Source organism: Tympanuchus pallidicinctus, unplaced genomic scaffold, assembly GCF_026119805.1.
Source record: "Tympanuchus pallidicinctus isolate F22 unplaced genomic scaffold, pur_lepc_1.0 scaffold8, whole genome shotgun sequence".
NCBI classification, from domain to species: Eukaryota; Metazoa; Chordata; class Aves; order Galliformes; family Phasianidae; genus Tympanuchus; species Tympanuchus pallidicinctus.
In genome coordinates this window covers 36,280,018-36,760,897 of record NW_026294802.1, presented here as the reverse complement: position 1 = coordinate 36,760,897, position 480,880 = coordinate 36,280,018, and the positions used below count along the sequence as shown (strand labels likewise).

At 35.7% G+C, this 480,880-nt stretch overlaps 2 protein-coding genes across 5 annotated transcripts; one reads left to right on the top strand and one right to left on the bottom strand.

Annotated features, from left to right (window-relative positions):
* The first annotated feature begins 17,694 nt into the window (after positions 1-17,694).
* Positions 17,695-463,811, top strand: IMMP2L (inner mitochondrial membrane peptidase subunit 2). 3 transcript variants are annotated; one of them, XM_052667976.1, is made up of 6 exons: positions 17,695-17,801; positions 32,215-32,352; positions 38,322-38,425; positions 316,693-316,758; positions 370,779-370,881; positions 463,355-463,811. In XM_052667976.1, exons 2-6 carry the CDS (start codon positions 32,218-32,220, stop codon positions 463,469-463,471), a joined length of 525 nt encoding a protein of 174 aa, XP_052523936.1. In that variant the 5' UTR covers positions 17,695-17,801; positions 32,215-32,217; the 3' UTR covers positions 463,472-463,811. The 3 variants fall into 3 exon arrangements, with proteins under 3 accessions (XP_052523936.1, XP_052523937.1, XP_052523938.1); XM_052667977.1 differs by lacking the exon at positions 463,355-463,811 and adding an exon at positions 377,977-378,701; XM_052667978.1 differs by lacking the exons at positions 316,693-316,758; positions 370,779-370,881; positions 463,355-463,811 and adding an exon at positions 196,198-196,838.
* Positions 202,623-239,132, bottom strand: LRRN3 (leucine rich repeat neuronal 3). Of its 2 annotated transcripts, none has more exons than XM_052667951.1 (2): positions 238,573-239,132; positions 202,623-205,826 (listed from the first exon to the last, which is right to left on the bottom strand). In XM_052667951.1, exon 2 carries the CDS (start codon positions 205,473-205,475, stop codon positions 203,349-203,351), a length of 2,127 nt encoding a protein of 708 aa, XP_052523911.1. In that variant the 5' UTR covers positions 205,476-205,826; positions 238,573-239,132; the 3' UTR covers positions 202,623-203,348. The 2 variants fall into 2 exon arrangements, with proteins under 2 accessions (XP_052523911.1, XP_052523912.1); XM_052667952.1 differs by lacking the exon at positions 238,573-239,132 and adding an exon at positions 227,870-227,979.
* Positions 463,812-480,880: the final 17,069 nt, after the last annotated feature.

Below are 480,880 nucleotides of genomic sequence, written 5' to 3'. Positions count from 1 at the left end.
AATGCCTGGGGTGTACGTGGTGAACAGCATCTTGTTTTGAGTGTGACTGGGCTTGTACCAGTCACTCATAACCAAAGCAGAGCCCCAACAGGCCCCTGCTGGAGGGCACAGCCTTCTGCTGAGCCAGAGTGCAAGGGGTGCTCTGCCTGGAGTCCATCAGATCCTGACCTTCAACTGCTCCATGCCAAACTGTGTAAGAGAAAGCACTTTCTGTATTTATTTAAATTGTCTTTCTCTTGTCCCTGCAGTGTTAATTCAGCTTTTGACATGTTTCATGTAGACTTCTTTGGTGATGAGTTGCTTTGAATGACATTACTCTTGTGATGAGGCGGCAAAAATTTGCAACCCTTAGGAATAGGAAAGGTTTAGAGCTGCTTGCCTCACATGTGCTCCACACATCAGGATGCAGAGACTTTTCCTAAGTCATAAAATAAAACTGCTGAAGGAAGAAAGCTTTTAATTGGATTGTTTGGTAAGGAACTGGGTGTGCTTGTAACGTGTGCTTGCAATGTGTTTTTATTCTCCCAGGAAGAGTAATAGTAAGAGAGATAGACATTGAAGCATCAAATCTATTTCTTTCAGGTCTTGTGGCATGGTTTCATACCAGCTTAAATGCTGGCTGAGCTGTAGGGAGCCATAGGGAGGCTGGAAGTCCTGACAAAATGGTTTTTTATTTTACAAAGGCTTGGGTTGTTTTTTCCCTGTTATCCTATAGCTTACCAGAGGAAAGATGCCAGAGCACAGAGAACGCTGCAGTGAGTTATAAGGGAGAAGAACTTCTAAACCCAAAGCCCTGCAATTTTTTAAAATAGCTCCTTGGTTTTTGTAGACAGTTGTTTTCTTAACCCATTGTGCATAGCTGATGAGTGTGAACAACAAACAGTATTTTAGGGAACAAATCGATGTCCAAATTTCATCAGAAATAGCTACTCTGATAGCTTGTAAGCTGCTGGGATTCCTGTTGTATATTTAAATGTTTTACATCAGTGATTTTCTATTGGTACTACATCCACTACTGCATTTCAATTTGTTCCATTTGTTTTGAAACAACTTTGTGGAGGCATTCTCTGCATTGCATTCTTGCTTATTTGTGCAAGACTGCTATCACTGCTGTTTATTCCTGGCCTTACTGACCTCCCTTGAAGTTTTTCCTCTTGCTTTCCAAAACAAAGGCCATCATCAAGGAACTTCTTCCACCTCTGCCGCGAGCAATGTTGCAGTGTTCCAGCACAGGCACCTGTCTGCTCCTAGGGGGATACCTGTGCTCTCAGAACAGGACTGTGCCAGAGCAGTGCCTAGGGAGCACCTCTGGGAGTCTGCAGACATCAACTCGGTGACAGCTCAAGGACAGGGACTAAACAACTTAATAAACTCAGGGGTGGTGTAGGTAATGTCTTGCAGGAACTAAGCCTTGCCCAGGAGTGAAACAGCCCCAGGTAACCTTCATCATATGGGAATCCCTTGCTTCATTTACCATTCCTCTTCAATTTGTAGAAGAAATATTCTACATAGATACACAACTAATGTTTAAAAACAGTAAAAAGAGGGTTGCTGAACATGAGATAAGGAACAACACACTCCTTTAGTACAGGGAACAGGGAAGTGCTGATGTATATTCAATCCCTGGCTGACCTGGGACCTTTGTCTCCAGGCCAGTAGCAGCCAGTGGGTGTGTGCTGCCGAATGGTTTGTCCTTATCCACTAGAATGTGCTCAGGCAGAGCCAAAGCGGGAAGTGCTGTATGACCAGCTGCACACACCAAATTCAGTGCTGGTCCCATTTCTACCATCTGGTGCAGGAAAGCAGGCTGGCTGCCTGTTGCTCTCTGAGCAGCTTGGCCACTGTGCTGATGCTGAGATGTTCAGCTGGCCTTTAAATACGGTGCTACAGCGAGGATGTGATACAGCACATCCCAAGATGCATGCAAAGGCTCATATCACTGTTGTTAGAAATTAGCTTGCGTCCAGGAGGAGCTGGGTGACAGCAGCTGGTACAGATTGAATTGTGCTCTCACCTGAAGAAAGTAAAAGTCTAACGCTGACTGCAATACACTTCACAGTGAACAAAACACATCAATAAACTCAGCTATTTCCTTTCAAATAGTGAATTAGGAGATGGAGCAACAAATATCACCATGCTGTGTTCTTCCCAGGCCATTAAGGATAGCAGAGGAAGATTGTGCATGCTGGGCAGGGGCTTTTTGTGCTGCCAAAGAAAGAGTTGGCGCATCAGCAGCCCCCCTCCAAGCCCTGCCTCGGAGCTGAGGTGCATCCGTCAATAGCCCTAAAGCTACAGCGCAGTGAGATTTTGTAGCTGTGAAACCTGAGCTGCATAGTGATAAGCAGACAGGGCCTGTAGGGGAGCAGGCAGGGAGAAAAGGAGAAAAGTGTTTTTCAGGTCACAAAGATCTATTTTTCACTTCTGGAACGCTGCTGCTTACTGAGGAGTGCTGGGCTTTTACCATATACTTTAATGTTTTTTTTCTCCTCTGTGTGAAATAATGCTTGGGGGTTGTTTTCTCTGTGTAGCTTTGAATGATGTCGTTGTTCTGCTATATCTACAGAGGATGGGGTTTTTGTTTTTGTTTTTGTTTTTTCTCCCTCTTTTTTTCCCTCAATTCTTTGCAGAGAAAGGGAAGGACAGAATAAAGGAGAAAAAAATGGTGCTCAGTGCTAAGTTGTCTTTTCAGCTGTGGTGGTTGCATTCTCTGTCTGCCCCTTATCCCAAGGGCTAGCAAGCAGCCCTAAATTGTGAATTTGCTCCTTGTTTGAGTATATATTACAAAGAGGAGAGCTGATAGGGTTGCAGAGAGCAGACTGGTTATGATTGGCACCAAGCACCTCTGGCATGTGCTGTGCCCACCCCTGGGGTGAAGCAGCTTCCCAGCTGGCAGGAGGGGCACAGCTGTGGGTGCCTGTAGGAGCCCACACCTGCCTGCATGCACTCCCCATGTGCGAGGGCAAAACAATGGATGAGCTCCATTCTGCTGGGCAAAGTGTGCTTGTGCATGTGCTTCTGCCATGGTGTGTGAATGATAAACTGCAGAGAGCTGCAGCGCCGTAAGGAACACAGAAACAGTTAGAATGACAAATTCTAAGTCACTGTGCTCCTTTGGTATTATTGTTCTTGTGGAAATGGTCTGGAAAAAGAAAATAATAATGGTTTGGAAAAAGAAATAATAACCCTCCACTTATTTAGCTTAAGAACTTGGGAAACTCGTGAGATTTTGCAAATTCTCTTATTGAGCCCTTTCTGTCTCAGTGCTGTTTCTGCTGAAGGCATTATCAGCCCATCTTGCAGGCACAGCTCTTGGCACTGTGCTGGCCGAGCCCAGGTGCAGCAGGGTGCCAAGCCATCAATCCTACTGCCCATAAGCGGGGTGCATCCCACGCTGAGCACCGGAACAGCAATGGGCCTGAGGTGCCCCGAGAGCAGAAGCAACAGTGATGCAGATGGCAGGGTCATCTGTCAGCCACACTTACCTCACTGAAGACTTTGCATGTCAGGTAACAATAAAAAAGACATCTGGCAGACACTCCACCTGCTCATAACTGATCATCATTAATAAACCTGTTCCAGAATGCGCCGCCAACATCTCAGCTATGACCACATAACTCAAGGTAATTAGCAAATGGCAATTGCTGAAATGAGTTGCTTTCGTTGGCCGAGTGAAGGAACCAACACCGTGGTTGTTATTGACAGAATGAAAGCTGTTTTGTGCAGGTTTACTGAGCTGGCTAAACAGCAGGCTGGTTTGCTGGCTCGTTCTTTCTCTGATGATTTGTGTACTGTGGAATATAGGGCTGTAATGGCTTTATTTTTAGAAATGTTGATTAAACATAATGAATAGATACTGCAGCTCGATCAACCTGAATTTGCTCTGGAAATCACAACTTCATGGCTGATTTCTACCTCGGCAATGGACAGGAGTTTATCTCCAAAAATGAAAAAAAAAAAAAAAACCTTGATTTACAGCATACTATGAATGTATTGTTGACAGATTTAAACAATAAACAAACCATGCATAGACTTATCTGTGCTGTATGGCCACCATGCTTTGCCTTTCTCCCATCCCTACTGCAAGAGCTGCTGTAAAACTGGAGTGCTGAAAGGTGGGTGAGTGCTCATGGTGCACCGGGGCCTGTTTGAAGCTGACAAATTGCTGTGGCTCTCTTTGGGCTATCTGTAGGAGGCTTGTTTGGTGCCTGCTCAGAGAGCAGCACTATGGGGAGCATCCAGAGCAGTGAGGGAAGAATGAGTGCCCTTACTGGGTCACCCCACAGTTGAGTAAGTGCCTATTAAGCAATGTTTCCTTGCAGTGTGGACAGAACAGCTCAGTGCAAGCCAATGGACATGCTCCCACCCCTAAGCATGCTTTCTAGTGGGAAATCTTGGTGCAGAAGAGCCAAAAAATAATGACCAAATATCAATAAATCAGAATAACTGAAAACAGACTCCATGGGGGGAGACTCATCCTGGTGATTGGGTCATTCAGATTCACACTCTGCTGTAAGAATGCTCAGCACCCACAGAAAAATGTTGCAGGTAATACTCAGGTCAAAGAGATTGGGGATTCTTCAAAAGGGATGTATGTTTTTGCACAAATGTGCTGAGATGGGACTTGGAGGGTTCTTTGTTTTTCGCTTTTAATAATAGTGTTTGGAATAAGGAACAGAGGTTGTTGGTGGAGATGAAAGCGTTAGGAGGATGTGTGGAGGAATAGCTTCTTGTTATTTTAATCACCTCGTAACATTATTCAAGCAAAAACAATTTCACAGTGCTTGTATTCGCAGTTTTTGTGTTCATTTGTCTTTTAAGACTAAGGACTGTTTTATGTTTGGTGTTTTATTCTTAGGGGTTTTTTTTGTTTTTTTTTTTTGTTTGTTTGTTTTTTTGCAAGATTATGCATTATGCAATTACAAATAACTGCTCATTTTTTTTGCATAATTGGAATTCTTTGCACAATTTAAACAAAAGTATTCAAACTTCAAGATTGGTTCTCTGAAATATTTTCATTCTAGGCAAACTGCAACCCGCATCATTTTCTTTACATTCCTTCCTCTGAGATCACTGCATCTAATAGAAGTACGAATAATGTCTATAAGATCTGGAACATGCTCTGGGTGAAGGTGGAAGCTCTTTAAGCCATTTACAATCAAACGGTTCAGAGGCAATCTTCTTGAATAGATTAGTTCTGAAATGCTCTCAATGTGGCGGAGAATTGAAGAAATAAAACTGCAATTACTGTGTAGTTGCGTTCTATTTCTGTAATGTGTTTTGAAATTGGGATGCTACACATCAGAACCATTTTTGATATACAGCATGCAATTAGGAGAAAAGCAAAATATAATCTGAACTCTATCTAAGCTGCCAGAAATAAATGATAGCAACATGACATGTTACAATCTGCTGTTGTTTTTTGTTTGTACATTTTTGGTTTTGTCTATGGTGTACTAAGTCTTCTGTGTTTTCCAGATTGAACAGCTACCGATGGAGGATAACAAGCATTACTGGAAAAACATCTTTTAAACCAGCTAAATGATTACTTTTGTTTCCAATACACTACTCCGAAAAATACAGGATTTCAATGTCATTCAGATGCTGTTCCACAGATTTAAATGTACTTATTCCCAATTTGCAAGAGCCAAGTAAATACTGAACGATGTTCTCCCTTCAACCCTACATTCAGAGAACTGTTTACCTTCCCATGCTGGTTTCAAGCCAAAATACATAAAAAGAAATGGAAAAGGACGCCCCAAATCAAATTAAACCAATAACACCCAAATCCCCTATGATCTGATCTCTAAACAAAGAGAAAATATTTTTAGAGTTATCGCCTTTTAATGCAGATGTTTTCTGCAAGCACGCAGGCATACTGTTAGGGTGAATTTTTCCTGGTAGAAGAGACAGCTTGTGTCATAGAATCACAGAATCACCACGGTTGGAAAAGACCTCTTAAGATCATCCAGCCCAACTGTGCACCTACCCCTGTATCTAGTTTAAAGCCCTCTCAACGAGCTCTGCCAGCTCCTGGGCTAGGATCCATTTCCTCATTTCAGACAGGTGAAACCCATCCGCAGCCACCAGGCCAAGTGCTGAGTAAACCACCCCATGGTCAAAAGAATTCTTGCAATTGCGCTAGCCTCTCAGCCATGTGTTTGTGAGGTGGGTTTTCCTGCTACTCTCAGTATCCTTCCCTGCCTCTAAAGGGGTAGAGGAAAATATGACCTGCACACTTGCTCTGTCCATTAACTGCCCCCGTCCCTTTTAGTCCTTTTTGATAATGCTCAGGCTTCTCTCACCAACTTCATCACTGTCAGCCTGAACTATCAATAAAAGATAATAATCAGAGGGCCGAATTAGATTAGAAAATTTCCTAGAAATATTCCTAACATGGAGGCAGCACAAATCCCTGCAGGTGGGGTTGGGCCAATATATACAGCCTCTCAGAGGGAAGTCACCTACAACAGTCACCCTTCTGTCCTTGGCAGAGGCAGCCTTGAGATGTGGAGCCGACCTCCTCACTGTAGACAACCTCATGGGTGGACCTCCCAGGGCACCTCACTCACCTCTCCCTAAAGTTCCAGAGTCTCAGACCTGTGACCTCCATTATCTCCTGAGCAGTCTTCTCACTAAAGCTGCACTGGGGATTTGTATATATGATTTACAGTGTGCCCCATAAAATAGAGGAGTTTTAATCTGACATTTGCGTTTAGTTCATGCTATAATCTCTGTGCATCATGTGAAAAAGTGCTTTATAGCTGATACAAAATAAGTGGATGTCCAGGGTGTCCAGGAAACAAGTTCTTGCTTTTGAAACAAGATATATAATGGTTTCCTATCGTTATACTAACTGCACAAAATATTCATGATACTTTGAAAAACTGTACAGTATTTGCAGAAGATATGTTACTTTCATGTCTTTTTTTTCCAGGCTTTTGACTTGCTCAGTGTTAGCAAATGTATCTTAGTCACCCCAGACACATTATTTTCTATTATGAATAAGTATTTTGCTGTATGCCAAAAGCTTCAGTGTTCACATTTAATGTTTCAGAGGTTGTTTTTTTCCCTGTTCTTAACTCCTATTGTTAAGGTCTTGGGCACCTGGAGAAGTGAAATTATGAATTCTTAATGCAAAACACCCTCATTTCAGGAGGTAGAGTTTGTGCTATGGCTGTTAAAAACTGAAGTCTGTTACTCAGATCTGATATAAAGTAAGGGCAACTTACAAACATTCAGTGGAGTTACTTTGGATTTAAAACAACGTAATTTAATATAGAATAATGTCTAATCCAAAGAGAGTTAGTGATCGAACTGAATGTATTGAATTTAAGTGAATATGTACAATACATCAAACGTGCACTTACAGGGATAGAGGTATCCCAACTGACACCTAAGATATACAGTTACCCAAAATATTCAAATACGAGCTTCGAAAAGACAAAGTCTCAACTCACATCCTATTCTTTATTGGTTCTTGAAAGACTTCAGGAACATACATCTTTGCTTAATCATTCTCTAGATTTGCAATCACCCTGAATTGAGGCATGCCAAGTAGGCAAGCATTTGGCTTGCGTCCATGTTCAACCTGATAGAGACTTCATGGCCTTCCTCCAAGAAAGGGAGACACCATCAGAACATGAACCCCTCCTGCACCCCACAGTCTAATGGCTAACGCACTCAGACACTGTGTGGCTGATCCAGATGTAGTTTCCACGTTAATCTTTGGCCATTGTTGGAGACCACAACATTGCAGTTGCGTCTGTGGAGAAAGTACCACAGCTTATTTTCCACACACAGGATAGCGGCAGGCCCTTCCCAAATTTTATGTTAAATATTATGTAAAACTAATTATGTTAGTATTTGCATGCGTTTATTAATCTTATCTGTAATACATTTTAATTATGTTAAATGTTAGTCAGATGTTAGGGATGCAGATTTCCAAATTAAATCCAGGTGAACGTCAAAACCACAAGAACACAACGATGCCTTTGTTGTTTCATAGCTGGTGTCTTGTCCTGCTCTGATGGTTGGTTGCTGTATGAGCACGGTATACAATCTGTCACTTCTGTCACCTCCAGCTTCTCAGTACATGCAAATACTTCCTCTTACAGGCTGCCCACCCAGGGTAGAGATCTGTTTGGTTGACATAAGCAGCGATTTACTGCAGCGTCAAACACAGCGTGACTCCATTCATGTGTTTCTCTGGGGAGCAGGAAACTCTGGCTACATACCTGTCTCTGGTCTGCTCAGCCGATTTCATTTTTCATTTAATAGTCATCTGCTGACACGCAGACAGAGAGCAGCTCTCACAACTCTTTAGCTCTTGAGGTAACCATGTAGAGGCAGAAAATGAGCCCTGTAGGCATAAACTGTTAACATACAAATTAAAGCAAATTAGAAATGACCGACGAGTGCCGTCATAATTATTTAATGCAATATCTGAAGACGTCAAGTATACTGCCTTCATTTGTGCAGGCAAGAAAAATGTGTACATCATATGTGCTGGAAAATGCTGAAAAAGCTTCAGGATAATTTCCACTAATTTCCCCAACTTCTACCACTAACTTCTACCATTTTTAGTGCCTGGGGAACTTGTTGTGAGATTCAGCTTCAATGCAGAAATGTAAAGATTAAAGCCCCCAGATGAGTTATTCTAGAAAATGTTTAAAAATGTGTGCAATGAAAATCAAAGACTCTTTCTGAGTACTGAAAGAAAAATCTTGTGTCATGTCTTAAGTGGCTTTAAAGCTGAGTGATGGGAACTGAAATCTGGCGTAGCAATAGATGGCTACATTAGGCTTGCCTGATTTATGTGCCCTTGGAAACTACATACAGCACAGATTACTGGTGAGCTTATGAAGGAATGCAGTTCAGTATGGAGACAGGAGCAGCAGCCAGAAAGTAAAAAGTGAGCCAAATTCCCAACTGCACCACCATCTTCTTTGCCTGCTGCTGCCTTCCGGTGAGGTCAGTATTAGCACAAAGGAGTTTGCTTGCCTATCCACGGTACTCAGTTCATGGAGAATGGATGGACTGTGGTGTTTTGGGTGGACAAAAGTGGTCAGGGAAATGAATACCCATGTAATTTACATCAATAAATGTTACTGTATTGTATACACCAACAATATGTATGTATGTAAAGAATCTAAGGGACCAGACAAGAAGAGGCCCATCCTGTTAGCATAAGCTGTATAACCATCATTACCTCAGACATCCTCATCTAAACTCACTAACTTTCAGAATGAGTGTTTTGCCAAATTGGTCCCTAGGCGCTCAAAACTTCATTCTAAAGAACACATTATGTGCCTCGAGGGGGTGAGTTTAGGCTATAAATTTGGGACTTGCCCTCCTGCAAAGTATCGCAGAATGAGTTTTACAAGAGTGGGTGGTTCGAGTGCTTGCCAACCTGACTTGCCTTTGGAAAGCGTTGGTTTTGTTGTCAGAACCTCACAGGCTTGCTTTAGCAGGCAATTTTAGAATATGCACTGAGCACTCTGTGGTAGGAGCTGTACAAACTCGGGAGTAAGTCAATATTTTCTTTATCCCCTCAGTAATAGCAGTCATTGTTTCCTCTTGCATGTGGGGACAGACAGCGTGTTCAGTCTGGGATACATGGATCAGCCTGGGAATTCCTGGGCTCCAGAGACTGAAACAAATAGCGAGAAGGAAATCGGGATCAAGCTCTTCTGCCTTGTAGTAGACTTTTCTGGCTACATGATGCCTACATACTAAATGCTGCTGCTTTAAAACACATAGCTATGTTTACACCTTATGAGAACCCCAATCCTTTAGGGCCTGTGTAAATAATGCTCTGAAAATTCATATCAGATTTGGTGGAAGCTAAAAAGGCTGCTCTGCTCAGGGCCTTGATTTGGATACGTGCAACCATAGTTTCACATTTGCAGGGAAGCAGGCTTGCACAATGAACTTGCAGGTGAAATGAGGAATTATCAACAAGGTTACACAACAGCTGAGCAGCAGGATTTGGACCATAACTCTGGATTTACGTGTCTCAATTTTGCATCTGATGCCTTAGTCCTTTATTGGCTCTAACTTCATGCATCTGGAAGAGACTTTTCCTGTGGGAGGTTTAGAAGTGGAGCTCTAAAAGCACAGTTAGCTGTTCTTCAGAGATTATGGATATAGAAGGTGCTGATCTAACTTAAAGAACATTTTAACACAGTTCATTCTATACAATAAGAAGTAAAAATAAGTATAAATTGATTCAGCAAACAAGATGTGCTCAGAACACAGTGACCCAACAACCTGTAATAAAAGTGTCCCAAATTCTTATTAAATAGAGGCAAATCGAGATGCCAATTGCTCTTAACAGTGACACCCACTGTTTTCCTCTAACACTGTGCCACGTACTTTTAAAAAAATATATCAGTAAGGAATGTATTACATTTTCTAAATCACAAGGCAGGGAAAAGTAAGTGAAATACCATGTAGCAATAGTAAAGAAAACCTTTCAAGTATGATTTGATATTGTGCCTGCTGGTGCCATGCTGCTGATGGGGAAGTGCCACTTGCCTTGTGCTTGCTTGCGAGAGCATTGTGATACCGGGCATTGTGTGCTTGCACTCGTGAAGAAAACAATGATATCGTATATGTGCTGCTGACTGAGGTAGTGGGGGTGAACTTAAAACAAAAGAGGGAGAAACTGTTGCCATCCTCTTGAAAGTGCTGCACTCAGGGTATGTGTCCATTCGGTAATGGCACAGTTTATTCGCAGCAGGCTTTTGTAATTACACAGCTTAAAAATTCCTGCCTATAATAAATACTTCTTTGTTTCTGCCATTTGTCTTTCATATTCACCCACATTCTCTATTATATTTCTGCTTGCTTGTCCCCCATTTGCCCCCTACCAATTCCTCCAGTTTCCTACTTGCCATTTCAATACATTCAGCCATTCACGCCTCATTTTAATTTCCTCCTGCCTCCGCTGCTCAGCGTTTCTGTCTCAGCAGCTCTCAGCCTGCTCTCCATTTCCGCTCCCACTCTCATTTGAAACCGTGCATGCTGATTTTACTTAATGCAGTATAATTAAGGGTAGAGTTTTTCAGAGGGAAAACTATGTCACTTTTCATAGACCAGAATGGAAAATTTGACAGGATGATATTGAATTTTACGAACACACTATAAAGTCCTGAGGATGCGGCATGCAATGTCTTCTTTTTATTGGTATGGATCATTTTTTGTGTTTGCTTGAGGATTGTCCTGAGATCACTGTAAACTACAGGTGTCTGTTTAAAAAAAAAAAAAAAGAAAGAAAAGGAGAGGAGAGGAGAGGAGAGGAGAGGAGAGGAGAGGAGAGGAGAGGAGAGGAGAGGAGAGGAGAGGAGAGGAGAGGAGAGGAGAGGAGAGGAGAGGAGAGGAGAGGAGAGGAAACCTGCAGAGACAGAAGACTTTGTTTTCTATAGTCACTCCTCCTCCACCACTTCTGGAACATCTTTGAGGCTAAATTTCCTGGCCTTCTGATTCTGCTTAGCTTATGGAGCATCTCCATTGGCATCCTGACAGTTGTGGGGATAAAGATGGAAACCTGGAAGCACTCAGCTCTGCAGGGCAGCTGCTTACCATGCAGTTGTCTGGATGGCTCATTAGGGTCCCCTGGATCTATTTGAATCTGCTAACACAGATCCTGCATAGCTGTGCAGCTTGACATGTCCTATCATGTGCTTTTGTTACCCGTGGATTATCAGACATGGCATCAGTTGTTAAAAATCAGGGAACAAACAACATTCACAGGGCTTTGTGTTTAACCACATGGTGACTCTGTAAACCAAAAGGACTGTAACCTGGGACCCCACCCGAACCAGTCAGTTCTTCCCCCTGTATACAGCTGTCATAAACAAAGCAATAAATTTCATTAAATCTGGCAGCACTGTGAGGAAATCACTGCTTGGATGGCCCAGGATATTCAGTTAAAGGAAATAGAAAGCCTAGGATTTCTGTTCATGGTGATGGCAGAGGAGGTTTTCCAAGAAGTTCTTGATAATGAAGTGACCTATATTATGAAATAGTCATGCCAATATTTGCCAGTGGTAGTGAAGGAGTGTAAATAAAAACTCCTTCATTTTCCAGAAGAAAACAGAAAGGAAAATGAGGATATTCAGACATTGAGCCTTGATATCATCAGTGAATGTGGCTCTGAAGCTTCTGGCATGACTGTATTTGCAAAGTGCCTTAGCCCAAGTTTATCACTGCCAGTGGCCAGCCTCTCCACCAAGCACTGTGCTGCCATCTCCCCAGAGCAGCTGCACCTCTAAACTCCCTGGCTGATGGATTTGGACTTCCCAGATGATCTGCTCTAAGTCTGATGCTGGAGTTATCAGAGAGAGCAGATGCAGAGAGCTGGCACATTTATTTTTGGATCTTCTCAGTTTGAGTGGAGGCTGGGAGGGTCTTTCTGATGTATTTCCAGAGAGCATAATATAAATGGCTTTGATGCATTTGCCACATAACAGAATTTAAATGTACTCCAAGTTTCCAACCTTATGTTAACACCTTCACTGATGACAATGGGCTAATTAGAACAGTATCAAAACAATGTGGTCTTCAGCACTAGAGTAGCTGCCTACTTACGCACAGGAACAAGACCCTGCATGCACACTAAATACACCATCAACTGCCTGCCTTGACTCTGTGCAAGCACAGTACATGAGCTCCATGAGCTGCATCCCACGCTTTTGTTCCTCACAGGATTGTTTATACAGAAGAAGAGCAGCAGTTGCCTACAGCTGTGCCCAACCTTCATATCCCAATACAAAGAATTCTGAATTTTTCCTGTCCTTTGTGCTTATTTGAGCCCTATTCCACAACCAAAATAAACTCGTGCTGCTCCTCCAAACAGCTCAGGTTGACTTGTCACTAGACCTGATTCTCTCCCAGAGAGATATGTAGCAGCGCAGGTGCCAGCACCTGTTAGGTTCCCTGGTAAGACATTCCAGAGGGCAGAGGTCAACATCTCAAAATGGAATTCCAGTCCTAGAATAATAAGACAATTATACCCAGATTTTTTCATCCCCTGTATTCTTATGGTCACGTGTTAATGTTATAAAGACAGCCTAGATTAAGTCTGGAGATGTTTGTGCTTAAGTAAAAGCATCAATGTGTCAGGAATGTGTGCTTGTTCTTGTGTTTGCATCAGTGATGATGAGATGCCTATCTGAAAATGCTAGCTAGTAACTCCAAAGACTTTTGTTTATCCCCTTCCAATCTTCGGTATTCTTGCTCATTATTGTGTTTGTTGAAGTGAAGCAAACATAACTGGGTAACTAATTTGGGGCTAGCACAAATTTCTATCATTTCACAACACAGAGAAGAGTCAGTGACATAAATATATTTTTACTCATTGCAACACATATATTTTCTATAGACACCAGATCTTCAGGCATGTTCCTAGTCTTGGTTTTCATGAGAGGTTCGAGTACTCCCTGGTTATTTGATGCCCTTTAGATATGGAGACTTGGGCCAGTGACATCTGTTCAACTTGTAGCAAGCTGATAACTTTTCAAAAGATAATTAGCATCTTCAAGATACACACATGGAAAAGATGTAAGAATTCAATCCATGCAGTAAAATCTATCTTTGGCCCTCCTAACAGGAGGTCAGGAATCTGGCATACTTCAGGTTGATGCATTTTAAGATCAGCATTTTAGACTGAAGCTGAAGTAAGAAGTGAATGGCTGTTTTTTCAGTGCTAGGAGAAAGAAAAAATTCCAGCCCTGGCTGCCTGGTGCAGCTGAGCTGCTCCTGTTGTTAAGGTAACAGAGGGAGATGTCTGCTGCAGTGCGAAAGGGTCAAGGAATTTGTCTGAAAGATTGAAGAGAGAAAGAAAAGAAATTGTTGCCAGGACAGGTGTGGCAGCAGTCATTGATCTAAGGAGGAAAGAGGAGAAGGCAGTCCTATGTAGATGTACACCATTGTGTAACCTGTTTGAGGCATATTCCCACACAGCTAATGATGTGCCAGTCCTCACTGTGGACGTGTCTGTACTGTAAGGGGTGAGGAAAGTTCCTGTGCATCCTACAAGGTAGACATTAGCAGGCTGAAGTGCTGCTAGCATTAGTGTGACCTCCCAGCAGGCACGGTTCACCCACAGCGATCTCTAAGACCCAGAGTGCTGACTATAATGATCATTACTACCCCTTTAGTAAACAGAAGAAAAAAAATGATGACCTCTGCCTACACCTCTAAGCTAGCTGGCATGCTGTGCCAACTTGACCTTAGTGATGCTTTTTGTCATAAAATAGCTAATACATGGTTTTACATGAGTGTTACAGAAACTGCAGAAGCTGCTTTTTATTAAGCAGCTGTGCTGCATATCTCTGTACAAATCTGGAATGGCCACTTTCCAGTGTGCAGGCCTGTCCCTTCACCTTTCCATCACCAGTGCAGGTCCAGCTTCTACCAACAGTCATGAGGTAGCTTACTAGTTGGTTCTGTCTCCCCTGCATGTTGGCATGGATATTTCAGCCAAACTGCTGAGATTCAGCAGGCATATGATTAAGCAACCTTAGCCAAATTTGGCAGCCTGCCTGAATGGCTGTGGCTTGAGCAGGTCTGTGGCTGGCTCTAGTAGGGGAAGGAAATTCCTGAAATAAGCTTGCTGTCTGACTCCCATCTGGCTGTTAGTGAAGTGCCTTGATGCCTCCCTTGCCCAAGTCCCAGAGGACCAATTTGTTACATCATGCTCAAGTCATGCTTCCATATACGCTGAAGGCCACAGGTATTCTCCTGTGAAGGGCTACAAGTAGGATCTTGAGTCTGCTTGCAAAGAAGGTGGTGGGGTTTCTTGAGATCAAAGGGAGCCTCGTGGGGTATCAAAGGGCATAGAGGGTCAGTTTCAAACCTGATGGCACTGCATCTTTGACATAGTATTGTGAACATGGGCAGCTGGGTTTTGTGTGTTGCCCACCTAGCTGTTCTCTTGTTCCTCCTCCTCAGAACTAGTGTGACCAGACACTGCCATTTTTTAAGGTACAGTACAGAAAACAGGTGACAGGAAGGCTTTTCATTGTTATTGTTTAGAGGTGGTGGTTTTGTCATTGCACAGTGGAAACTAGACATTCGAGGAAATTGTAATAGTAAAAATCATACAGACTAAATGTAAGATATATAGTAAGACTTTCTGAATGGAGACACCAGGTCTAGGGGACACTCCTACTTCTTATTAGGTTAACTGGACTGCAGGATTCAGTAACGAGACTAAGAAAAAATATCAACCAAACCCATTTTGTGACAAAGAAAACATAGGTGGAGAGATTTGGAGGCAATCTGAGTGCAATCTCTTGCAAACCACACTGTTCTGCTAAGCCACACAGAAAAAATGTAAGTAGGTAAGCCAGAACTAGCAAAAGCAAAGCAAATACATGTGTAAGAATATTGACTCTTTATAGAGATATTTATTGTGCTTGCTAGAAACAAGGCTAAAATAAAGCAGGCAACTAACTTCCAAGGCACCTTTGCACATAGCACTATTTAAAAACATCACTTCCCAGGAATGAAGCTATCTTAAAATTTCTCTTGCTGTACCTCTTGGCTGAAGGCATTGAACACAATTATTATTCTCCCTGATGAGAAAGGATTAGGTGGGGGAGGACTAAGAAATGAACAGAAAACTCTTGTAAACAAGCTGAGAGCAGTCACTTGTACTGTTACAGTTTGGATAAATGAAGGTAATTTCTGAACCCATTATTTGAGCTAGTGACAGGACCGTTTGTTTTTGCTTATATTTTAACACTTATTAATTGTTGATTAAGGCTTCACTGAGGACTAATTTTTAATGAAATCTGAGGAACTGCAAAAGGCTTCACAAAATTCTTCCTAATCTGGTCAAACAGGCAAGGAATAATACAAAGTGTAAAAAAGTCTCAACATCCTGCTCTCATCGGAGTATTATGGGAAACATGTAAATAAAGAAAACAAATCAGTGCACAGTTCATGCTTCATCAATTGCCTAACAACTTGCAACCAGTTAATTACACACCTTTAAAATGCATGTACAGGATAAATGATTCAGAAATAAGCCTCAATAATGAAAAAGAACAGTGAAGAAGTACTGATTCCACTAAGGGAATTTAACCCCTTAGCTGTGACAATGCTGAAAGATGGTACTGTATGTAATAGCTGGTTTATGCTATTTGCTAAGTATTCAGAAATGTTAAAGTAACTCAACCTTGTGTTACTTTGCATTTTGCAGTCTCAATACCAGCAATGAATTCTTACATCCAATCTGTAAATCATGGGCATTCAGACTCTTGGCTTGCCTGGGCCAAACTGAAAAGGAATGAAGAAGAATGAAGAGGAATTGTCTTGGGCCATGTATAAAATACACAGTTCATGCATACTGGTAACAAAACGTTAAAAAAAAAAAAAAAAAAAAAAAAAAAAAAGGCAAGAAGGCAACAAAATCAAAACAAGTGGGTTCGACATGCCTAGTGTAAGGTGAAATATCTGAACATCTGTTTAAGAATACCATGCAGAGATCAAATCTCAAAGCAGGATATTTATGAGTGGTAGAGTGCATGGGAAGATATGGGCCTTCTGGAGCTCACTTCTGAACAACTGCAGAATCCTGAAAAACTGAAAAAACGTTTGAAAAAGGCATACCACCACCTGGGCAATTCCAAAGCCTGCAATTCCTGCAACATGCTGGGGCAAGGCTGCTGAGCAGCACTTAACACTATTGCACCTGCAATAAACCCTGCAGCTGCTCCAACCCTCCTGCTGCTCCATCCAGAGAACTGCATCCAGCTCCAGCGATCCCAGCACACAAAGGATGCAGAGTTGCAGCAGGTCCAGAGAGGGCCTTTGAGAATGAGCAGAGCATCTCTTCTATGAAGACAGGCTGAGGAAGCTGGACTTGTTCTGCCTGGGGAACAAAAGACTATGGAAACTCACTGCAGTATTTAAATGGAGCTTATGAACAGGGGGAAAACCAAATTTTTATACAGGCAGATAATGATAAAACAAGGAGGAATTGCTGTAGAATGAAAGACAGGAGATTTAGATTAGATGACAGAACAAAATACTCAGAGTGAGGCCCTGGCACAGCTGGCCAGAGAAGCTATGCTTGCCCCAACCCTGGAGGTCTTCAGTGCCAGGCTGGATGGGGCCCCACGCAGCACGAGCTGGTGGGTGGCAACCAGCTGATGGCAGGGGTGTTGGAATTGGATGATGCTGTGTGTGCTTATGAACCCTGAAGGGATTTTGTACCTCAAACATGCCCATTTTCTCCTGAATATATATGAACTGTTCTGAAAACCCTCCTGCTTCAGACCATGATGGCAGTTGCTGATAATAAAAAAGCCCTAAATGCTGGAGCGAAATCACAAGCCCTAACATAACCATTAGCGTTAGACAGAGGAAAACAGCTTTCATTTTGGAACAGACGACTGGAAGCTTGTGAAGTGGTAATACAGGATTGCTACACAAACTGCCAACACAGAGGAAAAAAAGAGGACGGGACTGCAAAACATGTCAGTTAACAGGACGCGAGCCGTCAGCCCGTGCTGGCTGCGGGGCAGAACGCCCGACATGCCCGAACGCCCCACAAACGCCCCGCAGCTCGGCGCCCGTCGCGCAGCACTGGGCGGGACGCCACCGCCATTACAGGGTGCGCGGCTCAGCTGCCTCCCGCCCCGGCGGGACCCGCGCCCTCCGCACGCAGCGCCTGGCGCCGCCGTGAGCCCACGTGACCGAGCCCGGCCGGGCAAGGGCGGCGAGGAGCCCCCAGCGGCTTGGCGGAGGCGCTCCGTTTTCCCCGTCGAGCGGAGCAGCGCCGCGAGAAGGTGAGCGGCGGCCGGGTGGGAGGCGGAGTGCAGCGACGTAAGCGCAGAGTCGGATTGACGGATGAACGGCGAGAAGGGGGGCGCGGGGACAAGAGGCCGACGGAGGAAGGGGCCGCCTCGGGCGGGCAGGCGCCACAGCCAGCGCAGCGCAGCTCAGCCCGCCTTCCGCTGCGCGCCGCCCCTCTGCTCCGCCCCTCGGGCGGCCGTTGGGCGGTGCGGGGCTGTGGCGCCACGGTTGGGCGGCAGCAGGAGGGGAGGGGGAAGGGTGGTGGCCCCGCTAGTTGCGGGAAATTTCTCCGTTGTCTTTTTCTCCTTAGCAGAAGTGGCAGAGCTAATGCTGCGAACTGTTGCTCACTGTGTACTCAGGTTTTCAGTGCTGATAAGTGGGAGCAGGAAGCTGTGGCTGTGTTGCGAAGTACACGTGTCAGCAGCGTTTGCTTGTGCTGCGGGTAATATGGAGGTTTGGCAATGACTTGCTGCTGGCTTCCCCACGTCACTGTGCACCTGATAATAGCAGTTCTCTCTTGATTGAGCGGCTTTCCCATTATCATATGTCCTGAACGTTTTGAGGGTAATTACTATCTTGGATTTTACTCTCTACTGTGGCATCACTTAAAACTGTAGGCTTTTCCATGTTTGGCGTTTCAGTTAGTTCTGCTTTGTAGAGGCCACAGTCCTTCCTGTATTTGGAGACTGAGCTCCTAGGCAGGTCTCCATGCTGTTCTTATCCTTTCTAAAGGAAATGAAGTACTTTGGAAGTCAGTGAAAAGTTTAGACAGAGAAACTGGAACAGAACACCAAGTAGGCTCTAACCTCATAATATTTTCTATTTAACCAATATTTGAATGGGATTTTTTTTTCTTATATTGCTTTTCCATTGAACCAAAATTAATTGTGTAGGTTGAAATACTGAAAAAATGAAGCTGGTGATCTAGGAAAGCTGCTTCACTTGTGTCCAGATTACTTTCTTATGCCTCAGTTTGCTTTTCTATTTTTTTTTTTTTTTTTCTGGTTCAGCATGGAAAAATATAGCAGTGAATTGCTAACGGAAGATAAATGGAAGAAAATATATCACAGGGATTTATATTATTTTTATATATATATATATATATATACACACACATACAGACATATGTATATATCTTTATATACATGTAATTTATATATATATAAATAAAATGATTTCTCTAAGAGACTTCAAATGATAACAAATCTATTTCCAATATGCAGTTTTGTAATTGAATGCACATGCATTTTGTAAAAATGTAACATAATAATGTTTTAATAACTACGACTGGGTGATTCCTATGAGTTACTCTTTTCTTTTACTTTCACAATTACAGATTCTTCTGTGTAACTTTTATTTGGTTACCAAAAGAAAGCTGTTCTCTGAATTGAGGGAAAGAACAATGCACATTGTGTTACAGTGGGTAGTAACATGCTCCTTGAGAGCAGTATTGTGGTGGAGAGTGGTTTTAAGATTCAAATAGGTTCCACAGACACAGCTGACATTTGAATGTTCAGATAAGTTGATTGCTGTGCTGCAGATCCTGACTCTGGAATACCTACCTGGAACTTATGCTATGCTTTTAGTTTAGTTTTAGTATGAGCAATAATGTTTTACATTATTGTTGTTAAATAACAAATCTGTATTTCACATGATCATGAGTGCATGATTTTATGGTCTTTTTGGACCAATTAAATTTATTGCACTTCTAGTTAGTGGCCCAAACTTCTATTTTTTTAATTAATTAATACTTTAACATTTTGAGAGTTTTTTTGGTCATCACAGAAAACTTCTCAAGAAGAAACAAAAATTTGGTCCTGTGTGTTGGAATTCTCTCTGTTGCAAATACATTTATTTTAACATTTTGGAAGAGAGTCACTGAAATTCTAGTGCCAAGTTCACTTTCAAAATGTATATTTTAGTGTTCATATTGTATTGTAAAGATTGGACATTCATTCATTCCTACGATGAACCTAAAACCAGGCGGTGTGGAATGGACATTCTTAGTTTTACAAAAGAGTGGCAATCTCTTGTTTGTTTGTTTTTTAACTGAAATATTTTAGTCTTTAAAGGTGAGAAATATGATTCTGTTTCATGTATCAAGGGGAAAAAAAACCACCAACTGCTGTTGCTTGGAATGTACACTGCAAGTAGAGTGCATCCAGAGAAGGGCCACAAAAATGATCCACAGAATGAAACACCTCTTGTATGAGGACTGCCTGAGAGAGCTGGGGCTGTTCAGCCTGGAGAAAGGATGTGAGGTGATCTTGTAGCGGCCTTTCAATATCTAAAGGGGAGCTACAAGAAAGAACAGGACAGACTCTTCAGCAAGATCTGTGGTGATGGAACAAGGGGAAATGGCTTCAAGCTCAGGAAGGAAAGATTTAGGTTAGATATAAGGAAAAAGTCTTTTTCGGTGAGGGTGGTGAGGCACTGGAACAGGTTACCTAGTGTTGTGGTTGATACCCCTTTGCTCATGACTTAGGAGGCGAAATTGAATCAGACTCTGGGCAACCTGATCTAGCTGTGATGTCCTTGCTCATTGCAGGGCAGTTGGACAAGATGGCCTTCTGAAGTCCCTTCCAACTACAAGGGTTCTGTGTTTCTATGAAGTCTTGAAGTGCTGGAGAAACCAGATGCTGATTTGTATGAACAATATACTGCTCTATCAAAGGGATTTAGTACTCTTTTAAACTGGTCTTTTCTTCAACTAGTATTTACAGACCTAGCTTCAAGGAGGAATGACCCAGTGGATAACCTTTCTCTGGCTTTGTGAATGTTTATAGTAGAAATAAATGAATGTGCAAGTGTCGAAAGAAAGAACCTTTTTACTTTACTTTTCTGTGCCTAGGCTCCAGAAGGCTTTTTCTGTTTGTTTTTTAGTAAAATGAATAATTACATACTCCTCAAAATGATTGGTTTTAGTTGAGGCTTTTTTTTTTTCCTTCTCAGAGCTGAGAAATTTATGTGGCAGTTGAACTTGTCACAAATCTGAGACTCGGAATCAATATGGTGGTGAATGGTTGTTGCTGAGTGTACTGGGTACCCTTGTAGAAAGTCCCACAGTGACCTCTAATGTTCAAGGATAAAACCTAAGTTGATAAAATAACAAATTATTTTTCAAGGGCACAGTTTTGTGTATTAGTTTGTACATTTAGTTTATTAACATCCCACAGGCAGGGTACGTATTTGGTCCATCAGACCTTAGTGCTCATAGAACTGGCTCTGAAGTACAAGTCTTCTTTTGTTTTGAAGAAGTAGGCACAAAGCTGCCTTTTTGGGAGTACTGCTTATTTTTGTAAAGTACACTGAAAATTGAAAATCTCTCTTGAATACTGAGATAGCTCTTGCTATTCTTCCTTTTAAAATTATTTATTCATGCCATATTTAATATTATTTATTGTTTTGTCCTTTTATACCCAATACGTACCTGCATGGTTTAAAGATTAGTAGCTTAGAAACTTGTGTTGTATATACACTCATTTGATTTTGCATTCATCTAGAATATACTTCTCCATTATGTACTAACCTTATTTGTTATTAATTCAGATGGAAAAATGTATGGAAGAGTTTCTTTTAAAGATATCCATGTTTTGAGTTGAATACTTTTATTCTTCTTTGTCTGCTTATTTGATGTTATATGAAAACTTTATTCCTTTTTGGTTAAAACTAAGAATCAGCTGTTTCGTTCCCTGGAGTTAGATTCATGAAAATCACAATTAACTGGAGTAAAGTTTTGTGGTACTTACTTTACATGCATTGAATCTTTACACCAAAAGGCAACACAGAACATTCAATTCATAAGCCTTTTGTTGTTCACTTAAGCATGTTTCAGAACTGAAGTAATCTGGTACTTTTCTTTCTGTGTGAATGTGAATGATTTTTAGTTTGTTTCAAGAGACAGAAACATGAATAAAAGCAATTATTTTTCAGATTAGAGCAACTGGTACACTGCCAGTCACCTGTAAGATAGTGCTTAAAGATTTTGCATTACATCTGAAGTTTGGATTGTCTGAAAAGATCTCATTTATAAAAATTACGTATTTGTCTTTCTATTGCATTGTCAATAGAGAAGCAATGATATTGCTGTTCTTTTTCTTGGTTACATAAAACAAAATCCTGAATATCTTGTCAGAACTGAGAGATGGCTGATTACTTCCCATTCTGAACTGTTTGTTACTTAAATTGCTGAGGGAATTTTTATCTACAGTTATATTTTCTTTTGCTTTTGCTTTGTATTTCAGGAGTAAAATGTCTTTGTGGAAATACAGAATTATTTGTGAAGGTAAAATTTATGTCTTTGATGTATGAAATTACTTTGTAAAAATAAGCTATTTACTTCCTTCCAAGTTTATGACTTGTGGTCTGAGTCTTTTTGTACGTTGGGTCGATCCTTGTGCTGGAATGTAGTATATAGGTCACTCTGAAAGTAATGCCTCCTATTTCACAGAGTCACAGAATTGTAGGCTTTGGAAGGGACCGCTAGGGTTCATAAAGTCCAATCCCCTGTTAAAGCAGGTTCCCTCTGGTAGGCTGACAGGAAGGCATTCCGGTGGGTTTTGACTGTCTCCAGACAAGGAGACTCTACAACTCTCCTGGGCAGCTTGTGCCAGTGCTCTGTCACCCTCACAGTAAAGAAGTTCTTTCTTGTATTCAGATGGAACTTCATGTGTTCCAGTTCTTGCCTGTTGGCCCTTGTCCTGTTGCTGCGTGCCACTGAGAAAAGCCTGGTCCCATCCATTTTACTCCCACACTTTAGATATTTATGAACAGTAATGAGATCCTTTCTCAGTCTTCTTCAGGCTGAAGAGTCACAGTTCTGTAAGCCTTCTCTTGTATAGGAGGTGCTCCAGGCCCCTCATCTTTGTGGCCTCTGCTGGACTCTCTATTGAAGATCCGTGTGAACTAGGACGCCCAGATGTTGACCCAGTGCTCTAGATGTGGCTGCACTGTGGCAGAGTAGAGCGGGAGGATCACCTTCCTTGACCTGCTGGCTACACAATTTGTAACATGCCCCAGGATACCATTGGCTTTCTTGGCCACAGAGGCGCACCAAGACCCCCAGGTCCTTCTCTCCAGAGTTCTTTTCCATCTGGTCAGCCTCTAACCTGTATGGGTATTCATGCATGCAGTTATTCCTTCACAGGTGCAGGACTCTGCACTTGCTCTTGTTGAATTTCATCAGGTTCCTTTCCTCCCAGTTCAACAGTCTGTCCAGATTTTGTTGAATGGCAGTGCAGCCTTCTGATGTGTCAGTCACTCCTCCCAGCTTTGTTTCATAAACATACTTGCTGATGATGCACTCAGTCCCTTCATCCAGGTCATTGATTCATGTTTATTTCCTTGGAAACTGCAACAAATACAAGAACACTATTTGATAGAGCAGATTCTCAGCTACAAAATACTTCAATAGTCCCCTCCATTACCTGCATTTTCACCATCTATGAACAATAGCCTGGATGCTAAAAATCTTTACTAGTGGGAGAGGTTCATTGTCACTGTCTCCCCTGCTGAAACACAGTACACACTGCCTCACTGTGCTCACATGCACTGTTAGGCAAGCATCAATGAATGTAACTAGATGCAGCATTTTCTGCATGGAGGAATTCATTTAGACACCATTACTTCATCTGCACTTCCATGTCAGACACCATTGTGTCAGACTGCCCCTCTGCTGCCATCTGTCACATGGCAACAAAATGTAATGGAATATTGGTGTGAAGGCTTAACCTGTACTACCATACCACCATTTGCATCTGATGTTATGGGTCAACATCATAGAACAGCTTTTTGTTTAAATGTGCTTTGTAAGCTGAGAGGACCTTCTGTTGATCTGGCTTTGTCTGATTCTGAAAGTTGAGTGTTATTATCTCCAAGATTACTAAGCCTGATCTTTACTGTTGTTTTTTAGTGTTGTGATATGCTGTAAAAGTTTCTTCATGTTTCATAGTGATGGGAACTATTACGTGAAAAACCTTATTGCTTTAATTGAAATTAGGGCATAAGTAAAGGGATTGTTGTGGATTTGAGGCTAAGAAAAGTCTGTTACGTACTTGGAAGAGGTGAAACAGCTAGACTGGGACAAAGCGGCCAATCTAGGAAAAATAGGACAGCGATGCATTTTACAGCATACATGTATAGCTATTGAAGATGCTGATGAGGTTAGAATTTGCTACTTGAGGATATAAACAGAATGGTAACTAAAGCAGAGCAATAGTGCTGCCTGAGGACATCTCTTGAGATCCTTCTCCTGACACTATAAGCTGTGTGTTTGCCAAGCTGTTTAACTGAGCCTGTTCTCTTATTTCCAGGCCTGCCCTGACTTGTGCGTGCTGGGGCTGTTAATCTCTAGGCATGTAACCTGAAGATAAAGGAAACTTTCTTTGCAATTGAAAGAAAACAGCTGAAACCTTTTTTTGGCTCCAGATGGATTTTAATGTCAGCTTTCCCTGGGTCTTAAATGCCTGTGTGAAAAGTTGAACATCACAATCTCTTCCAGGCTTGTTCTTGGAAGCTCAGAGTTGGCTGGCAAGTTCAGTTGAATAATGTCAGTGTGATACAAGTCTTCAGATCCTCTGTCGGTACTTCATACTGCTTAAAGGCCTCAAACAAAGATTTAAGTGCTTTTCTGTCCTATCTCTGTATTGTGTTTGGTGTCAGTCTGCAGTTAGGAGCTCACCTCCTCAGTTCAGTGGATATTTGAGTTTAGTTTCCTTTGTAGCCCTGGGGAAGAACCTTTTAGGTGCCAGGTTTCTGCTAGGCAGGAAGGTAACTGGAATTGAACTACTCTAAACATCTTTTTCTTTTGACTTGTAGATTTCGCTATTCTTAAAGTTCTGTTTTGGATACTGAACTATAATTATCATCTAAGTCTGGTGCTTATCACCAGATCATACCTGCTTGTACGCTTAGCACATTTTTTCTGTGGCTAACACTGTACCAAATAGGAATGCTAAACGACCAAATAGTCATCATTTCTCTAAGCTGTTGCATTTCCCACCTTGTAATAGAGCAATATTCTTTAATAACTGTCATGTCTGTGCCAAAGGAACAAAGGGAGATAATTTAAATGGTGAAGAAATACTGTGATGGAAACCTTCGTGTAGGGTATGAATATATTAATAGAATATAAATTTCACTTGTGTGGTGGAATAATACCGGGATTAGTTTCCTTTCAGTAAAGGATAAATGAAAACTCCTTCTGGAACTGGACAGTATTTTTAAATGAAAACTTTAGATGGGCTAATGTATCTTGATTCTTCTGTAACAGTCATCAGTATTTTGCTTGTGTACATCAGCCTGTACTTGGATAAGCGTATATGAATTAAATTAGTCTGCTATAAGGTCTGCATACTTGCCCCCTTACAAAATTATTGTAATGTAAAAGTTGGTGAAATGTGTGACAAGTGAGAAATGGGGGTCAGGTTGCTGGCACTATCGTTCTGGCCTTGTTTCATGAAAGACTTCAGAAAAGGCATGTGTGAAAAAGGTCAGGCAAATTCTGATACTGAGCAGCATTCATTACCGTGGTTAGACTAGATGCAGCCTTGTCATCAAATTGTACCACTCTTGCTTAAAACAAAAGCTCGTGTTTCTTGCTCAGTTTTATGTTTCATAGGATAGAGAGAAACAAGGTCACATCTTGGTATTTTGTTAATGAAGATTGCCTTGTTTTCAAGGCATTTATATGCCTGGATATATGATATTATTGGATTATAGAAGCAAACATGGCAAGGCTGACAGAAGAGTTGGTTATTTCAGTGAAACATTAAGTTACAACAGTGTATGTAGTATAGTTACTAGTTTCTTATCTAGATTAAATAGGACATTTCAAGCTAACAGTCTTGACTGGGTAGTTTTGCATACTGGTTGTAATTCCCTTCTTCTTGTTCCTTACACGCCTTCCTGTAGAAACACATCAGGGGCCAATTTCTTTCCTTTGTGGGTGACTGCTTATGCCTTGTTTTGCAGCTATTTTTCCTATCATACTTCCATAGGTAATTTTTAAGTACTTAGATTTGCAAATATATTGTAACCTGGGGCTTTCTGAATATTACTTGATGAGTTTCTGCAGGCTGTTTGATAAACATTGTCTTCTAATGTGCAGGCAAGTGTAAGAAAAATAAATATTTTATACATAGAGAGCTATCTAAATAGCATCTCTGCTCCATATGTTGTAGTACTCGCTAGAGGCTCATTATAATCCCTGGACCTTTTGTGCAGCAAATACTTCAGTATAGATAATGCTGTGCTCCATCTGCCTTAATCTCTGGGCTGCACAATATGAAATTCTTAATGCTTTGACCTGCTGTATGCTGGCATTTTTGATCTTGGATTTTTTTTTGTCCATGTTGCAATTTCAAACAAGTTTTCAAGGTTGCTGCATTGGAGTTTGTCAGCTCTACTGAACAATACTTTCTTGTTTGTTGTCTTTTATTCCTAAAATAACTGTAATTTATAAATGATGTCAACTGTATTCATCTCTAAATTTATTTCTGTGTTTTGTTTTGCTTGTTTTTCTCACATCATTTCTTGAGTGCTGGGATTTGTTTTATTCAAGGTGTCGCTCACTGGGCAGAGATAAGGAAATATGTGTTGATGAACTATTTAGAGTCCTTCATTAATTTTCTTAGAAAAGAATCCTTTGCTTGCTCTGTTGACATACATTTACATTTTTTAAGTCTTCCATACTGGAGAGTTCATTGAGTACTATTAGACATCAGTATTTCACAGACATACCTCTTACCTTTGTGATAAGAACTTTTTATTGTATGGACAGATTTATTTATTTTTAAGTAGTTTTTAAGCTATTAAAATGTGTGTGTTTATGTTTATGATCTTTTGACGGGAAGGGCTTTTGGAGTAGGATAATCTACAGGACTGCTCCATCTGTGTCGGGAAGATCTGCGCTCTCCTGTGGGAAGTCAGGAGACTTCTAGAATGTTGTGCATGAGTGGAAATGAAGGGTTTATCTATGTGTGCACAGAACATAAAATAGGAGGTTTGATCAGTTGTGTCGTATAGAGGAATGAAAATTAAAGGGCAAGTAGAGAATCCCTTCCCTACAATAGCTCTTGGATATCAGGTTAAACTTTTTTACGGAAAGGGTGGTTAAGCACTGGAATAGGCTCCTCAGGGAAGTGGTTGAGTCACCATCCCTGGATGTGTTTAAAAACTGTTTGGATGTGGTGCTCAGGGACATGATTTAGTGGAGAATACACAGAATTGTAGGGGTTGGAAGGGACCTCCAGAGATCATCGAGTCCAACCCCCCCGCCAAAGCAGGTTCCCTACAGCAGGTCGCACAGGTCGGCATCCAGGCAGCTCTTGAACATCTCCAGAGAAGGAGACTCCACGACCTCCCAGGGCAGCCTGTTCCAGTGCTCCGTCACCTCACTGTAAAGAAGTTCTTGTGCACATTCAAGCAGAACTTCCTAAGCTGCAGCTTATGTCCATTTCCCCTTGTCCTGTCTCCACGTACCACTGAAAAGAAACTGGCCTCACCACTATGGCCCCCACACCTCAGATATTTATAAACCTAGATTAGATGCCCTCTCAGTCGTCTTTTCTCAAGGCTGAACAGACCCAGTTCACTCAGCCTTTCTTCATAGGAGAGATGCTCCAGGCCCTTCACCATCTTTGTGGCCCTCCACTGGATTCTTTCCAAGAGATCCCTGTCTTTTTTGTACTGGGGAGCCCAGAACTGGATGCAGTACTCCAGATGAGGCCTCACCAGGGCAGAATGGATCTACCCCTCGACCTGCTGGCCACGCTCTTTTTAATGCACCCCAGAATGCCATTGGCCTTTTTGGCCACGAGGGCACACTGCTGGCTCATGGCCAACCTATTGTCCACCAGGGTTGTTAGGGTAGTATGGTTAGATTGTGGTTGTACTTGATGATCTTTGAAGTCCTTTCCAAGCTGAGCAATTCTATGATTCTTCTTGGCTTTGAAAATCAATTGCTCGTACAGTTGCTGTTGGTGTTTTGCTGCACCTTGTAAATATTATAAAGGTCCTGAAATCCCAGCTTTGTCCACAGCTGCTTAATACCTCTCCAGTTTCCAAGTGATGTAGTGGGAATGCTGTGTTTTATCTTGCTGTTTTAAATCTGGCTGCTGGATTCTTTGTCACTATAAGTTTCTAGTTCCAAGAACATGTTAGGTTTCCCATGGATTCTCTGACAAATTGTTTTTCTTCAGGTGCTAGATTTTCCTATAGATGGTAGCTTGGGTCTTTTGCAAGAAGTTTATAACAAGATCTTTGAATAGATTTAGTAGAAGAAATGGGGTTAACATTCATATTTCAATGAAAAATAGGCTGGACTGTAAGGAATTTAACGAGTAAGCAAGTGTATCCATTTCTTAAAGTTCTCAAGAAGTTTCTCAGGCCAGTTGTATCTGATAGATCTATCATATTATGTCTTTCACCTCAAGGAGGAGCTGTTCATAGAAAGTTGTGGAAATGCTTGTGGGGATGGCCAAAGTACAGTGTTTTGTGGTTGCTGTTGCTGCAAGAGTGGATGAGGTTTGTGAGGCCAGACCTCATGCCCCTGGAGTAAATTCCATCCAGAAAACTGGCTGACAGCAAAAAGAAGACTATGAGAGTGCCTTATAATGGGATTCGGGCAATACAGAACAACAGCAGGTAACAGAGAAAGAGAATTGCCTCACTCCTTCCAACAACCACTGACAGCTCAAGAGGAAGGAGTAGAGTCACTATCTAGAGAGATGGTGCTCTTCTGACAGCATCTCTTAATGAGGGTGAAAACGTGTGGATCCTGGCTCCACTCCTTCAGGTCACTCAGGTACATTAAGCGCACTTGAGCTCCATGGATTAGCCAGACCTTCTCACCTGGTGCCTAGTCATTGGTTCAGGCTGTGACCTGGCAATTACACTGCAACTAGAAATGCAAAGTTCTAGTGAAAAAGAAAGCTGAAAGAAGCTCTAGGAAAAGAAAGAGCTGGAAGAAGCTCCAGAAAAAAGAGGGAGCTGAACACAGTCCTACAGTAGAAATGGGCTGAAAGAGGCCCTGTCCTGCTGAATGTATCGGAAGATTGAGAGAAGTCTTACTGTCCCCAGCTGATTGCCCTTCTCTGGAGAAAGCAGGGATTGAAAATGGGAATGCTGTCTGCTATGAGGTGCTGCTTGCTCTAAAGAATCCTATTTGGAAGGAATTTGTACAACAAATGTGCTATAGTGGGTGCTATTGGACCTCAGCAACTGGAAGCAAAGCTTGCAGACTCTGGGCCTATGGCTCGTTCACCAACGCAAGAGAAGGAGGATGAAATTTTCAGCCTTGGTGCTCATCAGTGTGAGGAAGCAGGAGCTGCGAATGCTTGTGTTTGGACATGCACTAATTCCAGCTGTTGCCACTGTTGCAGTGTATTTTTTGAACCTTTCAGCTGCTGTAGCTATTGTTCAGTGCTCCAGAAAATTCTAAGGTAGGCCTAACAACATTGAAAGTGTGTTTGAAAGGTGTGCTATACCTGTATTCTAAATTAGAAAACAGTATTTGCTATAAAATGATGTGCATTCATGTGCAGTAGATTGGCAGTGTAGGAAGCTTTCTCATTTTCAAATAATCTCAGATTTGGTTGTAGAATCCAACTCAACTGGCTGAATATCTTCTGGTGCTTAAGAATGTAATGTGGGTATTTACAACTGTATGTCTTAACCTGCACCTGCCTGGCTTTCCTAATTGTAATTCTGACTATGTAATTTAATGATTTTAAAAAAAAAAATAAAATCCCTACAAAATATCACACACACACACACACACAAAATACAAAAAAAAAAAACCCAACCAACCAAAAACAACAAAAAAAGGGGAATGCAGGTATGACCCTTCAGGAAGGAGTAGCTAAAGCGTGCTTTGTTCTTAATTTTCTAAATCGATAGACAGTGATAATGTGGGGCCGAGGCTATGCTTGTGCCTTAACAGGAACAGGTCCTAGATGGATACCAGCAGAATGGGTCTGGCCATCCGTCTCATCATCTGCTGTAACATGATCACAGCACTTTCATCAGTGGTTTGGATTCTCACCAACAAGATGGGACAAAACGCACTTCACTTGTGGACTGCATCACCAAAGAGTCATAAGAATTGGAATCGTTGGGATTGGTTGAAATGGACTATTGTTTGTACTCTATAAAGAACCCATTGTTTATTCAGTGTGTTAATTTTAGTTCAGTTAGTTTTAGGAATGTTTCTGAACCCGCTGCTTTTTTTATTAATAGAGAAGGGGGAGATGTGGAACAAAGAAAGTCGTTATCTGCTAATGAGTAAAAAAGCTCAGCAGTAACTTGAGCCAGATGTAAACACACACAAGGCACCTGGATCCTACATCTGACCAGTTGTTGTGTGAGTATAAAAGGTTGTAAGCACCTACAATAAAGGTCCTTTGTTCTGCATCAGCAAGGGAGTCTCCTTGCCGCACGTCTGAGGGAGCTCAGAGCTCTTTTGCCACAGTTCAGCTTCTGTTAGCAAAAGTTATAGGTGATAGTGAAATACTTCCAGCTTTTTTTTTTTTTAAAAAAAAAAAAAAAAAAAAAGGAACTTCAAATGTTGTGAAGGTGAATGTCAGTAATAATACTAAGGGTGTTCCAGTCTTTTAGAAGACAGATCTTGTCATTGCAAAGCTATTAGTGTCTATAAAGAATTCAAGTGAGGAATATGCTGATGCGTTATTTTGTAGAACTGGCTTTCCAAAGTGTAATGCTTTGTAGAGTTAAGTAGCCATATCTATGGCAGAAATACTGCTTTCAGTAGTATTTCATCAGAATAATTTGAGGTTTGTACCTTGCATACAAATAATGAATTACCTCCGTATTTCTGAAAGTGCAGCAGAGAAAAAATGATTGTATTGTGAAATTCTTAATGTTCTGTTAAGATGATTGAGCCAAACTATGTATATTTCTGTTTTTTTTTGTTGTCCTTGAATTTAAACATAGTGAAGGACTCAGAAGTTCAGGGCACAGTCTGTTTTCTTCTATTACTGTCTCTCAGATTTATGATGTGATAGAGGGAGCAGGGGCTCTGCAAACTGATCTTTTACAGTCTGTACCAGGTATTCATTAGAGAGAAACAAAGGTTTAAATTGGATTTGCCAGTAGGTGAAGAACTGTATTTCTTATGATACAGCACTGAGGAATCTTGTCTTTCTGATAAAATAAGTTTATTAAATTGAACTTTCAGAGCTGCTGAAGCACGTTTCTGTGCCTTATCGTTCAGGCATTGCCTACCCACATGGCTTTCATACCCCAACACTGGTGTCTGTCACAGCCTTGTCTTGTATGGAGGGGTTAATTAATTAAAATATCACATCAATTAGTAAAATCTTAGAAACAGCCCAATTCATTTCCAATTTTGTAAATTGCTCAGGGGAGCTCATCTTTGTACTGATCATTTCCTTTAAAAGTCCTCCCAGGTCATCACCAACCCATGTGAAGGGTATCTTGGAGGGTCTGCTGCAGTCTGAGCCAAAAATGCTCAGTAACTGTCAGGGGATGAATGCAATTGCAATAAAGAAAAGTAGGCTTGTACCTTTGCAGCACTGCCTCAGTACTCACCTTGCTTGATCAAGCAACTTTTTTATTTCAGTGTACTTTGGAGCTGTTTTTTCAAGAATGTTCTTTGGTTCAGGGCTAAGTAAAACCAATAGCATAATGCATGGCGATGTGAATAGTAAGGTGTCATTATGTCATAGCTATGCAGTCTATCACTATACTTTTAACTTCTTTATGTAGTAGAAAATAAGGTGTCATTATGTTACTGTGTATCCCTGTAAAATGTGTGACAATTTGAATTGATATTAAATGTTTGCAGTTACCATCAATGTATAAATGATACATGACTTGTGCGTATGGAACGTTTTAATAAAAAAATGCCCTTGTGTTGGAAACTCTCAGCTTTTCCTTTACATAATGCAGTCAATCTTTGTGGTTCATGAATGTGTAATTACCAGTGTATGGAGAGAAAATTTACAGAAATTTGCACTCCAATTGAATGTTTTGTGATTGTTTCCATATAGCTAACATTTTTTTCAGAAATGCATAGTTAAATTTTTTGTGATTCTGTCAGTTTGCTTCTTGCTTAGCTGAACTGCTATCATTGAGTCATTTTTATCGAGCACTTCTGCTAGCAGAGGATCACAAGAAATGGTCAAATTATATAAAAAGAAAATGTTGAGTATTAAATTTGCTTCTGTATGGTTGGCTTTTATTTTTGAATTTTTTTTTAATGTAGATTGCTGTTCTTGTTCATTCTCATGTACATGTTCATTTTCTCACTGTGGATATTGGGAGACCTGAAGAATTAATAATATATCTCCTCACTCCATGAATACAGACAACACTTACTTAAATATTGTTTTATAATAACTTTTTTCCGCCCTTAATCTTTTTCAGATTATGGCACAGGCTCAAGGTTTTGGGAGAAGATACCTTAAAGCCTTCTTTAAAGGTTTCTTTGTTGCTGTTCCTGTAACTGTGACCTTCCTGGATAGAGTTGCCTGTGTAGCCAGAGTGGAAGGAGCATCAATGCAGGTATTGTTGGAAATGTCTCCTGTCTGTCTGGAAATTATAAACTCACTGTCCACTGATAGTAGATTTCTTTGCATCTTGCTTTCTCAGTTGGTGTCAAACAACTGTAATTATAGTAGAGAATTGCTTAGTTTCTTCTTTGTAAACACTTTGTAAACACTTCTATTATGTGAAAACATTTTGAGAATAAAACTTCCCAAAATTCGGTGTCAGTAAAAGCAAAATAAATAGATAGTGGTAAAGAAAACATTTTTAATATCTTCCTAGTCATATAGAAATCAAGGTTTCTTTTTTTGAGCATTACTCTTTGTCTCGATGAACTACCTTGATAACTCATAAAGAGGCTTTATTTCTTTTTAGTTGATGTTAATTACATAACATTACAACTAGTAGAAACTAAGGATTTATTTAGCAGATGCTAAGCCTTTTTTTTTCTGATTTTCTGGATAAGCTCAAAACCTTAAAGACAGGTTTGATAACAATTCAGAACAATTGCTGAAGTTTGAAATGTGTAGCATTCACTCAGAGAGAACTTGGTCTAGGGCTTGGGGTTGCTCATGTGTTTAATATCTTAGAAAAGCATGGAGTGGGCATAGAATCTTTTGTTGTAGTCTGTAGTCTGATGTTCAGCTTCTGTCAAGAAACCCCAGGTAGTCTCAAGGCCAAAGTAAAATCATCATAGTCCAGTAACTCTACAGTCCAAGAACAGAACTAAGGTGTAACATACATTATGCTTTCCCTTTTCATAAGTATTACCTGTTTATCATTGATGACCAATCAAGAGTAGGAGAATCTCAGAAGATATTACAGAAGCAGAGCCAGAAATTTGCCCCAGAAAGGAGAAGAGGAATAAGAAACCAGGAAAAGCAGTTTCATATTCTTTTTTCAATTGCCTTTCTTTGTTTTTTTTCTGTCTCTGACATAAGAATGGACAGAAAATAAAATGTTATTGGGTTGGTTTTAACTCAATAGCTGGAAAGATGTTTTTCAAGATTTCTCTAGTCCAAAAGTTTATTGACTGACTCTGGTTGAGATCTCAGTTTTATGTTTCCTTTGAAGCCAAAGTTTTAAATGCTAGAGGGTCATCTGGTATTGCTCTGGAGTGTTGTTTCTATACTCACATGGAAGAGCATGTGGTTAACTGTTCTTTATCCATAAGAGATGTGAAAAACACTGTAGGTATTTGCTTATCCAACTTAAAAAAGGATAGACAGTCTTCCTGATGGCTGAGGAAAGTGGTATGTATTCAGAGGGTGATGAAAATCTAAGCTCTTCCTTTGATATATCTTGACTAAACATTTCCTCTTTTGAAGTATGGCTAATATAGAATATTACTAATTTTAATGAATTTTCAGTGTCTGAAGAATTCTCTCTGATTTTATTCTGGACTGCAGCACTGAAGTAGAAGTTTATTTTAATCTAACATGCTTCTTTGTGCATGGATGTTTTCCATTTAAAAAAAAAAAAAAAAAAAAGCACCCATCCTAGTGCTTTTAATAAAATGCTAATTTCCTTGCCAAGATTTATTAGACACTTAAGTAAGTCTGACAGGATATAATTATAAGGAACATAACCCTCTTTTGCAGAATTGCTTGAAGGAGTACGTCATCACTTTGGAATTCTATCTATTTACTGTGTTCCCTGAAGAGTGATCTATATTGAATGCATCTGAAAGCTATGAGTGCGAGGGAGAGTGAAGCCCAGTCAGCATGTAGTCGTATATCCATCAAATGCATTCTTCTAATGATATTGTATTGTCTCATTGTGAAGATATTGTGGTATGATTTCCAATAATTTGATTTGTAATAGTCCTCTCGAATGTCTAGCTGACTTTGTGTGCTTACCATTGTGGCTCCTGCTGAGTCTGAAATTAAAAGCTGTGATAAGAAGCAAGGAATAAATCGCTCTTTCCCTTTCTTTCACTCTGTCCTCTTTCTGAAGCAGCCATATTGCTGCTTCATAGTTCCTGAAGGTGGTGGTACTTCTTGACACCTTGGCAAGCATTCTGCGTAAAGGTTCTATTGGAAGTATATATGTTTTATGATTTATTCCCAAACATTTAAGGTGGACTAGGCATTTCATTTTCTCAAGCTGATCTGTCGTTCTGGAGTGCTTTTAGCCACCTGACATAATTCTATCACTGGAGTGGACTTAACTGTATATGAGTATTAATTCTAATGTATAGGGAAAAACAGTGATTGAAACTTGTAATTTCAATGTTTTTCATTGCTTTATTGCCTGTTATTTTCTTTCCAAAACTGTTGGTTTTCTTTTAATTCTCACTTGAGGTGTTTTTGGTTGCTTAGAATTTTGCAGCTTATTGTGCTCATCTAGCTCTTTTTTAATAGTGGGTTTCAAGTGAATTGCAGCACTGAATTTAAGTGACACAAATAACTGTATTATGATTTGTTAATTTGATGTTGTGGATTTTTTGGGACGACTTTTTGTAATTCTGGATGTGCAGTTAAAGATTTTTGTCATTATATGAACATCCTTCCTTGATGTCCATTTATGCCTTCTTGTCCTATGTTGCATTGATTCTCTGATTATTACAAGCTCTTCCAATATAACGATATGGAAAAAGGAAACTCTTATTGATGTATGAATTCCCAAATTTATTAAACGAAATGGACTGTTTTCAAGTGAGATGAAAAATGGTGGCGTATGTGCAACTTTATATATATATGTATATATATATATATATATGTATGTTGTGTCACAAAAATTCCAATACTAAGAATTATAGCAAGTAGCCTGACCAGTGATCTCTGACAAAGTACGCTTGTTTCAGGAGCAAATTCTCTTGAATATTCTATTCTTCCATTATGCATAATAGCAGCTGTAATTATTCTGTTGCAGTTTCTCCTAACTTTATTATTAGGATTACTGTACCTCTAAGCCTGTGAGCTTATGTGAATATTCTTTCTATTCCCTAGGCTAAAAGCAAGTAAGTTGTGACCTTGTAATCACTAGTAGCATAACAACTATCAAGTTAATCATTATTTATTGTAAAAGGGCATGCTTTTACCCTGTTACTTACAGAACCTTGTGTCCTATGAGGCTTCACTGTATGGCTGGGGATCTTGATTTGCATGCTTTTAGCATTAGATTAGCTGGTAATTGGGAAGAGTGAATGTTTTGTGACTTCTGCGCCGTAGTTCTAAATTAAGACCTATGTGTCTCATTTGTTGCGTGCTCTTACACCAAGAACTTGGGTAAACATGTTATAATGCTCTGAGCTATGGAAAAGAAGAAGCCCCTCTGTTATTTTATTTCTTATAAAAGTAAAGAGCCCTGGTGAGCCTGTTGATTACTTCTTCAGAAGTTATATTTTTGTTTTGCTAGACCTTAGTTAATAAGTATTAGAGAATGATACCTCTCATGCTTCGTATTTACATTAGAGAGAAATACTGGAGAGTGTAAATAAAAAGTGAAAGTTGTCTCTTAGTTTTCCTTTCATACCTTCATCTACCAAAGTAGTGCTTCTGTATTTTTATGGTTTCATTTTGAATAGGTCAGTATTGCTTTGTAGGAAAGAAAATGAATTACTCTGCATTGTCATATTTCTCTCAAACATAGTTCTAATAAGTAAGGGATGGGATATCCACTCTGTAAGTCAAAACCATGAGCAAGATATTGTTTAAAATAGGAAGCAATATGACGTTATATTTAGAGTGCTTTGAATTAAAAGGATGATGCGATTCACATTTGAACTGCGAAATGTTTCCTTTGTTTGAATACAGAGAACAGTACGAGTCAATTGGCATACCACTGCTAGGGCAATACTGTAATGCTGTGTTCCTCTGTAGGATGAAGTTAATATAACTACTTGAAAGGATTTATAAACACTCATGTGAATATTTGCTATCTATCAGCTGTTGAAAACGTTATATTTTGGAGCAAGTTGTTTAAAATTTCCATTTCCTTTCACATTCTTTCTCAGCCCTTTAAGGTAAATACTGTGTGTACCAAGGAATTTATTTTAAGGGAATATACCACATGTATAATTCCCACTTTGTCAGATTAGACTCTTTGCCAAACTTTTGATACCATTAGTAACTTATAGACCATGTGTGCCTTCCATTGGTGAAGTATGATTGTGAATTGTTGTGAATTTGTATGCAAAGGTGCTATTATTTCATGAAAGATGCTATAAAAGTGGAAAATAATTTTGGAAAGTCATGATTGTAGTAATAATAACCCAGTATCTCTTTGTGGTTATCATTTGCCTTTCTCTTGCAATGGATAGACTCAACTAAATATAATAATGGAGAATGTTGATGTCCTTGCAGCTTAGATTTGTAGTATTTTTCTGTGGATGTGGATATGATCTGCTCTGATCCTCAGACTTAATTCCACTAGAAACTTGCCCTGCAGTCCACAGGTGAAGGTGTAACTAATCTTCTTTATGGTTTAGCTGAAGATATTCTATCATTTCCCTTCCACTCCTGGCAAATTTGTGCTTTTGATCCTCATGATACATAGTGTTTGTGTCTATTACAGGCACATTTACTTTTTTGTTACATATTAAAATCCATTTTTCCCATATTCCATTTGAAATACGTCTTTATCAACCTATCTGGCTAGCAAAAAAAAAAAAAAAAAAAAAAAAAAAAAAAAAAAAAAAAAAAGAAAGAAAAAGGAAAATAGAAAACAGAAATTGTTGGTAGAAAGAGAAATCAGCACTTTTGAATAGCTTAAAAATTAATTAAAAAATGCTAAGTATCCATCTTGGTTTGGAAGCACAGTTATTCAACACTGTGTAATTAAATATGTTGACATAAGTTAATTTCAGTTCTGTACCCTGGTTGGTTTGCTCATTGAAAATACGGTCAATCTGGGAATCTCAGAAGTCAGTGCCTGGTGGCAAAGGTAGAGGAACATTTTATACTGCAAGGTGAACATTGAAAACCTCATTTTCAAAAAATGCAGTTTTGGCAAACATTGTTATTTTCCTGTCAGTGAATGAGAGGATGTGTAGTTGCAGTATTCTTATCAGATTTGGTGGTACACAGGATTGTAATGTACCTTATTAAGTATTTCATCTAATTGTGGAGTCTAATTTAGAGATCATCGTCTGGCCAGTGTGTACCATGATTCTATTTGAAATGTCTGAAAAATCTGATTGAGATATATGTTGCCAACAAAACTAGTCTGGATATCTATGCTTTCTGTCTAGTAGTAGGAACACTTGAAATAATCCCTTCAGAATTGATGAAGACAGTATGGCTACTTCCTTTCTCTACAGTTTTTGATGAGTTAAGTCAGAACCAGAGTTAAGCAAATACAATGATATTATACTGCAGCACACAAAATATTTTTTTAATGGTTCTGATTATCTTCTAATACTCTGTGCTAATTACTAACTACTTATTCAGTTGGTTTTTGTTCAGTAGTTGTACTTCTTTATATGTTTGTGTGGAAGTTCATGCTTCTCTCGATTCTGTTATGGAAGGCCCACATATACTAGCAGTGTCAGTGTATGCTGTAGGTATTTTTTGTTTCCTTTGCAAAGAGCACGGAGATTAATGTTGCTACAACTACGTATTTCATTTTTTGGTGCATTTTGCTAGTCTGAGCATTAATATGCCTACAGAAAGTTTCTATTTCTTGGGAATTTGTGTTCTTAGTTTTCCTTTGTTTGTAATCTTTTAAATCATAGACAGTGAAGGCAAACACTACTTTTCATGAAGTGTGTCATAAATATACGTCCTGTGTCATTTAATTTGCATGCAGCAATACATTGAAAGATGTGGACTACTGTTTGCCATAAGATTATGACATTCAATATAGCATTTAGTAAAGAAATGTATTTACTATAATAAAACACATTCTTGATCCTTTTAAAGTAATTGGGCATATTTTTACTAATTTTTATAGCGTCAGGATTTAACCCTTTGATAGAATGCAAATTAGATGGAGAGTTCATACAGGCATTGCTGACCTAAAGCTGTTCTTTTCCTCCTTCTAAGCCTTCCTTGAATCCTGGGGGAAGACAAGCATCTGATGTAGTGCTCTTGAACCACTGGAGCATTCGAAATTATGATGTGCAACGTGGGGACATTGTGTCACTGGTGTAAGTCATCCTGCATACATTTCAATACATTTTCATATGAATATTGAACAATTTGTATTTAATATTTTATCTCTGACATACCGTAGGTATATGTATGAGCAAGGAACCCATCCTTCTTGAATAACATGTTGTTATTCCTATAATGATTTTGCCAAAGTCAGGAGATGGTCAAAGAATGCATTACTTAAAATAATTGTTTACTCAAAAGGAGTGCAGTTTAAAAATACTGTGTGATACAGGTGATCTGAATGCAGAAACTGCTAAGAAAAAAGAACTGCTAGGGAAAAAATCGAGAAAAGATATGGCTAAATGGAATATGTTTTTTAGGTTGTTTGGCAGTGTGATCATACTTGTGAGAAAAATAGTGTTTTCTTACCAATTAACGTTAAGTTTTTTTTTTTCTTTTTTTTTTTCTCCTGGAGAAATCCTGCTACTAAACCAAATTTTAAAAAAAAGGTCATGATAATTTAACCTTCTTCATAAAGGACAAATGTAGCAAAAAAAACCCAAACAAAAACAAAATTGTAAGGGAGAGGTCTGTGTATCAAGCCAAAAGGTGGCAGTGTTTCACTGTTGAAAATATGCAAGGCTAACAGGACAGAAAGTCCATTTCAGCCTTAATGTGAGATAGAATTGGAGTGTCAAAGTGTGAATAACTAACACAGTTGTATAATATTTGTAGAGCATACTTGAATGATTTAAGCTTAAAGTTTTGAATTTTGTAATGCACACTATGTAGTGTACAGCAAAATGATTGCCTTTGAAAGCTATATTATCTGACTTCCTTTTTGTTAGATATCTATTCTAATTGTCTATTTTTTTTTTCTTCTACCTCTTCACTGTACTGGTAATTCATGTAATAGTTTTACTGTTAATTCTTAAAGCAAGAGCTCATGTAATGAGTTCTTTTTATTTTTAAGAAACCTTAATGTTTATTTTATATTCTTTCTTATTGCATGGCATGTAAGATTCTCTTAAATTATCTAGCTACAAATTAAAAACAAACGAATTCTTACTTTCAGCACCTACTGCAAAGGAACTCCAGTTTGAAGTCAGTGACTGCTTGTAAAATTTGATTTGTATATTTGTGTGCTCCCCTGCCCAAATCATGCTCTAGTAACTTTTTAATACAATGGATATACCTGGTTAATAGTTAATTGACTGAACAGAGATCATCTTGTTGTTTGATCAGAAAACAGAATGAAGAGTTTCATGCTTGTGCTTCTTGAAGGTTTGTGGTACCATCCAAACCAGCTGCATTGATTGCTTTCTCTGTGTTCAGACAAAATGAGCATTATTTTAGATACTGTGTTGGTTTTTCTTTTGTCCTTTTTCAATGTTTTGAAAGGCTCGCCTACTGTTGGTGGAGCTCATGTACACCCATGTGGAAGAAGTTGCATTGTTATTTGTGTGTTGTACTTAAGTTTGTCTTAATAATTTATGAAGTATCTTGAATAATTGAACTATGGAATTCATAAAACACTTTAAGAACAATACAAAAGAAGTTAAATAATGCAAAAACTACTATATTGAATATTTTTTCCGAAAGGGTACTTTATATCTCAGTAACAACTTTTAGAATACTTAATATAGGTTTGTTAGACAGCTTTGGTCTGCTAGTTGATTTTAAAACTTATTGTAATTTACAGGTTTGCACTGTGTTTCAAAGACTTCTTCCAGTGCCTAAAAGGGGGCCTACAGGGAAGCTGGAGAAGGACTCTTTATCAGAAATTGTAAGGGCAGGACAAAGGGTAACAGCTTTAAACTTAAAAAGGGAAAGTTCAGATTACATATAAGGAAGAAGTTCTTTCCTCACAGGGTGGTGAGACACTGGCACAGGTTTCCCAGAGAAGCTGTGGATGCCTTCTGCGTGGAGGTGTTCAAGGTCATATGGGCAGCCTGATAAGTTGGGTGGCAGCCCTGCCCATGGCAGGGGGGTTGGAAGTGGATGATCCTTAAGGTCTCTGTCAAGCTATTCTATGATTCTTTGTCTTTGGAGGATGAAGTATCTGGATGTGTTTGTTTACCCACGTTTGAATTCTATAAGGCTTTTATTAACAAGTTTTAAATATATTAAGCTAAAACATTAAATATGTTAATATTTTTACCCATTTTATTTGGATTGTTTACTTGTGATTTCAGAAGCACTGTGCTGAATAGGTACGCTGTGAATGCTCAAGAGTTTTACTTAGTGATCCTCATACAGTGGATTTGGCAGATCTTGGCAAGACAGGATGAGGGAAGTCAAATTTTACAGTGATATGATGCTGGTTTTTTTTGCTCCTGTCAGAAATTCGGATGAGAAGGTGGTGGTGTGATGGAAATAAGCAGATGGATATGTAAACCTACTTGACTGCTTGTAATTTATCATGTCTTTTCTTTGAAAGATGTTGTGGTAGGATGGTCTTTTACAGGACAAGAGCTGAGGTTGAATTTCCATGCTGACGGCTTGACCAGGTCTATCTAAGTTGTTCTTCACACTGTCGGGAATAATGTGTCATTTTGAGTGGATGCTATTTTTATAGCAGAATATTTTTAAAACAGACTGTTGAGATCCCAACCCAGTGAAGTCCAGTGTTAGTAGGCGGCCAAACCTTTGCAAAGAGATGAGTTAATCTTGGTGGCTTCGGATTACCCAAGTAAGAGCGTCAGTCAGTCTGTGATTATGGTTGTAATACTGATTGGAAATCCAAAAGTATTTCCTCCATTGTCTAATCAAGATAAACATCTGTATTTCAGATATTTGCTGATGTGAATTACAAGTGAGCATTCTGTCCCCAGGTATCTTATACCTACCTTAGGAGTTAAATTATGACTATATCTTTATGGAAATGTATCATGTATCAAAGTCATATCCCTGACTTTGCATCTCAGCTGACGTGATGTAGCTGTAACTGTGCTTCACAACCATAGGTGTGCAATGACATTGTGTGCATGCATGTGCATGTAGCTGGTTTTAGATACAATGGTTAGAATGGCATTTAGTCCTTAAAAGTATAAAATCAGAGTCAGATAAAACCAATGGAGAGAACAAGTTGGTTGAAAAGGATGATTTATGTACTTGCAGTTTAATATTTTATAAATGTCTGTATCCCATCCCAACTTTTTAGAAGCTGTTCTATGTTAACATTTTTAGCTTGAATCATGCTTGTTGATACTGGAAGTAAGAGACCTCAGTGTTATGTAATTTTGAATTCAGAATTTTAAACTGCTTCAAAACTGAGGAAAATGAGTGTCATCATCTTTAATTTAATCACTTGCTTTAATGCTTAACATTAGTATGTTACCGAGAGTTAATAGTGTGTTATTTTCTTTGTTTTGACAATTTGTTTACTTGCTTTCAGATCTTGATTGGAGGTCACATGGCACATGGGTTTGTCTTTAAAAGTTAAATTAATGCATATCTTTGCCAGACAGACCTTGATATTTCAGTAGCTTTTGTGGTGAAATAAGCATTTTTTTTTTTTGTAACAGCTATGCTGAGGTAGATCCCAACAGATATGTTGAACTTCATCAGATATAGCAGAGTGAGTTACAGGTTTGCAGATGTCTTAGTCCTGAAAATGAGTGCCATCTGGATTGTAGTTGTATCAGTCTGCATCACAATGTGGGCTGCTCAGGTAGGTCCTGAGCACGTGTGCTGCAACTATAGTTCTAATGCTAATGGCGATCATATTCTTTTATTGTATATTAATGGATGTTTTTGCCAACTAACCGACAGACAGTTTGATTTCTCCAGTTTACAAAGGCAGACGTTGAAAAAAGATGCTGCCATAGAAGGATTTGTAGCTCTGCAATTCTTTTTACTTGTTGCTACTGAAAACCTTGTATCTTGAGTGTAAAATCATCTTCTTTTTATTCCAAAATTCCCAGTTTAATGTAGAAAGAAGTTCTTGCAACATGTAGAAGACTGCAAAATTAGTGCTGTATATTTAAAAAAAAAAAAAAAAAAAAAAAAAGATTAAGTAAGCAGTAAGCTTTTGAAATAGACACAACAATATTAAATCACAGATTTAAAATGTTTTTTTCTTTTTTTTCCTTAAGTGAAAGCTTGGATTTGGTTAATAGGTTCTTAACAAAGAAGTATGTTCAATGATTGCAGTACAGAAAGGACTTCGATGAAATTTCAAAGCTGCAAGTATTTGCAGATAGTAATTTTAAACTTTGGAAACTATACTACTTCTCTACTTATTACAAGGTGTGACTTAGAGCAGAAACATGCTTGCTTGATAGATTGCCAGGTATCTGTCCATTTCCGATATAAAAAGTGTGTTCATGTGTTAAAAAAAACAAGGTAATGTAATCCAAAAAAGTTTGAGGACCAATGCACTTTGTTCACTGCGCTCTGCATGCTAAAATGTTTTTAAGTGCTTTTAAAATGCTTCTAAAGTTTTGAACTATAACAACAAACTAGAAACAGACAGTGTATTTAAAATGCGTATTATTCGGGACAGCTGTAATAATAAGGAAATAAATGTATATTTTATCAGTTTCTTGTAAATTCTCAGAAATGCAATTGCTTTAAATATAAAATCAAAGTTTGATGTGGAAAAATTTTTAGTGTTTTAAAAAAATAAATCTCAATTCCTATCTCCTATTGTGATGAAGAATATGGAGAAGCTTCTGTAACTGCTTCCACTGACTGTAAGATTACTTGCATGCTTTTTGGTAAACTCCCTTACTTTTGATAATTACTAAATATTTTTTGTGTCAGATTATATGTGTGTTTGTACTTTGAAAAATCCAGTGCATATCAACATTCTAGAGGAAGAATCAAAGTACTACATGCAAATTGTCTCTGCTGTTGTATTCTCACTAATATCTGTTCAGAAATGGAAACTAGAGAATGTAGTTACCATGACTTACCATGATTATTTTATGGGGTCATTTCACAAGTTTAGTCAGACCTGTTTGAATGGAAAGAATCTGCCTCTTGAAGGAATGCGGACCTGTTCAGATGATAGAAGCAAAGGGGTTCTCAAAGGGTGTAAAATCAATTCATACTGTAAGTCCTAGCTAATTGTAATTTCACTAGTAAGACTAGCCTAGTAAAATAAAAATCAGTGAGAATGTATCTATTGATGGAACTGCCTTGAATTTGAATCAGTAGCTGTAATTGTAAAAGAACTTTAGCACAAGTGGATATTTACTGGTTCTTGCATTAATTTTAAGAAACCTTCCTTCTGACTAAAATATTGAACTATCTTTTAAGAACACCTCTGCTTGACCTTCTTAAGTCTTCCAATTTCTGTTCTATTTTTCTTTGTACTTAGGTCCCTATAACAAGTCATCTATCTTCTTGCAGGCAGGACACTGCAAAAGAGGTTGTGCTGACATAGAAGCTAAATAATCACTTTACTTGCTGGGCCTCAGTGACCTCTGAAAATCTTTTCCTATTCTATCCCTTCAGCTAGAAGAAAAAAAACCCTCGTCTTTTCCTGATAAAAATCAAATATGTAGTTTTACTGTTATTACCTGTGTTACAATCTGTTCTGAGACTGAGAATCATATTAGATATGAATGTGTTAATACTGTTGATGAAAGGAAGACTTGTTTTATCTTGTATTTATAATGTAAAATCAATTTTAAAATTAATATTTTTGGATAACATGCTGTGCTTAGGATGGGTTTAGGTAAGCAATTATTGTGGTGCTGTGGAAACCAAACAGTTGTGGAGAAAATAAGTTATTGTAGTTACATCTGTGGTTATTTAATTTAAAGTCTATGTATATAAGTAATAGGTTTACAAGAACTGGTTGTAGGAGTCATGGCAGTAGAGAGTTTGGGTGCATTCTTTGCACTAAATAGCAAGATATGGATGGAAGTACTTAGGAATTTCTTACTGGCCATTTTGCAACTATAATAATTAAAAAGAAAGATCTCTTTTCTAAAAAGTTAATGATCTGGAAGTCAGTCAGGTGATCTGGTCTATTTGTGAAATAAATGTTAGTTGATAGGGAAGAATTGTGTATTATAGGTAGTGCCAGTGAGAACTTCATATTCTGACTGACTTTGGTTTTATTAGCACAGTGGTAGTACCTTGCTGTTGAATGAAGAAAAATATAATTGCTTGTTGAATATTGATTAGTGTATCCATTAGAATCCTATACTGCAGGTTACTAAAACCACTACATTGAATACTGAGTTAAGCTGATTGGACTAAAGCAAACATTTAGTCTTATTCATGCAGAAAACAGTATGTGGCAAAATGCTAATGAAAAAAGAATAAGTTGTCATTCTATCCTGGCAGCACACGTCAAATAATATTATCAAGTCTACATCAAGTATTTGACAAGATACAAGTGGGGCTAGAACCTTACCATAAGATCAGTAATATCTACTCTAACAGCAAATGTTGAGATTTAATAACCAGTGACCACTACCTGGATCAGCTTTTTAATCTTAGTTAGCATAACTTGAATAAATTTATGAACAAGTGTGGTTGTCAAAAATTCTGTATAAAATGTTAATTCCTATCAGTTAGAAAATAGTTTAATCTTAATGACTGCAGTGAGAAAGTTTCATCAGTTCTTTATTCACTGGAATGGGTTCTCCAAGGAAGTGGTTATGGCTTCAGGCCTGCTGGAGTTCTAGAAGCATTTGGACAGCACTGCGATGCTCTCATATGCAGGTTTGATTTTTTTGGGTGTTCATGTATGGAGCCAGGCATTGGACTTGATTATCCTTGTAGGTCCCTTTTAGCTTGGGGTATTCTGTGATTCTTTGTATTGCTATGATAGTGCCTAAGATGGAAAAACGTAAATCACTATTTCTGTGCTTTTTTGCAGTTTTTTTTTAAATTGTATTTATGAGACAAGTAACATAAACGTTCACTAAGACACATTTTTGTGAAATGAAAGGAAATTGTTACCTTAAAAGCCTCAGTGGCATGAGCACTAAAGGTGTTACGCATGGGGTCTTTTCCTTACTTCAAGTATTTTGCTTCCTTGGCTCATAGTGAGATCTGCAGTTACATAATCCTCAATCAGAGTGGGATGTGAGCAGTAAATCAAGGCATGCTTGAAGTTTCATCGGCATACATATATAAATACTTATATGTGTGCATATATATATATATGTATGTAATTCTTTGGAAAGCAAAAAAGATGGGAAGAAAACTGGTTCTCTTGTGATCTTTAAATTGCATGATGATCAGATAAAGTGTTAACAGCTAATTAGTAGATAAGGAGGACATATGTTCTCCTGAAGGAGGACTGTTAACAGTAATTTACAAACTCAAACTCAAGTTGATTTATTTATTCATTCATTTGATTGATTCATTTATTTTTACTTTGCTTTTTAGTGTTCAGGCATATGAGGATGTGAAAAGAGAGTAAAAACAACTACTCACCATTCTGACAAATGAAGTCATTTTTACCTGCCTGTATTCAATGGAAAAGGAAACAATATAGAGTAGATTTCCAACTGTTCTTGAGCATGAACAGTCAGTGGTATTTTGAAGATATTGGGACTAAATGGACAGCTGCTTGAAATATTACTGAAATTACAGCCATTATTTGATTGGTTGGAAAACTCTCTAGTCCTTTAACTGTCTGACTTACAGTGTGATGGCTGACTGCCCTGCTAAGGTTGTGTTGAGCTAAAGAAGCTTGAAAGCTGCCACGGCTTACAAAAATGTCACTTTTACATTTTGAAATATTTATAATTTAGAAGCTAGGAACTTGCTATAGTTTGAGCAGAATCTGATGATATGCCTTTTGTGTAGTGTGTACAGAAAGGAAATATACTTTTTTCCTAAGCTTTTTAAAATTTCCTTTAATCTTAAGCAAATTTGACAACTTTGAGAGGAAAATATTTTACGTATTTTTTTCTCAGTACATTTCCAACAGCTGAGAAATAATTTCTGGTTACTTATGACTGACATTGCTTGTAGGTAAGTAGAGCTGGAAAGGTTGTACAAGTCATTGAAATATTCTACATACTCTCATTGCTGAAAGCGGCAGGAAATATGATTATTTCAGCAGCTAGCTGATCATTCCAGTGCTCAGTCTGTATAGGTTGTTCATTTAGGGACTTCCTTAAGTAAATTCAGACTGAACAACTTTAATCAGTAGGATAAAACGTCTCATAAAAAGAAAAAAAAAAAAGTCATAGATATCTGTATTGTTGTCCTGGCACAAAAAAAGTATATTGTTGATTATGATATGTATTGATGGACAATTATTTTCAGATGATTTTTCAGTATGCTGTGTTGATAGCTTAAAAATTCAGAGGACTGTTAAACTGCAAATAAACCAGCAGTTTACTGGGAGTAGTTTCCTTTTCTTGAAAGTCAAGAACTTGTGGGAAAGCTAATCTGTGGTTGCTGAAGGAGATATGCATCAAAGTATTTAAACTTAAGTTCCACCGAACTGTGAAATGCTGAGTGATGAATTGATGAAATACTAGATTCAGTTTAAGAGAAATTTCTGGTTGGATTAAGATTTTAGCTTTCATATGGCTTTACTCGGATCTGGAATGATTCAAATGTAATACATATTTTAGGTCATACTGATACTGCAGCATCAACTTCTGTTATAAATAAGTTCTATTCTCAGGGAGAAATGGAAAAATGTTTTTGTAGAACAGCTCTGAAAATCAGCTTTTCCTTTCTTTTCCATATGAAACCATCATCTTTCAAAAATACCCAATTCCTTAGTGTAGGGTTTTGCATACTCCATTGCTAAGTTGTTATCTGTGGTAGGATAAAAGTTTCAACAAAGTCACGTACATAGGATATTAATGTGATTTAGCAATGTTCGAAACTAGAATGCAGTAATTTCTCTTAATCAATTAAGCTACTTCTCTTTTTTTTTTTTTTCTTTGAGAATATAAAAGGATTGAAATTCTGTATATAAGCTATTAAACAAATGAATTTGTTTCTATAGTTTTTGAATATACAAATATTCTAAGTGCATTTCAGCCTTTCATGCAGCTAGGTGGCTTTTCTTTTGTGTACAATCTGGAAAATACTGTACAGATACTTATTACACAAGATATTTCATGATATTTGTTCTTGAGTAAATTATAGTTTAAATACTGCCACAGCTGACTTCATATCTTTTAGTAATAACTTCCCCTAAGCCAGTTTATTCAGTTGTGTTATGAGCAACCATAAATATTAACTGCAGAATGCTTCTTCTAGGAATCTGTACATATGCTGACAAAGTGGATTCCGCTTACACATCAAAAATATTTATTTCCAATGTAATTGGTGTAGCTGGAAGAAAAACCATAGGTCTTGACCTATGCTGAGTATATTGAGGACATGAATATTTTTACATGTCATAAGCTGAGTCTTGGCCTTGTTTTCTGTTTTTTTCAGCCTGTTAGCAAAGGCAAAAACAAGGGAATGCCAAATTATTAGGTTTAAGATGATAATTAACCTTATCATCACTGTATTTTCTAGGGAAGTTATATTAGGCTGCATTCATGAATGCAACATTAGTCTTTTATGTGCAATCAGCTGCTCCTGGAAAGTGCAGCTGAACAAAATTTCACTTAAAATGCATACATATATATTTGATCTGTAGAGAATGGATCTTACTGTGTTTGTCAGCTGTATATCTATTAATTGATGTGAAATGGAGTCAACCTCTTCTCGGAAGTGCACAGGAAAGGGATGAGAGGTAGTGGTCAGGATTTTAGCAAGGAAAATTCTGACAAAGTCTAAGACCCAAAAAAAGCACAATCATAACAGGTAAATCGTTAGCCAGAAAGACTTCATCATTGAAGATAATAAAAACTTGACTAGCCAAAACATGAGCGCTCTAAGCTACCTTTGAAATTGAGTCTGTTTGGGCCAAATGGTTGTAGTGGATATTTCCCAGAGGGTGCTTTGAGCCTGAATTATTCTGCTTCTCTACATCCAGTGGAATTTCAAAAATTCATCTTTTAAGATATGAGACAATTTCTATAGCCTTCAAAGTCGCAAGTCAATGTTAACCATTAGTTACCAGATTATTCTTTATGCTTATTTTATTTCATAATGGAAAATTGTGACATCTAAAAACCTTGTTTTCTAGATGTGGCAGTGATATTAGTCAGACAGTAAGATCTAAAAGGCCCAGGCTTGACTTAGAAGTCTTTTGTGTCAATAGCTGAATGTACGTGGAATGTTAAGATTGCATAGAGGTTTTAGAACTAGACTGTAAATCCTACAAAGTGGGAACAGTGAGCAGATGCAGGCAGATGCTTGTAATAAAACAATCAGTGTGGTGGGTAGCAGTCTGCACGAAGACAGCTGGACACTGGGTCATGTTTAATGTACTATTGTAAAAGAAACTCCTCTGCAAATGTGTTTGGAGAACAGTTCCCAAGTGAGAAGAGAAGCCTGGAAAAGTACACAAGTAATTGTTTGCTCACTTGGTAAATTTTCAGTTAAGTCTGACTGGATTCATTCATAAGACAGGGTCAACATTTTGACTGTGAATAGGGGAGAAATATATCAGGAATAAAAGATAAAAGCTGCCTAAAATGAAGACAACCAATTTAATATGATAGAAAAATGGAAGCGGTTCAGTTGAAAAGAGAGGGGTTACCTGAAAAATTTACCATCATGACTGTAATTTAATGATTCGATGCAGGGAAAATCTGCAAGAATCTTTTTCATTTCTCTCATAAATTGAACTTAAATGGATTTGAACTTGACTTGCCTCTTCTGCCAATATAGCTGAATAGATATAGACTGCTACTCTTTAGTCATTCAGCTTATATTCTCCCTAGTACTGTAGCTATCTTCTGTTATGGCTATCTTTATGAAATGTAAGAATGTAGCATATGAAAACTCCACTTTTTTTTTTTCCTTATCCATAATATGGATTAACTGGGGAAAAACATTGATTGAAATATAGCAATTTGTGTACAATTTGCAGCTTGGCAATATGAAGAAGTGAATTTTTATGTTGTTCAGAGTTTTTTTTATCTTATCCAACAAAACAGTTGCTCAGGTATCATCTCTGTAAGGCAGATTGTAACATTTTAAGTTACTGAAATGGCTCCAGGAGGACTCAAGTGTTTATAAATTCATGTAAGTAGTTCTTATGGAAACTTTTTCTTTGTAACTTCTTTTTTAAAGGAAACTTTGGTTATTAAAGCATAATTTTAAAGAACAAATTTGGAAGCTGAAGACACTAAACTGCTTAAGTTACTGGATGTAAATAAACCATTAGCCTATATAGAAAGCTTAATTGTTTTAATTATAAGGCAGGATATGGTTCAGAAGACCATGTTCCATGCATAAAATACACATAATTGACTACTGAATCTCTATTTTCTTTGGCTTGATAAATGAAAAGTTTATGTAAAATGAAAAAAGAATCGGTTTCTCAATGGAATGATTCCTCGTGATTGAAAATTTCTGCAATATTGAAAACATTTTCCTGTTTTACTTGATAGCAAGGCAAAGTTGAGATTAAAAAAAAAAAATTATCTGGTTAAGTATAACCTGTGGCTTGTTAACCGTACAGGAGAAATTTAAGATGTAAACAGTTTTAGGGTGTTTTTTTTTTTTGCCTGCTTCAGTGAATTAGGAAAAGAAAATTGTTGAGAGTGCAGGTGACAAACTGGTTTTAAGAACTGAGGAATGTATTCAAACCTAGAAATAAAAATTTAAAAATAGAGTTTATTTTAGATTTGTCTTCCAACTTAATTTATTTTATGATCCAATTTTGCAAAGTGCGCAATGAATTTAGCAGAAAGAGTGCTTTTCTGCCATTCGCTTCTGCATTTCTTGATTAAAACAGAATCTTACAATTACAGAACTTGGTCAGCGTAGTAGTGCACTTTTGCATGTTTTATAGCACAAGTCATATAGTGATCCTTCTGAGTTCTATCGTAGAATGGTTTGGGTTGGAAGGAACCTTAAAGATAATCCAGTTTCAAACCTCCTTCCACTAGATCAGGCTGTCCAAAGCCCCATCCACACTGGCCTGGAAAACCTCCAGGGATGGGTCACCATCCCCAGCTTTTCTAGGCAGTCTGTTCCAGTGCTTCATCAACTTGTGAGTAAAGAATTTCTTTCCTATATCTATATAAACCCGCCCTTTTTTAGTTTAAAACAATTACTGCTTGTCTTACCACTGCGATCCTTGATAAAGAGTCTCTTCCCATTTTTTCTGTAGGCCCCGTTTAAATACTGTTAAGGCCTCTGTAAGGTATCCCAGAACCTTCTCTTCTCCATGCTGAACAATTCCAGCTCCCTCAGCCTTTCTTCGTAAGAGATATCCTCAGCCCCCTCTCTCCAATATCTCCAAGTCCTTCTTGTGCCAAGGGCCCCAAAGCTGAACGCAGTAGTCCAGGTGAGATCCCATGAGAGAGGAGTAAGGGGGGGGAGAATCACCTCCCTCACTTTGCTACTAATGTTTCTATTGCTGCAGATATCGTTGGCTTTCTGGGCTGAAGCTCATACTACTGGCTCATGTCAAGCTTTTCATCCACCTGTAAGCTCAAGGAAAGCCAAGGCACAGGCAGAACTGAACTTGGCGAGGGAAGTGAAAAACAACAGGAAGACATTCTACAGATACATTGGTCAGAAGAGACATGCCAAAATGAGTGTACCTCCTTTGGTAAATGTTAAAGGAGAACTGGCTTCAACAGATGAAGAGAAGGCTGAGGTACTGAATGAGTTCTTTGCCTCGGTTTTCACTGGCTGCCAGGATTCTAATATTTCTCACGTTCCTGAGCCCTGCATCCCTAAAGCTCTAGGTGGGGACTGAGGCAGTAAACCTCACACTACTGTAAAGGGCAGAGCAAGTCTGAGACAGCCTCATAAGACTGAATGTGTACAAGTTTATGGGGCTGGATGGCGCGCATCCCAGGGTTCTGAAGAAGCTGGCTGAGGTGGTTGCCGAGCCGCTCTCCATCATATTTGAAAATCATGGCTGTCAGGTGAGGTCCTGGAGGAAGGGTCACATCACTCCCATTTACAAGAAAGGGAACAAGGAGGACCCGGGAAACTACAGGCTGGTGAGTCTCACCTCTGTACCTGGGAAGATCCTGGAACTGATTCTCCTGGATGACATGCTTGACCACATGAGGGATGGGCGTGTCATCTGAGACAGCCAGCATGGCTTCACCAGGGGAAGGTCATGCTTAATCAATCCAATGGCCTTCCGTGATGGAGTGACAGCATTGGCGGACAAGGGAAAGGCGACCAATGTCATTTACCTGGACTTGAGCAAGGCCTTTGACATGGTCCCCCACCACATCCTTATCTTCAGATTGGAGGGATGTGGATTTGATGGATAAAAAATTGTTTGAAAGGTTGCAGACAGAGGGTGGTCATCAATGACTCTATGTCCAGGTAGAGGCTGGTAACAAGCGGCATCCCCCAGGGGTCTGTCTTGGGACTGGTGCTCTTTGGAGTGCATTGGAGTGCACCCTCAGCAAGTTTGCTGACAACACCAAGCTGAGTGGTGCAGTTGACATTGTGGAAGGAAGGGATGCCATTCAGAAGGACCTCAACAGGCTTGAAAGATGGGCCTGGGTGAACCTGATGAGGTTTGCACTTGGGTCAGAGGAATCCAAGGCATCCACACAGACTGGAAGGAGCGGTCCTTGAGAGCAGCCCTGCTGAGAAGGACCTGGGGATCCTGGTGGATGAAAAACTTAACATGAGCCAGCAGTGTGCTCTTGCAGCTCAGAAAGCAAATGGTATCCTGGGCTCCATCAGAAGAGGGGTGGCCAGCAGGGAGAGGGACGTGATTGTCCTTCTCTACTCTGCTCTTGTGAGACCCCATCTGGAGTGCTGTGTCCAAGTCTGGAGCCCCCAGAAAGACAGAGAGCTGTTGGAGAGGGTCCAGAGGAGTGTCACAAAGATGATCAGGGCACTGGAGCACCTCCGCCTACGAAGACAGGCTGAGGGAGTTGGGCTTGTTCAGCCTGGAGAAAAGAAGGCTGCGGGGTAATTTCATTGCAGCCTTTCAGTATCCTAAACAAACAGGAGGGAAGTCAACTCTTTGGAAGGGTAGATAACAGCAGGACAAGGGGAAATGGTTTTAAGTTGAGGGAGGGAAAATTTAGGTTGGATGTCAAGGGGAAAGATCTTTACTATGAGAGTGGTGAGGTGCCGGAACAGGTTGCCCAAAGAGATAGTGGATGCCCCATCCCTGAAGGTGTTCAAGGCCAGGCTGGATGGGGCCCTGGGCAGCCTGGTCTAGTATTAAATGGGGAGGTTGGTGGCCCTGTCTGTGGCAGGGGGTTTGGAGATTCATGATGCTTGAGGTCCCTTCCAGCCCGGGCCATTCTGTGATTCTGTGTGATCTGTGTGGACTACTCTATGCATTTGTTGCCAAGATTGTATTTTGTCTGGGCTTGCCACAGCATGTGTGCAGGAATTTCTGCTTGGCCTTTTTGTACTTCCATGTTTTTTGCTTGGCCCATCTCTCAGATCTGTCCAAATCCTTCAGAATGCTTTCCTTTCCCTCCAGCATGGTGACTATACCACACAGCTTGGTGTCATAGAATTACAGAATCACCAAGGTTGGGAAAAACCTCCAAGATCACCTAGTCAAACCATCCACCTACTACCAGTATTTTCCCACTAAACTATGTTCCTTAGTACAACATCCAGATTTTCTTGAACATCTCCAGGATCACTGACTCAACCACTTCCCTGGGCAGCCTATTCCAGCTTTTGACCACTCTTCCAGAGAAGAATTTTTTTCTAATATCCAGCCTGAACATCCCCTGGCAAAATTTGAGGCCATTCCCTCTTGTCTCAGTGTTGGTTATGCAGGAGAAGAGGCCGACCCCCAACTCTTGCCACAGCCTCCTTTCAGGTAGTTCTGGAGAGCCATGAAGTCTCCCCTGAGCCTCTTCTCCAAACTAAACAATCCCAGTACCCTCAGCCTCAGCCACTCCTCTTAGGACTTGTTGTTCAGACCCTTCACAGCAGATCTTCCTCTTTCCCTTCACATGAATTATGACAAGAGGTAAAAGTAAAAGCTTAAAATTGTAGTTAACTTAAATCCAAAATGCAAGATATAATGCAGTTTATGGTTTCAATATATCCTGTGTGTATATCCTAAGGCAACAAAAGAGGTATCTCTTGGGCAAATTTCTTATGTATTGTTTTATATATTTGCTTTAAGGGACAAATTAGTGGCATTTTTAGAACAGTAACTTTGATGTTACAAGAACTAGGGCAACTATAATGAGACTAGTGTGGTCTTGCCATATGATGGGAAGTATACTGTCAAGCAAGCAAAAGATAATAGCATCTTCTACACCCAGAAGGCCTGCTATGGTGTTTGTGTCTGCGTAAGATCTCCTCTGCCCTCAGAACAATCTATTTTTAAACTGAAGCTGAGTTTGACCTTAGTAAAGAGGTACTGTTGAAATACTGAAATGCATGATCATGTACAGTGTGTTCCTCAGTCCTATAGGACACTTTTTTCTACAGCAGATATGTATTACATAGTTTGCAGTTTCCCTGAGTTCAAAGACTTATCTGTTTAAAATTAAAAGGGAACCCTTAATTATAAATTATATTCAGTATCCTTAATCAAATATTAGCTTAGATGAATTAATGAGGCAGGCTCTTACTTTCATTGTTCTAAACAGCTTAAGATGAAATGGTTTCAGATCTCTGTAGTACAGGAGTAGCATCCATAGAGTGTGAGTTGCTGTCTTCATTGTATTTTTTTTTTTTTTTTTTTTTTTTTTTACTCCAAGCTGTGATTTCTTATTAAGATTTGTGAAGAATGTAGATATGTAGATTATCCTTGGTCAATATGCTCACTACTTCAAAAGAACAGCATGCCTACCTTTAAGAGTTGAAGAGATATGTTGATGTAGTTGGCATATGTTTATAGTAACATATTTAAAATGCCTTGCCAAGCCAGAAGTTTGCAGGAACAATAAGCTTTCATGGGTCTATTGGGACCTTATGAGATATTGCTTGATATTTTTGTTTTCCCACGATAAGTGGACTATAATATTGAGCATTAGTTAGATTTTTAAATAACCCTTAGCATTTGCGCCCCTTATTGCATGAAGCATGCTTGCTTATTTTCAGAGAGTATTTCTTGTGTATCCATAGAACTGCAGTACTGTATCTTAACCAAGAAGGAGGGCATCTTATTCAGATTGATTTAAAAATGACAGTGATGAGAAGGTATAATGTTAGGAGTCTTTACTGGGAGAAATCTATGAAAATGTGTTACGTTAAGCATGATTTAGGAACATGAAGGGCCCCTGAATGTTTAAGCACGTTTAGCAGAGAAAAAGCATATCTTAATTTCTGAAACTGTCTACTTAGCTTTGATAATTAGAACAGCCGATCACTTTCGTTCAGAATGCATACTGCTCTTTATTGCCCATTTCATGTCTCCTTTTTGATGCGTTGTCTCAGTTGCCATCTTTGTGAGAATTCTTATGCGCTGACCTTCTAATTTTAATCCTCTGCTTAGTTCTCATTTTCTAATCCCCTTGAAGGGATTGCAGCATGAATGCAGGAGATCTGTGCGTGTATGAAGTGAGTTGGGGTTTACATAAGCATTAGACGATGTGAAGATTGGTGCTGTTGTGTTGTCTTAATACTGGAGGACTGTGGTCTGCTCTCACTTTAGTAGCTGTTGTGGCCTACTTTTCTGAAGCCTACCCTTGTTCCAGTTAATTCCAAATGCAGTTTCCTTTTTTTTCTTTTCCTTTATAATACTTAAAAAGGTTTTTTTTTTTTTTTTTTTTTTTTTTTTTTTTGTGTGTGTGTTTGTTTTTATGTATTTTTAATCAGTTTTTACCTGTGTTTATTGATCAGATATAACACAATATCTCTCTCCATACCATTTGCGAATGAACTGATGTATTTGAAAGCGCTTAGATGTTGTGAAGGTGGTTGTATTTAGGATTTCTGTGATGTTATAACTATATGCAAGGCAACTCAGCAGGGTTTTTCAGATCATAGGATTTGCTAATACAGCAGCAGTTAACTGCCAAGGGAAATTTAAATTTGAAGGGACTCTTCATGTCCTGATTTGTTAAAGCCCTCTTGGGCTATTGTTCCAGAAATTTCTGCTAACGCCTATATTAGCAGTACTCTGTGGCTTCTCTCAGTTTCCATCCTGATGTATAGTTTGCTAAATCTCAGGAGGTATTATATTGCACCAACAAGTGTATTCTCTACGTGTTACTGACAGGGCCAGCAAATGTGTCAGCCCCTGGTGTTCAGACAAAATGTACAGATGATTTAGTCTTATTAGCACAAAGCATTACTTCAGGCTATAAATAATCAATTTGATATCTAATCTACCTGTTACAGTCTTGCTTTATACGTTAATACTAACATCACTGGTATTGGAAAGGGCTTTGTAAAGATAATACCATTTTTCTCTTTGTCTCATACTTGCAATTGACAAAAGGAACAAATAAAAGAGATCAATACTGTTTTTGTCATGAAATTTATCTACAGGATGATAAAAGCTGTATTAAAAGCTGTGCAATTTTTAAAGTTACCTGATGACAAATATATGTTTGTACATAACAGCAGTTTTATGATTCCTGTGTTGTATACTCCTGATATGTCTCCCACATGCTTTCTGAGAATAAGATGATTTTGAAAATTGCTGTGGAAGTTTAATCCAAATGCCAAAGATGAACAAGTGTGGACTAGTATGAATAGCTGATACTCAGTGATCTTTAACTTTGGGAGTAATTCAGCCACACTAGGAATTTGTGGACTGTAAAAGCAAAATTATTAATGTGCATGAATTGTGTTTTTTTAATAAATAAATATATAGACCATATACTTTCTGGCAAGTAAGAGGCTTGCATACTAATGAAATATTGCTTGTTATGCATTTGTAGCAACTTCAGTCTAATTTCGGATTGTACTGTCCATATGGGAAGCATTCATTATGGACACACAAAGGTCATATTTAAAAACAGTGACCAGTGGTAGGTTGACTGCAACACATCACTTGTCCTCTGCAAAAGTCTGTGTACGTTATGTATGAGAGTCAGCTATTTTCTCCTTTCCCTGCATGACTCAGAGCAGAAGTGATATTTGGTGCTGTTGAGAACTCAGATTGTGAACAGATTTGAAGTCCCTGTTGTCATAATTCCTTAGAGCACATGAGTTTCATGGTGCTGGGGAGAAGAGAGAGACTGTAATCCTCTTCCTGCTCTTCCAATTTGCAGCCCAGAAGATTACTCTCAACTTTTTATCCTTAGGGTCCAAATCTACCGTATGTTATAAAACAGTTCAGAAAATCAGAAGACTTATAGGAAAAAGGGAAATGTTAAATTGATTTATTTTATAGTTTATGAAGAAAAATCAAAGCATAGAATGGTATTTACACTCATTAAATCTGATAATTTATCAATATATTTATTGCATATATTGTTTATAAAATGTTTCGACTCTAGATACACTGTTTAATTTGAAAAAAATATTTCTGTTTTTGTAGTGCATTGAAGATGCATGTAGCACTAAAGGTCCTCCACATGGAATGGCAAACTTCTAGTAAGATACAGGAATTATTCAGTTTCTTAGTAATGAAAAAGAAATTTATGTGAGGGATTTTTCAACTTAGTGCCCATTTAAAAGAAAATTAATTCTGACAGACAAATCAGATACCTCTCTAAAGTTATTTTCTGACCATCTTTGTATTCAGGAGGATAATAATAAGCTGAAGGGGATTTATCGAATCATAGAATCATTTAGTTTGGAAAAGACCTCCGTGAACTTCATGTCCAAACATCAACCTAGGAACACAAAATCAATTACTAAGCCATGTCTGTATGCACCACATGTATGTACATTTAAAGTACCTCCAAGGATGGTCACTCAGCTACTTCCCTGGGCAATGTGATTATCTTCATTGTATTTTTGTTTTATTTTGTTAACTTTTTGTCAACGCAGACTTCTTTAAATAAACAGGTTACATTGCTACTTCAGTACTCGCAGCACTGATAACTCGCAGTTTATCTGTTAATTTGGCCCACAAGCAAATTTCTTTTCTATTCATAGCATACTTTGACTTTTTAATTTTTCATTTAAAAAAAAAAATCTAATGAAGCCTTAAGGATGAAACCTCTAAACCATTATTTTATTCTTATTTATATTTTGTCATGCCTAAGGATACTGCTTTTGGACAGGAGCCTCTTCATTCAAGAAACTCCACATAGATTTATTTCTTGCCTCAAGGGCAGGAGTTCTGCATTCAATCATCTCTATTGTTTTAATAGTTAGATATCATAAATCAAGCCTACTCATTAGAATTTCTCTGTAGTCAATGGAGAAAAATAAGCATTTTCAAAAATGAGTTTTATTAATAACCTCAGAAAATCTGTTTTGAATAATGGGCCAAATAAATGTCATGGTTTTTAATTTAGAAAAAAAGCATAGTTCTGTCTGGTTTTTCCTCTATTCCTAAACAAGATACATAGTATTGAAATTAATTGATTTTGTTTCACCAGGTGTTTTAACATATTTTTTTTTATATACAGAATTTACTTATTCTGGGAAATAATTTCATCTTTGATTTCATGGTAACACCTTTTGTTCTTAATGCATCTTGGAGCCTCCTTTTGAGATTGTACACCAAGAGGATTCTTAAGTATTGCAGTGAAATTTTCATCCTGTGAATTATACATACTGCTATTTAAATAATATGGGTGTCTTCCTTACTTTACTTGTATTTTCATCAGTATTTTCTTTTTATGCCTTTCTTCCTTACTAGCTGTTAAATCACACAGAAGGAAAAAGGCCATAATTTAATGAATGACCCCTTGGATCACAGATGCTGACAAAATGAAGCCTGAAAATTTTAAATTGTCTGGCTGCTGTTATCCTAGCAGAGCCCATTAAAGTCACACAAGAGAGAATAACTTATTATGTAGCTAAACTGTGACTTTTTCATGCTTTCTTTGTAAACATGACAAAATTTATGGATGGCATTAGCGATACTAAGTTGACAGAATTAAAACCACTGTTTATTGATACAGTTCAGTAACTTGATTTAATTAGATTCTCAGCACATTGATCTAAGAGGATTTTCAAGCTGTGTTTTATGACATGAGTTTAAAGGAGAATGCTGAAATTCTCACAGAGATGATGAATTGAAATAAATATTTTAATTTAAATGTATATATTTAATTAAGTACTTAGTATTGAGCCTCTTGAACTTTTTCATAGGTGTTTGGCCACTGAATAAGCCCAAGCTCCATCCCTGAATGCTAGTGAACTACATTAACACTTGCTGCCTGATGATTTGAAGGGTGGACTATGTGATGGATAAGGAATGGGTTGGAAAGTCACAGCCAGAGGGTTGTGGTCAACAACTCTATGTTAGGGTGGAGGCCTAGTAATGAGCAATGTCCTTCTGGGGTCTGTCTTGGGACTGATACTCTTTAACATCTTTATCAGTGATGAAGATGATAGTAATGAGTGCACACTCAGAAAATATGATGACACCAGGCTGGGTGGTACAACTGATATAACAGAAGAAAGGTACACCATCCAGAGGGGACTTTAAATTCAAAAGGAGGGCCCCCTTTAATCCTAATGATTTGCAAAGTGCAAAGTTTTGCACTTGGTTTGAGGTCATCCCAGATGTGTATACAAACTGGGAGAAGAACTACTTGAGATTAGCCTGCTGAGAAGGACTTAGGGGTCCTGGTTGATGAAAAACTAAATATGAGTCTTGAGTGTTCTTGCAGCCCAGAAGGCCATTGGTACCCTGGGTTCCATCAGAAGAGGGATGGCCAGCAGGGCAAGAAAGGTGATTGTCCCCTCTATCTGCCCTTGTGAGGCTCCATCTGGCATCCAAGACTGGGGCCCTGAGCACAACAAAGATGTGGAGCATTTGGAGAAGGACCACAAAGATGATCAGAGGGCCGGAGCACCTCTCCTATGAAGATAAGCTGAAGGAATTGGGATTGTTTAGCCTGGAAAAGAGAAAGCTGGGGGGATGCCTCAGTGCGGTCTTCTAGTGTTTAAAAGGAGTGTATAAACGGGAGGGGAAATCAACTTTTTATAAGGGCAGATAGTGATAGTACAAGGAGGAATGGTTTTAGACAAAAGGAGATTTGGATTAGATGTCGAGGGAAGTTTTTTTCTGAGAGAATAATGAGGTGCTGAGGCTGCCCAAAGAGGTTGTGGATGTCTCATCCCTGGAGGTGTTTAAGGGGCCTTGGGCAATCTGATCTAGTGCTTCATCTAGTGGTTCAAAACCCTGCCTGTGGCATGAGGGTTGAAACTTGATTCTTGAGGTCTCTTTCAACCTAAGCCATTCTGTGTTTCTGTATTTGTATGATAGAGCCTTAGTTCTACTTTAGGAGATATGTTAGCAGTTGGATGTTATGTCGTCAGCAGTGTTCACCATAAACAGGTTTGTAATCAAAACATCTGCAGCAAATGGAGTTTTGGACAGAGGAAATCCCTCCACAGGGCTCCTTCATCTGATTGTATCTTTGGCATTTAGGATATTATCAGGGAGATTATCTTATTCTGTAAATGCTTGAGACAATTCCCAATGTACCACAGATAAAACATTGCGTGACACATCTTCCAGCTGTCCATAGTTATGTCAGGTTAGATGTCACAGTGAAGTTTTTTACTGAAAGAGTGATGATGGCTGGAACAGGCTGCCTGCAGAGGTTGTGGATGCCCCATTCCTTAAAGTGTTTAAAGCCAGGTTGGATGGGACCCTGAACAATCTGATCTGGTACTTGATCTAGTGATTGGCAGCCTTGCCTGTGGCAGGGGGGTTAGAACTTGATGACCCCTGAGGTCCCTGGGTCCAACCCAAGCCATTCTATGATGTACCACCAATCTTGGGACCCTCATCAACCTTAACGTTAATCGTAATGCCTTCCCATCAGAAAATAAATCGAATAAGTATTGCAAGAATCAATCTAGAGTGTGTCTGGAAACCTTTTCCTTGTAGCTAGGTTATGGAGGACATTCAGATCATAACTGAATAATAATTTTACCAACTGAATGGGAGCTACCTGTAGAATTTGCTGGCACAGAAGTGTAAGCAGTGGTTCCACAAAACAGTACCTCAAAGGCAGGATTAAATGTGCCTTGGCATCGCTTATAGTCATTGTATTATTACACACCAATTGTCTGTTCTTTATATTCACTTTTGGATCAGTACAGTTAAGAAAACTAAGACACATTCCCACTTGTGAGATGTTTGCTCATTGAGAAGTGTAAGCTTCTGGAGTCAAATATTCAGATATGGTTCGCATGTCATGCAACTCTAGGACTGTGGCATAAATGTCTAAATTTCTTAATATAATTTTGTGGAAGGTAGAATGATGTAAGTACTCATCAAAAAGTTGTCATCAGTACATCGTCAACTCACCATTCACCAGATAAACTAAAGCAGATAAGTTACGCGTTTGTTGAGCTAACCATACTCAGGTATTCATGCAGGCTGGTGGGTGTTCCCCCTGTTTAGTTGCCAGCATTATAGTCTTAAAGATAGTAAGCCTAGAGCATAAATTGCAGGAGTTCATGTTGTTACTGTCTGGATTTACACAAAATCTTTAAAATAAAAAACAGTAATGCGGTTATTATAAACACCAATAGTCCCTAAGGACATTGTAACTCAGGATATGATAGTTCTGGGCTCCTGTCATACGAACAGGTAGAGCAGTTTGGTCATTACTGGATTGACGTAGATAGTTTAAAATTCTGGAACTAGCCATGGAGCTCCACCTTTCTACTTTCTTGAGGGATCTGCTCATTGCTAGGGGCTATTTCTGTTTATTTCACTTTTTAATGATACTAAAGGCAGGTCGTCCATCAAATGCTAATGGCAAGCTTAGATTTAGCATTGCTCCCCGTGATTCCAGTTCTGCCATAGTTTAACAGTTCCTGAACTATTTCTTCCTGGGTCATGGATTCTCTGATTTCCCTGTCTAACTCCTTAATCAGCCGTAGGGGTCCTCAATCCTGCCTCTGTTTATCAGTTGATTGAGCTGGACTTGAAAATCCTGGCTCACTTTCTGAGACTAAGTCAAAGTCTGTTCCTTGTTCCTTTACTTCTAATTGAGACCACAAAGTTTTTTCCCAGTCTGCTGCACCTGACAGCACCACGTGAAGTCTCTGAGTGGTATTACATTCAGCAGTTAATTGGCTCTGCAGGGTTTTCAGTTGTTCCTGCAAGGATTTAACCATTTCATCACTGGTCTGCCCAATCAGCTGCCTCTTCTGAGCTGTCAACAGTGCTACTCTCAGCGCAGCATACACTATGGCTTTTCCTTTCCCTGGCCACAATTTTTGCTCTTTCTCAATTGTTGTAATTCTGTCTGCTACAGCACTGAGATTGTGTCGGTTGCTCTGATCCCAAGTCATCCCCTGTGGGGAAGGGCACGCATTATACTATTTCAGCTTCTCAGTAGCAGGGGTGTAGTCAAGCACTAGTATTTCCTGGGCAGTCATGGCTTGCGACTGCTCGTACCACTACTGTTTTACAGCCTTCTTGAATATATAGCTGAAAGGTCACTTCCTGATGCTCCCCACCTGCACTTATTGGATCAAGTATTGGTATCTTTTGTACCTTTCCTCGCTTACAGCCTTTGTGGTGTACAACGTAGAGATAGCCTCTGAACCTTCCAGTGCTGAGGGAATTCTGCTGACTATGCCATGTTAACATTCAGGCTCTACTAATGATACTGACTATATTGGGAACTTTGGACCCTTAGTTCCTTTATTGATACATGTATTTAACATGGTTTATTGATCAATTTTAGAAGTGAATGAAGTTCTTAGGCTAAGCAATTAACAGTGAATCTATCAAAGGAAATAATGCCTTTTAATTTCTTCTTTCTTGTATGTTTTTGCTATTCCTTTGACAAACTCTACTGAAAATAACAAACAAAACTGCACTCTGAGACATCTGAGAAAGCTTTTAGATTTTTAAATAGAGAATGTTGTTGGTGAGTGCAGTATAGGCTGTGAAGTAAGCATAAGGAATTACAAACTGAAGGCCACTCATGGCAAGAAACTTGGAAGAACCTCCATGGAATTACTGATGTGAATTTATGGAGGTCCATGGAGTTGCATTATGGACTTTCATAAGGCTTGTATTCTATTAAATATGGTACAGGGCTGTAAGGTGGTTGAGTTGCACTCAACTACTTGACAGAAATTTTGCTGCTGTACGTTAGTGGAAACTGTAATCATTTAGGTAAAGGAGCAGTGTGTATTGAAGAGAATAGTAGTCTTTACACTTAAGTAAATCTGGTTTGTACTGTTTGTTATACTGTGCATTTTGTTTTTTTACAGTTATTGGTATGGCCTTAAAAGTACGCAGCCTCTCATATATTTTCAGTCCTTTTACTGTTGAGTGAATGTCATCACAATAATGAATACTGCTGTGTGAAAGGAATAAAGGTTGTGTTTTACTAAATATATCGAACTGACCAACACTGACATACTCGCTTGGTTGCTTTCTAGTTCAGTTATAAAAATAGCCCAGCAGAGCTGCCTTCTATAAAAGGATTATTCTAGGGTACATTTGCTTTACCAAGAATAAAATATATTCTGAGTTACTATATTTGACAGAACAGATGACATGCAGTATTCTTATCCTGTATTTACAATGAAGCGATGCTCTTTCTCTGTTAATAGAATTCAGATGGAATTTTTTTTTTAGAATGGTCACAAAAGCCCTTCCTTAAGGAATTTCATGGTACATTAAAAAAATATTTTCTTTTTATAGTGTTCTTCATACTAAAATAAATTCAGAATCTCTAAGGCATGATGGAAGATATATGGGAAGAGCTTCTACTATATTAAAAAAAAATCAAAACAGCAGTGCAGTTTGAAGGAATTATACAGTAAAGGTGGACTGATCTAAGAAAATGAAGCTATTGAATTACCGAATGTTTTCACTTTGAGACATTCTACGGAATGCTGATGTAGCTAATAAAAGAGCACATTCATCAAAATGTATAATTTTATTTAAAAAAAAAAAGCAGCACAACACTTCAGTATAAGCATGCAGTACTCAGATTTCACATGAAGGTGAAGAAACCCCTTAGGCCTTTTAAAATTTATGAGGAGTCTTGTGATTTCATTCATTATGTTGACAATATGCACAGCTTCTTTTGAAAATGGATTGGACCAAAAAAGGTGAACAGACGTGGTTGTAATAGCTCTTCCCATAGTGTGTGCTGAATTATGAGAGTGACTTCTGGTTATACGTTACCCAGGAGAAGTCTTTAAGGTGCTTCGTTATATAGATCTGCAAATTTTTAGCTGTGGGCTGGTATCCATATTGAGCCATAAATTTACAGTTGATGTATTGCTTTTTAGGCAGACAACTTGTGCTTTGATTGAATTAAGGGCAAGAATTGATTTCCTGCTAAATAAGACACATTTCTGTTTAAAGTATAATAAATAGTAACTGGAATCTCTATGTGAAAGCAGATACGTGTTGTAAATGTTGCATATCCAAAAGAAGAATTTATATATATATAATTATAGATTTGCATATAGATTTTTTAGGATGCCTTCTGAATGAAAATAGTATCTATAATCCTTTTGCCAGTTGGATTTCAGTTGTCTGAAACATTTCTGCTACCATATTTTTCGCTGCTTGGGCTAAATTTCTGTTCTGGTAATATAACATACTATCAAAATATACTTTTGTGCATTTATAAAACACTGAGTATAGTGAATATTGCAGAAGTTAGCAGCCTCATATGCTCAGAAGCACCATGAAGTACTATAATAGACTTCCGTTTTTTTTTTTTTTTTTTTTTTTTTTTTTTTTAAAGAAAGATATGTGGAGAGAAAAAATCAAGCGATAATAATTTATCAGCTTTATACCACCATTGTTGTTTGTGAAATTTAGAAGGAGGCTGATTCACTAAGATCCAGGGCAACAACTTCTACAAACTTAAAGCAGTTCCTTCTAATTAGCAGTTAAGCTGCCAAGCATGTCTGCTTAATTACACAGAGCAACTATTCTTGCAGTTTCATGATACTGATATAACAAGTAACAGAGTAAAGAAGCTACCTCTACTGGCAGAATAAGGAAAAAATTACTATGTCTTTTCAGCTTAGTTTATATTTGGAATGACAGCCTACTTTAGACTTTAAAAAACTCTCGCCTTTTTCTCTCCTTTCTCTCTTTCTTTGTATTATTTCTGTAGCGAAGAATATGAGGAAAGTTCGTTCCTCATCAGAGAGAGATTTATCCTGGAGAATTTCATGTTTTGTTTTTTAAATTTCCTTCTCAACTATTTACTATAATTGTTTCAGTTGCCATATAAAATAATATCTGTGAAGGAAACATTTTGCTGAATACCTTGGGTATTCCAGTAACATAAACCTGTCTGAATTTGATTAAATCTTCTGCCTTCTTTAAGGATGTTTTACTGTGAAACCAATCTGCGTTGCTTTTTCCTCTTTTTCACAATTACCTTTGCAACCAGGAAATACACCTCCTCTCTATGATACTTTTCTGCCAATCCACCTTTTTTTCTTGTCATAATAATGTACAGATGTTTTCAGCAGGACCTTCCAGCTCTACTGTTTCCTAGCCATCTCTTTCTTTTTGTAAGCAGATAAATAGTGGTATCTAGCAGAAGGAAGAGCTATTCTCTATGCTGGTTCCTTAGCAAAAGTCCTAAAGTGCTTTCCTCTTTCTTTCCTGACACCTTATTCCTTATTTCTGGAGTGTTCCTTGTATTGATCTGTAAGCATGATTTGTGAGAAAGGAAGTATTGTGTCTTGCGCAGCTATTGTGACACATTGCTCAGATGTTTTCCAGCCCTCTGTTTCACTGAGAGAGGATGTGCATCAGGACAACTCAGCCTAGGTTTAATGAGATGGCCAGTGGGAGAACAGGTTGCAGCCTTGTTGTAGTTTAACCTGGCAGGTGGCTCAGCACCACACTGTTGTTTGCTCACTTTCCCCCTTCCACAGAATCACAGAATCGTAGGGGTTGGAAGGGACCTCCAGAGATCATCGAGTCCAACCCCCCTGCCAAAGCAGGTTCTCTACAGCAGGTCGCACAGGTAGGCATCCAGGCAGGTCTTGAACATCTCCAGAGAAGGAGACTCCACCACCTCCCTGGGCAGCCTGTTCCAGTGCTCCGTCACCTCACTGTAAAGAAGTTCTTGCGCACATTCGTGCAGAACTTCCTATGCTGCAGCTTATGTCCGTTTCCCCTTGTCCTGTCTCCACTCACCACTGAAAACAGTCTGGCCTCGCCATTCTGCCCCCCACACCTTAGATATTTATAGACCTGGATCAGGTCCCCTCTCAGTCTTCTTTTCTCAAGGCTGAACAGACTCAGTTCACTCAGCCTTTCCTCATAGGAGAGATGCTCCAGGCCCTTCACCATCTTTGTGGCCCTCCGCTGGACTCTTTCCAAGAGATCCCTGTCTTTTTTGTACTGGGGAGCCCAGAACTGGATGCAGTACTCCAGATGAGGACTTACCAGGGCAGAATAGAGGGGGAGGATCACCTCGTTTGACCTGCTGGACACGCTCTTTTTAATGCACCCCAGTAAGCCATTGGCCTTTTTGGCCACAAGGGCACACTGCTGGCTCATGGCCAACCTGTCGTCCACCAGGACACCCAGGTCCCTCTCCGCAGAGCTCCCCTCCAGCAGCTCATCCCTGTGGGATGAGAGAGAATAAAATAATTTAAAAAAACAAAAAACAAAAAACAGAAAGCAAAACAACAAAGTTGAACTCATGGCTTGAAATAACACTATTTAGTAAGACAAAGAAAAGGAAAATAGTTATGATTACATATATATATATATATATAAATGCATATAACAAGTGTTGCACAAGCAATTGTTCTCCATCCCTCAACCAAACCCCAGCTTGCCTCCCAAGCAGCAGAAGAGAGAGAGATAAACTCCTCCCCTTCAGAACTCCTTCCTCTTGATGTTACATGGTATGGAATATCCCTTTGGCCCCTTTAAGTCACCTGCCATAATTCTGTTGCCTCCCAACCCCTTGTGTCCTTCATTGTGATTGGCCTTGGTCTGTAAAACACTGCCTAGCAGTAACTGTAAACGTGGGTCTGAACGTGGGTTTTTACTTTCATTTTTGTCTCTACTGATATTCACTGATCAACATTAACATTTTTGAAATTTCAGAAAAAAAATATTATGAATTATCTCCTTATCATGATACTGAAAAAGCACCACTTATTTAGCTCTGTTTTAGCTACCTTTGTTTGGAGTCATAAAGCCTAAACTTTATTGGCTTAATAGGCTTAATAGGCTTTATTTATAAAGCCTATTCTTTGTTCTAAGCTCTCAATTTTGTATCAGGATTTTGATTAAAGTTAAGTTTTCAATGTATTTTCAGAAATAACATTTATCTGATATTGTATACCTGTATATATCTGGTATATTTATTTGATATTGTATATCTGATAAATCCAGCTCTAAATTCATGGATGCTTTCTTCTAAGAAGGATGTATTTTCAGGTTAGATCTTGCAGGCATCAAAGCAGACTGTTAGTGTTGTATCTGCTGCTTTTTTGATATGCTGTACATATGCGTGCTTGATAGATGTAACTTTCTTCTACTGCTCTGAGTTGGCAGCTCTTGGCTGCATTACCTGCAGTTGTATATTGTTTTGCAAATGTTATTTATGGCTCTGTATCTCATATGTTTCTTGTCTTATGTTATTTCTGGCAGTATTTCCTCTCTGAATGAAGTTTTTTACATTGTATTCTTTTACATTTTTGATTTTTGTCTGTAGCTGAAGGAAGTATTTTTGTATTTTTCTTTCTTCAGCATTTTCTTTTTGTACCTCCTGCCTGCTGTATCATACACCACTCTTTCTGAGTGTGAAGATGTATCATTGCCCCTCGCCCTCCAACCTGCAGCTTTGGTTATCTGCACTGAATTAATATCTGATCTTTATAATGAAATATGTCAAGAGCCTTAATTATAAGTCTGACTTATTAGTTTAAACTGAACAAGAGATTCTTCAAGGAATTTTTTTCACTCCTTGCAATTTCATTTGCAGTCTTTGAAAAATATCTCTTCTTGGGGTTGCGGTTGGGGTTACTGCAGTTTCACTTCAGAGCTTGTATCATCAATGTGACTGTTTGGAAACTGGTTAATTCGTCAATAGTTAAAAGTTCAGAAAAAGTAGTTGTAAGTGAAATTTATTTTTAAAGTTTGAACTTGTGTATTCTAGCTTGTCCCATGCAGAAGTCAGATACCCACCCAATTTTCTTCCCGCCAATCTAACACTAGTTATGGTTTGTTCCTGGCCTTTAGTTGCTACACTTCTATTTTTTATTTTTTTTTATTTTTTTGCACTCTCTTGATCTTAAGTGTCTGTCTTCCTTACTCTTTAGTTACGATAGTCATAAAATAGTGCAGTTCTTAACTATGGAGTTATAGCTCCATAACTAGTTACGTGGTCCAAACATTTACTTAAAGTAGAGTTAATGCTATGAGGGCTGCTCTGAAAGTAATGCCTCATATATAATTATTTTGGCATAGGAAACATTACTTTTGCAGCAACCAATGTAGATCTGACTATGCAGGGACTTAACCAGGCCTTTTAAAGTGTCTTCTTTAATGAAGATCACATAATTTTGCATGAATTCCAGTTTGGTGTTAGGTAAGGATGTGATTTTTTTAATGTAAGGGGATAATGAAAAAAATGTTTAAATAGCAAATATTACTAAAGTGTAAGCTTATTGTCTGAGGGTCTGTGATGTAGTAAGATGCTGCCCCATACCATATTCTAATTAAGAATTGCCTGCTAGCTGCTCAAAAAAGATTAGTTCATAATTCTGAAAATGCAAAAGTTAGTGTGACAATAAAACAGAAAGTGTCAGTACCTCTGCTGCAAGTGTAGGTGTAGTTGATAGAATAGACTCTTCTTGACTAAAATGATCTGTACAGCCAGATCCAGACCTTTGGATAAAGAACATAGTAACTAAAAATTGTATTCTTAGTTGGGAAATGATTTTTTTTTTTTTCCTCTGTCTTATTACATTAATATATTCTTGTTTAAATTATTCTGTGATGGTGTCTATTTTGCTTTAATTTTGGCTTTATTTGATCTAATGTACTTAGTTAAAGTATTTTAATTCTACTGTGAATGTTAATTTTCTAAATATTAATCAGATGTTATATGTTTGACACAATGATAACTGGTATTATGCAGAAAATACAGTGTGGGATGGCAAAGGCTCCTTGAATTTGAACTGTATATAGAATAGGAAAAAAAAAGCAAAGCATGCTGCATGGGAAGCTTTGTTCTTATCTCCTTGAGGAAGAAAATATTATATTTGCTCAGTGACAATAAATGATGCATAGGAATTAAAAATAATGCCTATCTACCATTTCAAATAGTTTTATTACTATTTGGAATTGAAGATTCTCCTTGAAGGACAGATGGCAATTACATACTTTCTGAATTGTTTGCTGCCTCAGGCTCTGTATGATAAAACATGAAAGATGACAATACGCATTATATTCTCCTTTCATGGAATTAATCACTACTCCCAAGCTGCTTCTGTAAGTACTTCATTTAACATAGGTAGTCTGTTCAGATTTAGTTGTTATGCTTTATAATTAAAAACATTGGTTCCTGTTTGTTTGATTTAAATGTTTGAAGGTTGATTTTAAACTTCAAAGTCAAACCATTTAAAACTTTTAGTAGTGGCTCTTCTGCTTCTGTCTTCTTCATATTTTGGTTTCATTATAAATGTTGAGTATGTTGAATATTCTAGTGTTCACATGTGTTAGAATTGTATCACTATTTTCTTTTTGCTTAGAATGTTCAATTTTCATATATTTATAGCTAACTCCTAACCAGTTCCATTCTTCCATTCTGTTTTATTGATAAACAACAATAATGGGCGTAGGGTAACATGCTTCATGAAACTGCAAATCACTTGAAAAAGCTGTTTCAGAAGACAGCTGATATTTATTACAACAGAAATCAGAAAACAAACTGCATCTCTTCTTGCTTGGTTCATCTGCACAAGCTTCTGCTGCTTCTGACATTGCATAGAATCACCAAGACTGGAAAAGAGCTCTAAGATCATCCAGTCCGACTATCCACCTATTACCAATATTTCCCCCTAAACCACGCCCTCACTACCACATCTAAATGTCTCTTGAATACCTATAGGGATGATGACTTCCCCATCTCCCTGGGCAGCTTATTTCACTTCCCCAACTCTCTCTCGAATAAGTATTTCCTAATGTCCAATCTGAATCTCCCTGGCACAACTTGAGGGCATGCTGTCTTGTCCTATTGCTAGTTACATAGGAGAAGAAGCTGACCCCCATCCTGCCACAGCCTGCCTTCAGGTAGCTGTAGAGATGCGATAAGGTCACCCCTGAGCCTCCTCTTTTGCAGACTGAACAATCCCAGTTCCTTCAGCTGCTCCTCATAAGACTTGTGCTCCAGACCGCTCACCAGCTTCATTGCCCTTCTCTGGACACACTCCAGAGCCTCAATGTTTTTCTTGTAGTGAGGGGCCCAAAACTGAATACAGTACTTGAGATGCAGCCTCTCCAGGGCTGACGACAGAGAGATAATCGCTTCCTTGCTCCTGCTGGCAACACACTACTTCTGATACAAGCCAGGGTGCCATTGGCCTTCTTGGCCACCTGGGCACACTGCTGGCTCATGTTCATCTGAGTGTTGAGTAATACCCCCAAAGTTCATTTCTTCTACTCATTTTTATAGTCTCTCTGCCCCAGGCCTGTAGCCTGGAGTTGCCTGGAGCTGTTGTGGCCGAAGCACAGGACCCAGCACACTTTTTCTTGTTGAACTTCATCCCGTTGGCTTCAGCCCAGCAGTCCAGCCTGTTCAGATCGCTCTTTAGGGCCTTCTTTCCCCCCAGCAGATCAACGCTTCCTTTCAACTTGGTGTCATCTTCACTGTCTTCCATTTCTGTGGAATTTAGGGCCAGAAAAAGAGAGTGCTGGCATGACTGGATATTAAGCCTTTTTTAAATGGAACCTTCTGTCCTCAGAGACCTGCTTATGGTTGCAAATTTTGTCTATGGTGACCAAAAATGTGCTATGCAAACAGATCTGAGAACTACCATTCTATAGTTCCTAGAAGATTTGCAAAATTTCATAAGCTCTGAATGTTGTATCTGGTCAGTAATGTAGCCAAATGGGCATGTACTGCCTGGAATGTTTTTTCTTTTTTCCCTTCCTGTTTTTAATGTCGATCCTACTATATTCATATCCCTTTCATGTTGTCAGCTTTTTGTTGTTCTAATATTACATTCACCGTAAGGCAGCTATCAAGTTAAAGGAAACAGTTCAAGAATATTTTTGCTTGCCTTTATAAAGCTTGGACTCTCTAAATGAATTCTAAACCTCCCATGTTGCCTACTGACAAATATTGCGCATATGAAACTCGTATTATTGTAGGTCATTGAATTCATTTTTAAAATGCCAATTGACATCATTCCCTTAGGGAGTTGTAAGTTGCAGCCTCAGATTATGTTCTAGCACAAATGTGGAAATTCACTGTTTTAGAAGGGAACTCATTTGTAGTACACAAACAACATGGATCAGGTGATCCCTTTCTAGCGTTTCAATTTAAGATGGAAATAACAGAGTTTCTAGAGATTTTCACTCTAATTGCATTTTTAGCACTTAGGAGAAAACTGAGATTGCTGTCTGTGCTTTTCACAGCAAAATTCACAACTGCAGTTGATTGTTGTATTTTGCATAACCAAAAATGGAAATTAAAGTAGTAGTTCAGTATAGACACAGAGATGCCAAATGCATGAAGGGAAACAGTCATACACAAGTTTTCCAGCACTGTTTGTATGAGTGTTTTTTTCTTTTTCGATTGGAAAGATCTTTGGGTGTTTCTTGTACATGCTATATTATATCCTGCTGACATATGGCATTCGTTTTATTTTCGTCATATAGTCAAAAATAGAGCACTGTAGGTGAGAGATGATCATTGGCCAATAAAATTTGCTTCTTGTTTACTTATACTAACGCTAAGTAGCACTTGGCACTTAATGGTTTGTCAGGAAATGATTTTGGTTCTTCGTGTGTTTTTAAATGTGGTATTTTTTATTCTATAAAGATGTGCAATATAATCGGTTTATGAACAAAGCAGAGTTACGGTCTTAGGCCAGCCTCCCTTGTAAAAGGCTTCCAAAATTATCTTGTCTACATGAAAATTATACCTTGTTTAGGACAAATACAGAAGTTGCAAGAATGGATGCATTACTTATTGTTAAAATGGACAATTTTGTGTGTTCCTGTTGTTCTAAACTTTTCTGTAACACTATTTCTTTTTCCCATAAGTATGCTTCTTTATTTACAGGAGAGATGTTTCCTATTTAGCATAGTCAGCACAGAGTGATTGTGACACCCTAAAACTTGTTTGTGATTCTCTCAAATAGTGATTCTTGAATTGGGAATCCTTAGGAATGGGAAATACACTAAGAAAAATTGTTAATCTATTTTTAACTAGGTAATCTATGATGCAGAATATATATATATATATATATATATCTTTGGCAACAAGAATAAAGACTTTATAGAATATTCACTTATTTTCCAATTCATATTTCCAATTTAAATGGTTATGTCCTTGAATAAGTAGAATTCCTTTTGACATTCTCCAGTGAGAGACTGTATTAATAATGCATATTTCATTTTTTTCCACAGTGAATTCAAATTTATTTGATTCATTTTGTAGCTTTTCACTGGAAGTGTAGATTTTCGTAGCACAACAGCTTGCCAAGGATACCACAAACTATGCTGAACTTGAAAAGCAGTTTTATATGAGTTTTTTTTGGTTACATGGGTTATGATGAGTTAACAACATATCATTTGAAGCAAGAAAGAGAAGGCGGGAGGGAGGGAGTGCTCTCTTTGTATTATTCAGACTGCGCAGTGAATTTACATGAGAATTTTATCAGCATTCTTGGTGATATGCCTACTGTGAATGAATTCCCCACAGATGGAAATTTTTTGAACTGTCTTCTTTATCTTTCTTCTTTTGAGATATAGGCTAAAAGGATGGATCTGCCTTTTATGTCTAGAGAATGATACCTTGAGATTTATTTGTCACATATTTCAGACAAGCTTGTCCAGCTGTTGAAAATAAAGGGCAATTTTGCAGACAGTTTTGACTTTCACTAGTAGTGAGGTTGTGGCCAAGAACTGGGGAGAACAGCCATTTTCTTGACCATCTCTGCTATATTAGTGAAAGTGACTTAAAACAGTCCATATTCTGAGCAAAAGTCGTTGTATGTACAAGTAACTTAAAGTTGGTCCCATTTGAAACGAATTGGGTTCAGCGAGTTCAGGGTGAAGGTGCTACACATTGGTCTTGGCAATTCTAGACAGGGGTACAGGCTGGAAGAGGAACTCATTGATAACATCTCTATCCAGAAGGACTTGGGGGATCTGGAGTATAAGAAGCTGGACATGAGGCAGCAGTATGTGTTGCAGCCCTGAAGGCCAACTGTATTTTGTGTTGCATCAGAAGAGGGGTGGTGAGCAGGGTGAGGGAGATGATTGTCCCTTTCTGCTCTGCCTTGTGAGGCCCCAGCTGGAGTATTGCGTCCAAACATGCAGCCTCCAGCGCAGGAAAGCTGTTGGAGCGGGTGCAAAGGAGTGTCCTCTGGAGCTGGAGCACCTCTCCTCTGAAGCAGAGGAAGCTGGGCTTGTTCAGTCTGGAGAAGAGAAGACTGCGGGAGACATAATTGCAGCCTTTCAGTACTTCAGAGGGGCTTAGAAAAAAAGATGTAAGGATCCAGAAAAACAAACTTGCGTGATTACTATTGACTTTCACGTTCTTTGTCAGAGTTAGAAAATTTTCTGTTAATACTATTATAATAAAACTTAGACGAGTAACGTAGTAACTTAATATGTGTAGTAGTGCAATTAAAGTAGCTCTCCTGTGTGGGTAACTAAGATGACACATCACTGAAGTCAAATAGAGGGTAACTATTGCTTTGACTTGGCGATACTTAGGATTGTTTTCTTTTCTTTGTAGTTCTTTGCTTAAAAAGATTTAGCAGATTGCAGATGATCAGGCAAAAAGCCAAGCAGAAATATGTTTATTTTAGATGAAAGCTAGAAGAACTGGTAGCCAGCATGTTCTATAATAATGTGATTAGCATAATTTCTTTTTCTAAATTGAAAACAGTGGTTTATTCTACATAAAAGCCAGTAATCAATATTTGTAAGAATCTTGTCTATTTTTAATAAGTGTAGAACACTAAACACTAGACTTTTTGTGTAACTTTGAGTAAATTAGTAACATTCTTTTGTTTAGTTTTTCTTTTTTTTTTTTCTAGCACATGAGAAAGAGAGAACCCAGTGATTGCATTAAGGTGCACATTTGTATGATTATGAAAAGGCACTTTTTTTCTCCCTCAGAGGCAGCGACTGTTAGGAGGTAGTATGATTTCTTGGCTTGATTGGTTCAGGTCCCTCAGGAGAAAATTCTGAGAACTACATTAGGAGAAGGTGTAGAATTCATTTTGTATAATCTTTTGAAATCTGAAGGCTGGCACTTTTATCTATAAACATGATCGTCAATAACTCGCAAGTAAAACTCATTCTACTTCATGTAAGCCAATTTTTCACTTTGCCTCCTGTATCATAAAAAAAAAAAAAAAATAAAAAAAAATTGTTGTTTGCCAATGTGACTGAAAAAAGACTTACTGAAAGGCAGCAGTGTGTCAGGTAGCTTATATGCTGTTGAATGGCACCTTTAGTTGTCAGCATAGGCACTTGCTGAGAGTTTTGTAGTGGTAGTAACGAGTGTAGGAAAATAGAGTGATAGGATGTTCTTTTTTACCTGTAGAGTTCACAGTTTTGAGGGGACATATCTTTGGTTTAATATTGATTTAAATGATGCATACTTCAAACCATCAACTGTGACTTGTTTGGAAATGTGTATGTAGTTTCCATTTAGTATCACTCATTTTGAAAGCTGTTGACAAATAACATTAATTCTCAGAGTATCTGGTCTAATTCCTGAAGTGTATTTTGACTAAGTGATCTTGTCTGTATGAAGTTTTGGCCTTTTTGACAAATAACCTGACAGATTGAGTTCAAGGTCAGAGCAAGAGTTTTAACAATTTTTCAATGCTTGGCTGTTTCCACAGTCTTGCTTGCATGAAAGCCTAATATTTAAAAAGCCTAATATTTTTAAAAAGCCTAATATTTAAAAATATTGTACCTCCATGTGTCTAATTATCTTGTTTCATCACAGGAGTGTCAGTCTTTTTTTATATTCTAATTATGAAATAATTTGAAATCTGAGGTCATTGACCCTCTATGAAAGAGAAAAATATCAAGGTGTTTATATTTCCATTTCAAGAGGATAAAAACAATTTTAGGACTGATCTAATAAAAAAGAATCAATATTCCAGACCTCAGTGTGTATGTTCTGAAAATTTGTTTGTAGTTCTCACAGAAATTCAAATACACAATCAGAATGTATTAAGTGGTTAGACTGCATATGCATGAAATAACTGAATAGTCATTCATGAAATATGCATGCATGAAATTACTGAATATCTATTGATTTCTCCTTTTCAAGTGTTGCTTTTGCATAGTGCCTTGGAACAGATAGGTTAATAAGTTTATTTTTTCAGTGTTTTCCTTTCTTCCTTTTTTAAAGTTTGCTTCACAAAGGATACATGGAACATTTTGTTACAAAGGGAATTTTGGTACAGAAAGCAAAACTATCTGGAAATAATAAAAATATTGAATTTTGTATGTTTGAAAATATCTTAATAATTAAGACTGAAACTTCTTTTGTTTTGTGTAGTGGTTGGCGACCCTGTGCATAGCAGGGTGGTTGAAACTCGATTATCATTATGGTTCTTTTCAACCCAGGCCATTCTATGATTCTATGAATTTATGACATTTGTGTTGTTAAAATCAGTCAGTAGGTGTAGAAAGATAAATTTCTCCAGGAGGTCACTTAATTATCCCATCAGTTGGATATTTTCAATTTTTGCTTTGTCACTCGAACAGTGAGAAAGGCAGGTTTTTAGACTGCCTTTGTGAAGCACCTTGTTTTATTTGTGAACATGAATATGAAAAGAATTTCTATGCCTGCGTGTATTTCTGCCTTCATGTTTTGGATTCTGTTCTCTGACTAAGGTGCCTGAAAGGTAGTCATTATTTTGCTGAATATCTACAGACTTAATCCCTCTATTTTGGGTTTCCGTGCCTACAGTTAAAAAAGGCATACATATGTCTGCAGTGGTAATGATGCCAAGTTGGAATGCACTCCTTAGCTGCAGGTGCCACATGGGCTCTACATCCTGCTTATAGAAACAGACGATTCAGTTAGAGGCACATTGTGCACGGGGAAAAAGAACTTTCCAAAACTCTTCATCCCATCTTCTTTCTCTCAGTTTTCAGCCATGCTCAAAGATCCACAACCCATTTCTAATATGGTTAGCATTCTAAAGAAACTGCTAAATTCAAGGAGCTGAGAAAAAAGTCTATAGAGTACAATAATACAAGATAAGGAAGGTAAAATTGAGATGACTACAGCATTGTTGAGATGGGAGTGATAAATAACTCAAGACAGACACATCAGCATGAAAAGGTATTCCAACATAAAGGGAAAAATGGAGGTGGCAGAAGATAGCAGATCAGCACCACTGAGGAGCTATTCCAGGTAGCAGTAAGGGATGATTTCCCTGCACTTATGGGGAAAGGCTCTGCATGCCTTGCCTGGGTAGTGATGACAATAATGCTTAGTCTAGTATCCCATATATTGTTTGCATTAACCAATAAGTAGTTTTAGGAATAGTTTATATTTACTGTTTTTTGTGTGTTATTTTGATTGTGTTTTAAGGCTTATTCTGCTTCCAGTGATTTTTTTTGTCCATAGCTTAAGAGTAAAGAGACCTGAAGAAGGAGAGATGCGTGGTTTGTTCAAAAAAAGAAAAAGTTGTTTTCCATTGAAATTCTGGCTTTTTGTGGCCAGTGCTGTCTGTTTTCTGGACTGACCAGGGTGTTTGAGTTCCTGTAGAATTTTTTTTTGCCAGAGTTAAAAAATTTGAATAAATAAATATTGTATCAGTTTGCCATAATGTATCCCCCAGCGGTAATTTACTGACCATCATCATACAATGTGCATTGCATTAGTTTAGTTGCCATATTGAAAAATGTCTTATTAGCCATCTTTTAAGCAATAGTTTAAATTAAATTGTCACTGAGCCATAATGTTAATACAGTATTCCAGCAGTGTGATAATATACCATTGTGTATAGACATAAATCTGTCTGTAGAAAACCCACATATATAATCATATATTAATCCACTCTGTTGTGGTGGTGTGGTTTTTAAGATACACAACCAACTAGTCTGAATATATTGAATTCACTTTTGCTGTAGCAGTGAAGAAATCAATTCTGTAGTTGTATGTGTAGTAGACACATAACAAGTGTCATAAGAATCAGACTTAGTATGCCACTGTGGTGATTTAAAAACAATTTATTATTTCATATGGATTGGAGAAAAATAACTGAATGCAAAAGCAGGTGAAAAATAAAAGGTGAAAATAATTTCAAGTTATCTTTTCTTAAAAGAAAATGTTAATGGAATATAATGGTAGTATTGTTCAGAAAAAACCTTACCATTGCCTTTATTTTAATATAATTTTAATGCTACTCTTTACTATAATAAAGAGTTGCAAACTCTTTATTATATCTTACTCATCTAAACTAGCAATGATCTTCCTAACTTTTCTGTCCCTTTTTATGTTTTTAGCTACTGCTGTATATAGTATTGTCAGCTATTTGTTGTGTATCTTGGTATACATTATTTCTGAGAACTTAAACTTGAAAAGATAGTGCTAGTATTTTATGTTAAAACTAGCATGCTATTTATAATATGCACCTCATCACATCTAGTCTCTGATATAATGGAGGAGGATAGGAATATTACATATTGTTTACAAATTGTTTGTTGTATATATGTATATCTCTTTACACAATCAGGTCAATGAAAACCATAATCTAATTTCCTGTATAAAAGAGGTTGCATTTCTTTTTTTTCTCTGAGATGGTCTGTAAATACAGAGACTGGGTTTCTGTTTCCTCATACCCATATGATTTATCTTCAAAGTGGGTTCTCTGATTTTTCCTAAGCCTTTGGTCAGAGTTCTTTTTCCAAGATTACAGGAAATAAGTGGTTGAAGAATCTGGGCAGTATTGAATTTGTGTGTAATGTGGAAGAACTGGAAGAAAGTTAATGGCATTTAGAAAAACTTTGTGGGTAGGGGTGTGAAGAGTAGATGCTATTTTTAACATATTTATAAGAGAAGTAGACAATTCTGAGAACAAAATTTAGAAGAAACCAAATTGTTTAATATCATACATGTGTGAATACATTATTGTATTCATGTGTATTCATGTAATGAAAGGTCAGTTTACTTTTTTTCAAGTCCTCACGTGTGTCGCACTGAGAATGTAGGAAACTGAGAAGCTCATCCTGTGTAACACTGGTCGAGTGGAGAGATTAAAGGTGAAGGAAAAGAGTTTCCACGTGTTTTTTAAAAAGCTTTGTGATGAAGACAGAAAAACCTGAGTTTAATTAGTGTAGAGGAAAAAAAAAAAAAGAAAAATAAAAAAGGATGAAGTGGAAATGTGACATTCTTGATGTAAAGAACAAACTGGACAAAGTATAGCCAGGAATAAGTGAAATATTATTGGTTCTGCATCAATGGAAGAAGGCTAGGCTGGATCATCTCCCTCTCTTCCAGTCTTAATTTTCTGTTAACTCAGTCTTCCATCCGAAAGAACTGCACCATTGTCTGAGATTAAAATTGATTTTTGACAATAGGCACTTATGTCCTTAATGATGGTAGTTCCTTTTGTTAACCTGCAGAGACGGAAAAGGGCACAAGTGCGTGCTGTTCACAGGTTGGTAGTTTTCTATTTTTACTCAACATATACAGCAGGCTGAATCTTCATTGTCAGATTTCATGGTTAAAATTATTTTCTGGTAGTAATTCGTTGGATGTTATGCTGCAGCTTTTTGCTTTCAGAAATTATTTTTAAGCTATTATTAAGTTTGTTGTTTAATGCAAATGTGCTCGCCTGGAGTAGTGTAATAAAATGAAGTAAAACCCCAAACATGTAGTCTGTATGGTGACTGCAAATGTACAAAGCTGCTTGACTGCAAATGTTTGCCTGCCTAAATGTGGAAAACTATGTAAATGGTATACAAACCTAAAGATCAACATATATTAGCCAGGTGTCTGCCACTTAATTGAATTAAAGTGTTCCACGTTGGATGAGAAGAACACGTTTATATCTTAATACCAGTACTTGTTTAAATATTTTAGATGTCTTGATGCATCTTACTCAGCCTGCAGCTCTTGGCACTGTTTGGGGAAACTCTTTTTATGTTTTATTCACTTCATCTTACATTATTTGTAAATCTAAGATCATTAGGGTAGCTGACAGAAAAAGAAGGAAAGTTTTTCATCTTAATTAGTATTTGATGCTTGTGTGTAACTCCTAATGGTACCAAAGCGGGAACTGTGTAAAGAACAAGCTATTAAATGATCATTTTTACTGAGAAATATCTGATTTTTTTTTTCTTTCTGTAATTAAGTTCTAAGCAGCATGGGCTTTCCCAGGTCTGCTTCAAGAAAGAAAGCTATGAAAACAAGGTAAATCCATTCTTTCTCTGCATACTTTAAATCTGCCTAAGGTACATATGAGAAATGTTTCAAATTCCTTTAACTCAAGCTATTTATAATTGTTTGTAAGCAGCAGGAAACAGAAATTCCAAAACACAGCAAGAAATGTTTCTGTGAAAAAATGGCAGTGATCAACAAACAGCAGTGCACCTCCCCCCAAAATAAACAAAGCAAAAAACCCAAGCACCATGATCAGAAGAGGCACAGTAAGTTAAAAACGCAGTAATTTTTCATCTTAATGTGATGGGAGCAGAATAAGATAATACATTTTTTTTTCCACTTTTGAAGAGTTATCATTGTGTGGCACTAATAAAGCTTGAGAGTTGCATATGGTATTTATAACTGTAATTTCATTTCTGATTCCTTTCTTTTTTCTTAAAATTAGAATAAAATACCTTACTTCCTTCTGAAGTTTTATTTTCCAGCTAGCAGCATATATTCCTTGAAAATAAAAATTTTAAGAAAAATGATACTAACTACACAGCAACAGTTCTGTTGGCTGCTGATGCTTTTTTTTTCTTTTTTCTTTTTTTACATCTATTATTGCCAAGAGTATTCTGTCTTTTGATCGCAGACTTGAGAGGAGGCAACAAAAAGCAGTATTTATGAGTCCAATAAGCAAAGCAAAACATAAGTTTATTTCTGTCTTTTCATGCTGTTTATCTGATAAGAATCAGCTTCAAGGGTATCTTTTATTGTTCTTATGGACTGGGTATAGATTTGGTTAATAAAAAATAAAAATCTAATGTCAAATCACAAACAAGTGGCTAAGCCAACATCAAAATCTGTTTTCCTTGCTTTGACTTCAGAACTAAGCATCTGGCTTTGTGATGTTACTTGTTCAAATTCTCAGGAAAAGTTTCTTGTGCTTTTTTTTCTTACCATACCTCCATATTACCCAGCCCTCAGGGATGTTCATAGGATCATAGAATGGCTGGGGTTGGAAGGGATGTCAAGGATCATCAACTGCAGGGATTTTGGCAGTATCCTGGTCTAAAACCTAGTTTATATCAGCATGCACCTTTCTGTATTTCAGTATGTTTTTTAGAAGGCTGTTTAATGTTTGCTGAGAATGCTGCTGCTTATTCTCTTTTGAAGATCATAAACTATAAATGCGCAGAATAAGCTGTAATATCCAGCAGAATTCTGCACTATCTCATTAATCGTATTTATTTCTGAACTTTTAAAATACTCAACTAATGTATTTAGCAATTCATTGACTTAGCTTTATTACACTAATGTTCCAGGGCAAACCTATAGTCTCAAGTATTGCCATTGTAGGGGTGCTGTGTCATGATATGAAAAGAGCAAAATAGTTAAAAGTTCTGTGCAAACAGAGCTCCTGATCTGAACTTAGGTCTGCTGATAATAAATAACTTCTGGCTGCTTGGTCTTTGTCATTCTGAGGATGTTGAGATATCTTTACTGTCAGAAATATTCCTTCTTTTGCAATGTAATGTCTAGATTATATCTTATTTAAATGTATCTGTCTAAAAAGGAGATTTCTGATAAAATGTAGCCATCTATACCTCCTTTGTAATTGACAAGACGAGCAAGTTATCTTGTTTTAAAAGACATCAGTTATATCTGGGATGATTTGCAATCTTTTGGTGCTTGTCTGTCCCAGTCAATTGGATGAAGGATCTGGCTGAGTAGCTTAGACAAGCCTATCTTGTAGATAGCTGAAGGTAAGTGTGATGGATTTGACACATATGGCACTTACGTGAGGTACTGCAGACTTAGAGTGAACCACACAGTTAGCTTAAAGGATCATAATTGCACTATGTGTAAGTTCCAGTTAGAAAATAATGAACTCTATTAAAGTCTGAAAATAGGAGCAAGCTGTATGTCGTTAGTTGCATGCAAATTGCACAAAGATAATCACATGTAAATAGACTGGGAATTTCAGCAAATCTCATCAAGATGTGAGAATAACATTAATTTGAAGGGGCTTGTTGATTTCTAATATGTGAAAATACCCAGAAGTGTGAAACATTTGAATTGCTGGTGTGTGGTAAAGGAAAATGAGTATCTGTCCTGGATTATAGCTTCACATTGAGTAGACATCACTGAAAGGGAGAAGAGAAAAAAAATAAAAAGAAAAATCTTTCAGCCTAGAAAAGGAACAGATTCTACTATGGAAAACACAATGCTAACATATGCATTAAAATATACTGAAGTAGGGCACTATAGTATCTTGTTTTCATGGACTTACTGCATAGCTATTTCATTAAATGTTCCCGTAGAGTTGAGGAGTAATTAATAAATGATAGAAATAAATACTTTCTCATGTTCTGAAAAAATGACAGCAGTATCAGTTTCAATTGGCTGCTTTTAGAGTGGTAACTATAAAAAGGCTTGATTGTCTAGGTCAAATGAAGGAATAGCATTACAGTGCAGAATGTTAGAATTAAAGCTGATGAGGAAATACTGTCAATAGAATCAAAATAATTTTAGGCCCACATTTGGTTGTTGAGAATGAAGAGAAGAATTTTAGAGAAAGCTGGTGATCTCATGAGAACTTGTAGTGATTTTATTTAGTATTGAAGACAAAAACTTACTATGAATGAATCATGGAAGTGTTTGATCTGACAGTAGTGCTTCAAGTACAAACATGGTCAAATGTAATTACCTGCATAAGAATTTAGCTAAGGCACTAGTAAAAATAGCCATCACTGCTGGCATTCTTTAACCTCAAAAACATGAAGTCTTTGTTAACTTTCTTTAGCAGTATAACTAGATGTTATAGGTGGTCAATAAAACACCTCTATGTAGCTCTGCTATGCATTTTCCATTAAGCAAAGACTTTGAGAAAGTATGTTTCTTGTTAAACTGAATTATGTCCCTAAACACATTGATTTTCCCCAGTATCCTCCACTATGTCATCGTGTTTGTCTTCATTCATTCATAAGATGTGACTGAATTTCCAAGATGTGTAGCAAACAGTATGAATATAAACATATGACATTGTTTGGCACATTTCTGGATGTTCTTTTGTGAAAAAACCTGTTCAGTGTTAAACACAAGCATGGGGGAGGCAGAGAACTGGTGACAAAAGGGGGGAATCTTTTTTTTATTTTCTCAGTCTCAAAATATGACAGAATATTCCAAATTTTTAGGGAAATAATTAGCGAAATTGATAGGCTTCTTCATTTTATGAGTTTTTGTTGGACAAACGGCATGACCTTACAGAGACTGATGTAGGAGAATATGTGGTGCACAATTTAATCTGTTGTTTAGATAATATCAAGTGTAAACTCATTATGTATGGAAAGGCTGGTTTCCTTTTAGAAGAGCTTTATTCTGATCAGAAAAATGATGTATATAGTTGGTTTGCTCTACATTATTAATTTAGCATTGTGAGCATTGATAATGAACAAAAGAGTTTTCTGCCTGAGAAGTCTCTCTCAGAAGTGCTATGTGGGCGGCTTCTTCTGTGTATGAGTCAAAACATATTGCTGCATTTAGAGCAATAGTAGAAGATTATAGAAGGATTTATATAGCTGAACAGAAAATATACAATGTGGATAGATAAGTAACATTTTGTTTTTTCTGTTAGTTCCATTTAAAATAGCTGACTATCTGTTTGTGATGTACTCTGGTCATTCTTGGAAGTGAATTTCTGACATCCTGTAGAAAATTTTCATCTTTCAGGTATCCCAAACTATTATCATTTTTAAAGTAGATTTTGGGTGTCTTTGGAATTAACTATTTTGTGCAGGCACTAAGGGAAATGTATTACAAGTGTTGGGAATGCATTACAAAGTAAGTGCAAAACTGGACGCACATCCAAAATACATCCATTACATGGTGGTTTTGGTTTATAAAATGAATTGATTCAAACTTTCAGCTTAATGCATATCTAGATTTATGAAGATAGAAGACCTTTCTGTGATATGAAATAATCAATAAAGTGAAATTAGATGTATTCATATACTGTTGAATAATAAACCTGAGATTGAGGCTATAGTCTGTTTTCTTTGTGCTATGCTAATTTTCTCTCAGTATCTTAATATAACCCATTTTACAGAGGCTTAAGTGTAAAATACCTACAAAATTTCCCCTATCAACTTAATTAATAATCTCATAAAAATATAAAGGGTCATTATATTTGTCTGTATTAGTTGTATAGATTTCAGTATTTAGCCATATATATGCAGTGCTACTATTTTGTCAGCCTGTCATGAATCTTAATACTGAGATTATTTAATAAGACTTTTAAAATATCGATACAACATTAATTATCTTCTCAACCTTTGTGAGTCATTGAGTTGATGATAATAGTTGAGAAAAGTTGCTGCATAGCTTTTTAAAAGCAACCAGTAATCCTTACCTGCTAATTTTTAATGCCTGTATGTTTAGTATCTTTCATTACAAGACTCTCAGTAGTTACTGCTGGGGTGGAATTTTGGTGTGAGCTGATGTCAAATATATTAATTTAATTCTTCGGAATCACTGGACAAAGCTATTTTTTAGATGTTGTAAGTCATTCAAGTGGTATGCATCATCTACAATTAAACATAACATAAAATTTGCAAAAGAGCAAGATAATTACAGAGTGTGTGGGCTTCTACATATTTCCAGTAGGCAGCATAAAGAAAAAAGAGGAAATTAACATTAGGGAAGGTGTTTGGAGAAAAGGAAGATCGAAGATGCAAAAGTACATGCATTGATTATTTCTTGTATTTCATCTAATCTCCTTTTGTATTTCAGTTCTGTGAAATTAGCCCTAGAGAACTTGTGAGTTTTCTGGATTTTACCTATCTTTATTTGTGGATAATTTTATCCATTCTTCCATATTAGCATTAAATAGTTTTATTATAATAAAGTAATCACTGGCTCTATGGTTATGAAAGTAAAATGTGGCAAGGAATGTCTAGAGCATCACTTACATGCAGTAGAACTTTTTATTATCTGTGTGATTAATTCTGTTGTTCATTATATTTGCTCAGAGTTGAACTAAATATCAGTATGCAAACTAATAGGAAACAGATCATATAGTTCTGTCTTATTTTCTTCAATGGCTGATGTACAAAGTTTTCTTACATATTTAAATTCTAGCTGATTGGGTTACAGGTTTTCAAAAAATCCTTTTTGTTTTATAGTGCACCATCTTTGTCCAGTTGATTTCATGGCATCCAGATTTGAGCTTTGACAAATGAGTTAGGTCAGTACAATCTATTGAAATCACAGGGCAGAGTAATGAGGGAAAGGAGCAGTGTCAGATGAATTTCTTCTTGGTTTATTTCAAGCTTTTTTTCAAGTATTGCAAGTATTTATATATATCTAAATACAATCCTCACTCCTTTCATCTTGCTCTTCCAGCTAGTTGATATTTTAGTATGTGATATAACAGCTAGGAAAGCCAAGATATATGAGAATGCATTCATTTCTGTAAAAGTTGATCCATTGGTAATTTTGCTGCATTAATTTGGTAACCTTAGACCTTCCCAGAAAATGTGCTTTGTTGTCCAGGATGTTATATATTCCTCTAATTCAGTAATTCATATAGTGAAAAAAATAAAATAAAATATATATTTTGTATAAATGGATAGAGAGTTTCCTAATTGTTCTTTTTAATCACCCCTCTGTCACCAACTCCATGGAAGATCAAGGACAGAAGCTGATTTTGGTGTTATCTCTGATTACTCCCAATTAAAATTAAGTTTATAAAGCATGGTGACTTATTTTTCGGTGACAAGAGAACTAAATGGCTTTTGTTTTAAAGTTTAGGTATTAAATATTCTAGATGAATTCTGCTTTCTTACATCTAGTCATTTATTCATCATTAGCTGCACTGTACAAAAGCACAGATGCTGCGTGCTTCTGTCTATTCTGCATTTTTGTCAATAATTCTTTGAATTATATGCTTAAAATGAAATTTAGGTCCACTGATAATGTTCCCTTTAATCTTGATAGTAGCCCACTTTGCTATTCTTTCTCTGAAAATCTCCATAACTCACTGATAGAAAAAATGTCTTTTGTTCATCTTTTGAGCAAAGATTCCTGTTTGTGTTCTTTTTACTTATTTTCCATTATTTCTGAGTATCAAAATCATGAACTTCAGGCAAATTGCTTCGATTTGCAGAAGTATTCAAGTAGTTGAGTCCCAGTGCAATTGTGCTGACATTTCTGCACTTTTTTCAATGCACTTTTAATAGACAAGAATACATAAAGCTCTTTTTGATAAGTGATATTCTGTTGAGCGAAACTCAAATCCTTTAACATTGTGTTATCTACTGTTAAAAGTTTTCTAGGTGATAGTTGAGATTTTTATTTCATGTTTCTCACGTCGAGTTATGTAATACCCAGGAAAATGAATATTCAGGTGTGATGATTGCAGCAGTGTTCACTGTTTCAAAGAAAGAAGGGAATTTGGAATCTGCTTTGCCTTTTTTGGACCTTCTCTTTATATTTGAGGTGTTGATTGTGGCTTGATTCAGAAAAGAAAGTGAATGAATGATGAGCTAAGTTGTCATTGCTTCTGCTATGCTTTTACTCTGCAGTCATTGCAGGTCCAGGCTTAAAGGCAGTATGCCTGTTCTTTTCTCTGTTACAGAATGATCAAAGATGAAGCTAAAATACAATTTCAGCTTATAAGAGGCAACAGCTTTTCAAAACCAGAACATTTAAAATGCCTCAGAATTCTTTGCAGGGGTTTATGTTAATCTGTCATGTAGAAAAGAAGCTGCAGTGGGTATATTTCCAACCTCAGGAGTACAAACAGTCTGTAAGTAGTCTAAGATCAGCAAATGCATCAATGATCTGTGTGAATGGAGTAAAATTTGCATAATGAGTGAGATGTGTACAGTTATTCTTCTGAAATCGATTTTCTAGGAGGAAAAAATGATTAATGAGAGAATTTTAAAGATAACCATGTCCGTGTGAAAAGTATTTCCGCTAAATTTTGTATTTTGGTGTTAATAGCCTTCTGGCCTAGGACAACATTTCCTTTGTGTTGACTGAGAAAAACTTGTGGTCTTCAGTGAAATTCACGAATTTATTCAACTGATTACTGTTACAAATGGTGCAATTTATAGTTTTAAGAAGAAAAAAAAGTAGTGGGAGTCATCTGTTTAAAATACATTCCCTTACTGTGTGAGATCTGTAAACTGTCAGTCAGACTAAAATATTTGTTTCCTTTGCTGCTTCTGGGTTTTAAAAATGATCCCATTATATTTAAAAAAAAAGTGAAAAAAATTGTTCTTACAGAATTGGTCAAAATCATGTAGGTGTAGATGAAGCATCTGAATTGTGTTGGGTAAATGACCATTAAAGCCTTTAACTCATTGTCACTAATCATATTTCAAATTGAGAAGAGCTTTATTATCTTTGGTTATCAATGTAAGCAGTCATGTTCTTAGGCAGGGATGCCCACGTGCTTACATTTAGGCTTTTGAGTCACAGTTTAGAACATGATTTGATGGTTCTGTACAGCTTGCCTCCACTGAGTTTTGTATACGTCCTTCTGTTATTTTTGTATTAGGATTTGCTGTTGGGGACCATGAAATCCAGCAGTATCTGTTGTCTGGTGTGAAATGAATAACTTTATGGGAAAGATAGGTGATAACCTTCCAGGAGCACAGAATAAAACAGTATAGTAGGATTGCTGAAATTGAGAATCATAAAAAACTTTCCAGAAGATGAAGTATTTCGTTGTATTTGTATCATTGTGAGAGTCTGAAGAGTTTTAACTATCTTTTTCCCTACCATGTTTAAGCAGAGCAAGTTACCACAATATGAAGTGATTTAGATGGACCTGCGTGCAGTTTATTTCATATTGTTTATTTTAAACTTCATTTTAATAAAGAAGAGTTTGCAATTTAAAATCAATCTTACTCATAAGAGTACTTATTATTATTTAGAAATGAACATATACTTCCTTTTACTTTAAAGAGTTATTAATGTAAAGTTCACTTAAAAGATTGCAAGCTTAGCTTAGTTTGCCAGAGCAGTAATCTGTTCAATGTGGAATTCTTTTTAAAGTGACCATAGTTCTAAATTCTCCTTTTTTTTCTTTTTTTTTTTTCCTGTAAGCTTATGGTGCAAAAGTATATATCAGTGTTTCATGTGTGTGGTGTAAGAACTGTTACTTTGAACCTCTTTCATCCTCAAAACAGCATGGATTGTCTGCATATTCTATTTCACAAGGTCTTGTCAATTAAACCAGACATTTTGGAAGCAGCTTGTTTCATCTACAGTACTTCTTTTTGTGGATTTTCACATTGACAATAGTACATCATCATTCTCAGAATCTCCCTGCAGCAGTTATCTTCTTTCTTGTCTTGTTTTGAAATTGTTTTATGATAGTGGTGGCTGCAGAGAGGAAGAAATACTTCTGTTAAGAGCTCCATTCTGCTATCAGAAAATGTGAGAGGTGAAAGGGAGGTCCCTGATAGAAGAGGGGCTTTGCTCTACTGCTGCTGTTTTAAGCAGGATAAGAGAGTTGGACTCTTCTCTCTTAAGAACTTATTAGGGTAATTGTGTCAAGTGTCTTCCTCATAAGTTCCTGGAACAGCATCCTTTTATCTGAATGTTAGCACTTGTGCTAGAACACAGTGCAAAATGGAACTGCACGTTGTTGTTACTGTATAATTCTTACTGTACGAAAAAGCATGTTCTCTGCTGGCAGTCATCCTAGAGCTTAATGAAAACTAGATTTTGCTTCTTAAAAGTTGGAATTCTGTTGGGAGAACTGATGCTTAAACATAAATAACTACATGTAGGCATTCAAGAAATGAAGCATTTAATGATGAACAGTGGAAAATTTGTTAATGCCATCAGTAATGTGTAGAAATCACATGAATGCTTACATAGACACTAAATTCAGATTTGTAAACTTGAAACTTGACTGTCTTAGTCTTCATCTCAAAAACAAACAATAGCAACAAATAAACAACAAAAAAGCCCCATGCTAAGTATCTTTATTCTTTTGTTTGTAAGTCATGTACGTATGTAATTAATTTGTTTGAGAGAGGACCCTGAAAATTCTACTGTTATTGGAGTGTTTTAGCTAACTTTAAATATGTATATGTTTTTTTCCAAACTATTTAAATAATTTATTCAATTAAAATCTGTCATATTCATATACTGAACTCCCAATATTTCTGTTTAGAATCAATTTTTATTTCTGTTTTAATCAGCATACATTCTTCTGTAACTCTGGTTTTCGCATACACATCTACAGGAATTTGCACATGGGACTTTCAGGAGCTTTTTGACTTGGTGAGTAAAGCATGGCCAGCCAGCAGGTGGTACGTAATCGTATCATACTTTGCAATAGATCAGTACCTTCCAGAAGTGTAATCTCTGTAGCTCTGTTCTTGTACATACCACTGCAGTTTCCCAGACAATCAACATGACTTCTTCGTAGGCATCACTTATATCATTACATGTAAATCAAACCAATAAACTGGATAACTAATGATCATTTGGAAAGATTTCTTCTGCTTGGTTTTTGTTTGCTTTTTTCTTTTTTTTTTTTTCCTGAGAAAGTTGCAGATCAGATTGATTCCATAGTTCAGGTCTTTGGTAGCTCCACAAATGCTCAATCATGATTGAGGTGGAATATGGAAAGGAAGGTGAAGGGTGGGAGCTGGAGGGTGAAGAGATTAATTTCTTCACATGGTGAGAGCTGAGTGATGTTAGTTTATCCTTGAAATCACAGGACAAGTCTGCCGCATTTCAAATAGCAAGTGTGTGTGTCTGTGTGTGGGTGTTCAGTACTTGCTGAGAATATGGAGTTTGCTGTGCATATGCTATGTAGTATAAGCTCGTGTGTTTCTGTATAGGCTTTTCCAATACAAGTGGGAAAAGATTTTCATTTTGCAGTGAAATCTTCAGCTTGATGTCTTCCTTTAGGTTTCAAATTTAAGTTGCAGCTCAGCTAAGTACTGGTTACTCATAAATCATATAAGGTAGTTGGTACTCGATATCTTGCTCAAGATTTGTTGATCCCGGTTACAAAAAGTGCACTAGATTATCTTTCAGAAAATGTTACTCAGCCTTTCTTCCCTATCCATTTAGCTTGGATTCTTCTATATATTCTTCCAGAGATTACATTCTGCAGTTTAGACATGGCTTATGTAAATCAGTAGCTAAAAACTTCCATTGCACTGTGATTTATATTTCCATTAAAGCTCTTGAAAGCTTTTTTTTTCTTTTAAAAACAGCACATTACTGTATTTCTTAACTAGAAACCATTTCCTCTTTGAGCTTCTATGATTGGCAGAGTATTAAAAAAAAATTTAAGATAAAGTAAGCTATAAAAATATTCATTTTTCTCCTATTATTAAAATAGAAATGAAAGGTGCACAAACAAAATTCACACAGAATCTTTAAAGCTTTGTGTTAACTATTCATTTTGGGAAGTTGGAGACTCTTATTTGTGCTATTTTCAACTTTCCTCGCTCTTTCATGGATTTATTCCAGCTGATTTATTTAATTTGCTGCTTCATCTTCAATTTATAAGAGCAATTTAATCTTTGTAAATGTATGTGTCTCCCACTGAAATGTCAAAGTTTCTGCTCTTAGTATGGATTTTACTTTTGACTTAGTGAATTTAATTTCCTTTTTAGTATCACGTTGCCTTTAGGTTTTGAAAGTTCCCAGGACAGACATAAAAACTGTTGATTTTTTTTTTTCAGTCTTTGATGAAAAAAAAAATGAAACCACACAGAATTCATTAACAACAGAACCCATGCAACTTCCTTTCATTTTCTTTTGTATCATAACCAATCACTCTGTCTCCAGTCTCCTGGCTGTACGGGCTGGTAACCATCAGTGTAATTTCTGAGTGGGCACAACATATTCTTTGTGAAAGAGAAGTCTTACACGGTTTTTACAATCTGCAGCAGGAACTGCTCAGTTTTATTACGAACATTTCTGCTCTGTGTGTCAACATAGTAGGGAAGCAAAATTAAAGTGATTTTCTTGCCTGGAAATTTAACGACGGCTGGAAAAAGAAGAGTTGAAAGTGTTATCTGGTGAAAAAAAGACAAGAAAGATTGTGTGCTCTGGATACTCAAGAAGAGGCAGTCTCAAGGCGAAAGTGAGACTGTTTTATAAGTTGCCTTGATGGTCACTCCTGATTTAGTGGAATAGTTACTTAAGGTTCTTTGTCAGGATGCTAAGTTTTATATACAACTACTGTAATTAGTTTATTCATCACAATAGCTCAGGGGTAAGCTAAAAGAAACAACATAATTCATCTTAATAGAAAATTCTTGGAAGTTCTTGATTATGCTAATTGATTTAAATTTTGTAGTGCTAGTATACAAATCGGCCTCTGATACCAAGGAGTTTAGCAGTCTTGCAGATAGAGTTGAAAAACATGCCTTGAAAAAATTGGCTAAAACAGGCTGCTTTTCTTTCTTGTTCTGTTGTTCAGACCAAATCAATTTGCTCTTCTAATGTTAGTTAAATGTTGGTAGATGCTATATGAATTAGCAAGTTTTTAATTCCACTTCATATTATAATAACTATGAAATGATAATTCATGCTGTGTGCTTCTTTTTTTTTCTGAATAAATGGAACTATTCACTAGACATCCTATAAGCAGATGACTACTTCACAGAAAGTGTTCCAGGTATGCTCAGATAAACAGTTAAAATTATTCACAGTGTATTATTCATAAATAAGTGTTTATACAGATTTTAAACATTTTAGTCATTTTCACTTTTCTGTCAAGCTAGTAGACACTAAGCCTTGGAATTTAATAATTTTCTAGTGTCTTCTTACTCATATTATTTTAATAAAACGCTATTCTTTGGATGTTTTCTATTTCTGGATATTTTTTTTTTTCTTGCTAGGCAGGCATTCCTTACATATTCATTGTGTTATTTCTTATTTCAATGGAGAAAAGTTGAAAACAGATCCAATCAAAAGTGTATCATATTATCATTCTATACAAAATTCAGTTAGTTAAGAGTCCTGTGTAAAAAGCTTCTTCTGACACTGCGTAACCGTTCACCTTACCCAGGTTTACAGTAGCAGTCGAAAATGAAAGCTCTTCACTGAGATCGCTTTGCTTCCAGTCCTTTTTTAAACTTGTCACAGTTCAACAGCAGAAAGACATAAAAACTTAGAGAATGCAGTATATGAAAATAGAGTTGGGCTTGTTTAGCTTGGGGAAGAGAAAGCTCCAGGGAGACTTCATTGCAGCTCCAGAAGGAAATTTCAAGCTGGAGAAGGACCAACTTTTTACACAGTCTGATAGTGATAGGACAAGGAGGAATGGCTTTAAATTAAAAGAAGGGAAATTTAGGTCAGATTTTAGGAAGAAATTTTTTGCTCAGAGAGTGGTGAAGCACTGGCACCAGCTGCCCAGAAAACCTATGGATGCTCCATCCTTGCAGGCATTCATGGCCAGGTTGGATGGGACCCTGGGCAGCGTGAGCTGCTGAGTGGCAGCCCTGCCTATGTTGGGAGTTGGAACTTCATGATCTTTAAGATTCCCTCCAACTTAAGCCATTCTGTGATAAGATAACTTTCTCTTCCAGTAGCTAAGAAGATAAGTTTTTTTTGCAGTAGTTATGATGACCATCTTGAGAATTTTGTAGTAGAATAGATTGATGTAGGTTTTCTGTATGATTATTTTAATATTTGTGGTTAATTTAAATTTTCCTCCTGCTGCTGTGTTATTAATTGCTTCTTTCTTAAAAGCTATATGGGGCATCTGCAAAATAAATGCAAGTAGCTGGTAGGAGCCCTAGGTAAACCTCAGAGGGCACAGTCACTGTATTATGTTCTACCTCAGGGTAAGCTTAGTAGGAGGCTCTGCCAAGATAGTCAACTGCTGCAAATTTGGGAGATTAATTTATGCACATGACTGAGTGAGAGCTCCAGGAATGAAGAATTTATTAAGGGTATCTGAGATTCATTAGAAAGAGAACAAGTAATTTTTCATGAAAGGACTGAAAGAGGAGCTATGCTGCCCTGCAAATGCAGAAACAAGAAACATTTTTCTTCAGTAGGAAAGCTGAGTATTGGAACAGGTTGCCCCAAGAGGTTGTGCAGTCCTTAGAAAATCCCTGGAAAAACCTGACCTTTCTGGCTGAAGCTGCTGTGAGCAGATACCTCCTGAGGTCCCTTTTAACCAGTATCACTCTGTGGTTCTAAAATATCTTGAATTTTACTTCTTGGAAGATCACAAGGCAACAGTGCAAATATGAATGTGTATGAAACTGATGTTAAACTATTATTTTTACTGTAATGCCTGTGATACGAGAATGTTTCTGTACAGAGTTTAAATTCAAGTATACTTAGTCCTAATAATTCATTTACCATCTTCCTATGAGAAATACGTATTGGTTTCATGTGCTTGATGAAGTACCAGATCAGAGCAAATGATTTCCAGTTACTAAGTCTAGACAGTGATGGGCTACGTTGTACTGGGGAGGGAAGCCAGGAAAGCGGTGGGAAGTGATCTGAGGACTCTGATGATCAGGAGAAAGATGAGTAGTGCTTGTTGAAACCAACCATACAAGCAAAAAGCCTTGGAAGGAGTTTAACAGCAAATAAGTTATCAAGTCAACTTTTAATTGTGTAATTTTTTGATAACTAAGGGACAAAACATTTCTGCCTGCAATACTCACCAGAGGGCCAGGAGATAACTTGGATGCAGAAAAAAATCCTTTGTTGTTCACAGGGGTATCAGTCATCAGTGTACAGCTCTCAGAACTGCTGCTTTATCTAATTGCTTTGTATGGATATTAATATTCTTCTGCTCTATTTTGGGACTAATCTCTCATTGGAAGTCCTGACTCAGGAAGGTAGGTTATTGGCCTTCATCAGAAAATTATGTGAATCAGAAATATAATGAAAACAAAGAGCAATGTTGTTTTCTATAAATGTTTTCTATACCGTTTTCTATAAATGGCACATGCAAAAAGAATGCTTCTCACCAGCCCAAGACCACCTGTTAGAAATAATTTCTCATCTCTTTGCTGTGGTCATCCTCATCTGTTTATTAAGATGTTTTCAGTCTTACACATTTAAATAATTTAACCCTTCTTTAAAAAAAAAAAAAAAAAAAAAAACTTTTCTCATATGATTAAAAATACTCCGTAATGCCCTGTAGTGAAGTAGTGATATTTCCTCTTGCTTTCACATACCACTATGTTTTAATTACGAGTTTAGAACAGTTAGATTTGAAAATAGGTAGTACCGAATATTCATTTGGCGATGCACCAGAAGTCTTTTCCAAATCAATGTAATCTCTGGAGTTCCTGCCTGATCTCTGAATCTGATTGACTTTAGTCTGCAATAGCAAATCTGAAGGAAAAAGAACCTATTTCCCTTTGGACAATTGTTGGGACTTTTCTGAATAAACTGAACATTACTCTATTCTTTTCCCATCAACTGGGGCAAGGCGGGGGGAGAGACGGGATTTGATGTGAATTTTGAATTTTAGTTAAAGAGAAATAAGTAGATAAATGTCCTCATTTTCAGTTTTAGTTCCCCTGTGAAATCCCGTGCACTAGCTTACAACTTAATAATACGAATATAATGACATCCTTTACAGAACTCCCACTGTGGGATATTTATGTTATAGCATTCCTCACTACTGAAGACACTGTGAGATTTCTTCATATTATCTAGATGAATAAATAAATAAATTCAGATTTCAATAGCAGATTTTCTGAACTCAAATCTAATCACAGTACCCTTGGAGAATACAGAGTTGCTCTATACTGGCAGTGATATTGGCACTCAGATGACTCTAGTCAGTCTTGCATGCTGCATTCACATTAATCACACTTGTAAAGGCTTGGATACATGCAGAAAAGTGTTACAGATGTAGTTGGTGAGAGTAATATGTGCAGATATAAAAGACGTTTTTTGACATGACAGAAGGGAAGCTGTCATGTCAACATCTCATTTTGAAATGAAACTAGTGCTACTAATGTACCTGCACATTATTTCACTGAGATATTGTAGTCTAATCACATCTTGCTTTATATTAATAAATCAAATAGAATATACTGAGGAGCTGTGTAACAGCTTTTCCTTTTCAAAGACATAAACTTCCAAAGTGTGAAATGGTGTATAATGGTATAATGGTGTATGAAACATTTCTGACAAATAGGAAGTAGAGTTGTTCTTAACTCGTACTATATAGCAAAATAAATAAATAAATAAATAAATAAATATTGAATGAATCATCTAAAATACTGTTGATGTAACCCTGTGTTAAAGTTAATTCCCTTATATTCTGTTGATGTTGAATTCAAGCACCTTAATATTTGAATTTCATAAACCCGTAAGAATTTACAGATTTTGTAAAAGATATTTTTTTGCCTGCAGTTGAAAAAGTGATATTTTTATGATAATAGATGTTGGTTATGCTTTCTGAATCTGTGGCACAGTCTGTATTTGTATGTTAGTTTGTCATACCTGTTGATTGCAGTCTAGAATTATATGAAGTGCTTGTTATACTATTTATTTAGTGGTGTGGATTTGAAAACATTTCCTTATCAATATTAATAACAGTAAGTTCCTGTGCTGGTTCTGCGATTAGATAAAGAAAAACTAAAACTGGCATTCCTGCTGTTGTGGAAAACTCATGAAGCCCTCTGAATAGTCTTGTAAGATATATGTTGTAACCGTAAAAATCACTTCCGGTTGTATCCCTGATGTTGCGTACTGGAAAAAGACTAAGGGGCTGCTTGCGCACAGTTTTGAGGTAGGCCAGATGAGCCTGTGCCATGTCTTGCAGGTGGCTCAGGTAGGCTGTGAACATCACTCTGAGTTCAGAGATTCAGGTGTTTTTTAGCCGTACACGGTGTGGACCCCTAGTCATCTGAAGTCTTAGTTTTCTCTTTCCCGATTCTCTTATGTATATTTAATTTAACTTTATGACCATGAAATGAATTTCATGTATGATTTTTAAAAGGATTTTTCTCTGGAGAAAATACCTGTTTTAGAAAAGCCAAGGTACTTTATTTTCTCTTTTATGTATCTAACTATTCTCTACAATGCATAGTAGTGAATCATACTTACTGTGTAGTAACTGTTTCTTGATATAGAAAACGTTAAGTATAGTTAAAGACACATGGGTAATCATGGTCTTTTGCATTATTTTCAGTGTGTACGCTCTCACATAGTCTTTATTTTCCAACAGTATTAAATTTGCTCATTAGAAACCAATGTCCTGTAAATCCCAGGTGACAGATTTAATATTATCTGTAGGATAGGGTATATTAAAACATCTGTTTATTGTAGTGCTGTGAACCACAGAATATGCTTTGGATGTCCAGTCTTAAAATGATCCTGTGCAGGCTGGGTTGAACTCTAAATGAAATGCAACCTAACTGTAATTGTGGATCTCGTCAGTAAGCTTTTATTTATCTTCGTTTACGTAAATTATTTATTATTACATTTATTACCAGTTGTGCAAAGGAAGCTGTTAAATCCTGAGTGATCCTTTACTGATTGTGATCAACAATTGAAAAATAGAACTGTTTTTCAGTTTTCATTTTCAGATGACAACTGCTACTTTTCTGTCAAGTTAATACTAAATAAAGCCATGAATTGTGACAACTAACATCCTCCCTCATTAGATGAAAATTACTTGTACAAATTGTTGTGTATACAGAAAAAAAATGCACAGTAAATAACTGTGTTTTGTTGTTGTTGGTGGTGGTTTTGTTTTTTTTTTTTTCTTTTTTTGACTGTTTGATTTTAGTCAGTGAAAGTATTCCATCTTTCTGAGATCAAGGATGAAATCAGTATGACAGGGCATCGGTGTGAAGAAGCACCACACTTTTACAGATTGAATGATTGAATGGAGTTTTAGGAAAATCACACCTGGCTTTGAAATTCACTGAGGTGAAAATAGTGGGATGCTGGGTACGTGTGGCACTGGAGGGGAAGGACGGTCATTCCCTGTCATACACTTTTGAAGGCAGATCTTTTTCTAACTGTAGTCAGGAATGGATTACCAAGCTAGATGAGATCTTCAATCAGGTTTAGTGGAACAGTTTTTGTTTTTAAATATTTAATGGAGAAATTATGTAAAATCATTGTTTGGAGAGTCATACCATCTTGATTTTGCACAATTGCAAGGGTTTTCTTTTTGTTTCTTTTGGACATGCTGGGCAGCTGTGTATTGAAAGAAATCAGTGTTGCTGCAATTCCGTATTTTGTTTATCTCATTTCTTAAAGCATGTCAAGACATCTGGTTCAATGGTGTGCTTATTCTGATGGGTGATTCCTGATAAACACAAATGAGAAGGGCTCAGGAAATGGCTCTTGTTCACGTCCTGATTTGCGATGTTAGTGTATTGCTGAAATTCTATTTCTGACATTTCTGGAGATAGTACTCAAACAGCTTTATAAAGTGCAGGTGTAACACCACAAAGTATCACTTGATAGGTTGATCTGTAGACTGGTAATGCTATATGGGAGTGACAGGTGAAGTGCAGGTTTTTTTCCTCTAGAATTGTGTGGCATGGTAAACCAGAAGATACACAAAGAGAGATCTTTGATTTTGATGTCCTATGAAACTTGCTAGAAAATACAGAAGTGTTTTTTTTTTTTTGTTTTGTTTTGTTTTTTGTTTTCTCCCCTCAATTTGAGGCCAGTTTTCTGTCATACTCATTTGAAAGCCTTGATGTGCTTGCAGCAGAAACCTCTAGTGGGTTAAATGCTTATATGACATCTGTGATACTACTATCTATAAACCTCTTTGAAAGAAGTACAAACTACATGCTTTTTTAAAAGGTCAGATAGAAGGAGATGGTAAGCAAATAAAGGTGAACATTTGCTGAATGTGGTTTCATAAGGCATTAGAGACTAACAGGAGAATTGAGAAAATGCTTTAAAATATAAATATTGCTTTATTTTTCTATATTGTTTTTCATTTTATCTATGGCATATCTGTACCGTAGGCATATTTATCCTAACACTGATAGCACCTACTGACTGTAGCTCAGGTTGGTGACCATCTAATGGTTTTGGATTTGCAGTTTGTACTCTCTAAGAAGGAGCTAACAGTGACTGCGATCTTTAGATTCTCCATCCTATCCCTCTTCTCTGCGCTATTAGGATGGTCTCGGTATCTTTTGTCTCCTCTCTTGGGTGACTCCAACCCTGCTCTTTACTTTTCACCATTATGTTTTTGTAGTTTGAGTCTGTAGCACTTTTAATCCAGAGTATACTCCTTCTTGATTAGGCTATTCTTCCTTTCTAGTTTGTAAAGCTGTTGGTGGAGATGCTATTGTCTGTAAGACTTATTAATCCCGTCTTCAACTGTGTTCTTGTTATTGGTGTTTGTTATTTCCTTCTTCTCCTCTGCGTTCCAATGAACTCTCCATTCACATTACTATTAACGTTTCTGTTACAAATCTTTTGGTTTATATTTTTTTGTACCTTAGCGCCTGTAAAACAGCCAGGATGCTAAAACTTCCTTGCAGCTAGTGGTAAGTGTCTCAGTTGTTAATGTGTGTGCAGTGCTGCCAGAGGTCAGTACACATGGTATTTTATGTAAGGCCAGCATTTTAGGTCACTGGTAGCTGTAAAATCCATAAAATGATCAGGAAAAAAATAATAGAAAAATATTTCCATCTCCCCCAGAGAAACATGATGTAGAAGCACATCCGTTGAAGAATGTTGCTAAAACTGTATAATTTTTCAAGTGTAATCAACTTTTTAATCTATTATAATACTTATTATAGTACTTTGAGTCTCCATCAGAATGAAGAGTTATAATGAAACTCTGAATCTTTTTTTTTTTTTTAACCTGCTTCTAGTGAAGTATGAAACTTGTCCTCCAGAGTCAGTAGAACTGTTGAAAAAAAAACAAAATTATTTTTGTTATGACCCTGGAGGTTGCAGGCATATCCATCCAGGGATTTCCCATAGCATGGATAAATCTCAGAACTGATTGCCCCTCTCTTGGCACTGAATAGGACCTGGCAGGAAGGGCTGTGCTTTGAAGCATTGTTTCTGCATCTGGTTGCGTTGGCTGTGTGTAGAAACAACAGGCTTGTACAGAGAGCAAGACAACAGTTCTGTGCTAGGAGATATGGTACCAGACTTCTCCAATTTGAGTGTACTAACTCAGGCATCTACTTAATCTGTGCAGAACGTTTTCTCCCTGAAAGATATTACTGATGTGAAAGGTGAGGGAATGTCTTTTCTTTTTTTTTAACACAAAACTGAAGTGGTTTCAAGTAGGAACAGCAATTTGTGTAAATTAATTTTAAGTATGTGTATCAGAGTCCATTGATTGTCATGGTTATACAAGATACCATAACCTATTCCTAATGGAAAGTATCAAATTTCTGTGCTGTAACATATCTATTTCAATACTTGCTTTATCACGTCTCTTTGTATTTCTTTATCTCAAATAGGAAGATGCAAGAAGTAGAAAAAAAGTTAAATTTATGTTTTCTGTTAGGTTGAATATACTGCCTGATGAACTGTCTATTAGAAGTGCAGTCTTCCTTTACTTAGCTCCAGCAGAGGCATGAGATCTTACGATATACTTTTTCTGCATTTGCAGTCCACTAATTGAACTGTGTTCAAAAAGATCAACTGTATGGGAACTACTGAGTCACGGCCTGAACCTCTGATTGATCACCTGAGGCGAGCCATGAGTCAGCCAGAGGAGCACAGGTGAAGGCAACTCACCTGTCCTGCCGGAAGGGGGTGGAGCCAGGCTCCACCTCTCCTAGACCTATTGAAGAGCTGGCTACCAGCAGGGAAGGATCTCTTCTGGAGATCACCTCTCTTGGTGTTTTGTGGCCTCCCATTTTATTCTCTTTTGTTATCATTGTCCACTTTGCCTAACTCTCTTGATTATATTGTAACATCTTGATATCCATTGATTATACATCAACCTTTGTGTTTTTGGTTTTTTTTTTTTTTTTTTTTAATCTCAGTCTCTAGCTTAGCTGCTGATCTGCAGTTGCCCAATATTAGGTCTTGGATTCTGTATGTTAAGTACCTGCAAGTGTTTAACATGCTGTAAAACGATCACTTTCAAGATGGCTGTGCAGGTGCCAGGGATGACATGAGCAATTTCATTGTTATTGAACTTGAGCAAGATAGTGCTTTAACCTGTGGTTCTGTGGGAAGAAAGTTTGAGTTTGAGGATTACAGAATGAACTGTTAGTACTTCACGACTTCAAAGAATGAACAAGAAAATGTATTAATTACTCAATATTCCAGTATGATACAGAAATGAGATGTACTCACATATTTATCAATTCTTTGAAATTTTGAACTCTTTTGACAATTCCTTATCTTCCTAGGCACACTAGGAAGCTTTTTAAAGCTGTGTTGTCATTACAGATATGACTGTTTTTTTTTTCTCAATTTTGTATCTAAGACCATTGGTTTTTGTGCCTTTGCACAATAAAAATGAAGACCTGCTTATTACCCTCCTCTTTATCTTTGTACTTATTTGAAAACTTTTAGGACTTAAGTCTTTACTTCAATCATTTTATTATATTGAACAAATTCAATTCTTCTTATTTTTCTTGCAGATTATTTTTATAGACCTTTGATTATTGTTACTACTCTTTTCTGGGCTTCTGAATTCTCTGTAGTTAATCTGCGTTTCTCTAGAATTGTGCTGTCCAAAATACGACACACTAATTCAGCTAATGACTTCCTCATACAGAACAGAGTGGAAGAATTCCTCTATGCATTGTGTGTAATATTAAAGGAGAATGTCAGTTGCCATTGGGAGACAAGTAATTTATAGTCATACCCGGGCTTTACTATTGATAAGGAATGATTATTGCTTGTAATACACTACTATTCTGAATTTAAAGAGGGAATGCACCTTTGTTCTGACAAGCATGGTGTGATATCTTTTTTTGATTATCAGAGTGTTTCACATTGTTTACTCTTTTATTTATGAGGTATGTCAAATCAGAGCATCTGGAGCCCAGAATTTTGTTGTTTTTCTCCCACTATGTCCCAGAACATAAAATGTCCCTGTTCAGAAATCGTATTTCTTTTTTAAAATAACATTACATTGTTATCTTACATTGTTTGTAAAGTTCGTTGGCCCAAATTCATTGCTTTTTCCATTTCAGAGAGGAATGGTATTTCTACTCCAGTGTAAGATTCTAATCTCTGATGGTAGACTCACTCATATGTAAAACAGAATTTATATGTTAACGTTTACACAACACTGTACTAAAGAAGTGACTGTAGGTATGAAAATATGATCTAAAAGAAACAAACATTTTTCTTAAAATATAAATGGTGTGTTTCTTAGCATTTTTGCAGGACAAGGTAAATCATTCTATATTGTTTGATTTTCTGAACCCTTTCAGAGGAAGGTTTTCCAATGGCAATCAGTATTTAAATATTTAGAAGTTTTTTTTTTTGCCTGATATATTAAAGGCATTCATAATTCACTTCATAATTAAAAGTGGTTTGCATCTTAAATAGCTCTAGATATCTAAAAATATTTTCTATATTACTGTAATACTCAGAGAGGAAACACCACCTTCAGGAGTTAATTCATCAGCCTTAAAGATTGCTAAGTAAAGCTCTGTGAATCGTTTTGAAGTTATATCTCCTTCTCCTCACTGTCTGAAGAGGGGATTTAGTTCTCTAGCTTAAACCACATGCTGATTTCAGAGATGCCTAAGGTCAGATGAGGTAAATCCCTGTGTGGTTTAGAAGTCGTTGTTTACAAAACACACATGAAGCCAGATTAGCGATAGTTGAACTTCTCTGTTAAGATCAAGTTCATATTCACTTACCTTTTTGAAGGTGGATTATGGATTTATATGTCTACAGTTGTATGTATATTTTTGTTTGCTGATAGCACTAAAATACAAACTTCTGAAGAATACACAATGTTATATGTCCCAGTTTTAGTGTCTTTTCGTATATTTGGGGAATATTCTGATCATGAGAGATCTGTGTGTGAATTCGTTCAGAAAGTTCACTCAATTAATATGTATTATAATCTTGAGTTTCAAATTCAGCTTGGTTGATGAAATTCATTGCACTGGACAAGAAACGATGATGGGTCCTAAGTAAACTGTTTTTAAGGATGCTTCTAACAATTAAAAAAATATACAGATACTCAGGCATATTTTGTACCCAGTGCTTGGACATCACTGAGAAATTCTTACATATAATGGAAATATAAAGAAGTAGGAACTTAGACTCAAGGATACCTTCTGAGGAGGTGATAATTGTTTACTGTTGGTCCTGACAGGATAACATCTTCTTTTGCTTTGCTTACTAATAAAGAGTGATAATGTAGACTGATTTTTTTTTTTTTTTTTTTTTTTTGTGGGTTTATTACATACCATGAAAGATGTGAGGAAAAAAGATTTCAGATAGAACCATTAAAACAGTGCTTTTATAACTGCATGATCTTCATTTCACTGGTCATTAAAATGAAATGGAAATCACAAATAATGAAGCAAGACAAACTTAACGCTTTGTAGAAGCTGGATTTAAAACATTATACTTTAATTCTATTTTTGACCAGTATCCTGAATCCATCTTGTAACTGTTTAAAGTGCTACCTTTTAGAGTTAGGGGGCTGGTCCTAAAGTAATGCCTCCTATTTTATTATTTTGGCCACAATGTCAGAGGTAGATGTTGGTGGTATGGCAGTAGAGGCTGAACCTTCCTGCCAGTATTCCATTACATGTTGTTGCCATGTGACAGATGTCTCAACTAGCTAACTCACAGTAATAGGAAGATTATGACCAAGGAACTGCGTGGGGAGCTGAGTATCACCTTCAATGTGATGTTGGCAACATAAGAATACCACAGATTTTGTGTGAGGTGAGTCCCATGAATGCTCACACAGGAACAGAAAGAACATCACGTGAAATTTTGCTGGGGGATACTGAACCAATACAAGACTGTAGATGACAGTATTCTGGTTTGCATCATTACCAGTGATGTGTTTTAGTGCCACTACTATGAGCAGGAGTCAAAGCAGCAGTCTGTGGAGTGGTGACGTGAAAATTCCCCATTGAAGATGAAGTTCAAGACACAGCCCTCAGTGGGTGAAGTGATGCGCAGTGTCTTTTGGGGTAGGAAAGGAGTGATTGTTCTGGATTTCCTCAAATCCAGATAAACCATCAACTCTGATGTCTACATTTCAGTACTACTTAAGCTGAAGACTCAGACTTCCATAGTCAGGCTGCTTTTTTCTTGTAACATGATAATGCCAGCCCCTGTTCTAGTTTGAAGACCATGGGGCACATTGCCAGTCTTGGCTGGAATGTTCTGCTACAACCATTGTATAATCCAGATTTCATGCCTTCTGACTTCCATCTGTTTAGGTTAATGAAAAGTGGACGGTGTGTGTAACATTTTCTTAGCAACAGCACCATCATGGCAGCTGTAAAAAAAAAAAAAAAAAAAAAAAAAAAAAAGGTGGGTTACCTCAGTTGGAGCAGACTTTTATGGAGTTAACATGCAGTTTCTTGTTCATTGCTGGAAAAAAAATATTGCATAACTAATGGCAGTGACTGTGGAAAAGTAGCGTTTTGTGGCTGAGAGTTTGCTCTATCAGTGTTCTGCTCTTTGTACTTGTAGTTTCCATGGAAATAAATAGGAGGCATTACTTTTGGAGCAACCTACAGAATTTTGACTGGATTTTTGCTGCTTCATAAGCAAAACATAAAGCAAATGATGCTCATCAAGTGACTAGAAATTATTTTGTTTTCTGTTCATTAAAAGAGAAGCTATAAGTGTAACATGCCTTAGTGCCATGGGAAATTAGGAATACTTTTGTTTGCTGCCTCTAGTTGATACTGATGGCTGATTTCTTTCTGTTTGTGAGATACATACAACTGAGTAATTTCCAAACTTCGTTTTCTTTTCAAGTTGAGGTAGGGCATACACTACCACTTGTGACACCACTTAATCTCACTGAATCTGTCAGGAAGAACTTTTTTCCCCCTCAGTTTGGAAATTTAGTCTTGGATAAATGTATAAATAAAGCGAGTTGAAGGGTGCGTTAAAGTTTCATATAGAACTGTTATTTTGGAACTGGATGCAGTAATTTCTCCTCTGTTTAGTGGCAAGCAGTTACGTACATCACTTGCCAAGCTATACATCTTGTTCTGTCTTTTCAGTAGTATATAGAATCTACCCACAGACAGGCAGATTAATCCTTGCCAAAATACAACTGTTACCTAATCCAAGAAAGAATATCTTTGTACTTTATTTGTAGCAATTTGTTGATGCATGAAATGCTGCTTGCAGTTTTCTTTGGGCTGTCAGTTTGCTTGAAGTTTTAAAGGAGTAGAATGCGATGTTAGGAAGGCTTTGCCTCATCCCTGAGTTTAGGGTTGCTTTTGAGATGTGTAAATGCTGCGTCAGGTTTTCGATTTCTTCTTGAGACAGGAGGCTCAATCCGGGTCTCTGACATGTAGAAGAACTATGAGGTATAGCTTTCTGATTAATATTTTAGGTTAATAATCTGGTCAGCAGTGGAAGGCATAGAAGTGTGCATTGTCATTATATTCTATTTCAATAGGAAGTTCCAGATACAGTTTTTTTTAGAAAGGGCAAGGGAGCATGTCAATTAAAAAAAGATTATTTTCCAGAATGTTCAACTCTATATTCAGATCGTTGCAAGACTTAGATTCAGACAAAGATTGAAGCATTATAATGAATGTTTAAATTATCTTCTTTAGATACCCTTTGCCAAGTGAAATTAAGTATCCAATTTTTATGTACAGTGTATGTGAAGAAGAGCCAGGGCCAGGAGTGAGATGCAAACTTTTGGCATGGTCGGCAGGCAAGTATTTAAACTGTAATGCCATAAGCATTTAACTCCTAGGAATCTGAGCATCTGGTCCAAACAGGAACATTGCATCTGTGTCTTCTCAAGATCCTAAAATTTGCCTTACACCTTTCATTTTATTTTTGGAGGTCTATATTGGGAGAATGTAGTTCAGCTTTCCCTGTGTACAAGTGGCTCCCTTCCTGCTGGGTGGCTGTGGCCTCTGACTGAGCAGGTTGGGCGTGCAGGCCTGTGGGCACTAAGGGATAATGTTATCTTTTCTTCTGCAAGCTTTAGGAATATAATCTGAAGCACTGAGGTGCCTGCAGTGTGTGTGAGCAACAGAAACATTTAAATGTTGGACCTAAAACCAATAAGGTGCCTTATCTCTGCTGTAGTTTTTCTCCATATAAATACATAAGGAAATATAAAGTTACTTATGTAGAAATAATTATTAGTTTAAGAAAAAATGGATTATTTTTTTTCTGTGGTGTTTTTTGTCTGTGACTTCTTTCCAGTGGTGAATTTTGATGGTGGTTTTATATTTTACAACTGCTTACTGTATAATCTTTAGTATGTAGATTGTAAAACCCTAGCGGTAGCATTTTTCAAATTTGTGGACTTCTAATGGACATCTGCCTTTATAAATGTTGTATTTGAGTCAATTCACATGTCATCCCTTGTGAGAGCTGGTTATTTGTCAAATACTGAGGCTTGAAAACCTCGAACAGATTTGTGCTACAGTCTCAGGTCGTGCAAATTAGCCTGTTATCACTGAAATTAATGGAGCTCTACTGATTTATACAGGCTGTAGTCTTGGTTTATTGCTTCCAGGTATTTTGAGAATGTTAACTGTGTACAAAAAGACTCAATTTCAGGTTCAGATTTTTTGTGCAAAAAGTAGTGCTCTTTGATCTATATTCCTTAATATGAATTTCCTTTTCAATTTGCTGATTGTTATTTTTACATCACATTTAGAGTCAGGAAGTCCCAGGTAAAATATCTTGAATTCTGCAGACATACTGTTGACATGCTCACTAGCTGAAGGGGAGGTGTGTGTGGGGGGTAAATTGTACAGCTCCTGAAAGAGATCTTTTTGACCTCTCCATTTAGGAAAAGCAAGTTCTACATGAAGAGTTTGACAACTAGTACTTCCTTCTTTTTCTTTCTTTTTTTTCTTTTTTTTTTTTTTTTAAACTAAAAACTACTTGAAATCATAGTAAATGTAGTGTAATCATAGTAAATATTATCCCATTGCCTACCATGATACCTTGTGGTGTGGAATGCATTTGGTTCTGCCCCGTCCCAGCTCCTTGTGCATCCCCAACCCCTCACAGGCAGGGCATTGGAAGCAGAAAAATCCTTCGCCCTGTGCAAGCACTGCTCAGCAACCACTAAAACAATGATGTGCTCCCATCACTGTTTCCACCCAAAAATCCCAAACACAGCATCATATAAGCCTCTTCAGAATAAACTGACTCTTTACCAGCCAAAACCACAACAATTTGTAATCTGACTGAAATGTATGTGGTAAAATGAGGTTAAATGTTACTGAGTAATGTATAAAATACGGATAAAAATTGTCAGAGAAATCAGCTTTCTTCTGGCAATTTTAAAATGCCTTCTGGAAAAGCAATTTTCTCAGAAGAGCAGATTTTTTTTTTTTATTTTATTTTAATTCTTAAATGTATTACAGCTAAGAACTAAATGTTGCTGAATTATTTAGCATAAATCTAATAGTTAAAAGCTGGATTTTATATAAGCATCTTTATATCCCATGAAATCTGAAATTTTGGGATCCTTGTTACCATCGATAGAACCTGGTACTGCAACCTCTGCCAAGAAACTATCTTGACATATGCAAAGCAGCTGCTACCTATTTACAGAGAAGAAAAGGGCCCCCTGAAGGCTGTGAAGTGTGTTTCTGGATAGATCTGCGTGTGAAATTTGAACCGAGCAGGCAGAGAACTGTTGGAGGATAATAGAGCCTCAACTGCAGCTCTCTGCAGCTGTGAGTCTCTGTTGCAGTACGATATGTGCTGCTTCCAGAAGATACAATTTATAATAAATTCCTTTGTGACACCTTTGATTGGCTTAGATCCAGTCTTTATTCAGCTGTTAGCATAAGAAATTAGCTTCCACTTATTTGTGAATTTATATTATTAAAAGCAAACAAATTCCAACTCCTCTCTCTTCAAAAATAAAAACAAAATTAAAGAAAGCTAAGTTGTTTTAATGGAAAACCCTAAATTTTCTAATAATAAGATGCAAAGGCAATGAGTTGTGGTTTAATAAGTTGTAATACAACATGCCTACCTTGGCTTCTGCACAGTGTGTAGGATATTTACAGGTATGCACTTGATAACACCTGAAACTGGCCACTTAAAACTGGCCAATCCTTCTGCAGAGTCGTCACTGCTTTTGGGAAGAATATTCTGTGAAATCAAACTTTACAATCTGCTGGTAGAAACACAGGTAGGTTTTCCAAAATTGTACAAAAGTATTTCAGTCCTCTGCCCCCTGGTAGTGCCAACAGTTTTCTCAAGTATGTTAACAAATCATCACATTTGCTTTTGCATAGAAAACCCTCATTTGAGAGAGTAGCTTTGCTTCCAGTTAATCTCTCTGCATTTTTCCTTTCAAAACCTGTGCATCAACATTACCTGTCTTTTTTGGGCTTTATGCTATAATTGTTTCTTTGTGTGGATTTTTCCCCTGTCGAATGTAACAAATTATGTTCCATTGAATCAGTGTGTTTAATTTCATGGGTTATTGTTGAAGTTCTGGAGAGTGCTGGCTGTCTTTGGGCTCTTAGGCTTATCATGATAAGCTATCTGCTTAAGAAATAATAAAATGCCATACTAAAAATCTTGTGAAATCTGCAAAGAAGAAAATCAGTATGAGTTCCAGCCTGATAAATAAAATAGCATTTTTAATAGTTTACTGTTAATACTCAAGGGCAGTAATCCACATTAAGGACTTAATGGTCTGTGAAGAATTCTGGAAGTCATAACAAGGACTTTGAAAAGAGTAGTTTAAGGATTTCGGTTTTTAAAGTAAATGAGAATAAAGAGGTCAAGCTGATTTCTCCCCTTCAAACTTTATTTTACTATATCTCTCCAAGATCATAGTTTTGAAGAGCATGCCAAACATCAGCCTAAAGATAATTGCTGTGACCAAAACTAAAAACATAGAAACTAAAACAGGGAAATGATACTGAGCATTAGCTGATGACTAAGATATCTGGAAAAACTAAAGCCCCAGTTTTTAACACTTTGAATTAAGCAGCTGACAGCTTAAAGTGGAGCTTGTTCATTATTGAAATCTCAGATTTTCTGCAGGTTTTTTGTTTTTTATTTTTTATATAATGTGGATAAAGCTGCATTTTATAACTGTGTATTTTAAAATAAATGTTTGTAGCAACTGTTGCTTAACCTCACCATACAGGCAGATCTGTTGTCATTTGACTGAATTAATGTTTCTTGTTATATTTGTGAGGGAAAAACAGTATTTCAGGGGATGTGGTTGACATGTAAGCCAGATGTCTCATACCATTCAAGTCAACTAGCACTGTTTGCATACTTAGGAATTTTTCAAATAGTCACAATCTTTTACATACAAACAGGTCAGCTCAGTAGTCTCATTATTTAATTACTTTTGTCCTTGTAATCAAGTGAAAATTATTGAACTATAAAAAACGGTGTTTGCATAATTAGATAAATAAAGTCACACTCAAAAACGCAAACATATTTAACAAGTAAATCTCAGTGGTTGGTTACCATACTTGTAATATCATTTGCTTAATTAGAGTACGTATAGAAGCAAATAACAGATCACATTTCAAAACAGCAATTCTCTCACTCATCAGTTTTACTGTATAGGTTGCTTTTATACTTAAACACTGTTTAACCTATGTATGTATGTAAATTAAACCTACTATCTGTAGAGATGGTAATGTAACTGCTCCTGTTAGTGCTGGTTAACATCCACACTGCAGTATCTGCGAAGTATTAGTACATTATATATAAAATTTGCAGATACAAAAGAGGACACTGCTTGACTTTTTAATACAGTAAACTGCTGTGAAAGCATCATTATATTTTGTTTTAAAACATTTCAAATATAATATTTAACTTCTTGCAAAAATAATTGCTCTTGTTACTGCAGTAGGAGGCCGGTATGCTCTTCCTTAAATTAAACTACCAGATAATTATCTGAATTTTATTTTCAGAGTATAAATACTTTTCTTGCTCTAGACAAAAGAACATTGTAATCCAGCTTCTTGAAACCCTACATGGTTTTATTTCATTTATCTCCATAGACATTAGCACTAAAAAGCCTTTATGCTAACAACAAATACTTTAATGCACTCACAGCTTTGTAGCTGTGGTTTTATAACCATTGCAGGTTTTTTAAGAGGAGATAAACCAATTGAAATAATGGAAAATACATCTCATTTTGAGCGTGTGAGCCTCTTTACATCTTAAATAGCAGGAGAGGTCTTGAGGGGCAACTGTAAGTTGTTATGAATTTAACTTGTTTACCGAGCTGCATCATCTGAAAGAAAAAATAGCGGATATCTATGGAGCAGAGGTGAAGGAAGGAGAAAGGATATTATTCTCAGGAAAGACAATGCAGTCATTAATTCCTTTCAGGCATGGAGGTAGAGAGGAATATGAAAGATGAGGTTAGGTATGAGGGACAATTATATTGCACTAGAATATTCTCTGTTGTGTTTTTGGAGCTTTCATTTCAGCTCTTGCAATGGACTGGGTTTTGTGAATCTCCCTCAGAGTCAGAACTCGGAAGTATAGAAGACGTAGTAAGGGAATTGATAGATTCACTAGAGTGATGTGTTTATTCAGTTAAATGTCTTGGATTGCTGAGCTGGGCATCATCAGAGAGCACTGGGAATGTTAGTGATGTCTGAGGGCTTTACTGTATTTTATAGCCTTCCTCATCTGTTTTGAGAAACACCTGTTTTTAAGATAGCATGAATTTTATTGGAACATTTTTTGTGTATAGTAGTTTGTAGGTTTTGCTTTTTTTTATGTTGAGTGCAGTGACTAAGAAACTGATAGTGCTGTAGGTGCATTTAAGATTCAGATTGATGGACAAACAGTGGTTATTGATTTGCAGAAATTTGAGGGAGCTCAGATTATAGTTGTCTAGAATGTTATCTGTGTATTTTGTATGAAAAATGAAATGGTGCTGTATTTAGTATATAGTGTCTGGTTTGTAATTTGGCAAACAGTATTGACAGGTAAAGCAGCTGTGGGTGAGATTGGAATAAATTTGTGTTTAGGCAAGATATGAGTACTCACCTTGTTCTTGCTGAGGACAGACCAGGATTTGCTTTTATGAAATTGGCCAACATAGTGCTTTACAGTGGATTTTTATGGCGTTTTTTTAATGGTATATGGATGTAAGAAGTGTGTGTGTTGTGTTTCTCAGAGAACTAAACTACTAAGCTGTTGGAGTTTTTGTGCATTCTCCTGATTCTTTGGTAAGAAGTATGTAATAAAAATATATTAAGATTTCCTTCTAATGCTTTTCAAATGCAATGTCTCTGTGATTGACTGTACAGATTGTATAGTTGGGAAGGATGGGATTTGATGTCATTGCCTAATATTAAGCGAAGCAGGATGTTGAGATTTCTGTAAGACCTGGCAGTAGATGGGGTCAATCAGTTGTTGCTCTACTTTATCATTACAAGATCACATATTTCTGTTAACTTCAGCAGGAGACAGCGTTAAAGTCATGAGCAAAAAGAACCATTACTGCAAGTTTTCTCCCTCTGAAGAAAATCAATAAAGTCCTTGGCTGTATTCATTAAATCAATAGACAAAAGAGGTGCTTAGGAGAAGAGAGATCAAATATGAAGATGGACTTGTGTATCTGAAAGATTAGCTGTTCAGCTCTCCACATTGTAAGGTTCCATCTGGTAGGGAGAGAAACTGTGAGAAATGCAAAATAAGTAATTCCTGGGATTGTTTTTTTTTTTTTTTCTTTGCTCATTCATTTACACATCCTGTGAAGAGGAAAATCTTTTGATGTACGTTTCAGACAATGCAGCAGAAAATTTAACAAGATACGGTACTTCAAATGAATAGCATGGACAGATTGCCAGGAGCAAAATTGGGTGGTGCTACAGAATGAGGATTACAATGGTTCCTGGTAAAGAGCTGGCATTATATTCCCATTTATTTGATCACTTGTAAACTGAAATAACTGCAGTCTGTAAAACCTGTCTATCCTAGGTATGCTTGTTAGATCAGAGCTGCAGACCTAAGCCACAGCAACAAGACATCAGATGTCAATTCCCAAAGGTCTTCCTGGAAAGCATTGTAGAGTCACAGCAGTTAATACTCACCATGACTTGTCTTCATTGATGATTTTGTTCCTTAAACTATTAATTGTGACTGGTATTGACTAACAGAAGCTTGGACTTAGCAGATAACTAACCAATGCTATGAAGAGTAGTCAAAGGCCTGGAAAATTCATGGGAAAGAGTTATCAGATTTTTATTCTTGACAGAACTTTTAAGTTGTGTTGGTTAAAACTATAATACATGTGTTTATTCCTTTTCCAGTAGAAACCCAACATTTTTCAGTAGAAACATTCCTGTCTTTGCATATGCATAAACAGACAGTGCTTTGAGAAGTTGGGAGAAGAAAATTTTGCAAGATCTATGATGTGTGGTTCTTTAAAAATTCTTCCCTGATTCCTGTGGTGTCTTTTTTTTTCTTCCTGTGAGATACAGCAGTATTTGGTCATTTGAAGAGCTAAAGAATTTCCCTCTGCTTTTGTTATTCCATTTTTGGATAGGAGATAAAAACAGTTTGAATTGGGATAGCAGAAAGGAAATGTTTATCTGGAAGACTTCAATGTAGGAAGAGGTGGATGGTAAGTAGGTTGAGTGCTGCTGAGGAATGTGTGTCTCCTGACAATTGCTTACTACGTTATGCAAAACTCATGAGGGAGAAAATAATAGTTACAGATGTGAAGAGAAGGTTTCAATGTTATGAAAACTGGAGGATAGGATTCTAATAAAAGTCATTTACTCAGGGGAACAGAGCAAAGAATACACTTACTTTGACATCAAGGTCAGATCAGAACAAAGACTTCTGTTGTAGTTTCTACCTGGTTTTGTAATTTACACCTGAATACAAGTCTGTGGACGTGTTTGATGAATTTGTATGTGTATTTAAATACTAGGAAATATTGCATTTTTTTTTTTTTGTGTGTGTGTGTGTGTGTGTGTGTGTGTGGTATTTTTCATTAAATAAGTAGCTTCCTAAATAGTAAGTAGGTGGAAATGTTCTAGGAGGCAAAAAATAGATGATGTTTTTGCTATAATATGTATCACAATCTCAGTTTGAAGAAATTTATCTATTTACTTCGTAGTAAATCATTGGAATGAAACTTAAATATGTTGTCTTCACACAATCAACATAAATGAATGACAGCCATCACATTAAAAGATTCTTGTGTCTATACATGCTTCTTCGTGTCATGTCTGTGCTTGCTTCTTAGTCAGCCAGGCAAACTAATTCACAGTCCCAATCCATCAGATCTCACCAATTCACAAAGTATAATTACCTAGTTGTCAACAACAGGGAAAAATAACAGAAATCAGAATTCTCTGCAAGATGATGCTGAAATCGTGGTTGTGTGTGAGCATGTTCCCTGCAAGGTGACATTGAGTCAGCGTGACCTTACAGCAGGCAGGTGTTCCTAGTAGTCAGCAGAGCTGTAGGGGTTGCTGACAGGAGGGCTTGACAAGTGTGAAACATTCGCTACTGGCTGAGAGTCTGTTCCTCACTGTGTCATAGTTAAACAAATCTCCCTTTCGTGGTTTAGCAAATTCTCCCTTTCAGTTCCCAAAAGCCTTATTCCAAAGTGAGTTTCTACATTCAAAAGTTATATGATACATTAAATAACCATTTTGAAACAGAAATGTCTAGAAGGAAAACTCCACCATGGAAATTGTTAGATGAATACTTTGATGAGGCACAGTAATGAAACAGTTGTGTTTCTTAACAGAATTATAGATTTGTGAAATAATCAACTAATTTCCTATAAGCAAAAGGATGATGAACCATTTAGAACCATGGGTTGGGGAAGGGAGGAGCACTTTACAGTGTAGCCAATAAGTAAAACTTTTTAATCATAATTTTTTTTTTAAGTGTGAAATTTTTCCAGCTCTAAAATATTTTTTCATAGTTGACCATGTTTTGTTGTATTTTTATTAACCTTTGTTTCTTTTCCATATTTGCTGTGTTTTATTCAGGAAAGGAACATTACATTTGCAGTATTTGCTTCAGAAACATTTTAATAATATTATGTTATTTTGGTGCCCCTTGCACCAAACTTGCAGGAAAAGGGAGGATGTTAAAGCCAAGACTATCCAAAATATTTGCTAACTTTGTGTCCAGATGTTAATTAAAGAATGGTTTAAACGGTAAATAATTTTCTAATTTCTTTTCTTGCTGGCCTTTTACAAATCTTGCAAACCTCTAAGCTGGTTTATGTGTTGATGAAGCTTCTTGATTAAATTTGGGTGCTTTTTTGACTGTACTCTTTTCTTAAACTCTGGAGGGCGACACAAGAGTTCTATGCATCATTAACCCATTCTGTTAAAAATAAGGAGAATTGCATTTGTTTCAGCAAAATAATTATGGGCAATATCAACACTACTGAGAACTTGAAAAATTGATTTTTTTCCCCTCTTCCAATTATTTGTTTTTATCACTGTCTAAAAATGTTTGGAAAGGAAACATCCACATATCATTTATTGCTCTGTGGGTTATACCTTCTCATGGACAAAACGTCTGCTATATATTATATATATTAAATTCAAAACCCTTCATGTACATTTTTTCCACGCAAATATTATTTAATACATAAAATATTTCTAAAGCAAAATTCAATAAGTGCTGTATTCTCCATGGAGTGACAGTTGAAAACTCATAAATTTAGATTACACAGTCATGTCAGTGAATTCAAATTAATGAAATGGCATCCCACACGAGCACTACAGTAATTTACATATTAATTTCCACTAATGTTTTTTTATGGCTGTAACAGACTTGTTCTAGTCATATTCGATGAAATACAACAGATTGTGAAGCAACAAACAGTGAGCAGTTGGGTATGATTTATCTGTTGTTCCACTGGATCCTCATTTTCCCTGGAAAAAGCTTTGTCTACATTATTAATGTCTGACAATTTTCTTGTATTCATGCCCTGAGGCAGAATATGTCTGCTAATTTTGTCCAATGTCTGCTTTCATAACAAATGGTGTTTATTTTTCATATTACAAAAATACCAATAAATAAAAAGTAAAGCTAAGCTGCTACGTAGAGTTTGACATTACGAAACATGCATTTCACCTAGAAATTACAAGATGTTCTTATTTGAGGTTAAAGAGATGAGAAAAATTCACTGGATTTCATGTGCTTTCATTCTATATTGCAGCACCTACTTTGTTATTGAAAGCTTCTGTTTTTATTTAATGAATCCTGCAAACATGAGCAGAGAACATGCCATGGCATAAAGTGCTAGCAAGCTGCTTTTCCTACAGCTCTGTTGTAATCCCACATCCAGACCTCAGGTCACTAATGAAAAGAGTTTTCTTGTATCAGCTTTCTTAATTTCTCCCCTGTGTGGGGGTGGTATAGAATAAAATATTGAGTGTGTCTGGAGGAAACGCCATTTTCAGAAGCTCTTGCACTGCACTAGCTATATATGAGTAAAGCTGCATACAAGATCTCAAGAAAATCTCAAAAACTTATAAGTTGTTAAAAAAAATCCACAGCGCTAGTGCATGCTTATAACTTTTAAAGCAGTGTATTTTCTTATTGAGAGTATTTGCATTATATAACCTGTCAAATACTTGCTGGCATGAAGTCCTAGAACCTGGAAAACACCTGCCCTGCTGGTAGTAGTGTAGTGAGCCTTTGTGAGAGATGTGTTGGACAAAATGTCCTCTGTTGAAGTGGGGATAAGGAGAGAACATGGCACTTATCTTTGCTTGTAACTTATCTTTGCTACAATGTCTGTCTGTATATTATTTTGTATTCAAAGTATCATACTATGTTTTTGTTGTTTTGTGTTTTTTTTTTTTTTTTTTTTTTTTTTTTCTATTTTTTAATTCTGGCTGTAAGCTTCTCCCCTTTGAAATCCCAGAAGACTTAATTTCTTTTTTCTTTTTAGTACACATTATTTGTATTCCTTGCGTTATGTCGTATTATTGACTTGACTTTTAGTACTTCTTAAAAAAAATATTGAGTATTTTTTCATGTCTAGGTTGAAATGAAAATAAACAATAAGCTAAGTGTTCTTTAACAAAAAGTTAGTTAGGAGGAAGTATTAGAGAACATTCAGTATAAATATTTAATAAAGCTGTTACACTGATGCAAACAAAAGGGCTTTGAGGAAGTTGCTAAACAAAATGCACCAGGGCATATTTTGGAAACAAAGAGAATCTCCTGTCTCCTCCAGCTCCTGCCTGTACTGATGGTTTACACAGTTTCCATGTTCCCGGGTACCCAGAAGGCAAGAGCTCAGTTTCACGTAGTTTTTTGCAGTGCCAACCTGCATGTGTTTTAGTGGGATGTTTATGAGCTGATGGCTGCACCTTTCACTACCTGTAGCTGCCTATACTTCCAATCATTTTTAGGCAGTAAAATACAATTTCAGGCTAAACAAAATCTCAGTTCAATGCCTGGTGCGTAATAAATTAAACAAATTTTAGTTAAACAAGTGTTTCCAGGTTAGATATACATTTTTTTTCCTTTCTGCATGAGTAGAATGAAAAAAAAAAAAAAAAAAGAGATATTTTTCTCATGTTTCTGGCCTTTTCCACATAATACAGATAATATTCTGCTCTAGTTCTGTTCAGTGCACCTGCCATTTTGCAGTCACCACTGTCAAAATTATCTGGGGGGCCGCACCAACCCCACCACCCCACAGCTGTTTGGCTGCCCATGGCCAGGGTCTGCATTGAGGCACTGCAGCCCTGTCACCATGAGAGGCTTTGTGGGACCTGCTCAGGAGATGGACCCAGAGTTTGCCTGTGTCCCCTGAGGGACAGGGGACAGTTCAGTCCGCCCTGGCCTTGTGCCTTTCAGGTCCTGGCTCCTGGGCCTTGCTCCACAGCAGATAAAATGAGTCCATAAAGATGGCTGCACCCTCTTCAGCACAGCGTTGAGGCGAACCATTCATGTCACCGCGTCTTAAGAGTGCCTTCATTTTCTCAGCTTTGCAAATGAAAAATTGGAAACTCAACAAACCTAAAGAAATATGACTGTATTTCAACATTTTTTTTTTTTTTTTACCAGGATGGAATGCTTTCAGGAGTGTTTCCTGAATGCACAGGATGATTTGCTGCTAAGAGCAGTGGCAACGTGCGCAGAAAGCAAGAGCTTGGGCAGGACGGCTACAAATGATTTTCCTTGAGCGTGCCCTTTTTCAATGAAAGACAGGTTGGCACTGTGATGAGGGACATGACATCTTAATGAGCCTGTAATTGGGTAGTAGTATTTGAATTATTGCATCCTTTGCCAAAATCTGTAGTTCATTTCTTTTAAAAAAATTATGGATGGAATTCTTTTAAAGTATCTTGGTAACGAGCATCGTGACAAGTGAAAGGAAAATAAAATTAAGACTTCCCACTTAGGTTCTCCATTGGTACTGCATGTAGCTTGCACTTTTTAAGCCTGTTTTTATTCCTAAGCAATCTTTCTTTATTATCCTTACTGCATTTTTTCATGTATGCTTGGAACTGACCTTTTTCCTCAGAGTACCAGAATGGCTGTGCTGACAGCTGGGTCTGCTGAGCTCAGCATCCCCTGCTCAGAGCCAAGCATCCTCTCTAGTCTTCGAGCTGTCCTCTTTCCATTGCTATGGATAGGGAACATAGCTTTTCTTGTGTAAAAAAAAAAAAAAAAATGCATTGTATACTTAAACAGTGATACACATGATGTATCAAAAGCTATATTTACAGCTGTATGGAAGTTACTGCCTCATGTAGATGTTAGTTGATTTTGTATCTGCAGTTTGGAAACTTTCCCTTTTTTCCCAGCCTCGTCATTTAGATAACGTCTGTATATATGAAAATGTGTAATAACTGTGTCACTCTTTTCAGACTGCAGGATCACAGAAGACTGAATTAAGCAAACTTCATCAAAGGTTCACATATAGAAGTTTCAAGTATTTTGGAAAATAGTTAAGGGCAAGCTTAAGTGCAGCAGGTTAGAAGAAAATAAGTAGCAGGCACAAATGCTTTTAGTCATAAATAAACACAGCAAATTTTGAAGGACAATTCTGCTGCTTTAAAAATGGATTCAAGGGAAAAGATTTCAGTAATGAAATGGGCTATTTACAGGCCTCTTCTCACCTTGGTATGCAACTGCTGTACATTTTTGCATGCAAATATGTATTATACAGCCCTTCTTATGACAGTTCTTACAGTGTTTATCATCAGTCTTGCAGGAAAGACAGAATGCCTTGTGTGGTACAGGTTATACATGTTAGCAGTATTATGCATAGTAAATTAATTTACAGTGATTACTAAACATTTTACAGTATTACTATGGGGCAGAGAAAACTGCTAAATGACCCATAGTTTCAAAATATTTCTTAGGAGTATCATTTGAATTGTTGTATAGTGGTAAAGCAAATTTTCTTATCTTGTATACAGTTTGATAACAAATCTTTATTCAATTATAGATTTTCTTAAAAAATCAGAGTTTAAATGTATATTTTCAGGAAAAAGAACAAAAACAAAAATTTCTCAGGAACCTTGTGGGAAATGCTAAAATGGTAAAGGAAAAATATATCTTTGAGGTTCTTTTTTTCTAGAGGTAGTTTTTTAAAAATAGTAGTTTTAATTGCCTTCCCAGCTTTTTAAACAGTAGTTTCCATTACTTTTCCATCCTATTTTTGTTCATTCAGCCCATTTTGTTGAAGGGCAAAACCAGGCATGATGTTGGACCTGAAAGCATCTGTAGTGTTGGTCTTCCCTTGCAACCTGTTGCCCAGAAATAAGGTATTTTAAGAAATGTTTTTAAAACTTTAAACTGTAATTAATAAATCCAGCTAACTGGGTGGAAATTTGTAATGTTTTGATTGTCATGGTTCTCTGGATATTCTTTGTATCTCATAGGAAAATTTTCTCTTAAAATGTCCTCATAAAAGATTAAAGAAAAAAGGTTGAACCATTTAAGGTGGCCCTGCTGCTGTGCAAACAATTCTCAGTATATATTCATGAAATGATGTTGTTAAATTTTCAGAATTAACAGTGAACAGAACACATTATTTTTATACAAATGTTTATTTTAAGATCTTTAATGCATCATTGAGATGAGTGGCTTGCACTGCAAGTGTTTTCCTCACTATTCCAATATGAATATTTGCTATTTGTTACTTGTAAGTTTTACATAATGGCTTCTTCCTTGGATGAATGAACTAAGCTTTTCAGTATGGAAGAATTTAAATAATGCTTACATCCTTCTGATGACTCGATGAAACACTTTCACTGTTTGATTTTTCCTAGAAAAAGAGGAGGAGAAGGAGGTGAAACATGATGGAAGAGAGGAAGAGATGGAAAGGGGAGAGAGAGAGAGAGAGGGGAAAGATAAATGAAGCAGGCTTTGAGATGTTTCACATTGTTTTAAATGTTACCTGTTTTTAAGCTGGACAACACTTCACTGTGTAGTGTGAAATGCACTCTCCTATTATGTAATTTGCCTTTTTTTTCCTTAAGATCTGAAATTAGAGGAAAATACCTGATTTCCTTCAGTCTAGCTCAGATCACCTATTTATGCCCATATCTAGTAAAACTTCATGTCGCAGGATCTTTTTGCGTGATGCTTGTCAGACTGTTATGTGACATATAATAGACCAAAATCTTTGCATTTGCCTTGTTAGGGCAAGTGAGGCCTAACATAACACACTTAAGGGTTTCCAGTAATGCTTGTGTTCACAGAAAGTTCAGAGTGTGTGAAGAGAAATCAAATCTGAGGCAGCACGTTACTTAATGTTGCTCCATGCTGATCAGGGAAGATGGAGAATTATTGGTATGGAAGCCAGCTCCTGCAGAGGCGATTCTGCAGCCTGAGGCAAAATTCTATTTGAAGCTTTGAAGTTGTATATGTTTTTTAAAGTTGGTTTTCCTTTTTAATCTTTTTTTTCTTCTGCATTGCTTTGTTCTTTATTTTCCACCTCTTTGTACTTCAGTAACTCACTATTAAACAAAACAAAACTTTCAAAAGTGAAGAAAACTTATGAGAAAGTACTTAAAACTTTTATTTAAACAACAGTGATTGTCACATAACAAATGGAACTGTAAAGTGCTAAATAAGTTTTTGAGAAAAGAGCCTTTTCGTAAGTTTGAAATAATCTCAATTTATGCATTTTTTCCTCGTGAGCGGTACCATAGTTGACACTCCATAACACCTACAGTTTTACAAACTGTTTTCCTGGTGTTTCACCTTTTAAATGAAGTTAGTCAAATGTGTGTGTGATAGAAGTGCTGATCTGCAATCAAGATAGGAAAAATAAACAACTTGAGAGTTCAGTGAGAGTTGGTGTATACTGGTGATATCTCTGGTAGCTTATAGTGAGGTGGATGGGGAAAAAAGGCTCCCTACTTTTTTTTTTCCTTCAGCCTTGATGGTTTGAAGATAGAATATTTTAAAAGTCACGTTAACTACAGGTACTCTGCGGGTTTGGTAACAGGTTTATTTTACTTTATGTACAGTTGACTAGGGCAACACATGACAAAACTCCAGTACTGAAATGAGTCTGCAGGCATAAATTTAATTCTCATTTGTTCCCCATCTGCTGTCCTAGATAACAACAAAGCATTTCTGAAGCATTATTTGTATAGGGTATACTGCTTTGAAGATGCAACATTAACTATAAAAAACTTGTAACTGAAATAATAGAACCTGGAGGTGTGGATTCAGTTATAGTAGTTAAAACTCTTTACACCAGAGTAGATATTTAAGAGGAAAATAAATCCCTGTAGCATAATGGATTTTATACTACTATGACTATCTTGAAAACAGGAGTACTGTAGAGTACTGTACAAACATGGCTCAGATGAGAGGAATGTGTGTACATCTAATGGGTAGTGTGACATCTTAAGCATACATGGCTATTTTCAAAGTTTCTGTCTCTCTGATCTTCTATAGGATCTCAATATTTAGGTCAGGCAAATAATCATTGATTGAAATAATTTCAAAGTGAAGTGATTCCATTCAGATTTAATGACAAGTGACATTAGATGATGACAGAGTTGAAGTGCTTTTCACTTTATTTACAGTGATTGTTTCTCATAAAAACTAATTTATTTTTCCAAAGGTTAAGGAAGAATGATGAATTGAATTGCACTTTCCCGTGTCATTAAGCTGCGGTTTTTAACCAAGGAACATATGGACATTTATGAGAACTGATGGAGATCTGAAAGTAGTGGTGACAATTAGTGCTTCAATAAATGCTCATCCAGCTGAATCCAGCAGGAAGGGCCATTCGTTAAAAACTATTTTGTGGTATTTCAAGCTTACTCAAAAACTTAAAAGAAAAAACAATGAACGCAATAACAAACATATTTTTACATGTCTAGGTGTTTCAAATACATTGTTTTCCTTCAGATATGAGATCGTATTCAGAGCTTTTTGGGCTTCTTTCCAGAAGGTGGAGGAATTAATCAAATTAGCTGTGCATGTAATATGTGCCATCATGTTTGCAAATTCTAAAATCCAAGCCTTTATTCCTTGAATATAGTAGCAATAGACAGTAAATGAACAATCCTTGGTGTTTTTTGTTTGTTTGTTTGTTTGTTTTTCTGCACTGATCATCTTTAAGAAGGTCTCTGCTTTGTTGTAGTTTGCATCACAAAAACTTAGGTCTGAATAGGATTTTGCCATTGAAGAGATCATGGTGTGCTCTTGTGTAGGAGCTCTTGATACCTCCACAAGCTTGGGACTGAGTGGACTGAATTCTGTAGTGGTGCCTCAAATGGCCATGATATTTCTAAGTATTATTACTTCTTACGACTCTCTTCCTTTGCATCCAAAATAACTTCCTCAGTAATTGAGTTAAATTACTTTATGTTAACTGTAATTTTAAAAATGTATTTTATTATCCGTACTTGGGCCAAAGTATGTAATATAATACTCAGGGTAATTTCTGTTATTTCTTTATCTTTTCCTTTTTAAAATGTAGCTATTCTTTCTTTGAATTCTTTCTTTACAAGTTAATAATTATGTTTCTTTAAGAAAGTGCTAATTCTGTAATTTTGGTATGTATGGATTATTAGATTCAAGATTTAAGAAAATCTCTTGAAGATATGCTCCCATTTATAATCAAGCAACTTGAGCATAATGATCTCAGTTATGGTTGCTTTTCAAACTGTATGTTTAGAAAGGAGTGGGTGGATATTAGGGAGAAAAAGCAACAAAATTAAGGGAGTAAAGTACTGGTTTATATGTCATGGACAGTAAAGATCTACTGACTTCAGGTGTGCACAAGAAGAATATGGAAAGTAACCTATCAGGAATACTGTAGGTTAAGTTTCGCCTATTTTGTAGCATGAAGTTGAATTTGGAGACCTCTTAACGTCCGTCATTTTCTTTGATTCTGCCTACTAACTAAGCATTCTCTGCAGTGATGTTCTGTATTCCCTGCAAAATTGTTTGCAAAAATGAAAAACACATGTTTTAAGAATACTTTTACTACTATTGAAGAACTGATTTTGGCTTTGTAAAGTTTTGTTTTTTATGAAGTTATAATATAATATACAGTGTTTATGATGTTCTTTGCTCATGAACACTAAGTAATTTTCTCTTTTTGTGGGATGATATTATAAGAAGATTAGTTGAGAGAAATCAGAAGTAGCTCATTCATTCACTCATTCTTCATGCTGGTGATTCATAATACCATTTTGTTTCGTACAGTAGAAGTGATATCAAGAGAGAGAATATTTGAAATTCTTTTCATATGTTCGTTAGCAAATCCTGTACAGTTCTTTGCAGTTTAACATAAACTTTCCTATTTGCTGCCTCTGGTGTTTAATTTTCTATGTGCATTTCCAAGCGTTGGAGTTGAGTTTGGGGATATGGAGGTTATAACTAAAGTTTCATTCTCGTGCAATTTCATTACCCATGTATATCCATTCTGAAACTTTTTAATGACTTTTCCTATTTTTTTTTTAATTTATCTTTTTCTTCAAAGGATCTTTGTTGCATGAAAGAGTAGCTGCAGCAATTGTCTGCTGGAGCTCCAGATTTTTTTTCCACTGAAAAGTGTACCATCTGAAATTGTACCTTTGAGACCTGTTCTAGCCTTTCACTTTTGGCCAAGTGGGACATAGTAAGCTCAGAGAACGTTGGTTATGAAAAAGAAAAGGAGAGATTTTTCTTTTTTACTGTTTTTTTTCTTCTGCCTTTTTTTTTTTTTTTTCCTTTTTTTTTTTTTTTCCTGCTAGAATTGCATCTGCTATATAGAGATTCTGCCAGGCATTCTGGTGTTCAGAATCTGCAGAACTCCAGAATGCTCAGGGCAGTGTGCCTGCCAAAAACATAATTAGATTTGAGAAAAATATATCTTCAAATGGAAAGGGAGCTTAAATACAGAAAAGTTGATAACTGGATACTAAAAGTAATTAAATACAGATTTAGAGAAATTTTTACCTATAATCCATTTGCTTTCCTTTTTGACTAGGTTTGGAAAAGTTTCTGTTGAATATGCAGAAACAGTTGAGAATTTAGAAACTGGCTGTGTTTCTGGCTCCTGGGAGGAGGCTGACTGTCCTGTGAGGTTTTAGAGATTGTTTTTTTGATTTTGGAATGGCAGCAGTGCCATGTTAGCTAGTATAAAGCACCATACTAAGCAGTTCAAGCTTGTGTAAATTGTTCTCCCCCTATGAAGTAGTTAGTAGTACATTTTTTTCTGTGATAATACTTAGATTTAGAAATTTAGAAAACTATGCATTCTGCCCTACACCAAATTAGAGTTAAAGATGCTGTGATCTTTTAAAAACTAATCTTGTTGTCTTCTTGTCAGTACCCAGAATAGGTGTTATTCAGCAATAGGACCTTGGAACTGATTTTTGCTATCACCTAGTATCTTTAGTGAAAATTTTAAAAATCTATATTGAAGTATTTCACTTTACAAATACAAGAGAAATGTTTTCAGAAACTATTTAATGAATGTTTTCAGCTGTAGGGATTCTGACATTTTTAAGTATTTTTTTCCATTTTGGGTCTCATTAGTTCATAGTCAATCTAAGAATAGATGTGTTGTTCCTCAGTGACACAAATATCATGTATCTACATGTACTCCTGCAATATATATATATATATATATATACACATATTTTTTCTTTTGACACCCTGTCTCCTCCATGAAATAAATGTTTCCTCTAGTGAAGCTGAGCCTCTTATTTAACTAGGAATTTTTTTTTAATAATTCAGAATACATATTTTTTCCATTTTGCTGAGTTTTAGAATTTAGGTTTTCATTTCCTGCTATAGACTGCATGACTGCATGTAAGAGAGGAAAGAAGAAAGTAATTCCTGCATTAGTTGATCCAAACTCTCCCATTACAAACTGTCACGTAACATTATATTTTTTATAGCTTTGATTACTAAGTGCTTTAGTTGGAAGGGTATTCCAGAATCTCATTTCTTGCAGGATCAGAAGCTGTTATTTTAGTCTAAATTTGTAGATGATTGATTATTATACATAAATGCATAGAGGCTGTGTATATTCGTTCTGCTGTTCCTACTCTTTTTTCAGCTGAAATATCATTTTCCTGATATCTTCCTGCCTGATAGATTTTAGAGCTCACTGGTGGCCTTCTTGGTCTTCATTTCATGTGATCCAAACAAAGGTCTTAGAATTAACATGTAAAGCTAAAAATACAATGTACTTTACTTGAATACTGCAGATGCCGTAAGTCAGTGAACAGCAGTTAGCAGCACAGAAGCATCAGTCCAGTTTCTAGGCATTAATACAAATCTCAAATCTAGCTAACGTCTTTGGAAACTATTAATAAAAGATGTCTTTGTTCTGAAAGAAGAGCCTGACTTTGTTTGTATTAGTTGTAAAAATAGTGCAGAGAAAATTATTTGTATGCATGTGTATAATCACCAGGAATTGCTACGTTTTCATATCTTAAAGGGAATCAGTTGTGTTGGAAAACTGCTGAAAAGTTACTTTCCATTTCTTGTTTGGAGCCCAATTATATCCAGATTTCTAGCTAGATCTATTAAACGGTCTGTTGCAGTCATATCTGTCCAGTTAGAAACTTAATCAGACCACTCATATGGTCTGATTTTTGAGTGGTCATGTGTGAAGCCGGGAGTTGAACTTTGTGATCCTTACTGGCCTCTTCCGACTCAGAATATGCTATGATTCCATGATTTACATTTATCTGTTTGCCTCGTTATATGAAGGATGGCTTGCTCTTTTTTGGGAAACTGAAGAAGGTAGAGGTCAGTTTGTGTGTTGTTAATCTAGTCCCACTGCATTCAGTAGTTTATTATTATTTTTCTACTGTGTTGTGTTACTTCTGGTCTCCATTTCTAATATTTATAATATATCAATATATATATATATATATATTTTCCTGAAGTTTGTTCGTAACAATTCAGACCATGATGTCAGAGGCTGTTATTTTCAAGTATTTTAAATGATTTTTTTTATCTGTAACATATTTCACAGAGATACAAAAATGGTCATGCTAATCATGTAGATGTCAAAACAAGAAATGCCCTTGTGAAAGGGGAAACACCTTAATCTACCTTTGTGGATTGAATAAGAAGTACTTAATTTGCTGCAACTGCTGCCCAAAGTCACTGAAATTGTTAGCATAGATCAATGCAGGTTTGAAAATGCCTCCAGGGTAGTGGACAACCTTTTGCCTTACTTGTTCTTATTGTATCTGAAATATGGGTTTGTTGTTTCAAGTATTATAATGAGCAGCAAATTGGAATAGCCTCCATATGTTTACATCCTTCATTTATGTGGATAACACAACACTTTATCTTGTGTGTTTCAAACATCAAACATTTAATACAGATTTAAATTCACTTTTTTCCACTAGGTCAATATTTCAGGATTATTGGAAACCAGGACTGGATGTCTCCTTGTTGTTTACTGCTTATATTGATGCTTTTGTAATTGGTAGCCTGTGATACTGGTACTCTTGAAACAATAAAGCATTTTGAGAAAGAAAAGTAGCCTGTGCTTTCACAGAGCTTTTTCTTTTTAATTTTAAACATAATTCAATGGAATAGCTGTGGTTCTTCCTTATGGCTTTCTATGTTCTACACCCTAAAAGTATAAAACTTATATTTGATTTGTAATTATTTTCATTTGTGAAATGAAATACTATCACTTAAGTCAGGATCCAATCTGGAATTTTCTAGGGCTACCTACAGAAGTTCCAGTTTTGTAATTTTATTTTTTCTTTTTGGTATAATTGATGGCAATTATGCAGTTTTGCTTGAGAGTATCACTTTTGAGGTGTTTAACATCATAAGCAATAACAAGATATCTTAGAAACACAACTACAAGTTCCTTTACTTGCAATTAAAAATTGAGGAGTGCAGTTATGTACTCTCTGTTGAATAGAAGTCCTTGCTCAATAAGTGCTACTTGAGAAATGACTTTTTCTACTGTTAGTAAATTACTGTAGTCATTTATTTATTCTGGAAAATATCTTCCCAATGGGCAGTGATATAACAACTGATAGCACAGTTTTCTCTCTGCAAAGATCTTTGGGAACTGGAATTAAATTAGAATTCAATCTCTGTCTTCAAGTAGAAAGATGGAAATGGTTACGTACACTGGATCTGTTCCCTGAGATAGATTATTAGAAACGGAAGCAAGGGATTATCAAAATCTTTTCCATTGCTGCTGTTGTAAAATCCATAATATGCTACCCTGGAAAATATAGGAAAATGTAAAAGGAAACATTCTGTTTTCTCAGCTTCAGAACAAATAGGAAGTTCATATTTGTCCAAAGCAAGATCAATGCACTGGGGAAAACGCTGCAGAGCCGGGCTGAAGTATCACTCTTTGGTATCAGAGAGCTTAGTGTTCTCGTTATGGCTGTGAGGGAGAAAAACCAATACATGCTTCTGCTTTGCTTTTGGATGGAAAGGTATTTCATAAGCTATTCCCTGGCTCTGAAATTTATCTTGCCTTGCATGTGAAGGGTTAGGAGAAGATCTATGAAGACAAAAACAGACACAAAATACTAAAAGGCTCAAATTGTACCAGGTGGAAGAATGAGAGAAGTGCTGATTATGGTGTCAGTTGTCAAGATTTTTGAAGTAACTCGCCATGACAGCTTGGTTGCAGCTTATCTTACAGCAGTGCACTGTAGCAAGTCCACCAAAAATACTGGAAGGATGGAAACAATTTGTTCAAATGAGAAATGTGAGAATGGAGAACACCAAATATGTTTCTTAAAATACTTTGGTCATGCCGTAATAGTGACATGCTTTTTTACTCTAAAACAGTAATGCATTTCATCTTCATCTTTTAACTCCACTTCAGCTTTTCTTATACATCTTGGTCACTTCTTTGTAATGTGAATCAACAAGGTTTTGTCAGAAGGGCTTTGTCATCACAAGTCCCTCCATTCACTAGTGAACAGATTTTGCTTATGCTTCTTGAGGTGGTTGTTCATTCTTGCTGCATGTAGACTTTTCATGTTGATTCAAAATGCTGTACAGAATATCCACGATGTTACTCGCAGTGCATGAATGCTTTTTTGCTTGCTCAGTATTCATATACTGTGGGTGAGAATGTACCCAGAAAGGTTGGCAGAGGAGACAGGAGAGATTGTAAAGCAAATTGCCAGAAGGCATATTTTTGAACTCCTGTGCACTTTCTTTGTTTTCATTCTCTATTAAACAAATAAACAAACAAAAAGTAATACCCATACGCCACGTTAAGACTTTGCACTGTGTCATTTTAGGGCACAAGGAAAAAGTTTGGATTTCCTGATTAACTGAATTCTTAAAATATTGACCATGGTTTACCATTTGTACATCTTAATCAAGTATGAAAACAGGAAAAGAAAAATAAAAGTTTAAAAAAATACGATCAAAACAAATATGTTACTACAGACTGAAAAAAAAGTAAAAATGTGTTGCAGTCAAAGGATTTTTCATGACAGGTTTGTTTTCAGCAATTTTAATGTAAAATATCTGAGGATTTTTTTTTCTTTCTTTCTTTTCTTTACATGAAATTTAGTAATGAATTAGTGATTTTAGTGATTTATCGTTTGACAGCAATGTGAAATGAAGTGTATCCAAAATAAAATACAGACAGTAATGAAAAGGGGTATTTTGCTGGATTGTAATTACCTTTAATTATGATTAAAAATGGGACGTACTTTTAAATCTTATCATTTCATTCACTCTTATCTGTAAACATGGACTCTGCTAGATACCTGGCAGTCCTTCCAGTTTGTTAATTTAATTATTACACTTCTTCAATGCTTCTCAGTAGTGAAAGACAATTATTTTACCAAGCTAGTATAATTCTGTTGATCTCAGAGGAGCTATTGTATTATATAATCAATGCCAACATAATTGAAGTAAGAGTTTCTTTTGAAAGTCACTGGAAACCATTCCTGCTCTACATACTATAAAGGGACATGACTGCTTACAATTTCATAGGAACCAAATTTGTAAAGATTTTTTTTTCATATTTTGCTCTTCTATTTGTATGATCCTACAGCTGAAAATCTATGTTTTCTAAAGTTAGGTGCACCCTTTCCTGTAATAAGTAAGAAAACTCACAGAGATTCAAAGTATATGAAATTACACCATAATTGATTCAAAAATGGAATTTTTGCAGCATTAAATTATACTGAGTGCTAAAGTGCTATGGATATATTGTGTCCAAAACCCATATTGCCTCATACCTTTTTTGACTGATCTTGTTATTTTTTCTTCTTCACCTAAAAGAGTATTTCGTACCAGTTTCATTATTTCATTTACAGTTATCCATCTCATTTCATTCTTCATCTGTTAGTGAAGCAAACCTCTGTATTAGCTTGAGTGCTATCATTTTCTAGACATTCATTTTCAAGATTACCATTTATTAGTCCCAATGTTCCTTATTTTCCCTCCTGTTCCCTTGCGTGTGTTTTGCCATCTATCCGCAGAGCAATTTTGTTCTGTACTTTTAGTTGTTTACCATAAATTTTCTGATGCACGTGAATAATTTACTAAATTGTCACCTGCAGGTATAAACTCTTAAGTCCATTTACACATCTCAGTTAACACAGCTTCTTGTCCCACTGTGCACAATCTCTCTTCTAGTCTTGTAGTTTCGTGATGTCCTTTTCAGCCTGTAGAACCCCAAGTATAGCAATAATATTATAAAAAGATAATTGTTTCATGTGATGAAGCGTTGAAAGATTTTCTACCATGATTTGTAAGAAAGGGAAGGAAAGAAACTCTATTTCCTGTGTTTCAGTATTCACTTAATATGGAGCTGAAGTGTTCCTTTAAGGAACTGCCAACAAATACCTTCAGATGTGTGCTACTAATTTGTGAAGTTTTCCAATCCTGAACTCTTCAGCACTGTGCCCCAAGTCTTGTTCTTGATCTTTTATTTTTCCATCAGGAAGGCAAGATTTATGAAGAGGACAAGTAATTTTGTCAGCTAGGAAGAAAAGCTGTGTTTCGGGTACACAAGCCCAGCTTATATGATCATGTTTTATAAAAAGATAATACTGCTTCTCCCAAATCCTGACCTGCCTACATCCTTAGATCCTTACAGCTATAATGGCACTATGATTTTTTATGTTAGTGATGTTAATCAGGCATAGAGAAAAAATTAAAGCGAAGATGCTTATGATTGTAATTACCAGATTCTGTTTTCAACTGTGAGAATTTAAAACATTACCCAAGAGAGCTAAATAATAAAGAATATATTAACAGTGAATGGTATTAGTTATGTAACGTCCCTGTAAGACTAGTCTTTGTCCTGGGGAGACTTAAATTTACATTTCTATAGTTTTTTAAAGCATTATATTAAAAATACTCTATCAAAAAATTCTGCAACTCTAGGAAGATTCTGCTACGTTTTTAAACTTGCATATTATATCTTAGCTTCATAGAAGCAGTGTAGTGTAAGTACGAGATTTTTTTTTTTCTGTAAGCAGGCTTGAGTGGTAAGAAAGGCTGTGATAAGAAGAAAGTCTTAACAGCAATTCCAAGCCAATCAAGCTGCTCTATTATCATCGGCTGTCAGTATTTCTCACGTATACTGGTGTAGTGGCTGGAAAAAAAATCAGAAAGGAAACATTTAACCAGTTCCAAAATTAACTGTAAAGGAGATGAGGAAATGTACATGAATGATCTCTTTAAGTTTCTTCTGGTATCTTTTCCACGTTTTCTATAGAGAAGGCTACATACAAGCAAGGGTCTTATGGGAGAAGTAAGGTTTCTCAATTAGACAGTCTGACAGAAGGAAAATAGACAGCAAGAGTGTACATATGTTCAAGTTTTATATTAGTAGTGCAGTGTACTTCATTTCTTTGCTATAGTCACATGGCTAAATGTGCTATTATTAGCCAGAAAATGGAAGACGAGCAGAGAGAGAGAAAATTTGCAGAAGATGCATCATCATTTTGTCTACTTAAATTCAGAAGGCTGTGAGATGCTCTAGCAAGGCTGACTTACAGTGAGTTGAGTGGCATGATTGCAATAGAAATTCATTGGGATAGCTGTAAGGCAAGACATCCACAATAGTTATTAGAAATGATTCTAACTCCTGAAATTACAACCACTCAAACTAAATATGATTGAATCACAGAAGCAATCAGACTAGCATCAGAAATTGGTACTAATACATAAAACTAGCTAGCTAATGTAACTCTGCTACTAGCTGAAGTCATCTTATTGAAGGTTCACATATTGGTTTCTGTTCACATATTGGTCTCTGTGAGCCAAGCTCCATTTCTAAAAAAATAAGAAAAAAAACTTTAAAAAACCAGCAACCTGGTATAATGCTTTTAGGCAAACTACTAATGATGGATAATGAGGAATGCTAAAAGAAATTAAAATTGAGACCACAGTACTGATAATGTTCAATTTATTTCAATAAAGTTATCTCATTTTTATTGCCAAAAGAAGCAACAGCAGTAGTGTGTTAGTTGACTGTAACTCACTTAAAAAAAATTAACATCGTAAAAAAGGTAGGGACTTTAGAAAGACAATGAAATTACAACAAATGTATAAATTTTTTGAAATGATGAGCAGATTTAATTCATGTGGAGATCCATACAACTGGTTAATTGCTTTGGAAAGAATCTGAAATCATCTGTGATTCTGTGTAGATGGAAAAGTAGGTTTTAACTGCTTCAGCACAGTAGCTTATTTGTTATCACAAGTTGCCCAGGAGGCAAACTGTGCTTAATTTTAACTAAAGTGTCTTTGTGTAATTCACCCCAGTGCTCTAACCACTGCTGTAGAGAAACTGGACCATTGGGAGCTCATTGCAGGATTCCTGCACGCAGAAAGAATCATGCCACTCAACTCACTGTCTGTGGCTTTGTGTCCAATGGGATAAGCAGAAGCATCCTTGTTCTCTGGATGTTTCTGGAGTTCTGTTGGTAATGTGGATTAAAAACGTATATCCACACATTGATGGCACACCATGTTGTGGAAGTGTGTACTTCTGAGTGCCTGGCTTTTGACTTCCTGGCTACAGTGAATAGTCTGGTGTCCCTCAGATGTTTGTCAAACTCGAATTAACATGTAGTCGGGGATGGTTTAACTTGTTCTCAGAAAAACTTCCTTGGATGAAGAGTCTCTAAGCTCCAGAAACAATCTATTTTTTTTTTTTTTTTTTTTAAGCAATTTTAATCTTTTATGGTATCTGTATGAAGTAGATGTATTTCAGTAATTCCTTGATGGAGAATCTTTGAGTTGATCACTCTGTCTCATTGTTCCCCCAATGTAAATTATCTTTCATCTGAAATTTCTGGAATACAAGCAAAGAAAGTATCTCTGATTTGAGTGGTTGTTCGTTGTCCAAGATCTGATTATTACAAACCTCCCATCAATCAGACCTGCAGGCAAGAAAGTGTGATATTTTCAGAAGATAACAAATCCTTTACAGATGGTGTGTGTACTCAGTATTACAGCTCTGGATTAATCTTGACATATCATCATCCTGTAAAGATACATCCTGAAATCTAAGTCTGAAAAACAAACTAAAAATGATAACGGAAATGGCTAGAGATGTGGGAATATTCCCTCAAAACAGAATGAAACTACTGGAGCAGTGCATTTTTCAGTAAGTAGAAACCTCTCAAATGATGGAAAGATACAGGAAAGATATTTTAGTAAGACAGAACCTTCAGACTGCTCTGGGGAAGAAAGAAAGATGAAGTCTTCCAGAAAATGACATTTCAACAAAATCAGGTGTTGTCAAAGTCTAAAAAAGCCACGCAGTTAAGAAAGACATCAAAAATTGCAAGGCTTTTTTTGTTTAAAAGGAAAATACATTCTTTTAAAATAATCTTTTTATTACCCTAAATTGTCTAAAAGGAATGTGCTAATCAGTTAAACAAACTGACATCTGTGTTTGAGTACTAGGGAGACAGCAATGTGCCTCTTTGTGCTTTTGGTTTATTCCACAGGGCACAGATCAATAACAAGGAGACCAAAATAACCATTGAAATGAACCTAATTGAATTCTCTTATAACAAAATGTTATTACGTGTTAAAGCATTATGGGAAAGTAGACATTACATGCAAATATAAGCTGATGTTTTAGTTACTGTTGTTTTTCCCCTTGTCTTTGAAGAATAACTAGTTATTTAATACTAATAATTTATCATTAGACTTTTTATAGCCAGCAGTGCAGAGGGATGAGACCTCAACTTTGCTAGCAGCTTTCACTGGTGATTGGTGGCATAAGGCTAGTTCTTAATTCAGCAAACACAAGTTCTGTTCTAAAAATCAGTATGCAGAGTTGCAAAGACAATGTTCTGTGTGTCTGTCTCATCCTGTTTTTCTGTTGTTTCCCCTCCGTTGCCCTGGATTATTGCCTGATCTGCTTCTGTTCTCAGCTCTCAGCAAGATCAGCCAGTGCTCTTTTCTTTGACTTCCCTAAATGCCTTTGATAGAGCTATATACGTACACAATTTAAGTTGTCATAATGAGCCTCTGCATCATCATCTGCATAATACTGGGCATGGGGAGCCATTGCAGAAGGAAGCTTGCTTGCTCGATAGCTTGGAAACAGATCATGATACCAATTGCCTTGCCTGCTGCACATTACATTTAGTGTAAGATTCACAGAAGAATGGAAACAAGGACTAGAAGTTCAGTTTCTGGCATAATTGGTTTAATTAGGAGAATGAGACAAGCTGGTAAACATGCCCAGTTTTCCTTTGGGGGCAGATGAAATTTGCTGGCTCTATGGGAAGATTAAATATGCTCTATAAAAACAGCTTGTCATAGAGGAATGTAGGTGACCTCAACAGACTACAAACAAAAAGCAGTCTTCAAAGGTTTATCGCTTCGCAGATTTAAATAGGCTTTGTTAGCTCAGAAGGATCTATCACTTCATACAAATTAAATCTCCTGACAGATTTGAGTATTCTGGTTCAAAACAAAGGATCATTAATACCTCTCAATGAAATAGTTGTAAGAACTTTATAGTATTGACAGAATAATAATATATTCTTCTTGGTTTTCAGCAATACTTGAATGGTTCTAATTGAAAACTTAAGGAAAAAAAAAATCTTTTAATGGACCTCCAGCATGGAAAATCCTATCCTGAATAGCGGAGGTTATAAAAGCTGGATTTTACAATTAGGGAATAGGTGTTACTGAACGTACTGTGTATAATAATCCTAAGGAGAAAGTGATTTAGGTATCAAACAGGGAAAAAATATTACAGATGACCTGCTTTTTGTTGAGGCTAATCAAACAAATTAAAACAATTTACAAGCTAATTATAGTCCCTTTGCAGCAGCGGATGATACTGCACTGGAGCTTCAGATAATTTTTCTCATTGGTTTGGAGCAAAGTATTTAAAAGAGACAGTGAGAAACCTAGATTAATGACTTCAGGTAATCGTTTACATGCTGCTTGCTGGGCTTGAAGAGTAAAAAAGCTATCAACCACACATGCATGTGGACATAGTTTTGGACACCGTTCAAACAAATATTTGGATCAGTATAGACTCCTTTATAGATGTAGGAGTGAAATACATTCATTGACAGGTGCTACACTGAATCGATTTTGGGCTACCTTTCTGGAAACTGCCATGGGATATTTAAAGCATCTTTAGCCAAGAGTGCTTCAGAGCCATCTAAATGATTTTTTTTCTTTTCCCTCTTTTTCCCTTTTTCTAAGTGTCATTAACGAAGAAAAACAGCATTTGCACTGCAAACTCTATGGACAAATATAGACTTTCTGTTGTAGAGGACCTTACGCAGTGACCCTTTTGGGACCTGCTAGTGCTCATTATAACTATCCTTCTATTCATGCAATTTGACTTATTGAGAAAAGCTATCACATATAAATCAAATATATTATAGTCATTTCTCTTAAAATACAACATTATAAATTGTGCGTGATACTAACTGGCATTTGACCTTTATTATATGTATTACTTTCTGAAATGATTTGGAGTGAGTACTGTTTCTAAATGAAATGTTTTGAGTCATCATCCTTCTGAATTACATTTGAGTTTGCTGGCCAAATGACTGAAGATAGATGACATTGAAGTAGTTTTCATATGGCCTTGCCTGTTGACCTATTTGAGACCCTCAAGGAGCTTAGGCCCATTGTAGAAATACTTTATGCAGCATTCATTTCAAGAACATGGATTAGAGAGCTCTTTTCAGGACAGTAGGGTGCCTTAACACCTGCAGCAAATGTGTCATCCCTTTTGACATGGTTGTATAGCTGTGTTATGAAGTCTAAGCCTTTGTGTTTGTTTTCTGTTTTTGTTTTTTAATTTGTAAATTGATGATTGAATTGTGGAGTATAAGCCAGTTAATTGAGAAAGAGAGAAATGTGAACATAAACTCAGTGGCTTTGTTTGCTTTCTTTTTTTTTTTTTTTTTTTTAAACAGGTACTGGTGCAATTTAAACAGTGCCTGAGAAGTCCCAGTGGCTCTGGGCAGCCTGGTCTTGTGATTGGTAGCCCTGCACATAGCATGGGCGTTGAAACTCAGTGATCATTGTGTTTCTTTTCAACCCAGGCCATTCTATGGTATTTTAAAATGTCACTACTTTTTACCCTTTCCCATCCGATAAACATTAGGGCAATTTTTGTCTTAATACTGTCTCTGTTCATAATGGCAAATGCGCAGTTTGCTGTCAGAACATACTGAAGTGTTGGATATGAAACTCCTTCCTTATTCTTAGATTTAGCTCCATTGCTACTTTACAAAACCAAGATAGAATGTGGAAATGAAGGGCATTTTTTGTTGCTTACCAAGCAACAATCAGAATTCAGTGAAAGATCTTTACCCAAGATTTCAGGAAAGCCAATGATCTGCCAATTAGAATGGTCTTTTCACTGCAAGGAATTTTCTTAATTTACTGTATTTTTGTCTATCTTCATTTGTGACTTAATCATGTAATTTATCATGTCACATGTCAAAAGTGAACTAAAGGCTTTTTTTTTTTTTTCCTGTTGTCTTCCTAGTGTCTTGAATAGCAGTGTCATAAATAATATCACCTTTTCCAAAGCTAAACGATTTTCCTTACTCTGCAAAATTAAAATTAATTTAGGTGCTAGCAGTCTGAAGTGTGTGCTTGCTTGTGTGCAGTCATTATTTCCAGGGTTCCTTTGTGAGTTGAATAGTGCACTATTGTTTGAATAATCTGTTCTACCCCCATATGTGCAAATTTAACATATGGTTGAGCAGGAAAAAAAAAAAAAAAAAAAGAAAAAAAAATGAGGTATTTGGGAGCCGTTTTCCACTTTAGAAACTTATTTTGGTCTTTTTGTCTTTATCAAATTAATTTTAATATGAAAGAGTAATGTCTCATGATTGAAATAGTGGATTAACATTTAAAGCAAACTCATTCTGTTCACATTATCTGCATCTTCTTAATACTTTAGGATGATAATCCTATTTCTGATTATTAGATAAGTTTTAGTAACTATATTTTCTAAATTCCAGTTACTGTTTTTGAATGTTTTGTTTTCTAATGGAACACAGTGGAATGAGTTAGTCCTTATCCTTTACATCTTCTGCTTGCATGTGCTTGCTATATCATTTGAAACTAACTATGGTTGTGGAGGTGCCATTTACTTACCTGCTTTTTCTGAACTTGTTTTTTCATGTCTCTATGTTTCAAGGGCTAGTTTTTCTAGTGGATACTCAGCAAATGGGAACATTTTCCAGAAAGTCTTTGTAAAATGCTAAGTAAAGGTACTTAGACTGATATTCTTTATTTTTCTCTTTTTTGGGGACCAACTGTGAAAAGAAGATGATTTTTCTGTGTGTGTGAGAACCAGTGAATTTTCCTAGTGTCTGCGTTTGATTACCATTATGTACTTTCACAATTTACAAGATGGTCAAAGTGTTTATAGTGAGTGTCAGATAAATTACTGCTCTAAAAAATAATAGAATTTGCTCATGTATTAAAGCATTATTTCTAATCATGACTTTACATATAGACTTAGCCCCTTTGGATGTACAGGTTCTATTTTAGGAATTCATCTTCCTGTCAAATTTGCTTGTCTTTTTGTTAGTTTATAATTAGAAAATCAAGATTTTGCAAAGTTTTGTGAATCATCAGAATCAATATGAAATATGACATGTAGTAACAAACACTGATAGGTGATTTTTCTGCTGAATACAGACAATTTCCATTGTGCCAGTTTGTATGCTCTTTGAATGTGACTTTGGCATTATATTGTCCTGCTTTCTAATTTGCACCTGTTTGTATTCATCCATCTGGCTAAGTGTAAGATGCTGAAATCTATGCTTCTGCCAAATATAACCAGTGTTTAACACATGCTTATGCTCATATATAGATATCTGCTTAGTCATATTTTTCTACCATATGCCTTGCTTTTCAATTTGAAATGACTTTACTGCTTTAAAAAAAAAAATAATAATGGACTAATAGCTTTTTGGTTCTCATTTATCTTTTAATGTGTGCATATTCAGCAAATTAGCTAGTTCTCTCTATTTTTTGGTCTTTAAACACAATTCTTTTAGCTACAGGTAGTGTATAATTAGTGACTTGAGTGAGTAAAACTTTTAAGACATAAATAAAGTTCATAGTATTTACTGAGTGGTTTCTGCATAGGAGAAAAGAAATTCTAGGAAGGGCAACTTAGAGGCTTTGAGGTGGCAAGGTCTGTAGCTTCTAATGGGCTGGGAGGACAGAAGCACTCTTTTTCTCCACTTCGTCTCTTCTCTGTTACTCAAATCCATTTGTCCATCATTTAGGTATATAAAATCTACCTGCCTCCTTATGTTTATTTTTACACTACCCATTACATAATAGTAGTTTAATATTCCTCCCCAGAAATGGAGTTTATTCTGCTGCCTTGCTGTAGTGAATGATGGGGAGGAGAAGGAAGCAGAGAGACCGAGACTGACTCTGCCTCTGCCTCTGCAGAGCGACTTGGTTGGAATAATCACTTAGCTAATAGAGCAATGTGATTATCTTGTCCACTTTGTTGAGCAGGTATTTTCAAAAGAAGAGACTCAATTACAAGCTTAAAGGTGACTGACTCTAGATGTATGCAGAACTGCACCATTTCTAATGATCAAGTGCTTCTTTCTGCCTCTAATTATGAATATGTTTTTGCTGTAAAACTGTCTGTGCTTGGCATGCTTCTGAGCAGATTTGTTCATGAGATTAATGTGAACAGATGGCAAGGTGAGCATCACAGCAGTGCCTAAAATATGGACCATGGTTTGAAGGTCTGTGTTGTTCCAGCAAAGGACAGTATTGGTGTGTGTAACTGTGTTACAAAGCACAATGGTATACAGATTTCTTTACAAAAGGAAAAGTCCTGTTCTTTGCATCTGTTTGAAGTCTAATGGCTGCAGTGGCAATTAGTTTAATTTATATAATAATTCCACAGGCTAAAATATTAGCTGTCCTATAAACGACAGAAAAGTCTGTTTGTTAATACACGGCATTTGTTTAGTTACTACAAATGTCTGACATAATCTTTGGGCAGAAGTACAGACTGAGGAAATTGAGTATGAAAGTGAACTAGTTTTTGGATATATCTATGCCATTTCTGTTATTCTAACAAAAACATTCAGCAGCCTTTTTCATTTTGTATAATCAATTATTATATAATCAATTATTTATTATATAATCAATATAATATTATATAATCAATTATTATTATATAATCAATTATTGCAAAACAAAAACTCTTTCTATGCATTTGAGTTGCATTTGAAGTTAAGATTAGAATGCAGTGTATTAGTTTTTTCTCTGATGACTTTCAGTGAGAATTAGTCTTTCTTTAAACTGCTTTAAATTTGAGGACTAGAAATAATGGTTGAAGATAATTTTTCTGGGAAAGAGTTCAGTGGAGGGCCACAAAGATGATATAGGGCCTGGAGAATCTCCCCTATGAGGAAAAGCTGTGTGATCTGGATCTGTTCAGCCTTAAGAAAAGACTCAGAGGGGATTTTACTTGTGTACATTAAGTGTGGGAGAGAAAGGGACTTGGCCAACCTCTTTTCAGTGGTCTGTGGTGACAGGGCAAGGGGAAATGGCCACAAACTGGAGTATAGGGTGTTCTGCTCCAATGTGCAAAATAACTTCTTCACAGTGAGGATCACAGAATCACAGAATCACACACAGAATCACAGAATCACCCGGGTTGGAAGGGACCTCAAGGATCATGTAGTTCCAACCCCTCTGCCTAGCAGGGCCACCAAACGTACACATTCAGATCAACCTGGCCTTGAACACGTCCAAGGACGGGGCATCCACAACCTCCCTGGACAGCCCATTCCAGGGCCTAACTACTCTGCTTGTGAAGAACTTCCCCCTAACATCCAACCTAAATCTTCCCTCTTCAACTTGGATCCATTTCCCCTAGTCCTGCTGTTGTCAGCCCTTTTGAAGAGTTTACTCCCCTCCTGGGTGTAGGTTCCCTTCAGGTATTGATAGGCTGCAATGAGGTCACCCCGCAGCCTTCTCTTCTCCAGGCTGAACAAGCCCAGCTCCCTCAGCCTGTCCTCATAGGGGAGGTGCTCCAGCCCCCTGATCATCTTAGTCGCCCTCCTCTGGACCCTTTCCAAGATCTCTATGTCTTTCTTGTACTGAGGGCTCCACACCTGGACACAGTACTCCAGATGGGGCCTCACAAGAGCCGAATAGAGAGGGACAATCACCTCCCTGTCCCTGCTGACCACCCCTCTCCTGATGGAGCCCAGGATCCCATTTGCCTTTCGAGCTGCCAGAGCGCACTGCTGGCTCATGTTAAGGATGGTGGAGCTTGGAACAGGCTGCCCAGAGCGGTTGTGGATTCTCCTTCTCTGGAGATATTCCGGACCTACTTGGATACCTACCTGTAGGGATCCTGCTTTGGCAAAGGGGTTGGACTCGATGACCTCTAGAGGTCTCTTCCAACCCCTACAATTCTGTGATTCTGTGATAGATAAATGATTATCAGAGACAACCAGAAGTAGAGCCATGGCCAAATTATTGAAAACTGAATGGATAATAGAATTAATGAATGAATGAATAAATGTGATACACTTTTGGAAGAGCAAACTTAGCTGTTTTGAGAGGAAATCTTGCCTTTCAGATGTATGATACTGCTCTGAGAGAGACAGCAGTTAGGTGGATCATAGAATCACAGAATTGTAGGGGTTGGAAGGGACCTCCAGAGATCATCGAGTCCAATCCCCCTGCCAAAGCAGGTTCCCTACACCAGGTAGGGAAGTTAATGTTAGTCATGTTAGTTATTTGTTATATGACATGTTAGTCATGTTTGTTAATATATTTGACTAGGAGTTCTAAGAGGTGTGCAACCTAGTTCTGCAAATACAAAGGAAAGAAAGAGGCTTTTTTATAAATGGAAGAAGTTTGCATTGATATATACTTTTTTAAAATACATGATAGTTTGGTCAGTAAGAGACAGTCTTAGAACAGATTTTTTGCCTCTCTTTGTTGATGCTCCTAGCGGGTATTCACCCTCCAATTAATTGCAGTTCAGTAATTTCCTGAGCAGCATGTGGTTCCTTTCTGGAATCCTCAGTAGGCTTCTTTCCATTACTTAGTCCAATCCCTGTTGGAAAAAAAAAAAATGAATAGCAATAAATAAATAACATTGAGCAATGGAATTTTTGTTAGAGAAAGAGGGTCCAACTGACAGGAAGAAACACCGAAGGCTTGTCTATTTTCAATCTGGATGTATCATAAATTCAATGGATGTCTTCTGATTTTTTTTCAATAGATAAGAGAGGGAACAGTTGCTTCTCATTTATCCTTTCCATGCTACTTATAAGTGTATGGACCTTTTACAGGTCTGTAAACTACCTCTGAGAGGCCTCCTGAGTTATCGGTACCAGTTAGCTACTAGCACAAACAGTTGCATCAGATAATCAGTGCTGATTCTGCTTATTGTTGTCTTTTCTTGTGTATTATGATTCGTATATGCAAAAAAAAAAAAAAAAAAGAAAAAGAAAAGTATTATCTTCCTTTTTTAAAAGCTTTCATAAAATTATTTTCCCACAAATGTATTTGAAAATCACTACCGAAAACTACAATTTCAGCCTGACAAGATTCTTTCAAATGTATCTTGCAAATGAAAGACTGTATGGAGGAGACTCCATACTTGTCCTGCTCTTTCGTTCCAGTTGCATGAAGGGAAAGAGACCTGAGAGGAATTGTTCAGGCTTAGATTATTAACAAACTGAACTGACCGGGATGTCTATAATGAAGTGAAAGACCTGCGGTAAATTTATAACAAAGATCTAATGGAAGCTAAAGGAAAGTTTTAGGAATAGGATTTTTTTGCTGTCTAAGAAAAAACAACCCACAGAGACTATATGTTTTGGAAATGGTATTGTGCCTAATACATTTGTATGTAAAATCTGGAGTGTAAAAGGGACCCTAAAATTACATGAGATTTGGCAATACTGGAAGCACAGTTGTAAGTTAGGTGTTATTACAGAATCATAGGGATTGGAGGGACCTCTGGAGATCATTGAGTCCAATCCCCTGCTAAAGGAGGTTCCCTGCTGTAAGCTGCACAGGAAAGAATCCAGGTAGGTTTTGAGTATCTTCAGAGGAGGAGACTCACAACTCCTAGGCAGCCTGTGCCAGTGCTCTGTCATCCTCACAGTAAAAGAGTTTCTTTTCATGGTCATATGGAACTTCCTATGTTCCAGTTTGTGCCTGTTGCCCCTTGTCCTGTTTCTGGACACCGTGAAAAAAGTTCGTGCTCAATTTGAGATTATTCAATCTCACGGTAAAGAGCTTCTTGGCCATCATTTACTGTAAATTTGTTTTTTTTTTTGTGAAGTATCTAACTCAGGACATGACAGTCTTAGACTACAAATTTTATTTCTTCAAAATGAAGTTTACTAGTGGACAAGTTTATTCATTAGAATTGCATCTTTCAGAAAATTGACATGATGTGTGAATCTTTATTTGTGAAACAGTTTATACCAAAAACCATAAGTGGTTCTGGAAAAAACGAGATGATTTGAAAAAGAAACATTTAGATTTTGTGTCAAAACAATTTAGCTAAATTTACTTTAAATTAGTGTAAAAACAAGTCCAAATTAAACCCATCAGCCAGTCTCCACTTTCCTGCACTCCCCAAATTACTTTGCCCTGCTAGATGCCAGACATAAGCGTTCATGCTGATTTCTTCATTATGCTATTTACTATCTGAAGAAAAGAAATAATTGTAGAAACCGTATTTCTAATTGTGAATAGTATAAGCTTGACATTGCTGTAGATTTTTCTCTGTTAATATGGATTGGAAACAAAAAGATCTATTCTGAAGTTTTCTGTCTTGCCAGACAGTTTCAAATTAGACCAGAATTTCTTATTCTCTGATGGCTGTGTTCCTGGAATATTCAATATGTCAAGCATATAAAGTTAGCAATACAAACCTAAAATATTTTGGTGTGTCACATTTGATTCTCAGAATTAAGGGATGCATTGTGTCAATGTGATTAATGACTAATTAGGCAATCCTGTAGGTGAGCAGAGTACAATTATAGTTCCGTACTGACAGGGACTTTTAGCACTACATATGTTAGTTTTTAAGAAACGGCAATTTAAGTTTCTCATTAGGCATACTGTGCTGTAGCCTAGAAATATTCATGTCCTTTTTCCAGCTTGTTGAATGTTCCATAGCATTTGAAGCAACTAAACTGTGAAGGGGTGTAAGAAAATTGAACTAGAGAATAGCACATCATGTATTAACTCAGAGAATCTTAACTGATTAAAGAAGATTTTACCATAAGTGCATAACGTAAGTAATCAGTCATCGCTATAAGTCACGATATATTGTTGACTGCAGAAGACATCAGTAAATGTAACATAAAGCACTGCATAATTGTTAGATAATCTTGAAGGCCTTTTCAGTATTAAATAAGAAAAGAAATTGTTCTCCAACAACAGAATTTTCCATGTTTTGCTTGCTGAACTGAATGCATTTCTTACATAAAATGCATTTTGTTGCTTTCTGAAAGCACTGTCATCTCAGCAGAACAAGGATATGAGGACTGAAACTAGAGGATATTTAGTAGTACTCTTTTCCTTTGGAAACAAACAAACAAACAAAAAATAGTTGTGATCTTGACAGCTCTCACATGCATTGTGAATTTCTGAAGCATCTCTGAGTTCCAGAGAAAAATTACCGGCAATACGCATTAGCTTCTCAAGCAGGAGCCACAGAATGGGGAGTACTGCATGCAGGCTTTTTTCCATGGCTGCCAATGGACAAGGGAGAAGTTACAACTTCCAGTGTCAGTGTTATTTTGATGCCTATAATTTACCAAGTGCTTGGCAAATGTCTGCAGTAAGGCTTATTTCAAATTTATTTATGACAGAGAAACTCTGTTGGTTGCTCCAAAAATAATGCCTTCTATTTATTTCCATGGAAACTAGGACAAACATGAAGAGCACAGAATGCTGTTTGATAGAGCAAATATAGCCACAAAATGCTGTATTTCACCATATTCACCACCATTAGTTTTGCATTTTTGCCGGCGATGAGCAAGTGCCTGTATGCTATTCTTGTAAAAATCTACATGGTTGTCTGAAATGTGGTTTGTCTTGTCACCGCTGCTGAAATGCGCCACCCACCACCTCACTGTGCTCGTATTCACTGTTTGGTCTCCAGAAATGTTTCATAAGTATCAGTGAGTATCAATCTGCCATTTTTCTTCTGCGTAGAGGAATTCACACACCTTTGCTCCATAAGCACTTCCTTGTCAGACAGCATTTCTCTGCTGCCACCTGTCTCACGGCAACAATATAATGGATTACTGGTGGGAAGGTTCAACCTCTACTGCCACACCACCAACATCTGCCTCTGATATTGTGAGTCAACATCATAAAATAGAAGGCATTACTGTCAGAGCAGCCCTTGTATATGGTCAGCTGTATTTTCTGACCTGGCGTAGTAATGTTTTTTACCAGCAATTCCTTTAATTCTTTTAAAGAGATTTTTTTGATTCTTCTGAGGATTGCTAAGATACTTAAATACAAGCATGTTTTCCATACTAAAATGAGGGTGAAATAAACTGGAAGAGTGCCAGATTCTCATGTGCTCCAAGTTTAGAATATTAGTACAAGTGAAGACTGATTTTAACCCTTGGTTTTGTGTTTTTAGGAGATGACAAAGATACAAATGGTAGTATGAAGGGACTTAAAGGGCTTTGCATATTGGGGAGAAAGAGGTATCTTTAATATCTGTGAAGTATTCATACTTTAAACAGTTATAGCTGTATGGTCTTTTTGGAATCATGCAAAAATGAAAAAAAATAACAAAACTATTTTTTTTCTTGGCTCTTAGAAAAATTATTTATTTGTTCTAAAACTGTTCTTTGAATCTAGTGTCACCAAAGAGGTGTTCATAAAACATGTGCTGCAGTGTACATTGTCATCTTTAGATTCTGGGAATAAGCTATATTGGTGAGTTATTTCTGTTTGTTAATTGCAAAATAACAGCACTTTTGATTTGAAATGTTGTTAGTCACAATCTGACAGTTCTCAGGGGGGTGGTAGATAACATTCTGTGTCCTGAAAAGGGATTAGAAAATGCTGCCTTGGGAATTAAATTATTATTTTAGTGTAAATGAGTCCAAATGCAACCTATTGGAAAGAAATATGAAGATAATGCTTTTGGATGCAAACTCTTCAACACGACAGCGTTTCAACTCACAAAGTCAATGTTTTTAACATTTTCTAAAGGAAACATTTTGTGAATTGCTGTTTCTAAGAAAGGGCACCTATTTAAGAGACAGGAGGACCTCCATTAAACCAGAAGGAAACTAGGCTGTTGGCACTTAGCATCAAGAAGATTGAAATAAAGTTTTGAAACAGTGGAGCTATAAGAAAACTAACAGGTACAGAACAGAATGTGGTTCAGTGTGACATTCCTACAGCTGAAGATATCAGAATTCTCTATCCTAGGTGCAGTATTTCTCACAAGATGGAACTAAGCAAAAGGAAAATAAAGCAGGTTTTCTTTTATAGAGGATGAAAAAAATACATCAAACCACCAAGTAGACAAACTTAAAAAAAAATTTCTGAAAACAGAAGAAATAAGGAAAGTGCTAGACTTATAGGTCAATATGAATTTTGGTAGAATCAAATCTCTGTGCTTCTATAATAGTAGAAACTGAATCATACAGACAGGACAAATCAAACCATGCTGCTATTGGAATAGTAGTGTGTTACTGCAATGACCAGCTCCTGGAACACTATCTGTAAACTGGGTTCTGTTGTTATACAGGTTTACAGGTGGGCTCCTGGAAAGCCTGGAAGCCCAGGATTGATTTGACCAAATGGAGGTTTCTTGATCTGAGATCACTGTTTAGACTTCTTTTACATTCAATGGATAGGAATGGGTACTCTTATCTCATTTTGAAATAGAAATCTAAAATAATTCACACAAATTAGGTCCTAAAAGTGACCGTTTTTTCTCTGTTCACTATAAGGAAAGAATAAATGGAGTAGCTGAGCTACAGACACCGTTGAAATACACAACATGAATCCTGCCTAAAGTGACAATGAAAGTAGGCCACACCGACTTCAAAGTTCTTGAACTGTCAGGAGAAACGACAAGGAAACGGTAGTCATGCAGATTCACTGGAAACAGAATTGAGTTTCTTTTTCTTGTCTTTTTTTTTTTTAATTTTTTGGTTTATGAAGAGGCCTCTTAGCAATTGAAGAATTTTTAAGAATTTAGAGTCTGTAGTAGTGAGTTCTGTTTTTCTTTTCAGTAAAAATCTTTGTAATCCTGTCTACAAAGCGAAGGGTAAACCAAATGTGTTCTGTCTTCAGATTTTCAAATGAGATTATCTGTTCAGTCTGTTGGGACGCGATGCATTTTACCAGTGGACAAATGCATTCATCTTCATTCTTTTAAAAACTCAAAGCATTTTTAAAGTGTTAGGAAAATGCAGGGAGAGGGTGCTTTGGTTAGCAGGAAAATAATCTTTAAAGAAATCAGTACACATGCATTTTGTTCTCACTGTACTCTTTCAGCTTTTTATGGAAATACATAAACCAGTATAAACAAAGACGTACTAAGTTTTTAATTCAAGAAGTAGTAGGTCAACGGGGTGAAAAAGAGATATAAAACTTTAAAAAGTTGCCTTTTAGAATAACTTAGGAATTGCTTCAGTGAAATCCCCAAAGAACTGGCTTTTGTTGGGCAACAGAATGTGAGTGTATTAAAATTCAATAACTCTGTGTAATTTTAAATCTGTGCTGCCTGAATTACTGTGTATCAAATCAGTTCGCTACAAACAATAGCAAAATGGGTGACTGTGCAAGTAAAAGCACTGGGTTATTTAAATCCACATTATCATATTTAGCGAGATGCTGTGAAAGTGGCGATGTGTAATTTCTACGTGATCTAAATCAGTCTGTTTTGTAGCATGACATACCTCTTTCATTAATGTTTACTTAAAAGTAATTTAGTAGCTGTTACAGCAAAGAAATTCCTTTTACTTTGTTCAGTGAAAAACACCACGTCTCAGTGGGTGTCTGAGGTATCAGGTCATGCTCATGTAATCATGAGCAGAGGTTTTAAACCTTTATTTAGTCTCTGGAAACTTCTCTAAGGGCTTTAGACTTAATAGATTTAGGTCTCCATTAAGTTCATTTCTGCATCTATTACCTGAAAAAAACAACAAACAACAACAAAAACACTGACAGCATAGAATTTAGATTAATGAAATACCTGTTAAAAACAGAGGCAGAAATGTAGATAGACACGTGAATTTAGTCAGTACATCACTCAGTTCAGGTGGGTTAAGGAATGCTGCTCTATGGACTTGCCAACTAAAAAGAATTACTTTAGAGTTAAAGAAAAAGAATGTAATGATTTATCACCTTCTGCAAAAGACTTTCATAGTCACTCTTCTGTCTCCTTTGTAAAGGTGAAGCTCTTTTTTTTGACGTGGTCCAACCTTTCTTTTCTCATCTGAACAGATTCGGTGCTATGTTTTACACGTTTAAATGTATTTGTGATTCATGGCACTCTTTTTTCTTGTGTACTCTGCTGCTTTTTGCACTTTATTTAGTTCCTTTTATTGAACATTTAAGTTTTGTGACTGGCAGTTTACATTTTCTTAGGCCTTTTTGAATGCTGATCTCCACTAGTTCTGTTCAGACGGTTTGGGGGGTTTATGTTTTCTATCCTGTTCTCATTCTTGATTACTTTCACAGTCTGTGAACTCTCCATCACATTTATGATGCAGGTCTTTCATTATTCTGATACGATGCTGAGCAGAAGAAAATATTTTGAATCAAAGCACTTCTCCTTGTATTTGGACTCAAAATCTTAAAATATAATTTTGAAATTCTTCAGTAATGACAGTGCTTTAAGATTATGCACAGACTTGTTCTTGAATGAACAAAGTTTGAAATATTGCACTGATTTTTCCATATAAAACCAGAAATTTACTGTACATTCAAAGTGTGCTTTACCATTTCAAGATGATTATTGTTTTTCCCCTTTGGAGATTTGAACACTGAAATTTTTAGAGGAATAATCATATGCCAGTCTAACAGTATTCTAACAGTTTTTTTTTTTTACTTCAGGGACTGTTGTGTGTTAGGCAGTTTCTCGTTCTTAACTGGTTTTGTCTTTGATTTTTATTCTAGAAATGCAGTGCCTAATTGCAAATGGGTTCCATGAAAATGCTAAGTACCATATATCTCATTAGCTTTTTTAAATATATATATATATATAATTTAAATCACTGTTATCTTTCTGTTGCCTGTGCATTCATTTTCTTCTTCCTTTTTTTTTTTTTTTTTTTTTTTTTTTCCTTCTTTTTTCTTTTTTCTTTTTCATCATTACATACTTATTTTACCCTTTGGAATAAGCTCTGTGTGTTTATCTACTAATAAGCTACCATAATGCCTTGTAGGAAAATTAAAAAGAAAAATCTGTCTCACAGCTTTGCTGAAAGGATAAGTTTAGTGTTATTGTTAGAATTTGTTTCATTAATTACTATTTAAGTACCAAGTGCTGATGATTCAGAGGATCTAGAGAAAAGCTAAATCAAGTAGATTATGCATTTTTTTCCCCTCAAAGCTTTAAGGGAAGTGACTAAGTTTTGCTCTTAGGCGTTGTCACAGCATCTTCTCACACTTTGGGATGTGTTTGCCAGAGATATTTCCTACATTTGTCCAAGAGCTGAAAAATATGCTCCTAATCAGAGGTTTCCTTAATGCAATATGGGTTCTGTCTGCTACATCTCCCTTTCATTCATCTCCTTCTGACATAAGCAGAACAGCAGCAGTATTATGTGTTGTTTTGGGCCAGAAGTGCTGGAAGGAATATGTTTGAGGTAAATGCTGAGTTTCTCAGAGGAGTCATAATCAGAGCCATGGAGATGTTTTAGTGTTCAGAACACTCTACAGTCTCCTTGTTCTTTGACACCTTCTAGCTCCTCTGGTCTCCCTGTGGAAGACAATACAGGGCTGCAGTCTTGACCATAATTAAGTCATTTTGTAATACTATAACTAATTTTGTCCATTCATGCACTCAAAAGGACCTGAGAAGGGAAGAATTTTAGGGAGGAGGTAGTTTTAAGAAACATAGACACATTGAATAATTTTAAGATTTTGTATATTTGCAGATAATTTGAGCATACTTCTTTTACAAAAATATTGAAATCAGATTATTTTTACTTCTCTTTGAGTGGAGAATGTACGCTCTGATTAGAAGAATCCACAGCCAATTTATAAAACACCAAACGAGATGAAAAATCTTCATCGATACGGAACTAGCCAAATTGTAGCTGAGCACAATAAGCAACCCATTTTGGTGGTTGCTACAAAATGTCAGTATGTTAGACTCATCAGATATCTGATCAGTAAGTTATTGTGTATTCTGACAGTCCTCCATGAAGACAGATTTGTTTTACTTTGCATACAACAATAAGTTGTTTCTGTGGTGGTTGCTTCAGAGAATTTTGTCATCTGTGAAATAGCTCTTTCATGTAGTTTTTGCTATTTTTTTCCCTTCCTCCATCTGCATAGAAGAGACGATTAGTAAGAGTAGTTAAAAAAGAATATATATCAAGAAGAAAATCAAATGATTGAAAGTCTTTTATGTTGTGGTTTCCAAAAAGAATATTTCATACCCTGTAGCTTAGTGTAAGCCTTTTTAATCCTGAGTCTGAAAAGACATTAAAACCCCTCATCACAAAGTTCACCAGTGTACTTATTCAACAGTATCCTGCTTAATATTCTCTTACAAAACATTTCAACACACATTTAATTCTAAGGTAATGAATATAAATGCAAAATATTGAGAAAAGAACTCAATCCTTCTGGGTCCTTTCCAACTGGGAATATTCTGTGATTCTATGATTGAGAAACAACAAACAAACAAACAACAACAAAACACCACTTCTTAAGTCTTTTGGCTCAAAAATACTTGTTATTGATTTGAAATAGCAGTCTTACTTAGAAAGATAGCTTTATAGTTTAAGATCATTACAAAGAGATGGGAGATACAAATCTGGCAAGCAGGTATGTTCAGTCATGTACGTGTAAATGACTCCAGATCTGTTTATTACTGCTCTGCTTTGAATATCAAGAAATACTAATAAAATCTCTTTTGAGGGACTAAGAATATATGTGTACATATGTATTACACACACACACACATATATATTTTATATAAAAGCTATTGTTTGTTAAGTTAGGATCTCTGAAATATATGCAAATTTATGTTTAACTAAAATGTTAACTGTGAATTTCTTTTACAATGTTCTGTCAGCTTATGTCAGCTGCATAAATACTTGTGCTACCAAACGAAACAGAACACTGGGATTAGGTCCAGAGACTTGTACTGTAGTCTGTTGGGACGTCTGAGACACCAAGAAAAAAACAAATGAAAAGGACAAGGATTTAAGTGTGTTATAAATGCAGCCAAAGAGCAAAGAAACCTTGTCAGGAGTAAAAGTCAAGTGGAGTGAAAGGCTGTTGTATTAGATAAACATGGATGACAAGCAGAACAGAAGGACTCCAGGGGAAGAAAATAATGGGAAGAAGTGTGCATTCCTGAGGACGATACATGCAGAGCTCTGACAGAAGGGCATTTGGGAAGCCTTTTTACTTCTTTAATGTAGATCTTGGGCAAAAGGGTAAGGCAGCAGAAGAGGCCAAAATTCTCTTTGGAACAGTCATTACTTCAAAATGTAAATTTCATTGATGTTGGGGGAATGAAATAATATGTAGTCTCTTAGCAACTGAAGAAAAAAAACATGCTAAATCAGTCATATTCTATAAAATGTTTTTAAAATCAAGCCCAAGGGAGTTCAGATCTTGCAAACTTTAAGAACAAGTAAGATTGAATCATCAAGAAGACCTTGATACGTGATACGTGTAATAGAAAAATTCAAAACAATATACATTAAGTTTCTGAACTGGCAAAAGTAACAGCAAAACAGTATGCAAGTTTGTTATTCTTTCTTTCAATATAGTTCTCTCACATCCTTGATTTCCACATGTGACTGGAAGCATGCAGCACTATACATTAATATATTTTTAAACATCCAATATGCTCATTGTTAAATTCACTTTCTGTTATTGATATAGGCACGATCCTATTTTAGAATAGTACAGAAATCCCTACTCAGATTTTAGACATCTAATGGAGATCTGTAGCCAACATTGTTCATGGAAAAGGTGTAACTACACCAGGAATGTAGTGTTTGACATTGTAGTTTAACAGTGTGACATCACTAGCATTATGGCTAGAGAAATGGAAAGCAGTACTGCATACACTTACCAGCTTAGTCAACTGAATGTCCTTAGCAGTATATGATATACAAAGATGTCAAATTTACAGCTTCGCGAAGAATATCAGCTAATTTTATTTTAAGAATTGATTAAGGTGTGGTCTATTTTGGCAGAAATTACCCATGCTGAATCCTTTTTTTTTTTTTTTTTACTCCGTGACTCAGGAAGGATGAGATATGAATAAGAAATTGCGATAGTTTTGCCAATAAAACAAAAATTGAAATGTCTGTCAGCAGAGCAGTACTGCTAAAAGTCACCAGTTACAGTTGAGCCACACTCTTAAAAGTGAAAGTGGGTAAACCTTTTCTTCTTGTAAACATAGAATTGATAAATCATATACTAACCAATAAATGGAGTATATTTCTAGATCGTTGCTTTCTATTTTGTTTAGATTTATTGTTTTCTAATTTGATGCTAAAGTGGCAGTCAAGAAGCCTTTTCTGATCTCATTCTTTCAAAAGCATTACTGCTGGACAGACTTAGGCCGTCTAATAAGGCATATGGGCAAGTTAGGGATGGAAGCATGTTTATTTGTCTTGTATTTTCCCAAGCAAATTGGTCTCATAAACAACCTAATAGTGTTTGTTAAAAGAAAAAAAAAAATCCATCCTTAATGTAGGGGCAATGTAAGATGAAATAAAGCATTGAGAGGGAAGGGTGAGAAGGAGAGTACAAGAGGACGTGTAAGAAGGGCTGTTTGTAGCAGATCTTCAAAGAACTGTCATTTCTGATAGGAGTCTCTTAAGCATCTACATATTCAAAATTCACCAAGAGAAAGAGAAGTTCTCATCCCTTTGAAATTCATGCACTATTACTTAGAAGTTAAGAAATTCTAGTGCATAATATTTTCCTGATGAAGTTGAAAGATAATGTCTTTAGTTAGAGCATGGGTAGGGAGATAGCAGGACAAAAGCATATGTTCATGGAAAGCAATTACCTAGCATTACTGGAAGTAAAATATTCCATCGTGTGTTTCATTAAGGGTCTTATTATTTTCTGCACATAATTGAGGCAATATTTCTGCTGGTTTTTTTGTTTTTTTTTTTCAATTGTAAAAATTATTTTCTTTGCCAATTCTTACATGCTACTAAATGCTCTTCCTGCTTATTGGAGATCATGACATTTGCAGTTACAGAAGTAGGGTGACAAATAATCCCATTTGAAACAGCTCTTCATTTTCTGTCATTGAGCTGGATATCACATACAGTGACACTCTCAAAATGCCTTTAATTACTTTTTCTGAGGCCAAAGAAGATAGCCTCTGAGAACACTTTTTTTCCCTCACATTTTCTCAAGTTTGAATTCTTCTTACAATAGATCTGGTAAAGTAAGTTTACGTTAATATTCAAATTAAAGCATTCTGTTTAAATGCTGAGATGTCTGAAGAGATCTTTGGTTATGGAAGCTTCCACCCTGCTCATAAGACTGTCACCTTCAGAAGAAATTAATAGTTTCCAAAATTCAGCTCACTTCATAAGGCTTTAAACATAAGCATGTAAAGAATGTATATGGAATCATTCCAGCCTCCTGCTCAGGACAGTATACAGCACTGAAACATATATCTTTCCTTAGCATTCATGAAATGACCAAAATATTCCAAAATTATCACTACTTTTTAATGTTCCTTTAATAGCTTAGTAATTGTAATTTACTGGAGCATTGCCTATCATAAATTGCTAATGTTTTTATTTTATTGTTAGATTTTATTTAATAAGATTTCATTTCTTCTGTGTTCATGTGATTTATATTCTGTAATTTAATTATATGACAAATTTCTTGCTTTTTCCTTGACCAAAAGTCCTCCACTGTGTCTCACAATATTAAGTAGACATATATATTTAAACCAAAGGCAACTGTGCACACCATTGGCAAATGCATTGCTCAGTTTAAACTGTCCTGTCACATCTATTGATATTTTCCCTACAGCTAACATATATCCTGTATCAGTCTGTGATGTGTCTAGGAAATCCCATTTCACACATCACTTCTCACAGTATTTCATAATCACACAGTCAAAGTATTTTGCATAATTGGCGAAACAAGAAAGTATTAAGTCAAACCATCTTTCATAGTGTTACTTAAATTGATAGTTGGGTTCTTTGCTTCCTCACCTTTTCTGACATCAGTTACTCTGTTATTGCTTACTTTTACACTGCCTTAACCTTTGTGATGTCGGTGATTCCAGTTTAATTTATAAAGCAGATAGGCTGATAAATATAACAACATTAAAAATAAAGTTACAGATATACATTTCTCATTTTCAGGTCAATCTCAAGAGTCCTTTCTCTGCTTTGGATTGATTTAACTTTGGGAGTTATTTTCACACAGCTTTCCACTTTTATTGCTGTAACATTTTCACAAGAGCCTCCCCTCTCTTTTTCCAAGGTTCAATTATTATTTTATGTTTTTTAAAGTTGGAAGTTCTTAAAAGAAATGCCATACACCTCTTCCATTATACAACACATTTTGGAAGTTTTTTTTTATGCTTGATTTTTCTGTTCTGCCTTTCAACAAGCAGACCTCATTATCAGTCATTTTCTATTTATTTTTTTAAATCATTCTGTTCTTCTGCTAATTTATCCAATTTCAGATACAGATCTGTAAATGGTCTAGTCCTCTGTTTAGACCTTCCGCCTCTCTTCTATTTGAATGTTTTCTTTAACAGTTGCCTCTTCTGCTTGGAAATAAGTTTTTAATTATATTTCATGGTGTTTTTGTTATTGTTGTTTTAAGAAGTATTTTTGAATACTACTTTTAGAGCAGCTCATGTATATTGATTCTCTTCCATTTTTGTTACCTTTTAAGAGCTCAGATTTGAGAATTCGTTTAAGGCACATGCAGAATAATAGCTTTGCCTTTAATTGGTTAACAATGACTATTTTTCTCCCCTTCTTCTTTAGACCTGTTCTGTAGAACACATTAGTTACCATTTCTAAAAAAAAATCAGATTTTCCTAACCTTGGTTTCAAGGTTGCAGCAGTGTCACTCAACCGGTGCCGTCCAGGCTATCCTTGAATGTTTTGGTTCACTGCTTAATGTGAGGGCATGTAACTGGGGAAATGCTCTTGTGAACTTAGGCATGGAGAAGATGGTAAAGATGAGGAGTAGAAATTAACTGCAAATGGTAATTGCTGGCTAAAATTCATTTTCAATTATTACATTTCAGTGAATGTATTTAATTTTCACTAAAATCTCCCAAAGTGATAAAATATTGATTAATATTTTCTTCTTACTGGATGCAGTGGGATGTCAGTGTTTTTACCATTGGAAAAAGTGAGCTTTTTTCAGAATGCCTTCAAATAGCTTATGTAATAATATTTAAATCAGATTAATTAGAAAAACATCTTCCTATAGAGATGCCAGATGCCCAGGGCTGGGGCTCTCCCCAGCTGTCTCCTAGCTGCCTTGCTCGCAGCTGGGATATGGGGGAATGAGCCCTGACTGATGGCTCTACCCTGAGGAGGCACTGGAGATCCCATGGGGAGTGGCTGTCCCACTCAGCATCCTGACTTTTCTTTTCCTTCTTAAAAGTTAATCCTAGGGAGTGTTTTCCTTATACAAAAAGCAGTAATCTTGATAGTTTTCTTAGCTTGATGGAATATGCAATTTAGCCATGTAAAGTAAATGGGGAAACAGTAAAATGCTGAGATATGATATGATTTTTAAGCCAATGACTACATATTAATAATCCGTATTAAGAAATGCATGTTTTACTAAGGTAACTTTTAGATGTGATTCAGAGCCGTTCTGTTTCAGCTTCACTTCAGATAGTTCTCTGCTTCCAAGCAAGTGCTTTATCAATCATTTCTGTAAGTGAGCCTGTAGATTGGTGTGTAAATGAAGTGTTGTATCTGCTCTCTCCATTGTTTTGTTTTATACCCTGAACCAATCCTGGGAGAGGCAGATTCATTTGTTGTTTAGTTGAAATGGAATGACTGTAATTCCACAAACAAATTGGGCCTCAGTTAGGTGCACTCTGTCATAAATAATCTCTGAGGAGATTGGATTTCTCTCCTTGCTGATGTACTTCAGCTGTGTGTTAAACTCATAGCTTCTTAAAGGCACTGAGTTATTGCTCAGCTGAATGATCACTGAACAGCAGGCACCTGTCCTTGTTCTCTTGTACTTGTAGCCGTTTCTATTTCCCTAAAGCATATTTAACAAGGTTTATGGTAAGAGAAACTACCAGTCCATTTTCTAGCATTTTTTTCAGTCTTTGTCCCAATTTTTTCTTATTCACCTCCATGATACACCACTCTTTCGGCACATATTTTCTCATGATCTGGAGAAAAAAGCCGTTTCATAGATTGGTTAAGGGCATTTTCCATGCTCAGGTGATCCCATACTCATATTTCACTTTCAGCAGTAGGCCACTTTGAAACGTACCAGCATGTCTTTATCAGCTGCAGGAAGTGTCTTTAGATTTTCATTTATAATGTTTACAGTTATCTATTTGGCTTTGTCACAGATGTTTACTCTCCAATGCAGTGCACCCTTTTCTTTCTCAAAAGCAAGATGAAACTCCTTCCTCCACTCTGTGACTGAGATGTGTCTGTGTTGCTGGCAGTACAATAGTGTAATCTCTGCCTTTTCCCAAGCTACCTTCTGCAGGTTGTGTAATGAATGAGTTGAGCAACATCTGCAAAAGTATGATAGTTCTGATCTACTGTTTCTTTGTACAACCAATCCCACTGCACAGTCTGAATTATGTTTTGCTTAGATGGGATTATGTAATTACCACAATGATATAAATTGAATAATTCCCACCATGTAGCAATCTTTGAATCTTGACATATAAGATGAAATTGTGCATATTTGATAAATGGCATGTTCAGACTTTGAGTGTTTTTGCATTTGATCTATTTCTCATCTGCCAGAAAAGCAATATATAGAAGGTTAGTGAGGAATAATGTAATGTCTCAGTCTTATGTAAAATACTAAAGTAGCAGGATAGCAGCGTCACTTATTGATGAATGAGCTGATTTTTAATATATATGGGGCTCATTTAGAAAACCAGTGATAAACAGTTTCTCTCTGTCTCAAATCACCACTAAATCTGATCAGGTATGTGATGTGAAGCTGGAGAGATGCAAATGTGAACTTTTAATTTACAATACCAAATCTTTTCACTGCATGGTAGTATTTACTAAAAAAGTAACCAAGAAAACCATTAGTGTTAATACAGTTGACAGAGACCGAGGATGAGTACCAGATGTAAAAGGCAGCGTGGCTGCTGGTACCATGAAGTGGTACTTTTCCCACATTACCCAGTTGTCACAGACATTATGTGTTAGGTGCAAATAGCTTATATTGTATTTCAGCAGCTCAGTTCTATCGTGTAACATACATGAAAATGTGAACATGGGTACAAGAGTAAGCAAGCACTACAAATTGTGTAATGTACTGTAAATGTGCTAAAAACCCAGTATTTTTTCTTCTTCTGTTGTACTGCACTCCCTATATCTCAGGTTATTTTTCTGATATAAACCACTCTGCCAGCTGTGTCAGGTTGTGCATGGCTATGAATAAGTAGAGTTGGATGTAAGTGCATATACTTGTCAGAATGAATCCACTGGCTGCTCATAGGCTGCAGTTAGATATTAACAAAAGAACAAGTTGAAGGCAAAAAGAAGCAAGCCTCTGGTGGAGAAGCTTAACAGAAGGGATTTGAAGCCAATCTGTGGTGGATGAGAGGTAGAGGATGGCAACTGGGCATAACAAAATTGGTTAAAAATTAGGAAATTTTAGAGTAGCAATAAATTCATGTTTTGAAATAGTACCAAAAAAGGACTAACCAGAGGGATTCAAAGCTATGTGACTTAACAACCATGTTGCACAAAAATTAACACTGAGACTGAAAAGAATGGTGAGAGAACAGGTCAAAGCCAACATGTGACCCTATTAATGGAAGAGAAACGGTGAGCTGCTGAATGGCAGTTCTTGCTCAAACACATATGGAAATAAAATGATAGAGACCAGAGAGATATTTTTTAAAACTGACGATGGGATAAGCAAGAAGAAGGAAAAAGGCAAAAAGATTGCTCATGCTCTTCAAAGATTAGGAGACTAGTAGTAATAGAGATAGAAAAATGTGCAGAAAAGACTTGAAAGTGTGGATGAGAGAATCATCTGTTTAAGGTGACAGGGGCATGCCTAAGAAGAGGTATTAGCCACACATGGGAGATAAGTTGGTGTGACAGGTAGGTTTTGAGTCATCAGTAGATAGCTTTATAAGCTGTCTGAGTGGAAGAAAGTGTTCACAGCCACTGCAAAGTGGGAAGAGCAGGGGTCAAGGTCTAGGCTCTGCTTTATCATCATCATACCAGAGGAAAAAAAAATGTAACAGAATACCAATAACTTTTTCTGTATTTATGGCTCCCTTACTAAAGCTTGTGCCTTCTAGTTTGAAGCATGAGAGGAAACTAGTGGGAATATTTTTTATCCAACTGTGTTTGCACAGTTATATTTCTTCTCTGATAGTGCAAAGAAAGGTTGTAAATAAAGTTTATTTCTTCCTAATTGAAGGAAAATGCCTTCTAAAACTGTTCATGTTGCATCTTTGAAATGATTGATAGCTCTAAGAAATATGATTCAATTACTTCTCCGTGAAAAGTGGCCTTAAAGTAATGATGAGTTCCAATTAGGGTGTGTCAGTGTAATTGGCAAGCAGTTGTCCTTTTTGCTCACAGTGTGGTGTTACATTTGAATAGAAAATATTGCATCTCAGGTAGAGGTTTTTAGAGGAATTGTGTAGTGGATTTTTCGTAGGGTAATAAAATGCATCACAGTACATATTATTAGTGAGGGAGGTATTTTACATAAAGAGGAGTCTTTCAGTTGTAGTGAAAAAGAACACAGGGTAGTTTAAGAAAAAGCCACACTGAACTTTCTTAAAGAACTTGTTGTATTATCCATGTGGTACAAAATGTATTTTCTTTTTCATATTTCAATTATACATTAGAGACATTATTTTGATTTTATTAGTGTTAGTACCTTGTGAGATTGTTATTTGTAGTTATTTCTAATCATTCTATGTATTAAATAGAAAATTGTACTGAACATGATGTGCTCCTATTTTCCTCTCAGAATTCATGATTCTTCCATTGCTCACCAAAGGCAATGGCAATTGCTTACCTTGTGCTGGAAACTGTGGGTACTAAATATACAGAATTATCAGACACATTTTCTTAGGTTCATAACTTTTGACTGCATGTGAATATATAAGTAAGGTCTTTTGTGTGGTTAGAGCGCTTTGGAGTAGTATGGCTTGAGGACCATAAGTTCTGAGTGTTGGTTTTCCTTTCTCTCATAATGGCACAGTTAATCTCAGGAGACAACTAGTGTTTTACTTCGGTTTCTTCATCTGTACAATATGGATAGTGACAGCTGGCTAAGGGCGACTTAATTTTAATAGGCATTTGATTCAGGCGATGTGAAAAGCTTGCCACCTTTTCTCAAATAGGTTAATGTTACTATATGTTATTCAAATTTCATGAGATTAAAAAAGAAAAAAGCTTGCTCTCTTCCCTTGCTGTGATATGGGATTCTCTTGTGGTTATCCTGTCTCACTTGGAAAGTACCATGAAACAGCTGACAGAAAGGAAGGAAGAATTGGAATCACTTCTTTCAGTTTTACCTATTTAATGAGAGAGGAAAGGAGACTGCTTTATGAATCAAACCATAAAATGTTATTTAATGTATTCTCAGCAAAGCTCCTAAAATTCTTTCATTGGTGCTCATTGTGCCTTTGCTGTGAGAATATGATATTTTTCCCTCAACTTACCTGAATGTCTTGAAAGAATTTGCTGAGCTAAACCTCTCTTGAGCAGAGCAAGTAGCTTAAGCAATTATGCTTTATTTAATCTAACAACATTTATTCTTCCACAGTAGAACAAGATTATTCTTCCTGCTTTTTTTTTTTTTTTTTTTTTTTTACCTCTGTCATGTAAAACTAGTATAATGTCACTACTGTCCTGTAAAGAAAGAGGGCTTTCTGATCTATATCTTTATCTTTGTGTTTATATGTGTGTTTCTGTTCAGCATGAGATTTTTGTTTGTTTGTTTTTAATCTCTCTCTTCTTTTAACACCAAGTAATGCTGCATTTGTGAATGTGTAGATACAGCAAAATATTCTACAAATTTAAACTTGCAAATAGGTGAGATGTACAGTGCGAATATCAAGCAAAATGGATAAATGCAAAATTTAATTATGAAGATTTTTGAGTGATTTCCTCAGAAATATGTTTCCTGTACAGTATGGAGTATAACTTGTATGCTGGTTGGCCTCCCTAACTTTCTGCTGTGTAGTTTTTTTACCACTTGATAAATTTAAAAATCTTTTCAGAATCCCCACCATTTTAGTTTTTTGTTTTTTTTTCCCAGGCTCCTCAACTCCTCAGGGAGTTCAAATAGACAGTAAATTAATAGATGAAAGCTTCACGTTGTGTAGATATATTTTATTATAGAGATTCATGTTTCTAATGCATTTATAAGAATATGAAGAATATGAAGGGTGGAGACCTGTGATCCTTTAAGCAATAATGTTATTTTAATGGAACGGATTTTTTCTTCCCAATGCTGTTGACTGAAGAAATATGGCAATAGTAGCAATAATTTTGGTGGCATCTCACTGAATATGTGATAGTGAATAGGTTTATGTTGACATTAGTGGCATCCACATATTATTTATTGCCATAAATATATTCTTATGTTGTAATGTAGTTCATTACATTATATTTTAGGTATATTTATGTTATTCTTTATATGTGATCTGCCTCCTTTACCATAGTACAAACTGAAGCCTAGATTTTTGGAACTGTGTAATAGCCACAGTGAGGCCACACTTATGGAAACCACATCATCCGTCTAATTTCCTAGATGTGGTTAAAAAACAGTCTTGGGTAATTCCTCCTGAGAAATCAATATTATGAATACTTCCAGATGTTGTAGTACCCAACATTCGTAATGCACTCAGTGTTGGTTATTGGGTAAGCTGGACTGCATTGCTGAACTTGCTTTTGCTGTTAGGTAGCCTTGGGATATAACACAGACCTGTCATTGCAATCATGGCATATTTTATGAGGTGCAGCAAGTGAGAATTTCTGCAAGCAGGTATCTGTGTAGGAGTGTATCTTGTTAGTAAGTCTTTGAATTTAAAACCACTGAAAGCCTGTCGTGCCTCTTTCTGAATTAGCCACCTAACCTGTTTACCATTATTCAAATGCACTAGGAGCCCATTGCTTGATTCCCTTGGACACTGTGAAACTGTCTGCCAGGTCATAATCATTAAACTTCTACGAGCACAGTAGAAATTGAGCAATGAGGCACCTCAAGGCATGTTGACCATTGCTTGTTTCCATGAAATCCATAGTAACGTATACATATTTAAACTAATCTTCTGGATCCCGTAATTACATTTAAAGATTACATTAATAATTTATTTATATTATAAACCTTTCAATTCAGCTTTCTTTCGTCATCTTGTGTAACCTGAGTTACTGTGCTTAGTTTCGCACTACATGGGGGAATACTTCAGTTTATTTCTTTTCATCTAGAGCTGTTAGAGTTGGTCATGTGGGGTATATTGTTTCTAGCAGAAACTGTTATACCATGTGAATGTCATGCATGCACAGTTAAATTCCAATCCAGTATTAATTAGAAAATATCTTAACAGAAGAAAATACATTCTATGTTTGTGTCTGTACTCACGTGGATTTCTGAATTTATTAGTTTTCTTTACTTTTTGCATCTTAGAATACTTAATGTAAAGTTAGAGTATACGTTTCAAGACAGAAAATTCTTTCTTGTCTGTGCAATTATCGGTTTAAGTTTTGAAATACAAGTGTGAATTCCTTTCTGGGATCTAGACGTAGGTTGAGTCTTCTCTACTGAGTGGCTGTTATTAGTATTTTTAACAGCCTTGGCAGTTTCTAGAGGTTTAAATTCCATAGGGCGGTGATTGCTTGTTAGACTACTTCAGTTGCTATGAAACAAGCTGAAAAATTGTCTGGGCTACTTAGAAAAATTACAAGTACATAGGCAGGCTTAATGTTTCTTTGCCTGCATTATTTCTGTTTTTGATAGGATTATCAGTCTAATTTTTAATGTCTAAATTATGCCATTGAGACTCGTGATAATTATTCAGTACATGGCAACATCTTATTATGAACATTCTTTAGCATTTCAGTTTCTAAAAAGGAATTTTTGCTGAGTACTCCTTTTATGAAATGTATGTCTTCCATCTTGCCATACTGCTTGTCACTGTGTGCAGGTTTGCCAGCTTCAACTCTGACATTAATGTCTTCAAGGTAATACAGATTGGCCATTGCGTTCATCCAATTCTTCCTGTTCTCCCTCCAAACCCACAGAAGAGTCGAGTACATTTGTCTTGGCAATAAATGTGACCGTGCTGCTTCAAGACAGAAGCAGCTGTGCTGTAATGGCTATATAGGAAGCCTGTGATACATATGCAAGTGAAACATGTAAAGTAGTTGGTGTGATTAATCCCCCAGTATCTTGTAAAACTCATTTTCCAAAGGTCAAATGGCTGATATGTGGCTCCATGCAATTAAAGTAGTTGGGGTTTTGTACTGGTGGGCTGAAACAGCTGGTAACATGCTATTGTGTTCAAGATAAAATATATCACTTCATGGTTCTTTAAGTATTGAGTGAATCCACCAGTCCTTCACGGGTATTTTCTTTTGCAGTGCACTCTAGGAGAAATGTAGTCGGTGTATCTGAAGAGACAAGTGAGATGTATGTCCTGATTTTCAAGATTCTGCTGGAAATCAATTGCTGTAGATTTTTATCTGTCAGCTTGCCCTTGGCTCTCTCAAGGAGGTCCCAAATGATCCATTAGGACAATCCATCATGAGAGAGTTAGTAGTGGATTTCACCATTAACCTGTGGTGTGCCTGTGACACAAATAGTCCTCAGTTTTTAGATAATCTCAGAGAGGTTCATGGACCTTCATGAAATGTAAAGCTTCTAGAGTTTGGAAAAAAAGCTGTAAATTATTTGTCAAAAGATCAGTTTTCAGCCAGAAGCAGTTCTTCAATCCATGGAAACATATGATAAATTGTGGTGTTTATGTTTGAACTTTTTCACTTACCTATATTCGGCCTTCAGCAAGAAAATAATCTGTCAGTACACAACGCATGGACACTATACAGTTAGGGCTTTGGTTTTTTTTCTTTTTTTGTTTTTAAGTTTTTTAAAGTAAAAGGTTTTTTTTTTTGTATTTGTGTATCTTTTAAGTGCATATTTAAAATTAAGAATTAAAAGAGATGTTTCATAGTGATCAATACAAATTCTGTCTAGAAAATTAAATGAAAATAGGGACGCCTAATCTGCATTCACATCTCTAACAACAACAAAAAAGTACTTTTATTTCCTTTTCCATGCTTGATGGTTTTCCAGCATTTGTATGTAGCATACTTGAACAAATGAAATTATTAAATTAGATATTTGTCTCCATTTGTGGTTTCAGATGTATATCAGAAACTTTATCTGAATGTAAGCACAGTGTTTTGTGAAGTTTTGTAAGTTGTCACAGAAACCATTTCCATTTTTTTTTAAACACGAATTAGGTTTGAAATTCTAATGATGCTTCAGGAGTCGCATTATTCTATTCATACCTCTGTTGATAGAAGACTCTTCTCTTGAATGTTTCTCAGCATTTAGGAAATACATACGATACAGGCTTATCAGCCTTACAGGAACATCTTTTTGCAGATCTGCATTTTCTCCTATGAGGAATACTTCTATTTTCATGAACAATGTTGAAAGTTGTGTGGTTTAGATGTAAAAAGATGTACAGGTATGCTTTCTGCTGGCTCATTAAGGCACAACACTATAACATTTTGATAATTATTTTGTTTTCAACAATTATCATAAAATGAAATTGAATGGCATATCAATTACTTTTGTCTCCCCCCACTCCCCCCCCCCTTTATTCCTTGCCGTGTTTTCTACAACTTGGGCTCTTGAACAAAGAGCAGTTTATTATTGATTTTACTTTGTTGTTCTGTTTGAAAATCCAGGCAAAGAAAATGTCAACAACGTGTTCCTTTTGTATCCAAAGAATGTTTCTTTGGATATTGTCAAATCAAGAGAAGACTTGTCTGTTCACTGAGGAGGTGCAGATCAGCTTTTCTGGTGCTGTGGTAGATTGTGAGGAAATATTTCAAAGCACTGTGCACCTTTGTGCGTTTTTCAACTCTAACTTAATACAATAATTACCTAATTACCATGCAAGAGTAACTTTTAATAAGTATTTTTGAAACTTTCACTTGCTCAAGTTGCATCTCAGTGCAATTTTTGTTCACCTGTTTACCAATGTAAAGAATAGATATAAGTAATAAAGGAAGGAATTGATCTCTCTTAAGTAAAATATATATATTTCTAAAGAAATAAAAAAGGAAACTTTATTTTACTTGATGGCATCCGTATGTATTTTCAGATTTCTTATTTAAATGGTTGGATATTGGATATTTAAATTGAGCATTTTTTAGTTGAATGCCCTTTTCTGTGAGTAACTTTTGTTTGATAGGCCTAATTTTATCTGAGATTTTCTTTAATTACAGTGAAGTGTTTACTGTTATTTATGTACATAAGTTGCTCTGAAAGTAATGCCTCCTCTTTATTTCCATGGAAGCTACAACAGATACAAAGAGCACAATAACACTGTTGGATAGAGCAAATTCTCAGCTACAAAACACTATTTCTTAACGTAGTCACCCCCTTTATCTGTGTATTTTCACCAGCAATGAACAACAGCCTTCTTGCTGCATGGTCATAAAAATCTGAAAAAAAAATTGTATACACCTAATCAACTCTTATTGTGAGCTTTTATTTCAGAAATGATGATTCTACCTGTTTTATTGTTACTTTTTTAGAGTTGTTACATGCCAATTAATGAATCTAGGATTATTTTTCTATCTTCAGATTTAAAGTTCAGGAGGATATCAAATAGGAAATTAATATGTATTGATTTTTGCTTGTGGTCTTCCTAACCTGATTGGGATGACATTTTCAGAACTTATCTTTTGGACCAGATTTTCCATGGAAAGGACTTCTAATAGCTAGACAGAGCAGACAATAAGAAAAGCAGTTGCCTAGTTTTGATTGACAGTGTCTTGGATTTGGGAGGTGTATCTTGTAACGTATATAATTAAAAAAAAAAACAAACCAACAACAAAAACAACAAGCAAAACAAAAAAGCCTCTTAAGATGAAAGAGTCACACTTAAAGAAAATGCACATAAAGCAGTTTTGGTTCCACATGAATGTAAATTTCAGAAGTCTGAATTAGTTCTGTCAAAATTGTAGGAGTGGGGAAGGAATATGCATCAGGATCTTGGTTAAAAGTAAAGAAGTAAAAAAAATCTGAATACCCTGTGAGCAAATTTGAAGTCTGATTTAATGCAGATGATGTGGAAACAGGAATATATAGAAGCTTAATGTATCTGTTATTTAGAAAGACTTGAGTAGTTTGGAAGTTTTTTGTACACTAAAGCTGATTCTCATATTTAGATGATATTTTAATCAAAACATGATAATGGATCCAATGATTGATCTTAAAAACAGAATGTTGAAGCAGTTCAGCTGTTATCTCCATTGCAGGCATTTTTCAAATGTGTGAAATAAGCACAAAGATAGCATTGCAAATTTATTACATCTGTCTAATTACTATTTAAGATAGGAAAATTATCGTGCTGTCATGCATTTCAAATTATAGATTCATACAGATATAGTGTGTAGTCCTTAAAATACTAATATTGTACTAAAATACATAAATGGGTTAATTTGAGTTATTTGTAACAAACACTAATTGTGTATCACCATGTCATGTACCTAAGATGTTACGACTTCATTAAGCGAAATGAAACTAGGTGAAACTTATCCTTGCAGGGAATAGATATAGCAAAATGAATGTCTAAACAAGTGAATAGATTACTTTAGCTTTTCTTGTATCTGCTGAAAGTAGCAGCATTAATAAAAGTGGTCCAGCACACGCTTTGCTATTGGCCAGCGTTCCCAGCACCTACCAAGTCCTCAGCTGGCTTGCTGCTAATGCACGCTTTTTCTTTCTCACTGCTGTTGATAAGCCCTCTAGCCAGGTTGTGCTTGTCCATCCTGCAGTCCAGTGTTCCTTTTGAAGAGAAGATAAGCTAACAGTTCTAAAATTGCTGAGAGGCCTTGTCAAAAGTAGTTTTGATGAAAGAGTAGCTCATTAAATAAAAGGCAGATGCTTATGAAAATCTGAAAGGCTACTCATTAACAGTTGTATTGCTCAGTGTTTAGAAGTGTCATTATTTCAGGCTGTGGAGAGGAAACAGCTATAGACAGTGTAAATGACAGAAATCAAACAGAAGAACAAAGCTAATATATTTTTAAATGTTTAATTTAAGTGGACAGGTTTTTTTTTCTTTTTTTTTTTTTTTTTTTTCAGCCTTAGAAATACTCTAAAAAGACCCACAGATTTTTAAAATTACAGCATTCAGCATTTTTATATTTTCTGTGAATACATGTTCATCATAACACTAATTTCTATTTTCTTATAGAGTATATAAATTGAGGGATAGCCCCCAGTAGTAAGATAGCGAATGCTTAAAGCATTTATGCATAAAACTGCTTCAAAGAATAATTAGATAATTATAATGTTACTTACATTGAGATAGCCAATTTAAAAAAAATCCATTGCTTCCGAGCTTAATTATTTGAGTAATGATAACATATTAGCAAACTCTAAATTTCAATGAGAGCCAGCTGTGTTCAAAACAAGACAAAACAAAACAGCATGAAATTCAGGGTTTTGTCATGAAGACCAATAGACTGAAGCTTTACTATATAAATTTTAATTTTAATGTTTTTCCACATCATTTTTCTCTATAAACCCTGTAATTTTATAACTATCTAATGAATGCTTTATAAATGACTCTGAATGCTTCATCTTGTGTGATATAGGAATGCCAGACTGTTCTCTTGACATCTTGTTTGGAGATTGTACATTCTACTGCTTTTATAGACAACAGGCATCAGCACATCAGCATCCATTGCCTGCTCCTGTTACACCTTGTGTAGTTTTGAACTCCACTCTAATTTATGTTTCTAACTAGCCAGTCTCCTGACACCTCAGCATTGCCAGAAGCAGTGGGATCTATACAGTTTTTGAGAAGTATTATTTCATTGTGTCATTTTCCCATTAGTTATAACAAAATGAAACAAATTTATTCTTTGTTTTAGTTTTTGGAGGCCAAACTTAAGCCATCTGTAAACATTTTTTCAGCTTATTGTGTAAACTTTACTGACATATTTAAGTGATATTTTCAGTGATATGGGGAAGAATAAGGGGAAAAAAAACGTTTTTATGGTTGTTACACCAGAAGACTGTACATGGCAGATTTGACAGCTTTGCCTTTTAGAAATTAATCAGTAGAATTACAGGTTGCCAGTGTGCTCCAGTCATTTGTTTACTCAGATGTATCTGACAATGCCGAAATTTCACCAGTCATTAAAGATTCTTGACTATTTTAGAAATGGTGTGTGAAAATGTTGTTCTCTTCTAATTTCCTCTGTAACAAACAAAACCATACTTTCACAATATCAGATCACATATTTCCTGTCTTTGCCAAAATGCGAGAAAAAATTAAATGGAGCTTCAGGATCTGTATGTTTAAACTTCTTTGCTATTTAAATCAGTGAAAGAAAAAAATAAGTCTTTTTTTTTTTTTTTTCTTCCTTTGAAAAGAGAAAAAAAAGTAATATTTTCAAGATATACATTTAAAAAAAATAATAGTGTGATGTATGGATTCATTGTATGTGAGTGTTCATGCAGATAAGACTTCTGACAAATGTTTTTGAAGATGCATATCTCAGAGTAACTGGAGTTACTGTTTAGACTGATAGGTTTTGTAGATGTAATATTGAGAAGATTGTGTCTTTGCCAAAGAGAACACTGATAATATTGGAGCTGAAGTACTGCAGAATATTTTAACAGTAATGAAAATTTTGTTAAGAAGTATAAATAGAACTGCAGATTTATTGGTATAAAGAAATACATATGTATATGTTCTCATAAATTAAATAGCTCAGCACCATTCTATGATTCAGAGATAAGCAAATTCAGTTTAAGCAGTCTGATATGGTTTGTGTGTTTAAAGCAGTTTTACTCTCAGGCGTGATATTATTATGTTGGAAAAAAACTCAAATGTTTTCTTTTCTGGGGAAATATGAAGAGAAGAAAAGCACCAAAATTGATGCATAAAAGTATGTATTACCTAACTCAGCATGACCACTGATAACTAGTTTATGTAGCTCATATTTTCAAAAATAGCGCTGTATGTATCAGACTAGAAAAAGATCAAATCTTTTTTTTTTTTCTTTCTCTATGATTTTCAAAATCATACATTGTATATATCTCTGAAAAGAACTTCTCGCCTTTATTAAAACCTCAGCATTTGCATTTTTATTTATGATGTTAGAAACATAAAATTGAAACCTGCAAGTTGTGAAGGATAAAAAGTCATGTTTAAATAGAGATGCTAAATTACTCCTTCTAAGAGCCAATAAAACCGAAGAGCATTCATTAGAAAAGTAATAAAAACTTATGAGTCCCATTTTATTAAAACTACTGTTCAGTTTCCTGATGGGGCTGGATTACTTAGAGGATAAACCAGTGACATTTTATGCCTTGCAGTGAGGTTTACATCTAAGGTGAGGCCTCCTGAAATTAGGTTGGTGGTTTTAATGTGAATCCTAATGGATGGGTTTTTACGTTGTAAGATTGCAACTCCCAATTTAACACGAGCACCTTCTTTTCATAACATCATTTTGCCTCTTTTTATATCACCATTCTGCCTCTGTTTATATTGGCACAGAATTACTTTTGTCTCTTGATTAACCAGTGAGAAAGCAGTAGATTTTTGTAAGTGGTGCATTACCACTTTGTTTACTAAGCCTTGGGGTCACATGTAATGCAATTTATATTTGATATTCGTTTTCATTAGTAATCCGTAACAGATATTTTCTTGTTCATAATGTCTTTCAGAAATTACCACAAAGGCTAGTTCATACTTAAAAATTGTGTATTTCATCAAGGGATTTTAATTTTAATAAAAATTGTAGTTTCCAAATATACTTCTTTAACTTAAACTTTTTTTGTTTTTATATCTACACAACAGATTTTAAAAAGGTGAAGATGGTTGCAAATGTGAAAACATTTTGTATGTATCAGGTCCACAGCAGTATTTTTTGTTTGTGTTTAGTGAAGATTAGTATATCACCTCAGTAATTGTTAAGTAGAGTGGTGGTGCCTCTTAATACAAGTAGAATCATATCATAGAATCATAGAATGGGCTGGGTTGAAAAGGACCACAATGATCATCTAGTTTCAACCCCCCTGCTATGTGCAGGTCGCCAACCACCAGACCAGGCTGCCCAGAGCCACATCCAGCCTGGCCTTGAATGCCTCCAGGGATTCAACCTCTTTGGGCAACCTGTTCCAGTGCGTCACCACCCTTTGTGTGAAAAACCTTCCTCCTAATATCCAACCTGAACCTCCCCTGTCTCAGTTTAAAACCATTCCCTCTTGTTCTGTCATTATCCACCCTCGTAAACAGCCTTTCCCCCTCCTTTTTGAATATGTTTGGCCCTTTGAGCATCTGTATACCTTGCCTGTGTTATAATAAAGTTTTGATGACAGACAAGGAAAGAAAGAAAACAGAGCACTTTGATGGGGAGAAGAGTGGTTTGGATGGTTTGGCTTTTACTAGCCATACAGGTAGTAAAAGGAGAGGAATGAACAAAAGTACTGAATTGAGTGAGAGCTGGATATAGATATGGGAAATAAACGGGAGAGTAAAACCAGGTTTTTGGTGTGATGATTTTTGTCCTGTTCTTTTAAAGACCCATACTTTTCAAAACAAAAATCCAAGGAATACAGTGTGTCAGGAATTTGCAGCAATTAGCCAGAAATTGGAAACTTGGACTATTAATTAGCCTATATTTAATTGCTTTGCTGTTCATGATGAAATGTGATTTCTAGTTTATTCAAATAGTCCCTCAACTCTACTTTGCTTCTCTTCTGCCATAATCTACAATGTCTTCACTAATTATGGAAAGATTTGTGTCACAGGAGTCTAATGCTTTTTTATTTGCTTGTTGGGCCTTCTTTCCATCTCACCTGTTTTTATATAATCTTTCTCAACAAAGTAGTCTGTAGTTATTTGCTTGTCTGACACCTATGCCAATGTACAGGAAAACTGTATGCAATGTAGACCAATCTTGCAGTTACAAAGGACTTTGCAGTTGAAACATGTATCCCTATCTTTTTCCTGGCTAGTTTTATTTCTCTTTTTTTTTTATTATCAGAATAATTTGAAATTATTTACTTCTTGGACTTCCTTTTCTGTGAGAATTTTTTATCTTTCCTATTCAAAAGAAAACAAACTATGAAATGTTAAAAATGTCTTCTCAATGGAAGATCTTTTTTTCTAATAATTTGTATTAATGTTGAAAATGGTTATCTGGAAGGACTCTTAGTTTTTGTCGTTATTCTAAAAGTTGTCAAAAATGTAGCACAAAAGCTTTGCAACTGAACAAATACGAACAGGAGGAGTTTGTCTTGTACAAAAATTTATCTCTGGAACTGTCTTATTGTATAGACTGCTTAATCTATTATGCCATTACTACATTTTATTTTACTTGCCTTCCAGTTTCCTTTCAACACTAATTTCTTCTACTTTTCCTACTGTTGACAGGTTCACCTTTGTCTTTGCCTTCAGGATAAGGAGGCCAGGTTTCCTGCAGAGATACATCTATCTCTAGATGTCTCAGATTCCTTCCCATTTCCCCCACATTATCCATTCCACTGTAGTGCACTACACTCTCTCCTCTACTGTTTCCTGCAGCTGTTATTCCATGCCTTCCCCGGGTTGCCATTGCTTTCATTGCTTTACACACTGTATAATATCCACCACTGTGTTGTGAATTCCTGTGTAGGGCTGTGAAATAAGTTGAAACACACAATGGCTAGTCTGGACACACCACAGACCAGGTGGAAGAGAGAAAAATTATGTTCGCTCTATGGCCTTTTTCTACGAGGGTCACAAGTTTAAGTGTCTCCTTTTGCTAGCTGCTGATTTTCATTAAATTTGTAAAAACTTGACACTGTGAAACTGTCATGTCAACACTTAACACTCCTCTGCAAAATCAGGTAATCATAATCCTACAGGGCAAATTCTGCACAAAAAATATTGATGTAATTCAAGAAGTTAAAAGAAAACGTTCAAAGGAATGAATCAGTGGAAATACACAATGCGATCATATCAATGTTGACTTGTTTTTTATTTCATGAAGAAAACAACTGAGATAAGACAAGATAAGACTTACAGTTCAAGATTCTCTGGACTGAACATTGCTAAAAGCTAGAACATTTTTCTAGGATAGTTTCAATATGCACTTGTTTTGTCCTTATACTTTTCCTAAACCTCCATTCTTGGCATATTGTTAGACACGATTCTGGTTTACATGGGCTATTGTTACTATGAGATCAATACCAGAGATTTATTTTTGCAACAGAGCATAGAAGAGACTGATATTTGTAGAAGAATGATGCCATTGTTTGCTAACTTAATCTATCAGAACTGTGTCCTGAATCATTAGAGAACTATTAAGGAAATACAAGGAAAAACAGAAGGATGGAAATGTAACAGAATGGGATTTTTGTGTATATATATATTATATACACAAAATATATTATATATATTTTGTATATATATATTGTGTATTAGTTTGTACGTAAACTAATTCCAAAACTTACAAATAAATGAATGAGAAGACTTTCAGATTGACTGCAGAATTAAGAGTTCTGGTCACTAGAATTGAGATCCTTCAAAACCAAGCTGTTATTTCAATCTGTTAGAAACTTTTTGATAACAACATGAGTATCTGAACAGCTGTTTCTACTTAAAACACTTTGAGAATATGTGAAAACTACATTACTATAGGTAAACTATTACAATTTTAGCTACTTATCTCTATCATAAAAAGAAATTATGGGAAAAATAATTATATTTTGTTGTCCTTTTAAGTTGCAGGATTTTTTTTTTCTTCTATGGGAGTAATTTTTAGAGCTTTTTATCACTGTAATTCTGAATCCTTCCACATATTGGCAAATTCTGTCTGCTTGTTCAATCCCTTTTTTTGACATCTCTCTGTTGGGATTCACATACATGTATATTCTTAGATTTTCTTTGTGCCTAAAAATAGTAATATTGCTCATTCTTAACCTATTTTCCCATATTATACCCTTGTAGATTCGTATTCACTTTGAAGATTCCTTGAATACCTGAACTCTTCCTCTAGAGCTAGAAAGTTGACCTGCACTCGCACTTTGTTCTAGTTATTCAGTGAATACCAGATTTAGCTCACTCAGTCTATATTTATCATTTTTATAGGCTGCATGTTTGCTGAATATTTGCGAGCGGTGTTGACCATTGTTGCCCCTATGTTTAACTTTCTGTTGACATTCATGTTGGCTCTTCTTCATCTTAATGATACCCTTGTCTAGAAAAATTGATCATACTCGTATAACTTACCATAATGATAACTGTTGTATCCTGTCCCATTTGAATATAATAGGAATTTCAATTGCTATATATTTATTTTCTCTTCATGTTATTCAAGACTGTTGCTTTAAGACAGATATAGACATAATCCTACAGGGCAAATTCTAGACAAAAAATATTAATATAAACTGAAATTCATTCTCCATGCCAGGTGCAGCTGGTATAAATGTTCAACTATAGGTAAATAAAATGAGATTTTCTAACTTAACAATAGATGTATCTCTAAATTTTATACATTTATGAAATTATCTTTATAAATGATACAAATCTTTATATAAAGCACTTTTCTGTAAACTTTATAAATCTATACATTATAAATCTACAAAATTTATAAAAATATAAACTTGAAATGTTAATGAAACAAATGTTGATAGCAGAATTGTAGCAATCTGTCATGACTCCCTGAGAAAGCCTGGACTTTCAAGATCATCTCATCTGAACTCGTCTTTATGGGGAACTTCTGGGGAGTCACCCAATATGGTTTCTTGGAACATGATAATATAGTTCCATGGTCAGAGTTCATAGGTGTTAAATGAGGATATAATTTAGCATAAAGTTAGAGATTCTGCTGCTCTTCTTTATTTTGACAAATTAGCAGTAAATGAGCTCAAATAAATTCAGCGGGTAATTACAGAATAAAAAAACTACCAGCATGATCCTCACTGAAAACTGGTATTCAAAATGGCTTTATTAGATAAAATATAGTAACTCGTGTATAACTTGGCACGTTGAGGTTTGTAACAGTTTATATCTGTGCAGAATTTAGCTTGAGAAAAACTTTTGATGTGTGGCTTTTTGAAACAGTGGTAGAGAAGCTGAAGAGCATGAGTGCATTTGGTGTCATCATGGTATGTGGAACATTATTTACTGGATCTGTTACCTGAATGTCCAATTTATTTGCACTGTATCACAACAATCAATGACAAAATAACTAAGAGGGAAAATATCCTGATTATGGCATTTTATGGATTTCACTTATTTATTCTAATCAGTGTCTCTTAAGTTTTTTTTCCCTGAGGTAAGAAGGTTTTAGAAAATAACAAGGTCTTTTTTTTGAGAGAGATTGAAGACACAAACAGTATTTAAAAACAGAACAAACTGATAGTCTGCTCAATCACATATGGAAGAAGAAGCATGTGTTTCTTCAACTGGTGAACTCAACCTCCAAGAGAGAAGATTCCAGTGACTGTCTGAGCTACGGGCTCTATTTGTATTCTTTTGTTTAATAACTCTAATTTAATATCCACCTTCCACTAATGCTGGTAAACCTTCTGTAACTCTTCCTAGCTTTTAAAACACCCAGTGGCAACGAGTTTCTTATTGTAATAGCAGTTGTACATCTAATGTTGACAGTAATTCAAAGTTGTTTTGAAATGGGAGTTTTGTAGCAGACGTCTGCATTTAAATATGTTGAGACATTTTGCCTTGAATTTACTGTAGTCTGCATCAGGCTGTTTTGAACTTTGCTTATTTATTTGTTTAGTCAAATGTTTATGCAGCAGAGTAGAAAACCAATGAGAAAATCTCAGAAAATAGCTATGCTCTTTTCAGTGAGTGTTAGTGCAGTTTTGTTTGTCCCTAATTTCCTGTCTGGCAGGCAGTGGCAGTATTTCACTTTTTCATTAAAAATGTGAAGGCAGAAAGAAGAGTGAAAAAAAAGAGTGAGCAAGATGTTGTAGTAGATGATGTAGATAACAATAGTAATTGACACAGTGGTTTAATGTGCCTCTGAGATAATGTATAAAGCCTTCTGCCTTTGAAAACTGCAGTTCAGCTAGTGTTGTTTGGGAACATGAACAGTGATGGAATTTACTTTATTTCTTCATTATCTGATGGAACCAGATGAAAGGAAATGATATTTCAGTTGTATGAACTACTAACTGAACTAGCCAATATCAGTACGTGACTCCTTTCTGGTTATATTCCAGTCTAAAAGTAGAAGCAAAATAAATGAGTCTGAGATGAAATGGCTGCTGCATTTCTGAAGTCCAGAGTGATTTTTCACTTCCCTGACAGTGACATGCATTTCATTGTGTAAATAAGTGTGTTGGCAGCTACGCCTATTTAACTTCTTGCTTCCATCTTCCCTCGCTCTGTCCACTTACCTCTGTCTTGCTTTTTTGTGGTTTGTTTTTTTGTTAAGTGTTCTAGTTCTCATAAGATGTTGACCAAGCTCTTGGAGCATGCATAGGTGACAGGAAACTAACCTGCCCACCATCAAATTTCTTTTGCTAATGTAGCATACTGAAGTTACTCAGTGAAGGGTCTGGTGGTTATCAGAACCAGCAAAAGGAGAAGCAAAGGTTAGACCTAATGCCTAAGAAAGCTGGATGAAATCGCTGATATGTTTTTGGTATGTTTGGCTCAAAACTGCAGCCCTAGTTATATGCTTGGGCTTATCAGCAAGTAGTACTATTGAAAAGGAAAGGTACTTTTTCATGGCATTGTACCAAAAAGGACTGTAGTGGTAAAGGACATTCTGCTTGAATCAGCTATCGGTAATGAGGAGTAGGAAATGCTCAGTGATAACTTCTCCCCTGAACCTCCTCTTCTCCAGACTAAATAATTCCAGTTCCCTCAGCCGCTTCTTGTAAGATCTGTGCTCCAGACCAGCTTCACCAGCTTCATTGCCTATCTCTGAATACACTCCAGGGCCTTGTAGTGAGGTGCCCAAAACTGAACACAGTACTCAAGATGCAGTTCAAATCATGCAGAAATTTGTCAGTAATTGGAACAGAAAAATCACTTAGAACTTGGACCAGAGTGAATGATATCTCTCAGGCATGCTATTGTTTCATGCTTTTGTCACTAACTATAGCAAGTAGTATCATAAGCAGTGCATTTTTGGTAGAATGAACTGACTTGAAAATTTGCGAAGTAGAAGGCACTGACAGACCCCACACATGGCTTGCCCAGAGGCTGACAGTTTGGAAGTGGAGAAACTCCTAACAAAAGCCCGAGGTCCTTCACATGCTGGTGGAGCTCTGTTTGGCTGAAATCCAGCGTCTGATTGTGGAGACTTGCTTGTGTGAGGTAGTGGTTTGTGACAGTCTCCTCGTGTTGGCAGCTGTTAGCCAGTACATCCACAGCATCCATGTGGAAAATTTGATTTTCCTCCCCTTTCATTTCACTAAGCATTAAAAGGATAAACCACAACTTAGAGATGAACTGCGTAATGCTTTCTTCATGCCATAATGCTGTCATTGTAGAGTTTGGTCAGATAGTCATTTGTTACAAGTACTTAAGTATCTTGAATCAAGCCAGTTTGGGTTAATCAGAATTCTAAAATGTATTTTTTCTTCCATGAGAAAAGCTGTATGTTTAGGACAGTTTTATGTGCTTCAAAATTCTCTATATGCTTTTGAACTCTGTGTTTGGTTACTGAAGGATTTATGTAGTGCAGTTCCATCTGCATCTGTTGTCAAGCCTGTATTTGTCCTAATGGTTTCCATATCAGTAAATGAGGACATTATTTACATGATTCTTCCTATTTTGCCTCCAGTTACTAAAATCAAGAAATACAAATTTGAGAAGGTGAGTTATAGGTGATTGCTTTTATGTATTAATGGAGCCTATGGAGGGTCTCATTAACACTCACAGCATGGAAAATTCCTGCAGCTACCCTACAGAGCTCTGGAAAACATGACTGCTGAGCAGGCTTTATTGTTTATACTTCATTTTTCTAATTTATTCTCTAAAAGGGTATTTTTGGAGCTTCCATATGACAAATAATATGCCATATGGGAAAAAACAAAACAAACAAACAACAACAACAAAAAAAAAACTGGACAAAAGCAGCAGGAATGCGTCTTCAATTCATTTATGAATCGCACATATTTTTTTTTATTTTCTGAGGGGGACTTTCACTTTAGCTGTATTCTCGTAAATGTTTGATTTCCAGGCTGGTGTTTGGTACTTTATTAGAGCAGTAATCAGTGCTAAAATGTCTCGTTGCAATATTTACACTTTCAAAACTAAATTATATATGTATGTTGAATATATATATTTTATAGCAGTTATTTTTTCAAAGTATAGCATGAATTATGCATGTCCTTATGAAGGTATTCATCTAAATCCAGTGCTACTAGTTGATATTTGAGGGTAATTACATAAATTGAAAGCATTTAAATTTAATTAGAATTATTCATTTTTTAAAATAAAGGAAAATATATTTTACACTCATAAAAGGTGTTCATTTCTTCTCCTGCCTGTAAGAATGTGCTTCAAATGTGCTGTTTCACTATGTGTACACTGAAGGACAAGGAGACCAGTTTCTTTATTATGTGCCTTATAGTATTTGGATTGCTAACTACAGTATAGTGTCTGACCTTTTCTGTTTTGTGATTGCATCTGTTCGTATTTAGTTGGAAGAGCAAAATGGCCTTGTGCTAGAAATGATGCCGTTCAAATTATAGCTGTCAACTAAGCCCATCTTGCCACTATTTGAACCAGGACTTTAAATACATTGGCTGCTGAGAACAGTGTAACAAACCCTTATTTCAGAAATATATTTGGACTTACAGAGTAGGATATATTTTTTTGTGAGCAAATTGAGGGGGAAAAAGAAAGGAGCAAGACTGCCATGATGGTATTTTGTCTCAAAAAAGCTGGTAAGTCTTGAGTTCACTCCGCTTAGCTTGAATCTGTGATCTTAAACAAGACTGGTGAGTTTGATTCCCTGCACATTTTAGGCTCATTTGTGGTTGTTTTGTACATGTGTGTTTGAAATATACCCATTTTCACTACGTGTATCTACTAAAACAGCGTAAGGTTGCATATTCAAACTCCAATATTTGTACTGTGCTACTAACTTGTGGTACTGCAAATGTGTTGTTACTGGATGGCTACAAGTTGGTCATTCGTTTTAATGTGTGTGTTTCCCTAAATAATTATTTATGCTTAAATATTTACATGTAATATTCTCATGTGATTTTTTGCTCTAACTTTTTAATGTCTTTCTACATGACTTTAAAAAGGAAGTTTCTCAGTTTTAATGTAAGAGTTTGCAAGATGGAAGTTGCAGTCCATCATTGATAACATGAAGATGTATGTTTTGATTATATATAGTTTTGATTCTAGGCATTCCCTTTACACAAACTCTTCACGTTCCACTTTGTATGTTTTGAATATTTTAATGGACAGGGCATATCAGAGAAATATCTGTGAGAAAATTTGGAATGTAGTAGCTTGTGACTGCGGTACAATAAAGATGGACCCGTGTTCTTTACATACTCTGGGAAATGGGAACATCTGTCTGCATCTGTTCAAGAAAAGTACAGAAAGAAAGGCTTTCCTTGGTCCAGTCACAGAATGATTCAAACAGGATTCCCAAATCCTGTATATACCTTTGTTCTTATTAATTTTCAGCTATCTGCTGTCTGCGTGGGTTATTATGCTTGTCCTGTTATAGCATACAGAGATTAAAAGATAAAGTTCCAAGGTCTTTTAGTAGACAGAATAGAGAAATATCTGACACTCACAAATGATCCCTACCATTTATCAGGACTTTCCAGAAACATTTTAAATATTCAGTGCTTTAGGAAACAGCCATTTCAGCGCTTCTCATTTGAGGAAGGCTTTCTTTAAGAATTAGGACTTCTGTAGGAAGAGAAGAAGTGAAAAGCAATTTTGAAAAGTGAAAACTAATACTGAAAAAAACCTTCTAAAATGTGTGCAGCTTTTTATTTATTTTCTTTTTCCCCTCTCCGCAGCCCCCACCTTCCCCCCCACTAGATTTTGCTTTTAGCCTACGTTGCAATCCATGGACAACACCTGTAGCTTCTCTCGCTACATCCCACAGCTTTTGATGTAAATCTAGAAACTCAAGAAAATAAGCACTAAATGGAAGTGCTGAGCTGCCACCTAAAATACATTTGTTTAATATATTTCTAATTGATTTTGTCACCATTTTTTCCTCCATTACTCTGAGGCAATTAAGGGCCCTGTTACTTTGAGTCTCATGGAATTATGACTCTTTTTGTAATCTGGTCCTACTCTGAATATATTTCTAATATCTATAATAAATGCTGAGAACAGCATCCATCAAAATGTTTTATTTCACTCAGTTCAAAGAAATGTTTACTGGTGTGAATTTAATGGAATTTTTATAGGACTGTAATTAAATAGTGATAGAAAGTATCACTGAATAGGATGTTAGCCAAGTGTAGATAATGTGTGTTTTAAAAATGCAACAGTTTTCCTGACTTCATTAGCTTAGGTGTGTCACATCTTAGCACTACTCAGCAGTGCTGGAAAAATTGAATTTTGCCCCCTCGAGAGCAGAGATAAAATGCTTTATTTTGCTTTTATCTAATGAATTGTGAAACGGTGATGAAGCAGAACAGCTGCTTTACTCTGTCCTCCTACTGATGGTCCTGGTCATGATCTCCTCTTAAGAGAACTCCCAGCTCCACCATTGCCCCAGTTTGCAGGCTTCTTGCCCAGCCTCTGCAAATGTTGGGTGCAATGCCATTTTCCTTACAGCCATGCAGGGATGTTTTACTGTGTCCTGTTGAGCCATGTGCAGAGCAGATGGTGGTTAGTAGGAGAGGTACGAGGTGCTTTACCTGTGAGCTTATTGCCATCTCTCTTCTCCTGGCTGTGGAAGTATGAGCTGAGAGCAATTACAAAACCAGGTGCCCCATTAACAGCCTGCTAACTTAATGAGCACTGTGTGCTCCTCAGGTGGCAGGATGCTTTGGATCTGCTTTTGTCCTGCCATATTTTGTTGCCTTTGCTTTGTTGCCTGACAGCCAGAGTAATGGCTTATTTTGATGATGGCTCAACATAACTCAGGACAGATGTGAAAGTAGAGCAGCTTAAGCATCCACTTCAAACACCGAGTGCCTGTTTCAGAAACAAAATTCACTAAGTCTAAAAATACAACCACCATATAGGTGGTTGTATTTGGTAGTATATACAGTAAATAGGTATGTGCTTATATTTGCTGGATGACTATTTTTTTTTTTTGTACTAGTAATATGGGGAGGCAAAACTGAGCAAATGATGAGCAAATTGCTGTTTGGTGTTCAAGTAATACTGACACATCCAGATCCTTTTTCTAGCATGTAATCTTTACATCAGCTTGCAGGTTTTTTTTTAGTTGTTTTTTCTCTCTTTTTTTTTTTTTTTTTCTCAATCTTCTCAATTTTTTCCTTGACTCATACGTTCTTTTTCCCTGTATTTACCTATTGAGAGGTCATGGATGTATTTAAGTCCTACCACAGGGAAGAGGCCATTTTGTTTCAGACAAAAATAAGAAAATAACCTAAAGTAGTGCTTTTTAAAAGACTGATCATCCTTGGTAGCACATTATCTGTTTTGCTTTGTTTTTAGTATTAGTCTCAAAAAATAAAGAAGTCTTATGAGGAAAATATGAAAATTATTTCATTATCTCATTACATCTGAAATGTTTCTAGCTATGCAAACATCCACTTTTTATTTTGTGTATTTTGTACCAACAGACTTGCAGCATTCATTGTTCCACGCTATTTCCATTTTAACTCACATCTGCCTTACATCTCACGGCAAGGAGAGACTTCACAGTCTTCTCCTTCTCACAAAACACCATGATTATACATAGATCTTTAAATTGTTTTACTTTCCTCAGCAACCTTTATGTAGCAAATCCGGGTGATGAGTCAAATGGCAGATTTAAACCAGCTGAAAGTTCTGAAAGTGATGATTTAATTAAAAAATAAACATTAATGACGTGATTAAAAGATAGCATCACTTGTCTTTTAAAAAAAAAAATTATCTGAGGGAGTTTTTTTGTGCTTTGGATTACTGGACTGTTTGTCTTTAGCAGCTCTCTAACGTACGGAGATTAAACAACAATTCAGTTTGAGTGTTTACACAGATGATTGTTTGGTTTGTTAGAGTCAGTCCATAAAAGCAATAATAACAAACCATAAATTAGAATCTCTTGCTCCTTTCTGCTGAGAATACTGTATTTCCAACCATTCAGTGCTTCAGGAAAAGGATGATATTAGCTTAAAAACCATGTGATCAAATGCCCTCAGATTTGACATTACTTGTTTATTTTTCAGTATGTTGAAGAATGAGGGAAATTAAAATAAAAAGACAACAGAATTGGAATGAAGAGGAATGGATTTTTTTTTTTTTTGTTTTGTTTTTAAATTAAAGCTAACATTCTTCTTTGTTTCCTACAAACTAGATTCTTCGTCACAGAATGAAAATGTCATCTTTCCAGATAGAACTTTTTGTATTATTAATGCTGTAAATAGAAGGAGGTACAAATGGGCAATTGTCTGATTATTATATTTGCTGATCTGCAAAGCATCTGTGTATCATAAGTTTTCTATCTCTTGACTTGTCTAATTTTTCTTAGTATTAATTATAAAACTAATAATCTTAATCAGTGGCAGAAAGGACTGTTGAGCTTTATCTCTTCATCTGCTGTGTAAGAATTATGAGGATGGCCTCGATCACATGTAACTAACCCTGAATTTATTCTAGTGAAACACACACTCATCCACATAGTCTGTTTCTGACTGGATGAACTGGTGAATCATTACTTAGTGATCATTTTCCCAAAATTAGGTTTGATTAGATGGAACAAATGAGTAGAAGAAAGGTATCTTTCTAAAGTCTTATTTTTGTAAAGACATATTTCTAAAGTCTTCATTCATTTTAAAGTATTTTATGTGCTGCATTTCTTGAATGTTTTTGTTTGTTTGTTTGTTTGTTTGTTTTGTTTTATGACCTCTGGTGAGTAAAGAGAGGTCAAAGAACTGTGGCCAAAAGATTTCATCTAAAGTATTTAGTGTACCAGCTGGATGGATAGCAAGAAATGAATTAATAAAAGAAATACTCTTAAATTCAGTTAAGATTGCTAAATGACTAAGAAAACATTAGATTATCCTTTTGCTGGATCTCAAGGAAATAGCCAAAGCCCCCTAGATGATCGAAGTCTGCAAAGCCTAACATGAATGTACTCTAAAAATTTCTTTGCTATGCTGACAGGCTAAAAACACTTCTAATGGTATACCTTTAATTATATCCTATGGTGTTTCGGGTCTTGAGCACAAAAAACAAGGAAAACCTGTCAGTATATAATGGCTATATATATATAGCCATTATGTGGATTATATGGATATATATCTTTCTCTGCCTCTTTTCTTTTCTAGAAAGACTGTGTGCTTTTGGATATTCTCAGGATAGAAGTTTTTTAAGCTGTTATCTACACTTTCTTCTCACTGATGGTGACACTTTAATTTTATGTAGGCTAAAATCTGCATGAGAATGGTTTTCAGTTTCAGAAATACTCAATCCAAGCCAGCAGTACTCACAGTGACGGTGGCAACTCTTGTAAAATGTCTTTGCAGGCCAAAAACAATCTTTAGGCAAGGTGATATCTTTATGCTGTGCATTTCCCTGCCTTTTTTTCTGTTTAAAGGAAATATAGATTATCCAACTAATGTAAGCTGTGAGAGGAAATGGCTCTGTTTTAGAATTTAAAAAAACAAACAAAATGGAATCTTCATGTCAGCAATTACATTACAGTTCATTGTGATATTCAGTGGACCTTCTAATCAACAAGTTCAGTTACAGATATTCTGAAAAGAGAGCTCGAAATCCCATCATTATCCTTTGAGCCCATGGCAGGCTTTTTTTTTTTTACCTGCGGGCTGCTTGCTCATGTGAAAGCAAGCCCATTTTACATTTAAAAGCACTTCAGTTTTTGCTTGGATAAAGTTTCTCTTGCAGTTGGCAAAGTCAGAATGACCTCAAGGATTTACAAATAAATATGTTTGTTATGTTTTCATTATACTAAACACAAAAATTTGCAAGCATAAAAGTTATCTTTTAAAAAACAAAACACGGAATACCTCCAAAATGGGAAAAAAGAACAGCAACACCAATCACAGATTTAAAGATTACTCCTTTCTGGTATGCCAACTTTAGCATTTAATGTAGCAATCAGAATTTATTTTAGTCTCTATATTGAGATTTAAAACTTATAAAGCACAGTTACCCAAGTCCAAACTATTATCCTTCCCATCCTGTTGTCAAAGATGAGACTGCCTTTTTGAGGCAGCTGAGATTCTTTAGGCTCATATGGCCTACCAAAAATAATTTCTAAATATATCGCTATCTTAAAAAATGTATTACAAGTAATGGTTAGAGCACATTATGCAGTGTCTGCACTAACATGGCTATGCTATCCGAGCAACTGAGCTCACTCATTAAAACAACTTTAGGCATCCCTGTGGTGCACTGACAGCAGAAAATAACTTGCAGAACATTCGCAATATGGGTTTGGTCTATCCCCATGAAGTGTGTACCAAAAAATGTGGATTGATTGTCTGAAGGTTTCATTATTAAAATCCTTCGTTATTAGTATGTTTTTCAGTGAAGATACGCACCAGAGATTTCTCTGGATGTTCAAATTCTGACAGCATGAACTGTCTTAGTACATCTGCTAACTTCATGAATTCATGTTTATGAGCTGATTTTTTGATGCAGTAATAGTGGAGACAAAAATGTTAAACAAGTAGTTCTGTGAATTTAAAAAAGAATGTCAAGGAGACTTATTAGATCAAATAACTTCAGTGTTATTTAGGCAGTTAAAAATATGAATTAGCAAATAATTATTGGCCATGTTTAAGAAGGCATTTCAGTGCTGAAGTTCACCAATAAGAAAAGTCTCTGGTTTGGTTCCACATGGACGATGTACAGCACATGAGGAGCCTGTCCCAGGGGCCATCTCAGGAGTCCTGTCAGCAGATAAAGGTGATGGGACGAGAGACAGGATTGTAGACAAGGCTACAGCATTGGTCTGAAGTCCCTTCATTTGACAAGACTGGGATCATCTGCATTGGTGTATGGAGTCATGGTTCCAGACCAGCAAAATGGGACTGCTATGCCATGAGCCAAGAGTCCAGGGGAAGCAGGCAGGAGCATGAAGGCCCCTGGGTATTCTCAGGGCTCAAGTGTTTACAAAAGAAACAAAACCAACATTCACACCATTCTCAGTTTGGTGGCTGTGTACACTGAGAAACTGATGCCGTGTTCCTTTTTCTTAAGAGAATGTAAATAATGTTTTTTTTTTAAATAATTATAATTAAAGTAGAAAATATTTTTGGCTTAAGAATTTTCAAATGGCTCTGAAGTTTTTATTAATATAGGATTTACTAGTACCTGGTACCTTGCCTTTGTCTTTTGAATGCAAATTGTAACACTGAGTTTTTAAGAGCAGTGGAAAAATGATGTAAATATAAGCAGATTTTTTAAGCATGCAGGATTTTGACGAAGGTATTCATTAATGAGCCCTTCTGGCATCTCTGTTTATATACACAGATTAGATGGATTTAAGAATTTTCCTGAGTAGAATCTAATCCTCAGCTCCAGTGATAGGTCATGAGTTATTTCTTCTAATCTTCAAAAAGAAGCACAAATAACACAAGGGAGTTGTTGTTTTTAAAACTGGAAGTGTAAATTACTGTCGTGTCTGTTCAGGCCCAAACATGTATGATAGAGATCTTAAATAATGCTGATCACTTTGTCTGAGGATGTTTTTCCTCTAAAATTGACAGGACAAGTAGATAAACTGGAAACTCTCTTTCATAATGATGGGAATGTTATAAAAATACGTTTCTCTGCCTGAATTTTTTTTTTTATGCTTTTGGAGTATTGTGTTAAGGTTGAAAAATCATACAAGGATCAACAAATTAGGGGTTGCAGAGGGTTATCTAGGGCTTAACTGGGAGAAATTTGGCACTATTTTCCCTGCATTTGGCAGTGATGAGTAATGCCTGGCATTACTTTCATTGCTTAAATCCCTGCACCTTTGAAAGTGGTGATCTTTCAGATTATGCATTTCCAAATCTTGTATCCAAAACCATTTTTCTGTCTCTTGTATCTGAAAACATAAATGTTGGAGATTATCAGTGCACATTTATTATCACACAGTTAAAACCTTACTGATAATGAACAAACAAGGTCATAGGAGAACTGGTTGGTATCATGACTGCTTTGCTTTCTTTCAGATTTTTTTTCTTAAGTCATGGTTCTACTAACATACAATTTAACACACATTTTCCCAACTAAATGTATAAGCTTCAAAGAAAAAAAGAAAATTTTCTTTAGTTCACATTGTTTCTTCAGCTCAGAATTGCTTCAATGTCAGACAGCAGCTAAAAAAGAAACCTTAAGATACAGGTGTCTGAGCCATACTTTTTCCTTATGGATCTGCCTTGATTTTTCTACTTTGTACTCTGCTTTCTTTCACTGCTGTTTTTCTAGTCTGTAAGAACCACGACACTGAAGTCTCCTAGTTTCTGAGACAGTGTTTATTCATTTTTGCGCATACTGATTGGAGCAGTGATTCTTTCACACAGTAACACAGTGTGAGCACATCAGCAGGATTCTGCAGTTTGCTGTGCTTATGTAGTGTTATGTATTTAAATTAATACAAAGATTGCTCTGCAGAGTTTATATACTCAATTTCAGGATAACGATACGTTGAAGCACAGAAACATTACTTCAGTCTAAGAGTTCGTTCCCAGATCAGATAATGTGGTAGCTGGCTAATTTTCTGTGAATAGGTCTGCTTTGATTTACTGTCATTAAAACAGAGAAAAGAAAGTAAGTAAAATATAAAATGTAAGTAGAATGCTGTTCACTGAGGGGTATGTGCTCTGTTATGTTGCCTGTACCTTTCAAGATAACAAGGTAGAAGTTAATTGCATAGTAATTGTATATGTTTAACCTCGCTATGACTATATTAGTTCTAACACTTGATAGATAGTATTAAGACATTTGATAATTGGAGCATTACTCTTGTAGTATATGGAAAAATACTTCTTGATGCCTTTGATTTAGAAATAGCCTTTCATGAGAACTTACTGTAGTAAGAACAATTCTCAAACTATCTAGAGAAATGAAACAGCAGCAAACTTAATAGGTGGAGTTAGCAAGACCAGTTTCTTCTCTAACGATGTGAAGGTTTGCAGTTTAGTGACCTACAAAACTGGCTCCCATCCACGTCTCCTGCTTTACAGTTGCTGCTGGACTGTTTGCCTGGCAGCATCCCTAATGGACCCGTAGGGAATTCAGACTTACAGCCTCAGTGTAGAATGCTGAAGAGGAAGTCCAGCAACGGTTGAGGTAGACAAAAAGTGGAGAGAAGAAAGCATCTTTTGTGACAGAAGTCTGAAACTCTTTTCTTCTCCACAGAAACAGCTCCTTGGTAGTTTTCCTTTCACTTGCCTTAAATATATTAAAAAAACTTTCAAAGTTCCCACTCTGAAGGTAAGGGAATAAACTTCTGTTGCTTTTATTATCATAAATCATGTTTTTACTTTCACCCCTCCCAGCACAAGTTTTCATTTAATGAAATTGTGTTAGATGAAAAGAGTGTTTGAAAGCAAAATGAATTAATTGTGAGTGAACAAAAAAAATGCCTAAATGAAATAAGCAAGGGAATTTCTTCTGATAATGGATGTCCTTGATTCTGTTTGTCAGTCTTTCAAGCAAACTGCTATCTAATAAAGGTTTTGTATGAGCTTACCCAGTAAATTAAATAGTCCCTGCCAGGGACAATGTCTTTCAACTTTTTCTGTGGTGTCTTAAGTCATTTCTTAGATACAAATCAAAACACAAATCAATTCTTTATATATGAAGAGGTAATACTTTTGAACAGCTGAAATCTAAATTTAAGTTTGGGTTTTTGGTTTTTTTTTTTTGTTTTTTTTTTTTTTTTTTTTTTCCTAAATCTCTCTTCTAGATACAAATCTCAATTTATTTTCTTCAAGAGATATGCTTTTTTTTTTTTTCAGGTTTATTCAATAAGAGGTTTTTCTGAGTTGCAAGTGACAATTAAGAGCAGACATTGTTTAGAGGTCATTTACATTAGTTCTTTCCACATGACATTGCATCAGTCAATTAAACTAAAATTGCAAACCCTTTTTTTATTGTGGCATTTTGACCCTGCATTACAATATTGCAAAAGCAGGTCTTCCATATTGTATTTTTTTTTTTTTTTTTTAAGGAGGTGTGTGTGCTTTATTTCAACACTGTGTTAGGGGCTGCAGTTGTGCGAGCTGCAGGTTAATACCTCTGTGTCATTTTGAAAATGTGTTAAAACAGTTGTAGGTCAGTCACCCATTTCCATGCAGAAATAGCTTAAGTCAATGAGTGACGTTATCTTATATGCAGTGCTGCAAAAACATGCCTGTACTACTTCAAAGTTCTTGGATTTGAAAATGGGCTGCTTTCATTTGTCATGTAATTGGTAGCAAAGTATCTGTACTGCATGCATACCCTGCAATCTATGTACCCATTGATATATATCTTTCTTGGGTCCTAGTTTTTCTTCTGGGGAAGCCCATACAAATAACTGGGAAACCTCAGCAGATTATTCAAATTAGATAAAAAATTCTTGAGGATATTTGCTGTTCACTGTGAGTAACTAGCGCAACAACACATCATCAGTAGGGTAAAACTAACCTGTCTCACGACGGTCTAGTCCCTCAAGGGTTAGGACCAAGTATATTCCCCACTTCTGAATCTTGGACTTTATAAACATGGATGCTATGCTTTAGGTTTAGCTATTTTTATTTCATCCCCTAAATATTTCCATCTTTGTTCCTGTTTGGTTGCCCTCACTCATTCAGTGAAAACAGAGCACATGAACATGTTGGTTTTAATATTTTAATTACTACTGTGATCTGAGATAACAAAATATATCTGTACTAGAGATAAATCTACTTGGCTAAAGTGTCTTTTTGGAGAATTTTTAGGAAGGGTAGCTTTCACTGACATAATGTGAGATCTCTAATAAGAATAGCCACATTGCTATTTAGTTTTTACGGCTTGATAGCCAGAACAAATAAATAGATATCCAACTGCTGTTATAAAGGTAGACTGTGTTCTATACTATTTTTATATTCTTATTATCACGGAGAAGAATTCTTTTTTCTCTTTGTAGAAGAAGCATAGAAAAAATCTATGCTTGGTAGTCCAAGATAGCCTGAAGAATTTAAAAATGATAACAAAAGATGATTCAAAGGAGAGGTGATACAGTACATGCATTTTATTTTCCCAAGTTTATCTAGTGGAGGCTCTGAGCAAACTTATCAAACTGTGAAGATGACAGTGATTTAGGCAGGATGATCTCCATAGGAGCCTACCATTGAACACTGTTCTATGATTCATTGCCAGTAAATATAGATAAAATGAAAAAAACTCTTTTTTTTTTTTTAATTTCTACTTGCACAATATTTGTTTTAATGATGTAAGTAAAATATTTATAGTATGCTTAATTTAACATTATAAAAGCCTATAATAAAAGTGTCCAATTCAAGAAAACTGCAGGAAAGGAAGCTAGCACAAGTGAGACTTAATAGCTTCTAGGAAGGCTTTTTCTCATGTTTTCCCTTCATCAAAATGTGACAGCTGTAATCTGAGGTCACGTTTTGTTTCTGTAATTGGTTAGGCATTTTATTAATAGCATACGTTATGGAAGCAAGTAGATTGTTTTCTCACAAGAATTTCACACATGATTTATTTCCTTCATCAGATGCTTCTTCTCATTTAGTTGTTCCATAGTGTAAAATAGTTGTGTACATCATTTGCAGTTCTAAAATTTGTTGCTTGAATCACAACATTGGTATATGACATAGTGCAGCTTATTTTGTAGTATAAATTGCTCTGACAGAATAGAACAATAGTGAGGGGTTCAGCTTATGAGCAGGGTAGTAATTTGATGTTACTGCTGCAGAGTAGTTTCTTATAGTTCCTTGATTCTTAGTCTAAATCTCTTCTTCTATATTAAAAATTCCTTCTGTATTAGAAAAATCAGTTATTTGAATAACTGCTTTTGTAACGAGAGCAGAAAAGAAAAGATTTTGCCTTTTGATAGATGCAGGTAATAGGCCAACAAATTATAAGAATATGTACATTTAAAATAATAAAAAGTTATGTAATTTTGAATATTGTGAGATTATTACAAATAATGAAAATGGAATAATGAAGATTTTAATCTTCCAGAAGTGACAAATCTAAATTATGACTTTCTTTTAAAAATATTTTTTAAGAAAAATAACAGACCATTTCCCACTGTAAAACTTTCTCAGAACGAAGTGACACTTCCAGTATTCTCCAGTAAATTTTACAGACTCCATTAAAATTGCCTTATTGATGTTGATTTTGTACAGATGGTACTGAGATACTGGAGGAGTAATATACTGAAGGTGGTCAGATTAATGAAAGTGGTGTCCTTTTCAGTATGACAGCATACTAAAGTAAAATCTTGTTTGGGCTGTTTAGAAATGGTGCTGTTGAAGAGGGGACAGATTTAACGTGTAACATCAAACCCTTTGAGTGATGTAGTACCATGGAAGACTGAGGAACTTCAGAAAAAGAGGGTGAAGAGGATGTCTAGTGGAAAACAAAATTCATCAGGAAGAGATGAAGAGAAGTATCAAGCAAGTTTACCCTAAGAATTCCTAAGTGAATTCATTAAACTTACTGTGACCATATAGTCGTGTGGAACATTGAGTATATGGAGAGATTTTCTAAAGAAGACAGGGTTTAAAAATTGCAGCTGTTTTGTTTGGTCAGTTGATGAATAAAAATGTTCTCAGGAGAAGTATAAAAAATAGTGATTACTACTAGGAAAGCAATTGAATTGTGCTTATTACTGTTTCTGGAAAAACACGAGTAAAGATACCTTTATGAAATTCTAAAGCCACAAAATTATAAACACATTTGATTTTAATTTTTTCCTGCTTTTCACAGTGTGGATACTTAATTTGTGGAACAGAGGGCATGGGGCATCGCCTACACTGAGGAGAATTACTCAGATATTAAATAACGTCTCTTTGCTTGTTCCTTCATTTTGAGGACAGTTGGACTTACAGGTCTTTTCCAACCTTAACATGTCTCTGATTCTGTGAAATCATTTTAAGTGTAGATATCCTGGCAACCTACAGTAGAGAGCCTTTAGAGGACACATTTGTGCAATTCCCTGGTCAAAATGAAGCTGCAATCTGATGGGACTAGAGGGAATAGCCTCAGGTTGCACTGGGGAAGTTTCAGATTGGACTTCAGGAAAAATTTCTTCTCCAAATGAATGGTCAAGTTCTAGAACAGGCTGCCCAGGGAGGTGGTGGTTGAGTCACTGTCCCTGAAAGCGTTCAAGAAACATTTAGATGTTGTACTGAGGGACATGGTTTAGTGGGGAAGTATTGGTGGTAGATCTTTAGAAAATGTTTGAATGATTTTTTTTTTTTTTTTTTTTAAAGAGTAATTTAAAAGGTAGTCTCTTTGAGCAGGAAATCTTTACACATTAATTTATGTTGTAATTCAAAAGATAGTACTGGTTTTGTAATAAGAATAGTGTCTGTGTAAAGTTTTAATGATAAAAGTATTCATTTTCTGAATATAAATAAGACACGTGCTAAATGCACATAGTGATGACTGAGACCATTCAAAGAAATAAGCAAATATTCTCATTTTTCAGCGGCGTCTTGGTAATGATACTGTCTTTTTTGCGGTGCTGTTCTCCTAAACCTCTGTTGAGTTATGCTGCAATTCCTAGTTTCTAGATCTGAACAACAAAGAAAAATGTAGAATTTAGGGAGATATATGAAATATTTCTGGACTTCAGCAGTCAAGAATAAGATCTCCTGCTGGTTTCAGTTTATTTTGATTCCAAGTCTGAAACAGTTTCATGAAATTTCTTCTTTTCCGGATTTCATTTTTTAATGCGACTGTTGTTTTAATTTGTCTGTGTTGTTTAGCTCACATATTGGTACCTAAACTCTATTCATAGCTTCCTGTAGTTACTTTTTACTGAAGAAATTTCTGAAAGCTAATTACGTTTCTGTGGCATTCTTTTCAGAGCTGTTGAAAGTAAGACTTGTGCGGAGCATTCCATTTTAGATTAGTAATTAAAGCAGTTCATTTTACAATTATTGTTGTTAGCCACGTTACTAACCTTTTTAAACTCTCTAATCTGGAAAAAAAATATCACCCTCTTCTAGTGCAATTACAGTTTATTAATTTCTAATGCTGGCATTTTTTATCTTGCTTGCTTTTTGTCCTTTGCTTTTACAAAATATTTTTTGTCACAGTATGACAGCAGCTTCATGGCAGCTCAACTGATTGTAAATGTAAGAATCATTTAGGATTCAATGTTAGTATTGATTCTAGCATTGCATGTGAAATAATATTAAATTATTTCTGAGGTTTTGAGGTGAGGACTGAAAAAACAGTTCTAATGTCTTTTGAATACTGAATATTGTGGTGGTTGTTTTCTGCTCTGAAGGTGATAGGACAAATGTTCTGAAAACCACAGCGCTCTGGAACTGAGTTTATAGGCACTTACATTCTTAAGTATGTGCTGATTTTGTGCTTGAATCTAGTCATAAAATCAATCATTGCAAGACTAGAAAATTCTGAACGTGTGAATTAACAAAGTAACAATTACCTAAATATGGATTTTTGTTCTTTTTGTTGCTTTTAAGGTGGGAATTAACCTTATAATTTCTGCCACTTGTAATACTTGCTGGTTTTTGTAAGTAATAACAATATATGCTAGTGGTCATATACATTTATAATTTTTTATACATAATATGTATTCTAGAGGTTGTGAATGACCCATTGTGCTAAGAAATTCATGGAAACTTTCTTTTAAAATAAAAGGCAGAAACCAAGGGTGTATAAGCTAATTAGAAGCTCATAAAACTTGTTTGGGAAAATTGGTTGCTAACATCTTGAGACATTTAGAAAATGAGGTTTCTAGTACACAAAATTTGAATGAGCAGTAGAAAATATGAATCATTTTCTCCTTCAGCTATATAATGTAGGTTGTGTTGTGCACAAGGGAAAAATATCCATGTACTCTACAGGGCAGTCATTCATGCTGAGTGGATATGAGCAGTCATTTGCAGCACAATTGATTTTGCAGTATCCTGGGCTGGGTTGGAGACTTGTGAATTCATTGCACTATATGCTATTAAAATTTATACTTCACAATAAAGTGGCTGTTTTAATAGGAAAATATTTTAAAAGTAAAGCTTGATTATTTTCAGTGCAGATGAGGATGTTTTACTAGTATTTACAATTTACTAGCAATTGAAATCAATTGAAGTCTGAAATCTTAATAAAGGTGAAACAAGTAGAATAAAATATTGGCAAGTACTAAATATATTCCTGCACCATGTTTAAAGAAATTGTTAGGAAGCATGAAAAACCTTTAAGAATTTTGATATTTCCTTCCCATGCAGAGGTCTTTTATAATAGGTAATGTTTTGGAGTTAATAACGGTCTCAAACTTTAATAGCATTACAAATAAATAAATAAGGATCTGTGACGGGTTGTTTGCCATTGAAGTGAATGTAAAAATTGAAACAAGGGAAAGGTTTGAAGATAATGATATAGTTAACTGTAGCATTAGTATCTAGTTACATTAAATAAGGTACACTTGCTGCTCTGACTGGTGTGTATCAGGAGGAAGTTGAAGCTCCAAAGGGAGCGCAGATTTCCCTTTCGTTTATACATCTGATAGTTTAGTATGGAATTCCAACTGGATTCTAGGCAGCTTACCAAGCAGGTAGAGGATTTTGAACAAATGTGAACTTTAAAGTTCTTCCACTGTTATCATCATTATGAAAAAAGAAAGGAATCATTTCTTCTGCAGCATGATTGACTTGTTGATGGAAAGAGCAAGGATGCGTGCGGACTTTATGACTGAAGACTGTAACAGGTATAACAGGTATTTTAAATACAACTTGAGTCCTTGCATTTAGTGTTTTCCATTAATTGGGAGTTTGTGAGGGAAGCTGATAGAAAATACTGGGGACGGATGGTAGACTTCCCCAAACTGTGTTGAAGTTTGGCAATTAGTTGGGTAAAAATGCTAAGATCACGAGCACTGGAGAAAGAACAAGGCAACAAACTATCACTAAATCAGCTTTTTGTGTGATAAGGATACCAGACTCAAATTGATGTAATTAGCTATTGTTTGATAAGAAATAGCACAATAATAGCAGAAGGTAAAATGAAAGCAATTACTGTTTACTAAATGTTCTCTCACTAAAGGCAGTATGACTAATAAAGGTATCGCTCCCTTAATATGTTCCTGAGAACACAAGAAGATTTTGACCCTGGTTGGTGCTGTCAGTTTGAGCAATTAGCTGTAAGAATCTCAAAGGTAGAAGCAAAGGTGGTTGGCTTTAGTAGCTAACAGTTCTTTAGACTGCAGAGAAAAAGCAAATGGTTTCAGAGGTATAGCTTGATTGAAGTTGGGAAGAAAACTAGGCAAAATTTGTCAGCGTACATCAGAACCAATAATCCTACCCTGATCAATTCCTATATCCTGTGGTGATGACGTTGCAGTGAAAGCTTGTCTTATGTTGGAAAGAGAAAGTGAATGTGAAAATAGCAGAGAAATGTTTATAATGAAATATTTTGAAATCAGAAGCAATTTTTTTCTTAAACTATGTAGAAAAGCACATTTATATATATACATAGTGAGATTAATCTGGGCAATCCTCTGATTTTGTTTATGATAAATATCCCAAGGTTCACTTTGTGGAGAGGCTGAACACGCATTCCCTATGGCCAGATGCCCACACTGCGCAGTATACAGATGTGGCCAGCCAGCAGACCAGCACAGATAGAAAGCAGTGTCGTTACCAGCAGCAGTGGAAGCATACTGAACACAAACAGCATGAATCATCTGATCCTGTTCCCCCTTCTCTAGCTGATAAGAAGTTTGCTAGTGCTCACATCCAAGGCTACACACAACACGGTTCTTGAATGGCTAGTTTAATTTAGTCTGCCCTAGAGCTGTGTCATAGGCCCCAGTATCCTACAGTTACTGGCACCCAGCCCTGCAGTCCCCCTTGAGCAATTGGCACTGACACCTCCTGTCCCACAGAGGTTGCAGTTCAGCTTGATGTTCTCTACCAAATAGTGCATGCACACAGACTGGAAAGCTTACTTACACAAGGAATAGTTAGGACTAAAGTTTAATGAAACAGGACAGGCTGCAGTGATCAGATAGAACACTTGGCCAGACAAACCAGACAGAGGCTTATAATTGAGTGGACTCTTCCCTTTTATGTGTTTTATGTTCCTTCCTGTGTTTTCCTTACTAACCAAGGAATTTCTACCAAATTTACTGATTTCTACCAAATTTTCTACCAAATTTCTACCAAATCCACCTGATCTCTTTCCTCCTGTTTTTCATACTACTACTTAAAACTTGCCATACAATTACACAATCCCCAGATTCTTTTTCCTCTATCTCCCAGATCAAATTTTTACTTTGGGCAGTGATGTCCTTTAGTTTGCAAAGCGTTTGGGGAAAGTTTCTTTACTTGGGTCACACTGGTGGGTTTCATACCAGAAACAATGGTTTAGTCATTCTTTAGTGGTGTCAGGAGTGCTCGTTTACTGTGCTCTGTTTTCACAGGTTAGTTTATTAGGGTTCCTCCACTAATTGCTATTCTTCTGATCCCAAGCAATGCAGGTGTTTGTGTTTAGTTTGCTTAGGCTGACTAAATCAGGTAATTTAACATAGCGCCTGTTTTAGGATGTGGGAAACATTAGAATTTTCACATAAAAAAAAAAATTAAGAAATTTGACTCTTCAATTTGAAAATGTTTGTGAATCCTCTGTATATATGAAAAAAATAAAAGCTCTATAATTGCATATGGCTGTAAAAATTCACACATCTTTTTAACATGTTGTTAAGTGCCATTAGAACTCATTGGCACATCACGAGGAGGTGTTGAATGTTACAGACTTCCGTAAGTTAAAAAACTGATCAGCTGAATTAATGAGGGAAGAGTGCATGGAAAGCTCTTAAACATGAAGATGCATGAAGGTCCCCTGGAGGAGGAAGTTCCTGTGGTCCAGGAATGGAAATAGGGTCTGGTATGCTGTACTGCCCTGATCCTTTGCTCTGTGTTAGGCATCTTCTGTTGAACTTTGTCTGAGACATAATATCAAGCTAAGCAAACTTGTAATTTAAAAAAATCTTTCATTGTACTCCTGTATATATACCTGATACTAACTGATTGCATTATAATCAGAATTTAATGCATGTGTAGCTTAGTGTTCCTCATTCCCGCTAGCCAGTCACAGTACATCATTCTTAAGCTCTGCTTATTATCACTTTTCTCCTTTGTGACTGAATGTCTTGATTTCTGCTGCATTTTCCATGCATATTTCCAATAATTTTCCACAGAGGATAGGTGAATTCTGTCTCTGTTTTGTTTGTTTCTTTATTTTCTATTCTTTCTTATTCCTTTTTACTTGCTTTTTAACCTTGCTAATGTTGCTGAAATAATGTTAATATGGAAGGTACAAAGTAAAACTGTTCCCAAATAAGTGAAACTCTGAAATACCTAGTACTACAAAAGGAAAGATCATCAAAGTTTCATACTTTTTTAGAAGGAAGAAGGTAATTTGAATCTTTTTTTCATGTTGATGGATTCATTTTAAATTTTTATATTCCAGAAAAAAAAAGAAAAAGAAAAAGAAAAAAACCAAAACTTTTTATATCTACTTACTTGCATCTGAGTTGAAAGAAAAAAAACCAAAACAACAGGAAACATTTATATATTTAGTTTCAGTTTGTTTCTCTACATCTATGTAAAATTGTGCTGTTTGGACATTTGAAAGGAACATCATAGTGACAATGATAGATATACATATATAAGAAATTTCTAAGAATTTTGAAAACAGTAAAGTACCTTTAAAATAATGCAAGATCACATATTGAAACAAGATGGAGATATTTTTCTGCATTATGAACAGAGTTTTAAAATTCAGGGATTCGAAAGGCCTAACAACCTACCAAAACTAGAGCTCCCTTGCAAGGCTGCAGTTATTCTGCAGCCTTTTGTATCATTTAAAAAGGCATAAAAGGATATTTCTGATAAAAACTTTGGAACTTCAGCTAAAATATTTCTGTTTCTGTGAGTAGTTTGCATCTTGTATACTCTTTTTTTTGGGAACGGAGTTCCTTGGCAGAATTACACAGGTTGGATGAAAGGTCATCTAGTTCAACCTCCTACTCAGAACAGAATCAACCATTAATCAGATCACATTGCTTATTGCTTTTCTCAGCCGGATGCTGAAAAACCTCCAAAGCCAGAAATTTCAGAACTTCTGTTGGCAACTTATTCCCAAGATTATTTTCCTGATAATTAATTACTTTTCCTTTATCTAGTTGAGACTTCCCTTTTCTCCCTCTTTCAGTTCATGATTGTTGTTGCTCACTCTCCTGTTTGACGCCTCAGTAATATGCCTGACTCTGTCTTCTTAGATACAGGAAAGATGGTACTTCTTTCTTCCAATCCTTGTTTCTTATTTGCCAAACAAGCCAGTCCCCCCCTCAGCCTCTCCTTTCAGGGCAAGTGCTTCTGTCCCCAGCAGGTTGGTAGTATCCTGTTGATCTTGTTCCAGTTAACTAGTGACTTTCCTGTATGGGAGGAGCAAAGAATTGAACATAGCATTTCAGACAGGTGCTAACATGATGAATAAAGAGGAGAAACCATTTTCCTCAGCTACTAGCTACATTCATGTTAATACAATCCATTATACTGTCAGTATACTATGTCACTATCAAGGATCTTTAACCAACTATCATTAAGACCCCCAGGTCTTTTTCCACAGAGCTACTCCACAGTGAGCCATTCTCAGCCTTATTCAGGGTTAGTCCATGCTAGGTGAGAAATATGCATGTCTTCTTGCTTTCATGACATCTTGTTGGCCTAGTTTTCCAGCTTTTCTAGTTCCCCCTAAATGGCAGCCCTGCCCACCAACATACCGACTGCAGCATCCACTTCAGTGTTGTCACACTTGATAATGGTTTTACCTCCTCCTCCAAGTTATTGATAAAGATGCTAAGCAGGATAAATCCAGAATAGAGCCCTTAGGAAGACTGCTTATATCTGATCTCTGCAGACCATTAACTACTTCCCTTTGAGTGTTGTACATTATTGCTCAAACTACCATGGATAGTACTTGGTATTTTAGCATCTTTCTACATGAATGTGGGATCCTTCCAAGCTAATCAGGTGTGGAGGAAGTGAAACTAAGCTAATATTCCTTTCTGTCAGACTGATTATGCTTAAGTTCACTTGGACCCAAGGTAATGAAAGCCTGAAGTTCTGCATTACACTTTATGGACTTATTAATTCAGATCTCCCCAAAGAGCATCTGTGGGGCATCTTTATGTGTTCTGCTTTTACATACTGACACCCTAATTAGATTATTTAGTCTGCCTCACTTTCAAGTTTTTACTTATTTTTCAGTTAGCGAGAACTTCCATTGTTGAAGGAAAATAATTTATTTTTAATTGATGTTTTTCATGCTGCATTCTGTCTGCCTCTCTTCAGTGAATATTTTCACATATAGATTAAGTATATTAGTGTAACTTATATAATATTAAATCATTGCCTTCCATCTTTCCTCCTCTTAGTTTTAGGGGTTTTGTTTTCTGTGTTCTCTCCTTGACTCCTCCTCTCACTATTTCTTTTTCTTTAAGCTTTTAGTCTGTTTGACAGTGATTGGCTTTTTTTTTTTTTTTTTTTTTTTAATTGGAGTACATTTTCTGTGAGTATAACTCAGAACAAATTTGAATACATTTCAGTATTTCTTTTGTTATTGCCTTTAAAAGGATTTTTGAGTTAATCCCTTAGAATTAATTATTTTTAAGGTATTTTGAGGCTTTGTAAAAGCAACAGTAAGAACTGCTGTGACTGGGGCAATGTTTAGGAAATCACAAATCTTAATTAATTATTAGTGGCATAATAATTGATACTGTTAAGTAGTTTCTGGACTTTGAGCACTGTCCTTAATTAGAGGCAATAATGTCTCCTTCCCACTGAGGTTTCCTATTTTGCCTAATAACACAGGATTATCAACTTTCGGTTGTCACTTGGATGAAACCTCCCAAATGACCATACCTGTGACAGCTGCCTTCCTTACTTTAGCCAGACTTTCCAGACATGGGTTTTTTCATTGTTTGTTTATTTCTCTTCACTTGCTAATAAATACTTTTGTATTACTTGTTTTTCAATTAGTACTGTAACTTTTTTCTTGACATTTAGTTTATTATTGCTCATAAGATATAGGAATTATAATTTATCTCCTAAACATGATTGTCTCAGATTTCAGAAGCTTTTTGCAGATTTTTTCTTTACAAAATGTTTTGAACAAATCAAATCATGTACTCATCTTGTCTTGTCCATCTTTCCCATTCTTGTTAATTCTTGTCTTACTTTGTTCCAGACATCTGGATATGTATATTTCATGGTGTCTTCAAGGTCACTTGTTTTCTTTTGGTGTCCCTTTGTCTCTTAATCATTAGTCTTTCCCCTGCTTTGTCAATACTGACACTTCCAAATTTGTCCAAAATTTGCTTTCAGATACTTGTTCGTCTCTTGCTATCATTAATTCCAGTGATACCAGGATGGGCTGTTAGACCCATGTCTCCATTCCTCTTCAGCAGTCTTTCCTATGCCTTTCCCCTGCCCTACTTTTCTCCATCATTAAAACTACATGTAGAAGCTCCTCCATTCATGCATTGTTCTCATATTTATTTGTTGCTGTTGCCAACTTGATCCTTTAGCAGTTTCTTCTGTTTGGCCTCATTCTTCCATCTTCTTTCTGGTTTGTTCTAAAATACTTCTATCTTCCTCTGCTACCATTTATTTTTTAACCATTGACTTACCTATCATTGAGTAGCTGCAGCTTCTGATCTTTAATCACCTTTATGGTGATGGCGTCTGTTTGATTTTTTAGCAGTGCTATGATGAGATTTGTAGTCTACATGTATTTGTTTTAAACTTTTTTTTTTTTTCTTTCTTAGACTTTCTTTCAATTTCTGAATATTTATGGGATGGTTTCCACACTCTTAATTATTCAAAGATGACAGAAAAGTCATTATATATAAAACATTTGAATGTAGGGGTTTTATCAAGGAGAATTTATATTCTTATATACATCCAGTGCAGTGGAATATTAGTTTTGGAAAAGGAGTAATAGAGTTTAGAGCCAGAATGTTAAAAAAAAAAGGGGGGGGGAAATGCTGCTAGTGGGAGGATGATGTTGTGTGACATACAAAGATGGGGAGCTTTCACATTTAAGATAATTGAAACAAAAATACATTGTCAGATGAAGGAGACAAAAGGAGGAGGAATAAAAGCTAAAGCCTTAGAAATTTTGTAGGAAGATAATTGATTGTTAGTGATGAATAGCAGTGGCAGGCTCTTGCAAACTTTCAAGTGAGGAGGAATTTGAACCTGAGGGAATCCTGCATTTTTGTGGTATCTTGCAAGAAATTCATTAGAGTATAGCTTAGAATATATTGTGCAGCTTATGACTTTTGTTTGTTTGTTTGCATTTGTTGAATACAAAGAACATTCTTGTGCTGCTACTTACAATTATAGACTGCCCAATATTTTCTTGGTGGATATTTAATTATTTAATTCTGAAACAGATGTTCTCCACAAAGGATTCTATTTAAAGTATTTTAAATAAATAATATCCTTCTTTTCCCATTTTGTAGTAATTAAAAATCTATGTAATGTTTTCAATTAAATGAATGATGCACATTGCTTTTATTTTGTCTTCAGTAGAGCTTTGTTTTAGCATAATGTGTTTATTTGTATATGCTCAGAAACTGTTACGATTTTGAAAGTGTGGATGAATAATAACATTATTTTCTTTCTGCTTTATCTTTCTAATAAAGCAGACAGCATACAAACTAGAAATAACTTAAAATTATTCTGGCACAAGTGGACATTCTACATTTTAATCAACTTTTTGAAGACCAAGAAAGAGATTGAAGTTTAGTTAACATAATGTTAATGGAGAAGAAAAGTGAACTGTTGAAGAACGTTGGGGGAACAGGGCTGCAAAAAATGTAGGTGTTGCTGGAGATCTGTTACAATTTGACTGAACTCTCCCCTGTTTTTTTTGTCATGCTCTGGATGGTGTTTGTCATAAGGATTGTGGATCATATATCTAGTTTATTGAAAGGAGCAATTTTCCTTGAGCTGCATTTGAAATTTGCACTCAAATCCACAGAAGAATTAAGCCTTAGTATTTTTATTTTTTCACATAATTCTGCAAGAATCATAACAAATAACATAGAGAAAGACACTTTTTGTAGGAAGCAGAAAATATGAAGCATTCATGAAATAATAATTAAAAAAGAAGACTGCATGCCCAGGCTAATGTGATTTTTTTATAGGAGCCAACAGTCAGCTAATGCTAAATGAATGGAAAAAATGTGAAAGGTGTGAGAAAGAGATTGATGTTCCTGGAAGGACTGAAAAGAAAGTAATTTTGAATTGGATCTCTAACACAGTGATTTGGACATGATCATGTGAATATGCATGTGCTGTGATGGAAGAGAGTGCTATTTTGAAGAGTTTGGAAGTCATATATTTTATCCTGTCTTGACTATTGAAATCCTCTTAGAGTCATGGAACCATAGAATATTCCAAGTTGGAAGTGACCCATAAAGATCATCTTATATGTCTTTAGAAGAAATGGAATTGAGATGTTGGTGTTCATGTATTATATTACTTCAGGTAAACTGGTACAAGCATGTATGTTTTTAAGTTTAGCTGAAATTCATGTTTGAGACACAAATGAAACATCATAAATGTTAAGAGCAATAGTACCATTATGTATATATTTTAAAAAAATCTGACAAGAATCTGCCCTCAAATTTTATGTCCAACAGCCACCTCAGGGAATCTGAGTTGTGTTCACATGTTAAAATACAAACAGTTTGGTTAACTTGGAAAGCAGCATTCATTTTTTCACTCTGTTTTGTGTTGTCCATGCTGTTGCACACCTCAGTTTGGTCATGGCACTTTTTTTTTTCTTTCTTTTTTTTTTGTTATTACAGAGACAGTGTTATGTATCCTTCAAGGTATACTGAAGTTGCATTAAAAAGATGAATAAGGTCATTTCTGCACTGCTGTGATATCATTGGAAACCACATTTACTAAGTGTAGGTTCATTTTTGTGTCTTGATTTCTTCCTTATTCTTGCCTTCTGTTAGTAGAAGAGGCTATTACTGCCTTACAGGCCCTTCTTTCAGGTAATCTTAGGTGACAGAGAATGAAATGAGTATGTTTCTGTAGGAATCTTCTATAATACTCAGAACTGAAGAGATCAATTCTGAATATCTTGTAATGAACGTGAATCTCCTCAGATTTGTTTTCCTTCTCTGTGTGAACCTGAGAGCTGTCTCTCCAACAACCAACAGTTTTGTCTGATCAAATTCAGTCTCAAGTTGATTTATTAAGCCAAATATTATGGAATATCATTGTTGCATTGCTCATAGGAAATGTGAGTGTAAATCTGCATGGCATCTAAAGTTAAAAGTTGGGTTGAACTGTTAAAAAGGAATCAACCAGTATAGTTGAAAATAATAACTTAGAGATTAGCATTATGTCACGTGTGGACATTTTGAAGCAGGAGCTATAGCCTTCCCTCACCTTTGATTTAGCACTGAGATATAGAAGTCTATCTCTTATATATATATATAGCTGCCCTCAGCATTTCTGTTCTCTCTTAAGCTCTAGTGGGAACACACAATGAGGCTGCATAAGGCTAGTGCACAGAACCCAATAATCTGTATATCTTGGTATCTTTAATGGGTAATTCTTAGAAGGAATTGTGGGATTCTTTACTCTAGGTCTCTAGCTCTAGGAAGGTATTTCAGTATAGATGTATTTTTTCCATATGCTTTCATTAATTTCTCTATTTCAGTGGAGAATTCCTGCTTCAGGAGATAGTGTTAGATAATCATGGCATTACAGGACTATATACTTTGAGAGGGTGGAAGAGAATCAATGAATTCAACCTGTGGGGTGAAATTCCACATTTCCAAATTCTCATATGCCATGAGATGGTATATTTTGTAGAAATATGGACATAAATGGTCTTGGATCAAGAAACTACAATTATAATAAATATTTTGTTCTTTGGCCAATTATTCTTAATTTCTCTTTGCACCTGAATACGTACAGCATGTAGGTTTGTGATTCCCACAAGCACTATGGCTATTTGGAGCACAGCATAAAATTGTAATCAACAATTGAGGAACAATAGCTACATAAGGGTAAAGCAGATGGAGTAGTTTTCCACTCTTCTAAACTATAATGTTGAAAAGAACATCCGCTATTTTAGGATCAGGAATAGGCCATCTGCCCAAATTGCCTGCCCTTTCAGCTTTACCTTATTCCCACATTGCTATCAGTATTTTCATCTGAGTGTCATTATATTTTTATGCTTTATACATGAGACTTCATGTCAGTAGCTGATATTTTGTACAGCATATTTTTCTTTAAGAATTCCAGGTCTTTCCTTAATATTTATGTTTTGATATTCAGATATTTTGCTCGCAATTATGATGTTTGCTTGATAGTTTCTCTGTTAAGTCATACCACATCAGCCCTTAGTTGCAGTCCAGTTATTCATATCTTACCACATTTTAGCTGTAACTGAAGTGGAATTATGTTTATAAACGAGTAATTGCAATTATTTTGTTTAAAACCCAACTTCTACAGCAGTTAAATCAATAATTTAGGTATTTTTTCATTTCACAAACTTTGACATCTCGGTTGAATTTTGATCTCAGTAGCTTCATATTGTGTTCGCAGAATATTTCTACTGTTTTCATTATTCTTCTTGTTTTGTGGCTACTGTTGTAGCATTGTATTCTCACCAGTATCACTTTATTCTTTTCCCAAGGAGACTGATTCAGGTTGTTTTCCAGTGGCACTAAACTGGAAGCTACTCAGATTGCAGATTTTGTAGGCCAACCAACTAATCTACAAAAACAATTAGATGGCAAGGTCAACCCAAATTCCATAAAAAATGAATATTTTTCCTACTTAGCAGTTTATTTCATCATCATTCCATTGTTGATCATGTAACCCCAAAGTGTTCTAAAGAAATCACTTGTTTAATTTTTTTCTGTCATTCCCTCTTCAGTTTTATCCAAGATGTCTTTTGATAAGCTGTGTTACGATGAAGTAACATGTTATAATGATCTTCAGTAGACCAGTACTTTTTAACTCAGTGTATGTTTCTAGTTATCTAGTTCATAGCCTCTACGAAAACAGTATGTGGTAGCTGATCTTTTTCCAAGCATGAGGTGAATTGTTAATCTTGGTTTGTCTTTAGTAGTTTATGCTTAAAAGTTATTCTCTTTGTTTTGTTTAACTGTATCCTTAAAAATGTCTCCTGTGGTTTTCATACTTATTACACACTTTCTGCTATGTAAAGTTTCCTGTCAATAATCTGATTTTACTCTATTCAGTGCATTTTTCTCCTCTGTTCTTCTGGAATCATTTAGTAAATAACTTATTTTCTACATTGTAGAGACACTTATTCTGAAACATCTCATCTGTCTTCCAATAGCAAATACTACTTAACAGTTGTTGATCCTTGTGTCTTTTCTATGACTAGGCAGCAAAAGATTGAGGAAAGGATCTCCATTTATTCTTTAAGTTATCTTGAGTTCACTGGTTAAGGTTACATAAACAGAGTGCATTTTATTAGTGAATTTTGGAAATTGATTTTTTTATTAAGAGGGAAATTGCCATTTTTATGTATTTTGTAGCTACCACTTGAAGTTGCAGTTTCACATTATGGTAGCTAGAACAAAAACTTAAATGTACATATATATCATCTTGTCTCTGTTAACTGATGGAATGTTGGAATTGATATCTGTAAATGTTTTACCAAGAAGTAAATGGTTAATCTTTCCATGAATAGAGCATTGCTATTTTCAGTGTAGTAGCTGACAGAAAGAGGTAAGGCGACTGAGTCCAAACACTGAATTAATGTCTTATGCTTTAAGTACTGCTTACCCAGACACTGACATTTCAAACACTGATCTTGCCTTCTGTTTTCTTTTGTTTCAGAGAGTTTTTGCCAGGATAAAATTAATCTATTGTTTGGGCCACTATTTTATGGTGTGAAAATTCTCAAATTATATGAGCTACTGAAAAATCTGTGACCTTGTAACCTAATGTAGGGACACTTTTGATCCTGTTCTTTTGTGCATTTTCCTAGTATTCCTTGAAGTAGCACTTTTAAATGATAGCTGATAGGACACACAGAAATAAAGAATATTAGTTAATTTAATAGTGATTATGGAGATGTGTCTGTATAGTTGTTTGGTTACCAAAGTTCTTTTTTCCTACGAAAAACAAAATCTCAACTTAATGTTTCAGAAATGGAGAAAGGAAGGTGTTAAATTATAAAATGACTTCCTCAGAGTCACGTGAGAGGAGGATTGCAATGTTATTTAACAAAATACAAATGCATTTTTCTTTTTGAGAGATAAATTAAATCATTTACATCTGGGCAACTAGCAAGGTTTCCATTCTTCTTCAATCTTCTTCTATTCTTCTTCAATCAGTTTCTTAAGATATCAGGTATATTTTCAGGTATATTTTGATATCAAGATAAATTACAGAGTGATTCAAATAGTTGTGAGATATGCTTAGTTACTTAGCAGTTAAGTACAAAAATTCTATACGCTAATGCAATTTATCTAGAAACAAAACAATTTAATGAGATATTTAAATAATGTAGATATAAGTGGGGCTTACATGATGATGGAGGTGGGGGGAAGGATTTTCATTCATATTATATAAAACTGTGCAGAGCTGTTTCTGCCTGCAAGAGATTCTTGTTTCCAAGCTGTATTAATTGTGAGTTCAGCCTGTAGCTTGATTCAAAAGATAGGAATACAGGACATACCCACACGTTCTTGTTAACGTGCACGGTGTCTGCACAGTGATGGCCCACTGCTGGGTACTTTTTCTTTGTGAACTGCAGCACTCCATAAGCTCTGTCTATGGCCCTGAAATCAGCAACGCCATTTCAGCATCTTTGTCCGATGCCTTTCAGTGTTCCTTTGTGCAGGACACTGATTCATCATGTTGCTGGTTTTCTTTTCTTCATTGAAGCATATAAAACCTCCTAATATCCTATTTTTGATGGTTTAGAATTAACACCAGGTTGTTTTCTCTTTGCCTTTAAAAACTTTGAAAATAACCTTTGCATGATTTTATTATGCTAAAACTTAATTAGAAAAAAATATTTTTAAAACAAATGGCTGTTATTAAATAGCAGAAGGGAAAATGAAATGATTTTTCTGTATTATGAATGTTTACATGCCAATAATACTTTGAAATTATATAAAAAAACTATAAATAGATGGAAAAAGAGAATTTCTATGTACAAAAGGTAGTTCTGCTTCTAGCTACGATCATGCTGTCAATGATTCCATAGAAATTTTTACTTTAGCCAAGTCTAAAAAAATAAAATGTATGTTATTGTAGAGTTTTAAGTATATAAAATATGTGAATTATTTAAAAGTAATGTTTGCCACTCCTATTTTAACTTTTTATGCAAGCTACCTATGCATTCAGTTGATATTTAATTCCCTAGTTACAAAATTCAGTGATAACTTTTTTTTCTTCATTCTTCCTGTTTGTACTTATAGTCATCAAATGAAATAACACACACATACACACACACACACACATATATATATATAAATCAATTTCTTTATCTGGAGTCACCATATCTTCAGCCATCTTAATGGTCTGATGTCTTTTTTCTAGAGTACTTGCTAGTAGTTATTCTGCAAGAGTCACTTTTGGCTTGTGATCAAAATTCTGATCAACAGGATTCTGAGCACATTTCTGCTTGTGGGCCCAGTCTTGCTCTCATGAGAATTTTAACTTTGATATGAGTAGAGTCAGGTATTCATTGTTCTCATTTCATTTCATTTATTTCATTTCTACTAATAATGTTTCTGTCAGTCATTTACTGCTTGTTAGTTTGTGAAAGCTGGTGTGTTTAAAAACTAGTCAGTTGTTGTTATTGCTGAAGAGAAGCACGCAGGTTTACAAATAAATCCTTAATGTCATCTAAGCTGTTCAAACGAGATGAGTTCAGTGTATCGCAGCCTTAAGTTTAGACATTACTAATAACTGAATTTCCCTTTTGATTGAAGACAAAATGTTGGATTTATATGTTCTGAATCTAAAAATGCATTTATTTTTCAGTCTTTTTGGAAAATACCAAAGTAGTTTAGAATGTGCTTTTATCAATAACTAATAATCTATTTCCCTGTCAGTCCTATGTCTCCTTTCTGCCATTCACAGAATCACAGAACTGTAGGGGTGGAGGGGACCTCTAGAGATCATCAAGTTCAGTCCCCCTGCAAAGCAGGCCCACTACAGCAGGTTGCACAGGTAGGCATCCAGGCAGGTCTTGAATATCTCCAGAGAAGGAGAATCCACAGCCTCCCTGGGCAGCCTGTTCCAGTGCTCTGTCACCTCACTGTGAAGGATTTTCTTTGCATACTGGTGCGAAACTTCCTACGCTCCAGTTTGTGGCTGTTTCATTTCCCCTTGCCCTGTCCCCATAGACTGCTGAGAAGAGTCCCTTTGATTCCCACACTTAAGATACTCATTATTAAGATCCCCTCTCAGTCTTCTTTTGTCAAGACTGAACAGACCCAGGTTAATCAGCCTTTCCTCACAGCGGAGATGCTCCAGAGCCTTTATCATCTTTGTGGCCCCCCAGTGGACTCTTTCCAGGAGATCCCTTATCTCTTCTACCTCCCACATTAAGCGATACATAAAATACAGTTATTATTACTGACCAGTATGAGTAAATACTTTGTGAAAGTGTTTATTATGTGGGTCATTGCAGTTGTACAGCCTAAAACCATCAAAAATAACCTCCATGCTCCAACTGGCATTTCAGCAGGAGAATATGTAAGGAAATATTCTAAGAGATATTATCATGAGTTTGTTTATTGTCAAACAAGAGCACCCCAAATACTTCTCTAGGAACAAACAAGCCAAAAACGGTTTTGATTTTAATCAAAAATGTATTTTCCTCATAAAAAAATTTCACATACTCACTGTGTCTACTCTACAGAATTTGTCCATTTCATTACACCATGTGTCAATCCTAGTATAGCTTTCACTGCAAAACTCGTGGCTATTGTGTGTAATACAGCACAGGAGGAGGTATTGCTCAGTTCCACTACTTTTAAGTAATAGTAAAAAAAAAAAAAAGATACAGAAAATGTTCTTGGCTACTTGCACTGTATTCCAGACTTCAAAGTCTCACGAAAGTTCTAGAAAATGAAGTTAATTGTATTTGGTTGGTAGAATACTCTTAGAAGCCTTAGTTAAAATTCTTGTCTTATGCTGAGGCAGTACATATTCCTATTTGTCACCAGCAAAATCCAGGCATCTAATTTCTAGAAGATACAGTTTTTCTTGTTTCTGTTTTATTTAGCACACGTACAGTCCTGTGCTTTTTATTTCAGAAATTAAGTGATATTTATGACATATTGGTTGGTACGCCTATTAGAGTTGATTTAACTTCCATTGCTGTGCTTTTTTCTTTGCCCATGTCCCAAAGACTGATTAGAGGAGGATAAAGCTCATTGAGTGAAAAGGATTGTTTCTTCAGATAATTCCTTACATAGCTGTGTCGAACATCATAGTTCATGTCTCGTGAGATGCAGCTGTAGAGATACACCACAGAGATGATTCCCAGAAGAGCACCAAGGCAGGCAAGAAATCCTATGATGCTGTTCTTTTCATAGTCTTTCACTGCTGTATCTAGTCCTTTAGTGGTTACATCGACACACTGTTTCTTATTCTGTGGGTAAATAGTGGGAATATCTATACAAATTTTGTATTCAGTTGATGGATTTAGATGTGTAAGGTTATATACCTTTATATCAGATGGTACTCGAGCGCTCTGTGCAGCCTGAGAGTTTTCAGCTTTCAGAAAAGCAGTCCATCTAACACTGGACTTCAGAATTTTAGAACTTGTTTTCCATGAAACCAAAACAGAATTAGATCTTACATCTTTGATTTTGATATTCAAAGGTCCATTGCTGTCCTGAGGGAGAGAGCCATCCACTTTAATCATGACTGACTTTAGATCTGCCCCAACTAAATTTGTTGCTATGCATGTGTATAAGCCACTTTCTTTCTCTGTTACATCACTTATGTCTAATGTCCCTTCGGAATGAATGTAGTATTTATCAGAAATAGTATTAGGCAAAAGTTTATGTCCTGATGGCGTTATCCAGTAGATTTCAGGTTCAGGTTCTGCTGTTGCTCTGCAGTGTAAGGAAATATGGCTGCCAGTTTTTAATTCCAAAGTAGATGGAAAGCTTTCAGGAGCTATCAGAGGGAGACAGATTTCCATCATTTCCCGGAAGTGTATCTGTCTCACATTCTGGCCTTGGAATTCAGGAGGATCTACACAAAACAGAGACTCTGGCTCCATGAAGCGAATATTTGTTTTGTTCATGTTAATCCAGCGGATGACGCAATCACATCTAATGGGATTGCTGTGTATGCTGACTTCCTTCAGGTTAGGCAACGATTCTATCGTACTGCGGTACAGGGCACTCAGTGCATTGCTGTTGAGCATGAGTGATTCCAGCTTGGGAAGTCTGTAGAAAGCGTTTGGATGAATGTATGATAATCTTGGATTGTTGGTAGCTTCTATTTTTCTTAAATCTGGTAAATTATCAACAGCAAGACTATCTATGGAAATCAGTTCAGGCATATTATTAATTCCTAACTCCTTCAGGTGTAGCATATTGCTAAAATCCCCCCTTCGTATTCTGTTAATGGGATTCTTATTTAGATCCAGAAATTTGAGATTTGTAACCTTTTGAAGAGCAATATGGGGCACTTTAACAAATCTATTGTCATAGAAGGAAATGCTTTCTAAATTTTCAAGGCCAGCCAAAGCATTATCTGGTATTTCAGTGAGATTTATGCTGGCTAAAACTAGGCTGCGCAGATTGATAAGAGGCTTAAAGTTCATATCTTCGATTCTGATTATTGGATTTTCTCCAATCATGAGAATCTCCAGATTAGGAATAGCTTCAAACCACTTACTGTTGATCATTTGCAGACCATTTGAATTGAGATGAAGTCTGAGAAGATTATTGAGGCCTATGAAAGCTCCCGGCGCAATCATAGAAAGCATGTTATGATTAATGTAAAGCTCTTGTAAGTTGTGGAGTCCAGAGAGACATTCTTCAGGGAGTTCAGTAAGTTTGTTTTCTTCCAGGTACACAGAAAGCAACTGTGGTATTTTTGTAAGATTAATACTGGCCACCGAGGATAAATTGTTCTGAGATAAGTCTAGACCAGTTAAATTCACTGGGAAGTCTACTGAGTGTTCAATTTTTCCAATATTGTTAGTCTGTAGAAGTAAAACCTGTGTGTCAGCAGGCAGTCTGGTTGGAAAATTTAAAAGGCCTAAATCATTACAGTCCACTGTCAGAACCTCCATATATACAGACCGGGGAGTGAACCAAGGTCTGACCTCACATATACACAACTCTGGGCAGTCTGCTTTTTTTTCTACAGCCTGTACCACTGCAGTGATAACTAGGCCAAGTAGAAAATTAATTTTGAGTTGCATGTCCTTCATTTTAGCTGAAATGCTCGGAAAAGTAAGAGACCCTTTAGTATTCCACGGTTACGATTTTGGAATTCAGTATGAGCCGGTCAATTGACAAAACATAGACTTGCATTTGTCAGAGGCAGATTTCGAAGGACTTTCTTCCTGAGGATAAGTGATAAATTTACAAGCAACTTGTCCAGTAGCAAGAGACATTTTGTGGAAATGAAGGTCACTCTGTCCTTGATGACATAAAATTGATAAGCTTTGTGAAGATGAGGCATGTATAGATGGTCATAGGAGATTAAGCAATTCATTTATTTAGTAGTATTAACTTCAAATCCCATGATTGATTAGTGTTTGCAGGAATGACAGGATGACCTAAAATATAAGAAGAGGAAATAATTAGTATAAGAAACTATAAAGTTATAAATTAATTTAGCTATCTCTTGCTCTCTAATGTTAATTATTGCAAGTAAGAAAAGAAAATGACTGTGGTGCCTAGAGTATTGTAGTGGTATCCGAATAGCATAAATGAAGTTAATATAGTAATATATCTTTAGACTTGTAGCTTGTCATATATCCAGTGGAGCATTGCTCTGAAGAAAGATGAAGATCTACAAAGTATAAAGCAGAATATATCAGTGAGATTTTTCTACATATTTTATGTTCCTTTAAAATACTTTATTTTTTTCTTACAGTTATCACCAGAAGCAGGCTGAGTTCTGTAGGCTTTGAAAATGTAAACACTGAGCAAAATTCTACAGAGAATGAATACTTAACTTTTGAACGTGAAATTTAAAAATATAAAGAACATGACTTATATGTAATCAAGGGAAAATGAAATGAAATGATTAATACTCATTTCTTATGGTGACATACTTAGATGAGCCTCTGAGATCTTTAAACAGAAATATACAAAATTAATAATCCACTATTTCTATTATTTTCTGATTCTTTCTGTAGCTGTTGTTTAGGAGTGAAACTTCCCCTCCCCACCTCCTTCTTTAAGTAATAACTGGAAAGAATACTGTACCTCATAATAAATAGGTTGTCATCTTGACATACCTAGTCTGAATACTGTCGTGCATATTTTGGCTTCAATAATTTCAATTGCAAGGGATTAAAAAAAAAACAAGAAAAATGTCTTTAGAGAGATAAGAAAAAATAGTCAATGCTAGCAATTCCTTTTCAATCCATACCTCTGCAAGAATCTGAAATTTTCAATGAAGTTACAGATCTTCTTCATATCCCAAATGATAATAAAGATGGGAGTCTGGATGTCCTGAAGTGTCAAATGTGTCTTTTCTTTAGATTTTTGTTATCTACTTATTCTTTCTATGGAAAAATGTCCTATCGTGAGTGTATTTGTATTCCAAGTGATATAATTCAAAAGTTTCCATGTTTTATATTTGAAGTAGTATTCATTAGCTGCTTCTTTTACTTCAGAAAATAGTCCATACACTAACTTAAACCATACTTTATCTGAGAAGACTACCATATTATACACACCTGCACCCTTTTCCCCTTTGCCTCTTACATCAAAATTCACAGTGACATTGTTTACAAACTGTAAGATGAGAATCAATGCTTCACAGACATTGATAAATAACTTCTGAGGTGTTGTTGGTATCGATAGAGAGAATTACAAAAGTCAAGTGTCAAGGATTTGGATTTCAGATTTCCTTTGCAGGCTCAGGAGGACTGGACATATTGATCAAATAGACAATCCATATCAGCTCAGAGGAAAGGTGTTGGACCATACTGGGTTGCATGAGAGTTGGGCCAATTTGAAGAACATTTGGCAAGTGTTTATGGCTTCTATGTTATATACGTTTAAGGAAATTTAATATTTTACTTTAAAAAAGTGAACAGACAATGTGTGAGGTAAACATACAGAAAACATTCTGCTGTTTTGAGGATTAATAATATGTTTTTATGGAAATGGCCCAGTTTACACTGAAATGTGAAGACACGCTGACAGAAATAGTAAAAATATAATCTGTTTCTTTGTTCTGGGAAATGAGATGAATGTGGGCTTGCAGAAAAATAAAGACATGTATTGGACAGCTAATGTCTAGCTTATAACTTGCTCTTAAATTATCCACCATAAGGTAAGTAATGTACCTATTACCTACCTAATGTATCTAGAGTACTGTCCCATTTACTAAAGATCTCTAGGTAGAAATTATTCTAGGCCAAATGCACAGATGTGATTTATTATAGAAAAGGTAGGGAGGAAGAGAGGGAGTGCTTTTTGAGTCCTGTTCTTCATGTACTTTCTTTAGACACATGTCCTGTTGACTTCTGGAAATTTATTTGAATTGTATTTTGCAAATACATTTGAAAGTGTGGCGAATACAAACTGTAAGCTTCTAATGATTGAAACATCATTGGAAACCTTACCCGACTAATAAAATTATTGAGGTTCAACAAACTGCTCTGTGGATATCTAAGCTCAGTATTTAGATTTCGTTATCATGCTCATGAGTAGGAAAATATTCTGAGAAATAGTGATGACGTAATTGACCTGCTTTTCTGCTTCACACTGGACATCTGTTGTTGGTCACTGTGAATGGTTGGATGTGGACTGAGATGGAGTTTTAATGTGTGAAGTTCTAGCTACTTGATGTCTTCTACCAGTAAAAGCATACAAACTACTACCTTTTTATGTACATAGTGCCAACATCAGTTAATATTTTAGTTTCTCTGAGATTCTCATGCCAAAACAGGAGCATTAGTGGACATGTTCACATCACATATTAGATGAGGCTTTCCGCAAATGACATCAAAAAAAGATGTGAGAAATCCGTGTTGAAATTCTTTTTCCTTATGATTTAATCTGATGTCTTTTCTCTTTCTGGTGAATGCTTCAGCTAATAAGACACCAACTCAAGCTCATGTGGTGTTGTAGCATAAATCTTTCTTATTTGAGCAGTTGATGTGCTTCTGCTTTGTATAAAATATTAAATGGGATTGAGTGCCTTGAAGAACTGATCGCAGAATGATTTGCACTCTGTCCTTGCTACAGAGTCACTTCTAAAAGATTTTTGTTTTAACTAGTGTAATATCTAAGTATTATTTTATATGAGAATGACTTGCTACTGACAATCACTCATGGCATGGAATTTTTATTTGCAGAGTAGTGTGAACACCCATAATGACTTAGGACACTATAGAAAAAAAGAGAAATAGTGAAATGCACAGGAAAACTTATGTACAGTCATTTGAGTAGTAAAGCAGTGTTGTGGTCTTTTTGCTTCTAGTAGTCGTGTTGTGTGAAGCTTCAATAGAGAATGTTGATGAAGAGGTTAAGAAAATACAGATTGCTGATAAGTTTTCTGGTCCCATTTGAAGAAATCATTGCTCAGTATGATGTTAAAGAGTATGGGACTATGATTCTGCTTTTGTCAACTGATATGTGTCTGTGCTTCTGTGTTTGTATGTAGTTAATTTCTAACCTTGAGATGTATACAAACCATTTTGAACTTAGAAGTGAGCTGCAGCCTACTGTAATAAAATCAACCCCATGTAAACTGCTATCTTGCACTCAAGACTATAAACTGTAATTGAAGTTCAATTTCCTTGAAGAATGCAGCCTCAAAGAGATAATCGGAGAGTAAGCATTTAACTGTTTGAGACTTTGAACTTTGGGAATGCTTTGATTCCCTTTCTTCATTAGTATACTGATAACAGTAAATAAAGACCAAATTGAAATACTGTTACTAACAGGGATTTTCAGAACTTTTATTAATGCCTTCTAGTAGTTTTGCATTTCAAATATCCAATTTTAAAGGTACTAATATGAACAAAAAGAAACCCGTCCTGTTCCTTTGAATAGTATTTAAGATATTTGAGATTTAAATACACGGTTTCTTTGCAAAAGTAATTTTTGCCTTCAAAAAAACAAAAAAATGATTAAGTGAGAATATTATTTCATTAGAGCTCTTTTGCAGCTTTTGATGCCCATTCAGTATTTTTGATGCAATGCAATGGATTCATAAAACTTATGCGAATTATGATGCACAACAGAAACACCTGCGGAGGTGAGGCTCAGAAGCAAATGTCACCAATAAGCTGGGGACACAAGCAGCAGGAGGAGCTGCAAACTATAGTTTTGGTGTCTTTGATGTACAAATCTTTACTTAACTGCACTGTAAAGTTATCATGTGCACTTTGATTATACATGTTTTCTCTCATTTGGATAAAATGCTATTATTTGGTTACTAATGTCTGCAATTAAAAAGTCTCAGTGGTGTCTCCATCTAAAAATTATTCAGGATTACTGTTTTCCTGTACGAGATCTTATGTCATAAGGTGCTTAAATCTTTGTGGAGAGATTCCTTAAATTCTACTGGAAGACCATCTGAATTACATTCAGTCCATGGTTATGGTCTTATCAAATATGGTGTGCTTCTTAGGTTTAATGTATTGGCATGTCTTAGGTGGGCTTTGGTCACTGCTATTGACAGCTGGAGCCTTGATTCACAAGAGTGTATCACCATTATTGGAGCTGGAAAAGACATTCAGTGAATGAATAAACTGAGCAACGTTTCTCATCACTGGAGCAACAGACAGCTAAAAACCAAGTCAGAGTGGGCAGAAAGGAAAAGAAGCACGTCAGATTTTGGCAATCTTTCTTTTCCACTTCAGCAGTTAGAGAGACAGTGATAAAAACTAAAAATGCAGCAGCTACACTGCAATGTGCCCTGTTGGCAGTAAGGCAAACAGTTCACTTCACGAGGACCAATTTAGAGGTGGCAAGCATTTTGAAAACACAGCTGTTCGTACAAAGCTACCTTTCAAAAAGCATCAACCGAAAAAGCCACTTCTCGGTTCTTGTCATTATAACCACTTTGAGCAGTTCTGCGGACAGAAATCCTGGTGACAGGAATGTCACTAACTAAAAATTGGGGATGAGACATTTCATTCCTCACTTGACTGTGGCTACAGCGTTATTTGTTTACTTATTTTAAGAAGAAGTCATGGAGTTACGCAGACTTCGTTTGAAATTTTAATACTTTTCTGACACTTCTTGGGTGCTGCTTTTTTTGTTGGATACTCAAAATCAAAAAATGTTTTCTTGAATAAAAAGAAGATGCAAAAGCATATTTATTTACAATAGTTCGAGACACTGGTAAAATCTTCTTTTTTCCTTCCCCTCTTTAAAAATGTAACTAGGATGCCTTTGTTGAGGTATATGTGGAAAGTTTGTGACTGAGGTAGTACAAATTTAGGTTAAAACGCAAAGAAATAATGCAGTAGGCATTTATAAGAGAACCTGTTCTGAAATAAAATATTTCTATAAGTAAGCTCTACTGGGTGATATTCTTGTTGGAAATTATACAGGCTGTGTGAAAACAGAAGGACTGTCTGCTACTGCTGGCTGATTCTCTTTCATTCCACTCTCTGAAGCAAAGAGTTTCATGCAGAACCTCTTTACAAATTAACAAATATAAATTAATATGCTCTTACTATTTTATGTTGTTATAAACAGCTAACACACAGGTCTGCTCTAAAACATGACTGAGAATTTTTGGAAATGGATATGTTTCTGAGGTGTTCAACTTGGACTGCTGACATTTTCAAGTGATAGTTGTATTTTGAGAGCCTTAGGTTGAAAGCCTCAAAAATGACTATCTAAAATATCTGGACATACTTGAAAAAAGTGACTAGGGATTGTTGTTGGAAAGTTGCTTTATTTTGAATGTCATCTTTAATTTTCTGTAGTGGTTGATTTTTGGAACATCAGGCTTGCCCTGTATAGCAGCGAGTGCTGGATGTAAAGGAGGGGGCAATGCTATTTGTATTTAACCCTGGAAGCAATTTGCAGTGCCTGAATAATTATTTCAGTGTATGCGTTTGTGTTTATTTTGTGAGCCTGTTACAGTTCCTTTTCATTATATATTTTTTTCTCCTTCTCTTTGAATAAATTTCCCTGACAGAAAGCTGAAAGCTTAAGATGTTGAATGTAAATGTAAAACAGGACAAATTCACGTGCAGATCATTATGAGAGAAGAATGGCAAAACTTCATACATCAGTAATTTCTGTGTATCCACAAAGAAACATTATGATCAGCTAGATCCAAGGGAAATTTACCCTATCTCATTCACTAAACATGTCTGGCCCATGCTCCTTCTGCACTTGTTTATTCCACATTAAAGCATTTTAAGAGATATCAGAGGAGATTTCACCATATACAATTCATTAAAAACTTACTGTAGTTTTATTTCTTGTATCAATTTAAAAATTGCCTTCTGTAAATGTGTAACAGAGCATAAAGCTTTGAAAATAGACATTGAAAACAACAGAAATATTCCAAAGGAGTATTAAGATACGAGATGTGTTATTTTATTTTGAAATAACTTTTCAAAGGACATGAACGAATACTTTGTAAAGCCTTTTGAAAATTTGAGGATGGAAAAAAATACAGTTCTGATTTCCTAACCTATTTTAAAGTGGATTAGCATGATTGACACGGAATGGCAGATGACTGCTGGACCACCTGCATGAGAAGCAAGGCATTTATCAATCATAATCTCAGTGCTTAGCAGAAATAGAATATAACTTTGTTACTGTTACAGATTTGGCAGCCTTTGTGGCAGCAGCATTGTGTATTGGAGCCATACTGGTGGATGAGCACCACTCAGTCTTGCGTGCCAACTCACTGCTGAACAAAACTGTGACCTTTATTCCATGGAGCTTTCAGTTTAAATACAGGGAAAATGACAATGGATGACTGAGACAGGGCAAGCAGAGAGATGTCACTATGACAATCTCAGAATATCCCAGGTTTTATTCTCTTTCTTTAAGCAGTGTAGTAACTTCGTATCATGATCCTGAATTAATTTTCCATGCTTTTCTATTAGATATTCAGTCTGTAGTTTCTTTAGTTTTTTCAATGCTTTTGATGCTTTTAATTGCACACTCCCTAGCTATGGGGTGACTGACCACTTCACAAATTTCATGGTCAAAGAGGACTACAAGTTCGTGACATTCTATTTTGGAAAGGAAATGATAATTTTATTAATTTCATTTACCACCCTCCCCTCTCTCTTTTTTTTTTTTTTTAAATACTACATCAAACATGAAATACCTACAAACCTACAAATTTGTGCATTCTTTTTGGGCTAGGAGAGATATTAGAAAATTATACTTACATGACACAATCAATTTCATTTGAAAGCATACATTCCTTTACTATTTGTGTTCTAAGACATTGTTTATGTTCTAATTTCTCCTACAGCATTTCAAATCATTTTAAATTCAATTCATTTGACTTCTTCAGAAATCAGATATTGCATGTACAATTCTGACATTTTTATCTAAAAATTTAACTCTTTGTTAGAATTATGTATCTTCTTATTTTCTTCACGAATATATAAATAGTATAAATAAATAGTAACTGCGTACCCATTTTCTAGTTGTCAGCAAAAACAGTAAAAAGATAATACATATACAAGAACTTTTCAAAGTATTCTGATCTTTTTCCTAACCTCTTTCCTACCCTTGAAAATGCTTCTCTGAGTAACTGGGTTATGTGTTGTTGTCATTACCAAGCAATTGTGTCAGAAAAATACTGCTGTAAGTTGAGACAGCAGTGCATTAGTTTAATCCGTACACGTTCAGCTTCTTTTTGACAGTTGTCATGTTAGTAGTGGCAAGCACATATTGGCAGTTACCTAGGCACATAGTTGGCAAAGGAATGATCACGTTCTGGATGTGGGTGAATGTACCCTGTTACCAGATGCTCCAAGCAGATGGCCAGAACTAAAGCTGAGTGAGACCAGTTTTGGCTTGATTTACTACAAAGCTACCAAACCAGTGCTAGGAGTCTGTAATGCATTTGACTAGTAAAGAATCTGAGCCAACATCAAGCAGAGCATTTGGCAAAGCCTGCATTTTATATTTTTATTTTGTGACTCTTGTAATTTAAAAGTTAAATAAGCCTAAAACATAGAAACAGGTGTGCTCTCGTAGTGGTGTTGCAGTCAGAGAAAGATAGAGGCTGTAGTTACTATATAATATATACCTTGTGAATATTATGTGTTGTGTTTGGGTTGGTTTTGGTTTGTTTGTTTGTTTTTAATTTATCATGGGAAAAAAGGGTTACTGTAATAAAATTAGCACAGTAGTAAACAAGATAATTTTAGGAACTGCAATTTCTGTTGTATATTTTTGCAGTAACAACCTTTAGGCTTGAAAGACCTAAATTAATTTAAACCATCAGTCTTAAATGGCAGATTCTTAATGTTTAAGGTTTTCACATTTTAGTTGGTGGTATATTTATGATCTTGGATATATAGTCATTTTGAGGTAAATGACCTTGTATCTAAAAATGTACCAAACCAACCAACCAACCAAAACCCACAGTGGACAATGGAAATGATTTTGAACTACAATAATCTAAATTTTTTCAAGTGGCTTATGAATACAGGTGTATCAGGAAAATTCTGATACAGTCTCAGACTGTATTTGATGTATACTTATAAAATAATGCATAGTTTAAGATTTATGAAAGGGAAAAAGTATTGTTTGTTACAGTTAGCGGAAATTCCTCAGTATAAATACGTAAATATATATGTGAAGTGCCAGAAATGAATTTGGTAATCCAAGTAATCTTTTCTTTTTCATGGATTTTCCTACAAGTTAGGCTACATTATTTTTACTTCATAATTGTAAATATATGAGGTGATTATTTTTATCCTGACCCACCTAAGGAATCAGGCATTCACAATGTATTGTTTAACAGAAATGGATATAATTAAAACAAATAAAATTCTTGAGGCAGTTTTAAGAAATGTACTGATGGAAAACAATCTCAGGATGCAGAAACAGACAAGGTGTTAAACAAAATATTCTTGTAAAGATTGGGATATAAATGTTTTGTTTTCTGCTGTGCTTTATATCCATTGGAGTGATTTATGCAGACTCAAGTTTCCTCAAAGAGGTACTGTCATTTCTGATATCAGAAAGTATTTTGGTTTGTGTTTAGTTTTAATTAAAGTCTCTGCTCAGCTGAGTATCTCAGTGATATTGTATGCAAAAGTTTTTACATGATTTACAAAACTAATTTTATTTTCATACCTGGAATTATTGCTTTTTTGCTTTTATTCATCAGCTCTAATCCATAGTCTAAGCTTAACATAGTTCATTTCTTATTTCCCTAGAAGTGAATACATTGAAATGCAGAACTTATTTTCCTTTTATAATTTTTTTTTTAATAATAAAATAAAAAGGATAGATACAAGTCAAAAATATAGCAACACTTACAACTAAGTACAGTTTACCTTGTAGCAGCACAGCTCAATAATCATATAATTCCAGAAATGCTATCTGAATCTTCTCTCAGATGTTTTTCTTTTCCTGTCACATTGTCAGGATTATGTCTGAATTTATAAACTTATTTAAACCTTTGTACCTCTCTGGCACGTATAAATTGAGAGCCACCATCCCCATGTCCTTTTTCCCCATTGTACAGTCCTTTTAATTATTCCTATTATCTTCAAGGAATTTTTTGAATTACTCTTTAAAATGAAAAATTCACTCAATCCCTGACAATAGCTTGTCACTGAACAGGGTTAATTTATCTTATGAAACACATATGATATTGTCGCATTTTAACTGTGTATTTCCTTTTCTGACCTTCTGCATTTGGATGCCAAATCTGACAGCAGTGATAAAAGTAATGTTCTGATCTCATAGAGAATTTTCAGCAGTGTTTACTGTTCAGGTATCACAATCAACCAGACAGTGATTTCTGTATTCATAGCTTGTTCTAGTTTTTGTTCTAATTTCTGTCATATTTTGTTGTGATTCCTAGTTCTGATCCAAAGACACAGATGTATCTGTTTTCCATGTATATATGAAGACACCTGGGAACACTAACTCACATATTACTATAAGAATATTCAAGATGTGTAGATGTGTTTGTGCAACGAAGTACATCTTGCTATGAGACAATGGCTCTTGAAACCAAAACAAATGATAAGGTGGAATGAAGGCGCTGGACACTGATATTACCTGAAAGCTCATACAAAAGGTGACACTGGAATGGCTGCACCATTTCAAACTGTCCTTTTTGCTTGTCCTTCTAAAGATGGGTTAGGCATTTGGTAAAAATGGTCATGTTAAGCCAGTGGAACCTGCTGTCTTTTCATTATGATACTTTTGTTTGGTTTTTGAGTCTGGACTCAGCCTTTCTTTTTTTTCCAACAACCTGAAAATAACTGAATGCGTGCAGGATTGATATTTCAATAGTTTGAAATTTCAGTAATGTGAAATGACATATTATTTCAGGGTCTAGTAGTAATTTCCTCTATGGAAGTTATCAGAGGAATATCAGAAGGAAAGAGAAAAACATGACATGCTTGTTTACTGAAAAGATGAACATTTGCACTAGAATGCCTGTGAAACAGCAAATACAAACATAGCATATTCTAAAAGGCATTAGTTTAATTTATCAGCTGCGGATAAAAATGCTTGTAGAATGCTGTACACAGTTCTTGTCACTCAGCTGCAGTAAAATAAATATGCTATTACACAGAATATGAGGAAAATGCTAAGAATTGTTTTAAGAAGGAACCAAGAATGAAGGATGTTTTTCCAAAATGAGTGAAAAGAGATTCCTTTCTGCACCTGTATGAAGTCAAAAGCTATCAGAGTGTGAGAAGAACTATTTAAGTTAACATCCAGTGTAGTTACTACAATAACCAGCTGTTTAGATAATAGGACTAAAATTAATGTAGACTTTGAAAATTACCATTTTCTATCGGGGTGAAATTGTGGAACAGTGTCTGATTGGGACATCACTTGTGTTTAATAGCAAGTTTGCTCTTAGAATTTGTATTGCTTGTAATATCAAGTGACCTTTCAAGCATGTGTTTCTAAAAAGCCCTTTATGACTTATGTGAGTGGAAACATCATCTGTGAACAGTGAGCAAGTCCAACAAATAGTAGAAAACATAATGTTCATACCCACGGTATTTTCTAAGCACTATTTTAAAAGAATATTGCTTCCTCTGTAAAGTAATTACAGATGTGTTGAAGACAGAGGAGAAATAGCTGCTAGTTACTTGTAAAAATTTTGTGTAAAGTGCAGATGCAGTAGTAATATCTATTGAAGAGCCTGGAGTTGTTTCCATATGACACGGTATCCACTAAGACGGGCCTTACAAAGATAAGATGGTTTTAAGCTAGAAGGAGGAAGATTGAGGTCTAGATGTCAGTAGGAAACTTTTTATTCAGAAGGTGATGAGGCATTGGAACAGGTTGTCCAGAGAAGCTGTGGATGCCCCATGCCTTGAGGCATTCATGCCAGGTTGGATGGGATCCTGGGCAGCCTAATCCAGTGGGTGACATCCCTGCCCACATCAGGGGATTGGAACTAGATGATTTTAAGGTCTATTCCCACCCAAGCCATTCTAAGATTCCAGTATTTCATTGCAAAGGTATTATTCCAGTTCTCAAAAATATTCTCAGAAATTGTTGCTTTTCTTCACTGAATTAATAAATTGTTCTCTACAGTTAATTAAGGGCTTACATGGAAAAAACATAACAGACAAACATAATGGAAGAACACTCTGTGTCATATGTAAATGCTTATGAAGTCTTTGAAGAAAACAAGGACATTTCTGGATGCATCCTTTAAGTTCTAGAATATGTCCCACTAGGAAGAAACATATAATAGAAGAGGTTAAAAATAGAAGGGTGGAAGAATGCCATTTTGAGAGGGATTTGGGTAATTCTGTTGCCTCCTGAAAAACTGCCATTGAGGTTTTGGAATTTTCCATAAGAAGCAAAAGAAGAGATGTTGGTGACAAAGTGATTCTCTGTAATGAAAGTCTGTTTTTTTTTTTTTTTTTTTTTTTTTTCAGTAGTGTATAATAGGTAATGGCAGATATTTGCAGATTTACCTGTTTGAGGTATTTGATACAGTAGAAAAGCTGATACCAATAAATGTGCGTAAGGGATTAATTTGGTTAACCACAGTTTAAACTGGTAAACAAGAATAATTTGGCTGTGGTGTGTGGCTGTTTCTGCCAGTTCTTATAAATATGAACTGAATATGCACTTCAAGTTCTCTTGTCGGGTAATTATCCTTCCTTCAGGCAACAGTTGTCACCCTGTTTAGTATTATAGTGATGGAAGTTATAAACCACCTGTCTTTCTCCTTGCAAATGACTCTGTGTCCTCTGTTAATGAGCATGGAAATGTCACCTTAAATTGCTTTAACGTTCTCAATACTAAGAAAACAAAGCACAGAAATAATCTGAAGTTCAAAATCTATGCCAGTTGCTAAGTTTGTGTTAGTATGCCTTTTTCCTGGTTTCAGCTGGGACAGAATTGATTTTTTTTTCACTGTTTGGTGTGATGCTATGTTTTGGCTTTAGAAGAAAGACAGTGTAGAAAACACGCTGATGTTTTAGCTATTGCTGAGTTGTTCTGCACAGAGCCAAGGACATTTCAGGTTTTCACCTTCTAGTACTACCCTAACAGTGAGGGGGGTCGAGGGGGCACATGAAGCTGAGGGGACAGAACCAGGAGAGCTGACCTTAACTGGACAAAACGGTATTTCGTACCATATGGCGTCATGCAAAAAAAACCTTCAAAACAGTAGGGATTTGACTGGATGGGCTGCTGCTGCTTGGAGGCCAGCTGGGCATCAATCAATGGGTGGTAAGCAATTGTGTTGTGCACCACTCATTTTGTAAATAGATATTATATTATTATCATTACTATTATTTTCTTTTTCTATCTCAGTAAATAGATGTTTTATCTCAACCCATGAATTCTACTTTTTTTTTTCTTTTCCTTTTTTCTTTTTCCTACTTCTATCCCCCATCTCACAGTGAGATTTGAGCAAATGACTGTGTGATATTTAGCTGCCTGCTGTGTTAAGCCACAACAGCTTTGAACTCTCTTTACTACAGTATCCCATTTTATGTGAATAATTTTGGAAGTAAGTCCAGATTTGACTTTTATAATTTGGAACACAGATTGCAGAGCAGTGTGAGCATTTTAACTTGAGTTTCAGAACGTGACTTGGGCTCAATTTCTACTACTGATTATGGAGAATGATCAACTGGTTAAAGGTTCAGATTATTCTGGAATTAAATTATTTGCTAAAGAAACACATCTGAGTGGCTGAACGCTTGAAAAGTCCTGAAAGGATTTCTGGGGAAGTGACAAAATATTCTTTTCGTCTCCTATCATGCATGAGACAGAAGAGATAATGTGAGCTAAAGAAGGAATCCAGGGAACATGAAATAGCATTTGAAAATTATAGAAGTAATAATTAGAGAGTTATAGCAGATATGAAGTAAAATAGGTTTGTTTGGCACTCCTTCAGGAGCAGGCTTTTAGGGCTGATCAAGACTTGCATTACAAGCAGTGAGGGAAATAGCCTGAAGGCCATAAAAATGTTTGGCTTGAAAATTAGTTTTTAGCATCATTTTATATCCCATGATGCTGCTAAACATTAGAATTAATCGGTAATTGATAAGTTACAAATAAACTTGCTTTATAGTTGCTCATTTTCTACAAATAATTAGTCTTCAAGGGTCACTATTTAAAACATTTTTATGTCCACTTTGGCTAATAAAGATCTGTCTTGGAACAAAATACTGAAGAATTACTGAGATGAGTTTTCATGGCAGTCAGGATGTCTAAATTCCTTTTAATGTCCTAGTGGTTTATAGAGCCATATGGATATAGAAAGCTGATTTTCACTAGCCTAAAATTTTAATGGAAGATGGAGAATCTACTGCAGGTGAGCACATCTACTTAGTTACAAATATCTAGCAATGCTTTGGAAAAAAACTGGAAGACTGCAGTTTCTTATTGATGAGAACAAAGCAAAGCTTGGTATTCGAGTATTGTCATGTAGGATCCCGTGCCAGAGTAGAAAGGTTTCATGGCATGTTCAGCAGGTTGTGTTATTATTAGTGGCTTGGTCTGTTACAAAAACTTTTTTTTTCTTCTTTTTTTTCTGTACTTTGAAATGTCTTTTTTCTTGAGAATTAACAAAACTTTTGAACGAATCTCCAGCAGTATTATGTACGCTTTTCCTTATCATTACCATAATAAATAAGACAGTATCAATTATATTTTGGATGTAGGCAACTCCCCACATCCAAACTTGCAGATCAAAACATTAACAATTAACAAAACTCAGCTAATTCTTAATAATACTTGTTTTATGATGAATAATAACATTATAATACTATGTACTTGTCAAACTGGTAACCCAGGAAATACTGAGTTGGAGGAGTCTTAAAGTCTTGAAAGTTTTATCTGTTTCTCTTTCTGTTTATCTGTTTCTCTTTGTGTTCTTCTCTTCTCCAAACTCTTTTACTGAACGTAAGAGCCTTGTAACTAACTAACACTTTTTCATGACTGGGAAATTTATTTTGATTTATTTTGCTTTACTTTATAGATTAAATAGTAGGATATATGCAAATGTGATCCTTGAAATCAAATGGAAAGAAAGCTGTACATTCTAATGAAAAATACCTCTGTGCTTAATTTACTTGATTGTGAAATACCATATTTTTCAAGCTAGTTTTAAGGTTTGACATGATTAGCCTTCATTAGTTTTGTAATTAGTTTAAGAAGATTGTTTTGGACCAGGCTGACTCCTTTTTCGCTGCTGCTAAGTCAATCATGTTTTTATTATGAAAGTTCCCTCTTGAAGAATTTTTCACCACAGATTTAATTGCTTTCTCTTTTAAAAATAATGATAGCTAAGAAGCATGAAACTAAGAATTTCTTTTACTGAGAATAATCCTTAATTATAGTGGCTGCACCTACTAGTTTGGTATTTTTGTGTTTGCACATGTTAGGCTTCCATTCTGCATGTTGTAAAAAGGATGTTGCAGGGTTAAATGGATTTTACTGATAGGTAAGGAAAAAAATGCTGGTAATTATCAGGAAACATTGTTCCACAATAACAATTACTATAACAGTCTTTATTATGTATCCTTTTTTATGTTCAGTATTATTGTCATCAGATTTCTGTCTGATGTGGCAGTGCTAATGGGGACATAGACAATTGCTGCAATGCCACAACAACTTCTTCATAAAATAGAATCAGAATCTTTTCATGCGAAAGGAGGAGCCTGGCAGAGTATTTTGTGATTACCATGCCTTAGAATCCAGGTACCTGTGGTCTCCTTTCATTTTGAAATTAGAAAATATTCAGAGTACTTATTGATCAGAAATCAGTCTAAGGTAGCTTCAATTTATAATATCTGTGCCTTCCAGCATCGCACCATCTTGATCTGGGGATCCGTAGCACTGATAGTCTTCCTACCAGTCAGCTTCAGAGTTTAAAAAAAAGGAAAAAAGTTGGTAGGAAGAGTTACCAAACATTTCATTATGACTATAACTTTTGTTGTTGTTGTTATTTTGTTTTTGTTTTGTTTTAACTTCATCATTATAGTTGCTTTGCTTTTCAAAGTATCTTTGAAATCATAAAGAATTCATTAACTTCTTTCTCAATAGCTGGAATTCTGAGCTCAAAAGCACAATTTAAACTGGTTGCATTGTAACAAACTAAAATTTTGTTTTGTTATGAAAACTACAGTTGCAAACAGTCATAATTAAGCTTTTCCCAGCCAGGAGAGAATAAGATAAGTGGAAAAGAGAGTGAATATTATGATTTTTGGTTTTTTTTTTTCCCCAAGTTTTGTCTTTTTCTTGCTCACCATCTTTGAAAGTTAACTGAGTGGGAGATAAAACTGAATCAATTTTAACTTAATTCTACTTCTGCTCTGCTCAATGAATAGCAGCACTTCTGAGAAAAAAAGAAATTTCTTTGATGTGTCCTTTGAGGGCTCTTTTTTTGCTCAGGCTAAGGCTATCTGTAAAATGACTGTTTGGAGATCTGTGTGGCAATCTTTTTTATGCCCAAAAGAGACAAATGGAAACAGCGATTACCATGCCATCAGTATGGTACCAGGGCTATGCTTTCATCCCTCATAATTGGAAAAATCTCAAGTTTTAATCTAATCTCCATGCTTCTTTCGGTTATCAATGTTTCCTATTTTCTTCAGTGTGCTGTCATGTATATTGGGTTTCACTTATCAGTTCTGAATTATGGAATTTGACTGTAAATGATTGTTAAATTTGACCACTCCATTCATAAGTTCTGTGAAAACAGGTTAGAACTTCTAAACAAGGTTTTTATAATATATATATATATTTTTGCATGTAAGGAATTTGAATGAATGCAGTAATTGAGATTTCTTGTTTGATATTCCAAGTTTAATGTGTGTAACACTTTTTTTTTGGAACTACTCTGTAAATGAATGACTCACTTTTCAGAAATTATTTCTTATGAACTGCATGGTATCCAAACCAAAATTTCATTTGCAGTTGAAAAATTTCAATCAGAGACCCCAAATTCATTTTACCAAGTATTTCTTGCATGTTTTTCTCTCAGGTTCAATTTCCCATGTTAAACATTTTAGAAATACTTCCTGAATTTTAACGTGCAAGGAACAGAGTGGTCCATTGCACACAATTCTGTGGTTTGTTTTTCTGCTGAGAGATGCTTTTTATGTCACTCGGAAAAGTTTATTTCCCAAGGGTTCAATTGTTTCTGGTTAAGCACAGATTATAGAATATTATGGTGATGAGCTGCATTTTCTAAGATAACCATATGGACCTCGAATGCCTCTGGAGATGAAACTTGTATAGAGTTACACAAAACTTTTCTAAGATAACCACAATGACCTAGAATGCCTCTGAAGGTTAGTCTTGCACCATGTTTCAAGCAACTTTTCTTCTCTTTTTGCAGTGATTTCTCAAGGCTGTAGAAATGGAGGATCAAATTCCCTATCTAGGACAGGAACTTAAGTATGGGATTCTTCAATCTCAGTTATGATGATACAAGAAGCAAAAATTACAAGGCCCTCTTTTTATGTACAGGCAATAAGATTTTGATTGACAGAGATCTAATCACAATCAGATTAAGTTAGAAGCAGTTTGCTTCTATCATTAAAAATAAAAAGGAAATTGTATTAAACCAAAACACACCATAATGCAGTTTAAGGCACTAGATCATCAAGCTTCATTGATAAGAATAGAAAACTATTGCACAGATAAATCTTCCGAAGCAGTCATTATACTCACCAAATTATTGCTCACTCGTTTCAAAATAATGTGTCTATGGCTTTGACATTTAATCAGAGCAAGAATGGCATTTATTGAATCTCATGTTCAGTAAGTCACCAATCAAAATTAATTTTTTTAAAGCCAGTAAAATAGAAAATGCTTGTTAATTTTATACAGATTTTTCTTTCATTCCTTTATGTGCTTGTGCTTTTGTCTAAGGACATGTTTGGGAATTTTAACCATCAAGTGTTTTTTTTTGCTTTTAGTTTTTTGGTTGTTTTTTTTTTTTTTTGTTTTTTGTTTTTTTTTTTGTTTGTTTTTAAAAAATTTCTTGCCTCTGTCTCTTCTCTCTTCCCTCTCTCTCTCTCTCTGTCTTTCTGCTCTTCTGATCTCTCTGTCTCCCTTCCAACCCTCTCATTTATTTTTCTGTTTATGTATCTCTACCAATGTAAGACAAACCATAATCAGGATTCTGTTTAAAAATGAGTACAATTACTAGACATATACATTTTGCCATTAAAAAGAGGATCACTTTCAAATGAAAGAATACTTGGGTCAGATATTAAGTTTGTGTAAGAACTGAAGTAGGTAACCTATGCAGAGCTAGAGCTGACTTGAATGCTTATGTACAGATAGAGTGCACAATGTGCCACCTTGTGCTGTCAAGAATGGCTTTACTTTTCTCCAACAAGTGTGTCTAAATGTAATAAAATCTTTATAAATTCTCATTAATTAATGGAGGATTTGATACACTCAAATAACTAGTCTGTATTGTAGAAATTAAAGATTATCTGGTAGTTTGACTCTAGTTTTACTTGTTTAATAGAGATGTAGATTATGGTTTATTGGTATTTACATCCTTAGTAATTGTTTTGTGTCTCAATATAAAGAACTAAGCTGAATACATGCATAGCATATTAGAAATGCCATTAAGCAAATGATTCTGAATTAATGTTTTGCTTCTTTATGCTATGCAAAACACAAATTTTCCCCAATTAATTTACAATTGATTGCTCTATATTGTGCCCCAAGGGAACAGGAAAGAAGTCTGTTTCTGTGTTCCCTACTATTCTGTTTTAGTAGTTTGATTAAACTAAACATCAAAAGAATAAATTATTTATGCATTACTGAAGGTAAATTATTTTAATTGTAAGAATCTACTTATTTCTCTATGTGCATGGATACCACTGCACATTCATTTCTTGTGCTTATTTTTATATATAGGTAATAGATGTTAAAGTACCTATGCTTCCAAAGACAAACATTGGACTGCCCAGTATAGGAAGATAAATGTGGTCAATATTAAATGAATGCGCTGATCTCTGTCCAATTCACCAACATCTCATAAGCTTTCATTAATGTCTGAGATATCTGTAGTTTGCATTCTTGCCAAAGGCTAAATACAGATTTAATCCCTATTAGTTTACCTTCCCAGTCTAAGACACTCCTATGCTACTTGACTATTTCGAAACTTCAGACCTGTTTGTGATTTTTAGAAGCACTGTTGTTTTTCTTGTCACTCTAATATCAAAATCCACAGTTTTAGCCAAATGCTGTCTTCCTGTGTTTCTTTTTTAAATCCCTGTCTGGGAAAGCTGCAGAGATGATGTATCTAGGTTTTATTTCCTTTTGTTCCTCAGTTTCTGAGATACATGGTAATATAGAAGAAATCAGCAGGGACAAGTAAAATAGTCAGAGAAGCATTTACTGGATAGAACTTGTGAAAATAGCCAACAGGAAGAATATTCAAGTCTTCAAAGGCGTCTTTAAATCCAAAGTCTTTTTAATTTTTGATTATGCAATTTCAAGTAGAAATTTAGAAATATTTTTATTGTCTGAACTGACACAGCTGTGTGTTTTGGTGAGGAGTCAGGATTTAACCAATATTTTCCTGTATTTTATCTCATCCAGAAAAGAAAAAAGGAAGGGAGATAGGGAAAAACAAACAAACAAACAAACAAAAAAACAAGTTTGGCCTGTAAACTAGGAGTCCTGTGTGAATCCGTGTGTTGTCTCAGGAAAAGGCCTGTGTCTAAGACCTGGGCTGTAGACCTCTGCTGATCTCCTTCTAACCCTCAATCTGCAAAAGAACAGAATTCTCTTTAAGGTATGCTCATTTATGGCCACTTCAGTTGTTCCTCTGTTAAGCATGCTAGTAGTTTTGTACTCTTATTCTATGTCATCTCCTCATAAATTACAAGGGCTGCTCTGAAAGTAATGCATCCTATTTTATTACGCTGGCCCATTATGTCAGAGGTGGATGTTGGTGATATGGCAGTAGAGGTTGAACCTTCGCACCGACATTCTGTTAGATCTTGTTGCTGTGCAACAAATGGCAGCTGAGGGGCAGTCTGGCAAAATGGCGTCTGACATGGAAGTATCACATTGAATTCCTCCATGAGGAAAAATTTGCACCCATTGACATTCATCAATGCTTGCTGAATGTTTATAGAGATCAAACAGTGGTTATGAGTACAGTGTAGTGATGTACAGTGCTGATGACAGCTGTCACATGATGAAATGAAGAGAGTCTCGGTCAGCTCATCTGAGGAAATTTCTGGATTATGACCATCAAATTCTAAATGGAGATGACTGTTGACTTTGAGGTGTTGGAAATGATGGTGGCAACATAGGAATATTACGAAGTTTGTGTCTGGTGGGCCCTGCAAATGCTCACAAAGGAATGGAGAGAACATCATATGCAAGTTTGTTGAGAACTGTTGAACTGATACAAGGCTGAAGGTGACAGTTTCCTGGATCGCATCATTACTGATGACAAGATGTCAGGTAACCACTATGAGCTGGAGTCAAAATGACGGTCCATGGAGTAGAGACATGAATTCCCTACTGAAGAAGAAGTGTTTTGTAGCTGATCTATATAGCACCTAATCACAGTTCATTTCATTTATGCAGGGAGAGCAGATAATTAAAGATTAGCTTTGAAATATTTTTATTCTCACTCTGAAATAGATCTTTACCATTGACCGATGGAGGCAACTGGAGTTCCATCTTCTGAATATGCTTTGGAGGTGATATCTCCTACCTCACTAAAGAAGTTTTGAAAGTTTTATTCACTTTGTGTATGGCATAAAAATATGCTAGGAGTATAATAAAAAGATAATGTAGGAAATAACTGTCAAATTGGGCAGAATATAAATTCTTCCTCATGTAACAATCTTTGTTTATAATTTACACATAAAGCAATAAAGAAAATCAGATTGCAGAAAAAGATAAATGCAAAATTTATAACTTTTCTTTCTTTAATATCCTTTCTTGAAACTTTTGGAAAATACATGTATATGTTGTAACACAGTTCCCAGCTGTCTGTGGTGTTACAACGTCCTGGTTAAACTGCATGGTATTTTTGTTCTATAGGCGTCTCTGTAACTCAGAAGTAAACTGAGGAACATGTGGCAGTTGCTAGGGTAACCATTTCTTGCATTTTGCATAAAAGAAAATAATCCAGGAATAAAGCACACGTAAATTGGCAGTGTGGAAAGTGATATCACATCTTCTTTCACATTCTCAATTCGTTTTTGTATGGCTTTTTCCATGGTATTTACATAACAATGAATTAGATCTGCTTCAACTTTTACCTTGAATCTCCCTGTACTCCTGTATTTAGCCTAGTTCTGGAAGTAATTTAAGCATTCTGCTTAAACTCTTTTTTTTGCCCTGTCAACCAAGTTACTGTCAATAAGATATAGCTGAGACTGCTCTAAGCGCCGGTTCTGTTCTCTCTGAGTATGATTATCAGATCATGTAAGCAGAAGCGAAACCTAATTTAAAAGTTGTTTCATGCACTTAAATTTGACTTCTTGTAATTGATCAAATTCCATTATACATCTATCTTGAATATGAGTATTACAGAAGAGCCAAAAGGCATTTAGAAAGCTGAGATTTTGCTGCTCACAGAGGAGTCCAATTTAGAGTCTGTTAAGGCAAAATTTTAATCATTAGTAATTAATTCTGTGAGGTTGTTTTTTTTTTTTTTTTTTTCCATGAGAAAACTCTCATTGTTGTAAGAGGAAATAATTGTATCATTGACATGCAGGTTCAAACTACATTAAAGTACTTACCCCAGTGGGTGGCATCAAGCAGTCTTTGTCAGGTAGATGTAAAGAACATGGCTAAAAAGTAGTTAATGGCACTGTGTTGGTATTATTTCAGTGAAACACCTGGTGCTTCTTAAACTTCTTTGTACTTTATAATTCTAAATTCAGAGTAGTATACACTTGTGTTTAAATATTGGAGTACAAGCATGATATAATACTCATGATTAATCTAAACAGTATCATTTAATATTTTCAAAAATATTTGTCGTTACTATGTTGTCAAATAATAATTTGTACTCATGGTAAAGAACTGAGATGCAAATTGTCTGCACAATTGGATTTAGTTTTACGAAAAGTACTTTAAAGGCTTCCCAGCCCTTCCTCTAAACATAGATTACCATGATTTTATGTATGTTCAGACCCTGGAGCTAAAATAATGTCTTATGTAGAGGACAACATAAGAGAATTATCTGGAATTTGGTGCGGTAGCTTTTTTTTCTTTTTTCCTATTTTACACTATTTTACACTGCATGACTTAAGTGAAGCTATATGTATATGTTTATAGCATGGTTTCAGTTTATAATCCTTTGCACACTAGTGTGTTTTTTCAAAGCTTGAGAATAAAAATGCTGTTCATTTAATTATCTGTTTAAGTGTACTCTAAGTTTTTGGTGACTCTAATTGACCAGTTCATGTTTCTTAAATTACTCTGGTAGAAGTAATTACTGGATGGATTTTGATATTGGAGATAACTCTGAGAAAATCAGCACAAATAACAGCTCTAAAAAGGCAAGCTTCCTCAGCTGAATCACTTCTTATGAAGCTTGTTGCAGGTTTATATCACACAAAGAGAGAAACAGATTAAGTATATTCACTACATAAAATACCACAGTAGGAAGAGAAAGCTGAAGTTTAGAGCTTAACATGAAGCAGTCATTATGTTAATTCTCATTCACAGTTGCTAATGCTGTATTTTCAAGACTGTATGAATCTGTAGAGCGTCAGATTTGTGGAACACACCGAACACCTGGCTGAACAGAATTACACAGATTATAGATTAAGATGGTAAAGCTCCAGGGAATCAGGCTTTTCCCCTTCTAGAAAATAGCTATTTTCTATTATCTGAGTAAACAGTATTTTATTTTAAAATTTTAAAACAAAATAGGAAAGTTTTTAAACCATTTTTAGTATTTGTTAAGATGTGGTCAAGTTACCCTTGTCTTGGTGAGTAACAACAAAGAAAATATTACCTCATGTTTAAACAGTAGTCTGTCAGACTGTCTGCCTTCTCAAAATTTTCAGCTGCATCCCACTGAATTAGAGACCAAACTCAAAGCATTGTAGAGATTAGCAACATTCCTTTCAGTCCTGGTAACATCTTAATTGCTCTCATCCAGTACAGTCATAGTGAGACATCTAAGCAGATTCTGATGAAGACAGCTGCAGATTGTTGACTTGTGTTTTATGACACCTTTGTTGACGAAGCAGCAAGCCCCTCTACAGAAATTATCTGGAATTTGGAAAGGATCATAGCATCATATAATATTTCAGATTAGAAGGGACCTCAGCAAATCTCTAGTCCAATCTCCTGCTCAAAGTAAAGTCAGCTGTTATGTCAGACCTATGGAAAGTAAAACTGAGCTTTGGAGTTTCTTACAGTTGCTGTAAAGGATTTAATAACATTGTCCTGAGACTTTCCCATTTTGAAGATATAGCAGTTGATTTTGGTTTGTGTAGATTTGATGTTGTACATTAAACACCAATAAAAAATATTTGTAATCAATGCTAATGCAAGTTTATTTTTAATTGAATTGAACGTTTTCCTCAGCCTTTAGTATTGGTTACTCATTCTCTCCCCTACTGAAATATCTGTGTTTCAGTTAATGATGGAGTAGATGTCTCAAAAAATGTATTGAGACTTCTTGAAAGTTTCACTGTCTTCTATGGGAGAGGCTAAACAGCAGTATTGAGAAACTGTACCACAGCTTTGATGAGCTTATGACTGAATGGTTGTAGGTGGCCTACAGTCTCAACATAACCATTACCATTTTTGTGACAGATTTGAATCAGGTATGTCTGATGTGTTTTTGCATCTAGGTCTTTGTGCTCTTCCTAGGATTGATATAATGACATAACAACACAAGTCCAAAGCTCAGCCAGCAAAGTCAAAAGAGCCAGGACTGCGCACAGCTCCTCAAAGGAGTGAGCATCCTGGGCCTGTGCTGAAATGGAGACTGTGGCTGATGAGCAAAGAGTTCTAGATGGGACACTGAAGATGTGCAGACACTCGTGACCCTGGCACTTGAAACACAGCTTATAAATCCCTCTTCAGTGAGAGTTTAATCACTTTGACTTGACGTAATGATACCTGCTCTAATCAACAGCATATATTCACAGTGCAAAGTCATACTCTTCAAGAAACATAATTCTTTTTGGAGAGCTGACATTTAAAAGAAAGTAAATACTACTGAGACCTAATCCATAGGCACTTAAGCTAAACTGAAAGATTTTCGTGGTCTTTGTGAACTTGAGAAACTGTCAAAGCAGGGATGAAAAGTAAAACTTGAAGAAAAAAGAAAAAAAAAAAAGAAAGTCTAAGAGTTTTCCAGGACTTAAGAGAGTGAAAGGTCCTGCTTTTCTGTTCTAAAATGAGATACCTCTGTTGGCATAACTCGATTGATGAAGCTTGACTTCAACTGAGAGGATAACCAGAGATTCAAAATGCACTTAAGGACCGGGGCAATGTGTGAGAAATTTAACATTTCAGCAATTAAATTGTTGAAATTGCATATAACTTTGCTTTTAATCTACTTATGGTTTACTGTTAAGTGAACGTTTATGAAATGTTCATATGTATGAAATATTCCCAAATTTAAATGCCTTAAAAAGGCACCACAATCTGGTTTGCAGTTGTAGCACAGGCAATCAGCAAATTAAAAAAAAGAAAATAACAAACTATTAGAGGAAGTTCTTTCATGTAAGTAGCTAAGAATAAACTGAAAAACCTTTCCCTGACTTCTGTTTTCAAAACCCTTAAGGCAAATACGCAAGAAAGATCATTTTATTCTATTTGAATTGGTATTTTCCCCATGAAATCATACATTTTTGATGCTGCACTGTAGAAAAAATAAAATTCCTTTAGAGCAGCTTGTAGGTCTAACTGTTGAACAGGGTTAGTAATAAGTATAGAACTTAGAAATGTTACCAAATCAGAAAAGGACATACAAGAGCAAGTATTATAGTTTCTATCCATAAAATGGAGCAACAAAGAATCTAGCACTAGATTACTATTGTAATTATTACTGGAAATGTTCTTTAATGTAGACATTGAAATTTGCCTGTTTCTTTATTACACCTAAAAATAAGTTGAGTAAAAAATACTGTCTTTTCTCCATAATGTCAGAGATGCCTTGGGTAGCAGCTGGAGAGCACAGATGAAAATATCTAAAAGAAACAGTACTTATTTTCATTTGCTTTGGATTTACTCCCCATAGTGACAATAATGATCATTAATAGAATAATGAAATTATTGAGACATGCTTTACTATAGGTGAATGGAGCATTCTTAAATAGGCAAATATCAATGTCTTAGAAAATTTTTTTATAGGCTGGACAGGATGGATTTATGCAACAAACGCGAAGATCTGAGTGTCTGAATATCTCAGTATGAATGTTTGTTTTCTGAGACACATAACATTATTAATATATCTAATTAGTGAGAGAAATGTGCATAGGGCTAGAATGGAACTATGGAGAAAATAGGACACAAGTCATAAGCAGTTTAGCCAAAAAAAATAAAATTAAGTTGGAAGTATCCATTATGACAAAACATTAGAGCCAAAGTTTTATTGTATGTCCTTCCTCTGAACTTTTGGGAGAATTAAGTGGAAATCTTAATGGCAGGAATACGTTTACATCTTTAATGTCCATATTACTTGGAAAAACTTTGCGTTTTCCTGATATTTTTGTGAAGTAGCAATAGACTCCAGTTAGCAAATTAATTATAGCAATTCTAAAAAATCTAATCTAAAACCTAATCTCATTCCACTCACTCCCAGATATTAAGTTGGGAATGTAAATACTGATGTTTTTATGGAAAAAAAAAACAACCTATGAAATAAGGAGAACCACGTGTTTCAATTTACTTTCTGTGAGGTACATTTCAAGATAAGGTGCATTTTAAATAATGAAAAAGCTTGCATCTCCTTATCAAAACTGATAATATGTCATTTGTTGTTTCTGAATATTACAGTTTCCTCACACAGGCAAAGGAGAATATACAGTAGTTGCAAAATGTTTGGCATGATTTTGTTTAATTAAACTCAATTTGTTCTGAAGTTGAGAAATGGACTTGTTTCCAGGTTCTCAGCATGGTTCTTGTAAAACTACTTAGCCAGTTTTTCTAGGGGATATTGATTGTGATTCCAAGGTGTTTTTTTTTTTCATCTGAAATCTTATTTTTCAGAAATTTTGGATATCCATCCAGCTGTTTTAGAAAAGGAGGCTGGACCATAACGTGTAGGAATTAGAATTATTCTCAGTAAGAATAAAAGGTCTCAAGGATCTTTTCCTTTGTGGCAGGAATGGAAGTGAAGCAACATGATGAAACTTGTGTTTCTGGTTAGAAATATGGTGCAAATAGTAAAAAGCAAAGGGAATAAGCTTTTACAAATCCCTTTTACACTGATGTTAACATCAATGGGAATTCTGCCATTTACTACAAATGGAAGTGGAATTACACTCAAATATATCAATTCTGAGTACCATCTGTGAAAGGTTTCTGGATTGTTCTAATACAGAAATTTTAATGGTAGTAGTTTTATTTGTGTGTTTTTAGCAGACCGTTCTCTTACAATTACTTTTACACTGAACTCTGTTCAAATAGTGTTAATTAAAAAGTAGAAACAAGCACACACAAAAAAATTATCAAGAAGGAATAAAGGATAACAATTGCAGGTGAGGCTCCCGTAGTTGTTTTGATCTACCCTGGTTTTACTGAGACCTGTGCAGCAATATACAGAATCACAAGTGTTGGAGATAGATGACAGGACAACTTATTCTTCAGTTCCCAACTTATCTGTGGACTATGGGTAAAATAGCAGACAGCCTGGGAGTTTTTAACCAAATTTTCTTCGGCTTATTTCTTGAAGTTGTTTTGTCATGCTCTAAAGGCTTTGAACCGTCTATACCAGTGTGAACACAAATTAATTAGCTCTTCTGATTGTTGCTAAGATAAAGCAGTAGTGAGGATGTGGTCCAATTATAGTATAACTTGCTCTGAATGTTGGATTCTTGAAATACTGAGGAAAGTTCGCTCTACTAATGTTAGTCTATGCATTAATATCTAAGGGGTTTTCTTCTTATCAGTGTGGGTATTGGGTTTTTCTGGTGTATGTCCAAGCAGGACATTATTTCTGAGGCTGTGGAAGTGAAAAATGTAGGTCTAGTGCTGTGCAGCCCCCCATATTACTGGGCTGTACTTTGTGCCCAAGAGAAATAGAATTCAGCAGCTTAGGTGCTGTAGAGCACAGTACTTTTCCTTATGCATTTTTGCAGTTAAAAGTCTAAACTAGAATAATAGTGGATATCCCTTTCGTCTCTTATTGCACAATAAAAGCTGAATGACTGAAAATGTGTGTTTGTCTGACATAATATTGATGACTAGGTAATCTGTAGCAAAGCAACATTCAGAAGGATATGTTACCTGAATTATACGTTCTGGGTGAAATCGCTGTTCAGACAACCATTGCTAGTTTTACAGATCATTATATTTGCAATTACCTCATTCTGTCTTCTCTCACCTCGTAACGATACCTCTGCAAACTGGCATAATAGGCATTAATCTTTCCCTTTCTCTCGAGAGTTGTATTGTTTTGGTCTTGTATTTGTGCTTTCTGGTAAATAACTGGCCAAACAAACTCAAATGGAGTTCCAGGACTGTCATGAAACAGCTACTGTACAGACTCAGCTGTTTTTTCTCAAAGTTAATGTGGCACATCCTGTATGAAAATAAATACATGTGCTAAAAGGTGTAGTATGCTGAATAGTATCTAGGACAAAGTTGCAATGTTACACTTAGAGGGTAACCAAAATGGGTATGCTTTGTTATAAACTGATATGAAAAGGGAGTTACACAGATAACATCCCTCAAGCTGCACTAGTAATGAAACACCACTTGACTGTAATTTTATTTTCATACTGAAAGATTCTTTTCTGCTTGTTTAGAACTTGGTAAGGGTAAACCTGTTGCACTGTTCCTGAAACACTTTTGCAATGGGGAAAGAGGAATAATTTTTGAAAGACTGGTTGATTTCTGCATGGAACATATGACAAATGGCAGTTTTATATTGTGCAGTGGGTTTAGAGCAGTTGTACAAAGAAGAGAAATCTTTTGGAGGTTTAGCTCCATGGGAGTGTTGGCTGGAGTAGGCTTTCCTGCTTCTCTGCTCCTGTGGCAAGCAAGATGGGGCCAGCAGGGGTGGGAAATTCAACAGCTAATGCTGTACGTATTGGAAACATGGAGAACGAGCTCACTGTTTGGTGTAATCTGCAAAACTTGCTGATGCTTGATGTGATCTCTAGAGAAAGCTGCTTTCCAGAGTGGAGAAGTTCAGGGGCCTGCAATAACTTGGCAACAGGAATGAGAATGGGGTAGGAAAAAGAATTAATATCTCTATATCTCTAGTCCTCTGATTTACAGATATGACACTGGCTAAAATGTTTGCGAAAAGTCTCTGTTTACACATAAAAATTATCCCTGTCAAGACAAGCAATTTTATTAGAACTTCAGGTACAGAAAAATCACATAAATATGATATAAATAGTGACATGAATATATCTCTATTTTCAGCTGAGATGTGTTATTGTACAGCAGAAGCAGAAACATTTGTGTTTATCCTTATTCAGGGAACAAGTTAAACATTTGCACTTATTTAAGTGCCTCCCAATTGAGAGATATATTTTGCTTGCTGTCTCAAATATGGATGACTTTGTGTTTTATCACCAGGATTACAAAGCCAACCAATATGATTGCCAGCTAGGATTCCCTCAAACCTCTCAGCACCACACTAAAAGAGCCCTGGTAGTTTTTGACATTTGTGTTGCCAACACCTTGCCTTTGTAAAAGCTATTAAGAAGACTCCTCTTCCCCAGGTTGCTGGCTCTGCTGTGGTGTTTTAAAAGACGTCTCAATGCACAACTTTGCTTCTCATTGTGTGTTATATTACATGTTTTTTGTTTTTTTTTTAATCTGGATTATTAATCTGTAATTTATTCAACAGGCAGTTTCTGAAATTGTCTGATCCCTAGGCAGAAGATTGTATAAACATTTTTTTGTAATACTGATAACCAAATATCCAAGGGAACTTTGGCACAATATCAAGACACATTTTCACCTTTCCTCTACCAAAAGTTTGAGATTTTTAGACTCCTGGCAGAGTCTTATTTGTCTGACAAGTACCCTCTAGTAAAAGACTCCTGTGGTTCTTCTAATAATCAATAGATACTTTGGAAAAAACAGAATCTCTGTAGTATTTAATTTGGCTGTGCAGTATTTAACTCTAAGCATAGATGCTTACTCAGGAAAGGGAACTGGTAAATGATTTCTTTTGTACCAATGTTGTCAAAAAATGTTTCCCAGTTTCACTGGGATTGTGGGAGTTGAAAGCAGAGAAGAGGTAAAAAATCTTCTCTGTTCTAATTCAGAGGTCAGTTGAATTAAGATACCATTAAATTTGGGGCAGATATTTTAATGAATTCCATAAATACAGCAGATGAATAGAAATAATGGGAGCACAGAGATCTTATTTCCTTTGAATTACTGCTTGTGGCCAAGCAGTTACTGCAAGCAGGCTGGCTGAAAGAGAATGAGTTATATTGAGAGAAATCTTTGGTGAAGAAGAAATATTTCTAAATGAAGGATAATTGCTTCAAGGATGCATTATATAAATATATATTTATGAAACTACACTTCCCTTTCACTTTAATGTCTGTGCAATTGTGCTGTGCAGCAAACCAGTTAGCAGTTTTGGGAACGCTAGGGGTGAGTGCCCATCTGTAGCTTGTTCTTTCGAGCAGTTGGTAAATTAGAGCTAAGAAATTATAAAATAGAAGTAAATGAGCATAAGTTTAACTTATCAAATAACATCTCCTTCACTTGTGTAACTACAGCATGTCTTTAAATTTTGAGAGAAGAAAACATGCACATGTTGACTTTCTTGTTTCATTTGCTCTTCATTTTTGTTATGGTTGGCTTATTGTATAGCACCATTTTCCATATATAAAGCACCATTTTCCATATATAAAGAAGAGTAAATCCTGTCAGAGGAGGCAAGTGGATCAAGCAAAATTTTGAATGCAGTTTGTATTTTGTGCTTGTGAAAGTGCTCTTTCCCACCAGGTAGCACACTCAGCTACTCCAATGGAACCCAAGGTGGAATAATTTTATTGACTCCCATACTGGATATTCCTTTGGTGCAGATGAATACAGCTCCATTTACTGAGACAGCAAAACTTATCACTTCAGGTCAGTTGAGGATATGAATTTATTGTGGTGATAATGGTGACACTATGTATAGATTTGTTGTGGTGACACTAATGACATCATTTTTAGATTTTGTGTATTACACTGAAGTTCATACTGTTTGTTTAAGTAAAGTTTTTAGCATCAAAAATATTACCAAATGTTCATTGTGAACAATGATGTTTCACAACAATGGCATTTCACAGTCTGTGGGCTAGTCAGCTGAGTAAGTAAAAGGCAAGGTAATTTGGTTTTCCAGGTACCTTACTGTTGTAATGAGAAGTATTGATTTTCTAGTAATACTAATGTGTTTAATGACCTTTTTAATGACATCTGTCACTACTGTTTCTTCTCAAATTCTACAGGTATCTTAGGCATTTTCCCTTCAAAAAAAGGAATGGATTTTAATTGCTCGTTATATTGTTAGAATGAGAACTAGTACTCTTTTTAAAGGAATAGAGGGAATTAAAAATATGGGAATTAAAAAAAATAGTTATGTTTTAAAAGTTACACATTTTTAGACAAATACACTTCAGAAAACAGTTGCTTGAACAATACGTGTCACTAGTTTGTCACTGTCAGATTTGGCTAGTTGTTATATGTAGAATTGAGAGTGGAAGGGTTTGCTGAGATACCTTCTGGCAGCATCTCTCTCAAGACTTTTCTTTCTTCTGCTTCACCTTTTAATGGTACTAAGTGAAGGAGGGATATATGAATTAACAAAATCACTGATGTACCAGAACTTATGAAATACTCATTCCTATAGTTTAAACAGTGCTTGTTTGTCAATGACGACATTACCTTCAGAAGTAAGATAGAGCTTGCCTTAAAAATCTCTGTTTTCTACTGTCAGCTGCTCTCAAATTTGGCTATCAAACGCCATCTGTTTAAAGGCACAGTGGTGCTCGTCAATGGATTAGTGTCACTGGAAGTGGCTGCAGCACTGCTACATGGCTTGCTCTCACTTCAAACACTTCATTTCATCCTCTGTTCCCAAGGGACGAGTGATCACGAGTGATCACAAGTGATTTGCAGGACACGAGGATTTTCATAAGCTGCTTTTCTTCGTCGGTTAACAAAGATTATGCGTGATACGGATGACCCGCGTGGCAGGTAGCAGCAGCGCCTGGCTGACCAGATCTCGCTCGGTGTCGGAGCAGCTCTTCCCGCTCCCGGCCCACCTGCAGGCACGGCCTGCTGCCGCGCTCAGGCCCACCGCCCGGGCAGGCGGCACGGCGCGGTTGCTATGACAACATCAGCCAGTCCCCGTCTGACACAACCACGTTACTGCAGGAGCTGGTAGGGAGCATTAACCAAAACAGTCACCCAGCACTCGCGCTGGCGCGCTGGTTGGGATCGCGTGTGCCGTGCGCTCAGGTGCTGCATCTCCGCTGCATGTTTCTCTGTGCGTGCATGTTTGGAAGAAACAAATTTTGCTGAAATGCTGTGGCATGGCCATATAATATGTTAAAGTAGTGCGTTAAAGTATGGGTGACCAAAAGCAGTGTAGATTAGTGTGATGTTACCCATAGCTCCTTAATTTTTCCATTAAAATGAGTGAGAACAAAGTCAGAAAAGCTAAGCATGTAGCACAGTATACAGTAGAAAAAGTTTCATCTGAGTCCTCCTTTGCATACAGCATGGAGAGAGCAGAATCAGGCTCTCCTCCTTTTTGCATACCACCTTCTGCAAAGAAGGTAGCTTGAAGGTCTGCTTTTAGCAACTAAGATGCACATGAAGTGTGGGTAGAAAGGGGATACTGAATTAATTGAACGGGGGGTTGTGGTTCATGTCACGAAATAAACCAGCTTGCTTTAACAGATTTCATACAGCAGCTGAAACAGAGAAAGCGAGCTTGCCAATAGCAGGAGCTAATGCTTCAATACCTTTCATTCTCTACTCTGAAAAGGAAACCTCTTCTTGAGCTCATTCATTTTCCAGAGGGAAAATCGAATGCTGTGGCATATTGTCAGAGCTGCTTTATTGTCACCATTTACAAAGGTCAGCTGAATTAATTGACTTCTTACTCTACATATTGTTAAGCTACCCATTTCCTGACATTTTTGGGAAGGTGGCAGGCTTACAGCCATTGGCTGTCTGTTTCACAGTGTTTGTTTCTGAAAACACAGTAACGGAAATTACAAATAAATAATTGTTCTGCTGCAACAGAACAGGTTCTTTATGATGTTCTGCAAGGTGCACAGGGTGAGTGGTGGTAAAGGGGGGGAGGTTGAGGAAATAATCTGTTTATTGAGCTGTTTATAATGCAGGCATAGCATTCTAAAAGGCAAATGAAAACATGCAGGAATATTACAGATTTTTATTTTTTTTTCTTCACTTTGAAGCATGCAGCAGATACCTAACCTGTCTTTTTCATGGTGTAAACTAAAATCTCTCTGGCTTTCACTGGTGCATGAATCACAGATCCATTCTGATGGACTTCACTGAATGTGTTTTCATCTGAAGGGATACTAGGATACTGTTATACTGCATAAAAGAAATGACACATACATAAATACAAACACGTTGGGCAACAATATTGCTAGCATGGAATTTTATGTTGATTAAAGTGATTATTAATCATTGCTGTCTTTTTTTCTGGTCTCTCCCAGACACGTTTACTGCCCCCTCAGCCTCCCTGTCTTGGGTTCTTCTCTTTCTGAACAGCAGTGCTGGGCAAAAACTCAAAACTAGACATGTGAACACAAAGACAGGGAAAGCAAAGATAAACAGTCTCATGCCTTCCCATGCTAAAGCAGGCACAGCTTTTACAGTGATGAATTTGAACAGTCTCCTTATATGAAAGTACACTTTGGAGGCACCCTGCTGTGATCCTGTTAATTACCAAAGAAGATGAGAACTCTTCTGCTTAATGCGATCCTTTTTACCTAGCGCGTCCGTTCCAGCTGCATCAGTAATCAGACATTCACACTGTCCCTTCTGACTGAAAAGGGGATGTTTTTAAAGCGAAGTCATTTGCCACAGTCCTTAAGATGTAGCCTGGCAGAAATTCAATAACTGTTTGTGATATGCTCACTCAGCCTTGCTACTCTGTGGGCTTTAGGTCCTGACATAAACAGCATTTCCCTTAATCCTAGCCCTGGTGAGAAGAAAGGAGGCTGTCCTGTGTCTTGTTTTATTGGTTTCAAAACACAGAGCAACTGTGTAATTTGATTTTGCAACTGAAACATCAGGGGGAACGTTCTCCCTTTATGATTTGGTACCCTTTGATGTTCTTTCAAGCTAACAAATGCACAATTCATATACTCTCACAAGCATATTTAGATTATCTCCGGCACAAAATGCAAATTGCATTTGCATTTCTGTTCAGAAAGTAAAATGTGAAAATATGCTAATAAAACTTTACAAAAAGAAGAGAGAGTTCACATGTTAAGATATAAGGACAAGATAGATATTTAAAGAGGAACTTACCTTTCGATAGGAATAGTTTCAGAGCTGGAGGAGTTCTCGCATCTCAGTAATTTTGATCCTCGGTTCAGGCAACCACATACTTGTATTAAAGCCAGAGTCTGAATACGTGTGTGTATGTGTGGGTGTGTGTCTAATGGTATATAATACAGAGATGTATCTATCGATATCCTACAGCATGAAAGACTCTCTGTGCTGCCAGCTGAGATCCCTTATGTTTGCCAGGGCGCTGTTGCTGCCTGCCTGGCTGAGGCTCGCAATCCAGCGGGGGGAGCGGGAGCGAGGGATCGCTGCTCGCTAGCTCTTATTTCTCCTTGTTTCCATGGTGGTTAGCGGTGCCTTGTCCGCCCTCTGGGCTGTCACTCTGACATGGTGCTGCCTGCTCAGCGGTCATTAATAACTGAGCCCCTTCCACTCCCCAGAGAGGAGCCAGTGCTCCGGCGTGCCCAGCTGCAGCGTAGTGCGCGGCTGCGCCAGCCTGGTTGGCCGTGGGAAGCTGTCTGTTACGTGACACTGATGCTTCAGGGACGGATGCACGAAACAAGCCTCTGTATGCTCCCAGACACCTCTTCCGATTTGTGGGAGTTACAGGACGTGGTTCGTGTTTTCGCAGAACAGCTCAGAAGGTCTAAATTCCTTATTTTTATTATTTTTAGGGCTATGTAAGGATGTTATCTGTGTTGGGAACAACTGATTAGAGATCACTGAAGTTCTGCAGAGGTTACTGCAGTTCAAGGGATGCTGTCTGTGGAACCATTCAGGAAAATTGCCATCATTTTGCTGCTTTTACTTTTAGCTTAAGTAAAGGATTTTTCATACTCCTTTTCCAAATTTTGTTACTTACAAATATATATGTATATATTTGCATGTTTATTAACAGAAAGTAAGAGTAATAACACACCTTTCTCAGAAACAAGGAAAGTCAAGAATGAATTGTGGAAGGGGTTGGTGAAATACTATCAGTTTCCTTCAACGTCTCTCTACCTGATTGTCTCCTCTGTGGCCATCCAAGTATGTAAACAAAGGGCTACGCAGATTTTTCCCTTCCAGCCTTCCTTCTTCCTTTGCTTTTCCTTTCTCCCTTCTTTGTGCCATGTTGTTTGGTTTCAGTTTTTATCTTTTTCCTGTGTGAACAAAGGGCATACAAACCATGGAGGTTTCAAACATCATGAAGTAATTAAAAAATCTTTTATCAATTTAAGGGAAATCTATACTGAAATTTATTATCCCTTCGAGGTATAAAAAACAACAAATGCGAGATGCCGTTAGGAGAAGTTTTTTGTCATGCATACTGTTTTTTTATGAAGGAAATTATTTGGTAGTGGAAGACTGGCAATAGCAAAATGCAAAGAGTTGTTTGTCAACAGGTCGGAACTGAGAAAATATTGGCTGTCTTGCATGAATTCAGCATTCCAGCCCTGATTGACACAGGCCACCCTCTAGTGGAGCACAGGGAAATTTGGTTCACATTTCACACTTCTATGTTTTTTCCATACTCTCTAATAACAGTATGAAATATTTCTAAATATTTAGCAAACAATGTTAATGTACTTCTTGCAACAGCAATAGCACCACATTTCTATTATGAAATGTTTACTATTTTATGAAAACTCTATTTCATTTTGATTCACTGTGAGATCGTGGACTGCATTATTTTTGTTTTTATTCTGTCAGAAAATAATTTTACACTTCACAAAATCACTTACTACGTAAACTGAATTAATGCAATGGCAACTTCTTAAATGTATTTCTTTTTTTTTTATTTTTATAATTGGCTAGGGAAAAATACTGTATAATCTAACTCACTGGTACTTACGTTGTTGTGGCTGTAATAAAGCAACAGCGTTTTTTTCCTTCTTCTCTAATTTTTGAATACTGCAACTAGCATAAGTAAAAGGTACGACTTTATTATTCTTTAAAACCGTGTGCAATCCAGTTTTCATAAATGCATCTGAGTAGAATATGTCATACATGAAGTACGAGCATTTAAATGACAGGTGGAAAATACATATAGTACTCTAGGGTGGGTGGAAGGCCTGTGGCCCTTCTTTTTTCTCCCATTCCTTTATTATGGACCTTTTTTTCCCCCTAAAGTGAACTAGAGAAGTATAACAAAGCCACTTGGGGCCAGTGCATCTCTAGCTACCTTCCAGTTCTTTATGCCTTGTGCTGCACCACAAGCTGGAGATGCAAACTGTTGTAAACTTCCCAAAGTGAACTTATGAGCATTCCATGCTGCTCATCTTAAGAGCCTGTTCTGCTGAGACGGGGCTCAGGATGTTTCAAGAAAGCACAGCCAAAAGCAGGAAAAACGAGACTGCTTGCTATGCTGCATCCCATAGGAAAAATGGAAATCCTGCTTTATTCCAGCCATGTATTATCACACCTGGCCCTGGACAAAGTACATAAACCTCTGCTCCACGCATAGGTTGGGCAGGGGGATGAGAAGAAGGAAGTTAAAAGGAAAGATAAAAGAACTGCATAAAATCTGGACAGAGTTGAAAAAGGGGAAAAGTTCCTTTAAAACTGACAAGGTGTCCCTACTTCTCTGATCTCATCCCATGGAAAAATTAAGATCTGGAGTAAAGGGACTGCTGCTGTTTTACATAAAGATTTCTTCTGTTTTGCCCCAACCTCGCATACTCACAATCATTCATTCAAAATCTGGCTTTCTAGTTAGCATGAGAATCATGCAAAATCATATTCAGTGATTTGACATGTGAAATTAAGATTATGTAAGTGCTTCATTTTGGTTGATTGGTATGGACTGTGTAATTAGAAGGCTAAATAATTAAATCAGTTGAAGTATACTTGCATAAAGAAAGTGAGTTCTTATGATAGAGTATATATGCAATTAAAATACCTCCTTGATAGGCATACATTTACATATTAGTTAAAATGTTATTATATCATAATAAAGTTCTGTCTCATAAAAAAGTGAAATAATTGAATTTTTTAATTTAGCTGATGCAAAGAAATAATTTTTTTTCAAACTATCTGCTGCAGAAAAATACCTTTTGTAACAATACAATCACGATGATTAGGATTCATTAAGTTATTTTCCTGCTGATTTCAGTATGATGCTTGGTGGTTTTAAAATAGCAGTGTAATCTATTTCACCAGAATTATATATATAGCTTTTTATGTTACAAGATAGAAAGAAAAAATCTCAGACTGATGGAGATATGATGAAAGTAATGTATGCTAGCTCCAGGTATCTATTTTGCATGCATTTTATCTGATACTGGGTCCACATGATAATAAGTAATTATTTATCTGGACAATTAGTGTGATGCATAAAAGCCTTAGTTATTAAAATACAACAGTTCTATACCAGCATTTTTCTTAAAACTTTAAAATTGAAATAAGATTTCAAAACTTGTTTTTTGTTTTCTGGTGGTTTTTTTGGTTTGTTTGTTTGTTTGTTTTGTTTGTTTGTTTGTTTTAATTAGGGTGAAGGATGGAGCATCTCTGGCCTTTTATATCCTGTAGGCTTATTGTGGCTCAGGGATTTGAGGACCATTTCTAGTATTTTTAGTCTCAGATAACACAGCTGTAGTTAAAATGCTGCAAATGTTTAATATAAATTGTTCAGTTTAAAACTGAACAAATATTGTGCAATTAAATGAAAAAAAAACACAAACACAAGTATTTGATTTAAATTCTAACATGAAACACTTTATATTAAAATTAGCAATTACAAAATTCTTCTAAAAGTGCTTATCCACACTGATTATGTCCACATGTAAAGCAGCAGATGCATTTTAAGCAGCTTTATCAATTATGAATACATTTGCCCCTTCTGAGGCATTTACATTTACTTTCTGAGGCACCACAGTGACAAACCGAAGGGTGAAGTGGCGACTCTTTGCCCTCTTCCTTCCTATATCCCTTAGAGCAAAAGAGGAGGGAGCTGACGTTTGACAGATGAATTCTCACCCATTCTGCAAAACATTTCTCCTCTCGGATCTGCCATGTGACGTGGGGGGATGTTCCATTCGGGATGAATGCTGGAATTGTTCAGATTCAAGAAAATCTATCTTGTGACTTCATCAATGAACTTATTAATTGACTTAATAATTATAGCCAGTTGTCATGCATGATGTGCCTTAAAGAGAGACAAAAAGGCCGCTGCTTCCTGTAACCCTAGCAGCATATTCAGTGCTGTTTATGCAAGGGCATTAACCTGACACTGTCACATTCCTTTTTAGATATTATGGCAACTAACTATTGACATTTTCCTAAGGGCTATGCTTCCATACAGACGATAGTAACTCCTGTTAATGCGTCTCCCTCTGCAATTGAACCATTTATTCATTGCAAAAGCAATGCTTCAAACCTGGTTCTTTGTCTATTTTTTATTTTTACATATATTTTTTTGAGATGGAAGGCTTATTGCCAGCAATTAGTTTGAGCTTCTAAATTAGTTTGTACTTCATAATGGAGAGTGTTGTGCTCACCTTACTTAACCCACTAGCAACTTTGTTTTATTAGACCTCAGAGTTAGTATTGATAGGAATAAAGCAGATGGAAACAAACCTAGGCCATGAACCTATAAATAATTTCACATAAGAATAAGTTCACATCTACACAAGCACTAGATACTACATTGAAAGCTATGTAGGTAGTAGATGCTCTACAGCTTGGCAAAACTGGAATTGCTTAGTAAAAGGAGCTGTATAGTACAGGCAAATTCAATCACATGATGTGGATGAATGAAAGCAGTGATGATCAGCCGATGCTTATCTTGGTGAAGGAGGAAATTTTGCATATTCTAGCAAGTTCGCTTATTCATGTAGCAGTTATGTTCTATGAAACAGAAAATACAAGCTAATACATACTAAAGTATGATTCCTTGTTACAGGTCTCAGTACTATGTGAGCCTTTCCGAAGAACAGCATGAGTCTAAAAAATCTTAGTGTTTTTTTTCGTACTGGCACCTGTCAGGTCCAACTTGGAGTAATATCAAAGTTCTTCTAATTTTTGTCTCTGGATCTGTTTACATAGGCAGGAATCTCTGGCATAGCAGCATCCTCTGAAAGCTAAAAATGAGTCACACGTAGCAACCACCACCTCGCTATGCTGCGTAGGAATCTTAATGAAGATGGAGTAGTGAAAAACAGCTAGAGAGTTCTGTGCAGCTGGATTAGATCGATGAATTATGGGATCTGTGAAGAGGTTTTGAACCTCAGTGTATGCTTTCAGTTTTAGATTTCATCTATGCTTTATGTCTTGTGATCATGTCTCAATTTTTGTAATCTGTAGTAGTTGGACATAGTTTATTGGGATCTTCAAAATGGTAGTTTTTTAAATCTGAGATTCCCTTCTCAATTTCATGAGGATCTGCCTGGTGTTCGTGAGACTTTATGCATGCATAGGATATACCTTGTAGTGCCATGGCTGCCTGAGTTTGTCTGTGTCTGTGGCTGGTGAAGGAAGAGGTGGCAGTAATGATTTAAAGGTAGTGCCTAGAACTTTCCTCCTGATTGCAGCCTGTCATAATTCTTGCAGCTGGTGAAAAGTTGTGTCTTAATCAAGAGGAATTTCTTCAGTTTTTTTTCTCATATCTGTTTTCCTTTCTATGAAGTATTAACTGAATTTCTATCCGAAACAGATTGACACTTTTTCTTTTAACAGTGTGTGGCACAAGTAGCACATGATCAGGGAACTTCAATGCTATTTTCTTATAGTCTATTGTAGTTTAATATTAAAAATGGATGGACAACAATACTAATTCTAGATTGTTTGCTTTTCATTTACATAAATCATACTGCTGATTTAAAAATCTGTACAAGCTTATTAAGCTGAATATTAGAACTAGAATATCATTTTGCTCTCAGTTGTTTTTGTTTTGAGATTAAGACAAGTTTCATAGTAGTTTTCCCATGCCATAAGTAGCATTCTCAAGCTGTGGTTATAGATAATTTCAAGGCCAGGCTGGATATGGCTCTGAGCAGCCTGGTCTGGTGGTTGGTGACCCTGCACATAGCAGGGGGGTTGAAACTAGATGATCAGTGTGGTTCTTTTCAACCCATTCAAGGCCATTCTATGACTCTATGATTCTTCTGTGATAATTATTACTAGGAATTTTGGTGGTGACGAGGAAAAGCGCAGATATGGGCAATGTGTGTTCAGAATATGGTTAGCTAATGATAGTTCAAATCAAGTACACTAAGTTATTGAAATGAATTGTGTGCCAAAGTGAAGTTCTTAGCAGTTTACTTACACAATTTCATTTCTTACAATTTGCAGATCTAGAAAATTAATTAAAAGGTTACTGAAAAATGCATCAACACTGATCAGAAAACCAAAATGTTTAATTAGGAGTACAGAAAATGTTTTCATTCCCTTCTGTGATTTGACTGCCAAAAATGGTGGGTGCACATTAAGTATATTTTGTGGTCTGTTTCAGAAGTTACCTTTATAGTAGTAAAGGTACAGTAGTTGAGTATAGAAAGAATCGTGTGCATAATGACTTACTGGAGGAGGAGCTGTTTCAGAGACTTTCACATAGTTCCCATTACTAAGGAAACCATTTATTTTGTCTGTGCATGTTTTGAATAGATCTCTCATTTGAAGTCTGGTGCTCAAACACTGAGAATTGTATGATAGCTTTGAGAAAGAAGCGAAGGAGACAAAAGAGTCTTAGAAACACCACTTCTTTAAGGAATACAATCTAAGAGGATTGTATTGCATGGTGATAAAAGTGTATGCATCTATTAATATTTCAGGGGAATATATCTATGCATTTTATTTTCTTTCATTCCTGCTAAAGAATAGAAAGTTTTAATAAGTAAAATAGGGATAGCAAATGTTTTGTCCTGCACTTTGCATGCCTGTATTGTAAGGACACTTGCAAAATACAGTGAAATGTTCTGATAGTATCAAACATGAGTTCTGATTTTCATTTGATGAAACGATGTGTTGTGTTAATTTGATGTAGGAAGAAATGATGATAATGGCTAAAATAGTGCTGTGAAGTTGGCCATGGACTCAACAGTTGACCAAACCCTTGCTTAGAAAGTAAGCTTATGTTGGCAAAATTCCTATATTGAGTTTAAGGCATGAGAGCAACCCTACAAACATACTTACATTGTACCGGGGTCAGCATATTTCCCCCATATGAATGGCGCCTGTATTCTAGTCAAGAACTGACTAAATCCCTACGTTAAAAATCAAATGCAAAATTCACTTATAAATCACATACTCTCGAATGCTCTGAAGTAAAGGGTTGCATTAGTACCAGCAAAAGAGTCTGGTTTGTGGTGATATGTATTTAAAAAGTGTAAGTGCTTTGATCATGTGGAGCTGATGCCAAACTGTTCCTTACAAATGAAAACTGCACACAAATAAGCTGCAAGTGTCAGAGAGATGTAGTAATCTGACAGATAGCTATGTCAGGGAGCTATAGGGAAATTAAGTATGTGGTCAGTTAATGTTCTTATTCAGTGTTTCCTATGTCTGCATTAGCTTATAAGTTAGTTTCTTTGTCAAGTTAAGTAGACCAAAACATGACAAAGACAGAAATTACTGTTTTAAGGGCCTCCAAACCTGTAACTCTGTAAAGTCTTGTGACCATAACAAGACTACTATACAAAATTAACTTCCTGTGAAAGTAGAAATAGAGTCTATACCTCGTGAGCATTAATGTCGATTTAAATTAATTTGAAATGAGAAGTTTTAAGTTGTCAAAACTTTTGTGTGTGTCTGATGTATCTGATGAGTGATTATTCTTAATGTACACTGCATAGTTCATGTATTATTGTGGGAGATGGTACTTCTTTAAAAACTAATATGCTTTGAGGAGGTTTATGTGTGTGTTTCTCTCATCCAGTCTCATACAGATTTTTCTCATTAAATCCTTGACTATTTTACGAGGGAGAGAATGACAGCTGTGGCAAAGTCTTGACCTAGGCGAAGACTTTTGGGTGAAGGAAAATACATGTATTGAAATTACAAAGATGTCGTAATACAGTTGTTTCAGCTAAGAAATATCACTTTTTAACATTCCCAAATATTTGCGTTGTTTCAATGCTTTACTAATTGTACTTGCTTTCTACTGTCCTTTTGCAAGGGTTCATAACACATTTCAAGGTAAACTAAAAACATTGTTGTTTTTCATTATCCTTAAATTTATCTTTGTAGCAAGAAATGATGTCTTCATTTCTTTGGAAATACTGGCAATTTCTTTTATGGTCTAACCTAGTGTGTTTCCAAAAGAGTGATACAGTGTTCAATTTCTCCCATTACTGCAAAAGAAATCAACATTTTTAATAAAATAACTGGAATAGGAATTCTTAGGAGATGCTAACATCTGTTTTGTTAGCAAGAGAGTCTGTTTACGTGATGAGAACCAGGTAAATGTCTTTGAAAGTGATAGATACTTAAGAGTTATTAATTGAATTTCTAATCCTTCTTTCCAGAAAAGAGGAACTTACAGTCTTCAATAACTCAACTTAAAAATTTCGGTAGGAATATAGAATGAATAATGTAAAAAATATTTCAGTTCCAAGTAACTGTTATGATGACATCACTGTGAGGAGAAGGTGAAACGCAGATAGTAAAAGAGAAGGAGGGTGTTCTCCCTGTGCTGAGCTGCTCAGGGAAATATAGGGATATCATTCAGAAAGGCTGTTTGAACTTTAATAATAGAAATGGGATTACACACCAGGTAGTCTACTATGAAGGGTCATTTGGAGCCAGTAACATGCAATTCTGCTGAGTGCGGGCTTATTACTTAGAAAAAAACGACAAAGTAAAACGTGCCTCTTTATTACTAGTTGATCAAGAAGTGTGAACTGAGAGGACTGCAGAACTGTGAAAAAGGCTGATATGATCCTAGCATGTACTGGGAGAGTTATTCCAGTAAGGGCTTGGTAGCATTTTGGACATCTGATTTAGAGTAAGTTTTTCTGTTGCGGTTTTGTGTTTGAAAAAACAAGGTGAACTCAAGCTGGAAGACATGCAATTAAATACTGTTCAGATGATGGCAAAGTCTTACAGGGACTTAAAGAATCTTATATATTGCAGAAGAGTTAGAGAGAAAATAAGATTCCCGCTGATAAATATATCCTGCTGGTACACATTGAGATGTAAAGCTATAAGAAAAACAAATGTGTTAATGTCTGTGATTAAACTTAAGTGCAGAAAGTTTTTTGTTTTTACTCTTCAAGTTTGAATCATGACATCTTGGGAGAAGTTTCCATTGGAAATAGTTTCAATAGAAATAGAAAAACACAATCACGAAGGACAAGTCAAAACAACCACAACCCAGGGGAAAGAAGCACCTCAAAAAGAGAACTGAACAAAATCCCCAGCCTTTGAAGATACTTTGTTGTATTTGTAAAAGAGATGTGTTTACAAGTCGCTGGCTTCATGCTTATAGAGGAAGGGGTCAGACTTACCATTTTAGGGATATCTTTGCAGAGCTTTAAAAACGCTACTTATCAGGTTTCTGTATAAATCCAGTCCCTGTCTCGGTGTCATAAATTCTGTTAAACTCTTCTTGATAATCTTGAATATTGAAAGTCAGAGAATTTTCTGTGTGCCCACCTGGTGGGAACATTGTTTTTTCCATTGTAAAACAGCTTCTCTCAAAATTTATGCCAGCAAGTAAAGAAAATACACATTTAGTAATATGTATTTATTTACCATTGTAAAGCTATGCTTTACCCATCACTAGCTAATAGAAAAAAGAATTAGAACAAAAAAGGAAAGTGATATCCCAGGCTATAGCCTTCGATTTTCAATCCTCTCCCTGTTTCTGGAAACAATAAATCCCTTGATAATATTATCCAGAAAAAAAATTGTTATCATAAGGCTTATATTTTGCCCTGATTTTTGTTCCCATCTTTTTTTTTTTTTTTTTTTTTTTTTTGAGCTAACCAGGCTTCCCAGGTTGAACTGCAGGAAAATCACAGAAAGCCCTGTGTGCACAAAACAGCACAAGTAAATGCATTACCTTAAAGGCAAATTCCAAATGCCTCAAAATGGGCTAACTTTTTTTGGTGCAATCATTTAAAACTTTAATTTTGCTGACATTTAATTTTTCTGTGAGTAGCTGTAAGAAGTAGTTATAATAAATCAGGTTTTAGAAAGATCTATATTTTTTCATTGGGCCTTAGGTTGAATTTCTCTTTAGCTAATAAGCCACCTATATATTCAGCCATCTTCTGAAGTGGCTTTAATAGGGAAGTACATTAACTCATTTCAGATTTTCCTATAGAGATACATTCATCAAGGTAACAAACTTGATGATGGAAGAACGTATGTGGCTCATTACTGCTAATTCAAATGCTGTGCCAAATGGGCTTTCAGGAACCAGAACACGGGTAGTTTGGCCTTAGTGAAATAATTATAGTGTTCAAACTGGAAACCCAACAAGTTAAAATGTCTGGTCGAAGAGGGAGAAATCAAACTGCTGATGCATTGTCACATTTTTGTTAAATGTATTCTCAAGCCACATATTTTTAGCATGGCTACTTTTATTTCGAATGGAGACTATTGAATGTAACATAAAGGAGACTTAGTATTACCATTAACAAATGTGCCTCAAGAGTGACCTGAATGGTAGATAACTTGATATGTCAGGCAGGAGCACTAACTTTTGTCCAGGAAAGAAGATTTTAGTAATTCCATTAATTTCACTACACCCTCTTGAGGGTGTCTTGGGTGTGAGTGCAGCTACTTTTGGAAACAAGCCAAAATCTTCACTGCTGCCTACACTGTACTTCAAAGACTTTAATTGAATATTCCTAACCTGGCTATACATGCATTTCCTTTGGCTTTGGGTTTCACTTTCTGCTGATTCATCTTCCTGGTGCCCGGCCCTTCCAGTCAACGAAGGTATCTTCCATGTGGTTGTGCAAAGCACATAGGATTGTTTTCTCCTACCTTGTTCCTAATTTTGAAATAAAGTAGTCAATCCTACTTTCGCCTGAACAGAATATTCTGAGTTGGAATGGTCCCACAAGGATTACAGAATCCAAGTCAAAAACTAAACCCTATGTCTGAGAGCATTTTCCTAATGCTCCTTGAAATCTGGCAGCTCAGGGCTGTGACCACTGCCCCGAGGAGCCTGTTCCAGTGCCCAACTACATTCTCGGTGAATAACCTTTTCCTAATACCCAACCTGACCCCCTCAATGCAGCTCCATGCTGTTCCCTCAGGTCCTGTTGCTGTCACCAGAGAGCTGAGGTCAGTGCTGTCCCTCCATTCCCCTCATGAGGAAGCTGTCTTTCCTGCTGACTTCTCAAGTCTCTGTCTTGCTAGCTTCTTTGTCCTTACACTAGCTTCTGTCTTCTTCCTTTTTAAATTCAGTGAAGTCATTATCTTCATCAGCCACATTCAGGGTTGTCAGAGGAAGGGCTGGGCTTGGCTAGTGGTTTGCTTTTACAACTCTTAACACGTGACCACTGTGATCTCGAGATACTGCTGTCAGTTCAAGACTGACAGCCCAAGGTTCCTAGATTGATCCAGATTTCACTTCTCTCCACACAGAGTGTGTGTGGGGCAGCTGGGGATGCCTGTATAGATTGAGTGCTGCCTGGTCAATGCCTGCCCTCCTCACTGTGCTGGTCCTAGAATCAGATGCTTCAGCCCCATTTCTCAGTGTAAATTGTAGGAAGGTGAATTCATGGATGCAGTAAATTTTTCTTCCTTTTTATTCGGATGGAAAGGCAGAAAGAGGTACAGCAAAGCGTATGATTCACAGATAAATGCTTTGAAAGGTAAATATTCTTTGAAAAGTAAATATTCTTCCTTGAATGAACTTATGAGAGAAACTTCTGCTTGGCATGTGCCAGTATGACATGTTTTCTTTGCCCACGTTCAGTACAACTGTAAAACTCCAAGATTCCTAGGCTACTGGTAGCACCTAATATGCAGTGTGTCCCTCTATGCAAATTTTCATACTGCTCTGTGCCTTGAATAAATTTTGTCCCTATAAAGTTGGAACGTCTTCGTTCAGAATTTACAAAAGCCCATTTAAATATTTATTTATAAATTAGGCTGACATTTTTTTTTTTTAAATGCTGTATAGATTGCTTTTTTTTTTTTTTTCCCTGGGAGGCTAAAATTTTACGGTCTTGGCTCAGAAGAGGTACAATATGAATTATTATCCTTTTTCAGTACAGTTTTTATAGTTCTTCTGAGTCAACCTAAATGACAAATGCTTTTCAATGCAAATGTAAATGACAACAAATTAAGCCTCTTTTTTTTTTTTCTTAATACACAAATCACTGAACAGCTAAGATGTACTAATTAGCTGGCTTCAATTCAAAGCAAGTGGAAGAGTCTAGAATTTTAAAACAAGTTTCCTGACATGTGAGGTATCTTCTGTGTAGGTTAGTAAATGTGAGTTACTAACCGCACTTGTATTAGTTTGAGCATAAATGTGTCACAACCTTTACATACTATGAAAAATCAACCCTTTAGAAGAGCTCCAGTATTAGAAAGCTCTGTATAATACATGGCAAATCTTTTTGTTCTGAGAACCATACTTCTGTTATTTTACCTGTGTCTAAATCTTGTGAATATTAAAAATATTAAAATTTTCATAAGTTTTATAAAGTGCTTAAAAAAAGAGAGTAACTGCTTTTAAAGAATGAAAGGCTGCAGGTTTGTGTATTTGAGAGCACTTGTAGGCTCTATAAATGCATACCTTTAATGCTGCGTGATTCAGAATTTCAATCATGCAGTGGGATAATACTGTCTCTCTAAAGAGCTTCTTGAAATGAAACATTTAGTAACAGCAACATGGGGCTTATTTGGTAGCTAATTTGCAGTAATCTATTGGTAACATCTCAAGGAAGCATGGGATCATTCTCACTTTCATTGACAAATAATTCCAAAACATACTTGTTGGGGCTGAGATAGATGGTAAAATAAAATCTTTTATATTATGGGATTCAGAATTAAAGTTTTATACTGAGAAATTTACTTCTGATTTTCTTGAAGCCATGAAAAATGTGAAAAGACAGCTTTCATAGTAGCAATCACTGTATACACCATGGTCACTTTTCCAAGACCAATTATAAGCTTTCTTTTTATATTCTTGAAAAGCATCTAACCCATAAGCTAAATTAAATACTAACGAGCAGTATATGTAAATGAAAACATGGATAATATGTCAGTTCTGTTGAAGAATGTTGTGAATTACTGACTTCTCTATGATCAGAATTTCGCATCTTGGTTTTAGCCATGTTAGGACAAATTAGTCCAGTATGAAGAAAAGATGAAAGGGGTTATTTTTGAAATATTCAGCTCTAACAGTTAATTAATGATTAATATACTCTATGTATTTCAGGATGCAATTTGATGTAACACTGCTCTTGCACACCTGTATCCTTTTTCTTTTTGTGTATGGGTGTGTGCATACACATTTGTAATGAATTTGGTTTTAAAAAATAAAGGGTAGCTGCAGGTGGTGTGATTCCATTTTCCATCTCTGTTACCCTGTGTTAGACAAAAGACATAAGATGAATTTTTTTCATGATTCTACTTTCAAATCTTTTTATCACTTACAGTTTCATTCCTTATGGCTACAATATTCTAGTTTTTACTATTCCCTGCTTCTACAGCATACTACACAACTTGACTGGCTTGGAAACTTGAGTCAGTTACTAAACTTGGTCATCCTTGCAATAGTATATATATATGTATATAAATAAATTTTATATAAGATAATATAAATTTAAATAAAGCATAGATGTATGCATTAGAACATGTCTTAATTCCCTAGAAGATAGGCCTCTATGCTGGTTCCAAGCAGTGGCACATGCATGCAACAGAGTAGAAAACCGTGTAAATGTGCAGACATCCAAGAGGGCTTTGAAAACACTTAATTAGCCTAATTCTAATTAGCATGGAAGGAAGACATTCTGATCTAGCAATTCATTTCTGAGTTTCAATCCTGGCACTGTACATTATACAAGGTGCTCTCAAATTAAGCTCCAGTGTGAAATGAGATTCATTTTGTAGGAATATAAAATGAAAAATTTTACAGCTATTTCATATTTCTGTTCTTCTATCAGGTTATGAAAAGAACCATTGGCCTAATGGGCAAATGAAAAGAAATTATATTGTTTTGAAAGTGGATGATTATTTCTCTTGACTCTGAATCTTTTTGTTTAAAAAAATTGGCTGGTTGAATACTTAATTTACACTTAGCATTCTAGTCCATCTGTGGTGCTGCTTACATTGTTGGATAATAATTATGTTTTCAGATTTGTTTTTAAATATATTGTAGAACCAAAGGCAGCTTGCCATGAGTAGAGCTGTAATACCTTTGCACAAAGATGTATAGCTTATGATCATTAACATCAACCTGCTTACATAGATAAAATCCATGTTTAATGTTTAGTTCATTTCCTTGTGTATTATTTTACAGATTTTATAGAGCCTTTGCCATAGTTGTCATATATGTCTAAACTGTTACAGTACTTGTTTGTTTGACTTTTTTTTTGCCTTACAAAATACCAATTTTGGGGCAGATAGGTTTGAGCTGTCATTTCTTTCTAGCCTTACTTTTATGTCAGAACTGTAAGTCTTCTGCTGAGGCTGCCTTACAGGGTAAAAATTGTATTGAGGAAGGATTATTTTGGGCAACATTGTTTGCCAGAGTAGCCACTTAAGCCTTTCTGTAGTTTTTAGAGCAGTGAAAAAAATATCTACATTCTATAAATGTTAACATTTTTAAAACTGTCCTCTTATTTCTTATTACAGTTCATTTCCTTATGTGAAATGTAAGGCTATTTTATCCTACATCTGCTTTTCTGGCTTTTCCTGTGGGTAGATTATATGAGCAGCTTTCTTTTGTCTTTTCTGGTTTTGTCATCTATTTGAAACATAGCCATGTATTTTAATATTCATTATAATTTTGTTGTCCAAATGATTGCATACATATCTACACTTATGTAGGAAATGTTATTTTCCAGTAATATTCTGAAGATTTTTTTATAGTGTAGATTGCTTTGTTTTATAGCCATTCATATCTCCCAAACTCTCTTTGTTCTGTATGTTATGTTCAAAAAGTGTGCAGAACAAGAGGAGTGAGGAATGTTCTGAGAGTCTGATGAATGTCTTTAATGAAGTTTAAAGCGACAAGGTAGGGCTACAAGACTACATATTCAGGCAGGTACATTGTACATCAGTGCAAATTACACAGAAACTTGAATCTGAATCGGTCTTTCAGTCTTTCTATAATGATATCATAGTCACTGCTTATCAGATACTTAATACATGATATTCTTGTATTTCTAATCCTAGAAGTGTCATTTAGGTTAACATACTGATATGTGACCTATAACATTATTTTCAGTACTATTTTCTGATGCCTTGTAGAAGAACTTAATTTACATTTAAATAATAGGTTGTGATAAAGTATTCAGAGGCATAAGTGCATTCTAATGTATGAAATAGTTAGAAAAAAATTGCTAAAGCTAGTAAAAAATGGTCATAGGAGAAAGGCATCCAGAAAGCAAAATTAAGCACTATATTTTCTACGTGATGCTAAAGTTTGTTCCAGAATTCTTATTGTGCAATTTAACAATTTTCTTTTAAAAACAAATTAAAGATGAAGCTGCAGTACGAGATGAGAATGGTAAATAAGTTTTATATATGTAAAGGAAAATTTGATTTCTAAGCAAAGGACACATGAAGTTTAGACAAATGATTTAGAATTTACCAAATGGAATACTCAAAATGTGTCATTATATTAGGAACCAGTCTTGAGCCTTTTTTCCTGCAACAATGAACAAAAGAATAAGATAGCAAGTCTTTTATTCCCCCTGATCGTATTTGGAGTTCACAAGCAAGATGAAGGATAGATAGCACTGCTGGGAGTAAGCAGAGCTGGTAATCAGGCAGGGAATTTAAAAAAATGAAAAGTGTGCTGAGACACAAGAAAAGTCTCCCTGGATAGCTATTGCATGAGAAATGTTGTATGCATTTGGTACACAAATGTGGAATGTTGCAGTTAAAACAGAAGGAAATATATATCTTTTCATGAGGATGTTAGGTGGATCGAAAGGAGATAAATTTGTTAAGTCTTAATCCTGAAATCCATTTCACACATTCACAACACTATTTTGCATGAACTGCAAAACTCATGTGCACCAAAAAAATGCATTGGATGGGTTGACTAAGATCATAGAATCATAGAATAGCCGGATTGAAAAGGACCACAATGATCATCTAGTTTCAATCCCCCTGCTACATGCGGGGTCACCAACCACCAGACCAGGCTTTCCAGAGCCACATCCAGCCTGGCCTTGAATGCCTTCAGGGATGGGGCATCCACAAGCTCCTTCGGCAACCTGTTCCAGTGCATCACCACCTCTGTGTGAAAAACGTCTTTCTAATATCCAACCTAAACCTCCCCTGTCTCAGTTTAAAACCATTCCCTCTCATCCTATCACTATCCACCCTCATGAACAGTCATTCTGCCTCCTTTTTATACACTCCCTTCAAATACTGGAAGGCCACAGTGAGATAATTTCATAATTTCCAGAAGTTCTGTGCTGTGCCTTCACCCTTACTGCTGTTTTATCTCTGTCTTTTGTTCCTGCCTTAATATTTGGCACACGTTGTCTGTTCTTATCATTGCTTCCAAAAACAGAAAAAGTATATGCAGGCTAGGAGTATGTTTAAGTACTTCTGATATTTATTTTGAAAATATACAAACAAATGAAAAACCTACCTTGTGTGCTTAGCAATTTTGAAGGATTGCTGTTTGGAGCAGAGTTTGCAAGATGTAAAAATTCTGGCTTTCAGGAAAATGCCACTTATTTTTGAAGAACTTTTCTGTATGGCCAAAAGGTTAATTGTGTCAGAACCTGCTCTCTTTTCCAGTCATGTAATCACTGTGGGAAATTTTCTCAGTTGCTACCTTGAATTGAGCATAGAGCCCTTTTCACAAGTCTTTTCACTCCACTGCCTCTTGTCCTCATTAATGTTTCATGATTTTTAAAGGAGAAGTTTTTTCAAATAACGAATGAAGTCATAAATATTTGGACAAGACACTTCATTTAATGATGTATTTCTGTGTCAGCAAGTATGCCCACACTATAATGCTGTGGGATTGTGAATGCCTATTTTAATATGGCAAGGTGGGGTTCTAGTATATGTATATTATTCTTCTGTGCTTCAGCTGAAGAAAAGGAGTATCTTTTCTTAAACTTTTCTAATGGACCCATTAGTCATTTGGCACTACAGTAAGTTCACTTTGTGGAATGTGGCGGAGTTAATTACTTAAGTCTTCCCAACTTCTAAGTTCCCTTCAAGCAGTTAGTTTGAAATCTACAGTAATGTTTTTAACACCAACTAGTATACCACTTGGTTTATAGTCAGCATTTCAAATGCAGTGACTGGTTATTAATATTACTAATTCCTCATTTTTATTGAAAGTCAGTAGGTAAAGTCGCTCTAGGGAAGAAAGTTGCAGAAAGATAAGTGACGTTCTTTTAGGAAAAGAAAAACAGTAGTGAAGATTTTGAGAATAAAGATACTTTTACTAGTTCAGTTTTTCTTATTATTTTAACAAAAGTATATTGAAAATAAAACCAAACCTTTCTTTAAAGTACCTAAGCATTATCTGTTTTATTTGTCTAATTATTTTCAGCTATACCAGTCATGCAGGTGAAAAAAAACAGTATTAAACCTGTTTAAAATAGAGAGATATTAGAGCCTGCTAGGATGTATGTTTTTGATGTATGACCTGTTAGAATGAAGGACCCTTGTTAGCTGATAGCATTTAAGTCGAATGAGGAGCAAATTTTTAAATGTCTTCTTTTCAGGGAGAGTGGACACAACAGAAACCATTGTCAAGAGTAGCGCTTGTCTGCTTGGGATTTCCTCAGCAAAAAATGAAAGCTGTGGTTTCAAAACGGGGCTTACACAGCACCAGAAAGCTTCCTGGTGTGTTTCATGTCACTTCCTTCCTTTTCTAGTCCTTGCTAAGTGTTCCCATCACTTAACTTACAGGCATGTAGTCACTTGTATTTTGGGTATTTTGTATTGCTCTAAGGTGAATAGAGTTCCAAATGACTGAGCAGTGTCCAGAGAAGGAGTGCATGGCTGGAAGAAGTGAAAGGGATGGGGGAAGAAGATCTGTTCTTTTGTCAGCAACAAGCTCTTGTACCTTGAGTGACACAGTACCACACTGGGAGATGTCATTTGCAGATTAACCTGCTGCAGTTCTTCCAGCTGCAATTGCTTGTTCCTGTTGCCCTCGTAGACTCTTCTAGCCCCCTGACCCTTTACTCAGCTCTGTAAGCCTGCTGATATTCTGTATAGGCAATAAGCAAATAGTGGTCTACCTTTCCCAACATCCTGAAAGAGTACAATGAGCGATGGAGCCAACAGATGCTGCAGCCGGGAAAAGATAAAGGCTAATGGCTAAGAGAAGACCTTGGCAATCAGCTGTTAGACAGACTGAGGCTAGTGAAGAACTGCAGGGTAATGCCTCTGAAGTGTCTGCAGATTACATTGCTGTTGAAAAAAGCACATCCTTCATTTCTGGGCTTGCTTTCACCCTGATGCTGACTGTTGGCACAAGAACTTGTATGATAAACTGTGTAGAGAAGCCGACTTGGCTGAAAAAATAGCATTTTCTCCCCCTTTTGAATTAGTGTAATTCAGATCAGTGCTACTGCTGAAAGACATTTTTATTGAGTTGTGGCTTAACTTGGAGGCAGTAGGAAATATTTCTTTGAGTATAAAAACAAAGGCTGTGAAGCTGGCTGATAGAAGAAGACAGGAAAGTCAGATCGGGCAAGTCAGAGAAGCAAGGGTGAATGAAACAAAATTGTGTAGTACAAAGTCTAATTAGGAACTGATAAGATTTTCGTGTTATAAGCTGGGAGTTATAATTGAAAGTGTCAAAGGAAGAGAGAGATCTGGCTTTATTAGTCTCAGGCTGACTAACGCCACAAATGTGACATGGCAATGAAAAAGGCAAGTGTAAAGATATATCATGATGTCTTACCATGTTTTTCAGAGAGAAAGGAAAATATTAAAGTCAATGAACACAATGCTAGCAGAATCTAATCTGGAATTCTGTTTGTAGCTTTGGTCACTTATGATCGAAACATGAGTTCTGAAGAGGTGCAAGATGGGTAGGGGAAGTACAGAGCCTATTTTATGAAGGCAGTATAAAAAAAATCTGATTATCTGGGCTTACAGAATAAAGAATTTATGCTGTCTTTCTTTCTTTCCTTTCAAGGAGAAAAGCACTGCAAAAGCAGGAGTATCTATTTAAGCTGTAGAACAATATTAGCAGAAGAACAAATGTGTGTATGTTGGCAGTGATGACTTATTTTGTAGAAATGAGAGACAGTAACCACCTGGGGGTGAGATCTTGGATTGATCAGTAGATGTGCAGGGTTACTTCATTGTCCTAGTACTAGGATGCAACTGGGCCACTTGTCACATAGAACACACATAAATTAAGTAATTGTAAAAGCTGGGAACTAGATCTAGAATTCAAAATACATTCTTTCTAAATTAAAAACTTCTGTTTTTTTCCTCTGCACCAGAAGTGCTATAGGGTAGAGACAAATTGGGAGCAATTAGGCACTTGCTTCTTACATTAGACAGAAACATTTGGTTACATTTCTTTTAGTTATATTTAGTGAGGCTGAGGTTTATTTTTTAAGACATGAAGGACAATGATTTTTAAGTGAAATTTCTACATTGCAGTAATTCCTCTTCTTAAGCCTTTGAGGGCTTAGGAGCAAAAGAACAAAAGAACAAAAACAGCAGGTCATGAGGGCATAAGAGGGCATGTATAGTGAAAAATGTATTCTTAAGGGCTGCAAACAAATCAAACTTGTTCGGTAGCTGATAGCATGTATAAAACTGATAAGATAGGTCAAAAAATGATATCTCTATTTGCAATTTATAGTGAGCAGCTTTTCAGAAAAATATTAACAAGAAATATGTGTTCCTTTTGATATTTTTAGCTTTTTGGAATTAACTTCACCACTATAAATAAAACTGAGTATTTTCTGTGATTTGTTGCAGAATATTTTTGCATTGATGCTAACAGTGTTGGCAGTTTTTCAAGTAGAATGAAGATGAGATGGGGACCACTAAATTTTAGACAAATGTTATCTCTTGCTGCTTGGACTTGTCCAGAAGTTAGCTTTTATGTTTCCATTTAAAATTTTAGTTTTGATTGGTCTTCCTGAAACATTTCATTTGGGGTATGAATAGTGCTTCTTTCCTGTGAATTTTATTCATTTGAGCATTCTGTTTTTCTGCTGTAGGAGAAAAAAAAATATATGAGAAGAAAAAAATAAATAAAAAGGAGGAATGAAAGGATGGTTTTAATTATTTTCCAATAATTAAAAATTATTTTACATGTTAAATTTCTAGATCTTATAGTAGTATGTGCTCCAAATGGTATGTTGTTAATATCATAAAAGCAAGTGCAAATAAAATAGAATAATAAACTGGATTTTTTGAAGATGCTTTAGTGAAGATTTTTGGTTTAGACTTGCTTAGGATGCTACATTGTGCATTGTGATGCTAAAATTGGAATATGAAGAACTCTTTCTTCTTGAAACCAGCTTGTGTAGTGTTGCTTTCAGAGAAGAGGTAGTGTAAGGAGCATATAAATGAAACACATGAGTTGCTCCAAAAGTAATGCCTTCAATTTATTTCCATGGAAATCAGAACAAAGAGTGTAATAAGACTAGTTAATAGAATAAATTCTCAGCAACAAAACACAATTTTTCAACATAGTCACCACCATTAGCTGCGCTTTTTTTGCTGGATATGAATAACAGCCTGCATGTAGTGCTTATAAAAACCTGCAGTAGCAGAGGTGAACCAGTTTCACAGCTGCTATGATGGTGTCATTGCTAGGAAAATTTTGCTCACACAGTCCAACTTTCACTGTACTTACGTCCATTCTTTGGTTTCCATAAAAATTCAGCAAATACTGATGAATCTCAATGGATGCAGTTTTTTCCACGTGGAGGAATTCAGTGACACAATTTTACTTTGTGAGCCAACATAATAAAATAGGAGCCATTACTTTCAGAGCAGCACTCATACATAAACTCCTCTACGTAATTCCTTAAATAAATAGATCTTTTCAACCTACAAAGTTTGGATATTGAGATCCTTTTATAAGATTGAATGTGTTTCAGACTTTCCAAAATGTATATTCTTTAAGGCTTTTTATGAGACAAAAATACATTTCCCATATTCATTCTTGTAAATGTACTTTTATTCCAAGATATATCGTTGTGCCTTCCTCGTTGCTGCCTTGCAGAGAACAGTCTGTACTAAGTAGCTTCATTGTTAACTTCAGGTGTAACTGTCAATGGATATGTAAATCATTGAATTCCTGTACTTGCTGAGTACTTTCCGTTCTTTTTTCTCTTAAATGATAGAGAAGTTGAATGCATCAGTTCTCTAAGCAGTCTATATTTGTACATTTTTGTGCACAAAAAGGAATAATGCACGTTTTTGCCTGGCCCTTAACTCCACAAAGCACTAACACTCAATTCAGGAAGATATTCCCAGCAAAGGGAGCCCCTTAATACATACTTAAATGCTTTCCTGAAGCATGGCCAGTTAGAATAGATTGCCAGCATTTCATGTCATGAGTAATATTCTGCTCTTAGTTACATTCATCTAACTTCAGTACAACTGATAGCTTGCTTAATGTAGCTATTGCTACAAATCTAGCATACAGTTAGGAGTCTTTTACGAAGTAGCTACTTTACCTCAAACTCTGTGTAGAGCACGCATGCTTTCTTCCTTGGTCGCCCAAGGCCCATTTTGGACCTGTGATACATAGTAACAGTCATTTAGCTAGTGATATAAAGTATCTATAAATTGTATAAGCTTGGTGTGTCTGGGTGACCAAACATGTTGGAAGACTTTTCTCCCTTGATACCATGAATTTAAATTCTTGAAAGTAATCTTTTATCAGAGCTCTTTCTGTATAGAATATGTATTTTGGCAGCACAGTGAAGTTAGTTTCTCAAGAACTTTAGTTTATGACTAGCTCTGAAAACCTCTGAGCTGATTATGTAATTTGACTTAAACACTGGCCAACATTCTGCCTGCAGAGCTTAACCAGAGAAATGGATGGGGTCCATTGCAAAGGGAGGACTGATGGACAAATGGGTCCAGAGTTGCACTGGAAGATAATACTGACTCTAATGTTTGTGTATCACATAATAAATCATTTGTATGCATTTCAAAGATAATTTTATGAGTACAGAACTGCAAATATAACTGTGGACAGAGTTGTCAGGCCTGGTCTTGTGAAAAATTTGATCTCAATACTACTAGCTTTAGTGCTCATCCTTTCTTTTACAAGTGTGGGCTGTACTGGGTCTGTCACTACTGATTGTTAAAGAAATTTAGGTTCATCAGAAAAAAAAAGCTAAATCTATATAATATTAAAAAAATGCAAATTAGTTTATAGTTTTTTAATAGTCTGTTTTATTTCCCTCTTTCACTTGTAAACATCATCTTGCTTGTTTATCTTAAAAAAATAATAATATGAAAAAGTGGGCCCTAACATGGCATGGATTTCTTACCTTTTAAATGTTTTACTATGGTCAGTGCTGTACCATGTTTAAATGGACTTCAATTCTGTCTGCAGTGTTCTCATTAAAAGTATAAAGACATATTCATTTCAAGATTATCTACTATATATAAACTTGATTAGGATATGTAGGTTTAATCTCATGATGATAGAATTTCTGTGTGATTTCTTTCCTTGTTCTTTAGCTTTCACCAGCTGAATCATTGCAAATATAAGCTTCTTGACTAAGATGTGCCAGCAGTCATAACAATAACAATAAAATTATTGATTTTAATCTCTGTTTGTCAGACACAGAATGCAAATCCAATCCATACGCTTGAAAATAAAAAAGCGAGACTCATGCAGCCACTGGCTGCCTTCAGAGCAGCTACTGCTCTTCCTCATTCCTGCTCCCAGACACTGATACAGTTTTATATGGTTTTGTTGCTGCAGTCTTTGGCCTTTCTTGCAAGAATTTTTCGTATGGTCATATGGTCTTTTAATTTTATTCACTCTGATCATTCTGTTACTACTGCTTTTCAGGTTGAGGACTTTTCATTCTCTGTCTCCTGTAAAACATTAAAAAAAAAGCCCTTTTGGCCTTCACATTCACCCATTTTCTTTATACATTCATTATGGTACTTTGCATTCCTATGAAGTGTTCTGTCAGTACTTATCACTCCTATCAGGAAGAGTAAAACCCCAGTGATTTGATTCATTCTTGAACAGAGTCCTGTTAAATAAGTCTGTTATTTGTTTGTGAGAAAGCAATATGATAGAAATAAAAGCTGAAACTCTCAGCTTGTTCCATAATAGCTGCTATTTTATTGGAAGTGAAGTTTGATTTAACTTCAGGACTGCTGGCCTATATATCTTTACCCAGCAGTGTAAGAAAGAAATCTCAAATGAATACTAAATTTTTTGTAGAATGTCTGTACAGCGTACACATGTAAAATTTTATAGTGATGTTTTCATTAGTTGTCTTTCTTTTCAAAGTAAAACTACAGGAAATTGCTTGTGACTGGGGTGACATCATGAATTACAAAGGACATGAATTCAATCTCTCATAAAGGCAGCTGTGTCTGGTATTTTAATCTGGTTTTGGAGAAGTACAAAGGAAGGCTAATTAATGTGTTTCTGTAAATTTTACAGATTACAGTGTTTAACCACAGTCAGTTCTGCTTTATCACAGAAGGAAATAGTGGTTGTCCTGTCCGTGTCTGTTGTAGTGATTTAGGGCCCACCCAAACAAATAACTTAAAAACCGTGAATACTCTGGTTGCTAAAGACAAAAGCAATTAGATAACAGACTGATGAAAATAAGCCTGTTACAAAACAATTTTGTACTAAATATAGAAAGAAAGGTTTCAGTTCATATGGTGATAAGGAATTGAATTGTGAAATGGAATACAACATCACCATGACTGTAAAATAGAAAGTTTATTCTGTAACTGAAAAAAACTGTTAAGGTTGCTATCACCAGCACATACGGATGTACCACTAAAAAGCATACCATGTTTTATGGAAGTGATGAAAAGCCATGTCTCCTTGTTTAAAGGTCTTGTCCTTTTCTTGTTCAATTTTGAGTTCCAGAAGTGATAGTAACAGAGGCATAGCCACTGGGAATAAGACTTCAGTGGCAATCTACATTATTACTACAATACTCCACATACTTCTAGTTTTGCTCAAATGTCCTTATGCACACAATGAGACATCTAAGCTATTGCCCACATTTTAATCAGTTTGGACCTTTCACTTTTTAATCTTCACCATAGAAATAATCTTTTCTACTACTTGGTTTCTAAGTTGTCTATCACTCTAAGCATTCCTAATTATTTTAATTGTAATCTAACTTTTGTTAAAGCCAATGCTAAATGAATTGTCATAAACAGTGAGGAAAGAAAATATGAACAGTAAACAATTCAGTTTTAAAGTTCACCTGCCACTAAGATTCAGATGGAAATAAAATGCTACAGAAATTGTGTAGTAGCTAAACTGAGCCAGCTCTCAAAAAAATGAGGATTTGCAAACATGGTAATAGAAATGATAGTAGGGATTTCTTCAAAAAGAATATTTATACCATAAAAATAATGGCATACAAAACAGAGGAAGTAAATTTTAACACTGGGATGGGGAATCACAGCTTGAGGTGTTTTACTCTACACTAATAAGGATATCCTTTGTACTTTGTTAAACGTATATTTGTGCTGACTTTATTTCTCTAAAAGTAGGATTTTTGCTGCTGGGTTTTGCATGTGCCAATATCATGACAGTTGCAGTGTGTTATTCTATCTGAGCAGAGGGGTCGGTGTCATTGGGACAGCCTTGAGACCTCAGCACTTTGGCTGCCAGATGAAATTAGGCCAAAGAAGGAAAGGAACAAATAAAAAAAACCTGCAATGAGAAGAATTTTTTTTCCTGCAGAGAGTTACATTTTTATGAAGTGAAAAATCAATATGTAGAGGAACGTTAATTTTATTACACGTTAAAGCTTTAACGGAGTGAGAGAGCTTGACTTAATGTAGCCTTGGAATGAAGGCAGTTGGGCTGAGTGTGCTGTAGTCCTCAGAGCTGTTCCTGTCCCAGGTGTGTCATATTTAGGTTTTCTCTATTAATGCAAATTACCACTTCATTGATTCATGCAGATACTTCAGATCAGTTTACATCAGAAGCTCAAAAGACTTGGAGTTTTGGATAACAAATGTGACGTTACTAAGTGGAATGTAAATGTTTTAAGCCTCCATGGAATTTGATAATGTAATTATTTACTTTTTTTTTTCCTGAAATCCAGAACCAATTTATCTACCTGTAATATCAGTCATGCAGTGAAATAACACACGGTAATCATAATTTTGTAAATCCTGTGTTTTGTCTCTTTTAAAGACTGTGTTGTGTGGTTCTGGCTTTGTATCAGGTAATTTGCAAATTACCTACCATCAGGCTAATACTGTGAAAGATCTGTTTGATAGGTAATCACTGTTGTGCATTTTCTTCCTACTAGGTGATATGACAGATCTCCAGATTCTCCAGAAATGTATCTGACAGTAATTCTTAGCAAGCTTGGGCTTTTAAGCAAAACTGTAAAATTTTAATGCTGTGGCCAACAAAAAAATATTAAGATAATAGAATATTATTTTTAAAGAAGAAAGAAGGGTGTTGTAATGTGGGCTAATGTAATGGGTCAACTGTAAGTGCTTCTTGGAGAGGAAAAATTCTGTATTTTATAATATTAGATGTCTCTAAGAACTTTACTGCTTATTTTGTACGAACTGATAGTCTGGTTTGGGTATTGGAAATATGGATCTGGATTTCTGTGTTTGTATGTCTGGTATTTCTGTGCCTGTTCTGTAGATTAGCGTATGTATTTGCTGATACATATGAGGCTAAGTTCTCAGCTTTTTAATGATTTAGGATTAATAGTTGCAGTTGTTATCAGTTCATTACATGGACCATAGAAAACAGTGCTACCTGACCTCCTGAGTTTGCTTTTAATGCAGCTACCTCTTGTAAATGTAGAATCAGCTTTATCTAAATTATATCTGACAGTTTTCTGCCTAACCCACTCTTAATAGCTTTCAGTGACTGAGTGGTGTAAGCTAGACACTATTTCCTGAAATTACTTATGTAATAACACAGGAGTCAGTACCAACAGTCTAAATTCATTAAGTTGCAGAATCATCTTTTTTTTTTTTTTTTTTTTTTTAATGGTTAATTGCTATTAACATTTAAGAGATTATACCCTTTCTACAATGAGAGTTTAAATATATACTATATAAAGTTATCTTTTCTGGTAAAATTTGCTGTGATTCTGGAATAGTGTATAATGAAGTTATTTTATGATTTACTGAATTTTGTTAATGCTGGGTTGTTATGTAGACCTATTACATACAAATTTTCACTGTTATGTGGTAAAAATTAAGACATTTTATATCAGACTGTAGATGCACTGGCATTCAGACATACGTAAATCAGTATCACAAGAGGTACTAACAGTGACTCAATGGGTTGTTGGGGATAGTTAAAAAAGTGAGGATAGTGAAAATTTAGATTTAAGAGGAAAACATTACGTACATGATTCTTCTCATTTACATACATATATTTACATGTATGTGACCTGTATCTGTATATGTATTCATGTTTGAATTATATATATGCTGAAATTACAAATACATTAGAATTATATTTATATACAGTCTCTACATGTCTTTTAAAATACAGTATATGTTTATATTTTAGCAAAATAATTAGGAAAAGGGTTAGAAAGATGATGTTTGAAATAGTTTTTTAAGTGAAGTTCAGATATAGGAAGAAATATGTGGGAAAGTTCATGGGATATTATGCAGCAAAATTGAAAGATTGAAAATTGAGGTTGACTCTTGAAAACGATACTTTTTTTAGAAATAGTTATTAAGAGGAGACAGTCTTCCAAGAGAAATAATGGAAGTCCTATTTTTTTAGGATATTATAAACATCATTGGTAAAATGCTAGAACATGTACCATGAAAAATCATGGTGTAGAACAGAAACGGAATATGTGGCCTAGTAGGTATTTATAGGTTGTAATACATACAATTTTTTTTTTTTTTTTTCTGTTTAGATTTTAAGCTCTTCTTTTTAAAAAGGCCTTTCCTATTGAAACTTTTCTGAAAGGGCATACTGGGAAAAGGGAAGCTCTGCAGATGAAGGGCAGCATTCTTTTTATGTGCATTAATCAAATGCGCACCCAGTATGCTAGTACTCTCCCAGTGGTAAAAATCACTGCTGCCTTCTACACATAGGCAAAGATTACAAAATGAGGAATAAGAAACAGTGATTTATTTATGCAATGCTTTGCTGTAAATGGAGTTAGATCCCGATGAATAATTTTCATGTGTCTATTATATGGATATTTCAATATGAGCTAGTGAAAGTCAATGGGACTGCACATGAAAAGCGACTGAGAGGAAAAGCAGACTTTATGAAGAATATCTTAAAGAAAGTTGTGATTCAGTAACAAATTTGTGTCTACGCTTAATCACATGGGAATTTTAATGGACGTCAGTAGGTCAATATGCTGTTGATAAGATGGCAAATACTTGTGTATATTGGGGCTTGGTAGCTATTGAGGTTGTTCAAAGATAAGTAAGATATTTACTTAGCCTCATACTGCAGTATGAGTACCTGTTTTGTATGTGGGATAAATGCAAAAACATGTTTGCAGCAGGCATCCCTTTGTCAGAAGACTGTCTATTCAGAAGACTGACTAATAATTTACAGTCATTGTAGTATTCCTCTTTGTTCTGTTTTGCCCTCACAAATCAGTCCAACCCTTGCCTTTTGTTTTTCTTTTTAGATCTTAAGTATCCAGCTGTGTTACTGAGTAATTTATAGGTGAGAAGGGAAAATAAAGCCTGAAGTCAGAATTTCAACAAAAATATAGTCTAATTATATTTGCCACATAATTTGCTTCTGTGATTTGATCACATAATTCTATCTCTATAGTGAATGTCTTCATGATGTATTTTAGAATGGCTGATCAGTGGATAACTGCGTTGGAAAATGGAAGAAAGATCACATTTAGAAATTTTAGATGTCTTTCATTCCTAATAGAATTCTAGGACTATCTGAGCTACGTTCAGCTTTGAAACGTGACAGATGAAAGCTGGTCAGCAGTGATGATTCTGCATCTACTGCAGAATTTCATCTAGAACCAACACTTAGAATTTAGGATCTTCCTTTGGAAATCACAAAGGGACTGTTAAACCTGAATCACCAAGTTTAAGAATATGTTTTTTTTGTTTTTTTTGTTTTTTTAAAAAAAAGAGGAAAAAACTATTAATATTCTATTTTTCTTGGTTGCTACAACTTAACAGAATTATTTTTTACAAGGAACTAAAAATAAAAATGTCACTCACAGCTGAGTTTCTTCTTTTGTATAACTAAAATAGCAAGGATTATTTTATTTTATATTTTTAAGTTTCAGCTTAATAATGTTGCTCTTATGCATAAGTGGTTAAACACATCTGACTCCTTGAACGTTGAGAATTTTAGATGCATATTCCAAATGTAATTGTGTAGTAGTAATATGATACTAAGATATGTGGCTGTTTGTGCTATTGCTGCTTTGGGGTTACATCACAGATTTTAAGAGGAATTAGGAAAAACTTCACTTTTAATTCCCTATTGCCAAGTAAAATTAGTTGGAGGGAAACACATTAAAATTAATTTTTATCTGTGTACATATCTAGGTGATCCTGAGATCACAACTAAAAGAATGTCATATTGCTTATAAGTGGCAATTTTATGAAGTAATAGATCAGGTACATCCACGCTGCAGCCATCCCCTGCCTCCCCTGCAGCCACTCCCTGCCTCTTGCTATCATGGTGGCAGCTCTTCCCCTCCAGGTAGTGTGGCCTTGACCTAGGCACACACCTATCGCCCAGCAACAATCAAATATCTGTGTGCTATTAACCCTCTTTGGGATGAAGGCAGGGCATGGGGAGGGCGTACTACAGTGCTAACTGCCTCTTGTGCTCTCCACACACTCTCAGATACCCATATGTATTAGACATTATATGCACTTCTGCTGCTTGGTGAGTAAAATGTGGTGACTGGTGATAATAGTATTTCAGCCTAATGTCATCTCTAACAAAAATAGAATGCAAAAAAAAGATAAGGGAAAATGGAGGATGAAGAAAAAGTGTTCAACAGTAAATGAACAGAGGAGTACTTTTTTGTTGTTGAGACAAATAATACAGCATCATGCTTAATTTTAAGGGAATCGTATCAATTTTCAACGATTGCCATTTGGAAAGTCATTATATTTGAAAACATGCTGCCTAATTGGATGCATATTGATAAGTGTTTTATAAGGACAGAACAGTCAAAACACTAGAAGAGTATTCTAACCCAGTGAAATAGTTAATCGTCATGCAGTGAGTTAAAAAGATTGAAGAGGCTCTAGGGTAGCACTAAAACATAATCAGGCTCTTTCAAGTGAAGACATGTAAAAATCATTACAAACACATGAAGTAAATAAGCCTGAAAGTTAAAACAGGAAACAGGAATTCTTACTGCAAAGTTTGATAAAATACTCGAAGATAATAAACACGTCAGATCAACAGGCTGCTAACAATTTGATCCAGAGTAACAGAATAATCTTGAAAAGTAAATAATAATCAAATATGGAATGCAACTAGAGTTGTTTATAGCACAGATAGTTATTTCCTTTGGGGAAGACTGCTGCTTATACGGAGTACCTTATGGCTTAAAGAAAGAGTAGAGAAGATGTATAAATGCATGAGACTTTAAATACTATTAGTAATATGTGCTCAAGTCAATTAGAAAGTTTCATTACTGTCTAAACATGCTTATTGTTACTGCTAATCTTGTGATTGAAATGCAGTGACTGGTCTACACACTGCAGCATTACATCTTCACTGAAATTTTCAGAATACCTTTTCTCTCCTCTTTGCAAAACTCAGTGTAATATAATCTATGATATTAATTCTTGTGTTTGCATTACTTTACTGCTTTCACCTGTATGATAACTGAATGCTGTTGTCCAGAGATGTTCCTTCTCAACTGCAAAAAAAATGTATGCCTTGTATTTTTAGTAATAAGTATTAATGTCAACAGCAAAATATATCTCATTTCTACAACTTGCTATTCTTTTGGTAGACAAATCTGTCCCTTATTCAGTGGTGGTTTGGCATCGAGGGTGAGGTGTGAATGAGTCTGTGACTGAATATGAGGTTACTTGGATTCAGAGTTGTCAGTTCAGCCAACTTGTATGACTCGAAGTTGCAGTGGGCAAGTTGGAACTGACAGATGCCAAATTTGCATTTCATTTAATGTTTATGTATTTTCCTGAAGGTATTTTTGGTAGCATGTAAATAAAAGTGTCAAGATGTTTCTTGCTAAGTAAATTCAGAACTGTTGTTAAGCTTCTGGCATATAGCTTAGTGTCTCAGCACATATTCATGCATTAATAGATAATCTTTTTTGAGAGGTGTTCCACATACTTGGCTGAGACCTCAAAACAAGAACAGAGTATGTTTCATGCTCTCAGGTTTTTAGCAAATTTTCTAAGTGTATAACCCTCCAGAATATCTCAGATGATTGTTTTAACACAGATTGGTGGGGTGTAACTGTAGAGAAATGAAGGCTCAGTGGTAGATACTAAGCCATTGCAGTAAGCAATTTGTGTTGTTATCATCAACCAGCTAGAGGTTTTTCCATTCCAAAAAGCCCTTTGTATGGTCTCCAGGTGACCTATAGTTTTATAGTGGGAACTACGCACTGATCCAGTATTGTTTTCATTGAATATGAATAAATACCACCTGCATATGTAGAATTATCTTCCCCAAAAAATCATTAAAAGGCCTGGTTGCAATAAAAAAAAATATACAGATTTTCTCTAAATGAAAGAATGTTTAGTTGAACTGAAAGCATGTGTTAATTTACAGTTTAATTTACAAGCTGTATTTTATTCTACGATTTTCCCTCCTCTTTAACATGTTTAGCACTGCAAAATTATAGCACGTTAGAAAAGTAAAGTAAAATTTGTATAAAATATAGGTATTTTAGAAGAATTATACTATTTAGGCTAGATCCCCACTGATGTGTATCAAAACAGTTCAGTTACTTCACAGAGTTGCTCAGAATAACACTAAATGATTTCTATTCTTAAGGATATCTATCTAAAGAAAACATTTAAAAAATAATAAATAGACCTTGTTTCATTAGGACTGATGGGTCTGTAACTGAGGGGAAGAGGATTTCAATCAGTCTGCAAGGGGGAGAAAACCTAGACGCTACTGATTATTTGTCATTTAAGTTCTGGAAGTTGGTGATATGGCCTTCATTAGTATAAGCAGGCTCTTGCATTTGGTGCTTTAAAGAAAGCTTTTTAAAATTTTTGTAGTAGAGTAAAAAAAAGTACCTTTTGCCCTTGAAACCTTTACACTTTACCATCTTTTAGTTTAATTGAAATTCCTTGGCAAAAAGGGAACTCTGAAAATTATACCAAAGCAATAATGTCTTCTGTTAAATATGTTTTCAGAAACCAGATCAGCTCAGTATCTTTGATTTCTTCAGAGTCTTTTCATTTTATAAATACTAAAATGGCTGTGGTTACTGAAACCACCTTTGAAGATGTGTCAGGATAAGCTGCATGCTAATTTGAAGCTTCTTGCCTGTTTTTTGGAAACACTACTACTCCACAGGTATCAAGCTGTCATTTTATTGGTAATTGATCCTGTCAAGTGTTGTAAGATTTATAGTTTTCTATTATAAGGAATTTTTACTGTAACAAAATGCTTATCATTTTTTACTTTCTTCCTTTAATTGCAAAAAATATTTGATTCTGAAAGAGGCTTCCAGAGGTAGGGAAAACTAATAGGCTTATAGAAGTCAAGCTCTTTTTTGGTTGAGAGCTTTGAACCCCTGAAACATCATAGCCTTTTAAAAATGTAATATGCTAATTAGCACAAAAATTAGTGGTGGTTGAAGATTTAGCAATAGTGAAGTCTTCATATAAATATTTTGAAGTTATGAAAAAGCGCTTGAAGAATCATAATTCCTGCAAACAGAAAAACAAAAATATTTCTGTAGTTTCTAAATGCCTTAAAGAGAGGACATCAGAATTTATTTATGCTCTAAATGTTATTTCACAGTTCAATCAGTTATCTTGCTGTGTAATAAAAGACCCTGAAATTAAAATGACCCCTCTTTGCTGAGTGTAACTGTAGGATTCTTTTACTATGAGGCTGCCTTGATTTGATCTTACTTCTACTGAAACAGAAAATGATACCCAACTAATGTATCTGAAGTGGTTTTTTATACTATCCAAGCTCTCTTGTGAAATTAATGGTTTCTGCTTTTGGCCTCAATTACATTTTATGATTATCCAATTTCATGCGCTTTTCTTCTTCTTTCTTCTGTGATTTTTTCAATACCCTTCTGGTGATATTTTAAATCAATCTGAAGCACATGCATCTGATACAGCACATGTTTACAAAACAAAACAGATCCACCCAAAATTGAAAATATTGCTAATATGATTAACATTCTATGCTGGGTGTAGAAGGTAAGGACATCTTACTCTTTTAAAGCATCCAGCAGCTTGATCAAGGAAATCAACTTGCAGCTGAACAGCATAATGACAGCAAAATGTTAATTAAATTTTTCCATGTTATAAAAAAAATCATTTTTGGTCTGATTTACCTTAGGCAACTGTGTTATTAAGTGAAAGCTAAATATCTGCTTCCTACCTGTAAGTAGGAACCTGTAAATCATTAATTGTAAGTTCCTTAAGCTTAGTCTAAATAAGTACCCTTTCTGCTGCAAAGTAAAGTAAAATTTAAGTGTTTTCCTTTCTAATTGCAAAACTCACAGTTTGTACCATCCTCAAATAAAAAATACAAATGCCGTGTATATATAAGTAATGCAGACTGTTGATATCAATAGAAAATAAGTTTTCTTTTTCTAAAGATAAGGAAATATGAAAAAAATCAGTTTCTTCTGATTTAAAATATATTGTTTCTCATAATAATAAAAAAAAATGTATTACAGTGTTCGTAGTCTATTTCATTCACTAGTTTACAACTCCCAACATGGTAGATGTCTGAGTATGAGGTAATTTGCTGTTACATAAAAACACTATATTGTTAAGAATTTCCTGCAAATCTTTCATTTTGAATTCTTGCAAAAAGAAATCTGGAATGCTTTAACAGCTACATAAATTAACAGAGATGCCCTGAATCATTGTGGTATTACTGCATGCTCAATCTCCCATTTAACTTTGAGATTACTGGGGAAATTATTTTGTGTAGAGTGTTCATGTTTGTAGGTCCTTCCTGAGCTTCCTCTTGTTTTCCTGGAGTTAGTGTCCTCAGACCTTAATGTTCTTTCGGATTCCAGAATCAAGTCTAAATGCTTGTGTTTAGTTGTGTGTATTTACTTCTAAAATATTTTCTTATTGTGTTTTCTGCTTGTGATATTTCTTTCACTAAGCACCCTGCTGAGGAAAAAGAAGAGGAGATTTATACTTCTGTCTAGAATTATCTAGAATATTCAGTGGATCCCGTGATCCTGGGTTAGCTTGATTTCATTTTGTCTTGATTGTTAGCTGCACTACCATGATTAATTTGGGCAAGTGTAGAAAAAAACAGCGAGTAACAAGGAGTAGAAATGGTGGTATAAAGTGAAAGTAAATAGTTAATTATTTCTTTCATAAAGAATTCTTTTGTGTTTACAATATGCATTTGAGAGATTGTGGGGATTTTTCTTTTTTTTCATTACGACATCTGGATTCTGATGAGAAGAAACATAATTACAAATTGTCAGCGGTCTTTAAAAAATCTCTTTAAAAAGTTTGATTCATCTCATTTGATTTATTTGACAGCTTTTTGATAGCAGAGATAGTTCTTGTGAAATATTTTCTTCACTGAAATTTTAGAATGGCTCAGCTCTTATTATTCTTGGACACTGATCCAATTAAGTTAGTAATTAAGATTGTTTGTAGCCTACTACATGAAACAAAAAATGAATTCTTCCAAATACTCAACTCTCAGTTGCAATTCTCACTCGCTTAATTATCACTTGAAAATTTACCAATGCCCAGATTCCCTATCTTCCTTTCTTTGGGGGTTGAACAAGAGTGGCAAGGCAGTCATGATTCTAGCCCACACCTTACGGCAAACTTGACTGATAGTAGGAGTTAAGCTCTCTTTTCATTTGTAGAATCTGAGTTGGTTATTTACTCACAATTGACTATTTTAGTGGCAACTGCAGGAAAAGATTATTAAATACACTGGTTCTTTCTCAACACTTTCTCTGTCAATAGCCTTTCCTCTCCTTGAATGGTATGTCAATATTTTCTGTGACTTTCCTCCCTGCTAGTGTATTTACAGGTTTGTTTTCATGGTAGTCTTGATGTGTCTTATTTATATTCCATTATGTGTGTTGGCCTTTTCTATTGTCACTGTATGTTGTTTTGTAGTTGCCCTACTTTATTCTTGCTTAAGATCAATGAAAGTTCCAATTTAGTGGAATTCCATCCTTTTATTCTATTAGAAAAAATTACTCTTTGACCCTATTCTCTTTACTTTCTTTTCTCATCTTTACACTTCTTCTTCCATTTTATTTTGCTGTTTCCCTCTTTCAAAGGAATGTGAATTCTTTAAGTTCATCAGCAGTCTCACCAAAATTGTTTTTAGCCTACCTCCACATTTTCAGCTTTCTTCACTGGAGTTAAAATCGAGTCTGGAGGAGCCCAGTTCTAGTTTCTTTCTGTAGAACTTCTTTAATGATAGCTACAATATTACAGATATTTTGTATAATATTAAAGATAATTTAGTATCTTCTTTAAAAGCCACTAGTGATTTTCTGATCATTATGTTCTTTCTTGTACTGGATTCCCAAGATCTTCCCTTTTCCAGAACAATTGTACTTTGTGTGATTTGGATAGCTGTTGGTAGAAATTTTCATCCACATAAATATGACAGTGCTTATGTCCATTTCTTTTTTATTATTCTTTCTTTATTTTTTCTTATCATTAATTCTTTGAAGTATACTGCTATATCTTGAGAACAGGCCCATACGTTTTCCTACTGAGGGTTATCCTAATTAGGGATTTACCGCCTTTGAAAATGACAGCAGTTAACAGCCTGAGCAGCAGTGGTGCTAACAACAGCTGTCAGGTTTGTGTTGGATAGTGAATCCTATGTTTCGAAACTCTGACCAGTGAATAGAAACTGCCAGAAATGCACTTTCAAAAATTCTGATAGTTGTCAAAAAAATTATTTTCTTTGGCTATATACCATATTTTATAGAGGTCTCAATAGCAGCTAAGCACTTGTTTCTAATGCCTCTCAGGAGCATACTTCAGTGTTGAAATCAGCAGGCAGTTATTGTGAAAACTCTTGGTACTGAGCTGTGCTGTAGCAGCAGTGAGAATGATCTGCTTCACCCCTCTAATTTGAATGGGAAAATAGTGTGTCTCTCATTGCAACCATCGATTAACAGTAAAGTTGGGGTATCCCAATAATGTCATATTGAGTGATCTTTTTATTCTGTATACTAGTAATGTGTTTAAATTCTTAGGTCATAAGAGAATGATGGGATACTTCATTCTTTCTGGCTTTGCTGCCAAGGTTAGTATTTTCATGGGTATTACTTCTCCTTATCTGTCCACTGGGAACTGGGAAAAAGTATGTCAAGTGCTGGTTTCACATGGGCCACTAGGCAGCCATCAGATGGGTGAATCTACATTCCTCTTTTCGATAGCAATTTCATACGTTCTGAAACATTTATAGTTTGTCCCTGTCCCATTAGCTGGTGGTTGGTTTTCCAGCATGATAGAATCCATTTGGCTTGTGCTGTGAGTTAGGGACAATTGTACAAGAAATGATAGGGGTGAGATTTATTACCAGCATTCTTCATGTGCATTCAACTAACAGCTCTGATGTCTGCATGTACAAGCAGTGGATCATTGCATAAAGCAGGAATGATCTGAGCCTTGTTCCATGCTGTGACCTAGAAGCTGAAGAGCACAGTATGCCATTATCTGTCCCTGGAGCTATGTAGTCCTGCTGAAGAATTTACTTTGACATTTGTCCTGTCTCTATAGATTAAACAGTTTGCTGTTCGCTTCAGTCTCACCATGAGAAAGTAATGCACTTTGTTTTTTCTTCCTTGCCTTCAACCTTTATTGGTATCTAGAAATGTAATAATAATTTATTTACAGTGTATTTCCTCATGTGCTTTGTGTGTCTCATAATATAAAAACCACTGAAAATACACTTTAAATGATTGATGTTACAGTACAAATAGGAAAGCAAAGTGGTTTTTGTCTCTAAAAGTAATGAAGTAGCTGATTTAATACAGTGCAAATTTTTAGTGTGATCACACTGTGCTACTGTGTGTTAAGAACCATGTTATTAAAAAAGAAAAGTTAAGAGCATGATACACATATTCCAAAAACACCTACTTTACTTGTCGAAACATGAAAATAAAGTTACTGGTTTATTTCTGTGATAAGTAATCTTTGTCAGGGTGCAAAATCATGACTTCAAACTAGAAGTCTTATGTGCAAATTATTTCACAGTGTGATTAACACTTTATTTTATAAGTGAATTGCCTGAATAGCTGGAGGCATTATTATTATAATATTGACATTTATGTGTAGCTATATATAAAAAGAAGTCAGAGGTTTTTCAAGCAATGTGTTCACTGAACATGGACTATACTATACTGAATTTAAAAAATAAATTAAAAAAAATTATAAAAAAGGGCCAGATCCTGAACCTCTCCAGTAAGATAATTTAAGATTTTCTATGTAATTCTCTTGGAAATGTTGAAATATGCCAAAACATCTAAAGTTTGTCAATGATTTTCAGTTCATATCCTCAGTCATTTCCTGATCTAAAACTGTAGCATCACAAGCCTATTTTTTGTTCTTAGTTTCCGAATTATCAATTGATAACTGTATCTTAGATAAATTCTGTCCTGGATAAAAGTATAAAATAAATCTTCACACCCACAGATGAATTGACAAAAAAAAAAAAAAAGGTCAAAATATTTCTTTTGTCAACCAGATTACATTTGAATCCGAGAGTCTTCATGAAGGTCTTCGTTAGTTACAATTTGATTGTATAAGTGTCCCAACTGTTCTTTCTCAGAGCAAGACAAAAATACATGTAAATCTTTGATTTTACTCCATTCTTTCCCTCCTCAAATCTAAGTTATTTTTTCCTGAGTCAAACAATTGTCATTGACTTATCATTTTAAACTATTCTTTATCTTCATTGTACTGGGCATGCCTTTTACAACCTTTCTCCACACAACTTTTGCCACAACAGCAACTCAAATAATTGAGTTGCACAAAATTCAAGGAAAAGAATTTTATATTGAGAAAAGGAAAATATTCTATTAGTGATATACATCATCTTTACAAAGGAAAAAAAAAGTGTGTTTTTACTAAGTGAATGAGATACATGTGAAAAAAATTGTGCTAAGCATTTCATGATTTAATGTTGGTTTTTTTGTTGTTTTGTTTCGTTTTTGTTTTTTTGCTTTTGGAAGAGCCTATGATCAGTTAGTAGGTATAGGAATACTTGAAGACTACTCTAGATTTATTTTGAAATTCTCTCTTTGCATTGAAATTTTGTCGTTAATTGCTGGTGCTGGCTTATTTGTATATTCTTTAGAGACTAATGATTTAACAGATTCAAAGGTGATGACATCTGCAATACCTCTATGCAAAGTGTACCTAGTTGGTACACTTTGCAGAAAAAATGTCCTAAAATATCTTGACACTTTGCTTCCTATAATATTGCTTGCTGCTGGTGTTTGCCATTTTGTAACTGTATGCAAAGTAAGAAGTGGAAAGCAGCTATTATAATATTCCCACTGACTAGAAAGGGGAAACATAACCCCCATTCTCAAGAAGAGAAAGATAGAAGATCCCGGGAACTACAGGCCAGTCAGTATCACCTTTGCCTGGCAAGATTATGGAGCAGATACTCCTGAAGGCCCTACTAAGGCACATGGAAAATAAAAATGAGGTGATTGATAATCAGCAGGGCTTCACCAAGGGCAAGTCATGACTGACAAACTTGGTGGCCTTTTATGATAGAATTACAGCATCAGTGGATAAAGGAAGAGCAACTGACATCATCTACCTGAACTTGTGCAAAGCATTTGACACTGTCCTGTATGACATCCTGGTTACCAAATTGGAGAAAAAAGACTGGTCACCAGATAAAGAATGGGCTGGGTGGTTGCTCTCAGAGAGTTGTGATCAGTGACTCAACGTCCAAGTGGAGTATGATGATGAATGGTGTTCCTCAGGAGTTGGTTCTGAGACCAGTGGTCTTTAACATCTTTGTAGGTGAAGAGGACAGTGGGATCAAGTGCATCCTCAGCATGTTTGCAAGTGACACCAAACTGAGTAGTGAACTTGATGCACTAGGGGGAAGGCATGCCATCCAGAGGGGACCAGGACAGGCTTTTGAGATGGACCTGTGCCAACCTCATGAAGTTCAATAAAGCCAAGTGCAAGGTCCTGCACCTGGGTCAGCACAATCCCTGGAGAATGGCTTGAGAGCAGCCGTGAGGAGAAAGATTTGGGTGTACCAGTCAATGAAAGACTCTGTATGAGCCGGCAACATGCACTTGCAGCCCAGAAGGCCAACTGTACCCTGGGCTGCGTCAAGGGAAGCGTGACCAGCAGGCAAAGGAAGGTGATTCTGCCCCTCTACTCTCTGCTTTCATGAGATCCCACCTGGAGTACTGAGTCCAGTTCTGGGGCACCAACAAGGAAGGACACTCATAGTTGGAGTGAGTCCAGAGGAGGGCCACAAAGATGATCAGAAGGCTGGAGCACCTTTGCTAGCAGGACAGGCTGAGAGAGTTGGGACTTTTCAACCTGGAGAAGAGAGGCTCTGGAGGGACCTTATAACAGCTTTCCAGAACCTGAAGGGGGCCTCCAAGGAAAACTGGGGAGGGACTTTTTATAAGGTCATATGCCAACGGGGTATGTCGAAATAGCTTTAAACTGGAAGAGGGTAGATTTAGCGTTGGTAATAGGAAGAAATTATTTACTGGAACAGGTTATTATTTACTATTTATTCTTTACTATTATTTACTGGAACAGGTTGCCCAGCAATGTTGTGGGTGCCCCCTCCTGGAAGCATTCAAGGCCAGGCTGGATGGAGCTGTGAGCAACCTGGTCTAGTGGGAGGTGTCCCTGCCTATATCAGGGGGGTTAAAACAAGATGAGCTTAAAGGTCCCTACTAACCCAAACTTCTCTATGGTTCTGTGATTTTATGAATAGCAGAATGGAGTATAGACTTGGATTACAGTTGGAAATGCATTTTTTTTTTTTTTTTTTCATGTTTGCAAGCTGTACTTCAAGAGTCATATTCAGTAATCTATTATCAAACAATGTCAAACATTCGTGTTTTCTTCTTTTGGGAGCGTGTGTACAATTGTTCAGGAAGTAATGTTATAGGAAATTAGACAGTGGTTGTACAGAATATTTTCATCAAAATTCTGATTGTCACACATTTTGTCAAAGCATTTAAAATTCCTCACCTTTCAATATTTTTCTTCTTTAACTTTTGTTAGGTACTAAAGCAGGTGCATTTAACCACTCTCTTGACTGCATATCAAAAAACACTAGTAAGACCACAAGTAGTGTTTGAAAATCTTCACATTTCTAGTCTCTGAAATTGAATCTCTTATTTAGGATTTTGCCATTTGTGCCATTTGTTACTGAAAGTACTTAGTATTCATTTTATTTGTTTAGATTTTATAAGCCTGATGAGGGGAAAAAATAAATGGAGATAAATGTTCTGTTCTTTGTTATTTCTTTTGAATTTACTTCTTGATCTTGGTCAGTGGAAGGAGAGTGCCAAGGACCTTAGGCCAGCAGGAGTAATATAGTGCTAAAATAAGTGCGAAGTTGTCCTCTTTGACTGGGGATCCCTGGAGAAAGATTATGTCAGCCACTTTTTTCTGCTATCTTTTAGTGATTGCAAGTTTCATCTCCCTGGGACAACCTGTATGAAAATTTCCTTATAAAAGTCTGAGACTCAAGTGGTCTAATTAAAAATAGGATTTATGAACAGCACAGGAGCAAGCTCAAGATTAGAAGAGATGTTTTGCATAGCATATCTTACCTGACATTCTGCAAAGCTCATGTTGATAGATCTCCCTATGGTTTAGTTACAGTGAATAAAAACGTTACATTTATAGATTTTTTTTTTTCCTCTTTTGTTTTAGCTGCTTATTTGAAGAAATTTTTCCTTTCTGAGGACTCAAGCTTTCTCTTCTTTATATGTCCTCAGTCCTTCACATTTTTGACCCTCGTCTGTTATTAAAGATTCATCTTCAAATTACTGTACCAAGTTACTGTTCAAGTATTTGTACCGTGCAAAGCCAGGTCACTCTGTTCCCAATGACATAATTCAGCACCCTTTAGGGACTCTTGTTCAAAGCAATTAAACAGCAGTTATGAGTGGGCACCTGGTCATGTCCACAGTCTGGATTATATGCAAACCCCACTTATAGCTTCCGCCAACTGAGTGGTCAGTGAGCATGGCAATGATTTAATACAGATAACAGTGCTGATCAATCCCTTTCAGATAAATGATAGTGTATTTGATGGTATTAGTCACTATTGCCAGTAGGACTGTGCCAGCAAAATGTCACTGAAAATGGCACTTCCTTAAGAGTTGTCACTATTTTATGCATTCCAGGAGTTGGGTAAAGATATCCAGGTACAGTGGGTTTTAAAAGAACCTTTAAATATTTTCTTCTGATTTCCTAGTTCTTTGAATTTGAATTCAGGAAGAAAACAAGCAAGGAGAAATATCTCTGATTGAGATATGTTTCAATCATCTGCCGTATGGAAAGCAAGTTCACATTTATTTGCCCTTCTTCACATAACAATCTAAAATGTGCTTAGTATTTACATGCAGTTCTCTTACACCTTAGCTCAGTCTTTGATTGTTGGTGAGGTCATCTCAATGACCAGCCAATGCTACAGGCTTGGGGCAGACTGGCTGGAAGACTGTGTAGAGGAAATGGACCCGGTGTTATTGATTGATGCTTGGCTGAACATGAGCCAGCAGTGTGCCCAGGTGGCCAAGAAGGCCAATGGCATCCTGGCTTGCATCAGAAACAGCGCTGCCAGCAGGAGCAGAGAAGTGATTGTTCCCCTGTGCTCAGCTCTGGTGAGGCCGCACCTTGAGTACTGTGTCCAGTTTGGGGCCCCTCACTGCGAGGCCCTGGAGCAGATTCAAAGAAGGGCAACAAAGCTGGTGAGGAGTCTGGAGCACAGGCCATATGAGGAGAGGCTGAAGGAGCTGGGATTGTTCAGCCTGGAGAAGAGAAGACTCAGGGGAGACCTTATTGCTCTCTATAATTACCTGAAGGGAGGTTGTAGTGAGCTGGGGGTCGGCCTCTTCTCTCGTATAACTGGAGAATGGCTTTAGTAACAAAAGGGAATGGCTTCAAGCTGCGCCAGGGGAAATTCAGGCTGGATGTTAGGAAATACTACTTTTTTCTGAAAGAGTGGTCAGGCTCTGGAATGGGCTGCCCAGGGAGGTGGTGGAGCCACTGACACTGGAGGTGTTCAAGGATCGTTTGGATTTTGTGTTGAGGGACATGGTTTAGAGAACTATTGGTGATTAGTGGATGGTTGGACTACATGATCTTGTAGGTCTTTTCCAACCTTGGTGATTCTGTGATTCTGTGATTCTGTGACATGGAATAAATAAAGAAAATAGTGAAGAATCCAGTTGTAGAAATACTGCCAGATCAACCTTGTGCTCTTTGGGCTGGGGAGGACAACAGCAGGAGCAGTCTTAAGGAAGAGGAAACTGAGCTTAGTGACATTCATATTATTGCTATTTTTCTCTATCAAGCCTACAAAAAGTAAGGGACCACTGATTTTGCTCACACATATTCAGTTGAATAACCTGGGCTGTAATTAAGGCAGAAATAGAGATTTGTTCCATTCTAACTGTATGCTCAGTATTGTGCTTTTTGCTTGCATTCTGCCCTGTGGAACTCTCTGTAAGCATGATTGGCTGAGACTAGAACTGATACTAAACTGATACCAGCTTGATTCCAAAGATAAATTCCGAAGACAGGAACTTGTGATATTAGAGTTCTGATTGTTGTGAGAATATCTTTAAACAGTACTCTGTCTCTTTTTCTTCCATTAAAGATATTATAATGTCTTCCTTTCTTTTATTTGTTGGGTGCATGATTGTAATTGCCTCATCAAGCACGAAGGTACACCTAAGCCTAGTTTTACTGAACTTTCCTGACATCTACTAAACTTTAAAGACATTCTCTGTCTTAAGGTACCTCTTGATTGAAATTTCTTAGTTATTAATGTATAAATAAGTAATTTTTCTGTAATTGCTACTACAATGGACTGCTTTCAGCCCATTAATTTAATCAAAGTTGTTTATTCCTTCTTTATCTACTCGTTGGCATTTAAGAGCAAACAGGTTGATTCCCAGTGTGGTAACAGGGAAGAAAACAAACTGTTTTCAGGATTAGATGCAGATTTTTTAAAATAATATGCAGTGTTAGACATGGCAGCACAACAGAGTTGGGAGCTCTTAAATGAAAACAAAAAAAGAATTTAAATTGTTTACTCCAAGCAGGCATGGGAAAAGGAAGGAGAGATAAAAAGGGCTTACATGATATGAAAGACCAAGAACAGTATATTGTACATCAAGTCAATGAGTTTGGAATATAATATTTTTGTACTGAGCTTACAAAGTTGTATGCTCCATCACAGAGCTAATTCAAAGCTGTTTAGAGTCAATGGACAGCTTTCACACATGTAGGTGAAGTTAAACCAAACGTATGTAAAAGATATCTATGCTGCTACAAATAGGAAAGTCGTATGTTATATCCAGGGAACATCCATGTTCAATAGAAATAAATGGCTATTTAAGGCCATGCCTCAAAAAGAATTGACACTGATCTTAGTGACACTAATATTGAAATCAGTTTAGTTATATCAGTGCAAGTTTCTCTGTGTACTCCTTTGTCTGTGTTTCAACTGATCACAGAATCACAGTATCACAGAATGGCCTGGGTTGGAAGGGACCTCAGGGATCATGAATCTCCAACCCCCCCCCACCACAGGCAGTGCCACCATCTATGCTGATCTATATCTGATCTATATCCAACTGATCTATATCAAATGGGTTTAACAACATGTCAAGTTGCCTAAGTGTATCTGTATCTGTTTATCTGTAGAAAACTCAGTATGATTGTGTATATGCAGTTGGGTAGTTACGAACAAGTAAGTCGTATTTCTCTAAGAAAGGCATTGTGTATAGGGCGTGGAAAATTATGCTGAGAGGATAGAAGGAGTGTAATACTGTTATATGTATGCTCACATATGTTTATGTTAACTAATTACAGACTCGTAATTCAGGTATTATGTGTTCTCTACGTAGCCTGTTAAGGCACTGTGCAGGTTCCTGCAGAGGACGATTCAGAGTGCCTACCAGGTGTTGAAGAATCTGACAGTGAGGTAATATCCCTGTAGGTCTGGTTGTCACTTATCAAATATCGGTACAAAATGTCTCATTTTGTGTTCACTGTCATTCATGCAGTTTTCATGAACTCTTACATATTTTAGTGAATATTCGTGTAGTGTGGTCAGTGAAGAATTGTGAAGTATTCATGAATATACATGCATATTTAATAACTATTCCCAAGGGAGTCTTACTGTTCTGGTAATTAGTGTTTCACATTCCGCCTCTTCTACTTGTGAAAAAATTGTGTCAGATTGGGCAGGCAGAGAGACTGAACAAAATATTATTCCGGAGGCTGGATGCTTGGTGTTTCAAGCACAGCAACATGCACGCTTCTCTCTGAACAGTACGTAGCCAGAAATTCATTAGACTTTTTCTACAGGAGACATTTTTGTATTCTGTCATCAACCTGGTAACTACCTTCTACTTTTTCTCCCACAGAAGCCTTTTTATCTAGATCCTATGGAGTATCTGTTTTGTGCCAAATACCTGTGTAATCTGACCAAAATGCTAGTTTAGTCAGTCCAAGCATGCTTCTTTCAGGTCAAGAAGTGATTTTTCCATGATATAAAGACAAGCTGTTGCCCTGATATTGTCACTGCTTTTGATTTAATTTTGATTTAATGAGAAGACTAGGAAGTAATCTTAAATGCTCGTTGGCACCAATTTTGAGTTTGGGTACTCTTGTAATTTACGATAAATTAAAGATGCTTTCCAAGCACAGGCAGATGAAGGGAATGCAAGGTAATGTACGTTTCAGTTTTCTTGTGTTTTAGCATAAGCTTCCTTCAAGTAAGTATGCAAATACCTAACGATTGTTATGGTGGGCTTATTATAATCCATCAGAATCACTTGTCTCCAAGATGTTTCAGTATAAGAGCATTTTATCAGTACATACTTGAAAACATTATTCTACCCAGGAAAATTTTGTTCATTATAACAGAGCCTTTTAGCAGTTATTGGCTATTTTCTGTAATTACTCATCCAACAATATTTAGATTCCAATGGGAGATTTGCAATGCTGGATAAACCTTTAAGAAAAATGATAGTGTGCCTTCAAATGGTACCTTGGAGAACATGCTTTGAAATGTGGATGAGAAATATTTTGTTTTCCTTTCCATTTGCTGTCCAAAATGGATAAGAAATGGACTAAAAACATTACTGTTGATCATATTAAATGTTTGGGAAGCTTAATCATGATTGTGTATTAGAAAGACATAATATCAAAAGTAGAATTCCACATTTAATTCTGTATTTTTCATTATTTTTCTGTCAAGTCTGAGATTGAGAGAGAGGGAGAGAAATAAGACTAATATATTTTTCTTTTGAATGATGAGCTCATTACTGGGACAAATGCTTTTTTTTTTTCCTTCCCTCTCCCCCCCCCCCCCCCAAAAAAAAAAAAAAAAAAAAAAAAAAAAAAGCACATATGGCAGAAGGAAGCAAATAAATCTGGTTCCTTTTTGTAGAACGGAACTGGATGTGGAAAGCTTATGTTAGAGTGTAAGAGCTCTGCAGCCTTTTGCATTAGGGACATATGCTTGAAGGAGTTCCATCTGCACTGCTGTGCAGGCGTGTTATTGGGGCTCTGTGACTGCACTGGGCAGGAGCCAAGGCTTCTGCTGCTGTCAGTGATGCCAGCCACCTCCCAGCTAGAGCCTGGAGTGAGTCAGGGTTCTCCACTGTACTGAGTGTGCCTTTGTGAAGCCAGCTTTCTTTATGATGATGCTCTGTGTCCACATATGATTTTTGAAATTTGTCCCCAGACGCTATTTGGAAAAAAACCTTAATGCCTATTCTTGGGTTGAGACCCAGTGTCTCTCAGGAGTATGTTTTTATGGGTGAGTTTTGAACCCTTTCATAGCAGAGAATTTTGGTATTGGAAAATTTTAATTTGAATCTCAGAACAGAGTTGTTAGCTACTGTGCAGCTGTAATATGTTCTCTGAGGTGAACAGCATGCACAATGCAAGGCTTTCAACCTAACTGCCAGGTAAAATGGGAAGCAGGAACATTTCTTATTATTATTCTTGAACTTCCCTGGCCTTAATCCAGTGTACTTAGCATAACATGATCAGCACTTTATTTTAATGCAGAAGTAGTGGACTCTAGGTGAATAGAAAACAGAAGTTCAAAATAGAAAATTCTAAACTACATAAAGTAACTGCCATTCATTGGCTGTAATTGTCTTTGGTCAAGGGCCTTTTGAGATAGTTCAACTCAAATTCGAAGCACACAGCTGTTGATTAAATATAATCTTTCAGTCACAGGGAAAAGAAGGTTTATGTTCCTTGTTGCCAGGTCATCCTGCTTTTATTTAATTTTCTTTTCACTTTTCTTGTTCATGTTGTTGCTGTATGACTTGACCAATTGCTGTAGCAGAGCAGTTACAATAACATAGGAAAAGAAATTCAAACGTATTTGCATGTAAACTGCAGAAGTAACCAGCCTTATTTTGGCTGTTTCCCCACTGTTTTCCGGGCATTGATAACACACTTCTGTTTCTTATCAGAACTGCCACAGCTGAGGATGGTATGGATTGTCTTTACCACAGTATTATAATAGTATGAGCTTGCTCTTTCAGTGTGGTGAAATAAATGTTTTCACTTCAGCCTTAAAATAAAAGCATTTGGTGCGTTGAAGGTTACAATATAAGCAAACCCTAACTATTTTTACAAACCCTCGCTGCATGGAAATATTTTTTTCTTCCCAGCTCAGTATTGTTACCCTTTTGTGTGCCGCAGTTTCTGTCCTATGCCAGTCTTGACGCCAACAATCATGGTTTTTTCATAAGGCCAAAATCATCCTTCAGCACTGATCTCTTGCTGAAGACTCAGCAGCCTACCATTTGCATAGTTACAATCTGTTCTACTCAGTGCAGTGTGCTGCTTAGTTCAATCATGTTCTTAAAGCAGAGTCATGGGGACTGCCTCCAACTGTGTAACACAGGTGCGCACCCCAGCCACATCCCTCTTCTATTTTAATAGAGATATCATGTCCTGATTTCATTGGAAAGGAGACTTGGGTGCCTGTGCCAGAAAGGACATCTGTGTGTCACCTGTGTAGATGATCAGGAGACCAGAACATTGCAAAGGGCACATCTCGCACTCTAGATGTTGTGGTCAGAATATCAGAAGACATAATAAGCATCCCAAATATACCCATCTCTGTGTCTGTTATCAGGGTTCAAATACGGAAGGAGGAAATACGCGTGTATGTCTACAGATATTGTGTAGGCCAGAAAGATTGTTTCCCTGCCTGATTTCAGAAAGAAGAAAACAGGTTTACATGCTCAAAGATACCCTCAATTCCTGTATTTGTAGTACTTTATTGGAGAAGGCTTAGCTACTTTGCCTGAGGCAGAAAGCATTTTCCCAGTGGTGTCTTTAAATAAAAGGCAGAGTATCCTCTTCTTGCTTCAGTCATACTAAAACATTTGTTTTTGCTGTGTCCATAAAAAAAATGTATGTGCATTTCCTATGTGCTTGTGTTGGGGTGGAAGTGGTATTAATCACTGTTCAGTTTTCCTTTCAGAGCTTCCATAGTCAAATAATCCTAGCTTTATCTGAGATTACAAGCCCTTCGAGCAAGGAAAAGTCTTTGTTTTTTTTGTGCTGAGTGATTTCTTAAGTGCTGATAAAATTTATAGTAAGGACTCCACGTTTCACAAAACAAATGGATTGTGGAGGTTATGTTGTTCTATCAAGACAAGAAAGGAGTGATTAATTGGATGTATGTCATTCAAATAGAGAAAATTAGATGACTGGGAAGACTGAGAATTAGAAAGGGTGTGTCAGAGTATAAAAAGTAAAATGATTTTGTCTTTAGAATAGTACTGAAGAAGTCAAGATATGTAAGTACTGTAAAGATACCAAAATGATAAAGCACAGACGTGATAGAAACCAAACCTTAATAATTTACTTTCAAGTTGTGTCTCATGAATACGATTTCTGCTATTTTAGTCCTATGAAGTGTTTGATATGTCTTGGGAACACTGCAATTAAAGTCAAGCAAAGCATTCAATCACCAACTATGATGCTCTTATTGTAAGTTATTGTTAACAATTTAAAGCAACACTTATTGATAAATGAGAGGGAAAAGCCCACCAATTTTGGCCTTGTGAGATTTAAAATTATTTGTCATCTCTTGTTTGGCTTAACACTTACATGAGCTGGTTTTCATGGATTAATCAGCTTTTCAGCTGATAATCTCTTTCTATGCTTACAGCAAATTTCTAATTTTCTTTTGCTTTTTTTCCTTTTCCCTTCCTACTTTTCCCTTTCCATCTCCATTTATTTCCATTTCCCTCTTCTTTTTTTCTTTCCCTCTCCCTTTTCTTTTTAGTTCTTATGTGAGACTCTAAAAGTAAATTTAAGCTTGGAGTAGTATATATTTTATTTCAAATGCAGGTTATTTGGTTTATATTTCTTTGAGATTTAATGGAAGTTTTACATAATCCTGAGCAATTTATGCTTTCATATAATGGTTTGCCATCTCATGAGAAAATCACAGGGAAACTCTGAAATGCAGTATTCATTATCTCTGTGTCTACATATGTCTTAATACAGAATGCACAAGTTTGCTGAACATTAATAGTGGAGTGTATCTCTCAGTCACTCTGTATTTTTGCTCAGTGCAGCTGAAAATCTGCCAAAAGAGGGCAACTGAGTATTTACCTAAGCTAGAGATGTCTTCCAGCAAGGTTAGACCAGTATAATTTCTCTCTTAGCAAAGGAACTGTGTTAAGAGCTGATCAAAGATAATGTTTGTTGCTTTTTGTTTTTTTGCTGATTGTAATTCAGAAGCCCATTTGGAAATCTCTGAAGGTTATAAAAGCAGATAAGCCAGATAAGCTGACTTCTTACATTTGAGAGCTAGTTGGTTCTATGACTTCGTGATTATTTAGAGAAAGCAGGTATGTGATAAAGAACTGATAATTTAAGCACAGTTAAGTGTTGAGCTTACCATATCAAAGAAAAAGTCCTGCAAGCCCTCTTCAAGATGTGCTCATAAATAGAAGAATCATTCTGGAAACAATTCAAATGCTGTCTTCACTGGAGTTTTTTTTACCTTTATATTTCATGCTGCTACAATTATTGCATTGCTATAATGATTCTGTGGAGTAATATCATGCTTCATCCACATTTCTTAAAGCTTTGGAAATAGTAGTTGATATGTAGATGAATCATTTTTTATATCATCTTTTATTTAAAACCAAGACACGATTACTGAAATTTAAATTGATTTTAATTTCACATAGGTGTTCACTTAGAAATACATAGAATTGTATGAAGAAGAGAGCTTAGTGTTCCTTGTTAGTTTTGTGACTATGATCTCTAGAACTAAACAAGTTAAATAAATTGTCATTTTGGTAACTGTCCAGTGGACCATGGATTTACTAGTCTTTTGTTTGCAGCAATTTTGATCAAACAGTTGAAAAGGCTGTCTGTTTTTTTATACTCTGATGCAAAATAATTGTGAAATAATTGAAATAATTGCAGTTACCTCGATATACTGAGGTTGGCTAGTCACCTTTAATTTGTTACATTAGTCTGGTTAAAAGGGACAACTCAGGCTGTGCACTTTAAGTAGCTATACATGCATATTTTCATAATTTCTATATGTATGTGAGTGTAACATTTGTAAAAGAATGTTGTAATCACTGGAACATTGTAATCACTGTAGGCTATATTTCTCTATTCACAGCACTGCTAGTGCTGGATTGTGTACATGGTGGCTTTGATCAGTTAGGTTCCTGCTTGAGGGCAATTTAGTTTTTGCTAATAATTTATTAGTAGGCTTTCTGATGACAGAGCAAAAAAAGAGCACTGAATATTTCTTTATTATATGGAATTATTCTGGAGAAATTGTATGTGCTCCCTTATGCTATCCATAGGCAACTTCCAGCTAGTAATTACTTGCCAAAGCTACCACAGCGGTGCATGAACATATTGTCCCATTGTCACTGTGGGATTTAAGCTTTTGTAACCCTTGTGTGACTGTAGCAAGGGAATAAAATTGCTGTCAGTTTACATATCACACAGTCTTAATTAAAATAGCCAATCCATTATAGCATCATTTCTTTTTTATATGTGTCCCCATAGAACATATGCTACATTTTCTTCATCCTGGAAAGGCAATGATGCTAATCAGAGCATATACCACTAGAAAAGAATGCGGATATAATCAGGAGTAGAGTTGAAAAAGGCACACTGACAAGTGTGGGAATATCACTAGTTGACATTGATTAAAATATACAGTCTGTGTTGTGAGATTGATGTCTGCATATATTGCATTTGTATAATTCATGCCCTTTTCATTCAGATTGAAAACTGAAATGGCAGATGATGAAATATGGAAGTTTCAGAATAAATATTGAAAAATAACAACTTCAATATCCAGTCAAATTACACTGTGGGTAGTAACACTAGAAAACAAACTGTTACCACCAAAGTCTTTTTTGTATAAAATTTTCCTCTGTCAGACTCTTAAAAAGCATTTTTTTTAAATTATTTTATTGGTTTCCTTTAACGAGAACCATGCCAACCATAAATGCTGACTTGCATGAAAACAAATAGGAATAATTTCTTATGTAGGAATCATGGTAAACTCCCAGAGATCCTCTTGCATATTTAAAAATGACTAAAAATGACCATTGGATATGATCCAATGGTAGAAGTAGTGGGTTAATTTGTTTTCCCACTGTATATTACTGCATGGTATTTTTTTTTTTGTTTTAGTTCTAAGCCTGGATCAGAAGAGCACTGCTGTTATCACAAAGCATACACTTTTCATTTTACTTAATTGAAAGAACAAAGGAGGAAAAAAAAATATGTAACTTATGCTACATATGGTGAGTGTTTATTCTCTGGGGAGACTGATTTCAATGGGTACACAAGTATAATGCCTCATCAATGTTGATGAAAGGTTTCCAGTTTGCCAGTGTGGTTAGATTACAGCAAGATACCATAGCTACATCTGTGACTTGCAGTATGTTCGTCTACCATACCGTAAATTACTGGTGCCTAAAAATATCAGGGAACTGTACAGTGGTGACTCAGGAGTGACAGTTGGATCTACTTCATTATTTGTCTGTTTGCTACGTGAGATACCAGCTGCATAAAACTTGCTTCCACTCCTTAGAATGGAGAATATTTCAGCTGATTTTCACTTATCTGAGAATCCAGCAGATGAACTACTATTTGATGAGATAACTGGATATTCTTCTTTAAGTTCCTGTCTGAATAGAGCATTTAGGCAAGCTAAAATTGTGCTCGTCAAGTAACATGGTATCTGCATTTCCTAGGAAATGATGGGAATGAATGTAATTTAATACTGTCACAAAGTGGGTTGATCAGTAATGTACTGGCATTTCCAGGGCAATAGTACAAAGTTGTCTTCATGAAAATCTATGTTCTTTAATTAATCACTTTCTCTTGCATCAACATCATATACCTAAAAAAAGTCTCAAGTTTTGTCTTATAATTAGCTAGGGTCTTGTTTATTTCTGTTTGTTATTCATATTTGGGGACTCCTGTGGGATGGTTTGTAGCGTTTGTCTGATCACAGATTGAGTTTATTCACGGTAACCTAATAGCTACCAGTTCTGCGTCAACATCTATCTTCACAATACTTAAAAAGAGCAATTAATTAAAGAAAACAACTTCTTTATACTTTTTACTCCAGTGCTCTACTCCTACTATGTAGAAGGAAAAACCACGTACTCTTCTGTCTTTGCTTTGTCAGGCAAACCAAATGCTGTTAGTCGCTTTTGTGAAATTGCGTGTGACTCTTGATCTTGCTATTACCTCTTCTTGTTGTGTGTTCTGAATTGCTTCAAAATGGATCTGTGTATGATACTGCAGGAATACTTTCCAGTCCTTATTGCAAATAGGCTACAGGAAACTCTTTCACAACTGCATCGCAGGTGATGCTTTGTAGTCACCTTAACTGACAGTTATGCAATGTTTTCTTCTTCTCTTGTGTATGTTTGGGGCGTGTGTTTATTTTGCTTAGGTATGAGAGGAAGATTTTCAGTTCTCTGCTGTGTTTTGTAAGATAAGACAGTGGTCGTGTATAATTTATAAATTTTAATTAAAAAAACCTGTGCATAAAGATGTAAATACAAAAAAATTGGTGGCTACTAATGAATTTTTAAAAACAACTCTTTTAATACTGTATATATTATTAAGTGTATTTTTTTTTTTTTGCAGCACAGGCTTTTAATATTATTATTTTTTTTACTGTAATATACTTAACAGCACACCTGTAAGACTTTTTTGTTGTTGTTGAAAGAGTCTGTTAAAAATAAAATAAAGAACATAAATTATCTGTTTTGTTGTAGGCTTTTGTTTTTATATGAATTGATATTTTTTACTGTTCTGGATCTAGCCTTCATCAAAAAATGTAGTTCCTCTCTTTTTTCATTTGTATCTATAGAAGCTAAATGCACAACAATATGATTAAAACTACTAGCTGACCAATTGGGGCATAATTACCAGACAGCCCATGATGAGGTTGTTTTAATACTGGATGTAATGGTAGAGAGATTTTATTTCTTAATCCTTATGCATGTAAAAGAATGTATTTTAAAAATAGGAATTTTGTCTTAAAGCAGTGACACAGTGCAAAGATGAATTTCAGGACTGATTTTTAATTTTTCTTCAGTGTTTCTTGCTTGCAAACCACAACATTTTGAATTTGCACTGAGAGCCCCTGTATTAATGTGGAATAGATTTCTTCAAGTTATGTTTGTTGTTCACACTGCTTACCTGACTTCCACTGGACAGCTGTTTTTACATTCTAATGTTCACTGGGACTCCATTAGACTCTTAAGGAACTGCAATCAGGACACTGGGGCTGCTAGATACAAAAGCCCAAAATGTTTATCTTGAAATTGCTGAGTTTTCAGCTTTACATAAGGTTCGACTTTTTCTAAGTTGAAAAGCCTTTTACATTGTAGTTGTTTTATTTGAATGGAAGTGTACACCTTGAAATAATGCTTGAGGTCTGCTGAAGAGGCCTGCATTTCACTGTCACCTCACACAGACTCCTTATAATCATCTACAGTATGACTGTCCTTCTCCCCATCCATTCCCCTAGCTTAGTTCTTGCCCCAGTAAAGCCCTAGGGTTTAAGAAATGACATGAATATCCCTTCAATATCTTTAACATGTTGATTTGTGTTCTTTTTCATATATGAGGTCTATGTCTGGACCTGCTGCGAGAAGGGCCTCATGCAGTTCTCCAGGAGTTTCCCTCTCCTGGCATACCCAGTAAATTTTAGGTAGGATAGATCTTCTGAGATGACCAGAATCCTAAGTAACAGCTGTTTGTTGTTTTTTTTTTTTTGCCTATGGTCCATTCGTAAACATTTAATGGTACCTACATACTGAACCGAAAGCATATAATTCTTGCATCTGTGATCATATATCTATAAAATGTAGAGTAATAGTTTGCTTGATATGATACAGCAGGGACAGTGCTGACATCATCTAAGAGATGAATTAAAAGAATAATTTTCCTAGCAGCATTCTGAGTGGTTCTGAGTGGAACAAGATTGCATTTGCTAAGGGCAGAGAAACTGATGTTGCAGCAAATGAGACTTATGATGCTGACTGTGCATTCAGGAGCTTTAAATGCGTGGATTTCCAGATAACAAAAATAAAGAGGAGAAAAAAAATATCTCTTTAAAATGAGAAGATTTTTGATGGAGTAGCTCAAATGTAATCCTGGTCAGAGGTGAAGGAGGTAATAAGGAGGTATTGAAGCAAGCAAACAGGGCAGAGCAACAAGAAGGAGCAATGTTTTGATAAGATCAAGTGTAAACTTCTTGGGGGGATGTAAGGGATTTGAGGAAGAGGAAATGACAAATACATAGGGAGATTAGGAGGAGGATGATTCAGTAATATAGAAATGGGAAAGATGCAAAGAAAATATGTAATCAGAACTGAAAACAAGAGAGAACTGATAGTTGACAGCTGAACACAAGGACGTGACAGAGATGGAGGAGAAAAAGAGAGAAGCTGTGTGAGTCCTGAAGGAAGAGGTAATGGAGGGAAGAGCTGATGGCTTAATAGATCCTCCTTTTAGCCAAGAGATCTCTATAAGCTAAAGTGAGTAAAGAGGTTGCATCAAAGGGAAAGGTCCAGGTGTCTGGAATGGGCAGGAATTCTGAAAAAAGAAAATAGATATATAGAGGCTTTGAGTAGCTGTCAGCTGGTACAATCAGAATGGAGATACTGTCAAGAGCAGACTTAGAGGAGCAGGAATGTGTGTGGAAGAGCATGTACATTGTTCTGTGTGTTCTGACAGATTAAGAAAATACATTCATATGAAGGGCGTTAGAAATAGTGGGAATTGTGGACTTGTTAAGGTAAGTTATGGAAAAGTGAAAGAAGGAGTATAAAGGAGAAAGTGAAAACAAGATGAGTCAAAGCAAAGGAGTCTGATTAGTGCTGTTGCTGAGTGATCATGTCTCCTGTTGTTCACCAGTAAAACCATAGGTGGTTAAAAGTTTCCATAAAGCAGTGATGTTTTATTACATTTTCATGATTAGACATAATTATGTATGGTATTAAAATTGTGTGAGTTGAAAGGTACACATGTCATTTTCATTATGTCAGCCTTTTCCCCTGCCTTCTGAAGACTCATAATACATTAAACACAACCTTTATTTTGAATCATGGAAATAGTTGCTCTTCTTGGAGTTAATAGGAATTACTTCAAACCAGTTTGGACAAATTCATTAAGAAGTTGAATCATTCTGTTTATATTTTTCCACAATTGAAAATAAAGGATAGTGTTTGCTTCATTTTGAACAAACCCAATTTCAAAATTCCTGGCCATATGATTTGATTTTTTATTTTATTTTTACCTTTGGTCAGTATTATGTGTTCTTCTTTTGTATTCATTTATGATAACTTTTCAAATAGATTGAAAACTCGGTAAGGTGAAGCCATAAATACTGATCACATCCAAATGAGATCTGACCAACTAAATTTCTTTAAAAAACATCAGAGAAAATAAGAGAAATACAGTTAAACCTGTAATCATCTCAAGTCAGATTTATGCTTTGCAAAAGATACAAACAAAAAATGCTACAAGTAGCCATTTTTTAATACATCTTCTCCTTATGAAGGCCACAACCTAAATAGTACTACCAGATTCAGCTTGTAAACTCATTTTTACTTTTGAGTACACTGTGATTTGACAGTTCTATCTTATGAAAGGCTTAATGTTAAGGGGTAATCCTGTATCAGAATTGGAGTATTTAAGTACTGCTATTGTGAAGTTTTACGGTTACTGTTTATTCTGGTGAGCAGTTCAGGTAACAGATGAAATTATATTAGGTAATATGCCGGGATTTTATTAATGATGAACATTCCTAAATAATCATAAATTGAATAAAAAGCAGTACATGAGGAAAACAATGAGATTCACAATAATTATGTCTGTACATAACTATAATAATTATATGAAGACTGCTCTGAAAGTAATGCCTCCTATTTTTATTATGTTGGCTTACCATGACAGAGGCAGTTCTTGATACAGCAGTAGAGGTTAAACTTTCCCACCAGTATCCCATTACATGTTGTTGTCGTATGACAGATGGCAGCAGAGAGGCAATCTGCCAAAATGGCATAGAAACGTGCATGAAGCAATGGTGGGTCGTTAAATTCCTCCATGCAGAAAGAATGGTACCCACTGACACTCATTGGCACTTGGTGATGTTTATGGAGATCAAATTGTGTATGTGAGCACAGTGAGGCGGTGGATGATGCATTTCAGCAGTGGTGACAGTGGCAGTGGGTCACCTTCACTTGTGTAGATTTTATGAGTGTGGCATGCGAACGCTTGTTCATCACTGGTGAAAAAGCAAGGTGAGTATGAAAAAGTAGTGTTTTGTAGCTGGGAATTTGCTCAGGCAAACAATGTTTTTGTGATCTTTTTATCCCTTGTAATTTCTGTGGAAATAGATAGGAGGCATTACTTTTGGAGTGAGCTACGTGTATGCTGACTTTCACCCCAGCAGACCTGAGTTAAAAATGGCTCTGACAAAACCTGTTTGGACAATGGAATATCTTTACTCCCTTAAACAGCATAGTACTGCAGGGATAGTCTGTCTGATTTTCTAATGAAGATATGAATGTATTGAAATGACAAAGCTAATGTCTCCTCCACAGTATCTGTTCTTATAAATGGCTCACAGGAAAGACTGTTCACAACTTCAAGATTTAATCTATGTATTAGCCAGCTTCTGCAGGAGCAATGGAGTCTTAGTTTTGTTAATTATGACAGGGTTCTGGGATTCTTTTACCTTTATCACTCTTGTAACCTGTGTAATAATTTTGTATGGCAAATATCTGTATTCACTGTCATGGTTACTTTTCTCCTAATGTTTTACTTCTTAGTTAGCTGACAACTTACAAAGCTGGTATTTAGGACTTAAACTTTTTCTTTTTGCAAGTGAAAGATATATTAAGGGAGCTTGAGAAAACTAATTTAAATTGTGTGGGAGTGAGCACCTGAGTCATCAGCAGCCTTTTTTAATGAAGATGTTGCTGCTGTGCATATATATCACCACATTGTTTTTTCATTTATTTTCACCATAATAAATACAAGACGTAGAAAACATATCCAGAAATATCATACACTCTGTGGTGACAGACAGAAAAAAAGATATTTTTTTTTTACTATTCTTTAATTCAGCATCACCAATATGATTAGTCCAGAGGCCTACCTTAAATGCATTATAAGAAATTAGATGTGAAATATAAGAAATCATATAAGTCTTTCAGACTTATACACTGTTATTAAAGTAACAGAAATATCAAAAGAAACCACAAATAGGTAATATAGCCAATAAAGAATATATGCTTAAGATGATCTCTCCAAGTAGGTGAAATGTACATTGGAACTGTTTTGTTAGTTACTGCTGTTATGCACAGCAGTCCTTAAATGCTTTCCTCCAGAATAGAGCTGCAATAAAAAGCAATCACATTTCTTTCAGGATAGGACCCTTTGTAAAAAACAAACAAACAAACAAACAAAAACAAACAAACAAACAAACAAAAACTTTGCATTTAGCTAAGCCTTTTTTTATTATTATTATTTTATTTTTTTATTTTTTAAGATAATGGTCTCTTGCTGTATTGTGCTGTATTGTCTTTGAGGTGTTTTTAGGCCTGGGTATGAAGATGCTTTATATTAATATTTTCAGATGTCTTACCAGTGGTGGTGGTATTCCATCCCGTGCATTCGTTCAACTTTATCTGAAAGATACAGTTCTTTTGATATCATTTCATTCACAATTCTATCAGATTGCCTGTGTAATGTACTCATTCTCAGTGGCATCCAAATAAAACTGAATTCCTTACACTATCCTGCCTGAATTTCACTAAGAAAACATATTTGCCCTTTTTGAGCAAAATAGAAAATGTGATTTAGTAATCATATAGTAAGTTCAGTAATTTGAATTATGATCAGAATAGGCTAGCAGAGCTGACTGCTGTTTTCTTCAGTTGATGTTGCATATATTACACATTTAATTGGCAAAATATTTGCTAATGTTTTGTTTTGTTTTCCTTGAGAAGCTATTAATTTCTCCTTACTTCTTGTTAGCCATAGCACTTTCGACTGGTTTTTGAATTGTTTTGAAAATTTGTCCAATTAATTTTCACTGAATTAATTTTAAAAATTCACTCACTTCTCTTAGTGGCCTGAAACGTATCATTCCATAGTCCTTTAGTTTATGTAGCATGTTTTATTTATATATTAATTAGTTACAGTGCAGAGATTCTTGCCCACGAATGGAAAAAAAAAACAGTCATTTGTGGATAACAACAAGGTTAGGTTAAAGCTCAAGTAGCTACAAGTTGCTTATAATTATCTTTCATTTTATATTTCCTTTCTGATCCAATGAATATTCACCAAGGGAACGATAATTTTAACTAAGTGATTTGTAGCTGAATGTTAGCCAAATTGCTTTAACTCCAGGGACTGAATGCAAGTGACATACAAGGACAACACTAATATATTCACAGTGAAGTTGGCAATCTGAATAAATACAAAAAGTAGTAGTGTGCTTGAATGTATCCTTTATCATAAATATCTTAATATTGGCTCCGAATTTTAGGTGAACTTTTCATGTGAACAAATGCTTGAATGGTCTTATTAAAACCTTCCAATGAATCTGCTGTCTACGGTGAAATTCTTGCCAAGACATTTAGAAGTGCAGTTAACTAAAAGAAAGGTGCAATGGCAGAAGTATTTTTCACAGAAAAATAAAATATTTGTTCTATTCACACTTCATTTTTAAAGGCCCAGGTGGTGACTGGTTACCTAAAAAATGCTTTACTGTGATATTTTGTTGGGTGACAATAAAACATCTGTGTCATACTTAAAATGATAGTGAAGGAATAATTCCCCTGATTATTGCTAACTAGGAAATCCATGGCATTTAATGCTGTAACATATTGCTGTATTCTCATTCTGTTACCAAAATTAATCAGGCATCATTTGCTTGTCTGCAGATTGTTCAGGTAGATCCCCAGGAGTTCTAAAACTCTCTTTTTTTAAAAAGGCAACAATTAAAAGCATGTTTATTTCCTTTCAAAGAAGACTGCTTTGGGACTCAGTGTTTATCTCAGTCAGAGTTTGTCTTGAAAATCACATTTCAGTTTTTGAATGGAAGTTAAATATTCTTGGAAACAAAGACTGTACCATACTCTTTACAATTCACTAGCTGGTTGGTTAAATTGTAGAGCTCTCACTGTGTTTGACATTCAGCTCGTAAATTACATTTTCATAGTTGTTTACAGTCTGATACTTAACTACAGTCCTAAGGATTTACAATGAGATTGACTGGCTTGGTCATGGCCTACCTTCATCAGGGGAAGTTCTACCATTTGTTTATGTGAGAGCTAAACTGAGAACTAAGTTACAGCTATTTTTTTTTCCCTTTTCTTCAGAAGCATGCATATTAACTCTGGCTTTTAGCATTAAAATTGGAAACTTGATTATTTGTATATAAAGAGACAGTACACTGTTCATACTGGTATTGTGCACATTCAATTTGATTTTTTTCTATCTTAATTGCTTAATGAGCAGCAGATATTTATATTAGACCTGTAGACAAGTAGATGGGCTTTGAGTAATATACTTTGTCAAGAAAAAAAATAAGAACAGGAAAGGACCTTCTGCTTTTTTTTTTGGTTTGTTTTGTTTTGTTATAGAAAACTAAATAGTCGTACTCTGTACACATGAGCTTCTATGTAATGCAGAGAGTATACAGTCTTACTAACGTTCATTTTTTGTCCACTTTAGGAGATGGTACATGCATTCTAACTGATAGGAAAACTCTAGGAAGTGCCTTCCACCTAAGCAGAATTAGAACACACTACATTCGAGCTCTTGTACTTGAGTAGGTGTGTTTGTACTCTAGATTGAATCTTGCTGTGAAGAAAGATTCCAAGAAAGAACTCTGCCAAGTCTGATCATTTCTGCTGCCTTTTGTACATGGGAAATGGAATAGGGTATTCCTCAGCCCTTGGTGTCTGTGAGCCTCTGTGTGATCGTACCTGGAATACTTTACTGGAGCTCAGTCAGAGTTATTAGCACATAACTTGCACTGTGAAAAATGTACTGATCTGTGGAAACTGGCAAATCATTCCGACAAGTGAGATTTTATAAAAACAGTGGTTAAGTGGTTAATATTAGGTAATGGTACCTAATATTATGTTGACCCTCACTTGTACTAGATAATTTAATTTCTAAGTTTTAATGATGTGATTACTTCTTTAAGTATTTGAATATAGCTTGATATTCACTTATTTTATAAAAAGTTGAAAATTGCAAATACTTTTATGTGATTTTTCAACTCTCAGAAAATTCAATATGCAGTTATGTATGCAGATAATAGGTTTGTGCAATACATGTGTATACATCATCTATCAAGTCTGTTTATTCCTATGGGACTTGACTTCAGCAAGTATTATTCAAAGTGAGAAAATCTACTTAGAGCTGTCTCATTGCCTTCTGTAATCTGTGTAATCACTTGTGGCTGCAGTGGCCATTTATTCCTTCAGTAAACAGTGTGAAAATTTCACTTTTCCACATTTAAGGGTAGAGATTCTCAATCCATATTTCTACCAAGTTGGAGAAAATAAGCTTTACCCTTCTTCACAAAAAAAAAAAATAAACTGAAATTAACTATTTTGAAATGGTAAGAGTAAGACTCTGAAGATTTCTTATTAATTGCAGTGTAGAAAAAAATGTGTAAACACTTCCCAACTGTTGCCTGCAATTGGAGTCCTTTTAAGGTTTAATGAAGCAGTGTACTTGAAAATAGCAGGAATGTAGATGGGTAAGCAAGTAGGTTGGTGATCTGAAACTGAGTGTTGTTAATCTGCACACAAATGATGATGAACACAGAGGCATCGATGCAGGATGCTATCAAGACCCAATCTTTTCCCTCCTGTTACCATAATTATTATGCCTCATGACAGCCAAATGGGAAACCACACTTGGTAGATAATGGGCCCTGTTTTTCGTAAAGTTGATCATCAACTGAGTAAACCAAACCTTAAATTTACTTGAACTGATTTAAGCAAAGACTGTGTGTATCTGAGTGCAATCAGCCCTTACAAGGAAATGAGTTCTAACAATTTAAATAGTAATCGTACAGCTACTTATACTGCACATCTCGTTGGTAATTAAAAAAAGTCTAATATTTTATTTCATGCTGCTTGAGTAGTTTCACAAATACCTTTAATCACTGACTTTAATCAGAATTGGTAGCTTTTCATAATGTCTTCATAAACCATCTCAGCTGTAATCATCCAGCTATGCCAAAACTTTCTGGTTACTTAAAGCTAAAACAGTGTTAGTCCCTCTGTCTCTCTGTTGATCCATCCATTCCATCTGACAGTGTAGGATACCTTAGTGTCCTACTCTTCCACAGCTTTAATTGTGTGGCTTTTGGCATTCGGTTCCTTATTGTCTAGCACAGGTGTCAACACTGGGGAAGCTTCCTCATTTGCTCTCAAAATAAGGATTTCCTTTCTTGCCCAGAGTTATTCATCTAACTTATGGAAGGATTTTACCAGCTGACCGATGAAATGTTTTACTCAGTACCCAGAAGCTTTCATTTATTTGCCATCATCACTAAGATGATCAGGGGGCTGGAGCACCTCCCCTATGAGGACAGGCTGAGGGAGTTGGGCTTGTTCAGCCTGGAGAAGAGAAGGCTGCGGGGTGACCTCATTGCAGCCTATCAATACCTGAAGGGAACCTACACCCAGGAGGGGAGTAAACTCTTCAGAAGGGCTGACAACAGCAGGACTAGGGGAAATGGATCCAAGTTGAAGGAGGGAAAATTTAGGTTGGATGTTAGGGGGAAGTTCTTCACAAGGAGAGTAGTTAGGCCCTGGAACGGGCTGCCCAGGGAGGTTGTGGATGCCCCGTCCTTGGACGTGTTCAAGGCCAGGTTGGACGGGGTCCTGGGCAACCTGATCTGAATGTGTACGTTTGGTGGCCCTGCTAGGCAGGGGGGTTGGAACTACATGATCCTTGAGGTCCCTTCCAACCCGGGTGATTCTGTGATTCTGTGATTCTGCTTAACTGAGAAGAATCCAGAGCTCTCTTGGAAATGAACTAGAGCTTTGTTAAACTAGTTTACATTCATCTACATTGGAGAATTTAAATTTATTAATTAAAATTTATTTTAGCTGTGTTGAAGCCTCTTAGTGCTGATCAGATCTCTCTGGTGCTTTAGTGCTATTTGAATTAAGACAAAGACAGTCTTACTTTTGCAGGTGGCAACAAAAACAGTTGCAACAGTAAACCCACAGAGAGTAATTGGAGTGGATGAGAAGAGAAGGAGCACAGGGAGCTAGAGTCAGTAAAATGGCAGTACTTGCCTCAGGCAGGCCTGCAGCCCCTCAACAAGGAGCATGAGACCAGCCAAGGAATGTGGTCAGAGCAGCCAAGAGATTTGCCAGTCTCCAGGTATGAGGCAGATATAGGCTTGGAAGTCAGAACTGTGGTTTAGGGCTAGCAGTGTCCTGTAAGAAAGAAAAATGTATTTGTCTCTAAAGCATTTCAAAAAAGGTACTATAGCATTTCCTGGTGGCAAAGAAGACTATGTTGCTGTGTAATGAAAGACGTGCTGTTGTCTCATCATTATCTTTGCTGTTGAATGCACAGAATATATTAATTCAGAAATGCAAGATAAGTTATAGAAGTATTGACAATTTATGTGTAGTGCACAGTTAAAAGTCCTTCACGTAGGTACTAGTTGGGAAACACAGTTTTTGTTACACACCAAATGATTTTTGTGTCCACTTTAAGTGGAAAAGGTCTTAAGCAAAAAAATAATGAGGCCCTTAGACGTCTTGTGTTGAGCATCCAATACAACAGCTCATTTTAAAAAATTTCATTTGAACTGTAGTACTACTTTCCAAAATATGTACAATTATAAACTGATCAGTTGAGTACAGGGTTGTAATTCCATACATAATAAAAAAAAATTAAATACACAGTGTGTGCACTACTGTTCTTATTGCTAATTTTCTTTGCAGAATTTATTATCCTTTTTAAGGCTTGTTAAATTGAAATGGAGAAGGCCTTTTTAATTTCATTCTTATATTTTCTGCTCCAATACATGAATGAGACATTGTGATTCAACAGTTACAGAGAAGACTGCATCTGTCTCATTAAGATACTTACAATCTAAAGTCTTTCTGGAAGATACATTATTTCTCACTTAACTGCTGCCAGCAATCAAAAACTCATTTATTCACAAATGAACTTGGCAATAAAAATTCTAGTTTATTTTTTTTTTTCCTCTTTTCACCTAATCTCTAAAAGTAATCTCTTGATGTCATTAATATTTTAAGAAAAGGAAAATTACTTTTGTTTTCCTAATACAGTTATGAGCTGTTACTGTAGCTTACAAAACTGTTTTTGAGGGAACATTGTTGTAGAGACCATTCAGTGTAATCAACGTACTTTTTAGTTGTTTATATTTATCCTTTTATGAAGGTAGCTTGGGTTTTTCTGTAAGCTGGCAAGTGTCTTATCAGAACTCTATTGATTTTGTAGAGACTGGATGACGTAGTATTTCACTGAAGATGGGAATATCTGAACAAATGTCTGAGATCTATCAACGGTGTTTGTAGAAAATTGTTTACTCATCTAACAGGCAGCTGGATGGACCTGCACTGGGTGTTAGGAATCTGAATTTTTTTTTCTTGAAATTCTTTTCTCGTGACTTCGAGTAAATATGTAGTTCTTGAGTTATGCTTTCTGTGTATAAAGTATATAACTATACTTTTTATTAAGTGGTTTATATGCTGTTAAACAGGCTTCCTGCTTGCATATCTTACCTTTTAAAATGTTTCTACTTGCACTCCAGTGTAAAAAATTCACACAAGTTAGCCATTACAATGCATCAAAATAAGAAAGAGAATAAGAGAGAAATCTGTTATTTGTTTCCTTATATCGTACTGGCACAAACAACAGTCACAGTCACATTTTTCTTCTTAGGCTTAACTATATTCTTGTATATTCTTTAACACTTTTTGTGCATATTTTTGAGCATATTTTTGTCACTCTTTCAAATGTTTTTCCTCTGGCTACTACAGTCACTTCTTTGAGTTCACCCAAGGTATAGGCTTGCAAATATAACTTAGTGAAGCATAAGAAGAAACGTGAATGTTTAAATATCCCTCTTTTACTAGGAGGTGGAGTACCTTAGTTTGTCCTGCATTTGGTGATGACTAGTGACAGTCATGAATATAAATATCATCAGACATCTAATATATCTTGCACTTTTGCAGAGGTGTAAGCAGAAACTTCCCATGATTGAATCAATACGTGCATGTATGTACAAACTCTGTCATGTGTCAGAAATCAAACTCGTTATTATTTCCTTTCCTTATTGACCCTTAACTGTGAAGAGCAAACTAACAAATAAAGATCTCAGAGGAATAAGCTATGAAATCACTATACGTTTTGTCACTGCTGTGCCTAAACAATGGCATATCTATTCACATAGTACAGAATCTAGGCCACTAATAGCTTGCTTACTTTCAGTCTACCTCGACTGAAGTGAACCTGACACAGACTAGTGTCAGGTTTCTTTGAGATGTCTAGCCTTGAATCTGCTCTAGATTTCTGCCTTTAGTTTCAGGATGGATATGCAGGCTATACATTTTATTTTCATGCTAGAGACCACGTGAAGAAAATCCTTGTTGAAATTATGCATAGTTATGTTTGTTAGTCATAGCAATTCAAAAAGAACATGTTACCCACATTGTTTTCCAGAATTTTTCATCCAGTAGCGATCTGGTTACAGTCACAGCATATAAACCAACAAGAGGGACAAGAGGCTTGTGTATGGATCCATCTTCATGGACAACAAGATATAATGTACTGTAAGTACAGTGTTTCAACAGTACTATAAGTAAGGTGTTTCAACCATGCCCCATATTTTCCTCATTAAGTAAAAATATAAAAATAAGTGTCCAAAGAAATATTTATTTTTTCAGATAATGAATGTGTTGGCTGGAATAACCCAGCTGTGGATGTAGCAGGTGTTGTCCTTTGTTGAGTGAAGGCAATTGCAGAGATAGCCATAAGTGTGCCAGCAGTTCAGACCTTCCTTGACTCTGTGATGCCTCTCTGGGGTTACATGTTATTCACTGCCTTCAGAGAGTTTAATACTGCTTAATCCTAGCAAAGGCAAGCTTGTGAAAATCTGAAGGAAGAGAAGCTTTCTTTTTCCTTTTTTATTTTTGCTTTTTTTCTTCCCTCTTAGAAGATGATAAACAGGCGGGAATTTGAGTTACTATGTGTTCCTACACAACATAGTTAAGCATAGTCGCGGACATCCTAGCCTGCTGAATAGTCCTTGCTGCTGCTAGTTGTTTTGCTGTCGGTGACTCATCTTGCCAACTTGAACTGATTGCAACTTAAAGCATGGAAAATTCTTCTCTTTCAAATGCAACAGCTTTTTTTTTGCTTTTTTTTTTTTTTAAATATTGTTTTGATTATGTTCCAATTATTCATTTTTAAACAATTTCCCCAATGAGTACTGTCTGCATAGTGAACAGCAGAGATGAATGCACTGTTAGCTTTTGATCTAACATTGTAAATAATGAATATAAGTTATATTGTCACTAAGTGACACTAAGTGTCACTAAGATTGTAGAGAGTTACATAAGTGTTAACTCAATTGTTATCTCAATTAAAGAGACATACACTAATCCTGAAATTTCTGAAGTAATCAATTCTTAAACCAAAACTTGTAGATACTGCTATATAGCCTTACATCATTTCTTTCAAAGAAGTGAGGTTTTATTTGTCTTATCACATTTTTTTGTGGTACTGAGGAGCGTGGTTTAGTTGGCAGCATTGGTGGTAGGTGGACTGTTGGACTAGATGATTCTAGAGTTTTTTTCCAACCTTAATGATTCTGTGATCCTGTGACCAAGGTTTCAACAGTCCTACTGCTGTATTACATGTGCTGAACACATTGCCAGCTTGAGTTTTAGGGAACTGTGTGAGTAACTGTTCTGCAGTGATGCATCATTTGGAGCATGTATTTAAAAGCTATATTTTGAGCCATAAGTATCTCAAAACTCTATGCCTTGCAGCTCAAATATATTCCTGTATATATTTTATGTTCTTTGTCTTCAACAAATACATATTAAAAATAAATAATAAAACAGTATGGAGAGAATTAAATTGTTCTAAGAAGCTAATGTGCAATAGGCATCTGTGTCATAAGGATCTGTATGATTTTCCACATTTTTTTCTTGATGTTTGTATATTCATAACCCCTGTACTTTGCATTGTTGTTCTTACTTTCTTAAGGAATGGGTTTGATAGTGCTTCTCTCACACTCAGCTGAATGGCAGTTTGTTTTTTCAAATCTGCTTTGGATATGCACTTTTCATGAAAATGTGAAGCATTCGGTTTAGAATGCAAAGTTTGAATTAACTGAATTTATTTTTCTGCGCTTACTGATGTTCAGTGTCAACAAGGCTCAATACATACAGTGAATGTCAACACATTTCAGAATCTGTCAGTGCTGTCCAAAATACACAGAATAGTATGTGAACCACATATTTAAAAGATTGATTCCTTGATCCAGTAGAAATTTTGAAGTTTCATTAATGCCACCGCATATCCTCCTGCTTTTATTTCTTCTAGGATTTCATGCTGCTAACACTGCAAACGTTTCTGTTCACTGAAGAGTAAGGAATTGGTTTCTTTGATATCAGTTGTTGACACTAGCCTTTATCATCAATACTTCTAAGCATATATTTTCTATTTAGTCACCCCCCAGCTGTTTTCTGCATGGAAACTTTCATTATTTTTTTTTTTTTTACTTAGGAAATGTTCAGGAAAGGAAAGCTTTTTAAAAATAAAAGGTGGATGGATAGGATGAAGAAACATAAAAATTGCCATAAATATTCTGACATTTAGTAAGACTGCATAGTTCACCTAGTTCTAACATGGATCTAATCTGAAAAATTAATAAAGATACAAATGTGGTGACTTATTTGAACTTCAGCCTTATGGAGAAGAGTGACACATCATCAGAATGCGTGACAAATGTATGTAAAGTTTAATTCAGTCTTTTCAGCTTTCTTCTTCTCCAGCCAGTCTCTCCCTTTTCTAGCAATATTCTGAGCAACATATCATTTACTTGGAGGAAAAAAGTGACAAGGACCTTTTGCAGGAAACTATCACACAGGATTGGGTTTGACAGGCTGGATGGGCGAGGGTTTGTTTTTTTGCTGCCTGAGAGTGAATAATACATTTTGGGTGGAATAACTGGAGCAATCCATAGTGTAGGAAGAGAAGCGTTGCTGGGAAGGTGGAAAACAAGCATGCAGACCAAGCCCTTGGGCTCCGTGTGCAGATTGCTCCTCACAAAGCAGGGGAACAATAAAGCTTGTAAACTGCTTTTTGTAATGGGAAAATGATCTGTAAGATAAATATTTTACTCATTTATGCTGTTCTTTGTTGTAGACACTTCTGGTTTATATCATTTTCCCCCTTATTTTTTTTAATAAATATGTTGGAAGACAGGAAGTATCTTGCAGCTGAGGATCCTAAAAATTTCAGCAAAAAACAACATAGGGCATCATTTTACTCTTGGCAAACTTCAGATTTCTTTCATGTTTGCTCAGGTGATCAAAGTCTCTTAAAGAAATATCCTCAGTTATTTTGCAGGATCCCTTCTGCTATCTAATGAAAGTACACAAGTAGAGGATAATGCAATTAGAGTCTAATGGAGCACAATGCTTGATGACCTGCTGACATAGTAGATCAGCTTTTGATAAAGAATATCGTATCATATAGAAAAATACTCCCTATTATACTTCTCATTGCTGCTGTTTTTTCGCCAAATCTGTAACTGCTATATTGCAAGGATTTGTGTCAGTAGCCAATCTGTGGTTAAGTCATCCTGGGCTTATCTGCAGAGTGGACACTTGCAGTTAATTGTGGGTATTTTTCATCAAAAACTATCTAAATTAAAAGCAGCAGTTTAAAAGAAGAAAAAATGTTATGTTGGTATCAATTCATTGTAGGAGTTTGTAACCATGTCCATGTCTTATAACTGTTCTTTTTTTTTTTTTTTTTTAATTGTCATACCTTAAAACCTTCTCCTCCAAAAGGTGATTCATTCACTGTAATTTTCAGTTACATTCTGTGCCTTCACAATATCAGAAAAGGTTTTTAGAGGATGTGCGACATTTTTACAGAAGTAATTGCTAATAATTCTAAGTTCAAGACTTGTATCAGCCTCTGTAGAGATGTTTTAAGGCATTTTTATTCTCCTTTGGATTTGCAATGACCTGATGTCTCTGTTCTTAAAATTGTTTCGTTTTCTTCTGATTTCTCGCCAAAACAAGGAAACAGAATGCAAAAACTCAAAGCTATTGAAACTTCTCTTTTCTGTCTACTATTGAAGTAGAAAAATACAGTTCATTTAGCTTCCCAGAATTTAGCAATACAAAGATCACCCTGATGAGTTATTCCATAATCCAAATAATATCTGATTTTTTTTATTAAATTATTATTTTATTAAAATATTACAAGCATTTTAAGAATATATTCTATTATCTTAGTTTTGGTCTTCCATTTACTGCAAATATTTTATTTGCTTTCCTGTATTTTCTTTTATTTTTTGTTTTTTCATTTCGTTTGGATTCTTATAAGGTAGATTAAATAATATTTTAAAGACATTTATCTTTTGTCATTTTCTATTGAGATAGCTATACTAAGCTGAAATTTGGCTCCCTTTCTCAATCAGGATTCTCCTCTAGAAGATGATTCATTCCGCTTTGTCTATTTCCTTCTGTACCCTGACAATAACAGACTTAACTCCCCTGGAAGGCTTAGTTTCTTGACCATAGCATCAAGCTTCTCAGAAATATCAAGAACAAGATTTTCTCTGCAGGTGCTTGAAGTAGCATTTAGAAAAATGTAATAAGCAATGTTATTATGGTATCTAGGTGATTTCAAAGGTAGACCAAAAACTTAGGATTCTTCAGCATCACAAGTTAGTTTCCTATCTAAACTAAATAAATTGTTACTATCGGGTATCCTACATGAAACCTGAGAATGATTTTCAAACATTTGAGTACATTTTGCAGGTTATTGTGCCTTTCCCTCTTTTGTCTGTTGCAAAAGAGCTACATAATGTTTTCTTTCTATTAAAAACCAGAATATTTGAGTAGCTATAATAATGATGAAATTTGGTTGCATAACAGCATAACAGTTAGTGAAACAATGAAGATTTTACTGTTGTTGACTTAAGCATAAAAGGCAAGATATTCTCATTTGCAGACTGTGCTAACTTCCACTTTGCTAGATAAATATTTCTATGTACGCTTTCAAAGGCAAAGGTTAAGGTATAGAGTTTTTCAACCTTTTGGAAAAGGTGAAGATAAGGTGAAACGGCCAGTTAAAACAGCAAGTAATTAATTGAGTCTCTCTGTTAACAGGAAGAAGGTCAAGTGCACATAACTATTGCGATTACACAGTCTGCATTACGAGCGGCTGAGTCATTTAACCTCAGAGTGGTTAGATTGGAATGATGAGAACCAATTAAATAAGATTTTACTTCAAAATAATACCTATACTTGGAAGTTACTATAGGATTTTGCAGTTTTCAGGGTGATTTGTCATTAGTTTTGCAATCTACCAATTATTTTTATTCCAATTAAACACTTTAATGTGTTTTCAGTTTTCCTTTTTTTTCCTTGCCTCACTTCAACTAACTTGCTGAAATCTCGGAAAAGTAATATCATCTTATGGAGACACAGTTGATTTCTTTTCTTCTCTCTTTTATCTTGACTTTGCCTTATAATTCTGAAAGCTTTTCAGATGCCCTGTTTGGATTGCAGGATCCGACGTGTAGAAAGAACTACTTTTGATACTGTCAGTTTTGTTGTTTTCTATTCTGTTTGAAAAATGAAGACTAAATCAGAATGTAGGGAGGAGCCAGGGCTCTCTGTGGAGTAGGGACCAACGGTTAAGGGGAGAGAAGTGTGGATATTCAAGAACTGCAGAGCTTGAGGCAGTTGTTTACATATCCTAATTGTTCCATAGCAATATGACAAGGTATATGACTCCTTTACAGAAGCTTTATGATATTCAGATTGTTGTTTCTGTGTACAGTGTGCTTAAAATTCCCCATGAAGCTTCAGGGATGCTTTGTTTTAGGTGCTGGCGCATTTTAAAAATGAATAAAACTGAAATATTGTCTTTCCAGCAGTACGTGCTTGCAGTCTGTAATTACTGCAAAACACTACTTTCAGTGAAAACAAAATAGCTTTTTGGCAGTGAGGAATTTTGCTTTTCAACAGGGGTTTGACTAAGAAATGCTAATATAATACGGAGTTAAATTAAGAATTACGGGATATTACTAGAAGTGTAGTTTTCCTTGTATTTTTAATTATTGTACATATTTTCCAGGAAGCTTCTGAGGAAATCAAGCATCACTAGAACTTATGCTTAACCAGTTGGTGCAGTTTTTGTCTTGAAGTACTTTGTAAATTATGGATGAAAAATGGTGTCACGGAGTTAACTAGATCAATCTATGCCTGTGACAGGGGGACCCCTGGGCCCCCCTCTGGCCCCCACAAAATGGGAAGGGAAAGGGAAAAGGGATAAGGAGATGGAAACTTGGCTCAAGGAAGGAAAAGAAAAAAACAGCGGCAACGATCTATGGAGGAAAACTTATTTTACTAACTGTGATATCAGAATGCAAAATAACACAATGTAATACGATCTAATTGAAATTGAGACTAATCAAATAAAATAGATGAGAGAGAGTTCCCGAGTCCGAGTCAAACCCGAAAAGCTTGGTACGGCTAGGAAAGCACCCTCCAGCACCCACTGCAAGGCAGTAAGAGACTGCCCATCCGGAAGGGCCAGATCCCATGACTTCTGTAATATATAGGGAGAGGTACCCAGAACTGGAATATTAACACTTCAACACCCAGTGCACTGCAGCTTGTTATGATGTGGAATAATGAAAACCAAAAAACACAAAAATGAGACAAATGGTAACTATTCAAAACGAGTCTCTAAATACTATTTTGTAGGACTGGTGTTTGTAGTTTATACGTAGATCAGAGGGAATCCGGAGCAATCGAAAAACATTTTTAATTGGTGTCGCTATCTGTTACCATTGTCAAAAGAATGTATGATTTCTATGTAATATCTCAATATTAAAAAAAATATATCCAGTCTGTGCCAGTTATTTTAATGTAATACCTTTTAAGATCAATAGGAGGTCAAAACCAGGCTACCATGGCACAAACATGGGTTTTGCAGTATGGCATACCACTTGGAAAGCTTTTGAGATGGACCTGTGCCAACCTCATGAAGTTCAATAAAGCCAAGTGCAAGGTCCTGCACCTGGGTCAGCACAATCCCTGGAGAATGGCTTGAGAGCAGCCGTGAGGAGAAAGATTTGGGTGTACCAGTCAATGAAAGACTCTGTATGAGCCGGCAACATGCACTTGCAGCCCAGAAGGCCAACTGTACCCTGGGCTGCGTCAAGGGAAGCGTGACCAGCAGGCAAAGGAAGGTGATTCTGCCCCTCTACTCTCTGCTTTCATGAGATCCCACCTGGAGTACTGAGTCCAGTTCTGGGGCACCAACAAGGAAGGACACTCATAGTTGGAGTGAGTCCAGAGGAGGGCCACAAAGATGATCAGAAGGCTGGAGCAAAAAATTATTTTCTAGGAACAGGTTATTATTTACTATTTATTCTTTACTATTATTTACTGGAACAGGTTGCCCAGCAATGTTGTGGGTGCCCCCTCCTGGAAGCATTCAAGGCCAGGCTGGATGGGGCTTTGAGCAACCTGGTCTAATGGGAGGTGTCCCTGCCTATATCAGGGGGGTTGGAACTAGACGATCTTAAAGATCCCTTCCAACCCAAACTTTTCTATGGTTCTATGGAAGTGAAAGATTAAGGAAAAAGTGCAAATGATTTTAAGATGGGCAGTTAATTTTCAGTATTTAACACCAACAAAAGAAAAGCTTTAGAAAAGACTTACCTCAGCAAAATGATTACAAAGCTTATTCTCATTCTATCTTCAGAAACTAAAATATGGCTGAGGCTAGTCAATTCAAAAATAAGTTTTGTCAGGCACTGCTGATAGCTCTTATCAGTAACATTACAGTATGATTATGGAAAAGTTATTTTGATAATGGCAGTAAGTTAGCATGTAAGTTTTCATCAAAAATCATTTATACTACCACTTTATACTACCTTTCCTTTTGTAGAATAGATGTGAACAATATACATTATAAAGTGGTTCAGTTCAGCTGCAAGGATGTAGACATGGCTTGGGAGAAATCTATGAATGGTGATGCTCCTATCATATTGCTTTGCAATCCCAGTTCAAATACTGTTTTTGTCAGTTGTCTTCATAATCATTGCTTAAGCCTGTGAACAACATAATTAATTAATAAATTAATAAATTAATAGAGCAGCTTTCTTGTTATAGCATGACCTGACTGACATGTTTACTGTCCATATTCAGAATATGAACTGTAAGTAATAATCAAAACATATTGGCAGAGTGTTTTAGCAAGGAAATGACTCAGAGAATGTTTTAGATAGCACTTTTTTATCCTTTCAGTATCATCTCCCAGTATGAAAACAATGATACTTTTACCTAAACATATGAAATAAATGGAAAATTTTTTAAAACATCAAAGAGATTTTGCATTGAGCCAACTTAAGGTTGGGCAGGTTACTCTTCTTAGTCTATTATTCAGCATAGTAGTAAGCCCAGCTGAATCATACTGGCTTCTCAGGTTTGTGTACCACAAAGAAATTGGAAATGTCAGAAGTGTGGTCACAAAAGTGATCCTGGAATTGGAAAACTAACTGTACACTAAGAAGCTTAAGAGCTGATGTATCTTAGAAAAATGTAAGAAAACTGTTGTGCCTAAATCTTTCTCCATGAGGAAGAAGAAAAACATAGAAGGTTTTTCTGCCTTGGAGGAGGAGGCATGGAATTGAAATTGAAGTTGGACAAATTCCATTTTGAATGCAGATGCAATTTCCTAGTAGTAAGAATAATTAAATTTGGGAATAATTTCTCTTTATGTTAGGCTCATTGTCATTCAGGATGCTTAAGATTATACCATAATCTTCTCTACAGATGCTTTATGGTAGAATTAGGTGCAGTCCAAAAAGACAGATAATAAGAATCTTTGAACATTAATTAAGAGCTTCAGTCTGCTCTCTTTTGGCAGAGACTGCATTCTGTTGTTTTGTTTTGTTTTGTTTTGTTTTGTTTCTAAAGTATCAGCATCATAATTCTTATATTTGAATGGGACTAAAGGCTCTTCATAGTTATGAGTGCAAGATAATGTTGGAAGGCACCTCTGGTGACTGTGTAGTCCTAACAGTCGCTCAGAGCAAGGGCAGCTCCAAAGATGGGTCAGGCTCCTCTGAGACGTGTCCAGTCGAGCTCTGTGCATCTGAGTTTCTCAGTCTCTCTGCACAGCCTGTAGTGCTGCTTAACCACATGTAATGTGATTTTTTTTTTTCTCATGTCCATCTGGAATTTCCCTTGCTGCAACTCATGCTATTTCCTTTTCTCCTTCTGTTTTGCACCTCTCAGAAAATTCTGACTCCTTTCTCTCTAATCACTCACCAGATAGCAGTTAAACCTCATGCTTCTTCTCTGATCTGTAAAGCCTGTTCCTTTAGCCATTACTCTTCTGTTACTATCATTTTGGCAGCCCTTCATTTTATTCAGTTTGTCAATATCTTGCTTGAAACTGAATACAGATACTGGGCCTGAGTACGAGAAACATCCAATGCAACAGTTCTTTGTAATTCTGTAAAATAGAATTTGGCAACAATTCTATGTAACAGAATTATATAGAGTTCTGTACAGTAGAATTTAGCAACAACAATGACAGCTATTATATCATGTGCTATCTTCCACAATATAGAAATTTTCTCAGAACCTGCTATATTGTAGGTTAAATATTATATGTATTATGAGATTCAGTATCTGCTGGAACTAGAAGGAAATAAAACATTTACAGAAAGAAAAAAAAAAAAACTGAGAAGTTTAAATCAAACTATTAACTGTGGTGTTTCTCTGCATAAAGAATTATGGAATTGAAATAGTAATTATGGACTGGAAAATACGAACACATTAACGTTTTTTATTTAGAAAATTTGTTCATATACCATATAAATTGCACTTGACTTTTATAAATGGATCTATTAAATCTGTTTAGTCCTAGCTGTAGTATTAGGAGGAATGAAAGGATAGATACTACTACGTATTTTCAACTGTATGAAACTGTGCTCCTAATAGGAAGCTCCTTCATCATAGGTGAAGGGCAGATAGCTTTTTTTTGAAGGGTTAGCATCTTCGTCTAGAGCATGATGCAGCCAAGTAAAACTCCATTTACCTTATTAAGCAGTGCCAGCAAATAAGCATGAGGTAGCTCTACTGCCTCTCTTTTTCCTCTTCCTCCAAGCATAGTTCAAAAATAAACCACTAAAATTGTACTATAAGGTTCCCAATTCTGTAGGTATATTGATAACATTTATTCTGGGCTTCAGCTACATTTTAGTTACTGCTCTGGCTATTTTATGGATCCCCAGAAGGCTAAAGGAGGAGATAAACAACTCATTTTTCATTTGGTAGCAGTTCTGGAAATGCCCAGAAGTGTTAACTGTAACTGTGTTGGAATTTTAAGATCAGAGAGGAATTAATTTGGGGAAATGAAGAGGTCGCAGGGTGAATGGTTTTGGATCATAGCTTTAGATTAAGATCTCAGAAGTTTCCAAATTATCTTGTTTTATGGAATTAAAACCTTATTATCTGTCATTAACAATGTAAATCAAAGCAGAGAAGATGTCTGTAAAGAAGGTGGCCTCCATTACTTCATTTTTTTCATGCTAGGACAGTAAAACGTTCATTGTTTCAGTTACAGCCAGGTCAATGATGAAGAAATTGCATAAAAATAAACTGTGAATAATCCGAAGGCAAATTTCCAGCTGCTGCTAAACGTCTTCCTTCTATCTCATGAAAAAGTAAAGCTGTGTGCAAACAGTAATATATAGATGCATGTAAACAGATATGTACATACAAACACAACACAAGCTTTAGGCATCTTCAACTTTTTAATAAATACCTTATAATATCCTATATAAAATGCTATTATCAGAGGTATCAAAATTTAAACTATTTTAAAAGGTGAGCACAAAAGCTGTACAGGTTGACTAGGATAATGGTGATGAGTTCACAATCAAGATATTTTTTTTTCTGGTGTATGTGCCCAGAAATTTTGAGTGTTCATTCAAGGAAAACATTGTTCTTTTATGAAGTAGCATTTATTTAGTTAGATTTTACTGTTATTCAAGTCTGATTTTTTTTCTGCTACTGATAGCTGTTGTGCTAATATCTATCAAAAAATGTAATTGCTTTTGGTGTGTCTGCATTGTGTTAGAACATATTCTGGTTCCTTTTTTTTAATCAATTACAGAGACTGCATTTTTGACAGGGGGTAATATTACATAGCACTTGGCTATACATATTAATATATTCCTTTGGAGAGTAGAAGCAAATCAGCTGTTTTTCTTCATTTATCTTACTGGGCTCTCAAAATACAGACTGAAAAGCACTCTCTCTAGAAAAGCCTGTAGAAACTTTAGTTCTAAGCTCTTCAGCATGATTTATTATGTGCACTTTTGAATACAGTTAAATAAATAAGGGTCAAGTAAAAATATGGAAATGCTATGCAAGTTTAATTATTGATAAAATTGTAATTAGCTTATGAAGCAGTTACGGAAAATTGTGCTAAGCACCAGTACGCATTAGAATAAATAATCCAAATAATGGAAAAGGAAAAGTTTTGGAGCAATATCATGACAAAGTACTCAGTTGATCAATCAGGAAACCCTTCGGAACAGTCATCAGCCTTCCTCTCATCTTCTTTCAAGGTAAATGTGCTCAGTAGAACTGCTATTCTACAGTGTAAATTCCCTGATGCAAAACTGAACACGGTGGAATGTGTGCTTGTACAAATTTTTATGAATGTTTATGTGTATGTGTATATATATGTGTACATTTTTTGTAAGAGTGTATCATTAAAAATAAAAATAGAAATGACATTTCATTTTTACTGGAGCAGTGAGATAATAACTAGAAAAGATTGTTAATATTTATTAATACTTACCTGATATAGAACAAGGTCTTAAGTTCTTATGTATTTGCAACTACTATTATACCCCTACTCACTAAACTGTATCATCTTATAAGCTTGTAAATCCTCAATTTCAGACTGGTTTTGGGATGCTTCACCTATAAAATCTAGCTGTAGTTGTGTCCGACTAGTCTTCATTTTCTCACTATGTTCTTTCCATGATGACATTACTGTCTTCAGCTCTGAAATGCATTTTTTTTGTCATTGTTGATAAGGAAAATGAACTCTTCACAGCTCTTCTGCTATAGTATATCTCCTAACTTTAGAACTAAATGTGTGTTAGTGGGAGGTGGTTCCTGTTCTCAGTTGTTTTTTGTTTTTTTTCTATCAGTATTATTTGGATGGATAAAAGGAAAGCTTTGCCAGAATACTGTGTAGGCTGGAAGTTGTATCTTGAAGAGCTTGCTAATGATGAATAAGTAATTTGCATCTGCCCTCATCACTCTATGATTCACCTCCACGTCTTCTTATCCTAAACTGCTTATTTCCTTTTCAAACAAGTGGACCAACGTGAGAGGCTTTAATCCAAAGTAATGATGACGCAGGCATTAGTTTTTCTTTCTGTAATGTATAGGTACTAGCAGAAAGGTAACCACTCATTAGAACAGATACTCATATCTCAGATTTAAAGTGATGCTTATTCAAAATCATGTTGTTTTTTTTTTATTATTTTTTTCCCCCAAATGAAGGCAAATTAATTTAGAGATCTATACTTACACTGCAATATATGTATACATATACTAATCAAATGGAAATGCTTACATGGGAAATTGCGAACAAACTTTGAAATTGAAGAGTTAAACCAGAAGAGAAGTTTCAAAGAACAGAAAAAAAATTGTTTTCATTCAGTTTTTAGGAATATACAATTCATCACATACGCTGTGAACTTTTTTCCATCAGTTCAGTTTTACATGAAAACATTACAGTATGAGTCCAAGTAAATAAAAAAAGAAATAAATAAACACAGAAGTATTTTTTGCAAATATTTTAAATGTATAAACGTTTGTAATAATAAAATATTTTTATTTAGGCTGCTTTCTAATTTAGAATGGCAGATGGTCACTGCTCGATAGAGTACACATTGAAACCTGTTAGGGAACAGTACGAGAAAGCGCTGTGGATACTCCACCTGTTTTAATCATATATGCATCTAAAATTTGATTAATCCTACCCAAGACTGATATGTTAAAAATAAAATAAAAAATCAATTATGTGTTCTCAGCATGATCAGGAACATGAAAGACGAGAGTTAAATGGAACATACAATACTGTGGATAAAAATAAATCGTTCTGTTAATAATTCAGCTAAAATGGTTTAAAAATTCTAAGGGAATCAAAGTACTTTTTTATGAAAATAAGGTTATTGGGCTTTGTAAACAATAAAGGGAAAATACCAGCTCTTTTGAAATTTAAAATTATAATCCTTCAATTTTAGGTCATTACAATGAAATATAAATAAGTTTCATAAGTATTGACACAAAAATAAGATTTTTGAAACTCTTTAAGCACTTCATTGTGTATTAAATTTTTATTTTAATTTTTACTTAGCCTGAAGCAATTTTCCTTTTCAATTTTTGTAAGAGCAATTGAACAGCACATGCCAGTAATCATACAGTTCTACTGATGAGTTTTTCGTCCAGATTCATTTCAGCATTCCTTTTTAAGAAAACGTAATCTTATTGTGCTACCAGTTGACCAGAGGTGAGCTTGAATGTACATTGGATCGTTGTGAAGATGGCATGACTAGTGTTTTCTGTAACAAAACCAGCAATGTAAACCCCTTTTAATTGCATTTCTAGCAGACTTGGAGTCTAAAATAAAGAACTCAAGCATCAGCAGAAAGTCAAAACCATTTTTTTCCTCACTACCTTTTCAGTATACAAGCTGCAAATAAGTAGGTTTTTAAGAATGTAAAAGAACTCTACCACATTTGCAAAATTAAAAGTAAAAAATGAAATAAAATGAGGTATAGAATCATAGTATGCAGAAAAGTAAGACTGTGGTGTGCATTAGTCTATCAAAACTCAGATAGAATAACACTTCTAGTAATCTTGTCTCTTAATATTCATGCAGGAACTTGGTTTATTCAGATTGAGTATGCAACTTCAGCTTTGCTTTTTCATAATACTGTGTAATGTGTGGCCATAATTCACTCAATAAAACATGATTCTAGGGAAAGAAATTGAAAAGAAGGCATGGTATTATAGGTATTATATACTTTCAGAAAAGTTTACATGTCTTTTTAAACTATCCACAGTTACTTAGGCAAGGTTTACCTGAATTTGTGAAAGTTATCAATATTAAAGTGGGGGATTCTTTTTTGCCCAAGGTGAGTGAGTCAGATGAATTTTTAAACACAATGTGATGTTAGCTTTTGATGGAAAATTCCAGTTTTATTATATGAATCTATTTGCAAAGGTACTCTTTTCACTGGTAGGGATACATTGTACTTCTAATGGTGTGAACTGTGCTTTACATGATAAAATATATGAGTATGTCAGTTATTGTAGTGTTTGTATGCAGGTCATTTTTCAGCATCTGCTTTTCAATAATGGCTTGCAATGAGAATGATTGTAGTAGCTTCACTTCAGTGGAACATCATGATTGATGCTATATCAAAGAGAACATGGAATCTCCTAATGACTTTAATAATGTCTATTTCTTTGTGGAATTTCTTTTCATTTTCTTAAAACAATGGGAACATTACTGATTGTATAACCTTATCCCCTGTCTTAGGTCTCCTAGAAACCCTGAACAGAAGATCATTAAACGAGTGATTGCTCTTGAAGGAGACATTATCAAGTAAGTGTTTTAAGCCATAGCATTTGAGTCTTTATAAGAATAGTGCAGCTTTTCAGTGGATTTTAAATTAGTATCCTAGACAACAAGAACTTTCTAGTATTTTCTGTCTCCTTTTAAAAGGGATGTCAGTGTTGTACCTGTCTCCTTTTTAATGAGAAAAGTGATACGCAATAATACTCACTCTTGTGAAATGTTTATGGGTGCAAATAATGCTTGTTTCTTAGGATATCTGTCACATATCAGGACAGGTAATTGTACAGCATTTTTAAAATAAGAAGGCTATGATTTTTCAGTTAGAGAATTAGAGCTGCTGTTTCATACTGTGGTTGGCACACTTTCTGAGTTCTTTTAATCTTTTTGTTTGTTTTGGGGAAATCCTTTTGTTCTTACTTAATTTTTGAGACAAAGGACCCTCATAGATGACTGCTTTAACTGCAGTCTATGGGAATCTGTAGGGAATACAGTGGAACTGATTTGGAGTAAATTGTTCTATCAGAAGAGAAAAGAAAGCAAAAAAAGTAGACTTTAATGTAGGTCAAGTCTTGGTTTACTCTAACACATAGACCATCCTACTGGGGCTGGTTGGAAATAAATTACAAATAGAAGCAAATCAGATGTTTTTGTGGAAATGGTGCCATTTTGATGAAAACATTTGTTTAAAAGGATTTATTTTTCCCAAGTAGAGAATAGAATTGGCATTGAGTTTGGAGGGTAAATTGCTAGTTTCCCACATTAAGTTATGAATAACTTTGAAAACTCTTAGGCAGTATGGCAGACTGGGACTCAGTTTATTTGGATAATAATTCTTGCTCTGACGTAGTGAATACTTAAGAAGTACTTGGAAGTTGAAATTCAAATCAAGGATCTGAGTGTGGCCTCAGTAAGCCCTGCTTAACAGCAACAATGTTGGGCGGTGGAGTATTATGAGATATGTCTGTGTCTTTTTTTATTATTATTATTTCTTTTTGCAGTCCATATGATTTCTGTTTTATTGAAAAATTTCAAATCCTCTTAGTTTGAGCAGAAAATTCAAATATTTCATGTGGAAAAAAAGACTGAAATAGCAAAAATTAAGAAAAAGAATCTGATGTCCAAAAACTATGAAGATCTACAGCTACAATAGCTATCACATTAAAGGGATAAAAACATAGAAATAATGATTGCTACTTAGTCATGTCTTGTGAAAACCTACACCCTTAAGATAATAATATATTATTAATATATTTGCCTGAATTTTTGAAACTCAATGAAATTTTTGATAATATGAAATATATTTAATAACATAAATTTCAACTGTAGTAAATTTATTATGCTGTATATTCCAGAACCTTAAAACTCTGAACTATCTGTTAACTTATGTGAGTGCTCTTGGCCAAGTGGAAAAAGATGTTGGAGCATAGTAGCTGTGAGAGTGTGTGCAGAATATTTAAAAAACTGTATGTTAGTGTGTCACCTTCGATTACAGAAGACTGAGTGATGATCCTCATTTGTATTCGGAAAAAACAGGTTATATTTTTAGAAATGTTGATACCAGTAATTCAAATATTTATATATATTTCTATTTAAACACATGGAAGTTGTCCCACAGTCTTTTGCTTCATCTGTAGAGGCTTGTTTTTAGATAAGGAATATATTACTGGGCTATTATAACTTGTTATACTGTTGTCCACTTGTGTGCATGTGGGAAATAAAGTAATGCTTGCCAGGCATCATAGTGCCAGGGTAAAGCAAAAATTTCGGTAATAAAATAGCAAAACTGTCAAGATTATTCTAAAATAGATGTTATTTTTCTAATGGTACCACAAGCAGGTGTGTGACTGGGATATTTTTGATTAAAACAGATGACTAATCAGAGTAAGACATAAACATAATTGTAAGAATTTGACTTCTGTTTGATATGTCTGAAGACAGTCTTGATGGTGGTTATATACAGACTTGTGCAGTTGTACTTTTTCCCTGGAAGGTCAGTGAAATGTATGAAGTCTGTCTTTTTCTGCAAATTTTTATTGAAGTCAAATGACAGAATTAATTAATGCACACTTTCAGTGGTGAGTAGACTTTCATAGTGGAGAAATCTATGCAAATAATGATTTGGAAGGAATTTTCATTTAGCGCCCCGCTAGATAGGTGATAGACAATATGGTTTGTGAGTCTTTGGTAGTGCTTTCATAGCTGAATGAATTTTTTATTTTATCTGTTTGATGCATGATTAAGGATAATTTGTCACAAGAAAGCTGTGTTTTCTTACTCTATTAATTAAAATAAGTTAGTATTTACTATTCATTAATAACTGAAAGTAAAGAAAGACCACATAGAGCCATTAATATTGTAGAGAAGGTTCCTTGTATTTTGACTTATGTTCAGAAGTTAGTAGTTCACAGTAGAAAAATTCAGTTTTTCAGTTCGTTTCTAAACACATTATATAAATGAAGAAAGAAAAACTACATTTTGAAAATAATAAAGTTCAACTTTTTGAAAATAAATTTAGGTGAGACATTGCGATGGGTTCATTCTGACCTTTCACTTTGTGTTTTTCAGAAATTATGTGCAACACAGTACTTCAGTTTTTGAAGTATATTATGATAGATTGAAAAATGGTACATATTTGTTGAGTAAGAATCCTGGCATTTCAATTCTCTGATCTTATTTCCAGTTTAGTTGGCAGTCCAATTGAAACGTATTGAGTACTGTCATGAAAATCCCTCAAATATCATAGTACATTTTTATAAATGTACATCTCATAATTCAATTTGAATAAGCTACTGTAATGTCCGCCTGATGGGAACTGAGAGAGAAGAAAATCACCATTTAGCCTTTGAGAGGTGAAGCTATAGGTCAGCTTGTATACAGATAATGTTGCAGTGTAGATCCCATAAATCAGGTTTTGTTTTGTCTTAGATGGATTCATGGGAGAATTAACGTTAAGTAGGAAATCATTACAGTGATTCCTGAAGAGTATTTAAATTATAATTCTGCCAAGGGAGACTATATTTTAAAAGTTAATATAATGTAATTTGTTTAAAAAAAAGTTGGTATTATAAAGCACTTTGAATATTTTGAAATTAAACATATTAAAACTCATTTATCTTAAATGCACCAGTGGAAATTCAAAAATCTATAGTAATCTATCATGGATGGCTGAGTTATGGTATGTTTTCAGTAACACAAATAAATGAAGGTTTATGGTATTAAAATTGGGATTGAACTAATGAAATTTAAAATTAAGTCAATTCAGCAACTTACTGAACTAATTTTGCCTCCATCTGGGTCCACGTCTGCAAGAGTTTGGATTCTGCTTCTTTACTGACTTTATTTTTTTTGTAACACTGTAGCTAGATTAGAAATGACCTGTGAGCACCTAAAATGCATAATTCTAAAATATTATTATCCTATTTTGGAGTTAGTGTTTTAAATACTGAATGGTTCAGCAAAACAATGTTGCATTTTAGTGCTATATTTTGCAAAATTGTTCTGGAGATATGAATAAGGAGATATTTACTTGCTTTTTCTCAAAGCATGACAATGCAGAGATAGATCATTATTTTATTGCGCCGTAGGTCCAAAATAAGTATCAGTATCTTTTTGAATTTTGCTATGAAGTGCATCATTAAATTGAGAAACATTTGCCACAGAATATGAAGGATAAAAATATAAATGAGTTCAAAAAAGGAGTAAAGAATTCTTAGAAATAAAGTCTATCAGCAGCTATTAAATGCAGTGATCACAGTATAAATTTATGTACTTCTATTGTCAAGTTCATGCACTTATTGGAGAAACCTTTCAGCTTCAAAGGAGCTGTTCACAACTCCATGCAGTATTTGCGCTTGCTTTTTTTTTTTTTCTGAGAGATTATGTGTATTCCAGTATTCCTCAATTAGAAAAAAAATAATCTGTTTTTTTCTCTGATCTAGTTACATTTCATCAGACAATTGTGACTATTCTTTGTTTTCACTAAGATGCAAGAATCACTGTCCAATAAAACAGATGTTTTCATGCAGATTTTCCCACTTGATAGATCATTCCTAAAAAAAACTGTGTGTGTCCTTGGAAATAGGATATCCTTCAGGAAAACTAAAACTTTGTCTTTTGTGTTTGCGAGGGGATAACCTGCTGCAGATGAGCTCTGCAGAGGATCTGAGGGTTCTGGTGGACAACAGACGGGCCATGAGCCAGCAGTGTGCTCTTTTGGCCATGAAGGCCAGTGATATCCTGGGATGCATTAAAAGAAGTGTGGCGATCAGGTCAAGGGAATTGATCCTCCCCTTCCTCACTGGTCAGGCTGCATTTTGACTACTGTGTCTGGTTCTGGGTTCCCCAGTTCAAAAAAGATATGCATCTCCTAGGAGTCCAGCAGAGGGCTTCCAAGATGATAAAGGGCCTGGAGCATCTCCCATATGAAGAAAGGAAGAATAACCTGCGTCTGTTCAGCCTGGGGAACAGAAGACTGAGAGGGGATCTGATAAATGTTTATAAATATCTAGGGGAAGGTAGGAGGCAAATGGATGAAGCCAGGATCTTCTAGGTGGTGTGTAGTGCTAGGGCATCGAGTCTAAAACTTGTACAGAGGAAGTTCCATAGTAACATACTGAAGAACTTCTTTATGGTAAGGGTGACAGAGCACTGGAAGACATTGTGCCCAGAGAAGTTGTGGAGACTCCTCTCATGGAGATATTCAAGACCTGTCTAGATGCCTACCAATGTGACCTATTGTGGGATACCTGCTTTAGCAGGGGATTTGGACTCGATAATCTCTTAAGGTCCCTTCCAACCCCTACAATTCTGTGACTCTGTGTTCTCTTGCAAGAATGTCTCTATCCTTAGCAGCTTAATGGCAATCAATGGGCAGGAGCTGCATCAATACCTTTGCCATACAGGCTATGTTTATAGTTACTCCCTTCTTCAAATTCATTGTCATGTTGGCTTGTAAGAATAGATTTGTGAGTGTGGGGACTCACACGGACAACTGTGCTTAAAAAAAAATCAACAGAAAAGAGAATAGGGTGTGTTCTGCACTTGTGCAGCCCTGTCTTTGGAAGCTACAAATTTTTGAGCGTTTTTCCTTTGGAGTGACTAATTGTAGTCCAGAGTTCTGTCTGTGCAATTTATGAACCGGAAGGATGCTGTAATAGTCAACCTGCTCTTTAGCTTTTAGTTTTTATTTTGTGGCTATATGCATGGAATGCATATCTCATAGTGTTTATGCAGTTTATTTGCACTGCTTACTGAGAGGGAATTTTAGGGACTTGAATGGGAATTTTTAAGTCAATGAAATCCCCTTGTTAAGTGCCAGGTATACAGCTTTGTCATGACTCGTCAGCATTGTTTGCATCCTTGCAAATATCCTAAATTTAGTTTCTATTGATTTTGATTCCATTTCTATATGCAGAGTTCTTGCATTAATGTACTGTATTTCTGTAAATTTACATAATGAGAATATTGGCACAATGTCTTAAAGCTATACAAACAATCTGAAAAACTGGGGAAAGATTTCCTATGTCCATAATGAGTTTCTAAGGTTCGATAAATCCTTAGGCACAGTTGTGAAGTTTGTTGAGCAGAATTTCTAAAATCTGGTGTATTCAGAACCACAATACGGAGAGATGATTTTATTTTACATTAGGTTTAGATTGCCTAATGTTTAATTGAGGTCCATGAAGAGAAAGAAAGGTTGGGTTGAAAAGGACCACAATGATCTAGTTTCAACCCCCCTGCTATGTGTCAACTACTAGACCAGGCTGCCAGAAGAATAGAAGAATAGACAGGTGAATTTCATACACACAGGTGAATAAAGATACAAATATATCCTTTTTGTTTTCGGAGCAGAAAAGGAAGAAATGAAATTACTTGGTCTTCGGACTGTCATTTAGCCTTTATTTTTCTCTGCATCATTGAAAACTGTTAATATGTACTGTTAATATGTAACAATATAATGATGTTTACTCATTGCTCTGGGCAGTTAGGTATTAAATCTTTTATTTCATAATTTAATATATATGTATTATATATTTTTATATTACATATAATATATATTTGTATACATATACATAACATATATTTGTAGCATTATATTAATAGCATTTACGGGCTGCTCTGAAAGTAATGTCACCTATTTTATTAGGTTGGCCCACAACAGCAGAGACAGATGTTGATAGTGTGGCAGTAGAAGATGAACCTTCCCACCAATATTCCATTACATGTTGTTGTTGTGCAACAGATTGCAGCAGAGGGGCAGTCTGACTGAATGGTATCTGACATGGAAGTGCGTATGAAGTGAAGGTGTGACCCTGAATTCTTTCATGTGGAAAAAAACTGACCCCATGGACGTTCATTGACTGTTGGTGGATGTTTCTGTAGACCAGAGAGAGGATGTGAGCACAGTGAAGCAGTGGAGGAATGTGAGCGTGCTGGAGGTGGTGACAGCAATGTGGAAGATAAGCCACATTCTGGTTGGGCGTGCAGATTTCTACAAGCGCAGCATGCAGATTCTTGTTCATCACTGGTGAAAAAAATATAGCTAATAAGTGGTTAATGTGTTGAAAAATAGGCTTTTGTAGCTCAGAATTTTGTAGTAGTCAGTAGTGTTATTGTGCTCTTGGTATCTGTTGCAGTTTCCATGGAAATAAATAGGAGGCATTACTTTTAAAGTGGCCTACATAATATTCATAACATTTAAACATTAATTCTTCTTGAGAGCACAGGCAGCAGAAGAGATTGCTAAATGGTTGAGCATATTAATACAATTTTTCTCGTATTTCAGTTTATTGCATTTGTTAAGGCTCACTGAAGGGAAGGGAGTTTCCATGTAGACCCTTTGTGCCCTCTGTTAACTCTCCTATTAAAAGAAAAAGACAGTATAATAAGATGTTCCAAGTTTGTACAGAATTTGCTGTGTTGGCTTATAAGAAAAAAATATGAAACAACATATCCTATTATCTCTGAAGTGGGGACATTTGGTTTGGGCAACATTAAGAGATAACAAATGAAACGTCATCAATAGCACTAATTTTTACAGAGTCATTCTTCAGACTAAACCAAAGGTACTAAAAACCTGAATGTGTAATTGTAATAAGTACTCAGCTACTCTCTGTTAGTGTGAATCTGAAGCAAGACACAATTGTCAACTGCATCTACAAGGAGGAGAAAGGTTTGGGTTTTCTTCTTTTTTCTGGGGCGGGGGAGGAGGGAAGGGCGGTTAATTAAAGATACAGCATTCTAAAATGCGGAAAGCAGAATCTCTTTTGAGATGGCATAGCTGTAAGCACTGTGCATAACGAGTCTCAGTGGTGTTCAGAGACAATTTTAATGCTATAGTAATAAACAGTGGGGAAGTTTTTTAAATGCTCAGTAGACTACTTGGAGTAACGCTTCTCTTGGCTTTCAGTGAATCACTGTAGTTATGCAGCCCATGGTTATTGTGAAGTATACTCCAGCATATGCAGGAAATGTATCTTCAGACAGTTATTGCCAGCATTAGCTGTAGCTGTATGAAGTGCCATTCCATCTTGTACAGAAATATTTTACAGAAGTTTTTTAAGAGAAAAAAGAAAACCAAGCTTCTTATGTCTTTATATTAGAAAACTACGTATATGAAGAGCAGAAATATGGAGAGGAGGTGGGAAACTGCGTTTGAATTACCTCAGTCTTTGTGGACCATGCTCATGTCATCAGATGAGAGCATTGTAGCCTCAGCTATTTCTTTCCTTCATTGGTCAGTTGTAAAGTTCTCTGCTGTGTAAATATTCAGCATAGTTATCATCACTAATTTACTTCTCTTGACAACCTTCCATTTGCTGAATAAAGACATGCAAAAAATAAGAATTGGTCTTTATTTTCTACAAAAAAAATATTTTCTAGATTTTACATGAAAACATTTTGAATAGGATTCTACCATGCACACAAATATAATTTTAGGAAAAAAAAAACCAAACATTGTATCATTGAATTATGTGTATATAGACGAATGTGCCCCGTTTTGAGCACAAAATGCATTAATAAGTTGGAGTGAGTTCTGTGGGAGGACTTTAAGATGTCCAAGGACTTTGGCTCTTGCCCTGTAAGGAGAAGCAGAGGCATCAGGACTTGTTCATCATGGGGATAAGGCACTGATGTCACCTAGCAGAAATGCCCTTGTACTGATGGAAAGGGTAATAAGAAGATTGGAACCAGGCTCTTCAGTGTGGTGCATGGTAGGAGGAGAAGGCAGGATACATAACTTGAAATAAGAATATTTCAGATCAAAAAGAAAGAACTTTTTCTCCATGATAATTGCGTGGTGGGTTGTTTGTTAAATGAGGTCTCCACCATTAGAGATTTTCAAGACCCAATCGGGTAAAGAACTGAACAGCCTCATCTGACCTTGTAGCTAACCCTGGTTTGGGTGGGAGACTGGCCTAAAGATTTACAATTCTATGATATTCAATACTAATTTTCAAATGGATTATGTAACACTTAGAAGAATGTTTTATGTGTTAGAAAATGGAAGAAATGCAGTGTATTTATCTCTACTTATTAGTGGAGATTATTAGTTAAGAAAATGTGTATTTTGAAGGCTTTTTTTCTTTAAAGAAACATTTAATTTCTGTTTCACTGTAAGTTGTGCTGCTAAGTTATCAGATGTTTAGAAAAGACATGCATATAAGTGTAATCATCTCAATGGGAAACTCGATGGGTTGTCTTTATGAAGATTTTTTTTTAAAACATGAGCATTAAAATGCACTAATATTTTAAAGCATTGAAAAATTAATAAAATGTTTTCATATGTTTTAATTCTAAAAAATTATTTACTATTTGTTCTTTCTAAGCTATGGATACAAATGTCATTGGTGGCCTGAAATTTGACACTGAAGTAAAAATAGTTTTAATGCTGAGCAATATGCATCTTCTGAACTTTTAGATGTTCGTTTGCATTGTTTCTGGATAAGGGTTGAAATCAAATGCTCACCTACATATATCTCATTAAAAGCCCAGAACAGCACTGGAAGTAGGTGGAAGAAAATATTATTAAACCCATTCTGTAGAGGAAATCAGGATGAAAGATGGTGGTGTTGGGTTATGCTCCTATAAGAAGTATATGAGACATCCATTAACTGAATTTACTGGGTTTCTCATCCCAGAAAATGAACAGTGAGTTCATATATTTGTCAGCAGCAGATTTTCCTAGATGCACTGAAAGGCAGTGTTTAGGACCTGGTAATTCTGTGCACTTTCTTCTTGTAAATCGAAAGGACATTTTTTATTAGCTTGAGCTGTGTTAAGATCAAGGATAACATTGTGTTTGCAAATTAAAGGAAAACATGCTGAAACAAAAAAGTCTATTCTGAATAACTTAAATAAATCTTACTGTTTATTATTATTTCATTTTACAGCAGTGCAGATGTATTCCCTATTTCATGTAAAAATGTAGGTCTCTCTGAAAGTAATGCCTCCTGTTTATTTCCACGGAGTTTACAATAAATACAAAGAGATACAAATTTAGTCTAAATTAAAATTAAGGGCTAATGGTTTTAAACTGAAAGAGAGAAGATTTAGATTAGATGTCAGGGGGAAGTTTTTCACAGATAAGAGTGCTGAAATAGGCTGCCAAAGAAGTTGTGTAAGGTTCATCCCTGGAGGTGTCCAAGGCCAGGCTGGGTGGGACCCTCCACAATCTGATCTAGTGCCTGATCTAGTGGTTGGCAGCCCCATCTGTGGCAAGGGGGTTAAAGCTAGATGATCTTTGAGGTCTCTCCCAACCCAAGCCATTCTGTAATTCTATGATCTGTTTGAAACTTATTTTGTGCCATATTTGTCTCATCTTAAATGGGGTTAGGACACATGTAAGGACTACAAAAATGTCACAAACAAAAATGTTTCAAAGCTTTGTAGTTGATTTTATACACTTACGTTTTTCCGTCGTGTGAATTAATGGCCGCAGAATTATACACAGGATGACCTGATGATGCTTGAACTCTCTCTTTCTTGCTCTCTTTCAAATTTAGGAGAAGAGTATAGAGTTTCCTATTATTTGCTTCTTTTCCTAATTAGATTTACAGCTTGACAAAATTCTGTAGTATCAATTTGTATTTTATAGCACTGTCAACTGTAAGCAATAATTACTCAAGTTTTAATTTGAAAATTTTGAAATTGTTTTCCATTCAGTAAAGCTTGCTAATATATGTTGGCAGAAATATTAATTGTAAATTGTTCATTTAAAAAGATTCCCTCCCTAATTTTGTGCTGCAAACTGATCCTGAAATGATGGCCTGAATAGTTTGCAGTAGCAGAACTAATAAGTTTTTAGATTTGATCGTCTCACCAGTTATGAGATTCAAATGAGAGCAGGGGGAAAATGACCATTATCTTTTTTCATTATTATGGAACTCACTATTGTTGACATTCCACTTCCGTGAAATAAATTGTGAGATGGAACTGTGGAGTATTTGAGGTATAATGTGTAACAAGTCTTTAAGCAGCTGTGCTTAGGAGAGACAAAAATATTTTCTGCTTTGTTGTAGTTGACAGGGATTCCACAAATAATTTCTGCTCACTGATCATTATGCCAGAAACTTTTAAATATTTAGCGAAAAATACATGATAAACTGTACGTCATGTATTTCTATAAGCTCAGGTTTATTCCAACCAGTATTTCTTATTAATAGGTTACAATGATACAATGTTACAATTTTATATATATATAGCAAAAAAAAAAAAAAAGAAAAGAAAATTAGTATTCAAACATTTATTATAGCATGAAGGAAAGCCAGTGATATATGCTGAAAAAGATTGTGATAGGATTTGCTATAATTGAAAACCAAAGTGTAATACCATACTAGTAGAGATGAGAGTCTAATAAGTGATGGATCCCTAAAAGAGATAGAATGGAATAATGGATGAGGAAATAAACGAGCAGATTAGAAATAGGTACATGCCTAAAAAGGAAAGGTGACCTTTAGTGGATTTCGGGGGACTGATGTGATGGCTGGCTAAATTAATCAAAGTTTCACTGTTAGTGCAACTTTCAGTGCAAAAAGGCCAACATTGCCTACATGCAACTTGGTGGAAATGGATAATATATATAATTTAAGGTAGTAAGGTTGTGTGTCTATCCAGGAATATTATGGAACATGTCGTATTTCCATTGCGGAGTATGTTTAAAAGAAGGATTTAGATTTCTAGTAATAAAAGTCATTCTACTGTTTCCAAAGCTAATGCAGTAGTTAAAACTTTAATTAAACAGGTTTGCAAGAGTGGGGAATAGAGACTAAGTTCATAAACCAGACAGATATGCTTTGTAAATGAAGAAGAAAGCTAATTAATCCAAGCATAGCAGTATAATATTAATTTTTAAAAATACCCCAGGTATGTTTGTAAGAAATCTTGCTGTAGCTGATTTCCTAGTGGGTTATTCTATAGTTTATGTGCAGCATCTATGCTGCTGACACTCCATAGCCAGGTAGAAAAAGGTATCCTTAGGCATTATGCTAGTGTTTATTTCAGCACAATTAACTTTTTGAGCCCTATTTATGAAAACAAGGCAAAATGACATACAGACTTTTTTTTAGGTACTTGGATATTTTTCATTTTTGTAGGTTGTATTTGGCTTTTCTTTTTTTTTTTTTTCCAAAGAGCCAGAGGTTACTGGGGAGATCAATGGTCCTGTTAGGAGGTTAGGAGGTACCTCATATGACGTCTCACATAGAAGAGTACTAACTTTTGTAATTCCAATGGAAAGCAATTAGTGAACTGCTGCATTTTCTTCTGTATGAAGAAAAAATTCCACTACATGTTTTTATGTTCTTATTTAGACACTTAAGTTAATAGTGTTGTCTAATCTTTGGCTGCAGTATTTGTTTATATTTCTCTATTTCCTTAAAAATTTGTCTAAAAAACGTTAGACATTTTGAAGATTGAGAAAGTTGATTGATAAACCTGTTAAACTGTTGTTTCTTTTGCTGAATTTCTGTATCTCTTTAAAGAAAGCTTTTATTTCCTAACAGATTACCAGACATATCTTGTCTTTTTCTGGTGGGAGATATTGACGATGTTTGAACAGGTTCAGGCAGATTACCTTCAGATATGTTCTTTTGGGATCTCTGTTAAATAGAGTCTGAGAATTTAGGTCATTTTTTGATATAATATCAAATACCTGAGGACTTTTGAAATGTTGTTTCCCTCTGTCAACTCAAATATTCTTATTTTATTCATTTATTCACTTAACACCCCCCCACCCTGATTATAGATTTATAGTTGCTTTCAAATTTTTCATAATTATTTTCCTTTGATCTTCATCAGTTAGATTTAAATTGTTCCACTGTTACGATTAGTAGCATCCTTAGTCTTTTTTCAATCACTCATGCTTGAAATTATCTAGACTTGGTAAAAATAGCATATATATTGTAGAAGACTTCATAAATTTGTGTGCATTGCACAAAGGCTGAGGAGGTAGGCTTAACTGTGATGTCCATAGCTGGTTATATGCATCATCTCTTACTGATAACTTTCTTTCAAAAATTTAAATTAAAAAAAGAGGAAGAGAAAGAGGCCACTTACTTAAAATTGAAGAGACCATGACAAGCCTCCTCTTCTGGGTTTTTTCTACACTGCCTTGGTTGTCGCCCTGAACACTTTCAGGGCAGTGACTCTGCAGTTTCACCAGGGCCAACTTGACCTCCCTGCTAGTTTCTGTTGATGGTACTTTTTGCAGCAAACTGTTCGGGTGCAGATTTTGTGCTCATTTAACTGACTGTGAAGCTTTGTGCATTTGTATTTCTGGATCTTGCTTCTGGGCTACTTAAATAATCTATTAGAATCATCTACTAAATTCTATGTATTCCTGAGTATAAATTTATAATCCAAATCCTACAGAGTTAAAATGCATTCACCCAAGAAAACCAATATCATAGAATATCACTGTCTTGCGATTTGATGATTCATTGCCATGACGATGAGCATTTGGATGTATAAGGTAAAAATATTGCGTCAGCAATAGTGAATGTCTAATAAGTCAAAAGCAGAGTTCACTGCAACAAGTGAAATGCTATAAGGCTCTAAATGGAAGGTTAATTTTTAAAGTACCGCACAGCATCTCTACCCTCTTTTTTTATGAATAATGTGAATTTTTGTGATAACGATGATGAAAAAAATCTAAGATCATTTCATAGGAAATGTGAGACAGCGTTTGGTATGACAACTATAAGATTCTTCATGAGAACTATTTACAGTAAAAATATATGCATCAACAGTTAATCAATCATTGTTTTGTAATGTACTGAACTCATCCTATAGCCCCAATTCTTTTAATTTTTGGGAACATTTTAGGAAATGATGTTTTTGATTCCTGCTCCCTCTCCCACCTCCACATGTCTGCTATACATCTTTATACTGGTGCTAATGCTAGTCTGTAAGACCCTACATAGGTAATTATGTCCTGCTCCTGTATATCCTTCGACACTCATAACTTAAGGGGTCTTTTAGAAATATTTACACATTAATGTACACGGTCCTTTCATACACAAGCATGTGATAATCATTTTGAACATACCAATATAGACTAGACTACATTTTTCGTTTTACTAGAGTTTAAGATGTTTCTGGCAAGTTTCATCTTTTAGCTGTTAAGTACTTTTTTGCTCTATTCAACTCTTAGATGTTGGCTTGTTACCAACATAAGGAGAAAAAATTAGCATATATTGCTGAAGAAAGTTTCTTTTCTACTCTTAGGGCTTGAAATTAATATTTTCTCTTATGTGTGCTTTCCATGTTGTATATATTCAGTGCTGAAAGAAAATCATGTAATTTGTAGTTGAAATTACTGAATCTGAAGACTTCTGTAATAAACAGTTGTGACCTGAATGATGAAATGAAGCACTTTCTGTACAACATTTAATTTCTGAGGAAAACAGTAGATTTTACAGGCTTTATAGATGTGATTCATTTTCTTAAATATACCTTTCTAGTGGCATTTTAAATGTCATAGTTATTGTGCATAGTCTTATGAGCTACAGTTTCAGAAAGGCACAATCTCTTGAACATTGTCATTGAACATAGCTGCCCTTGTCATGAGGATGTCTCAGCAGAGTACCTAAAATAGCAGCAGCCTCTTATGTATAGACACACAAGTCACTCTTTATAACAAATCAGATAATTCATGAGAATCAGTTAAAAATACCATGCTGAAGTTTTGGCAAGCTTTCAGCAGCATTTTGGGGTTTCAAACTTCAAACATTCACTCATTTTACTCTATAGAAGTTGTTCTTGGAATTTTTGTACGTGTATGTGAAGTTAGCTTATGTAGGTATATATATTTGGAATGTGAGGAGTACAGCAGGGAGGGAAAGCCATTGTATTTTAATTATTCATCTTTTCCCAGATATCTTCAGTAGGTGAAATTTGAAGAACAGGCAACAACAGAGGATGAAGAAGTTTTCATAGAGCACTGGTTTTAATAGTGTACAGTAAGGACAGAAAGTGACAAGGCACTATTTTTGCTAAATATATCAGGCCTTCCAAATATTTTACATAGTGTACATGCATTTTCAAGTTGGATATACAATACATCTATATGCATATATGCATATATCTACTCTAATAAATACATATATGTATATATGATGCATGCATGAATAAGAAAAAAACAAAAAACTGCCAAATTGGTCTGCAGGGAACGAAACTGAAAATTAACAATAAACTGAAATAAGTAACTCTTTTCTTTATTTGTCAATTGGAAAATGAAGTACCAAATTAAACTCTGAAGTTCTTCAATCTCTCTGACATCAATATCTTTGAAAAGGATGTCCTGAAAAAGGATCTATTTATACAGGAGATCAAGTGAGGCCAAGGACTGTAAGAGGTCTCTAAGACTCCTCAGCGCTTGATAATACAAATATTAATAAAACCTCATCTGAACTCATATCAATATAAATCTTTCCATTGTGTGAATAGAATTGTAGGTCAAATCTCTGTGTTATGGCAAGCACTGGAATGTCCAAATGGCAATTACTGAATAGATATCTGAATGAGAGGTGTTGGCCAAGCTTTCATAGGTTGTTTGATGAAGACAGTCTCAGTGCAGGTTTGAAAAAAATCTTTGGTGCTTAAAATCTATGGCTCAGTTAGTTTAGAAGTGGTGGCATGCAAATCTTCATACATTTGAAAGACTATTCTGAGACCAAAAAAGAATCTAAGTTAAAAAACTGTGCTATTGATTCAGTCCTGTTGCTGAACAGTTTCTTCTCTGCTACCAGGAACAACACTTGTAATTCTGTCCATGTGAAAATAGAAAAGCTCAGCAACATGAGCATAGGAGGCTGAAAAATTTGACACGTTCCAATACATCTCACTCAAAATAGTAGGTACAAGTGTCATTTTCCTATTGTTCTTTGAAAGATTCTCTGGAGATTTGTCACAATATGGAGCATCTCTACAGCCACATCTGGGCAAAGCCAGCAGCAAAAACAGTGACAATTATAACTTTCTCCTGATACTTTACAACAAATTTTGTCAACATGTGTATATATATATATATATGCATATAATTAAGCAAAAATTTCAACTATTTGATATATTACTGAATACATGATTATGTAACATATGAAATAACACAAGGTTAATATAGCTGTAAATAATTAATTGCTGGTCTGTGTTGTCTGGCCATTGCTTTAAAAAAAGAAGAAAGAATCATAGAATCTTTTGAATTGGAAGGGATCCATAAAGGTCATCTAGTCCACCTCCTCCAATGAACGGATACACCTACAGCTAGATCAGGTTGCTCAGAACCCCGTCCAGCCTGACCTCGAATGTGTCCAAGTATAGAGCATCCACCACATCTCTGGGCAACCTGCTCCAGTGCCTCACCACCCTTACTATAAGAAAATGTGTTCTTTATATCCAATCTAAATCTCCCCTCTTTAAGTTTTAAACCATTTTGCTTTGTCCTTTCACCGCAGGCAGTGCTAAAAAGTCTGTCCCCCTCCTTCTAAAGGTCAGGCTGGATGGGGCTCTGATGAGCAATCTGATTGAGCTGTAGGTGTCCCTTTGTGGGTGTCCCTGTTACATTGCAGGCGAGATGGACAAGAGGGTCTCTTCTAATTCAAACAATTCTATGATTCTGAAAGCCTCCTTCAGATATTGAAAGGCCACTATCAGTTCTCTCCACAGCCTTCTCTTCTTCAGGCTGTACAGCTCCAGCTCTCTCAGCCTATCATTCTAGGGAAGGTATTCAATCCCTTGGATAATTTTTGTGTCTCTCCTCTATACACATTCTAGTAGATCCACATCTCTCCTGTACTGAGGACTCCACATCCAGATGCAGTAATCTAGGTGAGGTTTCACCACCACAGAGTAGAGGGGCAGGATTGCCTCCTGCAACTTACTTGCCACTCTTCTTTTGATGCAGCCCAGGATATGATTGGCTTTCTTGGCTGTGAGGGCATATTACTACCTCATATCCAGCTTACCATCCACCAGGACCCCAAAAGTCGTTTTTGGCAGGGCTCTGCTCCATTCTTACATTGCCCAGCTTGTACTTATGGTGTGGATTGCCATGACCCAGATGCAAGACCTTGCACTTGGATTTGTTGAACCTCATGAGGTTCCCTGTACCACTGCTTGAGCCTTTCTGGGTCTCTCTGGATGGCATCCTATACCTCAGACATGTTGACCACACACCGCAGCTTGGTGTCATCCACAAATCTGCAGAGGGTACGCTTGATCCCACTGTTGATGTCATTGATGAAGATATTAAAGAGTATCAAACTCAGTACTGACCCCTGAGGGAAACCACTTGTCATTGATCTCCATCTGGACACTGAGCCATTGATCTCCACACTCTGGGTATGATCCTGCAACCAGTTCCTTGCCTATCAAATGATCCACCCATCAAATCCATGTATATCCAATTTGGAGAGAATATTGTTATGTGGTGTTCTGTCAAAACATTACTGAACACCAGACAGATGACATCAGTGGCTCTTCCCTTGTCCGTTGTTGCAACTGCAACATCGTGAAAAGCAACAAGGTTGGTCAGGTAGGACCTGCCCTTGGTGCAGCCAGATTTGAGCAGTCATTTTGAAAAGCCCTGTATCAAATCTGCAAATACATCACTGACTCTTTCCTGGCATGGTATTCAAGTTAAGTTATTTTCTTTTTGACATCTTGTCTGTTTTATTGCAGTGGAACTGCACAAAAATAAGCTGGGGATTTCTACAGTTTCTAGCCTGGGGGAAGTATATGCTAAGTAGTTAATTGATGTTTATTTCACCTCATTTAGAGCTATGTTTTGTTCTAAGTTTCGTGCTTCGTTGTACTGGGAGATAAAATCTGTGCCTAAAAGACCCTCGGTAATGTCTGAGATTGTTGCTTCTACAGGCTCCTAAGAGTGAATGAAAGTAATTATTAAGGTCTAATATGACTTAGCTTGTGATAATTAAATATAAGACCATATTTCACTAAACACACTGGAGAAGTTTTTTGTTCCACACTACTCTTAACTGTCTATATCCTATTATGAACTATCTACTCAGTATCATTTTGTGTTATTGTGATAACTTTTATACAATTGTATAATTAGTGTAAATAAGTCTTCCCAGATGTAAGATCAATAGCAAACTACCAATCTGTATGTTATTTCATGCATTGTTTGTCTAAATGGAAGATCTAGATGAAGGGTTTTGTACTGGGAACAGTGAGCAGATTTGATCCCCAAACAAGGAGACTTCTTGTCAATAAGCCAATGAATGTATGGTACTGACAGCTGTATAAGCCAGGGCCTTTTTTCCTTTCAGTGTATTTTGTATTAGCAATAGTCCATTAGCAATTGGAGATGCTAATTTCAAATATGCACAATTTTTTGATATTTCAAACAAAGTATGCTAGTACAACACTAAAATTGAGAATATATATTTTCTTCAGTCCAGAGAATAGAAAAAGGGAAATCTTTTCTTCAAGGAACCTCCATTAAATAAATAAATCCAGCCAAAGAATTCAGCTTCTCTTAAACAGAAAAATAAAAATTCAGAGTAGACCATGTCTTCCCTATAATGATACATTGATATAGGTAGTCTGCCAGAGCTGATAAGGTAGTTTCTAATATGCTTTTTACCTCACTGAGATATATCCTATTGTCATGCCATTTGTCATAAAAACTGCAAGGCTAGAGTTTATTTTAAAATAAAAGAGATTGCAGTGGAGGGATTTCATGCAACATGTTGTAAACTGCAAGGACAAATGTGATGGTATTACAGAAACTATCCTTAATTACTTAATAGAAACTTCATTTAGGATGCAGTAGGTAATTATTTAGTACCTCCTGTACAAGAACTAGAGAAACCTCAGCAAGATTGGCAGATTGATATTGGGGTGCACCTAAAAGGTGCATGCAATCTGTATAGATAAGGAAAGACTGAAGAAACAAGGTTTGTTTAATTTAAAAATTAAAAAAAAAAAATAATTGATAAAAGTGGTCTCTTTCAACATATAAATGTTTGCTACGTGATTAATGTGATTAACTGCTCACCATAGTTTTAGAAGATGGAAGGCATAAGAGATTAGAAAAAATGATTTGATTAAATTGTTAGGAGTTACACATTAAATACCAGCAATAATTTAATAACTAAAGGATTGTTACATTTTATATATTTTACACTAGGAAGTTGTGCTGTTTATGCCACTGTGAGACTGTAATAATGTGTTGAACAAACTTGAAAAGGTGGTTAATTTTCATCAGACTTCTGTTTATTAGACTGTGTGAATGTCCATTATATAGCTATTTAAATTGGAGGTTTTATTTCCATTCTATGTGAAATAGAAATATGTGAAAAAGCAGAATGTGCACGTGTTGTTGATGAGCATATTTGCAAGACAACTGGACCTAAAAATTATTCTGTAGGGGATCAACTTGCGACTGATAAAATAATTAGATCTCTGGAAATTTACAAAGTAGAGTAGGAAATGAAATGGTGACTAATCTACATAGCATACCATAATGCACATTGTCTTCACACATTGTGCAACTCCTGGTGTGCCTCCTTTCTGTCCTCTGGATACATGGTTTTCATTTCCAGGGGAAGTAGGAAAGGAAAGTGTAGGATATACCTGTGGGTCTTGCTCTAATACAAGACAAGGATGGATGAAAACTGATAGATGATCTGAGATACAGAATGTGTCCTCGTGTCATGGTTTTGTGTTTCTGGTTTTCCGTATTCCACATCATAACATTATGTAGTGCACTGGGAGTTAAAGTGTTAATGCTCCAATTCCGGGTCCCTGTGCGTCACCGAAGTCATGGGATCTGGCCCTTCCTGGTTGGGCAGTCTCTTCTTACTGCCTTGCAGTGGGTGTTGGAGGTGCTTTCCTAGCCGTTCCAAGCTTTTCAAGTTTGACTCTGTCTCAGGAACTCTCTCTCTCCTATTTTATTTGATTTATTAGTCTCAATTCCAATTAGATTGTATTATATTGTGTTATCTTGCATTCCAATATCATAGTAAAATAAGTTTTCTTCCATAGATCGTTGCTGCTGTTTTGTTGTTTTTTTTTTTTCTTCCTTGAGCCCAGCTCCCATCTCCCTATCCCTTTTCCCTTTTCCATCCCATTTTGTGGGCCTTGGTGGGGAGGAGGGGGGAGCAGGGGCCTACTTCCCCCCTGTCATGGGCATAGATTGATCTAGTTAACTCCATGATACCCTGAGAGGTACAAGTTGGCAGTACCTTGAAACTTTTAATTTTAATAGGCTAATGATCTAGTTCAGAAACCCGAAACTTAAAATTCTGTGTGCTACAGAGCAAACTGAATCTTGGAAATATGCAGCTGCATCAACTGTAAGCCCCTGGAGTAAGAGAAGGCTCAAGCATATTGTAATTTATGTCCACAATTGCAGCCTTTCAAAATGTCATGGGTTTTAAGTCATTTTAATCACTTTTGAGTGACTGTGGTTGGCAATGCAGAGATAGACATTTGTAGAGGTTCTAGACATACTCTTGGGAAGGAAACCACTGTTACATTTCCTTGATTTATTCTGTCCTGAAAAGATATAGAGGTTTCACTGCATAGAATTTTACATATATACACAGAAATATTCTGTGTGTATGTATAATATATTTATAAAATTAGGTGTATTTCAGATATGATTTTTAATATATGTAATTATATGTATGTGTATATATATGTGAATAAAATTGTGGTCAGAGTTACTCTGTGGTGCCCATTCCTGGTAAAGCAGGGTTCTTTACTGATATCACTGCCATTTTAAAGAGAGCCCAAAAGGAGAACCATCTCTTTAGTATTACAGCAGTCAACATAATGAGATGTACTGAAATTGTAAATCAATACGTAAGTCAATTAATTTTAGCTTCTCTTCCTACCCAGAAAGAAAAGGAGGGAGCACAGCTATTTATGAAAGTTTCAATGCATTCAGATGCATATGAAAAGGCTGCTCTGAAAGTAATGCCTCCTATTTTATTATGTTGTCCCACGACATCAGGGATGGATGTTGATTGGCAGTAGAGGCAGAACCTTCCTACCAACATCCCATTACATTCAGCTGCCATGCGACAGATGATAGCAGCAGAGGGGCAGTCTGATAAAATGGTGTCTGACATGGAAGCGCACATGAAGCAAGGGTGTGTCATTGAATTTTCCATGTGAAAAAAATGGCACCAGTTGACATTCATCAATACTTGCTGAATGTTTGTGGATATGAGCACAGCGAGGCTGTGGGTAGTGCACTTCAGCAGTGGCAACTGCAACATGAATGACAAGCCACGTGGACAGCTGTATGGATTTTTACCAGTGTGGCATGCTAGTTACATTGCATAGCTAATGTTGTTGACTATGCTGAAAAAGTGTGTTTTTTAGCAGAGAATTTTCTCTATCAAATACTGTTATCGTGCTCTTTGGATCTGTAGTATTTTCCATGGGAATAAATAAGAAGCATTACTTTTGGAGTGACCTACATGTAAGATATACTACTCCAGACAAGAGGAAAAATAAAAAGATTTAAGTTATTTGAACATTTTGTGAACTGGTTATCTTTTACATTCCCTCTGCTCCTTACAGATTTTGCATGCCAGTTCTGTCCACAGGCGCTGCCCCTTTTCCATTTTTATCCTAGATTCTGTTGGAGGAGGAGCCCAGAGAAAATTCCTTCTGGACAATAATCATTGTAATAACTAAAAGCTTTAATGGGAAAGGGCACTTCTAGTGCTTTGAACAAAAGGCTTAATCATGCAGTCACATCGTGCTCTCTAGCAACCTTTCAGCTAAGTTTGTAATACCTAGTACCTTTACACTATCCCTGATCTCTACGCCATATTTGCGAGAGACTTTGAAACACTGCAGAAGGCAACTACATGTCAAGTGGTTTTTTTTTTTTTCCTGTCATTAGACTTTTCATCAAATAAAATATGGACTTTTTAATAAGTAGACTCATAGAATCATAGAACTGCTCAGGTTGAGAAAGACCTTAAAGATCAAGTCCAACCACATCCTAACCAAACTTACCCTAACTCTAACAACCCTCTGTACTGTACATGCATATGATTCTTCTCTCAACTCCATTGTTTTTTAAAAAAAGTAGTATTTCCATGAGATAAAGGTGATTTCTGATTCACTCAATTTCCCATTTATTGCCTCCCATTCCTCTCCTACGTTTCTTTCCCCTTTCCTCTGTGATAGATGCAACAGCTTTGTTGTCAACTTTATTTCTTCATCCTCAATAACTTGATGATTTTTTCTTCATCTTCTTTTATTTAATCTTTTGATTTTAAAACTTGTTCATCTGTTTTTTCTCTCATGATTGAAAGACTCATTATTCTTGCCTGACTTCAAGAAATTTCAATAAAAATTGTTTTTAGCACTTGTCTCATTTCATCTTATTTTTTATCTATAATGTAAAATAACTGAATGCAAATTTTTCTTGTTTTATGATCAAGTTCCTGGCCTACTCTTCTATTATTTTAGACACTTTCCAGTTTGATTTGCCCCCATACATTTACTTGAAACTTCCCACCAAAGTCTTCCTAGCCAAATTTTAGGACCGTTATCCTTTTCTTCACTGATCAACCAGCTACAAATTATTTTCTTCTTTACATTCCAAGTTTATGTCTAGTACAAAATCCAAGATGTATCTTTTTTTTTTTTTTCTATCACACAATCAACTGTAATTAGTGAGTTGAGGCTCTGCAGAAGTTATTTTCTTGAATGTATATCCCTAATTCTGTGCATATCTTGTGCTGTTGCCATCATTAAGCTATCAGATTTAAATCTTTGCTATGTGTTTTTTTGTTAGGTATGGTCATCTGTTTAAATGCAGAGGTATTTGCACTCCAGATCTGCTTACAGTTGTCCAAAGTAAAATCTTACTGTGCTTTCTGTACACCATCTTGTGTGTAAGTAACTAGCAACTCACATTCAACATATTCTGGTGCTCTTGCTTGTCCTACACCTAGGCTGGTCTCACTGTTTTCTATCTCAGTCTTTCTGTGTCACGCTGCCTATGCTGTGCTTTGTCTTACTTAGGTCCACGTGCCAAAATGCACTGCATGATGTTCTCAGTCTCCATATCAGGCTTCAGTCACAACTTCTAAGCTCTCATCATGAGGATTGTTTCATAGCTATAAAATGGAAGGGATGTGTGGGGGAAGGGGACTGTGTGTCTTCAGTAATAAAAGTCTAGCAAAGGCTGAGTATCTTTAGACTTGATTACTGCAACTCTGACTTCTCTGGTCTTTGCAAAAGCAATTAATCTTTTTGTCGTTGCTGATGGAAGTGGGGCTGAGATACTCCTAGCTCATAGTTATCACATCTGTTTCTTTTATTCTACCTGTAAATGATCTTGTCATATATAGGTTGCAAATCATCATTCTGAAGTCTCAGTTCTTCTTTATTTTCTGTCCTTTATTATTTTCCTCCTTGTCTTGAAGTATACAGAACTTGAATTCTGCCTCTTTTCAGATAAACAAATAAACTCTTCTGACCAATTGTTTAATTGCTCAAGTAAATAATTTCCGTTTTCTTTCATGCTTCTCATTAGAACAAACAAACCAAAGGAAAATAAGTAACAAAAATGGTAAGCCTCTTTAAATCCATTTGCTCAGCCATTTGTGAGAATCTTTTAGAATTTGCAGCTTCACAGAAGATGCATTTTGTATTGATCTGTGTAGTATTATACTTGTTTCTTTGTATGCTGATTTGCACAAAGTGCAACTTATACTTTAAGTGCAATCCTTTTGGGACATGCTGACAAAAAAGCTGTCAGAGTAATGACAGTAGTCTGATGATAGAGATTCTAAATGTTAGTATAGCACAAATGGTAAATATCTATAAAAAAAAGGCTTTATATATTCACAGCTGTCTGCTTGCACAAAGTTTGTAATGTGAATCTGACCAATATAATTGATACTTCACTTATACAGAATGCTTATAGGGTCTTTTACGTATGTAACTGATAGAAATCAGGTGTACAAAAGATTGAAATAGAAAAGATTGCTGTTTCAGAAGAAAATAAAGGAGATAAGGGAAGGAAGAAGTGGAAGTAGGAGAAGGAAAATTAAAGAAATGAGAAAAGGAGAATACGTGTTTTCTGAAGTGCAGGATAGCACAAATAGTATGCTACCATACACTGCTTTCTTTTACTTTGTGTATCCTTCTTCATTCTCTGCATTTTCTCCGTTGTTTCTGAAAATCAAAACTATCCTTTGGTAATGTGATTTATTGGAGATGAAGAATAAATGAAATGCTTTTAAACAAACCATAATTAATTACACGTGCAAATGTATTGACTAAGTTTGGGATTGCAATTAGATGACTAATTATGTTGAAAATGGTGTTGCATATTTAAGTAGATGCTGGTGCCTCTGGCTCATCAAGTTCTCTCTAGGTCATTTGTTAAGTATTTGCAACTATTCTCTTGCTGTTAGGTATCACCTGTTATATGCTCTAAAAGCCTGGTTGCATGCCTAATAAGATATGTAATTGCTCTGTTTACATATGGAAAACATGAAATCCTTGTATTACCTTAAGATGCATTCTTTTACTTCTCAGAACTGTCCATCAAATGCTGTACAGAAGTTCTGTTTATTTTTGCAGTTTTTCGTAACAAAATAATAAGCTCTCCTCACTACAAACTACAGAAACCATAACTCCAGGTATAATTTCTAGCAGTTACCTGGTTGGTCTCTTTATAGTGAGACTTTTAGCTACCTGTTTAAACCTAGTCCCAACCACACCGGTTTTTAAGGCGATTTTTTTTGTTAGAATGTTTGACTTCCTTGTAAGAGAAATAATCAGAGACTTTTAAGGAAGAGCGAGACAGTTATCTATAAAGAATAGTCTGGATCCTGCATAACTTCAAGGAGTACAATGAGATGAATCATATCAACAGTTTCAATACCTTTCTTATTTTTTTTGTATTTAATTGTTGGCTAATAAGACATGGGAACTATACTTCTGATAAAGAATATTAGAATTTTTCTAACAATGAAAATCAAAGCTAGCCTGAAGGATATTTTATGCAGAAATTTTGGATATTAATAGTGTGATGAATTAGATTCTAAATAGCAAATAACCACTTCAATAGACAATCACTGTTAAGTCTGCCAGAAGTGAATACTCTTTGCTTATTTATATTCATAATGATAGGAGATACTTTAGGTGTTCAAGTCAATATCTATAGTTTTAATTGTATACTTCTGAGTTATTTCTATTAAAATGCAGTATTATTTCTTTAAATAGGTGATATTGTTTTGAAAAGAAAACAAGTATTCATTTAACATTTTAGTATTATATTTAGGATATCAACTGAGGCCAATATTTTGATTTTAAATTTGGTCTATGAATAGTACAGTAACACTTTCTGTATGAAAAAAATAAAACCAACCATAACAATATTTAAAGGGCTTGCATTGCCTTTATTAGTTTGCATACAGTGCTGGAGTGGTACATGTTGTACAAATCTGATGCAGACTCCTGTATGAAACTGCTTGCTTATTTGATAAGGTTTCTGAAAATCATTTGCTTTGAAACTTAGGCAAAACATCAAAAAGTGAAGATAACATTGGCTAGAACATGCATACTTTTATAACTATGAATAATTACAATATATTATTTCTGTTAGGATTCAATGAAAATTAACTGATATTTTTACATAGGTTCATTGTTAAGCACAACCTTAAAGTCTTCAAATTAAACTCATTCTGTACACTTTTTTTTTTGCCATAGTATGGTTCCAGAGTACGTGATGGGTTTTTTTTATTTGATAGGGTAAGGCAAATAATTCCATGAAATCTCCACAAGGAGTATCAGATGCAAGGACTGAGTGAGCACAGTTCATTGATATATGAAATCAGAAGAAGTTCTAGAGTTTTATATGTTATGGAGCTAGCTTCCTCAAGTTGTATAGCAGGATTCTCCTTTTCCTGCTTTAATTCTTCCCTTTGCAGAGGCTTGAGTAGCTGGTTTTAAGTTAGTACAATTGGAAGCAAGGTTAACTTTTTATTGGGTATTATGCTTGCTGGGTGTTATTTGCTATTATACAAGACGGTGTTATTGAGACTAATCTTCATCTTTCTATGTTCCTAACAAATATCATAACATGACTTTGATTGAACTGTATAAACCTCAGTTTATGCAGTTACTGAACTAGTTTCCCGAGAGCACAACTTTAGTGCTTTTTAGTGCTTCGTAATGCTCCATTTTCCTTTTCTATTGACATACTGCTTATATATATATACACACACACACATATATATATTCCAGAAAATAAATATATAACCTACACAGGATAAAGAAAACACAATTATAATGTATGGAGTTTAGAAAATGGATAAGCAAGACCTTTTAATACTTTGTGCTTTGTGATTACTGTTTTCTGTGAGAAATTCTACTCAGCAGCACTTTCAGAAAATAGTTCTCTTTAACTCTGAATTAAAGTCACCTTTCATTTACATTTTAGTGGGATATTCACATTTAAGAAGCAATTACCTTCCTTTCATTCTCCTTTCCTTGTCTTTTCGTGAAAGTGTGCTAGAAAAAATACTTAGCTTAGGCCTTCTTGATAGATTATTGTAGTATTTTCACTTACAAATATTGCTTCTAGAGATCTGCCATTAATTATCTGTGACAAGTTTGCTAGAAAAGCTAAAACACTTTTGTACAAGGAAAAATCACATAGATGTCAGCATATTGTAATGAATTTTCCTCTAAAGAAGAGCCAAATTGGTTTAGCTTCATGAAGGCATCTCTCATGGTTGACTAGTTTAGTATTCAATGTCTCAGCTGCAATTTGAAGGTTATTAAGCCTGACCTAGATTTTGTTGATGTACAGGTTAATCTTTTCAGTTATCTTTTTGTGTCTATATCTGCTTTAACTCACCAATTTCTATTTCTAATTTACTGATTAGCAAACTCTAAGACCAACAGAGTGATGGTGAGAAAGAGAACAGTTCTTTGTAAAAGTTAATTATGTACATTTTTTTCCTTTCTACTGCATCCTTTTAGAAACACTGTTATCCAACTATAAATGGGATAAAAGTAATGATTTAACAAGCACTTGCATTTTGCTTCTCTAGTGTGGTACAGCAGCAGTCACCAAATGAAGTCAGGTCTTTATCCCTCATCCTACTCCATACGGAGAGGACAGTATGAGATAAAGAGGAAAGACTAAAAGGGATTCGTTTAATGGACGTACTCTCTGGTAACAACCAGAAAAGAGGAGGAAGTAGCTGGAAGCACAGCTATTCTATTTGCACTGAGAAAAAGAGTACAATGCTTCCACTGGAGAGATCTCACATTACCTCTTCTTTTGAAGCTTTGTCCTAAACAAACTGGAAGGTTTTGAACTTATGATCTTGAGGAATTAAACTGCTATAAATCATTGTTTGGGTGATCTTGGAGTTCTAAGCATCCAAAAATAGTTTCTGTGCAAGATAACATGGGTTTATATATGGGCTCATTCTCTCTTTATTTGAGAGGTGACCTTCTCCTAATACTCAAGCACTGAGGCTCAGTTCTGTGCACATAATTAATTTTCCATCACTCATGATTTCTTTCTCTTCCTGTCTAACAGATTTTAAGTGATAAAAAGCACTAGAACATTTTTTTTATAAAACCTTCAATTCTGTCCCATAGTAGTCCTTTGAAAATGTGAAGAACTTGTTGTCTCAAATCTTTATTTTATTTAACTTTCCTTTTCTTTTCATTCTTTTGTTAGAAAAACTCTTTGTATTTGAGAAGTTTTTAGTTAAAGAAGCAGCTTTTATTGAAAAAAACATCTTTAGTTTTCTTTTTCTACTCCAGTATCGTAGTTGTAACTAAGAAATCAATCTGGAAGAATGGTCTGATCAGTTTTCCTGCAAAGGATGAAGATAACTGTATCTTGACAAATATTTTTCTACCTTGTTCTTCTAATCTTTGTGGGAAGCTTTTCTACAGAAATTATTTTTCTTAATAATTCAAAGTAGAAAATGATCTTAGTGAAAATTAAGTAATTTTTTTCTTCTATTTCTAAAGTTATTGAAAAAATTGATCATTTCTTCTGAAGATCTTCATGGTGTACCACAGTTTGTATGTGCTTCTCCTTTCTGAGTCATTTTTTTCCAGAATAAAGAACCCAAACTGTTTTCCTTGTCAAATCTTTTTTGTTTTTTTAATCACAAGATTAGCCAGCCAGATCGGAGGAGAGTCTGAAGAAGAGGCGGGAGCATAGAGACACTTCTCACTTAGAAAGTTCTCTTACCTTCAGGCAATGTCTTGAAGACTTTCTGAGGCTGATGATGTCTTTGAAAAAGACTTTTCAGTAGACCATGAAAACTCAGTATTTGCAACACCATGTGTAAGCAATTCTGAAGTTTCACTGTACACTGTTTGAAGAACCAGTTAATTTTGAATTCACCAATCATTCACTTTTTGTTTGATGTTCCCTACTTTGCCTGTTGGAAAAGTAGTTCCCTATTAACCTTCATGAGGTATACCTACAGACCTTTTCTGTTCATAATTTTTTTTTTTTAATCTTCAAGATTCTTTTCAGTGTCTCGCTCCAATTTATAGGAGGGAGAGGAGGTTCTTTTATTATCTATATACCCGGCGTGAGATTAAGAAACAACGGTTCAAATGTTGGTCCGACCAGTTTATTACAAATCTTAACTAGGGAAATGGGGAAGGGAAGGATGAATACTATTATGAATTAAGGTAATGGGGAAGGGAAGGACGGTGATAGAAAAGATAGAAAAGAAGAAGCAAGGAGTCTTTATAGGAAGCAAGAGGGACATAGTCACCACCATGGATCCAGCGTGGTTCATAGTTCAGTCTTTCATCTTCAGTAGTGGTGGGTGGTCGGGCATTGTTTTGTTGATGACGACAACAATGATAACGGACTGCGATGGTGACCATGGCGATGATGACCCCTTTTCAATGGTTTCAAAATGGTCGAGTCAGCTCTCCTTGGAGTGGCAGCTTCTGGCTCTGGGACCTCAGGAAATTCCTTTGTTCCTATCTTCCTGGCCTTGCCAGCAGATAAGAGGGAGCAGGGAGGCACCAACTTGTATCTTGCCCTCACAGGATACAATGTCATCATCCCCCAGCCTCCCATACTAAGCTGGAGCTGTTTTGTCACAAGCCAGATCTTCCGCCACTAAATACTCCTGAGCACTCTCTTCGGAGGCAAGCAGCTCTGGAGGAAGGGGCTTTCAAATGTTCTCAAAGCGATATCGATTGTCACACAGTTAGCACCCATCACTTGCCTCCTCAACAAATCACTCAGAGTCTTATCACAAGAAAAACCTCAGGAAGCAAACTTTGAGCCAAGAAAACAAAGTAGGATTCTAACACTTCAGTTATCTCTCTTCCAAGCTGTTAAACAAATGTTCTCTGAATCTTTGTCAGTTTTACTACATCAATTTTTATCAAGATCATTAGGCATCTATTTAAAATTGCTCAAAGTACTGAAGAGGAGATACACTATGGTATTATACAATAGCAGAATGATGTTTTTTGGGGCTCTTCTTCGTTTTGTTTTGTGGTTTTTTTTTCTGTTTTCTTTACTAACATTGCTTAACTTCTGATTTGATTGCTAATGAAACCTGAGCTGACCTTTGATCAAACTGTCAATTTTTTTTGTAATTATACCTTTTACTGGGTAGTTAGTTAGATCAGAGGCCATTCCTGTGTGCACAAAATTAGGACGATTATTTTTCCTGCCCCATAATCGTTGCTTTATTTACACTAAAAATTAAATCTATTTTGATGCCTTGTATCACTTCTTGATCTTTCCTGAATTCTCTACAGTAGGTTTGTCTTTTTCTTAATTTGAATCTCATACTCCAGTTTGCAATTCACAAAAGAACAGATTGTCCATTTCTCTCATGCTTTATATGCAACACATCTGTTACAAAATCTCTGTATTACATTTCTCAATACTTGTCTTTTTTTTTTCATCAGTGTTAGTTCCTATTTTGTTTGTGAGCTGCTACAATGACTGAAACCTTTTCTGCAAAATGCTTCTAGAAATTAAGTAATGCTTTTAGTTGCTTTATCCTGAAGACAGTGTTTTGTTCATCTTTAGTCAATCTCATGGTGGTGTGCTTTGGACTATTTTTAATGGAATCCTTTAAAATTCTGATTCTTCAGAATATCTCTTCAAAGTGTTTGCAGCCCATCACAACTCTTGACTGCTCTTCAATGCTCTGGAAGAGTTAATAATCTCGGTGCAGTTTCATTTTTTCTTGCTCCTCACAGAATCTAGAAAAGGGTATAGGACTTCAGCATACGGCACGCTGCAGTAAACATTGACCTATCCCTATTCTTTATTGAGTATTTTACAATATTCACAGCTGCTTTACTGCTTCACATTGAAGTGGCAGATTAATTCACAAGATTGCAAAACAATCCACAAGTCAAGCAAAAACAACAAAGTACCAAGAATCCATAAAGCACTTGTTCCTTAGCCTGCTGATACATATGTTGCCAGTGAGGGACTATTGATGTAGACCATATTTCCAGATGAGCATTATGAGGATGCGTCTGGGATGGTATCAAAGGTCTCATTAAAATGAAGTAAAGACACTTGCCTATGTCTGACAGATGAAGTGTTTTGTCAAAAAGATTATATTGAATCAATTTTACAGCATTTACTTTCTAAAATCTAAAGTGGATGTTTATCTCTTCATCATTAAATAATTATTTCAGATTGGCTGTATTGTAATATCCCCTAGCATTTTTGGCTGTTTAAGTGAAACTAACTGCTGATCAATCTCTGGAACCTCTTTTTTGTCTGATATGAGCATGAGAGCTATGCTTACTTTTCTTGGGCTTCAGAGATATCTTCTGTCCTGCATGAATTCTTAAAGCCAATCATCATTGGTTCAGAGGTTGTCTTAATTAATCTAAGGGAATGTCATTCCACATTACCTTTTGAGTACATCCAGACTGTATGTCTTATATAATATATTCTTTCCATGTTCTGGTTTGCTGAGCTAGCACATCATTAAAATTCCTTTAATGCTTGATCATGTGTTAAAATGTTTGGTCATGAATTAAACTTTTTTTTGAAGGCCAGTGCAAATAGGTTATTGAGCCCTCCTGTGTTTTCTCTGCCATATCGCAGACACTCGTCGCTTTTTGTTCTCTTTAAGTATATGGCTGTATTGTACCTGGTGTTTTTTTTTTTCCTCTCACTGTTAAGTAACTGAAATATACCTTCCTTGACTTTCTTTTCCCATTTCTTAATAAACCATTCTCTTTTTGCCTTTTAGGCACTTGTTTCATTCGTTCATTCGTTGTTACTGACTTTATGACTAGAAATTTATGCTATTACATTGTAATTATCTTTTTTTTCCTACACCTTTGTTTCCACTTTCTGTAAAAATGTGATTATTTCCTCCAGCTTTAAAGCAAGTTCCGCTATTTTATGATTGCTTTCATAGAGACACATTCCATTTTCAATTTTACGAGTAAAATTTAATAAGTGATGAGTACCTTACAAGGCAGAACTAGATGAACAATATTGTGCCACCTTCATAATTTCAGAAGAAATTTAAAATATATAGAGACTTTTGTTTGTGATACTCTATTTCTGTGGCAACCACTTATTTAGGAATTAAATTTTTTCATTCTGATTACCTTTCCTACCGAGAGTTGCCTCTAAAAATCACATATCTACCTCCCACTTCTGATATTTGCAATTATATTGCATGAAATAGGTTCCTAAGATAGATGCAGTGAAAGATAATTCATCTAAATGTGACTCATTTGATAGTAATGAGTTTAGAATAGGTTTGTAACCTTTAAACTTAACTAAGAGGAATCTCAGTTAATGGGTTTATACAGTAGTTAACAACGGGACTCCAGTCTTGATTGCTGTTTTTAACATCATATTAAAGAACTGTAAAATGCATAAATTTTATTTTAAAATATAGTGGATAGAAAATCTTGGGCTAAAGGGTCACTGACTGTGCATCCAAGCAGATAATTGGCAAAAGATATCACCATTTATACTTTTAGAAGGAAAATTCCTCTTTCATACAGCTATTTAATATATAGCCTTTTATATTTAATTTCATAATATGATGAGATTAAACAGATCACAGTGGAACCTAATCATTGTCAGGATCATGACCCTATCTATAAGTTGCAATATTTTTGCAATATATATTGCAAAATATATTTGCAATACTAAAGCTTTTAGGGGGAGTATATTTACATAAGCTTTTAAAATTTTAAGGTTGAAAATTATAAGACTATAATGTCTATCAAGTACACAGTAATGGAAAATATTTGATCTGGTGGATTGTAGCTAATGGTACTAATAATACTAGTAAAATAATGGAGAAAATAATCTTAACAAAATACCAAAAAATTACAAAATATTAATGGTTGTGTATTTTACTTAAACAAAATGTATGTCAAATACTATGGTGTAATGAAAATTAAATGTTACAACGTATATTTCATATGTCTAAAAATATACCATTCACCTTTCTGTCGTTTGTTAAAAAATTTGCTGGCTTACTAAATGTGATAATGTCAGAGAAGAAGTCTGACATGCACTGCAAAATCAGAGATATTTGTACAATGTGACAAGATGAGTTGGACTGTAATATAATGAATTGTATCCGCAGAGACACACATCTGCAGCCAGGCTGTATCACTTGTCTCCCAATTTTCCAAGACAAAATGTAAATTCTGAGGAGGTCATTATTCTGAAAAACCCTAAATGGAGACAGATATCACCAGTGCGTTTTCTTAGAGCAAACTCTAAGTATGCAGAACCTAGGAGCCTGAATATATACAGAATTTCTAATGGCTACATGTGAATCTCTAAGCAGTGTTAAAAAATTAAACACTGACTTTCTACAAGTAAAATCTTTTCAAATTCAGTCACAAATGTTATTTCTATGATGCGTAGTTTGTATTGAAAGATGTACTGTGAGTCTCAATTGTTTAGCTCATAAACAGGGTTAAAAAAATGGTTAAACTACTTAATATTTAGAAGTAAGTTTTAAAGAATTTTAATAATGAATCATCTGGGTTTATTTAGAAGGAAAAGCAACATGATCTAACAGCAGAGTCAACTGGAATCATGCTGAGAGCTGGGTATGTCCAGTTTATTGAATGTACAATAGAAAAATGCAGACACGGAGTTTTTTAAATGGCAGGAATTATGACATACATTAGAGAATGAAGTCTTGTCAGCTTTTGGAACCTTTGATGTGTTTGCTCTTTTTAAGCAGTCAAAATGTTAGGAAGTTAAATGTAAAAGGGTCAGATATTTGAAAGTTGAAATATTTATGTTATTGTCAGGTGGTCCAGAGTTAAAATAAATGGATTTCATTATAGTGTTTATTGCACTGCTTATTGATTTCTCAGAATTTCTAATCTCCGTTTTGTTTTCTAGGCTTTATGTATTGCAGACATTATGGAAGAGTAAAGTAAATTTTGTATTTACACTTATTTCCTTAAAATCATTCTGAGCTTATTCTGATTCCTTTACCATATGCACTTCACTGTCAGTTCCAAGAATATAAAAACAACTGTTTTACCAGGTACTGCACCAGGTTGCTCTGAAAGTAATGCCTCCGATTTATTTCCGTGGAAACTAGAGCATTTACAAAGAGTACAATAATGCTACTTCATAGAGCAAATTCTTAGCCACAGAATACTATTTTTCAGCATTGTCACCACCATTAGATGTGCGTTTTTGTCAGCATTGAACAAGAGCCTGCATGTCATGCTCATAAAAATGAGCAGTTTTTTATGAAGTGTGCATAATTATCCCTTCTGAGCATTACAGAAGTTTTCAGACTATGTACTCTTATTCACTCAGGCTAAAAGAAAACCTCATTGTGTTTTGTTGTTTTTAGTTCTGCTAAATACTGAGACCTCTTTCTCTTTACTTACTGTCTGTTTGTTTTATTTAGGCCTGAGATAGCCATAGTAGACATAATTCTCATACATCATACAGGTGTGCATATATAGGAACAAGCATATGCAGACACACCCAGAGGACTAACTGAAGTATCCCTATCAGACCTCAACAGGCCTGCATGAAGCTTGAGTGCATCTCCATTTGTGCAGCACTCACCGATAATTGGAAGGTGATTAAGTCCTTTAAAATGCTCAGCTGAGGCAGAGAAATTCCATGTCTGAGTCTGTAAATGGCAAAGTGAAGCAGACAGCCCATAAATTTTGATGTCAAAATGTTTGCTATTAATGTTCTCTCTTTGGACACTACTTCCTCTAGATAGGCCAAGCTATCAAATCACATCTGAACTTATATCTGGAGCTTTAATAAATGTCTGGCTTCATCTTGAAAAAGTACAGACTGTGGTCATTGACAAAAGCCAGGCCAGGTAGTTCCTGAGACACAAAACTATCCTGATTATATTACATTTGGATTTATATTGTTAAGCCCTATGATGGGAAAATTGCCAAAGAAAATATATGTATATGAACATGAAATGGAGGAGATCTGCTTGTTTTACTGCTTTCTCTTGCTTTCTTGAACTCATGATCTCTCTGTTAGTCTCTCTGTCTCTCCTTTTCGGTTCAATGTAAATGAGATAAGAATCAGATCTTCAGAGAATATTCTAAGAAGCTATATTTGGTGCAGAGATCTGGGATGTAATGATGGCCTTTGCTGAATCTGTTGGTAAAACTCCCTTTGACTTCAAAAAAGGTAGTTCACAAAGGGAGAGCAGTATATCTCTATAGAGGAAGAAGTCTGTAGAGGATTGTTAGGGAACAAAGAAATTTATTGCAAAATATTACATGAAGGCAGAAATATATGTGATAAAACATGTACATAAATTAGAAAATTTAATGCATAAGTTGCTCCAAAAGTAATGCCTCCTATGCATTTCCATGGAAAAGACAGTAGATTCAAAGAGCACAATAACACTGTTTGATAGCGAGTATCCTCGGCTATAGAACAATCTTCTTTAACACAGTCACTACCATTAGCTGTATATTTTCACCAGCAATGAACAAGAGCTGCATATTGTGCTCATAAAAATCAGCAAAGGTGCTGAAATGCACCACCCACCTCCTCACTGTGCCACTCTTTGGTCTTCACAAACATTCTGCAACTGTTGATGAATGTCAATGGGTGCCAGTTTTCCACGTGGAAAATTTAATGACACACCTTTGCTTTATATGCACTTGCATGTCAGACACTGTTTTGTCAGACTGCCTCTGCATCTGTCTCATGGCAACAGAACGTAGCAGGATACTGGTGGGAAGATTCAGCCTCTACTGCCATAGCACCTACATTCATTTCTGATATTGTGAGTCTACAGAATAAAATAGGAGGCATTTCTTTTAGAGCAGCTGTCGGATTGGACTTGATACCTTACAAGCTAATGTGGAAAGAACTGTGCTTTTTTGCATACAATAGCTACTGATAGGAGTCCCAATGGAAGTGTTCCTATGTGGAAAGCTTCATTACTGCCATCTTTTATGAATAAATCTTAGGTTGGACAATACTGAATTCATTGAAAATTTTTTAGCTAAAGGCCAATGTTTCCTTCACAGTTTCTGGAAGCCAGAAAAGGTTTCTTTAGGGTTTAGTTTGACCTACAAACTTGCTAGAAGAATGAGTGGCAGAGCTAAATTAGAATTTCTCACTATCTCTTCTGTTTCTTTTTTTCTGTGCAGACAGTACTACGGTAAGAAGACATCAGGCAAATAGTTAACTGGACCAGTTTTTAATATACTAATATGTCTTCAATGAGAAAACCTCAGTTATATTTTCACATTTCATGGTCTCTTATATCAGCTTTCTATTTTGTTCCTTTTTGGTGCATATTATTAACCAAAGGATCATAAGGGAAAAATGACAGTAAAAAATAAAAAGAAACTGAAGAAATGTCAACAGAATAAACAGGTCTAGCTGTTCAGCTACATAGCATATTTATTTTCAGTACTTCCTTTCATTCAAATGGGTGTGTAAATGTGAAATCAGTGTATTTATTTCAAAGCTGGATGTCTCAGAGCAGATCATCTTCTCCTTATGAATTGCAGGTTTACATTCCTCCATATTTCACAGATTTCCTCATCTCTCAAAGAGTTCTAGGCCAGGGTGGATGGGGCTTTGAGCAACCTGATCTAGTGGATGTGCCCCTGCCTAAGGCAGGGGATATGAACTAGATGGTCTTTAAAGTCCCTGTCAACTCATTTCTGTGATTCTGTGTAGATTGGGTCTACCATCTGGTGGGAGCTGGATAGTTAGAAGATATTATTAGGTACCTTGCTCTCAAATGACCATGAGATCTACTCCTATCAAAGTCTTTAGCCACTGAAAAATGATGGTACATAAACCTTTAAACATTTTTTCAGACATTACGTTACCTTAAGAGCACTGATGATCATGGGACCTGGCATATAGAATGTAAAGAAGATACTGATTACTCGATCTGAATTAAAATGATTTTAAAAACTAGGATTTAAAGGAAGAAAAATCCTCAAAGTTATAGATCTCATAGCTCCTTCTTGTACGCTATATACTAAATAGTTTTCTTACATTATATGCTCTTAAAAACCTAACATCTTATCAGAAATTTTCAATGTGGCACAGTTATTGTTGCTATGGGAACTGCAAGGACTGCTCCTTCTACTTTGTTATGTCTACCCACGACATCAGAGGTAGATGTTGATGATATGGCAGTAGAAGCTGAACCTTCCCACCAGTATTCCATTCCATCACATTTTGTTGTGACAGATGGCAGCAGAGGGGCAGCCTGACATATATGCATTGTGTGTGTATTGTTTCCTAATATTCTTTGGCTACAGAGATATTAAGGAAATTGGGAGTTGTGCCTTCTTGCCTGAAAAAAAATATTTCAACTTCCTATTATCTTCTGCATGAAAAATGCAATGTTCTTACCATTGTAATGGCTTATAACCTGCTGTTTAGCTGTATCTGACTCTACCAGTGTCCTGTTGGAGCCAATGTATTTCTTATCTGCAAGGCTGTCATTTTGGAGAAGCAAGTATGCACAACAGCAGAGAGCTCTGTTGATGGAGGAACTTGCAGATAAAGAACATGCTTTAATGTGCTTTTCACAAAGCAGATCTTTGCAACCTCATGTACAGAACAGCTGCAGCTGTGAAACACAGAGGGAATCTTTTACTGGCTGTTGAGAGTAAATGATATCCTATGAAAAGAAAAGAGATGCCATGGATCTTAAGCTTATAGCTCCATAGAAGGACTGTATCACAGCACAACAGTGCTTGAGGTTTCGTTGTTTGTTCTGTCTCGATGGGCACTAGGAATTTATTGGACTGATTCCTCTGAACCCATATGAGAGGCATGCTGTCTCTAGAAGTATTCCTTCAGGTTGTTGAGAAATCTAAAAAACACTGTGGAACAGGTCTAACATTTGTTAGCTTTTCCCTTAAGGAAGCAAGAAGAAGGAAGATGTAAAGGCTTGCAGGGAATAAAAAAATCACACACATTCTGACCTTCCTTAAAAGCAACAGATGTCTAAAGTAGAAGTGACTATTTTGACTGCTGTGGAACTCCTCTGATTTATTTCCAGGTTTCCCAGTAAGCTGTTTTTAAGCTGTTTTTTGGTGTAACTATGAAGTCCTGTTGAACATACAGCGCAGAAGGCTTGGGCAGAAAACCTGCCTCCTTCCTCCTCTTCAGGAGCTCCTATTAGATACTCTAAATGTTGATCACAATGTACATTCTCTCATTATGTCAAGTGCTGTAGTATTTCAAAGCAGTGTGGAAGGTAACTTTGTAGCTCCAAGGCTTATCTCAGAGATGGCAACTGTACTGAGTTCCCACAGCAGGTGCTGGTTGCAGCTCATCAGGTCACAAGGTGAGGAATGAACCAGGTTTCCCTTCAGGAGCACGTGCTGTTTTTCCCCATAGGAGTTAGCCAACTGTGAGTGTCCTTTTCCTAAAATAGTCACGAACTAATCCACTAATGCACGTGAAGAAAAGTTGGCCATCATCTGATTGCCACTCCATTTTACTTTCCTATTTGCTCTCTTTCAAAGACCTGCACTGTAGTATTGAGCTCTACAGCTGCCCTCTAAAGAAATCATTAACATGGGCATCTCTTAGCTTTGAAGCAAATATTTACAGGTTTTTTGAGCTGTCACGGGTTTGTCAGATAATTTCAGTTTCTCTTGTAAAGATGCCTGACAGTGAGAACAGCCCACAGAGGATTATGTAGTGCCACTTCCTTGCATAGCTAGGCATGTGGAATTAATTAGAGTTGTGATGCTCCAGGGAAGTGACAGATTTCAGCTGACAGGGAATTGTACCAGAGCAGCTCATTTGAAAGAAGGGCAGAGAAGATTTGCTCCTTTAGTTCCCTTTCCCCTTCCCTGGTTTTTAAGTGGCAGGTGGGGTGGAGCCATGCCCTCCAGTGACATAGGCAGGCTCTTGGTTTCTCTTCTGGTTTATGCCAATACTTCTTTCTTCCTTCAGACGTGTTCCTTGTGGCCACGATGCATCTCCACCTGGGCAAGGAGGAGGAGAGCAACATCCAATGTTACATTAGCAAATGCAGAGTTTATATGATTTGCTCATAAAAATGTATGTTCATTTTGGTGAAAGCTTAATTATGAGCGCGTGGGACAAACAAAGGTTATGACAGAGCCTTTTCATAGGATGCAGGCACTATAGAAAAAGATGACAAAAGGAGAAGAATTGACTCATCCCCTTCCAGCGACTGAAGGAATGCAATTTCAAAGAGATACATCTCCCTTGGCTGTGATATGTCATTTCAAAGTATGTTTGGAAACATATTCTTTGTTGTTTTGTTCCTAAACTATTCCACTCCCCCCACTTCTGCCCACCCTCCCCCCCCCCCTTTTTTTTTTCCTGACCATCATAATTAGAAACAGTTTAAATTATTGTTTTCTCTTTTTCTATGATATATAAATAAGAATTTGGATATTTGTTCATGTCTTGGGCTTCTGTAGTTAGAAACTTTTTGTGTGGTTTCTTGTCATTATACTCTGTCACTTCTCCAGAACCATCTGATAGTGCTCATAATACTCTTCTCTCTAGATATGCACCCAAGCTGAGACTCCCTGTTGTTAATGCAAAACAACCTCCTTTTTTTTCCTACTTGCATACTGTGAGATTATGAAGAACAAAAATATTTTTATAGCACTTTGCAGCTCAAAAAAGAGCTCTTAATGATTCAATCCAATATGCTTTCAGTGTACTTGAGTTCCTCCTAACATGTAAGTCAATGACAAGCAAGTTGCTGCTCTGTCCAGACACAGGATTAGGTTCTCTATTGACATGAAAAATCATCAAAGAGTAATTCTGAAGGCTTTTTCAGGAATTAATATTGAATGAAATCTTTCTTGGCTTAGTAACTTTAAATGGAAAAACATACTTGGAGAATAATGGGGGAAAAATGATGATTTAATGAGAGATCAATTGACTCCGTGATGTGAGGTTACTGAATGCAGTGGAACTTTTAATGAGGACAACGTCCTTCTCCTTTCTAAGTGGTTCAAATTATTTCTGTAAGGATTTTGGGTCTGAAATTTTTACTGTCTTGCAGGGCTTTCTTCTTAACAGGCCAGTATGTAATTCCAGTGTTGTGAGGGGAAAAAAAAAAGAAAAAAAAAAAAAAGGAAACTATTATGAATGTCTACTCCTAAGTGCAAAGATCAGCTTTCTAAATGCTTTTAGGCTCCGTGAAGCACTTTATATTGTGCAGTACTGCACTGCATGCAATTGAGCTCTCTCAGAAAAAATATTTAAAGGTGGACTCATGGCAAATAGTAGACTGCTCTGGAAAGTATTAGACTATTTCTAAGATAAGCATTTCTGTTTATTAGGCTTTCATTAAAGCTGAACAACTAACAAAGAGTGTGAAGAATATAACACCGCCAAAGAATATTCTTACTTCTTGAGATATGATTTTAAAGATGGACATAGAGGGGTTAAAGAGAAAAGCAACTAAATTGAAGTTGAGAAGCAGTTGCCTGACATAAACAACTGAATCCTCAGTTTGCAAAGACTGAGGGGAGAAGTACTTAAGGATTATGAAAGTAAAAGTGAAGTAAGATGAATTGTTTAGCAAATCCCTCAACACAGAAGCTGGGGGCACTTCACAAGACTGATAGATTGGTTTATAGCCGATGAGAGAATACTTAGATATTGAACTTCTGGAATTTGTACTCCTGGGAGATTGTGCAGGCAGAGTATTAGCAGGTTCAAAAAGGGGCTAGACAAATTAATGGATAACAGATCAATAAAGAGGTATTTTAAGAAGTAGACAGCGATGTATGATCAAACATCTCTTATACAGTAAGTATCAGTGCTGTGAGAACAGCTCATAGAGATAAGAGATTAAAAATGAGTGTGTTTTTTGGAGATGCTGTAATGTTCTTACTCTTACAGCACTAAGAAATACTAACATCATGTGTCAGTCTTTGTCTAGTATCAGGAAAAGAGTAGAGTCTATAATGTTTACTCCTCATTATAACTTAGTTCAACAGTGATAATCCTTTGCAGAAAACTCCTAGAAACTGTTGTCTTAAAACAACAACAAAAACAACAACAAAAATTAAATATTTTTTAATACTTATCATTGTTTTTGTTGTTCTTTTTTAACCTTAAAATAATTACTTGATCATACAATTGTTGTAAGGGGAAAAAATAGTCACCATTAACAGATTATTTATTTTGTGAGTGATTTATAACAGATCACTGATATCATCTGACTGGCTTATAGATATGTAGCAGTAGAGAGTACTTGGGAGATTTGGAAGCTCTCTACCCAAGGGCAAATAGGACATCCAGGCAAGATTAGTCAGCCATCCTCTCAGTTGGCATGTCCACTGAGAATCTGAGGCACCATCAGGTGTCAGCAGGGGCTAATGAATCCACATCAGGTAGCATAATGAACTGATGACAGGATAGTTGTAGCCACCAATTGAGAATTAAGTGCATTGCTTTGTAATATTTAATTTAGCTGCAATAGTACAGTGGCCCACTTCTGGTTATAATTCCCCAATATTCTCTTAACATGCACTTCAGAATATGTTGTTTTAAATTCAGTTAATGTAGTTTTAAAGGAGAAAATATTAAACACTGTTAATATTTTATAAGAGATGTCTCTAACTTTCCCAATAAAAGCTAAACCTCTCTCCAATCATGTGATTTTATAGCAATAATCCTCAAAAAATTACTGCAATACTTAGAAAAGCTGAAATGCTATTTTTGAAAAGTTCTCCATGATAAAGGCACCTGAAGAATAGAGTAGAGTAGAATAGAATAGAATAGAATAGAATAGAATAGAATAGAATAGAATAGAATAGAATAGAATGGTTTGAAAAAGACCACAATGATCATCTAGTTTCAACGCCCCTGCTACAGGCTGGGTCACCAACCACCAGGTGAGGCTGCCCACAGCCACATCCAGCCTGGCCTTGAATGCCTCCAGCGATGGGGCATCTACAACCTCCTTGGGCATCACCACCCTCTGAGTGAAAAACATCCTCCTAACATCTAACCTAAACCTCCCCTGTCTCAGCTTAAAACCATTCCCCTTTGTCCTATCACTATCCACCCTTGTAAACAGCCATTCCCCCTCCTGTTTGTATGCTCCTTTCAATTGGAAGGCCACAGTGAGGTCTCCTGGAGCCTTCTCTTCTCCAAGCTAACCAAGCCCAGTTCTCTGTGTCTTATCTTTTAAAGTTTGGTTTTTGGAATTATTTAAATGCTTCTTCAGATAAATCTACATCACAACTACTTTATATATTGTATTTAAGTTTTCATTTGCATATTTATTTGTACTACTTTGACCATGGTTCAAGGCATTCCATTAGTAGTGATTAATATGTTATACACTGATAATACTTGAAAAAAAAAACACTTCAAAGTTTATTTTTAAAAATATTTGCTAGAAATTGTGGATTGTGTTACTGGCATCTTTAACTTTTTGTTAAGTATGGTTTGAAATAATGTTGATATATTAACCAAGGTTGAAATTCATTGTATATATGTAAGAGATGAGCAAGCCTCAAAGAAAGGAGTCTTGGAAAACTGTGATTTCAAAGCTAAATCTGAAATAGCATCACTAGATGAAAAGCACCTGTTTTTTGCAGCCTAACGTCTCTCACTCTGCATGTGCCTATCTCATAATAGAAGCCATATGAAACCTGTTGGTTCTTTAGGATTTAGGAGGAAGCTTCTGAGAAAGCTAAGAACAGACATGACTAAAGGTAAATCAGACTTTTATGAAACCAGCTCTTGTTGCCAGGGGCAAAGGTTAGGGAAGAACAAAATACGAAACCGAAACTCAACCAGTTCCTTCTTTTATTTATCTATTTATTTATTTATTTTTAAATTTCAGAAAAGCATGTAATTAATATCATTTGCAATTTATACTATTCTTCGTTCTCCATAACAGTTCTCAGGGTCTGATCTGTGTCACATATTTATAAAGACAGTTCTGACTATGTGTAACCATTTCCTTGAGATCACATTTATTCCCTGTTTTTCTCTGCACAAAGTATCAGTCTGTTTTCTAACACATCTTTATGTAATATTCAGTAAGTTTTCTTGTGTATAGGGTGTGAAATTTGATATATTTGAGAGTTTTAAAACTCAAAATTGTAAGTTGTATAATTAAAAAATACATCTATTTAATAATGCAGAGTTAATTGATGTATTTATTTTTGCTTATTTGTCAGCTTCTAAGTTATCTGTTTGATAGTTTAAAAGTGAAAATGCACTTTTCAAGGAAAAGCAATGAAAGGCAAATTTTCATACATATATTTTTTTTTCTAACAAACCTTTAAAAAAAGGAAATGTTAAGTTTCAGGCTTTATTTGTACTGAGAATAACAACTTTCTAGCTTTCATAAATAAAAAAGTAGATCTTCAAAGCACTTATTGTTTCCACATTTTCTGTATGCTGCCTAAGGCAGATTAGGATATTTTAACACCTTTAGTTAGTGCTAAGCAATAAAAAAAGTAAAACAATTAGCTTCTCTATGAGAGGTGTGTGGGTGGGAAATTATTTTGTACATTTGGAACTAGAAGGAGATATTACTGTATTCTTTCAGTAGTCACAGGCCTACAAAAATCTGATTTTAACTGAGACAGCTGTTCACCAGTTGAGCTTCTTACAAAGATCAAGCAGAAAAAAAATTAGTATTGTTTTATGTGATGTGCTAAAACTTCTTCTAGCAGTTGCAAATGCCATTCTGACATGAACAGCTCTTGCAGAATCTCTTTATTAAGCTCTACACAGACACAGATCTTACTTTTTCTCAGTTGTAAATTATTCAGTCTTTTCAGAGAAGACAACATTAAAAAGTATGTTGAACTTTTTGTATCACCGAGCAAAGTACACCATCATTCTTGCAGACCTAGGTAGGCTGCCTGAACTGTTGATATGTACTGTATACAGGGTGCTTCAACTGTACTTCATTTACTTAGCAGGATACTCTATTTCAGGCTCCATATGGTCAATAATGTCCATCCCTTTTGAATGTCGGCTAACAGCAGACTTCCTTCTGCCTCTTCCAGTTCTGTCCCAGAAAGAGGGCTGCTACTCCAGCATCTCCTTGGTACTTAATTATAGGCACCTACGTGGACAATGTGCCAGGTAGCTAAGCAGCCTAGGCATCAAAGTAGAAGTGATCAAGAGCACAACAAATGTCATGTAAAGTCCATGAGGAGTCCAACTTCCATTCTTACTTCTGTGGAGTTCCACAATCATCAGGCCTTCAGCATGTTCATGGTGACTCCATGCCATTTTGTTCCTCCATGAGAGCTGAGTGAAGGAATGAAAGAGGTGGCTGAAATTTAATTAAAAGAGATACAGCAAGAGAACAGGGGCTAGGGGAAGGCTGGTTCTATTCCAGGTGCTAGCTTACCCTTCCTGGGAAGATGAAACACCTGTGATCATCCAGGATTTGTCTGTATCTTGTGATGTATATTACAAGTGATAACTTGTAACAAGGGTATCTTGCTTTTGTAACCTACATCAGGCTTCTAGAGTGCCAACTTGGTACAAACAAGTCTTTTTTACTGCATGATTTTCCCTGGCTGCTCAGTGATCTGGCCTCAAAAGTTGGGCTTGACATTTCCCCTCACCCTCTCATCTCTGCCTAATACCTGGGATTCAACCTGCCTTAAGCTATGGAGGATCCGGAAATCAGGATATAAGAGTTTTAAGCTTTCATCCTCTAACCTCTAGCAGTCAGAAAGAGGCAATGCTGCTGTGATGCCTCTTTCAGCTTTTTCTAGGGGAAAAAAAAGAAAAAAGAAAAAAGAAAAAAAAAAAAAAAGCAAGCAAGCTTTTCTCTACATTTACATTCAACATTTCTTCAGAAGAGGGGTAGGCCAACTGGATTCTTTGTGGTGTATGAAACCATGAATTTGCCCTCAAACTTTTCTGTTCTTTCTTCCTCCTTCTGTCACATGTAAATGTACAGAACACATTTGTTAAGGCTTAGAAACACAGAGGGTAAGTGACCGAAGGGCTGGCTTTAATTTCTCTCCTGACAGTACTGGTGGCAAAAGAAATGGCAGATGAACTACTGGGGAAGAGGAGTTGGCTGAAGAAAAAAAAAAAAAAAGAAAGTGAGTTTAAGCTGAAAGAATGCTATTGAGAACTTCATTTAACAGTGGCAGATTCTGTAGGTTGGAGGTTAGCTGTTGACTTGACTTGTAAGTTCCATATCTTTTAATCTCAAAGAAAGTGGGATCCTCTCTTTTTTGAAGTATAATTGAAAGGAAAATTTACTTGTCTATTACCTAAGGATGGAAAAGGGAATATATTGCTGTAGTTGGTCACTAAGCTCAAACCATTATGTACAAATCAGGTAAAAGCTTGATTTTGTTTACAGTACTGCAAATGTTTTTATTGTACTGCTCCCAGTTTAATAGAAAGAGGAATGGGCTGCAAGAATTAAACTTTCTGATGGTATCTCTTTTTGCTTCAATTTATCTTGTTCTTACAGGTATAACACTTCCAAATTGACATTGATGGTAGGGTTTCTAATTTTACTTAGATGACCTAACTGTTAAGGTTTTACCTTGGTAAAATTATGAAGCTAATGGTAATGTCTAAATCTAAAAAATGACTCTCATCTAATATATTGATATTGTATTGTTAATAGCTCTTAATGGTATTAACAAAAATCATATTAATTTTTAATATAGCTTAAAAGAGAAATGTGAGTAGATAATGATAAATACACTCATTTGGTTAGTAGGGCGAAGTGAATAACTTCAAAAAAAGCGAAGTGAATAATTTTCATAATCTTAACTTGAAATGGCATAGTATTGGCTGCTGGCATTTGACAGGTTTGAACTGAAAGGCTATAGTACATATGAGATGTTATAGTTTTTTTTTTCTTGAATCAGAAAGCCAGTTAGCCATTTTAAAAAAGCAAGTCTAACTGATGAAATGTTCTTTTTTTCAACAACAAAAAAACCCACACTATTTTGTTTTAATTTAGCCTGAAAAAAATTATCATTCTTCAATGAGGACTGCACCTAAAATAATATCTTCTATTTTATTATGTTGGCCCACGATGTCAGAGATGGATGTTGGCGTTTCCCACCAGCATTCCATTACATTTCATTGCTGTGCAACAGATGGCAGCAGAGGGACAGTCTGGCAAATGGCATCTGACGTGTACGTGCATATAAAGCAAAGATGTGTTGTTGAATTCCTCCATGTGGAAAAAAATGGTACCTGTTGGCATTCACATTGCTGTACATTTATGGAGACCAAAGAGTGGGTATGAACACAGTGAGGCACTGACTGGTGCATTTCAGCAATGGATACAGAAACAGTGGGTCAGCTCTGCTGATGCCAATTTTATGAATGCAGCATGCAGTTCTTGTTCATCATTGGCAAAAATGTATAGCTAATGAAGATGACTATGTTGAAGAATAGTGTTCTGTACCTGAGAATTTGCTCTTATTGAACAGTGCTATTCTGCTCTTTATATCTGTTGTAGTTTCCATTGAAATAAATAGGAGGCATTACTTTTGGAGGGACCTACATATTTAAGAAAATGAACTGAGCAAAATAATGTAGTTTCCATCTCTTAATAGTGAGTGATAGACTTGTATAAAAGTGTGTGGATATGTTTATTTATAAACACATGGAGTTATTTTGTAGTCTTTTTGAAGTTCTGCAATATTAAGATAGAAGAAGGCTATGATTCCTCCTTCATTTTACAATTTCAGTCTTTGGTATGGTTTGGTCAAATATGCTGGGATTCAGAGATACAATTACTGCCATCTGCTGTGAAACTGACCTGCCGGGGATACCTCATCCTTGCAATTATTGTATCATTTTCAATAAAAACTCAGAATAGTGTCACATACATAAATTTTGCTTGACTGGAAAAGTGAAGAGCTTTTAGAGAAAAAACTCTTACATTGGTGGCATTATGTCATTTACAGTATATTTATGAAGAATAAAAAACTGGTAATTGTATAAAGGAAAAAAGCCTCTTTTGGTTATGAATAGACCAAACAGTAAGCAATCTTGTGCATTCACCTATACTATTTGCAGTACTTTGTGCAAAAATACTAACAGTGATGCAGCATACTGTGTATAAAATAATGTTGGCTGTGTGTGATTAACTGTAAATACAGTGGGCTTAAATCTATTGTTATACAAACTATCAATGACATTGTGTAAAGCATTTTCAAGTTTTTCTATAGCTAATTGACACACATGCTTAGTCTCTTTACTGTAGTTTAATTGGGAAGTAGTTTTGTGATATGAATTCTTGTACCTTAAGAAAAAGTGAGATTATCAACCTAACGTTGATAATGGTCAAACGGGTGTTAAAGGTAGGAGAGATTTCAATAGGAAATAAAAAATAAGGTCAGGCATCAGAGATTAAAGTGAAATAACTTGGAAGCCTGATTTTATTTTGGTGTATATGTGATGCAGTTGCATGTATTTCCATTCATCAATTTAATTCTCTATATAAAATAAGAAGGTAAAAAATAGGTCAAAACAAAGCTTGTGGAGCGATATATCATGTTTTGTATATATATATAAAAGTTAGTAATATAAAAGTGGCTGTACAGCACGTCTTCTTATTTTTCTGACTATTTAGAGGGAAAACATCTTTTCCCAGAAAAAATTTACACTAAACTTCGAAGATTAGCTTCTGTACTTACATGTAATAGGGCATTAAAAGTCATTTCTTCCTATCACTGATACGTGTGCATGGAAGTTACCTTCACTTCCATTACAAAATTATAAAAGTAGAGTGCTTTTTGGTTGACAACATTCTACCTTAGGCTCATATGTTTACTCAGATAAACCTCTCTTTGTCAAACCATACATCTGTGATGTTAGCAAAACTAATTATAATACATTATGACACTGTCAAATATTTTAGAATGGAAGTGCCATGTGGAAAATACATGTTGACATACAAGAATGGAAATTCTAAATTCATTTAACAGTACATACTTACGATATCAATTAATAGCAAATTATTTGTTCAATAATCACTGCATGAATTACTTCCTGGATTTCTAAGATTTGAACTAATCTATATTTCAAACTGGGTCATCACTGGTGTTGCCTCCTGGCCTTAAAATTTATGTTCCCAATTCTCATTGCTCTGCCAATAGGCTATAAAGAACGCCCCAGTGAAGATGAGATCTAAGCTCTACCAGCCCATTTAAATGATATCTGTATTAATAATGCATTATTCCTTTTAACATTTTTTTAGTTTCAAAATACTTTGTTTTTATTGGTGGCATTGAACTCCCTTGCCACTATCAATTATATTTGTATACTTGTGTGTGCTATGCCCATTTGATAGAAAAATAGTTTAAAATGTATCTGATGCAATATATCTGATGCAACACATGATACATGCATTTGAAAATTCAAATAGTTTTCACACAGTAGATAATTAGCAAAAATTGTAAATATCAGTATCTAATTGGCTTTTTCAATTTAAGTTTAAATCTGGTAATTTTTCTGGTATGTTTTAAAAGTGATTAACTGCTATCTTGAAGAAGCTGGTGAAGCCAGTAATGAATGGCTAAGTAATTACGTTGTTTAGAATGACATGCTTCTCGAGAAAAAATCTGATTAATAAAAGAGAGCTGCAGATATCCAGCACGCCTCCCAGATCAGATTTCTAAGGATACTTACTGTTACCATCATTGAGATGTACAAACCTGCAGTGATGCAGCAAAACTGGGCTGTGGCATTGCTTTGCTGAGGCTTTAGCTGGTAATAAAGAGATATGATCTGATGCTCAGAATCATACTTATCTTTATTGTTACAAAAGCTTATGGTTTTTTTGTTTTGTTTTGTTTTGTTTTTTGTTTTGTGTTTTGTTTTGTTTTTTTTCTTTCTGTTCTGAGTGAGGAAAGCAGTCAATTACTCTTCATTTTCTATAAATCTTCAAAATAGCTCTTTCACAGCAAAGGGTGAAACCTGCAGGGTTTAAATACTCAAAAATTTGCCCAAGTATGGGTGAAGGAATCCTTTGCCTCCTTAATAGCTGCTCCTAATCTCCCCAGACTGGAGTCTCTTGTTGCAAGTTCTGACATTTTTGTCATTTCATCTAGTCCTCTTTTTGGGGGGCTCCCTTCTTAACAATTCAGATCTGGTGATACTCTAGAAGCAGTATCTCAGATGCGGGTCTCATCCAGCACTTCTGAAGAGAAGTTGGATATGCATTTTTAACTCTGACCTCTTTCTATAATAGATTGATCTGCAGCTTTTAAGGAAAACATATTTCAGTTGTGAGGGAAAAGTTAATAGCTACAGGCCACCAAAGAATATTCCCTAACCCATTGACATACGCTCATGCATAGTCTGGTATCCTCATCTTGAGACAAAAATACTTATTTGGTTCACATAAATAACCTTATCTTCTAGAGGCAGGTGATAAAGTAACAGCTTGTGGTCAAAGGCATGTAGTATTTGTAAAGGAAGGATTGAAGTTAAAAGATGCAGGTGGCTCTATGCATGTGTTGGAATTGAAGTGAGGATTTCTGAGATGCTGGGAAGTTTTAATTCATGTGGAAAATTATCTGTGCTGATATCAGTATAATTGGTATAGAATTTCATTACATGGAACATTACAGTACAACTTGTACCTTAGCATCTGGATGTCACCTGAAAGTGAATACCATTAATTTTTTGTTCTGTGATGTTGGTGAAGTATGTGGGGATGTGTGTATGGATACGCATGTTTTTGTTTGTTTGTTTGTTTGTTTGTTTAATACCAAAACAGTTTGTGTATGTTGAGTATCTCCCATACAAACAGAGGAAACTATCTACAGTGTCTGTTCCCTTATGGCACTCAAATGCATGCAGATTGCTAAGACCTTCTGATTTCTCAAGGTCAAACCAAATGGAAGGCAATCATTCCTCATGCAACTGAGCTGAGCCAAGTTTCCTTCTTTGGCACTGGTACCACATCCTAAAAAAGCAGGTGGTTTTTTTTTTTGCTAGTGGGCAGGCAGTTAGAATACCATATAGAGCTCATTTTTGACTGTCAAGATTGAAATTATTTCTCAGCCAAGGATATATATAAGTGCATCTGTTAACTACTAGAACATGGAGGGGGAAAATCAGCTTTTTGCATTGGGTTTAAAATATATCTGAATTGTAAGAAAAAAAAATAAATTCAGGTGATCTTCTGTAAATGTTACAAAAAGGATAAGAGTAATTCCATTACATTCTGATAAAAAAAATTATAACTCTCCTAGATTTTGTTATTACACCAAGTAGTCAAAGCTATGATTTGATCTATCATAGCATAGGTGGTTATTACCAACTTCTGAGAGTCCTATGCAAAAGATGGAATACTCAGCTACATAGGTTCTAACAGGTGCTTGACTATTTTGAATGAAAACCTGGGTATTTTAATGTCTTTGCCTATCCTATTTTCAAAACAGTTTTTTAAAATGAGCAGGAAATAAAGTTCTGATATTAGGATTCTGAATGTGAAAGACTTATTAAGAGAGACTTTCTGAAATTGAAAAGATTGTTCAGTAATTACAACTTGTGTTAATGAACTGGATACGAAATTAACAAATACCAAGTTAATTGTCACTTGCACCACTTATTCTCCTAAGGATTCATTCAGAAATCTAAATTTAATTAAATACCTCATGTGTAAGAGCTAACAAAGAGGTCCAGATTACAGGCAAACTCAGAGAAATGAAGCATAAGATTCTCTTAAATAAGGAAGAAAAATAGATTTTTGCATTACTTTCTAAGTATGCAATTACTGCACTTCTTTTCTAGCAAAGGCCTCTCACAATGAACTGACAAAAAATTCCTGGTGAGCTAATTGTGCTTTTATTTGATACTTGGCTTGAAGATAGTAAGTTTTGTTGTGGTTATTGTTGAAGAATGCTAGAAGCATTCCTAGGTCATTTATCACTTTGTATCATATCACTTTTTTTTTTCATAGAACTATATACTTGTATTTTTTATTAATACGCATCGTACTGAATCTGAAAGGCGGACAGCGATTACCTGCAATGCTGTCCTTAAGAGACAGGATTGAATTGGTGCTTCTCTTTCCTCTCGGAAATAATGTTTCACAATTTCAGCTAGTAATTTGGACTTGTAAAGATGGATAATAGTTTCCTTACGGTATGTTTGTATAAAATGTTTAACTAGTGAAATGAATGAATGGGAGTTGGTGTATTAAGAGAAAGAGCCCTATTGCCAACATTGCACACACATCTCATAATTTAGGCTTGAGATTTAAGTGTTTAATTTCTGCAAAATTCCTGTGAGAGACAAGCAGTTTTAATAACTAACAGTCTAATTTTGATAATGAAGCAATTTAGACTATTTTCATAGGAGAGAAAACTATAACTTTTTCTTTTTAGAAAAAGTCAACGTATTATTTGCAGAAATATTTAAAAGCAACTTACTGTCATTGGCAGAATATGGGTTTCTGAAGACTATAGCCTGGTTGGCTTGCATGAATGATTTATCTGTTTTAGAACAATTCAACAGTGAAATTATCTTGAAAATTATTAAGTAATGGATGATGCAATTTACTGTAACATTAGCTTATTGCTGTAGTTTGTTACTAATTCATGCAGCAAAAGCTCAAATAAAACTCTGTTTCTGAATTTCAGCCTGCCTTTCAAAGGACACATTTTGTAGCATTATTGCTACAGAGGCCTCAGAGTCCCTAGGCAACTGCCTTATGCAATTACTACACTAACATTTTGAATGAATTAAGTAAGCAAAATCTGATGATTTATGTACTCCATACATTAAATTACAAAAGGTTTTATATTTACGTGCTGTGGTTACAGAGGAATTTATCCATGCAGTCCTATCTACTAAAACACACAATTAAAACTCTTGCTTCTGTTTCTTTTCTGTTTCTTCCTCTTCCTTATTCCCTTAATGCATTTATTAGCACCAACAACTTTAATTTTATTTTTTTAAGCTGAAACTTTTTCATAGAATTGTAGCCCTGAGGAGAAAGATTTAGGGGTGTCAATTAACAGTTGACTTGAGCCAGCAATGTGCACTTGTAGCTCCACAAGGCCAACCATATCCTGAGATGCATCAAGTGAAGCATGACCAGCAGGTTGAGGAAGGTGATTCTGCTCCTCTACTCTGCTCTCATGAGAGCTTCACCTGGAGCAGTGCATCCAGTTCTGGGGCCCTCAACACAAGAAGGAGATCGAGCTGTTGGAGCAGGTCCAGAGGAGCCATGAAGATGATCATAGAATCATAGAATGACTTGAGTTGGAAGGGACTTCAAGGATCATCAAGCTTCAACCCCCCTGCTGCATGCAGGGCCACCAACCTCCCCGTTTAATACTAGACCAGGCTGCCCAGGGCCCCATCCAACCTGGCCCTGAACACCTGCAGGGATGGGGCATCCACAACCTCTCTGGGCAGCTGTTCCAGCACCTCACCACTCTCTCTGTAAAGAGAGAGCCCAGCTCCCTCAGCAAATCTTCCTAGGGGAAGTGCTCCAGTCCTCTGATCATCCTTGTGGCCATCCTCTGAACCCTCTCCAACAGCCCTCTGGCTTTATTGTACTTGGAGCCCCAGACCTGGACACAGTACTCCAGATGGGGCCTCACAAAGGCGCCCGGGATACCATTTGCTTTCTGAGCTTTAAGAGCACACTGCTGGTTCATGTTAAGTTTTTCATCCACCATCAGAGCGTTGGAGCCCTCCCCTACAAGGACAGGCTGAGAGAACTGGGGCCCTGAAGGGGGCCTACAGACAAGCTGGGGAAGGACTTTTTATAAGGGCACGTAGTGACAAGACAAGGGGAAATTGTTTTAAATTGGGTAGGTTTAGACTAGGTATTAGGAAGAAATAATTTACTGTGAGGGTGGTGAGATACTGGAACAGGTTGCCCAGTGAGGTTGTGGATGCCCCTGCTTAGAAACATTCAAGACCAGACTGGATGAGGCTTTGAACAACCTGGTCTAAGGGGAGGTGTCCCTGCCTATAGCAGGGAGTTGGAACCTTCTGTTTTTGCAGGCTCTCTGTAAATACAAAATCTATCTGTGCAAACTGATTTTTTTTCAAATTTTGTTTCCAAATACTTATTACAAAAGTTTTATTAATTTATTTTCCTCTCCCTGCTAATGATTTCCTGATCATAATAGAGGAGGAGGTTGTTTGGGAGTGTGAGACTGTGTGTGATCTGAAAAGGAGTCACTGACTGACATTTGCCATATTATTTTCTTGACATTTGTGAGGTAAACATGTCAGCAGAATTAACTTTCAAATTCCTTTCACCTTTCTCAGAGAAATTCAATTTTGTACGTGGAATCTGTGAAGGTACAAAACTTTATCACAATCTACTGTTCTATATTCAAGAAGGGAAGAGAAAATTGAATATTTTTCAGCTATTGTTTGACTTTATCACTGCTGGAATATATTAATTTAGTAGTCTTCAGAATGTCTAATCAGACAGAACAGAACTAATGGCCAACTTTTCTGAACCTGTATCTTAAAACACACTTTCACTAAAATACTTCTCATATGGCACATGATAAAATAAATTATTAGTGAGAGAAAGCATTATGAAATCATAAAACAAATATGTTTTTTGTCTAGACTGTAAAATGCCATAAAGAAATAACAAAACCAGAAAGGGTTGCATTGTAATAAATATGTTTTTACAGTAGTAATTGAATTATTACAAATCTACTCTTTGTGTTTAAGAAATTTCTGAAGAAAGATGAAAATTAGAGTCTCTTCTTCTGCAAATAGGCTACTATTTTGTCTACTGCTAATGAAAGCCCAGATAGAACTTCCATTAGAGTTTAGTTCTGGCAACCTCATCCTTTCAGCTTCCTCTGGATCTGTTTGAAAAAGCAGCGGGTGGATTTTGTGATTTGCAAAGTAAATTATTATTTTTATTTAATCAATCTTTGAGGATTCCTTGTTCATTTAGTATTTCATGATCATCGGGCTATTGATTAGCTTGTCCCCATAACATCCTCACAGACACATGCGCAAAAAAGAACCTCCCCCCAAAAATAGTGGGGGACCAGCCCTGATCAGCATTGTTGCACAGTTCAGCTGTATTTCCTGGTGACAGTGATTCTCTCTCTTCAGCTTGCATTCTTCAGTTTTAGAGCACACTCGTGTCTGCTTTGGGGGCTGACACTGAAATGTGGTGAGCAGCTGGAGGCAACAGACTAGATCAAAAGACTGTTTCTGCCTGTGGACAGATGTAGTTAACCCAGTACAAGATAAAAGTTATCCATAGTCCAGTGTGTAAATGCTTCATCATAATAGTAATTCAGAGTCCTTGTTAAATTAGCTCCCTGAATGAATGTTTACAGAATAACAGATCCTATCTGAAAGAAAACAAAAGTGTATAGTAGAAGGCAGACAGTAATTGTGAAAATGACAGCTACTCAAGAACTAAGTACAGGCATTTTGCATACTCCAAACCTCAGCTTTTAGGACTCCTCTATAGCATGTCATTTTTGTAATATCAGAGCATGCTGAGGCGTATGGAGAACACTTTGAATCATCAATGTCATTTTTTGGCGGCAGTTGGCCTTCTCCTAGACATTTCATGTTTAACTCATCCCTACCCCAAGACATAAGCATTGCTGGAATCCAAGTTGTGAATCTGAGGTCTGGTTAGATATACCAGGTTAGTTTTGATGAGAATGTAATGCTGACCTGAAAGGAAATCACTCTTGATGCGATATCTTTGTGTGGTTACAACATATGTCTACTAGTGTTTACCTAACATTAACTCTTGTGTTTCAAAGAACCGTTACTACAGAGATGAAAATAAGAACTCCTTAATTATATCTGAAAAGTATTTTATTCTCTGTCATGATGTGATTTCTACCAAAACAATGTAGTAAACAAGTCCGGATGGTGCAACTAACTCATGCACAATCATTATGTATTTTCACTTATGAAGAGCATTCTTGCACGTCCAAAGGACTTCAATGCATTTTTCTCTTTTTAAGAAAGTGTTGGATGGTGTGCTAGACCAAATTCCAAAGTAATATGTGTGAATTTTCATAACAGAATGTTTTGGCTTTTTTTTTCATCAATCATAATTTTTTAATTTTCTTTTTAGAACTATTGGATACAAAAAGAAGTATGTGAAAGTTCCACATGGGCATATTTGGGTGGAAGGTGACCACCATGGACACAGCTTTGACAGCAATGCGTTTGGCCCGGTAAGTCAATTTCCTGTGTACCATTTAAGCTTTGCAACTGAAAAGCAGTGCCTGTCTCTTGAGTAATTTGTGCAGCACAGCATGTGTGAATTCCAGGTGATTGCATTCTTACGATTGTTGTGAGAACTATTAAACATCATAAAATATCTTGGTTGGCTGAGATTGAGTTTGCTCTTAACTCTTATAAAAGAAGTAAAGACTCTTTTGAATTCCCTGTGTGGAAGAAGTAGCAGTAGAGATTTTAAATGTGTAGGGATGTAGTGGAGGAGTAGCCAGAGGGTGAGCCAGCTCCCTGTAGCTGACAGATGCTCCCTGGGGGTGTTGCCAGCAGCTGATGCAGTTTGGACTGGCTCTTCATCTTGTTTTGGTGCCAGTGCTGGGATGAAGAATTAGAAAATCATAACTGTGCTTAGGAAGAGTTAACTGTTAATTGGTCTGTCGATGAAAGTAGGGATATTTCAATTTTTTCCCGAAAATAAATATTCTTTATATAGGGACGTTTTCTTATTTAATTATGTCAAAATTTAAACTGAAATATCTGTTTCTTGACTGGTAACAATGTATCTCTGTTCATCAGGAAGATGTTTTTCTCTGCACTCTGCTTTCATTTTGGTTTCAGTTTTATTACACTTTGTGTTGATTCCATTTCTTTTTTTAATGTAACCTTGCATGCAGATGATAGTCACATAGTCTGGGCATTCTGTTGTGAAAATACAAATCCTTTCTCCAGATATGTCTTTTTGACATGTTTAAGAGAGAATTCTCTTTTAATATTATAAAAAAGCCAGTGTCTTTCACAGGGAAATTGGTAAGACTAGATTTATTTCACCTTTCATAGCCTTTTTGTGCAGAAGTTCCCACTGATGTTAGCTGAATTAATGACAGCAAAGATCACAGGGCTGGAAGCAAGCTTGGGAGGAACAAAATTTTGAAAATTTTCTGCTGTAGGAAAAAATGAAGAGTGTACTTATAAGACATGCTTCATGCCAGGTTCTTAACATTACATACATGTTAGGTTTTAGTTTACTGGTACACTTTCTATTCTTCTTTCTGCGGTAGACTTGAGAGCACTTGCACAAGTGAATAAAAGCATTAAAATCACTCTCCTCAAGCCATTCAGAAAGTATACTCTTCTTAATTTTAACCCCTCTCCTCTCATAAGACTGAAGCTGTCATAAGGAGCTCCAAAATGATGAGACACAAACCTGTTGTTCTCAGTTTGTTGAAACACGTTATCTTGAGAAATAAGGTTAAATGTAATGTGTGTTCAGAGGCCCAATTTGCAAAAAACGTATATATATATTTTTGGATCAAAATTTTCAGTAAAAATAGTGTATTGTTGGTTATATTGTATGTCTACAATTTTTTAGATTTCTTGTAGGCTTGAAATCCATCTATAGTGTAGATAGTTTGACAGTAAGGTTTTGTAGATGTGCTTAATGAGTTAAATGGGCATAGAAGGAAATTATGAAAAAACAGCTTGTGAACAGATGTTAGGAACATTTTTTCTCTTGCAGAATAGCAACATACGTAGTGGCCTAATGGGTTAAGTGGATAAATCAACAACCATGAGATCATTCAAGATCTAAATTAGATGCACCTTTAGAGATTCTGAAGGTTTTCTAAAATGTAAAATCTTGGCAGATTGTATTATCTTTAGTTAGTTTGCCAAAATGTTATAAAATGAATTCTATTACTTCTTATTATTGCATTATTTTTATAGGACTAAAATAGGGAAGTAAAGGTGTAGATAGACATTTTCATGATGTGTGTAAATATAATTAAAATGTGTAAAGTAAGATTTGGGAAGATTTAGTATTAGTGATATAAAATTTATACTGTAACTGAAGTTACAAAAATAACAGGACATCTGAACTAGACATGTTAACTCTATTAATGATAAAATTTAAATATTAATTACAAAATATTAATAATTGTGATCATTGTACACTGTCCTTGAAAAAAAAAAAAGTTTCTTTGTGCAGTACAGAATGGCAGATGTTATATAGTACTATTGCACTGATACTGCTGTGTTTCAGGCTTGGAAGTATGTCATATCAACCACTCATAATGCTGAAAATGGCTGTTTTGAATAACATCCAATAAATATTCAAAGAACTTTTAACTATTATTTAGAGATTAAAAAAAAAAAAAATGTTTCACTGGAAATTCATTTCAGTTATCTGAACTAGAATAGTGATTTCTGTTTAGTTTACTCTTACTGTTTTCAAATTCTTATAGAATGAAGTCAAGCTTTTATGATACTTACTTAACATTGTTTAAATGCTACAGAGGTATAATAATGCATAGTTTACACAATCATGGTGCTCCCATTAGAAGTTACACATTATTCTTTTCAGTTCTCGTAATCATGACATTTTGGAGCCTTTTTCTGTGAGGCTGTAATTCCACATTATAGGACCTATTTTCTTAGATCGGAAATGTAGAAGCCACAGGATGTAAAGTATTGACTTTCTGTTGAACTCCTCTGATACTTCAAATATCTTGAAAATTTTAAGTGATTATCTTGGTAGTGTGAAGCTTTATACCAGGTCAGATATTGTCTTTGGTTACACAGCTAGCATAATGCCAACACAGTAACAATTGATAATCTCAATATGATGCTGTGGCTAATTGAAAGGAAAAGTCATTAAAATTGTACTTCATCCAGATCCGAAGTGTACAGCTGGTAGCCAGCAGCGGCATTTGAACACAATTATGCAACCAATAGGTAAGGGTCCCTAAGAAACAGGTGTAAATAAGTGCATACAGTAACCAGAAGGAACTTTCAAAGCATGGGGTTTGAAGTCAGTGGCAGTCTTTCACCTGACTTGTAAAGGGCCTGAACAAAAGCTCTTTAAAGTCAATGAGAGATTTCTGTTGGCTTTAATGGCTTTGGATAAGACTGTGAATTAAGCTTCACAATCCAGTGTAAGGATAGAAATGCTATTATCCTCCTTATCTTCCTGGGAAACTTGAGATAGAGGTAGGTTAAGTACGTTGTCATAAAATACCTTTTTGGCTCAGTCAGGTCCCCTTGCAAACCCTTCCCATTAGAAAATACATCTATTTACTCTCCAAAGTAAATCCTGTTAAACTTGAGCCTGGCTTTTTGTTTAACAGAAGTTTTATGTTCATAAGCTTCAAATGAGTAAATTGCTTTTAGTCAGCATTACTGTAAAGGCTTTATTTATGATTCTCCATAAAAGCAATTCTCTACTGCAAGTTCATGCAATAAACTATCTGAAAAACATTCTTGCCTGTTTACCTATTATTTCTTCCTTCAGCACCACAAACCTGTAGACTGTGACTAGAAAACTGTATAGAAAATAACGACATTTAAGAGAAGTGAACAGACTGAGTTTGTTAGTTATTTTAATTTGCTTTGAAAAGAATATCATCATCTCTTTTGGATATAAGACAAAACCGGTTTATTTGTTAGCCATCACTGGGAAATTTGCTATAATTCAGTAGCAGAATGTGGCCTGCTAGAATTATAGCCTTAAACTGATCAACATTTCCTATATATGACTAAATAGTCAGTGAAAATAAGTTATCTAAAACTGAAAGCCTTAAAATTAATGCAAAGTTTGGTGGGTGACTACTAAAAATTAAATATTTGAACCTTGAGATCTGCACCCTATGAGAGTAACCCACATACTTTCTCTTCTTTTGAAAGAGGATTGTTGAAGGAAGAAGCAAAATCTTTGTGCTTTTCTGGATTACTTATATAATAGTAAACACAGAATGCTACATATGCGAAAAGTGCAAATCACCTTGGTGATGCTCTTGCCATCTGCTCAGGCTTTCATTTATGAGCTATGAACTAGTGCAAGCATCACATATTCCCCTGAAGTGGCAAGAGATGGGAAGAGTTTAACAGTTTACAGCAACATTCTGCAGATCACTGTGCTATAATTGGAAATTAAACTGTGTGGGCAGGGCACACTTCCTGTAGGGAATTCTGCCAGGTCTCAAAATACTTAGTGACCCTATTTGTGTCCTTATACTCCAACTAGCCATTCTGAGAGGGTTAAAATAACTTCAATAGCAGAATGATGGCCTTTGTCCCAGTCTCTTTTTTTCTTCCTTTAGATCAAAGTCAAACCTTGAGAAATAAAGTGTAATTTTTGCAAACAAAACAGAAACCACAACCAAAACACCTGTCATGCTTACACAGATAAAGCTAATGTAGGTGAGTGTAATAATGGCACAGTAATGAGTGAAGACTGAGAATGTCTCTGGGGACTTAGATACTTAATTTACTAGCCGGTGTGGCAGCTTCTACTTTCTGTTTGTTGCTTCTGTGACTAATACTTCCATCTTCATTTTGCTGTATAAACGGAACCTTGGAGAGTAGCATAGTTGTTACGGGATCTATGACATCTCTGTTTCTCAGATACTGAAAAAGAAATGAAGCTGTATTAAAACAATGTGTGCAATGGAAATATTCAGTCAATGACATTCCATTATATTCATCCTTGACCACAGGCAAAAATAAAATAGTTAAAACTGTTTACAGCCAAAGAAAAGACTTTTCATATGGAGCATGAAGTTACCAGTAGTAAATAGCATGCATGCACAGCTTGAATGTGTAAAAGTCTATGATGAATAAAATGGATAGGACATTAAGTGTTATGGTTGATGATAAATAAACCTCGAAGGATAAATATGCTTGTCCCTTATGAGATAATATTATACAAGATTCAAATTGAGGTGGTGGCTTGCATGTTGAGAATGACAATTCACTCCAGGAGCTGCTGAAGGGGAGCTCTGATAATAAGATTGTGTGGCCTCACTGTCCATTAAATTATCATGACTAACTAAATTTGCAGAATAGAGAATAAAAGGTTCTATATGACAGTCCTAATTTTTTTCTGAAAGCAAAATATTTAGCCTGAGCGTAGTCCAAATTAGTGCATAAAAATTAATCTTTCCAGAAGCCTGGCTATCATCAATCCAAACAGAGCTTTATTTTTGTACTTTATATACCTGAATGAAACTTTCCTGACTATTTGCTCAGAAAGCTTTTAGTTTTTACTACTCAATTAATGTAAATAGGGTTATTAGATATGCTATTTTCTTGAAGCATGTTGATAAGAGAGAATATTTTAAATGCTTGTAACTAAAAGCTCTCAAGTCTACACTATTTCATGGTAATGAAATACTCATGAGGACTGGCAATGTATCTGAAAGTTTGGACTTTTATCTTAGTTATATCAAATCCTAAACATTTTATGCATGCTAACCAGTTTTCTTTACTAATGTACTTAGAATTTTACCATTATTTACCATTCTGCCACGTAAAAAGTTTTAGTTATCCTACTTTTGGAACAGAATTTATATAATAACCTCAATTACAAATAATTATTAATACAAATAATTGGCAAATATTTTTAAGTGCAAGTGGATCTAAATGCTTTTCCAGCCACAGTGGAAAGAATGGTTGGATAAACAGCAGGCATCTGTATTTGACACAATTTACTTTGGCATAAACCAAGAAAAAAAAAGAAGTTGAAACAATTTTAGATTGATTTAATAAAATATTAGAAGAGATCAGAGAGCTATCAGATTCATATCTTTATTTGTAATTAACAAATTTGAACAACTTCAAACTATAACTCAAATACAATAACTTACTGAATCCTGAATGATTGTATATCTCTACACTTTTTCCTACAATTCTCTTTCACTGAAATTATAACTTTAATAAATTACAAATACCGATCTTTTTTTTCTTTTTTTATGTAACCAATCTGCAGAACTTGTAGCATAGTTTCTTCTTTGAAATAAGTCTTCTTGAAGCAGGGAAATCGGATTGGAAGTTTTAGGAAACGTTACGTTGTAAACCTAACAGCTGTGAGATGTGTATTACTGAAGTACGAGTGGAAGGAAACCAACATAGGAAGTAATGTGAAGTGATAGTAAGGTCTGATGTTTCTTTCAAAAGTTGGAAATTTGAAGATGATGAATAATGGGTATTGATCCAAAAAATAAAAAAAATCTACTGTAGATTTTATTATTTATGAACTGTTAGAAGTTACACAATTTTAATGATAAAAATCTGTGCAAAATCAGTCAAAAAAAAAAAAAAAAAGAAAAATCTTTTTAGTATTTTATGACGGTAAAATGAGTTACCAGGTATTTTCTTAGGGTCGCTCTATTGTTTTTAAGAGCTAAGTAAATGGTGCCTGCAATCACTGCTTTACAGCCATTGGATTAATGTATCTTAAGTGGTACTTATGCAATATTGCACATTGTTTGAGCTTATTAAATACTTCAATCAATGTTTCCGGAGTTATTGTTTGTAGAATATAGCTTTGACTTTGTAGAGAGAGGAAACAGAAGAATTCCAAGCCTTCCCAATTTCACTTTTCAGATCTCTTTAGTGAGCTCTGTTTCCTCACACTAAAAGTACTACTTATGCCATCCTCCCCTTCGCTATCAACCCCTCCAAAAAAGAAGTCAAACAACAAAGTCTAAAAATCCTAACTTTCAACCAATTGAATATTTTTAATCATTTATTCTATCTGATCATATTCAAGTATTTCCCTACTGTAGAAATTAAAATTCATGTTTAATTACAACTTATTAAAAAAAATAAATAAATAACACAGGTTTTGTAAAATTTAGTGCCAAAATAACATGCTCCTGGGTTACTCCTTAGCTGATGTGAAACTGGCATCCAACACTGAATTTTGGCCATATGCACTCTATATCTAATGAAAGCCAGAGGAAGCCTGTGACCAAAACAAAGTTCAATACCCTAAAAAAGTAGAGGAATCAGAGGAAGTAACTGCCTACAAAATTCTTCATGACTTTTCATTGGTAGGTTATGGCAACACCTATCATAATAGCTACGTTCAAATTTCACAGACATAGGCAGGAAAAAAATCACACCAGAGGATGCTTTTTCATTTGTTCATTTGTCTTACAATTTTAATGAATAAATAGAGACATTCTGTTCAGATTAAAAATATTTCTTAATCTTTCATAACACTGTCAGTATCACGAGATGCTATTTCAAATTTGCTCTTCAAAATGTTGCTAATATAGAAGAGGATACAAGTAGAAATGCTTCTATTATTCTTTCAGACTGAATAGTACCAAAATACTTTTGGAGGGAAAGCTCCCCAGAAGATTCCTGATGCTGCAGTGTTGTATGTGTCGACTAGCTGCAAGTGCTCCCTTTTGCCAAGTACAATATACAGTTTTCATTCAGATGCGTAGATATGTAATTTTCTCTGTAACGATAAAGGACTTGAGAAACAAGTTCATATACACATGAGATCTGTACTCAAATATGCTATCAGCTCTTCTACATTTTCAGCTTTTACTCATTGTCAAAGTAACTTTGGGTGCCCTCACAAATTTACTTGCATCAGTAAAGACTTGAGGTTGCAACTCAAAGCATTCCTTAATTAACATAAAGTCTGATTATATTTAGTGAATGGAGTCCTGTTGAGAGTAAGTCCACTCTTCCTAAAGTTGTTGATAGTTATTGAAATGTTTGTAGAATCAGAATGAAATTTTGTTAACATGAATTTTCAAAGTACCTACTGTATTTTGAATTGAGGCCAAGGGTTCAGTAGAGCTGCAAAGCATGTAACTGTAAAATGACATCAGTAGATAAATTAAACAAGAAAAAAATGCTAATGAAGGACACAGTCTCTATGCCACATTGAATGGTGGAAGTTAGGAAGAAATTTTTATTCGCGCTGGATCCCACTATGCCTCATATCTTTCTACATGCCTTACAGAGAATATTCCTGCAAATATTTAATAAATATTTTTCTGATATCACAGTATCTCAATTACAATTATCAGAATTGATAAATGTGTTCATTTAAAATTGTATTTCACTCTTTCTTATATTGCAGAGGTGTTAGGAATGATTGATATTGCTGAAATCAGCAACACTGTTGTCACAGTTCAGCTTGGTTTGGGCCTAGTGTCTGTGACAAGGGGGCAGAGTGTCCACATCCCAGGAAAGGGTGGGAAGGAGAGAAGGGAAAAAGTATTGAGATTTCTTAGATGAGGAAAACAGTAGCCAACTAAGGGGAAAAAACTTGTTTTACTAAATATGATAGTGGAATGTTAGATAATAAAATATAATAGAATATGATTGGAATTGAAGCTAATAAATCAAATAAAATGAGAAAGAGTTTCCAAAACTGAACTCTTTAATGCTGTAGACAAAGTGGCCATGGAGCAAAGAGAGCAAAGAGGGCAGTCTTGTGACTCTCAGTTAATTTTATATTTCCTTCCAAATGGAAAACAGAAATGCAAAAATGAAATTTTCTTGCAGTTGTAGTTTTGCCAGAAACTGGAAATATTGGCAATCCACAGAGCGGCAGCATTAACGCTTTAACTCCCAGTACACTTCAGGATGCTATGTTGTAGAATGCCAATGAAAAACCATCAAACTATGACAACTATTAGCTCCAGTGGTACTTTCATGTCCAAGAAACAGATCTTCATATGTAAGTTAGAAACTTTTTTTTTTAAATTATCATTAAACAGTAGACATTTTGGTTTCCAGTTACAGAGATACCTTCTTCACCATGTAGGACACAGTATGAGCCTATTAACCCTGGGAGAAATGGGACTCAGCACTTTCCAAGACAGTGCCCTACCAGCTTCATTTGCACTCTAGGCTCTCAGAAATAGGTTTATTGGTCCGTGTAATCAGACTAATACTACAGCGAGACTTCCAAAATGTGTTACAGAACTGCAATAATACAAAGCTCCATCTTTATAATTCTGTTGTGCCCTGTTCACATTTCTGAATATCACTGTGTATTCATAACACTTCTCTGTCAATTACGGGGAATCTGATAAATTCTTATATAGCCTTCAAAACCCAGGAGACCTAAATCCTCTTGGGATTTCTGGGCTACACCTATTCTTTTCAACCTGTCTGTAAGGAGTTTAGTGCAGACTCATTCAGATGTGTGACAAAAAATTGTCCTCCGAGACACATATTATTCACAAATTCAGAGAAAATGTAGGATCTAGACATAAAATTTTGCACCATAAAACTTATATTTATTTCCACATCTAATACTTAGTCTTTTCTTCAAAATTTTATTTAAAAGTAAATTTGTGTACTTTCCACTGTGCATAGGCAAAAACAGACTGTGCAGTATCAGTATGCTATCAGGCCACCTTTGTCTTTCAGAGATGCTGCTGCCATCAGTGCGCTCTGAAAACCTGCAGTCCATCAGTGTATTTCCATATATTCCCTTCTAGGGAGTATCTTAAACTCTGTGGTCCCAATGAGCTCTAAGGTTAGGTGGGTTTCTGGGGGAGAAAACTAGCACCTGCAGAATGTTCCTTTGGTGTCCCAGACATCTTTACTTGGTATTTGGTGTTACATTTGTTCTTGAATTGTTATTATTAAAAAATCTTATTTTTTTATCAAAGCATCAGTCCAACTTTCTTCTGTTTGAGTTAGAAAAAATGATCACTTGTATTTGAATTTATGGAAATCATAGAAACCCATGTTTTACATCTGCAATTTATTTTGAAGTTTTGGGAAATACAGCAGCATGAAGTAAGCAGTGCACTAAAGGAAGGAAACAATAATAGGAAATCTATCTTCTCTGATTCATTTTTAGAGTTATCTCCTGGCACATTTTACATGAATTAATTTGACAGTAACAAAAACTAAAAAGGTTTTTGGATTACTTCAGCAGTAAACCCTGAATAGAACTGTGCCATTTCAATTTATCACTTGTTGTGTTTAAGTGTGTGAAATCTTAGTTCTTTATCACATTGCAATGCATTGCTTATATATAGAAAAGTTGCAGACTTCACTGAGAAAAAAATGTGTATCAACTGCCAACTGAGCCATCACATTCTCCCTGACTTGCAGATTTTTTAGTGAATCTCACACTACTTGAACTAGAACAGCATTATAACCTTAGCTTTACCCTTGTTGCTATGTCTTGGGTTATTAGGATTTTTATCCATCAAAAGGAGCTCTGGCTCTAACAGCACACTGGGTCTTTGAAATTCTAACCTGAGAGACAAATCCTGTGAAGCCAAACTTAACCTCTAGTTATCTTTTATCCTACCAGTGTAAGTCTGTTTCTTAAGAGGATATCTTCTTGGTAATCTGAAGATATATAACATATTTCTAATGTTATTTAGGAACACAGCACAACCACTTACCTTCTACAGTGAGTTACAGAAAAACATTAGAAAGTAATTGAATTTATATATATATATATACATATATATATGTTAATGGATTTTCCTGGAGCTGGAAGGTTAAAATAAGCTAAGCAGATGATAATTACAAAGTAATTGCTATACAAATGACAAGTGTTCCAGAGTACTGTTACCTCCAGATAGCTCTAATTATAAAGTACCTCTAATTTGTAAGTGCATAAAGAGAGAAGTGCAGTCTCTTCTGGCTTCTCAAATCTGAATTTTTACCTTTTGTATTAAAAAAATAAGTAGACAGTATTTTAACCAATTCTAATATTTTAACTGGATGTTTGATCTGTTGAAAATCTGAGTTGACCTTATTGTGTAGTAAAAAGACTAATAAAGCTTACCATCTCAATAAAAAATTCTTCAATATATCCGAGTAAAATAGAATATGAATATAATAGGTTAAATCTGTATGCATTTCAAATAAGATTCGTTTTGTGAGGGTACTTAATAATATGCTACTTCCTGTATTTTGTAATGGTTTCATTGCTGATCAGTATGATCTTATGCCCTTAATGGTATCTTACCATAGATGCAAACATCAGTGATGCAATACTAACAATTAGTATGACACTTCAGATGAAACAAAGCATTGGAAAAAAGTGGTGTTTAATTTTTAGAGACCTCAGATGTTAGGAAAGTTAGATGCTTATTGAAAAACTATATAATCTACAGAGAAATAGTGTTGTCTACCAGTAGAGAAAATATCAGATACAAGTGATATCTGGAAAAAAATCAGTTGTCTTGGGAATAAAAAAATAAGTTTATTCCTCTGCCAAAATTCCACATTAAAGTGTTTCTTCTTTGCTCTCTAGAGGAAGTCCCAATCTGCATTTAAATGAATGTATTTCAAATTGAGATTCATAAGGGACTAAAACTATCAAAGTTTCATATGAAAATAAAGAATACAGACATGCTGCTTACAGATTTGGAAATTTTTTTTAATGAAGTCTTTAAAATGGAATGGTGCCAGCTTTCTGGAGACTAATTTATACTTTTCATAGAATAAATGTCACAAAGCATTAATGACTGGTACATAGCTTCAGATTTCGCATTTTATCTACATCCAGAGGAAAGTTCAAGATTTGCTTGCCATTAAATTTGGGACTGGGCAATGATACCTCTTCTTCACAGTATTCACACCATCTTGAAATTTCAGTAAAAGCACAAATTAAGCTCTAGAGTTGAGTGGAGTTTCAGTGACCAGTGCTAATGACATTGAGAAAATTCTTGGAGAATTTTGCCTTACATTTTTCTATTATTTATAAAGATTTATTACACTTTTAAAAATAATTGATTACCTCCATTGGACTCTGGGATATTTATAATAGCGTAATTACCTATGTCTGAGTAAAAAAAAAAAATCCTTCAACAAGCTAGAGTGAGTTGGTCTTTTGTTTGCTAAAGTAGCAAAAACTGGGGAAGTATCTCTATGGGAATAACTAGGAGTTTTGCCAGGAAATTCACTGAGGTCAGAATCGCATCCCCCAGAAGGTTTTCCTGCTGATGCTGTGCTGCAAAAATTCCAGTTCCGCAGCTTCGACCCAGCAAGGGATGGCACCGAGCTCCCCCTGTCATGCCTTTCTCCAGCCCCTGCCATGTTCCATCTGCTCAGGGCTGGCAGACTCTTCACAGAAAGAGCTTCTTGCTTTTGTCACATAACAATGCGCCACAAGAATCTTGTTCTTGCAAGATGTTTGAATATCTGCTCTGGTGTTCTGATATTGATTTGTAGCACTTAAATGCTAAATACATGGACAAAGATTTAATCTTTATGTGTGTGTAGTACAACCCTGTCCTTCAAACAGCTATAGTCAGAGGTAAGACTTTGCAGGTGAGGAATGTCTCCCATGCTAATTCTAAAAGTCTTAGTTGATTGTGCACATTTTACACATTGAAAATGGATTATGTGCAGCAAGTGAAATAGATTTTCTAGCATCCTCTTAGTTATGTACATCACAAATGCTCATATTTTCTGTGTGTTATATTTCATAACTTCTGTGCACTGCAAGCTGAAAAGAAAGGGCTGGAAAATTCCAAATACACTTGCAGATCTTCTTGTTGATACAGTATCAAGCATGAAAAGTATACTGAAATTCCCTTAGGGATCTGGGTAATTAACCAGAAATACACTTTGCATGACACTGCTAATCCAGTTACTCAATGGAAAAAAAATGTTTGCTGACAAATACAGTTATTAGCAGCTTCAGGTAAAGACTTTCTGTCTGTCCATCTGTCTGTCCTTCTTTCTGTCCTTTCTTTTTAATTAATTTTTAAAAGTTTATCGTAGTTGAAAAGATTCCAATTATTGCAGTTTGATTTTGGCTTTTTTCAGTACTGAATTTAATCCTATAGATATACGCTCTCACGATTACTGACAGACTGAGGTAAAGATTCCAGGATTACTTGATATTAAGTACAAAGGTGTCTTTCAGGTCATGTGCAGTCTAATCTTGTTTGATGTATTACTCATTCTAAGTTTCTTCCTTTTTTCTTGAAATAAGCTGTGTGAATACTCACGAATATATATATATTTTTTTTCTTCCCCCAAACATCTGAGGAATCCTCGATACATTTCAAAGTTCATTCTTATGATGGATTTCCTGAAAGGCATTTCATCTGTCACACCTAGCAGCCTTTGTTAGTTCACAGCAGAAGACACTATAGATTTCTGTTTACATGGATGAAACTGAAAAGAATTTGCTTTTCTGTAATCCCTCCTCTATTTCAAAGTATTTCAAAGCACTTGAAAAAAATATCTCAACTGAGTTCAATGCTGGTGGAACATGTAATGAGGAGACAGTTGCAGCAGTCCTTCAACACTGCATATTTAGTAACTAACGGCACAAAGGCAGATATTTCAGCTAGTATAATGACAGAAGATGTATTGAAAGGGTTGTGAAAGTGTGTGTAAAGGATTTCACTGTGGGAAAACAAGCAAGCAGACAAAACCATCAAAAACTATGTGAGAGGCATAGCATGTTTTAAAACATTTTTCTCATGTATAAAAGATGTTGAAGATTATGTGAATGTAAGATGTTTTCTGCTGAATGTATTTTCTTGTTTGAATAACCCCTGCTCTCTCAATTTGGTTTATATGAACCTTAGAAGATCACTAAAAATATAAAACTAGTATCATGTTCTGTTCTGAGTCATCTCAGCAGAGAAAACAAAAAAGTACAGCTGTGCACACACTGTGTTCTTTTCCACTACCGAATGTGGCAACATCTCTGTTTTTTAGAGACTATAAGCTCCATATAGATTTGACATTGCTAATGCATTTTGTGGAGTTGACTCTTGACAGCTACCATCTTAGCATCTTTCTTCTGCATTAATCTTGCATTAGATGTACAGATATCAGTATGTGTGGAGTGATTTCTTTTTTTTTTAGTTCTGAAAAACATTCGTTTGAAGGTGCAGGCTAACAGACTGTCCCAAGGCCAGTACAGTGGTCAACAGTGCATCTGAAGTGCATGTGTACTATTTTTGAAGTAGGGATGGAAATCTCGGGAAAACAGAAATGTCCGAGAATGCTTATCCAAAAGGTTAATAATCCTATTTCCAAAAAAATATTGCACGAAAGATTACATAAATGATGGAGAAAGGAAGTGAGGGTCAGGTGTAGCCCGTATTTCTAACAAGGCACTTAATAAGAAATCTACTTTTCAGTGATGATACATACCTCATTCTTTCTATTCATGAATTCATCAAAGAAAATCTGGATGTATTTCTGAAGTCCTTTGAAATCTAAACTTGAGAGCTATTTTAGTCTCCCATTTGTAACAAATTAAGAGAAAAACTATTTGTTGTCTGATATATACATATATCATCTTTTTCCTAGTAGAAGCAGCAGTTGAGGTTAGGAATTCGGTTTAGTCTGTTGAGAGGTTTAGAGAGGTTATAATCCAACTTTCAAATACTGCCTATGGTTCACGCCTTGTTCCACTAAATTCTCTCTGAAGAGAAATTCTCTCACTTTTTTGGCTTTACATCATGACTTCATATTACGGATACGACTGCTCAGTCTCCACTGCTCTCCCCTTCCCCCTTTTTTTGAATCGCTTGGACTTTCTGAGTTATATTCTCTAGTGTGAGTTAATCTGCGAGAGATTGAGAACGGTGTGCGGAATTAACAAAATACATTTTCCAAAATGATGAAACATGACATTAATACAGAAAATGTCAGTCACTAGTTATATTTTGTGAGATAAATATTATTTGCCGTGCCAGAGTTCAATGCTTAATAATACATTATTCTTGTCAGTACTGTTTAAAGTGCACATGATTCATACTAAACCTTTATCTTAGCTGATAGTGAAAGTAGGCATTTAGCATTTTCTTAAACTGAATCTCAGTTCAGAAGCTTAATAAATTTCTGTATTTACAGCAATAAAAAAGAATATTCTAGTTTCTCCAGAGATTTATTTATCTCAGTTGTATAGAAGAGGTTTATGATGCTGTTGCTGTAGTTTCAGTAAATCATGTAAAACATTATTTAGCAATACATAGTGTCAAAAGGCTGGATTTGTATATATTTGAAGATGTTTCCTATAAAAATTCAGCTCAGAAATAAAAAGTGTTTCCTAATAGAGTGAAAACTTAGGACAGTTTTACTTCATATAAATATTGCTTTGCAAAAACTCAATTTTTTGAAGAAACATACTTCTAATATTTTAGTAAGATTTGTTTTTACATGTTATTTATCATCAGCACTATGAATCCAAAACTTACTATTTATGCATAGGTAGCTCCAAAAGTTATGTCTTCTATCTGTTTCCATGGAAACTACAACAAAGAGCACAATAACACTATTTGATAGAGTGAATTCTCAACTACAAAATATTATTTTTCAACACAGTCACCCCCATTATTAATGCTTGTTTATCATTGATGAACAAGAGCCTGCATGCTGTACTCATAAAAATCTGTAAAATAGGAGACATAACTTTCAGAGCAGCCCTCGTTATGCTGATTATCTAGATCTTAGCAGAATATAGGCAATTAAGAGATGCGTGGAACAAAAAACTTCTCCAGTGTGTTTAGTGAAATATGGTCTTAGATGTAATTATCATAAGCTAAGTCATATTAGACCTTAATAACTACTTCTGTGCACTCTTAGGAGCCTGTAGATGCTGCTGAAGCAGCAATCTCAGATGCTAGCAAGAGCCTTTTAGACATACATTTTGTCTCCCATTACAATGAAGTATTAAACTTAGAACAAAACATAGCCCTAAATGAGATGAAATAAACTACTTAACATATACTTCCCCCAGGCTAGAAACTATGGAAACCCCCAGCTTAATTTATTTTTATGCAGTTCTGTTGCAATAAAACAGACATGTTAAAAAAAAAAAAAAAAAGACTTGAATACTACATCAGAAAAGAGTCAGTGATGTATTTGCAGATTTGATACAAGGCTTTTCAAGATGACTGCTCAACTTTTTTTAAAGCAATGGGCGCAGCTCTGAATTATTTACAGCTATATTAACCGTACATTATACTGTATGTTATACAGTGATTATTTAGTAACGTATCAAAATCCTGAAACAGCTGCTTCTTTTTTTATATATATATTTATATACATATAGTTAAAATTTCTCATCAATAATCAGGAGAAAATTATATTTGCTATTGCTTCTGCTACAGATTTTGCCCAAACGATGTAATACTGTGGTTATAGAGATGTTCCACATTCTGACAGATCTCTGGAGCATATCAAAGATCAGGAGTCATTACCTTTGGAGCAGCCCTCACCCATACTTTCGTGTCAGGTCCATTCTGTCAGAGTGCCCCTCTGCTGCCATCTGTGGTGCAACAACAGAATATAATGCAATATTAGTGGAAGGTTTAACCTCTGCTGCTGTACCACCACCATCCTCCTCTGATGTTGTGGGCCAATATAATAAAATAGGAGGCATTACTTTTGGAGCAGAGCTTATGGAATGCGTAAGAAAGATGTAGATGATGTTGTCATCTTCCTTTTTTTTTGTTGTTGTTGTTGTTTTCTATGCCATTCCTTCTTAGTAAAACAGAAAATGCTGTTTTTATAAGACTAAGCATAAAATAATGTATTTTGATTAGGAGTCTGAATGGAAAAGGCAAAGACTTCGTGGAGTGAAGGATCCCAAGGCAAAAGAGAAAGCATAACAGTATAGAGGAAGGAACAAAACCAGCCACAGGAGCCACACAGCTTTGAAGAACAGAGATTGCCAGCCCTCTTGCAGCAGCGTGCAGCAAGAGCTGGGAGGGTACAAAGAGTTTCGCACTGAAAGATGTGTAACTGATTTTGTGAAGGGAAAAAGCAGACAAACGGGGACAAAAATTTTTCCTTCCATATGGTGTTTGCTCCAGTTATTCTTTATCAGTAGTTGCTAAGCTGCAGCAGTATATTCTTTACTAGACCCAGGATAAGATATTAGTTCCTGTCCTTAGCCACTTACTGTTGTAGAAAAGGTTAACCATGACTGAGGCTGAAAACAGTGTTAGCTGCAGGAGTTTGCATAGGTTTTGCAAGTGCCAATGGATAGTTCAGAGCCCTGCATCACCTAGGAAAATGGGCCAAATGCAAGAAAATGTGAATCCAGCCTTGAAATTGCATCACAATTTCTCTGAAAAATAGAAACAAATGCTTCCTGAAAATAAGCAGAACAGTGGTAATGAAGAAAGGAATCTAGAAGTCATTTCTGTTAGCAAATCATACTGAGTTTTTTTAATATTTAACAATGCCAATAAAATTTTGCTATTTTGCTTTTAAAAAAGATTCCTTCCTTTTTAGCACTTACCAAGGAGGGATCTTTCCTACTCAGCTTTATTTTAAGAAGTTCTGGAAAACTGGCTGCAAGTGCAGGCAACTTATCATTGGGAGGGCTGGCAGTGCCATAGAGATGGGACTCCACTCATCTGACAGGAGCTGAGTAACCTGTGTTAGTCAGTGTATTGTTCATGTTACTTCTGGATGATGATTCATTCATCCAGATAAAATCTCTATTTTGGGAAGGGATGAATAATCTTGTAGAGGTATCATAGGTGAAAATGGGATCCTAGATAAATAGACAATAAAACTAGGTGCCCAACCCTTAAACCCTTAAACAAATATAATGTAAATGTAATGTAGCCAAAGCAGAAGCCTTTGACACCTGTAAATTATATATAAATAGTTAATGTCCTTTGTCTTCAACCCAAAAGTAATCATATTATGAATAAAATTTATGATAACTGATGTTAGGTGTGAATTCTTAAGCCAATGTTGGATTACAAAACTTTGGTTTAAAACTTCTGCCTATTTTACTCAGTGACCACATTTGAAAATTCTTTCTATTCAATGAAATGCAAAGGGGTTTGAAAGCTGGTTAGAACCACGACTCTTTGGCCTTTTAAACATACTATGATGTTACAGCTGAAGAATAAGGCTTCCCAATGCTCCTGATCATCCTGTGTGGGAAGAGTTGCAGTTTCTTCTAGGTCTTTCTTTTTCTGTGGCCATATGAATGGTCTTCTTGCCTATTTGAGACTTTTCTTGAAAGCATTGATTGGAAATTGTGCCCAGATCTCACATCTGAAACGGACTCAAAATTATCTTTCAGTCCCTTGATTTCATCCCTGTCACTTAGTACAGGATTGATAGCAGTGTGGGGACACAGAGAAGCAGCTTCTTCTTAACTAATTACCGTTTATTAGTAGTAATTTATTCTAGCTGAATAATGATAATCATTATTATATTTTAATGAATGTTTTTACAGTATTGTACATAAATGATACAAGCAATTGTGAATGGCATTATTACAAATGAAGAATTATAAATGTAAACAGAATAGCACAAAGCAGATATCAGTTCTCCAGATGAATTTCATCCAATTTCCCATCAGTGAAAGTTGAAGCACTATTCCTCAGCAGCCTTTCCTCATTCCATCAGAACCCTCCAGCACTAGGGACGTGCTGACATCCAATAATACAGTTCAGCTACAATTTTTCAGCCTGCTTTCAAGCCACAATTTCAGGACAACCTGAAAGAGCTTTGGTGTGATATGGTTCTCAGGTTTTATGAACATGTTATAGCTAACTCTTTCCTTTAATTCTGTTACATTGAGCAATGTACTTTTATGTCATTACTGTGCTTTGTGCTGTAAAAATATTTTAAAAAAATCTTGTCTTCAAGAATCTTTCCTTTTAATTTATCATAAAAGAAACATAATTATGTATCATATATTGGGATGCATCTATACAAATCTCTAAAAAATATAGGCAGCCATACAGAATTTCAGAAACTTATTAATGCCTTCCTCTGAAAAGTGTTGAAATACTATCCATGCAACAGTGGCAGAAAATTATCATTTTCCTTTATGAAGAAGCAGAGCTCATATGGATTACACATTAGAAATGTATTCATTTGTGGCCATCTATTCTTTAGCATCTATTTCCAACTTTTTTCACATATTTCTGTGCCAGTGTGTTTCCTATTAGGATGCCTTTTATCCCGACTGCAATTCCTTGAAAATTGCTTAAAGATTATAGCCTCTCTAGGAGGAGGAATGCAGTGATAGTGCCACTAATATCTGTAAGAAATAAAACCAACATATTAACAACAATTATTTGACAGTAAATCAAAACTTTTTTTTATTTTTCAAATAATACATTTTAATTAATTATGTTTGTATATGGAAGAGGAAATAGATTCAATATAGATGGAACTTTTTTAGAAATAGTCACTTTGCAAAGAACAGAAAAATATCAACTACAAGATAATCTTGAAAAAGCATATATACTGAGAATAATACTTTATAAATATTTTGGAAGGGATTTTTTTATTATTATTTAAGGAGCTGAGTTTGACAGCCCTCTCTACTGTAGGACTGATATGATCTGATATTACTTTATCTTTTTTTGTACATTTACCTTGCAGGTTCCTGAAGTGTAGCTGAGGATAAAGACATATGCCATGCGTGTTCAACCTGCAGGCCCCACATGGCTTGGCACAGCTTGCTATGTGTCCACACTTGCCCCATGCCAGCATGGTTGCAGCTATTCCCACCAAGTGTCCCAGCCCGGCGCTGTTAACCCTCTGGGCTGAAACCAGGGCACAGGGTGCAGTGCAGTGCCAGCTTGAATTATGGCCAATAAGCCATAATTCACAGCTTTACAAAATAAAGATTTTGATACACTAGCTAAGTACAGTCCTGTGTGTAGCAAAGAATGTGCAGCTGTGCTTTCCATTCTAATAAAAGAATTTTAGAATATGTTTCAAGGTTGCTGAAAAAATCATCATTTTTGTTGTTTATTGACGACTCCATATTCAGTTGATATAAGCACATAACCTGTGAATTTTCAAATGGAATGTATAGAGTTGCAATGAAAAATGTGATCATGTCTCTTTACCATAATTTTATAAGCCCTCTCTTACCAGAGGGAAATATCCCTCACTTCGCAGTCATGTCTTATTCACATCATCACTTTTTGGCAGTATGTATATTTGTGAACAATTATTTTCAAGGGTTGAGTGCAGGAAGAGTAAAATTTCATCAGAAATCTCTGATGAACGCTTTGAGAGCTCATTAAGGATTGTAGCTACTACCATTGAACCAGACTGATGCGTTTAACAAAGACAGGGCCACGTATCCCACCAATTATATGTTTTTGTTGCTGTCTTTTGTATGTGAATTAACAAAAAACTTTTTTTTTTTTTTTTTGTTACTTTGTATACATTGACTATAATACATATATATAATGAGGGCTGCTTCAAAAGCTGTGCCTCTTATTTTATCATGTCGGCTCACAGTGTCAAAGGCAGATGTTGGAGGTAGTGGCAGGAGAGTCTGAACCTTCCCACCAATATTCCATTCCAGAGTGTGTCTGACATGGAAAAATGTATGAAGCAAAACTGTGTCATTTGATTCCTTCATGAGGAAAAAAATGGTGCTCATTTTCATCCACTGACATTTGCTGGATGTTTATAAAGGTTGAACAGTGGATGTGGGCACAGTGAAGTGATGGTTCGTTTCATCAGTGGCAACAGTGAGAGTGGGTCACCTCCTCTGGTATGGATTTTTATGAGCACGGGATGCAGGCTCTTGTTCATTGGTAGCAAAAAAAGCATAGCTAATGGTAATGACTGTGCTGAAAATAGTACTTTGTAGCTGAGAATTTGCTCTGTTAAACAGTGTTATTGTGCTCTTTGTATCTCTTGTAGTTTTCATGGAAATAAATAGGAGGCATTACTGTTGGAGCCATGTATATATGCAGCCCAAGACAATTCCAATTCACTCAGTGCAGCCCAGGCAGGCCTAAAGGATGGACACCATGCCTCATGGATTGGAAGCCTGCATGTTTCTTGAATAGCCACCTGCTACATGTCCTTGGAGATAATCCATCAAAAAGATTTCAAAATGGAAATGCTATGTAACCATTGCAGTGATGTCTTTTTTCACAGAAAGACTGAAATCATGACATGAGGGAGAGTGAAATACTATTCCTCTTTTCATAGGTATCAGTTTAGTAGTCTAACGCTTACACAGATTGTCAACTGTATGTCGATGTCTTGTTTATCACAGTAGCAATATTTCCAAAATGTATGTACACCAAGTCCCAAACATCATCCCATATCCCAAAATGCACTCTTCTCAGCTCCAAAGCTATTCACTTCTCTTCCATTTTTATTACAGTGCCCTGCTGTGTCTTTGATATGAAAACCTTAGCACCCTGGCAACTGAACTAGTGTCAAATTAATTTAATAAAATAAATAATGTACATAGTAGAGAACTGATTGCATTAGCCAGTTTCATATTTAATTCATAAAAATTTCCATGATTTAATTTACTTGCTAGTGCTGCTACAGAATTTACATTCCTCTTCACCACAGGTTTGTTGGAAAGAAACCATTTTCAGTGATAGAATACAAAATAGTAGAAAATGATAAAAAATTAAACATGGAAGAGAGTTAAATGATGGTGTTGCATGGAAAATGCAGACAAAATACTGCTGTCTAATTACAAGATTTAATGTTCTACCAGGAGTTCTGAAGTTCAGTGGTAGATAAAATGAAGATTAGCTTTGCCCCAAACCATGGAATTTTAATAATTATTATTGTTATTAGGATCATAGATCCCTCACAGATGAACTGAAGCCACTGTCTGATCAAGATTTATGACAGTGCCCCACCATTATGCTGTCAAGCAGCGAGTCAATGGGAAGGATGCAGAGGTGCTTTTATGTGGAATATGTTGCAGACCCAGACTTTCAGTAACTGGTAGGAGACACTGGATTAAGGCTCAAAATTCTGGCAACTCATTGCAGTACATGTTTTTCTGAATGTATTTTTTATTGCTAAAAAGAAACCCTTTTGAGTTCTCTTTTTCTACTTGTCTTAAAGGGCACACAATGGCTTAAAACAATATGTTTGCTATTTCCCATCTGTGATTGAAGCTAAATGTCTAAATGAGGCAGCATGCGAGGGTCTTATGCTAGCTTTCATATTTCTGAGTTTGCCAGTTCCCTGAGTGTTTCTACTGTGCTTGAGTGCCTACACCAGGAGCATGGTGGTGCAGGCTTCCTACTTGCCTACACTTTGGAAGGAGCCAGCCCTTGCTGCTCCCTGCCTACTTTGTTTTACCTTTTTTTAAGATGCACTTTTAATTCTACCTATGTCAAAAAATAACAGGCCATGTAGTAACTCCTAGTATCAGTTGAAGGATTTTCAGAGAAGTGTAACTCAGCTCTACCAATATAATTTCTGTAATTTCTGGCTTTAGAATCTGGATAAGGCATCTTAAGCTTTTTGTTCTACTTTAGGCTGCTGTTTAGTGTTGCAGGACAAACATAATGATTTTCAGTTGAAGCATTTTTCCCCTTTGCCTTCCCTTAAGCAATGCACAGAACCCCAGTTATGAGGTGTCAGAATGTCCTGGATCGAGTTAATGTTCTCCCTAGAAGCTGATACTGTTTTGGATTTGTGATGAATATAATGTTGGTAATATACGGATGTTTTATTTGTTGCTGAGCAGTGCTACACAAAGCCAGGGACATTTCAGTTTCAGTACCATCCTGTCAGTAAGGGGGCTGAGAGGGTGCAAAGAGCTGGGAGGGGACTGAAGCAGCTGACCCAAGCTAACCAAAGAATTATCCCATTCCATGTGTCATCATGCTGAACTATCCAGGGCCAGCTTGCCAGAGAGGGGGCCTGCTGCTCGGGGACTGTCTGGACATTGTTTGACAGGTGGTGAGCAATTGCATTGTGCATCACTTGTTTTGTATATTATTTTATTTTTAATATTATTATTTTTCCTTCTTTTTCTGTGCTGTTAAACTCCATCTCTGCCCATGTGTTTTATTTTTTTCTGATTCTGTCCTCCATCTCACTGTGTAGGAATGAACAAATGGCTGTGCAGTCCTGAGCTGCCTGCCAGGTTATACCACAAGACAGGACAACTCACAGAAATGTTTTTTTTTTTTTCTTTGTTTAAAAAGCATAATGTATAATTTAAAACAAACAAGTATGCAGTGCAGTATTTTCTGTTGATGTCTGCCAGTTTATGATAGTAGAGATTTTGCCTGCCTTTCCATTTCTCTTGTGTACATCTAGGCAAACAGTTCTTCATGCTATGATTCTTTTCTTGGTTGTCCATACGCACACTAGTGGGTAGACTGAGAAGTCAGAGAGGGGAGCAGAGGGGTAGAAGAATGAATGGAGAAAAGAGAAGAATAAGCAGCCTGTGGCAATCTCCTGACCACCTCAGTTAGCTGACTACAGCCTGATCTGACCCTTCGTTTTACTGAATGCCTTTGCTTTTGCCTCCTGCTTGACTGCAGCTCTCATGTTCTCTGTGACAGAGGTAAGAATGGTGTGTCTTTCTTAGCTAAAGCCATCTAACTGACAGTCTTCGCTCCCTGCCCATGGGGGTTTTCTGTATTCTTTCCATCATACACAGCCATTGCTGTCCCATGCCCTGTGAACCTGAGCTCACATTTCTCAGTTGGTGAGATATCATGCTGTTTCTCACCATCTGGCAAGACAGTGTTTTCATCCAAAAAGGCATGGATGAGTAGTGTAAAGGAGCTAATTATGTTCAGTGAGTGTTTCATGACATGCTATTATAGCCAAACAAACAAGGAATTAATTGTGGAAATGTTTTCTCCAGCAAGTCCCTATTCAACTGGCTCAAAGATATAGAACAGTGTACATAAAGAGTGGTTTGAATAGCACTGAAAAAGCTCTTTAGGACATATACCATGAGCAATTTCCCTGTATGTCCTGAAATACAGACCTTTTGGAGTAAGAGATGGGCAAGCACTCATAATATCTTGGGTACGGTTCATTTACAGTGGATTTCACAGCAAATGTTTTAGCGTTGTTCTGTCACGGTAGTGTTTCAGTTTTGGCTGTGAGGTCTCTTAGTGAGTTTCTCAGGCAAAACAGTTCATTTGCTTTTTGGGGGGAGGAGGAGGGAATACTCTACATAAATAGTTATTTGCTCTATAAAATTTTATTTGTCTTTCTTTTCAAAGCAAACTACACAGGGATAATTTGTTCTTATCGAAAACACCACAGATACAATTGTAATGAAAAAAAAAAAAAAAACAAACAAAAAAAAACACCTTACATTTGTGAGTCAAAGTTTATTACTTCTTTGAGCTGAAGTTACTCTTTGTATTGTCTTTTATGCTATTTCATTTATGATTAAGTTCCCTTTCTTTCCTCCCCCAACCAATATGTGATTCTCTTTAGAAACTTATAATGTAAAGACATATTTCTGCTCTGAATTTGTGACATCACAGAAGCATGGAAATGCAGCTTTGCTTGAAACCTTGGTAACAACCTGGACCACTGCCTGCATGGAATCAGGACCCAGACCTTCCTGAGCACCTGCCCAGCCTGTTCTGTCAAGATCTAACAATTTCCTTGTCTTTTCAAGTCCTTTACTATTTTCAGACTTAGCTTTTTTTCACAAGCCAAATTCTTCTTTTCTTTATATTCATCTGATTCTTCCAATTTTTCTAAAAGGACAAAAATGTGATTTCCTATTTTGCAGTTGTTGCAGTGTTAGTCTGTAACTGACTGCAACCCTCAGACCCTTTTCTGTGGATTCTAATTGCTTTCTTTTGCATAATCAACTTTAAAGTACATTCTCATTGACATTAAGGACTTGTCTTTCATTTACGTTTAGAATAGGTTTCTGATGGTTTTGGAGAACATAGTTGTAGTACACATGAGAATTCAAGGGTTTTCCAGCATACCTGGTATTTTCATGTGCTCTGAACACAAATGAGAGGACTGCATTCCAGTTAGATTATAAATTTATTGTATTTATTCATTTATTCTAAATTAACAAAGCACAAAAAATACTGAAATGTTCTGTAGATTTTAAAAATCATTTTTAAACACAGCCTTATGGTTACTTTAAGATAAACCTGATAACCTAGTGTTAGATCTTACACATCTTGAGCTTCCTTCCACTGTCAGAGCACTTGCTTATACAGTTATTACTCACTTGTTTTCAAGTGGCTGTAAGAGAAGTTAATGTAACCTGTGCTTATCTTAAACATGGTGAGAAAGATTTGTATGAAGGTAGTAAACAAGATTAATTATTTAATTAAAATTGTTTGAAATAAACATGTAACAGCTGATATTTAAGCCAAGCTGTGGTATTATCCTTTCTTAGGGGTCTAAATTATACTCACACAGTAATCTTTAGCAAAGAGTGTGGAAGGGTCCTTTGCATTTAGCCCTTTAAAGAGAAAGCAGGGCTGGCTGGAGTCTGGAAGTGACTGTGATCATACCAATTCAGCATAAACTGAGGAACTACTTCCAAGTACATTGGTAATTCTAAATGACCTTTCAGTATTCAGCAGCTAAGTAAATAGCTGATTAGTACAGGAAGGACTGTAACAGAGTGGGGAGCCATGAGAACATAACTGTATTTTTTGTAGTCTGACCTTCAAACAACAAAACTACAGGCAGCAGTTTATGATTAAGAGCACTAGTAGGAGGAATAGTCAGTTCTGTATTCCATGAATAGTCCAATTTGAAAGTATTTCATAATAACAGAAGATGTAGTGGTTACATTTCCACTTTGCATTTAAAAGGATGACACTGAAATTTATGATTGGTTTGAATAAAGCCTAATGGGAAAATGTACTGCTTCTTCTAAATAACAAATTCCAGCAAAAGAAAATGAGGATCTTAAGGTCTTACTGATTTCTAAAGTCATCTGAATTTCTGTAGTGTGAAATGCCTACTTTTTCTACCACTGCAGAATCATTGTATGACAGCCTGAAATATCATAATCTCTCTTCTGTCATACAGTTTTGAATAACTGAGGCATATTGCAACACATTATTATGTGCACAGAAGTGTCCACTGTGGGCCCATGTATGGAAACTTCCTATTCTAGGAGCACAATAAATTATGGGGCCTGAGAGAAGCTGTTGAGAAATTCACTGGAGATTATCAGAAGTACAAACTTTCTGTTGAACAAATCCAAGATTCATGCCCTATAGTTAATTTTACCTTCTGTGAAGTTTAGGAAATTTTAGCTATTTGTCCAAATTGATGTGAAGTGCAAAGCCTTTGTTGGCCAGTAGCCTTTTTCAGTTTGTTTTGTGTTTGTATGATGACATACCTACACTTTATTATCAGTGTTTTCCTAGAAATAAATGTGACCGTGTCCCAAAAGGAGATGAATGTATCACTCAGTCCTGTTGAATTCTAGTCTTGTGAATGCTCCCAGTAGCATTCACTGTCTAGACTGCTATAATTCAGCTGTTGCTATTGCTTGCAGACAGTCTTGGAAAATATTTCTTAACTTTTTTTTTTTTTTTTTTTCTTGGCAAATACTGTATAGAGCTCTTTTTATGGATCTGTCAATTGAAGTAAAAAAAGTCATGGCACAGCTGTTTACAGTAGGCAATGAAAAACAGATTTCTTCTTTGTTTTCTACTGAAAATTTATCAGAAGAGGAGGCTGGATACAATCTTAGTTTTGTTGTCTGCTTTTGGCATACCACTGGCTATGTCCATAAACATTCCAGTGTTTAGAGAGAGCTTAAAATAAATAATTTAAAAGGATGCAAAATATAGAATATGAAAGGCTTTGGTTCTTTAAACAGAATTTATTATGTTCAAAGTTACATCTCGATAAAAGGCAAGCATAACTTGAATTAAAATATTAATCCATCCATCCCATTTAGTTCTTTGAAATATTCATAGCACTTTTTTAGTGGTCGTGGTTTGTGGCAAGGGGTGGGGGAGAAATAAAGTTGGGGAGACTTTGATGAAAAAAGCTTTTATCGAGACCAACACAGTCAAACTGACAGGGATGTCCTTCATGGGTTCAGAAAATTGGCCCAGCTGGGAGTTACATTATTGTAGAAAATCCTCTTTAAACTTCATAGCCCAAACTCATAAAGCACTTAGAACATCCTCAATGTCTTCCTTCAAAATCGACTTCCTTCTCTCTCTCTTCCAGAGCAGACTTCCAGTTCAGCCTTGTTTACTCCTCCATTTGTTCTCATTTCAAAGTACTATCAGTACTTTTCAGCTGCCACTGAAATGTATCTCATGTTTTCCCTGGGTGCTTCATGCTTCTTTTTTCTTTTCTTCTTGCATTTGGCTTACATTTCTGTTCCTTTCTGTTCCTCAGTTTAAGGTTTTCAAGACACGTATGCTATCTGTTTATTTTTTTTCATTGATATAGCACTAAATATAATCATCAGGCACTTCTCAGAAAAAAAGGGACATATGACACTGATTTTACTTGGGAGAGCGTGAGTTAAGGTGAAGTGGGTAGGGGATCTAAGTATCTTACAGTATCAACAGTAGCATCTTGACATTTACATAATTTGGCTCTCTCAGCATTTATAATCTATTTTTATTTTTTTACAAAAATAATCTTTCTATAAAACCGACACATATTATGAAATATATTTAAGAAAGGGAGAAAGGAAGACCTGGGGAACTACAAGCTGGTGAGCCTCACCTCTGTGCCTGGAAAGATCATGGAGCAGATCCTCCTAGAAGCTACGTTAAGGCACATAAGAGACAAAGAGGTGATTCAAGACAGCCAGTATGGCTTCACCATGCTGGGGCAAGGGCAGATCTTGCCTGACCAATCTGGTGGCATATGGAGTGACGGCTTCAGTGGACAGGGGAAGGGCAATGGATGTCATCTGCCTGGACTTCTGCAAGGCCTTTGACGTGGTCCCTCACCACATCCTTTTCTCTAAATTGAAGAGGTATATATTTAGAGGATGGACTGTTTGGTGGATTAGGAATTGGCTGCTGGAGGGAAGGGAAGCCATCCAGAGGGATCTGAACTGGAGAAGTGGGCCCGTTAGAACCTAATGAAGGTCAGTAAGGCCAAGTGCAGGGTGCTGCATTTGGATTGGGGCAATCCCAACTATTTATACAAACTGGGGGATGATCTCCCCCAGTGGTTAGTGGATAGTGGTAGGTCACGGGGGTATGGTTTTAAGCTGAGAAAGAGGAGGTTTAGGTTAGATATCAGGAGGAAGTTTTTCACCCAGAGTGGTGACACACTGTAACAAGTTGTCCAAGGAGGCTGTGGATGCCCTTGGAGGCATTCAAGGCCAGGCTGGATGTGGCTCTGGGCAGCCTGGTCTGGTGGTTGGCAATCCCACACATAGCAGGGGGTTTGAAACCCCCCTGTGGTCCTTTCCAACCCAGGCCATTCTATGATTCTACGATATATCCTGTTTTGAGGTTGGTTGTTTCTTCTTTGTGGAAGCATTTCTTCTTCCAGTTGTGGAAGTGATTGGAAGAACAGCGTTGGCCTCCATCAAGATTGTGTTGTACCTATTCTTGCAATAGCACAAGTGGAAATTTTCTTGCCTTTTTAGACCATAGTCTAATTATTCACTTTGTCATTCATACTCTACCCAGTGAGCAAAGAAAATACAAGGAAAAGGAGAGAATACGTAAGGTATGCTAATGAAAAAAAATCTTGAACCTCCCCCTTCCTTCCCATTTGAATCAATATGTGTGTTAAAAAAATGTTTATTGTCAGTTTTTCCTTTTTCTTCTTCCATTTTTCTTCTTTTTCCTTTTTCTTTTTTCTTTTCTTTCTCTTCTCTATTTTCTTCTTCCTTTTTTGTTTTCTTTCTTTGTCTTCTCACTCTTTTTTTATTGCCCACTAAAATAATAAGAAACCGATACTTAAAAAAGGAAGAAAAGATAAAATTAAATAAACATTGTTATAGACATATTTACAAAGATTTAAATGTCAGATTAGTTCTGATAGGATGATATTAGGCTTGACTTTCCTAAAATTTCTTGGATCAGGCTTTATCATTTGTGTTTTTTAAAAAATAACAATAAAGCCAAAACTTTCATTTACTGAAACTACCATGATTTGCCAGATTTCACTCGGTAAAGAGAGGGTACAGATATTTGCACAAACCTTTTTCAATTGAACCTCTGAAAAAGCTAATTTAAAGCTTTTCCAGTTCTAGGAACAGCTCATATTTTTAGTTTTATTAAATGACAATAAATGTTTTGCTTTTTATGTACATGTTTTTAAAATAATCTCAACTGGAAAGAAAAGTACTCTGCAATGTATTTTTTATTTTATGTACCCATAGGCTAGCATTTTCTTTAGTATTACTTTCCAAACAAGATGGAAGTTCATAGTAGCATTCACAGGAAAGCTTTGATAGCCTGGTCTTAATTTGAACATTGAAGATACTGTGACTTATGTATGGGTATGTCTTTGGCTAGTTGTTGCAGTTTCACCCCAACAGACAGCTCACCATCACACAGGCATTCACTTTTTGTGCAGTGGGATAGGGGAAAGAATCAAAAATTTAAAAAAAAAGAAAATGTGTGGACTGGGATAAAGACAGCTTACCAGGCAGTTTGTGTGCAAAGCAAAACAAGGAATTCATTTGTTACTTCCCATTGGCAACCAGATGTTCAGCCACTTCCAGGAAAGCAGGCCTCATCATGTGTAATGGTTACTTGGGAGGACAAACACCATGACTCCAAACATCCTCCTTTGTCATTCTTTCTCCCCACCTTTTATTGATGAGCACCGTATGATATATGCAATATCTCTTTGGTTAGTTTGGGTCTGCTGTCTTGTCTGTGTTCCCTCCAGATTTCTTGCTAACTCCCAGCCTGATCATTGGCAGGGCAATATGAGAAGCAAACAAGTCCTTGTCTCTGTGTGAGCACCAATCAGCAAAAAATACAACATTGTTATCATTACTATTTTCACCATAAGAAGAAAACATAGCAACATACAGCTACTCTGAAGAAAATGAACCCTATTCCTGCTAAACTTCCAATACTACTACTTAAAGTTTAGGAAATCCAGTCACAAATAGAAAACTATTCATTCTTTCGTAATAGAAATTCCCAATAAATCTTTTAAGTTTGAAATTGAGAAGAAAAAGAATATTCTAATTTATAATGTGCTTCTATAGTAGTCAGTGCTGGACTTTGTCCTGTAGGTGGATTTTTTTTCAGAATATCAAATAACTCTCTTATGAATATTTAGCTTTCCTTCTTCCCTCTTGATATATGGAAACCTGACAGACTTAAGAAGTATATGTCAGTGGTTCAAAACAAACTTTTTCAGAACTAGGACTTCCATTCAGAAGTGCTTTTTATGAGAAACAATGTTAACTATAAATATGTTCAACACAGACTTGAGAGTCTGAAATTTTATACAAGGTGATGGTGTCATTCCAGCAGACTTTACCCATTGTTTGAAAGTGGAAGGCATGCAGCCCTGAAAGAGTCTTTCAGGCACCATGAATTATGGAGCGCTGGACTACGTTCCAGTTCTTAAAGGGCCAATGAGTACCTGGATATGGACCTTGGCATTATGTTAAGGTGAGGTTCAGATTCCTTTCTTTCTCTGTCTTATATAGAAATGAAACTAAAGCATAAATACAAAATGGGATTTATACTGCTCTTGAAGAGTTAATTGCATGATCTGGTTGACTGGATTATTCTATGGCAGGCCACAGCTCATCTGTACAAATGAATGTGTGACTAACTTCAGCTGCTAATGAAGTGCAGAGAGTTCTGTTCACATTCTCAATATTTCATTTTTAGGAAGCTGCTTCAGCTTGTGAATAAGCCTGTCTCTTCCCAACCTAGTTTTTCATTTCGTATTTATTTTGTACTGTAATTACCTCTGAAAACATAGCCAGTAAGAGGTCTATTAAACTGAGTAGAGAGATTAAAATGTTAAAAAGTAGTTTAAAGTGGCACAATTTTATATGTGTTTTTCGAGAACTTCTCCTACAGGTTTCACTTACTTACTTGTGTTTTGGATGTAGAGAGGAAATGATTGTTCATTGTGGGTGTCCTCAACTCAGTTGTAGTGCCATGCACCCCATGAGAATTACCAGGGGTGTGATATAATGTAGGGAGGACAAATGGGCCCTTTTCAGGAAATTAATTGAATTACTCTATGGGTTTATTTAAGGTCTCCTAAATTATTTCAAAAAGTGAAACAATGAAAAAAAATTCATATTAGTTTAAGTCTTTAATACTGAAAATTTATACCTTTCTGTTTATAAATAACACGTCCAATGAGACAATGAATGAAAGTTATGTGTTTTTAAAGACTTCTTTTTTTGTGAATATAAAGCCAGCTAACAATTTTTTTTCAATGTTTTGAGTCTGAATACGTGAAAGATCATTTACATCTTTCACCCAATTTGTAGGGCTTTATAGTAATGTTAGTTCTTAGACTACAATCAAATTATGTTGAAGTGCCTTATATGCAGACTGACTTCTTGTCAATTTTTAGAATTACTAACAACAAGCATAAATACCACAGCTGATTTATGAATACCACATGCCTCACAAAAATAATACTTTTCCATAAATCTTTGCAGATTCAAGTTCCAGTATTTCAGTGACACTTTCTTTATCAGCTATTAAATACATTCCAATACTTGCAAAATAACAGCTGATGTTTATACAGCTTTACTACATTTACAGAAATTCTATAAATAATTTAGAGGTTTTTTCCTCTGTATTTTAAAAGACTGTGCAATTCACTTATCTGAAGAGAGTAATTTTAGTTGCAATGTCATGCTGTGAAAATCATTTCACCGTGTTCCAAGTCATTAATGGTATATAAGGATCTTCCATATTAAAAAAAAAAAATAAAAGTATTATTTGAATAGAAATCTGAAATATGTAGATAGAATTTAAAAGCTTTGATATTTTGAGATAATGTAGAAACAGGAAAAAGAACAATTGCAGATATTCTTTCTTTTTTTTTTTTTATGACAGAATTATTTCCTACAGCATATTTCTTAGTTGTTTATACAGCATAAATAAAAATAAAAGGAGTAAAGTGGCTATATGTATTATTGTAAGAGGGAATATATGTTGTGAGTTCATCTGTGGTCTGCCAGAGCACTGCTTTTGAGAAGATTTTTCTTCAGACTGAAAGGCCTCTGTAACATCACCCATGACCTTGGGGACTTTTGATGGACATTTTCTGCCATTGGAGGAAAGTCAGCATTGATTAACTCCTTTTAACTTTGATGTACAGATCCTTCATTCAAACTCTGTTGTGGTTCAGGAGTCCCTCTGGTATTGGTAGTATTCATCTTGCTCAGACATAGATCGTGTGTCAAAGCTGGCTTAGCCTTTTTCAGGGCAACCATGAATGTAACAAGGAGAGAAAAAAAAAAAGGAAATAAATTCTGTTTAATTCAGGATGAAGGTATATTAAATCTGCCTTGATGCTTGGGGTAATAGGGCTAACAAAGGGTTTCCTTTTGTTATCATTTGATTCCTAATCTGCTCTGGGACAGGGCCCCACTCGGCTTTTCATCTCTACTCAGATTCTTTGTCATTAGATTTTTTTGTTTTTATCAATATAAATTAAAACGTTTTGGTTTTGTTTTGTTTTGTTTTGTTTTTTTCAGAAAAGAAAACAATGTACAAGTTTATCTGAGAAAATATATTTTTTATTTTCCCTGTAAACTTATACTCCTAGGAAAAGCTTCTGTCCTGTTTTGCAGGACTGAAATATGGCTGAAAGCCATATTTTCAAGTAAACAGCAGAGGCACTGAGAGTTTTTTAACAGAGATTTACATGATACGTAACTGAGATATGCTTTGCCCCAAACCCTAGCTGTAAGTGGAAGGCTGTTAGTATTGGAAAGCTTTTAAGAATGAGGAGCAACACAGAGCAAAAAGCAATCCCTCTTCTACCAAATCACCAGCCAGAAGCCATCACTGTTGCATAAATGGTATGGTCATTAATTCCCCTGGCAAGAAACTGTCCCCATTCAACCTTGAGTTATTCCTTGTTGTGAGTGTTAGAATCCTAAAAGAAATTAACACTGCCTTACCTCAGTGGCTTAAAGATCTCTAAACATTTTAATTCATATTCATAAGATGCATATTTCACTGGCAAATTTATTAGTTTAATACTTAAAATACTTAGAAGCAAATAAATTCAAGTTTGAAAGAAGCAAGAATGTGTCAGAAAATTGTTCAGAATATAATATAGTAATTACAATTATTACTTGAAGAAATTATGACAAAGTAGCATTAAGGTGTGTTTTTTTTGGTTTTTTTTTATGTTTTGTTTTTGTAACAATAGCTAGAATAAATACTGATGTACTAGCTTAGTAAGAGAAAAAACATTGCTTCCTTCAACAGGAGATCATTCTTCATAGAATCATAGAATGGCTTGCATTGGAAAGGATTTCAAAGATCAAGTAGTTCCAGCCCGCTGCCATGGGCAGGGATGCCGACAGCAAGATCAATCACTAAATCAGGCTGCCTAGGGCCCATCCAACCTGTTCAAGAATACTTCAGAGATGGAGTATTCTACTGTTTCTCTGGGCAGCCTGTGCCGGCATCTCGCCACCCTCTCTGTGACAAAATTCCTCCCCACATCTCATCTAAATCTCCCCTTTAGTTTAAAACTACTTCACTTTGTCCTATCATTATCTACCTGTGTAAAAAGTTTATTTCCCTCACGTTTGAAATCTGCTCTTAAATATTTAAAGGCTATAATGAGATCTCCCCAAAGTCTTGTCTTCTCCAGACTGAACTTGGTAAAATTTGATTTTCTTGCTTTCAGCTATTTTCCAATAAAGAGTTAAATGAAATGAAATTGAAATGAAGAAAAACATTGCAAGATAACTAATGATCATGCTTGGGCTACCAAGTGTAGCATTATACATGCCAGAAGCATAGAGCTGCTTTTGCTCATGCACACTTTGTTGATGAGTATCTGTTGTGTTGTATGTGCTGCATTCAAATGAGCAATTTTGATACCACAGTTCCTTTTTTCTGACAGCCTCAGTGGGCCAAGTAGACTTTCGATCAGGCTTTTGCTATTGGTGAATACTCTGATGTCATTGTATTTCAAGCTTTAAAAGGTCACAAAAAATCAAAAGAATATGTGAGACTCTCTTGCACCTCTGGATGTCTCCATGTGCTGCCTTACTATTACTGTGTCATACTATACAGCTTCAAACTGATTTAAGTCTGATGCAATGTCAGTGTGTTTTCCAAATGATAGGGCTCTTGCAGAATCTCCACTTTCATTTTGTAAGCATATCACAGTCCTCACTCATCATCACTATTCACAAAGTTAAATCTGTTCATCCTAATGTGAATTTCAATGTAAGATCTTTTCTGTCAGGCTTATTAGTACAAAGTCTTGCACTTTTTAAACACAGGATCCCTGTTTCATTTGGTTCTACACAGTGTAGGAAATCCTTTTACTAATGCGCACAAGTGATTGTGATCTTTCAATTTTTATCTCCCAATGATTTTCACAAGACTCTTACCTTTTTAATAATCATAGAAAGAATGTAAATTTGTAATGATGTGTAATTTCATAATCATTATTTTCAGGGATTTTGTGAATATAGAGTTATTGCGAGTTTTTTTTTCTTTTTTTTTTTTTCTCTTTTAAAACCTGATAGCCATCCAGATATTCTTAAAGTGCCTACTTCATAAATGGAGAGGGCTTTCAGATTCAGTTGTTTTTTTACTATGCTTTCAAACGTTTTGAGTATCAGTTCAGTATTTAGTGAAATAGTGTGGAAAAAAACCAACCATCTGTATTACAGCTGCAATGACACTACCTTTATTTTTGCTCTTCAGTAGGAAATCAAATGTAACCATGTATTTATTTATTTATGTTTGTGTATTTTTTAAATGGTTCAGGGTCTAAGGAGTGCTAAGAAAAGTGGAAAATAAAGTGTTTGTACTTTATTAAAGCTAAACAGCTCAAGCATGAAAGTGCTATGCTGGCTGTAATTTTCTGTTAATATTCTGCCTTCTTGAATGCATCCCTGCTAGTAACTGAGAGCTCAGTTACACTTATGGACGTACTGAGGAGAGTTTACCAGTCCCAAATAGTATAAATATACTTCATTATATGCTGTGTTAATGCTAATGGAGTATTATCAGCAAAACTTATCAGACAAGTGTGAGTTATGAGAGCACTTCTGTTTTTCTTTTTTTTTTTTTTTTTTTTTGCCATGAATATTAATGTATGGTATAAGTATTGAAATTATCTCAGGTATTTCCACTTTAGTAGAAATGCGAAGAAGAAAATATCTTCAGGAATGAACTGTTAATTAAAAATTGCTCATACAGAGAGATTCTTCATCATATTAAGTTAACAAAACAGAACACCACATGACCTTCTTGATTCTGTTTTAAGAAAGCATTTATTTATATGCACTATATAGAGTATTAAGAGCTTTCTCCCACAAGATTTCAGCTTCTAGTTTAAGTTGATAGGACAAGCATTCTCATTCATCAAAATATTTTCAAAGGAGCGTCTAGAGGAAAATAAATGCATAAATTACTCATGTAAATTTTTTTTCTGTTGCAAGTCTTATCAAAATTACTGGGCTTAGTCCAGGAACACACGTACTCCCTTGAGTTTAAATTCTAGAAGTGAGTTGCACATAATGCTTCAGAAGAAAATTAAATGATTTTTTAAATTGCTGTATGGAAATTAGACCAAATTGCAGTTGCTATTCTAATGATTTGAAATTGATGTTTGCAAACTTCTTTTATGTTGAACGAGGCTTCTCATAAAATCCTTTTTGACTGCTCTTGTTTTGTGAATAGACATTGATGAGCAGGCATGGACTGAGGTATGTTTATTAGATGAAACGTTTTGTATGTTTCTTTTTTCCATTGCATAAAGTACATCTTTTTAGGTAGTTAAAGTCTGAGGGCAGAATGTTAACATTTTCTTACATGAACTCTGGTTTATACTGAATTTGATGAGGCCGATTATAGTGACGGTGGCTGCAGGATCCACAATTCTGCAATTGTCTGCAAAATTCTCAGCTGTCCACCAGGAAGACACCACATAAGAACAATCTGGAGGAGAAATGGAATTGCAAAGGCAGAGGTTTTCATTAAAACAATATGCTTTAAAGGGGTTGCTTTTTCCTGATAATTCTAGTTGTGATAAAGGACTGTAGATATTCTACCCAAAACCAATCATGTCTATTTTAGTTTGGAAGGTCCCCAGTGAAGTTCTGGAAATTTAGAAGGAAACTTGGAGAAAATGTTGTAATTTCTCTCATTATAGAAGGGTTTAGAATGACAGAGAATGAAAATGCCACATTAATTCTACCTTATTTTGATGGAAAGAAGAAAGGAGAAAATTATCACTTTCGAAGAGGAGCTCTGGTGATGAAGCCAGTGTATAAGCTATCTTTGATAGGCAGGGTGTCTTAAGAAAGCTGAGATTGCTGATACATCAGTATAAGTATATACAGAAGTGGAACTGAGTACATATTGCATTTTACTGTATGTTTTCATATATAATTCCTATCACATCTGTATTTTCAATTTCCTGTTCTCTATGCATCTCACTGAGTGAACAGTAAATAAAATCTCAGCTGGCATTCCTGCACTGATCTCTTTCATGGGACTGTATTTTGTTATGAGTACCTCATCCATCTGCTTGCTCTCAAATTCCCTCTTGAGATTGGAACACAGGTGCTATTGTAAAAGAATTTATTGAATATTTTATAAAATTTGCCTTTTGTTTACAAGTAGTGAAAGGTCACCACCCTTGTTTATTGAGATTTCAGCTCTGCTATGCTGACTATGTGGAACTATTCATATAAATAATATCAATAAAAAGGTGGGCATAACCTTTAAGGTAAAAGACAAATTAAGGCAAGTTTTGAAAGGCTTTGAATCATTTACTGCAGTACAACTGTACTAATATAAAAATGTATCTATTTATTGCCCTTGAAGGCATTAAGAGTGGAGTGTCTGGTTTCTTGATAGCTGAGGACATTCGCAGCATTGAACCTGATTTTTCAGGGTGCCTGAGTAAGTTCCGTGTGACAAAACACTTCAGAAAATCAACACATTTTATTTGTTTTCTCTCCCTTGGAAAAGACTCCTGTGTGTATTCAACATTACAACTAGTTGGTACTTTGAAAAAAGACATACTCAAAAATATGGAGCAAGATTCCTTTTTTATCAGCTTAGTTTCTTGTTCACTTTCATCTGAATTTATGAAGACCCTTTGCATACTGGAGATCCATACAAAATGAAGGCTCTCCTTAATACCATAATAGTTAAATGAGCAGACTATTACTTGATATTTAATTGAAATATAACTTTTTATACTGCCTTTGTTTTAACCTTCAAAAAGTTCTAAATTGTAAAAGTGAAAAGTACAGCTGCATCTTGTCAAATGACAAATGGAAAATTAGACTTTTAGACAGATATGAGCAGCAGTGGGAAGGCTGTCTGCATTTTAGAAAACATGTCTCACATGTGATATGGATGCTTCTGTTAAAATTAGCAGTAGGAGAATAGTATGTTAAATGTTTTGATGTGTCATACACTTCTTTCATAATTTAATGCAGCATAACTTCACTGTTGGATTCTGCAATTCTTGAAAAGTAGAAAATTCAAAAGAAGCCTTGCTTGCTTGTCTGAAAGCTCTGTCTGTCTAGCAATAGACCAGTCCCCATACTGAACTTTATAGTACTTTTTATTGACAGAGCTTAAGAGACTTCACTGAAGAAATTAAATAGGGGTCCAAAGAGCTCAGCATATTTAAATCAGTGCTTAGATGGAACAGCCAAAATTATGTATGGTTGCAAACCAGCTATATTTTTTATATGAGGACATCTGCCATTGTCTTCATTTTCATGAAAGCTTTTTAGAGTTATTATTGTTTATGCTGCTTTAGATTTCATACAAGAGATTTTATTAAATATCAGGAGATTTCTTTATTCTTAAGAAAAAAGAGAGCTTTGAAAGAATCTTAACAAAGAGCAAAATGATGGTGACTTTCTTCACTGTTGCTTGTCAACAATGTTCTCAAATGTTTCATGGCTCCTCAATTGCAGAACTTGCATTCTTGCCTCAAGATAATCAACTTTCAGAAATTATCTTAGGGATGGCAGCTGCTGGGTACCCATGGGCAGAGGCATGGCAGCTTTGTCGCAACTTCTATAAAAGAGGGAATCTGTGTCCATCTGAGTCTAAATGGAGGCAGGTGCATCCTTACTCGAATCAGATGGCAAGAGAGAAAAGTAAGTGTGTCTGGACTACTGGCTTTTTCTGAAATTCAAACAAACATATTTAAAAGCTGTTTGTTTCTTATAGCATGTTGCCTGTGTAAGGACTTAGTCCTTATTCCAATGAGATTAAAGCCACATCAGTAAAGATGTTTTTTACAGAAATGCTTGAAACAAGGCACAAATGCTTTAGTTGCAAACACCAACAGGACAGTCTAATTAAATATGTTGCACATCCACATCTTGAAAGCATATGGTATCAGCGTACAAACTGTGTTGTACTTCTGTGATTTTGCAGAACTCCATGTTGCAAATACTTGCAAGGAGTCAATGAATCATCTACACTCTCTAAGTAGAGACTCACCAGGACAACTAATGTGCCATTTCAAAGGTGTTTTTATACTTTTCATTCTGTATTACTGAGGAGTATATAGCATCCCATAGAAAGTATATAGCATCCAATAGAAAGGAAATTTCTATTCAAATATTAGCAACAAATTAGATTTAGTTATTGACAAATAAATTTCATATAGAATCAGTAATCTGTGATAGTAGATGATAAAACTCATCTACCACAAAAGAAAATACTGAAGGTCTGAATTTTGTATTCCAAAGAGGATTTGGAGTCACTACTATCTTGTCTTGTAATAATTTTTTTACTTAGCCTTGTGATCCAAGTAACGTTTTCTTTAATCTAGGATATTCTTAATCATATGATGGAGAAGAAAATTGGCATTTTTTAAAGACAGAATGCTAAATTAAACTAGTCTAGTTGTAATTCTTTCACATGCTGAAGCCTGAACCACTCTTCACTCTTTTTTCTTGCTTTACATTCTCTCATAATTGTGAGCTTCAAAATATATAGCTACCTCCACTCTTATGTCCTTCTAGGGAACATTGGTAACATAAAGTTCATATTTACCGTTTATGTTCTTAAGCTCTTCTTTCGTTACTGTCCAGCTTTCATTAGAAGAATTTTAGAAGAAAATACCTTCACTTATTCTGAGTTTAGATTAGAAAATAAAAATTTCAGTTATCTTAAAAACTCCAGTTCAATAAAACTCTTCTACATCCCACCCCAGTGACAGATGTTTTAGCCTTATGTTAGAGATAGAGGTGTATGCATTTCAAAGGACAAGTCCAAATAACGTTTCCCAAGATGTAAGTTGTTCAAGATATTCTCAGTAAAAAAGTGTTTTTAAACAAAATTTATATAATTTTTCTTTAATGGCTGAACCGTGTATAATGTGCTAATCACAGTCTTGATACAAGCATTTGCTAATGATTCTGAGTTAATATTATTAATGCACCAGTGTTATTTATGGTAGAGTCAGAGTTGACTTTTGTAATCTTGTGACCAGGGAAGCTGCGACCTTTCCACTCTGAACACAGACCAAGTAATTAGCTATTATTTTTCCATGTACATGTAAAAAAAAGGATTGGTTCAAATGTTCTCTAAGTCAGTATCTAAATATTGCTTTTCCATCTTCTGGGCTGCTATTGGCTTCTGTACCATTCTTTCTTATTAGTTCTGTATGTCAGCCAAACTATTCAGGGTACTTCTGTGTTAAATTTTATGAATAACAGTAAGCTAAGATGGATGGATAGTGTTATGATATAAATTCATAAAGGTGTCATAATTCGATCTGATGGGTACATTCTATTTCAATTCCTGTAGTTCATTTAAAAAACAAAAAAACATTTCTTTAGATTTGGGAACAAACTACAACTTTCCTACTACCTGTAATTTTGAGATGAGCCTTGTTATTTTACTAACTGTGATCCTGTGTTTAATTGTTCAAATGAGAGTCTGAATCAACATACGGATCATTCACATCTTTTTAAATGTGGGTATGTTAATTCTTAAGCATATGTCTAGGGAGAGTGGATTTCAAAAACATAGAAAAGCTATCAAGATTAGTATGCTCCATTGTCTGCAAACTTAATTTTTGAGTCAGTGAATCCCGTTGTGACAAAACTTTTTTATATTCTAGGTATTTTATTCCCTTTAATTTGTGATATTTACCTCAATATATTGGCTGACAGAAAATAATCAATTATATCAGAAAATGAAAAAAAATAATCAACATCATGAAGGGAAATTAAGTAAGGATATAATTCACAGGTAATTGTTACAAAAAAGAATGGGTAATGTAACAATTCTGATTTTTAGCAGTAGGCTTACAGGTTAAAATTAATGTATGTTAATTTTAACATTTTAATTTAATTTCTTTGTATGGATATCAGAACTGACCTTTGAAGTGGTAGCTAAAAAGACTTAGACGTGAGGGTAGTAACAAGCACATACTGAGAATGTACTCCAATTTAAAACTGGAAGAGTTCAGGGTACATAGGAACATTCAACACTGAAGTGGTCAGTGTCACTGATAGCACTGCACTATGCAAAATTTGCAAACTAGTAAGTGGATGGTTAAGGACAGAGTAGCAATTGTTGGTGAAAAATAAGCTTCTGTGAACTTGATTTCACTTGCAAATAATTCACATATATATATAAAGATGTACAATTAAAGTCTCAGTCATCAGTGTGTTACTTCTGTTACCTGCAAATCTGTTGTTGTTCTCTGTGGCGACCTGTTTTGGTTAATCTTGATTAAGACAGAAGTCAGTTCACATTCAAACTCACTTTAGAAGGAAGGAAATGATATATGTTATATATCAAAAGAACCAAATACGTAATTTCATTGAAGTGTCCATTTTAAAAATTGTATTGATGCTGTTGTGTATTTCTTGAATGTACATCCTCATGATAGCAAGACACTGAACAAATGAATACAATAAAAAAGACAAAGTTAATTTATGTTTCAATTACAAGATTAGTAAGCAGAAATATAATCTATTTGCATTTTTTTAAGTATTTGAAGCAATGTTCTTCTAAGTCTTAATCAAAAAGAATAGGATACCATTTTATCTGAAAACTGACTGGAGGACCAGAAACACGGGGTCGATTCTGAATAACAGTAGACAATACTATTTTCTTGTAGGATACTGATGGAACTAGCTTTAGAAGTAGTTTTATAAGATACCTTCATTAATTGTAGAAGATAGAAATTATAGGGCATATCAACACACTGCACATGATATTTGATTCCACAGCGTTGCATTGCCAAAGACAAATGCACAGGTAATATAAAGAATAGTTAGGAAGTGAAAAAATGAAACTAAGCTTTAACATGGAATTTGAAGAGTTGAAGATGTATAACCATTGAATAAATGTACACTGTGAGAAGTAAATATGTCAAGTAGAATTTATACGAAAAGAATTAGAAGTGAAACTGATAAAAAAAAATAGGTGGATTGGTTGTGGGTTGGTTTTTTTTTTGTTTGTTTGTTTGGGTTTTTTTGATATGCTATCCAGATGATGATCAAAGGCTAATTTTTGTTTCAAAGTCACATATACTTTCTAGATTCTGCAGCATCATAGAATCTAATCTATATTATTTCAGTACAGTTTTTTTAAATTTAGACTATATATTACTAGAGAGATATTGACAAATAAGAGAGAATTCACAGAACTGCAATAAAATTTATCAAAAGGAAAGCTATAACACTCATATTTACAGTGAAGGAGTTGGAAATAAGGTTCAAAACCCAGAAGGCAAATACAAGGTACTATGTAATATAAAAACTAATAACTGATTTTCAGTATCTGAATCCTGAGTTTGGAGCATAATGTCATGCTGTGCTTGCTGTAATCTTTGTTTCTCAAGGACATTTTTGCATTGTGATAGTTGGAAATCATGACAATAGAAATTTGTTATTCTGTTTTTAGCCTGTTGAATAAATGAAAAGTATGCGTTAGCCAGTACTACTATTGATGTGCAATAGATATACTAGATGAGATTTGATTTTCAGAATTTGCTCCAAAACTGAAATTTAGTTCTGTAAGTATATACCTAAATTGAGAGAACAGAACTAGTTTCAAATTTGCCTCAAGTATCTACAAATACATCGTAAAATATATTTATCAGTAGCTACAAATACTTTTAAATTATGCAATTAACAGGCTCTTCAACAGAAGTTCAAGTGTATGAGTAGGACTTCGTGATTTTCATGGGTCCCTTCCAACTCAGGATGTGCTCTGACTCAGATCTACAATAAAATTTCAAGAAATCTTTTACGTACTCTGAAATGGTTCAAACTCATTCATGTTTCCTTTTATTTTTTTCCCAACCATGGTCTCTAGTTCTGGAAGATTTTAAATGTCCTGAGAGGCTCTCACAACTGTCCTGCTCTACTTCTAGAAGGCAAATAACTGAAAATTTGCTTATCTGTAATTGTACAAACACCATTAAGCTAGTACAGACTACTAGAAAGACAAAATCGTTCTTAAAATATGCACTGCTGAACACACTGGAATAGATTTTTCTGCCATAATTACAGTGTCCAAGGTCAACTTATTTCCATTTATTTATATGACAGTAGGAAAATGCTAGACAGATACTCCTACAATATTGAATGACAAGTTGCATTTAAGTAAATAAGCCTTTGTTGTTTTGTCATAATTGTTGCCTTGTATGAGTGAGCTCTAGTTGATATGTAACTGAAAATAAAGCAATTACAGCGACATGGCATTTGAATTCCTGTAATAGCTCATGAGAAATATGCAGGAGAGTATTTGCCTGGATGAGTATTAGGTAGCAATATGGAAAAGTATGAACTAATCAAATATTTTTCCAATTGATAACACTAAAAGGAAAATAAAGTTTGGGGAAAAAAAAAATTATACACCGTTACAAGTCTAGCAATGTAACTGAGCAAGAAAAGACTAGGAACTTCTTAGGTATTTGGTGGTAGCACACAGAAACTCTGCACAGAGCTTCAAGTTTTCTGATGACATATTTGACAAACTCATATCTGTTAGCTAAAGTATATGCCTTAATGTACAATGCATAGAACCCATATAATTTCACTGGGATTTTGGGTAGGAGGCTGAATTTGGGCTATGTGCTGTGCACTCTATGCACTCCATTATGAGAAAAAGATCCTTTCACATTTCTATGTTCCTGAACTGGCGTAGAGGCAAAAAAGATGTGAAGGTAAGACTTGATAAAAAGCATGTCCAAAACATGTGATGTATATAACAATTTTTTGTTTTAGTACATGCAAAGATTTTTTTAAAACATTGTGAAAACTATCTTCAGTTTTACTTGAATTACCAAGTAAACCCACAGTTCTGATATTACTGACTGCTTTTAGGAAATCAGTAGACCATTTCCAAATCTTTCATAACAACTTTTTACTTAAATGGCAACAGTGACTATTTGGAAAGAAGACCAGACAGGAGATGACACCATCCTTCATAAGGCAGGAATCATCCTTCCTTTTGTAATATAATTATTTTTACACCTTAGGTCAGTAGTGTCAAGCTAATACTTGACCTAAAGACAAATTTTGTTGTAGTGTAGATAAAGATCTGTAAAACAGTGTTTGTTTGTTTGTTTGTTTGTAGTTGTTGCTGTATAGTTATTTTGAAATCAAATACTTTCAGCTAGTACATTAAAAACATTTTATTTCTTAGTATAGTGACTTAAACAATACTCTAGAGACATATAAGCTTGTTTTCTTCTATGTCTTTGTCAGTACTAAGAGCTCAGCAAGCTATTTTTTTTCTCTTTTATTACAATGCAATCATATTGTGTTTTCTTTGAGTAACTGCAGTTAGTTGCTATATATAAGTAGTTTACATTGTTCCTTTCAACAGACTGTGTCTATGTCAAAATTGAATTTTATCTTTCATCCTGCTTCTTGTTCACGTTCATTTATTAGGTTCCTTTGAACTTCTTTTTATTATTTTTTCTAGTCATTAACAGTTTCTTATTTCCCATAATAAAAATAATAAAAAGAAGCAGCTCACTGGAATTAGCACCAGGACAGCCTAACTCCTTATACCACTGACATTTTAAGCACCATGTCAGACAGATGTAATCTGGACAGGTTTAGACAACAGGAGGGCTGAATGCTGGCAATCTCTTAATGAATGTGGGATGTCAGCAGTTTTCAGATCATAGGTTTGGGTGCATGCCCAGCCACATTCTAACAGGATGTTTGGATGAGACTTGCATGTACATCTTCCTCAGCCCTTCTATCCTGGCTTCTGTTGATGAAAAGTGGCAAATGGACTAGAATGAAGTCACTGTCTTTTCCAAGACAAGTTTCTTGATCTGCTCTGTGAGAACTTCAGAGTGTTTACAGAACCCACAGTAATGAGGTTTAAATTGTCTTTAGTGTTTCATAAGGACAGTGCGACTACTAAATGTAAGGACACTGTGGCTACTAAGAGAACAACAGTACAGTAGTTAACAAGGACCAGCAATGTTTTTGGAAGAAAAAAAAACAAAAACAAAAAGAAAAGCAAACAAACAAACAAAATACCCAAAAAAACTCTCACAGTGAATTCTTCCTGGATATCTTTCCAGCATACTTCAAAAAGAGCTTTATTTCCTAATCAAGTACCTGGTTAAAGTTACCTGTGTGAAATGCGTGCATATGGATTGTGCATCTCTAGAGAGAACATTTCTTTCCTCATATGCAATATAATTGCCTGCATGAAGCAGGCAGGTAGAAATTTGTACTGTTCTACAAAGGCACAACACAAAATACAAGGTTTCCAGAAACAACAAATTTCAATCCATCTCACATTCTCTGGTCCCAAGTTACTTTGAAGTCCTTGATGTGACTGCAGTCCTGGGAGACCTGTCCCAGTTGAGGTGTCTCTCCTGATTTCCTGTCTGATTGCAGCTCTAGTCAAAATCTCATTTTGGCGTTGTCAAACGAGTACATTCTCTCTCTCTCAGCTGCATGACCTCTTTATGAGTGATATATTGCCTTCTTCCCTTGGCTGCATGGTATGCTTTCAATACTCTTCTAGGACAAACAGCATGATACTTTGAGTTTGTGTAAATTATTTGAATGAAAATAAGGTTGGAGTCATTATTTGGCTGAATATTTTATCACTAAATGAAACCTAAAAAATCAATAATTTCCCTGTAAATTCTAAAACCTCAATTTTTTTTTTCTCTATCTGTAAATCAGATAGAGATCTTAATAAATTAATATAGCAGTGGCAGTACAGTTACCCTAATGCAGATGTTTAATGTAGGCTCATGAATAAGGAAGATATCTCAAAAAGCTGGCCATTTTTGTTTGTAAGTTTATAGCTATGTCCTTGAGGAAAAACAAGCAAACAAAAAAAAATGTTTATGTGTTAACACCATGAACAATTCTTGTACTTATAAAAAATTCATCCAAACAAGACATCTGAAGATATCTTTCAACTATATTTATCTGTGTGTTTTTCATGTTTTCAGATGTTATTTAAGCCTATTCTTATACAGCACACATAGGGAAGACAGGTAAACAGTAGGGATCAGAGATTTTGGTTAATGTACCTTGTATTTATCTGCCATTAAAAAGATTTTTCTGTCAACATATCCTACCCTACTTATTTTTACTTTCCAAACAGACTTCCTAAAAGAAAGTGAGCCTCTAAGTCACAAGTATTAGAAATGTAGGAAAACTGACTTTAACTTACGTCAGAAAATTCCCTCCTGGGTTTTCCAGTTCTCTATCAACACATGTGTTTGTAATGGCAAGAAACTACGAAACTGTTAATCAGGATTGATTAATTTAAAAGAATTTATTACTTTTTAAACCTTCACTGGAATGCAAGGGATCAGAAAATATCATAATCCAGGCAGCCACACTAGTTCTCCATTTCCTGCCTTGAATGTACTTTGGCTTCAGTACAGCTGATAAAATTGCATATGACAGTGACTGCAGAACATTTAATACGGAAGATGATTAATTGCTTTTCTTAATATCAACATCATATTCTTTGCATGCAGTGCTATTTTGCACAAAGCATGCCATATGATGTTTATGAAGAATCAAATTAGGTGAGACATTGAATTTTGGCTGCTTTCTAACTGCTCTTTTAAATAAAAGAGTTTAGAGAATTGAAAGAGAGTTACAATTCAGTTCTTCTAAACAGATTTTTCAGCTTAAATATTGGAGGTAAGATTCAATATATGAAATGATTATAAGAAATTCACTAGGAGAACAATTTCCATATTTACCTTCCTGATTTGTAAGGCCAGTTGCTTTTTGTGTAATTGCATACTTTAATAATTGCTTTCATAGAGGCAAATTCTAACCTGAATGATAAAAATTGGGAAAAAATGATACATATCAGACAGTAAAGGCAGATTTAAGAAGAATCCAACATAAGAGCTGGAAAAGCTTCACTCAGCATTCAAATCTGTTACAGATCTGCTATTTGACCTTGGAATGTCAGTTAATGTGTTTATATGTTTGTATTTTTGAAAAGTGTAAATATACATAAATTATGAAGTGCATTAAATCATGATGAGGAGGCTCTTTAAATACCTTAAATAATTAGAAATGGAAATTGCTAAAGAGACCATAATATGCTGTTAACAAGTACAGGACTAAAGAAAGAAAACTGCAACTTTTCTCAATTCAAAACACCACTAATGTATCTTTTGTTTGTCATTGTCATCATTCCTCCTTTATGTGTCATGTATCATGTTTTCTTTTGAAGTAAGAACTACAAAATTGCTGCAAAGCAATAATTCTAGACTGCAAGGTAATATATTATGTGCTGTGAGTATTAACTGTGGCAAAGTGATGAGAACAGTAAACAATTTTTAGGTACCCCCTGAAGGAACGATTCATCTTTTCTATGACACAAAGTAGAATTTCAGCCTCTGGGTTAAAAATAAGAAGTGCCTGACCTTGAATTATGAGCTAACAGTTCCAACTCTCCCACCTCTTCAAACCTAATACTGTTCTTCCTTGATTTCAGTTCCTAACTTCCCTGAGCTTTCTCGCATCTTTTTGCTGTAAATGAACTGTATTTTCCACACCACTACTAGCATGCTTTGTCAGAAGCTGCCAAGAGAGAGAGGTAACCAGTGCATACGCACTCCCTCAGGAGAGTTCCCCCTTAATGATCAAGTATCTTTATTGGTACAAATTTCTGAATTATTCCTAATCCTAAATGTTCCATAAATTGGTCTGGTAGCACTTCAGGGCTTGTTTGTTTATGGCAGTATCTGTCCCATTCTCAAGCTGAATGCTAAAATCATTTATAATTTGTGTAACACAGTGTTGAACATGAGGCTTTTCTTGAAGGTATTTTCCAAACTACCAGATATTCAAACAGTTTAGATCCCTTAAGAGTGGAAGAGGAAGACTTGAGGGATTTTTCTTTCAACTGCTGTTGTGGTTTGATGATTTTCTATTACTGCTGTTCTACATTAGAACATCATGTAGTGCACTGGGAGCTGAAGAGTTAATGCTGCAGTCCCGTGGATTTTTGATAGCTCTGTCTCAGAAGAGAACAATTAAACCTCTTGGAAGTCTTCACTGTTCCATTTCTGTTTTCTGTTCAGAGGGAAAGATAAAACTGCTCCTGAGTCATGGAACATTCTCTTTCTGCTCATCTCTGTAATGTGTGCACCATAGCCATCTCGCCTTCAGCATTAGAGTAAGGCCTTTGATTTTCAGACACTCTTTCTCATTTATTTGATTTATTAGGTTCAATTCCAATTATATTGTATTATATTGCATTCTGCTATCATAATTAGTAAATTAATTTTCTCAGCTCATTGCCACTGTTTTGTTTAGAGGCCCATCTCCCTACCTTTTCTCTTCTCCCCTTCCCCCTTTCCCAGGGCATGGGTCCGTGGGTCACAGAACCAGGCCCAACCAGACTGGAACCATGACAAGTGATTGGATTCTTTTTGTGCAAAATCATCTTTGGGTACACCTGATCTGTTTCTGCTGTTTCATACATTCAGTAGTTTATCTGTTGAGATGTCTGTTTTGGCATCTCTTTCCTATTACTCATCATGTGGGGGAAAAAAAAAGAAAAAAAGAAAAAAAAAAAGAGAGAAAAAGAAAAAAGGGAAAAAAGAAAGGAAAGAGAAAAAGAGAAACAAAGAAAAAGAAAAAGAGAAAAGGAAGCTTCTTTGGTGTAGGGCTTTGAGTATTGGGTCTGGTCTTGTTCAAAATCTTCATCAGTGACCTGAGTGAAGGGATAGAGTACACCCTCAGCAAGTTTGGTGATGAAACAAAGCTGGGAGGAATGGCTGACACACCAGAAGGCTGTGCTGCCATACTGCAAGACCTGGCCAGACTGGAGTATTGGACAAAGAGGAACCTCATGAGGTTCAACAGGAGGAAGTGCAGAGTCCTACACCTGGAGAGGACTAACCACATGCATGGTCTTAGGTGATCTTAGTGGTCTTTTCTAACCTCAGTGATTGTGTGATTCTGTGATCATCAGAGGTCCCTTCCAATCCTCATGAGTCTGTAATTAATGCATATATGTAATAAAAATAAAATAAAAAAAAATCTATGATTTTCAGGCAGAGTTGATAAGTGAAATTGCACGTTCCACTTTTGCTATTACTCTATTATGAATAACATTTTCTGAATAAGCACTTAGACATGAAGAATTCCTCACACAGTTTGAGGCAGTGCAGCATCTAAATGGTCAGATTTTAGACTCTTTTGAACTGTCTAGCCATTGACTTCAGCAAATATTTTATCAGAAGTCTGTGCTGAGCGAGTGATTATACTTTTTATGGCAGGGATTTGAAAACACAGTATGTGCAGGGAATGAGCCCAACATGTTCCAAGGAGGCTATTTTGTCTTAGGAAAGGAGGACACGTGTTCCTGTTCTTCTAATTCTTCAGAGGGAGATACTTTTTGCCCTTCTTCTCTTTGGTTTCAGTGCAGAAAAGAGTGATGTTTATAATATGAAGTGCTATGGTACTTTTTTCAAAAACACATACTGTGCATGCAGAAATACTGGGCACACAACCTGTGACGCGTGCTGTTAAAACATGCACCACATCTGTTAAAATTGTTGAGGTCGTTTGGATGTGGGAACTTCAGCAGTGCAAATGACTTTGTTGTAGCATTTGAAGTACTCCTAGTAACTTCAGCAAGAAGACTCAGATGTGAACAAGCTTTGAAAGCTTGTTGCAAAACATCAGTAAGACTTTTCCTGCCGGTAATCATAAGGTGAAATGTTTGTTATCTTGCTGTTTCTATCATGCAAAAAGCTTGCAATGACATTTCTTCTGCTAAGACAGTGCTATGTGTGATGATACAACTTAGTTTGACTAAATATCAAATATGACATTAAGGACATAGAACAGAATGTACTATTCTTAAAGACCCTAAGTTATTATCTTGGATAAGACAGTTTGCTAGACTTACCTTTTTATTAGCAGATTGTTAAGGAGAAAGGGAACATCCAAGCACATGGATAACAGAAATACCCCCCAGAACTTAGATCTTATCCTGTTGCCTAAACGTGCATTTACAATGTAAAACAAAAGTAATGTGTATAAGCAGATGATTCATATGTGGTTTTGAGCTTTATTTTTTAAACTTTAAACTTTTCAAGTGTGTTTACGTTTTCACTGATATCCTTGAGGTCTGGTATGTCTGAAAGTGAAAGTTTAAGTATATGCTCCCAAATTAAAAAGCTAAAATCAGAAGAGTCTTCATTTATAAATGTTTGATCAACTACACTGTCTCTGTCAGAGAGGAGTGTTGGCATTTATCTAGTAAATCTTTGCTTCAAGTTGATGGTGACTCAGCTGGCAGCTAAAGAAAAGTAGAGAAGAACAAATGTGTGAGACTCTAGTCAGCCATCACAATGAGGGTTCAAAATTGAATTGCAGGCATATAGTACGATGTTTTTTTTTCATTCCATGAGATTGCTGGCTTGTGATGTTATGGAGGAATGCCTGATTAAAAGGAAGGCTGCAAGTTAATTCCCAACATGCTCCTTGGCAGCTTTTTCATTTCACTTATAGGTAGGAGCAGGTGGTATCATTTAGAATTAAATACTTCATGTCTAGGTTGGCAGGAAAACAGCATTTAGTAATGAAATGTCCCTGAAATGAATCTCATTAATTGTTCACCAATTTGTGGTAATTTTATTTATATTTGCATACTTTAATGCAGGTACAGTGGAAGATCACATATTTAAATTGTACTTAACACTGAGTTGAACTAAAAGCAATAAAGGAACTGAATTACCTCAGAACAAAAGATCTTGTAAAGGTTGTTTTTTTTTTTTTTACTGAAATAAAGAAGCGTTATTTTCAGTTTCTTTAAGTTGAGATTTAAAAGAGACATCTTCACTACTTGTTAATTTGTCGTATTTTATAACCAATTTGCTTTTGTTGTACTATGAGAAACATGAAATTGTGTATATCTTATTCATATGCTATGTAGCTATTTTTCATAATATTGTATAAGTGGTAGTTATGCTACATTTATATGCCAGAAGTTGAGTTCAGTTTTGCACTGTGGGTGTATAATGGTAGCTGGATGGTGTTGTGAAAAATAAAAACCTCTTTTTAAAATAATTATCTTTTGAACAAGGAATCACAATTTAACTCTAAATATACTTAGCAGGGGCTCGCTGGTTCTTTACTGTGGGAGCTCCACTTTGCAGTTCTGTTTGAGGAGCCCCAGGAAGGAGAAATTACACATCCTGCTTTAAACCCGTCAGCTCCATTGGCTAACATCAAAGGGAAAAACAGAACTGTACCAATGTTATATCTTTGTCGTTTGTGGATGACATAAGATTGGAGAATGCTTAAATGCAGTTGCCTACAAAATAAAGGGTCCAGAAATTGAAAGTATTCTGATACTGCCTCAGAAAGAGAACTTAGCATCTAGTATAAGAAATGGAAAACTGTACTTCTAGATTGTGCTCCTACTGTTTTCCTACTGTGGTCGCACTGAATTTGTATGTGTGGTGGTTTCTAACTGATGTGCAACTACACTCCACTGTACTGCTCTCTCATTCTCCCTCCTCAAGAGAGCAGAAGAAAATACAATGAAAAAAGGCTTACTGTTTGAGAAAAGGACACAGAGATCCTTCACCAATTGCCATCACAGACAAAACAGACTCAGCATAGGGAGATTAATGTATGTTTGTCATACTTACTCCAAAAGTAATGCCTTCTTTTCATTTCCCTGGAAACCACAACAGATACAAAGAGCACAGTAACACTGTTTGATAGAGTGAATTCTCAGCTACGAAATGCTCCTTTTCTACATAGCTGCTATGCATTTTTGCCAGTGATGAACAAAAGCCTGCATACCACACTCACCAAATCCTGCACCAGTAGAGGTGATTCACGGTTGCTACCATCACTTCTAAAATGCATCACCCAGCACCTCACTGTGTTCACATCCACTCTTTGGTCTCCATAAACATTCAGCAAGCGTCAATGAATGTCAGTGAGTGCCACTTTTTCCTCAGGGTGGAATTGAGTCACACACCTTTGCTTCATACACTCGTCCATGTCAGACACCATTGTGTCAGACTGCCCCTCTGCTGCCATCTGTCAGACGGCAACAACCTGGAATGGAATATCGGTGAGAAGGTTCAACTCCTACTGCCACACCACTAACATCCGCCTCTGCTGCTGTGGGCCAACAGGAGGCACTACTTTTGAAGCAGTTCTCATAATTTATTGTCAACTGCTAACAGAGATAAGTAATGAGAAAAAGAATGTCTCCGTAACACCGGTCCTGCAGGGGCTCCCTACGGGTGCAGCTCCACCGGCCCTCCGGCCGGCAGCTCCGTCCCGGGGCTGCTCCTGCGGAGGTATCCACGGCCGTACCCCTTCGGGTAGCATCCGCTGCCGCCCCGCGGCCCCCCCCTCCGCGGCCGCAGTTGGGGATCGGCTGGGCGCGGTGCCCGCGGGCCGCAGGGGACGGGGGCTCCTCCGTGCGCCTCTCCTGGGCTGCGGGGAGCTGCTGCTCCGCGGCTGGAGCGCCTCCTGCCCTCTTCCTTCACGGACCTCGATGACCGAACGGCTGCCGTTCGCACATTTCCCGCTCCTCTCTCCCAGCTGCTGTTGCACAACAGCTTTTTCCCTTACATTTAAATCTTCTTTTCCAGAGGCACAACCGGTGTTGTTCAGGGCTCAGCTCTGGCAGCAGCAGATGAAGCTGGCTCTATCGCAGAGGCCACTCCTGCAGCCTCCCTGATAGCTTTGGCTCTGCGTGTAAACCCAATACATCTTAATTTAAAAGCGTCAGATTAACGACCTATTTAAGAAAAGAAATAGTGTCAACAGAGAGTAGAAGGAAGATTGAATCAAAAACCATAGAGAGTGTATACTCATCTTTGTGTGTCTTTACTATACATGTACATAGTGCTGCAGAATTTCCATTTGGAGTAGCTTAGATCATATCTAGCACTTTAAATAGTTGCACCACCATTTTTCCTGTGACAACATTCTTTTTCCCCTGTTGGTGACTCAGTTGGATGTAGCTCATAAAACTTTGTTATATTTCTGAGATTTCTGTGTTCTGTAAAAGCAATTAGTTTAAAGAGTTCCTCAGTATTCTTATTTTTTCTAGGCAAATTTGTTGCATAATGAGACAAAATAGTCTGAATATCCTGGAGAATCTGGAAAGGACAATTGCAGCTTGAAAGAGTTTTTCTGTTGCCTTTTTTTTTTTTTTTTTTTTTTTTTTTTAATAGATTCATTAACTGAGTCTTAAAATAATTAGGAAATACTTTTCAGTCACTTTTTCATTTTCAGCTGTATAATACTTTATGCACAGGAGACATGCTCCTTCGCTGTTGTTTTCTTTCTGCCTCTTAAAATTTCTTATTATAATGATTTCTAAAAGAGAATACAGTGATCTTAATATGGTAGCACTTTAATACCAGTGCACAGCTTTAATATCGACAGACACAATTACAACAATTAATGTTATTGTAATGACGTCCTTATTATTATTTTGATCCACTTTTGCATTATCAGACAACATTAAGATCTAGTTTAATTTGAGACGCATACCAATTAATGTGAACTAAAAGCAATTCCATGATTTCATTACAACTCATCAGCTTTGTAGTTAAGTACAGTAAGCAACATAACAAAGTTTAAGAAAAAAATTTCACTTTTAATGTATTTAGTATTTATGTGCATATAAATAATCTGCAATTATACATGCATATACATAAATGTGTATGTTTTATAAATATATGATGCTTTTATATTTATGTTTTCAGAAGGCTTACAATTATATAATAGTAATAATGCAATGAATTCTTCTGAGGTGCCTACAGAATATTAGATCTTACGTTTTCAAAGTTACATCAACTTTACATTATGCTACAGGAAGAAAGTGAGTTTTGATATTTCTGTTTTTAAAACCCACCTGAAGAATAAAAAGGAATTTTAGTTCATTTGCTAGATGTTTAGTGTTTACTTCAGTATAGTTTCCTTTAGGGTATATTGTTGAACTCTTCAGAACTGAAGCACCTAAAATCATTGCCATGTTTATGAATGTAGGCTGACTTCTACCATCATTTCATTGATACTCAAGCTTTATCCTTTGAAAATGATTTGACACATTTCTTTTCAGGTAAGAAACCTGTGAAATAATTTCATTCAGAGCCACCTATGATCTCTTTTTGAAGCCTTTTCAAGTCAAATCCTTTCCCTGTCAGAAAGAATTTTCCATTATTGTGCCCTTTTTTTTTCCCCTTATACATGCCATCCTTTTTGCATTATACTTAAAGAAGACAGTGATGCCAAAGCTTTCCAGAATTTTGCTCTAAGATAACCCCCTCTATTTTCATTACTCTGAGAGGGAAAAAGTAAATCTTAGGTGGAAGGGGTGGCAGAGATTTCTGCCCTCCACAAATAGTAGATTTGCAAAGAGATGGAAATATGACTACCACAGTCTGGTCTGAGTGGAAGAATGAAGTGCAATTAAGATCTGGAACAGTTTGTGGTGATATTCTGTAAGTGAAGAAATGGCGTGGCTAGAAGAACAGCGTGATAAAAAGATCAGAAGAAAAAATCATTGAAAAGCTAAATAAGTAGCTATGAAAAGTAGCTAAGAAAAATGCCACAGTGTAGAAAATAGAGAACACTTGGTGATCTATTATGTCTAATAAATCAAAGTAGCAAATTTCCCCCCAGAATGCCGTAATGTTGTGCGATTTGCTTTTTGTTCTATTCCAGTTGGGGAATTCAGAGATATTACTCAGTTCTACATGGTACAAATACACATATGGATACGTAAGGCACCTGCATATGCTTACTCTTAACTCTTAGGTCTGAATCTAACTTGCTTCACATGCAATAGGCATTGAATTTCAGATCCGTCACTTTTTTTTCACTACCAAAAATATTGTCTTCCTAAACTCTGTGCTAACCGTAATCGTGCTTCACATATCAACTTGCCTTCTTGATCCTATTCCCTAATTCCTTGCAGTTTAAAAATTCATAAATTGTTAACTTATCTCCTCATCCTGCTAGTTGTATTCTAATTAAACAGAAAATCTTTCTTAGAAATTAATTTTTCCAGCTTCACTAATAATTTTGTTGATCTCTTTGATCTCTCTCTGTTGTGTTTATTTGAGACACAGAGAGAGGTGAGATGGAAGGAAGGTGGAATACAGAAAGAACAGTTTTAGGAAAAAAAATGCCAGGAGGAAAAAAAAGAAGCAAACACGTACAGCACAGAAGTGAGAACAGCATTTGAACCAAATATAAATTAGTTATACTTATTGAAACTAAATTAGAAGTGCATCGTATTGCCTGGGTTTTATCTACTCCCCAGAGAAACAAGTTTACTGTCAGCATCCACAGTTCATTGTTGTGAGGTTGCAATTAAACAGTTATGAACTTCCTGATATTGCTTGTCTTTAACGTGAAAAGGAGTCTCCAAGGATGCTGCTTACATGAACCTATCTCCCTATAAACAAGGCTCAGTGAATTTTGGAGTGATGTAAAGGGCATTTTACTCCCCCTTGCTCCCTTGATTTGGTTGCATAGCACGTGCCAGAGAATAACTTCTGAAGTAAAAGTCACTGTTGTAAGTCTTTTCTTTTGGACTTTGTTCTAAACGTTGGCTATTGAGAAAACATAATAGTCTTATAAACAGGCAAATTGGGTTTGAATCTCATTTCCAATATAGCAAATTGGTCTGTTTTACCAACTCTTCCTTTAAGAAGACTGGTTTTCATTAAATAAATACATATATATAGAAAGTTTACCTATCAAGTTAATAAATGTATTCTTTATTGACTTAGGGAATACAAGATTAAATACACATCTGTGGAAAAATCAGAGCCTTTCTGGTTTCTTCTTATTAATGTCACGGATGATGCATCTACATAAAATTGTTTGCAGTGGTCTAGAAAGAGATGCAAAATGGCCAAAAATAACTAGAAGACTGTATTTGGATTTCATATTTTCAAAAATATGTTGTTACACAGTATAATTGTGCATGACTATGTTAGGCTGAATGGTGACTATGGTGGTCTGAATTTCCTTATTTTTCTTAGACTGAACAATTAAAACTATAAAATAATTTAGGAAAGAGGGAAAAAGAAAACAACAAAAATTGTAAGCCCTTAGGTTAGGACAGATCTGAAGGACAGGTGTGTAAGTGTGAGGTTTTGGCCTAGACTGTCTGTACAATCATAGAGGAAGAAAAGGCATCCCAAATGACAAATAATTTTAAGAATGAAATTACCCTAATGAAATAATTATATAGATAGATAGATAGATAAATATAGATATAGATATAGATATTGATATAGATATAGATATAGATATAGATATAGATATAGATATAGATAGATATACATATAGTTGGATTGAGTTACTAGAAAGAAAGTGAAGAATGTGTCTCAGTCCCTCAAGTGCAACTATAATACATGAAATAGGAGGTTCTCATTGCTCATCATTGTCTACAATTCTATCATTATTTCTGCTTTTTGAACAATTCTGTTGATCTATTTTTCTTTAATTTATCATCAGATAAAAAAAAAATACATATGGTTAGAAAAACAAATAAATTGTAGGTTACTTAGGTTACTGCTGCCATTAGGCATAGTTCATCAGTTTAACTTTGATCCCAGTCAAAACAGTGAAATAGCTGATGCAAAGCCTGATAAATAAAGATTTAAACTAGACAGCCTAAAGTAATGCCAGTCAGCTGGGGATTACAGAAAGTAGAATGTGTTTTATGGAATCAAATATTTTTAATGAATTTGCAAGAATGATTTTATAAAAAATTGACTTTTAGTTCAGCTAATGAACTGAAAAATTATGTAGGAAATAGGATCTGATCTAATTTAATTTCTGTTATTTGTTTTTATTATGCTAAAAATCCTGAAATGTACTTTAGGACAGCATGGAACATTTAATTTCATGTGGAACAAAACCTTCCAAAATCTACAAAGGAAGCCTCCAAGCAGATAGATATTTTAATGAAGTGATGTAGTGAGTGCTGTGTGTTAGCTCGCAGTGTTCAGAATACCCTCTTACCATCCTGTGCTCCTGACCAGCTTTTCCCAGACTGAGGTCAGTGAGGTGTTCTGAATTGCTATTATGTTGCCCTCCAGCAGTGTGTGTCCGAGTTCATATGTATCCTGATTGATCAAATAAAAAATCTCAGCTTACTATGCTGAAGATAATTCTCTGGAAAAAAAAAGAAAAATAACCGCTCTGTAACTATTGAAACACCTCAGTTACTCTGAAGTTTGATATGAGTGTATGCTGAATAATACAAATGTAGAATCAGAAAGTTTCAAAACCATTTTCTGCAGCACCAAGATTACCTTGCTGTGTTCTCCCAGGCTGTTATGAGCACTGATGGTCAGTTAGATCTTACTTTATGTAGGAGCTGGGAGTTGACAAGATGTACATCTGGACTTGAAATGACGCTGTGATGTATCTCTGAGTTCATCTTACTTAAAAATGACTTGGTTTTTTCATTACATCAGTAACTTCACTTGCTGTAAATCAAGCTCATTCTTCTTGGGTAGCTAGCTGTATGTAGACATGTATAGCTATTCATCTGAAATTGAGATTATTTGGCTTTACTCAACATTTTATTCATATTTTTATTGATGAAAAATGTTGATTAAGTTGAATGCAACAGACTTGTTCGACAGATAATGCAAATTGGGAAACTTCAGCCACTTACTTATCATAGAATAGTGTAATGGCTTATTTTCAAAACTAGGTGAGAAGTTTTCTCTCCTTTTTTTTTTTACTGCAGTCTTTCACTTGGAATTTGTAAGCAGCAGAGTATTATAACAGCATAAGATTATTTTGAAAAAACTATGAACATAATTCACCTGATAAATATTTTATTATTGTTTTTCAGTTGCCAAAAAAAAATCCACTAATCATCCTCCACAACATTAGCATTCATATGAGTATGTTCTTGTGCAGTAACAAGTAACAAGTAATTCCTCCTTTACACTTGGAGGAATGTATTCATGCCATAATGGATTTTCATAAATACTTGTACCCTCTCAGGAAATATCAGGAAAATCAGAAAACACTGGTTCTAACACTGGTATATATATATATATATATGTGTGTATGTGTGCGTGTGTTTGATAACAAGGTCTTTAGATTTGTATATCTTATATCATTATAGGAACATGCATTTCTTTGAAAGTCAAGTCAGTATGTGCCCGTTATGTTATTACTAGAATTATGAAATGCAAAGAGGAGTTTTGGATGTTTAGGAGGAAACTGTTCTTATCCGTGATCTTATTGTGGTTTAAAACTAAATGAAAACAAGGAGGCTAGATGGATTTACATGCTACTGTGTTTTAATCGCAGATTACACAATTTTATGAGCTGCACAAGTTCCTTGTGTTACGAGGGAGATAGTGCAGTGAGGGAGAAAAGCCGGACAGTTTAGTGTACTGGTTTTCTGAATGACTTCCCTGTTCTACTGGAGAGATGCTGCAGTTCTTCAAGGAAGTCAGGCAAATTTGTAATGACAGTATCTGTGCCTGGCTGTGGGGTCTTCAAAACTCTTCCCTTCTCCTTGGTGGCCGCAAGTGCTCATGCGAAATGATGTGGTTTCCTTCATGGTAGTCCTCCCAGGAACTTTTAATGAGCCTCTGTATTCCCCAGCTAAGTGTCCTTTGCTGTAGAACTAAGTAGAGAATGACTTCTTCATGATTAATCTGTCCAAATTGTGCTGTTGTTTTTTGATTTGCTGTCACTGCTATTGGTGCTCACTGTTCAGACATTTCCTTCTCATTTTTGCACTTCTTGATGGTTGACAGATTATTGGCGTAGTTTGACAATCTGCTTACTTGATCACACGAAAACTGTTTAAGGTGGATTCTGTTGTGTGGAACAGGCAATCGATCATATTTTTCTTCTGCACACACAAACCATTTTCTAATTTTTTCTACTGCTAGAAGAACTGCAGTGCTTCTGCTAAGAAATGAAGATTTCAATTCTCTGTATTGCAGCTGCCTATACAAAAGTATTGGTATTATTTCCGTTCACCCATAGCTGGTGTCAGGTCTGCAATCAGTACAGCTTCTGATCAGTGCAAAGTAAGCATCCTCCTTCTTTGAAGTATCTAGCAGACCCTTGCAGACAGTTGAACTCAAAAAGATCTCAGGACTGACTTAGCATGGCAATTTCTATGTTCCTGTATTTACAGATGCAAATTACATTTTGCTGCTTCTTTATACTATTCTGCAAGTGCAAGAAGCTTTATTCTGCTCTCACACATACCATTTTTGAAAATGCTTGCAGCTAGCAAGGATTCCCGCTTTCCTCCTGACCGTACAAAGATTGTAAGTTATCAATGTCTTCTTCCTTCATTATTTGTCTCTTTGTCCCTTTTGCATCAATCTGGATACATCTTCTCTTTCTTGTACGGCTGCAGATGGTGCCAATATACAATAAGGCTTTTTAGTGATATGACCCTTTGCACTTAGGTGTCTGCATAGCTCAGGTAATTAGGCATCTGCTGGAAGCTTTTGCTTCAAAAGCAAAGCATAAAGTTTAAGTTAAAAAGTATATCAACCAAGTTTGAAAGCTTCTATTGAGATTTTTACTTGAAAACAAATAAAAAAAGAATCAATGCCAGATTCTTTATGAAGTACATTGTGCAGTCCAGATGTATGCTTGAATTTGAAGATAGGCGATGGTTTTCTTAAAGTATGAACAGCTTTTTAAATAGTGTAAATGACAGAAGTAATTGTTATAAAGGAAATGAGAAATAAAGAAGAAAAGTGAAAGAGAGCTTCCTCACAAGTAAGATTGAATTTGAACTGCTGTTACTTCAGATCTTGGAGGCCAACTAGAGAAAAAACAGGCGTTTGTTGTTTTTTTTTTTTCTCCTGATCGTTGATGTGGTAAACTTTATACCTCTATATTTGCCACAGCTTGCTCTGAAATTTGAGCCATAATACAACTGTTGTTCCTAAGTGATTATTACCTGTCAAAAATACGGGATATTTTTTTTGTTGCAAATGATAAAATATAAAAGTAGAGGGCCTTGAAATATTTTAAACCAACAGTATTAACCAGGAAAAGTATACTTTTATGTAGTCAACTGTGGAAAACCTGAAAGAACTTTTTGTTACAGATTCAATCTCTTACATAGTACAAGAACCAAGCTGAATTGCTGAAGTCTTTCTGCTCCATCTTCCTTCAGTTCACCTTTGAAAATGTAATCTTAATGGAAGGAAGGGATGAAAAGAATGAATTAAGTTGCAATTTTGGCTAATTGATCAATGTGAATATTAATGACATACAATTTAATGGATCTTGCAAAAAGTAAATATAGGTTAGATCCACAGGGTAAGACAGTAATGAAGTTTCAAAGATAATTTTCCTCCATGAAAGATATAAGAGGTTATGGCAGCTAATCAACTGAACATAATAATAAGCTTATCATTTTGAAAGCCAAAGGATTTTCAAACACCTTTTGAAAGGTTTATTTTCATTACCAACTTGAATGACTATGCCTACTTTAGAAAATAGTGTGGACCAACTAAAGACAAATTGAACAATGAAACAGTAACCCTTGATGATTTGTTAACTCACGAGATCCACCAAATTGCCAGGTTTAACTTTGAACTATTAATAGTTAGATGCCACAAGCCATTTGGAGCTGGATCATATCTTCCAGCTTAGTTTCATCTGAAAGTAATTGTATGATTTGTTTGCACATCTTCAGATGTGTGGAAAGAGATCCTGCAAGCAGAATATCTATGAATATATATTCACTAACATATGCATATACACTATGTGTAGAGCAAAGTAAAAGACAACCCACCTTTCTAAATAAATAAACTACTGTAAATAAAATGACTGGAGAACTACTTGGTGAAAAGTGAGTTGAATTGGTAACTTTCTTTTTAAGAAGAATTATGTTAATTTGGAATTTCTCAGGAAAAAAAAAAAAAAAAGAGCGGGCATAATTTGGGGCCTGTGAGTTTCCTTTCATACAATCATGGTATCATTAATGTTGGAAATGATCAAGATCATCTAGTCCAAATGTCAGCCCATCTCACTAAACTTCTTGGTGGTAGATTAAGGAATTACTGTCAAATAACAAAATAGTAGCATATGATTTCATTGAATGGTATAAATGCAGTAGGATTTTAATTAAATATTTATGCCTTTTATTTAAATATTTTAAAATTATATATTATTTACAGATTAAAAGAAAGGGTTTAACAAACATGATTCATGAAGATCAAGTGATTGGAAGCTAAAGTTGGGCCAAAAAAAGTATAGAAAATTAATAATGGCAAAAGATAATAACTTCCAGGGCAGCTTGCCCATGGTATTGACTTCTTATCTATTGCAGTCTTAAAATCCATATTTTCTTTTAATAATGAAAATGTCTATAGCTTATTAATTTTTTATAAGTGGTTTCTGTAGAAAGTCATATCAGATCATCTTAATGATCTTTAAAATCTTTGACTCTATTAAAGAGTATCAGATCTGTACACTTTCATTAAGATCACACAGTTTCTGTAATTTTCTTAGTGACAACAAGAGATCACTGGATCATTTAGTCAGCTTTCTAGAATGGTGAAGTCCATTGAATTCTGCCCAAGGAGCTTTTTCGTTTCTCTCATACAGGTTATTACCTAGGTCAGAAATGCTTTTTAGAGAGAAGAATGTTATTTCAAAATACAGAAAAAATGACATATACACAATGCATTCTGCATTTCTCTGTGTTGACCCAACAGCATTACTCAGTCTAAGACTAAAACTGATTAAATACATAAAATTTTAAAAGAAATTTAATCAGGATATTATATATATATTTGGTAACTAGAGATTTTAAATCAGTGCACTGAGGCCCTTCAATCTATCACATTCAGAGTTGAGGGTGATGTGAAAATGGTTAAAAAACTCGTTCACCACAGGAGCTCAGAATAAGCTAAAATGGAAATCTAGTTATACACAGTGCAAGAAGCTCTCGCTGCCTGTTACTTTTACTATTTGTCTCAATAAGCTTAAAAGCTCCACAGACACAACTGCATGGACATAAGCAGTGTGCTCTGTGGAAATTTAGCTGGAGGACCTTCATAAGTAATGCAAATAAACTACTGCGCGAGACTGTGCATCTTTCAAACTGTTTTTACTTCACACAGGCTACAGAAAGAAAAATGTAATGTTCAGTTAGGCTACTGCTTGTTCAACAATCATATACTGTCGGGTCTGCATGGCAGAGATTTAGACACAAAGTCACTCAGTCACTTATTGCCAAGAGAGGACTGCATCTTCAGTGCGCTTGTCCCTTTCATTTGTAAATAAATCAAACATTGGAATACAGTTGGGGCTGGAATTTCTGTCATGTAAGTTGAAGCTTCGTCACATAAGCGAGTTGTGTCAGTTCCCTCTATGGTCAGTGAATAGGAAGAGTCACTCTTGAAGGTGACTCATCCTGCTTGCCTTGGATGTATTTTGGAACTGTAGTAATTGATTTCTGTCTTATGCAACTAAGAGTTAGATACTTAACCTAAATTTCTCGCTCAGGCTATTCCAGTCAGTGTAAATAATATATCTAAGTGCATTTTTCCTAAAACTCAAATGAACTGGCATAATGCATAATTTCCCTCTGCAGATGTGTGTAAATAGTTCTTTTTGTAATTCTTGTAATATGAACTCTGCAGAAGCAAGTGATATCAATCAATATTATGATCGAAACGGCACTTTTTTAGTCCATGGTAAGGAAGCAGTGATAGGTCTGTTCCACACAGGAGATTATGAGAGACAATAAGAGAGACAGTGGGCAGTTACAGGCTGCCCAGGGAGGTTATGGATGTCCCTCCAGGTGTTCAAGGCCAGAATGGATGGGGCCCTGACTGGGCAACCTGGTCTAGTATTAAATGGGGGTTGGTGGCCCTGCATGTGTCAGGAGGATTGGAGATTCATCATCCTTGAGGTCCCTTCCAACCCTGGCCATTCTGTGATTCTGTGACAATGAATTGAAATGGAAGATTGGAAACCTTTCTCTCTTGAAGAAGAACCTTTCTTTCTGGAAATGTTTGATCAGATCATTTTCCATACTTGTGCATCCTCAAAAAGCAATGTGGATTCATATATCTCTCCTTTCTTCTGTGGGATGTTATTTTAGATAAAAAATACAATGTACAGCACACTTAAATCCTCTGAAATAGAAGCTTGCTTTCAAAAGTATAGATCTTTCTAGGGGCAAGTGGACTTCAATTGGAAATATTAAATTATGTTGGCCCACAGCATCAGAGGCAGATGTTGGTGGTATGACACTAGAAGCTGAAACTTCCCACTAATACTATATTATGTTTTGTTGCTGTACGACAAATGACATCAGAGGGGCAGTCTGACAAATCCGATGTCTGGAGAAGAAGTGCATATGGAGCAAAGGTATTTAACTGAATTCCTCCATGAGGAAAAAATTGCATCCATCGCCACTCATTAATCTTTGCTGAACGTTTGGAAAACGAAGTGTGGATGCAAGCACAGTGAGGTGCTAAGTGTTGTGTTTCAACAGTGGTGACAGCGACAGTGGGACACTTCCATTTATACAGATTTTTATGAGCTGAGCATGCAGACTCTTATTCATTGCTGGTGAAAATGCAAAGGTACTGGTGGTAATTATGTTGAAAAATAGTATTTTGTAGATGAGAATTTGTGCTTGCATACAGTGTCATTGTGTTCTTTGTTGCAGTTACCATGGAAATAGGAGATATTATTTTCAGAGCTACCTACTTCAAAGAAATATAAATAAATAAAATAAAATTTTAAATAAAATAATTTAATTTTATATTTTAAATAATAAAAATTTAAATAAAATAAAATGCAATTTAGTTATTTTAAAAAGAAAAAAAATCCTTGATCACATAATTATTCCTTCTTTTCTATTGTTTGTTGGAAGGAAAACATTCTTTTCACATTGATATGCACGGAAACAGTCTTAACTGAGTAGCTCAAGTGTGATCCAATTTGAACTGACACCAATCTTACTACTAGGGTATATGTAAGAGTATGTTTTTCTTATCATTCTATAAAGCCATAGCCCATGGATCTGAAAAATATCAGACTCAAATTGCTTTTGCTTTATATTTAAGAATAAAGTCCTTTACAGAATTACTTTACTCACAAAATCTGAAAAATGTTTTTGAATTTTTTACACACAATGTTACACACAGAATGTTTCATTCAGTTTAATTGTCAATTAGTTTTGAAAGAATGCATTTTTTCTGGTATTACATATTAGTCTTTGTTGTATATTGCAAGAATAATATTTTATAAACCTTTGCCCCAGTAGTATAGGCTAGATCATTCATCATTTTGAATCCTAATTATTTCAGAAAACTCCACTGGCTTTCTGAGCAATGCAGAAGACACACAAATGTTTCAGAAAGTGTTAAACCATGAAAAAAGTGCAATGCACGTGTGATGAATTCTAAAAATCTTACTAAATCAAACCATGAAATATTCCTTCCTTTGGCTGTCTCATAGTGTAAAAGACAGTCAAGATAACTTATCTCTGAACATCTTGGTTTTCATAAGTTTGGAATAAGAGTTGAACATGTGCTAAAAACAAGTACTTTTGGCCTTATATTCTAGTTGTAACAGAGTAATATGATATCATTGGTCAAATGGTAAAATGGATGTATTTGACATTACAATGCTAACAATATAATGTAATAAAAATTAAAATTAAGTATAAGATTTTAGAATGATGATAGTATGTATGGAGCATCCTTATACTTGAACCTGTAATGAAATCCTTGCTACTTGAACCCTTCATATGCACTGGAAAAAAAAAAAAAAAAAAAGAAAAAAAAAAAAGAATCCCTTTTACCAGGATTTCTTCATCTTCTGGTTTCACTGTTTACAGAAATACTTTCAGTAACTGTAATGAGTACTAGGACTACAGAAAACTTGATCAAAAATGGCAGCAGTGTATACTGGATGCCCTTCATTTATTCATTAGAGGAAACCCAATTTGTGAAGGCATATGTTCTGCAAACTGAGCCCACAACTGCTGGGAGCAATATATACTGCCCAAACCTGCCAGCATATCACAACAAAGCTGTATATATCTCACTAACATGCTGATAAGAATACTAATAAACACAAAAGGGAGGCCAGAATTCTCACTGGCTGCTGAACTCCATTAATTCTATTGCAGATAGCTTTTCAGTCTTTTGTTGGGATAGAGTAAAAACCTACAACTGCCACGTGTATGTATCTATCTGTAAATCAAATTTCTGTTTCTGAGGATAGTTTGTATTCCAATGCTATATAGAGAGGCTTTAATGTGCAGTCATTTCTTAAATTTTTCATTCTTAGGTCTTAATACATTGCTTGCTTCACTGAAAATGGAACTGTGTCCACCAGAGTCATCAAAAGTGTGTGAGGTATATGATTTGGAGGTTTTGGGTTTGTGTAATCCATTTATGTAAAATTTTAAATTTTAATTAAATATCCTAATCTACTCAATACATATAATATTCAAAAACTACATTTGTAGGGTAATTTGACCATAGGCATCCGGCATAACATTCAATATAGAACAGGGATATTATTAACAGCTAGGATTATATTATCAATATTAATGTGAAAAATATGTTAATACTTTACCCAAATATTTCTGTTCATTTATGATGGCAAAACAAATTGAGGTCTGTGTCTTGTTTCATAGATACAGCTCAGGCAGGAGTGGATGTTGCCATGGCAGATTCCAAAGGCAGATGATAACTTTGGTATTTAGGGGACAGCATTAGTTATTACAGAAAAATTGGTTTGAATGTAAAAAAGATGAGTAGTTTTTGAGATGATACATGATGGTTCCAAATTTTTCATTTGCCCACCTTGGTCTGCTGATGTAAAGTGATTACTTTACTCCATAGAGTGACATATTCTGGAGAAGATACTATAGAAGACTAAATTCTCTTTAGAATTTAGACTGTGAATCAGTGCTGGACACAATGAAAAACAAACAACTTGGAAACTAAATATTTAGATAAATGATCAATTTTAGGGTACTAATGTCTGTCCTCATCTTTGTCTTTGCAAACTACTTCAAATTCTGGAAGCCTTAAAATAAATGTTAGAGCAGCCCTCAGATGACCTCCTTGATGATATTCACAGCATACTTCCTTGATATAAAGTTCCAGTTGACAGTATTGTGAATAGAGAAACACAGTTGTAGATTCTGTGTGATTCATGTAGTACCTTGCAAATGTGCTCACATTTGATTCTAGAAGTAGACATTTACATATAATGAGGTAGACCCTAGAAAGCAGCAAATCAGATGAGTTTCTTAAGTGTTTAAGAAGAAGGGCTTATACTTTAAAATTCAACAAACTTTGTGACAAGCAAGGGAAAATCTCCAGACTGTTTCAACATTGAGCATTTTGTTACCACTTGGCTGAGTGGGAGTTGAATAATGCATTGGAGACGATGAACATGATGTGGTGCAAAAAGCAGAAACCTCCATTTAAAATTCAGAGTGGCCTGTCTGGCCTGGAAGCTGTTTGAAGAGTTAAGGTAGAGTGCTTGCTCCCAGAGTTGTTGCTATGATTGTGGGGTTGCTATGATTAAGCCCCCTTCATATACCACCTTGGCAAAAACAGAAAAAAGAGAGAAAAAAAATAAAAGCTGTTGTAGCTCTCATTAGAAATGACAGATGTGAGGGAATTTGGTTAAGGGATGCACACATTTTGGAAAATAAGCAGAGTAGCTTCCTATATTCTGGAGAACCCTCTTGAAGGAAAGGTTGCTTTTGCCTGAAGTCCTTTCATTTCTTATGATGCTACTGCTGTATGAAATACAGAACTTTTCCCTATCCTTAAAAGGGCTTTGCATTTACTTAATTCAAATAAGTTTTCACTGTTTTCTCCTACGTTTTAGTTTATACATATGCTTGTGATATGTAGGTAGTGAAGGTGTTTAAACTGTTGTGTCCTGGCCCTGTGATTCTCTAAGCAGGAGAATAACTGTTACTGTGGGAAGCACTGCTAACATTGATGCAGATCGACACAGATTGCACTCATGTCTCCTGATCTTAGCTTAAAAATGATAAATTCTTCCTTTCATTTCTTTGTCTCTTTTTCCCCTCAGCTAGTAATTTTGTTGGGAAAATGGAATTACCGTTTAGTGGATAAATAGCAAGCATAATATATTTTGTTCATGGTACGGATCATAAAAAGGATCCATAAGACAGAAATTAAGTGACCTTGAGGTATCCAAAACTCAAATTTTGATTTAAAAAAAAATGGCTAGGGCCAAGCTAAGACTAAAGGTAATGAAACTTTTGATGAGTCAACCCTTCCAATGCCAAAAGTCTCTAGTCACCTACAGTGCCATATATGAGCACTCTTATGAGTACTCTGCTACAGGAAGTTCAGTGCTGCCATTCAACGCAGGTCTTCTTGAGATTCAGAAAATGAATCTGGGTAGTACTCTTATCACATACAGGCACTGAGTACAAGGCCTACACCATCTTTGAAAAGATGAGCTCCACTTTCCTTTTCCCTTTGTAGGGATCTTTATTTGTGACATCAAATATTTGAGATGTTTCCTGTACACTAACATCTCTAAGAATCACAGGAGTACAGGAGTTCCTGGGCTTAGCATTTGCTGTTGGCTGTCTTTATGCGATGTCCACTCTAAGGAGGGAATCTGACCCTTTGAAATATCCGCAAGATTATTTTCTTAATAACATGTCTGTCAAAATCCTCCAGTTCAACTGGGAACTATATGTATGTGCAATAGGATGGTTGAACACATTCCTTATGTATGCAAAAGCCCTTCAGGTATTTGTGCCAGTTTTGGAATTTTAAAGATTAAAGGAGTGGGAGGTCATTATGAAACCACTGAGCAATTGATTTTGCTGATATCTCATATCAGAAGAGAGTAATTTGAACCCATTTTTTTCTACACGGCAGTACAAGAGTTGGAGTAATTTGTGCTAAGTAAAGGCCAACTAGAGTTGCAGCTGAGGGGCTTCAAATACTTAAGAAAGTGCAGAAGCTTTTGCTAAGATGCAATTTGATCAGAATGACTTGGCAGCATGGAAAAAAGCAAACTCATATGAGGCCTTGTCCTCACATTTTATATTCCTTAAATACCTAATGTCAATTGCTTTACCCCTTGTAAAATTGTCTGGTGCCATACAAGTTAGCTAGAGTCTTTATTTGGTCACAGTCCAGTCAAAACGATTGCCTTCTTTGAACTCCTGACAAAACTCTGGCCTTGCTGAAATTGCTCAGTTCTTTTCACCAGACAGCACTGGAAATAGGATTCACATTTTTGTGCTTTTAATAAAGTAGTCTGAAAAGGTGTGTGATCAGTTTGTTGTATAAGAAAGATCTGATTATATGTTATTCATATATATTTATATAAAATATAAATCTTCATATACTCTTAATTCTATAATTATGTAATCTACTAAAATATGTAGTTCCAGTAATCTATGTAGACTGCTCCAAGAATAATGTCTTCCATTTATTTCCATGGAAACTGCAACAGTTAGAAAGAGCACAATAACACTATTTGATAGAGCAAATTCTCAGCTACAGAGCACTATTTTGTCACCATTAACTATGTATTTTCACCACTGAAGATCAAGAGCCTTTACTGCATGCTGCATTTGGAAAAATCTGCATGGCCATCCAGAATGCAGCTGGTCTTTCGCATCGCTGTCAGAGAGCTGCTTTCAGAATAGACCTCATACACGTGTTTGTTTTGTTCTGTTTTTTTTTCTGATGTTTAATCTTTTTATTCAAGATCTCTTAATATTACTTGAGTATTAAATTTGAGAAAGGACGCAGCTTAGTCAGGAAGGGATGGATGAGCCTTGTATGAAACATCTCACAGATGGGTCATATGTTCTTTTCTGTTGTAGATCACGAAGATGGTGTAAGTTCTTTTAATGTAGCAGAGTAAAAAGTGAAATTACCAATCGCTTGTGTTTGCCCATGCATATTTATTTACATGAAAATTTATTGATTTTTTTTTCATTAAAATGCCTATCTATATATATGGCCAGTACTTTGGAAATGGATCACGATCAAAACTTCTAATTTTCTTCTGTCGTCTGTGTTCTGTCTCATCCTAGATTTGATTTGCATGTTGAGCCTCAAGCCTGAAATAATTTCAGGTTTCAGTGTTGAGGTTTCTGAGTTTTTTAACACTGAATTTTCTTGTTTTGTTTGCACAGCCTCAGTTAAAATAACCCTTTTACACTGTTGTAGAATAGTTGGTGAAATAATCCAACTGAGACGTCAGTTCCCTAATGCTCTGAGATAGTTTTTCTTGACAAACATGCTCTTGTAAACGGTTCTTATAAGCTGGATATGTTGATGTTCTGCTCAATGCACACAGATCAGTAGGCAGCAGCTGTAACTATGCCTTCATAAATTTTTTTTTAGAAGTGTGAAGAATATATGTGTTACAGAGGGAAATATGCCTGAGAATCATAACTGTCATTTTAGATCTTATATCACCCTCAGAATCTTAAAGTGGTCCCTGCAAAGTTGGAATACTGAAAACTCTTATTTTAGGGGCACATCTGTGCTTCTGTAATTAAAAGTCTACCAAATGTATTCAGAATGACTGTTTGTGAAAAGATGGAATTTGGATATCTAGAAATGTTTCTGAGCTGAAATGTGACAGATAATCTTATTCCAGAAACAATTTAATCTAAAATTGAATTGAATATATTTTTGTAAAGTTTTGATGTGCATTTATGCATTAGATTGCATTTCTGTGTTGCTAGAAACCAGATTGCAAAAAATTGCTATGGATATTTTCCACACAGTGTTATCCTTCCTTTTTGCCCACACTATCTCATAACTGCCTATCATTTAGTAATATATATAAAAGTGTATAAAAGTAATGTAGGCTTTAATACCCAATGTTATACTGCAAATTCTTACAAAACAGAGTTGCTAAGAGAAATAACACTTCAGGGGTCTTGCAGCTTAGCATGATCCTTTGATTTCTTTCTGATTATACTTATGTAACTTAAAGCCTGATAATCGTGTTTTAGGTAGTAGGGAAGAATAAATACATTACAGTAACACAGAGCACACAGTGCAGTAAAATGCACAGTAAATATGCTTATTCTCTAATACTTATGATTAACAGAGTAAAAAGAATTGAGATTAAACTTCAGGAAATAAACACATTATAGCACAAAATGAAATTGTATGAAAAACCATCACAAAGAAAAGAAAGAGGAATAAATGAACTTTATCCGAAGTATGAAAAAGAAAAGAAATTTCAGTATACAGATTGCCTGCCTAATTTTGCATTGACTTAATCCTGTCTGCACCATATGGGAATAAGAGTGTAATGGTGTTTATTTAAGCTATAGACTTACAGGACTCAGTTAGGAAGACAGCAGCAAAGGAGTTTGCTTATATAGAATATTTTTTTTTATTTTTATATATTTTTATAGCATTCATATATTAATCAGCAGTGATATACATAGGTCACTCAAAAATAATGCCTTCTATTTGTTTCCATGGAAAATGCAACAGATACAAAGAGCACAATAACACAACATGATAGAGCATCTCAGCTACAAAGCACAGCATAGTCATTATGCATTTTACCAGCAAGAACCTGCATACTGCACTAGTAAAAGCCTGCTGTCATCGCTGGAGAATCATAGAATCAGAATCACCAAGTTTGGAAAAGACCCACAGGATCTCCCAGTCCAACCATCCATCTACCACCGATTGTTCTCACTAAACCATGTCCCTTATCACAACATCCAAACGTTCCTTGAACACCTCCAGGGTCAGTGACTCCACCACCTCCCTGGGCAGCCCATTCCAGGACCTGACCACTCTTTCAGAGAAGTAGAATTTCCTAGCCTGAAACTCCCCTGGCATTCCCTCTAGTTTATCACCAGTTACATGAGAGAAGAGGCTGATACCCAGCTCACTACAGCCTCCCTTCAGGTAGTTGTAACATCTCCTCTGAGCCTCCTCTTCTCCAGGCTGAACAATCCCAGCTCCTTCAGCCTCTCCTTATATGGCCTGTGCTCCAGACACCAGCTTTGTTGCCCTTCTTTGAATCTGCTCCAGGGCCTCGCAGTGAGGGGCCCCAAACTGGACACAGTACTCAAGGTGCAGCCTCACCAGAGCTGAGCACAGGGGAACAATCACTTCTCTGCTCCTGCTGGCAGCGCTGTTTCTGATGCAAGCCAGGATGCCATTGGCCTTCTTGGCCACCTGGGCACACTGCTGGCTCATGTTCAGCCGAGCATCAATCAATACCACCAGGTCCGTTTCCTCTACACAGTCTTCCAGCCACTCTGCCCCAAGCCTGTAGCGTCGCCTGGGGTTGTTGTGGACAAAGTGCAGGACCTGGTATGTGGCCTTGTTGAACCTCACCTCATTGGCTTCAGCCCAGCTGTCGTCTGTCGAGATCCCTCTGCAGGGCCTCGCTACACCCAGGCAGATCCACACTTCCAGACAACGTGGTGTCATTTGCAAACTTACTGAGGATGCGCTCAATGCCCTCATCCAGATCGTCAATAAAGATACTGAAGAGGACATGCCCCAGCAGCTACCCCTGAGGAACACCACTTGTGACCACTCACCGGTTGGATTTAGCTCCATTCACTACTACTCTCTGGACCTGGCCCTCCAGCCAGCTCCTTACCCAGCCAAGAGTGTACCTGTCCAAACCATGGGCTGCCAGCTTCTGCAGGAGAATGCTGTGGGAGACAGTGTCGAAGGCTTTGCTGAAGCCTAGGTAGACTACCTCAACAGCCTTGTTGTCCTTGTATGTCCTTGTATATACAAATGTCACAACTGTGTGCACTGACCAGTAGAACTGTTCCTTTATTAAGAACCTTGGCATAATCCAGGAGATAGTGCAGTAGCTTGCATTGCCATACAGTGCAGATTAGATTAAACCATTCTCATGTTGAGCCCACTGCAGTCTCAAGATTGCTCAGTAAGGTAGTGGGAAGCTTTAAGACTGTGTTTATGGTTCTAAAGATGTCTTTATGTCTAATAATGGAGTTGTCTGTCTAGCTTCTACATATTTAAGCCAGCATTTCAGGTTTATAGGCAGATGGCAAAATCATCAATGAACTGCAGCAGTTGTGAGAAGTGTAGGGAGAGGTGGCAGCTAAAATTGCTGCATCCCAAAACTATTATGAATGCAACCTACATTTTTAACTGCACTGAGAGATAAACAAAATCCCAAGAAGAAATTAGAATGAAAATAGCAAGTGATTACTTCACACCACTTTACTTAATCTGCTGCATGAGGATCATGTAGTCTATGCACACTTTAGCACCTGTATGATCTTCAAGAATTAGCCTACACACAATAAATTCAAATAGCCAGATAAGAAAAAAAAAGTAGCTGAAGATTACCTGGAAAATTGTCAGCTTTAGGGAAAATTGACAAAAAACTACTAAAAGTACCAGAACCTGCACAGATTTGAGGCTATGTATATTTAAATAATGAGTTTAACAATTTCTGTTCTGAATATCAGCATACACCAAGCTTTAATATTTGTTGCAAAAGCATCCACTACAGGTTATGTTGTCCTTGTAAGCACAGTAAATGTTTAGGAACAGTATGTTGTTTTTTGTTTTTTTTCCAACGTTATGTCTTGATGTCTTTTCTGTATTTGCATAGCAATGTGTAGGAATGCCTGGACCTCTCACTGTAATCACCTGCCTGGAAAATTGGTTAAAAGGAGCTGAAGGTATTCTCAGAGGCTAACTTTAGAGTACTCTCTTTAGGATGCATCTACTACCTGTGGAAAAAAGAGATGGATGAAGGGATTCTGTAGACAGTGATATAGGCAAGGTCCTAAAGTGAGTACTCGTCTTCTGTCCGCAGTAAAGAAAGTCAAGACAAGAAAGTCCAGACAAACTACTTAGTGCCTTGAGTTATCCCCCATATTTGTTTTTGTCGAAATACAAAACTGTGTATCTGAATGCTTTAATTGGATGTTGGTTCCTGTGTCAGTTTGCACTGCTTGTGCTTTTCCACAATGCTGCTAAAATGAACTATCAAATATTAAATTTAGTAAATTAATATTCTATGAGCCACTGTGAAAATAACTCTACTTTTGGATTCTGCTCATTGACCTAATATAATCCTAACTATACACATGTTGCCAATTGTCTTCAGTTTGTATAATTTTTATTTTCTGTGTGTGCTTTTGAACTGATCCTCCTTCCCAGTATGTGCAGAATTTATTTCCAAATTGAAAAGGGAAGGGGGATTACTTACACACAGAAGGATTTCAAGGTTCTTTTCCTTGAGGCATAAATGATAATGACTTAAAACGGCTTTTTAGAAGTAATTTTATTTATTCACTTCATACTATGGATAATGAAACAAGTAAATGAAGAAAGGAAAGTATTTGCCCTGCTGTGGCCATGAATTGGGCATTGTTTAAAACAATTTGAGTTGACAAAGGCACAGGATTGTATATGGTTACCTGAGAATTACTTTCTTCCATGTATTGCTGCATACTTTTCGTATTATGCTCTTTTTTTTTTTTTTTTTTTTTTTTTTTTTTTTTTCCTGGCTCTGATTTGTCATTTTCGGTATTTCAGGCAAAGAAGTTCTATACGTTAAAGACTAGAAACTTCAAGACGCATTTTAGAGGTCACTATATGGGGACAATTGGACAATATCATTTTCTCATTTTCTTACTGTCTTTGATTAGCTGCTTGTATTTATATTGGCTTTTTCCTGTCTATAAAATATCCCAAGATACCTTATTAAATCCTGCATTGGCTATCATCAGCAACTACGTTAGCCACTTGAGAGTGATGTAATTCCATCTTGACCACTTGGTTGCAAAATCCAAGTTCAGTTGCTGACTGGACCTCTCTCAGTAACATGAGAGGCTGAGAGGCTCCTAGATGTGACAGACTTACTGAATAGATTTGTAGGAATTTTTTATTTCTAATTTTCATTTCTTTTTTTTTTTTTTTTTTTTTTCCTTTTTTTTAAATACTATTAGGATTTGCATAGTCAGGAAATTTATCTTGAATACTTTTTCTGCAGACTGTATTGAACTTTGGTCCTACCATATTAGGCATATTACAGCTGGCTTCATATCAGTTGGATGGTAATCAGTTGTGTATAAATTAGCAATTCTGTTGTCACAGTGTCAGCATTACGTTGCTATTTAAAGTAGCTTTGCTTTGACAAAGGGAAAGGATTTTGCTTGCAGTTTGGAGGAGGGTGCGAAAAGTGCTTTTGACTTTGAATGATAGTTTAAAATCAAAAAGAAAATAAGTCTTGTATGCTACTGTTCATAATACAGCACGTCATAGTACTTTGTGACTTATCTAGTATAATAGCTGCTCTCTCTTACTTCAGATATATTCAGGTGAGATGTAGCATTTTAAATGTTTGTAAGAAAAGATTTCTAATGGAACCTGTTTTTCACATAGATCTTCCTCATCATTGTACTAGGAAAGTGTTGAATCTACCAAATCTACTAGAACTGTATATTTTTAAACTTTTAAGTCAGTGTGAAAGGGTGCATAGTTCAGTGACTCATATAAAACCAATAGATGAGATAAAAGGAGAGTACAGTTAGTTTCATTTTGAACCTAGCTTAAGGATTCCACTGAAACTGAAAAAAGAATGTTTACTTAGTCCAGACAGACACAAAAGTTTCCAAGGTTATATGTAGGTCACTCTGGACTCATATTTATTTCCATGGAAACTGCAACTGATACAAAGAGCACAATAACAGTATTTGTTAGAGCAAACTCTCAGCTACAAAACACTCTTTTTTGACATACCAGCAGTAGCAGAATCTCATGGATGAGCTGATTCAGACACCCTACATTTCGTGATGTGACAGCAGAGCATGGCTGTTCAGAATGTGGCTTCTCTTTCACATTGCTGTCACCACAGTTGAAATGCACCATCCAACACTTCACTGTGTTCACATTCATGTTTGGACTCTGTGAATGTTTGGTCAGCATCAATGCATGTCTATGGGGGCAATTTTTACCTCCTGGTCATAGAAACCTTATCATACTCTCATTCTCCAATTAGCTATAGAAGTCTCGATTGTTGGTCTGTTTAACCACTTTATTTTTTTTTTATTTTTCCCAGAAATAGTGTTCTGATGCTTTTAACCTGGCTTAATATCTCTTTCTCAAGGCTTCTTTCTGGAGATATTTTTCTTGTTGAGCTTTATTTTTTTTCCCTTTGGTAAGTCTGTGTTGATACCAAGTGACTACTGACTGGATAATTCAGTTTTCCTTACTTCAGTCTACTTTAAGGAGAGTACTGATTTTCAAACTGGCATGCACAGACACTGTGAATTCTTTTATAATTCATGGAACGATATAAAGTGCAAGAAGAGTGTATCAAGGACACTTCATTTCAGAGAAAATATTCATGCACTACCTGCAGAAACAGAGTTCCAGCATAAATCTTTAAATATAACCACTTGCTTTCTTTCAGTTTTTCCTTTTTTTTTTTTTTTTCTGTTTCAAACTGAAACCAGAACCATCCATTTGACTTTAGCCTACAGATAGTGTGAAAAATATAATTTAAAGTCATACTAGCATAATATAACTATCCATGACTATTATATTTATAAATGACTTAATATATGCCAGTTAAGCCTTAGTAAAACTTAGTAAAACTAGGCCCCACTGGAGAAATAATTATATTGAAAGTAAGAGACTGGGAAGTTGAGAGTGATTTTATAATGCATCTAAAAATGAAGTAAAGATATGTCTATATTATCCGTGCATTAAAAATAAAATAAAATAAAATAAAATAAAATAAAAAATTTAAAAATCCATTTATATTGCATCATTTCTGTATGATGAGATATTGCTATCTACATAACCTGGCATATAAAATTTGCAGTGCACATAGAACTGACTAAAACTGTATGAAGCCCAAACTTCCCACTGCGCACCATCTTCTGATATTTTCCAGCAATTATTTCTGCATCTCATGATTGCATCTCTGGTAGTGAATCCTTAATATATTTTTTATTCTTCACTGGCTGCAGATTGCTCAGGCTTCACACAAAAAGATCCAATCTTAAAGTACTTTTAGATGAAGTTCTTTTCTGTGTGAGTAGTATAGAGTGACTGACTCATTTCAGATGTAGTCCCATAGAGAAAACACGACATACCTACTTCCCTGAAAGTGCAATATAAAAAAGAAACCTTGGGAGCTGAGGTTAAATCAACAAGTTGTTCTTTGTTTGTTTTTTTTAATAATAAAAAAAAATATATAGAGTGATTTAATAGTAGACAAGAAATCTTTCTTTTTAATGCATTCTGTTTTATTTCTAAAAGGAGTATTTTTAGCCCAGCTTTGCGTCAGTGATTTTTTTTTTTTTCATGGCAGTGTATTGGTGTGGTTAGAACAGAGGCAATATACAACAATGCTTTTGTGATAGCTGAGATGAGGTCATTTCTACTCCTGAGCTTAGCAGCTTCCTGAGCAAAGCACTTTGAAGCGACAAAACTAGATACAACAAATGTGCTATTTAGACAGGTTCTGCTACATTTTATCTAACTACCCCAAGGGATTTCAGCTTTACTATTCTCATATACCTTCACTCCCAGATCTGTCCGGTAATAGAATAGTATTTAACAAATTGCATTTCAGAACTGATTCTACTCAAGGTCACCAAGATTTCTAACGCTGTAACCTATCCTATATGCAATAATCTACCTACAGATATTACTACTCTCCTTTAGCACTGCAGTGTAAAAAGACTTCTGACATAGCTTTCTGAGGGGGAAAAAAAGCACAAAACAGCAATATAAAAAAGCCAACAAACAAAACCCCTTCCAAAAAACACTCCAATTATTCATGAGTCTGGGAAAAAGCAGTATCAATTACTGCATCCTGGTCTCAGGCTAGTGAAATCTGAAAGGAGCTTTGCTGTTGTCCTCTCTAAATATAGTATCAAGTTATTTGGGACTTTAATGTAATGTGAAATGAGGTTTACCATTTATTTTGAGCATATCTTTTGAACAGATGGATTTTAATGGAGAACATTACATGATTTTAAAAGCAATAAAGAAGCCCAGATTCTTTTAATCTAATTGTAAGCCTTGAACAGAGGCACTCAAATTAATAGAACAGTTGCCTAGCTTCTGTCTACAGTCAATGGAGGAAAATGGGAAGGACTTGTACTGCCTACAGCAAGTCTGCATCACTCTATTGAGGTCCTCTCTTCCCACTACTTATCTATAGAGCTTAACATGTTTTTCAGTTTAGCCTATTGAATTAGGTGGGAAAATACAAGCTTGTTGATTTTCTCACAGGATTTCAAGAGCTTACAGAGAGAGGAACTAGTAAAATAATTCATTTGGTCTTCATTTTATGCAAATTCTGATCACTAGATATTTTCTTCAACTTGGTTTTCTAACTGTAATTTCCCAAATTTAATATGTATTTTAAACTTATCTAAATAATCCTCTTATTTTTATCAGAGATCACTGCTCTCATTGCTGTTTTAGACATCAGAGAACTTTAATGCAACGTATTTAAATTACAAGTTATATCAATCTATTTCTTATGTCTTCTTGACATAGTGTTAGTTTGAGGCTGTCAAAAACCCTGGAGTATTTGCTTTATTAGACCTCCAGCACGCAAATTCTTGGGCCAGAAAGATCTGCATGTAGATGTGCCTTTACTCTGCAGAAAGCAAGGTCATAACAAGTATTCCTGATAGACAGAAATTGTTTGAAGTTCTCTGATTATTTCCAAGGAATCTTTTCTATGTAAAATCAAGTATGTTTGAAATAGGAAAAAAAAAATACAGACGTGTAAGCCAAGGATAGTAGCAATAAAATTTGTCTTAGAATCTGTGTTTTCTTCCACCCAAGGAGCTCATAATAGGGCATGCATATATGATTTCTTTTGTGGGTATTTTTCCATGTGGTTCAGTAGACATTAGATCATACCAATCGGGTTAAAACCAGTGTCCACTGAAACAAATTAAATTATATATTAAATTATATCCATTAAATCCAATAAGCTCTGTGTCAGACTTACTGTAAATTTTACAGTAGTCTGCACTGTATTCTAATAGCTGTCTGAGTCTAATGCCTGTGAGGCAATTGGCTTCTCACTACTCATATCTTATCTTATAAAAATGGACAGGAGATTCAGAAATTTCAGAGGGAATGAGTGTTCCTCCTTGTTTGCATAGGGCTTTGTTCTGGTTGACAAACAAGTTCTCCAAATAAGTCCCTCAGGTTAGGTTATCAGTGCTTGTTAGTGCTGGAAGGAATCTTATGCAGCATTCACATTTCTGTAGCAGAACTCAAAATATTTTAGGGGGATTTTTTTTATTATTTATATTTTTTTTGGTTTGGAAGACCAAATATTCCACTAAATATTTTTGTCCTATTTGTTTCCCCTGTAACTAGCAGTACTTTCCATTAGCACTTCAGTAGGTAGCATAAGAGACAGTGTCTGTACACCAGTGATATTCATAAATCTTACCTATTTGCTGCAAGCTTTCATGTTTTCCATAAAAGTCATGACAAGCTGTAATATTATCGTGTATTATGCTTATTAGACATAATAGCCCTCATTGAAAGCAAAATGCAGCACAGTACTAGACTCTCATCTACTTTTGTCAGTGTAATAACACTGTTAAGCTTTGCTGCTCACATTCCTCTATACATTAACAGTTGAAACCAGTAAGATTCAAGAGAAGTTTGACACATTCATTTTTCACAATCTTCCATGTATCCATTTTTTGTTTTGTTGCTGTTGTTTGTTTGCTTGCTTGCATTTCTAATCCCCCATTTTACTAAGAAAATGAAATAAATCTTAGGATCACTGGTTTACGGGAACAGTCCTCATGGATTTACTTCAACTGGCTTTCAAATAATCAGTTTGAAGAAGAGTTCCAGATTGCAGTCAATGTTAAAATTATATTTCAAACTAAGGCATTAAGAAATTCACAGCTGAGGATGACTTTTTTAACACAACATGTATCATTATTTAGAAAGTATAGAACAATATGTTATTGGCTCTGAGCAGCTTTGTTTCCTCTAGGAAACACCAATGGCGAAAATACCCTTAAGAATTACAATTACAATCAAAAAAGTTATTAAAAAAACTGCCACATCTTCATTTTTATATTTATGTCACTGACCTTGATTTTTTAACAAAGATACTCTTGCTTTTATACTGATATTTATTGTCAATTTTACTGTTTTCTAATTTAATTTCTTTAGATAAACACAAAATAAATATTTTTACAAAAAGTTTATATTTGTAAAATTATATAAATACATAAATATATAAATTATATATATACACATAAAAATATATTATATTTTATATTTGTAAAATATAAAATTGATATTTTTGTTAGTGAACATATTTTTCAACATTCTACAGCTCTAGTGTCTTAATTGTCAAAAACAGAGGGCACTTTACTTTTCTGAATTTTTTATTTTTATTTCTTTTATGCTTTCTTTTAATTCCTTCCTTCCTTCCTTCCTTCCTTCCTTCCTTCCTTCCTTCCTTCCTTCCTTCCTTCCTTCCTTCCTTCCTTCCTTCCTTCCTTCCTTCCTTCCTTCCTTCCTTCCTTCCTTCCTCCCTCCCTTCCTTCCTCCCTTCCTCCCTTCCTCCCTTCCTGCCTTCCTGCCTTCCTGCCTTCCCTCTTTCTTCTCCCTTTGTTTTTCAATATATACAGATCTATGATGTAGTATTTTATGCTGTGCTTTGAAGGCTGAGGAGTTTGCAGAACTGTTACCGCAGTCCTCAATCATACTCTTAAAATAGCAAAGCAAAACAAAAAGTCACACCCAAGCTTTCCCTATGGGTGAGATGTCACGAGGAACTTATTGACTCCTGACTGATGCAATTTGACACACTCCAAATTCAAAAAGGATTTTACACAGAAATGTCATAACTCATCATGTTAGTGTCTCTGTCAAATACAGAGAATTTAAGGCTTCATGAGCATCTTTGTTGCCTTTTCCGTTTCAGTTTATGGATTTATGGCTGTTATGTTGTAACAGTTGTGCTGTCTCATAGTGGACAAGCTGAGGGACACAAATTGAGAAATTCACAGTTTTCTAGTGTACAGGTGGATGATGTCAGTATGCTACGATACAGGAAGGAAAAGTAAGCAAAAATTATACTTGTGATGGCAGAAATTTAAACTTTCTTTTTTCAAGACAATAATAAAAATACAACTATTTAGTAATCAACTGGACCCATGTATCATGCATAAAATAATCTGACAGGCTGTCATGTCAACACTGTTTCTGATATCGTTTTAGGATCCAATCACAATTTATTTATAAGCTATCATTTTAAATTACTTTGTAATAGTTGTAATGAGCATATTTCAGAATTTTGATATTTTAAAACTCTTTCAAAAAACCTTACTAAATAGAGATTAATTTTGGCATGGTACTCAGTAAAAAGTCTCAAACGATAATAATCAAATAGACTCAACCTTGTTTATGTAACAGCAGTAAATTCAGTAGATGTGCTTTGGTATAACAGATTCTTAGTAGTGTCACTTCCACAGTAGTAAACTAAAGGAATATTTTGTGTGCCTTTTGTACTATTATGAATGAGAATATGTAATGTACTGAAGAATGGTAAGTCATAATTGCATTTATTTTAATCGGTTAGGAGTGATGCTGGTTTTTAAGAGATAGTCTCTATTTCTGCATGCATTTATTTATTTCTATGTAAACTACAACAGAGGCATAGAGCTCAATAGCAGTATACATAGAGCAAATTCTCAGCTACAAAATTGTTTTTCAACATAGTCACTATCAGTAGCTGTGCATTTTCAGTGGCAATGAACAAGAGTCTGCATGTGCTCTTCTAAAAATCTGCATGGCATTCCGGAATGTGGCTTGTCTTTCATGTTGCTGTTGCCACAGCTGAAATGTACCACCTCACTGTGCACGTCTACTTTTTTTTTTTCTTCAATTTAGTGACACACCTTTGCTTCAGATATACCTCAGTGTCAGCCACCATTTTGTCAGACTGCTCCTCAGCTGCCATCTGTCACATGGCAGCAAAATAAATGTTGGTGTGAAGGTTCAACTTCTACTGCCATACTACCAACATCTGCCTCTGACATTGTGGGCCTACAAAATAAAATACATGGCATTAGTTTCAGAAAAGGCTTTGTGTTAGTATTTATTGAGAGTCTTTTTCAGTTGTCAGTAATGTCCACTAAGTTTGTATCTTTACTGAAGTCTGGAGAGGAAGTCTGAGTTCAGGGTGTGAATTGTTCAAGTAACTCAGCATCTATTCAAAGTTTTTGTCCTATCTACGTCTTTTTTTTTTTTTTTTTTCTTCCTGTTTTTCTAAATCTCATGGGATTCTGGCCTTGCATTTGTTTTCTTTGGATAGGAGACACACTTTTCTAGATGTGTATGTTATTATCAGTAGATGCTAACTTCCATCTTCTTACTTACTGCATCATATTTCAGTATCATGATTTTGAGTCATTATGTGTATTTGATTCATGGTTAAAGTCCTCATGTCCACAAACGTACAATGTGGCAGCTTCCAGTTTAAGATTGATTCACTCTTCAAATGGGTAAATGGTTCATACCACCAGATGGTGAGACTTCTGAAGACAAAGCAACTTTTGCTTTTCTCCTGTCAGTGTGTGACTCTAGAAGACATGGGGTCACATGGAGACTTAGATGACTACAGGAAATTCAGAGTAATGCATGGAGGCATGTCTTCTCAAGGTTTGGTGGTGGATTATTCTTTTGTTTTGCTTTTATCTTCAAGAAAAAAAGAAGAAAAAAAAAAAAGACTTGGACTCATTGAACAAGAAAATGCTCAAATTTTCATTTTGAAAACAAGAATGCATAGCCCTTACTATGCTCAGATTAAGCTGTGCAATAGTGAGAGAACAAAGATTCTTGAGATATGTTGCCAGATCTCCACTGCAAAGCAATTGTAAATGCCTTAATTCCATAGCCTTTACACATAGCTGATAGAAAAGCCATATAGAAGATGAACAATTCATAATCATCATCTCAGAATCATACTCCATTTAAAATATGGATCACTTTATTCTTCACTTACTTCAAGTGTTTTAATCCTGTAGCAGAAAAAATCAACTCTTTAAACATACAGAACTATATTTTTCCAAAGTAGACTGATGATCAAGTTATGCTGTCTGCACATGTCACTACTACTGCCTTCTCAGCTAATGTCAGAGACAGTTTTGGATCTCCAGGCATTATAGCAATGGATATGCAGCCTTCTGCTGGCCTAAAATGTGATTGCTCTCCCCCAAAATACTGAGGTACAGAATTAATGTTGTATTTGCAGTGTATCTTGAATCTATTGTGCAACAAAGGTAAGTGCTTAAAAATAATTTTAATTTTGTTGATTTTCTTTCTGGAATTGGAAGGTCTCTACTCTGACTGAATTAATTTTGATGGTGTTAAGTTTTAAAATTTAGATCTTTCAGCTCCTAAGTGTGCTAATCATTTCCCCATACTGATGACTTATCCATCCTATGTGCTTATACATAGCTAAAATAACCTATTAGCTGTATATACTCTGAAAAAATAATGCAGTTGAAAGAGTTAATAAATCTGGATCATCAGCTCTGTGGAAATTATATTCATTTTATTATTTTTTTTTACTTAATTTTAATAACGTGCTCAAGTGTTTTACTTGAATATTTAAAGTTCAGCACATGCTTTGCTGAACTATGGCTTCATTATTACTATGAGAGAATATTTTATTAAATATTCAGGAAACTGAATTCATTAGTCTTCCACTACTTTCTCTCTCATACTGTATATCTCAAGAAAAATTCTTAATGTTTCCTTGAGATAAATACAGTTCTTGATGATGAAGTAGTGGATTAAGTCTGGCTATTGTCTTTGTCTAACCAGGAAGACAATTTTTTATTTTAAAATAAAGTCTGTCTTAGTTATTTAGTATATAGTATCCTGTCATGTTACTGAAGTGTATATTAAAGAAAGCTGGAGAGCAAGGGGAAAAAACAAAAATACTGTATATGTTCCAGAAATAATTTCAAAGACCTTGAAGAGAACTGACTAGGACTGTCTACTAACTGCTTTTCCTATGTTCTAGTGAACCTCAGTCATTTATGTGCTTTTTCAAAGTGTAGCACAGGCTTTCAGGAATCCTGTGCCACTCTACAAGAGGACATACAGTGACTAGGAGAGGTTTCCTAGGACATCCCAATGGCAGAATGGCCTCTCTTTAGGCCAGCAAATTGGATTCTAATGTAATGGCCAGGAAGCTGATACATGGTCTCCTTCTCTCCCTCCTAATTTTTTATGAAATCCCCACAGTGATGGGGATCTGCATCACCCTGACTGCTGGTCTGCTACTTCTCCACTGGGAGTGGGCAATTGGATCTTGGGTGGGTGGCAAATTGGGTGGGTGGCAAAGCTGCCCATGGCAGGGAGGGTGGAACTTGATGATCCCATCCAACCCAAGCCAGTCAACGGTTCTGTGATTCACCTGCATCAGTCAGCTCTGCCTGGCTACCTGGTACATGTCAGGCCTGGTGATACAATCCATCATAGTGAATTTTCTAAAGTTGCCTTCTCCATAAACACACAGGAAGTCTATTACCTCACTTAGGAATTTTTCTGTACAGAATCAAACAATCATCTAATGTGAGATTCAGTTTTGTATATTTAGGCTTGCAAAGGAGAACTGCAACAGCATCTAAATTAGGATATGAATGTTAATATACTTTTGATTTATTTTTGTGCAGCTTTTTTTCTTAGCTGAACCTGTTATGCCATTATCTTAAGCTGATCAAGAGTGAAGTAAAAAAAAAACAAAACTGAATTTGAAGCAGATTAGTTATGTAGGATGTGGAAATGATATTCATAATTAATAGAGTCAATTATTTAATCATAATTTCCCTTACGAAGTGATAGGATAGCTATATGATCGTGATTATACCAAAAAGCAATGTCTTTTGACAAATATTACAGTATAATAAGACATAGAAAATTTCCAAATAAAGTACAAGTTGGTTTTAGTACATTTAATCTCTTCTCTGTAAGTTCAAAGAAAATGCAGAATAAATCAGATAAAGACAAGAGAGGAAGTATTTAAACATTCTTAAATTCATAGCTGTTATTAAAGCTATAAGAGGGAGAACAACTTTGTGTATATTTAAGTATTTAGGTGTGTGGTTTTTCTTCCAGTTAATTAGCTCAGGGGATTGAGTATATACAATTATCTTGATGAAACTTACCATTTTAGATGAGCTTTAGCCATTCTCATGCAGGCCTCTATTAAAAAGTCTTTTATAATTTTAATAACATATCATGCAGCTACTTAATGACATTTTGATATCCTAGCTGCTCACTGTATATTTACTCCCCATTGCTTTTCATAACTCATATTGCCAATAGCATGTTCTCTGTAAGTCAAACTGTTTCTGGAAGATAATATAAGCAAGCCTCACAGTAGAATCTTTTTTGAAATATCTACGAAATATCTAAGTAAAATAGTCTATTGTACACTGATCTTTTAAGATAAGAGAAAATCAACCGTATTGCAATAACCTCATTAGAATTTGGGAAATGTATGACAAATAATGGAGAACCTTTGAGTAGGCTGACAGATCTATTTGCTGAACATGGAAGCTGTTGTTACTGAAAACTTTGGAACATTTATCCCAACTTTATAAAAGTCTTGCCTTGCCCAGTAATAGTTGCAGTATTGTAACATGTGGTACCTTTTATTAAAATTAGAACTGTTTTCTCATGTATTCCCATATGCCAGCTTTTCTTGCTTCCTCTGGACTTCTTTCCTTACCTCAGCATTGATAATTACTGTAATGTGATCTCCCCTGGTGGGCAAGTCTCTACCGAGTAGAATTTAAGATGAGGATTCCCAGAAGTGATCCCTTATGGAGTCAGCCATGCTGGAGCTGCTCTAAAGTGATGCCATGGCAACACTGGAATGAGATGTCCTCCATGATATCCCTTAGTGTCAGCACCTCTCAAGTTCATAAATAATTTGCCCTGATTTCTGAGAGTGGGTGCTTTCCTGAGCAACTTTGGTGTAATTTGGTCTGTCATCTAAGCATTTTTGTGCAGCTTTGCAATGTCAGCCACTCATAATTAGCTTTGTGAAAGACAGGTTTTGCTGGACACTTCCACAAGTGCATGCTGGCAGCAGAGTAAGGGTACCTCCATCTTGCAGCAGAGCTTAGAAGTATCACAGTTAGTCTCATGGGCAGAGCAATGGCATGGAGTGCACACAGCGCTACACAGATGGGGTGATGAAACAGACATCATAGTCTCACCTGCATGAGCATCAGCCCAGAAGGATGAATAGGGTCTGCAGAGGAACAGCATAGTGAGACAGCAAATGCAATTGTGAGTTCAGGAAGCTGTGCTGTGACTCCTGCCCTTCTACTCCTGCACTACTGTGTTTGCATTAATGACATACAACATATTAAAAATGGAAAACAACTTAATTTGTAATGTACAGCATTTCTGCATAGTGTCCTCAGAATTCAGTCAAGAAATATGGTTCACATAATCAATATCAGTGTAGTAAGCTAAAAAATGTCACTTGTACTCACATTCTTCTGACACTGTTGGCACTAACACAGTGTGGTGCTGAATAAGAATTCACATTTGAAAGCTTTTATGTATTTATGACTAATTAATACTTGGGAAAGCTAATGCTTTCTGTCTGAAGCTAATAAATATAATAATTGTTTATTGCAACTCAATTTATTAATTCTTTTCAGTATTGAATTGCAAATCCATTACTGTTTTTTAATGTGGGGCTCTGCCATGAATGCTATTAGTATGTGTTGGTCTTCTGTTGAGTTGCGTTGCTTAGTGGCAATCTTATATAGCCTGTGAATTTTGTGCTTCATCCAGTGAAATATTAAAAAGCTTTTAACTGTTGAATGATATTTGTTTATGTACAGCACGCAAAGCATGTATACTCTGAACTAAGCAAATTCTTTCACTGTTTTTCTAACTAGAATTCTAAAATAAATAATAGATTGGTTTGTAAGCCATTTGTAGATCTATTTAGCATAAAGGTTCTGTTCATAGAGAAGAAAGAATGATTTTGAAGAACACTATACTTTCTGAAGATAAAAAACTAGTCGCACACTATGTTAACATATTTTTAATGTACTTTTATAGAAAACACAGAAAGAAACAAATGGGAAGGATCAAAGAAGTTAATTAGTCATAGTGTCCCTTTCAATAATACAACCATGACAATTCCAAGAAAATATGCTGAGTTAAAAATGAGATAGAAGCTCATACAACCCAACCCACCCAGCTCCCAGCCCTGCTACTACATTTAATTTAGTCAATGACTTTGACAACTGATGTCTTCACAAATGGAATAAAAAATACATTACTTGATGCTGATTCCTTTAAATCTACACTACTGTTATGAATGTTAATCATAGTTCAAGGTTAACCAGTCTCTATCTGCACAGTAACCATGGAAAGATCTAATATATGAAAAATATTCAATTCTTGGTGATCATTTCTTTCCTTTACCTCTCTCATATGTTAAGGCTTAAGGGAGGTGTGTAGACAGGATAGAACAAAAGACAGTGAAACCCAGTGTTTTCAGTATGTCACATTTTCAGTCAATAACCCAAGCTTGTCTTACAGTACAGTGACCGTGCTCACCTTTTCTGATCTGAATAGCTTAAATTGCAAAATCACGTTTGATTGGAGAATTCACACTTGTTATTTGAATTTCAGACAAATATTCTGTGCTAATATGCAAATGTTATTCATTCTGGGAATCCGTCATTGCATTTGAAACATAATCCTGTCTTTCATGTCTTATTTTGAGACCATGTCTATGCTTATACATGTAGTACATGTGCATCATTTCTGAGTGTCGCAATTTTTACTGTTTAAAACATCTCAAAATTAAATTATTGTCACAGTGTGATTTATATATTTCCAGACACTTTCATAATATGTTATCTAGCTAAATGAACACTTCTGAATTTGATAACCTTGATAGGGACCTTTCTGATTATACGGTAGCTCTGTGAAAGAAGATGCATATGGAATGCTTTATCTGTACCTGGAGCTGCTGCTTCAGCTATCAAACTAATGGAACTGTAATGGAACGCTTACTAGCAAAATTAATGGGCTGCATTCTTTTCTTTGTCACTAGATCTGTATGGCTCCATTAGGTCTGATTTGTTCAGGGATGAGAGGAAAGAATGATGAAGATGCCAGTATTTTGCTGTGTAGCTGAAAGGAATCTATCACTTCATGCTTTTAAATTCATGAGCTACTTAGCATCTTGATTTGCTAACCTTCAACAAACTGATATTAGTTAAAGAAAATCTGTTTTGGTATGGTTTTATTTACAAAATAATTTATTTATTCTCATTTTTCTATGATTGCTTCATGAAAGAAGGAGGTCAAGGATATTTGTTTCTTCCGCCATTGTTCATTATCGCAGGTACTTCTAGCAGAGGAAGTGGTTTCTCTGGGATTTTACTATAATCCACTGGAATTTATTTTTATTGAGCCTTATTTCCTGCTACTGCACTTGATAGTAGTTGTTTCAAAGTTCAGCCATGTACAGAAAATGAAGTGTAATAGCAATCATGTTTACTTTCTATTAAAGTATGGATTTTCTGAAGAGACTAATTTACTGGGAGAATTCTCTGTGAGACCGTTTTACACCTACAAACTAATATCAAAACCTGGTGTAACAACCTTTCTTAAGGACAAGCAATCTAATTTGACACAGATAGCAATGCCATGTTATATATTTTTGTTAGTATTATAGCTGAAATACTGCATAGTTGCCTAGGTATTTCCGTCTTGAGGTTTTCTTTGAGACTTCTTGAACTCAGGAACTTTTTTCTCTTCTTATTATTAACTGTGTCTCTTTGGAGACATTTTTCAACCTCCACACAAATTTGGCACTCCCTGTCTTCCAGAATTTGTGTATACTTAGTTAAGCTACAGCTAGTTGGCTAATAGAATATAGATAACAGGGAAAAGAATTACTAGATATGGAAAAATTCGTTAAATCTGTTGACTTGCTCAAATGGTGTCTATAAATCATCTATCTGTAAATCACCCTGATTATCTCCCTATTAGGGGGTCTTTTACCTACTGTGTATAAGCACTTTTCAGATCCTCTAGTGGGGAGTACTAAATATTCCAAATGCAGTCTGAATAGAACTCTGCTGCTACAGAAATCCCCCTAACTCCATCCCCAATGATTTTGCATTATGAAGCAGACAACTTTAAAAGAAAATTTAAAGTACAGCTATTGTTCCATAGTGCAGAGCACATGAAAGGCTGTGAATGAAGTTTTGTTGCTGACGTGTATATGAACAAGAACAATATAGTGAGAATGTAGTACTTCAGAGAATAGAAAGCATAATTTGAAACACTAACTGTGATCAGTGATATTTTCTTTGCATATTTATCAATGCCCATGGTTTTTGGAAGGCTTGTGGAATACTGCTAGAACAACTTATGAGAGTAAAGCAAAAGTGACTCTTCAAAATCAGAGGCTGATGTATGCCTCAAAAATTGTGATTTTGTAGCAGCTAATAAAATCTCTCTAGTATACAGATTATAGTCTGCTGTGGTTATAATTTAATTCTGTTTATATCCGTCGTCGTTCTCTTCAGTGGAATTTAAAGGATGCACAATTTAAACATTTAGGTATTAATGGAAAAAGGAGACAACATATGAATTAGTAATTGAAATGTTTCTAATCTTAACCTGTATGAAACCATTTTAAGACAGCACTTTCAAATAGTATTTCCTTCCTCAGAAGAAGTGTATTTGTATTCACACATTTATTCAAATACACTTTCAGTAAGGATTGTTATGTTGATCCAGTGTTAAAGATTGCTGCTGTGCTTTATAATCTTCCTGTTCTCTTTGCATATTTATCTGTGTCAGGTAAAGCTATTCCAAAATTTCTTACATTATTTTATACTTTTTTGAACACTTGTCCTCTGCAGAAAGACAGGAAAAGAGTGTTTTAGCAAGTTTTATAGCCATCCTAAAACCTTCACCATGAAAACTGTGATGTTGATGGTTTCTTATCTCTCCTTTTCTTAATACAAATCCTGACATGTTTTTTGCCTTTTTTTTTTTTTTTTTTTTTGCATTGATTGGCAACTCCTTTTTATCTGTATTTATTATACATTCTAAGTTTTATTTATGTTATTTATTCCTTGTTCTTTTGAACTCTTCTTTGGTCATTTTGATAGTCTTATATCTTTTTCATCCAGTTCCTCAGTCAGACATTTAAGTGACCACTGCTGAGTTGTTTTTAAGCCTGCAGTCTGCAGTGTCATTCTGTACCCATTTATTATGATACCATGCCTATAGTCCTGAAATCCACATAAGGTCATAAAAATTTAATTCTACATAAAATAGTAACTTTTTGCTATATACAAAAGCCTGTAATTATGCCAAAAGTTTTTGCAGATACAAGGAAATATAATCAATATAAACAAAATTATAACAAATTAGATAATAGCTATCTAATCATTATGGAAAAAAAATTGCAGCTAAACAAGCTAAATCAAAACTGCAGGCAGGCAGGCAAAATTCAAACAAAGCCTGGGAAGAAAATTCATACAGAGCTGGTAGGAGATTGGTAGCATGTTACTTGAAATGGCAATACAGGCTTACAGAGTTACAAAATCAGCAGAACAAACAGTCTTGTATTGCTTTATATCTCTTTGTCTTACTGTTACTTCTAATTCGTAAGTTGACTGCTTAGGAAGTCTAGATTAAAAATTGTTGTAAAGACCTTTTCTTCTGTTTCTGCACTGCTCTTTCCCAGGCTACATTCTGTGCTGCTGTACTTCATTGTTTCACTGTTGTTACAGAATTTGAAATCTTGCCCGTTTTAGCTAGATCCTAATCACCAGAGGTTCAAGAAGAAAAAAGCAAAGAGAAACCTGTGAAGAATCCACCTAACCTAAAGTGATTTTGCAGCTAAGTTCAGGAGTAGCTACGATACCTATTTTTCCTTTCTTACACTAGCCATACTGTCCTCTAACTTGGGTTTATGGGTGGGATATTTTTTTATTAGTTTCAAATCCAATGATGGTCAGCAGTAGCTGTATTTAGTAGCTTAAGTAGGTTTTACATACCCTGAGAAAGCTGCAAATACCCTTCCTTGTTACATTCTTATCTGGACTTTTTCTTTTCTTGAAATGTGGACTGAGGACCTGGATTCCAATAAAGAATTTGGTGTGCACCTCTGCGTGCTTCTCCACAAAATTCTGACACTGTATCAATGCTGCTTTTCGCATTATGACTGGAGATTAGAAAAGGAATCAAAGAGGTAGTGAAGATTTCAAATAGCAGAGAGCACAGTCTGTAAATCAATGAGCATTTTAAAAGGCCATATTTTGGAATCAAGAAAGGTAATATAAGCCTCTTTACCAACAGAGGTGCATTTATCCACCTGTTAGAACACAATGAGGAAGAAAGACGTAAATTCCACTGCTGATAGCACTTTCAAGGCTAGGCTTATCTTTTCCTAATGTGGTGCCAAAATTAATCAGTTTCCACACAACTAACATAGTAACAACAAGCAAATTTCAAGGAAATTTAGCTTTAGTTGCAGTAACAGTGCCAAAATGATATTATTCTTTCAAAACATGTTTTGTAGACATAACTTCTATGTTACAAAGAACAAAAAAGTTTATCAGTTGGTCAGTTACATATTTAAATATTAAAAATATAAAATTAATGCCAAAACTGCTCAAGTGAGGGAGAATAACATAGGTTCAGTTCAGAATAACATTTGTTGTTGCAACAGCAAGATTAAGAATTAGACTTTAATATAGAATAAGATTCTACTATTTCGATTGCTGATATCTCTTGGTCCTCAGAGTTTTTGCATGGAAAGGGTTAATTTTTCTCACAGTTAAAGTAGTATTTCAAGGGTGTAAAGTTATTTTCCTAAGTGAGTAAATAATGTCTGTAAGGGAATTGGCAAATCTCTCCTTTAACAGATTATTTCAATATTTCACTGTTCTGACAGAAAGTGTAGCCTCTCTGTTCACCCTCTGTCCACTTCTAACCTTGATGAGGGTAAATCCATTAAAAGGGGCAGGTTATTCTCTACGAGCAATTGTGTTCTTCCTCAGTGAAATTCATGACTGCAGTAGTAACTACAGAATAATAATAGGCAATGGACAAAAGTTATTAAGGTTCTTTGCAGAAGTCAGACAGCAAGGTGCTTTAAAAGTGAGCTTTTGAGTTATTTTAAAAGAAGTCCCATAGCATCAGTGTCATTTGTTATTTAGTAAAGACTTCCATAACCCTACAATATCCATTTTTCCTTTTTAGCACTAGTCATGTTGTCCTCTAAATCAGGTTTATGGGAAGGATATTTCTTTATTAGTTTCAAGTCAGATGGTGGTCAGTAGAAGTATTCCTCTGGGCAAAATTATTCCCTGTCTGAGCTTCAAACAAGTTTTGATTCATTTATTATATTCTCAGTCTGTGTGCAGACCTCCTACTGACATCAGTAACAAGCAGTGCACTGAGGAAAACACAGAGCTTTGAAAATGAGATGTTATTTGTGTTGGAGAAGAGTATTTTAACATTTATCTCTGTACTAATGCTGTCACATTTTATATGCAGTAGTGATGTTTGCAGTAGTTTTATATTTTGGCACCAGCCTGTAATGTGTGTGCCATCATGCTGTATACTCAGAGAACTAATCCCTGTGGTAATTTTACATTTGCAGGCCACTTTATGGAATAATTGAGATAAAGGATATTGTGAATTCTGTATATATCAAACAACCTACACAGAAGTATGTCAAGACTTAAAAAAAAAAAAAAAGTAGCTAAATTCTGTCAAAAAGGAGTTATTACTTATCAGTCTGGTTATATATTGTCCTTTGCTTAAGTGCAGGAAAAGGAGGCAATGGATCAGGTAAATGATCCTTGCAAGGGATCAAACAAGGAAAATGTAATGTTAGACTGCAGTTTCAGTGATCTACTCTAGATTCTTTTAGATATTGTGGGTTATTAGGTAGCCAAATTATATTCAAGTAATTCACTTGCTTCATCAAACTACAGAATATGGAATTAGATATAGACTACTTCAGCTTCACTGATTTAATTATGTAGTGGAGAGAGTATGGTGAATATACATTAATCCTATGAAATGAAATCAAGAAAATTAGCTGAAGATATTCCTAGGGGGCTATTTGGTGTCCATTTGCATAAAATGCTGAATTACCTGCTTACTGAAATCACTTTATTTTTTGTGATGAGAAATAGAATTGGATTGAAGTAGTGGGTTTACATAAAAATTTAAGCAGGAATGTACAGGTTCAAATCAGAAGTTCAGTTACATTCTTGAGTGAAATCTGAGGGGGCAGTCTCAAGAGAATGGGGCCAGACTTTTTACAGTGGTGCCCACTGATAGGATGAGAGCCAGCAGGCACAAGCTGAAACATAGGCAATGCCATGTGAGCATGAGGAAAAAATTGTTTACTGTGAGGGTGATGGAGTACTGGCACAGATTGCTCAGATAGGTTGTGGAGTCTCCTTCCTGGAGATATTCAAAAGCTTCCTGGACACAATTCTGGCTAATGTGCCTTAGGGAAGCATGCTTGAGTGGTGTGTTTGGACTAGATAATCTCCAGAGGTCCCCTCTAGTCTCAACCATTCTATGATTCTGTGGTTTGTAAAGCAAAACTATTGAAATAACACATTAATAGATAATGAGATGTAAAATATTTACAAAACATATATTTGAAGTGTAAGGTAATCCTAAAAACTTTTGATTTTTAAATGTATTTCCAATTATTCTGCCAGAAGTACATTTTTATCCTAGGGAAATAGTTCAGTGTAGTTTCCGTTTTTGGTTGGAGACAAAATGGAATTTGGAAAGGCAGTACAGAATGCTTGAGGAAAGCCAACATCATAGTGTAGTTAGTGTAGCTCAAACCTGAGACACGGGTTCTGTTTAAATTATTCAGAATAGATAATTTAACCTTTTTCTGCCATGCCCAGCATAGGTAATCACGACTAGCTTTCAGACGATTATAAAATACCTCATCTGTTCTGACCAGCTGCTGCTTCTTGAACCTGAAAAAACACTCCTAGTTCATGTTTGTTATAAACCATGCAATTCTGTTTTTCTGGATTCCACGAAATGTTTTACCAAAGCAAACAAAAAGTTGTTTTTGAAGCAGTATATTTTTTCTTTCATTACATGCAATAGATATTTGTGCATGCAAAGTATTCTGCTTTGTATTCTCTGATTATTCTAACATGTCAACATGTGCCTTATACCTCTCAGAATTCATTTAATTTTCAGTTTTTATTGATTATACACATTTCATTTTGGGTACAGGTTTCTCTTGGACTTCTACATGCTCGTGCTACTCATATCCTCTGGCCTCCAAAACGCTGGCAGAAGTTACAACCAATGCTACCTCCAGAACGCAAACCTCTCCAGAGAGAGCAATAATGAGCTAAACATTTAGATGAAAAAACAAGGGGTGAAGCAAGAAATGCCATGGTTTTATCATCATCTGTAAAAGCTTTGCCAAGTGTGCTTTAATACCCAATACCATATCAGCAAATAAATGCAATATCTTCATGTTAAATTGCCACCTTTAGTGTGAAGTGTTTGTTTCTTTGCTTTTTAATCTCAAACAGTTGTGCATTGTGCATATTTGGATTGAAATAGTTACACATTTCTTGTAGGTTTGAATGTTCCATCTACATTGTTTGTGTTATTATTCTGTACCTGTGCTTCTCTGGATAAGAAATTATTAAAAACTACAATAAAATATTTTAATCTTTTACATTTCAGCTTGTTTCTTTAGTAGCTGAACAGACTGTTCATTATTATTGTTGATTGTATATGAAAAAAAACAACTCATTTAAACATCTTCTATAATTTCTAATACTGAATAATCAGTATTTCTATAGCTGAAAAGTTAATCATATATGCTATAACATTTTTTCAAAAAGCTAATGAGATATTTTTTTCTTTTAATGAGTCTTGTCTTTGTTACTAAACTGAGTAAATTTTGCTTAATTTTAATGTCTCTTTTGGGATTGATTATATAAACATTCCTGGTATATACTTCCTTGCTGAAGTAGACATTTAGAAAAAATTTACCAATCATATGGCAGTACATGAATGGAGTATTTCATTCATTTCTCAAGTATAGTAAATCATTGTTCATACTGTGTGCCACATTTAGTTAAAAATATGTCATTAATATGAGTACTATACAATTAGTAATATAAATACATCAATGTAAATACCTTCTTTGAATGTGCAGTAAAACTTCTACACACATAAGTGTTGAGAACGGGAAAAAATGACATTTTCAGTTGCAGATTAATGAGCCAGCTTACTTTCATATTTATTGAATTTTACTACAGATAGGATAGCACTTAAAAAATTTAAAATCACACAAAATTTCTTTAAACATTTCAGCTAAAATCATGCAATTATCCGAAATTCGGACAAGATGATAATATACCACATTTCTTTGAAGCCACATATGTAATTGTGTATTAGTTTAGATTGCGGGTTCAATCATAGTGAAAAAGCTCTACTTCTGTCCAATCTTCTTAAATATTCCCCTGGTACTCAGCACTGGTGAGGCCATAGCTTGAATATTGTGCTCAGTTTTGGGTGCCTCACTATGAGAAAGGCATTGAAGCATGTGTAAAGAATGACAAAGAAGATGGTGAAGGGTCTGGAGGACATTTCTAATGAGGAGCAACTGAGGGAACTGGGATTGTTCAATCTGGAGGAGGCTCAGGCAGGACCTTATTGCTACATCTAACTGAAAGAAAGATGTGGTGAGGTGGAGTTAAGCCTCTTCTCTGAGATAATTAGTGATTTAGTCTAGAGGACAAGAGGTAATGGTCTTAATTTGCACCAGGGGACCAGCAGAGGTTCAGGTTGGATACTAGAAAAAGCTGAATGTATTACTGACTTGAGAAAGATTATTCATTATGCAGAGCATAAAGAGCAGACCATTTTACCAAAAGCAGAAGGGTCCAATCAGCAGCAGTAACATACAACCACGTGTTACAAGGCATTTCAGATATATTATTTTCAGTCTCCAGATATGAAACACATTTGTCCTGGCTCTAATGAAATCAGTGGCAAAAGTTTCCCGGACTCAAATTATGAAGGGTACATCAGCATCCTTGCTCTTCAACTACAGGCTTTCTGATGTTTTGGTTCTTCCTCATGTCTGCAGCACAATAGGAAACAGGATTCATAGGTAGTCTATATGAATTAGCACGAGGGACACGTAGGACATTAGGAAATATGTTGATACGACATTTTAAATCCTTTTTTTTTTTTTTTTCTCTCTGAGGAGACACGTAAATACTCCTTCTATTTAGGAATACGTGGAATTGCATCTGCCTCTAAATTCCAGATTGCACCTGTAAACCAAAGAGTTGTTAATGGAGTTTCTCCATTAAAGATTACAAAGATTCAAGGGGTAGATTTTTATGTGTGTGCCAAGTTAGTGATTATGGTCAACATACATTAGGACCTACTGCTTACAAGGCTTGGTCACTGAAACGAATCTGGCATCTATGTCACCTAGACTGACTAAAAGGTGTATGGAAAGAGTGGAGTGCTAGAGTCAAAATGGGCAAGCTGAGAAGGGCAGTATTTAATTACCATGTTTAAGATGATGGAGACATGATTGAAAACAGACCCACAACAAACTCTGAGGCTAGAAAGGTTCCATGGAGGAATCTATCACCTGGGACCATACTCTAGAGACTTTATTTTAGCATACATCTTGAGAGAAATGTGCTTAGACGTGGTAGCTGAATGGCTAATATACTCATGTACAAAATATTCAAGTTCACGTTCAAGGTTTTCCTTAGCCTGAAAGCTTACACCAGACAGATAACATGCTACAATGAAATGTACCGCTTGGTAGATGAGGGAAGAGCAGGATATTGTACATAGAAATGATGTTCAGGGAAATACAAAAAGCTGTACGGAACAAAATGATGGAGAAAAGCTGAAATACTTTTTGCCACAGAATCTCACCAACAGAATCTCTTAACTTGTGACCAAGATAAGATATACACCTTTTTAAAGAATATCCACAATGGGAAACAAATTTCTGTAAATGCCTGGCAAAATCTATAATAGCATTACCTAACACCTCCTAGAAAGGTCAGCCAATTTTTAGCATTTTATTTTCAGTGAAAAGAAGGCTGTTAAGTCTTCAAAGGGAAAGAACAATTACGTCCAAAAATGGAAACAAGGTGAAATTTGAAATAGAGAAGCTCACAAACACTGACAGAAATTATGACTAAGATGGAAACCTCCACTTTTAGGCTTTAAACAAAATGCCTTATACTTTATTTCAGCAGCTATTAAGATTTCTTTTCTTCCTGTCAGACCTGTTAAATGATGCGGAGTAAATGGAAATGCAATGCCATGATCTTTTAAGTAGTTCTTCATGAAAACACTGTGTGTTAAGGGAATTATCTTCTCAAACTGTTACAGTTTGAAAAAGGGAGAGATCCTTTCTGTACCTAAAATTTGGAAAATAGTTGGGGTAAAGCATTTCTCAACTCTTTTTTTCTCCCTTGCTTTTTCATCAATATCATATATCAGTTGATGTAACGCTGTGAGTAAACATCAGTGACATTTTTGGCTATTACACATATGAATATGTGTTTTATCTCCTTTAAGATAACGATAATTGTCCCTAAGGGATAGTTCTTCCCTACAAGCAGAAAAGACCTCAGAATTCGTAGGAGGATCCAGAATCCAAATGGAATTTTTACAGCTATTTGTGAAGAAGGAATATCAAATCCTCCATATAATTTCCAAGTCCAGATTCACTTCACACAACTAACTTAGGCTGTAAGCATAGTCAGTGCCCTGCTTTATCTATCCACTCTGAGAATCCACAGGAGAAATGGGTTGAGCCTTTCTATGAAAGGTCTCAGTTTCTTTTCAGTGAGTCAGAAAGAACCTTTGGTGGCTTCAGTTAAGTTCCATGGGACAGCCTTGATTTTTAAATGATTTGGTTCTTTGCACAGCAGATCAACATAAGAACACTTTAATAAATCAAAATCAAGGCCAAATTGTCTCCTGCTTTTGCTTGAATTTTATTGCATAGATTAATCTTGACCTTCCCATGGATCCCACAAAGCTACATAGTTGCAGGCTTCTCCAAGTGATGATTTCATTCTTGACGGATTGCTCATAGTTATAGAGCACACAGGCAGGTAACATCTTTTTTAAAAATAATTTCAACAAATCTAATGTATATTAATTCACAAAATATTGAAGTTTTAGACATTTGTCTTTAACTCTCATATATCAAATTGTTTTAAAATTTTGTTGTTTAAATCACATCTTTCACAAGCAAAACACTACAGGTAAATAAAAATGTTCACATTCCAAACAACTTATCCTTTGTGTTAGCTCTGTTGTGGATTAATGGTAATTGATGGTAACTATCATTGAGATCTCATTCATATTGCATACTCTAGAAATAAGTAGGTCTTTTAGGTGAACAAATGGAAGAATGTGTACTTACACTATTTCTTAAATGTTCACACAAAAATTTTATTCTAAGTCTTAGCAAATATGTCCAAAATTAATTATACAAGTAAATGCAGTCTTTTTTTAGCCATTCCAAACACAGTAGTACCTGGAAAGTTCAGCAAACAGTAAGAATTCCTGTTCACTCTCTACAGTTGGTTTAACTTATATAGACTACCTTATAGCACAACTCCAAATCCAAGCCTGACAATGAGTTTCCAATAACTTTATTCCAAGCATGAAATCATCTGTTCTTCGGGGTTTGATTTTTCAGTACTTTTAAAAGCAGATCTTATTACTTCTAAGGCATCTTAACTTGGCATGCTTAATTTGCTGAATCAGTGCCCAATACTGAATATCATTGCAAGGGTGTGATACTGAGTTTGAACATCTATGCTTTTTTTTCTAAATTGATTTAAAAAAGAGAATGATTTGTTCTGCTGTATTTTTTTAAATAATCTGCATTTGAAACAGATCCTTCTCAGATGCAAACAAGTGAAAGTTTTTGAAAAACACTGAGTACTTCCAAGGGGATTTTCTAAGACTACTTCAATGACTTAAATGCACAAGTTCAATTGAAAAATGGTGGAACTTTCCAACTTAAATAATTTTGGGATAAATCCAAAGAGTGAATTAGCCATCTGGCAGTCAGTACAAGTGCTTTACTCTATCACTTATTCAGAGTGAGTGTAATCATTCTTGTGTATTTGGTGTTTTTTTTCTCTTTTTCTCCCTTTCTTTCTTTCACACACATAAACACACCCATGCACCGATGTTACTTAATCCTCTAGTTATTTAAGGTATTAAAAGCTACATTCACAAAAGATTTCAGGTGCTGTACTACCTCTTTAGGGGCTTAATATATTTAATCTAAACATCCAGTCTCCATATACAGTGAATATGAATTAGTTACGTAATAATGAGATTTCTGCAGTACACTGAACTGTACAAACAGATAGAAACCGTCGAAACAGATAGAACTGTCCAAACATAGAAAAGTTGGTCTCTAAGATTGCATCAACACTAATAAATTAGGTCTGCCTGTAAAGCATCTCTGGATTACAGTTTGGTTTCAGGGCAACACTTCTCAACACTCATTCACACAGCTCCTGGAGTTCATGAGTTTATGCCAGTTTGTATCTATTCTTACAAGTAGTTTGAACAGCCCCTCTTTTGGAGAATGATAATTAATTTAACAGTATGAATATGGGCCATTGGTGTCAATGCCAGACAATGAATGGACCTAGACTCACTTCATTTGTCTGTGTAGATTTAACACAAAGGAGACAGTAGACACTGCTCTTGGGACTTAGACACCACTGTCTTCATTGCCCCATCTGCCCCAGCTGCTTAGCACAGCTGTTTTCTGTGCTTGTTATTGATACTCCCATTTTCCTTTGTTAGACTTTGTCTAGGTTGCAGAAAAGCGATTATCTGCTTCACACGAAGGATTTGAATCTATGTGGCCCACAAACACCTTTGTCTTTTTTAATTTTAGCATAAATAATCTAGATTGGAGCACTTCATCTTGTCTTCTAACCATCCATTTTTTGTTCTTGCAATACTTTTTTCCTTGTATTATACCATAAAGTAAAAATCTCTTTGTCTGAGAATTTTCTCAGTATCTACACTATTAGAAATCAGTACAGAATATTTTTGTTTATTTTTCCAGAATCTCAATGACATTGTCCTTACTTTTCCTACATAACTTGTTTTGAAAAAGTGTTTCCTCAGGTTTACAGAGACAAAGCCTCTTCTGATCTCTGATGTACACATTCTTGGGTTTTGTCCACCTGCTGGCAGTCTTACCCTCCATCCTTTAGGGATATTCTTCTCTTTTTCTCTTCATTGGGGAATAAAACTTTAAAAAACTAAAAAACAGCCTGAACATCTCCTCAGAGAGGATGAATTCAAGTGTTTTTTAATGCAAGATGGCCTCTACCTACTGCTACCTTGGGTCCTCTGACCTCTGCTGCCCATTCCCACAAAAGACAAGTCTCTCCACAGCTTTTCTCATCAGCATTGCCAATCACAGCCTTCAAATGAGAGCTGGAAGCCTTTGCAACGTTGCTTAAAAATCAGTACATATGGTGGAAATTGATACACTATTTATCTCATTATGCATTTATAGATGATAAAGATGGAAAAGATCCTTGGCCAAGGGAGCAATTCTGCATTTTTTCTGAGGTTCCTGGTGAAATACTGTGAGAATACTTCTTTGTTTTTTGGATCAAAGCTTGCTTCCTGAGGTATTTCTTGTGATAAGACTCTGAATGATTTGTTAAGGAGGCAAGTGATGGGTGCTAGCTGTGTGATAATCGATTTTGCTTTGGGAACATTTGAAAGCCCCTTCCCCCAGAGTTGTTTGCTCTGTAGAAGAGTGGAAGAGAATGCTCAGGAATGTTTACTGGCGGAAGATCTGGCCTGTGACAAAACAGCTCCAGCTAGGTGTGGGAAAATTGGGGAATGATACCATCGTGTTCTGTGAGAAACAGAATGCAGATGGGCATCCCTGTTCTTATCTGCTGGCAAGGCCCGGAAGATGGGAACAAACGAGTTTCTGCTGAGATCCCAGAGCCAGAAGCTGCCACTCAAAGGAGAGCTGATTCAACCACTTTGGATTTGAGCTGTCACTCCAAAGACAGCTGACTCGACCACTCTGAAACTATTGAAAAGGGGCCATCATCGCCATGGTCATCGTCAATAGAACAACAATGCCCAACAACCCACCACTACTGAGGATCAAAGACGGAACTACCAACCATGCTGGATCCATGGTGGTGACTATGTTCCTCTTGCTGCTTATAAAGACTCCTTGCTTCTTCTTTTCTATCTTTTCTGTTGCCCTCCTTCCCTTCCTCATTACCCTAATTCGTAATCGTGTCCGTCCTCCCCTTCCCCATTTCCCTGATTAAGATTTGTAATAAACTGGTAGGACCAACATTTGAACTGTTGTTTCTTAATCTCACGCCAGGTATATAGTTAATAAAAGAACCTCCTCTCCTTCCTATAAATTGGAGCGAGACAAATACACAAGCTTGTTGCTTGTTTGGCCAATGCATTGGTAAATTACACTGTTTTCTTCTTCTCTACTCCAAAACTATGTGCTTGATGTCTCTCTGATGTTTCTTGGAATTTCGAATTTATTACACGGTATTTTTTTAAAACTTACAGTGTATTGTATATTTGGTTCTGAAACATAACACATTTTTTCAGAATGGAAATATGTGTGTAGTTTAAATTTGCATATAGATTTAAAATCTTTAATTGTGGACTGGAATGTTTAAAATTATTGGCAATTAATTAGGAAAGCACATGTTTGGTAGTGATGCTACTCCAGCTCTTCAAACATCAGCCAATTAGTTAAAGAGAGGAAACTGAACTAATAAGCACTGCTTATTTACAGTAATCTAACCCTAAGACTACAAATGGTTTCAAATACACTTTTTACTCCTTTTTATCTGCATGGATGAAAGACATCTATATGAATAAAACTAATTAGTTACCAAGGGAAAGAATACTCTTATTTCGCAATCAAAACTGATGGGCCTCATCGAAGCTTTATCATATTACAAGAGCTGCCAATGTTTGAACAGGAAAAGAATAATTCTCTTAATTAATTCAGATGGGTGCTGGTATTTTATTTAGAGAGGAAGAGCTGCAATGGTAGTAAAAATAAGCTTTCTTTTCCTTGCATAGGAAAAAAAAATATATATTTATATAATAATCTACTGACACATCTTTTGACTTTCTTTCAGTATTTAGTTTATGGACAGCATTCCAGTTTTACAGAGTTGTAAGTATTTCAATGTATGTTTTGCATATTCAATAAATCATTTCTCCATGGCTGAAAATATAAAGCAAACAAGAATTCATGCTTTTTTCTGAGTTTCATTTAGAAACTCCTGTGTCTGCATCCCCAACAGAGCAACATGCTACATAATAGAAATTTCATAGAATCATAGAATCACAAGGTTGGAAACGACCTACAAGATCATCTAGTTCAACCGTCTTCTCATTACACTGCTACCATAAGCTACTAAACCATAAAATATTTCATATATTTCATAAACTATATATTTCATAAAATATTTCATATATTTATGTCTTGTTTAATATTATCAAAAAGCAGTGGTGTTACAAATGCAGAAAAATTTAGATAAATAATCTAAATGCTCCCTACTTATTTTGTGAACATCACAGCCATCTCACTCTCTTCTGTTGCAGTGTTATGAGGAAGAATAATGGCAGTGTTGGAGAAACAGGCTGGTGGAAATGCTTCAAGAAATGCAAAACTGTTTCAAGCTGGAATAATAAGTGAAGCTAGGTCTCCTTGTAAAAACAAAGCAAAACAAAATAAAACAATTCAGCCATAGGGTCTTGCTGCAGCTGGACCTGTGTTTGGTGTCTGCTTCTGCCACTATGTCCTCTGCCCCTGCTGCCACTCAGCAGTCCCTCCTGCCCAGCCCTGGCAATGTGAGGGCAGCACATGTGCTGGGAGGTCTAACATGCACAGGAGCTTTGTTGTGTTTGTTGGCTAAAGTATCAGCACTTTGTTAGAGCAGTTGAAAGCTGTGTATGAGGGGAGTTTTTTCACTGCTCTCGTTTTGGCTTACCACTGTCTCATCATTACCCATGTGCATCTTCTCATTTTTTGCTTTTCCATTTACTATATCTGTTCTGTAATCTTATTCGTCTGTAACCTCTAGCAATAATTATTTATATATCATGTAAACTCGAGAAAACGTGTTGAAGTGCTTTATTCGTGTGCTCCCTCCAACTATTCATTTTTCATGTTAAGCAGGAATTTTGGAAAAAGAAATGTTTGATCTTCTCTATCAAATCCGTGTTCTTACAGAGGTTTGCTGGTTACAGAAAGCCTCAAGTCAGAGCTGAACTTTAAACTTCACTATGGCACTTTGAGAACAACAGTTCTCAAACTGTTCACACAGCTACCCTCATCCCATCCTGGCTGAATGTACATTTACATTTGCAAATACTAATGCTTTTGCAACACCTTACAGTGTGCACTAGGTATGATTTTAAATTTGGATATTGGAGTATCGACGGCAACAGGGTCCCAGTTGTATCTGTACAAGATCAACTGAATGCCTTTGTGCTTATCAGAATCGTTACAAATGAGCAGACTGATGTAACATTATTTGTTAAAGCCTGATTGTTTCTTTAGCTGGAATGATGAGGTCAAACCAGGAATGATTATCCTCCAGCCAATCTCACAATGCATTCAGCTGTTCTTGTTGTATAGGTACAACTGGGACCAGTATCAGTGGTGCAATTTTAATGTAAGGAAATGTAATTTATATGCTTGTCTCAATCTTTGAGATTTGTCCTGATCCTTCTTGAATCTTTTACCCTAAAGCAAGTGTTGTCTGCTGTTATTTTTAGCTTTCTTCATACCTTAGTTTTGAAGGAAATGACTTAACAGGCTGTTAGAGGGAACCCAAGTGCAACTTGCACAATCAACTATATCGATATGCTGGCATCACATAGTTCATTAGCGTAACTTAACACCATTTACATATACAAAATTCTCTTGCTCAGGATGGCACTGAGATATTTTCTGGCACAGAACATTTTAAATACAAATTTTCTGAAAATTATAGGCACACATTTCTTATGAAAAGATGTTTTCTGCTTAGTTTGTTTGCTTTATTATTTAATTTGAGTCAGATTTTCACATTCTTAATGACTCTGAGCAATTAAATTTTCCCAAGAGATTTGTGCTGAGGTATTTAGAACTGCCTGTTTCCCAGTAAAATTGTCTGTAAGAGTCAGTACCTATGTAATGTTACAAGAAAAACTAATTTGTTTATGTATTTTTCAGCTGGGAAAATGAGTGGGGTCCTTCAAAAAAGTGTAGAGATTTCTTTTTGTCCCTGTTAAATAACATAATTCATTCAATAATTCTAGAAATTAAATACAATAATATACAGATACTGACATTCAGAAGTTTACTCTTTGGCCAAAGATTGCAGTGTTTTATGTCACAGAATCACAGAATCACAGAATCACCCGGGTTGGAAGGGACCTCAAGGATCATGTAGTTCCAACCCCCCTGCCTAGCAGGGCCACCAAACGTACACATTCAGATCAGGTTGCCCAGGACCCCGTCCAACCTGGCCTTGAACACGTCCAAGGACGGGGCATCCACAACCTCCCTGGGCAGCCCGTTCCAGGGCCTAACTACTCTCCTTGTGAAGAACTTCCCCCTAACATCCAACCTAAATCTTTCCTCCTTCAACTTGGACCCATGTCAATTAAAAATACAGAGACAAAAGATTACAAAACATAAATAGATTATCTCTCAGACCCGTAGGGTGCCTTGTGGGAAAGAATAGCTCAGAAGTATGTGAAACACTAATGTGAAACACATTAATGCAACATTTGATGGCTCTTGTTTCTGTTTTTTTTCACATCAAGCTTTTCAACTGAGCTGTTTCTTTCATTTTCAGATTGACTGTGCTGTCAGTTTATACCATGCAGGCAACCCACTGAATATCACTGAAGTCAGCAGGTTTTCACATTCAGGGAAGTCTCTGGCTAATTAGTATATATTATTATTAATGTATTAATTGTAATATAATATATAATATGTAATATGTAATATATAATATATAACATATAATATAATATATAATATATAATATATAATATATAATATATAATATATAATATATAATATATAATATATAATATATAATATATAATATATAATATATAACATATACAATAGGATATATATGTTGTATATATTATAATATTATAAAATATATTTATATTTTATTATATATAAAATATATTATATATTATATAAAATATATATAATATATGTATATATATTATATTATTTTCTTCTATTCTGTGCTACATATTACATCTAACAATATCTTATTGGCATGCATTTGAAAAATGAGGTCTAAGTATTAGTATTAATTATTTTTAAAATCCTCTTTTTATAAGTTATGTTAACAGTGTATTAGCCAGATCACAGCTTTTGCTACAGCTAGCAGGGAAAAAAAAAGACAAAATAGTTCTCTAAAAGTATTAATGCTCTCTCTGAAAACTACATTTCAGATTCGTTAGCTCAAAGCCTTAAAAGAAGCAAAAATTGGTTCCAGCTAATGTTTTTGTTTGAAATGTCAGTACAAAGTGTACTCGTTAGGTCATTAGCTTTCCACTATGCTGTCTTTTTCTTACTTATGCAGTTGTACACTGACATATCCAATGCACTGTTTGGTATTAGGTTCCTTGTCCTTCATTTCTTTTGCCATGTTTTTCATATTGCTACTGTGGCAGTCACTCCTGAAGACAGAAGTACATCTCATGTGTAGAAGAAAAGTAATTTTAAATCCCTCCACTGTGCAACAAGGCCATGTGAGAAATCAACATGTTAAAAAAAAATGGAATGGAGTGATATCCAGACTTCTTATCTCATTTTCATTTTGGCCTGTTTTGCCAAGACAGCGAGGATTGAAGATATCACCTGTTTTATCAGATCTGGGCAAAATCTGTAATCTTGACAAAGGCGAATATCTGGACAGATTAATTTGAAAAAAAAAGTATTCTGTGTAGGCTAGTTTTAGAAAGTGGATGAGATGTGAGAAGATTACTGAGAAATGTTGTAGAAGATGTTTTATTTCACAGAAGTCTATCTTATCTTGATTACTATTGCATTGGAAAGAAAGAACAGTGGATTCAGTAACATGCAATAGCCACAGAAAATAAATTAATAATATATTTCATTAGACATTTATATCATTATTATTTATTATAATTTTATATTATATATTATGAATAATATATCTTAATATATAATATTATGCATATATATTATAATATATTAATATGTGTATATATATCATATATTTAGTCACCATTTTTTGCTCTCAACTTGTCATAATTTTATTAGTTTAAAAGACAAATGTAAAAAATGCAAGCATTTATGGTTTTTTTGTTTTTGTTTTTAATAATGTTTGACAGATTTCGCCTGTAATGATTACAATTAAACAGTGGCTAAATGGAAGAGTATTAAATTCTGAGACCAAGAGAACAGCCTGATCAGAAAAACAGGGTTTGAACCAGTGACTAGCTCAGATAGTTAAACAGGACATAGACCTGTAAGAAAATCCATAAACATATTGTTGAAATATGGAACATGTCAAAGACCTGAACTCTAACCGGAAGTTTAAATTAACTGAAGAGGGAGCTGGATAAATGTTTGAAGAAGGAATTAATTGGAGGCAGAATGAGACTGGGGTTAAGAAGTCTTATGGATTGGTTTGATTTTTATCTAGACAAAAACAAATTAAGTGAAAGAAAAAAACATAAAGGATAAAAAGGTTAAGGTAGTGTAATGCATGGTTTCATGCCTTATGGATTCCTATGCTGTGGTCCTAATCAAGCTCAGTTTTACTTACAGAGCTGTAAGTGCCTCTAAAGCAAATTAAATGCTGCAGGTGGGATGGAAAATATTCAACATGACCAAGAACTTTCTTTGGAAAATATTTAGCTCTGGGCTACAAGTGCTCGAGATCAATGTTCAGTGTTCGATTATGCAGAGCAGAAAATATTACCAGGCATGCAAAAATGTTCATGATGTTAACTTCCTTTGTCATTGAAATGTCATTGGATTGTCATAACAAATATCTGTAAATCTATATATTTAGTTTCAAAATTTCTCTGTGGAGAAATGGTATCCTGTAAGTTGAACGATAACATTCCTGTATGTATGTATTAGTGCATATAATGTAAGCGGTAAAATAGGCACGGTTCACACAGAGTATAGTATATGGGGTTAGAATTCTTTAAAAAAAAAACCAAAACACAAAAAACACATGCACACACAAAAACACATTAGGACTTTGTAAATGTTCATAGGCAAACAGCCCAGGGGGGCACTCTATACGGAACACAGCATCAAGAATGACTTGTATATGGAGACCCTTCAAGCTAGGGTTCAAAAAAGTGAGGCTGGAGATTAATATTAAGGCAATATAACCACAACTCACAAAAAAAACCAAACCAAAACAACAACAACAAAAAACTGGTTGTATCTCCAGATTAACTGCATGTGGAAATAAAATTATAATTATATATACTTTTTCATTTTAAGTCACTACTAACCATTATTTTCTTATTTTTATATTAGTGGGATTAAAGAGGCTGTTTACATGTAAGTTTATCTGGAAAGGTCCTAGTCTTTGTCTTTCTTTTTCCTTTCAAAATTTCAGGAATTGTTATTCTTTTGATCTAGACTGTATGAAGTCTAATAGCTCAGATACAGACCAATTAGGCAAAAATACCCAAATATTTGCAAACATCTGTGAATCATTTTATTCCAGCGCTGATTTTGCCATTATCAGCTGAACGTCTATATTCAAATTTTGTCAGGAAACTTGAATTACAACTCAAAAGCAAGTAACAGATGTATTCAGAGTATGTATTTATGTTTCTTTTTTCAAGAAATTGCACTTTACCCACTTTATTCTTAGGAAATGGTATGAATATACATTTTGTTATGTATTATAAGGTGGTACCTGAATTGCTATTGGCAGGTGTTTAACCATTGTTCACATCTTACGTATAAATAGTTTTCTTCATAATATTATACAAATTCCTGGAAAATGTGATGTGTATAAGGGATTTCACCGTGCTTTGGTTGCTAGCTAGTCTGTTCCCAGGTCACAGATTATCCATAGAGGCCAAGTCAGTCATAAGTGTTTTGCTTTGATTTGTAAAAGAGGATTATTTCAGTTCTGTTATTTTTTTTTTCTTTCTCTGTTCTAGGACTTGTATAAGGGGGTTGCACATGAAAAATACTGAAATCTATCAATATTCCTTCCTCTATAGGGAATGTGACCTGCAAGATGTTAAACATCTGCTTCTACTGTTTATCTGGGATTTACAGTTGGATGGTGAGTTCATACAAGAACACACAGGAATAAATAAATATAAAATGTAAGAATGATTGAGAAAAACAAGCAAAGATCTTGCCTATTATTGTTTTTAGATTACTGAACCTCTCTTTCCTTAGAGAACTTTGCTTTTCATTGATCAGCTAAAAATGAAATGATTAATACGAATAAATCTTGCACATCAGGTAATGGTGCTAGAACTCCTCTTACAGTATGTTAGTATAGCTGCCTCCTTAAATTGAACTATCACTGCCTTTTGGTGTGAGTTTAGAAAAAGAGCTGTGAGTAGCAATTTTCTATGCTTTTACATTACTTGCGTTAGCATCTTTGCCTGACTGCAAGATAAAAAGACAAAAGAGGTTATTAATGACATATTTATTTTAAATTGAAATATATATATATATATATATATATATAAAATTAAGCAACTTTTTCTATAAGCACTATATACTTCACAATGTATAGGACATTAAATAATGAAACTTCACTTCGGGCACAAGAAACTCCAAGTCCGCATTGCTGTTGGCGTTTATGCACATCATATAGAATGTGATGGAGGCACAGTGATCTTCCTCTAATTATTAGTTTATCATGTTTCAGCAGAACAGGAAATCACTGCATTGGTTCTAGTATTCAAGCCCTAGAAGATAATTCTTGCAAGCCAGTATAGTTCTCAAGTTTATTTTTTCATACTGAGCAGAAGGAGTGAATATCACTGAATTTACAAGCTTTTCAATCTGCAAAGACTTGTTAGGTAAGTATTTGTCTTATGAAGTATATCATTCAACCTTTAATTTTGAAGTATCTATATCTTCATTTCTAGATAATTACAGACACAATAAACTTAATTGTCTTAATTTGTTGAAGTTTCTTACTGATGTCTTTACTGATGTGATGCTCAGGACACATTTGAAAAATATGAAGGGTATTGGAGATAAAATTTAGATGGAATTTAGGAAATTGAATTCAAGGAAGCAATGAAGAAAACGCATGCCTAAAATGACGAGGTGCTTAAGACACTCTCTTAATAATTCAAGAAATATTTCTGGATATTTCAAGCAATGATTTTCCTAGGCACCTCAATCTACTGATTATTAACAGTATAACTTCGGGCTCAAAAGGTGGAAGTAGCAGTGAGTGACATGGGTTCTTTCTACACTGAATTGTCACACCAGTAATAGGCTTTAAAATATCTGAAGTAAGAGAACAGCTCTTTTCTTTGTACTGCTATTGAGCCATGAACACAAAATTCATAGTCCAAAATTTGGGCAGGAGCAAGAGGGATATAAATTTTGTAGCCTGACTGTAGGAGACTCAGTTTTGGTGTAGAAAAGCTAGTGTTTTACTCTGTAAGTTGTTTCAGATATACATACAGTGAAAATTTGTTGTAAAATTCTGTAAATTAATCAAAATTCTCTCATGAGTTTGCCCTTGCCTTAGGCATGAAGAGAGTATCAGACACTGTATCTTAGTTTTACACAGTTCAAAAGTAGCTGCCTGAGAGTCAAAGTTCTTTACAAAAGTTTCAGGATTTCTATTTATTGTCTTGTGTGTTACACACACAGCCTACTTGCTGTTTTGAACTCCATACAAAAATCCTTTTTCTCCCCATTCCTTGTAGCAATATTCTTCTGAGCCTCAATACAGAGTATTTATATTTGCCCTTCTGCAGTAGACTTGTGAATCAGTGCCTTGAAGAAGCAGATATTGGTGGTGTGAGTAGAGGTTGAATATTCCAATTGCGTTTTGTTACCGTGCAACAGATGGCAGCAGAGGTCTGACAGAATGATGTCTGACATGGATGCATGGACGAAGTGAAGGTGTGTCATTAAATTCCTCCATGAGGAAAAAAATGGCACCCATTTACATTTACTGATGCTTGCTGAATGTTTATAGAGACCAAAGAGTGGATGTGAGCACAGTAAGGCTGTGAGTGGTGCATTTCAGCAGTGGTGACAGTGACAGTGGGTCACCTCCACTGGTGCAGATTTTGAAAAGTGCACATGCAGGCTTTTGTTCATCTCTGGTGAATATGGAGAACTAATGGTGGTGACTACCTTGAAAAACAGCGTTTTGTAGCTGAGAAATTATCAAATAGTCTTATTACGCACTTTCCATGTTATAGTTTTCATGGAAATAAATAGGAGATGTTGCTTTTGAAGTGATCTATGTACACACCTGAAGGTTGTAAGAAGAATATTAAGAATATTAGAATTGCAGAAGTTGATCTTGAGATATTTTTACTTTGCATGCTTTAAGACTAGCTTTGAGATCATCTTCCTAACATTTCAAACACCCAGCTCTGGACTGTTGTGTTTCTATTAAAAAAAAATGAGATGTTCCCCTCAGGTGTATGAAATACACAGCTGTTTTCACATCAGAGATATAATTACACTGTCAGTGTCAATGTTTTTACAGACTAGCAAAGTTTTGGTACCCATTATCATATTTTGCCACTTGACACTAGGTATTTGCTGAAACAGGTGGAAATGAATGAAGCATTTGCATAGAAATCTATCCAAATCTTTCAGCCATAAAATTATGGCAAGAGCAGCACAATAATCCCATTCAAAAACTTTAAGTTCAGTCAGTGGCTGTCACCATAATTTACCAAAGAATTGCTAGCCATGCTGATGTACTTTGTGATATCATCAGTAATCGCTATGTTTCGCTACTAAGATAGTAAAACTTCTTGGCAGCCTTAGTTACACATTATTTAGACAATAAAGGAACTGTTACAAAGATATGTTGACTTCTGGGATGCATAAATTCTGGTTTTAGGATTTGCTGACAGATTATTAGTTCACTGTAGTTTGTAGTAAAGCAATCAGTGGTCAATGGAATAACTGTATGAGATAAACTTGTTTGTTTGTTTGTTTGTTTACTACATTTGCATTTGCATGTTTCAGAAGTGTGCGGTAACACGTGCTGATAGCTGTCTTTAAATTTGCTCATCAACACCGCATCAAATTTTGCTAGGGAAATATAACATCTCTTTAACTTATTTGATAAAGAAAATTCTTTTTCACTTAGGACAACCAGATGGACAGCCCACAAGTTAGAATAATTAATAGTATCAACAGTTTAGCAGGATTAGGAAAGACCACATAATAGCCTTGGTTTTCCTCATAGTGCTTCATTTGTAGAAAAAAAAATCTGTCGTGGCACAGTTAAAGTAGAATCTATGCTGTATTCTGCATGTCTTTTGACTTCTCTGCAAATTCACTAGGCAAACAATTTAATAGAATTGGCAGGCATCATACTAGCACCTGCTGAATTTTATCACTCATCTGAGACTGATAATCTCCCTCTTTCATAAACCAAGCAGTTGGACAGACCCTTTATTTTTGGGAAAGGTCAAAGAAAGGACAGTATGGGCATC

Coding starts and splice junctions, on each gene's coding strand:
- IMMP2L (XM_052667976.1), top strand. CDS start 32,218: ATGGCACAGGCTCAAGGTTTTGGGAGAAGATACCTTAAAGCCTTCTTT. Junction 38,426..316,692: donor GGGGACATTGTGTCACTGGT/GTAAGTCATCCT, acceptor CCCCTGTCTTAG/GTCTCCTAGAAACCCTGAAC. Junction 316,759..370,778: donor CTTGAAGGAGACATTATCAA/GTAAGTGTTTTA, acceptor TTTTCTTTTTAG/AACTATTGGATACAAAAAGA.
- LRRN3 (XM_052667951.1), bottom strand. CDS start 205,475: ATGAAGGACATGCAACTCAAAATTAATTTTCTACTTGGCCTAGTTATC.